This window comes from Vulpes vulpes, chromosome 15 (assembly GCF_048418805.1).
Source record: "Vulpes vulpes isolate BD-2025 chromosome 15, VulVul3, whole genome shotgun sequence".
Lineage (NCBI taxonomy): Eukaryota > Metazoa > Chordata > Mammalia > Carnivora > Canidae > Vulpes > Vulpes vulpes.
The window spans coordinates 42,679,717-43,256,432 of record NC_132794.1 but is presented as its reverse complement, the minus strand read 5'-3'; the positions used below and the strand labels follow the sequence as shown (position 1 = coordinate 43,256,432).

The 576,716-nt window shown below is 36.2% G+C and overlaps 1 protein-coding gene and 1 long non-coding RNA gene across 9 annotated transcripts; one reads left to right on the top strand and one right to left on the bottom strand.

Annotated features, from left to right (window-relative positions):
- Positions 1–171,550: 171,550 nt before the first annotated feature.
- LOC112919925 (uncharacterized) lies at positions 171,551–341,188 on the bottom strand. Its single transcript, XR_003234988.2, has 6 exons — positions 340,715–341,188; positions 333,913–334,020; positions 253,808–253,903; positions 199,183–199,319; positions 173,803–174,010; positions 171,551–171,677 (listed from the first exon to the last, which is right to left on the bottom strand). It is a non-coding gene; the product is annotated as an uncharacterized lncRNA (long non-coding RNA).
- Positions 341,189–341,447: 259 nt separating this feature from the next.
- Positions 341,448–492,930, top strand: DPH6 (diphthamine biosynthesis 6). Of its 8 annotated transcripts, none has more exons than XM_072738210.1 (9): positions 341,448–341,522; positions 345,183–345,277; positions 355,734–355,927; positions 437,276–437,349; positions 441,663–441,781; positions 469,469–469,530; positions 482,469–482,563; positions 489,466–489,553; positions 491,567–492,930. In XM_072738210.1, exons 1-9 carry the CDS (start codon positions 341,500–341,502, stop codon positions 491,720–491,722), a joined length of 906 nt encoding a protein of 301 aa, XP_072594311.1. In that variant the 5' UTR covers positions 341,448–341,499; the 3' UTR covers positions 491,723–492,930. The 8 variants fall into 8 exon arrangements, with proteins under 8 accessions (XP_072594311.1, XP_025854207.1, XP_025854208.1 ...); XM_025998422.2 differs by having other exon boundaries at positions 341,449–341,522; positions 490,035–492,930; XM_025998423.2 differs by having other exon boundaries at positions 341,449–341,522; positions 489,779–492,930.
- Positions 492,931–576,716: the final 83,786 nt, after the last annotated feature.

Here is a 576,716-nt window from a genome sequence, read left to right as displayed (position 1 = left end):
CATGTGTTTTCATTTCTCTTGGGTAAATTCATAGGAGTGGAATGGCCCAGAGTGCTTTTCTAAGCAGTGGATGATGGACCACACAGTAGCAATATGAGGAAGTACTTTCCCAGAATTTCCCAGAGTCAGAACAGAAGAGAGCTGCACAGTGAAAGGCAAGAAAGTGAAGGGTGATCCCTGCAAAACAAGCATGACAGGGGAACTGGTGTGGAATGCTGGAGAATGGGAACAGCTCCAGACGTGGGTAAAATAAAAGGTCTAGTTCCTTAATATAAACTAGGGGGTGGTCCTGGAGAGGGCCTGAGAGAGAATGTGAGACTCAGTTAAGTGGTAAGCTCACAATTTTCCCAAATCAGTTCTGGGCCAATGAGCCATCTCATAAATGTAATAGAAATGTCAACACCCACAAAAGACATGAGATCTTACCCTCTAGAAGATGAGCATGCATGCCACTCAACCTCCACGTAACCCAATGTGGTTCTAAGAGCTCTAGCTGCCAAGAGAAGTCTTTCTAGGCTGAGCCAGTCCTAAGGGACCCAAGGACACACAGTAGCGGTGGGTTGTGCAGTAGGACTTTATTGGCTAAGGCATATAAAGTGTGTGAAGAGAAAAATAAGTTTGGGGAGGCAATTCGAGGCCAGGCTAGGAAGGGTCCTGACCCCTCTCCTTACGAGTCTGTTTCTATTGTATTTTTATATGTTGTATGATTATATATTCTAGAATTTCACAGTTAGAAGAATAGAGAGCAACCTTTGTTAATAAGTACGTGATTGCATAATCAAAACATTACACAGTGCAGCATAGCTGTGTCTTGTTATTTTTTAGGGCACATTTGCTCTTGGCGTTCATTACAGGCTGTAAGGGCACTAACTAGGCTTTACTGTAGGGAATCTGAGAGAGTGGCCCTATGCACTGAGGGCACCAGCCCTAAATTACTATCTGCAAATGATTTAGAAGACAGAACCCTGTCCCCTTTATGCCTTTGCTCATACTGTTTTCTCTGTCAGAGTATCCATCCTCCAAGTCCCTCCATACCACATCCTATTGTTCAGCAGTTAGGAAAGTGGACTTTGGAGTCAGAGTGTGTCTGGTAACACAGGAGGTCATCAGGAAATGCCAGCTGTTTCTACTAATACCCATCCTACAGACTCCAATGCCAAGCCCTTGATACTCTCCCTTGCATGGCTCCCACATCTCTCCTTCCCAAGCCGTAAGGGTTCTTTGCTTCCTGAGAAAGTCCATATTACTTTGCCAGTGTCTACTCTTAGCTGGCACTCTGGTGATCTCCATACACTCATCACCTCCCCTGCTAGATAGGGAGCTCCTCGAAGACAAGGCCCAATAATGCTCCATGTTCACATCCCTCGCTGTGCCTGAGAGGACACCTTACAGTAGCTGTCACAGTGGGCATCGATGGATCATGATGTCACAAAGAGGCACCACTTAGCTTCTAAAGGCATTTCCTATTCTCGGCCTAAAAGCTGAAAGTTGGTAACATGTGAAAGCTAATGACCACCATGAGAATGTTTTCAGATGTATCAGGATTGTCATATTTGGAACTAATCTGCCCTCTCCATACTGAGACCATTAAAAGGAAACAATGTACGAAGAAATCTGCACACTCACGCAGTGTATAATAGCTGTCCTGATTCTGCAGAGGTGACAAGGAAAAGCTATTTCATTTTCTTTTTGCTGAAGAAACGTAGGACATTCATCAGTGTAATTTTATGAGAGATAATTCTAAGAGTCCTACATTCTTAAAGGCAATGCTAGTAATTGTATTTTATTTATTCTAAATTACCAGAGGAAAAATTTATTACTAATTCAATTATTTCATTATGCAGCACTAGTAAAAAAAAAAAAAAAAAAAAAAAAAAAAAGGCTTGACATCCCCATTATGTCTAACAAAGTATAATGTAATTTAATAAATAATTTTGACTGAAGTGATTATTTACTTAAAACATAGAATATGCAGAAGAAACCTCAAATCATATTTTCCTGGTGTCATATAATAAAATAATTGTGCAATTAGTAATAAGCAGCGCGCAAGAATGACAAATGTTTTATTTAAAACTTGGGGAACAAGAAAGCACATCACTTGCGCTTTTTCCAAGTGAACAAAATCCTATGGTATATTAATCAAAGGGGCTGTTTTATGCCTCTGGCAGCAGTGTTTTAAAGTAAACCCTTAATATCAGATCCCAATCCCCAGTTTCAATTTGCTTTCAATGGAAAGGACATTAGAGTTTATAAAATACTCCTTGATTACTTTTTTGAAGGCCTGAAATCTTGACATGTCCATGACTTGCTCGCACTGCATCAATATACAGTGGTTGAAAGAGCAATACCCATCGTGAACATTGCCACATTGACTTATAGAATCATGCCCTTGAGAAAAAGCCAGAGAGAAAAAAGGAGCGCCAGGCAGTGACAAAAATGAAATAGAACTGTCATCTGGCAGTTCTTCATAGTCCGTCAAGGAAACTATTAAAGATGTACAAAGAGCCAGAGAGCGCTGGGGTAAAGGTTGTGCAACCAGCACTTCAAGGGCAGGTCACCGCCTGCGGCTGGGGACTCAGGGAAAAGCCTGGCCTGGCTGCTGAGCGGGTGCTCCCTGGGCCAAAGGATGATGTTTCCCACTCCAAGGCGGTTGGGCAGGAGGAATTTAAAATATGTTGTAAATTAACTTGTAAGGACATCCTTTTTCTCGCAGTAGGTGTGCAGATTATTCCGGGTCTGGTTTGGGAACTATAGGAAGATACTGCCTGGGGTTGGGGAAGCCAGGTTCAAATATATCAGCCCACCTGTTACCAGTTTGCAACATCTTTGCCAATTGTTTCTCAGTTTTCCCTTTCTCACAGAAAGGACAAAGGAAATCGGAATCTGTTCTTTATCTTTTTCGTCCTTCACACCTGCTCTATTTCCTTAGCCAATATTCTGCGCCTCTTTCTGTGTCTTCCTCATTGGAAAGCTTCCTGAAGCCTAAAGCCATCAGGTCAGATCTGATTTGTTGGCCAATGGTTAGTTTGTATGGAAAAAGTAGTGGGTCCTCATGGAGATCATGAGGGATTTTCCAGAAACTTCTCTACCTAAATCCTCCCTTTCTCCCCCCACCACACACACATTCTGCCCTGAGGACCATCCTGTATCAGTTTTTCCCAGGGAATGTCAATGTTCCTGAGGCCTTTGTTTATCCCTCAAATGATTTTAACAGAATTTCCCCCAGGGGAGGAGGAGTAAATGACGTCACATTTAGGCATTTAGGAGAGGCATTTGGAAAAGGGGAGGCCTTACCCTTCTTTTCATATCACTCAACATAGATCCCTATCAATCAAAATAGAATTGGAGAAATTACCTAAAAATGGAATAAACTCAACTATCACACTGTGTAAAACATTGCTGACCAGCATATTTTGTCCCTAAATCTCATTATAATTTGGGACTTAAAGAAAGTGGTAAGTCATTTTGAATAGGCAAGGCAATAGAAAGATATAATTGTATACATTAAAAGGTTAGATTTAGCCATATGTAGTAATTAAATCCCTGCATGGGTATGAGAATAATGGAAATTCAAGTTTTATTGATTTTTGTTTTATAAAAAAAATCATATTTTTTATGGCCATTTAAGCTCAAAATCTGGGTGTGTGTGGAGAGAGAGAGAGAGAGAAGCCACTCTTAACAGGCAGGCCTCTCTAGAAGACATTTTACTTCTGGATGCAATTAACGTGTTCACATAATCTAAGAAAAGGAGGAAACTTTTTAAAGTCCTATTTTGAGGGTGGAGGATGAAGAAAAGCTTGTCATGATCTCCTTTTCTATTAATGATCTGATAGTCATTTTAAATCTAACATGCTATTCTTTATCCCAAATATTTATTTTTTCCAACAGAGAGTACCATGCCTAGAATAATTTTTGGCTTTTCTTCTAATATGGTTTTCATTCTAAGCTACACTATAGTTTAGGGGGCTGTTTGTGAGGTATTTCTTTCAGGATTGTCATATCCAAAACGTGTACCATAGCTTAAAATTGTAAGGATATTATATATTTGTAATAGTAATGATTTTTACAGTTTCACTAATCCGTCATGCAGATGGACTTATTATTTTATTCTAAGCTTCCCCTATATTCATTTGGCAAGACCAAACATACAGTTTCAACCCAAAAGATTTTTTTTCTCGTAACATTAAAAGGTATGTTGGAGAATTCAATTTACAAACTTGGCAACAGATATAACTCCAACAAATAATATAATACCAAAAATATCAGTTACAAAAGCATAATATAAAAGGAGTAATTTCCTGCTGAGTGGCAGGTATGGAAACCTGCTACAGAATCTAATCGTTTTGAACAGATCATTAGGGGGCCATCACCACAATTGTCCTTAAATACTTTTCCTTGTGACCCAAAGCTCCTGCTTGTGAGTTTAAGAGAATGGCCTCTTAACAAAAGAAACTGATACTGCCCTCTGGAAATTTACTTTTCAAAGGGATGAGAGGCAATAGGTATACATAACATTTAATTCACATATTACAGTTTCGTGGGGTTTTTTGGAAGGTAGTGCTTTTAAATATGTTTCTTTTATTTTTATTCCCCACTTACTGTAATCTAAATAAAAACATATGTAGCATTCATGAAAACTGAGAGGAATACTATTATTTTCCCCTTTTTACAAATGTGGAAACTGAGGCACAGCTGTGTGAGGTCCCATAACTGGTAACAGCAGAATCAGGATCTGAACCCCAGATCATTTGACTCTAGAGCCTGTGCTCGTTTCCTACATTACAAATTGAAATTTATGTGTGAGTTCACAAATATGGCCACAGAGCTCTCAAAATCAATTCTAGGATATAAACAGTGGACTGGAACCATGTATTCTTATGTTAAAGGTATCACGTGGATAATGACTATAAAGGTGATTTATGAAAGAAGAGCATGATGTACATTGGCATTTTTGAAGAAAATGTTTAAGGAAGGTGGAATCTGAGAATGAGCAAAATCTAGATGAGCTGAGATTGGAGTGCAGGAAATAATGTGAATACAGGCACATGGGTGCAAGTTTGACATATTGTTTTTTGGGGAACAGAGAGTTGTAAATTATCCCAATCTGATCCTTATTTTAATTTAACCCCAAATATTGCATGGGATATACTCAGGTTAAAAAAATGTTATTTATCTGATATTTAAATTTATCTGGGCAGCTGGTATTTTTAGTTGCTAAATCTGTCAATTTTACATACCACTTAAATTTACCTGATTTTTTTTTTTTTTTTGTACTATGCATCCTCCCCTACCCCCAAGCAAGAATACATGCTCCTCCAAGCAGGAATCTCACTTGTCTTGTTCTCACATCTACTTCCTATATTTATGATAATGCCTGGCACTCATAGATGCTTAATAGATATTTGCGAATGAAAGGGAAAAGGTTTTTTTCCACTAAGTATTTACTTATTTAATTCCAGAGTTGCCACATTTGAAAGCAGAGAGACAAAAAGAAAGAAAAAAGAAAAAAAAAGAAATTTTAGATAGGAATGAGGGATGAGGTAAAAAGAGGAAGTAAGCATGAAAATACAAACCTCAATAAACTGGAAAGGAGAAAATGCACAGCACTTTTAGAGGGACTGTGGAGAGGAGTAAGAGGAAGGGGAGAGAGGAAGATGAGCCCGGGAAGCTCTTACCTGGAGGAATGGGGGGTAGGGAAAGGTAAGGGGAACAATATCAGTTTGTTTAAATAATTTTACTGAAATGACAATGCAAAATCCGTAAATCCTTACCCTTTTTTTTTGGACTACACTTTTTAAAAGAGAGAGAGAGGCCCTCTTAAACTCCTCTGGAACATGATGTAGATGGAAAATGACATGAATAGCAACAGATGTTCTCCTTATAACTCTTTCCTTTTTTTCCCCAAAATACCAAGATGGATTAGAAATGTGCAAAACAAAAGAGTCAAACTAACCCAAATTCTTCTAATTCTCTAATTGCAGAAACAGGGCTGTAACCAATTTTACTTTTTTTTTCTTTTTTTTTAGTTTAAAAAAGGGGAATAATTTTATCCAGACTAGTACTTCCATCTTTCAGCCTATGAAATATAATATTGTAGAGTTACTCTGAACTAAAAAGTCAAATTTCAGTTGATACACATTTAGGCTGTTTAAACAATGGTCTTATAGGTGTATTTAGAGGCTTCATGACCAAAATTGAAAAACCGAATTCTTTTAAACTGTTTCTCTCGTAGTTTTTTCTTATGTATTTGGCACCTGCCATTCTTCATTTATAGGAGAATCTAGCATAAGATGGCATCTGATTTAGCACAAAATAGTACATTACACAATTTTAGCTTGATATGTCAACATTTTATGATGTTCAGTAAATACCATCATGATTTCCAGATGTCTCACCACCTGAATCAGATTTAAATTATGGTGAAATCTTTGATACAGATGCCTGAGAAATAAAGAGGAACATATATGTTCAAATATATCATCTCAGCCCAAGCTCAAAGAATAACTTCTCTCTAGCCAGGTTGCCAATTTCAAAACACACTTAAAATATCCTCCATAATGGAACTGTATCCTACCCTCTCCTGTCCGTGTAAGTGCAGCAACATTTGCCTCCTTTGTCCCTGAGGTCCACCAATGGGATTAGCAATGCTTACTGTCATGAGCACTACTGGTAGACAGAAGTGACAATTCAATTAAATCAAATTACTAAATAACTCTTGGACAATGAGTTCATAGAAGATAAGACACTCCAAAGGTTGCAAAGGGGTGATGTCTACAATCCCTGCCTTGAGGAAGCTCAGCCAAAATGTCAAAATGACCGGTAACTATGACCAAGTTAACTTCTTACAATATTTAATGAAGTATTAACTTAAGAGACAGTGAAGAGATATACATATATGCATTTGGACAATAAATTGAGGCAGAAAGAGTCTGCATTGTAAAGGGAAAGATAATGGCAGAAGGAGAAATATAAGAAGAATGATGAGAGGTAATGGAACACAACTAGCCTCTCCCTTCCCATGTGTTATGGCATTTTAAAAAAGATTTTATTTATTCATTCATTTGAGAGAGAGTGAGAAAGAGAGAGAACCCAAGTGGGGGGGGGGGGGGAGGGAGCTGCAGAAGGAGGAGAAGCAGACTCCCTACTGAGCAGGGAGCCTGATATGTGGCAGATCCCAGGATGCTGGGATCATGACCTGAGCCCAAGGCAGATGTTTAACCAACTGAGCTACCCTTATACCCCCATGTGTTACAGTATTCAGTGCCTAATTCCAACTAGTTGGTTTATAAATTGAAATGCATATCTTTGTTTTATTATTGCCTTTGGTTGGTACCACCCAGAACTAGTGTATATACTACAACTATATAACAAAATAAATTATAAAGATCATCTTTATAGCTTCCTAAATCCAGAAGAGAGTGAGAAACACAGTAGGTGCTTGCTAAATGTTTGTCAGTTATCTAAATGGTGAAACACTATTATTGCTTTAGAAATGAAGCTAAGATCCAGACATGTATCCATTACATAGAATTTCCCAAAGCATATTCTGTATGACGGTAATTCAGTTAGATGCACTATTGAGACAGAGAGACGACTGAAATATATTGAGAATTGTGAATTAAAATATACTGAGGGAACATACATACTCACACTCCCTTTTTAGATATTCATCATGCTTGTTAATGATAGTTCTTCTAGTTTCAGAGTGGAAAAAAATTATAATGCAGCTAAGACCCCTGATTTTTAAAAAATATACACTAGCTTTGGCACAAATAAAATAGTAATGGGAGGCATTTCATAAAATAGCAATCTGATTGGCATATAATTATTTGATTGGTACATATTTTGTGGGTAATGTGGTCACTCTATGGCATTCAAAGAACACATAAATCATTGGGATCAGGAAGTCAGTCATTTTTGGCCTTAAAGCATTCCATCCTATGCCTAAAATGAAGTTTTGAGTAAATTTCAAAATAGTAAAGAATATGTCAATACTAAAGAATATGGCAGCTCTCAGGTACTACACATATATGTGTACAATACATATATTTACAACTATCAGCCCATCTTATCCAAATTAACTAGGTATGCCAAGATGGGCTAATTTGGGTAATAACAATGAAGTATCAAATTCACCATCTAGTACAAGTTTATGTGAGGCCATATGCAACATCATATAAACTTAATGTTCTGTAAAACAGGTACAGAAAAGTCTTGATCATAGTGGTAAAAAATCAAGAAGTCACTTCTCTTGCCTTATAAATTATGTGAGGTAAGCCTTGTGTTTAAGCCCTGCTGTTGTGAGTGAGTGTGCTATAGAGATACTTTCAATTATCCTTTTAATTTCTGGAGACCAGATACTTCATAGTTGACAACTATGCACAAGCTTTTAACCAAATTACAAATTATTAGTTGAATGTTCAATTATTAGTTGAATTTTAAGTGATTGTGGGCCATGGGGCATAATACTTCAATGAGTGAGACAGAGACTCAGCTTTTGGTTGGTTACCTAGTATTTAACTAGCTAGTGAGAGATCCTTGGCCCTTTTTTTTTTTATCCCCTGACCCTCAGCATATTACTTGTCATTACTTGTTTTGAGTAATTTTTCAAAAAGTGTGATTCTTTCGATGTATTAATAAACCATGTTTGTTTTGATTTTGTATCCCCAGCGCCCAGATCAAGGCTACATATATACCAGGTGCTCAGTAAATAGTTATATTTAACAATGAATATTAATCAAAGAGGTGCTTCAGACTACCCATCTCTTAATATTAGACAGCAGAGATAACAGTGCTTTGTGGTTGTGCAGTTCTGAAAATGTCATCACAAGCATCTTCCTGGGTTAATTACAACCTCAGGAGACCCTATGTCCAAGTTGCTTATCTGATATACTTTAGGATTATAGGAAACATCTGTGGAAATTTCATAATAACCATCTGCAAATCCCTACCTTTGCTTGACTATTTAGAAGGGCTTAAAATATATTAGATAACATTGCAGTACCATTTTTTTAAGATTTTATTCATTTATTTATTTGAGAGAGAGAGAGAGAGAGAGAGTGTGTGTGTGTGTGTGTGTGTGTGTGTGTGTGAAGGGAGGAGGGACAGAGGAGGAGGGAGAGGGACAAATAGACTCCTCACTGAGCATAGAGCAGACACAGAACTCAGGCTCACTACTCTGACACCATGACCTGAGCCAAAACCAAGAGTTGGACACTTAACCCACTGAGCCATACAGGCACCCCTACAACCCAGTACCTTAAGACAGTGTTTACCAACTTTAATCATTAGTGGGCCAACACCATGAGTGCTCAATCCCTAAGCTCCAGGGCATCTTACAATTGCAATTGTAACTCATATGGCCTGGGTGGATTACCATGGCACTGCCTACATTATACTTATCCTAAGCACTATTTTCCATAAAATGCACTGAATTCAACAAACTTTTATTAAATAAATATTTCCTATGTGCCAAATATCATCCATTAACAGTAATTATAACTCACAGCATTTCTTCTTGGGAACTTCTATTCTAGAATGGATACATTTTAAAAATGTAATATGTCATTATGGGATATGTGAACTAGATTTTGCCATAATAGTTTAGCATATCGAAACACTCCAATAATGAGTGTCTTAAAAATAATACACATTAAAAAGATAATAATATGCATTTACTTCCTTCATGAGTCTGTGGGTCCTTTATTTAGGGCTTGGCTGTTCAGCTCTTCTAGTCTCCACTGAATTTGTCACCCTCTCTGACATTTCCCACTCATTTCCTCTCATTTCCCCTTTAATCCCTTTCACCATTTTTTATATTCCCTGAATGAATGAAACCATATGTTTGTCCTTCTCTGATTGACTTACTTCACTCAGCATTATACCCACCAGTTCCATCACGTTGAAGCAAATGGTGGGTATTCTTCATTTCTAATGGCTGAGTAATATTCCATTTTATACATAGACCACATCTTCTTTATCCATTCATCTGCCGAAGGACATCATCGCTCCTTCCACAGTTTGGTTATTGTGGACATTGCTGCTATGAACATTGGAGTGCAGGTGTCCCAGCATTTCACTGCATCTGAATCTTTGGGGTAAATCCCCAGCAGTGCAATTGCTGGGTCATAGGGTAGCTCTATTTTTAACTCTTTGAGGAACCTCCACACAGTTTTCCAGAGTGGCTGTACAAGCTCACATTCCCACCAACAGTGAAGAGGGTTCCCCTTTCTCTGCATCCTCTCCAACATTTGTTGTTTCCTGTCTTGTTAATTTTCACCATTCTCTCTGGTGTGAGGAGGGATCTCATTGTGGTTTTGATTTGTATTTCCCTGATGGCCAGTGATGCGGAGCATTTTCTCATGTGCATGTTGGCCATGTCTATGTCTTCCTCTGTTTCCCTTGACTTCATGGATGTATCTTGCAAGCAGTTGCTGTGGTCAAGTTCAAAAAGGGTGTTGCCTGTGTTCTTCTCTAGGATTTTGATGGAATCTTGTCTCACATTCAGATATTTCATCCATTTTATCTTTGCATATGATGTAAGAGAATGGTCTAGTTTCATTCTTCTGCACATGACTGTCCAATTTTCCCAGCACCATTTATTGAAGAGACTGTCCTTTTTCCAGTGGATAGTCTTTCCTGTTTTGTTGAATGTTAGTTGACCATAGAGTTGAGGAGCCTTTTCTGTGTTCTCTATTCTGTTCCATTGATCTATGTGTCTGTTTTTGTGCCAGTATCACACTGTCTTGATGATCACAGCTTTGTAGTACAACTTAAAACCCGGCATTTTAATGCTCCTGGCTCTGGTTTTCTTTTTCATATTCCTCTGGCTATTGGGGGTCTTTTCTGATTCTACACATACCTTAAGATGATTTGTTCCAACTCTCTGAAGAAAGTCCATGGTATTTTGATAGGGATTGCATTAAATGTGTAAATTACCCTGGGTAGCACTGACATTTTCACAACATTAATTCTTCCAATCCATGAGCATGGAATATTTTTCCATCTCTTTGTGTCTTCCTCCATTTCCTTCAGAAGTGTTCTATACTTCTTAGGGTATAGATCCTTTACCTCTTTGGTTGAGTTTATTCCTAGGTATCTTATGCTTTTGGGTGCAATTGTAAATGGGATTGACTCCTTAATTTCTCTTTATTTGGTGTCATTATTAGTGTATAGAAATGCCACTGATTTCTGGACATTGATTTTGAATCCTGCCACATTGCCGAATTGCTGTACGAGTTCTAGCAATCTTGGGGTGGAATCTTTTGGGTTTTCTACGTACAGTATCACGTCATCTGTGAAGAAAGAGAGTTTGACTTCTTTGCCAATTTGAATGCCTTTTATTTTTGTTATCTGTTTGCTGAGGCTAGGACTTCTAGTACTATGTTGAATAGCAGTGGTGAGAGTGGACATCACTGTCATGTTCCTGAATTTTAGGGGAAAGGTTCTCAGTGTTTCCCCATTGAGAATGATATTTGCTGTGGGCTTCTCGTAGATGGCTTTTAAGATGCTGAAGAATGTTCCCTCTATCCCTACACTCTGAAGAGTTTTTATCAGGAACGGGTGCTGTATTTTGTCAAATGCTTTCTCTGCATCTATTGAGAGGATCATATGGTTCTTGTTTTTTCTCTTGTTGATATGATCTATCCTGTTGATTATTTTATGAGTGTTGAACCAACCTTGCATCCTGGGGATAAATCCCACTTGGTCGTGGTGAATAATCTTCTTAATGTACTGTTGGATCCTACTGGCGAGTATATTGTTGAGAATTTTTGCATCTGTGTTCATCAGGGGTATTGGTGTATAATTCTCCTTTTCCATGTGGTCTTTCTCTGGTTTTGGAATTAAGGTGATGCTGGCCTCATAAAACGAATTTGGAAGTATTCCATCCCTTTCTATCTGTCAGAACAGCTTTAGTAGAATAGGTATGGTTTCTTCTTTAAACATTTGATAGAATTTCCCCTGGGAAGCCATCTGGCCCTGGACTTTTGTGTCTTAGGAGGTTTTAGATGACTGCTTCAATTTCTTCCCTGGTTATTGGCCTGTTCAGGTTTTTTATTTCTTCCTGTTCCAGTTTTGGTAGTTTGTGGTTTTCCAGAAATGCATCCATTTCTTCTAGATTGTCTAATTTATTGGCATACAGCTGCTTATAATATGTTCTTAAAATCGTTTGTATTTCCTTGGTATTGGTTGTGATATTTCCTCTTTCACTCATGATTTTATTAATTTGAGTCTTTTTTCTTTTTAATAGGCTGGCTAATGGTTTTTCTATCTTATTAATTCTTTCAAAGAATCAACTTCTGGTTTTGTTGATCTGTTCGAAGTTCTTCTGGTCTCTATTTCATTGAGTTCTGCTCAAATCTTTATTAACTCTCTTTTTCTGCTTGGTGTAGGTTTTATTTGCTGTTCTTTCTCCATTTCCTTTAGGTGCAAGGTTAGCTTCTGTATTTGAGTTTTTTTCCAATTTTTTGAGGGATGCTTGTATTGCAATGGATTTCCCCCTCAGGATGGTTTTTGTTGTATCCCAAAGATTTTGAATGGTTGTATCTTCATTTTCATTAGTTTCCATGAATCCTTTCAATTCTTCTCTAATTTCCTGGTTGACCTATTCATCTTTTAGCAGGATGCTCTTTAACCTCCACATGTTTGAGTTTCTTCTAAATTTCTTCTTGTGCTTGAGTTCTAGTTTCAAAGCATTGTGGTCTGAAAACATGCAGGGGACAATCCCAATCTTTTGGTATCGGTTGAGAGCTGATTTGTGACCCAGTATGTGGTCTATTCTGGAGAAAGTTCCATGCGCATTTGAGAAGAATGTGTATTCAGTTGCGTTCAGAAGCAAAGTTCTGTAAATATCTGTGAAATTCATCTTGTCCAGTGTATCATTTAAAGCTCTTGTTTTGGGATCCCTGGGTGGCACAGTGATTTGGTGCCTGTCTTTGGCCCAGGGCGCAATCCTGGAGACCCGGGATTGAATCCCACGTCGGGCTCCCAGTGCATGGAGCCTGCTTCTCCCTCTGCCTGAGTCTCTGCGTATCTCTCTCTCTCTCTCTCTCTCTCTCTCTGTGACTATCATAAATAAATTTAAAACATTAAAAAAAAATAAAGCTCTTGTTTCTTTGGTGATGTTGTGCTTAGAAAATCTGTCATTTGTAGAAAATGCTGTGTTGAAGTCTCCTACTATTAGTGTATCTCATTCACCCTCATCATTAGAACCTCTAGTTTGGATTGCATCTCATTTAACTGATTTTTAATTTCAGCTTGATTAGATCTAAATTCTGCAGTCATGAAGTCTCTTGATTCCTTTATGCTTTTTTCCAGAGCCACAGTAGCTTTATAATTGTGGTTCTGAAAAAATAAAAAAAGAAAAGAAAATAATAATTGTGGTTCTGAATTGGCATTCTGACATCAAATTGTCAGAAATTTGTAACTCTGTGGCAGAGAGTACTGTTTCTGATTCTCTCTTTTGTGGTGAGTTCTTCATTCTGATCATTTTGCTCAGTGCAAAGTGGCTGTATGAGTGGGTTGAGTGAAGAATATCAACCACGACCTAAGTAAATTTCACCCTAGATGATTCTGATGAGGTCAGAGACCAGAAATTGAAATCAAAGATCAGAAAGAAATAAAACAAAAGGACCACTAAAGTGAAAAACATGTTTTAAAACAGAGTAGTAAAAAATAAAAGGCCACGATCCCAAAGAAGAAGAAAAAAAAGAGAAAAAAGCAAAAGTAAAGAGGGAAAAAAAGAAGAAAAAAAAAGTGGTGGGCTTGGAGATGGTGGTGGTGATGAAATTGTAGTTGGAGGGGGAATGTAGTCTACCTGAGGGGTCCTAGAGGGTGATCCTCTTGGTTCTGAGTGTATTTTGTTCTGTATGTTAGAAGATGCTCAATCCCAAATTTATATAAACCAACAATACTTGTAGAAGGCCCCAACATTGACCACCAAAACATAAACAAGATAAAAGAGGGGCAGAATGGGAATGAAGAGAGAATATAATCTCACAGAATGAACCAGCACGGTATACCACTTGGTTCTGGGTGCATGCTGGTCATGTTTTAGAAGGTAGTAACTTCCACCATTATAGAACAAAATGAGGCAGAGAAAACGAAACACACACACACACACCATATATTTTTTATCTCCCAAAATTGAGTATGTTAAGGGAATCTAGAAGTGGAAAATATATCTAGGACCTGTAATTGTAGAAATATGAAGGTCAAAACGGAAGAAACTTAAAAATGAAGAGGTGGTAAAATATTGTAGTTAAGGTGGGAAAAGAGAAAAAAATGGAAATTTACAGTCTGATATAAAAATGAGTTGTACTGGAAAAAGGAAGAAGAAAAATAAAGGAGGGGTACCCTCTGGTTCTATATACTGTAAATTCCTCGACTTCCTCTGAAGCTTTCCAACGCTGCTGGGTCAAGAACTTGCTCTTCCCTTGTCCTTCCAGCTGGTCTTTTGGGGGAGGGGCCGGCTGTGCCGAATCTCAGGTGTGTGCACCTGGGGAGCTGCCCCGCCCCCTACCAGGTGGCTCAGTGGGAGCTGTTTACCTGTAAGGCCCCTGTTGCCTGGAGGCCCCACTCCATCCCAGGGATAGGGTGACACAAGGAGGAACAACAAGACTGGCGGCGGCCAGCTCTCCAGCCCAGGAGTCAGCTCCTGCAGTAACTACCGCAGCTCCCCGTCTGCACTGGCCTGGATGCTCCCGGGGCGGGGGCACCTGTCTGCACAGGTTGGGGGCCCCCTGCGGCAGGAGAGTTCTCTCCTTCCTGTGCGCCTGTCCCGGGGGGAGCGCAGGATCCTGGGCTGTGTCCCCCGGCACCCTGGGATCTGGGGCCTGTGCTGCTGAAATCTGGGTCCCGGGCCGCGGCCCTGAAGGCAGCAGGTGCAGCCCCCTCCGTCTGGAGCCCCGCCTGACCGACCGGCTTCTCTCCGGGGCTCCAGCCCTTTACCGAGATCGGCCCTGTGTGTGGGGCACTCTCCCCCGGCCACTTCCTCTGTTAGTGACTCCGAGAGGCTGGAGGCTCCGGCCCCTCCTGCGGTTCTGCCCGCCTGCCCTGCCGAGCCCCTTCCACCCGGGAAGAATCCGGTGCGGGGTTAAAGTTCCTGCGTCTCCAGGGCAGGACTCTCCTGTCCCTTCCTACCTTGTTAGAAGCAAAAACCCTTCTCTTTCTAGCGTTCAGGCTGTTCTCTCTTTAAATCTCAGGTCGAATTTATAGGTGTTCAGGATGGTTTGACAGTTATCCAGGTAAGTTGGTGGGGCCAGGTGGGGTGAGGACCCTACTCCCCCATCATCTTGCACCCCCTCTCCAGTATCTTTGCATGATAGGATCTGATAGGATCTGATGATAGGATCTAACTTCGGTTCTTAAAGCTTCTTTCTGAGTCCCATAGGGAGCAATGGCAGAGAGGCAAGGGTAGAGCAGGGAGGCCAGTCAGAAGACTGGGATCTTAATCTAGCAGTGACATCATGGTAGATGGGTCATGAGTATAGTGAACACAGTGAGATCTGGTACTGGATATTTCTAAGATTCTACTAACAGGATTTGCTAAAACTTCAGGTTTGGAATGCTAGTTGATATATCAACACACACATACTATATATTATATATAATATTATATATAATATATATTATGTATTATATATAATCAATCATTCATTAAAATGTGTACCTATTTATTTTAAGATTTTATTTATTGGGATCCCTGGGTGGCGCAGCGGTTTGGCGCCTGCCTTTGGCCCAGGGCGCGATCCTGGAGACCCGGGATCGAATCCCACATCAGGCTCCCGGTGCATGGAGCCTGCTTCTCCCTCCGCCTGTGTCTCTGCCTCTCTCTCTCTCTCTCTGTGACTATCATAAATAAATAAATAATTAAAAAAAAAAAGATTTTATTTATTTATTTGAGAGAGTGCATGGGAGAGCACAAGCAGAGGGGGGCGGAAAGCAGGCTCCCCACTGAGCAGGGAGCCTGATGTGGGAATGGGTCCCAGGACTTTGGGATCATGAGCTGAGCTGAAGGCAGACACTTAGTTGACTGAGGCACCCAGGCACCCCCAAATATGTACATGTTTAAAAGAAAAAATGTTCATCTTCATGGCACCTAACATCATCTCCTGTGCTTCCAGGGGGTGGTCTGTGAGAACCACACTTTAGAAAATCCTGTTTTGCCTTTATACAAACATTTAGATTAGTCACTCAAGTTAAAACCCCTAAAATGAATCAAATGGTCAAGGACCCTTGGATTAAAAGATCACAGACTCTTCACTGCTCTTGGTGACCCAAAATAGAAACTCAAAATAAATGACAATTTTACTAAAACCTTGCAAAAGAAAAGTTCTCTTTTCCTCCATTAGTGAAAAAGGAAATGCTCTGTTTGTTGACTTCATCACAGAAATTTCTGGGATTGATTCCCTGCATCAGGAAACTTTTCTCAAATGCTTAATAACCAAGGTTTTATTTCCTTGGTATATTATGTTGGGAACTGATAAGTGGCTAAAGAGTTCTTTCTTGTGGGAATAGAGGCACATGCAAGTCTGAAAGTGACAAGTGCCTACTGCACTTGTAGTAGGGACTCAGAGGATGGAGTACTGCCCCCACCCCCTAAAAATTATAAGAATCTAAATATGTTTTATTCTTGCTGTCACTTTATTTTATTAAAATGAAAAGTAGTGTTCACAGGTATTAAATTTTCATTTTGCCCCAGAAAAAAAGTGAAATTTTCTGCAAAAAATATAAATTGCCACAGCAGCAACTTCATAAAAATGTATGATCTTGCCCCTCAGGTTGCCTCCTCACTTGTTTGAAATGAAAAGCTGTTTGTACTCATGGTTGGAAGTATACACATCAGGAAAAATTAATCATGCAAATATTTGCAAAGTAGGAACAGTAATTGTTGGGAGCCTCTGCTGTGAGCTGCCACCCAATACCACAGATAATGCTGGTAGAGGAGGCCAAAGGACAACCCATTTGAACAAAGCCAGGACAGAAGCCCCATCTACAGACTGACAGAACTATCAAAAACATCCTGGATATGCTCCCTCAGAAACTAAGTTTTGACAATCATATTGCCAAACATTATCAGAGATAAAATAGGTTTTATTACACATCTGCAAATGCTGCAGTGGTAAAACAAGATTTCAAAATTAGAACTGACATTTCTTGTGGAAGGTGGCTATTTGCTCCTTCCATGTTCTTCCTATCTTTATCTAAGGAATATTATTATGGGGCTTCAGGTTTATTTTGCTTTATAGTTTTTCAAGGAGAGGGGTACTGTTTTTTTTTTAAGTCAATGTTAACTTTAGTGGGAATTCTAATTTAAAATGAAATGTAACTGTCATTACATGAAAGGAGGATAGAACAGTTGACTGTTTCCACTGGAAGAATGTTACCCAGATTATTGGAAAGGTACTTTGCTGAGTCATAGGATGGCTCTGTGTGATCTGGAACATGATGCTGGGTCTCTCTGCATGCTGGACATGAGACTTGCCTACAGCCCAGACAACTCTCTATGTGTATCTGTGCCTACAGCTCTCTACCATCCCTTATAAGGGATGGAAGGGGAAAGATAGCAAATCAGAAGTTCCTAATGCTACTGACTACATAATGAGCAGGGCTTAGGGCAAAAGTTAGATCTGGGGCTTTTTTTCTTTTCTTTTTTTCAAAAATTGTTAAGAATCTCCAGATGGATACAGGAGATCATTAAGCAAGCATGGACCCCATCTGACTGAACAGGTACATCACAGACCCATGAAGTTAGTTTGGATTCCTAATATAAGAAGTATAGTCTTCAATACATGAATTTAATGTCACCTTTTTGATACTCAAGCCAAACTGCTCATAGGATATTTCCTATCTGGAAGGAGGGAACTGGGGGCTCACTTAGACAGGTCGGTTCAAGAAATACATTTATTAGGGCTTTATGGATTGGGTGTTTTGAGAACTACAGAGTCTCTGTGCTGTCTTTTAATTTCCCATTTGAAATGGCCATCTTGGGAAAAAGGTAAAAGCCAGCCTTAAAGCTGCTAACCATTAGATGTCTTTATGTCTTATTAGAAATTTGAAAGCCACAAGCAGCTGCTAAGTCACCCAACAGCCTCCACTGCACATGTGATCATGGCAGCATCAACACCATGCCAGGAGACTCATGCTAAGACTCCTCCTCTGATTCACTCTGATCTTGGGTTTTCTCATCTTCAGTAATTTTATATAAACATCTATTATCCATTTCAGATATGCGTCTCACAGAAGGAATGAGAAATTACCAGAAACAATACAGTCCAGTCACTCAAAAAGGTAAATAAAATGACAGCATAGGCAAAAAGAAAATGGTACTTCAGGTATCGGCTTTTTGCTGAACCTCCATTTGTTTTCTGATTTTCTTTTAGTGATGCTAAAGGATGATTTCCTGAGCATCCGAACCACTTCCCACCACTACAGAATATATCCAATAATTATAGTGATTGCTACTTACAGCGATCAAGTTTTCTTGTTGTGATAAAACTCTGCCAACTTTTGAAGTAAGAGAGAAAGTTATTTTGTTTTTTGGGTTTTGTGTGTGTGTGTGTGTGTGTGTGTGTGTGTGTGTGATGAGTCAACAGTAAAATATAAGACACAGTTTCACAAACAGATGCCCCTTCATCTATCCAATCTGCTCAGGAACACCAATGTTCACAATGTAAAACTCAGATAAATAAGAGATGAGATACTCTTCTCACCTTCCTACTATTACTCAGTATATATATCTTCAAGACTGACCATGGTGACCAAGCTGTGCTGTTTTCACCCATGAAGGAGGAGGAGGAAACAGCATGACCTTGCCCTCACCCTCAGCTCCAGTGACCCTCTGACTGTGGTATTGAATGAATTCTAAACAGTCAACTCTCCATTATCGGCACTGTCAATCCTCTGGTGTGAATCTTGCTTTGATGTTTTACTGGAATAATTACGCTTGATATGTAGACACCATTAACTATCTTTTGTTTATTTTTACATCCTGATGCAGCCTGCCACACCAGCAGGAGGACTTCAAAACCCCACCTTCAGGTACTTTCTCCAACTAAATAGAGTCAACTCAAGGAGACAAATCAGGAGTTTTATTCAAGCTGATTCATCACATGAACTTTCTGTCAACTCTAGTTTTTGGCACAGAGTAGGGAGCAGGGAACGACCATGAGTGTAAGGAGTAGAGTGGAGTAGAACTTTGAGCTTCTCTGATCAACTGCAGGGCATCACCTCACAGCTGCATGATGGAGTTCATTGTACAGACATGACTCCTACCAAAAGAACAAGGCTGACTTCAGAAATGATGGACAGCAAGAAAGAAGTCACAATATTTAGGATTGTGCTAATTCCACAAGCATCACTATCAGGAACCTCCAAGACATTAAGTGAAAACTATCTGATTTTCACTTAACTAAGCTTGTAGAAAATCTTGTGCTGGAGATTCCTTATTTCGCTTGTTTTAACTCTTCATGAGATGCAGGGGACGAGGGGGAGAATATAAAACTAAAAGGAGTCAAAATGAAAGAAGCAGTCTCAGCCAGCAGCCTTAGTGTGCAACTCCCATGTGAGTAAACAACACACAAGAACCTTCTGCTTTTTAAACTACAGAAGACACTGGGTTATGGGCTCTTTCTGCAATGATTGCTTAGAAGTTGGGAGCTCCAGTTTCTATCACTGATTTAATGTATCATAAATTCACAGAACGTCACAGTAATCCTTATGATTGAGGGTACCTGTGATGTCAAATGCACATTCTGAAACTACGTGATCCTGGACCATCCTACTCCCCTCCAATTAGCCAAATAATGCAAAAAATAAATGGATAGACATTGCCTGTCAGAGGCTCTTATCCAGGAAAAATAGTAACTGTCACACCATTGCAAAGGCCTGCCTTGATCCTCACCAGTTTGGCTGGGAACACCAGAAATCCATTTAGATTTTGGTATCTTATTGATGATATAAATTAACTGATTTCTGGAGGCCTTTATGTTTAGAGGGGGATGTCGAATTGCCGTGAGGAAGGGCAGATCAAATCACAGAAGACGATGTTATTAGTCCAAAATGTTACGCCCATTGCCTTCTTCTTCTGCCCCACTGTTACTTAGGAGACAATACATTTTTCAAATTTGCAAAAAAAAGCAGAGACAATGTTAATCATCCAAACTAGACCCTTCCACTGTAGAGCTGAACTTTCCTACAGGCAATGCTGCAGACTTCTGAACTTTTTTCAGGGTTCTCTCTAATTAACTGTCTAAAGGGAAAAGAGAGGATTTAATACTTTATTTTGCCAATCCCAAAACATCAGTGGTCTGGCCATAGCTCTTGGCATCACTGGGACTGCACACCTACCTGCTCTATCTTGTTAGGAACTTTTTGGTCTTTCATATGACAATGACTTGCAATGTGTAGTCACTGTCTCCTGGCAGGGAATAAGGAGGGGAGAGAGGGAAAAAAGCCCAGCAATTACTGTGCAATACTCAAATCTGCCTGCCAACAGGAGAACAGTGATTTGTGAGACACATCAAGAGGTGCTGGCAAGATCAATCTTCGGAGATCCCTCTGATAGAGGAATAATGAGTTGACAAAGACCAATGTTCAGTTGGGTCCAAGCCCAATAAGATTACTGTTCAGCATCATCAATATTGTCTCTGTTTGGAACTGACACAATCAGACTGGAATCAATTGTATTTTCCACCGCACTGTCACACATGATTTTTAACTTTGGCTCACAACTCTGTAGAGGAGCTTGCAGATGTTGGCAGATTTTTGCTAACTTACGGATGTCATTATTAAGTAGGAGTTGCACCCCACAGTAATTTGTGGTTCTGCAGTGTTTCTCTGAGGTCTGTATATTGAAGAGAGAAGACAAGGAGGAAGAGAAGGAGGAGACGAGAGATTAATGAGAGGGATTTTTCTGTTTAGTTCCCTCCTTTTGTTTCTGTTTCTTTTTGTTTTCTTTTGTTTTGTTTTGCTTTATTTTTGGTGTAATGACCAAACACCATATATAAATGGATAGGCTAGTTCTTAGCTTCAGCTTAATTTAAAATGGGGATCAAAGATTTTACTGAAACACAGATCATGAAAATTTTTCTGCTATGAAGCAACATAACAATAAAATTGTTATGTTTCATCATCAAAAGACAGAGGGTATTATGTAGATGGCTCTGTATAGAAAATATTAGAAGTTGTTCAAGGAGTTGGAAAATCTAATAAGCAATTTGATTTTTAAACAATCCCTGCAGTCTCCTCCAGTGTGTTTTATAAGTCATTATTCCCATCGCAGAAAGCTATCAACTTTGTATTTCATGAGATCCATTTGGGCCTTTAGCCTTGCCCATATGGGCATCCTAGGCCTGATATTAGCTTACTGATCAAGTCATCCAGAAACACAATGTGGCTCATGGTCATAGAATTAAATGCTGAAAAATTCCAAAAGGGACGGGGGCTGGATTTCTCTTTTGCAACAAGTATACATAACAAAGGCTTTGCTGTATTTTCCCCATTGAGATCTATCTAAATGTAAATTTTGTGCAAAGTACTGTAGAAAGACAATTAAATTTGCAGTGCAGGATTCTCCAATTTAATAGGCTTAAGTTTTACCTAACAAACTCAGGTCTTTAAACCATTAAACTGTCAGAAATCCTATTCCATACAATCTAATCAGTCACTACAGGTTCTCTCTCTCCAGGATGACACCAATGTTCTGGAATTTTATGTAAAACAAATATTTATAGTGGCCTCTGTAGTCTCTGATCACCTCTGTAATGTCTTACTCTTCTTAGGCAGGATATGTTTGTGGAGCCTGAGAACCTTGATACCTACGGTATACCTACTGGATAGCCCTCTTAGGTAGATCATGCAATCATTTTTTTTTTATACATTATCTTATTTTATTCAAATACCAGTCTGATCACACATGGTCCAAGAACATTCAAATAATAAGCCACATAGAAAGAGATGTTGAAATGTAAACATTTCAAAGCAGGCCATATTCTTTCTGACAGATTTCCTGTAAACCAGGATTGCCTGCCCTTTCCACCTCCCACCCCTCCCCACTCCTTTAAGAAAGGCGGGTGTAGTATCTCAAAGTGGGGTTGGAAAAATAGAACAAAACACAACTTAAAATCTTAGTAAATTACACTGTTATTCCTGCAGCTAGCTAGGAAGACTTGAAAAATTCTCACCATAATCCCAGATCTAAAAAAAGTAGAAAAGTAATACTTGAGAGCATCAAACGAGGGAAGGCATATGAAAATGTTTTGATATTAGCAGTAGCAGTTATTTTTCATTGTTTTATGCTCCTTGCAAAGCAGGTAGCAATTTGCAGCTGAGAGGTGGGACAGAAAGAAGATAATCCAGAATCCTATATACTTATTTCTTAGGTGTTTTGGATTTGGTCTGAACAGACTGTTCTATTGGGCTCCATGCTAATTGATAGCCCCTAGGGACTTTGCAAAGGCTGCATGCTCAGCACTCCTCTGGTGGACTAAGAAATGGCAGTTGCTCTATTAGGCAAACTCCCAGAGGAGCAGCTCCCTTCTGGGGGGGGTCGGTGGGGGGGGGGGGCCTGACATGAGCTCAGCCTTAAATATTATGAGCTCTAGGGAAATAGGTGGGAGGAAATGTCAGTGTGTATATTTGGGTTGAATCGGTGTGTGTAGCATGGAAGACTTGAATATCCTTGGAGGGTATTTAAGTAAATGCCAATGTTCAGGGTCAGCCTTATGTATAAGTGGATCAAGTCTCTGCATATTTGGTTTAAACACACCAAAGCACCCCTGACTAAATGTGGAACTCCTATCAGGTATTTCTCTAGCCCTAGAAGTACTTCCTTAAGGAAATGCTTAATTTAACTTGGATGAGGTAAGCTAAATATCTGATGGAGGAAAATATAGATGGATAGATGATTGATAGATGATAGGTAGAGAGATAGATAGATAGATAGATAGATAGATAGATAGATAGATAACAGAAAGGGTTGGTTTATCTGACCATCACATGGCAAGATTTTGTGTCTGGAGGATTCAGGACAGAGGAAGAGTACATTGCCATGTAAAGAGAAGGGACATTAAAGCACACATGGAGAGGGGGTTGTGGTGAGTAGTGAGCAGAGTCCGTAGAAGACCAAAGCATCTAGGAGACCGGTAGCAGTCCCAGGTACCAGGTCTGAGAGCAATAAAAGGAGAGAAAGTGCCAACTGGGAGCAGAAAAGAAGTACAAAAGGTTTGCCTCTGCCACAAATGCTGCCAGAATCTTTCCCCCATTCTCATTCAACAGAAATTAATTATGAGCATCATAGTTACATATTTTCTATTCACAAAAATGTGAAAACCTGGCCTGAAAGGGTTATTGAAGCACTAGGAACCACATACCTGGTCTGTAGCTCAAAATCCACCATTTATTAGTCACATATTCACATTCTTTACATTTTCAGAGTCTTAGTTTCTTCTTCTGGAAATTGATGATAATAGGATCTGTTGGGTAGAACAGAGCAAATCTAAGTATTAGCTAAGCTAAGTATTAGCTTAGCTAAGTAGCTAAGGGATCCAACCATTTCTTCCACTGAAAACATGCAGGAAAACAACAGTCTCCCCTCTCACTATTCTTGCAATAAGATGTAAGAAAATGGGTTAACAAAAAATGACACCCATGACAAGCCAATCCAGGCTCACTGCTGGGTCTATCTCCTGCTTAGATTCCAAAATGAAAATCCTATTTTAGAGACTCCAGTTGACTGGAGTGGTATTCACATGTTTTTTTCCACAAATCCATTGATGGGCAGCTGTGATGAAAGCCCCAAGGAAGGTTCAACCCCAGGCAGCAGGGACCAAGATTTGCAAATGATCTTTACTTTCCATCCTTTCTGTTTTTTGAGGTTCCATCGCAGAGGGTGAGACTAAGGATTGAAATTAGGATTGTTCAGTGAATCACTCCAAACTTTGCTTGACCTGCTATAGAGTAGTTCTTAAACTATAAGGCTCATAAGAATCACCTGGAAAAAAATGGTTTTTAAATGCAGAGGGTTCCTGAGGCCTTTCAACCTACAAGGTTTTATTTTCTCTTATGAACTTTCCAGAAAATGCCCTAGGATTCAGAACTATTACCTCTTCATTTTATCTTGCCGCAATTTAATATCATCATTTTCTGCTCGATATGCCAAATATCTTGACCAGATAGATATAATTTGGTATTATTTTTCTGAGAGTAAATGGCAAAATAGCATTGTAGAAGATTTTTCAGTTATCCTAGCCTTAACATTACTCTGGAACCTCAGTTTTACTAGACAGTATAAGCATTATAATAAAAGACAGATCTATATATTATATATTTAATTTTATACTCAAATAAATTAAATTATTAACATGTTTATTTACATGCATTTTTATATTTCCTCAAATAACAAAAAGGAATGGATTTTGTTAGCTTCTTTGCTTAAGTCAGCATATAATGCCTTGCCCAATTTTCTGCATCTGCTATAGCCAGCCTTACTGAATATTGTTATAACTGGAGAAAAACTAAAGTGAAGGAACAGAGAGTAAGGTAGTATAATTATTTCTTAGCTTGTGATCCTATATAATTCAGTAGTCCCTCCATTGAGCCACTTCCTCATCTCTCCCTGAATCTGAGAGGGAACTCTCACAGCTTAAAGATCTCTTATTAGCCACACCTTCTTCATTCCCCCCTATAACAGTGTGAGCCGTCAACAATTAACAATAAGAGAATATGGAGTTTTTCATAAGTCATAGCTCTGTGCTTCATTTTAGAGAGAGGCCGAACAGCAGAAGGGTTAAGAGCATGGCTCTGGAGACAGACAGTTCCAGTTCAAGCCATCACTCTGCCATTTATTAGCTACAAGATCTCCCTTTATCTCAATTTCCTCCTTTGCAGAATGAGGAAGATAATAGTACATGTCCCACAGGAATTCTGTAGGATTAAGTGAATTAATACATGCAAAGCACTCAGAACAGTGTCTGGGACATGGAGAACAATAATTAATGTTAGTTATTTTATGAGAAGATATAGGTGCTGTGTTAAGAAATTACTTTATATATGGGTAATCCTCATCATGGATATTAAATGTTATTATTTATTAAAATGCTAAATTAGGTTTTAAAATTAAAACTACTAACAAATTACACTTAAATAATTTAGAGCCTAATAATACGAAAAAAAAAAGATTTCTTGGAAGAGTATGTTCAAAACTTTAAAAAAAAATCTACAGAGAGAATATAGAGTTATTTCAGTTAATTGAGACAGAATAGAAATAATGGGGAGGAATGAGATAGAACACATCATTTAAAGGGGAAGTCAATCAATGGGGATTAGGACAAACACTAAGGGATCTAATATCACATAATATGGAATACAGGATGATGACTCAAGACCCATAACCAGCAAGATAAGAAAATTTAGGTAATGGTGATTTATTCATAATCTAGCTAGATAAGCCTTGGGAGAGATCTGTGAGCAGGTATGGGGAGCAGATGATCTGTGAGTGGGTATAGAAAGCAAGGTCCCAGCTTAGAGCTGGGATATATGATCAAACTCTTGCCATTGTAGGGGAATCTGGCAAGAATGAAGGATTCAACTCTTCTTACAATGCCAAGGTAGGAACTTGGGTCTAAGGAGTAATGAAGATTGATTTATAAGAACTAGAGCATGAGGTGTTAGCTAGTTCCTAAACCAGTAGTAGATGCTTAACTGGATCTTCAGGGGAAAACCCTGAGATTTAGAATTTACCAATTTCCATAGTATAAATATCTAAATATGCTGATTTCAAACTACCTACGTGACATCCCACTAGATTGCAAAATTCCTAAAACATTAACAAGTGGCTCTTGTGAGCCAGTGCAAGTCAGTTCTAGCACACAACAGAAGCCTGGTTTTCATTGAGGGGAAAGATTAAAAACTGATAAAGAGTCAGAGTATTGATGCTGAATCCCAAAACGATAAGCTTGACCATCTTCATTCTGCTTGCCAAAGGTCAGGTTTGGTCCTGAGAGACTGAGCAAGGTTGAGCTTTCAAGTAGGGCAATCAGGTGGCCCTAGTGAAAATAAAAGTAAGCAATCCCGATGGACACAAGCTGGGCTGACTATACTACAGCCACCCTTCCCAGTACTGTTTTTTCTGCTTGGCTTGGATCAGAAGAAAGTGAAACTATGGAACCCTGAGTGGGCAACAACGGTTGACCAGTCAGTTCAGGCCTAACACAACAGTATGGCCCAGCAACAGAAACTCACCAATGAAGCATTTCCATGATAGAGATTGTGAACTGGTAAATGTTCTTTCAGCAAAAGACATGTTCTCTCATTTCCCCTCTCATAATTTATACTACTTTCTTCCAGAGTGAATTCTAAAAATAATTGGTGACAATAACAATATTAACAGTTAGTGTTCCTTGAGTAACTTCTACATGGCTGGCATTGTTTGAGGCACTTTCCTTTGTGGTTTTCATTAACCCATATCAAAATGGGATTTAATGGGATTTCTCTGCTTTCTCAAGGGATTTAAATTAAATTCAGGGATTAGTCCCTGAAACCCAGGGCCTCATGGAGAAGGAGGCCACATGAAGAAGGAAGCCCAGGGCCTCATGGAGAAGGGGCCACATGAAGAAGGAAGACAAGGCCCAGCACCTGGGGCTTTGCATTCTTATTTCTACTTCAGCAGGGCAGCTCCACTTACATCTATCTAATGTACTGAAGTTTCATGTAAGATTCTTTTTCTAATAGAGGCTGTGTTGATAAAAACTTTTTTTTTTGTAGTGGGGGTAAGCAACATAACCTTTATAAAGTCTTACAAAAGGAGAACCTGGGGGGCTCAGTAGTTGAGCGACTGCCTTTGGCTCAGGTCATGATCCTGGGGTCCTGGGATCAAGTCCCATGTCAGGCTCCCCACAGGGAGTCTGCTTCTCCCTCTGCCTATGTCTCTGCCTCTCTCTCTCTCTCTCTCAATGTCTCTCATGAATAATAATAAAAAAATTTTAAAAAATAAAATAAAAAGTCTTACAAGATTGCTCTATTTTTTCTTGCTATAAAAAAAAATAATCTAAGGTAAAAGACAATCACTTCCCTAAGGTAAGTACCATTAACCTTTTGTTGTATACCCTCCTGACTTTTTTTTTAAGTGCATATTAAAGTACATTTTGTTTTCTACATTTAACAGTGGAGGAAATTTATACTTGCACAGAATAACACAAATGAGCAGGGATCCTAACTCAGGTCTGTCTCCTATATTCCTATTAAGAAAAAATAGGCAGTTACCTTTTATTCCTTCCCTCAAAGACCATATAAATTGGTGCCTTTGCCTTTCCATGAAATCCAGTGGTATGGCTAATGACAGTGCTCAGATCTCCCTCATCCATTACTTATATCTGAGTCAATTGTCCCCCAGAGGAGGAAGCCCTACACTGAATTCCATAACATATAATCCATACTCATGGAAAGGGAGTAGACCAGATGGATGGTTTACTTCCTGGCCCCCATGGGTTCATACAATACTTAAATGTTATCTCTTCCTTAGGCCAGGCTTTTATCATTAAGCATTAAACCACCTAAAAGAGATAAAGATTGTTATAAACTTTGAAAGGTTTCAAGAGCAAATAAATGCTTGCTTATCAGTTTCAGAGTCAAAGAATATTAAAATTAGATTAAAAATATACAATTAACCTAATACATTTTGAATTTGGACTAATTGTTTGAAATTCAAAAGGACCTCGGGATATTTTTCACTTGAAACACAGAAATAAAAAATTCATACTAAACAGGCAGAGTTTGCCCTCAAGGTTGAAAACATTAATCATCATGCATCTAACTGTTAACTGTAAAAAATCATTTCTCTTCTGATTTAAAGGAATTATTTAGTGAGTGTTTTTAACTTCTCTGCTTTCTCAAGCTGAGGCAGTAACACAGGGTCAGTTTCTGGGATCCTCTGCCCCTGTATGTCTCCCTTCTCTACGAAGAGCTGCCTTTGATTTACAAGGGAGCTCCTGGCCCAAAGAAGAATATGCAAAGCCAGGAAGAAATGAGAGCCTGCTAGAAATGACATTGAGACTTAGGTACTAAATTCAGGAAATGATTGAACAGTCTTTCTAAGAAGGTACACATTAACCCCAAGTAAACATGAACTTGAGGTGACAGGTGAATCAGTTGAGATGAGTCTTCACAGAACTTTTCAAGTTTTCTGAGAATCTGTCCACAGAATTGGAAAGATCATCAAGCTAGAACTAATCACTGTACAGAAAAAGACTACTTTCCATAAGTTAGGCAGGAATATTTAATATCAGGAATGTAATAGAATCAATTAAATATAGAATTTTTTTTGTCTTTCAAACTGCAATATAAAAATTTACTAAAAGTATTTGATTAAAAAAAGTATTTGATTATATGTCAAAGCTAGTTTTCAAGATGAGTCTATTTTTCTTTTTCTACTTAAATATTTGAAGTCATGGAGTTTGCTGTAAAATATGAGGATTTCAGACAATAAATGTTTAAAGTCACTGTCATTGATCCCACTTCAATTCTTCTATAGTGACTACAGAATGGAAGTATAGGAGAATAATGTAGAAAATGTTTACATGTAATTATTATAAGGGATACACCTCACATGAGTAATGATGACTTTATATGATTTTAGCCAAATCTCTGGACAGATGCAATCTTCTGGAATTAATCATCATCATATTTTTGACTAGTGAGAAAGGTCATTATTATACCCTTAATACTATACTAGATGAATCATATTTTTGACTAGTGAAATAGGTCATTATTATACCCTTTATACTACACTAGATGATCAGCGATTATAGTAGCATGTTCATTTTCTAGGCTAGGTAATTCTGACTAAATCACCTCCTGAGGAAGCCCAGAAAGCTGAACAGACACACAGGGGATTAAAAAAATATGTTTGAGAAGAGCTAATAATATTGTAAAGTAGCAAAAATTAACAGACCTGGATCTGGGGAAAAACAGAGATCCAGGGAAATGAGTGCATTTGGGGTCTGATTTTCCTCTGAAGGCACCTGTTATTTCAAGAAGGGGACTCCTCTTAAGCACAGGGGACCACTATATACCCTAAGCACAGGAGTCCTTAGAGGTCTCTAAGAAAAAGGGCTCTATGAACTCCTTGACTTTGGATTAGGATCTAGAAGAACTGTATTCTAAGCAAGGATAAACTAGACTTAGATAAGACCTTAGAATGACTCGAGGCCAGGGTTAAAGAATCTCAATGCCAGACACTGCATTAACATCCCTGAATGCAAATTCCTCCACGGTATTTTTCTGGAGGAAAAAAGGAAATAAAAGCTTATCTAGAAGACATTACCCTAGTTTTCATATTATTTCTGTAAACAATTTTTCACATACTACATCCAGTGTAAAAAAAAAAATTTAAAAAGACAAAATAGGGACATAGACAAAAAAAAAGTGGCAATTTAAAAAATAGTAAAAACACAAAATAGAAACAGATTCACAAAGGCTTAGTATAGCTCCTTCAGATCTCTTAATTTTTTTTTTTTATTTATTTATGATAGTCACACAGAGAGAGAGAGAGGCAGAGACACAGGCGGAGGGAGAAGCAGGCTCCATGCACCAGGAGCCCGATGTGGGATTCGATCCCGGGTCTCCAGGATCACGCCCTGGGCCAAAGGCAGGCGCCAAACCACTGCGCCACCCAGGGATCCCTCCTTCAGATCTCTTTAGCTATAGATGACATAGTTAAAAGACCTAACATTTAAAATATACAGTTGAAAGTCTAAAAACCAGGAATAGGGAGTGAAGCAGGAGCAACATTTAAAGGTACAATGGAAACATTCTAAAAATGATGAAAGATATTAAACCATAGATTCCAGAAGCTCTGTGAATCATACACAAAACAAATACAAAGAAAGTCACCCCAAGAGATATAATAGCAAAACCACTAAAAAGATGCAGATTATAGTCAATTTCTCATCAGAAGACTTGGAAGCCAGAATATAATGCAACAGAATCTTTAAGGTATAGGAAAAAAAGTTACTATCAATCTACATCCTAGTTTTCTAGATTTTTCTAGAATAAAAATTATTCTTCTAGAATAAGAGCTACATAAAGCCTGTTCAAACTAAGAAAATTTGTCACCAACAGAACTATAATAAAGAAAATAAAAAATCTAGAGGATTTTCTTCAGATGAAAGAAAATAATCTCAGATGGAAGACTGGAAACTAAGGAAAGATTAAAAGTCAATCTTAGAATAAAATATTAGAGGAAATATTAATAAATCTTGACTGCATAAAAATAATTAATTTTGTTGACATATATACATTCACACAAAAGAGAATAAATGAAACAAAATTATTCAGAAAGAAGGTAAAAGCACCAATCAATATTAGACATTTATAAGTAAGGAATGCATGCAGTTATCTCTAGTATAATCATTTAAAAAGCAGTATAATCATTAAAAAACTATAACTTCCATGGTAACAGAATCAAAGTAAAATTATAAAAAATAATCACTCTAAAAGAAAACAGCAAGGAGAAAAACAAAACATAGAGCCAATTGCACAAATAAAAATCACTTGAAAACATAGATTTAAGTCAAATATGTCAATAAATAGTGTTAAACATAAATGTACTAAATAATTCAAGACAAAGACTTTCAGATGATTACAAATAATGAAAGCCAAGTAAGTACAATTTTAAACATATATTTCTAAAGACTTAGGATACAGACTGTTAAAAAAAAAAGAAGAGGGATCCCTGGGTGGCGCAGCAGTTTGGCGCCTGCCTTTGGCCCAGGGCGCGATCCTGGAGACCCGGGATCGAATCCCACGTCGGGCTCCTGGTGCATGGAGCCTGCTTCTTCCTCTGCCTGTGTCTCTGCCTCTCTCTCTCTCTCTCTCTGTGTGACTATCATAAAAAAGTAAAATTAAAGAAAAAAAAATAAATAAATAAAAATAAATAAAAAAAAGAAGAAATGAAAGCTAGTATAGCCACATAAATATTAGAAAAAGTAGATTCAAAAGCAAAAAGCAGTACTATATGTAAAGAGGGATACTATAATGATAAGAAGTATAATTTATTGGAAAGATGTAATAATTCTAGGTGAATATGCCCTTACATAGCCTCAGATATATAAATTAAAAGTGGACAGAACCAAGGAAATAGACAAATAACCCCTGATTTTTGTCAGTAATTGATAAACACACAAAAATTAGAAATTGCATGGAAGTATTTAACAATGGGTTCATAAAGAAATGTAATTGAAATACATTAAAAAATTGTGGCTTTCAGAGTACACACATTCTTATCAAGTGTATATAAAATTTTCCTCAAACTGACCATTTATTGGGTCAAAAAACAATTGCAAAAAATTCCAAAAGAGTGAAATCATACAGAATATGTGTTCTGATTTCAATGCAAATAAGCTAGAAATCAGAATAAATAAATAAATAATAAACTAGAAAATCCTCATGCTATTGAAAATTCAGCAATATACTTCTAAACAACTCATGGATCAAAATAAAATGAAAAGAGACATTTGAAGATATTTTTACCAATTGATTATGAGATTATGACCTATCAAAACATATGAGGATGCCGCTAGAGCTATTTATAAATGGCATTTATTGCTCTAAATACATATATTAGAAAAAAGAGAAACTGAAACTCAATGAAGTAATTATCTTTTAAAATCAGAAAAAAAAAAAAGAAATTTGACCTAAAGGAAATAGATGGAGTACATTTAAAAAAGGAGAAATTGTAAATTAAATAAACATATAACAGAAAATATCAGTAAAGTCAAATTTGTTTTTTAAGACTAATTTGGCAATCCCTGATAAAACTAATAAAAATTTTAAGTGGTAGGCAAAAATAACCAATATCAATACTAATAGTGACATCTCTACAGATGCTATAAATATTAATGATATTATGTCAATAACTTTGAAGATTTAGGTTAAATAAAGGATATCTAGAAAAATTAACTTAAAGCTGACCAAAATATTTAAATTTGAATAGATTGCCTGTTATTCACAATACATTAACTACAGAATAATAAAAAAAAAAAAACTAAATCACTCTGTGGAGTATCCAGAACACATAACTAATAAAAGACTCCTTTATGTAATATTAAAAAAAAATTAAAGCTGACAAAGCAACAAAAGATAGTCACTCACAAAGACAGATCAATAAATATATGAAAGGGTATTCAATTCCATTAGAAATATGGGGAAAAGATAGCCAAAATAAGATACCACAAGAATGATACTTTAAAAGAATAAAGGTAACTAATGATGGTGAGGAAGTAGGGAAATGAAGACTCTCTACTACTAACAGAAGTATAAATTAGTACAGCCACTTTGTTTTTGTTTTCAAATTTTTATTTAAATTCTAGTTAGTTAACATATAGTGTAATAACGGATTCAGGAGAATTTAGTGGTTCATCCTTATATATAACACCCAGTGCTTACTACAACAGGTGCTCTCCTTAATACCCATCACCCATTTAGCCCATGCCCCCCCCCCCGCCCAACAACCCTCAGTTCCTTCTCTATCTTTAAGAGTCTCCTATGGTTTGCCTCCCCCCCTCTCTTTCTCTCCCCCCCTTCCCACACGTTCATCCATTTGTTTCCTAAATTCCACATCAGTTAAATCATATGGCATTTGTCTTTTCTAACTTTTTTCACTTAGCATGATATTCTCTAGCTCCATCCACATCATTGCAAATGGCAAGATCTCATTCTTTTTGATGGCCAAGTAACATTCTAATGTGTGTGTATTTCATATATATATACATATACATATATATGTATATATGTATACACACACACACACACATATTTCACACCTTAATCCAGTTATCAGTTGATGGACCTTTGGGCTGTTTCCCTAATTTGGCTATTGTTAATAATGTTGCTATAAACATCAGGTGCATGTATCCCCTTTGCATCTGTACTTTTTTTATCCTTTGGGTAAATACCTCCTAGTGCAGTTGCTGGATTGTAGGGTAGTTCTATTTTTGACTCTTTGAGGAACCTCCATACCGTTCTCCAGAGTGGCTGCACCAGTTTGTATTCCCACTAACAGTGCAAGAGGGTTCCCCTTTCCCCGCATCCTCATCAATATCTGTCATTTACTGACTTGTTAATTTTAGCCGTTCTAACAGGTGTAAGGTGATATCACATCATGGTTTTGATTTATATTTCCCTGATGATGAGTGACATTGAGCATCTTTTTATGTGTCTGTCAGCCACCTGGATGTCTTCTCTGGAAAAAGGTCTATTCATGTCTTTCACCCATTTCTTAACAGGATTATTTATTTTTCTGGGTGTTGAGTTTGGTAAGGTCTTTATAGATTTTGGATACTAACCCTTTATCCAACGTGTTATTTGCAAATATCTTCTCCCATTCTGTAGGCTGCCTTTTAGTTTTGTTGATTATTTCCTTCACTGTGCAGAACCTTTTTATCTTGATGAAGTCCCAATAGTTCATTTTTGCTTTTTGTTTCCCTTGCCTCTGGCAATGTGTCTAGTAAGAAGTTGCTAGGGGGAGGTCAAAGAGGTTGCTGCCTGTGTTCTCCCCTAGGATTTGGATTTTTTCTTGTCTCACATTGAGGTCTTTCATCCATTTTGAATTTATTTTTATGTATGGTGTAAGAAAGTGATCCAGTATCATTCTTCTGCATGTTGCTGTCCATTTTCCCAACACCATTTGTTAAAGAAACTGTCTTTTTTCCACTGTATATTCTTTCCTGCTTTGTCAAGGTTGACCATATAGTTTTAGGTCCATTTCTGGGTTTTCTATTCTGTTCCATTGATCTGTGTGTCTGTTTTTATGCCAGTACCATCCTGTCTTGATGACTACAACTTTGTAATGTAGCTTGAAGTCCAGAATCACGATACCTCCAGTTTTTTTCTTTTTTAGGATTGCTCCGGTTATTCAGGTTTTTTGTGGTTTCATTCAAATTTTAGGATTGTTTGTTCTAGCTCTATGAAAAATGCTGGTGGGGTTTTGATAGGGATTGCATTAAATGTGTAGATTGCTTTGGGTAGAATAGACATTTTAACAATATTTCTTCTTCCAATCCATGAAGTCATAAGAAATGTTTTCCATATCTTTTTGTCTTCTTCTTTCATTCACCTTGAAAAATGGGTGAGTATTCTCTTCTGAAGTTGAGCAATACATATACCCTGTGTCTCAAAAGTTCCTTTCATAGATATCGACCCAATGAAATGGCATGCCCATGTGTACCAGGGGACATGTGAAGCATTGTCTATGGCAGCAATATTTCAAATAATTCCAAACTGAAAACTGAAACCAAACTTTGACTTTCAGTGGTAAAACTAAAGAAAAGCACAAAAGTAAGGATGGTGGTTACTGTGGATGGGAGGGAGAAGACAGTGACTGGATTCTAGGCTGCTGCAATTAATACTTCTTCACCTGTGTGGTGGCCACCTGGGGGTTGCCCTCATGGTAAATCATGGAACCTCACATTTTTGCTTCATGAATTTTTTCTATATATATCTAATGTTTTCAATAAAAGGCCTAACATAATTATTTTAAAAAGTGAAAGAATAAAATTAATTTTCACTACTGGAAATGGTAATGATATATATAGCCTTTGCTGTTGTCATTTGAATGAGAAGATCCCATTTCAGAGTTAATTTCAGGTGATTATAATATTGAGCAACTCACAAACAACTGGTAATTGGCATTTCTGAATACAAGTCTTCAGAAAATTCCAATAAATGCAGTTTAATTTAAGTTTGCCCTGTTTTCTGCTGGGCACAGAGTAGGCTGTTTGGTTTGTCAAATGTTTTGAAGAGTAGAGCTGCTCTCTATATCATACATTAATTACATATTTAAGGTGTTAGCATCTATTTTTTAAAAACTACTTTATATGAATAATAGTAGGCATATTCAAATATTAGTAATCAAGAAAGCAAAATTTATCTCATTTGAGTCTCTTTAGGATAATAAGTATCAATTGTCACTTTACCGTTGACATGCAGAAGGGCCAGGTAAACACAAGTTTTCGTTGGTAGGATCTGAGGTAAGAACATTTCTAGTGAGTGTATTGGAGAACAATTGTAGTGTCTCCTTACCTGGAAAATTTCATGTAGACAGAATTCAAAGTAAATTTTGCATTGAGTCTCTGAGAAAAGAACTGCCTTTCTTCTTGCCTCTTTCCTCTGACATTACAATCACCTGTCCCAAACTAATTTGTGAAACCTTATTAGTGTATGAACACATGTGTGCCCAAGTGCCCATACACACACATAGAGAATGGTTTGGGGTTTACACTTACAGAATTTTAGAGTTCTATACATGTTTTCTATCTCTTCCAAAGACTTCTCAATATTTCTGTTTAGAGGGCAAGGGAGCCATACACAGAAAGAGAATGAATAGTGTAGTATATACAATATATTATATGATAGATATTATGGTGCTATAAATTCAAAGATAGTGCTACTAGGTGTCCAAGACATTACAGTTTTCACATTAAGGAGATAAAGGCAATGTAAATTACTCTAGGGATGAAACTGCCTATTATCACCTTTGGCTGCTAGTTTTATACCAACTCTGAAAGCTAAGATTTCTAATCTCTGTGCATACGTTGAAATGTTAAAGTCTTTTTATGTTTTCTTCCCACTTGGTTTCAAAAACAAGGGCCTTAAAAAATGAAGGCACTTTAATCTTAATTTAGCCTAAAATTGTAGAGCTATCCCCGGTTCAATACCAACACATAAACTTCCCAACCCACATACACACACACACACACACACACACACACACACACGCATGCACATACCGTCTTAGGGAAATATCAACTTCCAGCCTAACTTGCCACATTTTTATCACCATGGCTAAAGTATACCCAGAACTTTTAGCCAACTTGTAAAATTTCAGTGACAGTCAAAAGTAAAATAGTTCAAAGGCAAGGTGAACTGATTCATAAAAACCCTTGCCTCAGATAACAATAGTAAATGGTGTCCTTCCAAGTTCAGAGACTAAGAAAAAGTTTGAGCTAAATCCAGATGATTTAAATTTTTCTCCTGGAGAAAAAAGTGAATTTCCTTTACCTGTACTGTTCTGTTCCTATAACTGAGTTTGACATGATCCTAGTTTAAATACAATAGAAACAAAGAGAGGAAGTTATGCTTGGTATCCTTTACATTTATGTCTTCAAGGTTGTTTGGAAATCTTTTAGGCAGTTTCCCTTTCTCCAAATGTTCTCTTCCGCTGTTTCTTTAACTGGAAGAGGATTTTTTTTTCATTTTATATACTGTACATTTCCAAAGTATATATGGTTCTGGGCATGGTATTTGCTTTTCTTAGAGATATGAATCGCTTTTGTTCATTTACCTTCTTTGAAATTCATTTCTAGTAGCTGCAGAGCTGCTGCTCTGAGTGTTAATAGGCTTCTAACATAGCTGTCATTTCAAGGAATAGGTGCCAAGCTTTCAGCAGCTTATTAACACTTATAACAGCAACCCCTATACTAAACAAACAAATTACACAGAGGAGGACACAAGCAAAATTAATGTGTATAAATATATATATTCATATGTATACATACAGACAGTATATACTTAGGACTCATCAACGTGTTTGGTTCCATACATGATTAGCCCAGAATTGGCACTTTGTTTTTTATGAATATTCACAGGGAGAAAGAGTGGATCGGTTGTGTATTTGGTCCCAAATGTGAGACGAATACAAACTGGTATAATTACTGAAAGATTTCCATCCTCTCAGCCCAGCGATGCTCTCAAGCCCGAAAAATTGCAGACTTGTGGTATTTCACATCATAGAACTGTGCTAACGTGATCTTTCAGCGCCACTTCATGGGGGATACTGCAGAGGAAGAAAAAAGTGGAAATAAGCAAAGAAATACACCAACTGGCAAAACTACTGAGAAAGAAAGAGATGCAAATATGAAAATGTGCTCAGAGAGTCAAAATTTGCATTTGGATATGAACACTGGACCAACTCTCTGCAAACACAAATATATTCTTCCAGATGCAGGGGCAGACATATGTACAGATAAATATGAGAATGTATATTCACGCATGCTTTATATAAATATGTATAAATACATACACATACATATATATACACATATGTATGTATATAGAGATACACTGTCCTTTACAAGTGTTTGTGTATTTAATGGTTTCATAAAAATTCTTAGCAGCTTTCTTAAAGACATATTTCAATAAAGGCCCTAAATTTTACATTGTACTAAAAGCTGACCTTTTTTTGAGTATGAAAAAAATCCCAAAGCAATTTATAATCACGTTGTAATATATTTGGGGGTTATAAATATGTTAAATTCAACTTTTAAATTGAATGGATAATTTTCTAAAATTTACTAAAATTTGTAGTATTGCAAAGATGAGTTGATGGCCTCTAGCTATCTTGCAAGATTTCATATGTGCTACTTTTATTATATCACTAATAATGACAGGTGGCATTATTAATTGTTCAGTAAGTACCAGTGCTGAGCTAGCAACTTTATAAATTGCACACATTACCCCGAATGTTTCTGGTATCTCCAGAAAACTTTCAAATCTGGGGAAGTGAGAGAAATTCAAACCAAAAGGCCAAATTTAGGGATAGAATTTAAACTAATTAAATAATGATTGAATTTTCCAAAATAAGCAAATTCCTCCCGAATACTATTTTGCTGGACTGGCTATAACTTGAAATCATAGTTGGAAGGAAAATTATTTTTTTTCTTTTTTCTTTTTTAGGAAAATTATTTTTAATCTGGTAATAAAAGAAGTGATTTCCAGAAACTGTTACCGAAAATGTCCAGATCATATAGTTCAAACCTAGGAGGCACTATAGGAACCTCTTAATACTTACTTGCCATAATGGCACTTCAAAGGAAGGATTAATGACTTCCCACAAGGAATATTCCGTTTTCAAGGTAGATACAACATGTAAGTAAATGAAGTCCCAAATACTGATGTCAATTCCAGGGTTGTCCCAACCACACTCCTCACAGTGGTTTTCATCTAAGCCTGGTCTCTGTCTAGCAACAAGTTTGTAATATCACCTTCAACGCACCCTTTCTTGTGTTTAGTACTTGAGGTGGTTTTTTATACCTACAGAGCCTTTGAAGACTAAAGAATTCCTTTTATTTGATATTCTGGAAGCCCTTTAGTGAATTACACTCTTCAGTACTTCATTCACTTGTAGGCATCTCAGATCACACTAGTATACACACACGCTACTAACAATATTATACAATAAGCTATTTAAAGACCATGTCCTCTAGATGCAAGGTCCTTGGGAGGAATCTTGCACCTTATTTATCTTTGTTTCCCTATGCCACGTACAGAACCTTGTGCATGAGAGCTGTTCCATAAAAGGGTGGATTAATGAAAAAAAGATCAGTGAATAAAGCCCAGGTCTACTCTACATGTGCTAATCTGTCTTTGTTCTTACTGCCTTGGTCAAATTCAATTTAATTTTCCCATAAATACCTACTTCTAGTTCTAAGGACAATCTATTCCTTAAGATAGAGCCAGAAAAAGAGGAGGGTCTGAAAGTCAGGGCCTCATCTCTAAGAACTTCTCCCATTTCTTTGCCAGAGTAAATTGATGCCTGTAAAAAATAAATATACAGTAGGGTCAGGGCCAAGGGTCTTTTTGGAGGATTTTAGTAAAAACATATTTTTTATAGCAAAGTATCTGCAACAGCCTCCCAAGAGTTTGGTCAAATAACCCCAGAATTTGGTTTCCAATGACAGTTATATGATATATGTGTGTAAATAATGGGCAGTGGTTTCAAATTATGAATGTTATTTTGGTTGACATGCCCAGCAACTACTATGATTTTAAGATGGTACAGCAAAAGTAAAAATAAATAAGTAAATGAATGAATGAATAAATAAATAAATAAATAAATAAATAAATAAATAAATAAGAGGGAAAGGAAGAAAACAAAAACAATCCCCCAAAAAAACTTTATATTTTTTTTTTAATTTTTTTTTTACAGAAACTACTTAAAACTACTTAAGCCAGTTTGGAAAGGCTGAATGCCACATGACCCATAAAATATGAATTCATAGTTTTCAATCAAACTGAGGGAAGGTTGTTCTGCGTTTCCATTGGAGTATTTTTAATAACGTCCCCCATAAATATATACATGCTTGGATTCTATGATTATAACACAGTAATAAAGGTCTGTAGCAAAACCTGTTTTCCACCTCACCATTGTTTATGCTATTTTAATAAGTTGAACAAACTTGGGAGACTAAGAAAATGTCACTTTTCCAACTCTGCCAGGAAGAAATCTGACAACCACGACATGATCGTTGAAATGCTGCAATTTGTTAAAATGCTCCTACTAATTTTGTTCTGATTTTTATTCAAAAGCTAAAGTATGACACAGAGGGAGAGAGAAAGAGAGAGAGAGAATTGGGCTTAATGATGATTAACACCTTGGGGGAGGGAAGGTAACCACCATGTTTAATTTCAAAGTCCAAGTGCTAGGGAGCTGGCACCTTCACACAATCTCTGATCATGGAAGGGAGCAGGAGTTTGAAAAGAGTGCAGAAAAACATAGCCTTTAAAATAATGAACAGCTTTCCCCAGTCTCGCTATACCCGTAAAACACCCACACACCACACATGTATACAATTCCCAGGGGCTTATAAATTAATTTAGTGACAAATGGTTACACCCTGAGTGATAAAGGTCCAGCACTACGATTATCTTTATGGATAATTGGGGCCATAAAATAGTTCTGAAGCACCTTTTATCTGTCATTTGTTGACAATTCAACAGACTCTCCTGTCTGCCACCCTCCAAATTTAATGGGTCCCCATTGGAGTATGCAGTACACACGTCTGTAAGGGAAGGATGTCTTCATATTGTTATGCCATTGCATACCCTTTACTTCCTTGTGTTGTTCGCCAGTCTCCCTCCTGCTCTGTTTTTCTCTGACACCTCTGGGATGGTACCCATAGCAACACCTCTGAGAAGAAGGTGGAAGTGAAGATGCTGAAGTCATCCCAGCACTAGCGCTGGCAATGCCAGTCATTAACGCAGCAGCGTCTGCCTCCTCAGATCCCCCTCACTCGTCTCTGGTCTTGTTTGCCTCCAGTGACAGCCGCAGAGCTCACTCACAGAGATCCAGAGACCTGCTGTTAATGATTTGTCACTTGTTCAGAACACCTCAGGATGGCAGCTCTGTATAATCTGCCCTCAATGGCACTGGCAGGTTGCATTAGGAAACAATTACCCAGTTTATGACTAGTAAAGTGGGCGCCAGAATTTCCAATTAAACTTCCATGTTTCCAAAGAAGCCTGAGTGCCCTGATATTTGAGGAAAGGAAGATGCACCACCATTAGGGGCAGTTCTGTTTATTCCTGATCAAGAATAAGCCATGTGGGAATCGTGCCCTTTAGATTAATAAACTGAGAACCACAGACTGTAGAGAATGGTTTTATGCGATTCATTTATGACATCCTTGTCCTTTGTTAGTTAGGATCTGGGTAAAAAGAAAACAATGGACACACAGTTGTCTAAGTGCTTTTATAGTAAAGAACAACAACAAGAAAAACCAAAAAACCAAAAAACCAAAAACAAACAAACAAACAAAAACAAAAAAACCCTTACATGTAGCTTTATTACTTCAGTCACTGCCTTCCTTGTGTGCGTGTTTGTGAACATCCACGTGTGTGCAAGCACATGGCCCAGAGGAAAAAGCAAACAATGATTATAGAATTCTTTCTTTCTTTTATACCTTGAATAGGTAAATGCTAGCATCTGTAGAATTTTATCAAAACGAAAAGTATATTTTGCTGTAAAAAGCATCCACCATGGAATGTTTAAAATCAAGTATAAACTTGTATAAATTGACTGAAGTGTCATTCCATTGAACAGATCTTGACTTAAATATACCCAATGGTTTGAAATCATTATATTATTGAAACAGAAGAAGGGTTTGTTTTTTTTCATAGCTAAGGAAGGTCAAATGTTATTGAACTTCAACTCCAAAAAGTTACAATTTGGAGTTTCCATACAATGGGTCTAATAATCATAATAATCAACTTAGAAACTTATTAGAAACACCAGAAGACTACATATTTAATAAAGGTCTGTGTAAATATCACATACTCTTTCTGCCCCCTCCTAAAAGAGGAGGAAAACTAGCCATTTATCAGTAGCAGTGTGAAAGGAGAAGATTTATCATTTTAAATTTTTCATTGCAGATGGTTTTCATTTTAAAAGGCAGGGAAGTGATTTTTTTGAAATCATTTTTTTCCCTAATGCAATTGAGCCAGACGTTTCTCGTAAATCTTGTTGCTTTAGTAGACAATACTCAATTCTCTGAACTTTATATACAATAGCCAAGGGTTTATTTTTTTTAAGATGCCCATCTCCCAGGGATGAAAATGAAAGTCACCTGAAAGGTGGCGTCCTATCCAAAGAACAATATCCAAAGACCACTCCCCTTTTCCTTAGCTCATTAGCTCTCAGTTCATAAAAGATATTAATCTTTTTGCTCATACAAGATTATGATTTTTCAATGAGTTTTTAAAAGATTTCTTTCTTTCTTTCTTTCTTTCTTTCTTTCTTTCTTTCTTCTTCTTCTTCTTCTTCTTCTTCTTCTTCTTCTTCTTCTTCTTCTTCTTCTTTTTTTGGTTAATAGCAGGAAAATAAATGAGTCAAATAGCAAATATATCTTTTGACTCAAATAGCAAAATGTATCCACTGATTCACCGAGTTCATTGAATCAGGGAGCCAAGCAAAAAGCGAGCCATGGAGAAAGAGCAGGGAAGGAATGTTGCCTTTGCAATGAAAAAAAAAATCATTTAATTTTGGATTTGAATTCCCTGCATGATGCTACCCTCTATAAAGAAGAAAGATATAGCATTTGTGATAGAGCATTAGATATTTTCTTTTCATTTATTCATTGAGAGAGAGAGAGAGAGAGAGAAGGAGTGGGGAGAGGCAGAGGGAGAGGGAGGAAGAATCCAAAGCAGACTCCACACTGAGTACAGAGCCCAGCACAGGGCTCTATCCCACAACCACGGGATCAAAACCTGAGCCAAAACTGAGTCGGATGCCTCACTGACTGAGCCACCCAGGTGCCCCCAGCATTGGATATTTTCATTGAGCAAATGACACAATGGTACAGTGCTCATGAGATTCACTATTATTCATAAGATACATTTGCTGTCAGTTTTTAATGCCTGCAGCATGCCTAACATCAAAGTGCTTATTTAAATACCATCAACTGGGACACCTGGGTGGCTCAGCAGTTGAAAGACTGTCTTCGGCTCAGGTCGTGATCTCAGGGTCCTGGGATGGAGTCACACATCGAGCTTCCCAATGCCTGCTTCTTCCTCTGCCTATGTCTCTGTCCCTCTCTGTGTCTCTCATGAACAAATAAACAAAATCTTTAAAATAAATAAATAAATACCATCAATTGAAAACAATACCATCAATAAACTTCATATGAAAATTTTAGTCAAATATCTGTGTGTACATATATAGCTATATACACATATTATATACCATATCTGTATATAACCATAAATCTTCTAGTGGGAGATTTCTTCACCATTTGCCCAGACTAAAAAATGTTGCTTTTTCAGATATTGAGGTTGGGCCTCTTATTACCATTTATGTCTTCAGCTTTGAAGATACCATGGATTGAATTAAATACAATCACTGGTTAGCATGTATTTTGTAAGCTTCAAGTGAGCAGATCCAAAGATGAAGCCTATCTAAAATTTTACTGTATCAATATTCATATTTACAAATATGTCAAAGAGACGCAACCCAAAAATCAATATTTAACAGAAAATCCTTCTTTTTAGGGTCAACAAAGATGGCGTATGGTGGTCAAGCCTCCCTGGGTGAGGAGTGATCCAAGGGGCACCAGAACCTTAGCCTCCTAATACCCAGTTCAGTGTTCCTCATGTTACTACCTGTGGCTTCCTACAGAAATGAGTGAATACTGAACATATTAGAAATGAAAAGGTCTTTAATCAACAAGGACTTCTTATAAAAATTGTCTTTAAGTTTATTCCAAAGAGCATCTGTCTTGACATTTGTTTGCTCTAGCATAGAATACACTTCTGCTGCATGTCTTTCCCTTTTACAGATATATTGTGTTCTATTATTAAACTAAGAAAATGATCAGGAAAACTAATGCCATTTCCCTAGGCCTCTTTCCCTACAGTTCAAAATTATAATATTATTTGGAAGAAGGTTTACTTAAACATCTGGAAGATACACCAAAGCAATGAGCTGAGACACAAAAATCCTTTGCTCCAAGAATGCGTTCTTAAATATAATGCTGAAAAGTGTAAACAGGAAAATGAAAATCACCTATAATCCTATCACTAAGAGAAGACACATCTTATGTGATATATATTTATTTTTCTAAATCAAATCACATTTGACATAAAACCAACCCTCTAGGGTGTGATATAAATCCATCATAGTTCACTTTTTATTTCTCTTCCCTTAGGATCTTAAACAGAAACTAGGGTTTACACAACCCAGCAAATTTTAGAAGAGGGACCTCTATCCTTCAGTCATTTGTAGTCTCCATTGCCATGATCACAGTCAGCTAAAAGGTTTGCTCCTGTTGGCTCCTCTATAAGGCTACCCTTGCCATGTGGATGCCCTGCTATAGCTTAAGATGAGGCTAAATATTTTTTCAAAGCATAATTTTTATATTTGTATAACGTTCCATCCTATCACTGTGCCATGTTTTTCTTAAAGATTTTATTTATTTATTTGACAGAGAGAGACACAACACAATCAGGGAGAGCAGCAGCAGGAGAGAGAAAAGCAGGCACCCCACTAAGCAGGGAGTCCAATGCAGGGCTCGATTCCAGGACTCCGGGATCATGACCTGAGCCAAAGGCAGATGTTTAACCAACTGAACCACCCAGGCACCCTTGTGCCATGATTTCAACCATTCCTGTATTGACATTTGGATTCTTTCAAGAATTTTTATTACTGATAACCCTTTGTAATACAATATATACAAGCATATTGTATATATTGTATATATTGTATTTGTATGTACAAATCTTTGGCCACATCTCTATTTTATTTTACACATCCAGTGAGGGGCTTGAACTCATGACCTGAGATCAAGACCTGAGCTGAGATCAAAAGTCAGATGCTTAACTGAGCCATAGATTCTTAGCAGTGGTGTACATGTATTAAGGACTACAGATGATTTTAAGGTCTTTACTCAAACTTCAGAATTACTTTTCAAAAGTGATGTTAATGTGTTAATGATTTAATCCTTTCAAAATATTTGTTGCAAATTTCCTTGTCTACCTTTCAAACGCAAGTTTAAATTTTCATGTAGTTAAATCTATGCATATATTTTTCTTTATATTGTTTTTCTTTGTTTTTTACTTAGGATTTCCACATCCTGAGATCTAACTAATAACATTCTATTCTAATTTATTTAATACTTCAATCAAACTAAAAATTTGCTACAAAGAATAAACTTAGAATTCCGTTTTTCAAAATAACCACTGTTTTCTCTTCTCAGTAACTTATGATACTATTGTTAGCCCCCATGTCAAGATGAGGATTTGGGTGAGAGGAGTAAGGGATTCATCTCTTGAGCAAAATTTAAGGGGGCACCAAAAAATCCTCAATAATCAAGATAAATGGTATTGTGATACAGTATTTTTAAAAATCAAAATGAATGCAAAATTTCATAATGATCAGTGTATCAAAGTTTTAAGTAAAGACAGAACCAAGTACTACAGCTTCCTGAGAATATTCTTTAAAATAAAATCTCAATAAAGTATATGATTACTGGCTGTGTCTCCAATATTTCCAGGGATTTCTGTGGAGACTTACACTCTCTGAGTGCTTACCTCTCATACCAAACTCTTGCTCAATTGCCAAACAGTTCTAACCATTTCATCACTGCTCTGCACAGCTTCATTCTTCACATGGACATAGTCTTTTCGTCTTTACTTCCCAAGGCATTGCTAACAGGAGGCTGTTATGCATAACAGATTTTTACTCAAAGTTTGAAGATAATTGGGGTACAGTATAACATAGAAGGGGAAATGTCCTAGGATTCACTTTAAAATATCATCGTGTCTGAAATCCCATAGCAGCCCCCTCCAATCACAGTCACAATGGTTTCTCCTTATATTGGCCAGATGCCAAGCTATTTTCTGCTTACTGAGTTCTCTCACCTGTCATGTGTGTTTCCTGAGCTCAGCAATTCTCAGCCTTTCTTTCCCATCTTTTTTTTTTTTTCTTTTCCCAATTCAAGTTATCACAGGAAAACTAAAAAGTCTTATTTCTTCGCTATACAAAGCAAACACCCAGGTACTGGCTTTTGTATCAGACACCGCTAGTTTTTTTTCTTCATCTGCATCCCCTTGCCCTTACTACTTTGGATCTCTCTGGCCTGACTGCCAACTGCCAACTCCTGCAATTATTGCTTGAGGCATTACTGGTCACCAAAGTTTGTTTGGTCCTTGGGAGCAACAGGTTGGAAGTGCCCAGAGATTAATGCCTGCCCCTCTCCCAACCCAGTACCCCTTATACCATAACTGAAAGAATTTGCTGTGTAAATACCCAAGTTCTCTAACCCTTGGTGGGTTGGAGTGGATGAGTCTATGCGTAGGTTTATCCTGGCTCCCCAATTTCCTCAGCTCTGTTTGCTCACAAGGGTAAGGTGCTTGAGAACAAAAACTTTCTTGGCTGCCTTTCCTCCTTATTTCTCTACTTCCCTGCCAATATTTCCTAGGGTTACCTCCCAAATCAACTAGTTGCACTCAAAAATTGATCTCAGAGTCCACTGCCTAAGAGAGCATTCATAGGCAAAAGGGCAATCTAACCTGGTTCTATGAATTTCCCTTTGCAAAGAATAGACAGAGCTTTGGAATCGGTTTGCTTTTATAATGGCTTAAAGTTTTTGGATTAAATCTTTGCATTGAATTAATTTCCCACCAACACTTCTTAAGCAGAAAAGGAGAAGATGTTGGGCAGGATCTCAAAGAGATAATATTCATTCTCTCGCCATTTAAAGCAAATTCCAGAGTATGAGCTCTTTTTATCTTTCCATTTCACCAAAATTCTAGTATATACTTACCAGGATCTTTTTTTCCCCTGGTTTCCATTTTTATTTTCATTGGTCCATATACCAATACCACATTTTTTTTTATTATTATAGCTTTTATCACACTTTAAAAATTGTATAAAATTTCACCTCTGATTTCTGCTTTCTCCTTTTATTTTCCTGTCTATTCTCACTCATTCATTTTTTCAAGTCAACCCAAAAATAAAAGCCAAATTAAAGAAGAAAAATCCTGATAGGAATCTGCTAGAAATTAGAAATAGAATAAAATTAGGAAGAAGTTAGTTTTGAAAATTTTTCCTTCTACTTTGGAACATGGTGTATCTTTCCATTAATTTTAGTCTTCTTTTATGTCTTTCAGTAAAACATGGGTTATTGTTTCAGATAATGAAGCACATCTTTCTTATTGCGAATATGAAGTTCATTTGGCTGCAAATATGAAGCACATATTTCCTAAAGTGATATGAGACCTAGAGCTGAAAATAAGGTTAAAAAAAGGTTGTTTCTTTTTATAGAGGATTTAATCACATATGATGATGCAATGAAATGAATCTTTCTCCAAGTATAGTGATCTATTTTCATTTATTGGTAAAAGTATCAAAAAGTTATAATTCAAAAATGGTTTCTAGCAGATTTGCAGTTTTTATCAGTTTTTAATGCAATCTTAATATCAAAGATCTGAAACCTTTGATTTCAGAGATCTTCAACAGGGTAAATGATGTAACACTGAGGTTATGACTGACATTTTTGATTTTTGAAATTTCATACTTTTTGTACTCTTTCCAAAAATGAAATTGAAGTATCCTAAAACACAGGATGTGGATAAGGTTAATTCAATAAGAACCAAAGAAAGGAGACAGAAACATTTGTTTCTTTCCCGATGAAAATATTTATTTAGGCCCAGCCTTATTTCATTTAGATATTGGTTCTGAGTTCAGTACTAAGGGATGCAGCTTCGTAGTGTTTTAAGCAAAAGACTACACTATGCCTGAGTGATCACTAATTTTAAAAGAACTATAAACCGTGAAAACGGGTCAGCAACGTAAACTCACAAGAACTTCAAGTGACAAGTTTTGCTCTCATCTGCTTAAGAGAATGGACTTCAAAACTTGCCTTTGCCTCAAAAACTCACTGTGAGACCTTAACCAGATTATTCAGTCTCTCTGGGCCTTCAGTTTTTGTGACTGGAATAGTTGTAAATTATCTTGTAGCTCTCATATCTTGGTCTAAAATGATACGTATTCTAAATAGGTAAATCTGGGTGACTCTCCAAACCATTTATGTTTACTCACTTGCAGTAATCCAGGAAAAGTACTTATTTTTCACACCCTTATTGAAATATAATTTACATACTATTAGTTCATATTCCCCATTTAGAGTGTACAATTTAATGATACTTGTAATCAAAATTCTTAATCACTTCCTCAAATTGGGTAAATCGAGAGCGGTTATTTTGACCATAAGTTCCTCTTATTAAAGAGATAGCAAGTCAAGTTCAGTAAAGCTGTTGGTAGAATGAGAAGATCACTCTAGTCATCTTTTCTCAGTGTGCTTTTATTTTACTTGATGAATTTCAAATTCCTATGATACCAGACATAAGACTCAAATATAAGTCTAAAAACATTTCAGAGACAAATGAGCATTTGGGCGGGGGGGCACATACATTAAGTGAAATAAGTCAGACAAAGAAAGATAAATACCATATTATTTCATTCATAAGTAGAATTTAAGAAACAAAATAAATGAACAAAGGAAAAAGAGGCAAAGGAAAAAAACAGACTCTTGAACACAGAGAACAAATAGGTGGTTGCCAGAGCAAGGTGGATGGCATATGGGTGAAATATAGGGGAATTAGAGTATACTTATTTTTATATGAGCACTGAGTAATGTATAGAATTGTTGAATCACCATATATTGTACACCTGAAACTAATATAAAACTGTATGTTAATCATACTTCAATAAAAATTTTTAAAGTCATATGAATTAATGTTAACTCTCTAAAATTAAATCTTAGTCCTCAGATAACATAAATGTATGTGTTTTGATGGGAACCAGTGGCCATTGTTGAAATTTTATGCCACTATGTATGGTTAAAGAAAAAATATGTGTAGATTAAATGACATACTACTGAATAACAAATGAGTCAACAAATAACTGAAAAAAATATTTAAAAAAACAACCTTGAAAAAAATGAACATGGAAATTTAACATTTCAAAATTTGTGGGATGCAGTAAAGACAGTTTTAAGAGGGAAGTTCATAGTGATAAATGCCTATCTGAAGAAACAAAAGTCTCAAACAACCTAACTTTACCCCTCAAAGAAATAAAGAGCAAACAAAGCCCAAAGTTAATAGAGGGAAGAAAATAACAAAAGATTAGAGCAGAAGTTAATGAAATAGAAACTAAAAAGGCAAAAGAGAAGATGAAACTAAGAGCTGGTTCTTTGAACCAAAAAGCGAAATTGAAATGCCTTTACCTAGACTCACCAAAAAGAGAGAGAGAGGTCTCAGATAAATAAAATTAGAAATGAGAGGAGATGTTACAACTGACACTACCTAAATACAAAAAATCATAAGAGGCCACTGTGAATAAATACTTCCCAACAAATCAGACAACAAAAGGAAATGTATAAATTCTTAGAAATACAAAATCTATCCAAACTGAATCATGATGAAATAGAAAATCTTAATAAATGGGTTACTTATAGGAGTTTGACTCAGTACTCCAAAACTTTCCAATAAATACAAGTCCAGGACCAGATGGTTTCACTGGTAAATTCTACGAAGTATCCAAAGAAAAATTAATGCCAATCCTTCCCAATCTATTCCCCAAAATAGAAGAGGAGTAAACACTCTCAAACTCATTTTAAGAGCCAATGTTACCCTGATACCAAACCAGACAAGGATGCCAATAAGAAAATAGTTGACAAGCCAATATCCCTGATGAACATAAATATAAATGTCCTCAATAAAATATCAGCAAACTGAATTCAAGAATACATTAAAATGATGACAACACCATGATCAAGTGGGATTTATTCCAGGGATCCAAGGATGGTTCAATATCCACAGATCAGTCAATGTAATATGCCACACTAACAAAATGAAGGATAAAAATCATATGATCACCTCAATAAATGCATAAAATAATTTAACAAAATTTAACACCTATCTATGATAAAAGCTCTCAACAAAGTGGGTATAGAGAAAACACACTGCAACATAATAAAGGTCCTATATAACAAGCCCTTAGCTAACACCATATTCAACAGTGAAAACCTGAAAGCTTTTCCTCCAAGACCAGGAACAATACAAGATGTCCACTCCTACCACTTATATTCAGCATAGTACTAGAAGCCATAGCCAGAACAACTGGGCAAGAACAAAAAAAGGCATCCATATTAGGAAGAAGTAAAACTGTCACCATTTGCAGATGATGTGATATTATATAGAGACAACCCTAAAAACTCCACCAAAAACTGCTCAAACTAATAAATGAATTCAGTAAAGCTGAAGGATACAAACTCAAAATGCAAAAATCGGTTGCATTTCTATACACTTAAGTTATAGTAATTAAAACAGTATGACACTGGCATATAAACAGATACATAGATCAATGATATAGAATAAAGAGCCCCAAATAAACCCATGTGTATATGGTCAATTAATTACAAGAAAGGAGCCGAGTATATGGTGGGGAAAAGACAGCCTCCTCAATAAATGGTACGGGGGAAACTGGACAAGCAAAAGAATGAAGCTCAACTACTATCTTATATCATAACAAAAATTAACTCAAATGGATTAAAGATTTGAACATAAGACCTAAAATCATAAAACTCCTAGAAAAACCTAGGTGGTAAGCTCCTTGACATAAATCTTGGTGATGATTTTTTAAATCCGACACCAAAAACCAAAGCAACAAAGGTAAAAATAAACAAGCAGTACTATATCAAAATAAAAACTTCTGCACAGCAAAGGAAACCACCCACGAAATGAAAAGGGAATGTACTGAATGGGAGAAAATGTTTGTAAATCATAACTGAAAAAGAGCTAATATCTAAAATTAATAAAGAACTCATTCAACTCAATAGTAAAAAATCCAAACAGTTCAATTTAAAAATGGCAGCAGATCTAGATGAATATTTCCCAAACAAGACATAGGAGAAGATATACAATGGGCACATGAGAAGACGCTCAATGTCTTTAAACACCAGGAAAATGCAAATCAAGACCACAATAATATATTACCTCATACTCCTTGGAATAGCTATTACCAAAAAAGAAGGAAATAAATGTTGGCAAGTATGTGGGGAAAAGGAAATCCTTGTGCAATGTTAGTAAATTAGTATAGCCACTATGGAAAAGAGTACGGAGGTTCATCAAAAAAAATTTTTTTTAAAAATAGAACCACCATGTAATCCAGGTATTCTACATCTGGGTATTTATTCGAAGAAAATGAAAACAGTAACTCAAAAAGATATATGCGCCCTATGTTCATTGCAGCATTATTCACAATAGCTAAGATAAACAACTGAACTGTCCATTAATGAATGGATAAAGAAATTATGGTATATATACAGTGGAACACTAATCATCCATAAAAAGCATGAAGTATTGTCATTGGCAACAAGAGAGATGGACCTCGAGGGCATCATGCTAACTGCGATAAGTCAGATAGAGGAAAACAAATACCAAAATACCATATGATCTCTCTTACATATAGAATCTAAAAAACAAACAAAACCACTGAGCTCATAGTTACAGACAACAGATAGTGTTTACCAGAGGCAGGGGGTGAAGGATGGGTAAAATTGGCAAAATAGGTCAACAATAATGACCAAAAAAGTATTAAAAAAAACAATAATGACCAAAAAAGTATTTTAAAAAAAGATTTCAAAAAAAGGATGTGTTTTGCTAGGAACTAGTGGCCAGGGTTGGAATTTTATGCTGAGATAACAGAAAGGGATAGAAAAAAATTCAGGACACCTGGGTGGCTCAGGGCATGATCTCGGGATCTTGGGATCGAGTCCTGCATAGGGCTCCCCATAGGGAACCTGCTTCTCCCTCTGCCTGTGTCTCTGCCTCTCTGTCTTGTATTCATGAATAAATACAATCTTAAAAAGAATTTTGCTTAGTCAAATTGCAATCAAGGTAAAAAGAAATTCATATTCTCCATTAGTAATTTATAAACAAATGTTTCCACTTATTTATGTGGTACTTCATTTCTACACTTATTTGAACTCCCCTCATGCTAGAAGGTTCTGATACATCCTGCCATATTCAGGGAAGTCAAATTAAGTTTCACGGTTGATCTGCATAGTCCACTTAATTCTGTTTGTATCCACTTAGGATACAAAATATTGATTTAATATCAGCTTTGGCTAGTGCTCAGTAGCTAGCACTCTGCTTTTCACACTGGAATCATGGGTCTGGGGTGACATGGAGAAATATATCAGGGGAAATGGGTAGCAGTTGAACATGGGGCCTCTGAGCTGATGGCCACCTCAATAGGAATTCCCACACTGGTCACTGCTCTCCTTGCCACCACACTGAAAGAAGAAATTCAAAGGCGTTCACTACAAAGAGATGTGTTTCCAAACCATGTGGTCAGGGTGGTAAACAGCTCCTCACACTAGTGATCAGTAAAGTAAATATTTATTGAGCACATACTGTGGCCAAAATGCTGCAGCAAGTGCCGTAGCATATGCAAAGACGGAAGATAGAAAGTCCCTGGCTTGTGGCAGAGCGGGAGGTATGCATAAATAACCTAATACAAAGCAGGCTGTGAGGAGCACTATAAGAGAGCCAAGGGGACAGACTGAAGATTCAGGGAGGCTTCTTGAAAGAGTGGAGAAGTGGAGCCCAGCTTTCAAGGTAGGCTTTAATTACCCACCTTAATCCACATTAAATCGCAGGACTAACTACATTTTCACCAAAGATCTTCATCATCAGATTTGCCAATTCTCCAAAGTGGATACAAAAGTAAATATGAAGCCACATGCTGGCGTATATTGTTTTTTTTTTTTGAAAACCCCATAATTTGAGTATTAGAAAAATTAAAGCACAATCCTGAATGTAAAAACGAGAAAAGGTATCCCACACATAAAAAAATATAATCCCCATACCTGAATAGTGAGAAACGGACCCTATCCTATGGCTTCCAGCAAATGTAGGATATGGGAATAAGGGGCAAAGAAAAGAGAAGCAAGAAAAAAAGAAAAGAGAAGAGAAGAGAAAAAAAAGAAAAGAAAAGAAAAGAAAAGAAAACAAAACAAAAGAAAACAAAAGAAAAGAAAAGAAAGAAGAAAAAGAAAGAAGGAAAGAAAGAAAGAAATCACACAATGGCTTCTTGAGCTTGTGAAGATCACAAATGCATAACCAAGAGCAAGAAATTTTAGCCTGGAGTTTGACGTACCAGAAATGGTTGGGTCTACGGTTCGCAGTGGTGTTTTCTAACCACTCAGCTTTCCCAGCACCGGTCTCCAGTTCTGCGTCAGCGAGCACACCAACCATGCTCCCGGCCCCGGCCCCACCCTCACTTGCCCAGGATGCCAATGATGTATGATGCTAAATCATCGTAGAATGAGGAACCAAGTACTCAGGCTTTTCTAATTTTCACAGAAAATGAACTTTAATTCAAAACTCTGCCTGGATAATCAAACTTTCCTGTGATCTAATTTGCTCTAATTATTTCCATAAATTGAGATGGAACAGGGGTTATATAAAATTATCGTAACAGAAAATTGAGTTTGAGTCCAAGTTTTAAGCTAAGATGAGGTTTCTGAATAACCCATTGCTGAATGTGGATACTGACATGAACAACTTGAAACTGTCCAAAATAAAATGAAATAAAATTAAGAAAGCTCTTTTCTTCCTCTTTGAAATCTCTAGGTAAAGTTTCATTCTCTGAAAGTACTAAAGACTTAGGTTATACTGCGCAAATGAGGCTGAATGAGCAGTTTGATGTAAATCCAATGAAAACCAGAGTCCTCCAAATTCAACTCACTGACCATCCAATACCAACTACAAGCCAAACTACTTCCTACTTCCTGAAAGGTGAAAGATCTAATTACATGCCGTATTAGAAAGCATTAACATTCTCTATCAAATTACATTTTTCTATCCCTCTGGCACCAGAATGGCAATTTTTGGGAAAAGGCCCCACATTTCTTTTGTTGTTGTTGTTGTTGTTGTTGGAGGGAAGGGAGAGGAAACCTCTCTTCCACCTACAGAGAAATGGAAATGTTTATCACGAATGTGAACATACCAGGCTGATCCAGAGAACTTTGCCTAGAATTAGAGGCAACACTCAAAAAAAAGAAGATGAGCACAAAATAAGTTCATAACCCAAACTATTAGGAAAGTAAGAGTTTGGACCTTACTATATCCTTCATTTTGGTTAATGAGACCACGTTCCACTGATGTTGGTGTAAACTTCAGAAGAACACAGAGCCTGGATTCCACCAAGAGGAATAATCGCCATCTAGAAAAGTCTTATGAAACTGCCTGAGAAAAAGGGGTTTTTCTGATCAATTAAATAAATATATCAAATTAAACTCATCTATATTTTTAATGTACCTCATTCAAGTTCATTATGGAAGACCCCCATATGTTCTGTATCATTAGTGAGGCATTCTCAGTGGTATAATGATGTAGTGCATACACATGGGGTAAAGTAATGCATTTTTCATTTCTTTTGCACGTTTCATTACAGGGTGGAGATGCTGCAATTTTTCATTTAAGATTCCATTTGGGTGTGGGAAAGGGGAAATAGTCCTAGAGCTAGAGCTGTGTCCAATTTCTCCAACTTTATAATTCAGCAACTGATAATTTTCCGAGGATATCTTTTCTTAAACAGTCCTCTCCCCTTCAGCGTTCAGAAAAAGGAGGGGTAGAGGCTGCAGTTCCTAGGGTTCTTTTTCTTTCTTTTCTTTCTTTCTTTCTTTCTTTCTTTCTTTCTTTCTTTCTTTCTTTCTTTCTTTCTTTTTTCTTTCTCTTTCTTTCTTTTTTCTTTCTTTCTCTTTTTCTCTTTCTTTCTTTCTTTCTTTCTTTCTTTCTTTCTTTCTTTCTTTTCTTCTTTCTTTCTTTCTTTTCCCCCTCAAAAAACAGAGGTGGATGATTTCTGAGGAAAGTGATCGAAATTGATCACTGAGGAAACTGACTGAAATTGCCACTGGCCATCTTTTCCGGTGATAAGTGTAGTCTGTGTGCCAGTTCTTTAAAGGGGAATTTCAGTTTGTAGAAGATGGGAAGTGTAGGATCCCACACTTTCCCAGAGTTAGCTTGCTTGAATATTTGCTCTAGAGATGATCCACTAGTGTTTGCATTTCCTTTTGCTTCATTGGTATAACTAGAGCATTTGAGGCCCTTGTCAAAAACGACTGCTCCGGGGTAGACTAGAACTCTGTCGGGTGATACGAAAGGCTGCGGGATCACAGCTCCTACACAGCTGTACCCTGGCTCCAGGGCTTCGTTTTTGAGATGGAAGATTATAAGCCACACGAGAGGTACAGAAGTTAGATATTTCCACGGGGCGGTTGGGGGCTCCGAGTGTCTATAGCTGCGACTTCACTTGCCAAGCCCGTCTGCCCTGTCCTTTCTCACGTCCCCATAGCGGGGAGAGGGCTTCTCGTCGTGTGAGCGTTGGACTGGTCGCGGATGAGCCTGTCCCCGGGCTCCCAGCCCCGGGCCCAGGTCCCACCCTGGTGCGGGCGTGCGGCGCAGCTGCAACAGGAGGCCCATCCCTCTCTCCTGCGCCCCTGTCCCTGACCTGCACACAAGTCAAGAAAGAAGTCCCCGGGAAGGAGGTGTGTCATCGCCTATCATCTCATTAAAAGACTCCTGCTACGCAGTGTGGACGCCGGGCCCCAGTGAGTGTTGCCCAGGGCGTGTGGCTGCCTGTGCGAGGGCGTCAGGCCACAGGCTTCGTGGTCTCCGGGCTGGGCCCAGCACCCGGCGCTCTCCCCTCTCGCCATCTGCGAACGTATTTTCCACTCCTGGGTCGGGAAGAGCGGAAGAAAGAAGGAAAAGGAGGTGCAGAGGAGACTCTCCCCCGCCCCGCCCCGCACCATGAGCTGGTGGGAGGAAAGGAGAAGCCAAAAGAGGGAGCGAGCGAGCGAGTGAGCCGGCCGCAGCCGCGCCAGGAGCCGCGGAGACCCAGGCGTGGGGCGGGTGGACAGCCGGGGGCAGCCGGGGGCATCTGGGGGCAGCCGGGGGCAGCCGGGGGCATCTGGGGGCATCTGGGGGCAGCTGGGGGCATCTGGGGGCAGCCGGGGGCAGCCGGGGGCATCTGGGGGCAGCCAGGGGCATCAGGGGGCATCTGGGGGCAGCCGGGGGCAGCCGAGGGCAGCTGGGGGCAGCCAGGGGCAACCGGGGACATCTGGGGGCAGCCGGGGGCATCTGGGGGCATCTAGGGGCAGCCGGGGGCATCTGGGGGCAGCCGGGGGCAGCCGGGGGCATCTGGGGGCAGCTGGGAGCAGCCGGGGCAGCCGGGGGCATCTGGGGGCAGCTGGGGGCAGCCGGGGGCAGCCGGGGGCATCTGGAGGCAGCCGGGGGCAGCCGGGGGCATCTGGGGGCAGCCGGGGGCAGCCGAGGGCAGCTGGGGGCAGCCAGGGGCAGCCTGGGACATCTGGGGGCAGCCGGGGGCATCTAGGGGCAGCCGGGGGCATCTGGGGGCATCTAGGGGCAGCCGGGGGCATCTGGGGGCATCTAGGGGCAGCCGGGGGCACCTAGAGGCAGCCGGGGGCATCTGGGGGCAGCTGGGGGCATCTGGGGGCATCTGGGGGCAGCCGGGGGCAGCCGAGGGGAGCTGGGGGCAGCCAGGGGCAGCCGGGGACATCTGGGGGCAGCTGGGGGCATCTGGGGGCAGCCGGGGGCATCTGGGGGCAGCTGGGAGCAGCCGGGGCAGCCGGGGGCATCTGGGGGCATCTAGGGGCAGCCGGGGGCATCTGGGGGCAGCCGGGGGCATCTGGGGGCAGCCGGGGGCAGCCGGGGGCATCTGGGGCCCCGAGCGGCCCACGGCCGGCCGGGATTTCTGTGGGAGCAAGAGCCGAGGAAGGAGGACACGTGGCCAGGGGCTGAGCCGGCTTCCCCCCACGCCCAGGCCGCCGTCCGCCGTCGAAAGCCCGAGCCTGCAGGTGCACAGCGCCCCCCTCCCCCGCCGGCCTTGCACCATCCCGCGGACACCTGGGGGCCGGGGCTGGGCTGCCTCAGGCCACCTGCAGAAAGAGAAACAAGGGCCCCTCGTGCTGGTCCTCGGCCCTCTTAGCAGCCTCAGTCTGCACCAGCCCCCCCCCCCCCCCCCCCCCCCCCCGCTTCATCAGGACAGCCAAGGCCGCTCAGCCTCTTCTTTCGATGTTCGCCCGTATCAGAGGGGGGTTAACCAGGGGGCTGAAGGCCGAACCCTCGATCCCCGCTCCCCGCCCTTGCCGCCCAGCTGCGCTCTCGGGGCCAGGGGTCGCCGCCGAAGTGCCCCCCGACCCCGGGCTGCTGGTCCCCTTCCGAGGCCGCGCAGGCGGGCAGAGGCGGAGCAGCGGCCTGTCGCCACGAGCCGTTTTTCCTCCGTGGCTTTTCCCATTTTGCGGCCGTCACAGCCACGCGGCGACCGAGCTCGGCTGTCCTGTCCCGCTTCCACCTCCGCCCGCCGGGGGAGACCCGTGGAGGTGGCCACGGACACCCCCTCGTCCCAGGGCGCCGGGAGCGCTGGAAGGTGACTTTGAACTATTAGGATCACTGCTACAGTGTCCTCCCCCATGGGTCCGTGTGACTGAGGTGGTGATGGAGAAGGCCCCCGCCCAAGCCCCCCGCAAGGAAATCCCCACTTTGGGGCAGGTCTCAGACCTGTGGGGAAACGGGAAGGCCCTGCGGGGAGCAGGACCCGCGCCCAGAGGCGGGCAGGCCACCCTGCGCCGCCCCTCACCACCAGGGACCCGGCCCCCGCGCCCCTGCGCCACCCACAGCCGCGCCTCCCCAGGGGGCCAAGTCCCAGCTCAGGACGCGTGTGCGGCCACAGCGCCCACTTCCAGGCCTGCTCCGCAGGAAACAGCCTCTTCCAGGGCCCTACGCCGCGTTCTGCTCTCATCTAGCCTTTCCTTCCCCCCCTGCCACCTAGACCCAAGCAACCTCTTGCCATCGACGCCCTTCTGTCTTCTGGAAGCACGAATCACGTCCTGTTCTCTAAATGTCAGCTCTACATTGCTGGGTTTTACAGGCATTTCTTGTTTCCCATCACTCACTGGCCCTCCGGGGCCTACCCCAGGAGTTCTGGCCTCTCCTGCTTCCCTTCAGGCAAATCAGTGGCTTCCTCATTGCCCCCGGATTCCACCCATCCCTCTCTCCCTTCTGAGTTTTGAAACACATGCACGGAGCTAAAAGAGGGGCACTTGACCCAGCGACCCCCTGGTCCCTTGGTGGTGCCCACAGGGTCCTCAAGAAGGATGCTTCTCCTACATCCTCACAGTCAAAGGTGATATCTCTGCCTCCTCTCTAAAAGCCCCGCTGGCCCAAGAAACCTGGGTTAGAGCAACCAGACATCCTCAGAGGCACTCATTTCTTTCAGCTTCACTTTGCAAGGACAGGAACTGAGCACGGGAAGAAGAAATGCTTCGCCCAGCTTAATGTCTTTCTCTTAAGACATTTTTAAGAACTTAAAATTGGCTTGTGTGTGTTAAAATATAAATCTCTAGTCCCTTGGTTTAGAGGAGAAGCATATGGCTGGGGGCTGGGAAATGGGTGTCTCTTCTTTTTAAATCTGCCCTGAATTGCCTCTGGATTGTCCTTACCTGGAGGCTCAAGGGCAGGTGGGCAAGGTCATCAGAGGGGTCGGAGGTCATCGCAGAGCACAGATTTCACTTGCACACAGTGGTTCCGGGAGTCCTGCGTCTGCATCAGCAGAATATAGGGTTCTGTACAGGGCCGATTCCCTTCAAGCTGTGGCTACAGATGGAGACACAGCAAGGGCTGGGGCAGGCAGGGCTTTCTCATCGCCGGTGAGGGTCTCACACCACGGGGTGCTTGAGCACGTCCAAGCAGACACCCCGTTGGGACGGCCTGGGGAACACAGTGGCCGATTAGCCTTTCCTCCCTGGGTCCTGGGCCTGGTTCTGTTCACCACTGGAAGGGCACTGGGCGACCACGTGGGCCTCGGCCCCTTCCTGAAAGTCCCCAGGGGTCAGGCTGGCGCGGCGGCGGGAACAGTGGAGAGTGGCAGAGAAGGACAGCAGCACAGGTGAGCGTGCCCTGTGCGGTCCCACCGCCCGTTAAACCACCACGGTGAGGGGTTCCACACTCAGATAAGATTCACCCAGATTATTAAAGAGCTAAGGAGAAAAATTCCCATCACAATTACATGGATGTTCTGTCAACAGCAGTAACAGTAGCAGTTACAGAATAACTACAGATAATTACAATCATTTAATTCAAAGTACCAAGTCACTTCATGCAGAACATGACTCATTTATCATTATTGACCTTAGAAGAAGCAAATTTACCCAAATCAATAAAGGTTCCAAATATCCATTAGAGCAGACAGAGATTGGTTACAAGCGTTAGGAGCTTCTATATACCTGGATTAATAGGGGGAAGTAGACCTGGATACTTTTGATTAATGAAGAGATTTTTTTTTTTTTCCTTATGAGACAGTTATTTGAAACGGAATTGACCTTAATTTCTCCTTTAATTCATGTTATGGAAAGTCAGTTGTTTTTGTTAAGAAGTCTCATTCCCATTAGTTGCTGAAACATAGTGTAATTACAAAGAGAAGTAATCTATAAACAGGTAGAGTTCAACTTTGTTTTTAATGGACTGTTCGGGGCTCCCTGAATATTCATGCGGCCAAGATCCGTCTGGTGGGAATGACCAGGTATCGCTGTGCTTCCCTTTTTCAACGACTGCTGTGAGCTTCTTCACATGCAGACAAAATTCACCCAAACTATAAAAAGAGGAGAGGAAAAAAACCAAAACTCCCATCACAGTTATAGGGATGTTCTATCAACAACGCTAGCAGTAGCAGTTTCAGAATAACTACAGATAATTGCAATCTCCTTGTTGTAGAAATGAGAAGCTTTAGGCTGCCTTTGAGAGTTTGGTATTGAAAAAGAAAACTTAATGAAGATGTAAATTGGGATAATAATAAGTCAGATCAGTCTCTTAAACATCAAGCAGTTCAAATTGATTCCCAGCTGTTTTACAAACATCACCTTGCTTCATCCTAATGCTGAGGGCTGGTGGGAAGGAAGGGGAGAGTTGGAGGGAAAATCCTCTTAGCTTAACAAAACATATGCAGGTTAGGACATGTCTCGCCCAGCATCCCAATCCAAGGCCCTAGGATAGAGAATTCAGACTTCCATCAAAAATGGACTAGATCGTGAAATGCATTAGGGTAAAATTAGCCATTGTGTGTGGGGGGGGGGGGCGGGGGGGAAGGTTATATCTACTTGTTCAGGAATTGTCAAAATCGCAAGATTTCTTTCATGACCTAAATGTAAAATGAGGAAAATCTATGAACATCATCCCGTAGGAAGACTCATCACTACAATGTTGGATTGTTGTCCTACCCCAGTCCCAAAACTCTCTGTCACATGGCTATACCTCCCTTCCTTCCCCCTACCCCCTTGCCGCCCCGCCCCAGCCTTTGGAGGAGGGGAACTGGGACTGGCATTTCCAAGGTCACCCAGTCAGTAAAGATGGATCTGACATCTGACTGTGCCTGAGCTCCGCTACAAAGGGTATTCTCTTCCTGTCATACCTTGCTGTTTCCAGCAGAGTTCAGGTGGTCCCTATCAGGGCCAGCATTCTCCAAAGAATCATCTGGAAGGACTAAATCAACATTTTCTGAAATGGGTTTTGAATGCTGCATATCCCCCCAAAGAATAAATGATCTTTTCCACTCCTGTGGGGGTCTCTCAGGATCAGGTGCGATGTAGCCCACACTTTACATTGATTAGTTCTTGTAAAGAAGCCAAATTCCGCAGCTTTCTCATTGAATATGGAGCTTAAAATGCTTACTTGAGGACCTGAGAACATTTTCCCCAGCTACAGATCCAGCCCAACAGGAAATCCAGGTACTGGCAGAGAGGGAATCAGCTGGAACCACTAAAGAAACAATTGCTTCCTTAGCACCATCTGGGGAAGAAAGACTGGAGTGGAGGCTGAGAACATGGAAGGAAGCTCTAAGGAAGAGGGGAAAATGCACAAGAAGCTTAAGTCACTGGGACTTGAAAATTTGTTCCATTTGTGTCTCTCTGCAGGAAGAAATAAAGAAATGCTGACAAGGCATGCCAGTCTGAATCCCCTGAGCAGTTGGCCTGTTTGACTTTGCGTGATGGTGGGCCAACCTGTGTGCCTGCCGGCTCACACCACCGTAGCTCTTCAAACACATTCTATAGATCCCGCTAATAAATTCCGTTTGGCTGCAACCCTTTCCCAGTTCCAGGCAGTCGCCTCTGAAGTGTAAGTGCAGCCTGTCTTTAAGCCAGGCTACTGCCACTTACTGGTGATCTGTACCTCTTTGGAAAACCAATCTACGCTGCATTTAAAGGCAGGAAGCAGAGTTTGAATGAAAATGCAGTACCATGGCTAGAGGACACAGCTCTCACACCTTCTGCAGCTCCAGAATAAGTGCTATGTTTTAAAAATATATATGTATGTGTTGGCAACATTGAAAAGGGGGCTAAAAAAACATCCCCCACAGAAGTGAGAGCAGCAGCAAAAGAAACGTTAGCGCCCTGCTGACGGGAACAATAGAGCATATGGACATCACACTGCGCTTGCCAAGCACACAAGGGCAGGATGATCAAAATGGAGTCAATCTGCTTCTCTAATAGCAGAAGAATCGCCTGCGTGAACAGTGTCTCCAAGTGTGCAACGAGGCTCTTTAATTGCCTAAGAAAGGAGAGAGAGAGGGCTTGGTTCCCATTTTAGCCCAGCGGACTCCTTCTGCTGGGGGCCTTTATGTCAGAGCACTTTCTATGGTGAGTCTCAGGTGGCCACCATGTGTGGATCGACCCACCTGAGTCCTGGCACTAAAACAAAACATCCCACGGCAAGAGCTCTCACCCCAAAACCGTTCTTGGGTGTCGCCAGGGTGGCGCTTATTCAACCCGCATCATGGAGTGAGATCTACAGAGCTCAGCTCAGGCCAAGTTACCTCAGTGTCCACCAGACTACGTCCTGCCTCCTGCAGATTTCCTTCCAAATTCAATCCCTTTCCTCTTCAGGAAATCTATTAGCACAAAAAATTATAAACAAACAATTATAAACAAAAAATTATAAACAATTATAAACAATTATAATTATAAATTATAAAAGTTAACTTTTCTTTTCTTTTGTAAATGTTGCGCCTTTATTGATGTTGGTAATTGAAAAGGGGAATGCAGATGGCTTGAGGCAGCCCATCACCTTTTCTGAGAACCACCTGGAAACATATTTCCTGTTGCTGTGGGGCGATGAGCAAGTTGCTCTCATAAACACCATGTTCGATTGGCACCCTAGTATCCTGTTCCCCCCACATAAGGACTTTCCAATCCAAAAAGCCCACTGTAAGTAGAGGCCTTGGGTCCTTTACTCCTTGTGACTAAAATACTGTACACTAACACAACTCCCAAACTCATGTTTGAACCACGGAACCTTCCTCTGATCTCCAGGCTCGTATCTAAATGCCTGTTCAGCACCTCAACTTGGTCATCACACGGGCATTTAAAATTGTGCCGCAAAGACACTGGTATCTCTTAATCCACTGCCTCCTGTGCAGTCCAAAGTACATCATGTTTCACCTGGACAACCGTGGAACTCTCCTCGATTATTATTCTTCCAGCCCTGAGTTCCCTATCATCTATTTTCTAAACAAAAGCTGGAGTATGTTTAAAATGCTAATTGTATGACTTTCCCTCTTAAAATGCTTAAGCAATTTCTCAGTGCACTTCCACTGAAAGCTAGACTCCTTTCCATTGCATTTGAAACCACGGGCAAGTCCCTGTCCCCCCTAATTTTAGCTTTTCTGCACAATTCTCTCCATCATCCACAGAGCCACTGTCACAGTGGCCTCCTTCCAATTCTTTGAGCGTGCAAAATAGTTTCTGCCCCAATGCCTTTGCACAAGTCATAACACTCCTCCCCTACTGCCTCCATGGTTCCCTTTTCCCCTTTCTTCTGCTCACAGCTGAAATGCCATTCCCTCAGGACTTTTTGTGACGACTCTCTCTAAGCAGAGTTCTCTGCATCCCTCCACAATTATTGTCCGTCCATAGACGATCTCCCATGTCGTCCCAAACACTCTGTATGAGGGGACAAGAGCGAAATCCGTTCCATTTACCACTGTCAACTCAGTACCTGGCAAATGTCCGACACATAATAGGCACACAGTAAATATGAGCTGAATGAATGAGTGTGCCAAATGAGAAAAGGGAGCCAAAAGCATTGAAAAAGAAAGAGAAGAAACAAAGGAGGAAAGAATAAAACAAGAAGGCAAATGGGCATCGGTATAAACTTAGATGAGATTAGGCAGAAATAGAAAATGTTGCGATAGTATGTGCCAGGTATGGAAGAAGGAAAAATCGCAATGTTAGAGTGTAGTTTCCTGTAAGACATAATTTTAACATAACAAAAAACCACCTACCCACCCAATCAAACAACAACAGCAACAAAAAACATGTTTCTCTACACAAACCGTCCAATATAAATGACCTTCAGGAAGATTAATGTGAACGTACTTGTATTGGTCAAGGCAATGTTAACCACTGTAACAGATAAACCTACAAATCTCAGTGGCTTAACAGGAAAAAAAAAAGCTTATTTCTCACTCTCATAAGAGCCCTCGTGGGAGTTCCTCATTGGATACATCTCCTTGAAGAGATGTATCAGAGACTCATCAGAGACTCAGGCTCTGCCATTTTCAACGTGTAGCTCCCAATGTCACTCTAGGGGCTGACTCCATTCCAGCTAACTAGAAAGGGAAAAGAAGATGTAGGGTCATGAATGGGAAGCTTTTACGGGCCAGGCCCAGAAGTGGGGTATGTCATTTCAGATCACGTTCCATTGACTGAAACTCAGTTCATGCCTCACCTAACTGCAAAGGAGGGCTGGGAAATGGAGTTGAGCTTTGGGTTCAGGAAGTAGAGGAAATCAGGTGGTGATCTGTGTCACCGTATTCTTCAACTTTGAAGGATGCCTTTTAAATATTTTATTCAGGTTGTCAGTTATGCGAAAAGAAATGATGTTTATAGCATACGACTGGCAACCCCAAAAATAGAATGAGCCCATTTAGCACATATTTTGTAATAAAAATTTCTTCAGGTGCCATAAGGCACCTTCCTTGAGGTCCTAGTCAGACTCCTTCATTCACAAGTGAGCTGCAGAAGACAGCAAAACGTGCTCTCTGCTTGAGTCCTTAAAGTGTTAATGTGCAAGGTCTGTGTGCAGAAGGCACGCTGCCATAGATCTCACTGACTTTGGCAGCAACTCAGGGGTTATATTTTTCTCAGGGATGAAATATTCTTGGATAATTGTTCCAACATGTGAGACCCCCAAAAAAAAATTCTTTTTTTTTTTTTTTTGGTAGAAAAGATCTCAGGAAATAGAAACAGACAAAAAAAAAAAAAAAAAAACCCTACTAAGTTATCTAGTCCATCTCTTGAGAATCCAAGCAGATTTATACACTTCAAGATACTTCACAGGATAATCCACTTGTAAGTGCAAGAGCCAGCTATGGACCTCCCTGTCAGCCTGCCTTTATGGTACATGACACACCACCACGCGCACGTGCACAATCATCATCTCTCTCAAACACAGGCTGAATTGGCTTAAGGGGTGTGCATAGACTGAACAGATGCCTATGTAATATGGTATGAGGGATGCTGGAAAAAGACACCATGTCCAAAAATAGCTCCTCACCTAGCGTGTAACACTTTACTAAAATTCTGTTATGAAAGAACACATGATATGAACCTCTTACCTTTGGGTGAATTAGGTTACCAGACCCTTCTCCTCAAGAATGCCTTGCCAAGATCAGAACGTTAATATTTTAAAGGCAAAATAAAATGGAAAAAGATAATTATGGTGTATGCAATCCTGTCCAGGAAGAGGAAGCCGGGGAGGCTGCTCTGGGTACCTGCAAATGCAAACTAACTGTGCAGAAAAGACATTTATGCTATTCTCAGATGCTGATGTAGATATTCAAGCTCTTTCACTCATATTAAATTCAATTATGGCAATTCAGTTCTGCAAGATCAGTGAAAAACTATATTTTATTCCATTTTGACTTCTGAACAGATTCTTCTAACCAAATCATGGAATCTATTTAAACCATATTTATGGGTCTTTGGCCTATGACTCCCTCCTGAATCACATTTTCTTCCCATCCCCCCATCTCACAGATGAGAAACTGAGGCCTGGAGGCATTAAGAGCTCACAGTGTCAGAGTTAGAACTATAACTCAAGTCTCTAGAATTCTCTGTGTTTTACATTGTGTGATGGTATTTAGCATTTATACTACAGTCTTTCTCAGTGCTGGCAATTTGAGTTAAAAACAAGAGTACGGTAAGTGTCTGCTCTCAAACATCTTATCTTTGGAGGAGATTAGACCTACACATACCAAATAATTAGAAAAAGTGATGTCAATGGGACAGACATTTTCCCATTCTTGATGTTTCCTTCCCATCAAAGGGATGAAAAAGTGTACTTCTGGGCTTCACTCTGATCTTGCACAGGTAGAGTTCCTTATCTTACAGTTTAACTTGGATAGGATCACTGGGTATGCATAATTTTGCTCTGTCCTTCCTCTTGTGAGCAATCCTTACTGAACAGAATTCGAGTTGCCCCGTGCATCTCCATGCCCACTATGGAACTTTAGTTACAAACACTAATCTACTCTCAGGCTATGCTAAGCCCCCCAATGCAGTCTTTCTCTTTTGTTTTATTCTTTAAGTCATTTACTTCTATATTGTGAAATAAAAGTGTTGTTTATTGGTGTCGACTTGGACAATAATCTCTGAAACTCTTGGGACTCAAAACAAGGGTGAGTTCTCAGAAAATGCAAAATGCAGGCCTATGACATCACTTTAAAAGCATAGATGTAGAGGAAAAGAGGCTGTTACAATAAGGAATACTTCAACAGACCAATTAAGACACTGGACAAGCAGACAGAGAAGAAATGTTGTGTTGAGGAAGAGAAGCCGAAAATCTTACCTCTAGAATAAACTTTCCAAATCAGAGATTGAAAACTTAATGTCTTCCAAGAGCTAGGGAGGTAAAAACATAAATATGTGCAGCAAATAATTATGATAATAAAATAGATTGAGTCTGTGGCAACTAATGATCAAATGAGTTCATGCTCCATCTAAACATACGTAAACTTTCTCTAATTTTTTATGGTAATGAACAGGCTAATTGAACAAAAAAAAATGCATCGATGAGAATATCTAATTGTCCCTTTTTATATTATTCCTAAAAAGTAGGTGTCCGACCTATGCCAAGTGATACCACTTCCAGAGGTGAGCCATGCTGTCAGGTTCTGCTTTGATGATCAGAAACTATTCTTTCACAGAAACAAATCTTCCTCCTGGAAGCTCACACCTGGCCCTTGATAATTTCATCCCTAAGGTCCTACAGACTAGCCAGTTCCACTCATACCATACACATTCACTGGAATGTCAGAAATCAGTGTTTTTTGTCTCCTTCTGAGTGTCCTCTTAGAACATGCTTTTTATTCCTTTCACCATCCTTGCTGTTCTCCTTTGAAAAAACATTTGGTTCCATCTGGGTTCTTTTTAAAGTATGGTTCCCAACATTTTATAGTATACAATATTATAGGTATTTTAGGTAATATAGGTATTATGGTTGATTTCATACCAGTGTAAGAGAATATGGAATTATAACTCCCATTTTTCTGCATACTTTATTTATTCCTACTGATGCCACCTAAAATCATATTGCTTCAAAATGGGGTTAATACTGACTACACCTCTGGATAATCTTTATTCATGTTGCTGGTAAGTCCTTATACTTGAACAGCACAATACAGGATATTTTTCAAGTTCATTTTCACCTAGTTAGGGCTGGCCCCTTACTGTATTGAACAAAATGCAACAAACATTTGAGTACCCATTGTGTGCCTTTTGTTTCTTTGGGTGCTAAGAATTAGAAATAAATAAGATAAAGTTCCCTGCCATCAGAGAGTTCACAGGCTGCCAGTACACTAAGCAGTAAATATAAAGATACCACAAAATTATAAACACTAAAATCGCATACTTATGGAAAATGCCATGGTAATAAAGATAAGGAAGCGTTTAATCTTACTAGGAGGGTTATGTGCATTAAGAAAAACTATAGAGACAATATGACATTTAGCTAGGCCTTGAAAGATGGGTAGGAGATTTTTGCTTATTTTATTTTATGAAGAGTTTATATTTTTTAGCACAGTTTAAGGTTCACAGCAAAGTTAAGGGGGAGATACAGATATTTCCCCTATACCTCCTAATTTTCTACCCCTGTTATCAATATCCCACACCAGAGGGGCACATTTGTTACAATTGATACATTGATACATCATAATTATCCAAAGTTGATAGTTTACCATTCATTCTTGGTGTTGTACATTCCACAGATTTAGAAAATTGCATAATGACATGTATCCATCATTTGGGTATCACACAGAGTATTTTTATTGTCCTAGAAAAACCCTCTGTGCTCTGTCTCTTCACCCCTTCCACCTGCCCACCCCTCCTGAACCCTGGAAACCTCCAATACTTTTCCTGACTTTGTAGTATTGCCTTTTCCGGAATCAAAGTTGGAATCACGCAGTATGTAGCTTAGTTAGATTGGCTCTTTCACTTGGTGAAAGACTTAATTGGCTTTTCACTTAAATATGCATTTAAGATTCCTTTTCACTTAAATATGCATTTAAGATTCCTGCATCTTTTGTCATGGCTCGATAGCTCATATGCCTAGCACTAAATACTATTCCTTTGTCTGGATATATCAGAATTTAGTAACCCATTCCCCTGTGGAAGAACATCTTGGCCACTTCCAAGTTTTGGCAATTATAAAGATGCTATAAACATCCAAGTGTAGGTTTTTGTGTAGACATAAGTTTCCAACTCATTTGGGTAAATACCAAGGAGAACGATTATTGGATTGTATTATAAGAATAAATAGGAGTGGCTTTTCCCAGCACTTGTCCAAATTTGGATTGAAACTTTGAACTTTTAGTGAAAAGAAAAAAGGAATAAGTAGCTTTTTCAGGAGCAGGAAGATCTGCAGTACAAGATTATTTTTGGTTTATGAGGCCCTTGAAAAAGGTTATCAAGGTGTGCAAAGGCAGGACACATGAAGGACTGGGCAGTCTAGAGCATAGGGTACATGGAAAGTAATGGGGAGAACTAAAGGCTGACAGTCAAGGCTGAGAAACATGGGCTCCCTGCTGAAGGCAATGGAAAACCTTCAAGAACTTTTAAAGGAAAGGAGTGACACTCTATATCTTGTCCATTCTGATTCGCCAATCATAATATTCACTATTCCTATCAGATGTCTTGCCTTCTGCCTATTTGATAGTGACTTATGTATTTTGTCCAAGTCTTTGATTAAAATGTTAAACAGGACAGCCCAGCTAGGAGAAAGGTGCCTTCATGTTTATATCATCCATTCACCTGACAATGGAGGAAAGGAAGGAATCTAAGGACAAGTGTGCCATAGTTTGCACATGAAAGAATGCTAGGATTTAGTGACAATATCCTGGTGATGCAGGATGATGGACAGTCAGCATCAATGATAACTTCAAGTCTTTAGCCTGGGTGAATGGGAAAATTGTAGTTCCAGAATTAGCGAGATTTTGGAAAGAGAGAGAGGTTAGGGGAAACGCACTGATTCTGGATTGAGACCTACTGAATATCAGGAGTCAGTAGGACCACAGGATACAAAGGCTCGAAGCCTGTCGTAAATTCACAACTGAAACTTGGGTGAGAGATCATTGCTGAACACCTCGATTTGGAGGTCATCCCTTTGTATGGACATCTGAATCCCTGAAGGCAGACACCATTTTGCAGGGGAGCAGAGCTGAAAGGTTAAAAACAATTAACATGATTTATTTTGCTCATATCTATTATGAGTAGGTAGATGATACAAACCGGTTTATGAATTTCTCTTATCCATCTTTGATGATCCAGGAACATGTGGAGAAGATTATTAGATGAGTTGACGAAAATGTCAAACATTCAAGGATTATCATTATTAGGCTGAGTCTTCTCCACACAGTTGTGAGTCAAAGAAACCTGACTGAACCCAGGCTTTCCTCTATGCTCTGAGTTTAAAATGATGTTCATCTGAAAAATGAATTTTCTTCCTTAAAATGCCCTCACAGATAGAGAGAAAATGGCAATGATAAAAACACAACCTAAAAATACAGGGATGCCGCTTGTATTTTATTTATATCTAATAATGTATGCTTTTATTATTTACCATGAAGCCATAGAAACAGTCAGATTCTATTTATTATTTTGTCATTGAGCTTTCATTAATCTTCCTTCAGCCTACCTTCCATGCTTGCTTCTGACCGAGGAGGAGGAGGGGATGTATGTTATATGAATACAGGATATACTTTACTTTGTTTCACAAGCAGTTCTCCGTGGAAAAAGGTATGATTTTTAAGGATTTGCTCATAGTAGAAAATAATTGCTGGAAACCCCATTTCTTCATTTCTTACATGTCCCACTCAGAAAACTCATCTCTCCAATCACTATCAACTACTGGGAAAAGGTGGATTTGGTATCGGTTTTTGGAAAATGACTTTACAATTAAATTAAAATTCTGGTACAAAATTGCTTTTCCACTCAACATTTCTGTTCCTCAGCATCCCCCAACAGACACGCACACATGTGTGGGCACACACTGTCCCACTGCATCCTCTTATTTGAGATTATTCATCTGATGGTGAAGGGCTTTCATTAATATTGTTCTCCTTTAGCAGAGGTCAGCCCTGCTCAGAATCACCTTCAAAATAGCTTGACCATTGACTAAATGTATACATTTTAAAAATATTGTCAGTCAGCATCAAATGCATTTGCCCATTTAAAATGAGTTTTGTTTCAACGCACTTTGCTGCCATCCATGGTAATTGGAAAGTCAGTTTGAGATATCTTCTAATGTGCTTTTTAAAATTGACCAAGGCTGCAGCAGCAGCTTCTTAAACCAAATATAACTAATTTCTATCTGTCCAACCTGATCACTGTAGGCTGACAGTCTCTCGTATTCTTTATTTTTAACGTATGTGAGGGGTTTTTTTTTTCCAATAGAGTATATAGTCCTTTTATCTCTCTTTTCTCTGTCTGCAAATTGGCATTTTCTGTCTTCTAGGAGTCTCATTACCATTCGATGATTTTTCTCCACTTCACAATAAAGGCACTAAACTGGGACACCCACAAGAAAACACACACCTACCTATATAGCACTTTTCTTTCACCGCATCTTCCTCCATGTGGTCTTTATGGTTTCAATAGCTCTCAAGTGTCAAGAGAGACCTGAAACTTTTCAACCGTTGGCTGCCTATCTCATTCACCCTGCTTTCCTCCCAGGCAGCATCCTAAGTAGAATGGAATGTTGAAGCACCTGATTGGCTCGTGGACAGAGTATTCATTCTCCAGGAATGCCCTGTAGATACCAATTGAAACTGCATCATCCATAAAAGTAATCCATAGACCCATTTGCTTTTCATTTTTGGCTTATGATAGCAATAATGACTATAACACAGGGCCCAGGAATTGATGACCAGCTGGGGTTAATGGCCCTTGGCTGCACTGTGGGCTCTCAACTCCCCCAGCTGGTCATTAATCCCCAGGAAATGCCCCATACCTTGATCGTTATTACTTAATTAATGCCTCTTTCACTTTCAGCCTAAGTGGTCATAGCACTGTAACCCTAACAGCAGCTTGCAGTTGGAACTGTGTATTTCCACTCAAATACTAGAATTCCCTATGGCTGCATACATATTTTAAATTTTCCTAGAATAGTTGATTATATTTGCCTTGGGCTTCTACCCCTTAGGAAGGCGGCAGGGGGTGGAGTGGTCATAGTGGTGAAGGTTTATTTTTCAAGTAAAATTTTGCTCCTTGCATATCAGAGCTACAAGGTCAAAAGAAAAGTGGAATGTGCTCACCTAGCCCTTTGTTTCTAGGTCATTGGGATTGGTTGTTCTTTCAGAGTTCTAAATACAGAAAAATAAAAGGGATGAGAGAAGGGAACTGTCACTTCTGCAGTTGCTTAGTACAGATTTCACAGTCCTCGAAATGGCATAACAACAGAATTTATCCCACTGTTGGAAAACTCCAAGTGGCTTCATAACTAGTTAAACATCACCTGGAATAAATAGTCTCATAGTATTAACACTATTATGTATCGCATTTTCAGAGATTGTTGTAGGCTATCACCAAATAATGAGTTACCAAGCTGACAAAGGAGGTAGATTTTCTTTGATTTGGTGTGACTGGCAAATGCGACTACAGAAAAAATATAAGGAGAGTTTTGTCTGAGCACACAATTACCACAAGGAACAGGCCAGATGCTGCTTTGGGTCAGCTGGGTTTATATACAAAGAACTGCCTGCCTGTTTATGAACCAGATACCAACCCCAAGTGATTTTTAACTTCTTCTGTCTCAAGTAAAGGTCTACAATTATTCTCAGCAGAAGCATAAAAGAAATGCAGTCCTTCTTTCTTCTCCGTATTCTGAGAGAAACTGATGTTATCTGGAGAAATATGTTTCTAAGAGATTAGCAGTGATTCATGACCATCAGAGGCTCAAGTGTGTAGAACAACTTAGAGATCATTTGGGAAGATCCAAACTGTAATGCTTTATCGTAAAGTTTACTTAGAGAATCACATATCTCCAGGATGAATGTTATAAGTAGAAATGTACTCTTACCACTGGAATCACTGAATCTTAGGACTAGAGAAAGCATTTACAGTCATTTAGCCCCCAGACTCAACTTTATACAGGATTAAGCATAAACTAACTCCCATAGATAAAAATCTATCCAGAATATAGCTGTATGACTACTTCCCTAAATGTATCTTAATGATAAACAGTTGTAACTGATGGGTAATTTCTCCTTTTACTCAAGTTTTAGTTCATTTTCTTTTCTTCTATCTTCAGTTCACATGGAAATTCGTTGTCTAGCCTTGAAGATTTTCATTAAATTGACTTCTCTTCTGAGCCCCTAAAGACAACAAAGTACCAATTCCTTTATCCTTTCGTCTGAAGTTTTATTTCCCTACAAATTCTCATCTTTGTGTCACTAGCTCCTTTCAGTTTCCTAAGATCTCCTTCTGGTTGTGTGTTTGTAGATTTCTTGTCAGTCACGTGTTAGGATCTGAATAGCGCAAGGCATTAATTGAGGACTGCCTCACGGATCATGACGCTGCACTGAATCACAAAATATTAGAGTCTAGGTTCTTTGCTGTTGATAACCTGTCAAATACCTGAGGGGCCTCAGTATGGGTGCCCGGCCTCATTTTTGCCAACCCTTCTATTCTGCAGGCACAGACAGTATTTACTATGATTGCACATTGCACTAGGCTTGGAGTGTACAGAGATTCAAACAACAAAAAATAAAGGTAGAGTCCATGCCAGGACAGAATTCACCAATGACTGCAGGAGATACATAGACAAAGGTTCAGAGCAACAGATCTGTCTCTAATATAAAGTTCGGAGGACCATGGAGAGATACATGGGAGGGACACCTAACTTGACCTGGAGACTTAGGGACCTTCCCTCACCACCAGAAAGATAATATGGGAACTGTATTGTAAAGAAGGAAGGGGTGGTAATGAAAAGGGAAAAGAAGAATATTCTAGGGAGAGGAACAGCATTTATAAAGGCATAAAGATATCAAAATAGGTGCCTGTGACAAATGAACCAGATGTCATTCCTATTGGTTGTATGGCCTCTTCTGATCACTTAATTACCAAGTTGTTTCTTGTTGAACCTTCCCAACTCTGATCCTTTTTCTCTCTCTGGATGCCATTTTCCACCTGCCTCACTATAATCCTCCCATTTCTGCAGCTGGTTTTCTGAGCAGGTCTGGTTTCCAGGGTTATCTCTGTCCCTGTCTGATCAGCCTGATAAGCTCTGTGCTTCCATTCAGGACTCTGCTTAGCCTTATCCTGGACATCTGTTAGGTGGCCTTATTCCAACAGTGACACATCCCAGGCTTGCACTGTAAACTACTGTGTATTGTTGATTTGGGGGGAACTTATATGTTCAGTAACATACAGTTAATTCTATAGATATGCTAAAATCCAGCCAATCTCTTCCAAATATGTATGTTATTTTTTCCTTTGTGACTTTAACCTTAGGCTTAACCACCAAAGTGAGTTATATACACCATAAAAGAGCTGCATGACATTTAATTCATCACTAATGAAGATGTTAAACACCAATAAGAATATAGGATACCCTTGGCTGTGGAAATTGTTCACATTTTCTTTTCTAATACTTGTGTTGTAAGTGAAGCAGTCTTACTCGCATGTCTTTAATCATATACCATATATAATTGAAGATGATTAAGAGAATAAGTCTACAGAGTAATTCTAAACGTTCCATACATTCTCTTCAAAACTATAGTTTATTTCTGAAAACTAAAGCATTATCTGAAATATGTAAATTATTATACCTGGTAGGTTATGAAGGTAAACAATATAAATCCAGATATGCACAAAGGATTCATCTTAAAATATTTAATGAAACTTTCAGAATAATTTTAGAACTACAGACGATTTCAAGAATGTTAGAGAGTTCCCATATACCTCATACCCAATTTCTACAATACATTCGTCACAACTAATACCAATAGTGATACTTTAGTAATAACGGGGATTCATACTTTATTTATATTTCCTTAGTTTTTGCCTAATGTCTTCTTCTTTTGGTTCTAGAATCCTATCCAGGATGCTACCTTCTTAGGCTCCTCTAGACTATGAAAGTTTCTCAGACTTCTCTTATTTCTGATGACCATGACAGGTTTGAGGGTATAGGCCAAGTATCCTTGTACAATATCCTTTAATTTAGGTTTGTCTGATTTCCTTCTCATGGCCACACAAGAATTAGGGGATTTAGGAAGAAATTCCACAGAGGTAAGTTGCCATTCTCATCACATGATATCAAGGATATATGCTATCAAAGTGACCACTGATTACTGATGACTTATCAACATGGCTTATGCTTAACCTTGCCCACCTGGCTAAAGCTATGTTTGTTGTTTTTTTCCACTGTAAATTATTCTTTTCCTCCTTTTCTATACTTTACTTTGTAGAACAGAGTCCGTATGAGCACCTTAACATTTAAGAAGTAAAGAATTATGTTCCACCTCCTCAAGGGGGAGTATCTCCATAAATTAGTGGGAATCGTTCAATGGATACTGTTTCGGTGTATAAAATTCACTCAGTAATAATGTATATAATCTATCGCTATTTGTATTTTTAAAAGAACACTAGATAGATCAATAAGTAGAGATAGAGGCGTATAAGACTATGTAATGCACATGGAAGGCCACATAAGAAACCAAGAGCCACATTCACTTGCCTTTGGGAGGAGGAACTGAAACAGGATGAAAAGACACCTCATTTACAACTCAGTACAATAAAACAATTTTGTATTTCTAAAATTATTTATTCTGTCCTTCTATTTTTTAAGTATTTAAAATGGAAAATGTAATCATCTACAGGACTAGGTAAAATCAGTGGAAAGGAGAAAGGAATGGTCACATTGTTTTATAGATATTGTTTTTATAATGAAGAATAGTATCAGATCAGTGATCTCAGTGATCATTCTTACCACCTCAAGACAGTATGTTTCAAAGTATACAAGTGAAAAGCCAATGTTAGTGGCTGGTTTTGTTAATGAATAGTATATGCCAGAGTTGTGTGTCTGTGTTTGGTAGTAGCAATTGGGCAAGAATCAATAGCCTGATTAAAAACAGAAAGCCCAAGAGTCTTCTAAACCTAAAAAGTTGATTTGCTATTTTAGTACATGTCACTGAATGCACAAACTACCTCGGTCGCCAGATTTACTAGCAGAATTACCTTCCATCTAGGTTTCAACAAAGATTAATACTGGCATTGATAAGGAGAAACACTGTGCTAGGTTATTCCCTTGAAAGGTGCTTTTCTCTATATTATATGACCAGTGATTCTCAAGGGATAAATAATTTGAATTGTGTATAGATGCATTACAGAAATAGTGTCTGTTTGTTTTGCATTTGTTCTGGAGTAAGCTTTCACTTTTTCATATAAGATATGATTTAATTACATTTGATACTGGGGTCATGTTGCTCAATGGTTCATTAAAGAGAATAAACTAAAGGATTAAATACAAAAAGAAACTTTTTGAAATTGGAAAGCAAGATATTGTGGCAAGAGTTAATATGGATGAACTAAGAATCATCAAAATGAAATCTAAATTAAAGGGTCTGACAGAGAGAGAGAGAGAGAGAGAGAAATGAGATAGTATTAAAAAAAAAGATTAAAATTGACCATTTTTGACTAGTAAGAAGGGAGGAATAAGCAGACATTGAGCAGAAAATGAATGTGTTAGATCCCTGAGAGCAGGAACTTCTTTAGATTTTATATAGCTTTCTACATAGAGCTTTGTATAGATTAAGCACAGTTTTAATATTGATTGCATGGCCTTCTATAGACTATCACAGTGCCTAAAGATGCTGATTTTTTTACATGATACATAAATAATCAAAGACAAAAAGGAAAACTCATAAGGCTGACCAAGGAAAATAGGTCAGAGAAACAAGCACAGAGTAAAATGTTTTTAGAAAGTTGGGCTATTGTGAGCCCATTTTAGACTTTTTGGTCATCTCAAGAAGGCAGAGCTTCCCTTCAGTTTAACACATATGATCTGAAACATCTTTTTAAAATTATATCCATGATCATTAGACAAAGCCCACGCTATATAAAATTCTATGCCAAATTTAAACTAATATCAAATGAGCTCGCTCTGCTTTCTCTGTCATACATAGTATAATAAACTGGCTGTTCTTTAATTGGGAGGGGGCTATAATTTAATCCCTATGCCAGCCCACTATAAAATTTTATCAGTGCTGCTCCAGTAAGGGCGGATACAGAAGTAATGTTGTCTCCTCCTAATATGTTATTTTAGATCAGTGTCAGATTCACAATTGAAACTAAAAAGTCTTCTAAGATGAAACCCTTACTCTACAACTTTAGCAATAATTGCAATAAATTTAGAATTTGTACCATGGCGAAGCTTAGCAAATTAGGTGACATTTAAATGAATGCATTACATATCCCTAAAATCCTAAGTGGATAACATGTATGGAGGAGAAATGATTTATCTGATTGAAAAGGCAATGTCATTCTAGGTTCTAGACAATGTGTTAATTACTAGGGCATATAGTGACCAACATACAAATGATCTTAGTCATATTGTATTTTAAGATACAAAATAAGTTTTTTTATTGCAATTATACTATCAAAATGCTATTAGGTCATATGGATTCTGGTCTAAAAACAGAATCTATTCCATCTAGTGTTTCAGTATTTCTAGTAGATAAGACTATGTCATTAGGAACTATATATTGATTTTAATTAGAACAGGCATACCACCATTAATATGAGTTGTGATGCCACTAAGGCAGTCATCGAGGGAGGATTAATTAATTAATTGTAAATTAATTAATTGAGAGCAAATGATTTCTACAAATCAAACTAGAAAAATGAATACAGAACTTGGGGAGGGGAGTTAAACCCAAAACAGATTGAAAACCCAAGACAATTTAAATTGTTTATCAAGACTGAAAAAAATTAAGCAACTCATTAAAAGAGAAGATCTGTTGTTTTTAAGAAAGCAAAACAATGACAATAAAGCAATAAATTAAGTTCAAACATTTTCCTTAAAAATGAGATATGAAATTCTAAACTTACTAAGATTTTTTTTTCATTCTCTGTTCTAGACCCAGAGAAATGATTTGCAGTATGGGGTACTTAATAACACTCATCACAGATTTAATCACTTCATTTTCAGTTCATGGCTAAAGAGGAAACTCACTCAAATGCTTAAAAGGAAATGAATACACTAAATTGAAGGCAAAGTCTATTATAAGGAGAGAGTCATACCCCTTTTTTATGGGTTTACCTCTAGTTACTGGATTCCAGTGTTTATGAAACTCGGTGCTTGAGAACTGATCAACATAGATGGATGACTAATAAGTGAGGTTGATATTTGGAGAAGAAACACTAAACGTAAGTAAACTTTACAAATTCAACTATGCAAAATATACATATAGGTGGGAAAAAGCTAAGAATAATATATTAAAATGAAAATACTTGCAATATAGGGTCACATTTTTATTTAAAAATGTGTTTAATATTTCTGTGCCTGCACATATACACATGCACACTCACAAATCAGAAGGTTTCCTAATGACCAATGAAGGATTGTGTGTCAATTCTAACCTATTAGTTAGAATTGAGATAAAATACGCCAAAATGAAAATTAAAGTCAGATGTGTATGGAACTTGGATTAAAACAAAACAAAACAAAAACCCTCTTCTAAGTAGTTTTCGCTTTTAAACTATGCCTTTCCAGTGACAGGGAATTAAAAATGAATGCCAGTAAGAGAAATCCTGTTCACCATGGCTGTACCTGCCTGCAAATAGGATGTTATCTCTGCTAAAATATAAGCAGAAACCAACTGTAATAAGCAGTGCTATGCTTTACTAGGTCTTTGTTATATAATCAATGAACAGAGTGGCAAAGGGCAAGTGGTAAGTAAAGGAAACGCCTATATGCCTTTAACAGGTTTAGGGGCTACTTTAGTCAAATGAACAGACTGCATTACACCATAGACTTGTCTGACTGAACCCTAAAGGTATGGTAAGGTATGGATCTGCCTACAATAACTGCCTGTAATCACAAGAGTCAGCTGTATTTTGTCCTAGAATAGTTGAAAGTGAACCTGTAGTAACTGTGAAAGGGTACTGTAATTTCTCAAATAAGAATTAGTTTGTTGGGCAGCCCTGGTGGCTGTCAGCCCAGGGTGTGATCCTGGAGTCCTGGGATCGAGGCCCACGCCAGGCTCCCTGCATGGAGCCTGCTTCTCCCTCTGCCTGTGTCTCTGCCTCTCTCTCTGTCTCTCTCTCTCTCTCTCTCTCATGAATAAATAAATAAAATCTTTAAAAAAAAAGAATTAGTTTTTTAATTTAATAACTACTGTGCATATACTATAACTCGTGCACTGTTTAGGAGACTAGGATATATTGATAAATAAATACTTCTGTCCTTGAGAAGTTTATATCTTGGCAGATTGACACAGAAAGCAAAACAAAACAAAAGAAGCATAATAAGTAATGTTTTATATTAGAAATAAGTTGGTGAAGAAGAAAAGGTAGATCAGGGAGAAAGGCTACAATTTTAAATTGGGTGATCGGGGTACTCCTCACTGAGAAAGTCACATTTAGAATGTTCTTATTCTGGATCAAAGAAACAGACAGAGAAAAATTCTGAAGTGAATACCTGTTTGGCTTGAGGAACAGCAAGGTGAAAGGGATAAATAAAAGATGTCAAAGAGGAAACAGAGGGCCAGGACTAGTAGACCCTGTAGACCATGTCAACAGGGTCTTCTTCCCTGAGTAAAAGAGAGCCATTACATAGTTTGGGGGTAGAGAACTGATGTGATTATCACTGTGCTTGCTCTCATGATGGTGAGGAGACAAGGGCAGAAGCAGACAGACGAGTTAACCAGAGATTGTGATAATCCAGAAGAAAAATGATGAAGGGTCAAATCAGAGTGGTGGCTCTAAAGACAATAATCAAATTCTAAATATATTAAGACAGTAACACCAATAGGATTTGCTAATGTGGTAGATGTGGGATATGAAATGAGAAGGGGGGTATGTCCAGGATGACACTATGGTGTATGGCCTAAGCATTTGCAAGAATAGTGCTGCCTTTAACCGAGATGGGGATTAAGTTTATGATGTTCAGATTTGGGCGTGTTGAATTTGAGATGAATAGTAGATATCCAAGAAAAAATGTAAAGTAGACAGTTGAATTTAGGAATATGGAGGAAAGAGGCCTGGACTAGATGTACAAACTTGGGAGGTTGGGCATAAAAGTAGTATTTAGTCACATGATACTGGATATCACTAAGAGAATGAGTGTTGACAGAGAATTGAAGGGGACCAAGGACTAAACACTGGATCACACCAGCATTCTAGTCCTTGAAGAAAAGAGAAGGAATAGACAAAAAAAGATTGATAGATTGACAAGTGAGGTAGGGAGAAACCTGACAGAGTGTGGGGTCCTGGAAGCCAAGTGCAGAAAGTGTCTCCAGGAAGGAATGATCAAATAAGTTGATATGTTGTTGTGAGTGAATGGAATAGATTCATAAGATTCTAAAATTAGAATTTTAATTCTTATTCTCACTCATTAGAATTAAATAGAATATCAATTAAATAAAGTTCACTTATCAGCAAAGTTTCGCATGATCATGAGCTCTAGAGTTAGGCAAGGATTCAAATCCCAAATTCATCACTCACTATCCTCAGCTAGTTGCTTCATGATTTCTGAGGCTGGTTTCCTAGATAACTGCCTCACAGACCTTCTGTGAAATTCAGTGAAACAATTTGTGTAAAATCACCTATGAAATGATTGTGAAGTAATGAGTGCTTATCATTTAAAATGCATAATACAAATGTTAATATGAACTTAAATATTATATAATTGACATATTATATACATCATAAAATTATATTATTCATTATATTATATGTCATATGATCTCTGCTATTGGTTATATTACTCATAATTTATTTACTCATTTGATCTTTTAGTTATGCATCAAATACCCTTTAGCATTTACTCTTTGCCAGGCAGGCACCTAAGAAAACAAACATTGACAAAACATGGAACTTATCATTCCTGTAATTTAAAATAGACTAGATTCTGCAACTGATACTCTACAGAATTTATTCTCCTATTTCATATGAGGAATTTGAGTAGTGTCACCTATCAGGTAGGTGACCTTAATATAAATAAGTCCCTCAAACTCACTGACCCTCAGAAAAATGGAGACACATTGTCTCTATTTGCAAGGTGGTTAGAAAGATTAGCTGATCCAGTAGATATTCTTGCATCTATTACCAAGTAGGCATTCACAGTCTAGGTCTTATTAGTACTATAAATTCTGTTCATTCTGTCAAAAAAAAATCTAGACTTTCTTAAAGTAAATAATTCATGTTTTTCACTTTTACTGGAAGTTGACACATTTTTAAGACAGCATAAACTGACACCCTGATAAATAATCTTCCATTTGTTAATATTTACTTCATCCTGTCTCATTTCACAAAGAATTTGAGACAGCTTAGAAGGAGATTATGTAAAGTTATAACAATGATAGAAGCATAAAATCAATAATGCATTTATACAGAACCTATATATGCTTTCATATCTATTTAATAAATTTTTATGGTGGACTTCAAATTTAATTCTGAGCTTCCTGGCAGCCAACACTAAAGGGAAATAGCAGTTGAACAATATCATTATCAACAAAGAAGAAGATTCTAGATTCTCATCAAAGAAATAAAGTTTGCTTAGCACTAAACTCTAAAAGATATTTCTTAGTCCAGTCTTCATATAGGATATATGGAGTGATACAGATTGTAACTGTAGTTATTTTTGTAACAAATGTAGTTATCAGTTTTATAGAAATGTTTCTTAACAACTCTTAACTAAATGTTTCTTAACAACTCTTAACTAAAAAATTGAGTCCCGATGTAAAAAAATAATTGAGTAATAATTCTGTGAAAATGTAGTCCAAATATGGTAATATCAGACTATTTGATAATCCAAAAATGCTCTCTAATTTTCCGTGTGCATCTTATCACCCCTAATACATTTATGTGCATGTTTGTTTATTTATAAGCTATGTATATGTGTGTACACATATATATTTTGCTATATTTATACCAATTTAGAATTTTTACAGGACTAGATGAGCTTTAAAGGATCTACGAGAAATATCACTTCTGTTCTCATACTTTTAGTGGGAGCTGGATGGGAGACGAAGACTTAAGGACCTGTATTCCATATTGCTAGATGAGGACAGAAGAATATTCTTTAGAAACCAAACTAACATGGCAAGTTTAACATTCTTTTAGAAAAATTGTGACCTTTCCAGGATGTTCCATTGATGGACATCCAGGTGGGTACCTTTTTTTTTTTTTTCAGGTGGTTACCTTCACTACCATATGACACTAATTCTCAAGATGGTTTGCAGACAATAACCAGAATTTTTCTCAGGAAGAGTTTTTGGTCAACATAAACAAATATACCTTTGAAATTCCAATGGTAAGCTCTGTTCAAGATGTATCTTTCCAAGAATATAATACTGTAATTTTCTTTACTCAAACCCAGACGCTCATAAAGGCCTTCTGGGCCTTGTTCACATGTGATAAAGAATATCCAAGCATTGCTACTTTTGATCTCAGAGATTTCTGACATTCTAGCTCGCAAAGATGTTTGCCTGCAGTTGTCTTTTTTGTTTGGTTGTGGTGGTTGTTGCTGTTGTTAGTTCCTCCTCCTTTTTAAAAGTTCTTGGCCAATCCTGATATCCCTTTAAAGATGCACTTGATGCTATTGGGGAAATGTCAGAAATAATGAAGAAAAATCCTAACATGCTGTCCAACTGAAGTCCATCTTTTGAAATGAAAAACATTCATAATGAAAATGAGTTGACAGCTTACTTGATGATATTTACAGCTGGATATGACGTCAATCGGAAGGATAGTACAGATCAATTTTAATGGCAAGCAGCTAAGCACGCTTATTGATTTGGCAGCTTGCTACTCTACAAATGGCAAAGACCATTAATATGCTAGCACCAGGGACATGGGAGAAGCATAAAACAACAAGTGACTTTGAGCCTTAAAGTAGATAATTTAAGAGCGCTGATTTGATGATCACAAGGGAAAGTGTGAATTCATGATTTAACCTCCATTCACTACCTCTCAACTAAAAATTGATCGCCATCTTAGGAGATATATTTCATTTGAAAGAAATGTAATATATTTCATAATTTCCTCTTTAAGCCCTTTGCTTTAAGGGATGCCATTTGCTGTTTGGCTAATCCTAAAGCAGACTATTTTTTTTTTTCCTGGAAGAATAGAATCACTTCTGCTAGAGCAGACTGACCACGTAGGTGAAACACGAATCAAAAGCACATAAGAATATCATGTATCCCCCTTGTCTGCTTCCATATTTCCTTTCTACCCTATGAGAACAATAACATTAGTCCCTCCCTGGAATATAAAAATGGCTAAGATCATGCCTATTAAGTGTTGCAAGAAGACATTTATTTTAGGAACAGTACAAGCTGTCAGTAGTACCCACACTGTAGTCAATATTACAAATATATATCACTTGAATGTGGATACTGCTATTGAGACTAAAGTTTTCCTTGTCTGGAAGAGACGTGAATACTCTGTTGATCACCAAATAAACTTTTCATTCAGACGTTTCACATTGTATTTTAATATACCTAATGGAGTCTAACCAAATGGATGATAGGTGGGCTGTCTGCAATAATGAACTTCCTAACCTCTAGAGATACAGTACATCTGCTCAGATCAAAATGTGTTGTTTATGAAGTTCCCACACTCTGGAGACATATGTACAGTACCAATGTGAAAATAACAAGTTTCAAACTCTTCAAATGGTTCCTAGTCAGCCAGTGAGGAAGCATTAACCCTCACAGCGTTCAAATCTGCTAATTGTTCAAATCCTTAGTAACAGCATCTGATGTACAAAGACTCTTACCTGGTCATTGTTGGTAGGGGAAAATAATACATTTCAAACCAAAGAGTTTTGTGCTTTCCTGCGTAAGTCTGAATGGCTCATTAAGGTGAGTAGAGAAGAACCAAATCAGGAATTCATGGTGATTTATGATCTCTTATAATCAGGACTTCTTCCTCTTCTTTCTTAATGCTGAAGATTGAAATCCATTTGGGTGGTCTTATAAGAAATAAAAAAACAACTACTCATTTCACCAAGATGCATATTCTCTACACTTATTGGCTAATACTCTGTGATGACCTTTGTAAGCAATTTGAGGCTACCAAGCCATTTATAAATCTTATTACTGACCTCCAAATGAAAAAGGCAGCCCCAATTAATGGACTTAAAATACTGCCACTGCTCTCTACTTTTCCTTATTTATTCTTCCTATCACTTTGTTTATTAAGATTATCACTTCATTACCTGGAAAAATTTGGGTAAAACAAAACCAATTTCACTCTTTGAAAGCACATATTCTCTTAATATTTTCTGGATGAATAGGGATGGAGAAGGAATCCCTCAAATGTAGACATGTAAGTTATTTCTCTCATCCCTTGCTATAAAGTAACTCAACATTAGGATTACCTAATATTTATATTGCTTAAGAACACTATAGAATTCAATCGCTTATCAACAGAAATTCATTGAAAAGTTAACTCTAAGAAAACAAGTTAACTCTAAGAAAGCATCAGAATATGAAATTCATATTTCATATATTAAGTAGGAAAGATGTTAAAATTATTAAACATGTTGAAATGATATTTGTTTAACGTTAAATTAAACATTTTATATTTAGAAAGGGTTTTTTAAAATTATTAAAGATATTAAAATGGAGAATCCCAAATCCATGAATGCTGTTCAGAGTCTGCCCAAATCTCCTTCACTGGGTGGGTGTGAGCTGCCATGAGGGTTGGAAGATAACCTTTGACTTAAAGAGAGCCACTATGCCTGGGAAATCACACACACATACACTCATAGGAGATGGAATGAGCAGCCCTTACCTGAGGACTGATTCACGTGGAAGTACAAAAGATCAGCTTCTTACCTCACTGTGAGGGACCAAATCTATGACACAATACATGGTTCAGAACTCCCTGTGGGATCACGCTGAGAACCACATCCTTACTGAGATCCTTTCCTCATCATATTCTACTTCCTCTCTTCCTTTCTCCTAAGAGCATCTTCTCGATAAACAATGTCCACCCGGGGAGGCCCAGGTGGCTCAGTGGCCTAGCACCGCCCTTAGCCCAGGGCGTGATTCTGGAGACGTGGGATCGAGTCCCACGTAGGGCTCCCTGCATGGAGCCTGCTTCTCCCTCTGCCTGTGTCTCTGCCTCTCTCTCTCTCTCTCTCTCTCTCTCTCTCTCTGTCTCTCATGAATAAATAAACAAAACCTTTAAAACAAAACAAAACAAACAAACAAACAAAAAATCAATGTACACCCAAATTCCTGTCTCAGGCTCTGCTTCTACAGAACCCAAGCAAAATACAAAGTTAAGTACTGGATTCCCAAATGTAGGCCCTTCCTTAATAAAGAAAATCTTAGCAATTTTATTTTGTTTTGTATTGTTTCTAATAGGCAGTTCTGGGGGAAGATTGGTGTAATAAAGTGAAACCATGGCAAGTGATCGAATAATTTCATACATCAGTCAGAATCCAAATTTCCAGCTTTAGAAAATTTAACTCTGTGTGGGCTCTTACCTTGATACCTAGCCTCTTGACACCCCCTAATGTTCTAGTGGTGGCTTTGATGAGAGTTATTTCTGAACTCAGACCATACAGATCATTCACCTTCCCTCCTTATTCAGCCCCACTCCCCCCTATTCAATATTTGTGTGATTTTATCCATCACTTCTAGGGCAAGGCTATGAGCAGTACCTTACACTGTGGAATCACTAAATATTTGTTCAATCTATTCTTTTGGCTATATGGATCAATTAATGTCTAAGAGGGAAATCAGGAAAAGAGCTGTCCATTCAATAACTGTACAGCTAGAGAAAAGAAAATAGAAAATTGCACATTTTCATAGAGGTACTAAGGCAAGGATGGAGACCCATCCCTAATAACTGTCACTGGTTCCAAAGAGGACAAGAGACAAGGGAGGATACCAACATTAAATTACTCATGACTTTTCTTGACCCCAAAAAGAGAATATTTATTTCCCTTCAATTCACATATGCTGCCCAGACCTGGGCTTCCTGGAATTTCTATTAAGAATCCAGATTACATAGCAATAATTTTCAGGTGCCATAGCCTCTGCTAGTGAACTCCAAAAAGGACAGCAGGAAAGAGACAAGCCACAGGGCAGTCGAGAGCTAGAGATTTGGAGACAATTTGAATGGATATGAATTAAGGATAGAATTTAAAATATGTAGAAGTCATAGTCCAGAAATCCATGGTGCAAGGAATATACTTTATCTCATATTTCTATAAGCCAACCTCCTCTCTCTTTCGAGCCCTATCCCTTGATTCTGTTGAGTTAGCAGAAAATTTAATTTCTTTTTTTTTAAGATTTTATTTATTTATTTATTCATGAAGAAAGAGAGAGAGAGAGAGAGAGAGAGAGAGAGATTGGCAAAGGCACAGGCAGAGGGAGAAGCAGGCTCCATTCAGGGAGCCCGATGTGGGACTCCATCCCAGGACTCCAGGATCACGCCCTGGGCCAAGAACAGGTGCTAAACCGCTGAGCCACCCAGGGATCCCCAAAATTTAATTTCACTATTGAGGTGGGGGGGTGCCCAGTCCTCTTATACAAAGTTGGTTAAGTCCCAGGAAATTTACATAGGGCCAGGGTATTTTGAAGACATGTGAGTAGGGATGGAGGGAAGGTGATGGCTGGCAGTTACACAGTTTGCGGTTGGCCTATCCCGGATCCTGTCCATAAGGCTACCTGGACCAGTGGGTCTTCCTGCAGGGCACTGCCTGGGCATCTCCGTGAGGCTACTGAGGTGCTTATTTCAACGATCCCCTTCTTGAAGTCGTACTAACTGTCCAGTCTGCTGAACCCCTTTCACAGGAGTTTACGGGCCTCTCTACTCTCGTTACTGTTCTGTATCTCTCCTCCTCTTCCTGGTCCAGGGGATGCTTTCTATTCTAAGGGGAAATCTCTCACTTTCTCTTAATGTTTGCCTAAAAGCACTCCCTTTTTTTGTAGTTTCAAATTCAGTAGGCTTCACGCTTGTTGGCGAATTCAAGTTTTGCCTCCTATTTAGTGGTAAATTTGTACTAGGGAATACAGGTATATTCCAATCCTGGGCTCATTGTTCATTTATTTGCTAAGGATCATACAGCTCCAATTAGAAAAGCTATTTCAAGTCAATCACTTTCTTATAGATGACAAGTTAGCTTCATGATTTAAAAAAAAAAAAAAAAAGTTAATGGCCCAACTGGAAATTCATAGAACTGTGTTTATAATGAACTTTTCTTAACATAAGGTGACCCTCTGTTTCCTGAGAGCATTGTGAAATATTCCCTTTAAATGTTCACCCATATTATTCCTATATATTAAAAGTCTGTTAATGGTAAACTGTCTTGCACATTACAGAGCGCCTGCCAAGTAAATTCTCAATGTTTCCAAAAGAAACAAAAAGAAATAGGAGAGAACATTCCTGGTAAAGATTAGGGGGCAAATAACACAAGCAGTAAGAGATACTGGTTTAACCTTCAGACAACACCAACACTGACAAGGCTGGTACCACTTTCTAATCAGTTTCAATAGTTACCCCTGTCAGAAATGTAAACCAGAGGCACCTGGGTGGCTCCGTCCATTTGGCTCAGATCACAATCTCAGGGTCCTGGGATTGAGCCCAGGTCCTGGGATTGAGCTCAGGGAGTCTGCTTCTTGGTCTCCTTCTGCCCCTCCCCCTGTTTGTGTTTTCTCTCTCTCAAATAAATAAATTAAAAAAGAAGAAGAAGCAATGCAAACCAACCCTGTTCATCATGAGAGAAATCCTTTTACTAGGTAGAAAACAGAATTCTCCGTTTGTAGGGGGGAAAAAAGAGTTAAAATCTTTTCTGTTTTGAACTCCCAACTAGTAAAGTTTTTGAGAAATCCTAAGAGATGGAACAAAACCAAGTCGAAAGTCATTCCCTTTTCTTTTTGATTTATTTCAATCTCTTTTCACAGAGACAGCCATTGAGACAAGTATTTTTTATGTCAACTCACTGAGGACTTGACTGCAGCCATCGGAAAGACGCAATAATTGATTTCAATAATTAATTCCTGCTTGCTGAAGTAATGTTGCTTATGCACTCCTCCTCCTCGGGCCCCAGTTAAAAGGAACTCAGAGGCAGGAGTGCATAAACAGCTACATTACTTTGGGGAGCGAAAGTCCCCTAACATACTGTAGATTTGGGAAGAGCTTTTAGGCCTGGGGCTATTTGAAGTTAATTCCTAGAGAGTCTGCTGTTACCTCATGTTGTCCGTGATTTTCTAAAACCAATTCTGAGGAGTAGAAAGCCAAGTAGAGAGCTAGGCGTCTCTGCGACGATTGATCTCAGCTCAATCAGAAAAATCCATCTTCATACTATATGGAAAGTTCTCTCAAAAACAAGAGAGGGAGAGGGAGCTCTGGAAGGTAGGGCCTCAGGAAGGAGAGCTGAAACTAGAAAAAGAATCAGAAATGAATACCATTTCTGAAGTAAAGTGGAAAATGCTCTTTGGGACACCAAATGACCCCTGGTCCCTTTTCATTTACATGATTTCTAAAACCCAGAACCACTTCTCACTCTAGTCAAAAACATTAAAATGGAGTCATTTTACGGTTCTTTCAAAAGAGTTAAATACACTGTGCTATCTTGCATGCCTAATATAAACAGAAACTAAACTTGACTCCGTATGACAGTGTTTTATTGCTTCCTCAAAGACATTTCCATACATTTTTAAAAATAATATTTTGTATGCCTTAATGCAACGATATAAAAATAAAAATCAACTCAAATGCAATATTTTAGGATATTTATCTTCAGTGGAAAGGCTGTTAAATACTCAGATCTTTGCAAATTTATCACTTAAAAATTACTTTAACCAGCAACCCAGCCCAGTTTATATACCCAGCTCCCCTTGACCCAAAATGTGTCACAACACAGGCTTTTCACTAATCGGGGAATTTACAATCCCAAACTGATTGTGATGTCAATGCTTTATTGTTAATGAAGGCCTATAAAGGACTGGAAAGCATAAATGGAAAGCAGGCCCTTATTAGGCACGGACCATGCAGAGCCATGCCCAGGTACAAGAACCGACCTCTTGTTACTACCTGGTCCCTGGGTGATAAGGTTCCTGATGTAAAGAACAGATTAAAAGTAAAACTAGACCAGATGTTTTTCCTATTAGATGGATTAAGTCAGACCAAACCTAAAATTAGGAAAACACGCAGGGCTGATTTACTACTGTGCTGTGATGGGTGGCTGTGCTGGGAGCTGTGGCCAGTGGCTGCAGAGCCAGCTCTCCATTTATTAATGGGGCTCTGGGAGTGGGAAGGCCTCACCCCTGACTGCTCTAAAAATGCTGAACGAGGGCTCCAGCCTGGTGATGAAAGCTGCTGTCTGAAGGTGGACTCTTGGTAAAAACAACATTAAAATCTACTTCAAATACAGCTGATGGTACAAAGGGGAGAGGGAAAGGCTCAGCTTTACTATCTTCTTAAAATATTTTAGAAATAAAACTACCAAATTAGCCTAGCTCTGAGCATTTTTTTTCTGAAAATACAATCTTGTTATGAGTAGGAAAATCAACTTTATTGAGTCTCACGTGAACCAAAATCAGACAGTTCAACCCCAGAGTGTTTCTTTGCATGCTGAGCTCAGAGAGTGTCTAATGGAATAGGGCTCTTGTAAGAGTTTGCCAGATTAACCTCCCCAGATAGGTGTGAGGCCAGGTTTAACAAAATCGTCAAGATGTTCAGAAACTCTGCTGAAACTGCTAGCTAGTCCTTTGACCAAATGGAGCTCCTTGCCAAAAACTCAATGCAAGAAAGAATTATTTGAAGAATAGCCTGTTATCTTGAAAGATTTTTTAAAACTATAAATTTGAAGGAAAATTTCAAAATGGGCTTTTTCAGACAGTGAATTAAGTGTAATATCAAATAATCCTTTGGACAGGTGCACCCTTGGGGGAGTCTCAAAAAAAGTACATTTCTTCATAATTCTGCTAAGTTGTTCATATCCAGGGTTCTTTTTAGTATCCTTCAATAAGATTTGTTGTTACCGTTGCGTGTTTTATTTTTGTTCTCATTCTGCATCCTCAAAGCCAGCTTAAATGTAATAGCAAGGCTATGTGGATACAAACTCAGACCCAGATTAGATCTCCTGAGCTGTCACTTAATAACCACGACTTTAAAGTGGCACGTAAACTTCTATGAGCCTCAGTTTCCTTATTAGTAAAAATGAGGTCAAACATGCATCTTATTGCATCCCTTATTGGGTGAGGGTAAGAAAATGCCTAAAATAGTAAGAAGTCAGTCAATTCACATCACTTAAGGGCTTGTCCATCCCCGCCCTTCAGCCTGCATCCTCCAGTTCTCATAAGAAAAAGTTTGCCAAAAAGCAGAAAGGCTGTCAAGAGAGCAAATCTTAAGTCTCCTCCCAAGACCATTCCCTCAGTCATGGGGACGCCTGAGAAGATTATTTCCTACTTTTGCAAAAAGTATGATGATGAATTTTCTAAATGTAAATTGCATTTAGCCCTCAAAAGTCTATATATATAAAGGTAAGTAAGTGCTACTTTTTGCCAGCCAGGGGTGAATTACAGTGACTGCTGTGAGTATATGTCTTACCCTAGACACAGAACCCACCATGCTTGGGCAATCAAGGAGGTCCACATGGTGTGCTCGTAGGAGAAAAGGGAACATACACAAACCCCAGTATAAGACCAATAGCCAGCAGAGGACATGTACGTGGTTAAAAACTGGATGTCTAAGCTGGACCAGAGAACAAGGGCACAGTCATGTCTTCTAGGTCAAGAAACAACGCCAAAGGAAAAAATAAAAGGACAATAAAAAGAAGAAGAAAGAATCTTTCTATCTCTCTCTCTCTTACACACACACACACACACACACACACACACACACACACACACCAGACAATCTGATAGGATAATTCCAGATTTGCCTTTTTTTTTTTTTTTTTTTGCTACAACAGGCAGATTCAAATAGCAATCTCTATAGGTGAAGTAAGATGATACAACAAATACTGTACTGAAACTTTTAAGTAGGCATTTGGGAAACCTGCTGTTTGTATTCATAAGTGTTAGCCAGCAGATGGAAAAATATTACTTTTGTGGGAACAAATGGTCACCACCTAATTTATGACACATACTGTCTCAAAAATATTGCTGCTCTATTTTTTTATAACTGAAGGGACACATCAGAAATTACAGCACAGCAACAAGAGCATTTGCTGTACTTGAACATGTTAGTTTGGGCCTCATCTATGTTGCACCAATGATCAGGCACATCGTTTTGAAGTGCTTGACCCTATAAATCATTTTCATGTACAGGACACCAGAAATGTGATCTATTCTAACATGATGGACTGTGTCCCGAAGTAGACACATCTAATGCATGTCTTGGGTGTGGCAGTAATGTAATAAGATGCCTCCACCGTCATAATGTGCTGATGGTGATGTCATTCAATGAAACTTAAATTTATCATTCTAGCTGGGCTCTTGACATTTACTAGGATTCCATTTCTTTGGGAAAGGTTGTCTAATTCTCCCAAAAAGAAGAAATCTGTCATTAGAGAGTCCAAGTTAGAGTAAATATATACCTTGTAAAATTACTTAGACTTAATATTTTCTCAAGTCTAGAACTCTGGCAGCCTTTGCTAACTTGAAGCATTAAGTGCAAATTTATGTCTACTGTCAAAACACTTAATCCAGCGTTCTGCTATGGTATAAACAAATGTACTTGTCAAGTGTGAGGTAGGAGTCATGGAGTTGGAGGAGAGATGGGCCATGTATTTATGTGTTTGTAAAAATAAATCTCTGTGAGACTGTCATCACTCAAAAACTAGAGTTTCCTTGAGGATGAGTTACCCCATCCCTAAGAAAAATGGCTCTTTGATTTAGTTCAACTGAATGTTTCTACAGGTAGCTACCTTAAATATCACACAACTAAGAAGATCATTTACAAATTAGTTCTCCCATTAACTGAATTCTTAGTGATAGATACTAGATAGTTCATGGCTTGATACAATATAGTTCTAAAAAACATAAACATGTCTGTAATTTCTTGAGACAGTAGTGCAGAAGTCTAGATTTTAAAAAAAAACTAGCATGAAAAATCAGCAATTAATGGATCTGCTTCCGATGGCACATTGCTTTCACTAACGTTTAGTGTTGTCCAATATCTACCTCGTAAAAAAATTATTTTAATCGACGAAACGTATTTGGTGCCCGTCTTTATAAAAATTCCAAATTACATATCAAGTTTTAAAGAAGGTGTAGCTTTCATATTCTTGTTACAACTGTTGCTACTAATCACATGGCAGAATGGGATCTGAAGAACCACCCAAATATCCCCTTGCCTATAGTACATGACTATACTTAAACCAGAAAGATGACTGTTCATGCTGTTCTTTAAAACCTCAGAGGAAGCATATAGTCGTTAGATTATCATGGTAACTATGCAATATCTGTGAGTAATACATACAACTGCCTTTTTATGGCTACTGCATTAAGAGTATTTCTGTTCATTCCATTTTAAATTCTATTCGAATGTAAGTGTGAATTCACTGTTAAATAGATACATAACCTACGTAACTCAAAGGAGAATAGAATGTCAAAGAATGAAAATTGTTCTACATGAAAATCTTGTTATATTACTTTGGCAGTATTAAACTGGTATTAATAAAAATGTTCAGGTGTAATTCTCTTTACACAATGAAGTACTTCTGAAAACATCTGCAAAATGAATCCTACTGAAAGCTATTTAAAGGAGTCATATGGTAAATACCTTATAGAATAGTCTTTTTCATGAATTCAAGTACATTTTCTCCTAAACTGACCCTCATCTATATCTGTGTCTATTTTAATATTTTAATAGTCAAATTAACTGTCACACCAAACTGTATTCAACCCCCTTCTACTGGGCCAATAGGAAGTTAAAATTTCAGCTTGATATCTTTTATTATAGGGTCATTATCTCAGGCAGTTAATCCATTCAGTCTGCTATAATAAAGATACCATAGGCTAGATGGCTTCAACAACAAACATTTATTTCTCACAGTTCTGGAGGCTGGAAAGTCTACAATCAAAGCACCAGCAGATCCATTGTGTGGTAAGAGCCTGCTTCCCGACTAGGGGGCAGCTGCCCTCTTGCTATGTCTTCACATAGCAGCTAGCTAGTTATTTATTTTAAAATAAAATCTTTTAAAAAATAAATAAATATTACAACATATCTTGTACATATAGTTTCATATGTGTGTAAATATATTTGTAGGACACATTTTTAGAAGTGGAATTTCAGGACCGAAAGATATGTGTATTTTAAATTTATAACTAATTATCAAATGCCCACTGTAGAAATTATACTAATTTAGACTCATACTAAAACAATGTATGAAAGTGTGTATTTTCCCATATCCTCACCAGCATTAAGATGTATAAAACTTTATATAGTGGTTGTCCATTATATGTTAAAGTATATCTATTATTATGACTTCTATTATTATTAATGAAATTAAGCTTTAAAAAATCTTTTTTTTTTAAGCTTTTATTTATTCATGAGAGACACAGAGAGAGAGGTAGCGACAGAGGCAGAGGGAGAGGCAGGCTCCCTGTAGGGAGCCTGATATGGGATTCGATTTCTGGATTCCAGGATCATGACCTGAGCCAAAGGCAGATACTCAACCACTGAACCACCCAGGTGCTCTTTAGATTATCTTTTCAGTAAACCATTAATTTTCTTTTACCATTGTTCCATTGGGTTTTGGTAATTTTACTAGTAATTTGATAAATGACATATTAAGAATATTAGCTTTTGTTCTATAATATGTATTTACAAATTATTTTTCCCAACTTTCTATTTGTTTTTTGAATGTGTTTATGATGTTTTTCTCATGAACATTTAAATGCATATTTATCAACTTATTTAAATTTCTAAATTTGGTGTCACATTTAAAAAGGCTTTCCTCTCTGAGATTTTTTAAATCCATTTTCTTTTAATAACATAATGCTTTCAACTTATTGTTTAAATCTTTGATCTATTTGAAATGCATTTTGTTGAAAGAAAGATAAGGAGTGAACAATTTTTTAAAATGTTTAACTCAGTGTCCCAACACTTCTCGTTGAATAAGCAATATTTTCCCCATTGATAGATAGTGTCACACTTACTATATATCTACTATATTTTGAGCCATTTCTGAATATTTGTTCTGTTTTTTATGCATATATATTTGAATGCCTAATAGTTTTAATCACTGTAGCATTATAATATGTTCTGAAATCTAACAGAGTATAAATCTCCTCAAATAGGTTATGAATTAACCTATTTGTGCATGTTTATTCTTTCAAAATATCTTTTAATTCAGTTTGTCTAGTTGCCAAGAAACTTTTTGGATGCCATGAAATGTGTAAATTATTTTAGAAACAATTGACACCTATAACAGATTGTGTGTCTATGTGATAATGAAAAATTACTTTCCAGTGAGACCATTCTCATGTTTACATTACTAGCATGTGGTTTCCTTTATATAGATCTTGCATGATTATGGTTTTGATTAATGCCAGGTATTTTACCATATTTTTGCTCTTTTTCTAAATGAAATATGGCACGTTCTGGGATTAAAAAAGCTAAAATCTAAGTTTAAATACAGAAATCACACATCAAGACAGAAAAGAAACTACCAGTAAATAAAAATTAAATGGTCATCAGACTTTTCATTTGTGACTTTGAGGCTATAAAATGGTGGAATGCCATCTAGAGATTACTGATGCAGAGAAATTAGTCACATATCAACATGGAAGATAATTTTAGACATACAATATATCAGAGAGTAATTGCTCAACCCATATCAGTAATAAATAAACAAATATGACCAAATAACAAATGAGTCAAAAATCAGACTTCATAAGGAGGAAAGATAAAGAGAAGGAACTATGTTGAACAATGAATTTGTAAAGATGGATAGACAGAGATAGATTAGTAGAGACAGATGCTGTAGAGTAACAGGAATATGTTGTACTAGGGTTTTTTTTTTTTTTAAGATTTTGTTTATTCATGAGAGACACACAGAGAGAGGCAGAGACATAGGCAGAGGAAAAAGCAGGCTCCTTTCAGGGAGCCCAGTGTGGACTCGATCCGTGGAGCCACCCAGGCATCCCTGTTGTACTAGTTTTTAAATGTCTTTTGGAACTGAAGAAACATACAGCGATAAATAAAATTCTAATTCCAGTCTAGAATAAAAAATATGAACCACCTAATTGAAACTTAGAAATTTGGGTAGTGATAAAGAGAGGAAGAAATAATGTTTTAAAACTTGAGTGGAGTGGGGCAAGGGAAGAATGGGAAAAGTAAAATTATCCCAACAGTTTCATTTTTGTTGAAGAGTAAGAAATCAAAGGAAATAAAGTATCTTGTTTTAATGTCATGATATCTTGTTTCTAAATAAAGCAGAAAAAATATGTCTGAAAATGAGAGATGAGAAGAGGATGTAACCATGAATTAGAGAGGAAAATCAGAGAAGAATTTTCAAATTAACCATAGGGAAAATAAAATAAATAGCAACTTAATCAAACCAACAAAAACAAGGAAAAGGAAAGAGAGAAGAAAAGCAGATTAAAAAAATATATAAAGTGGGGATCCCTGGGTGGCTCATTGGTTTAGGGCCTGCCTTCAGCCCGGGGTGTGATCCTGGAGTCCCAGGATTGCATCCCACATAGGCTCCCTGCATGGAGCCTGCTTCTCCCTCTGCCTGTGTCTCTGCCTCTCTCTTTTTCTGTGTCTCTCATGAATGAATAAATAAAATCTTAAAAAAAAAAATATATATATATATATATATATATATATATATATATATATATAAAGATGAAAGGCATAAAATCAGTGAATTGGTCTTTACACTAAATAGACTAAATCTCCCAATAAAGATAAAAACTGTCAAATTATGTCTATAAAGAAAATCTAGCTTTATGTAGTTTATATAAGTAATAAACTGAAAAAGAAAAATTGAAAAGAGATATAAAGCAAATGCAAACCAAAAAAATAAAAATAAGTAGTAATGGCAATATTATTATGAAAGATGTTGGAGTTTAATAACTTTAATAGTATAACATGCTTTAGTTTCATTCATATTAATATGGAAATGGACTAAATAAAGCTAAAAAGTTTTTATCTTTAGGATGTCTCTCTTAGAACCCAGAGTATGCTAAAGTACCTGATGACATTCCAAGGGGTGGGGGGTATTACATTCAGCACTTCCAAAACTTATTTGGTTACTCTTGGAGCAAAGACTAGTGATCTGCAGATTTGCTGGCACATGAGGGGGCAGGGGTAGGGGCGTGGGAAGGATTCCTGCATGCAGTTTCCTAAGTATAAAACTGCAATATCAGTGGCTGTGGCCACATTGTTTTCAACAATCCCCCAGATCTTTGTAAGGGAATGAGATCACTTTTGATTTTTAAATTTTGCTGTCCCTTTAAGGATTGATGAAAATAACTAAGAAAACTATATAAAGGGCAGCCTGGGTGGCTCAGCGGTTTAGTGCCACCTTCAGCCCAGGGTGTGATCCTGGAGACCCAGGATTGGGTCCTACATAGGGCTCCCTGCAAGGAGCCTGCTTCTCCCTCTGCCTGTGTCTCTGCCTCTCTGTCTCTGTGTCTCTCATGAATAAATAAAATCTTAAAAAAAAAAACTATATAAAGTGTTTAAGTATTCCATATTTGATTTTCTTTTTTTTCTTTCTTTTTTTTTTCTTGCCATAGAAAAAAAAACTCACCTGGGATGGTGCTGAAGGGAAATACGGGAATGGATGACAGCAAAACACAATTTAAAAATCAATATGGGCATATCCATTCATAAAAGTGGAAGTAATTAGCTAATATCTTAGTGCCAAAGACAGAGAAATCCAAATCCCCATAATACATGCCACCAACAAAAAATTGAAATATTTTAGTCTGTCTTTTTTTTCCAGTGCTTGGAACGGTAAAGAATAATCTCAGAGTGGCATTTCTAAGAATTTTGGCTTGGAGGAGCACAAGAGTATGACCAACCAGGCATCAAGAACCTTAAAAATATATATTAAGGTAGACTAAAATAGAAGGAGAAAAAAACCACAAATAAAAAAAAAAGCTCATATAAAATAAGTGTCTATTTCTTAATCATACGAATTTAAGACAGGTGACTTCCTGCCATGTGATGATTCAGGGCTAAGACTCTCTCCTTCTACTTTTAGTCTTCTTGGTCATTTGCATCTAAAAGCAGAAAAGGGAGGAGAACAAGGAGGACGTATATCTGCTTCTTAAAAGCCTTGTTTTAGAAATGGCATAGATCACTTTTCACTTTTTACTCACTAGGATTCAATCAAATGGCTTCACCTAACTGAAAGAGGGATGGAAAATGTACTATAGTTGAGTGATTGGAAAGAAGAAAGAAAAAGCATAGATTTTAGCAAGTAGCTAGCAATCTCTGCCACAGAAGACATTGAATCTTCTATCAAGGAAAACATGAAATCTAAGGCAAATAGTACAAAATAGTGCCTGGAGGTAGTCAACTGGAGGTGAAAATAGAAGTAACAAGTATACTATCCATGAACAAATAAACCAATAAGAGGAATTCTACTGTAAACAATACGTAGAACATCCAGATTCAACAGCACACTTGAGGACAGTCACCACCAGCAAGCCCCAAAAATGACTTACGAACTAAAAGAACTGTCTCTATGATGCATTTAGGTCCAATTCTATCTATAATATAGCTCAAGGTTCTGGTGACTATCTGCACAATTAGTTAAGACAGAAGAGAAAGAAAGAAAGAAAGAAAGAAAGAAAGAAAGAAAGAAAGAAAGAAAGAAAGAAAGAGAAAGAAGAAAGAAAGAGAGAGAGAGAGAAAGAAAGAAAGAAAGAAAGAAAGAAAGAAAGAAAGAAAGAAGAAAGAAAGAAAGAAAGAGAAAGAAGAAAGAAAGAGAGAGAGAGAAAGAAAGAAAGAAAGAAAGAGAAAGAAAGAAAGAAAGAAAGAGAAAGAAATAAAGAAAGAAAGAAAGAAAGAAAGAGAAAGAAATAAAGAAAGAAAGAAGAAAGAAGAAAAGAAAGAAAGAAAGAAAGAAAGGAAGGAAGGAAGGAAGGAAGGAAGAAAGGAAGAAAAGGAGAAGAGGAAGAAAGGAAGGGAGAGAGAAAAAGAAAGGGAGAGAAAGAGAGAGATGGAAAGAAGAAAAGAGGAAGAGGAAAGCAGGAAGAAAGGAAGAAAGGAGGCAGGGAAGAAAGGAAGGGAATATATAAAGAAAGATGTTTAATACTCTTAGCCTTGTGTCCACATTTCTAATAAATACATCAACATTAGATATCATATTTCCTTAGCAAAAAATAGTGCAAAAGAGATTAAGGCCATGATAGCACATGGCCCCTGTCCCCTTCCCCAGCCCACATAAAGCCACTTTGTCTTGGAATCTGTAGTAGCCCAGGCCGATTCTGTTCCTCTCTATATTTTTTATTAACCCTCATGACATTCCTCTCTGTATTTTTTATTCTCAGCATTGTGTAAAATAAAATGAAGGAGAAATTGAAAGAGGAGAGAGAGCTTGATTTCACTGTCTTTAAAACATGGAAGTAAAGTTAAAAGAAGTAGCCAGTTAAAAAGAGCACACACAGCACCAAACTAATTGACTCTAGGGGTAAAATGCTCTATACATGTATTATATTTTTGTCCTATACTCCGGTTTTAACTACATGCACAATATTGTTTGACTAATTGGACATGAATTATTAAATCAGTCAAAGAAATAGTCTAACCCATCAAATAAACAGTTTGACTTGTTTTGATCATTCAAAATCACATGTGAATAGAGCTTTAGAAACAACAAGCCTTCCAGGTTCAAACAGGAATGTGGAAAGCTAAAAAGAGTTGTTTTCAGCTTTACATTAAGAGAAAGATGAACAAACTGTATAAATGTCTTTTCTTGAACCCATCAGAGCACTAAGTTTGCAGGACAGACAACTAACATCAAACCTAGAGGAAGACAAGCACTTGCAGGAAGAAACAGAAACAGAGCTTTTGATTACCTGGGAAAAACATTCCCAAACACCAAATAAGCTATTAAGAAGAGTAAGCTAGAAATTGTCTAAGGAGGAGCAATTGGTTGGCTCATTGAGTAGAAGATGCAACTCTTAATCTTGGAGTTGTAATTTCAAGCTCCACATTGGGCGTAGAGATTACTTAAAAATAAAATATTTTTAAAAAATGTCTAACAAGTGCTAAAAGGTTAGTGTGGACTGATGTGAAAGTATAAAACCCTGGGGAGGCCATAGATATAGGGGCTTTGTACCTTCTTGCGGTTTTTCACTCCAAGAAGCCAAAAAAGAAAATAAAAAAGAATCCTAAGTAATTTTGTCTCATGGAGATGACCAGGGGAAAGAACAGAAGCCACTGTGAAACTCATCCCAAAGGCATCTTCCTTAAAAAAAAAACTTCAATTTGCATAGGGAAGACATCAGAACTATAACGTAAAGACACTGGTAGAAGCCCACTGCAAATGAGATAAGACAAGGAGCAGAGATAAGCTCTCTCCTTGGGGAATATGTATGAAGATTTGCTAGACCCACACAGCATTACATCTGGGCCTCTCTAATACTAAGGTTTAATTGAAACATAAGAATGTCTCCTTTCCTCAACCACAACCATCACGCTAAGTGTTCAGCTCAAATATTGCTGTGGGGGCAGCCGGAGATAGAGTGTGGCACAAAGGGACACCCAAAGCCAAAGGCAGAACAAGTACAGGAATCACACAGAAAAATTGGTACAGTTGAGGGTAAACACAGCAATAACAAACTCCAAACCCACTCCAAACCCTAACTGGTTTAACACAAACACCCACACTAAAGGCCTAGCGAAAGGAAAGCCATGCTCATCTCTAAGCATAAAAAAAATGTACATCAATATTAATGGTCCTATACAGAACATTTGTCTTTCAAAAAGAAATTATGAAGCATAAAGAAAAAAGACTGAAAAACAAAAGAGAATAAAATCCTAAGAACCAGACTCAGATATGACCATATGTTAGATAAGGAATATAAAATATCTATGAGTAAAATGTTAAAGACTCTAAAGGAAAAGACAAACAACATGCATTTGGATAGGTGATTTCAGCAAAGAGGTGGAAACTATAAGAGATAATCAGTAAAAATGCTAATAATCAAGTGCATAGTAACAGAAATAAAGAATTTCTTTGATGGTCTCAAAACTAAACTTGATATAGTCAAGAGAGAAAAAATCGGTGAACTTAAAGATACATCAGTAGAAATTACCCAAACAGAAATACAAATTAAAAAACAAAAGGTGGAGGAAAGAATACAAAACTAAGAATCCAAGGTCTGTGGAATAATTTCAAATGGTGTAACATAAGTGTAATAAAATCCCAGAAGGAAGAAGCAAGACAGTAAATAGGACAAAGGAAAAATATGAAGATATAATGCACAAGAATTTTCCAAAATTAGTAATGACATCAAACCACAGATCTAAGAAGCTCAAAGAACACCAAAGAGAATAAAGAATTTAAAATAAAAACACACGTAAGCATATGGTACTCAAGCTGCTAAAAACCAAAAGGAAAAGAAAATCTTGAAGGCAGTGAGAGAGAGAGAGAGAAACATTACCTTTAAAGTAACTAGGATAAGAATTAGAGCAAACCTCTTATTAGGGGAAAAAGAAGAGAGAAAGACACACACAAGAAGGAGACCATGGAGTTTTGCATTTGAAGTGCTTAAGATAGAAACAACTCTCATCCTAAAATTCTATGCGCAGGAAAATATCCTCCAACAGTTAACGGTAACTAAAGAAATTTCTCAGAAAATAAAAGAAAACACTGAGGGAATTCATTGTCGTCAGACCTTCTCCAGAGGAAATGTTTAAAGAAGTTGTTCAGGCAGAAGGAATATGATATAGGACAGAAAGTTAGATCTACACAAATAAATGTAGGCTGTGGAAACAGAATAAGTAAAGGTAAAATATCGGTTTTCTTCATTCTTATTTTTAATTTCTATAGAAGTTAAATGACTATTAAAATCAATACTAATGATTTTTTGTCTATATCATATGTAAAATGTTTTGTGTCTATATCACATGTAAAAATAAAATGAGTAACAAAAAAATGGCACAAAGAACAGGAAGGGGGAATTGGGAAAATATTATGAGGATCTAGAAATAAACATGAGACAGTATAAAATTATTTAAAGATGGGCTTATATAATTTATAATTCATATTACAAATCCTATTGAAACCATTAAAATTTGTAAAAGGTGTCTAAATAGTAAATAAATAGAGGAGATAAGATGGAATTATAAAAAAAATGTTCACATAAATCCTGGAATACAGAAAATAAGGAGAAAAGAAAGAACTAATAAAATAATATCGTAAAAGGCTAACAAAATGGTAGATTTTAATTCAACCATATTGATAATCACTTTACATTTGAATGATCTAAACTAAACACACCCTTTAAAATATTGTTAGATGGATGAAAAGGTAAGACCCAACTATAAGCTTTCTCAAAGCAACCCACTTTAAGTAGAGAGACACAGATTGGTCAAAGTAAAAGGATAGAGAAAAGTATAGCATGTAAACACTAACCAAGAGAAAGCTGGAAAAACTATATAAATTTTGGATAAAACAAACTAAAGGAAAATTAAAATATTGTGAACAGCCAATAGTGTTTTGAGGGAAATGTATAGCATTAAATTCTCATATTAGAAAAGAATTAAGATCTAAAATGAATAATCTTCCAATTTAAGAAACTAGAAAAAGAACAGCAAGCTAATCCTACAGAAGATCAAAGAAAGGAGGACGTAAAATTGCATACTTATATTTAAATGTTTTAAAAAATCAACTAGGATTTTGAAGGACTCAAGATGGAATACAGATGGTAACAAGTGAATCTAACTGTATTACAAATGTCTATGATATAAACTCACTGAAGGGAGTGATGGGGCAAGAATGAGCTAATCTAAATAACTTTAGACATGCTAATTCTACTTGGCATTGGAAAAACAAAAAGAACTGCACAGAAACACTGTACTTTAAATGGCCCATTTATTTTCTCACAAGGCAATGAGTTAGCAATTCTGAAGCTATACATGTACCAGATCTGAACAAATAAGTAAATAAATCAATGACAATGGGAGATAGATTTCTTGTTGTAAGAGAAAGAGTATACAGTTAAAGAGGTGGAGGGGGCAAACTTGAATGAACTCTATGATGCTACTATGGATTATAGTCAGATGTCAGTATAAAATATTTATTTTAAGATACTGATGGATGGGTGGATGATGGCTAGAGATACATAGGTGATAGATGATAGATAGATAGATGATAGATAGATAGATAGATAGATAGATAGATAGATAGATAGATGATAGATAATAGATATATTTGAATGTATGTAAATTTACATGAAATATTTTCTAACATTGCCTACTGAGAGGGTATATATGCAGTGACATCCCAACAGCAATGAGAACACCCAACACCCAGTACTTGTTTTCTAAATGTCACTTTCCAATCAGAGGATTCATTTCCCCTTGAAGGAAGGCTGATTCTAGAACTGGGACAGAGAAAATACAAGACGGACCTGTGTAGTATCTTCTACTGCCAAATAAAGAAGCACTCAAAAATTAAAAAATAAAAAAGGATGGAAGCATATCAAAAGGATGTAAGAACTGGGGTGCCTGGGTGAATTAGTCAGTTATGTGTCCAACTCTTGATTTCAGCTCAGGTCATGATCTCAGGGTGGTAGAATCGAGCCTGTGTTGGGCTCTGGTCTCCGCACAGTCTGTGTGAGATTCTCTCTCCTCTTTCTCTCTATCTCTCTCCCTCTCTTAAATAAATAAATAAATAAATAAATATCTTTAAAAAGACAAAAAAAGGATGTAGGAGCCAAACTAAAAGAACTTCCATTGGTCAAAGCTATTGTTTGAGCATCAAAATTAATAACCATAGTATTGAGTTATAACCAAAAAATAAATGAATACCCTTGAATCAAGACTGATATAAATACACGATTGAATGAATAAATAGATAAATTAAAAGTGACATCTTTATAGAAGAAAGTTAAATAACATATGGAGATAGTCTTCCCTCCAGGAGATGGAGCATAGTTTCTCTCCTCTTGAGAGTAAGTTGCACCCATCACTGCCAATTATTTGAGTATAGAAAAGAAAAAAATAGTACAGTTTACCCTTAAACAACACAGGGGTTAGTACCACATAGTCAAAAATATGGATGTAACTTTCAACTCCCATAAAACATAACTACTAATAGCCTACTGTTGACCAGAAGTCTTACTCAATTAACATGTTTGATTGTTATATGTATTATATACTGTATTCTTACAATAAAGCTACAGAAAAGAAAATGTTATTAAGAAAATCAAAAGGAAAAGTAAATACATTTACAAAAGTAATTTACAGTACTGTATCATATTCATTGAAAAAAAATCCATGTATAAGTAGACCCATGCAGTTCACACCCATGTTGTTCAAGGGTCAACTATAGTTTTACAGTAGAGAAACCTACCAGGCATTACCTTAACCAGGTGATCAAGGTTAATATCACCCTTGGTAAGTCATGTTGATAGCATGTACTCCCTGTTGTGATGAGAGGAGCACTTCACCTCTGTGATATTCTTCTAAAAGAATCATAACCCCAGTCTAATCATTAAAAAAAAATTGACAAATTCAAATTGAGGGATATTTTACAAAATATCAGACCAGTACTTCCCCAACCTGTCAATGTCATGAAAAATAAGACTTGAGAAACTACTATGAGGATCAAATGAAGAGACATGAGGATTAAATGCACCATGATACCCTAGATTTGATGCTAGAATAGAAAAGGGAATGGCAAATCCTGATTGTACCAAAATTAGTTTGGTACTAATTATACCAAACCTATGTACCTTTCTTACTTTTGACAAACGCATCATGATTATATAAAAAGTTAGCAGTAGGGGCTAACGGATGGAGCATATACAGGAACATATACAGCATATACAGAGCATATATTCTCTGTACTATCTTTGCAACTTTTCTGTAAATCTAAACTTATTCCAAGACAAAAAGTTTTAAAATCTATGTGCCAAGCATGATTCTATAATCTGAGTAGAGTTTTATAATAAAAATGGTATCAAACAGACACGCACATGCATGCACACACACACACACGAAATAGCACAAAAGAAACATTCCTTGTTTAAAAGAATGTTTATGTTTTAAAGTTACTTTGATACCTATAGAAGTGTTCGAGGTACTGTGTTTTTTAAAGCTATAGTTTTTTTTTATTATTTTATTTATTTATGATAGGCACACAGTGAGAGAGAGAGAAGCAGAGACATAGGCAGAGGGAGAAGCAGGCTCCATGCACCGGGAGCCCGACGTGGGATTCGATCCCTGGTCTCCAGGATCGCGCCCCCGGCCAAAGGCAGGCGCCAAACCACTGCGCCACCCAGGGATCCCTAAAGCTATAGTTTTTTATGCATACTTTAGTCATAGTGATGAGTTCCTCTAAGCCTACGTAATGAGGGAAATATTTTTGTTTTGTTTTGTTTTTTTTAAAAAAACCTTGCTGTGATTGCATGCAGTGATAGAGATGCCTTTAAGAATGTTTCACAGATGCTTCAAATCATTCATTTCTCATAAACATATGGGGTCTATTCTTCCGTCACTGTGCGTAATTCCTATTGACACTAATGGGAACTATGCATGCATATCTCTATAATTTGGCCTCAAACAAACTGAAAATCATCACTATTGAGATGAGAACCAAAGTAACCAAACAAAGAGAACAACTGGCTCCTTAAAACTCAGATTCTAGAATCTCTTGTCACAACAAATTCCACTCCTGGAGAATTAATCTGTAGTGATTCCAACACAGTAAACTATAATAAGTCAAAATATGATACTTATAGATACTATATTTTAGGGCTTGGTATCTTTCTGAAGATAATAAATTACCCTTTTTCAAGTGTGATACAGAAATAGCTGAATATTTCATAACACAACTGAACAAAAATTCCAATGCTACAAAAATAGCTTCTAGGTGGTAACACTATGTATCCTATATTTTAAGGACTGCCCATTTGTTCAAATCTCCCTTCACAAGCTTATATCCCTACTTTTAAACCTCAAAACGTAGAACTTTTTTTTCCTATTTAAAATTTAAGATTATAACACGTATCCACCAAGGAGAGTCTCAAATTAAAGAGATTTGTTCACTGTTCCGTTGTCCCATTTCCACATCAGAAAACATAACAAAGTTCCTAGTTGTGTATCTCAGCAGTGTCACTTTGGCCGGATTCCAAGATGTAGGAGGTTGCCTCAGATCTCAGTGGGAGGCAGCCCTTCTGCGTTTGGGGGAAGCCATTTGAAGCTGGCAGGTGAACCAATTCTATCACGAAGGAGAAAGTACTGCTAGTAAAGTCACCTTGTGACAAGTGTCTCCCTGCTGTGGGTTAACTTCCAGAAAGAAGGTTTGGAGAACACATAACAGTTCACAACAAGGAAATCAAACAAAATAAATTGGGCATAATTTGACACTGTTAAAATAAGAAGTGTCACTGGTGCCGCTATGAAGTAGGAGTTATGAAGAGCTTCTGCCAAGATTAAACATTTAGTTAGACAATAAAATAGCTTGCTGGTCAAGCCAAAGACATTATTCTTAATGCTTAAACTGATGGGGACTAGTGAATAAGTCTTTTTGACAAGTGGGGCTGCCAAAGAGGAGCAGTTCGGTCTTAAGAGGCATGCATGTGTTCATATAGTTGATAAGCCCCAAGCAGAGAGAAATAGCAGTATCATAAAAAATAAAGAATAGAATATGACCTGTTTTTAAAGAAATTTTTGACAATTATAGAGAACTGACCAGAAAAAAAATATCGTGTGGCAACAGTTTTCTTTTCCAAATCCACTTGGCTCTTAGTGAACTGAACAGAAATATTTACACATTATAGTTTTCTCATACCAAAATACTGTCATTCAATTTTCAAACAAATGTTTCTTCAGTAGATTCCCTAATGGTTTAGACTATATAGAAGAAATGCCCAGTGGAAAGAAGATGGAAGTCATATGAAACAGTTCAAAGTATAATATTGGCAGAAATTAGAAAAAAAATGTAGCCATAAAGTAACCAGAGAATCTCTCAGTGTTTATTTCACTTGTGGGCATCTCTCTCCTACTCCACAATAAAAATAGCCCATGCATACTTTTGTTCGCAGGTGGCCAGGGCTCTCACTCAGTGAACACCTACAAAGGATGAAGCTCTATTTCTCATTTCTTATCCTTAGTTATTAAATGCTAGTTGAGGGACGCCCGGATGGCTCAGTGGTTGAGTGTCTGCCTTTGGCTCAGATGGTGATCCCGGGGTCCTGGCATCCAGTCCCACATTGGGTTCCCTGCATGGGGCCTGCCTCTCCCTCTGCCTATGTCTCTGCCTTCTCTCTTTCTCTCTGTGTGTCTCTCATGAATAAATAAATTAAACCTTTAAAAGTAAATAAATAAATACATACATACATACTAGTTGACACCAAACTGTTACTAAAATTAAAACAGCTTAGCTAAAGGAAATCACACTAAGGTATGAATTGCTCGCCTCACAGGTTATTTGCCCTCTAAAGCAGTGTTTCTCAAAGTCCGATTCTTGGGTCACATACCATGCTAAACATTCATATTTCTGGGCCCATTATTAAATCAGAAGTGCTGAATATTAATTAAGCCATTTCCCAGGTGATTGTTATGGCAGTGATGTGAGGAATCATTGTTAAAGAAAGCATAAAGAATTCAAAAGACTGGACTGGAATTGAAAAAAAAAAAAAAAGGTGGGGGAAGGTTATTTCCTGAAAGCAGACTTTTCAAACCATACCAGAAGTCAATGTCTTGGGTGTGCCTTGAGTCTGGGTGAGATTGGCAACATTATTAATAAACTACTGCTGGTTTATCTCCTCCAAAGCAGAGTGCAACACTGACATTCAAACGCATATGGGCTAAATAAAACCATAGCCTTTTGACACATAATGATGCCATAAGGTACAATGAAAATGACTGTTATTTTATTTTCTTTGACATGTGAGAAAAAAGCAAGCGCAAAGAATGCTGTATAACTTCAATTGTTAAATTAAGAACTCTTAGATTATGATTTGGCCAGCTGAGAATATGTTTCCTCAAATATATTCTATACACTCCTAGCTCCATGCATTTGTCCAAACTGCCCCTTCTCTGCCTCAATAGAGCCTGCCTTTCAATTTAGGAGTCGAATGCCTTCTTGAATGCTTTTTCCCTTCCTTGAATCTCCAGCTTAGATTCATCTTGCAAATTTTCCTGGTATTTGATCATTACCATGAAGTCATGTAGTACCTTCTAACTTATATTAATATTATATTTTGCATATGTGTGTCGATACATATATAACACATGCATATCTTTCAGTTTTGAATAAACTGCTGAAGTAGAGTATCCTTCCTATGCTAGATGAGACACACTGAAATGAAGCACATTCAGGGAGGAGTAGCAGGAGGAGGCAGGGAAGGAAGAAAGAAGCAACTTCACCAGTCACAAAGGCAGGAAGGAATTTACAACTTTGTTAACGCAAGCTTTGCTTCTACACACACCACCTATTAAATGAAGAAGGTAGACTTTTATGTCTACTTTCTTTCTCATGTTTTAGTAATTTAACTGCACAACCTACATTCAACTTTTGTCTGAATTAAATAACTTACTCTATGTTGGGTATTTCTTATTCCAAAGCAAATCTTTCTAATTTCATACTCATGTATATGACTGTTCGTTCCTGCCAAGACAATATCAAACGCAAAACTCCTTCAATAATATTTATTGGAAAAAAATAGTATTTATTGAGCCCTTCCTCTATTCTAGGTCCTCTTTTGTTTGTTGAGGATAGACAGCAAATATAACAAAGTGAGCTGCTGCAACTACGGATCATATATAATGATAAAAAATTTATATATATATGATATACATATATATGATAAAAAAATTACATAGTGATAAATGTGATGAAGAATGAATTAAAACAAGAGAATTAAGACTACTGAACAAAGAAGGGCTTGCTAATTTTGCACATCAGAGAAGACCTCTCCAACTAGACTTTTGAGAAGAGACTTGAGTAGAGGACATAAGCCATGTGGGATCTAGGAAGAAAGACATTGCTGGCAGGGAACAACAAGTGCAAAAATCTTAACGTATGGCATCCACGTTCAACAAATAGCAAGAAGACCAGTGTAGTAGAAACAGATAAATGAGGAAAAATAGAGAGGTATCCCATAAGATCATGGGCAGGTTTAGGAGCCACACTCAGAACTTTGGGTTTTATTCTTTAATAGGAAGGCATTGGAGGTTTTTAGCCAGGGAGTGACATGATTTGGTTTATAAGTCAAAAGAAGCAATGTGCCTGCTGCAGGAATGTGATGAGAAGAGAAGCAAGGAAACTTTGGGAGAGTATTGCAGTGATGCAGAGAAGAAATTATTTGGGGAGAGCAGCAGCAGCAAGTGATCACATTCAGGATATAATTTGAAGGTAAAACCAATGGAATTTGCTGAGAGATTGGATATAATATAGTACAAGAGAGATCTAGGAATGAGGTGAAAAGTGGTGCCATTTTAGGAGACAGGGAACAAGTTGGTGAGCAGGTGGTTAAAGCAGGTTTATTTTAAATATGTAAAATGTGATGCTACATATTAGAGTGCAATATTAAATAAGCAATTTGATATAAATCTAGAACTTAGGAGAAAAGTCAGAGCTAAAGAAACAAATGTAGTAAACACATGAACGTACAAGGAATTGATGTTGTCTTAGGAAGTAAGAATTTCTAGAAAAAGAACCAAGGAAAGAGCTAGGAAGTTACCTTATCATTCCCACATACAACCCACTCCTGTATTTGCAGTTTATCCTTTAAGATTCAACTTAAATTGTAGCTTTTCTTTTCTTCTTTTTCTTTTCTTAATTTAAATTCAATTAATTAACATATAATGTATTACTGGCTTCAGAAGTAGAGGTCAGTGATTCATAGGTCTTATATAATACCCAGTGCTCATTACATCACATGCCCTCCTTAACGTCCATCAGGCCCTCCCTACTCTAACCATGTGATAGCAATAGCCCAAAAGGCACAGTTTTGGGTTTTCTTTTTGTTAATTTTATTTATTTCTTTGAGAGAGAGAGAGAGAGAGAGAGAACATGAGCAGGGGGAGGGGGAGAGGGAGAAGGAGAAGCAGACAACCACTGAGCAGGGAGTATGACATGGGGCTCCATCCCAGGACCCTGAGATGATCATGACCTGAGCCCAAGGCAGACACTTAACTGACTGAGCCACCCAGGTGCCCCAGGATTGTTTTGTTTTGTTTTGTTTTGTTTTGTTTTGTTTTGTTTTTAACATGCCAGTAGACTGAAAGCTTCTTGAGGCTGGGACAGTCTTAATTGTCATTGGATAGTCAATATTTTCTGTAGCCACTGAAATATAAAACACAACCACTAATTTTGTTGACCAAAATTAATGACTGAACATTTATTACCCCATTGGTTAAAATATTATTTAAAGTTTCATTGAGAGGATCCCTGGGTGGCTCAGCGGTTTAGTGCCTGCCTTTGGCCCAGGGCGCGATCCTGGAGTCCCGGGATGGAGTCCCTCGTCGGACTCCCTGCATGGAGCCTGCTTCTCCCTCTGCCTGTGTCTCTGCCTTTCTCTCTCTATGTCTATCATAAAAAAATAAATCTTTAAAAAAATAATAAAAAAATAAATAAAGTTTCATTGAATTAATTGGTTATCAGTTTTCTTTTAGCTTTGTTCAAGGATAAGCCAAGAAGGTTTTGTTGTGGGTTATTTTTTTTCATATGAGGAACCTAGAGATTAGTAATATCCCAGGGAGGTATATACAATTAAAAAATAAATAAAGCACCAATTCCCTAGAGGAAGAATTAAAAATAAGTCTACTATAAAGATGTCCCATCAGAAACCTAAAACAAATTTGGCTAAATTTCTTGGCAAGAATCCTAAGCACATTGAGGAGTTAAAATTGTAGGGAATGAGAGAAAAAGAAAATAAGACCACTTCTTGAACCACTTTAAAAAATTTTAAATAATCTGATCTGTATTTCCTCTTCTTTTGTGTCTAGCTCTTGTTTCTCTGATGTCAAAATAGTATGCTCTATGTTGAACCACTGTGGAAACAAATTTTATAGAATAGTCTATTATTTGGGATAAGCTGTAAATGTTGTAATTTATCCAAAGCCTTCCCTAAAATTAATATATTTTATCGTAGGACTATTTGAAATCTAAAAAAGATATTAAGTACAATTTATATAATAGTTGAAAACTACTGTTAACAAACACTTTATAATGTCCTTAGAAGAAAACTTACTTTGTAAAAAGAGACAAAATCCTGAATTTACATACTAAAAATGACAATATTCTTCCAAGGAAATTTTCTTTTACACATTAGCACGTTCATTCTGGTTTGTTTCTAGATTCTGTTTTGGAAGAAGTTATATTAGACTTTTTATATTTTAATTTGGTTTGGGATCAGGGAAAATGAAAGACCATAATGGTATTTCACTTATCTTGGCACACCTCCTCACCTACCCTTGTGCCTTCACTCCAATTAACTCACTGTTCACATTTTTCATCCTTCTATATTTCCATACTTTAGGCAAAAAAGGAAAGAAAAATAAATAAGAGAACAGAGAAATAAGAGTAAAAGTGGGAGGTGCTTGAAGCCCAAGATGAGACAGAAGGAAAATGTATTCGAGACAAATCTTTGCTTCCCCATCTAGGGAATTAGTTTGAAAGCTCTATTTGAAGCCTTGGGGAAGTTATTAAGAATATAAAGATAAGTAATGGAATGTCTTTAGACAATGTAGTAATTAAGTTTTAAGAGAGAGATGTAAACAGACAGTGGTAACTTTACAAATGAAACATAAGATAATTGTTGTTCAATTATTGCCAACAATTACAAAAACAGAAATAGACTAAAAGGTCTACTGCTTCCTTATTAAACCCCTTTGTCCACTTGACTTCTTCTATTCATCCTTCTGATCCCTGAAGCTACTCTTCTTCCCATCTTGAGCCCCATTTCCTATATCAAACTTGAATAACTTCAGGGTGGAGGGAGAAATCATAAGCATCTCCCTTGGACCATATGATTCCCTCACAGGGCCAATGCTTTAAATCTGTTTATCCTAAAAAACTTAGCAATGTATCTTCAGATTTTTGTAGGTATTTGTCCATACTCAAAGACTAGAAAAATAACGATGTCAACAAAAGTACACAGGTTGGCTTATTATGTAATATAAAATTAATTTTAATAACATCTAAGCTATTTCAAGTATTCCCTATTCACTTGGAACCTTTCTAAATACTTTACATGGCATGGGTTATTTAATCTTCACAACCCAGAGGAAACCGAGGGTAGGGTTATCTTAATTATTATTTTGATAGGGTAAGTAACTTGCTTAGCTTTTGGCAGAGCTGAGGTTCAAACTAAGACCATTTAGCTCCAAAGCCAAGCTGTAAGTTTCACCAGTTTGATATATAGTCTCCCTGCAGGATTTTATCAGAGCATTTAATAGGCTAATGTGATTGTGAATCTCCAAGAGGGAAATGCAATAAACAGCATTTCCCACTTATTTGATTATAACCCCCCTTTTCCTTATAGATTCCTGAGCCACCTGCAGAAAACTCTTTCCTGTTCTCTCCCTTAGGTGAAAATAGGATATCATTCTTCTCTCTCCCGCCCCTTTGTTCTACTCTTCAGGATGGACCCTGTGGTTGCATATTTTATGCTCCTTTAGGACATAATTCCCAATTAAAGAAAGCCCTATCCCTCACCAGAGTCAAAATATCCACATTTGTTACATCTTAGTCCTGGGACAGTACATCTTGTGCCTCTGAATCTTTCTTGGAATAACAGAAGTTGCTCGTTAAGCTTTTACTATTTTTCTGCAGACTGAGGACCCAAAAGAAGCCAAGGACTTCACCTTTTATCATTTGGTAACTTTTCTTTTGTGTCTATGTTGAGTCTTCTACAGGGGCAGATATTGTCTCTTAGTACATCTCATGTTTACCAGTGCTTTGCAAACAGTAGGTATTCAACAGTAATTATGGTTATAAACTTGCAGGTCCTTTCCAGCTGTATGAATCTATGTTCATATTGGAAATATAATTTATTCTTCATGCAGTCCATACCAAATACATCAATGCGTAGTTATGTTTTAATTGGCCAGCTCTCCAAATATCATAAGGAAGCAATAGAATGCTTTCTGGTATTTAATTATGATCATGTTAAAACTTAGAAGTTCTACTGAAAATTGCTATTCCCTTTCCCTCTAATTCTTACAATTTATTGAAATATAAACACATGGGTATGCATGTACTTCTCACATTAAGTTTAGTGTAAGGATATAGAGTTTGTTTTCTACATTTGTCAGCTCTTTAAACTAAATCCTTCAAATATCCATGAATAGAAAACTGGTTAGATAGGAGCTCAAGAGGTCCCTTTCCTTCTCGTTGCACTACCCGTGTGCCTCTTAAAATAGATCTATACATAGGCCTAATTGATAATGCATACGCTGATGCATAGTTAGTTGCCCAATCGCCCAAGCAACTGGGTTGCAATGGGTGGAGATGATTTTTCTTAGGAACTGTACTGGCAAATAGCTTCCGTGATTTAGCCCATGGAAAAATGAGTCTTGTTTTGCTTAATGTTTTAGGTTAGGGAGTGGCTGGCAGCGTTCTGTGAAAAAGTGACACTTTCAACACTATAAGTGATTTGCTGACTTTATTTAACAATATCTAAACCATTTTAACCAACAGTATCATATAGCTTGGCACATAATACCACTACAGATCTTCCGGAAAGGATGAAATGGCCAAATATTTACATGTATTCCGTTTTCTTTACATATTTGTATTTCTACCATTTTGAAAATTAGAATATAAACATTCTGTTTAAAAATCTGTTCTCCCCCACATACTACATATTCAAAGAGCAAACACAATTTTTCCCTTTGGTGTGTGTAAATATATATATAATATATATAATATATGTATGTGTATATATATATATATGTATATATATATATATGTTTCCATGCTTTAAATATCTATGACCACCTAATAGCCCCAACCCTTTGTTTTATGATGTGCAGCAAAATTATAAAATCTGCTATCCCTGTAATTACATTGCCCTTTGCCGTTCTCTTAAGAAAGAAAGAAAGAAAGAAAGAAAGAAAGAAAGAAAGAAAGAAAGAAAAAAAAGGTTGTGTTCAAATTTTTCCCCTGTTTTATTTGCACCCTATTAACAACTGTTACTGGAGCTTTAATTATGCCCTGGTGATTGCGGAGTTGTGGCTGACTTGTGTCATTTTCCTCCCAGGGGATGCTTTATAATTACCAGCATCCATCGTGGCTGCCTGTAAGCTGATGCTTTTTTATTACCAGTTCAATAATCACTGCATCCTTGCGAACATCTGCTCTGCAAGCCATGCATCGGGGGTCCCAGCGCCTGTCACTTGATGTTCCCTCACCACAGTGACCTTGGTGCCCTCGCCTTCGGTTTATATCTAATTTGTTTACCAGAGGCTCTGTCCAGAAAGTCTCCCAGGAATGCAATTAATACACTAGATTTGCAAACAAAAGAAAATTTTGCCCTTTCTCATTTCTCTTTTTCCAGATTATTGTCTTACACTTAGATTCCATAATTTCTATTCCTAAGAGAATGAATCCGTTTAAGACTTGTGGGAACAGGGAGAATAAGAGATGAGTTTATTTAGGAGCTATCCTCCTGCTTGTATTGAAAAGTAGGATGTCTGTGGTAAGCTTTCTCTTGAATATATATGATGGTGTCTAGCGAGTTAAAGAAAGATGTTGCATATAAAATATTCTGTGCATGTAAAGGAAAGGACAGTTCATTTGTCCCTGTTCTGATTTTATTTCTTCCTGACCTCCAGTCTCATTTTCTGTCTTATCCCAAATAAACCTCTCTGCTCTTTGTTTTATGGAATATTTCCTCCCTCTTAGACCATCCTCCTTCTTCAATTCTTTAGCTCTACCTCATCTGTCTTTCCCTTCTTGCTTGCCTCTTTACAAAAACAATATGAACGAAAGATAAAAATGGGTAAAAACGCCACATGTTGGGCACAGCTGCTGGTTCTCCTGATGGTGCTTCTCCCTTCTGACTCACTATTTATTACTAATAAAGCTAATCTGGGCACTGCTTACTAATCCTGGTTAGGCCTGATTTCTTTAAATAAAAACTAGAGTTTCAAAGTTTCAGTTATTTTTGTAAGTACATCAAAAGCTGTGCTGATTTTTTTTTTTTTTTTTGAGCAGATGAGAAAAAGCTGAACTTTTTCAGCTGTGCTGACCAATGCAATCCTTTGACATGCACAGGTGGACTTCTTTACCCTTTCATGTTCTTCGGACATCACAGACCTGGTGAGAATTTGTCATAAATTTCCAATGCAATGTGCTTATTTATTGAGCCATGTTGTCCATAATAATCTTTGAAATTTCAAAATTAAGCAGAAATGGCATAGGTCAAACTTGCAGCAAAGGCAGGGACAAAGGAATTTTTCTATTCTTATTCTTCCATTGACCTGAGAGAGCATTGAGGGGAAGCCTCTACTTTATTCTTCCCTATTCCCACAAGAAGTAGGGTTATACTTAGTTCACAGTATGTGTTCACTAAAATGGTCCTTGGGTGATAGGATGTTAGCTCAGAACCTTGGGAGCTTCTGAAACCAGCCCCATATTCACAGAGGGCAAGGAGAGGTCAAAGAAGGAGGTAGACCACTACTCCAGATTGTTAGGTAGCAAGTTTATTAAGCAAGGGAACTTATTTACATGATTTGTCTTGGGTGACCACAAGATAAGCAAACCTTTGAACCTGCCTGCCATAATCTTAAAAGTTTATATAGAGGCCCTAACTGGGTTCAATCACATTCACAGTCCACATAGGTATCAACAACACCTTACTCTCTCAAGGCTATGTCACTGGAACAGTTCCCACTGTGGAAACAGTAGACAGAGTTTGCATTCCAAGGACAGGGGAGAGGGGTGAGGAGCCTCCAATTGCCCGGGTCTAGCCTACAGGTAAGTTGGTGGTCACATCCTCTCGATGACCTCCTCCAACAGTGGATTATACCTCTTCTGAATGAAATTCTATTTCAGAGCCATTAATATAATATACCACTTAGCCCCAACCTTGGATGAAAAATATATACACACTCACACAGATACATACACGCACCATGCTAGAAGAATATAAGACTTTGAGATTACTGGTCAAGACTACACTCAGATCCATGCCTGAAAGTAGATCCTTCAGATCCTCCAGACACAAGATTTACTTGAACTTCTACAGAGAAACAGGAACTAAAATTAAGAACAAGTACTTTGGGATCCCTGGGTGGCTCAGCAGTTTAGTGCCTGCCTTTGGCCCATGGCGTGATTCTGGTGTCCCAGAATTGAGTCCCACATCAGGCTCCCTGCATGGAGCCTGCTTCTCCCTCTGTCTGTGTCTCTGTGTCTCTCTCTCTCTCTCTCTCTCTCTCTGTCTCTCTCTGCATCTCTCATGAATAAATAAATAAAATCTAAAAAAAAAAAAAAAAAAGAACAAGTACTTTAAGTAAGTACTTAAGAACAGATACAGTAGGGCACTGTCCTTCCCTTCCCTTCCCATGTTACCAAACCCCCATTCAAAAGAAGAATCAGAATCATACCACTATTGACTACAAGCAAGGGCTACATCTTATAGGGAGTAAGGAGAAAACAGTCTTGCAGCCTAATCTACCCAACTCACCAAGTGGCTTGGGGATCAAATAAGACGAGTGTCTAACGGCACTGTGGATTATTAGCCCTGAGTTGCAAGTTTAAGACCTGGATTTGAACTGGAGGACTTGGGAGACAAAGTGGAGACAACCGTAAGACAAAGATAACAAAGATACCATAAGGGGAGAAGGAAGGAAGGAAGGAAGGAGGGGAGAGCAAAAGAGGAAATGAATGAAGATGGAAGGGGAGGAGGAAGGAAAATAGGAAGAGGGGAGGGAAGAAGTCTATAGGAAACAAAATCTATAGTTGGGAGATTAAATCACTACAGATAAGATGAAAATAATGCCACAATCTGAAAATGACTTTTAAAAATAGATATGTTTAGTCTTCAAAGAAGAATTAAAAAAAAAAACCAACTATCACTTTTTTAAAAAGAAATTATCTCATAAAAGAAAACAAAATTAAATAAAGTAAGTTAGATGGGACAAAAATCAAATAAAACTCCAGAGGGAAAAAAGCACACAAAATAATTGAAATTTAAAATCTCACAAATTAAACTCTAAACTGAACATAATTGAAGAGAATATGGGTAAATGGAAAGAAAGTACAGAGAAATTGCCCCAGAATGCAGCTCCAACAGATAAAAGGATTAAACAATATGAAATAGTACTTAAGAGACGAGGAAATTAATATATGAGGCTTCTCTGCACATTTAATATCAATTCCAGCAGAAGACATTGGTGGAATGGCAGAAAAGCAAAATTTAAAAAGATGGTGCTTGGAAATATTCCAGGATTGAAGACAGAGAACAATTAAAAATATCAAGCACAGAGTTGGTCTGGAGTTTTTATCTGCTGCTGTTATTTATCCCTGAAGGGAGCACAAAGCAGCATGGGGTTGCTCATGACATGAAGGAAGAAAGGAAGGACAGAGAGAAGGACAGAACAAGTAAGAAGAGTCTCTCGTAGTGTCTGAGCATGAATGTGTTACTAAGACAGTCACGTGGGTCTGTTCTGGCCTTTAAAGTTAGGGTATCAAAGCCTCGGCAACAGCTGATATCATCAGAAGTGGTGTCCAACAGGCTCTCACACAGCCTGGATGGCCTCCCCAGCCTTTCCTACTATCAATTCCTGACCACTCCGGATCCCTAGAGCATTCTCTCTGCTTCCTTTCCTTGTTCTCCTGTTTACTATGTTGCCCTCCTTTCAAGGACTGATTGATGTCCATTGCAGCCCTCAGGGCCCCCTGCCTCAAAGCCGGAGGAATGCTGCCCAGGAAGAGTGCTGCCTCCTGGTTTGTCAAGCCCAAGGCTAAAACAGAACTCAGTATGCTCAGGCAAAACTAAGGTCAGGAAAGATGGGACCAGAAAATGCTTCAAATCTGGGGTGCTGGGGAAAGCCATTCACAGAGAGGAATCTGCTGGTAAACCTCCTATGTGGTTACTGGAAGAAGTTGTGAGACACTGGGTGCTGCTGACCATTAGGGCCCTGCCATACCTGGGTGCTGGAGAGCTGCCCATGCTGCAGGAGACTGGCACTGGGGAAGTAACCCCGAAATGGCTATATCATTTGTAAGGCCCAGTTCAACACAAAAATGTGGGGTGTCATGTTCCTTATTAAGAATTTCAAGATGGGGTTCGGGATGGCTCATTGGGTTAAGCATCTGACTCTTAATTTCAGCTCAGGTCATGATCTCAGGGTTGTGTGATTGAGCCCTGTGACTTAAGTTTCTCTCTGCCCCTCTACCTCTGCCTCTCTATCATCTACACTTGCACTTTCTCTCACTCCTTCACTCTCTCTCAAAAAAAAGAAAAAAAAAAAAGAATTTCAAGATGGTGACAGTAGAATACAAATTAATTGAGGACCCTGGGTGACTGCATGGGTTGCATGCCCATAAAAGTGGCTCTGAATGTAGAAACTGGGCCTTAGAGAAGACCCTTGTGCTTTAGGAGCCAGCTGAGAGATAGGAAGGAAAACTCCATCCTCCTGCAGTGTCTTTTCAGTGCCCTTTATGGATATAGCTTAACATGATACAGGCAGGAAAAAGGAGACTATCTGAATGGCTCATCTCTATTTTTAGAAATCAGCCAATAGTGGGTAGATTTGAAGCTGGGGAAATAAATTGATAACTTCCACGAAGATCAATAGCATTGGAATAGGGTGAAGTCATTGGCCCATACAGAACTGAAATCCAAATTTGACCTCATTAACATTTATTTCTCTATTTACTTTTTGCCAAGAAAAAAAATGACACTTAAAAACATTAGTCAGGGGGCCCCTGATTGGCTCAGGTCGTAGAGCAAGCAGCTCTTGGTCTCACAGTTGTGAGGTCAAGTCCTACTTTGGGTGTAGGGAGACTTAAAAGTAAAATCTCTTAAAAAATAAATAAAAACATTAGTTGGTCATTCTGGTTCCCATCCAAGTGTAGTCAGCATAAGTCTAGAGCTCTAACGCACAGTTTTCTTGACCACAACAAATACAGCCGTAAGCCCAATTGTCTAATCCTGCAATTAGTCTAATAAATATACCTAGAATATGAAGCTCTGTCAATCTGATACCCTGCCATTTATTCAATCAGAGTGTATTTCTATCTCTAACAGTTTCTTTTCTTCTTTTCTGAAAGAAAAAAAGTGAGTTATTCATTCTGTGGTTATCAGTTGACTCAAAACATTTCACTAAAAAAAGAGGATCAAGAAGCATTTGATAGACAAACCCATTAGGTCTTTTTTGCCCTGGGCAGATTCTTGGCTTCTGGCTCTGTTACCTGATTGGCAAGTGACTGATTGACAGATGTGGCAGTGAACATCCCTGTGCATTAAACCCAGAATGTGCGGGTTAATAAATGCAACACTTAGACTCAGACTAATGGGACCGCAGCACAGTGGCTTCCTCCACCCTAGTATTTGGAATATAAAGTCTACAGAAGAGAGGCTGGCAGTAAGGCACAGGGAAGGTGCCATAACCCTGGCAGCTTCTGTCCAGGAAACCTTCTTCCTCCTCATTATTTGCAGTGATGATGAGGGCCTGGGAATGACAGGGAGATAAATCAACTTCTACAATCTCCTTCCTCTTCATTTGCATCCCTGAAAACAGAAAGCAGGATCACCCCGGGCTTGTCCTCTGTCCCTTTATATTTCACAGTGGACCCTAAGCTCCATCAAGGCAGAAAGGTTTTCTCTTTTGCTTCCTTGGAGTGTTCCTGGCTGCTAGAATAGCACAGAGCACCGTTTAGTACCATAAATAGCATTCTTTAAACATTGGATCTAGAATGGAACCCTCATGAGCACAGGGATTTTAATCTGTCTTGTTTGCTGCTGCATCCCCAACACCTATAAGTCAATATGCCAATAAACTTTAGTAGTCATCTGCATTTAGAATAAAATCCAAACTCCTGAAGATGGTTTACAAAGCCTCTGCATTCATCTTTAACTCCACCCTGGTCCACTCTCCCCTTTGTTCCCAGCCCTGTCTAACCGGTCAAGCAGTCTAAATCTCCTGCTCACAATGTTTGCACAAGCTATTTCCTTTTCTGGAAACGCCTTGCCCTCTGTCTTCACTTGCCTGGGTCTTTCCTTTAATTCAAATGCCCCTCAGAAAGGTTCTCCCAGTCTACCTGATATAGATGGCCACTCAATCACTTTGTATCTTAGGACATTCTTTCATTCTCAATAGCAGAGAATTATTACTTTGTGGCATTTTCTTATTTATTCATTTTTGAAAATTATTGTCTACCCTTTCTCACCCTCAGTCTCTACAAGAAGAGACTTGCGTCTCTTCATGCGTCTTGTTCACCTGCATATCCCTAAAGTCCTAGAACTGTGCCTAGCATATAGTTAGTGTTCAATAAATATATCCTGACCTAATAAATCCATAACACACCTTACCACCCCAAATACCAGCCATCTACCAGGCTTCAAATGAGAAGCGGAATAAGTCCTTATAACTACAAATAGTTTGGGGACTTTTCATGCTATTAAAATACCTTTAGTAAAACCCTTAAAAATACAGTACACAGGGGGCACATGGGTGACTCAGTTGGCTAAGCACCAACTTTCAATTTCAGCTTAGGTCATGATCTCAGGGTCATGAGATCCTATATTGGGCTCCATGCCCAGCATAGAGCCTATTTAAGATAATTCCTCTCCCTCTGCCCCTCATTCCCACTTGCATTCTCTCTCCAAAAAATAAAATAAAATAAAAATAAATAATAATAACAATAATATTAAAAACACAGTATACAGGATTCTATTTGGCCTTTCAGCAAATAGAGAACTCAAGACGGTGATGGTGGTGGTGGTGATGATGATGATGATGATGACAACGAAAGAGAGAGATACAGAAGTAGATATGGATATATAGATAATTGCAGACCTTACTTGGTTGGGCATTAAGTATTAGGGCTACAAACATGAATAAGACATCATCCTATTTACTTACTCCAAAGGAAGTGTCAAAGAATTATTGCCATTATGAAAGACATATGTGAAATAAAACAGGCTATCTTTACTAATCCCTTATAATATGCAAGCAAGGGTGTTTACAAGTATTGACTTGTTTAAACCTCTGAGGTAGCTACTATTATTTAAAGATGAGAAACCTGCTCAAGGTCTCAGCATCAGCAAATGGTAGTTCCAGGACACAAACACAGGCAGTCTGTTTCATTCTTTTAACATCACCCTGCACCATTTATTTATGCTGTGAGAATACACTGAAGCCATCAACTATATTTGGGCAATACTAAAAGAGCTACATTAAATTATTTGATTTTGTATTTCTAGACAGCCCATCACCACATATGTAATATAAGCTGATATCGCTTATATGTCCAATAAGTAGTAAAGGGCACTGGAATAAGGATAATTTTTTTAAGTATGAATATTAATTGTAGATGCCACAGAGCCAGGCATGGAGCGCTAGGGGGCAGAGGTACTTCTATATTCCCAGTCTCGTTATTTTACTTCAGCTCAGGAATAACTGGATAGAGTTCATGGTCTTCTTTCCAAATCAATGAAATGATTTTAAGTTAGAAGGGTAATTTAAATTTGCTGTCCATATATCCATGTCATTTCTACCCCTCCTCTAAACCTGATATATATGATTATTTAGGAATGTTTTGAGTTTAAAGCTAGTGTCTACATGATGAATATGCAGGTCTTCATATCAAACACCCCGATTAATGATAATGTGATCATTTGTCAGTGTTAAGTTATCAACATTCACAGAAGGCCAAGCATGATGCTCCCCACCCATCACTCCAGTCACAGCTGGCTGGGTCTCCACCCACAAGAAAAACATCAGCCCTTTACCACAGCATGTCACATCATCTGCTGACAGAGTCAAAACAGTGAGAAAAATAGTATGTGTGTTTGGGCTCCAGTGCTGCCTTATTGAAAGCAGTCTCCTTTGTGTCTAGGTATTGAAGAGAACCTTCACTTATGGAACAGTTTTTGTTAATAAAGGACAATTTTTTTTAAATCCTATCATTGCCCATTTATCCTTGAAAGGACTGCTATTTTTGTCCAGGTATTTATCTTTGAGCTCAAGTAGCTAAAACAGTAGATGGAGTCCCTCCTTTCCCATCTATAGCTAGAATCTAGAGAAAAAAGAAAAACAGAGCATAATATGTATGTACCAGTAATTATACCATTATGAAAGTAAAGTTAATTTAATACAGCTCTTCAGTGGAGAATGTAATTTCACCAGATCATCACTGCTTATCCTGAGTAATTCTTTTAGCATAATTATAATTCATTTTATTCAATTTATCTCTGTAAATCCTGCTTTGAAATTTAAAAACTATATATCACTACAATGACTTCATTATAGGCCTGTGAAATATCTAAGTACAATGAATTCAACAATGTTGCCCAAGTAGAGTAGATTGAAAGCAAATGATACATGCTTGATGCATGCAGCTATGGACAAGGTAGTTTCTTCCACTGAATCTTAAGTTTCCTCATCTGTAAAACGATTTGAATATACCTAACACAAGGGGTTATCGTAAGTTGTACATGAACATTTATGTAAATCACCTAGTGTAGTGCCTGAGACTGGTAGACAATCCTTAAGTAGTTAGCCACTATTGTTATAATTAATAATAATTTATGCAATTATTCCAGTTATTTATAGCCCTTGTGAGAAACGAAAGGATTGTATCACTGGCAATAAAGATTATTTGAAGTTAAACTTCAGAGTTACCTTTGATAATAAGGCTTTTTTTTTTTCAGCAGCAATCTTGTCTACTTTTATTCTTAAACATTAAATATTCAAATTGCTCTGTCCAGTTATAATATACTCATATTATTCAAATAAGTACATTAATGTATGTAGAATTAACCCTTAGTTTATATCTTACAGAAGAGGGCTATTGAGTAAAAATTACTTAAGCAAATTTATATAACTTTCATTTTTTTATTGTTTTCCAAGGGAAAAAAAAAGAAAGAAATCTCACAAGTAATTAGATTGAAAGACTGACTTTAAGAGCAGTGTTTCCATACATAGCAGTATCTTCTTAGCTATGGCATCTCACCTTTATCATTTACTTGCTTTTCTTTTCTCTTCTTCACCTTGATCTTTTCCAGGCCATAAGAATGTCTACAACTAATAATGACACTCAAACACATGTCTAAAATTTCTACAATTTATCTCTTCTAGTCCTCTCTTAGTTTGGGTTTCTAGAAATCAGCACAATTGGGATATCTTAATATCTTTTTCTCAGTTACATGTGTCTTCTAATAATCTCAGCATAGCGGCTATGAGTGGGCTTCAAGGCTATCCTGCCTGAGTTCAAATCTCTGCTCAGCCACGTACTGTCTGACCTTTGGACAAGAGACTTCACACTCTATGCTGAGGATTTCTCTTCTGCAAGTGAGAATTATAATAATAATCCCTATCCCAACAGGTTGTTCTGAAGATTAAAGGAGTTAATCTGTCTGCTAAGTGTCTGCCACATAAGAATCACTCAATGAATGTTTATTGTTATTGTAACAGCTCCTACTTTTTTGTAGTTTGAGTATTTTTCAGACACAATAAAATAGTTCTATGACCTTAACTAATTAAGTCCCCCTCCTTTTTCTCAATTTAATGGATCTAAATCTCTGTAAAATACATCTACTTAAAGTAATCTCAAACATGTATAATCCTTGCTCTGACCAGTTTTTCAACTAGCGAATATCCAACAGCATCAATTTATCAGCAAAATAATTTCACATTGTCACTTTTTTTTCCCACCATGTTTTACTTAACTAATTGATACTGTGTCTTATGGTTTATTAGCACATCAAATGCATGATTCTTAAGTTAGGAAAGGAGACAATGATATGCTTATAAGTCACTTTTTGTCTTACATAACTAACGGTTAGCAAGCAGAAACACCTTTAGCTCTCCTAATTGGGGAAAAGTAAGCCACAAATGAAAGAGAAATATTTACAATCTAGAATGTTGCCCTAGTCATTTCTTCAATTGCTTCCACCTTTAGAAATGCATCATGGAAATAGAAATTTTAAATTACCTATGAGGGCTCTCAAAACAAGTTCTGTTAGTTTATCGAGTTTTAAAAAGTCTTTGTAACCATAAAAAAAGATTTGAAGCATCTTTATAAGGTCTGAGATGCAATGTTTGGAGCTAACAAACTAGACACTTGGGTAAAGTCTAACTTCTGTGAGACTTATGAAATCTGCATAACATAGGAATACCATCTGCATTGCTGTCTAGAAAGCCCCCACTGAGTGTCGTTCAAACACCAGTAAGAGTTTCTTATGATCCTCAAATGGTTTGCAAAGTATCATCAAATGCAGTTTCTTTGGTAACAAGAGGCAAATTTTACCTGTCTTATCTTTCCTCCCAGCACAGATCAGGTCTCTTACAAATTTCTGTATGATATAGTTATTTATCAGCCTCAAAGCCACTCTAGTTAGGGTCTGTGCCTTCCATTGGTCTGCTACTTCAATCACTAGTTTCATGCATAGGAAGATATCTATGTTACATTAATTCTCATAGCCTACTAATTAACTTCTGTTCATTCCCCTTACATTTCCTTTTTGATGTCATGTAATTAATTTCTATTAGTTTTATTCATCACTGTAAAATGACATGCCCAGGCTTCTCCCTACAGGCATGCTGTATTGCCCAAAATAGAAGAGGATCCTACAGAGGAGATATACCTCTCCCAATTAATGCCAGCTTTCTCTTAAGTGCAGATTCTGAGGACACAGAACATGTGGTCTCCAAAACAAAGAAAAAAATCTCCTTAATAAAGAATATTTTATCTCAGTGGAAAAGAGGACAGAGATTTCAGAAGATCATTAACTCCTCACATTAAAATCCACAGTTACAAAAAAAAGAAAGGATGACATTGTTTTCATTTTGTCTTTCTTCTCTAAAGTGAAAAAAAGAAGTGATTGAAAATGCAATTTATGTTTATTTACAAGCATTAATAAAAACATTTTACAAAATTAGTCATTTCGTTTCTTTTCATGGGCCAAGGGGAGGCAGATATCTCATCAATAAACATTTTTTGTTATTGGGTTAAAAGCATGGCTTCCTTGTAATTATAGTATCATTGACCCTTTCCAGTGAGCTATCAATTTCTTTTAAGGTCTACAAAGAACCGTGCTTTGTTGCAGAGATATTATGTTAAAAAAGAAAAGAAGTTTTCACTACTGAGAATAAGGTCATAGCCTGTATTCCTTCTATTCTCACATGCTTTTCACTTCTTTCCACACGTAAAATCCAGCATCACTCACACTGGATTTTTATTTGCAACTCATGTAAATAATGCCACATCCCCATTGTTTGTCAATGATGAATAAGCAAACTGCTCCTGCATCACAAGATTAGTTTTGCCAAATCTATTAGGGGATTTTATGTTTCTAATTTATAAGAGATTCTCAATGCATTTCACTTTCAAGAATTCCCTTTCCCAGACACCAGGATTGAAAACACTTCTAAGCCGTCTCTTTCCAGATGACTGAATGGACCAGGGTAGACCCAAAGTCAGTTCTGAGCTTGAGGACCAGTAGGAAGGACAGTGCAGACTCAGATGAACTTTGCTTTTCCTCTGATTCACTACTGAGCCAGCCAGTAAGTACTGTGAAAGGTAAATGAAAGGAGATACACAAATGCACACAACTCACTGATGCCTTTCAGGCTCCTCACAGAGACCCCTTAAAAGTTGTCATCAATACAGACGACACACAGTAAAAAACTTTTCAGGAGAAACTGAGTTTACTGCCCTTTCTATGAGTGGCCATGCCCTCACACAAAAAGTGGTCAGTCCACACGACTACCGTGTAAAGATGTCTTGCTGTAAGTATAGTAGTTGCCCCCTTACCTGTGGTTTCTCTATCCATAGTTTCACTTATCTGCAGTTAACAGTGGTCTGGAGGCAGGTGATATTCCTTCTGATGTGTCTTAGAAGGTCAAGAGTTGCCCAAGGCTATTTCACGATGCCTACATCATTCATCTCATTTCATTTCTCAAACAAGAATTTCATCATTCTACATCATTATAAGAAGGGTGAGTACAGTACAGTAAGATATTTTGAGAGAGAGGGAAAAACCACATTCACATGACTTTTACTACAGGATATTGCTGTTTGTTTCATTTTATTCTTAGTTATTGCTATTAATCTCTTACAGTGTCTATAAATTAAACTTTATCATAGGTATGTATACATAGGAAAAAACTATATAGGGTCTGGCACTTTCCATGGTTTCAGGCATCCACTGGGGTCTTGGAACGAATCCTGCATGGATAAGCGAGGGACTACTGTGTACATCCATCTGATCCTATTACACACTGTGTTGGCAGGCCCATGGCAGGTTGGCTGGCCAATGGCTCTGTTTCTTGCCACTTAAATCATGTGTAATCTTTTATCATTCAAAGCATTTGAGCCAGCCTTAATGTATAAACATCTGTTTCTTCTCTCTATATCCTCTCAACCCTGACTGAGTACAGTCAGCCTTATGTCTATTATTCACATGATTCCCACCTCATAGATTAGTCCATGCCACCTAGAAAGATTCTCTTCTCTTTGGGTTCCAGTCCTGCTTGTGTCTATACTTGCCATGAAATATTTCATAATAGCACAAACTTCACCTTGATTTCTCATCTCTCCTCATCCTTAGCTGACTTCCCAGCATTTATCGTTCTTGGCAAATTTACCCAAATTAGAAACTAATACACCTTACCACGAATCTCATTAAGCTGTATGCATAAATTATCTGTAGCTTTTGTGTATGAAAAAATCATTTTAATGATTGAAGACATCCAATTATGGAGTATAAAATAAAAGGATCTAATAAAACAAAAATATTAAAAGCCTCCCCAATTCTCACTTTCCACCACCCATTCATGCATTTCACTCTCACTGTTCAGTGTTGTTTTCATATACCCTCTCATCCCCCATTCATTTATGTATCATCAGTGGAAATACTAGTGAAATCTGAATACAGTATAGACTATAGTTTTAGTCAAAAAAGTAACTAACATAGGCAAAATATAAAAAGTGCAAGCTCTTTGAAGGCAAGGAATGTGTTTTATATCTCATAATCCTATAATAAATATTCAATATTGCCTGCCGCTCTTTCTGCCAACAATGATTAGCTTGGATATTCTTTGTCCTTCCTCTAGATTTACCTTCCATCCTTCTCTACCTTCTCTATGTCCTGTCCTCTACAGACTGCACCAGCTTAGTGCCCCGTTACCTCAGACAGTGGGAGGCATCAGCAGTTGATCCAAAGCAGAAAGAGAGAGATTAGAGTATTTATTGCTCAAGATCTCTTCCTGATGGACTGCAGACTGGCAGAGACTACGTTTCTCCAACAAAGTTTATAGTTCCTGCTGACAGGTCTACAGCTACTGCTATTCTTCTTCCCCTAGGTTCTGGGAAATACTCCATCTTCTTGCCCCTTCAAGCTTAATAGTAATGGCAACTTTGCCTCCAGTAGACCCAATCTGCTTCACCATCTCTTGTTGGTTTCTGTGATTCTGTCCATATTTGTTGAAATGGTCCATTTGTTAAACCCTCTTCTGTCATCCCACTTCAGTGCCATCTATTTCCTAAAGAGTCCTTGAGTTATATGATGAGGAAGAGGATATGTTCTATCTCTCTAGCAAAAAAAAAAAAAAAGGTATCAATTTGCTTCTATTATAGCACCAATTCTCAAATACTTTAGCGAGAAGAGGGGCATTTTGCTTATTTTTTGATATCTGGCTTAATAAAATATGACTAGATTGTCATATTTGCTTCTGCATTTGCTCTGCACTGTTTTCATATATTCGTTTTGCTATAGTACATAAAGAAAATCCAACCTTACATAAACATGTAGATGGAAATGGAAGGACTAACAACAGTCTTTTCAGATAGCTAACAGTCTTTTCAGATAATCATCATTATTCCTAGTTGATAATATGTCAAAATTGGACAATTGGTAATTACTTACAGGTTAGTGGCACTATGGAATGTGAAATTTTGAATAAGCTCTTCATATTCTCTTACATTAAAATTCACTGGTATATCTTGCATTTCCATGGAGCTTTTACCCATATATGACTGTGTAACATCATAAACTGGTCATCTAGAAAATATTGTTTCATCAAATCACGCAGATCTTGCAAATGTTGAAACATTATATTGCATAATTTCAAAAAATTACACTTAATTATATCACCACCAATCTTATGAAAAAGTTTTCTGAAGCATTGGAAAACTATTAAGCTCAATGTACAAGATACAAGTTTCCCCAAATCATACAACTACTATACAGATTCTTTTCCTCCAGAGAGCCATTCTACTTCAGAATACAGCAGATGTGCTTTATGCATAGTTCCCACAGATTACTAAGAAAGATAACACTCAAGAAATGAGATTTAATAAAATTAATAATTGCTATTGCTTCATGAAGGACACTCTGAATGAGACTGGTATTTATTTTACTATGAGTGCATGTTGGTGATGAATACGGTGACTACTAGTACCCTTGGATGGCACTGCCTTGATTCCTGTTAAGGCACCAGCAGTTTTACTCAGCAATGTTTTTGCACCATCAGTGTAAATTGGGGAAAAAAAAAGTCTGGTATAAACAATGAGATTCAGAACACTTATTCAATACTTCAAAGCACTTTGACTATTTCAGCAGTACTTGTTTGTTTGTTTGCCAAGTACTCACCAGAAAAGTCTTCATTGCTTATTTGTTGGTGCGAGACCAGGAAAATAGAAGTGAAACAGCAAGTCCAGCCATGGCTATAGAGTCACTCTTTTGTAAGGCAAAAGTACAATTCTGCCCACAAGGTATTTACTCAGCCTGTAACCTCAGTTTACAGCTACATCTTTAATTCAATGAGTTAGTTGGCACTTCTATGATTTTTCTTTTTTTTTTTTTCTTTAAGATTTTATTTATTTATTCATGACAGACACACACACAGAGAGAGAGAGAGAGCAGAGACACAGGCAGAGGGAGAAGCAGGCTCCATGCAGGGAGCCCGATGCGGGACTCATTCCCGGGACTCCAGGATCACGTCTTGAGCCCAAGGCAGGCGCTAAACCGCTGAACCACCCAGGGATCCCCTATGATTTTTCTTTTATACTGTTTTCTGTCCAGCAGAAATTCAGGAATATCAACTATACGAGCTATTGTGTCAAAGCAGTGTATTAACTTACCTTCAAAATGATTCTTTTTCCATTTGTAGTTTGAAAAAAAATGTGATGAACAGTATGTGTCTTTTAAAGAGCTCGCTGTTGGAGCACCGGGATGGCTCAGTTGGATAAGTGTCTGCCTTGGCTCAGGTCATGGTCCCGAACTTCTGGGATCAAGCCACACATGAATAAAATATTTTAAAAAAATAAAATAAATAAGATTAACAATTTAGAGAGTAATAATAATGAGTTATATTACAAAAGGCATAACCAAAAATAACTGGTTAAAGCAAGGTAGAAATAATTGAGAACAAACTGAGTTAATCTCTAAAATCCCACATATATTTATACACTCAAACCACTACCTTAGAAAATTCTACTAAACAAGAATTCACCAGCTCTCTCCAAAATCTATTAGTTGTCAAATCAATAACAGTAGCAGAAGTCATGTGGCATCTGGAAAGCTTTAGTATGCACTCATGAGAGAATGAGAGTGAAAAAGCAAATAACATTTTAGTATTATTATGAAAATAGCTTTATAGTTGAAAATATCCTGAAAAGATCTCAAGGACCTATATGGAGTCCCTGAGCCACACTTTGAGAACCTCTGCCCATAAATTGTTGCAGGTAGAATCATTTTATCATTGCTTATGCATTATAAATTTTGAACAATGAAGTAGCTTGACTTCATTGGCTCAGCAAACTAAATCTTGACACTACTAAAAACAAGGTTAGAACTTAAAAACATAATCTCATTTAGGGGCAGGACTCATTCACAAGCATACCTCTAATTGTCTAACAATTTTGTAAGCTCATATAATGAACAGCATGAATAAGATTATGACTCCCCAAAGTATTTAAGTCTAAGGACATATTTTCTTAAGATCAAAAATATCTATAATATTCCACATAATAGCAAATTCATTTTAAAAGGGAAAGGTTATTGTGAAGACTACATGGGATAATAAATGTAAACTGCCTAGCACAGTGACAGGCACATAGTAAATTCTAATTAAAGCGTATACCTCACCTCTCCAGAATGTCTTTCTTAAATAATAAGTACTAATATAAAGCTTACCAACATTTCCAGGTAGGAACTCAAACTTTGAATATGTGCCATAAAATCTCTTGCATGCAAAGTTTTAAGAAATAGAGGTTTACTAACAAGAATTTGCAAATGGTTTAGATAGATTCAAACTACTTCCAGGTAAGGGAGAGATGACTTTGAGTTGACATCAGACCTCAGGACTATGTATATGTAACTGAGTGATGAATCTTCAAAGTTGTTTTGCAAAGTCCTTTAAGATCTTAGGAATGCAGTATTTTCAGTATAATAGAACATTAGCGCCTCTTGGTAGTTAGTTTCTTCTATCAATTACAACTCCAATGTATGGAGTATTTGTTTCTACAGACCAATGTCATTTCTAATATGTAAATGATATTAGAAAAGTAAGATATTCCTTTGTCTATTTTCCAAAGGGAGTAACAAACCAAATATGTTCTTAATTTATTATTTTTCAATTTGTGTATCTCAATGAACCCATCCCTAGTGCCTTTAGGCAGATTTTTTAAAAAGAAAAAAATCCTTAACACAATTATATCAAAACATGTCATGCAAGTGATTGGCAAGACAAAAAAACAATAAAACAAATATCTACCCATTCTTAAAACTAACATCACCTTTTAAAACAAACTTCCCTGTATCAGCAATGAGTTCCTTGGAGCATATACTTCAGCAAATTGGTGGATCTTGGGTATAAAATTAAAATGCCTAGAATCTGTTAAAACAATATGGGTAACTTCTTCCATAAAGGATTATCTTCTATTTAGAATGGGGTGTATATCCTATACTTTATAGTGTAAATCCATGACAAGCAAGACTTGTGGTCCAGTGGATGGCCTCAGTGTCAGAAACCTGAGTTGATGGTTTGGCTAACCACCAGTGTAGTTGGTTCTCAAAAAAATGTTATTAAATTATGGTGACATGCTCATGAGTCCATAAAATAGTTAAATGGCAAGCAACTTTAACCAAAATAATGGTACAGGGAAGAAAGAAGAAAACTTACCTTGTGGTAAATACGATATAAAGGACTTTTATTTTATTTTTTTAAGATTTTGTTTATTTATTCATGAGAGACCCAGAGAGAGGGGCAGAGACATAGATGGAGGGAGAAGCCAGCTCCCCGCAGGGAGCTGAACACGGAACTTGATCCCTGATCCCCAGACTGGGATCACGCCCTGAGCCAAAGGCAGAAGTCCAACCACTGAGCCATCCAGGTGTCCCCGTATAAATAACTTTTAACTAAGGAATCCCTTCTAGAGAGTTTTTGTTTTGTGCAGGAGGCAACAATGTGTATAAATCCCTTCCCGCTAAAACAGCACAGAGAGAGGGGAAAGCATTTAAAGGCAATGGTGTAGGCATATTTGCAGAAATTAGAGTATTTCAACACTTCTAAAAGTTTAATTATGTGCAAGAAGTTACCTAATAACAAATTAGAAGTGAGGGAAATAACCGACAGAAACAAACGCAAACACTGAAGTTATTTGTGCTGTAAACTTATGGACTTTGAACAATTACGAAGGTGAAGAATTCTACGTAACTGGCACATCATGGCAAATAAAAAACAATAGTGGGTATGACATGAAACAATATAGGCAATGATGGAGAGTTGCCTAACAGGTGAGAATCAGGAAGTGATCCAGAGATAGGAGACCAAAGAGTAGCAGAACTCAGACCAGAAGCAAGACACAGTCACCTCCAGTTCTAGCTCCCAGTTAGGATCCCCACGCATATTGTCTTAGGAGACTGGTCTACTGTATATAAATATTCTGCAATCCGTGGTTAATAAACTTAAAAGAATGGTGATCCAACTATTCTGAGATCCCAAATATAACGTGTCCAGTTCTTTCAGCCAAATCTGTCTCTTGACTGTGTCTTTGTGTGGTATTTCCCTTCCTTTGCAGTTCCTTCTCTCCAGGCAATGAAATAATTCTTAAAGATAACTAACATCAAAATTTTTATGCAGTTTTGGGGGAGTCGTATTGCTTTGTTTCTACTTTTATCTTAACCACTGCTTCCAAGCTTTTTTGTTAGAATAAATTCATGGATTCTTCAGATCATTTATTCCTTCTTTTCTGCTTGATTTCTGGAAATTTTGCCTTTCTTTATCTCTCCTTGAAGAGTCAAGGTAGGCAAAAAGAGGATAAATCACAGAGTGCTCTCTTTGGCTTATTTATTGGCAGTTTGATAGGCATACTGAAAAATTGAGATAATTTCCCCTAGGTTTTTGTATTTTGTGTATTTCATTATTAATATTGTATTTATTTTTTTTTAATCTTCTGTAAGTAAATTTGGCTTAGTAAATAATTGCTTTTATTCCTGGTCTGTATACCCTTGATTAGCTATGGGTGTTTCTCTGCTTTGTTGTCTTTTGCAAATGTCTCAGTTCTCACCAATAAAAGCTAAAAGTCAAACAACCTAAGTAGCACTTTGGTCTTAACCTCTCCAAGGAAATTTTCATCATCTTTGGACTTACTGAAGAGCCTAACTTACAGTCAGTGGTGGCCTAAAACAGAACAGAGGAGTTTATAACCGCCAAGGAAACAAAGCTTGAGGCTGGTCTTCCAGGCTTCTTTCTGCTGAGGAATTTATTCTGCCTTCATACCACTATTTTTGCCTAGTCAGTCTTCATTTCTCAAAGTCTGTGCTCCTGAATTTAAGCTTAAGAAATAAATCATGCAGATCTTTACAAACTGGAGCTCAGTCTACCAGACAATAGTCTCCCCTTGAAAAATGTGGAAGAGGATAGGGAAGTGAGGCGGGAGGCAGGCAAGTTGAGAAAGTGGTAGATTTTATACACCCTGGTGAGTAGAGACAGAATGAAAACACCTTCAAGTCTCTCAGTAGTGCAATATGTCCATATTCAAATGTAATGAATGTAAAATTGTCCCTCCAGAGACAAAAGCAAATGCTTTAGGGATTATCTCCCTCTTGTTAATGTAGATAAGGAGAAGTTGACAGTACTTTGCTAGATAGGGCTACCTACCTTGCAGCCCGTATCCTTTCAGAAAATGACTAAACAAGAAATTCCAGGCTTTTTTTCTATGGAGCACTAAGGATGTCACTTGGCACATAACACTATTCCCTAAAAATATCACCATGCCACCGTTTCTAAATCTAAACGAAATGTTACACATTTAAATACAACCCGGATTTCTAATCTCTGGATTTGTACTCTTTGCAGATAGAACCGTTACAGATTTTTGGATTTGTTTCTATCTAAACATCTAAACATAGATCTTGAAGTAAGTCATAAAAATGAGGTATGTCCACTTTTGGAGAGAGTTAGTCATTGGGGCTATTAGAGAAAAATACCCTAATCTTTAGCTTCCTTCTATGCTTTTAAATATACTTTGGGTGAAAGCAGTGGCTACATTTAATCTTGCTCAGAAACCTATCCCGATTAACTGGAAAAGGAAAACATTACATCTGAGCCAGATTATGTGATGCTCATTGTAGGCATTGTGTGTTTTTGTGTGTTTGTGTGTATGTGTATTTGTACATTTATATTTAATGAGCACCTGTGGTGAGACATCATAAGTAAGTCAATATTTATTCTCCCATGCACTTTTAAGAACATTTGGCACATTTGTTAATAGGTAGGAGCAAAGGAGATGGAAGGGCATGCTCAAAGCTTTTTAGCATGACCTGACATTCTTTGAGATAAAACATGGAACAGATGGCTTGTAGCTCCTCACAAAATTCTTCTTCCAAAGTTGATCACTCTTAAAGGAGCTTGGGTAACCCTTACAAACTCTGGTTACTTTAAACCAAACTTTTATTCTTCACCATACAGAGTAAATCCAGCTCCTAGTATGCTTTTGTCATTAACAAAAACTCTGAGGGTGGTTTCACAGGGATTTTTATGCATTGTTCTATGTTCTTTGTTTGATTTATAAACTGCTGAGGGGAAATGGGGTTGTAAACCTAATCCAGGTTTATGATATAAAAGGGCAGCACATTTTAGAAACACCTTGTGGTCTTACAAATAGAGTTAACTTTAAGCAATTTATTTAGCTAAATAACTGACTCAACTATGTATTAAATTGCTGCCAGTTGGAAATAATGGAGCTTGGCAGTTTTACTGTCAAATATAGTGGGTATAGGAAAATATGTGGAGACTGGAGACTTGCAAAAGACTGAGCTGCTGTAGCATTTAGTGATGGAAAAACCAAGTAATTCACCTTGACTATACTCAAAGGGAGAAATGTGAAAAACAAGCTTCTACTATTAAACAGTTAATTATAGTGTGTTTATGTGTATAGGGCTTGATTGTTAATTGCTTAAACTAAGTTGTTCTATAAAGACAAGTGCTTGCCTAGATTCCTATGTGCTTGGAGATTGATCTGAGTGGTGAGCTGGTCTGTTTTGCAGGGTGTAAATTGATTGGCATAAATGTGTAGTCTGGATTTTAGAAAAGAGGTTTTATTGAATGTCTTATTAAGCAAAAGATAAACTATGAAGAAATCTACAACTTTAATGGTAAAATGAAAAATATTAAATGCTTTGTCTTACCACAACTTTTGAAGAAGCATTTCGTAGCCTCTTTATTCTTATTAGTAAGAAAAGGAAAGGAAAGGGGTGGGGAAGAAAAACAAAACAGATCCCAGATTATAAGATTTTATGAGTCTAGAGACTTTGTGATTATTTATGGGAAATAAGATCCCTGGGAAAAGATCAAGGAATATGGAATTATTTGCACTGGAGCTAGGAAGGTTAAAGACTAATATAAATGATCTTCAAGCCTATGAAAACCATACAGGAAACAGACACCAACTATTCTATTCGAACATTAACACAAAGCTTAATTGGTAAACGCCACAATAGAAATAATTTGGGATGGAAATAATAAGAATCAATAAATGTCCTTTCTTAAAGTTTTGCTTTGCTTTTTTTTTTTAAGTAGGTACTAGGATTCTATAAATGACATCGTGGCATTTCATAAAGAAAATGGACCTGTATTTCAAATTTTATATTAAAAAATCCTGTATATTTTGGCTATTAAGCCTTTGAATTTGATCAGAAGGGTAGCCTTCAGAAAAACGATTGCTCAAATTATGTTAGTTAACTACAGCATGTAATTAAGCTATAAGCGTATAAATACCAAGAAGAGAAAAAATAATGGCAAAAAGTAAATCCAGGGATGCCTGGGTGGCTTAGCGGTTGAGTGTCTGCGTTTGGCTCGTCCTGGGATTGAGTCCCATGTCAGGCTCCTCACAGGGAGCCTGCTTCTCCCTCTGCCTGTCCCTGCCTCTCTGTGTGTGTCTCTCATGAATAAATAAATAAAATCTTTAAAAAACAAAACAAAACCAAAAAAAAAAGTAAATCCAGTGTCAGGTGAAGTTATTTGGTCCTTTACATTTAGCTAAAATTGGGTCAAGGTCCCTGCTGCATGTTCTTCGGAGGGTCTATGCCTTCCAATATTTCTGAGTATTTCCCATGGCTTCAAGTTCATTTGAACTTGGAACGTGAGTCTCAAAATCCAATTAAAAATAATGGTAATAATGATAATAAACCCAGTGCATTAAGGCATTGTATGCATAATGGACTTTCACATCTGACCAAACTTCCCTTCTTATCAGAATAGCTGTGGGGCGGTTGGGGGGGTGGGGGTGGGGGAATAGCTGTGTAGGTACACTAGTGTTCGCAGACATTAAGTTCTGTTAAACCAATGACAGTCTCAACTACTCTGAGTAAGGATGGTCTGCAGAAAAGTGTAGCCAGTTTCTGCAACAATCTGGAAAAATATTACCAAGTCAATTAAAAAAACAAGTTACCAAGAGCAAATTTCACCATACCTTTCCACCCTTGCAGACTGTAGCTTGCAGAGAGGGGGACATCTGATAGAATTCAGGAGGGTAATTAACTGAAGGATGGCATGCAGTGTTGAAGTGAGCTGTGTCTGGCTCAAATCAGGAGTAGAGAACAGAGTTTTTGTTCATTCCTTTTGTGAACTTCAAGCTCAGCAGTGTAAAAACTTTAAAAGAGAGGTAGTTCAGTGTGATGGATTAAGCTAAGAGATAAGTATGATCTTAAAATGATAAACTACCTCAAGAAAGTTATTTTTGCCCCATTAATAATGAAAGTAAACAAAGAGCTTTCCAACATTTTTTTGTTTGTAATAGTCTCTCTTTGTTTTGTTTTTTTTTTCAAACTTGGGGCTTTCCCCCATTATTCTTACTAGCTTTCTTTGAGTTAAAGTATGGCTCTATAAAAAGGAATGAAATCATCTGTTCATTAACTTTCTACTCAGTAAACTTTTTATTTTTATTTTCTTCACATACAACTCTCATAATTTTTCTAGTCGCCATTCTTCTCATCTATTTGCACATTCCTTAGTTTGCATGTCAGTCCCAAATGCCTCAACTCATCATTTAAATTAGTTCTGTTTTTACAACAGCTCACAAACGGGTTTACAGCTGAAACTCTTCCTCTAATCTAGCTCTTCTTGCTGCATGTACCATTTCTTTATTGACCTTAGCTTTGGAGAGCTTTAAAAATAATACATATCAGCAAGGGTTGCATGCTTTCTAATCATATGTTTTCTCCTGCTAATCATTCAGTTACCTGATTAGAAACAGATGCAACCTATTTGAAATGTGAACTTACGAGTGAACTGCTCATAATGGTTGCATATTTTTTAGATATTCTGTGTCTGTGTTGTGAAATGCCCTAGAAGATTTTCAATGGTAAGCATTTAGATGATATTTTATAGCTATAAGGGTTTTTTTTCCTTTCCAAGTGACCCAATCCCACCAAGACAAACTGACAAACAAAACAGGTAACAACAAAGATTCAACCAACATCAAAAGCCAGAATGTTTATAAGTAATCTGCAAAAAAGAGTACTAGAACTGTGATAGTACAAATTTTAAAACAGACAAATTCTTTGCTCTCAAAGAATTTATGACATATTGGAAAAAGTAAACACATAAACGGCCACTTATAACCCAAAGCATAAATATGACACTTTAATTAAAATACACACAATGTGGTATGAAAAAGGGACAAAAAAAAAAGGACAGAAAAAAATACTTCTATCTAAGGAGAATCAGGGAGGGCTTGATGGAAATTTTAGAGTTTTTGTTGGATCTTGATAAGAAGTAGGGTTTCAATGGGCAGAGATGCAGCAAAATTCTAGGCCAAGGATCAACAGCAACCTTCAAAAATGCTTACAAGTCATGCCAATTGGATCACCCACAATTTTACTGATAAGAGGTTAACTTACTGATCTGAAATAGGTTCTATTATATTGAAGTGATTCATATCAATAGCACAATGCTAACCAAAGGGACTTAAACTAAGCCATGTAGCAAACTATAGAACTCCAAGTATAAATATACTCAAATATTTGTTTAATCAGACTGCCAACTCAACTGAAATTTTCTTAAAAAAAAAAAAGAAGAGCCAAGTGAAAATCTTCAAATTAGAATTGAATCTATGTGGGTGGGTTTTTTAAATTATTATCATGGACTTGATTTCTTTTAGAGAAGTTTTAGGTCCATAGCAAAATGAAGGGTAAGGAACAGAGATTTTCCGTCTATCCCCTGCCCTCATATTTCCATAGCTGCCCCTATTGTCAATGTCTCTCACCAGTGGTACATTTGTTACAATTGTTGAACCTACCCTGACACATCATAATCACCCAAAGTCCGTAGTTTACATAATGGGTGACTTTTTCTTAACTTTTATAAATACAACAAAACAGGGTCAATCAGCATGTCCTCCAAATCAAATCTGAGCTAAACTAATATTCATTATGTCTGGTTAATATTTGTGGTTATCAATGAAATACCAATTAAGTCACCAAAATCTGGACCACAAATTTTAAGTTTTAATACACAGAAGCATTTACAACAACTATTGGATGATTTAGAGAGTTCTTCTTCAGAGAAAAATTCTCAAGGACCAAACAAGGGCAGAGAGTCCCTAAGCTTGGGGATGTAAGGCTCCTAAGTCCTGGTTCAGCATTTAAATTACATTCTTTCCTTTGGCCATGGTTGGTTCAGACAATTCAGAGTAGATACAGAAGTAGGTGGGGGGGAGGGGGGGATATTTTGGCTGAGAACCAGTTAGTAACAATGATAACCAAACACCTCAAAATTTGCTGCTTCTTAATAAATAAATGCTTATCAAGTGACTGCTGAGTTCATCCCAATATGCGCTCTTTGTACACACGGCCCTTTCAGTAACCATAAGAAGCAGAGAGGCAGGATCTGTCAACTAAATGGCCCTTTTTCCATTGCTTTGATCCACCACCAATTCTATTTAGTCATCTCTGCTCCGAAAACCAAATTCCTTCATAACTCTCAGGGCACACGATGGCTTGTTTTGGCACTAACTCTGTAGAACTGAAACTCTGGGCTACAGAAGCAGAAAGATTTAAGAGCCTCTCACCTCACAAACTTGAGTCTCAGGTTGGGGCAGTGACAACCTGTCAGAATCTCGTTTGTGGCACCCAAGCAAACCAAGCACATGGACAGCGGAAATGGCTAGAAAAACCCTCAGACCCTGGTGCTCTTGGTAATTAATTCCATTGATTATTTTGGTATTTAAATACTGAGACAGACCCTGGTGCCAGCCTAAAATACAAGTCAACTCACATTTCCCTTGGCCTTTTAGAAAATGCAGATGTGCCCAAATCCTAAAAAACAGCTGAGTTTAAAAAAAAAGAAAAAAGAGAAAAGGAAGGGAGGAAGGAGGAAAGGAAGGAAGAAAGGAAAACATAAAGGAAGGAAGGAAGGAAGGAAGGAAGGAAGGAAGGAAGGAAGGAAGGAAGGAAGGAGAAAGGAACAGGGGGTAAAAGTATTCCAAACAAATGAAATGTTGATCTGCCTTTTATTAATTTCATTTTTTATCTTCTTGTGTACAGACATTTGACAGCTGTGACATTCATGGGCAATGCATTTGAAAAAGAAGACATAAATATTCAGAGACATATTAGAATGCTGTTCAATGTAAGCACCTGTCTACTTAGTGTTGACAGAAAATCATTTACTTTGCTTTATGCATGTTCCCTCCAGAGACCACAGAGGTCCTATTTTATTTAAAGAGCTGGTCCCAATATCAGTGCTTGTTCTTGAAACTGCAGTATATACAGCTAATTATATTTATTGAGAAAACAATTTTGTTTTATATTTTCAATAATACTTAAATAATTTTGTCAATCTTGACCTCAGAAACGATTTCCCCAAGGATTCCATTAACGAAAGACTTCATATGAGACCTGATACCAATGTCCTTACACTACACTGTTTCCATTATCACCTAGGGAAATTTTTCAAGTACAACTTTCATAGATCAGAAGCATATACAAGATGAAACTGTAAGATCTCTGTGGGTCTTGTGGAAAATATCACAGTCCGTGAAATATATGCCAGTATCTGTACATATGTATTTATTACTTATTATGCTTTGATTCGTCTAATCTTAAACAATATTAGTATTGCACAAATTAATGCATTCTCAAAAGCCATAGAAATCATGACTTTTTAATCAGATATGTCAAATTTGGTAAATCTTTTGTTTCTTTTCTACTCTGCCCAAATCAGAGATGCAATCACGTAACTTGACTGAAACAGGTGGCCGTGTACAGAGAAAAGAAAAATAAAAAAGGAAGGAAAGAAAAGAAAGAGAGAGAGAAAGTAAAGAGCAAGCAACCTTTATGAAGATGCTGAGGTTGCTGTGGGACCTCAGAAGGCGGTTTCGATGTGTATTCATGAAGCCTCCTGACTTGTTCCCAAGTGATTAAAACAGATAGGCTTAAGTTAAATTATTCACCCAAAGTATAATTTCCCTTCCTGCATTTGGCAAAACACCTGTCTTGAAGGTGTCTGATTTGCAATGGGTTAACTGAGGAGCCTCCTTTAGCTGAGTCTCAGGTCAGAATTACAAATGTACCATATTATCAGAGATATAATGAAACACAGACCTAAGTGAACAAAGCCTAATTTTTTGGCCATGACATTTCTCTCCATTTTAGTTTCACCTGACATGAGTGTGTAATGATGTTAGCTGGGCCTGATGGGGTGGGGTGGGGGGGTTGTAGGAGGCGCTGGGGGAAGGCCGCCAGCCAGACCGGGCCAGACCGCCGAGCTCAAGCTTCCCAAGACCTTACAATGCTGCCACCTACAGCTCAAAGCTTTCAAGGCTGATACCGTCAATGTTGTGTTTTCCCACCCTCAACAATGAAAAACATACAAAATCTCGGGTGGAAGGCCAGAGCCCCAAACTCAAAATCCTGCAAGGAGTTAACTGGCCAGGTGATACGAGAAGAACAGGCCCTTTGGCTCAGCTAGTGCAGTGCCCTTACATAATTTAATTAGGATCATCACACGGCAACCGAAGCTGTCTGGAGGAATTATGAGGCACAAGTTCAGATCACATGTGAATCCTTTTGCTCAATTAAAGCTAAGCAATTTTTAAGGTTTTTTTTTCCCCTCTTTGCAGTATATGCAAAGAGCAGTGAAGCGTGGCCTGCATATTTTTCGCATTAAAATTATTACATAAAGCCTGTAGCATTTGAAATACTTACGGAAATCAAAATGTTACACTCTGACCTTGGGCGTTTAAACTTGGTCATTTTTAAAGCTATTGTTGCCATGCTCGCCTTTGTTCTAAGAAAATTACTGTGGTTAGTTATAATAGCTGAATGAGTAATTACTGGGGGGAGAAAAGAAATATGTAATAGTGCTGAAATGACTCAAGCCTACATACTACTAAACAGCTTTGATTCTGTTTTTGAAGTCACAGCATCCAGGCAAAAGGCATATTCCTATTTCTCTCTTCCCTACTGTGCCCATCAATAAAAATGACCATTTCCCTTCCCATCTAATTGCCTTTATGTCAAGAAAAACTCTGATAACCCGAAGAGGGAAGAACTTGTGGAAGAGTCTGATTCTAGTTTGATCCATGTTTTATGATGCAAGCACATGTAGAATGAAGCATATTGGACTAACGTTCACTCATCAAGCATTTTTCCTTAAACTTTAAACTTCCTTCAGGCTTTTAGCTTCATTTCTCACTGATTGTATCAGCAAACAGGAAAGATGGGCACTACTTTCTTGTCGGAACTGTGCTTTAAATGTATATAAACAGAAAAATTATAACTTTAGTAATTTAAAATATAGGTTGGGATTATATTTGTTAAGCTACCTCAGATTTTCCAACGGAAGTTTGAAGTTAACTTTTAAATGTTTACTTGGAGAGATAAATACTAGCCTTAATAAAAGATCATGCTAATATAAGTGACAAAATAGGAATATGCAAAGAAATAATTCAACATTAGGAAGAACCTTACATTCAGTTGGGGATCTTGACAACTTGGAGTAGTTTTATTTATTTATTTATTTATTTGCTTATTTATTTTAAAAATCCCCAGTATTTCAGGATGTATTGCTTAAGACAACCGAAACTAGAACAGACAACAAAACTTCCAGTGAGTGCTGTGGGAAATTCTTCACTAACTCACAGATCAAAGAGAATAAGACAAAACTCGTTTTTCAGTATTACAGCCTACTTATTATTTGCAATAGAAAAAAAAAGTCTGGATTTTAAGGGTGCACACAAATACTGTATCTGAGTCACATAGTGTTTATTAGTTTCTGAGATGAGAGGTGCACAAAATGCAAAAATGAGGCAATTTTTATATCAAAGAATCTGAAAAGGTTAATTCTTCCTACTTGTGCAACCAGATATTTGTAGGATTAACAACTCCTTTAAACACTAGTTGGATTTAGCTATAATAAGAATATAAATACAATAAGACATTCCTAAGGGGAATACAATTTTTTAAAAATTTCCATATTTGCTACAATAAATGTTATGCCTAGAAATTTTATAGCTAACAGAAACACAGAAAATACTATACCCAGAGCTAGAAAATTGTTCCAGTACAAAGCAAGTCTGATATATTACCTCCCAAATACACAGCATATCCCTGGTAAAGTTGTAAATTATAGTTGCAAATGAGGCCACAAACAAAATTTTGCTCAAGGCATGAATCATAAATTCAAACAATAATCATCTCCTACGTGAGGCACAACTACTTTGTTTACTTCTTAGACACTGTTTCCTAAACATGAAGATGAAAGTAGGTCAAGGAAATTTAGCATCTTTTTCTCATGAAGCATGCTCTGATATTGGGTGCACTGTCTTATTTACAATTGCACAAACCTTTTAAATATTAAAAATCTGTGTTTTCACAGTGCTAGGTCCTTAAGCATACTAATATTTTATCTCATCATGACACCACATCATCAAAACAAGAGATGTTTACCGAGGAAAAAGAAAGGATTCTTTTTTTAAAATAAATTTATCTTTTATTGGTGTTCAATTTACCAACATACAGAAGAACACCCAGTGCTCATCCCTTCAAGTGCCCCCCTCAGTGCCCGTCACCCATTCACCCCCACCCCCTGCCCTCCTCCCCTTCCACCACCCCTAGTTCCTTTCCCACAGTTAGGAGTAAAATAAAGGATTCTTAATAGTAACTTGCTATGTGGAATTCTGATGTTTTTCTTTTCTTTTTTTTTTTTTCTGAAGATTTTACTTATTTATTTGACACAGAGGGAGAGAGCACAAGTAGGGGAGCTGCAGAGGGAAAGGGAGTGAGAGGGAGAAGCAGACTCCCCACCGAGCAGGGAGCTGGACCAGGGCTCCACCGGATTGTAGGACTCTGGGATCATGACCTGAGCCAAAGGCAGATGCTTAACCCACTGAGCCACCCAGGTGCCCCCGGATACGTTTTTCATATTAAAAATAAAAGGATAATGAGCTGACGTTTAATGGTACTTTTAATCTACTTAGTAGACATAATTGTTTGCTACTGTTTGTGCATATGTAAGGAGTCGACTATTTTTTTCTTTTTTTTTTCTTGTCCTGTATTTTAGAATTTCTAAAAGCCTAATACCATGAAAACCTTTTTTAAGTATGAAGCTTAAGAAAGCTGGCCTTTGGGCAGCCTGTGGCTCAGCGGTTTAGTGCCTACCTTCAGCCCAGGCTGTGATCCTGGAGACGTGGGGTCGAGTCCCGTGTCGGGCTCCCTGCATGGAGCCTGCTTCTCCCTCTGCCTGTCTCTTGCTCTCTCTCTCTCTTTCTGTGTCTCTCATAAATAAATAAATAAATAAATAAATAAATAAATAAATAAAATCTTTAAGAAAAAAAAAACGGCCTTTAATCAAATCCATTCAAATCATAGAAAGAATCATAAAGTTAATAACTTTAGTCAGTTCTAAGAATTATCTTGGAAGAATATACAACTGTAAAATATTGTTTGGAAAGCAGATTTTGAATATTAACATAACAACTTCTATTTACAGACAATAAGAAGGAGCATGCTTACTGCTCTATAAGGTCCTTAGATGTCACAAACTTCCTGTTTTTTCAGCAATGAATATCGATAAGAATAACAGTAATAATGGTCACATCGATTAATTGCTTATAAGAAATTCAGAACCATGCTATGCATTTTATATGAATTATCACATTTAATTCTAACAGCAACTTTTTAAAACAGAGATGATTTTTTTTTTATCTGATGTACAGATTACAGAACTGAGACTTAGAGAGGAAAATAAAGCACCTGGTCCACGTCACCCTGAGGTAGGCACTGGCATTCACAGATAAAGCACAGTCTATTTCCTGAAGAAACCAGTAATCTATTCATCAAAACTTTCTGTCAGTGTATAAACCAAGGGGGACACATAAAATTTGATTTATTTTAAATCTACTGAATTGAAATCAGACAAGTTTGGGGTACTTACACAGAAGTAATAAGCTAGCACAATAATCTACATAATCCAATCATCAAAAAGTACCTATTGAATACCTAGGGTGTACCAGCTCTACTACGAGGTAGTTGAATTTAGTAGTGAGCAAGATAAAGGGATCTCTGCCCTTAAGGAGACTTTACAGTAGTAAGAAGGTCAAATAATTACTTAAATCTCAAAATAATTAAAAATTAAACCAAATAGAGAATAATGGAATTTAGGCAAGAGGTCAGAAGATATCTCTAAATAGAGTACACTGAAGCTGGGACTTGAAGAATGAGGATTCATCAAGCCGATACATGGGAAGGGTATCCCATGCAAAGGGCCTAAGCCTAGAAAATCTTACCTCACAACCAATCAATCAGCAAGTCCTGTTAGCTTGGACACATTATCCTGAATTTATCTGCTTTTTTCTATTCATCATCTTAGTCCAGATTATAATCATCTCTTGCTTAAACCACTGCCATAGCTTCCTAACTGAGCTGCCTGCTTCTCCTTGGCCTCCTTCAATTCCATTCTCCTCATGGGAGCCAGAGCCGTCTTTTAAAAATATAAAAGAGTTCACATCACTAACATGCATAAAATCCTTCAATAACTTCCCTTTGCACTTCTTCCCTTCTGATAGCCATATGATGCATTTCATCTTGTCTTTTAGATTTTCACTTCAATGCACCTTCAAAATGAGGCCTTCCTTCAGGGCTCAATCTAAGATGGGACCCAGTCACTCTGACACATCATATTTATTCTTTTGAACTTTCTGTTTATGGCACATCTTCATCTCCTGAAACATACACTATTTGTCTATCCTAGACACTATCCCAACCAAGTGTCTCACTTAGTACCCAGCATATAGCAGATACTCAATTAAATAGAAAGGGTTGGAGAAGTATGCAGAGGTCAAGTCATCCATAGACCTTCCATCCACAGTGAGGAGTTGGGATTTTTATTCCAAATGTAATGGGAAGCTTTTGGGGAAATCTAACCAAGGGGGCAAAAATCATGCTGGCTATTGTTGTATGAAGAATACAACTGAAGAAAAATAATAATAGAAGTAAGAAGATGAATTAGGAACCAATTCAGAAATCTGAAAGACATGGTTTTGTATTGGACTAGAATGGCAGTATTAGAGAGGGAGGAAAAGTGGATGATTTTTGTGATATAATTTCAACTTGCTGATGGATTGAATCTGGAGAGAAAGAAAAGTAAGAAATTAAGAAGCATTCATATGTATATGAAAAATATATATACATTCATATATATATTTATTATATATGAGATGGCAGGAAAGGAGAAGTTAAAGGAAGATAGATCTGGAGGTAGGATCATGAATTCAAACTGGATGCATTCAATCATCCTGAGCCAGACTTAATTTTCTGGCAACACATTTGGGTTTGCTTCAGGTCTGGAATACCTCCTCAAAAGGCCAGTTTAAGAAAGAAACAACTACATCTATGAACAGAAACAAACATCTTTTTAGCAGATATCTTGGCTTGATTAGATGGCAGCACCATAAGATACAAATAACAGCTCATGAAGGACGATGAACATTCAGCTCTTCATTTTTTTAGACCAGTTTTCTGAACATGCCGAAAACAATTTTGTCAAAGAATTCCAAGCCCTAAATATACTATACAGAAGAACTCCTGGATCAGTAAGGCTTTCTGCTGCATTTAATTGAAAGATGATGCTATAGGATTTTACTCTTTGATTCCCACTTTACAATCCCTCCATGCCAACTGTAGCAACAGGGACATGTGGGACAGGAAGGAGCATCAGAGGTAACATGATGCCATCAGCAGTGTGTTAGTCCCTGTTACTGAGGGAGGCCTGAGGATATGAACCATGGTAGAAAGGCTAGAGAAGGAAGCCTGTGCAGAAGTCCAAGAATGATAGTGACTGTGCAAGGAGCAGTGGCTTAAAGATAATGGAAACTAGAGAAAGGAGCATAGCAGGAGAATGGAAAGGACTTTGGGTGTCTTCCAGTTCTAAGATGAAATGCCGTCTTCCAGGCTTCCTAGTTGACTTGAAGATGGATATTCCAGTAGATACCAAATTATTAACAAATTAAAAATCACTTTTCAGTGATATTTTATCTTTGTGACAAAGGCAGCCATTACATTCCTCTTCATTCTCCTATTGATATTGTTTATGAAACAAGAGTGTTCAGGACTCTGATGTAATTCTAAATGTGTTAACATCTAGTAAACACAGACTTAGAATGCATGGCAAAGATGAAGAATGCAACCAAAAGTAGGTAACTGACAACAAAGACATTACTTTGGATGTTAAATTCCTCTTAACATCCTTGCAGAAAAAAATAAAACCATCATTGGTTGATAACTTCTAAGGAAAAAAAAGAGAATGATAGTCAATATTCTACTCGACAGAGATGATTAGGAGAACTGAATGATTAATATTTCCAATTATGATTTTAATGTTGTAAAATAGAAGGGGAGAGTACCAAAATTAATATGATTTTTGTGAACATAAATTTCAATAATAACCTTAATACATAACCAAAAAAAAAATGGACAAAGAAAAAGCATGCATTAATTAATGTAAGATCAACAAAGTAAACTGGAAATTTCATTTACAACATTCTTATATTGTAAATTAAGAAATGTGTGCCAGGGATATCCACTTCCTGATGGGGATGCTTTGAAGTGCCTGAGTCCAGCCATAAAGCATAAAGACAGGAGCTGCCCTTCCTCCATTTTGCTGGATCCAATGTCCCACTAGGGATCCTAGGTCTCCTGGGACCAGGCAAGCATATATTCAACTCCCAAATGATAATACTGATTCCCTTGTGGTAATGACTTGACAATATGCTGGTAGGATGCATCCCCCTTGGCCTCTATTTTGAGACAGGTTTGGTTCACTGGTCTATGAAGCTCCTGAGTACTTGAGTATTGAGCCTCATAGCATCTTTTGGCCACAGGCTGCCCAGGGGATAACTTTCAGGGATGGGGTAACAAGTGCCCAAATGCTCTTGCCCCCATTCTCCTCATCTTTTTTTTTTTTTTTTGAGTTTCCCTTCTTTCTTTTGTCCTTCATCCTGTTTCTTTTCTCCCAATGGGACTAAATATCGCATCAGAAAGAAACTGTCAGCAAGGACCCCAGCCTGCAGCAACATGTAATTTATTTACCTTCATTGAGGAGGAACGAGCCAAATCTTCAATCTGCAACCTCTTTTCACAGGGAGGTTTTGTTTTTAATCCTTGTAACTGGAAAACAAATTGTAAACATATACCCAGAAGATGATTTGTTTCCATACCTGATAATGAACACTGGCATTTAAACAAGTCCTCTGGATCAAGTGGCTTCCTAAATCTTTAGATTCTACTCCTTTCTCCTCTATAAAATGGACCAAAAATGACTCCCTTGATGACACTGATGCTTTGAAGCATCCAGAGATCCTCAAAAAGGTATCTTGCCAGCTTAGAGCAAAGTACTATTTTAACCTGAATCAAATTTCATGCAGCAAAATTAGTAAATAGAGTAATCCAGCATATAGGGTTAGCGTCCTTACACTACTCCAAGAAAGGAGACACAATTCCTAAAAATGTATGTCCTCCCAAAAATAAAATGAAGTTGTTCTTATTCCCCCACTTCAGGTAAATATATATTTACTCGTGGTTAAACCATCCAGGCATATAATAAGGCTGAAAATGGTGATAAACCTGTGTAATTGAATAAAAGCCAGCATGGTTAGAAAGCCTACTAGGCCTTCCTAATAGAAGTGATGCCATCTACCCAGTAGAATTTACTTGTAAAGCTATTGTCATAACCTGTTAGGCTAAAGTAAACTACCTTTTTTTTTTTTGTCTTTCTCTGACTTTATTTATTTATTTATTTATTTATAAATTTATTTTTTATTGGTGTTCAATTTGCCAACATATAGAATAACACCCAGTGCTCATCCTGTCAAGTGCCCCCCTCAGTACCCATCACCCAGTCACCCCCACCCCCCGCCCACCTCCCCTTCCACCACCCCTAGTTATTTCCCAGAGTTAGGAGTCTTTCATGTTCTGTCTCCCTTTCTGATATTTCCCAGTCATTTTTTCTCCTTTCCCCTTTATTCCTTTTCACTATTTTTTATATTCCCCAAATGAATGAGACCATATAATGTTTGTCCTTCTCCGATTGACTTATTTCACTCAGCATAATACCTTCAGCAAAGAAACAAACCATCCAATCATGAAATGGGCAAAAGACATGAACAGAAATCTCACAGAGGAAGACATAGACACGGCCAACAAGCACATGAGGAAATGCTCCGCATCACTTGACACCAGGGAAATACAAATCAAAACCACAGTGAGATACCACCTTACACCAGTGAGAATGGGGAAAATTAACAAAACAGGAAACCACAAATGTTGGAGAGGATGTGGAGAAAGGGGAACCCTCCTGCACTGTTGGTGGGAATGTGAACTGGTGCAGCCACTCTGGAAAACTGTGTGGAGGTTCCTCAAAGAGTTAAAAATAGACCTGCCCAATGACCCAATGACCCAAAACCAATTTTGGTTTTTTTAGAACTCAATGACCCAGCAATTGCACTGTTGGGGATTTACCCCAAAGGTACAGATGCAATGAAACGCCGGGACACCTGCACCCCGATGTTTCTAGCAGCAACGTCCACAGTAGCCAAACTGTGGAAGGAGCCTCGGTGTCCATCGAAAGATGATGGATAAAGAAGATGTGGTTTACGTATACAATGGAATATTCCTCAGCCATTAGAAACGACAAATACCCATTTGCTTCGACATGGAAGTAAACTATTTTGTATTATACTTTGCTATAATTTAGGCCCTGTTCATAGTAAATGTGGTACTATACAGGTTTTGAAATTTTGCACTAAATTCACATTTCAAGGCATACTGAGAATTCATCCTCCAAGCTTCAGTCTGGGGCAAGTATTTTATAAGTTAGTTATACATTATAACTAATATAGTTATAATATATTACAATATAACATTATAACAAAACCCTAAATATGACATAACAATATAACATTATAACAAAACCCTAAATATGAAGGGTAGTGATGAAAAGTGCAAGCCCCCCATGATAATAATACATTCAATAAAACTTTTTCTTTCTAGTTTTACCAAACTACACACGAAAATGTAAGCACATAAATTCATACCATGTGTAAATAGAAGAATAAAAACTAGCAAGAAAAGAGCACCAGAAGCTCTAGCAGTATGGCCATTCTTTCCCTCAGTGTCTCATTTGTAAAATAGTAATAGAACTCACACAGTTCACAGGACTGCTTCACAGTCTGCTAAAAAAAAAAAGGAGTAGCAAACATTAGCAAAGCTAGGTGGCACATGTTAATGAAATTATGGGAAACAGAGACATAGTGCTTAATAGTTCACATACCTGCATACTGCTAGTCAAATGGATAAGAGGGATTTCATACACTTTGTGTTTGACTGCTCAGCACTTTAGGGGTCGGAAAACCATGGGATTCGTATTCACAATGTAGCAAAATCCATCGGGCTGCCTGAAAGATCAGCTTCTGGACTCAAGAGAAAATGCTGACATAGACAAAATATGATTCTAGCAACATCAGATTTTTCTTTTTAGATTTTTTAAGTCCACCAATAGCAAGTTCATGTGTTGCTCCTCCTCTTTCTGTTTTCTACTACACTATGTAGAAGGACCATGCCTGCAAGTATGAACTGGCTGGCAAAGCTACATAGATACTTATATTAAAGGTTTGCATAATTTACATGCATCTATAAAGACAATCTTTTGTGTCCCTGGACCACTTTCAAGATAATAGTCTTACACAAAACAAGCCAATAGACATGATAAAAAGAATGAGACAATAACCAAACAAATAAGTACTGACCGGCTGACCAAGAAAGGAGAAGTAGACAGAAGGCCATGAAAGAACTAGAAGAAACATTATAACCTACTTAAATCTTTGCTAAAGTCTTGGGGCAAGGTACCATTGCTTCAAAACAAAACAAAACAAAACAAAAAAACTTTAAAAAGTATAAAACATTCCTCTTGTTCTGGAGAAATACAAAAACACATTGGGAAAAGAGAGACAGTACTGGGAACAAAATAAATTTGAAATGTTCTAAAGCAATAAAATCAAAAACGAAAAAAGAGTAAACAGTTAATTCTTGTAATGTTATAGCAAAATTAAAAGAGCAATTATTTGGACTCAGAGGACGAGAGTTCCATGACTCAGTGGCCAAATGACCTTGGGTAAGTTCTTAAATTTATTGATCCTTAATTTCTTCACATTTTCTTCATAAAATGAGGACCAACACCTGTGCAATCTTTGTGCAATCTTTAGCACAAATGTTCGTTACATGCAGTGGGTTAATTATTAAAATCCAAAATGAAGTCGAGTGAAAATCTCACCATGAAAATCTGTGAATACCATGTCATGTCTAAATTCTAATACTTTACCTAATAGTTTATATAACCTATAGCTCATAGAACTCGGGAAATTCTTCAGCTTTTGTTTTTGGTTTTGGTTTTTTTAGAACTCAGAAAATTCAAAGCTGATGTCTAGACAGAAAGATCTTAAGACACTGGAAATGAGGAACTGAAAAATAACCTATAAAGTTGAGGAAATTAAAGTATAAGGCAATTAGTTATTTATCCAGACTTCTAAAATATTTCTATATGTTTAGAAGTATTTTAACCAAGAGTCCATTAAAAGTCTTGAAAACCCAGAGTAACAGTGGAGACTTTATCTATAGGAGTAATTCTAAGGCAAGGCTTGACAGTCTGCCTTGTACTGCATCAACAATGATTATCAAACACCTATATGCCTTCCTATATGCTGGATATTACTAAGTGCTCCAAAGATTTTGCATTTAACCCAAATCATATATTTTTTTTTCCTATCGCTTTCCAATTTAACTCATCTCTACGCCTTGTAACAGGCTGAAGTCTGGAGGCCTGGATCATACAAGGACTTACATCTGCTGGTCCTGTAGAGTCTCTAGGGTTTCTGCAGTAGCAATGCATTTTCATTCTGAAACTTCCCAACCAGATGATGTCACTTCATACACTGTAGACCTTCCGAGGCTTGTAAATGCATAGCATCAGATCCACAAGAGCCTGTTCTTATTAGTTCCCCTTAACTTTCCTTGCACTAACCTGCTTGCTAGGACAAAGATTCCCCTTACTTTGCCTTATGACCCATTTCTACAGGATTTTCCTTTGGCAGCAAGATTTCCAGGGGAATCAAGTATTGAATCCCTGGTTGCACCTGTTTTATTCTTTACGGAGTCATTAGAATTTGGCTGAGAGGACTGAACAGCGGGTAAACATTGAGTTTGTAAAAGAGCAGCTCAGCATGGCCTTTTTTCCCCCAAAGTGCAATGGAGTGCATCCTATGGCAGAAAATTTAGCCACAACCAACCACCTTTTAGTTTATAATTTGGAGCTCTCTCACTATCTGTTTCTAAGATTTCTCCCTTTAGTCTTGATGCTTGAGGCAAATTCTGAATAATAAACGGGAGGAGCTGGGGTAGGAGAAACCGGGGAGAAAGTGTCAAGATACCTCTACCAGGAAATAAAAAGATCCTATGCAGTCTACATTGAATACAGATGTACACAAGACAGCAACTCTGTCCTGTAAAGTTGCCAAGAATACACCAGCTACATATGGCCTCATACTAGGCTGGAGAACCATGATAGGATAATCTGATAAACAATTCCTTTATAATTAGAAGCAGAGCTATAAATTGTGCTATTGCCCTGTATCTGCCTGATACCTTAGCAGTTAATGAGTACCCACTATCAGCCGGGAACTGGACTAGGGAATGGAACTTTGTTTCTCTTACTGCTCTTTTCTTTACCCACAACCATGGGTCAGGGCCTTATTCCCAGCTGGATTCTTAAAATCACTTAATAATAGAATAGTCCCATACCAAACCAACTTTCACATCATACTGGGATTACTTTACCTCTAAATATAGTGTTGACCATTTCACTTATCTGATCAAAAATCTTTAGTAGCTCTCCACTGTGTACCCAATTAAGTACAAAAGGGTTCTTTTCTGCTTCTATTTCCCTCTGTTTTCTCTAGTCAGGCTTCTGGACAAATCCCACAAAGTCAGCAATTCTCTAGAGTCTCCAAGATAAGCAAGTGTGAAACAGCCAGGATGTCAAGACATTCTGGGAGTTTCCCTATTGAAAGGAAGGTTGGTGATGACCAACAACTTACGAAGGAATGGATCCATGATGAAAAGCCAGGAAGGAGATGTGACACACTTCATACACATCACTCAACCAGATAGTTTTCACTGGCAGCCATTCTCAAAAAAAGAGAGCACTAAGCCCATGAGAGGCTAGTGACCTCAGACGTTTGCATATGAAGTGGTGGCGACCACTTTGAATTACACCCAGTTTTCCTTCTCTCTCTCTCTTCCACCAACCTGAAGACTGACTATACAAGCCATTAATTTCTCATCTTGACTCGGAGAATATTCCTTTCTTTTTAGAACACCTCCATATTGTATACAAAGACGCTTGTTACATCAAATATTGTCACTCCACTCTGACTAGCATTCTGTATGTTTGTGTGCCTTAAAAGTGGAAGAACATTGAACTCCTAGAAGGTGGAGGTTTGAGCAAGTCAGATGTGGACTGAGTGTGTATGGGTAATGTGTATGACATAAAAATGTGTATATATGTATATATGTATATATGACATAAAAATGTGTATGACATAAAAAATCTTTTTTTAAAAAATTGGAAACTACTTCTCATCTGAGATACCATTAAGAGAGAGAAAAGGCAAGCCACAGAGTAGCAGAAAATACTCTCAATACATATAGCAACAAAAGACTCATATCTAGAATGAATAAGCAACTTCTATAAATCCATTTTTATTTTTTTAAAAAAGATTTTATTTATTTATTCATGAGAGACGCAGAGAGAGAGAGGCAGAGACACAGGCAGAGGGAGAAGCAGGCTCCGTGCAGAGAGCCTGATGTGGGACTCGATCCCTGGACCCAGGATCACGCCTTGGGCTGAAGGCAGGCGCTAAACCGCTGAGCCACCCAGGGATCCCTATAAATCCATTTTTAAAAGATAGATTACCCAATGGAAAACAGGAAAATGTTTTGAATAGGTGCCTCACAAGAGGTATTCAAATAGAAAATAGTCATATGAAAAGGTGTTCATCTTCAGTAGTCATCAGGGAAATGCAAAGGAAAACCATAATATACCACTAATGTACTCACCTAAAATTGCTAAAATTAGAAAGCTTGATAATACCAAATTTGACAAAGATGTGGAACAACTGGAGCTCTCATACACTGCAAGTGGGAGTGTAAATGGGTACAATTGCTTTGGGAACCTGGTTAGCCTAAATCTACTAAAGGTGAGCATATACAAACCCTAAGATCCAGAAATGCCATCCAAGAGAAATACATACATATATGCACAATACATGGACAGGTAGTTTCTGAAAATGTTATACATAGAATTACTACATGACCTAATAATTTCACTCCAAGAGAAATGAAAACATATGCCCACACAGAAATGTGTTTGCAAATGTTTATAGCAGCATTATTCAAAAGGTAGAAATAGCCAAAAGGTAGAAACAACCCAAATGCCTTTCGATGAATGGAAGAACAAACTGAAGTATATCAATATAGTGATATATTATTCAAGTATGAGAAGAAACAAAGTACTGACATGTGTCATAATGTGGGTAAAACTTGAACATGTTATTCTCAGTGAGAGAAGCAAGAGACAAAGGTCACATATTGTTTGATTCCTTTTATATAACATATCCAGATAGGCAAATCCATAAAGGCAGAAGATAAATTGGTAGTTATCATGAAATGGGGGAGAGGATATGAGTACATTAATTACACTGAAATGTACATTTTTAAAATGGTTAATTGTATGTTATATGAATTTCACCTTAATTTTTTAAAGACATATAAAATGGCTCTTTTCTGGCCTCTCTTTCATGTCTCTGGAAACCTCATTCTTATTCTAAACAAGCAGTCATCACTTTGCACAGTACTGGCATGAATTTCAGTTATCATAGTTAAGTTAAATCATACCAGGCTCTGAACAAAATGACCCAAATTTCAGTTACCACAGCATAATAATTATTAGTAATTGCATAAATTAGAAACTTCACACCTAGCTCTTTGGTGTATGTATATATATATATATATATATATATATATATATATATAGAGAGAGAGAGAGAGAGAGAGAGAGAGAGAGAGAGAGATGCATCATGATCAGTGACTAATTACATCACTTCTCTCAAAGCCTGCCAGTGACTGGCCACTGCACCTCTATTACTCAGTCTACACATAAACAGTAAAGAATACAGTTGTCTTGTTTCCCAGCGATAAATCCACATGACACTTTACAAAAATGGATAATTGAAAGAGGGAATTGGACTCTTTTAATAGAAACCAAAATTTTAACAGAGATAAAAATTCAGCAAGGAAATAGAATATGAAATATCAGAACTGAAACTCTCATCCAATGTAGAGTATACAGAAGAAACAGCTGACCACAGGATTGTTGACAGAGCTACCATTTGAGAGACTCAGAATGTACAGTCTGAAGAACTTACTGAAGGTGAACTTATCAACATAAATGAGGAAAGAGGTTTTGACAAAAAGGATGAAGATGTCCCAGAGGAAGAGTTGCTGGCAAACGACTTCAATATTAAAGGAGCTCTCAGAGATATTTTGCGACATTGAAAGCATGAAGGATAAAATTTTGGAAGCTAATCAAAACTTAGAAAGGGGTATGACAGTATGCCAATGCATAGAAAAATGTTCACTCCTCATCATCATAAATTATAAGCAAGATGACAAGTACTATTAAAACGACTCTTGATAGGTATTTTACAAAAATAATAATATATTTTAATTCTCATGTTTTTATTGCAGTGTATAAAATACATTTACTGCTTTAATTTCCTTATGTATTTCTAACAAACAGTTTTTATTCTTTTAACAGAATTTTTTTAAAAGTTGCTGAACAACTATAATTCTGCCCAATGACTTAAAAATGCTTTGTGTGGTTTCAGCTTGCATAGCCATTTTTATGATCCCACACTTCTATGCAAAATAAAACAGCCTGTACTCTACCCTTTATACTCCATATTCTAGTCAAATACTCACTATTACCACTAATTTAAAATATTTGCATACCTCCTAACAGTATCTTTGCCCCATAATATGGGCTTAAGAAATATTTGTTTCCTGGGTGCCTGGATGGCACAGTTGGTTGGGCAACTGATTCTTGGTTTGGGGTTTGGGCTCAGGTCCTGACCTCAGGTTGGTGAGATCGAGCCCCACATATGGATAATTGAGCCCCACGCCCTCATGGTTGGCAGTGCAGAGTATGCTTGAGACTCTCCCTTCTCTCTGCCTCCACACTGTGCTCTCTTTCTCTCTAAAATAAATAAATAAGTCTTAAAAATATATATTTGTTTCCACCACTCCCTTTCCACTTGGTGACTTTGATCATGACATTTCCTTGCCCTATAATTCCTTCCCCTTACAATTTTAAACTCACCTTCCTTCATGAAGATATTTTCTGACTTCCTGCTCCCCCAAGTTAGGTTATCCCACCTTCCTTCCCTTGAAGCCTCTGCCCACCATAATAAAAAAATAGCCCTTTTCAATTAGCAGCAATTACCTCTTAATATATCCTTGTTGTAATATAATATATGTCTGGTTTTCAGTTTTGTTTTTGGGTTTTTTTTTTGTCTTTGTTTTTGCTTTTTTTTTGTCTTTGTTGTTGCAAGTAGGGAACTGTGTGATTAAAATGGTATATAACAGAATATATGCATCTACAAATAAAGACAAAAAATAGACACAGAGAGGGAAAACCAGAACTTCTCTTTTATTTTTTATTAACATAAAAATCCTAAAACAGAGCTTCCTTAGGAAACAGTTAATATCTTATTATAGCTTTTCATTTGAGTGTTTATATAATACTGGAACCTCTAAAACATCTATGTTAAGAACAAAGCCTATGTGAGTTTTATTCCTCAAGACGTGGAGGAAAGACAATACTATACCCAGTAAATATTTTCCAGTCACTCTAACAACCACCCAATTGCTGTGTTCAACTGTACTTTTTACACTTTGCCCTTGAATAAATAGTTATTTGACTCTGAAATTTCTTGAACCGAAAGCTCTTTGTTGAAGACCTCACAAGACTTTTAATAGAGACAACAAAAATAGCAATCGATTTTCCCCGCAGTTGGAGAATGTATTCAAAAGATTAGTAAACAGCTTCTACTATGCTCTCCCTTAAGAATGCTCTCCCTCTGATACTTTGAAAAAAAAATACATGTGAGTCAATATTTTTTTTCTTTTATGATAACCACATGCAGAATTTTCTGGGACAGTAGTACAGTACAGCTATTATTATTGGGGAGTGGGACAGTTTTCTGTTCACACTCTTATTCTATGTGACTTACTTGAAATTAGTTCTAGTTGATGCATACTTGGATCAATTTCTGCCCACATCACACACAACAGGCTACATTACACTGTCAGGCAACCTACATTCACTGCCATCTCATCCATGATGGTAGACACATCAAGTAGCCATTTTATTTATAACCCCATCCCTTTAGCCATGGATGATTGGATCAGGAATGTGCACTTGTCTCAATCTCAGCCAGAGTCCCTTCTCTCAGGAATTGTATTTAGAACTGAAAGATAGTCCTTTTAGAAGTGTCTGGACCTGTGAGGTATAGGCTTAGAAATGTGGAGAAGAGAGGCGCCTAGGTGGCTCAGGTAAGCCTTCGGCTCAGGTCATGATCCCAGGGTCCTGGTATTGAGCCCTGCTTCTCCCTCTCCTGCTCCCCTTCTTGTTCTCTCTCTCTCACTCTCTCTTTCTCTCTCTCTCTGTCAAATAAATAAAAATTTTTTAAAAAGACAATTTACTTCCCATTAGAAAAAAGAAATGTGGGGAAGAAATTTCACTTGTGCAAAAGAAACCAGTCTTCAGAGAGAAAAAAAACAAATTTCTGATCCCTAGTTTCAACTCCTTTCTAAGCCTAAGTTCTTTTCCACTACTGGATTCCATGATTCATCCTTCTATCTTTATAATGAACTCTCCTTGCCAAATTAAGCTTACTAGAATTCCTTTCTGTTGCTTGCTACTGTGACTCATAACAAAAACAAGAAATATCTTAATGCAGTTCTGTGTAGAGACTTCATCTTTGAAACAGTAATAATGATGATTTTAATATTATAAATCTCAATAGTAGACAAGCAGAACAGTGAATGTCCTTTTAAAATTAGAATCAACAACTAATTATCTTTGTGTATAAAATTCACAAGCTTTTCCCAAGAAGGCTTTGTTACTTGTTCTAAGATTGCTATGTAGTTCTATACTACTAATTTGCTATATTCAAATTGATCTACTACTGCACAAAAGCACATCAGTCTTTTACATAATAACCAGCCTTTTAGACCTGCAAGTAGCTCTCTACCCTGAGTCAGTTACGTGGTTTCAAACATCTTAGTAGATCTCTGAGACATTCTCCTAAATGAAAAATAATTCCAATATCTTAGAGTCTGTATTGGTTTCCCTGGTGCTACAAGATCTTTATTGGGAAAAATTTCTCTAATCTGACCACTAACCATAATGGTGCTTGTTTGCTTTCTCTCTAATATTATTTACCTTTAGAAATGTTTAGTTATTGATTTTTCAAACTTAGTATTTTCTAAAATGCACTTGATATTCACTTAGAAGATTTTTTTCTTTTCCTATTCAATTTCTCATGGGTCTTTAATCCCACTCTCATCACTAAACAGTATATCTAAACTTGCCATAAAATTGGGAAGCTGAATAAATGGAATCTAAGTAAAAGCTAGAAGAAAAGCTGTTTCCTAAGTTTAGCAGACAATCAAGCCCATTCATTTTTTCCCCAGCCCATTCTTGATGTATTAAAAATAACATGATTATACAGTCAAGGCCCAGAATAGCCATTTCTTATTTACTGAAAACACTGTTAACAAATAGGGTTTATTTCCAATGTTTGCCCTAATCACTGAAAAAGTTCTTGAATATCATCAAATGTTTTAAAAGGTATTGAGACTCCAAATTTTACTGGTCCCAACAATATAGTTAGGACCAAAACTTTCAAAAAAATAAGTCAATTTGCTAATCCTTTTTTGAGTACCTAGAGCATAACTGGCAAATTGCTTACTTTATTGTTCTAATGTCAAGGTCAGCAGGTGCTTTCTTTTAATTATGATTTTTGAAAGGTTCCTGTTTTCCTCACTGAATCAAAATGTATTTGATTTTTATAAATATGGTTAAATAAAATAGAATATTTCATAGCTGGAATATGATCTCAGGTAATCTTTTTCAGTGAAACAGAGTATTATTTTTTAAAAACACACAAAAATAAAAAGAACCACAATTGATAAATATTATCAATGTATTTTCTTACCAATAGCTATTAATATATACCTAATCAACTATATAATATTGATTATCAAAGTAACTGTATTTTACTTTCTCTTTAATACTAACTGCAATGAGGGGGCACCTGGGTGGCTCAGTGATTGAGCATCTGCCTTTGGCTCAGGTCATGATCCCAGGATTGAGTCCTGCATAAGTCTCCCTGCAGGAAGCCTGCTTCTCCCTCTGCCTGTATCTCTGCCTCTCTCTCTGTCTCTCATGAATGAGTAAATAAAATCTTTAAAAAAAAAACTGGCTGCAATGGCATAGTAAAGGTTTTGAGTCAGAAAAAGTTTAAGGAATAGGAATGGGCATTTAAATTAAACTAAATTATACATATGTATAATTATAAAATTATATAATATATAATTATAAGTGATAAATATATAATTATATATGGATATATATAGGAGTTCTGATCAAAGAATATTTTGTGTAGAAGAGTTAAAGCTATAGAAACAGAATAGAAAGCTCAAAAATGGACCCCCCCCCATACATATAGTCAACTGATCTCTGACCAAAAAAAAAAAAAAAAAGGCAACACAGTGAAGTAAAGAGAGTCTCTCAACAAATGGTGCCAGGAAACTGGGCATCCACAAGCAAAAAAAAAAAAAAAAAATCTAAACACAGTTCTCAAAACTTTCACAAAAAAATCAAGTCAAAATGGACTAGAAACCTAAATGTAAAATGCAAAACTATAAAACTCCTAGAAAATAAGATAGGAGAAAACCTAGATGACCTAGGTCATAGCAATGTCTTTTTAGATATGTTGTGACGTAATCCATGAAAGAAAGAATTGATAGGATGGGCCTTGTTAAAATAAAACTTAAGGGACGCCTGGGTGGCTCAGTGGTTAAGTGCCTGCCTTCAGCTTGGGGCATGATCCTCGGGTCCCGGGATTGAGTCCCACATCAGGCTCCCTGTGTGGAACCTGCTTCTCCCTCTGCCTGTGTCTCTGCCTCTCTCTCTCTCTCTCTCTCTCTCCCTATCTCTCATGAATAAATAAATAATCTTTTAAAAAAATTAAAAACTTCTGTGAAAAAGTATCAAAAGAATTAGAAGACAAGCTACAAACTGGGAGAAAATATTTGTAAAAGACATATATAATAAATGACTATTATCTAAAATAAAGAATTCTTAAAACTCTGCAATAAGAAAACAAACAGTCCAGTTAAAAAAATGGGCCAAAGACCTTAATAAATATCTCACCAAAGAAGATATACAAATGGAGAATAAGCACATGAAATGATACTCCACATTATGTCATCAGAGAAATGCAAATTAAAACAGTAACATGCCACTATATACCTCTCAATCTGATGAAAATCTGGAACACTGACAACACCAAATGCTGGCAAAGATGTAGAGCAACAGGAACTCTCATCAATTGCTAATGAGAATGCAAAATGGTACAGCCACTCGGGAAGACAGTTTGGCAGTTTCTTATAAAACTAATCTTACTTTTGCCATATGATCTAGCAATCACACTCCTTGGCATTTACCCAAAGGAGTTGGAAACTATATCCACCCAAAAACCTGCACACGGATGTTTATAGCAACTTTATTCATTATTGTCAAAACTTGTAAACAGCTATAATGTCCTTCAGCAGGTGAATGTATACATCTCACAGTGGAATACTATTTAGCACTAAGCAGAAATGAGTCATCAAGACATGAAGAAGCTTAAATGCATATTATGAAGCTAAAGAAGCCATTATGAAAAGGCTACTTACTACATTATTCCACTATATGACATTCTGGAAAAGGCAAAACTATGGAGACAGTGAGAAGATGAGTGGCTGCCAGAGGTGGTAGGAAGGGTAAGTGAATAGGCAGGGCACAGAGGACTTTTAAGGCAGTGAAAATGCTCTTTGTGATAGTATAGTAATGGATCTATGTCATTATATAACTCTTCATACCCATAGAATGTACAGCAAGAGTGAACTGTAACGTAACCTTAAGGACTTTGAGTGATTATGATGTGTCAATGTAAGGTCATCCTTGGTAAAAAAAAAAAAAAGCACCATTTTGGTAAGTGATATTGATATGTTGATAATGGGGGAGGCTCTGTATGTGTAGGGAGTCAGGGTCAGGGGATATGGGAAATCTCTGTGTCTCCCTCTCAATGTTATAAAACAAAAACTGCTCTAAAAATGAAGTCTTCAAAAAAATTTAAAAAATGAAATACTGATTTATGCTACAACATGGATGAACCTTGAGTATAGTAAGCTAAATGAAAGAAGCCAGACATAAAAGGCCACGTATAGTATAGTATAGTATAGTATAGTATAGTATAGTATAGACTTACATGAAATATCCAGGATAGGTAAATTCATAGAGACAGAAATTCTGTTAGTGGTTGCCAGGAATTGGGAAGAGGGAAAATGGAGAGTGACTGCTGGCGGATATGGGGTTTCTTTTTGGGATAATGAACATATTCTGGAATTCCATAGTGGTGATGGTTATATAACTTTGTGAATATATGAAAAGCCATAGGATTATACACTTACAAAAGGTGAATTTTATGGTATGTGAATTGTATCTCAAAGGTTATATTTAAAAAACATTTTTTACAGGCAAGTAAAATTAGATAGAATCAATACACATGATAATAAATCACTTGATTCTAGTCATCATATTTTATCCTAAAAATGACCTCAATGCAGTTAGTAATCTGTATGTACAGAAGCATCCCCCCACAGATAATCACCATGCACAAACAACACCTCCAGGATAGAGATGGGAGTCACACTGGAGAGCAGTGGGGAGGCTCTGGAGAAAGAAAATCACATGTTAAGCTTTAAGGAGACAAGGAAAAAAATAGTGTTTTACTTCTCAAGCGCCTTCAGGACTTTGGGTCCTGAATCATCAAAAAATTGAGAAAATACAAATATGAATTTAGAACAGCTTGCAGAAATGGACCTAAGAATCCATCTAAATTTGGATATTAATTTAGTGCTACCCACATGACCTTTTCCTGACTCTGTGCATGCTGCGATAGTCCTAATACCAGACTTTCCCAAATGTTTTCCTTTGTCAGAAAACATCACGAGGGAAAAGAAAATTAATTTTCACCCAGTCGTGCAAGTGAACACAGCTGGGGTTTTCCACAGTAGCTGATAGGACATTTCACCTTTTCAGGGCAGTGTCTTGATACCGCCAACCCTCATTTTGTGCCCTCCCGAAGCAGAGTCCTCTATTTCCTCCAGTGCCTCAGAGAATGAGATCCCAATTCCTTAGTGTACGAGTGTGATTTGTTGAAATTTATCTGCAGTCCCTGGCAACGTCACTTACACCAAAACGGATGCATTTAGTGTTAAGTACCTTAGCAGCAATTTCCCTTTTGAGCATTGGTATGTGATAAAACATTAGAACTTTACTCTTTGGAGTGGAATGTAATACTGCATGACCTGCAAGAAAATGGATTGGGGAGAACTTCTTGCAGCCATTTGTCCCAGTAATTGGCCAACAGAGAACAATAGAGCAGTATTCCTCAATACTAGTATCCTACTGGAAGCACCTTGCCCTTCTTCTTAGACATTTTATAAATTGGAACGCTAGTAGGACAAGCACACTTCTCCATTAAACGGATAAATTTGGCTCCTGGAACATGAGCAACAGCGCATAGCACCTACAAACAGCAATGAAGAGATCCATTTCCATTGCTTCCCAGAACTTGTGAGTCTCTTTAAGGATGAAAGTAATCTTTTCACGTTCCGTCTTGAGAAGTGACCAGGTTGGCTCTGAAGCTGACACTTACATACATCACATTCTGATAAGAAGTCATTTCTAGCTAACTTTGTTTCCAAGTAATTCCCAAACTATTTAAAATTAAGCTGATGGGAGAAAAAAAATGAAAGGGTTCCACCATAGAAAGGATACCATGGCAAACAGAGAAGTGAGGATTACACCCAAGACTTGTTTCTTGAGTGTTGCAAATGCATAATGCACATCTGCAATAATTAAGGGATCCTGTTCATCTGAAAAGCATAATATCCCAGCACATCATTTTACATGAAAGTTCATCTAAAAACCTCCTCATTTTTTTTTTGCCTAAATCTATAGCTCACTTGGAATAATTACATGGAAGAGAAAAACATTCTTTTCCTAGGAAACAGTGCAGTGGGTTTTCCCACCTCAATTCCTCTCTCTCTCTCTCTCTTATATATATATATATATCTGGCCCCAGTGTGTGATTTTTAAGCATTGCAAAATGTCAATATACAAACAAAGGAGACCAGAAGCAAACCCCTGCTATCACAGAATCTTGTTGTATAAACCGAGAAACACTGACATGTAATAAAACCTTATTCCCTTTTTTCCCTCCTTTTGTAAATGATTTGCTTCCCCCTCCTTCTTCATGTATAAATAAACAGAAAAGTGTCTGTATATTTGGTGTTTTTTTCTCCTTTGGTCTTCATAATCAAGGGCTATTACAGCAATAGATCTTATCAGTGGAATGGCAGTCCCTCTGCACCTTCAGTTCAGATTTTTGTTTATGCTTGGCTGCCATTGTGGCTGTTCCTGATAGTTTTAGGTCAGCCATGACAGACTATGGGTGACACTAAATAAACAAGCTGGGAGTCTGGGACCAGCCAGGAAGGAGTGGTACTAGGGCTCACAGTTTGATTTTCCTTGATTAATCGCCCCTTTTATTTAGAATAACTTATTGTGTACAGTACCTGCTTGTCTGGCTGAGCAAATTACACCATCAGTAGGCAAGAACTTAGAAATCCTCATAAACAAAGAGAAACAAGGAAGACAAGTACAGCTTACTCAACTGCAAAGTGAAGCTGCTGGCTTTAGCAGCATGATCAGGGCTGTTTATTTATTTTCTTAAATAGTGTATGGCTCTTTCTTCTGCTGCTTGTTATCCTGCTCTGACCTAAGTAACCTTGTCAAACCACCTCCCAGGCTGCCCAAAGAGTCACAACCAGCAGACTAATCATTCTGAATGATAAGAAAGGGCATGATTCCTAGTGCTCAGTGTCTCAGGATCCATCTTGGGTCCCCAGAAGGACTCCTTGTGTGTGTGTGTGTGTGTGTGTGTGTGTGTGTGCGTGTGTGTAGCTGCAGCTACTGGGTTTAAAGAAGAGGCTGCTGAATAGGGCAGTGCTATCTTTTTATTTTCTGCCTTTCAACTCAGTTCAAAATCATCCCCAGTTCCTACTGTGTGTTAAGCACTAGAGCGTTCATTTTAAAATCATTGTTAACCATTAATTTCCTCAAATTGTGCTCATAAATTAAGCAAAAACTTGTGACTTGTGAAGCTGATTAAAACCATTTGGGAAGAAAATTGATTCCCCAAATTCTACACAGGTTAAAAGCTTGGCGGTCAGGAATATTCCTTTGGTTCAAATTCAGCAGGTTAACAAAAGGTCTTAGGAGTCGTCCATAGCCATATTGCAACAAAAAAAGATAATAATGGAACTTAGAAAAATATGTAAATAATTAGAGTATAAAAACAACTACCAAATGCTATGTACAAAAAATTCATGGACAAATGTCAATAGAGAACCTCACCAGTAACGAAAGAAGGATTAAAATGTAACATTATTAAACTATAATTTTTCACATATCAAAAATGCAATTTATTTTTTTTTAATTAAGGGCAATACTCTCTGCTGGTGAGGCTATGGTGAGTTGGGTTTTCTTATATTCTCCGGCTGCCAGTGGAAAATTAAATCTTATAATCTTTCTGGGAAGTTAGAATTCCCACGGCCACTACCCTATTCTAAGGCAGTCCTTCTCAAACTCTAATTTATAATAGAATCATCTGGGACTTTAAAAAACAAACACACAAACAAACAAACAAAACCATTCAGGTTCTGATTGACTAAATCCAGGTGGGGACTGAGATTGTGAATTGCCGACAAGCTTCAAGGCAAAGGGGATGCTGCAGGTCCAGGGAGGATATTTTAAATTACGAATTGTTAGGAGGCTCCTCAATAGTCTCCCCAAAAGAGCTGTACCTAAAGAAATGTGTGTAGAAAGCAGGTATCACAGGTAACCATGCATGTGATCATCATGGTATGGTACACTGAAGGAGAGGAATGACCCAAAGATGAGAGGCCAATGCTTAAAGCCTAAAGGTTTCCTAAGAAAATGGTAAGTTCCATGTTGGATGTGGTATTGGGAGGCTCCTATGGTATAATCATGTGGGCATGTGTAAAAGGCAGAGGGACATGCAGGTTTAGAGCCTCAAAAGTTCAGAGTAGAGGCATATTACGTTGAGTCACATGAAACTGTCAATAACCAACCACTTTTAACCTACAAAAATAGCCATGGTTCAACCTAATAAATTAGAGGATAACTTTCATGGTGGTAATAATTGAATACGTGGAGGTGTATGATATTAGCAAGGCTGAGCACAAAGACATATCTAGTGACTGAAATTTGGAAAATGTCTACATTTAGAGAATGAGCAGAAAAAGAGAACTAATAAATGAGACTGGATTTATTTGCTAGGGCTGCTGAAACAAAGTAAAACAGGCTGGGAGCTTACAATAGAAATTTATTTTCTCATAGTTCTGGAAGGTATAAATCTGAGATCAAGCTGTCAGTACGGATCACACTTTCTTTGGAGACCTCTCTCCTTGGCTTATAGAGGGCCATCTGCTCCATGTGTCTTCAAACGGCCTTCCCTCTGTACATGTCTATGTCCTAATTTCCTCTTTCTTAGATGATACCAGTCATACTGCATTATGGCCAATCCTAATAACTTTATTTTAAGCCCTTTACAACTTTAAAGATCCTTTCTCCAAAAGGATCTTAGTCACATTCTGAAGTACTGGAAATTAGGACCTCAATTTGAGGGAAACACAGTCCAGCCCGTAAGGAAAATTGACAAAGAATTTTCAAAAAGATAGGAAGAATCAGAATTGCCGTTTCAGAATCTTAAAGAGGCACAATTTCAGCACTGAACCCCCAAAACAAGAATACAACGGAAGGATGATGGATGGGAGGTTGGAAGAGTCCATTGGACTTGTAGGTCTTTGCTGACATTAGAAAAGCATTTTGAGTGCTAAAATTGGGGGTGGAACTCAGAACAGGAAGGCAAAGAAGTGAAGACATCACAAAAAGATTAAAGAATCCCACGGGACCAAATAAAACAAACATAAATCCTTGGTCAATCCTGGGTCCGACACTGCTATGACCCAGCAACTCCCTTTCTCTCCCAACTGAGGCACCTCTTTATTTTCCCAGTAGGAGACCAAATTTCTGCACCTTAAACCATGTGTAGTCCTAAGTTCTGGAACAATTTCTATATTACCCTCTGACTATTCTACTGCCTTCAGGATAAAATGTACAGTGGGAATCACTGCCAAATCATCCTCCTCCAGTACATGGAGTTTACTTAAGAACACAAGCTTCAAAGAGGAAGGAAAAAGGTTCTATTTTGTCTCAAAATTAGTCAAAGATAAATAGTCAATAATGAGGCATCCAAGTACATTTGCTGTTCATATGACATCATCTCCATAGCATCGTATGGCAAGTCATAAAATTACCCACACTCTTCTGGCAGGTATCCTTACTGTCAGATATCGAGGGAAAGGAAGTAAATTTACCCCCAAATAAAAATATTTCAGTCATTTCAGTATAAAACTTCCTTTTAGTTTAAACATTCAGTTCATTGATAATTCACTTTTAATCAAGATCCGCTCAAGTACTCCCTCCTTTGAAGATCCAACTACTTGCAGACTTTGCCATCTTCTTCCTTCTCTTCTCAAAATGGTATCTGGGTATGTGTTGGGGGAAGGAGCTTGCCAAGTCTTGAGGCACTGGATTGAAGAAGTCTGCTCTGATCTATCATGTTCTTTCACCCAGCAGCTGCTCCCTCTATTGGCCTTCAGGTCTGAAGTCAGTAGCTTGATGTGCTTGATGCATGGCCCATTCTAACTTGAGTGAGGCCTGTTGATGAACCCTTGACTCTTACTGTTGAATTGACATAGGCATCCAGTATTCACCCCTGCTTTGATTTACCTCCCCAGAGCAGATAACACACTAAGCCTACCGATCTCAGGTCGGCCCCAACTAGAATACAGTCTCAGCAAAGGCAGGGTTTTATCAATAGAATTTTTCACTGCTGTATTCCCAGTGCTTAGAACCTTCTCTTATCCAGAGTCAGCAGTCAGTGCTTAATAAGCATCTAGGATAAATGAATTTTCTAGGCTTGACTCTTGCTGTGCTAATGGAAAAATATCCTTTTTTTCTTTCTTCTTTTCACCTTGTTCCACATTTATTTGGCAAACTCCTTCTTTGAGTTTCTGAAACAGAATTTTAGCTTTTTCTCCCCACCTTATATTGCGTCTTTTTAAAAAAGATTTTATTTATTCGCAAGAGACACAGAGAGGCAAAGACATAGGCAGAGGGAGAGGTAGGCTCCCTGTGAGGAGCTCGATGTGGGATTTGATCCCAGGACCCAAAGGCAGATGCTCAACCACTCAGCCACCCAAATGCTCCTATATTGCTTCTTTGATGATTCTAAAGCCTTCCTCTTTCCTCTCTTCCTACCTTCACACAAAGGGAGATGTTTCCCTCAGCCTATGGAGAGAAGAGCATTCAATACACACACACACACACACACACACACACACACACACACATACACATTTACTGATCCCAAGTTGATAAACAAGGAAAGCGCTTCCCCAAAATGTTGGGTTTCATGTCTTTCATAACCAACTGAAAGGGAAGAATCATAAAAGGCAAAACTGGAAAAGTTTTAGGAGGGAATGCTTCTTCTCCATCCTATTTGTTTCTCTGAGGGAGTTCAAAAAGAACAACTTGCTACCTTTGCTCCTCTTTCATTTTGCCAGCAAAGATGGAGGCATAAGAGGCAAATGGAATTATCAGATTAGTAAATTTGATATGACCCTGCCCCTCTCCTTGCTCCTAGGCAGCAGGTCAGCCCATTGGATGCTGGGACTCAGCTCAGCAGGCCCATCCGAATGCACTCTAAGATATATTGTTCAAATTTATCAGTAATAAAGGTGATCTTTCAGTACTCCATTAGCTTACTGCTGATTTATTTCTTGATTAATTCAGAATCTGGGTAAGGAAGAGAAGCATTATTTATTGTGCTGTCTCAGAAAACCCCCAAATTGGAATATTCTCCTCAAACTAGATCTATCAATAGATACTTAGTCATTAGATAATGAAAATCCAAAGTATGCATGGTATGGATGAAATAAATGCCTAGCTTGAATTATTTAACATGTTGCAGAGTATAGGAGATAACAGAATTCCAGCATTCTGATGCTATCCAGCCCCATCTTTTTACTTCCATCTTGGCCAGAATGCTTATTTTGTCTAGATTTGTTAAAGAAACAAATTTCAAGAACTTTCCTTATTTACCAGTTGCACTTTTTTTTTTTAAAGATTGGATATAAAATCCTTCATTGGATTGACTAACAGTAATGCAAAGAAAGGATTCTCAGCTGGAAAACAGAGAAGCTTACTTTGTTTATATTCCAGTCACTTTATGCTCTGTTGCCTCAGCTCTAAAGGGGGACAGGTGGACAAGATGTGCTCTAACATGCCATTCTATACATTTTCTAGACAATATGTCTTCATCATCTCAGGTAGAGTGCAAAAATAGCCGATCAGCATTCTTCATTAAGTAAAGTTTCATAAAGTCACCTCTAAATTAAAGATATTCCTAAACCCTCTTTTTCTAACCTTAGTGAAATCACCCTTGTGTCCCTTCACAAATATTTTTTGTCTATCAGTTGAGCAGTAACTTTTTGCTTCCAAAATACATTTTAAATAGCGATGCTTTTTTTTTAAAGGGGATGTTGGCCAGAGTAGCTGACACTAGGATAGTTTAATTAGTTACGCATTTGCCTCCTATCCAGGTCCAATAAATATGCATTCATCAGCACAGCTGCATCTCAGCATGCACATTTAAATTAAAGAGGCTTCCTCGGAGGCTGGGGCAATCCTGGCATCTCCTCACTTTGCCAGAAGCCACATCAAATCCTGAATCAGTCCTCTCCTTAGAATTTATTTCTTCATACGTGTCTTCTTATAACAATCATAAACATGTTGCCAGATCAGATTTTCATATTGTTGCCTAACAATTTAGGGATTATTTTTTTAAGTTTTTTTTTAAATTTTTATTTATTTATGATAGTCACAGAGAGAGATAGAGAGAGAGGCAGAGACACAGGCAGAGGGAGAAGCAGGCTCCATGCACCGGGAGCCTGATGTGGGATTCGATCCCGGGTCTCCAGGATCGCGCCCTGGGCCAAAGGCAGGCGCTAAACCGCTGCGCCACCCAGGGATCCCTAGGGATTATTTTTTTTTTCCCCTAGGGATTATTTTTAAATGAAATAATAGCACCTAGTTCTTTAATGAAATGAAACACTTTCTTTTCTCTCTTAAATGGATGTACATCAATGACACTTGGTATGAGACTCAAGACTATCGTCCCATGTTTTCCTTTTGTTTTCACTATTGCTTTTCTAGAATCATTAATTGAAAGCGAAATTAAACTTCACAGATGTGTTTTTGTACATTAGGATCCAAAGGTAAGTTACCCCAGATAATAGACATCAGATTAATGGGTATTCAAAATGAAACGCTATTTCTTGAATGTTAACATTTTTTAAATATGTAAATATTCTTCTCTTCCCCATCAGAAATCCCTAGCTAATAGAAAAAGGACATTGTTATGTAGGTTCTGGCCAGTGCTGTGTCAGTCTCTGAACATTCATCTACAGCTTGCATCTGACATGAGCAATGATGGATGAGCCAACTTGCTGTTTGCTCTCCCCTGCAGAGCGAGCGGGCTTCCGTCTATTCCAGAGAGCCAAAGGGAAAAGGATGAGAAGGAGACGGATGGGCATTTAAGAGGCACCTGCAGGGGCCCTGTATGTGTGACAAGCATCAGTGGTACCTGTCACCACATGGAACCAGGCCAGGAGGCTTTGTGATGTGGAGGAGGCTTCAGAACCTGTACTACATCCCCCCAGACTGGTCCTCAGACTGGACCCAGAGAAAAAAGACCTCACTTAACCATGTGTAAGTGCCCTACATGAGAGCTGCGAACATTAAGACTTTATGGAATGGCACACAGTAACAACTGCCATTATTCCCACATGAAAAGAAGTTTACACATCTCAAAGACAGCCATAGGATGAGTGAAACAAAGGGGAATGGTGGAGCAGGATGGGGGAAGAGGGTGATGAAGACAGGGGAAGTAAAGGAGAGAGATGGTGAAAGAGATCCCAGATTTTCCTCCTACTGTTCACTTCTTTAAATAACAAGAAGGTTAATGCTTTCTGCAGTCCTAAAATATACCTGTGCCTGCCAGATTCCTGAAGGTTAATTGCTACTGCTGGGGGAGCTGCCCTAATTTGTTATGCCTTTTAATGACCTTCCTGTAGGCAAACGGTAAAAGAGGCCTGACTGCAGGTGTGCTGTGCCCTCACAGGGCAACGACCCCTCCCAGGGAAATGTGCAACACCAGGTCAAGTACTGGAAAAGTTTATCAGTGATTGGCAGTGATTGATATTCGGGGCCAACTGTTGCTCAACAATTTCACATTTTCGTCTGTCTTTTAGGTTTTTTTTCAGTGCAGCTTTCAATTATACATCACCTGTTCTTTTCCTGTCCCCTTCAAGGCCCTGTACTATCCACAACATACTCTTATAATACAATTCATGCCTGTGAGGGGTTGACAAGAGAAGTGAATGAAATGATACAACCAAGTCCACAGCCAGCACTGCTTCCCCTTCCCTTGGATACAATGAATATTTCAAATCCAAAAATTGATAGACCAACACATGTCTGAAACAAGAAATTCCGGGACAAGGAATGACCGTAACTTTTTGCAACAAACTGATTCCTAGTGGCTCAGTAATTAAACTGGACTACATTAGGCCAATTTCCTAACCTGAAAAGTGGATGTTAAAAATACATGTATTGCTATTCTTTTGATATAAAGGTAGAAACTGCTACCAACCAGAGGGGTTAGTTCAGCTACTCATTTTTACTAGCAGCATCAGAGGGATTCTTTGCTTTCCTTTAAAGCATTTCACACCTACATGGCCCTCTTCCATCTTTTTTGTCAATTGGCAAGAAAACACATACTCATACATGCCTGCTTTCCTACCTCAAGCTACTTGTAGGAGTAAGTAGAGAAGCAGGCAGCCACTTGTGTGGTGTGTAAAGGGGAAGGGGACAAAGCCTCCTTCCAATATTCGTAATATGCTAGAGGTGCTGCCCTATTATTATAGCTTCACTTCTTTGGTTCTGGAAGGAATTTCTATCTTCTTGGGGTCCTCTTTTAAATGGCAATAAAGCTTGCAGAAGCCATATGCATTATTTGCTCACTATTTTAGATGTGATGTGGAAAAGAAAAGACATGGCAGTGGGTTTGGTATGGAAAGAGATGATGGTTAAGTCCCAGGTCTATCATTGTGAATGAGTTGGGTACTGGGAATAATACTCTCTGTCCCACCTATGTCCCTGGGTGATTGCGAAGATGAAAAGAAATATGTTGCATAGAAATGCCATGTAAATTATAAAGGCCCTATTAATTCAATTTTTCATCATTGTTGATTAATGCCTCAGTTATGATCAAGTTCAACAAAATGCAAAATCTATGAAAAAAAAAAAAGTACCTGGACTGAGGTGGATCATTCTAAACTGATGAATACTGAGCATGGTGAGGGAAAGAGAAGTATAGATAGAATAAGGCATCTAGGGTAATCGTTAGCACTGTTTGCCAAATAGTTATGTGTTTTCCAGGCACATGGATGGCTTTTATTTTCCTGCTCAACTAAAGATAGCATATCTGGGATTTTTTGCTTTGCAAGGAAATACAAGCAAAAGAAAGAATTATATTCATCAACAGGATGCCTCCACCTACTTGGTCCTTGAGAAGCTATGATATGCAGAAATTCCTGGTAATCCATGTTAGATGTGGAGCATGAGCAAGAAATAAGCTTTTACTGTATTAAGCCACTGAGATTTCAGGATCATTTGCTAGCCTATTCTGCCGGTATGGGTCAAACATAAATTTTGCGCATGAACCATCTCCCTAGTTTTGACCCTCCCCCTGTTGTAGTTTATCTTCTGCTCTTTGAAGGGAAGAGCCTCTGAAAACAGTTTTCCTATGGATAATTTACATTTGTTAATAGTGCTTCTGGACTGGTCTCACCACTAAGTTGTCTTTGGTTTACTTTATTGAAATACACAAGAATGGAGACACTCTAGCTCAGTTTTTGTTTGTTTAACATTTGGCAGCTTATCCTTACATAAAAGTTGAGAGATCCTTTCTGTGAAGGAAGAGCCACTTTTGGGATTTTACAGACAGCAAAGGAGGGCTAAGCAAATTCTGGAAGGATGTTAATGTGGATGATAAAATGGAATTCATTGTCATGAAAAAGTCAGATTTGAAGAAATATCAGAAAGGATAAAAAGGGTACAATTTAGCAACAAAAAAGGGGAAAAAATGGAAGACCACAGAGCAATTTTATTGTTCACCACCAGAAACCCGTCCTCATCTTGACCAGACGTGGGAAAACTGGACTAGAGGATATTTGAGAAATATTCCATTATGTCTCAACTGGAAGTTTCTGGTTTGTAATCAACAAAAAACAATTCTAATATAATCAACAAAGCCTAAATCTAATTTAAACAGAAAAACAAAATTGACTTGAAAGATACTGAGTAGCTCCCAGCATTGTGAAGAAGGCTGAATAAACAGACTCAGCAAGGATTAAAGCTGAGGCAACACTGGGGATCCAGGGAGCTGGTATGGCAAATGTACAGTCTTGGAAATGAATGAATTCCTGCCATTTTGCAGATTTTGGTCACTCTGCTCATGTCAAACTGTGGGTAAAAGATTTGGATCATGGACTTTTGCTTAGGCCATAGCAGAGCATGGCTCCCTGGTTGATGGTCCCGGTAGATTCTATGCAATAAAGCAAAATTGAAATAATATAACCAGGAAAAACAAATGTTAAGTGGCAAAAAAAAAAAAAATTTCCACCAAAACCAGCATTAGAAATATAGTTCTGGAGTGGTAAGCCTGAGTTTAGATTTGACTTAAGAAATAACTAGGAATTGTAGTAGATAGACTACACATGGAAATGGCATTCCCTAAATAAAACTTAAAGAAAAGATCCTTACTTTTGTGTACACACACACACACACACACACACACATACACACATTAAAAAAAGGTAAAGAGAAGATGAAAGCAATAGTCAGGTAACAGATCACTGGAATAGTATGAATTCATGTGAAGTAGACACTTCCTGTGAGGTTCCGACTTTTCAAAAGAAAAGAAATAAATCTAAACCCTCTGAAAAATTGTCATGGGGAGCAATGGATTTGATTTGAGGATTGAAACAGAGAGGAATTAAAGACAATTCATGCTGCAGCAAGATAATCAAATCATGTAGCAAAGTTTTATACTGAGTGGATAGCGGTAATTAAAAATGATTCTCATTTAACAACTCTGAACGCAGCACACCAATTTCTCAAGATTTCTGTAAGTGATTAATCTTTTCTCTTCATAATAAATTGAATTGAATTTCTATGTTTGGACTCAGTGAATGCTGATGGATCCAAAATCTTTTAAATCCATTTTTAAAATATTCTTTTCCTCTCTTCTTTCAATTCATCACCCTAAGAAATGTTGTTTAGATGGTGGTGAGTTCTAAATGGATTGATTGCTTGTTTTAAGTAGCTCTCTCCTTTCTTCTGGGGGAAGGAACTGTACTTTTAAGAAGGCCTATTCTGAGGCATAATGCGAGATCATGATTCAGGGCTCCTCATATTTTCAAGCAAGAATATGAAATGAGACACCTACAGTACCTGAGGAGAGTTAGAATTTTTTTCAGAAGACAGGAGATTTTGTTCTTCTATCTGCATTGTGCATGCAAATGTAGAGGGTATGCATGCACATTCACAAGCCTTTAAAGATAGGCAGAGAAAGGGCAATAATGTTGAGAAACGTGAGACATGAAACACAAGAGGAACAGAATCTATCCTTACAGGGAGAGAGATGGTGACAAGAAGGAAGGGAGCCTTTAGGCTGACAGACAGTGAAGTGGGAGGATGGAAGTTTTCAAAAGTTAGTAACTTAATGAACTTTAAATTTCCAAAAATGGGGGGGGGGAGCGGAGAAGATATATGTTCCTATTAAGAACTCTATACTTGGAGTTAAGAATGTTATTTTACTTAAGCATTAAAACTCCTACAGAGAAAAGAGTTTGGAATCTAAGTATTAAGTTTGAAATATACCTTCCTCTAGGAATAATGAGTGCCAAATTCAGCTGACTTTGCACATCTCCCCTTAGCCATACAAGGAGGCTAATTGATGAATGGACTGTGAGGAGAAATCTTTATTGGGGTCTTTCAGAAGAAGATCTTCAGAACCAAAGTATTTTGTAGTTTGAATGGGCTAAAATGAGTCCCTGGGGCTCAAGACTCTAAAAGAAACCCTAACTCTTAGGGCAGGTTTGGAAAACTTTTTATTTATAATGTTCACATATAAAAAATGGTGACCAGCTGCTCTCCTGGTCTGGTCCTTGCCGAGGCCAGAACAAGAAGGAAGGATCTAAATCACAAAAGAGAATTATTTAAACATAAGGAAAGACTTCCTGCTTTGATGCAGTGGGGAAAAAAATTATACTAGAGTCCAAAGAATACAGATTTAGGCAGAGCTTTGTCACTATCAGATTGAAGAGAATAAGTTATGTGAAGTGTGTTTCCTCTTCTTTAGAAAGGTGGTGCTGAACTATATTCTCACTCATGTTACTTCTATACTTAGTGGCACAGCCATGTCTAGAATCCATGCTTCCGGATGCCATCCACTTCTTTAACCCACCGTCCATCTCCAACCTGTGGAATAAAGGGGAAAAAGAGGCGAGAATCTGTTGATTATAACTGTGCATTTGAAAGGACAAAGTGCTTCCTTACTATGAAAACCAAGCTGAGGAAATATGGCTTTTACCTGGAAAAGTTTAATCATGAACAGAGAAGGATGACTACACTGGATGCAAGTTATATTTTAATCAGCAGCAGGTATGGGTACTTATTTCTCATAGTGGCATACAGTATCAATAGTACAGAAGACCAGTCATATTAGAACTTGATCTTTTTTTGGGGGTGGGGCACCTAGATGGCTCAGTTGATTAAGGGTCTGACTCTTGATCTCAGCTGAGGTCTTGATCTTAGGGTCATAAATTCAAGCCCCAAACTGAGCTCCACGCTTATGTGGAGTCTACTTAAAAAACAAAAACAAAAACAAAAAACTTAGTCTTTCCTCCTAATCACCCTTCTTTCTTGAATGTAACTTTGGAAAAGCCAGATAGAGCATGTAGAAGTTGAAGGTAGGTAAAGTGAAAAAAGGAGAAGAAATAAGAAAGAAAGAAAGAAAAGGAGGAAGAGAAGGAGAGAGGGAGGGAAAAGAAAAGAGAAAAGAAGAAAAGAAAAGAAAAGAGAAAAGAAAAAAGAAAAAAAAAAGAAAAGAAAAGAAACTGGACTTTATTCCTTTCCCTACTATAGACTTCTAAATATGGGTCAAGTTTGAGCTACAGTGGAGAAAGAGGAAATAGGGGACTGAATGAGGGATTAACATGTTTTTATTAGACTTGAATTAACCTATTTTTTAATAGTGGGGTAGATTATTGTTCAGCAATGATTCATTCTCTCTACCTCCTGGAGGAGTATGCTTCCCTGCTTACTTAAGCATGTGGATCAGAAGTGACTGTAGAAGTCCAGAAGTGGATGTTCCAAACCTACACCTTTTGTTAGCATGAATGTTCTCTGTTACCACTCTGGAAACTCCTGATTTCACTGTGAAAAGAATATACCCCAGAAAGTCTCTGATCCTTCTAGCTGGAGGCCCCAAAGTAAGACAAATGAAGTAGAACCACAGTGGGCAATCTGCAGAACCACACCCTGAAGCAGAGCCACTCAACGAAACCACTTGCCTGTGAGCAGGAGAATCAGTGTTTATGGCCACAAGTTTGGGGATGATGATTATTATTGTGGCAGCAGCTGACTAAGCTCAATAGTAACACATTCAAGTAGATTAAAAATCAAAGAGAATAAAAAGAAATTCAGTGGAAAGTCTCCCTCCTTCTACAGTTACACTAGCCAGCAATTTCCCTTCCCATGGGCACATAATTTCATTAAGTCCTGCGATGTTCTGAAGAGTAGTTAATTATACATAATTAAATATGAATATATATGTTTTCCTCCCTTTATCACATATTGATAGGTTTTATACTTACTTTCTTGCTTTTTTCCCCACTTAACCTTTTGCTTCAGTACATAAAGAACATCTTCATTCTTTTTGGCACCACATAATATGCATCATATTAATGTATGGATCATAGTTTCTAATCTAGTCTGTGAGAAACGATCAAGAAAAGTTATAGGATCTGCTCAATACATTGTCCAGGGGTAGTCGTGGAGTACCAAGTGGGTGGGATTGAAAGGCTCTAGTAAGAAAAAATAAAATTATTTACTGCCTTGAACCCTACTGAGTCCAGCCCATTCAGTAAGCCAGTTGTTGTTCGGATTAAATGAGTTAATACATGTAAATCACTTAGAAAAGCATCTGGCATACAGTAACTGTTCAGTATATACACAGTTGACCCTTGAACAACAAAGGTTAGAACTATGTGGGTCCACTTATACACAGATTCTTTTTGACAAATACAGTACAGTATTGTAAATGCATTTTCCTTATAATTTTCTTAATACTTTCTTCTATCTTACTTTATTGTAAAAATGCACTGTATAATACATATAACATACAAAATAGGTGTTAATTGTTTATGTTATCGATGATGATTTTAATCAACAGTAGACTATTGGTAATTAAGTTTCTGGGAAATCAAAAGTTATATGCAGATTTTTGACTGCATGCCGGTTAGCATCCCCAATCCCCACAGGGATCAAGGGTCAACTATAATTGTCACCTCCTTTTCTTCCCCCGGGCTTTGGCTGCACTCACCTTGTACAATCAGAGGTTCTCCTTGCACCTTTCAGAGGATTCTGATGCAGTGTCCTCATTCCTTTCCCTCATTGTCAATGTTTCACAAGTCTCTGACCTCATGGGGCTGGGATCACATACATTTGGAAGTCAGGCAGATAGGTTCGAGTCTGAGCTATGTATTCATTCTTGTGTGATCTTAGTCCACACCAAGCATCATTTTTCTATTCTGTAAAATGGGGCAAATTATACATACCTCCTATGATTTTTGTATAGTTTAAAGGAACAATGTAAATAATGTCTGACACATAATAGCCCTGAGTAGTTAACTCCCTTGACTCATTTTCTCTTCTCCTTTTCCTTATTGATCGTCTTCTTCATTTCCATAGTTTCACCTATCTCTATGTAAGTGATGTCCAGATCTCTATAGATCACTTAATTTCTATTTTACAAATGAACAAATAAAATCTCACTCTTTTCCAAGTGTCCAAAGACCTATCAGACATAACAAAGAGATGTGATTGGCATCTCTATTGCGATAGATCCAAACCAATCTTTCCTTGCCCACTGATTCCAAATTATCCTCCCCACTTGACTGTCTTGTCTGTGAATGACCCTAAGCACCCATTCTTTAAACCTCACTGCCATCGTCTAGTCTTTCTTTTCCCATTCCTCATATATCCATTCATTTGCTAAGTCTATGTGTGCATAATGATTATGTAATCAAAGGTCTTCAAAGATGGAAAGAACTTTGAGGCTCGCATTGGAAACCATTCCACAGATGAGGAAAACTGAGGTCTGGAGAAGTAAAGGGAATTCTAGTAAAGGAGAGATAGGACTAAGACCTGAGTCCTTGGAGATGCAGGATAGTGTCCTTTCCATAACACTCCACTAACAGACTTCTTTCTTGACATTTTTGCTGTTCCCACCATGGATCAGGCCATCGTAGGTCTGCCCCATTATTACAGCAGCCTTCTACCTCTTTTCTCTGACCCAATTTACCTATATACGCCTTCCTGACTAATCTCATGATAGTACAGTCTGTCATGAATCAGGATTATGGCATCTGTTCTGGTTCTCCCAGGAGGCCTAGGGTACAGTTTTTCATACTTAGTCATTTTATAATTACCTTCACAACTTTGGTCACATTCATCTTCATATATGCTTAATATTTACCTTAGAGTTTCCTAACTCTGCCTTAGGTGAACTCACTTTTTCCCCCCTTAGCCCCAACCTAAGCAATAATAATTTGTGAAGTCATGAGTTTGGTGCAATAGTTTTTGGGTTTTTTTAATGTATGTTAAAACATGTTACTATTGAAATTGAGATTCTGTTCTGTATATCACTTAAAACCATGTCAAATACCACATTTCAGAAGATGCTAAACCCCCAGAAAATGAGTGAAAACTCAACTGGTTTAAAGAAGAGGGTACAAAAAATTAGAATGTTCTGAAAATAAGGTAGTAAGCTTCCTATCACTACAGATATGCAAGCCAAGATTGACCAGTCACTTTTAAGGGATCATATGCATTAAAAACTTAGAATAAATTATCCTCAAGGTTTTTTCCAATTCTGAGATTCCATGATTTTAAGGCCTAACCTCATACTTTTTAATTAGTTACTATTGGATGAATCCTTTGTAGAATAAATTTTGACTCACTCTTCCCGCCCCCCCCCCCCCCAAGAGAAAGCTGTGGTTGTTCTCTATTGCCTTCCAAATGAAATACTTTGTGAAATGAGGATTACTCCTTCCTTTTAACTTGGTTAAGTTTCTAATGAAGTTTCTACTTGCTTATTCAATCAAGCAGTTTCTTTTCACTTATACTCCCTCTGACTTTCATTTTAGCTCCTCTCCAGGGATCCCTGGGTGGCGCAGCGGTTTGGCGCCTGCCTTTGACCCAGGGCGCGATCCTGGAGACCCAGGATCGAATCCCATGTCAGGCTCCCGGTGCATGGAGCCTGTTTCTCCCTCTGCCTGTGTCTCTGCCTCTCTCTCTCTCTCTCTCTGTGACTATCATAAATAAATAAAAATTAAAAAAAAAATTTTAGCTCCTCTCCAAAAAGGAGACATTTCAACCCCAAGTCTAAGGTCATTTCCTAAGTAGAAACTCCACTGAAATCAACAGAAGTCATGAGCATCTTAATTAATACCTAACTTTGGAGTTAGGAATATTTTCCCTCATACTCCATCACAGAATTAAACCTGGGCTACTCTCATTTCTGAGTTTCTATTTTGTTTTTACTTCCCATTTCTTAAAAAAATAACAACTGCAACATTCCTCAAAAAGGTGAGAAGGGTCCAGACTACTAATCTCTCTCTTTCTCTAAAGAAAAGAAAGAGAATTTATAGCTTTTAGTGGTTGTGAAAACCAGGAAATAATAGAGAAATCATGCATTCTGCAGGAATTCTCCTGAGTGTATTAAATTAAACTGACAGCGTTGATATCGCTATTCATGTTGAAATAATTAGCAATTCTAAGACTATTAATGGTGTATTGTATCACTGTTTTAGAATTGGTAGGATGAATGCAAAAACCTTTTGGTGACTTTTGCTCCTACTAAAATTTAATTAGCCTTAGTTACTGACCTCATGTTTTATGTAACAGTACACTCCAAAATGATCTCATAAAGAATTGAAGTTTTAGAAGACATTCTTGCTTTAAAAACTAGCATCACATAAAAGTTCTCTGAGTGTTTTTAAACTACTTTTACAAAGTATTCTTATAATTGCTAACATTACCTATGGGACTGACTGACTTTGAATTTAATTGAAGTAAAAATGCATCTCTTTGACAAGGTCACTCTTTAAAGTGGAGCTGCACTACTTTGCATTATAGTTCTGATTTTTTTCTTTCTAAATTAGCTATGATCTATAAAATTATCGATAAAGAATAATACCTTAGCCATCAAATATTAATAATGATTACAAAAGAGAGAAACTACCTTTAATGCACCTAAAATTTATGGGTGGTAATGATCTCTACTAAATCTGGAAGATTGGGTCTGTGTAGCTGGGGGTGGGCAATGCAATGGGGTTCAATGGAAGGCTCTGAGCCAGAATAGATACGCTTCATAAGAGATTTGAGACTATGAAGTCTAAACTAGCTGAAATCAAGCAAAGCCTTAAAAATAAAACAAAACAGGAGGTACCATACATGGTACAGTATTGTTATTTGGGGGTAGATGGGAAAGAGTTCATCCACCAATATTTCCATGTTATTTAATGGAAATCTTATGAATGCTTTGTGATTGCACATTGTTCTGAAAGTACATTATGGAAATGAGTATTTTGTATTAATAGATTGTCGTTCTTCGATGATTTCAGACATATTGGACTTCACCTCAGAAAGTTATTAAATGTCTTCTCAGTTTTGAAAAAAAGGAGAAGGATGTTCAAATCTTCCTTCTAGTGGGCAGCAGGCCTAGAAGCTTACACTAAACTTCCTTCTGAGCTAAAGCCAGAATCATGCTAGTCAAATGAAGCACAAGAGCTCATTATGCTCAAAATGCAATGTCTGAGTGACCTGCGACTTTTTTTCCATGCAACCTTAGTTCTATAAGACCTCTTATTTGAAAAAAAAATGGGGGGGGGCATCTTATTTCAATATTATAACTCTATTATGCTAGAAACTACAGGGCATATGGTAGTTGTAGAACTCTCTTGGTTAATAGTATTTACAGATATCACTTGAGGCAGGGATATTACTCCAGAATGAGTCACAAACTGTGAGCATTGCAGTGATGGCTTTATGGAATGAGGGAAGCAACACGGTGGGCTGGAAGGAGCATGAACCCTCGAGGCAGAAGGAAACAAAACAAAACACTGGGTTCAAGGTTCAACTACTTCTAAGATATAAATATGGATAAAACACTAAATTCCTGTGAGCTTCAGTATCTTCAGCCATAGAACAGAGTCAATACAGACTGACTGTTTTCTGTGAAAATCAAATGAGATAATATATACTAAAGATATCTGAATTTCCAAGGAGCTATACATATATAAGTTGCAGTTATTAATAAAGGTAATGCAATTTTTGCCATGTCAGACCCCTCCTCATTTAGCACTCCCTGCAAAGGACACATGGGATACAAAAACACACTCCTCTTCTGATTTTTATCTCATCTCCACACAGAAGAGAGGGTTGTACTAACCCTATACGTGGTCAAGTAATTTATTGTACGTATGATTCATGTCATTATAATCAGTCAACAAAGCTATTGACTGCTTTGTATAGAGCAACATGTTAGGCCCTGTGGAATTAAAAAAATAAGTAATGAAAAAAGAAGTGTGTGATTAATTTAAAAGACTAAGCAGAAACATGAAAGAGCTGAAGAATGTTTGCAAAAAATATATGAAATCAAATGAAGCTATCTAGGTATTTATAGACAACTGAACTGTGTCAATAAAGGAGGCTCTGTAAAAGAATCAACTTGTATAAAGGTTCTGGGCCCGGAATAGCAGAGTGCAAAGGGAAGTGGTATTTTCAAGGAGAAAGAATAGTGTGGCACAGTGTGACTTATTCCATGGCCCCCTTCAAGTGCCTATACAACCTAGTAATCATATATTCTTCCCTTACTTCTCCTCCTGACATTTGTCTATTAAATAACTGTAGTTTGAGTGCTGTAGAACCAGATATCTGCCTTCTAGAAGCCTAAGTCCTAAAATTAAATTGAAGCAAAAAACGGACTCCCCTAGGAAGAGTTTAGAATATTGCATATATACTCATCCAAAAAAAAGAAGGTTTTGTGGGAAAGATTACTTTTTTTATAGTGAGAGCTTGAAAGGGCACAAATAGGCATTTCTAGCTTTTTCCTCTTCTTTTCTGAGGTAGAGCAGGGTTGGGTTTCTTATTTTCTTTTTACTTATAGATACAATACAGTACTAGAGGCTGAGAACTTGAGTTTTTTTTTTTAAGACTTTTTTTTTAAACTTTTATTTATTTATGATAGTCACAGAGAGAGAAAGAGAGAGGCAGAGACACAGGCAGAGGGAGAAGCAGGCTCCATGCAGGGAGCCCGAGTGGGACTAGATCCTGGGACTCCAGGGTCACACCCTAGGCCGAAGGCAGGTGCTAAACCACTGAGCCACCCAGGGATCCCCGAGAAGTTGAGTTTTAGATACAGTGAGACTTAGTAACCTTGGGCAAACTATTTGCCATCTTGAGTCTCAGTTTTTCCATTTCAAAATAAGAATTCTGTATAATCTCCAGAATTTTTAGAACAGAGCATATTGAATTCCCTAGGAGGGAAAAAACACTATAAAGATTAAATATTGGCTTCTGTTAATATTCTCTTAAAAACAAAATCCAAAATACCTGTAAGAAAACTTATCTGCCTTCTTCAAGCACAACATTTTTATAAGTTACTCTTACATCAACTGCAACTGAACCATTAGAAAAGTCTACAATGGATTAGTGAAGTTTAAGATGAAACTTAGCTCTTGTTGAATAGAAAGAAGTCTGTGACCCTGAGACATCCAAAGAGGTACCCAACCAAAGAGGAAAGAATCATTCTACCTTATGCTAAATCATTGCTCTTCTGCTTTTATTGAAAATTTTCTAAATTCTCTACTAATTACTCCTAAATATGTACATAGATTAGCCACTCAACTAGAATATTTTAAATTACCATCCAATTTTATTTCTGGACTTCAGCCTCTTAAACTACTCAAGGACAACAAAGGATTCCATTAAAGAAAAACGAACATATCTGAGATATTTCCCACTGAGTGATCAGGAAAGATGTCTTCTTTAATGAAAGTATAATGTGAAACAACATAAATCAAGAAAATAGGGGAAAGGGTATCTATGTAGAGCCCTACTTTTACAACAGTAACAAGTGAGTAAAAAAAATAAATAGATAAAAACATGAAGCCTCGATATCTTCAACAATTCTACGTGGGTGTTCAAAACCAAGAACTTACCTGTCATTAATACAAGAGAATGCAAGAGATGCTAACTTTTATTTTCTCACATAAATTTTAAATAAAGCCTTGAAAATGGATTCGTTGAGTTGACAGCAGCAGTAGTCAAATCTCATTCTAACCCCATCCCCAGACGAGGTCAGGAAAAGCTCTTGAAAGTGGCTTATTTTACATCATAGCCTCAGGTTAAGCCAAAATAATCCAGGAGGAGGAAAACAACAATCATAACAACAAAAAAATTCCCACAGTGAGCTACACACCCCAGATGCCCAGACCTTCCATGGGATCTTAATGAGGGTCAAAGGTCAGTGCTAAGAAGCCTGGTGAAACAGTGAGAACCAAGATCCTGTTTCCATTTTAATGCCCTTATGTTTATGTTTTGCGTTCTGCAGGGGAAAGGCCGAGACAATTCTACTTCCAGGGAGGCCAGAGAAAAATGCACTGGATGTAGTAGTTTGACAGAAAAATAAGGGTGTGCCACAGGGCCAAATGTAGCTTCAGTTCAGAAAAATACAGAACTGCCAAAAAATATACTGTTAGCTGGAAGTTCTCATTCAACCCTGGCCTAAAATTAAAGTACATTATTAAAAGAAAGACCATTGTTTTCAATCTGCCCCTTCACCTCTCCACCCACACACCTCCAGAGAAGGCTGCTCATGTTTAAATTTAGCAAAAATATTAGTTATATAATGGTCATGAGCCAGCTCAACATCCCAGTTTCCCAATTTGTCACGCCTGACCTTCCTATGGCACTCTGATACACCCCATCTTATTACAGCTGCTTATTTTGTTTATCTGAGAGACTCAGATTATAGTTTATCATTAATTAAAAGTTACCTGTGTGCTTGGCCATTTCAGTCAAAACTGGTTTTTATCTCTATAGAACAATTTTCCCCTGAGGGTATAAAATGCTAGACCCCCCCTCCCACCAACCCTAACTGCCTTTCCTATCTCAGCTTCTGAACCTTTGATAACCTTTGAAACTAGATCCAAATCAACATTTCATGTAGTTCCTGAGCTTATCATTTTGGGATAACTTTAGCTTCTGGTTTCCAGGCCAAGACTTGCTGGAAATCCTGAAACAACATGAGTACGTTCATCCTAGAGGGAAGTCCAGTGGGGATCGGAAATGCCATAGTCTATTTTGACCTTACCAAATGTCTAGTTGGTCCTGGCTGGGATTCAGGAGGAGTAAGCTTCTCACACCATCCTGTGGTTAAACAGATGAGAGAAAATGTCATGACAGCCTCTCCCAAGAGAACAGGGATTGTGGCTTTTCCTCCTAGGTCTAGTACTGAAAATGAAATAAGTCACAGGCCCTGATGCTTAGCAATTATAAAGTTTTTTGAGTGCCTACTCTGTGCTAGGCTCTGGGATATGCACTTTATGTGGCTTATCTCCTTGAATCCATCCAATAGTCTTCTGAGGGTAGTTCTGTTATTCTCTCCATTTTATAGATGGGAAAACTGAGGCTCAGAGAACTTAATCTTAAAGTTAAAAAGCTAGCAAAGACTAGAGACAGTTTTAAACTCAGTCTGGATCAGAACTAGCAGCCTACCCTCTTCTCCACTATGGAAACTTCTGTCAGCATTGTGTGCCAGAAATCACCTGGTGAATGTTGACACCTGTTTCCTTCACCATCTCTGCCACTTCCCAGAAAGATTCCATTCCCTGAGTTACTTTGGGTTATAAACATCTGAAAGAGAGAAAGGAAGGAAGGAAGGAAGGAAGGAAGGAAGGAAGGAAGGAACGAAGGAAGGAACGAAGGAAGGAACGAAGGAAGGAAGAGTCTATCCAGGTGATTCTGATACAAACCAGAGTTGGAACCACTGAATACTGCAGGTAATAAAGTAGGTTAATAGATTCTGTCAACTGTAAAGCCGTTTGTGAATGCTTTTTAATCAATATGCTCCTTGGGGCAGAGACATCATCTTATAGATTTTTGCATTATTTTTTTACTCATTGAACAAATGAATACTAAGTGCCTACTACATTTTAAGAACAGCAAAGGCCTTCCATAAACATCAGAGAAAGTCTCTGGGCTCATAGAGCTTAAAGACTAGCTCTGTAAGACCCTACAACAAAGCAGGGTCACAGGGGCCATTCAAGAAGCAACTATCAAATTGTTAAAGTATTTCTACATATTGCTTTGCTTTAACCTTTTCATTGTAGTTTGGGGTAGATAACTCTTTTGGTTAACTACTGCACAAAAAGACTATACATTCTGTATGAACACTCTTCCAGAACCATAACCCCACCTCCTTTCTTTTAAACATTAAGCCCCTATGTGGTTTGGAGCACAAACATGATGCTCTACTGATATGAAGATACTTTTCCCGTGGGGGCAATACTTTCAGTTTTCTTTTCTAGTGCTAGGTCTATGTTCTCAACTCATACTTTTTGGGCACCACTGCAATAATCCACTGAAAGGTGGTAGTTCAGAATGACTATGTCCCTAAGTTCTCAAACTCCAATTTGGTTTGCATCAAGTTTCTCCTTGACCATAAATCAAAAACCTGCTATCAAAACCAAAAGGACAAACAAGATTTGGTGTTTGACATTCTAAAGACATGTCTATGGCCATACCACCCTGAACGCCCCCGATCTCTTCTGAAATTCTGATTTGTGCACTTAAAATTTTGTTGTTGTTGTTACAAATTTTCATGAAATTTATCTGGATTTGTTTCTAGATCTGGTAGACAGGAAATGTCTCAATAGTAGTCATGAATTAATTCAAAACTTGGGGCATGTAAACTACTGATTTAAAAAAAAAACAAAAAACTGTACCTCCCAGAATATATAGTTGAGAAGACTAAAAACACATTCTTTCACCAGACAAATTCCACTTCTTTAGTCAATTCATTTTCACACGATCCCAGAATTTTTTCCTAAATAATGATTTAAAAAATATACATCTAATAAGCCCCTCCTTAAAATAAGACAAACACATCTCCAATCTCTTTTGGTTCCCTTTTAAAATACATCTGATTTCAGGAAATTGCTGTGATTTTGTTTTAAATGAGTGTGAAAAGTGAGCACATAGTTTTTGACAGTAATAATTCAAAAATAACATATATATATTTGATATTTAATATTCCTTGAAAAGCCAAGTCCTCCTTGAGTGCCTAAAATAGGTAATATCCAATCTAGAAACTTTTGTCTAATTAAGAGCATGGCCATGAATTTGGGAAGAGATCAGGCCAAATCTTGACTTCTCTTTGAAACACTCTTTTAAGAGTGAAAATAAAAGTTACATTCACACAGAGGCCCCTCACAGGCCACTGAACAAGGGAAAAGCATTGTTGTTAGAGGGAATGCAGAGGAAGGGAGGGCGGAATCATCTGGATAATGACCCTAACCTCAAAAGCCTAAGCTCACCTCTCGAGGGGCTACCTGGAAATTGAGTGAGACCCAACACTGTCTGAGTGATCTCTCTGGACTACAGAACTGAAAATTGGGCCTGAGAATTTTCTCACTTTGTTTTGCAGTCAGACTATAAACAAAGATATTTTTATTACCTTCTGAACAATTTCCCTTTGCAAACACCATTTGTCAATCATGTTGGGCACACAGAGCATACTCAAAGTCTATGAAAGAAAACTTCCCTCGAGTAGCACCCAATCCAACACCCAATACCTATTTTTTGAGTCTCTTCTGCTCACAAACACTGGAAATTCAATGGAAAATAAGACACAGGGTGTCTTCACAGGGTGAAGGAGAATATCAGGAAACTGGGGATGAGGCTGGGAACTGTGTCTTAAATAGAGTAACATTTGCTCAACCAACCAGCTTCATAACCCACAATTATACCAAGGTTTTGTTTTTTTTCTTCCTGTGGTCACTATATCTAAAGGTTAAAATGTACCAAAATAATAAATAACAGAAAACCTACAAATTACTTTATTTTGCAATTCATTTTCCATTTATTTTATTTTATTTTATTTTATATTTTTGTTGTTTTGTTGTTGTTTTTATAAGAGCTTGTCTAGATGCATAGCATCTAGAAGAGTAGCCACTGACATCAAATTTTCGTTACACTATTCCAAGACCCCACTACAGCCAGATGTCTCGGAGTTGCTTTACAACACAAATATGGGCACTTTACTGTGACATAAATTTGTAAAGAATAAAATCTGGGGTATGGGGAAAATCCTTTAAAAACAAGCCAGTCCCACCTTAATAAGTTAAACTGTTTGATTAAGTTAAACTTCTGTTCTCTGCAGCTATAAGTAGCCTTCACACCTTATTCATTATAATAGTGTTTTGGGCAGGATTTCCTTCATTGTCAAAGTGACCCAAATGATCATATAGTGAAAGCCTGTCTTTTTCAATTCAGTCTAAAAATAATGGACATTTTTTTTTCTTTTTTCAAAGGATCTTAATGAAGGTAAAATAATTAAATGTCTCTTTCTAAAAAAACACATTTTCTACACTCTTACCCTCTTAGCCCATTATTAAAAGTTGCCAGGTCTTTACAAAGAAGGGGAAAAAAAGGATATTAAATCTGTGGTGCCAGGGGAACTGACCAGATATAAACAGGGAAAATAAGATTTGACTCTTTTGGGGTAGTTTGAATACCAAATGTTACCATTTGCGTTTGAATAATTGTTTTCTAAGGTGATCTTAACACTACAAAATACAGGCTTTATGAACTCCTTCCCTAAGGATGTGAAGTTACTTATTTCACAAGTATATGCAAAGATTCACCTTATGTTATATCAAAATGGGTCAAATTACAGCATTTCAGAAAATGTGTGTGTGTGTGTGTGTGTGTGTGTGTGCCTTTCAAAGAACAGTAAGGAAAGTGGGCTCCTGAAAGTCGCTCAGATAGATAGCACAGTGGGAGGGAAACAAAACGCCCTTCTGTTTTCCATTAAAGTTATGTTCTGCACCAAGTTTGATTGCTAAACATCTGGCAGTCTTTTCTCTGATAACGTAGTTCAGTGGAGTGGACAATGCTAAGCCTTTGAAGCCCTCCCTGTAACTCTTAGGTGGTAGGTGAACAAGAGCAGAAGATAAGAACTCTAGAATTTTTCCCTTCTATCAAAAGTGGCAAAGAGGTTTACAGTCTTTTATTTTCTTTATTCTTTGAGGTCCCATTGTTTCCATTCCCTTGAATAGGATATAGGAGAAATTATGGGGGAAGTCACAAAAGTGGGCTTTGCCCACTTCCACTATCAGAAACAAAGCCTCTACCTTTTCCTTCACTGAGGGAAAGGAACCGAAAACCAACTGAAATATTCATGATCATGTATTTAAATGCTCTGAGTAATTTATAGTTAGAGAGAAGACAGAAATATTCAAAGTGAGAAGATCTGAAAGATTCTCCTACATTGTTTAGCTCTGATATTATGCATCACTTGTTTCTAAAGAGTCTTCCCTTCATTTATCCAAGCTATCATTTCCAACAACAACAAAAGGAACTCGTTTTAATTAAGAATCAGCATTTTGAAGCTGGGAAAACAACATGGAAGTCACCTAACCCAACTTTACATTTTAAAGACAAAGGAGCTGAGGCATAGTGACTTGGTCAATGACACCCAACTAAATAAGAATAATTGAAATAGTTTACAAGATGCACATAGCAAAAGATTTTTTTCACAAATAAGGATGTGGAGGTTTATGAAACTAAAAGAAGGAGAAACAAAAGCTGTGATGCAGGAGAGTCCTATATAGATAACTAGAATGTGTTGGCTATGAATTTGCCTATGTGACTCTTAGCCACCAAAGCAAAGAAAGAAAAATGATCTGTTACATGTTCACTGTTCATAGATAAAAACACCTGTTTTTATTTGGACTCTCACAAAGTCCCCACACTGAAGTGTGAATCACTCCTGGAGTTAATGCATGCTTACAACAGTAAGTCTCATGGGAATCATGCCCCTCAAAGAAATCTTACAGCATAATGCTGAACAAGAGGAAGCTCACTCCTACTAGATACCACCATGATCCCATTTACGTGCATTTTTTTGAAGTTTGGCTTTATCCAGAGAGAAAATTTGCATGGAAGAATGGAAGGACCAAAGATTATTCAATGCACAGTTATCGGTTGACCATTTACTCTCTGTCAGGCTATATTCTAGGTGTCTTATTTACATTAACCAATTTCATCTCTTCAGCAATCTAGGAGATATATATACTATGTCTTCCCATTTAACAACTGGGGAATATAGGTGTATGACCTGACCAAGTTCATGTAGCTAATGAGGGCTAGAGGCCCACACTCAGGCTTCAGAGCGTAGGCTCTAAGCCACCCTGTGCTATTAACCTAGCACTGCTACTGCTTGACTCCTCAGTAGGTCATTACTCTCTCCTATGTGTGTTATGCTCTTTCAATAGTTCTCAACCTTAAGATTTACTAAGGGGTAAATATTGACACTGAAAATTATCTTTCTGGTAAACAATGCTATTTTTGTATAACAAAAGTAGCTGAAAGTTGATATTTTTAAGCTCTGGAGCCATGCTGAAGAAAAACTATTTCCCAAATTGATTTTTACCAAAACCAACCAACCCTGAGAAATGCTGAAAAGGACAGTTTTCAGATCTCCATAGGAAAACAGAACAGGAAATGCAAGTCAAGTTCCAGGGCTCCCAGTGAAATAATTCACCATAGAAAAGGCTCCTGACACCGCAGGGAAAAGGCACTTCTGCTAACATTTCTAATGTCCCTTAACCATGCTCTCCTACTTACTTTGTAATGATTGCATGTTTTCCCTTTGGGCCTACTAAAGTATTTAATTGCAATTACACTCATTTACATAGCAGATGAGGCTAATTGCTGGTATTAGTTACCAAATGTATGCTTGTATTGTGAGGGTGAAAAAAAATGCCCTACAGAAAAGAAAACGACTGTGCCTCTAATTAAGGAGTTATGAAGTCAGAATGAGCTGGTTCCAAGATGTAAATATGAAATTGAGGGCTTTCAGAACACTATAATGGTTTTTTATTACTCCATCTCACTTCCTTGATTACACACAATGTTTAGGGACTAAAGATAAATACAGTGCAATGTTCATAGTGCTGACCTGATTGCTAGGCACATTCTCTCACACATAGATGGAAATAAATGCAGTTGTCTTGCAAACCCGTGATAAATGGTGGGTTATGAATACCTGGTCTTCATTTACTTGGCTATTCAATTGATAATTCTGGCTCCACTTATTGCAAGAGGAGCCTTGGCATCATCAAATACACACAAATTGGTATTTGACGCTTGTTATGCATACTTGATATACAATAAACAAAGAAATCATGAAATTGGTACAAATTCTTTGAGAAAGACCAAAAGTTGAATACCTCTATGTTGTTCTATTCTTTGATTAATTTCTGTGTTGGCACAATGTCTAAAAATGGCACTCTGTGGTGACTTATCTTGAAGAAGGTTACAATCTCATTGGGAAGACAAAATCTGTACCCTGAAACTATTCTATACATATTTTTCCCCACCCACTTCAAGCCAGAAAGACTTTAAGGCAGAATGGTAGCCAATTAGAAGAGACAACAATATTTAGTACTAAGTATAAACCAGAAGATCAGAATGTCAAGCTGTCAGAAACGACAGGAGCTTTAAGAAGATAACATAAATATATATACTTTTTTTTTTCTTAAAAAAGATTTGCAATGGACAAATAGACAACTTTCACAATCACAGTACTTCAACTGCCAGGACTGACAAACTTCATTGTTTAACAGTTTGTCTTTAGAATGATTTTTCACCAGTAACATTTTTTCTAATTTCTCCTTCTTCTTAGTCTGGATCCTCACCATGACCTTATCTCAAGGATAGGTTGTTCCTTTAAAAAGAGAGATAGACAGACAGACTGAGGAAAGGAGAGAAGAAGAGAGTGAGGGAAAGAACGCATGAAAGGAAAAAAAGAAAGAGAAAGAAAGAAAGAAAGAAAGAAGAAAGAAAGAAGAAAGAAAGAAGAAAGAAAGAAAAGAAAGAAAGAAAGAAAGAAAGAAAGAAAGAAAGAAAGAAAGATTACTTGCTTTGTTGATTCCCTCTTTACTGAATGCTTAACTATGATATTATAGTGTTCAGTTACCTACACAGTTCATTTCATGAAATGAGTCTGGCCATCAGCCAAACCTCTGACTCTTCTTTTTCTCTTTGTTTAAAAAAACAAAGAAAGAAAGAAAAGGAAAAAGAAAAGGAAAAGAAAGAAAGAATTGGAGGAAGAAAAAAGAAATGAAAGAGAAAGGATAAAGAAAATCTGCCATGGCCACCAAAAACTGCATTCCATGGATACCATGGCCTCACCCTTCTTAGTAAGCATTCTTTTTAAATATAAGCCTTTGGTAAACCAATCCCAGGTAGTTATGATGACAAGTAAGCAGAGTGTTATTTTTTAAACTTGTGTGAAAAATCCATTTTGAGTTTCATCTCTTCTCGAGGGTACTCAGGCAGTGCAATCACTAGGCTCTGATGCCAAATGTAAACAGGACATCCTTTCAGATATCCAGGTCCAGCTGGAGAGAACACACACCCTCTGGTTCTTGCCCTGTTCGGGAAACCGACCCCAGTCCTTTCACAGAGAGATGCTGGAGCAGGGAAACCTACTCCTGCATGTGGGATGTAAACAGAATCCTTAAAAACATCTTTTTCTAGCTATTGTTTGATGTGTTCCTCCCCACCCCTTAATTCTTCTTACACCACAGCAGCACCTGCAGGCTAAAATTGTCGAGGCACCCCATGCTTGTGATTTGTCACAGTTTTCCATTCACTGGGGAGAGTTTATATCTTAAGCCCTGGAATCAGAGAATGTTAGTAGTAGAAAGCATTTGAGAGCTCATCCAGCACAATTTTTCTGGCTCTGCAGTTAATAATTAGATGCTGAGGAGTGAAGAAAAGGCACAGCCTTTGAGTAGCCTAATCTCTAGGTGAATTACTGCTTTAGGTGCTCTTAGAAGCAGGTGGGTCATAAAGAAACAAAAACATGAATTCTACTCTGAAGAAATAGTATATGCATATACTTATCATTTCTCTGCGTAATAGAGCAGTATCTTATGAAGAAGTTGTATACGTATATTCCTACCATTTCCCTACGTGGCATAGCACTAAAAAAGCCTCATAAAATATTATATTAGCAAGAGCTCTGTAGCAACAAGAACTGCAGAAGTTTAGAGGTTAAAAGCATCAGTGAGAAATGACTAGTTAGGAAATACTTTAGGTAGGAGGCAAAATTCTCGTAGTGCTCTCCACTTCCACACTGGCAAAGGAGAGGAAATACTCTTACTCGGAAGCTTAAGAATGGCTGACTCTAATCCTGGTTGATAAAAAGTTATTTCTATCTCTACTCATCTTCTCATTTTCCCCTACCCTGTTGCATCAACTCACTGAACTCCATTTCAACCTCTACACAACTGCTCTTGAGTATCTGCCCAACTCAACTTGCTTACTTCTCTTTGAAAATTGCTCACAGAAGTAGGTCCTCAGTTGACTGGTCTTCATTAGTTCAGTTTTCTACTTACCCCACTCGACTCCACCAGACAAAGCGATTAGACCAAGGCTCAATGGCTGATCCAAGTTGGGTCAAACCACTTCTCCCAGGAATTTGGAGTTAGATTATCACTGTTCAATTAGTCTCAACATGCAATTAGAAGTATAACAAATACCTCTGAGACCTGTATACTAGCCATGTGTATTTAAAGCAGAAAGAGACAGAGCAAGAGTACTTTCTGGCTTTCATAGGAACTACTTCAATTCCTTTTCAGGGATTGGCTGCACTTGTCCTCAGGCACCCAGCAATGCAACTGAAGAGTCTTAATTAAAACTCAAGTCCTGGAATTAAATATTTTCCCAGTAGTTTCATCTGAAAAGATTTCTCCTGTTCCTAATCATCTATCTAATTCTAGAATCAACCCATCCTGTACACTAAATGTGAATCCAAACTTGTCAATTTTTCTTTTCACCCTCCAAATTTGTCAGAGCACCGCCAAGTTCAAACAAGATTTAAGACTAGTTAACTAAAATCAGATTCTTCCTAACAGCTTTCAAAATAGTAATTAAATTTAAGGAAATACCCATTGGGGTCCCCAGTGCAGTCTAACCCCTAGTGTACTGACTTATCAGAGCAGTCCCACTTTAAGTTAAAACCTGAAATGATGCTGTTACTTCATGTTTTTACATGCCAATATTTACATGATTTAATATAATCATTTAAAAAATAAAATCAGTAAAGCAAACATGCTTATACAATTGCATGGGACAACAATTTAAATTATGTATAAAAGAAGTTTGTCTTTACAATAAGAATTCCTAAGTAAATGAGTAGAGAAAGGACTGATTACAGTTAGAATTGACTTCAAAAATTTCATGCAGAGGTCTGAAAAGGAAAAAAAAATCTACAAGACTGAATATTTTCATTGGACTATTAATATACATCGCCCACCATCAAGTAAATACATCAGGAATAACACTTGCAGAGACTTTGGTCTTAGCAACCAAAGTGATATTTTCTGAAGAATCACTGACTTCACGTTTCTTCAAGAAGGTCACAGAGACCCTAAAGTATCACATTGCCCTCTGATGTCTTCTTACCAATCCCCCATCATCACTATAGAAGGGCTCAGAACCAGGTCTAAGCCAGACTGTGAAGCAGAGCTCTGTTTTAATATTCTCTCCCCACAAAGACTCTTAGAATCCTCACATTGCCTCTTTAGACCAGGGATCCTCCCCATGGTTCACCCCACTTCCACCTCCAGCACTTTTTTTCCTGGACAATGCCCAATGAACTTGATTTCACCATTCTCCACCATTATCACCACCTTTCCAAGTCCTGGGTTTTTTTTAAATATTTTATTTATTTATTCATGAGAGACACACAGAGAGAGGCAGAGACCTAGGCAGAGGGAGAAGCAGATTCCCTGCAGGGGACCTGATGCAACTCAGTCCCAGAACCCCGGGATCATGACCTGAGCCAAACGCAGATGCTCAGCCACTGAGCCACCCAGGTGCCCCTTTCCAAGTCATTTTATCTTAGGACTCTTATCCTTGATGATAAAACAACAAGTATTTAGGAATGCTGATAAATTAATTAATTATGTCATCCAGCTAATTAGGTTTATATTTTAAGAAAGCTCTGAGACAATGTTCATATTCAGGGATATCTTTTAAACCTCTTTTACATATTCTATAAGATGTAACATAGTGCAGTTCTAGTAATAGGTGCCAAATATAAACTTGGATTGAATTTCTGAAAAGAATTAAGCCAGATGAATCATTCTAGGTTTTCCCCAATGTCTTTCCATCCATCTCTCCTTTCCTTCCCCACATATCCATATGTTCATGCCAAAAGAGGTTACATTAATCAAACTATATGTGGCTCTAGGTAAAAACCACAAAATAAATCTAGAATTTATTAGCTTTGTTTCTATATTATGGCCCCATTGAAGTCATTTGGACATACTTCATCTCAATTTCCTCTTCAATGAAATGGGGTTATTATTGATCTATCACTCCTAGAGCTTTTGGTACATTCTGTTTTGGTAAAACAATTTGGGAGCCTTCCAGGAAAACTGTCAGAGAAAACTAAATATGGACTATTAATTTAAAAATATATACATCAAGCATCTATGGTGCATAAAGCCCTGTATCAGCTTTTAGAGAAGATACAAATATGGCTAAGATTTTCTGCCTTTAAAAAGCCTACTGTGGGAAAGTCTAATGCAGAACTTTATAATCTAGGTAATTTTAGTTAAGATAAAATCACAGTAAAAGCAACAACATTTCTATAACTGTTGTGTAAAAAAGAAAAACACACACTCTTATCTTTCAGAAATTTACGCATCAATAAATGAGGAAAAACGATGAAGAACCTCACATGTCCCTGAAGGTGTAGCCCAAAGAAGATAGGCAAGTTCTATAATTTTCTATGCTTGTTTTGGTAGCTCCACAGAAATTGACCTTACATCTCCAGAACTGTCCTTTCAATATCATTCATCTCTATGGACTCTAGGAAATTGCCGTAGAGTGCCTTATAACAGTGTTCACCTTGTTAACGTTAACTGTGAACTTCAGGTCCTGCTGGAGGTACTCAAGGGATAATAATACATAGAATTTCAAAGCCCAGGAGACAGCTAAATAGAAATAAAGATAACAGTTAAGCTAGGAAAAGCCAGAAAACTCTGAGTTCACCCCCACACACACCCAAGTCAACAGAAAGCACATCAAGTAATTTGTTGAACTGTACACTGACTATGTTGCTGGGATGAATTTGTGTTATACCAGGAATTACCACCTCTAGAGAGCAGATTCATCTGAAAATGCTGTCATGTTACAGGGAAATGCTGAAATTTTAACACTGAGGCCCCTTCTATCAATATTACTTTACAGAAAATCCCAGAAATTATATGGTTAAATATGTCTAGGGATGTTTGGAACATTCATCAAGTTGCTGCTATTTCTAGGATTAAGGTAAAGCATTACTTTTCTTCCTAATTTCTTTCATATGAAAGGAACATATTTCAAAAAAAAAACGTTCTTTGAATGTTCCCTCCAAAAACAATCAAGGACATTTAGAGACAATGATATTCTCCCATTTTGAACTTGAAGGCTAATCTGCCAGCTTCTTAGCCGACAGTCCAAGGAAAAAAAGATTTTCTTTCCTAAGCGTGTAAATAAAAGCATCACTTACTTCAAAACTTTCCTCTCTTTGGAAGTTATAGTTTTTGAACTTAGCATTAAATGCAGCTGTCCAAGAAGTATGTGTGTAGAGGAAATCGGAGGGTGACAGACAGGGAACAGTGAAAGGGCGTTTTTATCTGGTCTCTGAGAAAGCTTGTGGAAAAATTTTCCAAATACTTTATGGAATAGCAAGAAAAGTCAAATGTTTGCAATTTAGGTAAATTTCATTATATCAATGAAGAAACATGGCAGAAGTATTAAGGCACAAAATTTTCCAAGTTTAGGCTTAGGGAAGTTATTACTGTATGTGTGCACACGTGTACAAGTGCATGTATGCCTGTAGTGCATGTGCATGTGTTTTCATTAGGAAGTTCAAATCTTGAGCAACCCCATTTTTTTCCTTTCTTACCCCCAAATTTCCACCAATATTAATTATGTGCCTAGTTAATTTGTCTTTTATTTAGGTATGACACAACTACAGAAGTTGGATTCCAGGAAGTAAGAAAAGAAGGAAGGAAGATAAGAAGGAAGTAAAGGGAAAGAAAAAGATTTCTCTACCTTCCTTCTTCTGTACATTTTCTATAATAATCCTCCCTGACAGCTACTCACTACATTTTTCCCTATATCCACTTTGTGAATTCAACATACCAAGTCACATATTGGGCTCTTTGATATTTCAAATAAGTTTTGTTATATGCTTGCAAAGAAAGCAAATATGATCCATTTAAAAATAAATTCACTTCAAGAAACATAAGTAAGAACTTGGAGCAGAAAGATGGATCTTAGCCATTACTGCATCTCTGCAGGCTACCCTTTTCTTCTTTGACCTGATCTGGTAACAAATTTACAGTTTCAGAGAAACCTGGAGTTAACAAAAAAAAGCTAATATTTTCCCCTTATATCTGCTCCTTATCCTTTTGTATCATTTTGTGTTAAAATATCCAGCTTGTCAAGTGCTCTGGCCTTTCAGAGATGAGCACTAGAAATACATAAATACATAGATGTCTTTTATATAGGCTTTTTCTAACTAAATTTAGCTGCAGGAGGATATAAAAGACAAACGTGTTGACAAATGACAAGAATGTTACTCACTGTGAAAATATTATTGCATGCGCACAATTTCCGGTTATGGTGCATATATTGAATGCAACTTTGTTCAAAATGAACTGCATATTAAGAGAAATGCTGCCTTCTGATCTGTTCTAACTTGATTTTGGATGCTATAGAAGTAGCTATTTTAAAAAACTTTGCTCTTAATCTAATAATTACAAATAGAAGGGAATTTGCTTCATGAGATGCCACAAATTAAAAAAAAAACTCATTTTATTTGGATCAAAAGTGGTTTTGGCCAGAAATTCATAAAAATATTTCAGACAAAGTATGGGAACGATGTAGCTCTGGAGACACATTAAGGAGTGTTACTGCCAACCTCTGCTAAAATGAATGTTTTTTAATAATGATGTGCAGATAGGCATTTGGCTATTTAAATTTATTATCTATATTTCAAATAATTCTAATTCTTTAAAGACAAATTTGGCAGAAGTATTTGTATTTGTGAGGGCCTTAGAAACTCTAACCTCACAAGTGTTAATGTATAATTGGTTCTAATCTATTGGTTACCTAAAGAATATATATTGTAGTTCCAGTATCTGTAGCAATAATAACAGAATCATGTGGTCCAATTTCTTACTTAGCTGAGTTGAACTATCTTTAAGTATAAGACATCAAAAGTTTAAAAATAATATATCAAGAATTCATATTCTCATTCTCCATCAAGCCTTAGAATACTTAAATCTCGGTTATTATTATGACACATAATAATGGAACAAGTTACACATAAAAAGAACAACCCTGAATGCACTCACCTTGGGCAACCCAGGACTTTTGGACATAGAACTGATTTGGCTTGAAAAGACATCACAGAGGGCATCAGACTTTGGCTAGGGTCATAAACCTAGATGACTGATTCCACTGGATTCAACTATTCGGCCAAAATAGCTCTAGCCAAAGGTTATTCAGTATTCTCAGTGTTAATTACAATTGTCCTGGTGGTTTATGTTATGTCTGGAAAAGCATGATGAACAAGCCCATTCTGGGTTAGACAAGGCACGTGGTAGACACAACACTGAACTCAAGGTCTATATTTGGGCATCGGCATGGGCAAATCCTAACTGCATTTGGCAGAAATGCAGGTCTAATGATCCTTCCAAGACTAATCCTAACACAAGCAAATGGCTGGATTTGGTAACATTTTCAGCATACTGCATTACAAAAAAGAAATAGGTCCACTGCATTGTCCAATCTTTTATTGAAGTCAGTATTTAATTCTAAATTTTTCCTATTGTCTTCCCTAGCCTGCATATCTTACAGAGCCATCACACACCATGAGGCAAATATTTTTCCATTAGATCTTCAGGGTGGGGATTCTATTGAGGTCAGTGTTCCTGAGGTACAGGATGTTCCTTCAGCTTTCTGAATCCTGGCTCAGTGAAATCACTGATAAGCTAAGCCTTTGCTCTTGATTTCCCACAGAACTGAAAAAAAAAAAAAAGTATAGATGAAGTAACTCGGGAGAAATGGGTAAAATGTATTTTCCCAGCCCAGCAAGCTCCTTCTGCCCTGCCCCCCCCCCCACAACATACTCCCACACACCATCTCCGTGTGTGTGTGTGTGTGTGAGAGTGTGTGTGTGCGCGCGCGTGCGCATGTCTTTTTTTTCTTCCTTTTTGGCTTATGCTGTTCTTTTTTGGTCTCTGGCCCTAGTTATGACAGCTGATTGACATAGCTGGCAGTTCCCTTGGTGTCTGGTTAAGCAGAATTCCCCCTGCAAAACTAGGATGCAAAACAAAGAACAGACATCACTGTAGAAAGGAAGACAGAACAAAACAAAACCAAGAGAGAAGCAATGTTGTTTGCTGAAAATATTTTTAAATTTTTCAAAAAGAGAGAGCAAACCTTTAAAAGATTGTTTTAATCGTCTGTGTTCTTTTTTCTTCCCTCTTCTCTTTCTAGCCATCCCTTCCTCCCCCACCAGCTCCATCCCATACACACTGCTTTTTGGCTTTCATTTCTCCATCTGCCTTCTTCCTTGTATTTTTTTCCCTGAGTCATAAACATTTTATCAGGAAGTAGTCTTCCTATTTCTGACCTTCCTCAGAGCCAAGCATTTGTTTTGTCTTATTTATTTTTCCACCTGGAGGGTAAAATCATGATAGCTTCAAGTGAAATTGTGAGCAATTATTGCTCTGCCTCCTTCCATTTAAGATCTGTCTTCCATTCTTCTACAGAAAACTAGATTTCATACTGCCCCCAATTCTACCACATGTAGCATACAACACCCCCAGCTTAAGATAACCTTCACTAGAGTTTTGTCACATGATAAATGGCTCTCTCTATTTTCCCTCTATTTGAACATCTATGGAATGGGTTATTTGCCCAGGAAGTATCTCTCAGTTTTCTATCACATTGCAAAAGATCTCATAAAATTATGTTCATGGAAATGTTGGTAACTTAATATATCATCCTTTTGGTGTTATGTTCCTTTTAATGTTACTAAGACAAAGAAACAAACATATAATGATAAAAATTTAGTCCTTGTCAACAGGCCTACTGAGTTATTTTCCGATTTTAGAATGCAATCATCTATACTAGTTAGAAGAGAGGTTTGTCCTATGTCATAGGCAGGGTCCTAAAATTCATTAGTCTTATTTTTCTTGTAGTAATTTTGTATAAAATTTGAACTCAATACTATTCTGTTGCTCATTTTTATATATTTAGTTCTCCTAAACTTTTAGAAGCAGGCTTAGCTTACAAAGCTTTTTTACCTTCATAGAGAACTCTCATGTTATTTTTATATATGGTTAAACAAATATGGTATAACTGACATAGGATTTGCATCAAGAATATATAAAGAATTCTTAAAACTATGAAAACAAGCAACCCAATTAAAAAGAGGCAGAAGATTTAACAGACATCTCATTTCACCAAGAAGATACGTAGATGACAAATTCCATGTATACAGAGATAAGATACAAAAATGCTCAATGTCATTAGTGATTAGGGAAATATGTAATTGAAACCTTTAGATATTACTATCTATCAGAATGACTAAAATAAAAAACACTGGCCATTCCAAATGCTGCTAGAGATGTGGAAGAAATGGAACTCTTCATACACTGCTGGTGATAATGTAAAATTGTATAACCCCTTTGGAAAATAGTTGGGTAGTCTCTGAAAAACATAAATGCATACCTAACCTATGATCCATTCTACCCCTTAGTACTTACTCAAAAGACTTGAGAGCATATGTTCATTCAAAGACTTACACAGACTTTAGCTTTATTTATAATAGTCCCAACCAGAATATCTATCAACAACCTAAATATCTATCAAGAGGTGACTGTATAAACAAATTGTGTCATATCCATGCAGCAGAATACTACTTAGTATTAAAAAAGAATGAACCAATGTTATATATATGCAACATGGGTAAATCTCAAAATAATTAACCAAGTCTTTTAAAAAGCCAGGAGGAAAAAAGAGCACAAATATTATGATGCAGCTTACATAAAACTCCAGGAAAATGCAAACCAATCTACAGTGACAGAAAGCAGATCAATGATTGCCTAGAGGCAAGCATAGTTGGGTGGGAGAAACAGATCACAAAGAGGCGTGATGTACCTTTTGGGATGATGGAAATGTTCACCCTTTTGAGTTTGGTGATGGTTTCATATATCACATATTAAAACTTGTCAAATTGTTGGGCAGCCCGGGTGGCTCAGAGGTTTAGCCTTACCTTCAGCCCAGGGTGTGATCTGGAGACCTGGGATCGAGTCCCACTTTGGGCTCCCTGCATGGAGCCTGCTTAACCCTCTGCCTGTGTCTCTGCCTCTCTTCTCTCCCTCTCTGTTTCTCTCATGAATAAATAAAAGAAAAAAGAAAAAGAAATCTAAAACTTGTCAAATTGCACACTCGAAATATGTGCAACTTATTGTGTGTCAGTTATACCTCAATAAGAGTAAATACAGTGTCTTGCCTTCTGAGACTTCTTTGCTCTGTTTTCCATCACCTGAATTTAACTCTTTCCTTTTTCTATTAATTATTATTTATTCTACTTTTAGAAGTTTCTCCTCACTGTGGGACCCTGCCCTGAAAGGGAGCTCTGGCATCAGTTTTGAGAGTATATAGGCAAGGGCCATGGAACCTTTGAACTTTTCAGCATTTTGGGTAAGCAAAACATCTCTGTTTCAGCTGCTGCCCTTAAATGAGCCTGCCACATTGCCAAACAGCACATTTTGCCTATTTGGGGGCTCTCTTCTTCTCATCTCATTGTTTCTCTTCACTTCCTTTCTCACTGATGCCAATAGCATGCAGCTACTGTAGCTGTACATAGTTTGGCACTGTCCACTTGTCTTTTGGGGTTCATGGGAATGCCTTATTGCCTAGTTTTATCCTGTGGCCTATCTATGAGTTTTTTGTGTTGCTACATAGTTTTTCTCTTTTTAAAATAATTGTCTTAGAAAGACTTTATTTATTTATTCATGAGAGACACAGAGAGAGAGGCAGAGACATAGAGAGAGAAAAGAAGGCTCCCTGCAGGGAACCTGATGTGGGACTCAATCCTGGGACCCTGGAATCACAACTCGAGCCAAAAGTAGACACTTAACCCCTGAGCCACCCAGGTGCTCCCCTCTCTTTTCTTTTTTTAGATACAGATTGGGGAAATTCCAAAAGCTACACTGGCAACTGCTGTCTCTCTCTTCTTAGAATCCCTGATTGATGGTCTTTTGAGTTTTTCAGATTCCTTTTTTAAAATTCCTTTATTGCTCTGTTGCAAAAATCAAACACAGCTCTTTCATGAGGCATCACATACTGAAATTGGTTGTTTATTCAATTCAGGGTGCTTGTTGAGTACCTACTGCATGCCAGCTATTATTCCAGGCTTCGGAGATGCAGTGATGTAGGGAGATAATGTCCCTGCTTGTATGGGGCTTTGATTCAACAGGGGAGAAAAACTAATACATAAAATAAGTAAAATATGTGGATGTGGTCTGAATGTTAGCATCCTGATCCAAAATTCCTATGTTGAAATCCTAACCGCCAAGATGATGATATTAGGAGGTAGAGCCTTTGGGAAGTAATTAGGTCATGAGGGCTCTGTTCTCAATATTGGGCTTAGTATTCTTCTAAAAAAGGGCCCCAGAGAACTCCCTAATTTCTTCCACTATGTGAGAGGCCAACAAGGAGGTGCTGTCTATGAACCAGGGATCAGGCCCTCACCAGCCAACAAATCTGCTAGCAACATGATCTTGAATTTCCCAGCCTCTAGATCTATCAGAAATAAATGTTTGTTGTTTCTAAGCTACCCAGTTAATGGTATTTTTGTTACAGCAGCCTTGACAGACTAAGACATCTATGTATAATAATATATTATTTCAGTCTTTTAAATTGTCAGCATGCAGGCAAGTAAAATGTTGGTAATAGATTATATGATTTTGAAAGAACACATAGAATTAGGAAAAGCAAAAACCTCAATTATATTAAAATTTTAGGTGCAGAATTAAAAGAGAAACCATTAAACAGGCTGAGAAAGAAAAATCAGAGAGATGGAAGTAGGCCAGACAAGATTAGGATTACAAATGAAAATAGAGAAGAGCTTATAAAAGGAGGGAGGTGTAAAATTTCTAATTCGTATTGCTTGTTCATAAAGAAAGGAGAGAGATAGGGCAATAGAAAAAAGGATGCAAATTCTTAACAGTGTGTTTTGTTAAGGAGAGAGAAAGTTGGTGTTTTGGGTTGCAGTGAGGAAGCAAAAGAAGGGATTAGCTATAAAAAAAAGTGGTGATTTACTTACCACTAGAATCCCTGTTTGGAGCACATCTAAAAATTTTCTAGCAAGTTTCGATGGAATTAGAGCCAGTCACTGTCCTAGACACTGGGTATAAAGAGATGTAAACTCCATCCTCTTCTGCCTCATGAGATATTCACAGTCTAGTGAAAAGGAGAGGAAAATAGACTTAATTTATTAATTATATTAACTATCTTAAATTGGCTGCATCAGCATTGTGTACTTATTATAAACTAGTTAGTGGAATTTTATTACTGCAAAGAGCTTGGCAAATATCTATTCTCCTTTTTACATGATAAAAATGAATCATAAAAAGTTTTAATAGCTTGTCTAAAGCTACTACAGTTCATTAATGAAAGTTTCCTGATTAGAACAGTGTCCAGGCTCCTAAGAATCTTTTTACTTGAGCAGCACAACGCTTTACTAAAAGCATGCCTATTTACCTTATTTTTAAATATTCCATACATGTTTTAAATATTTAAAATCCAAATGTCCAATTCCAGCTAAGAAAGGATTTTTTTAAAAAACCACACACTTGGATATATCTGAAACCATCCTGCTACCAACATCTAGAAATAATGGAAAAACATGACAATATTTTTAATGCATATCTACCTTTGAAAGAAAAAAAAAAAAAAAAGGATAGTCCCAGGTGGCAAGAATCAGGAAACTCAAAGCCCTAATTGTAAGCACATGAGCTGACTTTGCAGCTGTCCTGGAATAGGGTCCTCTAGTTTGGCAACAGCCAGGGGCTTAGGGTTGCAAAGCACATTAAGACAAGACCTTGGGCCTATATGATACAAGGTATTAGAATTGAAACTGAGCATAAAGTCAAGACTTTCAAAGCCATACCTTCAGAGGAAAGTATAAGAGAAAGAATATAGACCACCACCCAAGGGAGATTACAAGGAAACTTACCATGAACTCTGGGGAAAAGAAAAAAAAAAAATCCCAAGCCTGCAACATGAACAGATTTAAAGACCGAATTTATACTACCTTCATAGTTCATGATTCCCCTAAAATGATAAATTAACAAAAATTTAATCTTTTCCTAGGGACACGGAGGAGAAATAAATTAAAACCACTCTGAAGGAATACTTCAGTCTAGAAGGCAGAAAACTCATATACTCGCACATGCACACACACACACACACACACACACAGAACCACTAAAGATGGTTAAAACTTGCAAAGCACATATAACCAAGAGTCAGCAACAAAACCAATGGAAGGATTAACTTCTTGTAGCAAATGTTGACTGCCCTGTCAGTGTGCTTTGGGCCTTGGACTTTACCACTTCATGTTCATTAATTCCCACCTGCAGGTATCTGCATATGTCTGCCCGAGGGCTGTCTCTGAAGCAACGGCATAAATTACTCTGCCCTTGCACGTAGCAGACTACATGTTCCAAGGAGGTAACACCCACAGAGCAGCCCTCAACCAATGTCTAATATGTAAATATCCCAGCTCCCTTGCTCCTGGGCAAGAGAGGGAGGTGTGATAACTCTGAGACATATGTTCTAGCTGTTTCCCACACATTTCCTTCACCTCCCAAATAAGCCACTTGCTCTTGCATCTTCTCAAGGTCAACTTCTGGAGAAATCAGAACTAATAAAACAATGGAACAACAATTTGAATGAGAATATAAAACATATTTAAAAGTGTTAAGACATAGTAGAAAGGATAGAAACTAGAAGTCAAGAACTAAATCTATAGACAAAAGAAGCAATAGATTTGGAAAAGAAATTAATATAAGTTACAGAACAAAAATTGCAATTATTAAAACTTCAGTGAGTGAGTTAAGTAAAAAGTTAGACATAAATATGAGTTGATTAGTGACCCAAAACATAAATCTTGGGAAATGACCAAGATTTTAGCACAGAGAGTAAAAGGAAAAAAAATAAGTGAAACATACAAAAAAAATACATAAAAGCTTGAGGGAATAGACAAAATATATATATTTATATTTTTTTCCAAAGGAGGTATAAGCTAAATGGAATAGAGATAGTACCCAAAGATAGAATAGCTTAGAGTTTTTCTAAAATTAAACAAAGATAAGAAAACTCAGATTCAAGAAACACTAGTCCTGAGGATATGTGAAAATAAATTTGCACGTAGGCACATTCCTAGAGAAATTGCAAAATTATCAAAAAGTCTGAGAAGCAACCAAAGAAAAGAGTGTGTATATGGAACTATCCATTACAAGCACAGCAAATTCCTTTCAATGACAACTATAGTCATTAAATAATATCTTCAAAGTGTTAGAAGAAAATAACTACTCCAAATTCATGCCCAGCTGCACTCTTAAGGGTAAGGGCAAAATAAAAATGTTCCTCAGATGAACAAAAACTGTAATGGTCTGCCATTCACAGATCCTTCTTAAGATAACTAGCAAAATTTAGACTTCAGAAATAAGGAAATTACATAAGGAAAAAAAATGGAATGAAGGAAGCAACAGTGATCAAGTTAACAGATAAATATTTAGGAAAACCTGAATAAACATGGACTGTCAGAAGTAATGACCACTTATTTAAAAGGTAGAGCTAAAACCAAGTCTGTACCAAAATGCTAGATAATAGTAGCATGTTAGATGGGGTTGTTAAAACCAGTTAAAATACTCCAATGATCTTTTTTTTTTTTTCTCCAATGATCTTATGTTGCTTGAAAGAAAGATACATTGATCACCCTTAGAGTAAGTCAAACAATGTACATTAAAAATGTCAGGATAACTACTAAGAGAAATGGAAAGTATTTCTAACAAACTAGTAGGGAAGAAAATAGGAAAAATAAACTTTGTCAATCCAATATAAAGCAAGGAAGTAGAAACAATAAGTAGAAGTTTATAAGAAACAATAAGTTGTTGTTTCTAACAAACAAAAATGCCCACAGAAATCACCAAAGATGCTATAAACATATACACGCGTGCACACACATCAGTAATCACAATGAAAGTAAACGAACTAAAAAGATGCTCAGATTGTACTTTTAAAATCTAGTTGTGTGGTATTTTAAAGAGATTCAAAAACATTGCAGAGGTAAGACTAATAGAAAATTAATAGTAAAATGGTATTTTTTAAAAGGATATTACTAGTAATTAAAAAACTAAACAGGCCACGGAAAATTCGAGAGAATTTTTTTTTTAATAGCTGAGTAATTTTTTTTTAATTTTTATTTATTTATGATAGTCACACACAGAGAGAGAGAGAGAGAGAGAGAGAGAGAGAGAGGCAGAGACACAGGCAGAGGGAGAAGCAGGCTCCATGCACCAGGAGCCCGACGTGGGATTCGATCCCAGGTCTCCAGGATCGCGCCCTGGGCCAAAGGCAGGCGCCAAACTGCTGCGCCACCCAGGGATCCCCGAGAGAATTATATTGTTCCCATCAGCTATTGCTCTATGGTAATCCCACCCCAAAATTCAGTGAGTTAAAACATGAATATTTATAATTGCTCATGAGTCTTAGATCAGCTGAGAACTTGTGCTGATATGGGCCAGGATCAGCGGACCTTGACTGGGCACCCTCATGCATCTATAGTCAGTGAATGGGTTGTCCAGGGATTGCTGGTCTAGGATAGTTTCATTTGCATGCCAGCTCTTGGCTGAGACAAGGGAGAGGTTGGTGAATGAGCCATGTCTCTCATCATCTAACAGGCGATTGGAAGATTATAAGGAAGATAAGATGTACAAAGACCTCTCAAGGCCTAGGCTTAGAAGGAAACACAGTCATTTCTGATTCATTCTATTAGCCAAAACCAATATGACCATAAATAAGATTATAGGAATTTCCCTTAAAAAAGCAAAGTTTAGAGGAACTTTTTCTTAAGATTTTATTTTATTCATAAGAGACACAGAGAGAGAGGCAGAGACATAGGCAGAGGAAGAAGGAGGCTCTTCTCCCCTGCGAGGAGCCCAATGCGGGACCCGATCCCAGGACTCTGGGATCATGACTTGAGCCAAAGGCAGACATTCAACCAATTGAGCCACCCAGGTGCCCCAATTCAGAGGAACTTGATGGATCTCTGTACTCTGTACTATACTCAATACTATATGTCAGGATATCAGTGGCTAATACATAAGATATCTGGAGAAAAGAGAAATCAGACTGATTTAAAAATGCAAAGGGACACCTGGATGGCTCAGTCAGTTAAGCCTCCAACTTCAGCACAAGTCATGATCTCAGAATCCTGGGATGGAGCCCTGCCTAGGGCTCCCTTCTCTGTGTTCAGCAGGGAGTCTGCTTGTCCTTCTACCCCCACCCCACTCATGTGTACTCTCTCTGTGTCCCTTTCTCACTCAAATAAATAAAATCTTAAAAAATAAAAACAAATAAATAAAAATGCAAAATATCAGTGGGTATCCGAAGATCTAAAGAAAAATTGATAAAGATAAAAACAGAAATAAGTAACAGTAGAGAAGGGGTGTTTAGAGAATTTTTTTCCTGAAATCACCTGCATATATTGCTTTTTAGACTATGAAAACTTTCTTTTCCCACTGCCACTACATGATCACAGCTACCTTCTTGTAGTATGTGTCCTACCTTTTTTATATCCCAAGAAACAGTTGTGTACACATGCACTCTAAAGGGTATGGTAGTTTCCCTCCATCAAGACAGTTTTCAAAATCAGAAGAATTTCAACTTGTTCTGAACTTATTTTTATCATACTTTTCTGCTGCTTTTGAATTTAATCTTTCCAATTTAGCTGATAATTAAAGTTCAGGCAGGCAAATTCTCTAAGCAGTTATGTCTAGGAGGTTCCATAAAGGAGTAAAACTCTTACAGACCATCAGAGCATTGGATTGACTAAACAGTTTCTGAGAAAAAGGTCAAAAACAACGGAGCATGTCAAATTAGATTAGAATCCTAAGTCCTTAACCCATTGAGGTACAGAAGAATAACATTTGCACCACAAAATAAAATATATATAATTCCACACACTCACATATATAGTCATCTTTATTCTTTCCTAAACACCTGTACAATCCACTTGATCAAATAAAGTACTAGAGGAAATAATCTCAAAGATTACAGATGACAAACATTTGACTATATTTTAGGACATACCTCCTATATTTTAGGAGGCACAATTTGAGACTAACAAAAGTGCTTTTCAGTATATTCAGTATTTAAAAGGGATTTCCACTTTCATTTTCTCAGTAGCCTTTTGGAATAGCAAAGAAATACAAACATCCATGTTAGATAGGAAAATGTAGATCCAAAAGAGTAAATAGACTTAACCAGGGTCAAATGTTAGGATTTAATGCCTCTGTTATTAGCAAAAACAGTACAACAAATTTCTTCTTTCTGACCTTCTTCATCCTGATAATCACAATACTACAAATTTAATTCCATCCCTTAGAGTATCCCCAAGTTACCTGCATTTGATTGCTGAGTTTACAAATTAGGAGAGGTTAGGTCTCTTCTTCTTGAATAGATTCCCAAAGTCTGAGGCAGAGATAGTCTACTTATCTATATTGGATATTTGTACATACCCTGAAAACTACTGATTTTAGTTTCTTAGTAACAGAGGCACATGTGGCTAGAGACAAAATTACATACTACCTGATTAAAAGATGTTACAATGACATCATTCTTCTGAGAACTTCTTGTTTTAATTTAGCTCCTGATAAGAAAGAAATATATGCTAAAGGGATAAAAGGGAATAAGTGTCAATGCACTGACTCGAATTTTGGCAATAAATCATGTCTTTTAGGCCAGTTAATATCATGAATATCTAATAGCCTCAATATCCTCTTTTACTGCCTTAGGAAGATGAGACTCTGCCTATATCTATAAATGACAATTGTCTACACAAACTATGCTATTTTCTGGTGTGAGGAAATGCAAATGAGATTGAGCAATAAATAAATAAATAAATAAAATAAAAGCATCAGCTTGCTTTTCCCAGGAAAGTATATCCTGGAGCCTTTGGCACTTTTCTGTTTGCTATTTCTATATTAAGCTAACCTTGAGCTAAAGTATTGTGAGACAATGAAAAAAAAAAAAAAAAGTAAGCAGCATGCAGAATGGTTAAAAAGGAAAGAAGGGCCATGATCATTAGTCTGAGATATGTGAAAGAGAAATGAAAGTACATAATCTAGTTGGGGAGAGAACATGTACACACATGAAGTGATTTATCAGGTGTGATAGATTGATTATTAGCAAATGTAAATTAATATGCACAAAACTTCCATTAACCAGTACAAACAGACAATTAGTATGGGCTATATATAAATTAACCTCACTTTTTCATTCATATGTGTTTGGTTTGCTGGTGGAGGGGGGTGAAGCACCACACATATACATATTTTATTGTTTAAAAATTTCCAAAATGTGGTTTTGGACCTTTGCTGTTCTAGCAAGTAAAATATAGTAACAATGGATTTTGGATTTTCCAGGAGTGCTCACATTTCAAATACTTGACCTTACTGCTTCCATTAAATCTATCATTCAGGATTTTGTAAAGACTTGAGGGTATTAAACTGAATACCAGAAAACTCATATAGAGCTACAGATTAAGAAATTATAAAAGACTGCCATATATACATGCAATACATGGACATACTCTGTAAGTTTCCTTTATGAAAGATATGTTTATTTTATTAACATATTTTTCTTTAAAAATAAAGGTTAAAAAAGATTATAGTTTGTCCAAGATTCCAGCTAATTGGTCTACCAAAGAATTAACAAATACAGAGAAAACATTTCTAGAGACCTGATTAGACTTAAAGCAGTTAATCCAGACACAGGATTTGAGTCATGACTATGAAAATGCAAACCAGCATTTTTGATACATTACAATATTCATAAAACATCATGTCAGACAGTGTATATTAGTACACTCAAAAGTTTGTTCTTCGCCTTCCTCTACTCTAAAAACTGGAAAGTTGAATATTCAATTTCCCAGCCCTTTATAAGTAAGCACCCATGGGTCAGTTCTCTACAATGAAAGGTTGGCAGAGTTCTGCTAAAAAAGCCTCCCTTCCAGAATTAAAACACAAAGTGTCACAAAGAACTGTTTTCCCCCTTTTTTGAGGCTTGAAATACAGACAGGATGCGTGGAGGTCAATAGTTATGCTCTACCAATGAGTCAACTGAGTACGAAAAAAGGAAAGATAACCCCAGGGTTGTTGGCCCTGACATTGTAAAGCTACTACATCATTGCCAGAAGCAATCCTTTGTAGCTTTTGTTGTATGTGAGATCAACAAAATAAAACAATACAAAACAACAACAACAAAAACAAAAAGAACTACTCAATAAATACTTTTTTGAGCTACTATCTATTCTGGTTCTTACAGCTGATCATACCCCTAACTAATGAAAATGTCTTCTATTTTTACAAAGTTTAATAAGGGCACTTTCCTCTTTACTATTACCTCATTGTTTCTAACCACAAATGTGTGCAGTAGGCTAAGTGGTATTAGTCATATAACTAGTGACAATAATAACAATTATAGTAATAATAATAATAGCAGCTTAGATTTATAGCACTTACTATGTGCTGCCAGTATGCCAAGTGTTTTATAAGGCATTATCTCGTAAAAGCCCTAGTCTTAAAAGCACTCTCAAAATTTTTTTAAACTATTAGTTTCAAAAACATACCACAAATCATTCTTATATACTTAGCCAACTCAAAGAACAAATAATTCATAGCCATTTTACTATTTTTTTCCCAAGAAACATCAATAAGAGGCATTTAGCTACATTCCAGTTCTATATATTTGAAAAAGAGGACATTCTTCCTTACACCCTGCTCACTGAGCTGGATTGGATGTTATTCCTCTGACCCCATAATACAATTTCAATATCGCCATTGCACCTCTGTCACATTCTCTTATAGTTATCTATCTCCCCAACGAGATTTTCTTATGCATCTTTGTATTGAGTGCCACCTAACATTTCATAAAACATTATAGATGTGCAATAAACATTTGTCCAGTAAACAAAGAAACTTTTAAAATATTGTCTTCACCCTTTCTTTCTGTAATAATTCTGCTTTCACCTTTCAATTATCATTGGATTATACTATCCTTTATTATGCCTCTAGCAAAAATTCTTAAAAATCTGTAAAGGGTTGGGCTGCCTGGGTGGCTCAGTCCATTAAGTGTCAGGCTTCAGCTCGGGGTCATGATCCTGGGGTCCTGGGATGAAGCCCTGAGCCTGCTTCTCCCTCTCCCTCTACCCTTCCCCTCTGCTCATTCTCTCTCTCTCTCTCTCTCTGCCCTCCACCCCTGCTCTCTCACACTTTTGTATGCTGTCTCCCTCTCTCAAATAAATAAATAAAAATTTTTAAAAATCTGCAAAGGGCTTATAGCAATTTAACTTTGTGATTGTAGGGACTGATATGCCTCTAGAATCTTAGCATATTTTAACTTATAAAGAATAAGCCTCTGATGTTCCTTCCCCTTGCTAAAGAAAAAGGAACCCAAACTGGAAATTTTGTTGAGTCAAATTATGTGTTTCACTTAACTGTCAATTCAAACATAATAGTAAATATTATCTGTTCATGAAAGCATGATTTAAGTATAGTTTATATATCCAAAAAGTGAGAAATTTGTCCTCTCTGGCTAATACTTCTCCATATCAATTTGTTTTTTCCACCATCAAAATAACAGCAGTTTTTCCAATGTTAAAATATACAAACATATACACATGCATGTATTCCTGCATACTGATGTATGTGCATACATATATGTACTCACACATATATGCATGTATACACATATCCACATATACATACACACAGAAATAAATATACATACAATTCTGTAAAAATATGTGATTCCTTGCATTTGTGCAGAATTGATAAAACTGTTAAATCTCAATCTCAAGACATTTTCAAAATAACAACAAGGCTAATAATGAAACCCTAAAGTTGAAAAAACAAAAATGCTTAGTCTCAAATCCTTTAAAAAAATAATTTGCATTCACAATGTGTGCTAAACTTGGCCTTTATATTCACTATCTAGTGTACCTTATACTGAGAAAGCAACAAAATTATTCAAAATTCAAGAAATTATTCAAAATTCAACATTTGTATCTTATTAAGTGTGTTCTTGGAAATAATCTCATCATTTTAGCTATCAACACATAAGGTTTTAAGCAAAGCGTTAAATAAATGTTATTGGTCTATGTCTTGTTTAGACCATTATCAGTTTGTAACTCTATGTTTTTTAAGATACATTGAGTCTTTAAATCAATAAACACAGAGGAACTAAGAAAGGAAAACTGTTATTGCTATAATTATGTCATAGGTCTGAAATGCTACCTATGAACAGATTTTTGGATGAAAAAATTCAGTTATAAAATTATGGTTGCATGTGGTTAAATTGCACATGTTTGGGATTATATTATATAAGGCAACAAAATTGTGAGCATCATCTTTCCTTTCTTTCTTCTGAGCAAGCAAGATCCCCAAAGTAGCTTTGAGGATACTTTATTTATGGGCCTGCTAGTTCAGGAGCCACACACCAATTCATCATGCTCCTGCTTTGTGCCATCTGTTATAAATAAATATCCCTGCCTGCAACTTTCTGTCGGGGCATGTGTTTACTGTTATGCAGATGAATGCAATATGGGAAGACATTAAAGCTAAAAAAGAGAAAAATTGCTTATGAAAATGTCTATTGAACGTATATATTCCTACTACTTGTATGCAAAGGTTCAGATCACATGAAGGCCTATAGACCAAGCAGGCTCTGACTCAGAGCTCCTCCTTTAGCTTGCAACTACCTGGGAATTAGATGCAAATAAGCAGGGGTAACATGGCTAGGTTAACAAAGAAGTGTCCATGGCCAGGGCCTTCTTCCCAGACTGCTTTACCATTTCACAGGACATACTGCTGTGACCTTGGGGAGAGGACAGACAGGTAATGTGGGAACAGTGTTAGAGAGTTTTGAAGGTAGCAGTCAGCAGTCAAGCTAAAGAGTGAAGAAAAGCATTCGAGGGGTCTTTGAGAAGCTGGATTGACATAGTCAGAGTTCTCAGAAAGCAAAATAATGCTGAGAAGTGTGTAGAAAATGTTTGAAGTGGAAAAGGCCTAGAAGGTTGGGAATGAAGCCAGGCAGAAAAAATGATGACAGGGACTCCAATACTAAAATACCATAAACAACCTCTGGAACAGTTACTGAATTCTCACGTACCTTAAGACAATTGAAGGCCTTTTCTCCTATAACACCTGATGCTTCTCTACCACCTTCCCAGAATTCCCACAGACCTAGAAATAGGAAGGAGACATCCACAAGGACAGAGCATGGAACATTCACAACACATTATATTTCAGTAAGTAGACAGAGTTATCTGTAACCCCTTATGTCAACGAGAAGACACAAGCCCCAGAAAAATCACATAGTGATAGGGTGCTGAAAAAACATCTCATTGACTTACTAAAAACTTAACAAGATTTTCCCCCAAATAGGAAGAGCAACAAATTAGGATAAACATTCTAAAGATACCTATTTGATTTTTGGCTGCTTCAACTGACTGTAGTATAGACAAACAACTATATATGAAAACCTTGTGACTATTTTTCATACCTGGAGTATAAAAACATATCAGTTTTCTCAGTGGTGACATAGAAAAATTTGGTACTTAATGAAGGTAACTAACTTTACCTTAAAAATCTGTTTACAATCATTATTTTTTTCTTTACTCTATAAATTTAAAAACTATGTAACTTGACTATGAATTTACTAGAATTCCTTACGGCCCACATAGAATGTTTAATTTGGTAAATCTATATGAGGAACGGATACCTCTAAATTAACATAAGAAAATAAATTATTCCCCAACTTCAAGATAAACTACAAACTTCATCCCTAGAGTGTCATTAAAGACTTGCTATATCTTTCCAAAGAGTGTTTTTGAAAGCCTATTCTATTGGCATTTTAATATTCTGCAATGTTATCTGTTAGTCATTTTATTATTTCCTTTAAAGATTTAATTCAATTCTCTTTGATGTGTTTCTCAGAAGATTAATTCTTCCTATTATTTATTTTTAGTACAAGATTTCTCCTTGAAAATAGGCCCTGATCTATTCTTTTTTTATTGGACTTAAATATTTCTGCTTGGAAATCAGAGTTTGTGACTGAATTTGAATTTAAAAAATCAGAAGAGGGGCGCCTGGGTGGCTCAGTCAGTTAAGCACCTGACTCTTGATTTCGGCTCAGGTCATGATCTCAGGGTCATGGGACTGAGCTCCACGTTGTTGGGCTCCATGCTGGGTATGGAGCCTGTTTAAGATTTTCTCTCTCTCCTTCTTCCTCTGCCCCCTTCCACACCCTCTCCCTCTGCACATGTGTGTGTGCACTCTCTCTCTCAAAAAATAAGACTAACCTTTATTAAGAGCAAATATTATCACTCTAACCAATTTGTTTTGTTCATGATATTCTCCAATTTTGAAAATGTCCAGAATCCAAATTTTAAAACTGCATGTTGTAAAAAGTAGGTTACTGGTAAGAAAGCACCTACAATTACTCATTATATATCACACTGCTTGATTTGGGGTTTTAGTAATTGCTAAAAGTGGTAATCACTAATTAATCATAATCAAATTAATAAATGCCCAATTACACTTCTAAATCATGATTTAAATAGAGTTACAGTAAGGACTATAGATATTACCCATGTATTCCTCCATCTGGCAGAGTTCCATATTAAGAATGAGCTTTTACACCTGTAACATTTAAGGTGGCAGAGTGAGTCGTACTTTTAACCTTTGCTCTCATTTAAGCTATTGCCCTGGAAGTTACTGGACATGAGCTTTGCACTAACAAGTTCCACACTTGAACAAATCCGAGTATGAACGAGCATTTGTGGCTAAACATAAAAAGAAGTTGGTGTGGGGAGGGGTGGGTGAGAGTTTCAGGTCTTGATATTTTCTACTTTGCCCATCAGCCTGAGTTCCTTATTTCCTTTCTACCTGAATTGTTTGCCGGAGAGAAGATGACAAATAATGGAACTGATAGTAACTTTCCAGTGAGTAAGAACAGTCCTTCTATCTGAGAGGAAGAATGTCAGGTCTGCAAAAGCCAAATGATCCAAAGTACCCAAGAGGAAAAACACTCAATGTGACTCCAGCACCTTGGGTCTCCTCCCAAACAAGCCCTGTGCTGCTATCAGTTTTGATAAGCAGGCTTTCCTCACCCATGAGGCTATAACATGATAATGTCATTCAATAACCCTCACACCCTTTCCTGCTATTTGTCCAGCACAGGAAACTGAGGATTTTCTTGTCGTGTGGACACAGCGGAAATATCTAGCCAGCAAATACTGACCCTTGCATGCAAACAGACCCATATCCTCTTTCCGCCTGACAACTTCCTTCCTGCATGCTAAGAACAATCTACCCTTCATTTTTTTTTTTTTTTCCGGACTTTATACTGACTACTCTGAAAGCCCTAGGGGAGACAAATGTAAACTTCCACTCAACAGCTGGACTCTCAGACAAATAGGCTGACATTAAACACGGTTGAAGGCACTGAAGATGCCCTCTAACTATGGTGATATCGTATGAAAACAGTGTCTACACATCACAAACAGACATGTGCTTTGGCAATTGCCTGAAGAATTTGACCTGTCTGGACAACTGCACTAGATATTTCAGATTGGAATCTAAGATATTTAAAATTACATGCCAGAAAGCTCTTTTTAGCTATACTGCGAACTGGACCTTCACACTTGGGAATTAAAGACATAGACATTTAGGCCTGGAGAGGCAGACGACATTAGCAGCTAAATCCACTTTGCTCAATCCAGCAGCAAAGTGAGCTTGCTAGAGATATTAAAAATCACTATTCATCTTTGAGTTAGGTAGTAAGACCTGGGGAGGTTATTTTGCCAAGTTTATCATACTTTACACCTCAAGCAAGGACAAAGGGCTTATCAAATTTCTTTCTAAAATACTGAAAACTTAGGCCTGATAGTCAAAACCCTGGTGTACATTGGCTACATTTAATTATCAGAAAAACTTCTTGATATTCAAAAGACAAAGAAATCAAGCTCTGAAATCAAACCCAAATTTTAAAAAAAATTAGGCATTGTTCACATCTTTATATGAAATCAGTTTCTTAGAATGTGGTGGCTAATAACAGGCAAAACTTAAAAACTGATTTAATATGGTCAATAATTTCATTTGGTTTAAAACATTTCACTTCCTGAACAAACCTCATATCAGGATATGCCTATGCAGCCAAAGCTCAGGAGCATATAACAGGGAGGAGAAGAAGGCTATCTGTTGAAGGCAAGGCTGCCAAGCCTAAAGTCTGTTATCACCAGCTGCCTCTTTCCTCATATGTCCTCAACTGCTCTCCAAAACTTCTACACATAAAATGATACCTAACAATGGTAAAAAAAAAAAAAAGAAGAATAAAAAGAAAGAAGAAGGAAAGAAAGAAAGAAAGAAAGAAAGAAAGAAAGAAAGAAAGAAAAGAAAGAAAGAAAAGAAAAGAAAGAATAAACACTGCTATTTTTTTAGGGCAGTTATTGAATTGGTAAATAGCATTCATGGCCTCTTATGACCTTTTATCAAATTACCCAACTGATGAGTTTTCAGGTCTTTAATCCACACATAGAAGTTTATTTAAAAATATAAAAATATACAATATTAAAAGAAGCTTAAAAGTGCTGAGTGCTGTCACCAGCATTGTAGGGAGGGAAAGACTCAAACTCAGTCTTCTAGTCCCTAACCAATAATTCATCTGATTATATGTTATCACCATAACCAACAAAATAAACATAAAAATAATACTGAAAGTATTCTAAACACTTATTAAGTGCTTCTATTTCATCACAAAATGTGCTAAGAGTTTTGCATGGGTTATCTCATTTAAACTTCACTACTAATATTATTTTACAGTATTATATTACTAGCTGATACTTAATGAGCACTCATGATGTGCAAAGCACAGTTTTTACAGAACTAATTAAATTAATCCTAACAAGAACCCCGAGATAAAAGTGTTATTCTTTTACAGATGAAGAAACTGGGACATGAAAAGACAATTAAATGGGGCTGGGTCTAGGAACCAGGGAATCTGAAAGTTTAGAGCCTAAGATTTTGAGGGAGTCCCTGAGTCTCTGGTTCCTCATCTAGGACATGGGTCTAAAAATAACTGCCCCACCCCCTAACAAGGCCGTAAAGGGACCAAATGAGAAAAGAAAAGGTGTGTGAAAAATTAAAAGGGAATTTCTCTAACCCTTAATGCACACAATTCCAAATCACTAGGGTAAATGACAGGCTGTATGTCAATTAAACATAAAAGCCACATTTCTCCTCTGTGGCTTTTTGTTTCTTCACTTCCTTTAACAATTTCTGACATTTTCATAAGCTTGTTCAAAAGAAAGAAAGCCATGCCATTTTGAGAGCAAAGAGCAATTTACTTCATAATTGATTGGGTAAAATGTCAAGAAAACAAAGAAACAGAAGGATATTGGTGTTGGCTGCAGCTATAAAAACAACCCAGTGCAACATGGATGAAAGTTATAGAAAAGCAGCGTAAGAGAGAATCTTATGCATGTATAGTCATTTGCTCAAAGATGCTGCTACCTCAATTCTAATATTCATCCTTGGAAGCAAAAAAGTACTGATAGGCTCATTTCAGTGCTTTCTCTGGGAGGCATGATCTCAGAAGGAAGTCATGGAGCAGCAGAAAGTACTCCAGGTCTCCATCACAGGACCCCAGTGTTAGGAAGGCTCCTTCTCACACCTCACAGCCACACAAGGCTCTAGGCCCATAAAGGCGGCTCATGGAAATACTAACCCTCCCAAGAGAGAAGGTTACCTGGAATGTTGGAATGAACATACACCACTCTTGAATGGCCCTTCACCTTGGTTTGAAAAGGTGGGCTAGAAAGGAAAGAGTTTTCAATAATTTCACATATTATCTGCCTCTGTCCTTTCTTCCATAAGGATAGCTAAATGGTGAAGTGCCTCCACGTGCAAGGTACTGTGCCAAGTAATACACATTATCTCTTTTAATCCGGACCATACCCCTCAATGTAGATATTGTAATCTTAAACATGAAGAATTTAAGAAACAAAGAGATTAAGGGTATATAACTTGTGACCAAGCTGTGACACAAATCCTGAAAATTTGATACTAGTTTCTGTGCTCCATCCATTAAGGAATAGCTTCTTAATAACAATAATAATAATTAGAAGAAAATAAATAGTGGGTTTATTTCCATTGCTGAAGCAATAGATTGTTGTGCCATGCGAGATATAAAGTCGTGAATAAGGCAGGAATGTCTTGCCTCTGTCAACTTGGAGTTTACTGTCTAGCAGATAAAATAGATATTGAACAAATAATTTTTAAGTGCATCGAATGTTATTTAGAGCTTTAAGTACATATCCTAAAAGAGTATACCTTAAGGACCTTTAACCTAGTCCAGGGGATACCTGCAGAAGTACTATGTAAATGGAAAGAGGGAGGATGAGTACACATGAAGTAGATAAAAGGCAGATGAAGAGCCTTCCAGAGAAAGGTACTGGTGAGTGAGTGTGTGTGTGTTTAGAAAGGAGCATTTCAACACAAACCAACTGCATACATCCCTCGCTGCATACTATTCATTTACCAGGAATGGTATGAGTGTTCTCTGTTACACAAAGATGAGTATGGTGAAGCCACACTTTCACAAACTCACAATGTCATAGAAGAGACAAAGCCATACAGAAATACAGGAAAAACAGTGGTAGGTGGTGTAAGGAGATATAAACATGGTGTCAAGGTAAGGTAAAGAAAGAAATTAATATTGACACGAAAGAGAGCTTTTCACTGGTCCTTGAAGGGTGGATAACCTTCAAAATTTGCTGAGTGATCTACTCATGCAGGGGGAACAAATAGGAAAGTAGGGGTTAGCCAGCATATAAAGGCTCAGTAATCCCTACCCTCAGCCTAAAATAGGAATAAGAATCCTAAATGAGTGAATTAGGGGTAGCTAATGAAAATTGAGGCATGAAGATGACAGCAGAGACAGCAATACAAGAGTAAGCAGGAGGGCTTGTGCTAGATGAATTCCTGGCATTGTTCCCACTCAGTTTTTCCGTCTCCTGGAAAGTGTGGTGTTGGGAAGGCAGTCTGAGTTTAAAAAGGTAAACACAAGCCTGGGCAGATATCTGCACCCTATGCAGCAATGTGAACAGAACAAAGACATAAAAAAGAATGAGAAAAGACATTTCTCTCTTCAGAGAACAACAGCAAAATCATAGTCCAGAGACATTTTTGTAATTGGGAACACAAAGCACCTGAAATGGAGTAGCTAATCATTGAGTACGTGTAAAGAGAACCTTAAAGCCCAGGAAATATACACATGAACTTCACAGAACTAGAAAAAAAAGCAAGATGGAAAATGTGAATTCAGAAAAAGAGAAGGAAGAAGCTGGAGAACTGACCTGTGACTAATAAACAGTTGTCAACTCCCTCGCATGATACACTGTAATAAATAATAAGCAGAAATACACCTGTACAATATGCCTACAATAAATAATGACAAATAAAAAATACTGTAGAATTATTTATAGTGCCTGAAGCATGTATTTTGACATATATTATTTCAACTAATCTTGTAAACCACCTTGTAAGATAAGTATAAATCATGTCAAAATGGAATGCCAGCCGATACTTATCTATTGAGAATAAATGGCCAAGAAATAAGATTCTAAATACATAAGTCCTGTCCTAGACCAGTCATCTCTCCATAAGTTGTCTGAATTTAAAAAAGAATGCCCAAGGGAACAAAGAATGATTTATTTATTACTATCTGAGACTTTGACCTCAACACTGACATGGACTCTAGCCTTCTGGGCTAGATATGGAAGATTTCTTTTGCTCTAACAAAGGAGATTCAACTACAGTACAGCCAAAGCAATTCTAAAACCTCCTACCCCAACCCCACCCCACCCCATCCAAAGCCTAACCCTAGATCTTACTGTTTCAGTGGAAGAAAATTCCAGTCCAAAATACACATGCCAGTCAGAAGCAGTAGAAATCACATAAGTGAGAGTGCCTGCCCTGGATCTCAGGCTAGACTTTGGGAACTTCCTCCAAGTCACTCTCACTTTACCAGCCATGTTGAAATATGAAAGATGGCCTATTGCCTCTACAGGAAACTTTATCCAAGTTCAAGAGGCAGAGGCAAGTAGGCCTAAAAAGGCCATACTCACGTGTGAGCCAGTCTTCAACCTGGTACAGCCTTTAGCACTGCATCAACAAAATGAACCCAAATGATTCGTAGCAATGTTCCCCTAGAGAAGAAGCTCTCAGCTTCCTCCTCCCACAAAGAAGTATTAGTATCCCTACTTTAGAGCTGTCAATGGCTTGACTAAGAACATACAATAATGAAAAATGAAACTAGAAATAGAATCCCAATCTTTTACTTCAAATTCCTTGCTGTTAGTTAAAAGGAGAACTCAAATGTTTTACTAAATTAGTTTTCATGATATGGTTTGTATGTTCACAAATAATACTTTTATCTCCTAAGTCCCACCTTAAAAACTCATTTTGGAGAATAGAAATGCCTCAAGCAAGACATATATTAAATAAAACAGCAATCCTGTCACTATGCTGATGTCTTCTCTGAAATACTCATGTTAGTGCCCAAGGAAGGACCAGAAACAGATCACACCCTGATTTATACTGCCCTATTTGCTGAATATGAGGAGTGCATAGAGAGGCTGTAGATCTGAGTCCATGTGTATTTGGAAATCCTGAAGCAGGGGCCCCCACTATTGTATTTTTCAACATCTTTGCAAACACAGGGGAAAGCCCCAGGAGTTGTAAATCTTATTCTAAGAACCAAGATTCTGTAACAAGGGACTCATAAGACCTGCCAACAAGTTGGTGGGTATATTTTGGAAGCCATTTTAATCTAATATTTTGCCTCAGGAGAGCTTGTTTGGTTTTAATAAAAGTCCTCAACAAGGATGGATGACCCAGTACATCATTTCTCTTGCTTCTAATTTAAGAATCTGGTACATAAAAGCGTAAAGAGTGTGAAGGAAATGGATCATGACCTTATGACATTTGGCATGATTTCTGAGGCAGGTGTCAGATAGGTTCATAAGCAACTATCTTGCCAAATCTTATCAAAACCTAAAAGACAAAAAGAGAAGAAAAAATACACACTTTATAATTGACATCAAAAAGGAAGTCATTTTATTTTTAGTTCATTTGCTTTTGGAAGGAGAGCCAACTAACTGGAAAGAGTCCATAATTTAACCAACATCAGATCGTCTTACTACATTCCCCACTGAAACTTAATAAATGTTAGTTTCCAGATTTACTGACCTCACAATTTTTTCCACTTAATGATCACCAAGCACCTTTTATTACTTTAAATGAAAACAAAATGAAGACCTGAAATCTCATGATCAAGAATTGATTTCTAGCGGACAAGCAAAATTGTTTGGTCTATTTTTATGGTTGATATAATTGTATTCAAAACCCATAAACAATGTTCATCCACTTCAATACTTTTTCAGCTCGTCTTCGGTCATAAACTTTAATTAAAACAAAACATCCCTTAGGTAAATCAAAGGAAGTACCATTGAAATAATATAAACACCAGAGGAACCTTGGGCTGTTTCCATGCTCAAGTCTGATTAGATGGAAAAGCACCAAGCACTTGTGTGAGTAGACCAACCAATAGAGTTTGTGACTATGAGAACTTCCTCTAGTATTAAAGACCTTTGGCATAGTTTCTGGGAAAACTTGTGCCAAATTTCTCTATTCCAAGAGAGGGTTTTTTACTTGGAGGCTGTGGTATCTATAAAGGCTATCTTTCATGAGCAGGGTGTCCTCTATTTAGCTGTCAGAAGGCCTGTCTATCGCAGGACTCAGACTGTCTGTCCCATTTGGCTGATGTCAGAAACTTATGCTGGAGTTATGGCAGAGAAAGCATGTTTTCCATTACGCCTGCACCAAAGTGTTGATTAAGGTGGCACATGTCAGACCTGGGAGTAGCCAGCACTTAGAAATAGTATAGACCTTTTACAGATGCTGAAATTGTTTCCAGAAAATTCAACATCTCAGCCTATCTTTTTCTTTTAAGATAGAAAAGAACTGAGAGCATTTTGTACTAGCTTATTTTTAAGCTAGTACTTTAATCATATCTAAATTTTTTTTTGGTACCATATTCAGACCTTTCCTTTGTGTTTGCGGTAAAAGAATCTTGATAATTGACAAGTGGATTCTATAACAGGCAAGGATTTCAAATTTTACTTGAGATTCAGTGCTCTCTATAAAGGGTCCTCTTCATAAGAAAATGATTCTTAAGCTTTTTAGGATTCTGAGCTCTTACAAAAGCTGTCAAAACTATGCATTCTTTCTCAGAAAACAATTGTCCAGGATCACAAACCTATGTACAACACTTAAGAGTTCCAAGGGCCTCAGGTTAAGGACCACTGTTATAAATAAAGCCAGAAATAAGCATATAGCTAGAAGATTGAATTTTTGCTAGTAGATAAGAACAGAATCTCTTCACAAAACATAAATACCAATAAGGCCATGTATTTTAAGCAGTTGTTAGGGGTTGGTAGATTGTTCATATCTCGGGAGGTAGTAAAAAGCAGAGGGAGGGTATCCCGAAGGCCAGCAAGCCCTATTTGTAAGTCTCCTTTCAAAGGACAACTTCTTGGAGAATATATTGGTTTCCAATGACCATTAGTCAAAACTACATTACTTCTCTTTTAGGTAACACACAGACAGTGTCTAAAAGAGACAATGACTGGGGCTGCCAGATTTAGCAAATAAAATACAGAACAGGGAGTTAAATTTGAATTTCAGATAAACAATAAATAATTTTTAGTGTAAGCATGGCATGTCCTATGCAGTATTTGCAATTACTCATTGTTTATCTGAAATCAAATTTAACTGTATTTTAGCTAGCAAGCCTATCATGATCCAGTAATTCATAGCCAGATCACTGGCTACTCCTGACAGTGGGATCTAGGTTTCTATTATTTTCTAAACAGTAAGTAATGAGAATTACTGGTAGATTTCACAAAACCGCTTCAGTGTACTCTTAGGCTATCAGTAATTAAGGCTAGCCTAAGCGAGAAGAGATTGATATTTATTTTTCTCATTTTCCCCCTAATTATTTGACCTTGGCTCATGAATTAATCTGTTCATCTTTCTCCTCTAAATCTGGATGTTTGACATTCTTCAGGGCTCAAGCTTGTATATTCTTCATCCTTTCCCATTTTGCATTTTCCAGTACCTTATCACTTTAATAGCTTTACTAACAACTCCTCAATCCACACTGGTATCATTCTAAGTCCAGATTGCTTCTTCCTGGTACCAGTTGAGCCTTATATCAGAATGGACTCATGAAACCCCATAATGGGGTGCCTGGATGGCTCATTCAATTAAGCATTGGACTTTTGATTTTGGCACAGGTCATGATCTCAGGGTTGTGAGATGAGTCCTGTGTAGGGCTCCATGCTGGACATGGACCCTGCTTAAGATTCTCTCTCTCTCTCTCTCTCGCTCTCTTATTCTCTCACTCTGCCCCTCCCAGACCCCTCACAAGAACTCTCTCTAAAAAACAAAACAAAACAAAAATATAATAACATCTCAATCCACCACCAAATAGCAAAGCATTGTTTTTTTTCTTAGTTCCCTTTTTCCCTTATTCCACACTCCTACAATTAGTTAACTAAATCCTGTATATCTACCCATTCAATATTTTCCCATTCACTACATCCTTTCATTTTCCTTTCCCAGTACTCTAGCTCAGATCCTCATCATCTCTTTCCTTGTATTAATTGCATTAGTCTCAAATTCATCTCCCCACTTTTATTCTTTTGCCATTTCTTATCCTGAAATGTAAGGCTCTTGAAAATATCACCAAACTTCCTTTCCAGGCTAAATACCTATCACCCTGTAAGTGTTCTATAAACCAAGCAAAATGATCTATTCCTGATTTCCCAAATATATCTCTCATTTTCAACCTAAACAATCTGGCTTTTACTATTATTCTCTTATCCAGGAACATTTTCTTACCACCCTACCCTATCTCTCATTTAACTGTCAAAATGCTATTGCTGCCTCCTTCGTGAAATTTCTCATAATTTGCCTTTCTGCATCTATAAACTCTCTGCATCTATTTTGTGGCATACATTACATTGTACCTGGTAAATGTACCACTGGTTGACTGACTTTATCTTATCCTTCTCTTTGAAAAAAACTTAATAGGCCAAGCACAATCCCTCAACAAAGTAGGCATTCAATAAATAGTTGCTAAAATTAAATATGATTTTCCAAATCAGTTGTCTGAAATCAATGCCTAAGTTTTCCTTTTATTTAGGTGGCCAACGCAGAGTTGACAGGTTCTCATTTATAAATGCTAAATGTATATGTAGTGCCAATAACCTATAACTGATACTTAGTTCTATAAATAGTGAACTTTCTTAAACATTGAATATACTCATCATCACAGTCCATGAAATATTTGGGTTTTGTCCTTAGGTTCTTGGTCCAGTCCAGGTTTTGGATTTGCTTAGTAGAGTAGATGCTTAAGATTCCTTATACATCTTTCTACACTGATTTACCTGTCTACCAGGTGTTCTACATTGCCCTCCAACTGCTCATTTTAAGCTATTTAATTCTGCAATGCATGTTTCATTGCTGATATCCTTAGAAAATTTTTCTGCCTGGTAAAATAAAACCTGTTCTTTGTCAGTTTAATAGATGCCACTAAACTACTTCGTAGAAACACTGGGAAATATGAATAGCATGGGTGGCCAAGACTTTGCTTCCAGATTTTTACTTTATTGCCTTTTGACTTTTACAAGACCTACTTAAGGACAAAGATTGAATATTGCTTAGCCCTCTGAGGGCCATGCATTCATGACAGGCATTTCCTTTGCTCGTGCACTAATTCATTTCTTACCACCTCTGAGAAAGTTTATTTTTTCCAAACCCTGTAAGGTCTATGAAACTGAAAGTAACCTCTGAATCACCATGTTACTATATACAGTGAGGTTAGCTTGGTAGTTCTAGTTGCTGCTACAAAGTTTGGACTTGGGATATGTGTAAAAGCCTCAATGGAACACAGACAAATATTTAGCAAACAAGGTGATTTAGAAAATAAACTACCTTCCAAACCACAGAGAAATTGTCTCTATTATAGCTGGTAAAAAAAAAAAATCTAGACAAAGTATAATTTTCAAAAGCAGATGTTTGTGACAATCATCTGGACCAGGATGACTTAGTGCCTTAGTTATAATTAGTGTAAATTAATAATAATAAGAGAGATAGATGGTAGGATAGATGGATAGAGAGAGAGAGAAATAAGTAGGTAGGTAGGCAGGTAGATAGATAAAGTAGATGATAGCAAACAAAATCCTAAGAAATCAAGTCTTCCTAAGAATATTAAAAGTTGGAAGAGAAAAAGCCAGAATGCTGTTGATATTATCTTTTTTGAATTTGTAGATAATTGATATATGAAATTATATTCATTTCAAGCATACAACATAATGTTTCAATACTCACATATGTTGTTAAATGATCATATAAGTCTAGTTAACATTCAAATTTTTAATGATTTTTGAAATAGTTATTCTAGTCTGAATCATAAGTCATTTACTTCTATCTCCCTTCCACTAGACTGACATGGGGTAAATGCATTTTTCATATTTATACCTGACAAAATGTGAGCATATTTCACTAAATACAAGACCCTGAAGACCATAGATTACATCTTATTCATCTTTATTTGTCTTCCCATCACCTGGCCCAGGGCTTTGCATGTTTTTAAATGTCTAATTATGGTTATTGACTTTGAATTTGGTCAGTCTTGTAGTATAAAGACAGGTGTTGTCTAAACTAGCTGTATCAAACCCCTGTAAGTACAAGTTCTCTCTGTATATTAATAAGTATTGAGACTTCAGTTTTCAGATGAAATTCTCAACCAACATTTATCATACTGACATAAAAATGTATTTGTCTTTCATTAAATTCGAAAAAAAATTAAAATAATTATTATTTAGAAAGAAAAATGGAGGGAAATAAGGTGATTAATATTATAATAGTAAGAAACTAAATACATTTAACTCTAAAATGACAAATAAAAGTAACCCAGTTGAATTTAGTTAATTATAAATTTTTATCCAAGTGTTCAGACCATCCAAATGTCTGCTTTGGAACATGGTTTGATATAAGGATAACATTGGAATGAAATTCAATAGGCTACAAGGGTATGAAACTGCAATGTTCATTTCCATCTTTTTTTTAATTTATTTATTTATGATAGTCACACACACAGAGAGAGAGAGAGAGAGAGAGAGGCAGAGACACAGGCAGAGGGAGAAGCAGGCAGAGGGAGAAGCAGGCTCCGTGCACCGGGAGCCCGACGTGGGATTCGATCTCGGGTCTCCAGGATCGCGCCCTGGGCCAAAGGCAGGCGCTAAACCGCTGTGCCACCCAGGGATCCCCCAATGTTCATTTCCAAATGGGGATCTGCTGTGGGGCACGTAGGGCACGTAGAGCACGTAGAGCCAACACAATTGAAGCACTTATGTGTTAATTGTATGTTAAATATTAACTTTTATAATAACAATTCTATATACAGAGTCATGAAACATTTTTTACATCTTCCAAGAACTTCCACACACTGTTGTGATAATCATAGTCCTGAGGTGAAGCAGGACAAACACTGATCTTCTCAATTTACAGTTAAGAAAATGGAAATACAAGGTTTTAAATAGCGTGCCCAGTACATCTTCTTTCAGTTAGGGGCAGAAAGAGGATGGTGCTCATCAAAATCAAAGGTAGACTATCCCTGCCTCCTTTATCCATTTCACCAGAACATACATAGCAGAGTGCTGGCATGTTATAAACAATCATTACAGTCGTTTATTTATTTGAAAGTGATTTACTGAGTATCCATAATGAAAGAAAGAATAAAAGTCATCTGACCTAAGATCAAAGTTTTATCTTAAATGTACAGCAGTAAATTCAAAATGAAAGTGGATAATGCCATGGCACCGCCCTAGATTCTCCCTTCACAACTGAGGCATTCTTTCTCCTGATTTACAGATCACAGCTGTGTCCCCCTATAGAAATCGCCCTTGTCCAAATGAAATTGTTTTGCCCAAGGTTATGTTTCCTCCTGGGGACAGCCTATATCCAATGAAATGTCAATACAAGGTTACAAAGCTTGAGCCCTTTGCCTCAGTTTGGGAAATCTCTGGAGGATCATTCAAGTTTTAAGACTCCCAGTGAGATCAGCTGAGGCTGTTATTGAAACCACACTGCAGCTTAGCATCTTAGCTGTCCAGGTCTGCTGCCCTTGCTCCCTCATAGGTGGTGTTCCTAAGACTCCTCAACATCTGTATCCAAATCTCCAAACCTGTTTCCCCAGGATCCTGATCTGTGATGGTTGGTACAAGAGTCTTATAGGGAAGAATCTAAAATGAGATGTTCATTTCTGGATACATCCAGAGTCTCATTAAACTTTAAGCTTAAAAAAAAAAAAAACTTTAAGCTTCAGGTGCCTCTTGGTCACTTTGGACTCCTCTGATCAAGAGATCAACAGGTAAAGAAAGTAATCACTCTCCAAACAATAACAATTGGTCCTGATAATCAAGTCTATTTTTATACAAAAAGGACAAAGAAGAATATGTTTGGGACACAAGTGATCCACTGGGACATCTCCTGATAAGCTAGTGGCCCATTTTAATAGTTAATGGACACCTCACTTCAGCCTTGAACTGAGAAAACCATGGTGACCATAGGCTGATAGATGAGAGTCTGGTCCTTCCAGGTAAGCCATCTGGATCAGCCCAGTTGTTAACCAAGGGTGAGGGGAAATCTTGGATGCATAGTTAGGAAGGGAAAGGATGACTATTCGGTACAGCTTTGAAAATAGCTATTCTGACTGGCACTAGAGTTTCTCCAAACTTTCTCCTGAAAGTTTTTCCAGGAAAAGAAACCAATCAGAATGGAGTTTCTCTTCCCAAATGGGGTGAATTTACTATATTAAGCAAGCTGATTCGAGTGGCAGAGGGATAGACTATACTGGAGTCTGTGGTGTGCTGCCCAAATCCCTCTGAGGTTTCAAGTCATTTCTTTCCTCAACTGTTACCTTCCCCAAGAATTGCCTTTGGCCAAAGAGAGCTGTTTGACCAAGTTTATGTCCTTTCTCCAGGGACAGATCACATCCAGTGATTGATCACTGCAAGGGTACAAAGGTTCGACACACTTGCCCATACTTGGAATACCTCTGAAGTAATATCTTATATTCAGAACTTCCTGCAAGCTGGTGGTACAAATCTATTACAATTTGAGTCCTCCTTCTGTCCAGTCCTGCTTCCCTTTACTACTCAATAAACTTCCTACAACCAAATAGCCAAATTAGTCTGTCTTGCAGGGAACCTCATCTTTGAAAACTAACAATCAAACTGGATATAATTCTATCCTTTATATTATACATCCTTAAATGACCCATAATTTGTTGGGTGTTTTTTTTTCCTTCCTCTGGGCTAAAATTTGTCATTCAGTTGACAGAAGCAAAAGCAAGAAAACAGAATTACTACTTTTTTTTCTTCTAATGATTCTGGCCCTTGGGTTATGGTCACCTCATTTCTCAGAAAGTGGACTATAACACTATGAAGCTTTAATTTTATCTTATGCAGTGAATTTTTTTTCACAACAAATATTTCATAAGGCTCGTCCGCCTGCTGACTCAGAACCCATGTGGTAGCAGGTCTGACAAAATAGATTGTCATGATCTATTAAATCAATAATCCATGCACTAAAAAAAATTTACACTATGAGTTCCACTCCACTCTCCAGTGTGCGTTACTACAAAGCTTGGGGGAAAAGACCAGCTGCTGCAACTTGTGCATAAAGAGGTAATTTCCAGGGTTTTTTTTCTTATGTGATACTGGAATCACTCAATGGAATTTAGTCCTAAGGCATTCTAGTTCAGTCATACAAAAATTTATCATCACAGACCAAAAAGACATCAAGTTGAACTGGGACCTCAAGAGATCATTTCTCGCAGCCTAACTCAAAGCAAGGTTTGACAGGATTACTTCAAATATGTTATTCTGTAAACTGTTCTTATAGATTTTCAAACAACATCTCCAGGACTCCAAAATCTTCATTGATAGTAAATTCTTCTGCATGTAATAATATTTTCATTTTTCTATATTGAATAAGTAATGTATTTGGCCAACATTTTCCTAGTCGTCTCTCTTATACTTGGAGAATAGAAAAGCCTGCTTCAGTTTTTCTTTAATAAGTTTATTTTAACCTGTCATTAGATCTTGTTTTCCAAGCTTTCATCTGAACTCTAAATCTTTTTGTTAAATATAGGGGCCTTAGTGAAAAATTGACTTACTGAATAAAAACAGTAGAGTCCTCACTGATGACATTTAATCTTATGAACACTAAAGAAAGATGATTAGTTTGTAGCTGACACAATTGATTGAGAAAAAATCCTCATCCCCCATTATGGGGTAATAAGCAAATGAACAAAAGAACCACACAGTAAAGACAGTGGACCAAAAATGCAGAAAAGGAGCTTGAGTCCTTAATGGTATCTCTGATTTACTGAATCAACAGCAGCCTGTCTCCTGACTTCTTGTTATATGAAAACAATAAAACTTTGTTTCAGTCACTATTCATTAGATGTTCTGTTACTTGCAGCCAGCACAATCCTGACACCATGATTATGATGATGAGATATTACATCACTTCTACAAATGATGTACATCTCAGAAACAGTCCTCCCTTCTTAGTGCAAATGTTTAGTCAGTGTCTGCTAGTATCCATTTGTATCATTCTCATTAATGCAAAATATTTCTCTGACTCTTGTTAGTTGTTTTCCCTTCCTAACTGCCTAACCATACCACTTTTCTCAGTTCAGGAGAGGACAGAAAATGGTGATGCCAATGATGGCAAGAGAGAAGGCATAGGGTAAATTACTAAGTCTTTGGTTTTAATGTTACCACATGCTAGACATGGGGATTTTTAATGAAATTATGTTATGCTGGCTTTGAGGGGTAGGTGGAGAGGGATATGGGCAAGGAGAAGAATCCTTAGTCATCTCAGAATCCAGTTGCATCTGAATTGTTTTTGTTTGTTTGTTTGTTTTGTTTTGTTTTGTTTTGTTTTGGTGGGTGTCTTATTTCCATTCCTTGCCACATGAAAAGTAATAAAGCACATCTACCGAGACCTCACTCTAAATTATTTCCTTAAAGAAGAATTTCTGGCAAGGTCAGTTTCTTTCCCAACCAAGAAGGATTAGTTTTCAGTACCAAAGTTCTTTTTAATAAAGTTAGCAAAGTTAGCAATTGTAGGGTGGTCCTACAATTTCAACTCCAACATCATAATGAAATTCCAGTTTTTACTTTTGTGGGCATAGAAGGTAGACATTTGCATAAGTCTTATATATGGCAATGCTATCAGGAGGCTCAAAGTATTACCCTTCTTAATGCCACCAATACCATAACCACAACCACCACCAAGTGATATGGTTCCTTCCTTTGGTGGATGTTATTTATTTCCTGGGTTTCTAGAAAAACACTTATGGATGTGAAAATACATTGCTAAGGGAAAAATCTGTTTTTTCATGCTACTTTTTTTCAAATATTTGCATAATTTTCTTTTAAAATTACAGAGAGAATGATATTGAAAAAGGCAGATTTAAAGAGATTAAAAAAAAATAAAGAGATTGAGAAAGAGAGAATAAGGAAAAAATTATGTACCATGTAAATTCTTGATTATCTTAGTTTTATTAAAATTTTCAATATTCCTCAGTTTATGGAAATGCTATGTCCAATGAGCTATAAATAATATTTTTAGGAGTTCGAAGTTGAAGGAACTAGAGCTCAGTAGGAATTCTTAATATGTGATATGGTTTTGTTATCTTAGATGAAGAAAAATCTATATTTCATTGGTAATAAGACAGTGCTGGCCTCATTATAAAGGTGTACTGAACACAATTCAATTATCTAAAATGTCCTATTCCTCCAAACCCTGTTTTTCAATAAGAGATTACTATAAAACCACATTAGAATTCCTCTTAGAAATGTAGGTAACATTTTGAAGTTTATCCATCATGCTCATCATAATTAAATAGGAACATGAAAGATCACTTACCAGTAGAGTGTCATCATTCATTCACTTGCCTTCTTTGGCTCTTAAATGGTCAGTAGAAGTCTCCACTTTCAAAAGGAATTTATTTTCTTTATTGAAAACTATAAAATAACCCAGTTTCCTTAAGAATCTTTTGTAAAAATATCATAATTGGTGAACAAAAGATGCTAAACTCTATCAAGATTTGTTGGCAATTTGCTACCATCAGACCAACTTAAGCACAAGTTTGTACCTTGCCCAATTCTATCTAAAGGCTACATAATGAAAAACCTTTTGACAAGTTGATTAATAATACGGAGCTGTTAAAGTTCAGCTGAGTGAGCAATTAAACATTCCAAACAGCAATGAACCTTCAGAAGGTAATTTATGATAATTTTATGCACAAGAGCTCAGTGGCTTTTTAATTTGATAGAATGTTAGTAGCACGAATTTCTAACAAGGGAGTGTCAGGGTTCCATACATCACTGAGATTACTTAAACATTTCAAACGTGGCTGATGAATGAAGTTTCTTGAGATGTAGGGAGATACAGAAGGTGTTGGAAGGTTGAGATTATTCATCATATCAATTATTGAGAGTGGATGCACTGACATCATACTCCCTGATCATATTTTATGTCCACAGTAAAGATAAGTCAAGCTTGAAATAACAGACTTTCCCAGCTACCATTTCTGTAGGTAATTCAACTCCCTTTACTTCCCTCCATTCCTTTACACTTTCCTTCAAACTCATTGCCCCTCTCATATTTCTACCCAGGCTTTTTAATATCCAGATCCCTTTCTTGAAAAATCACAGTGAAATAACTAAGGATAAAGGTAAGAAAAGAAGAGCCAAAATGGAAAAGAAAGAGAATGAGTACAAAGCTACAATCATAGATCCACAGAGTGAAAAAGAACTGAGGGAATAATCTAGTTTAGCTTCACTAACACACACACACACACACACACACACACACACACACACATACACACCTCAAAAATGGAAATCCCCTCTACTGTATCCCCGGCAATGACCATCCAGCCCCTTCTTTAGCACTTTCATCCTTGAATTAACACACCACCTCTCTTTCCTTTCCTTTGCAGATTAAAAAATAACATGGTCTGTTTTAAGCAGGAGCGAATTTCTCTTTCTTCAATTTCTATCCCAGAATTCTTGAATTTTAAAACCAGAAGACACCCTGGAGATCACTTAGGCTAGAGTTCACACTTTTATTTAGGTCATGCACCATGATGTATCCTGTTGACATGATTATTTGACTCATACATTTTTTCTTTTCTTTTAAATGTAAATGAATTATTCACCTTGAAATACTAAGTTATTTTACATGAAACCTAAATTATCAACTTGAAAAACTGAAAAATTAGAAGTTCTAGAAATACATGTTCCTCTATTCCCAAATAGCAATATTTGGCTGGAGCTTAGTTAAAACTGCCCATTTAAAGGAAACATGTTCTCTTTAGTTCATCACAAGCCCCTACCACCCCCTGTAGTCTTATACTTGGGAATATTTATTCATGTACGATACCAGCGTGGACCATGTAGAAGTTTGAGTTTGTGATCCCTGATTTAGATTAACCACTTTGTTTTATAGTCTAGGAAATCACATCAATAGTAATAACAGACCTTAACCAATGTCGCCAGCTAGTTAATGGCAGAACCAAGATCTTTAACTTCTGATCCAGTGCTCATTTCATTATATGGTAGTTTTAGCTTATCATCTTTCTCATCACTTATATGTGTTTTCCTTTAGTGTAAAAAGAGGAAAAATGCATTAACTGGATTGTAACAAAAGTCATGCCTCTACATCAATTTCCACCTATTGAAATAAGAATAAGATGAACCTAGCTAAATTTGACCCATAAGCAAGTATACTTTCACATGGTAGTGTTTTACTGTCTATTCAATTTTCTCCATCTTTAATAGTTTCCTGCTCTAAAATCAAAGTAGCACATTAATTAGAAATTGCATCACTAGAGTAATAACAACTATGGACTGTCTTTATACCTATTTCTGTTTCCTTCTATATATGTTAGATAGCTGCATAGCACATATCAAATGCTGACACAAAGTCAGTTATGTTTCTCTGCTACAAACAGAGAGATTGAGTGCAAGATCACCATGACTATTTCTTAATGCTTTTATTTCATCAAATGGGTTGGAAAACAAAACCAAACAAATAAACACAAGCTCATCTAACTATCATCTCTGCAGATGTCGTTTCTTGGTAATGTGCTATTATAATTCATGTCAGGTAAACAGTCTTGCAGATGAAGTCAGAATTATTCAGGCAAGTTTCTTCATACCCCGTAAAGCTGTTTCCCTCACATGGGAAACTTCCACAAAGACTACTTGTTTACAGAGACCATGTGCCTCATGATCCTCTTTTGTGTTTCTCCCTCCCTGGTACTGAGCATATGTTTTTAATGTTAACACTCCCTCATCTATAGAGACCATCTGCTTATTAAAAAGAGTGTTCTCCTCCCTTCTTAGCCAGCTTTTTTGCATGGTGAATCCTCTCTGCCAGTTCCACAGATTCGAGGGAATGAGAAAACGTTGTGTCTCTAGTTCCAAATGAGAGGTTTTGGGGATTTAAGTGGCCTTTGTAGAAGGAGTGGAAGGTGCTTGTATGACTTCAAGAAAGAGAGGTATTATGCACCTGAAGGCCTGAAGCTGTGCTTTTTCTGCCTGCATAGCCTTTGGATAAAGCTCAAGGGTCCTATTTCCCCTATATCACCACCACTTAACCTTATTGTTCTTAATTTTCTATCTTTGCACCTATACTTAATCTCAGGAATACTATAATAATAAGATGGTTTCCCTGAAATTAATACACTTAACCTTGAAAGTTAAGGAGGAATTGGTTAGGCAGGTGACAGGCAGAAAAATGTCAAGTTCAGAGACATAGTGTTAGAGCATAATAATAATATATAGTAGGACAAATTGCTCAGTATTTTTAAAAAGATTTTATTTATTTATTTGAGTGAGAGAGAGGGAGCAAGAGAGCATGATGGGGAGTGGGGGCAGGAGCAGAGGGAGAAGCAGACTCTGCACTGAACAGGGAGCCTGACTCAGGGCTCAGTCCCAGAACGCTGGGATCATAACCTGAACCAAAGGCAGATACTTAACCAACTGAGCCACCTAGGAGCCCCAGTTGTTCAGTATTTTTAAAGCTTATGGTGTGCCTAAAGGAAAAGCAAGAAACAATGAAAGAGAATTGGAAGAAGTCAAAATATTGAGCATGAAAAGCCTCACAGTTATTTAAGGCTGATTTGGCTTGTAAGTCATGAAGTTGAATTTTGATGTCCTGATTTGGGGGGGAGTAGTTATCAATTCAAAAAATTAGAAAGGGCAGGATGCCTGGGTGGCTCAGTCAGTTAAGTGTCCTACTCTTGATTTCATGATCTTAGGGTTGTGAGATTGAGCCCTGTCTTTGGCTCCGGGCTGGGCAGATTCTCTCTCTTTCTTTTTCTATCTTCTACTGAAGATTCTCCCTCTTTCTCTATCTTCTACTCAAAAAAAAAAATTAGAGGGCAAGAATAATTGTTATAGCTGCCTTGATTTGGAGATGCAGAGGAGAATAATCTTGACATGAACTCTTTCTTTGGGCTTGTGCTCCAAAATGACCTCAGCAGTCATCAGCCTTGTGGAGTCTTCTCCACCTAAAGCACAGCTGCTATCTACAACTTTACTCTGTATTGCCTGGAAGAGGGTGTGTTTGAAAAAGAAAGCTTCATAGTATGATGTGGTAAACTTTTCCCCAAGTGAAACAATCCCCACTGGTATTTGAAAGAATCTTCATAACTTAATTGGGAGTTTGCAAAGGGGAGAGAGATGTAGCAAACAGCATGAGAAAGTAAGAAAGGGTAACATATCTCTTCTACACTGAACTACCAACTTCTTACTCAGGAAGGAGAGACATGGCCAGAAAGTGACAAGAAAATCAAGCTTCTGGCATGCAAGAGCTCTCCCCTCTGCTTCAAATATATAATAAAGACAGGAGAAGACCTGGAAAAGTATTGGTAGTTAAAATGCCCAAATGCTTTACTGCCCAAACTGATATATTTTTGAGTAAAAAAAAGACATAATTAATAATTTGGGGACAGTAGCTATAAATTAGATGGACCTGGGCACAGTGGGACAAATGATCATGTCATTTAAAAGACACCCAGATTTAAAAGGCTGTCTTCCAACTGATCCCTCTTCACTGAGTTATCTCTGCTTTCTTTCTTATATTGCCCACGCTTCCCTGACTTAATGGTTAGTATCACCATCCACCAGGTAACAAAATCTAGAAATTTGACTTCTACCTTTCTCTCCCCTGTCATGTTACTCCCTTGCTTAACATCCTTCAAAGATTCAAAGCATACCCACCCTTAAAAGAAAAGCCACACTCCTTATCACAGGCTTGTATGATTTTGCACCTCACCATCAACTTAAAAAGCTTCCACACACCAAAACAAATGAACAAACAAAAACAAATCTCCACAATAAACAAAATAAAAAGACAACTTATAGAATAGGAGAAAATATTTGCAAACCATATATCTGATAAGGGGTTAATATCCAAAATGTACAAAGAAAAGATGAATGGATAAAGAAGATGTGGTTTATGTATACAAGGAATATTACTCAGGCATTAGAAATGACAAATACCCACCATTTGCTTCGACATGGATGGAACTGGAGGGTATTATGCTGAGTGAAATGAGTCAGTCGGAGAAGGACAAACATTATATGGTCTCATTCATTTGGAGAATATAAATAATAGTGAAAGGGAATAGAAGGGAAGGGAGAAGAAATGGGTAAGAAATATCAGAAAAGGAGACAGAACATGAAGACTCCTAACTCTGGGAAATGAACTAGGGGTGGTGGAAGGGGAGGAGGGCGGGGGTGGGGGTGAATGGGTGACGGGCACTGAGGGGGGCACTTGACGGGATGAGCACTGGGTGTTATTCTGTATGTTGGCAAATTGAACACCAATAAAAAATAAATTTATTATTAAAAAAACAAAATGTACAAAGAAATCATACAATTTATTAGCAAAAAATATATATACACATATATCTGGTTGAAAAATAGGCAAAGGACCTGAAGAGACATTTTTCCAAAGAAGAAATACAAAGAGCCCAAGAGCCAACAGGTCTATGAAAAGATGCGCAATTCCACTTATCATCAGTGAAATGCAAATCAAAACCATAATGAAATATCACCTCACACCTATTAAAATGGCTATTATCAAAAAGACACAAGACAACAAGTGCTCCTGAGTATGTAGAGAGAAGAGAATCCTTTTGCACAGTTGATAGGAATGTCAACTGGGAAAACCACTGTGGAAAACAATATGGAGATTTTTCCAAAAAATTATAAATAGAACTACCATATGATACATCAATTCCACTTCTGGGTATATACCTGGAGGAAATGAAATCACTCTCTCAAAGAGGTATTTGCATTCCCATGTTCATTGTAGTATTATTTACAATAGCCACAACAATCTGAATATCTGTCAATGGATGGATAGATAAAGATATGGTATATATATATATATATATATATATATATATATATACATATATATACATATGTAATGGAACATTATTCAGCCATAAAACAGAAGCAAACCCTGACATTTCCAACAACATGGATGGGCTTTGAGCACAGGCATTCCATAAGTGGAATAAGTCAGACAGAAAGACAAATACTGTATGATAACACTTGTATGTGGAATCTAAAACAAACAAACTCACAGAAACAAGGAGTATATTTGTGGTTTCCAGGGACTGGGAGGGTGGGAGAAATGGGAGGTAGTGGTCAAAGTCATAAGAAGAATAAATTCTAGGGACATAATTAATATGTAGCATGATGACTATAGTTAACAACGCTTTAATGTATGCTTGAAGGTTATTAATAGCACAGTAGATCTTAAATGTTCTCACCACACACACACACACACACACACCTTGAACAGTAACCATGTGAGGTAACGGATGTATGTGGTAATCATTACACAATATAAATGTGTACAAATCTTCACACTGTACACCTTTAACTTACATAATGTTGCATGTCAATTATATCTAAATAAAGCTGGGGGGAGATACTGTCATAGAATTTTTCTTAAGCTGGTTCACTTGCATATTGTCTGTTTCTCCTACTGGTAAGCAAGAAACGATACCATTTTGTCCATCTTAAACTGCCAGTGATCTAGTCCAGTTCCCAGCACTTCAAAGACACATATTATTAACTCTATTTGAATGAATCTTGAATCACTGAATAAGGTCTAAGCTACTTTTCTACCATTAAAACCTATTTCTGTTAATGAAGACAAAAGGTAGGAAAGGAATGATAATGAGCCCCAGCCCTGCACACCAAAAATAAAACAAGATCAAACAAACCTCACAAGACTAAGTTTTTAACCTTTCCCTCAAGCATGCTTCAGGCCTTTCAGCCCCCTGCTGAAGAAATTACCTCCTAGAGAATTGTGAGGACCTATATGGGGTCCATTCAAGAACTCCCCCTTGTAACTCTCAGAACTTCTCTCCTGCTGTTTCTAGAGTTTCAGAGATATCAGCTTGATATACTTTAAACATGGCTAGGAACCAAAACTGGGCCTGCTGGTGGATTTCTCGTAGCTCCGGGCTAAACATCTTTAGTTATCTGACAATCAATATGCACGAATGTAATTATTTGTTTTCTAGGAGTTAGATGAACAAGATCATTCTAAATTCTTGTGTTATTAATACATGGTAATGAAAGTGAAATATTAATGACTTAGTCAAGTGTATTAAGAATTTGAAGTGCTGTGCAAACTGAAAACTTGCATCTTAGAGGGGGAAAGAAAAGCTCAAATGCACCAGATGGCTCAGTGACAGCCATTTCATTTAGTGCAGCTCAGCAGATATGTTTGATAGCCTTCAGGAAAGGCCATCAACTATGCAAAGGAGGGTGCTATACCTGATTGTCTGGGAAGGCCTTGCCCAAAAACATCAAAACGATGTGAACTGTGCTTTGTGTCTCAAGAGTGTCTCAAGAGTGTGCAGCTCTGAATGAGAGATTAGCGTATCTCTGGCCATCAGTGAACTGCATTGGCAAAGTCTGCTGGTTCGTCCTCTTCCCCCACACTGAGCTGTCGTATGTATGGCTGGCCTTACAGTAATGATCTTCATAAATTAAAGTGTGATGGAGTAGAAACAGCTCCAGACTAGGAGTCAGCCTGCCTAACCATAGAGCAGCTGGATGGCCTTGAGCAAGCAGTATCATGCTTTTGGGTCGAAGTTTCCTCATCTCCCATCTGCAAATGATAAAGCCTTCCTCTCTACCTCTCTGGGATCACGGAAAAGATTTAAAGAGATGACACTTTATAATTTAAAAAAAAAAGCTGACTGCAAAAAAGCAGAGGATGAAATTGTTTTGAGGCAGGAGTTACTTTCTTAACTGTTATATTTTTGAGTCTAATTATTCATACTTATGTAAAGAGCATATCATTCAGTAAGAGTTTCTTCTTGTAGAAAATATTTACTCAAGGATTGTTTTTCCTTTATTGACTTTTGTAGGGAGGATGATCTATATACTAGGCATATATCTGCCTGGTTTGTATCTCAGCGTACTATCATGAATTTATTCCTTTTGATAATTTCAAGGTAAAGAGTACTCAGGTAAAATGACAGGAGATATCTATCTATATGTAAGTAGATATCCCCTGCATTTTACGTCCTAAAAAGAAAACCACGTAATTAATGTATTCACATTTCCCCCTAGTCCGATGCTATAGTTAAATATCTATAAGCCACAAATCTCATACTTCATCAAGAATACAGAATGCTGGTTTGCCATAGAACAAATGGAAGGAACTAGTCCAGGACACATGACAGAGAATGGAAGGCAATAATAATTTGAAGAAGAATTCCGACTTTTCCAGTAGGGAGAATGCTTCTCGTCTTGCCTTTTGTTTATTATGATTCTACCAACTCTCTGGAGAAGACAGCCTTTGAGTCAGGAAGAATTGGCCTACCAGGACACTCCCAAAGAACTGGAACTGAGAAGCTAAAACTCCCGTCATCCTCCAAAAGAGAAGCCTGAGAGGTAGCTTAAAGCGTAAAGATCAATGTGTTTAAAAGACTGACAGAATTTTCTTATTAGCCCACACCTATCTGTTGTCCTCAATAAATCACAGACAATAGTCATCACTGGGTACTAGCAAGGGAGTTCAAAGTTCAGAAATTCTGATAGTTCAATAGCAATTTTCATTTGCTAATCCTTAACTTCCTTCTCTTTGCTAAATTCTGTTTCTCATTCTGCAAATATATACTAGACACTTCTGAATTTTATCACTAGTTATTTCCTCTGGCTCTGTCCTAATGATTTATCCTTATAACTATCCTGAGTTTGTTTATTTATCCATCCAACAAATATTTACTTAGAGCCTGCTATGTACCTAGCAGTGGTCTGGACAACAAAAAAGGATATAGATGAACAGAACATCTCTACTCTCAAGGATCCTACAGTCGAGTCAAAGTTAACCTCATTCAAACATTTTTAGTGACCTGATCATCAACATATAAAAAACTATTACTCTGTCATAGTCAGGGTCAGATAGGCTAGGCTTTCAGTTGCAAATAAAATTGCAAATCACAGTGGCTTAACACAATGAAGGTGTATTTCTCATTCATGTCACAATCTGATACAGGTTGCATGGCTATTCTGTGCCTGTCTCTCCAATTGGAGACTCAGAACCATGCTGCTTCCAACTTAAAACTCTGTCATCTCAAAGTCACAGTAATTTAATTTACATATTACTGTCTCCTGCCTCCAACCAAAATGACACATTATTTCTGCTTATATAATATTAGTGAGAATTAGTCACATAAGCCCACCCAAATGCATGGAACCTGGGAAATACTGAAAAACAGATGAAATTTTAATGAATATTACTATTCACTGACAGACTTCTAAGAGAAATACGAACAAGTCCTAGACTATCATATTCGTTCAAATTTTGAAATATATGTAGATAATTAATGTAAGCGAATTCCTAGCACAATGATTGATACATAGCAGGCATGCAATACATTTCTTAGAAATATCTGTAGCAGGCAGCCCAGGTGGCTCAGCGGTTTAGCAACGCCTTCAGCCCAGGGCCTGATCCTGGAAAACCCGGGACTGAGTCCCATGTTGGGGCCCCTGTATTGAGCCTGCTTCTCTCTCTGCCTGTGTCTCTGCCTCTCTCTCTCGCTCTCTCTCTCTCTCTCTGTGTATCTCTCATAAATAAATAAATGAATAAAATCTTTTAAAAAAGAAATATTTGTAGCAAAGAATAAATGATGTCAATGGAACTAATGATTTAGACAAACATCAAAGATATTCAATAAATGGTGCTGGGAAAATTGGACTTCCACATGCAGAAGAATGAAACTAGACCACTCTCTTGCACCGGACACAAAGATAAACTCAAAATGGATGAAAGATCTAAATGTGAGATAAGATTCCATCAAAATCCTAGAGGAGAACACAGGCAACACCCTTTTTGAACTCGGCCACAGTAACTTCTTGCAAGATACATCCACGAAGGCAAAAGAAACAAAAGCAAAAATGAACTATTGGGACTTCATCCAGATAAGAAGTTTTTGCACAGCAAAGGATACAGTCAACAAAACTAAAAGACAACCTACAGAATGGGAGAAGATATTTGCAAATGACATATCAGATAAAGGGCTAGTTTCCAAGATCTATAAAGAACTTATTAAACTCAACACCAAAGAAACAAACAATCCAATCATGACATGGGCAAAAGACATGAACAGAAATCTCACAGAGGAAGACATAGACATGACCAACAAGCACATGAGGAAATGCTCCGCATCACTTGCCATCAGGGAAATACAAATCAAAACCACAATGAGATACCACCTCACACCAGTGAGAATGGGGAAAATTAGCAAGGCAGGAAACAACAAATGTTGGAGAGGATGTGGAGAAAGGGGAACCCTCCTGCACTGTTGGTAGGAATGTGAACTGGTGCAGCCACTCTGGAAAACTGTGTGGAGGTTCCTCAAAGAGTTAAAAATAGACCTGCCCTACGACCCAGCAATTGCACTGTTGGGGATTTACCCCAAAGATTCAGATGCAATGAAACGCCAGGACACCCGCACCCCGATGTTTATAGCAGCAATGTCCACAATAGCCAAACTGTGGAAGGAGCCTCGGTGTCCATCGAAAGATGATGGATAAAGAAGATGTGGTCTATGTATACAATGGAATATTCCTCAGCCATTAGAAACGACAAATACCCACCATCTGCTTCAACATGGATGGAACTGGAGGGTATTATGCTGAGTGAAGTAAGTCAGTCGGAGTAGGACAAACATTATATGGTCTCATTCATTTGGGGAATATAAATAATAGTGAAAGGGAATAGAAGGGAAGGGAGAAGAAATGTGTGGGAAATATCAGAAAGGGAGACAGAACATGAAGACTCCTAACTCTGGGAAATGAACTAGGGGTGGTGGAGGGGGACGTGGGCGGGGGGTGGGGGTGCCTGGGTGACAGGCACTGAGGGGGGCACTTGACGGGATGAGCACTGGGTGTTATTTGTATGTTGGCAAATTGAACACCAATAAAAAATAAATTTATTGTTAAAAAAATAAAAATAAAAAGATAAGAGAAACAAACACTCTACGACTTTATATTGCTCTTAACTGGCAGTTAAGTTGTAAGGATGATAGATACTTAAGAGATGTAAGCAACCATCTTGAACATTTTCAAAGAAAAAAATTGTTTTGTTTGTTTGTTTTGTTTTGTTTTGTTTTGTTTTAAGAGGTGGGGTTTGACTGTAGTATGGTAAAGATTTGGATAGTAAAGATTTGGATACATAATAAGGTTGTATCTGGTAAAGACCTTATGATCAAGGACATATAAGCAGGCAAATGCAAAGTGTACTTAAGATCAAAAAACCTGGTTGGATAAGAAGATCCATGTAAGAAAACTACTAAGAGAGAAGGTTGGAGAAAAAGATTCAGAAATTTGAGCTTAAATGATATACAAAATAAATATTTTGAACAGAAGAGTAGCAACATAGAGGTCACAGAAGATAATTTTGGTTCCTATTGCTGTCCTCAAGCCAATTCTAGATAAGATTCTGAGGCCTAAGTCCTGACTCAAAACAAAATATGAGGCTAAGGAGAAAGAAAATGTAAAGTCTTACACTAAACCAATGGAAAACAACTGCCCAGCATTATGGCAATGTCAAACTATATGTCTAAGAGGTATAAATTGGTGTAGCAAACTTAGGCTAGTTATGAGAGCTCTGGGAATTTATGAAAGACAAATAATTCAAAGATTTGAATTGAAGTTAGAACTAGGTTTAGTACATTAGTCAAACAGGATACATTCTTTAATTATTTAGAAAAATGATTTATGCATATTTATAATTTATTATATTGAAAATATTTCTTTTGAAGAGGGAATGGGTATAGATAATTGGGCTCATATAGGTATTTTTGTGGAAAGCTTATTTTAAAAATCAAATTTATGATAAAAAAATTGAACCATGATAATGGCTGTTCAGTTCACAAGCATATTCTATAACTGTTTCCTGTATTTTTTTCTGATACATTTATATATGATTCTAAATGTAAATATTTCACTCTAAGATTCATTTTTTTCTTAAATAGTTTATTTATTTATTCATGAGAGACACACAGAAAGAGAGGCAGAGACATAGGCAGAGAGAGAAGCAGGCTCCCTGTGGGGATCCTGATGCAGGACTCAATCCCAGGACCCGGGATCATGACCTGAGCCAAAGGCAGACACTCACCCACTGAGCCACCCAGGTGCCCCTCCCTCTAATATTCTAAAAGTAGTTTGCAAAAATTTGGTTCAAAATTTATCACTGGAAACATTGTTTAGCTTCATATTATTAACCCTAAAACAGGTAAGTACTTTGTTGGAAGTTGAGGGGTTAGCTCAGACATTTGTAATCAAGCCATATGATACTGAATCTCATGAAACTACCATTTTACCTAAGGAAAAACTAACAAATATTTTCAGTAAGAAGAAGAATGTGACAAAATATATCTCAGTAATGAACAAATAACAAGCCTGAATCCATTTTGCCAATATCCTGTTCATCATTTAGAATAGTGGTTTTCAAACTGTGGAGTGCCACCCAATTGCTGAGCCATAACATCAATTGAGTAGGTCATAGCTCATTGTTGAGAGAAGGAACAGAATAGGATAGAATAGCACAGCATAGAACCAAACAACTCAAGAACTAAAGACAGATACTTATGAAAATTTTGCTTTTGTTAATTATGTATGTATATATAGTGGGATGCAACATAAAATTATTTCTTACTGATCAGGATCAAAAGTTTAAAAATCACTGACAGGCATTGTAAAAAAATATATGTAATTTTAAATAGTCATGTCAAAATAAGAAAATAGCTACTAGTAATCATTGTGATTATAACATAGAATCACATCTGCAAAAATATATTTCTTCTTAAGCATGTTAGGTAGATCTGGAGAGCATCTGAGTATTTCCTAAACATTTTCACAAATTTTTCTTAGTTGTTCTAGGTCTAGCCCTTCTTGGCAGAGAAAAAACAATTTTGGGGTTAAGTGGTTCTACTTTTCCTGCTATCTTTATTCCATTTGTTTCTAGCAGAAGACCCATTCTTTTTAGTCTTTCTTGTTTTAAGCCTAATTGAAACCAAGGGGTTTTGGTGGGGAGGCTGTTTTTTTTTTCTTTTGGTCACCTACTTTCTCACCTGACTTCAATCCCTCTGCCTTTAGTTTCTTGATCCCATTGTAATTGATTTGTGTCTATCTCTATGTCAATCCTGAGTCATGTAACCTTTCTTCCATTTTTGGCTAATGACTTTTGGATAAATGAATTCATTTGAGATTTCCTATGCAACAACAATAAATTATTTAGCTCTCTCTCCTTTTCCTCTTTGTCATTTACAATTTCATACCAGCAGATGGTTTTACTTGTTACCATCTTTCTGGGGTCCTTTGCTTAGCAGCCTTGAATCCAACGTTCCCAATATTTCCACTTTCTCATGGTATATCTCACCAATACTACTACAACAAATTTCTTACCACACCACTACAGCTTTATTCTCCACTGACCTCTGGTTTAATTTATTTTTTAAATGTCTACTCTCTCTTAGTTCTTAAGCATGCTCTTGGCCTTTTGGTAAATCCTTCATTTTCTCCTGCCTCACTTGACCTTTCTCTTGGCATCCATGCATGATTCTTTATTCTTCAGTTCAATTTGAACATTAAAGCCCTGTAGCTATTCCTTGCATAACAGTTCCTTCAGATTCCAGTATAGATTATACAGTTTTTCTCTTGACATTATTCTCTACTGACCTCTTTGATTCCAAAAAACTGGTGACCTAGTTTAAGTAGACCTTTTATAAAGACAGTTTTCTTCATTTTCTGAAATATTGGATGCTATCTCTGAAGTTATTTCACTTTTTACAAAGTAATAAGCAAGGGAGTTGCTGTGTAATAAACATAGGCTCTCTCACAATAATAGTAAATTATAGAATAATTTATTCTAATTTGATGAACTTTGGAATTCTTATCATTTTTTCCCTTCCATGAGGCAAACAATGCCAATGATTTGTGAAAGTCTGTTCTGCCTTCACACAGCAAAGTATCACTTTCTTTTCCATTTCTCGCTGGGACATGCCACAGAGCACTGCAATGGCTTTGTCAGCCAAGGGGTCAATGACATTTCAGCACAGAATCACCACCAGTTTAGGACAAGTAATCCAAAGCAGATTTTACCAAACTGTTGACTCCTACTTTCCTCCTTTTGCTAAATGAACCTTATTTCCCCTTTGCCTGGGTGTTGTTTCCTCAAACTCAATGTTCTTACACACTTAAGATCACTCTGGATATGGCAAAAGAAAATCTGAGAGCCTAATATGTACTACTATGGTAATGACTTACATGTTACCTCTTACTAGAGAACCTACTGGAAGAAGGTAATATTTAATTCAAATATTTTAATTTCACTGGGAAATTCAGGCTTGATTGTTTGATAAATTTAGGAAAACATGCTAACATAAAAGGGATGTGAGTTCCAGATAGAATACAATAAAGATTTATAGGATTTTTGAGAAACCGCTGCCCATTTCAAATATTAAGAACTGAATTTACATAGTTTTTAGCCTAAGAAAGAATGACATCAGGAGAGTCTCAAGGATTAAATTCTGGTTGGGGCCTATGTATTAGCAATACCATACCGCCATCCTTCTTTATAGAAAGTTATAAGTTTCCAGAATTCACAGGAGTCTGGTTGGCTTCTATCCAGGACACGAGTGTAGAGAAGAGGTAATCAATATGCTCTAGCCTGTCCCGCAAGGTTTATTTTAAAGATTACTTTGAGTTATAGTAAGGTTTTTGTGAAATATATCATCCTTACAGAGTAAAGCAGATCCATGGAGGTGTCCTGGATGGGTCTTTAGGGAACCAGAGCAAAATGTCAAGAAGCCCTCGAAATCTCTGTTTTTATTTTATGAGGAGTAGGAGGTCGATAGCAGTGATTGGTAGAGCTCCATTGATGAAAAGGTCCATAACATGGGAGGATGTTTCCAGCCGTGATTGGCAGAGGGACCAGGTTGCAGGTTAGAGGCAAGAATTAAAGTTGCATAAGAAATATGAGTTAAGCCCAAACACTGGGTAATCTAGAAATAGCCTTGTCAGAAAAGCCATGCTAGAGAGAATTACAGAAATCAATTTTGGTTGCAAGCAAAGCCTTGTTTAAGATTTCAGCTTGCTAGATACTAACAACTATGAGAGATTTTTTTCGATTCAAGAAAATTGGAGGCAAATGCTTTGGGATACTACTGTGTGATTGACATGGTTGAGTTCCAGGAGAGAATTGTGGTGTCTTTAATAATGAGGTTTAGGAAATCTTCACATGCAGTACACTGTAGTAGTAGTTTTTATCACTCTAAATATTACCAGTAGGTGAAATAAAAATCTTTATGAAATTTTTTGTAAATTATAGCAATGATATTGGTGAATAGTTGCTATCAGTTTACTTCAGTATTTATTTATTTTCTCAGAATTTGCAGAGTCTTCTTTTTAAGTTGATCAGTTTGTGATAGGTGAGAGCAAATTCTGTGACAACTAAAAAACTTTAAGTAACAGACAACAATTATAATAGAACAGCTTTAAAAAATAATAGAGCAGCTTTAAAAAATAATAGAACAGCCTTTAGTGGTGATGAGAGAAGCAGATGGAGACTATTGGAAGTCCACTGGACCCATGAGCCTAATCAGATAAAATAATTACAAAGGTAATTTGACTAAAGTAGCTAACTCCTCATAAACTCTGGATCCTGAGGGAAATTTCTCAGCTCTGTTGGGGTTTTTTGTTGTTGTTTTTTAGTTTTTTTCAAGTATAATTAACAGACAGTGTTATATTAGTTTCAGGTGTACAATATAATAATTCAGCTATTCTATACATTACTCAGGATTCATCCTGATAAGTATACTCTTAATTCCCTTTGCCTATTTCACCCATCTCCCATCCCAACCTCTGGCAACCACCAGTTTGTTCTCTGTATTTAAGAGTATGGGTTTTTTTTTTTTTTCATTTGTTTGTCTCTTTTTTTCTGTTTGTTTTGTTTTTTAAATTCCACATATGAGTGAAATCAGATATTGTCTTTCTCTGTCTGAATTATTTCACTTAGCATTATACCCAATAAGAGTTTAATATCTGAAATATAGAAAGAACTTACACAACTCAACACCAAAAAAACAAATAATCCAATTTAAAAAATGGGTAGACAACCTGAATAGACATTTTTCAAAAATATATATACAAACAGCCAACAGACACATGAAAAGATGTTCAACATCACTAATCATCAGGGAAATGCAAATCCAAAGTACAATGAGATATCACCTTACATCTATTGGAATGACTAGAATCAAAAAGACAAGAAATAAAAAGTATTGTTGAGGATGTGGAGAAAAAAAAAAACCTTCCTGCATTTGAGCTGGTGGAAATACAAATAGGTATAGCCACTGTTGGAATCAGTTTGGAGGTTCCTCAAAAAATTAAAACTATAATTACCATGTAATCCAGTTAACTCCATTATTGGATATTTACCCAAAGAAAATGAAAACACTAATGTAGAAAGGTATATGCACTCCTGTATTGATTGTAGCATTATTTACAATAGCCAATATACAGAAACAACCCAGGTATCCATCAATAGAGATCATCAAAGAAGATGGGAGATATATACATAGTGGAATATTTGCTCATCCATAAAAAAGGAATGAGATCTTGCCATTTGCAACAACATGGTGGACCTTGGCTCTGTTGTTCTTACTACTTCTCCTCTCTGCCTTCAATGTTTATGCTTACCATTCAACTTGTAAACCCTTCACTTGATCCTGCCATTCCTTCTAAATATGGGGCCAATTCATAAAGTCTGCCCTGATTTCTTCATTTTTATCTTCAATGTAACCACTCAACTGCATTGCAATCTGGCCCTTTTCCACTTAATTTCACTATAACCAAATTTCTCCAACCTCACCAATGATTTTTTTCTATTTAATACTGTTTCAAATTCTGCATGAAAATTAATGTTTTGATTACCTGCCTCCCTTTTAAGAACTGTTTCTCATCCAACTTGTGCAATTGCTCTTCTCTGTTTCTTAAGTCTTCTAGAGGTTCCTCTCTCCCAGCCCCCACTATCACTCAAGTTTGTCTTTGACCCTATGCTAACTGCCTCTGCTTTCTCTCCTTCACAGAGCTCTTGGGGCTTCAACCATCATCTTCCAAATATTATATGCCAGCTAGCATATCTCATACATTTCTGCCTAATCAATCTTCAAATACCACTTCTTTGTTTATGTTGCTCTCCATTTTAAGAGCCTACAAATGATGCCTGGATTCTTCCTTTCTAATTACACTGGTCTCCTTACTTCCTTAACTATTCTTTATTATCATTCTCTGCTCCCTGAAATGCTATACCCCATTTTTGCCATTACTACAAATTCTGTTCTTCTCTGAGACCCAACCTCTACACTTAACCTTTTCCATGAAGCATACTCTGACCAACCCTAGTCCAACAATAATATTGCCGTAATTGAACTTTTCTGTGTGACACAATCTAGAATGTACCTTTCATTGCATTTTATTATCTATTCTATCCAGATCATCAATCTCAAAATATAACATACTATATTATTCCACTTATATGACCATTTTCAAAATGATAAAGCTATAGTCATAGAGGACAGATTAGTGGCTGCCAAGGGAGGGGGTTACTATAAAGAGATAGCACAGGGACCTTTTGGGGGTGTTAGAACTGTTCTTTATCCTGGTCATAATGATTGTTAAATAAATCTATCCATGTGTTAAAATTCATTGAACTTTACACCAAAAAAAAAAAAAATCAGTTTTACAGTATGATCACTTGAAAAATAAAATTTACAGAAGATTTAGGGTATAGGAAATCTTTCATCTCCTTTTCATATTGAAAAATTTAGAATAGAAAGGAGCCATGGAAAGTAGAGCTGGTCTGTGGATAAAGCTTTGAAAAATCAGATTTATCCTCTGAGTTATGCACTCCTCTAAGAGGAGGGCAGCAGCACACGTGGATTGGCCATAAATATGAAGAGTAAGCATGAAGTAAATCAGTATTTTATAGCAAATGCCACTCAGTCAATGTGACAAATAGGCAAAAAAAAAAAAACTAGACCCCCCTAAAATATCTTCTCTTGAATTATAGCTACGAGTGAATGAGAAAGTAAAAAGCTAAGGGTTAAGACACAGGCACAAAGTGGTGTACCTGGGTAGTTCAAATGGTTGAGCATCCAACTCTTGATTTCAGATCAGGTCATGATCTCAGGGTCTTGGAATTGAGCCCTACATCAAGCTCTAAGCTCAGCACAGAGTCTGCTTGAGATTCTCCCTTTGCCCCGACTCCTATTCTCACTCTCTCTCTCTCTCCCTCTCTTTCTCTCTCTCTCTCTCTCTCTCAAATAAATAAAATACATTTAAAAAAATATACAGGCACAAAGTATCAACTTTGAGGGTGGCAAAACTTAGGAGACACGCAGGTCACAATTTTTACTCTTAACTCAAGGTCATTAATATAACTAGTAAAGAGTCCAATTTCATCAAGATTTCATAGCTTCTCTGTGTTTTTATTTCCTATCTTGATGGAAACAATGATCATATTTGTACACAGCCAAAGAACAAATACAACAATGACTTGTTTCACAATTCATGCAGCTGACTTCATGTATTTTTGACAACACTATCATGTTTCTGAGCTATCAATTTTTCTTCCTTTGTAATTTGGGATCCAGCAGGGGGCACAGGGGTATATATCATCTGTGACTGCCTTCTGATGCTACATTCATAGATGCGTGCCTGACTCTGGGTGAGCTTTACGAAAAATCTCATTCTTTGGAAGCCTTTTCCCAGTCTTTTATAATCTTCATCAATCAAAAGTTAACCATCTCAGGGGCCATGCCTTCTTTGCAGGCAGCTAGAACTTCCACAATTCTTTGTTAAGCAGAACTCCTTTGATTCAAGGCATGATCAATATATCTTAAAACTAGAGTCAGTTTCCTTTGCCTTCTACAGCAATTTCTCTTTTTGCCATTCACAGCTGGAGACTTTCTTATTGAAATATAATCAGCACCATAATAGCCTTGGTATGGTCAATGTTTCCCATCATCCCTTCAGAGGCCTTGAAGCACTCATCCTTTAGGAAGACTGGATCAAGCATAACAGTATGTGCAACATCCTTTGCAATGGCCCCAGGGTCTCTGTAGGATATCTTAGGTATTATGTGATGGACACTCTCTCTTCCTAAAGCATCTCATCCAAGCATCCTATTCAAGGTTCAAATGCTTCCTTTCAAGGAACAAAAACAGGATTTAAATATAACTTATTTTATAGACACTTAGTTCAATAGGGGAGAGCTCTAACACCTATAGAATACTTTGCTCCTGGGCTTTGGGCTGGGACTCCCACTCTGTCATGGAGGCCCAGCATATCAGTACTATCTTTCCCCTCTTCTTCAAGTACTACGTCCACATTCATATAAGTCCTATCTCAAACCCATTTTCTTAAGGAATTCTGTGTCAGTTGAGGAAGTTTACTTAATTACCTTCAGCCACAATCTTTAGTTTAACAGGCTCTGTTACTTATGGCAGGCTATATAACCTATTTAGAGAATTGTTTTGGAAATATAAAGCAAAAAGTAAAACCAGAGAACACAAAGTTTTTGCACAACTTTGGGATCATGCTTAGAGCCCCACCACTTAGAGTAAAACAGACTCCTAAGTTTTCAGGTAGCACCTTCCCAGCACAGATGTTAAAAAATGAGCACAACAATCATGGAAATGGAAGGATGCCAAATGAACAAAATTAGGGTAAACTTAATGCTAAACATCCTGTGAGCAATATTTAACCAATGAAGGGTGGTTCCTCACCCTCTCCCTTCAGGGGAAATATTCTGAATCATATTTCATTTATTGAAATGAATACTAATTCATTGTATGAATATTGAATCTATTGTAGTTTCAGAGTTCCCTAGCAAAAGTGAACCCACAGTAGAAACCCAGTCATCAATATAATACTCTTTATTGACTTCCTTTTCTTCCTTCTCTCGTTTCACAATGCTTCCTAACATAATCTTCAAAAAACAAAACAAAACAAAAACAAAAACAAAAAAATATTCTTGTACTCAATCCTTGTCAGAGGATTTGTTTTGGGGAAAACCCAATATAATACTATGTCTGTGACTCAGATATAAAATCTCTGTAATTTCAATCTTCCAGGCTCTCTGCCAGTAGGACTAGATTTATTTTTATTCAAAAGAATATTTACCGAATGCCTAGGAGACAACAAGCAATTTAATGTTATCATATAAGACATCACACTTATGGAATCCTTAGATTAAAAAGAGAAATAAGAGCTGCAAATTTAAAAATTGTATCAGAATATATAAAACAGGATTAGTAAGAAAGTTATAAATATATGAGATAGAAAGAAAGAGTTTAGAGACCAGGATTGAAGGACTGACTGAAGGAGGTGACATTGGAGCTGGATTTTGAAGTGCAACAGGATTAGGGCATGCAAAAATCCTGAAAGTGTCTGTTAGGCAAAAGAAAAGATGAGTGAAGACACCGAATCAGGAAAACACAGGGTGCATATGAGAATCACTGAGTAGTTCCATTTGTTCCAAGAACAATACCATGTGATAAGGATAAGTAGGGAAAGATAAAGAAGAAAAGTTGGATATTGTCAGATCATCAATTCTGTTAAACCTCTGTTTCAGTAGTTCACTGAGAAAGCAATAGCATGCCATCGAAATTATTTGGAAAACATAGCATATTTTAACTTTTTTTTGTCTCAGTTTGTTATCAGTTCAGGTACATTTACCTTTACCTCCTTACACCAATGTCCCTACTGCTCACTCTATCTAAACTGTTTTTCTTCTTTCACGGTTTTATGATAATACAATGTTGCTTTTATTAATTTCTGTACTTATTTTTTGTCTCCCTTAGTGAAATGTAAGTTTTCAAGAAACCTATTTAATATATCAGTGCATTTTATGGTATCCTGCAAATAGTAGGCACTCATTTTAAGTTTTGTTGAGTAAATGAATGAATACATGATCATGTTTTTTGGTGGTTCTGGTACTTTATGTGCTCTTTCTCTGACAAAGGGCTCTTCACTTTCTCCTTTTCTCATATGATCAGCATGTTCAAACACAAATCAAACTCACAATGCTTCAAGTAACCTACGGTTCCCAGACTTGCCTAAACAACCATAACTTAAATTATGGCTATAGATGATTTGAGAGTATGCTAAGATATCCATGTGGCAGGCTCTAATACTCTTTTTAATCAAACCTGAACAGAGAATTTGGATGTTTTTCTACTGGTACATCTAAAGCCCCAGACTTTAGTTGAGGGCATGGCTGATTGCAACACAGGGCTGGTCCTTGCACAAGGTAAAGTGTTCCTCCCACACCACAAGTCAGCCTAGGTGAGAACAAGGAAACAGAGTGGCATGCCTTTGTTCTGTTTGTCACAAGTTTTGATTGTTTCGGCCAGGCCACTTTCTCTATGTTTCCACACCTCTTGGTTAGAACACAAATCCTTGTGTTTTGCTGTTAGGAACTAAAAGATAGCCATTAGACTGAGGTGGCTATAATGCTATTACAGCCTATGCAAGCAAACCAAAATCTAACCATGTAAAAGTCTCAAGGATATAAAATTTAAAACTAAGAACAACCAATCACAGCCAACTAAACTTTAAGCTATACTCAATCATATAATTTTCTTTCTTTGCCTCCATACCTTTTCTACATAAGTCTTTCCTCTAGCTGCTATTGGCTGAGTGCTCCTAGCCACTTCTGGTTTGGCACTGCCTCCTGCAAATCAATGTTTACTTATATAAACTCTTAAAAATTTTTATATGCTTAAGTTATTCTTTTAACAGCATTGAGTGGCCTATGTGAGTCCCAGTCTCCTATCTACAAAATAAAGATTTGTGCTAACCCAGAGAACCAACTTCTCAGGATTTACCACAAAAGAACAAAACTCTTGAGCAGACAGATGGTATATGTGACCGCCTGACCTGAGCATGAGTCTTTCCTCCAGTCATGTAGAAATGGCCTCAACACATTACTGCAACACTCTTGGTTAAGAGAATATGTAGAAACTGATAATCCCACCAACTATTGGCTATAAGTGAAAAAATAATCAGAGCAGACATAGGAAGGAAGTTCTTCTCTCCACCCAAACCCCAAGTAATATGTGCAGAAATTCAAAGAAAATCAGCACACTTAAATCACTAGCTGTGATTACCAATAGCAGTGATCATAATAGAAACAAACCAAAAAAGGATATCAGAAATCAAATTTAAAAAAACAACAACAGGAAAATTACTAGATAAAAGAGAAGACAGGTAGGGATAATCTTTATCTCAGCCTGAAAACGCTGGATTTTTAATCTTTCTGAAGATTCCCATCCTTTCCAACTCCCATTATATGTGGTCTAATTTTTCAGCTAGTTCCATCAGTGTCTCCTGTTTTCATTTTTCTAGCCCAGACTCCCAAATATTTGCCTGTTTACCCATTCTTCTTCTCTTCCTACTTCTTTCCTTCTGTATCCTTTGCTTTCATTTCTTTATCCCTCCCTATCACTCCACACTTGTTAAAAATTATTTGCATACAGCATTCATAATAACTTCATATCTTAGCAAAGTGACTTGCATGGGGGAGGATTTCAATAAATATTCATTTAAGATGACTTCCCCTCCCCTCTCTTTGCCACAGTTCCCCATGCCTCTGAGCCCTGGAGCCATCGGTCTTTTTGTAGGTTGCAAAATGAATGAAGTGCAAGGATTTCACTTTAGGAAGAAACAGGAATCAGGACTTTTGTCACTGACTTTCATGAACTGGGCTTCCAACTTTTAAATGTGGTGCATAATTGACACTTTGATACTTTTAGGCTATGGTGTATTCTCACACTCTCGTGGGGAAAAAATACTTGCTGACACAATCAGGAAACAGATGGTGACAAAGATCTTATACTTTGGTGCCAATCAATATGTTTTACTTGCCACTACTAAAATCTCATTTATGGGACCCAGGAATTTAAAGGAATTTTTCTGTTCTTTTTTTCTATCTTTTAAAGACTATTTTTAAGAATCTTTGGGCTTAAAAGTTTTATTTCATTTTTCCTCTTCAGTTGTACTAGAGCAATTCTAGGAGGATTGTGGTTTTTATCTGCCACAAAATTCATGAATTTAAGTATTTTGTTCTTTACTGTTGGTGACAGAATAAGTTTCTTAACTCTTGCCCCACCATCCAAACACGACCTTTGAATATAGCTACCTTACACTTAAAAAAAAAAAAAATCTTCCGAAGAATGCTAATTTTGCAATTGTGAATTGATATAACAACAGCAGTGTTTCTCCCCATCCTTCCATATCTGCTCATTTACATAATGGTGACTTCTTGTTAAACTAGCACACAGAAGAAATAGGTCTTTTTTTTTTTAAGATTTATTTATTTCAGAGAAAGAGAGAGAGTGCATACGTGGGAGGGGCACAGGAAGAGAGAATCTCAAGCAGACTCTACACTGAGCTCAAGAAGCCAAGGCGGGGCTCCATCTCACCACCCTGATATGGGGACCTGGGCCAAAACCAAGAGGCAAGGGGGTAGTTTAACCTACTGTACCACCCAGACACCTCAAAGAATAATTCTAAAAGGAATACATAACATTCTTATTCAGAATACAAAAACTTAATGAGTTGAAACTCTACATTAAGTAGAAAGATTCAGATAATCCCATCTAACTGGGAACCGCTCCCTCAGACCATAAGCTTCTAAAGGGCAAGGACAATGCTTTATTCTATCTCAGTGCCCACATACCCATATTTAACAAATATTTCCTGGGTTGAATCTATGAAGTGGCCAGACAGCCACCAAAAGAAACCCCTCTCTGCTGTGTTTCTCTAGTACATCTGATTTGCATCATTACCTTTAGGGTTTGGGATGCCTAGAAATGTATAGATGAACGAATCTTTATGCATCACCTACCTGGGCAAATGTAGGAGCCAGATTTAATCAGACATCTTCCATTTCATTGTGCTTCTCTACCCTGTCTCAAATCAGTCACTAACATCTCTCAAATAATTAGAAAATATTTGTTGAGTATGAATTCCATGGAAGATACAGAGGAGGAAAAGTACAATGTGTTGAACATATATTTTATGCCAAGCACACATAGGACATATGATTTAACTCTCAAAACAATTGTACAGAAAGCTGTTAATCTTATTCCCATTTTACAATGAGGAAACAAATGTTCAAGATACTAATTAACTAGCCTAACACCACACAAATAGATTATAACATAGCGGGGGTATAAACCTAGTCTGTCTAATTGCAATGTCTGCCACACAGGAAGATTACTTTTACTTTAAATTCCTTGAATACACAAATCCTGTGCTCCTACTTCTATAATCATATATAAGTCATTACTTCTAATTTCCCCAATTACTTCCCTGGTAATTTACCCACCAGATTTTGGTTTTGACACCCTAAAAGAGTTCTTCTGTTACAGTTTCAATTTTCATTCTTATTAGCAGTCCCTTCTAAAAGTCTACAAAATGCTTAAGATGTCTTGCTCTAACTAATTCTTCTTCGTATATTGGGCTTCCTGAGAAATTCTGCGAACTCCAAACTGGTTACAATCTGAGCAAACGTGCTGTTGTAGATACAAATGGGTGACATCTGAACCATATAAGTTCTCTAGTCAAAATCTTCTAATACATCACCATTTTGCTCAAAGTACAAAATCTTCGGCCTTTCCATAGGTAATACATTACCTGGGCCCACCTCCATTCTCTCTCTGATAGACCTTCCTGTTTTCTCTCGGCCACCCTGTCCATGTGTTCTAGTCTTGCATGCCCATCAAAGCCTTTGCACTGTCTGTTCCCTTGGTCTAGTGTCTTCTTCCCCAGATTTACAGATAGATCTCTCCCTTACATCCTTCATGTTTTTGTTCAAAAGTCACCCTCTCAAAGATATCTACCCTGATTCTCCTATTAAAAATTATAACCAAACGTGAGCAAGAGTTCTCAATCTTCTTTACCCTACTCAGCTTTTTTGTGTAACATTTATCACTTTCTAACAGGCTTTATATTTCAATATTTCCTAGGCTCTTGTCTGTATACCCCCCCTAGAACATAAGCTCCATAAAGATGGGGATTATTTTAAATTTTCTACAAGGATGTATCCCAAGCACGCAGAAATGGTGCATATAATAGGAGCTCAATAAGTGAATGAGTATGCATGTAAACACATATACATTTGTGAACTCTCAAGCACCTGAATGTCTCAGAGTTCCATACACTATTAAGAATTATAGTAATAAGCTAGTTTATGACTTTAGATTCAACTCACCCTACTTCATATTTCTCTTGCATCAATAAATTGAAAAGAATTTGTAGCACTGAAGTCAAAGATCAAGCTGCACACATTTCTTTAAAATGCAATCAGATGGGGCTCCTGGGTGACTCAGTGATTGAGTGTCTGCCTTTGGCTCAGGTTGTGATCCCGGGATCCTGGGACTGAATCCTGCATCAGGCTCCCCACAGGGAGCCTGCTTCTCCCTCTGCCTATGTCTCTGCCTCTCTCCGTGTCTCTCATGGATAAATAAATAAAATCTTTTTTTAAAAATGCTACCAGATACTTGTGTGTTTCTTTTCTAGTGACAAAATGACTTATATGAATCAAAGACCTCAAAGTCCATGTTTCAGAGTGTCCCATATAAATGAAAAAGTGTATACACATCAACATAAAAACACTGGTCAGACTCTAGTTTGTGTTTTTATCTGTTTCTCTCCAGCTGTCTGTTTATCATTCAGCTTCCCATGCCTCTTTAAGTGTGTGCTCTTCTGTAAGGTTTAGTCCTCTATTTCTCCCAAATCAAGAGTCTTCCATCAAACATGGTGCTCTGGCTCAGATATCCTTAAGCACAGCATCAGATTTATTGCTGGCTTCATCACTTATCAATAAAACCAGCTTCCACACCTTGCTCTATCTCGACAGCCGTCTCTCCAGACATCAGGAACCAGGGTTTACATAGATTCCTGACTTTATCTGGGCCCCCGTGATGTACAATATCATGGCAACAAGGCCTTTTCTCTTTGTTCTGGGGAGACTTGAGCCATAATGTGGCAGCTTGGTGTTCATGCTGATTGTGATAAAGAGCAGCACACTGAGCAGTTTCTCACTCTTCTTTCTCTTCTCTCTCTCTTTTAAAGAAACAGGTGTTGGCATGGATTAGAGAAAAATTACATCATCTTCAAGAGAAGAGGAGGAATAGAAAGGAGAAAAAAATAGGGAAAAAAAAGTGGCAACGAGACCCAAATACATTTGCACATATAAAGCTGTTCTAATGAGAGCCAAATTGATTTGACATTCAGTGGCAGTTTGAAGCCAAGAAAAGCAAAGCAGCCTACAAAAGGCCTAGCTCATTGTTTATGGAGTGTCATACTCTATCATCTGTGAGACCAATAACAGGGATGGGAAGGCCTTTAAAGGCAGGGTGTGTGCTGGGAAGGGCTGTGTGGATACCACCAATGTCAGATCTGATAGACGGATTGAACATGGCTTCCTGAGCTGAGATGGTGTTTGTCAGATGAGGCGGATATTCTCTGCAGATACATTAGCCAGCAAATTTTTAAAGTGTTAGCATTCTTTGAGGGTGTGTGCTATGCACAGGGAGGCACATTTTGCACTGGTGTGGGGGGAAAAAATCTTCATGAAAATATTAACCAACGAAAGAGAGCAATGAACTATGTGTCATTCAAATGGAACTATATTCATAATACCATAGAAGCATCAACACCAAGACAAAAAAATATGTTTACTCCTAGCAAACAATGTACATTGCAGGTGTGTACATGTATACAGTTGACCGAATGAAGATGATCATACTAAAATAGAAATTCTTACCATTAGCCTTGTTTTTCAAGAGAGAGGCTGTTCGGTCATTTCAACACTGTTAACTGGCCAGGGATTTACTCTTCTGCAGCTCACTGTTAAAAATACCTGGAAAGGAGTGAGGTGTTTATTAAATGTCAGCACATGACAAGGTACATTAAATAAGTCTTCCCAGAAATCCCTGAAATGCTAGAGAATTACAGTCTGTATATAAAGAAGTTTCTTTTTTTTCCCTCCTCTCCAGCTTCAAGCCTAGTCTATTACTTTGATATTAGATTCAGTGTAAGATTCAGATATTAGTGTTTACTTTCAGAATTTCACAAAGGAAAGTTGATTTCATTGCAAGGTATTGCTGAGTGATATCAAATCCAAAATCTCAGCCTCTTTCTTTTTTTTATAAATTTATTTTTTATTGGTGTTCAATTTGCCAACATATAGAATAACACCCAGTGCTCATCCCCTCAAGTGCCCCCCTCAGTACCCGTCTCTTTCATCTCAATTTTCTAAACACTTATAGGACTAAGAATCGAATTTGACCTTAAGTAATCTAGACTTCACAGTGTGTCTCCAGTATAGATTTCATAGCACCATAAAATACTGAGTATACGAGACAGATAAAAACAAAATGACGTCACAGGGAGCATAGTAATACATCATGAATAACTAGAACTTCTATTAATTTGGACATATACATCTTTAATATAAATTCAAATGGAGAAATGGAAAGTATTATTATTGATAGAAATAATAATAGCACGGATTGGAATTTTATTATTCACATTTATCTTATGCAGCCCTGAAATCCCTACTTGATATTCCTTGGGACGTGATAAGCCTCAATCCTTCTTTGCCCAATGTTGCTGAAGGTCTGTGACGGGGGGATCTGAAGAGTTGCATGTAAAGAACAATAGAAATATTTACTAAGCCCACTGCCTTCTAGTTACCAGCATTCACATAGTAGGTTATAGGCTCTTTAAACACCTTTATGGAACATAAACATCCTATCCTGAACCACAACAGAATCCCTTAGTCTATAGCTCTGTGCAGGATATAAGAATGAAAGCTCCAGTAGGGGCCTGGCTGGGACACAGTGTTTAATACATAGTTTTTCTCCTTCCTTGCTACCACCACAGCTTTGGAGTCACCACAAGGAATTCAATTCTACAAACATTTATTGTGCCTATCATGGCTTGATGCTGGGGTTGCATAGTTACCTAAGACCCCAGTTCTTACTCTCAAGAAGTTTACTGTAATTTACAGAGTACCACGCAAGGATACTCCTGATGTCTTGAGATCTCAGGCCTTCACACCACTGTTGAAGTTTGTGCTATCTGATGGCACACTGTATGCCTCACTGAACAAAAGTATAAACATTTCTTAACAGATATTCATGGATCTGGAGGCTCAGAGTACCTATGTGCAGATTTGGAATCCTTAAGTTAAAGCACAGCCACCTTTACCTATAGAGTGTGTGGTCATAAAAATAGAGGTTCAAATTAATGTTATAACTAACTGTATAGTGGTTTCTTTCAAAATGCTTTCACATAGGTGATTTACTCTGATAATGTCAAAAAATTTGGTCTTTTGATGGGACAGTTAGAATTTGGATCTAAGGAATGGATTATATACTCAATTTTATGGGCTGAATGTTTGTGTTCCCCCCCCCCCCCCAAATCATATTGTAATCCTTCTCCACTCCCAGTGTGATGGCTTTAGGATGTGGTGCCTTGGGAGATAATTAGGATTAGATGAGGTTATGAGGGTGGACCCCTCAGGAACAGTTAGTGCCCTTATAAGTCATTTGAGAGCTTACTTCCCCTCTCTGCTCTCCACCCTATGAGGATACAGTAAGTTGGCAGTGTGCTAGTGGAAAGAGTCTGACCTCAAACTTTTAGATTCCAGAAATGTTAGAAATAAATTTCTATTGTTTATAAGCCACTCAGTCTATGGCAGTTTATTATAGCAGCCTAAAAAGACTAAGACATCAACTTGAGAAAATGATCTGTCATGACCGGTGTAGATGTTACACAAAACTTGTCCAAAAGATAAACTTCTGGAAGTACCCTGGGTCTTTGGATAGAATTTGTGGCTGTTTACATCACTGGATATAATTTCTGCAGATCTCAATAACAGTATAAAATTAACTTGAATTCTTCTATATGCAGGTATTTGATGATGTTGAGAGACATTTTAAGAAGAATAGGAGTCAAGCTGATCAGTCCATGTGTTCTGTAAAGCAGAGAAATTTATGCAATGATCACTTCTGAGCCTTTGCCATATAAATTGATCCCTGCTAATTGTTTAAGCTAAAGTAGCTGTCAGAATCATTCCACTCTTATTTGATAACTAAGAGCAACCTGCCTGGGTCCAAATATTGCCTCTGCTTCCTACTAGTTAGGTAAACTAACACAATTTAGTAAGTCATTTTGTGAATCCATTTCTTCATCTATAAAATGGGGATAAAAAGGAGGTGCTGTAAAGATTAAACACGAAAAAAAAAGATTAAACACGAATAAACACTCAAGAAGAAGGCATTCAACATATTAAACTAACAATGCTGGGCAGCCCCGGTGGCACAGCGGTTTGGCGCTGCCTGCAGCCTGGGGTGTGATCCTGGAGACCCGGGATTGAGTCCCGTGTCGGGCTCCCTGCATGGAGCCTGCTTCTCTCTCTGTCTGTGTCTCTGCCTCTCTCTGTGTGTGTCTGTGAGTAAAGTGTAGATGAAAATCTTTAAAAAAAAAATAAACCAACAATGCTGAAATGTTCATTTTAATTTAAAGAATAATTCCAACAACATATTTAGAATAAATACCACTAGATTAGTGGTGAAATATTTCATTTTCAATTTTGGAAACTTTAGATCATTAGTTTTGATGGTAATATTAGTTAGGGAAAGTTAAGAATAGTGGCAGAAAGTTTACTGATCATTCCTTTAAAAAGTGCTGGATTTCTTGTATTTACATCATATTCTTCTATCGCTTTGTGTCTTTATTGGCACATGAATATGCAGCTCTCCATATTGGCCAAATCAACAGTCTATTTATCAATCCTTTGTGGGGTTTCTCATGTACCCTGGCACCGATTTTCCTCACAGGCTATACATGTCTTTCTGTAAAGTTGGTCACCCAATCCTTAGTTGAATCGCTCTAACACCCAAAATCAAATAAACCCATATGCTGTTCTGTCTCAGAAGCAAAAACCATAGAGAAAAAAATCATGTTCCTTTCCTCAGCTTTGTTTAAAAACCATCACTGGAATGAGATATCACAGAACAGCTATTCTAACAGGATACCAGGATATAGGTATTATTACCATCTCTACATCACAGATGAGTAGAGAGGAGTTTAGCACAGAAAGGAAGGATGATGCAGTGGTTACACAGCCAAGACAAGATTCGTACCAGTTTCTCACACGCTTAACTCCACACTGCCTCCTGCGATTATATATGTGCTGTCACCTTGCAGAGATCGCAGCCCTGTGTGGCTAAACAATCAGTGGCCATCTCCTAGCAATAATAAAATGGCTTCTCTTTCAGATTCAACAATTAGTGATTATAATTTGCAGCATCTGCAGCTCCAACAAGTTAAGTGTCACAGGCATAAAGGAAACAGGACACTGGAACTTTTTTGGTAGACATCTCACTAAATCTACAGTGGTTGAGCCCATATTTTTGGTTACCATAAAGTGTAGATGAAATGCCTTTATGCTCGCTAAGACTGCAATTAATGATAAACACATGAAAAGATGGAAAAAATAGCCATTAAAGATCACTGGCCTAACCAGAAATCTGACCTTTACTTTTAAACTTAATCCATGTTTAATATGGGTATTTCATGTAGTTCACATGATATACTTAACATACATATAGCCTAAATAAGTTTATAAATAACATTACTAAGTATTTGGCAAAGCTATTTTTCCATTACTTCTTATGTCATGGCCCTCTCAATTACTTTGCACAGAATACCCTGTTAAGAAATAGCATGTGAATCATAGAAGACACCTGAGTTCTAAATTTATATGCGATTGGTGCTAAAGAAGGAATAGTTTAGTGTTGGATACCAACAAGCTGAAAGCATTATGCCCCTTCCTGATAGGAAGAGATGTATCCTGCTTGGCAGGCCAGAACAGGTCTATTATTTCTGACTCTGTATCACAGTGAAATGTATCATATTTAAATCTCAAATATTTGAAACTTTAGTTCTCAGGCAAACCAGCTTAGATTACAGTTTGGGTCACTTAAACAATAACAAAAATGCCTGTAATTAAGCAAAATGTCACAAAATCCATCATCATAACTTGTGCATAGGGGGGGAGAATCTGTAGGTCCTCATTCAGAATATATTTACAGTTGCTTTTTCTACACTACAAAAGAGCCTGTTTTCTTTTTTTGTTTTACTTCCAACTTCCAGATCCACAATAGATTAGATACAACAAACGAATGGGTGAAGACTGCTATTTGAAGACACACGGAGAGTACAAGAATGTGCTGGTGGTAGCAAGGGGAAGTGTGGAGAAATACAGAAACAGACATAACTTGAACCACATTCCCAGCTGGGGCCATTTAGTGTTGGAGCAAACAGCCACTCTCAAATCAAACCCCACAATATTTCGTGGATCATTAATACATTATAGAAAATTATCATTTGCATCCATGATAATTACCTTGTATAAATTGGATGTCACAAAAATTACATTCAGTATATCATGTATAAGAAGGCAAAAGGTTCCTAATATATTTTCAGAAATATTTCCAAATGAAATGCTTCAAATTTTGTCTTAACTTTGATATTTAAAGGATAAACATTAAAATAACCAGAATACTCAAACACACACACACACACACACACACACACACACACACACACACACAAATGCATTCCCTAAAGGCTCTAGACTTTTGTGGTTTTACTAAATATAATCTTTTTTAGAGAATAATACTGCTCTGTCTGAGCTGGTTGGTGACTTTAAGAGCTCCCTCTCCACCCACAAAGCCAAGGGCTTTCTGTAAGTGCAATTGCAATGCACGTTCCAAAATATACCTCTAAGCTCCACTTACTGCTCACCCTTCCAAATCCACAAATTCTGGCTTGATGTCCCTAGTCACGACCCTGTTGCTTTGTACCTGCTTTGTGCTTCAATTGCCTGTTTAGTTCCTAATCTTGGCGTTAACCCTGGATTTAATTCAGATATCCCATAGCTCCATGCCCTAGAGTAGCACTTCTAAGAGAAATATAATGTAAGTCACATATGTAATTTTCAACTTTCTAGGGGCTAAATTTATTTGTTTTTCTCCCATTTTTTTATTTTTAAGTTCTTATTGAAATTCCAGTTAATTAACATACAGTATAATATTAGTTTCAATATAGTGATTAGTTTCAATCACAATATAGTGATTCAGCAGTGCCATACAACACCTAGTGCTCATCACAAGTACCCTCCTTAATCCTCATCACCTATTTAACCCAACCTGCCCCTGCCATCCACTTCCCCTCTGGTAACCATCAATTTGTTCTCTATAGTTAAGAGTCTGTTTCATGTTTTCCCTCTCTACGTCTCTCTCTCTCTCTTTTTTCCTCTAGAGGCTAAATTTAAAAAATAAAAGCAGTACAGACGTTTTGATAATACATGTATTTAACTTAATGTACTGTAATTATCATAAATACATTAATAAGGTTGTTACTCTTTTTTATGCTGTCTGAAATCTTGTGTATATTTTACACTTACAGCATACTTTATCTTGAAGTAGCTACATTTCAAGTGCTCAATGGATACATGTGGCTAGTGTCTACCATAATGGTACCAGTTCAGCTATAGAGCACTTGGGCCATAATCATCCCAACTCGCAGAATCTCCAACTTGGTTGGCTTAAGCTTCCGATTCCCTGGTGGTCTCTAAGTGTAGTTTGTGTAGTAGGCTACATTATTTTCTACAGACTCTGTGTATGTATTGGTATGTAGCTAATAATAACTTTATCATTTATACTTTTTTGCCAAAACACTTTTAAATCTTTTTTCTTCCAGTTGGCACACACATAAACTATGTAAGGTAGATAAAGCATGCATTGATATTCCCATTTTATATATAAGAAAACTGAGAATCAGAGGGATTACTGATTTATTTAAGGTTGCCCAGCAAAGATAATAATAAGAACTTTGTGATTTTTAGTTTATAGCTCTTTCAATGATTCTTTATTACTTCTTAAAGTAATTAGAAGATGAACCCATTTGTTGATTCTTAGATGCAAATTACCAAATAATGTAGACATTTGGTCAACAGTAGCCTAATTCACTCTCTTGAGAATGATATCAAATATATATTGAAACATGCACAGTCGACCCATAGACATCAAGGATAATGGAAGAAAGTCTGCATGAAATACGTGGGAAAGATGTTTTTTCTTCATGTATAAGCAGAACTAACACTTGGGCAATGATTAAATCACATTGAGAAACCTCAAAGACACATAAAAAAAGGAAATTCTTTGAGGGGTTTGCTTCTTGTTTATTTTTTAGAAATGAACTGATCTAAAAAGAGAGGACAAGCTCATTCAGTTATAGCTTTCATATAATTACCACAAACTCTAATGCAAATTAGACTGTAGGTCTGCTCAATGTACATTTCTGTGCTTGCCAAATTATGTTTGGCAGTGTGGTCAAGCAAGAACAGATGCACACTGGGCCGAGTTTTCTTGGGCTGTTCAATAATTAGGAGGACTATGTATTATAATAAACCACATCCCCTTGGCTAAGATTTGGATGCAAATTGCACACTAATTCACTTCCAAGTTTTTTGGAAGCTCACCAAGAGAGATGAAAATCAGGGAAATATATTGTTTACTTCAGGAAATTTGTTTTAAACTAAATATGGCTCATTTCTAAGAGGCGTTGGGGAACTCCATAAGAAATGTAACAATAGCTTTTTCAGGTTCCATTCATCAGGAATAAGAAAATGCTAAGAGGTTCCTTTGAAGAGCCTTTCCTATATTACCTGCCAGTTCTAACCATCTCCTTATAAACATATTGAGAGAGTCCTAAATGGGGGATAAACAGCAGCTTCTCCTATCTGTAAAATATCACATTGCTCAAATGGAGGATGAAATCACTTCAGTGAGTGAGACATTGTCAACATTTTCTGCAACTGACTGATAGGTAGCAGGTTGTCCCTTGGATCAGAAAGTGGGTGGGTTGAAACATTTTTTCTTTTCTGCAAAGCTAAAATATCCATTATAATAATAAAATCCCTTGTACCATTTCAACTGGTATTTCTTAGTAAACCCAACAATTGCAAACACTATCTAGAATAGGATATTAAAAAACAAACAAACATAAGAGCTCAAAGACCAAAGTTTATGGCCCACCTTCATTGCATAACCCCATCAGTTTACAGAGAGAAGCCAAAGCCCTCCACCATCAATCACTCCTATTTTTAGATGAAGTTACATCTACTCGTGTTGCTAAGAAGATTTGCATGTTCATTCCCAGTCTCTTTCTCCAAATTCCATTTTTTTTAAAATTATTTGTTTAAGTTCAATATTAACTCAGTCACTGACCTGGGTCTATGTATGCCAACTGTGATAGACATAAAAATACACTGTCTGCATCCCCCTTCCAGACAGGATTTGCTGCCCAGCTACAGGAAGTGCAGTCAGCAGTCTCCAGCTGTCAGCCCTTTCAGGATCTGTCTTAGCAGCAGAGAGCCTCTTCACCTGGGGTTCTGCTCATTAAGAGTGGTCTACATCTAATGCCTGAGTAAAGCCATTAGGTAAAGCTCAGGATGACTCTGAAAAGCAATACTCCCCTTAGAGCTCTATTATAGTTACCTTTCTTTCATAGGTGTTGATCTCCCCAAAATACTCAAAATTCTGGCTCATTATCTGCTCCCAGAAAACCCAGCCTATAGTCAAGCTTCTATCAATTCCCCTGTACTCAACCTGGAATTATGATCATGTTCTCCAATTAGATCAGACACTCCAGCCTCTCATCTTAGCATCCCCTTTCCTTCCCTGGAGGAAAAGCACTTCCCCTCCCCTTCCCCCAACACCTTCTCACCTGTTCTAATCAGTTACTTAATATCATTCTTCAGATTAATGTCTGTAGAAATGGTAAGTACAGACTACAGTAGTGGATTCATATTACCAGTGAATAATCATTTTTTATTTTTATGTAGTTATAGATTCACGTGCAGTTTCAAGAAATAATACAGTGAAATCACAAAAATCTTCTACCCAGTTTCACCCAATGATAATATCTTGCATAACAATAGCACAATATCACAACCAGGAAATTAATATTGATAAAATCCACTGATCTTATGCAGATTTCACTAGTTTTACATTCCTTCATTTGTGTCTTTGTGTGTATATATTTCCATATAATTTATCACATGTGTAGGTTGGTATGACCACCACAACAGGTCAGAACACAGACCAATTCCATTACCAGGATTCTTGGTACTACCTTTTACAACCACAGTGCAACATTCCTCCCAACTCCTCTCCCAAACTCCTGGAAACCACTAATATGTTTGTCATTTCTAAAATTTCATCATTTCAGTGCTATTATACAAATGAAATCATACAGCATATAACTATTGAGAGTAACCTTTTTTACTCAATGTAATTCCCTTGAAATCCATCAAAAGATATATCAATAGTTCTCTTTTTATTGCTGAGTAGTGTCCCACAGGAGGCATGTAATACAGTTTATTTAACCATTAATCCATCAAAGAACATTTGGGTTATTTCTAGTCTTTGGCTATTAAGCTAAAGATGATTTGAATATTCATATGCAGGTTTTATGTAGATGTACATTTTCATATATCTAGGATAAATGCTCAAGACTGCATTTGCTGAATCATTTGGTAAAAACATGTTTAGTTTTGTAAGAAATCGCCACACTCTTTAGCAGAGTAGCTATACCATTTAAAATCTGTGCTGTCAATGTATGAGTGAACCAGTTTCTCAACACCATCACCAGGATTTTGTGTTATTCTTTTCTTTTCTTTTTTTTTGTAATTTAGCCATTCTAATAGGGGTGCATGACATCCCACGGTGGTTTGAATGTGCCCTTTACTAATAGCTAATGATGTTTAACATCTTTTCATGTACTTATTTGTCCATATGTTTGTCCCCTTCTCAATGGAATGTCTCTTTATGTCTTTTGCCATTTTGTAATGGGAATATTTGCTTTATTATAGTTGGGTTTTGAAAGTTCTTAACAGAATCTAGAGACATGTTCTTTGTCAAATATGTGATTCACAAAATTTCCTCCTACTCTGCAGTTTGTCTTTTCATCTTCTTCTTTTTTTTTTTTCTTTCATCTTCTTAACACAGTCTTTGGCATAGCAGAAGTTTTGAATTTTGGTAGGTTCCAATTTATCAATTTTTTATGGATTGTGCATTTGGTGTCAAGTCTAAGTAATCATCTTTTTAATTGTGACTTTTTTATTCTGAATTTTTAATAAGAATTATTATTTCATTTCTTAGAAAGAAATGAACATGGTAAAATAAAATTCAAATAGCTTAAGGAGGTATAAAATCAACAATGAAAGAGTTTTCAAGAACCATTTACATTTTTTTAAATCATACACCTGCAAGCTTTTAAATTAGTTAAGAAAGATGATCTTTTAATTAAGAAAGACAACCAGGTTACATAATAGTGGGCATAATCACATATTTCATTACACAATATTTACAGATGATTTGTGTCTTCTCATTCCAAGAGAGTCACAGTTAATTTATGAATGGGGGTAGCTCACATTATATTCACTATTTATTCACTTATTTGTTCAACCAATATTTTGAGCAATGCTTGAACTGAATACTTGACATAAGCTATCACTCACTTTTATTCAAAAATCTTTAATGTTGTATTTTTACATTGATCCTTAAAACAGTGGTATTTCTTGTATATTCTTTACATTTTACTATAAGTTGACAGAAGATGTAAAGTCATAAACTTTCAGTTTCATTCCAAATCAGCTCTTAATTTGTTAAAGATAAAGGTGTAATATCTGTTTTGTGGTGGAAAAAGGTCAATGGTGAAGTATCTAATGATGGAATAGTTTGCCACAACAAAAATTAATATGCTATGTATTTGATAAAGAATTCAAATATAAAAATTATTGACAGCACTGAACAATTTAGTTGAGGCAAAGTTGAGAAGATACGATCGCTTGCAGGAAAGCCTTAATATTCATCAAAGGAATAAAATAAAAATTGAGTACACATAAACATAAATGTGCAATAGCAGAAATTTTTAAATTATTTAGAGACACAGGTTCTAAAACAGTCATACTAACTCAAGAACAAATAAAAACATCATTCTGAGTAAATCAACAAAACTGTAACAGCTGTTTTTAAAAGTGAACGAAACTTTAGATTATGCAAGGGTAAAATAATAATGTGGAGAACATTTTGATATTAACTATACTGACGTATTAAACAAGTTCAAATTTACCAATTAAATTAAATTTGACATATTAAATAATAAATTCAAATCAGAATTCTTACCTACAAAGCACTAAGTTCCTCAAGGTTTAACAACATTAAGCATATTATTTAACATAATACTTAATACTACTTAAAAATATGTAAAATAATATTGTTACAATAGTATTTGATAACATATTTTCTAGTAATCACAAATTGTTTTGCAAACAAACTGTTGGAAAGGAAAATTCCTCAAGAAGAAGTTTCTGCAAGTTAATGGAAAAATAATATGTAAATCTGGCAACAATGAAGTGGACCCACTTAGTCATTTTTAGCAGAAAGCCAGTCAACTGAGACCCATAGAGAGATGCAGAGATGAGAGAGAAAAAGAAAGTATAGCCTGGGTTACTGAAGTTTATAAATTCCTAATTTCTAATTTTGATTTTATTCTAGCCCTGAGTTTTGTGATATGCTTTTCTATCTTTACAATAAATTTCTTTTTTTTCTTTTTTTCCCCCTGCATTTAAATTATATGCTCAGCCATGATGAAGTAGATACCAGAATTAACCTCCATCCTTAAAAATTTTTTTAAACAGACAAAATATATGGAATAAGATGGACACTGGACAACAGAAAGCACTGGGCAATGATTCCTGAGAGACTAAAACCAAATGATTTGATCCCTAAAAGGGCCTGAGATCACTACATGCTCCTCCTTATGTTGCAGATTTTTAATGCCACAACATAAGGAGGGGAATCCAAAGAGAGGTTGCAGTCTTACTGACTTTCAAAGATGGAATTCAGACTTTGGGAGGCCAAAATGACTACAGTCTTTTTTTTTTTTTTTTTTAGGTGTAAATGTATTTCTTTTTAAAGATTCTATTTATTTATTTACTTACTTATTTGAGAGAAAGAAAGCTAGTGAGAGCATGTGTCCAAGATCTGGGGAGGGGCAGAGGGGGAAGGAGATGGCAAGGGAAAGAGTCCTAAGCAGACTACAGACTAAGCATAGAACCAAGGTGGCGCTTGATCTCTTGACCCTGAGATGATGACTGTAGCTGAACCAAGACTTGTGTGTTTAAACAAACCACCCGGTGCCCTTAAATTTACTTATTTTTACAGGCTAAGCCTTCTAGTACTATGCTGAATAGCAGTGGTGAGAGTGGACATCCCTGTTGTGTTCCTATCTTAGGTGAATGGCGCCCAGCATTTCCCTATTGAGAATGATAGTTGCTGTGGGCTTTTCATAGATGGCTTTCAAGATGCTGAGGAATGTTCCCTCTATTCCTACACTCTGAAGAGCTTTGATCAAGAATGGATGCTGCATTTTGTCAAATGCTCTCTCTGCATCTATTGAGAGGATCATATGGTTCCTGGTTTTTCTCTCTTTGATATGATCTATCACATTGATTGTTTTATGAGGGTTGAACCAGCCTTGCATCCTGGGGATGAATCCCACTTGGTCATGGTGAATAAACTTAATGTACTGTTGAATCCTATTGGTTAGTATCTTGTTGAGAATTTTTGCATCTGTGTTCATCAGGGATGTTGGTCTATAATTCCCCTTTTTGGTGGGGTCTTTGGTTTTGGAATTAAGGTGATGCTGGCCACATAAAACGAGTTTGGAAGTATTGCATCCCTTTCTATCTGTCAAAACATCTTTAATAGAATAGGTATGGTTTCTTCTTTAAACATTTGATAGAATTCCCCTGGGAAGCCATCTAGCCCTGGACTTTTGTGTCTTGGGAGGTTTTTGATGATCGCTTCAGTTTCCTCCCTGGTTGTTGGCCCGTTCAGGTTTTCTATTTCTTCCTGTTCCAGCTTTAGTAATTTGTGGTGTTCTTTAAAAAAAAAAAAAAAGATTTTATTTATTTATTCATGAGAAACACAGAGAGAGAGAGAGAGGTTGGGGGGGAGACACAGACAGAGGGAGAGGCAGGCTCCATGCAGGGAGCCCGACATGGGACCCGATCCCAGGTCTCCAGGATCAGGCCCTGGGATGAAGGCAGCACAAAACCATTGAACCACCCAGGCTGCCCAATTTGTGGTTTTCCAGAAATGCATCCATTTCTTCTAGATTGACTAATTTATTTGTCAATAGCTGCTCATATGTTTTTAAAATCATTTGTGTTTCCTTGGTATTGGTTGTGATCTCTCCTCTTTCATTCATTATTTTATTAATTTGAGTATTTTTTCTTTTTAATAAGGCTGGCTAATGGTTAATCTATCTTATTAATCTTTCAAAGAACCAACTTCTGGCTGTCTTGATCTGTTCAAAGTTCTTCTGGTCTGTATTTCATTGAGTTCTCAAATCTTCATTACCTTTCTTCTTCTGCTTGGTGTAGGTTTTATTTGCTGTTCTTTCTCCAATTCCTTTATGTGCGAGGTTAGCTTGTGTATTTGGTTTTCTTCCAATTTTTTGAGGGATGCTTGTATTGCAATGAATTTCCCTCTTAGGGCTGCTTTTGCTGTATTCCAAAGATTTTTAATGGTTGTATCTTCATTTTCATTAGTTTCCATGAATCTTTTTAATTGTTCTCTAATTTACTGTTTGACACATTCATCTTTTAGCAGAATGCTCTTTAACCTCCATGCGTTTGAGTCTCTTCCAAATTTATTCTTGTGATTGAGTTCTAGTTTCAAAGCATTGTGGTCTGAAAATATGCAGGGGACAATTCCAATCTTTTGGTATCGGTTGAGAGCTGATTTGTGACTAAGTATGTGGTCTATTCTGGAGAAAGTTCCATGTGCACTTGAGAAGAATGTGTATTCAGTTGCATTCAGATGCAAAGTTCTGTATATATCTGTGAAATCCATCTTGTCCAGTGTATCATTTAAAGCTCTTGTTTCTTTGGAGATGTTGTGCTTAGAAAATCTGTCATTTGCAGAAAGTCCTACTATTAGTGTATCTAAGTATGTCTTAACTTTATTAATTGATTGATATACTTGGCAGCTCTCACTTTGGGGGCACAAATATTCATGATTGTTAGGTCCTCTTGTTGAATAGACCCTTTAAGTATGATATAGTGTTCCTCTTCATCTCTTACTACAGTCTTTGAGGTAAACTTTAATTTATCTGATATGAGGATTGCTACCCCAGCTTTATTTTGAGGACCATTTGAATGGTAAATGGTTCTCCACCATTTCATTTTCAGGCTGGAGGTGTCCTTAGGTCTAAAATGAGTCTCTTATAGACAGCAAATAGTTGGCTCTTGCTTTTTTATCCAGTCTGAAGCCCTGCATCTTTCGATGGGAATATTTAGCCCATTCACATTCAGAGTTACTATTGAAAGATATAAATTTAGTGTCATAGTAATACCTATTCAGTCCCTGTTTTTGTGGATTATTTCCTTGGGCTTCTTCTTTCTTTTGCAGGGTCCCCCTTAATATTTCTTGCAGAGCTGGTTTGGCGGTCACATATTCTTTCAGTTTCTGCCTATCTTGGAAGCTCTTTATGTCTCCTTCTATTCTGAATGAGAACCTTGCTGGATAGAGTATTCTTGGCTGCATGTTCTTCTCATTAGTACCCTGAATATATCCTGCCAGCCCATTCTGGCCTGCCAGGTCTCTGTGGAGAGATCTGCTGATAATGTAATATTTCTCTCCATATAAGTTAAGGATCTCTTGTCTCTTGCTGCTTTAAGGATTTTCTCTTTATCTTTGGAATTAACAAGTTTCACTATTAAATGTCGAGGTGTTGAGTGTTTTTTATTGATTCCGGGGGTGGGGGAATCCTCTCTATCTCCTGGATCTGAATTCCTATTTTCTTCCCCAAATTAGGGAAGTTCTCAGCTATAATTTGTTCAAATATGCTTTCTGGCCCTCTGGCCCTCACAGCGCTCTCTGGAAACCTCATTATACATAGATTTTTCTTTCTGAGGCCATCATTTATTTCCCTTAACCTTTCCTCATGGTCTTTTAATTGTTTTCTTCTTGCTTCCTCAGCTTCCTTCCTTGCCATCAACTTGTCTTCTATGTCACTCACTTTTTCTTCTACTTCATAACTCTCATCATTAGGACCTCCAGTTTGGATCGCATCTCATTTCATTGATTTTTTATTTCAACCTGATTAGATCTAGGGGGATACCTGGGTGGCGCAGCAGTTTGGTGCCTGCCTTTGGCCCAGGGCGTGATCCTGGAGACCCAGGATCGAATCCCACATCAGGCTCCCGGTGCATGGAGCCTGCTTCTCCCTCTGCCTGTGTCTCTGCCTCTCTCTCTCTCTCTCTCTGTGACTATCATAAATAAAAGTAATAATAAATAAATAAAAATAAAAATAAATCTACCTGATTAGATCTAAATTCTGTAGTCATGAAGTCTCTTGATTCCTTTATGCTTTTTTCCAGAGCCACCAGTAGCTTCATAATTGTGCTTCTGAATTGGCTTTCTGACATTGAATTGTAATCCATATTCTGTAACTCTGTGGCAGAGAGTACTGTTTCTGATTCTTTCATTTGTGTTGTGGTGAGTTCTTCCTTCTAGTCATTTTGCTCAGTGCAGAGTGGCCGTATGAGCAGGCTTAGTTAAGAATATCAACCACGACCTAAGTAAATTTCATGCTAGATGATTCTGCTGAGGTCAGAGACTAGAAATTGAAAACAAAGATCAGAATGAAATAAAACAAAAGGACCACTAAAGTGAAAAACAAATTTTAAAACACAGTAGTAAAAAATAAATGGCCAAGAATCCTAAAGAAGAAGAGGAAAAAGAAAAAGAAAAAAGAAGAAAAAAGGAGAGGAAAAAAGGGGGGAGTGCTGGGAGATGGTGGTGGTGATGAAGTAGTAGTAGAGGGAGAATGTAGTCTACCTGAGGGGTTTTAGAGGGTGATCCTCTTGGTACTGAGTATGTTAAGTTTTGTGTGTTAGAAGATGCTCAGTCCCAAATTTATATAAACCAGAAATACTTATAAAAGGCCCCAACATTGACCACCAAAACATAAACGAGATAAATGAGGGGGGCAGAATGGGAATGAGAAATATCACAGAATGAACCAGCACAGTATACCACTTGATTCTGGGTACATACTGGTCATGTTTTAGAAGGTATTAACTTCCACCATTATAGAACAAAATGAGGCAGAGAAAACAAAAAACACAAAACAAAAAAATGTATCTTGTATATCTCCCAAAATTAAGTTGAGTATGTTGAAGGGAATCTAGAAGTGGAAAATATATTTAGGACCTGTAATTGTAGAAATATGAAAGTCAAAAAGGAAGAATCTTAAAAATGAAGAGGTGGTAAAATATTGTAGTTAAGGTGGGAAAAGAGAAAAAATTGGAAGTTTACAGTCTGACATAAAAAGTTGTATTGAAAAAAGGAAGAAGAAAAAAAATAGGAAGGGTACCCTCTGGTTCTATATACTATAAATCCCTCGACTTCCCCTGGAGATTTCCAATGCTGCTTGGTCAAGAACTTGCTGTTCCCCTGTTCTTCCAGCTGGTCTTGGTGGGGGGCGGTGGGGGGGGGGGTGCTGCTGTCCTGATTCTCAGGTGTGTGTACCTGGGGAGATGCCCCGCCTCCTGCTGGGAGCCAGGCTCAGGTGAGCTGTTCCCCATGAGGCCTCTGTTCCCTGGTGGCCCTGCCCCTCCCAGACTCAAGGTGACACCAGGAGGAACAACAACAATGGCGGTGGCCAGGTCTCCAGCCCTGGGGTCAGCTCCCTGCAGTAACTACCGCACCTCCCAGTCCACACAGGCCTAGATGCTCTCGTCCGGGGCAGGGGCGGGGGGGGGGGGGGGAGGGGCGCTGATCTGCATAGCTTGGGGGCACCCAGCGGCAGGAGAGTCCTCACTGTCCTGGACCTCCCTGCCTCACTTGGGGGCCCCGCAGCAGGAGAGTCCTCATGGTCCTGTGCCCTCACCTCCTCCACCTGTCCCAGGGGGAGTGCAGGATCCTGAGCTGTGTCCCCAGTGCCCTGGGATCCAGGGCCTGCGCTGCTGGAATCATGCTCCAAGAGCAGTGGCTCCCAAAGGCAGCAGGGCACAGACCCCTCCACCCGGAGCCCTCTGACCCACCGGCTTCTCCCTGAGGCCCCACCGGGTATGGGCTCCAGCCCTTTACTGAAATCATCCCATGGTGTGCAGTGTGCACTTCCTCTATTAGTGACCCCGGGAGACTGGAGGCCTCCCTGCCCCTCCTGTGGTTCTGCCCAATTTCCCTGCTAAATGCCCTCCTGACTACAGTCTTGAAAGCAGAGTACCAAAAAGGAGAGGAGATTGTTACTAAGAGAAAGAATTCAGGAGAGCTACAGAAGTGTTCCTCTTGAGTCCTTGGCTGGATACTGATATGCACATGAATGTAAGGCCAGGAAAAGCACTATCAGAAAGAGGTAGGTCAATCTTTAAAGGCTAAATTAGTCCAGAAATAGGTGCTATTCTCACTAGCTAGAGTAAAAAGTCCTCCTAAAGATGGGTTATGGGGTAGAGTCCTCAGAAGTACTATACTGTACTGTCAGCAAATGAGCCTAGAGTAAAGGATATCTGGACCCTTGCTAAAAAGACTTGAAAGGAAACCCCTAAGGATAAAATTGGACCCAATCAACTTTATCCAAGAACTAAGCTCTCAAGTATTTAAAATATTACTCCCTCCAAAAATCCAGAAAACAACCACCTAAAATTCATATGTGCTAGCATCCAATCAAAAATTGCCAAATGTGCAAAAAAAGAGAGAAAATATGATGCAAAACCAAGAGAAAAATCAACTATTAGAATCATACTCAAATATGTTGATAATATATTAAAACAGTTAAAATCAAGATACTCTGTATGGTAAAGAAGGTATTGGAAAGTATGAAATGTTGAAGAAAGAAGTGGAAAATGAAAAACAAAAACTGAACATCTAGGGCAGAAAAAAATATGAAATAAAAACTGCACCAACTGGAATTAAAAACAGAAATAGCTTTATAGAAGAAAAAGTCAGTGAGCTTCGTGGATTGGAAGAATAAATATTGTGAAAATGTCTATGCAAGCACATGAAAAAATGTTCCACATCACTTGCCATCAGGGAAATACAAACCAAAACCACAATGAAATATCACTTTACACCAGCGAGAATGGCTAAAATTAATAAGACAGGAAACAACAAATGTTGGCGGGGATGTGGAGAAAGGGGAACTGTCTTTCACTGTCAGTGGGAATGCAAGTTGGTTCATTCCCAACAACTGGAAAACAATGTGGAAGTTCCTCAAGAAGTTAAAAAATAGAGCAACCCTATGACCCAGCAATTGCACTAAGGTATTTACCCCAAAGATGTAGTGAAATGACGGGACACCTGTACCCCAATGTTCATATCAGAAACAACAGCCAAACTGTGGAAGGACCCATGATGTCCTTTGACAGATGAATAGATAAAGAAGATGTGGCCTCTATATACAATGGAATATTACTCAGCCATCAGAAAGGATGAATACCTACCATTTACTTCAACATGGATGGAACTGGAGGGTATTGTGTTGAGTGAAATAAGTTAATCAGAGAAAGACAATTATCATATGGTTTCACTCATATGTGGAATATAAGAAAAAGTGAAAGGGACCATAAGAGACCGAGGGGAAACTGAGTGGGGAAAAATTAAAGAGGAAGACAATCCATGAGAGACTCCTAACTCTTGGAAACAAACAAAGGGTTGCAGAAGGGGAGGTGGGTGGGAGATGGGGTAACTGGGTAATGGGCAATGAGGAGGGCACAAGATGAGATGGCAATGGATGTTATACTATATGTTGGCAAATTGAATTTAAATTTTTAAAAAGCCAATGAGCTTACAAACACAACAATATAAACTATATAAAATGAAATATATGGCAAAACAGAGTAAAATTAAAATGAAAAGAGCATCAATGGATTGTGGAAAAATAACAATAAACCTAACATAAGGATAATCAAAGACCCAGAAAGGTAAGGGGTGGAAAAAATATTTGAAATAATAATGGTTAAAATATTCCAAATTGATATAATATAGAAATCCATAAATCCAAGAAGTTCACCACAACTCAAGAAGAAAAAACAGAGAAAACCATGTAAAGACATATCACAATAAAATTAATGTAAACTAGGGAGCTGTAGGAGATTCTGAAAGCAGACAGACTTAAAATGACACATTATGAACAAGAACAAAAAAGTGAAGTAGATTTCTCAAGAAACCATTTAAGCCAGAAGACAATGGAACATCTTTAAAGTACAGAAAGAAAAGAACTGTCAACCTAGAATTCTATACCCAGAAAAAATATCTTTTAAAAAACGAGAGTTAAATAAATACTTATTCTGACTTACAAAAGTTGAGAAAATTCATTCCCAGCAGACTATACCTATGGAACACACTAAAGGGAGTTCTTTAGGCAGAAATAAAATAAATGTATATGGAAATGTAGATCTACTTAACCAAATGAAGATCACAGGAAAGGTTAAGTTGTAATGAAATATAAAAGGCATTTGTTTTTTCATTTTTCATCTCCTTAAAGTAAAAGCATTAACAATACATTGATACAGGGGATCCCTGGGTGGCGCAGTGGTTTGGCACTTGCCTTTGGCCCAGGGCGCGATCCTGGAGACCCGGGATCGAATCCCACATCAGGCTCCCAGTGCATGGAGCCTGCTTCTCCCTCTGCCTATGTCTCTGCCTCTCTCTCTCTCTCTCTGTGTGACTATCATAAATAAATAAAAATTAAAAAAAAAACAATACATTGATACAGATTTAGATTTGGAAATAAACTTTATTTAAAAAATAGCACAAGACTAGACAGGTCAAAATGGAAATACATAGTTAATAAGTTTCTTACATGACATGCAAAGTGATATTATATTATTTGAAAACATACTAGGATAAATTAAAAATATGTAACATCAACTTATATCAACCATCTAGAAAATGAAATAATAAAGTATAACTAAGATGCTAACAATGAAGATAAAATAGAATTGTTTTAAATGACACTAATCTGATGAGAAAAAGTCACAGGAAAAAGAAAAATAAAACAAAATAAAAAAAAAAAACAAAAAGGAACAAAGAACATATAGGACAAATAAAGCCTAAATAGCCATACGGCAGATTTAATCCTGACCATATCAATATTTATAGAATGGTTTAAACTCCTATAATACAACAGTTCAACGATGGGAACATTCATTATTTGACTGTAGTAATAGTTTCATGAGTACACATATGTCAAAAAACAAATCAAATTATATACTTTAATTATGTACAGCTTTTTGTACTTCAGTTATGCCTGAACACATTTTAAAATAGATAACCAAAGAAGATAGAAAAAGAAAGAAAATAATACAATTTAAAATAGCATGAAAAATATGAAATACTAGGAAAAAAATTTCCAAATATTTCAACTAGAAGGTATACATTGTTCAATTATCTGACATATAAACAAGGCTAACCACTATCTTGTATTAAAGAAACCCACTTGACATAAAAAGATACGATATGTAAAAGTAAAAGGATACCAAAATGATATACCATGAAAACACCACTCAAAAGCAAGCACAAGTGGCTATACTAGTATTAAACAAAGTAGATTTCAGAACAATGAATATAATCAGGGATAGAGAAGGTAAATTCAAATTAATAATGATGATAGGGTCAACTTTTCAAGAAGCATAAATTCTCCTAAATATGTTTGTATTTAATATCAGAGATTCAAAATACATGTATATTAACCTGAGAAAATTAAAGGCAGAATTAGACAAATACATAATTGTAAGTAGATATTTCAACATCTCATTCTCAATAATCAATAAGGAAACTAGAGACAATCTCAGTATGTCTAATTAAGACTTGAACAACACCATCAGCCAACTCGACCAAATATATATTTATATAATATTCTTGAGTAATAGCAAAATGTTTTTAAGTGCATATGAATCATTTATGAAGATAAACTATTTTAGGTCCAAAAACAAGACTCAATAAAATTTAAAATATTAAAAATGTACATAGTAGTATGTTCTCTGATTACACTGATTTAAATTAGAAATCAATTTTTTAAATGATATCTGGAAAATCTTCAAATATTTTAAGTTAAATTATACACAGCCAAGTAATTTGTAAGTCACAGAAGAAATCACAAAGTTAATTATAAAATATTTTTAACTGTATGAAAATAGAAATATAATATAACAAGACATTTGAAATGCAGATAAAGCACTGCTTAGAGGATATCATTAAATATTTATGAATGGGAGAAAAAAGGAAGATATCCAAATAATGATCTAAGCTTCTACCTTAAAAAATTAAAAAAACATGGAAAAAATAAACAGAAACAAGAAGAAAAGATATAATAAAGATCTGAGCAAAAAACAAGAAAATACAAAACATAAAAAGATTAGAGAAAAATCAAGGAAATCAAAATCTGTTTCTTTGAAAAGAACAAAAATAAATTGATAAACCTCTAGTTATTATAATCATGAAAAAAAGAAAAGACACAAATTACCAATATCATGAATGAGAAATAGGATACCACCACTATTTCTACAGGCATTAAAAGAGTAATAAGATGCATTTTATGAAGAAATAATTTAGTAACTAAGATAAAATGGGCAATTTCTTAGATGACATGAACTACCAAAATCCACTAAAGTAGAAGTAGATAAGTTGAATGTTCCTTTATCTCCTAGAGAGAACTAACATATAACTTTAATATGTCCTACAAAGAAAACTTTGGGTCACATGTCTTTATTGGTGAATTCTACCAAACATTTAAAAGGAAATAAAGCCAATTCTACACAAACTCTTCACAAAACTAGAAGAGAATTCTTTTCAATTCATATGAGACCATCATTACCTTTGTACAAAAAGCAGAAAAAAATTATAAGAATGTCCACTCTTACCACTTTTATTCAATCTTATAGTGGACATCCTAGTTAGGGCAATCAGGCAAGATAAAGAAATAATAGGTATACGAATTGAAAAAGAAGTAAAGCTGTATATATATAAACAGCATGGTCACCTTTATTGGAAAATCCTAAGGGATCTATAAAAAAGCTATGGAACTATTAAGTGGATATAACAAAGTGAAATCAACTGTATTTCTGTATACCAGCAAATGCAAAAATCAATTGCATTTCTATATACTAGCGATGAACAATAAGAATCTAAAATCACAAAAATATTGTTAGGCAATTTCTTTAAAAGTCGAACATTCATAGGCCCTAACCAAGCCATTCCACTTCTAGGTATTTACCTAAGAGAAAAAAAAAAAAAAGCATTTGTCCATACAGAGACTTCTACACTAAAGTTCATCACAGTTTTATTTGTAATTGCCATAAGTTGAAAACAACCCAATGTCCCTCAATGGTTGGAGAGATAAATCCTGATGTGTCTATAAAATAGAACAGTATTAAGAAATAAAATGAAACAATATTCATACATGCAATAATATGGATGAATCTTGAAATATTTTGTGAAAGAAACCAAAAAAGCTTAATATTGAATGATTAAATTTACATAAAATTCTAGAGCATACAAACAAATCTATTATTATAACCGAAGCCAGGTTAGTGGTTATCTGATCCAGAGGTGGAGGAAGGGATCAACTGCAAAGGCATGAGGAAATTTTGAAGGGTAATGGAAATGTTCTTTGTCTTGATTGTGGTGATAGTTTCCTGAATATATAAACAGGTCAAAACTGACCAAATTGTATACATTACACATGTGCAGTTGGTTGTTCTTCAATTATATTCAATAAATTTGTGAACATAAATAACTGAAGGAGATAAAAAATAAAGAAAAAATAACAAACTAGCACACAAAATATGAAATATGAAAAAATAAATTTAAAATATGCATGAGACTTTATGCTGAAAACTACAGAGCATTATTAAAAGATATTAGAGATGTCTTAAATACTTATATACTATGTTAATGGAAAGAATCAATATTGTTAAAATGTTAGTTCTCTTCAAAATAATCTATAAATTTAATACATTCAAAAATCAACAGATTGTTTTTCAGAAATTAATAAGCTCATTCAAAAAGGTATAGGTACATACAAATGCAAGGGACCTAGAATATCCAAAATGATTTTTTTTTAAGATTTTATTTATTTATTCATGAGAGACACAGAGAGACAGAGAGGGCAGAGACATAGGCAGAGGAAGAAGCAGTGTCCATGCAGGGAGCCTGATATGGAACTTGATCCCAGGACTCTGGGATCACACCCTGGGCCAAAGACAGGTGCTAAACTGCTGAGCCACCCAGGAATCCCTCAAAATGATTTTAAAGCCAAAAGAAAAAGTCGGAGGACTTACACTACCTGATTTTAAAACTTATAATAAAGCTACAAGTATATGAATGACGTCTATGCAGTCAGTGATCTGTACACAAATGTAAAAAATTAAAAGAATGGAAAATGAAATATGAGAAATTTAAGCTGCAAATAAAAACTAGTTTCTGATAGTTGGCTTCCAAACAAGGTTGTGGAATCTTCTCAAATGTTCATTAAGATAAGCGATCATACAGTAAATAAAATGATCGTAACCCCAAGAAGATAATCTAGGGAATTTAAGTTTCTCTCTGAAGGGACTAGACACAGGGGGGCACTCTGTAAAATTGACAATAGTGACATCAAAGTTCACTTGCCAAGAAGTGCCCATTCTCAGGTTGGGTATCAAAATTATCTTGATACAAACACAATCTATATCCTCTCTCTCCTTGAAAAATTGTACTATGTTAATGTAATATTGAAAAATTACAATAGTTTCCTCTTTACTGGTCTACTTATAAGCAAAGGACAGAGATGAAAAAAGTTCTTAAACTTTTGAACTTACGTGTATCAGAAATAAAATCCACCAGGTCCCAAAATCTAGATAATAATCAACCCCAGAAACCAGAATGAAATAGTTGAGAGTTTGTTTATATTATATATCCTGATTTTCCCCAACTGAATGTTGGAAATCACGATGCACACATCTGAAGGAATATCACAAAGCAGGCACTTTAGAAATGACTATTTTCCTATTACAAAGGTAATGTATGCTTATTTTTGAAAATAGAGCTGAACACTCACATACACACACACACACACATAGTTAAATTAAAAAATAAGGAAAAATTATTCATAGTTCTACCACCTAGAGATAATTACAATCAATACTGGGGTATCAACCATCTATGCACTAACCCATCCATAATACCAAAATGAAAGCAAGAAGTGAATATTTTTTGAGATCTTGGGAAGTACATTCTTTTGTTAATATATGGAGGCCGCTGCTGTTTCAGCTATTATGCAGGATGAGATTCAGCAAGTCTTAATTAAACATGTGGTCCCAAAGAAATATAAAATATACCTAGCCAAAATGAGTTCACTTCCACCAAATCACTATGTTGAGAATTTGGTAACATGATTTATCTAATTGCAATAACCACAGTTTGTGTCTCCTCTTGCTTGTCACCTTGCATTCTAAACAGAGAATACCATTTTTAATGGAAATGTCTTACTTTTTCTTTATTTCCAGTTCTCTCCATTGGAAACTATTGTTTCCCTTGTAGTTGCAAAATCAGAGATAAAAAGATCAAAATTTACAGTCCTTGTAGAAATTTAAATTCCTTCTCTACTTTCTCATGGGTCTTTGTCCCTAAATTACAACAGTAATAACTCCCGTATTTTAAAAAAAAATACCATACAAACAGGAACTATTATTGCTGCACATTCTTGTTGTCCTTTTTCCACATCTACAGGGAGCCAAAGTACTAATTCTTTATTGGATTTGTCTTTGGAAATGCTGCCAACATGGAATTGGAAAGAGAAAACAATTGAGCTTCCTAAGTAGAACACAGAACACAAATCCTTGAATTAGTTCTAATAATTAAAGCATCTTGTGAAGGGCTTCAATGACAGGATAAACTCATCTGTCCCTAGTATAGGACCCACATCAATTACACTGGGCATAAGGAGGATGGTACACAACAAAGGAAATTAAAATACAGAGGCTGACAGTCCAGACAAAGCCTGACTCTGGTCAAAGGCAGCCTCTCCAAGTGCTATCTTTAAGCCAAGTGCTTTTAAATAAGTTTAAATACCAATAGGGGGTTAATTTGGGACCAATTTGCTTTTATTTCTGAATTAATGGTTTTTAAATCTGCTTTTATAATTTCTGCTTATCAAGGATTGCCCTTCTGGTATAAAAACTGAGCCAAGACTCAGTTATCAAATTACTATGAAGGGTTCTGTTAATTAGATAGTTTATCTGTGATGAGTTGTTGACATTGAGATGATGTGTGTTAAATAATTTTAAAATATTCTGTGGGGCACTAACTTGGTGGCTCAAAGCATTGCTCTTCCATTTTTCAGACCCTGCTTTGAGTCAAATTAGAAGCTCTTAGTAAAAATTAATATGATGGTGTAATATATTTATTAAATATAGAATCTTTCATATCTTAAAATTATACATATGAGAGAATAAATCTTCTGGCACTCTTTATTAAGCTGCTCTAGACCATTCTAACTAATTCAGCCTCCTTCACATGCTGGTTGGTCTTTAACTGCTCAGTATAGACTGCCAGGAAATTCATCACTACTGTCATTAAACACAACTCTCAGGATTTGCTCTTTTCATAGTGTTTCTTTTAAAAGCTTTTTTGGTGATTTTCCTCTGGCTTCTCTTTCTACCTCCACATCAGGCAACCCAAAAGAAATCTCAGAAACTGAAATATTTTTTTTCCCATGAAGGTAAATTAAACCTCCAGCTTTTAAGGGCTTTTCTTTCTATCTGTCAATTTTCTTTTTCTAGTTACAGTTTTTGACAGTAGAGGCCAAGAACAGTCCACAGGGAATGGCTTGGAGCCTTAAAACAAGCTGGTATCTGTATTTTCTAGAGGAAAAACATTGGACACCAGTCTTTAACATCAGGAGAGCTGCTAATTAACCTATAATTGTTAAAAGCACAAATCATTTTTTATTATCTCTATGATTTCCTTTTAAGCTCCCTTTAAATGTTGACTTTATTTATAGCTTTGTTGTTTTTTTTTTAATTCATTTTACTATTTTCTTTCTGCACTAATTCTCTAAGACACATGATATACTATAACAACTGAGTCTCAGAACTGGAAGTCCTAAGTCTTTCTAGTTTTTAATTTTAATGAATAGCCATAATGTATTCAACCAGTATATACATGGCTCAGAAAAAGAGGTAGCTCTTTCAAGGGAGTGAAGTTCTCTGCAGGTCACTAAACTCATAGGAACTCTGAGTTCATGTTCTAGGCTTATCTAGTACCTGTGTGGTCTTAGGCATGTGGACTCTGTAGGCCTTGAGTTTTATATTTATAAAATAAGGAGATCAGAATCCACAGATATCCTTTCCAGCTCTAATATTCCATGATTATTTTCATCAGAGAAACTTATTGCTGTGAAAGAACAAAAATAGAGTTCATATGAAGCCAGCAGCCATTCTAAGCTGGTTTTGTTCCATTTCTTCAAAGGAGGTTTTGAAGAAAAGTATCAACAAAGAAAGTAGAATGCTGAGTATCAGGTAAAAGGAAAAGGATAAAAAATAAAGGGGTCCCAAGTGGGGTTTGGGTTCTAATCACAACTGTGCCATTAATAATTTAGCAACTGTGAACAAATTAATGGGATTGAGGCCAATGATTGGACTCTAAATTGAAGAGATTTTATTTTATTATCTCTGAGTCTCTTTTGCCTAAAAATTCCATGATTCTTTTTTTTTTAAATTCCACGATTCTAAAAATGGCCCAAAACCCAAGGAGGAAGATACCTGGAAATATTCAAACAATTATTGACAATGAACTCTGCTCTTTTGCTCCTGGTTGGAGAATGTTGCTCAAAAATATGCTGTCCAGATCATTAACTCAGAAGTCAAACATTCCCTTAGAAACCTAAAACAAATGCTGGAACTATAGGTAACTTTCCGAATCATCTTAGTTATCACGATATGGCAATCTAGACCCTCTAGGCACTCCCTGTAATACTGAATTTGGCAAAGCATTTATATTGCCAGCAAGCTTGCAGTACTCATGCATCCTAGCCTTTTAGAAAAATAATATTATCCACTAATATTTTTCAAGATCTATTGCAATTAAGAAATATAAAATAAATAAGTCATAAAGGAAAAAATGCCAAAATAAAGGCAGTAGGAAGGATAGTTTTCAGGTATTAATTATTTACCAAGTGAAAAGTATAAAAGGTGCAGGATATTTTGGTCCTGAAACATCAAGTACTGGACAGTGACCAAAAGCAGATGGTGTAACCCATTCCAAAGAGCCAATTCTCCTGCTGCTGCTGCTGCTGCTGCTGCTACTGCTATTTCTCCTTCTTCTTCACCTTCTCCTTCTTCACCTTCTTCTTCTTCTCCTTCTTCTATGCTTGCCACCTTGGAACCCAGTCAGATGCTTTTCCTTTTCCTTCAAGACACTGACCCTTAGACCTCCATTTTTTGCGTGCCCTACTTAGGATAAGTAGCATATTCCAATAGCCCTTGCTTAGAACCACAGTATAAAAAAATGGAGATACCATTCCCAACTTCTTCATGGTCCTGGGTCAAATCCCTTTAACTAATCCCCTCTAATCTCATGCATTGATTTCTATTTTGTTTTTTTGTTTTGTTTTGCTTTGTTTTGTTTTGACTGGTAAGATAATAATTGACAACATTTGAATGCTCTTAAATATGCATTAATTATTATAATCCATTATACCTCAGTCATGAAACTCATAGCAAAAGCTATCTTTCATGAATAAATAAGAAATCTGCACTTTAAATTTTTATCCATGCAGCTCTTAAATCATAACAATCAAATTCCTTTAGCTTCCTACACAACTATCCCATTTTCCAAATGGAAAACTGGAATAGAGACTTGAGGGACAGGGAATAACTTCTTTGCTTGATATAAATAATTCACTTTAAATCTCCCCAAACCAAAATATTTCCAATATAAACCTCTAAAATATACATGGCACTGACCAAGCATGGGAAACTTTCAAAATATTCATATGATTTGAAAATCAACCATTACCTAAACTAAGCTGTAATGCTAAAGAATGTTTCCTCAAAATAGGCTCTTATATTGTTTTCATGTTAAATCCCCAGTGTTGGTATGAAGTAGAGACTCTGTCAATGTATGCTGAATGGATGATGATTGGTTGGCTGTATTCCTAAATAAGGTAACAGTAAGAAGATGGAGGATTGAACAGAATGGATGATCTACAGAAATACTATAAAGATAAAAATGAAAGAAGTTGATAATTGGGTGTGAAAAATGTAAGAAGGGGGAACTCAGAGTGATATTTTCATTTCTGATTTAGGTGATGAGATAATGCAATTCAGGGAGATAGGAAACATGGAAAAGTGGGAAGCAAGTGAGTAGGTACACAATGAGTTCAAGATTAGATGTGATAAATCAAAAGATCTTGCAAATGTTAAGAGACATTTATTCAATAAGAAGTTGGATACACAGAATTGAGCTTAATAGAGACATTTTTTACTTAGAGTTCATCATCATATAAATGATAACTAAAGTTTTATCCACCAATGAAATTACTTTGGGAGTAAATGTAGAACAGAATACCCATGTCCAGTACATTTTTAAATGGTTAGGAACAGGAACTCATAAAGGGTTGCTCATTTTTTTACTTTTTCATGGATATTAAAAATATATATTAATAGCCATATACTATCACTATTATTTCATAGAAGAAGAAATTTCAACTTATAAAAATAAAGATGACATAATATTAAAAAGGATAATCCTTCCAATTAACCAAATAAGGTATATAAAAGATTTACCCTATCATCCTTTATCACAAAATGATTTTATCATGAAATGACACCATTTCAAGAACACCATTTGGGAAACATTGGTCAGTGAACGGAGAAGACCAAAATCAGATGTCTTGGGAATGTTCATCTTCAAGTGTTCATTAGAGTAGAAGAGTCCACAAAGGAGACTGCTTCTAATGGAGAATCAGGAAGTAAAGCTGGGAAATGTGGTATCTTAAAGCAAGGGGAAAATATTTCAAGGAATATATGATCAAAAGTTCAGATGTCACTGAAAGACCCAATAGTTTATTAATAAAGAAGCTGCTGTTCCTTCTTCTTTAGAGCCCTTGCACAAATTTCTGAAATCTGGCTCTGCAACTCCATGATCTTCATCATCATCAGAGTCATTATCACTACATATCCATGAAAAATCTACTTAAGTATAGACTGATTTGCACTTAGTATTTATATAAATGGCATTACACCTATGTGGTAGACAGACTATAAGGTGGCCCTCCATGATCCTCATGTTCTGATATTCATATTTTTGTGTAATCTCCCCCTCCCTGTGACTTGCTTCTAACCAATGGAATATGACAAGGGTGATGGGATATCCATGATTATGTGTATATGATTATATGGTTTCATAGCATCAACTTTGTGGAGCTTTCTTTGTTGCTGACTTTGAAGAAATAAGCTGCTATGAATCCTACAGCTATTTAGTAATAAATCCACCATAAACCTAAGTAGCATGGAAATAGATCTTTCTCCAGTCAAGCTGCTGGTGGTGAGAATCCAACTTTATCCAACACCCTCATTTGCAGCCTCATGAGACCCTAGACAGAGGACTCAGCCAAGACATGTTCAGACTCTTTACCCACAGAAACTGTGGGAAATCATAAATGTGCATTGCTTTAAACCATTAAGTTTGTGATAATTTGTTATATAGTACTAGAAAAACAATTTCCAAGAAAAACATTGTTTAAAACAGATAAGGAAAAACACACAGTTATTCAAACAATAAAATTAAGTAAGTATAACCATGGGATTTTTCACTCTCCCCACAGGGAAGAAAGCATGCAACTTGGTATTTTATTACCAGTTAGACAGGTTAGGCTGAGAAATGTTTATAAGTTCTCAATGTTAGGGAGCCAAATAAGAGAAGTGTCATATCATGACATCCATCCAGGTAATTTAAGTATTAAAAAAGTCTCTGTGGCCCCGATTCTCCTGAATCCAAAAACAAAAAGGCACGTTTCTTCATTTTTGCCTATGGCTTTGGGTTCTAGGCATTTGTTTATTGTCCTAGGAAGGAGGATATTTTAAACTATTAGCAATCCTTTTTACAAACAGGAATACCTTGGAGATATTGTGGGTTTGATTCCAGACCACTGCAATAAAAACGAGTATTGCAATAAAGTGAGTCAGTGGAAATTTTTGGTTTCCCAATGCATATAAAAACTATATTTACACTATAGCATAGTCAATGAAGTATGCAATAGCATTATGCCTAAAAACCAATGTACATACCTTAATTTAAAAATACTTTATTCCTAAAATATCCTAGCCATCATCTAAACTTTCAGTAAACTATAGTCCTTTTGCTGGTGGAGGATCTTGTATCTCAGTGTTGATGGCTGCTGACTGATCAGCGTAGTGGTTCCTGAAGGTTGGGGGCACTGTAGCAGTTTCTTACAATAAGACAACAATGAAGTCTGCTATACTGATGGACTCTTACAAATGATTTCTCTAGCTGTTGGTATATGTAATGCTGTTTGATAACATTTGCCCAGAGTAGAATTTATTTCAAAATTAAGAATCAATATTCTCAACCTCTGATGCTGCTTTTTCAGCAAAGTTTATGTAATATTCTAATTGCTTTATGGTCATTCCAACAATCTTCACAACATCTTCACCAGGAGTAGATTCCATCTCAAGAAACTACTTTCTTTGCTCAACTGTAAGAAGCAATTCCTCATCCATTAAAACTCTATCATGAGACTGTAGCAATTCAGTCACATTTTCGAGCTCCATTTCTAATTCTAGTTCTCTGTTATTTCTATCAAATCTCCCATTACTTCCCCCCCTCAAAGTCATCCATAAGGGTTGGAATCAACCTTTTCCAAACTCCTATTAATGCTGAAATTTTGACCTCTTCCCATGAATCATGAAATGTTCTTTTTTTTTAAAAAAAAAAAATTATTTATTTATTCATGAGAGACACAGAGAAAGAGAGAGAGGCAGAGACACAGGCAGAAAGAGAAGCAGGCTCCATGCAGGGAGCCTGACGTGGGACTTGATCCCACGACTCCAGAATCATGCCCTGGGCTGAAGGCAGGTGCTTGACCGCTGAGCCACCCAGGGATCCCCCTTCATGAAATGTTCTTAATGAGATCTGGAATAGTGAATCCTTTCGAGAAGGTTTTCAATTTACTTTGCCCAGATTAATCAGAGGAATCACTATCGATGGCAGTTATAGCCTTATGAAATTTATTTCTTAAATTATAAGACTTGAAAGTCATAATGAACTCTTGATCCAGGGGTTGCAGAGTGGGTGTTGTTGGCAGGCATGAATACAACATGAATCTCATTGTCCAAGTCCATTGGAGCTCTTGGGTGACCAGGTACATTGTTAATGAGCAATAATATTTTAAAAGAAATCATTTTTGCTGAGCAGTAGGTCTCAACAATGGGTTTTAAATATTCAATAAACCATGTTGTAAACAGATGTGTTGTCAGTTAGGCTTTGTTGGTCCATTAACAAGCACAGGCAGAGTAGATTAAGCATAATTCTTTAAGGCACTAGGATGTTTGGAATGGCAAATGAGCATTGGCTTCAACTTAAAGTCAACAGCTGAAGTAGCTTCTAAAAGGGAGTCAACCTGTCCTTTGCAGCTTTGAAGCCAGGCATTGACTTCTTTCAAGGTGTAAGTCCTAGATAGTATCTTCTTCCAGTATAAGACTTTCATCCACACTGAAAATGTGCTATTTGGTATAGCCACCTTCATTAATTATCTTAGCTAGCTATTCTGGATAAATTGATGCACCTTCTATATCAGCACTCGCTGCTTCACCTTGTACTTTATGTCATGGAGATGGTTTCTTTCCTTAGACCTCATGAACCAGTGTCTGCTAGCTTCCAACTTTTCTTCTGTAGCTTCCTCACCTCTTTCAGTCCTCACAGAATTGAGAAGAGTTAGGACCTCACTTTGAATTAGGCTTTGTCTCAAAGGATTGTTGTGGTTTCTTTGATCTCTTATCCAGACCACTACAACTTTCTCCATATCAGCAATAATACTGTTTTGCTTTCTAATAATCCATGTGTTCGCTAGAGTAGCACTTTTAATTTCCTTCAAGAACATTTCCTTTGCATTTACAACTTAGTAGTTTGGTGCAAGAGGCCTAGCTTTCGGCCTATCTCAGCTTTCTATGTGCCTTTCTCATTAAGCTTAATTATTTCTAGCTTTTAATTTAAAGTGAGAGACATATGACTCTTCCTTTTACTTGCATATTTAGAGATCATTGTAGGATTATTAATTGGCCTAATTTCAATATTGTTGTGTCTCAGGGAATATGAAAGCCCCAAAAAAGAGGGAGAGAGTTGGGGGAATGGCCAGTTAGTGGAGCAGTCAAAACACGCACATTTATTAAGTTTGCCATCTTTTCTGGGTGCAGTTTGTAGTGCCACAAAACAATTAAAATAGTAACATCAAAGATCACTGATCACAGATCACCATAGAAAATATAATAATAATGACAAAGTTTAAACTAATGCAAGAATTACCAAAATGTGGTAATTCTCTGTGTCTACACAGAGACACAAAGTGAACAAATGCTGTTGGAAGGATGGCCCTACAGACTTGCTCGATGTAGGGTAGCCACAAACTTTAAATTTATAAAAACAAAACAACACAATACATGCATATAATAAACTGAAACACAATAAAATGAGGTATATCTATGGTAAGAATGAGATTTTTATATGAATGGAGAGAACTCATATAGAGCTCTGTGATGCCACAGTTCTATCCTTTTAAGTCTCTGCCCTTCACCCCACAAACTTTCTAAGACCTACATAAAAGCAATACTCGGGATGCTCCAGTTTTTTAGACAGGGATATTGAGCCATTCACTTCAACAGCTAGCACATTTCCCTAGACTCTCTTCCTCACCGTGTTTCACTGGTTAATATCTCTGCTTCCAGTTGATGCATTGATTGACTATTTTCTAATTTTCCCCAACTCCAAGCTTGATTCCACTGTGGCTCTCATCTTTCCTACCATTGATTCTGATACTCCAAGAAAGAATTTCTAGATAACATCCTCTAGTATTTTCCCTAGTAACTGTGAATCACTCTTCTAGTCAGCATCTCACCTGGGTAAAGTCCATCCCTATAAACAAGATTGAAATAAGCATTGAGAAGAAAGGGAAAGGGTGCTCAGGAATGAGAAGGAAGGCCCATGAAAACAATTTTACCTAATGCAGGATTTTGCATAATTCTGCGGGGTTGTTATCATTTATACAAGCTGATATGTACACTTATATTTGGTCTTATTCCTCTCCACTGTCCAGTATTCAACTGTAGTATCTGTAGAAATTAATGAGAATAGAAAATTCTCTCTTTTTCCTAATTCCTTTCAACATTTATTAAATAAATGTTGTATACAAGTCATTTTGCAAAGTATTGTTAGTAACCTGAAAATGAATATATAATATCCCTTCTCCTGAGTTGCAAGAGGGGGGGAATATAATTTAAATAAGTACAATGCAAGGCAGAAAAATAGTGCTATGATAGAGTTACAAGGAGATGGAAGGGAAAGATTATAACTTACTGGAGCAATCAAGAAAATGTGTGTGGAGGAAGGAGTTAAAGCAGTAGGTTAGTGAGCCATTTCTTTCTCAATTACTATGGGGATGATTCCAGAGAAAGGTAGTAGGCAGTGATTCAGTTTAATACCTTTACAAATATGATAACTATAATTCTTAGAAAATAGACTAATGATGCAGGATGTCTGTGGTTTAAGATTGCTTAAGGAAAACAAGCCTACAATCTATGGGCTTATGATGCATGACTCTCTGTAGAATGTTACATAAGCCTTACTCTCTGGAACATGATGCAGAGATGTTTACCAACTTACATGCTCCCCATTGTGTGAGGCGACATGCAATCCTCATCAAAGACCTCATCTATTATTGTGGGATGGAGAGCACATGTCTATAGAAAACAAACTAGCAAACAACAGGATGTGGGAAGTCATATAGGATGAGCCAGCCTTCTCTGCCCAGCCTGTAACTTTTGAGTGTTTGTATTCTTAAAAATGGTTGGAAATCTTGATATCAGGTAAGACTTCCAAACCTTGTGAGTCTGATTTGGCAATCTGATTTCTAGTGTTAGTTAGCTCGGTCTTCATAGAAAAGGTGGAATTTGAAATGAGCTTACAGAGGTGTGTAAGATTTTAAAAGGCAGACATGAGGCAGCTGAAACTTTTAAGCAGAGAAAAAACGGGTACAGAGATCAGTAGAAAAACACAGGATATATTCAGGCCATAATACACACCCTAGTTTGGCTATAGAATAAGCAATATATCTAAGGGAACAGTCATGGAAGGCAAAGCTTAAAGGTAAGTTGAGGGCTTGGAATTCCAGGCTGAGGACCTTACACTTAATTCTGTAGGAAATAAGGAGCCACTAAGGGTTTTTTTTCAAGAAGGTAACAGGATCACAACACAGCTGCAGATAATTATCCCAGTAGCTACTTGCAGGTTGCTTTGGAACAGGGAGAAATTATCCAAACTGAAGCATGAAATGGCTTAGCTCAGTGATTCTCAAATGAGGTTCATGAACTCAAGTGGACCTACAGGCACTAATTGAAGTTCTCTTTGAGGATTTTGTTATTGTTCCTATTTGCTTGCTTTTTTGTTTTTTTTCAAATTTTAAAATATTATGTATTCATTTAGATGATAAATTTTAAATCCAATTCAGGATCAGCTAGATGACCATCTTATAACTGAATATTGCCACAAATTTCAGTGCTTATGGCTTCCTTCTGTTTATCATTGTGTTGGCACTAATTACAACTTAAATAGTCACAGACTAATAAAGGAATAATAAAGGGAACTTCAATTGTAAACTTGTATTCATGCCAAGGGAAAGGCAAATGCTTTTTTTTTTTACCAATTTGAATTTTTTTTTAAGTTATGGGAGAACTATGTTCACAAAGTACCTGGTAGTACATATTGAACTTCTAAGAACTTGAATGAATATTTTCCTTTGTCTCTCCAGACCATTTTCTCTACCCTTTCTACTCTGAAGGTGGAAATAACCTTTATTCCCGGGCTTCTTTGCCCTCTGGCTTCTGGTTGGGGTCAACAAATGGGAGTTGATAGCAGGAGGTTGAAGACTGGGAAGAGTAAGGTCAGGGTATTTATTTTGATGGCTTCCTCCCTGCTGGGTTCTTACAAATTGTTTGTATCCTTCTAACAAAGAGCCCAACCTCTCTAAATCATTCTGCTCCTATAACTGTAGCCATACTCCAGGCTCTGATTGTTACTCCTTCATCTGCTTCTACAGTCTCATGGGTGATAATCTCTTCACTATTGCTATAGTCAACTCTGTCTTTACCTTGTATATATTTCCTTTATTAAACCCTCTTCAGATACTCCTGAAATAAATGTGTTTCATTTTCTGCCATGATCTGATACAATAAATCTCAATGGTCATTACAATGTATTACGAGCATCAATTTGGTTTCAGCAAAGCAACATCATCTGTCACATTAAAATTAATGTGTTACTCTGAATCTTACTGGTTTTATAGTTTCATTTGTATTTAATTTATAATTTTTTTGTTTTTAGTTATATCTGAGCTTTAATCATAAGAAGCATATATCTAGTTTATGTTTGTATATATTTAAGTTAATGAGTAAATAATAATGATATTATGATACTGTCTTCAAAAAAAATAATAATGTCAATCAACATTAAGGAGGTCTTGAATTCTTTTGTCCTTAAAAAAAAAAGGCTATATATCATTCAAATTTAAGAATCACTAGCCTAGCTTACTGCTTCCAACACAGCTTCCAAAACATCTCTAAAAAGCACCATAAAAGTTGTCAGAGTGTGAAATGGACAATTGACAATGAAAATGCATACTGAAAGCCAAGAACTTCATAAAGCCTATTATGACTCCAGAAGCCATGGCTGGATACAATTGCACATCCTCCCATCTCCACAGGGCTCTAAGGAGGCCTGCACGAACCACTATGGCTTTTCATGTATGCTAAACTTTAAACTCCAGATTGGAGAACTGTGCTCCAAAAGTCTTTGTATTTAAGGTAGTGAAGTAAATTTATATCGCAACATACCCCTCTACTCCAAAGATATAGAAAGTATGGAAAGGGAAAAAAAATACATAGCTATATATTTAAAAGATAAACATCTCTATAAACCAGAATTCAGATGGCTGAGTGGGGCTGAAGCTCCTGGCTTGCTGGGTATCACTCTCAGAAGCAGACTGGCAGCAGGCAGGTCAGCTTCATAAACACGAGGTACTCCAGATGAAGAGCCAGTCAGCTACAACTGGGGAACTTGCTGATTGCTGCCTGGGACTAAAGATACCCTCAGGCTTAGGGAATTGGGAATGTACAGACCAGCTTTATAATCAGAACTGAAATCTGCCTGCTATTTTGGTGAATTATCTTTAATATCTCAAATATCAAAATAGGATAGGAACATTAAACCATCATTTTATAACCTGGTTCTAGAATACAGGCTGGAGTAGGGGATAGAATGGCAAGTGGTATACTAGTGAGAGCTAAATTTTTTTTGCAGTAACAAATAAACCCAAAATATTAGCAGATTTAGACAATAAAGTTTTATTTCATGTTCACAGCATAGTCCATGGCAGGTCAGGTGGCTCTCCTTGGCAACTGTCTTCTAACAGTGACTAGAAATCTGGGATGATTCCATCTAGCATCTCTGCCAATCCAGTGTTCTTTATACTTATCTATAAACTACAAAACATGGCTATTCCACATAAACCCTTAATGGTCTTTTGGACTAGTAGTGATACATGTTACTTCCACTTACAACCCATTTACCAGAACCAGACCAGACTCATAACTCCAAAGTAATATAAGGAAATCTGTAAAATATAGAAGAGCACATTAATATGTACTGAGCAGGTTCCAGGTATATGAATCCTCAAATTTTCTAGAGAGGGAGTCAGCCAAAAATGAAAGAAAGAACAAACAACTTCTCATTCAAAATAAATTTGCAAACTATTGTTTCCAAACATATGAAGAAATCTACCAATAAGAAAGGAACCATAAAGCAACAATCAGAACATGAATTTGCTTCATGGGAAGTGAATTTTATGGAAAAGACAGTTGTACTGAAGAATAAATATATTTTGTATATTCATGGAGATAAGTGAATTAATAACTTCTATTTAGAAATTAATTATAAAAAAGAAGAAATAATTTATATCAAAGATAACCCATTAGAAATATAACCATTGAAATAAAAAATGCAATGGGTTGATGAAACTAAATTAGATACAATTGAAGAAAGAATTAGCAATAGTAGAAAAAGGAATAAAGAAGCCACTTAGGATGCCAGGGACGATGACATTTTCAAAATAAGAAGAGCAATTTTGAGAATGTAAGACAAATTGAGAAACTCTCACATTCATCTAATAAAAGCCCCAGAAGGATAAAATAGAGGGAATGAAAGAGAAGCAATATTTGAAGAGAATTTTCCAGAATTGAAGAAAAAGATTAAATAGAAAATGTATTCCAAAGAACAATATTTTTAAAAGCCCATAACAAAGCCCATGTTAATCTATAAAGTATCAAAAAATTTTAAAGCCATCTTAAAATTTACTATAGAAAGATTTTACATACAAAGGAATGAAAATAGACCATCAAAGATATCTCCTCTAAGTCAATAGAAACCAGAAAACAATGGACCAATATCTTTAAAAGTTGAGAAAAAGAGAAGTCAACTTAGAATTTTACATCTGCTTAAATTATCATTTCAGGACTCCTAACTCTGGGAAATGAACTAGGGGTGGTGGAAGGGGAGGAGGGGGGTGAATGGGTGATGGGCACTGAGGGGGGCACTTGACAGGATGAGCACTGGGTGTTATTCTGTATGATGGTAAATTGAACACCAATAAAAAATAAATTTATTATTAAAAAAATAAAAATAAAATAAATAAATTATCATTTCAGAATCAGGGCAAAGGAAACATATTATCAGTCCTACAAAGACAGAGCTTGCCACACAGAAGCTCTCACCATAAACATTTAAGAGATGAACTTCAGCAAAAGTGAACCACATAGAAAAATACATGCTACAAAATGTGTGAGGGCAAAAACCAATAAAATTTTATTTAAGAAAAATAGCTATTGGCCTAGAAAACTAATGATGACTGATAAGTTTTGTTTAAAAGGCAAAAAAAAAAAAATCACTTTACAATGCTGTAATAAAGAGGAAAGAATGTTCAAGAGTAGTTGAAGGATACTAGGACCCTTATCATGATTGCCTTCTATAATTTGGAATTTCAGATTAGAACGTATTAGGAGGGCCAAAAAGGCTCAGGAGTGATTGATTCATGTCTACCTCCAAGTAGGTAGTTATGGCTGGCTTTGATAAAAATACAATTTTTTGTGCCTTAGTATATTTCCTCCATCCCAGTTATTTAAGTGTTGAAAGAGAATAGAGTCTGATTTTGTTTCCAATATTAGAATCTCTTACAATGTTTTCTATTAGTCTAAGTGAGTGATTATATTTTAACAATTCGTGGAAGGTGTGAATGTTTTTGAGATTGCAGAGAGGTGCTATATTTCTGACTTCTAGTGGGAGGAAGAACACAGTATCTTTGCCCAATTCTTCCTGTGGACCACAAAATTACATGCACACACACAGACACACAGACACACACACACACAAAGAATTATAATGGGCTTTCACTTATGTTACCAGGTTGCAATAGTTCAAAAGCATTACAAAAAACTACATGAAGCACTCAATTGCCTAATAATGACATCTTACTTAAAATTAGATTTGCCATCCTCAGGTGATAAAGATGAAAAGAATCTGATAGCTTTCCTAATAGAATTACCTTGTGAGAAAAAAAAAAATATTTCGTGGTCAGGAAAAATAGAAGATGCTATGAAATATCCATCATGTTAAGCTTTAGATAATATAATTGTTGGGGGTCAGTGATAGTGATATAAAACTTTCAATATTTGGGTCATTGTCTCTGTCTGAACTGGTTTTGGTAATAAAGGAGTAAAAACTTGAGGAGAGTTGATGTGTAATTGGTATTTGATGGCAGAATGAAGTAATTGTAATAAATTCATCTATAGATCATTACCATAGGCAGCAAATAAGTCTGCTGCTTAGTGATAATGATTATGACAGAAACAAGAAGAACTTTATCACAGAGAAGTATTCATTACATAAAATTTCTTATAACAAGATCACTTTAGTAGAAAAACTCACTGAATGGAATATGCTTTGTTATTCAGAATACCTTTCACAATGCAATTTGATACAGTAACTATTTTTCTTTTTTATCATATTTTAAGCCCAAATTATATGAAATAAATGGTCAGTTTCTTATAGCTCTGGGATCCGTGTCACAAGAAAAATGCAAAAAGTAATAAATTATTGAGTACGTCAAAAGAAGAGAGAACTCATGCAGTGAAAATGTAAAACATATGAGAAATATGGTTTCAAAGAAGACCATGACTTAACAAAAGTTTGGAATTTCTGAACTGATTTCTGGAAGTAGAAAAAAAATCTAATTTCAGCAGATTTCTGTAGTAACATATATTGGAATTGGATTTTCAAGGCTCTGTATAATTAACCATTGTTCTTAGAGCTATAGATGTGGTTTCTATTCTTACAATTTAAATTCAATACCTTCTGAGAAACAAAATCCCTAATCATGTAGGAAGTGAGAAAGTTTCATTTCACTAACCATGAATCAACTCAAATCATTTTGACAAAACTGAGCTACTTCTAGCCTTCTGCCAACTAAATCCCAGTAAAAGGAGCATAAGTGAGACCACCAGTGTTTATCCTTGATGAAGAAGTACCAATACTTGTTATTCTAAAGTATGGGGTGAGCAATAGAAAACAGAAGGCTGAAACTTGGAGCTAGGTCATGTCTGAGTACCAAAAGTTCAACAGAGTTGGAACTAGATATCACAAGTTTGCAGGAAAGAAAAGTTGTCTCAAGTTCAATATACAACACAAATAAGCAGAACTACACAAGGAGAGATTGATCCTGTAGTTTAAGGGGATTGTCTTCCATAGTCTTTATCTTCCTCTTATGGACTAAAGTGATCACAGGGTAGAAATAATAGAAAAAAGTTTTACATATATATAAAGTTAAATACAAAACAAGACAGTTTGCAGTTAAATATTAAATGAATGGTGATAAAATATATAAGTAAGCCTATAAAATTTTTAAGAAAGGTTCACGTGGTCCATTTGAAGCTCATGTAGGTTATTATGTATGGACCAAAATTACAGTCAACAGACCCTTTAGCTCTTATCTTCCCAGAGTCAAGTTTACCACAGCAGCTGCTATAGATTCATCTAACATGTAATTTTTTACATTTTACTGAGTCTATTGTATCCAATTATATGTTATTTTATGGATAGTCTAGTAAAACCGAATACATCATTCTAAATAAAGAATCATCATTAGCAGTTTTCACTACAGAATATAAGAACAATGGAAAAGTATATTGATAATACACAATTTCACCTCTGAGACATGATTTTCTGTCTGTGCATGATCAAAAGCAAAACAAGCTTACTGATATTAATATAAGCCATTTTCTAACTCTGCCTTTAGCTATTTCAGCCTTGAGCTTCCCATTTTCAAAGATATTGAGTCTTAAGGGACATGTTGTATTTTAAACTACTATGTCAAACTGATCAATTTAAAAATACATCTATGATGCATGTCTCAAACAAAATCCATTAAAAAATGGACAGTGTTGGAAATTAAACAACTCCCTTAGAATAACATTTTGAGTTAAATTTAAAAGCATCCCAAAGACTTAAGTTTAGTTGAAATTTTTCTAACTTTTAAAAAGTTCATTAAAAAAATCTCTCTCTTCTACCCTCCTTGTCAATTCTAACTCGTATTTCCATTTTTAACTATGAAAAATTGATTGATTTAAAGCTGTACCATTGTCTTCTAATTCGAGGAATGATTCAAAATATTAGTATCCACATTATTTAGTATTAGGCAATACCTGTGCATTTCACCGAGGAAACAGGATTTCTGCCCTCAGGTCCCTTAATTGCCTATGAATTAATAACTACTCACAAAGAGATTTCAAAAGAAAATACAAAAATTCCTGCTCATTATCATGTGAGTGATGGTGCTAATCCTGGCAAAAAAATAAAGGAAGTAGTTTGCTTTGGAGGTCCCATCTCTCCCCATCGGCTCCAACATTCTAGGTCTCTTCACCCCAAACCCCTTCCTCTACCCATAACAGTGACAATTTTAAACCAGGAAGAAGTATGCATGGCAAGTATTTTAGACAGTAAGGATTTTCAGTAGGTTTTCAGCAGATACTACTTAGGGGTAGTAATTCAAAATAAAATGTCTGTGTGGCTGGGTTAGGATACTTTAGGAATGCTTTCTAAAACATTTTGAATTATTGTCCTGACATTTTCAAGAAGCATTTAATTATTCAGAAAATAAATATTGGTGGTATTAACTATATTTACTAGTTAGAGTGCATCTAGTTTAGTTCCCTGATTCTATAAATTAACAACACTCAAACTACCATCTAATGATTATTCTCTGCCTTTAAATGATGTTAGATGCTGAGTGCCAGAACTGTCATCTAAATATTCACGATATAAGTTTAAAGAAATGCCAGTAATTAGAGCCAGCATCTTGCCTTAAGGACTCACAGAGAGACACTCTCTCAACATAACCAAAAAGATATTTCCATCACCAGCACCTCGATCACCAGCAAACTGAGGCATGGCTTTCCTGGAGAGGGCAAGGATCATACAGTTGAAGATCAAGGAAGAAAAAAGAGAGTGATTCTTTCCAAAATTGAGTAAGTCTCCAGGAGAATTATTCTCAGTGACTGTCTGAACAGTCCTGTCCCCCATTAAGTTAGCAATTGCTGGTAAGTTATCTAAAAGTTTCTGGGATACTAGGCTAGCAGAATGTTTGATGTTGAGTATGGATGCAGGGCAAGAGTTAGACGGTATTTGAGAAAAGTCAATGAAACAGACCACATTCCACTATTAGGTATAAACCAGGATCCATGATTTCCTATATAAATCCTGAAAAGATTGGCTGTGCTTGAGATGTCTTCCTGGTATCAACCCATCCCCAAGAAGACTGCCTACTAACTAAGGGGACTCTAGCTATAAGAAGCTGCAGGGTAGATGTCCTCTGAGAAGAGTTGAGGCTAGAAGGAAAAAAATTAAAGCTAACTTGGATCTCCCATTTCAGGAGATTATGGAGGGGACATTCTTAGGACCCTCTGATGAACCAAAGAAGGATGATGGACAGTCAGCACTTAAAGGAGAACATGCTTGTTGAAGGGAAAAATCAGAAAAGAAGCCATGTCCATCAGAGCAGCAAAACAGGAGACAGGGAAGGGAAATGAGTCATGTCTTACTCAGTTTGGGCTGCTATTACAGAATACCATAGTTTAGGTAGCTTAAACAACAACAAAACAATTATTTCTGATAGTTCTGGAGGCTGAGAAATCTGAGTTCAGGGTGCAAACGAGCATAGCTGGATTCTACTGAGGGACCCTTTCCCAGTGTAAAGATGGCCACCTTCTCACTGTATCCTCACCCACAGCAAGAGCTAGCTCTCTGTCCTCCTCTAATGAGGGCACTAATCTCAGCATAAAGACTCCACCCTCATAACCTCATCTAGACCTGATTACCTCTCAAAGGCCGCACCTACAAATACCATCACAGTAGGAGTTTGGGTTTCAACACATGAATTTGGTGGAAAACAAACATGCAGTTCATAGCAAGTTATAAATAACTGAAGTCTGGAGGGAGAACGGGAAAGTTTTAAGTTGAATGTGAGCTTAAGATACAAAACACGCAGGATTGAGTTTAAAAAAAACAAAATTATAGGGGCGCCTGTCTAGCTCAGCCAGTAGAACATGAGACTTGATCTCAGGGACAGGAGTTGAAGCCCCACGTTGAGCACAGAGATTAGTTAAAATAAATAATACACACCAAAAATAAAATTAAAGAAAAAAAAAAACTTAGATAACCGAAAAGACCAGATAACTAAAAAGACTGGAAAGTCATAGAATTGGATGCAATGCTTCAACAAAAACTGGACAGGTCAGCATAGTACAGAATTATCAGAGAAGTAAGTCTAATTTATGTTTATCCCAAGAAGCTGAGGGTGCTCAATAAACTCATTACAGATCTTTAAAAATTTGTAGCATATTAAAATAAATTTTAGAAAAACCAAACCCTAAAAATCATACCTACACTAACATATTGCTACTATTTCATAAATTCTTTTTTGGGCTTGCCTATAAATATATATATATTTTATATAGCTATATCCATTAGTATAATTTGAATTTTGTATTTTTTGTTTCCTGTATCATATTCTAGGATATAAGTAATATGTTTTCTTTTTTAAAAAAATTTTTAAAGATTTTATTTATTAAGATAGAGTGAGAGAGGGAGCACAAGAGAAGGGAGGGGCAGAGGGAGAAGGAGAAGCAGACTCCCCACTGAGCCTAAATCAGGAGTTGGAAGCTTAACCAAATGAGCCACCCATATGCCCCACTATTGTGTTTTCTTAAGTATTTGCTTCTAAATTTTGCTATTACAGAAAATACAGCAATTACTTTTAGTTCATGCAGTTTTATAATTTTATTGAATCATCTCTCAGGATCACTCATCACCTATTAAAGTTTTTGATATAATAAAATGATCAAATTTGTTTCTAAAAATTTCATGATGCAGCCCAGCAATAAATACAGATACTGGCTTTCCCACAATCTCACTAGCAGTGTCTAATTTTTTTTTTAAGTTTTACTTAGTTTAATAAACATAAAGTGGGCCGGTATTGTTTTAATATGCATTGCCTTGGATTCCTCATGAGAGTGTACATCTTTCTTATTTACTGGTTTTATTTTTTCCTAGATAAGCTGCCTCTTCATAACCTTAGTCCATTTATCTATCAGGGGTCTTGATACCATTCCATGTATTTAAATAAGCTCTTTATAGGTTAAAAATATCAACTCTGTTCCACTTAAGGCTAGTTAAACTTCTCTTATTCTAACCCTCCCTTATAATATGCATGTGCATGACCATGGACAAAAACATCCCCTAACTCTAAAGAAGGCTCTCTTTTATTGAATTGTTCTTGCCTTCTAAATTATTCAAGAGCTTATGCCATTTGGGAGGAGAGGTTCATCATTAAGTATATGATTCCCACTCAAGTAATTACATTCTGTTAATTGGGGCTATTCTCCTGGCATTCCTGAGGGATAGGATTCTCTGAGACTGAGAGGCTTATTTTGAATAGCTACAGACAATGTGCTCCATGTGTGGGAAAAAAAAAAAATCCTTCTCTAATATTCCTTGTCTCTTGACAATTACTGGAAAAACACCCACTTACATCTCATCTACACATCCTCATACCCAACCCCTGTCCTAGAACAGAAAGTCTGAAGCTGCTATATAGTCCAGCAGGGAGGAAGACCCTGCACAGCCTTAGAAGGAGGCCTGCATGGAAGATACCAGAATGGGGATGAACGGGTGTCCTGGAGCAAATGACAGTCAAGATGAAGCTTCTTCAGATGTCTCTTACACAGCTTTACCCAGAGCCCAGGTTCTGATTCTTCAAGAGCAAGACTTTCAAGCGATATGACTAAAGAGAGTGTGTACGTTTCGGTGAAACCTTAAAATAAAACTTTCTGCTCATATTACTGAAGTGTAAGGGGCCCTCACAGTCCTTCTTGTAAAATCAAGGAGGTTATTCTGGAATCTGTAGCAATACCCTTGGAGCCTGGCTCCCATGCAGAAAAAACACTGCTTCAATAATAAGTCAATGACTATTTCCCATGAGGCTGCTTCTCCAAGAATGTTAAGTCTTCAGGCAAAAAAGGAAAATATAGTAGCAAGTAGGGTGGTGAGCAGTAAACACAAGATAAGGCCGTGTAGTTTGTAGGTAAAGACATATTGTTTTGAAGACTATAAAGACTTTCTGGGTGCACATAAAACACATATGAACACTGGCAACACAGTCTCCATTGTATTATTCATAAGTGAGTTATTTCATCCTCTTTCTAGTGTTCTTAAATTTACAAAGGATTAGTTTACATTATACCTTTCTACCAAATATCTCTCTACATCATATTAATAAAAGATTTGTCCTAGTGAAAAAATTATAAATCCAAGAAAAGGCCAAAACCTTATTAAAGATTTGAATATCTCCAACTTCTGACTACTATTAAATAGCTTGTATTTCTATGAACAAAGAACCATGGAATTACATGATTCATATAGGTCATCTGCTAAAAAAAATCATTGTTCTTCTGGCACCTTGTCAAAGCATTAAAGAGAAAATTATTACTTTTTTTTTTTTTTTTTTTTTACCACTCTTGGTAAATGAAATCAAAGCCCTATACTTAGATAAGAAAGAAAACCACCCATATGGGTGACTATATAGCTAAGGTTGAGATTCTTCTGCTCAAAAATGTTTTTCTTGGGGCACCTGGGTGGCTCAGTGGTTGAGTGTCTGCCTTTGGCTCAGGTCATGATCCTAGGGGTCCTGGGATAGAGTCTTGCATTGGGCTCTCCACAGGGAGCCTGCTTCTCCATCTGCCTATGTCTCTGCCTCTCTGTCTCTGTCTCTCATGAATAAATTAAACCTTTTAAAAAATGCTTTTCTTAGCCAATTTTCAGTTGCTTCTGAAATACGAGATGGACACTTGGGCAATTATCCTGTTAAACTTCAAATAGCCTCCAAAGAGGACAATATAGAAAGACACTCACCCATTCACATTTTGGTATGAATTTCTTTACCATACTTCTACTTTCCTATTTAGGAAAAATGGTTTTGAAAGGAGAAATAAGGAAAATGCTGATCCAGAGAATAAAAGACCCTAAATTTAGGCAGTACAAAGGCAGTAACTTTCTTGTTCTAAGCCACAAATATAGGATGAAAATCCATCAAGAAATCTTCACCTGAAATGGGCAAAAGACATGAAGAGAAATCTCACAGAAAAGACATAGACACGGCCAACATGCACATGAGGAAATGCTCTGCATCACTTGCCATCAGGGAAATACAAATCAAAACCACAATGAGATACCACCTCACACCAGTGAGAATGGGGAAAATTAACAAGGCAGGAAACCACAAATGTTGGAGAGGATGCGGAGAAAGGGGAACCCTCCTGCACTGTTGGTAGGAATGTGAACTGGTGCAGCCACTCTGGAAAACTGTGTGGAGGTTCCTCAAAGAGTTAAAAATAGACCTGCCCTACGACCCAGCAATTGCACTGCTGGGGATTTACCCCAAAGATACAGATGCAATGAAACGCCGGGACACCTGCACCCCGATGTTTCTAGCACCAATGTCCACAATAGCCAAACTGTGGAAGGAGCCTCGGTGTCCATCGAAAGATGATGGATAAAGAAGATGTGGTCTATGTATACAATGGAATATTACTCAGCCATTAGAAACGACAAATACCCACCATTTGCTTCGATGTGGATGGAACTGGAGGGTATTATGCTGAGTGAAGTAAGTCAATCGGAGAAGGACAAACAGTGTATGTTCTCATTCATTTGGGGAATATAAATAATAGTGAAAGGGAATAGAAGGGAAGGGAGAAGAAATGTGTGGGAAATATCAGGAAGGGAGACAGAACATAAAGACTCCTAACTCTGGGAAACGAACTAGGGGTGGTCGAAGGGGAGGAGGGCGGGTGTTGGAGGGGAATGGGTGACGGGCACTGAGGGGGACACTTGACGGGATGAGCACTGGGTGTTATTCTGTATGTTGGCAAATTGAACACCAATAAAAAATAAATTTATTAAATAAATAAATAAATAAAAGAAATAAGCAATTTTACTATTTAAAGAAGCTGAGAATTCCACTATTAACATATATGGAAAAGAACAAAATAATGAGTGGAAACTTTTTACTGTATTTTGGATGCTCATTTGCACTTTGGGCTGTAACTGTTTTCCTATTAAATATAAAATAAAATTTTTTAAAAAAGAAATCTTCGCCTATTCAGTTATTTATGAATACAAGGTCTGAATTAACTCAATCATGAAAAATATATCCACTTAAATTGTTGCCTCATAGAACTACTTTGGTCTGAATTTATCTTTTAGAAGAGAGGAGCCCTGCTCAGATTTTATGTTCTTGCAATTAACATAATGCCCTAAATTCTCAGCCCTAGGGCAGACATGGCTAGTTGCCTACCCAATATCCTTTTTCACTTCTGCTTCTCAATAGGACCTTGACTTTTTGGAGAGGCAGCAAACTGTCCAGTTAAAACATTTGCTTTCCCAGACTCTGTGGCATGCTAATCATGTGGCATAGTCCTGCTCTATGAAACATAAGCAGATGTCCACTGGGATAGATGGGAAAGCTGTTGCTTTCTTTATAGAGTCACCATCCATTCCTGATTCCTTCTTCACTCCTTTATCTTTCCTTTTTGTTTGATGAAATATTACCATAAAACATAGCAGCAAGTGTCTTTCCTGCAATCACAAGATACTAAGCTTGAGTACAAATGCCTACAAACTATGTCTGGCAGAAGAGAAAGATGTACAAAAATAGGTTCCTTAGTGGCATTATTAAGTTGACACACTTACTGTGGACTACCTACTCTCAAACTTCCTGTCACAGGAGACAAAGCCCTGCGACAGTTTTCTGTCATTTGCAGCCAAATACATCCCCTTTGACCTTTTTCTGACCATACACAGATATCAGTACATCCTTTATTAAAATCTGATTTAAGTAGCATCTTCTGGATTTCTGAGCAAACACACATAGGAAATAAATTCAACTGTGATAAACATATCACCTGCTCAGAGCTGTGTTCTGACATGTCACATGCATTGATTTCTTCCCCCATTTCAATAAATATGTATTGAATGTTTACTACAGTCTAGTCACTAACAATACAATCATGAACAAAATATATAAAATCCATCTGTTATTTGAGTTTATATTTAGTTTCCATTAAAAAAAATCGGGGGTTTTTTGGGGGTTTTTTTGTTTTGTTTTTTAAGGAATTTGCTTACTGATTGCAGTGGCAATAACCGAACATTTTACTTTTCAAGTGGTTAGCCTGGTGGTATATAGAATTCAAACATCCCTTCCAAATAGGTTTAAGGATATAGTTTCTAACACTGAATATATCACTAAAGTCAATACTGAACTTTAAAAAGCAGACGATTCATGAAGGACTCCTGCAATATTCAAATTAAAACAAAAAAAATTTTTCTCTGAGCAAAGAAGTTTTAGACATCTAGGCTTTTACTTTTTCCATTTTCACTGGCTTTAATTTTTATATTTGTCTGAGTAATGTCATAGGGGTGGGTGAGAAACAACCCTCTGGTGCTCCATAAAGTGCGTTTGTGTGTTAGACACTGTAGGGAGTGTTTGGAGAAGCAGCAAGCTCACAAAAGATTTAACTAGCCACTCTCCCTGACTTCATGACAGCTTAAATTATCTATCCAAACTCTATGACATATTTCTTGAAAGTAGCCATTAGACTTCTCATAGGTGGAGTTTTAGGATCATCTGATGTTTAGAGACCAACATTTTTTGTGCATTTACATAGGAACTAATTTTTACTTTGTTTTTTCCCCCATGGACACACCATTCTTAGACTGATTCTGAGTGTTCCCCAGGTTCCATAATGCATGACCCTCTTATGGAGATAGCTGATTTGGGAAGATGTACAATGTATAATAACCCTGTGTAAATAATATGAAACTAGAGTGGAACCTAGGCATACAGTAAGTAATTCATGAATATAACTCAGAATGCTCAAGGCTGGATGTACTCTATTTTCCACCAGATCACTCTCTTCTATGATTTTTTTTTTAAGATTTTATTTATTTATTCATGAGAGACACAGAAACAGAGTAGAGACACAGGCAGAGGGAGAAGCAAGCTTCCTGCAGGGAGCCCGATGGGGGACTCAACCCCAAGACCCCAGGATCACGACCTGAGCCAAAGGTAAATGCTCATCCACAAGCCACCCAGATGCCCCCCTTCTATGATATAGATCTAATAGGATACATCTACTGTTTGTCTTTGTATTGGCAGTATGCTTATAATGAATTGTATGGCTTCCGTGAGCATACTAAGGACTGAGTGAATTAATTTTCCTGTTTGGTGACATCAGTTTGTCCTATTCCAATGCAAAGTGTCAATGATGTCAGAATTGTGCTTAAGCATAAAATACGAATATGTGCACTTACACTTGAATATAGGCCTACAGGTTCTTTTTTATTAGACTATTAAACGTGTGTGTAGAGACATCTGGGTGGCTCAGTGGTTGAGCATCTACCTTTGGCTCAAGTCATGATCCCGGGGTCCTGGGATCAAGTTCCACATCAGGCTCCCTGCAGGGAGCCTGCTTCTCCCTCTGCCTAGGTCTCTGCTTTTCTCTCCGAGTCTTCCGTGAATAAATAAAAAAATCTTAAAAATAAGTGTGTGTACAAATATATATATATATATAGCTTGTTCCCAGAGTGGTCCATTCAAATCTCACACACAAATGTAGTGTATATATGTCCCTACATTCCCAGAAGAACACCTACTGATTCCAAAGGAAATTGATTTAGAGTCAAACTATGATGTGATTAAAACATAATATTATGTTCTTTACAGGATTTTTAAGTATCTCTAAAGGCTACAGAGATGATAAGTTTCTATGTGCCCCTTTTTCCTACTCTTCACAAACAAATACCTACTCTTACTGATGAGTATCTTAAAAAATTATAGGCATATGAGGATAGAGAAAGAACTTAAAAGTAATTTTTGACGTCAAAATACAATTCACCTTGTAATAGATGAACTAAATATATGGTCTTTTATTGGCTTACGAGAGAAAAACACTAAATATAAATTTTGCTTTATGATATTCAAGTATTTTGTCAAAATGTAGCTGGCTGTATTTATTACTTTCCTTTCCATCACTAGCAAACACACACACAGTCAGAATAAACCTTAATAAGACAGGTGCATGCATTCATGGCATCCTGAAGCAAGTTTCAAACACTTTAACATAGGTTATCTATTCACAATGATAAATAAAAATGAGAAAGAGGTAAAACTCCTTCCTGTACTTTGAACAGGTAAGTAGAATCAAAATCAATTATTATCAACTCAGAAGAGGTCAAAAGGTGGGATGCTTTCCTGAGCAATAAAATATCAAACCTTAACTGAGGACCAGAGAATGACACCATGTTGGAAGTCATGTTCCTTCTCTAGGGAATATACATCTGTAAGATATTATCGTTTTGTTTGGCATGTTCCCTCATATATAAAACAATGTTCAGAACTGTATCAGGGCCTGATACAGTTAGAGTAAGTCGAACTTCTAAATACATGTCCTTGGTTCTGACAACAGATTAATATGGTGAGCTCTCAAAGTTAGTTTGGGTTCCCTTTGTTTCTCTTAATGTCAGTATGTCTGAAGAACAGGTCAGCTATAACTCAACACTCAAGGCTAACATATACAATAAAAGTTATTTTTAAAGTCAAATTCCATAAAGAGAACAATAAGAATACAAAACATATTGTTGGTAATACCAATATTGTTGCTCTTGGTAGCAACAATAGCAGTTTTTTACATTTGATAAATCATTTATAGATTATCATGATTGAGTTCTTAAGTTAGAAAATGTCTGTAGGCATTACAAAAGTTCATTAATTTACAATAGAAATGTGTTCAAAAGTCAGTCAGAAGGTGGTCAAAACGAAGCCTTTATTATGGATTTAAAATCTATCACTATGCATCAACTTTAAGCTTCCACAGAATTACTTCCCTCCATTTTTCTAATATATCTGTTAAAATTTCATCTTGTGGGGCAGCCCCAGTGGCACAGCGGTTTAGCGAGGTGGGACTCGATCCCAGGTCGGGCTCCCTACATGGAGCCCGTGTCTCTGCCTCTCTCTCTCTCTCTCTCTCTCTCTCTCAGTCTCTCTCTCTCTTTCTGTGTGTCTCTATGAATAAATAAATAAAATCTTTAAAAAAAAAATTTCATCTTGTGAAAATCCTCCAAAACTAGACTATATTATTCTGCTGGGAATGTGGCAACTCAAGCAGCAGCTCTGACATTAAAACCGTTGTTGATGTTTTATCTTCTTTGTGTCGCTTACCCCAAACAGGCCTGATAGCTACTTGCCTGGAGCTAGGTCAATACAGACAAGCCTTCAGAGGTGGCTCACTGAGGAGGCCTCTCCCGCAGTAAGTGGGCTTCCTCTGTGCCATTTCCACGCTTGTAAATATTTCAGTCAGTAGGATCCCCCAGGAGCAGGAAAAAAAAAAATCTGACTCTTGCCCCTTCTTTCTTATATCTTTTTCTTTTTCTCCTCAGAGTGGGGGCAGGAGGAGGATGTGTTTTTAAGCTTTGATGCTGAGAAAGGCTAGGGAGGCTTTTAAAAACTTGGTACTTTTCAATGAGCAATCAAACGTTCTTTTCAGAAAGTTTATTCTCAACATTGTTAGTGATAATGTCATTGCTAATGATAAAAATAAAAACTATTTATTGGTGGGTGCTCTAGGTCAGTGATTTCTAGACTTTCAAATTTTACGAACCTGAAAATTAATCGACAATAAAAAAACAACTGACATAGTTGCCAACTTTTCATTTTCCCAGGAAAGGTAATCTGAATAAATAATTACTATCGTTTATCTCTATCTTATCATGAAGAGAATTTGCTACCAAAGAAGTGGGAAGAATCCCTCAATAAGATGTAGTTTCTAATCAAACTGAATAATGTGGCTTAATACAATGTTCACTACTTTCTGTTTTTGCCATCCAATAATATCATCACCAACTGGCACCAACTCATATATATCCAAGCCATAAGTATATGCCCAACGAGCAGGCAAATGTTGTCTTTAATTAGTGGTGAGTTTTCCATTATTTTTATATTCAATATTATATCCGTGCTTTGGGGCCTAGAAAATTTGATTAGGGTGATTCATTAAAATCTTGCTTCTCAGAAACAGAGACCATTAGAATTTCTGTGACCTTCCAAATCTACTTGTTCAATGCTTTCATTTTGTAGATAAGAAAATTGAAGATCAGCAGAACCCAATTTTTAAACATCATACATCTCCCCTAAACTACAGGCATCAGCTTCCATCTGCCTATACCTATATGGTCACTTTTTAAATTTATAGTCAATATTTGAGGGTCCAATAGGTATCAGATACTTTTATATGTTATTTCAGTTATGCTTATGGTTTACTTAACCTTTTGTTGTAGAAGTCCCATTAAACAGATAAAATAAAAAACTAACCCAAGATCACACTGCTAGGAAGTGATGAAGTGCCATTTAGTGAGATCTTTTCTAAGTTAAATGTTTTATGTTTTACCATGCAATTAGAAGGTATTTATCAAGCGGATCTATGGGGCCAGCACACTCTGGTTAGAGCTACAGCATGGACCAGCTAGGTTGAAAATACTAGGATTGTCATGAAAAGAAAAAGAAGTAGCTTGAGCTTCACCTGTTCTCTTATTAATTAAGAGGAGAGTGGAAAAAAAATCTATTTTAGTAAGAGTAACCCAGTGTGATATGTGTCTAGGAGTACTGGGCAAGTCAGATGGATGCCCCCTCCAGATCTCAGTAGTACATTGGCTTTGAACCTCTTGATTCCAGGCAATAATGATGGCTCCTTCCTCTAAATTTTGCATCATTTCCTGCCCTGGTTAATTCTTAGGTACTACCTCATGATACTTCCTGAACTGTTGGATAAAATTCTGGTTTAGGGATCCCTGGGTGGCGCAGCGGTTTAGCGCCTGCCTTTGACCCAGGGCACGATCCTGGAGACCTGGGATCAAATCCCACCTCGGGCTCCCGGTGCATGGAGCCTGCTTCTCCCTCTGCCTGTGTCTCTGCCTCTCTCTCTCTCTCTGTGACTATCATAAATAAATAAAAATTTAAAAAAAAATTCTGGTTTATTTTATGTCACTATTTATGTTTTCATATGCTTAGATGAAGTGCTTCTCTCTTCTCACCCTAGCTAGCTCCATGTGTAAGTCTCATTTCCCTTTGAGGACAAAGATTAAGAACCATATTTTGTATAGCACAAGCATTTAAAGTAGAGACTCCGAAATTATTTATTAATTGCTCTTGCTTTGGATAAAATTACCAGGAATAGGCGAATTGTCCAGTAGGCAGTGTTTGTCTCCAGCTGTATTGTCTCATCTCCTTTCAATACTTTTCTCCTCTTTATGTTATTCTCTTCTATGCCTACACACTCAACCCAAAAGAAACTAGTCCCTTAATACTTCCTAATAGATAAATCTTTGTTGCTCTTTCTAGAAAATTATTTTCCCTCTAATTAAAACTTGCAGTCTTTCTGTGTGGCCTGAGCTCAGAAACTGGTCACTGGTCATAGAAGTTGAGCTAATTAGCTCTAAAGTATGATAACTAGTAATTTATTAACAGAATAATAATGCAGATATTTGGAAACACAAGACTTGAACCTATTCACTCAACTTTTGTGATTAACACTTGAGTATACATTATGGTTCTCAATGTTTCCACTGAGGTAGGGAAGCTGACAGGATTCCATTTTAGAAATGTTCCCTCCCTACTGTTTTTCTGCTAGCCTTCATTTGCTCACGATCCATATTTTGCCTCTGAATAAGGTAAACAAGCTATGTGAAGCAAAAAGTTTATCTCTGAGTTTTGTCCTAGGTCGAAAACACCTAATAATATCTAAAAAGAGCCAGATGGGGATCCCTGGGTGGCGCAGCGGTTTAACGCCTGCCTTTGGCCCAGGGCGTGATCCTGGAGACCCAGGATCGAATCTCAGGAAGGGCTCCCGGTGCATGGAGCCTGCTTCTCCCTCTGCCTCTCTCTCTCTCTCTCTATCTCTCTCTCTCTCTCTCTCTCTGGGTGTGTGTGTGACTATCATAAATAAATAAAAAATTTTTAAAAATTATAAAAAGAGGGATCCCTGGGTGGCGCAGCGGTTTGGCGCCTGCCTTTGGCCCAGGGCGCGATCCTGGAGTCCCGGGATCGAATCCCACGTCAGGCTCCCGGTGCATGGGGCCTGCTTCTCCCTCCGCCTGTGTCACTGTCTCTCTCTCTCTCTCTCTCTCTCTCTCTCTCTCTGTGACTATCATAAATAAATTAAAAAAAAAATTAAAAAAAAATTATAAAAAGAGCCAGATGGCATACATGTTCCAGGACATTTTATCCTGTATGGAGCCAAGGACCTTCTTGGATAGTCATATAGGGCTCTCCCCTGGGTTTTTGGACTCAACTTGCCTGCATCATTCACCATTAAGTGAAGCTTTCATAATTTCATGGACTCTTGTTTGGACATATTTTGTTTCTCAAACAAAATTTATTTTAAGCCATATTTGGTTTCCCATTTTATTGTACATACACATCTGTTAATCAAAGCTTCTGGTCATCATGAAGAATCCAGTATATAATCTTACTAAACTGATAGAATTCTAGCCAACAGTCAAGAAATTCATCTTTTTATTTTTTTATTTTATTTTTTAAAGATTTTATTTATTTATTTATTCATGAGAGAAAGAGAGAGAGAGAGAGAGAGAGAGAGAGAGAGAGAGAGGCAGGGACACCGGCAGAGGGAGAAGCAGGCTCCATGCAGGGAGCCCGATGTGGGACTCAATCCTGGGTCTCCAGGATCAAGCCCTGGGCTGAAGGTGGCACTAAACCGCTGAGCCACCTGGGCTGCCTGAAATTCATCTTTTTAAAGTGTGCAGTCTTATCATTGTAGATAAATAATTTCCTTCAACATTTTAGAATAGTGACTATAAAACACATGGACTCTCCAATATTATCATCACATTCCTAGTGGTCCAACAAACCCACATTTAGAATCTCTGGTGAAACTACAGACTGATCTTGGTGCTAAATGCTCAAAACATGAAGTTAAATAAACCAAACACCCTTCCTTGATATGCTCAGGGTCTACTTTCTGAAATGGATAACTCTGGCTTTTGAATGCACAACACTTGCCAGAATTTCTACCTCCCTCTTCTTCATTCTATTTATTTCTTGACCACCTAGGGCTATCCTCAGGACAGAGCATTTAAGTGCTGTGATCTTTTGTTATCTTAAGCACTGTGAATAATTCAAGTACTTCCTGCCTAGCAAGGGACCTAGCAGTTGTTCCCAGGGTGACATTAAACACAGCAGCAGAGTGTAAAGTTATGATCACTCACTTGAAGGTAGACCATCCTCTGGATGTGAATCTCAGCTCTTCCACTTCTGAGTTGGGCAAGTCTCTAACCCTCTTTATGCCTCACTTTTCTTATCTTAAAAACCAAAATAACAAAAGTACTTATATCTCCTAAAGTTTTATGAGAATTAAATGACATATGTAAAGCATTTACCAAAATAATGGCATTTACCAAAATAATGGCACATAGAAAGTGCTTAATAAATTTCATATATTATTATTACTAATAATAATATTAAAGGGGAAATAAGAACAATAAAAATACTAGCATATGGAGACTTAAAAAAAAAAAGGATGCATCTTTATGGATCTTTAACCAGAGGCTTACCAGATTTGAGGTGATCATTGTTTTGAGAGTTAACAAAGGACAAATGGAGGTAGATGGAAAAACAAAGAGAGCAAGTAAGGTGAAGCAACAGGACTGAAAAGTTTCGATTATGGTCCATAGGACTTAATGTCTGTTTCCTGAATAATTTTGATGACTATGTTTCTAAATTTTAAATATCATATGATTGAAATGGAATAAAAATAGACATTGCTTATTTTAAGGAATTCTAGAATGTTAAGTGAAGAGATTTTCCTTGTCATAGTTCAAACGAAAATAAAATTAATAATGAAGCTAAATCAGGCCAAGACTACTAACTTTCAATTCTCGGAAGTTATGTCACTAAATTTCAGTGTTGGATTAGCAAGGAGTCAAAACTCGTTCTGTAATCTTAATATTTGAAAGCTTTATTAGTTTCCTGTTTCTGCTATAACCAATAACCACAGTCTTAATGACTAAAGAAAACAAATTTATTATCCTATAGCTTTGGACATAGAAGTCCAAAATGGATTTCACTGGGTTGAAACTGAGGTAGGTATCGGTAGGGCCTAGGGTAGAGTCCATTTTCTTGCCTTTTCCAGCTTCTAGAGACAGTGTGCATTCCTTGCATAGTGGTCCCCTTCCACCTTTAAAGCTAGTAATAGCTAGTCAAGTCTCTCACATTGCATGTCTCTACTGACTCCTTTGCCTCCCTCTTCCATTTAAGGATCCTTATGATTCTAGTGGGCCTACTCAGATAATCCAGGCTAACTTTCCCCCAGATCAAGGTCAGTTGATTAGCAACCATAATTCAATATGCAACCTTATTTTTCCTTTTCAATTTAACCTAGCATACTCAGGGGTTCCAGGGATTAGGATGTCATCATTTTGAAGGGCCTCTCTTCTGCCTACCGCAATAGTATACCAATTGCACTCTGCTTTAGCTCTTCATGCTTACAGAACTCAAACATAATAGATCCAAATTTTATGCTTTCATATATACATAATTAATACCATTAATGGAGATTACTTCTGAAGTCCAGTTAGAGAACACTTCTTCTCACTTACAATTTCGGAAAATTGAGTAACATTTCTGAGTAACAATTCCCTCACTTTAAATCATATCTACCTCACATTGTTATGAGAATTAAATGAATTATGTGAAGAACTTAGGATGACACAAAATGAGCAGTCCATACAATTAATTATTATTATTGCATTATTATATTATCATATTATTAGCTTTATGATCTATATAATCTCTTAAATTAATGTGTAGTTTTATATATTCTTCAGTCATTATCAATTCATCTGTTTATTCATTCCATCCTTTGATCCACCAACATTTATTGAACATCTATTACAAAATGGATAGCATACTACACATAATAGGAATAACAAAATATAATTGGATAGTACTTTGCAGTTTCACCTGTTTATCTTATCTGACTCTACTTAGAAGAAATGGTTCCTGCCCTTAGGAATTTAGTCTCCGCAGAAAACAATATGTTACATACAAATTCAGCCAAATACCATAGACATGGTATTGAAGTTTTGCAACATTGACAATTCACTAAAGCCTGAGATTCATTAAGAGTAAGCCTGTGGAGCAGGGGTATCACACCAGAAAATGGTAGTATCCACCACCCAAGATTGGGCTCCTCTCTCATAAAAGGTGAAGACTAGACTCGGCAGGTTAACTAGCCCCCTAAAGTTAGAGAAAAAGAACAACAACAAATGTAGGCAAAGAGGAAATAATCTATGGTGTGGTCATTGTAATACCTCTATAAATTCCTCCATTACAGTTAAATCCATTCTACAAATGTCCAGGATTATATTTCTTCCAAATAAGAGAGTGGTGGGGAAAAAAAATGTATTTGCACTGAATTTCTCAGTTTGTGACCTGAAAACATTTTATAAGGCAAGCACTGTGCCTCTTCCCGCAGTGTTGGTATTTTAGTATATTCACTTGCTGTTTCCTATGTTAATCATTAATTTAATAATCATTTCACACTTGAGAGGACAGGATAGGGGAAGTTTGGGTAGTATTCTTCAAGATAAAGAAAAGACCAGTACAAAATAGATGGAAAGGGGAACTCAAAAAAGAAATATATGAGGGCACAAGATAAGAATTTCAGCTTGACTGTTCCATTCCTTCCAAGAATCTCTTGAATCTGGTTGCCCACCCAGAGCTTTGCTCTCAGGTGGATTTCTAGGAAGAGAAAGCCATCATTTGCTCCATTTACCCTGGGGCCACACAGCTGCCAAGTGTCAGCTGAACAGAGGTGCGTCAGAGGCCTGCAGTCAAAAGGCAGCAGGATGGCCAATTGCCATGAATTTTTGCAGCATGTCTGGCATCTTGGCATCTTGCTGCTCTCCCCCTCCCCCAAGTTAATTGCTGAGAATCTCCGCCTTGAAAGCTGCTTACCCTCCCAACTTCAGCTGCTGCCCTCCTTCCCTATGCTGCTCTAATACCTTACCTCCTTACACCCTGAAGTGAAATGAAATCTGTTGTATACCTGGCTGTACTTGTGAGACCACCTAGGCTCTAATATAAATGTTTCCTTCCTCCCTACACACCCCCATGGGTAAAGGCAGAATTGCTGCATCCCCCTTGGACCTGATTGCTAGGCAACACTCAGCCATGTGAATTTGTCACTTCTGTTTGGCGCAAATTTCAATTTCACCTCCAACTGTAACAACACTGCTCGATATATTTTAGATGCCACTGTGGTTGGATGGCATCCCAGGAAAGATGTGAAGTACTACTGCCAGGAATGAATGATTGGCATTGGGTAAAGCAATTCTCTGAACTCAGCCTTGGCATACCATTAATTGTTAAGTCTGTTCTGCTACCACCAACCTCTTGTCAGAATCATGTCTATTGTAAGCCTTTGAGACGAGAATCCAAATGGTAGAGCTCTCTCCCTCTGTAAGATCCGAATTATGTTGATAATGAAGCAGTGGATTTCTCGGCTCACAAATTACTTCTTTCTCCTTTCATCTATTGGCTGCACTTCCATGTGCAAAGAAAAATAGTTCTACGTATGAATATTACTGAGCTAAGAACCTCTTGTGCCAATTCAGATTCTGGCCCTGATAAGAGATTTACCTTCCCTTTGGTTTCTTCATCACAATCTGTTTTCATTCCTGGTAACAATTAAATGCTGTTATGAGGAAACAAATTATTAATGGAAGAAGATAAAAATTAATGCCAAACATACTTTGCTGACAATAAATATATAATATTTGACATGCAAAATTTACATACCAACATTAAATCAGAAAACACACAACATGCGAACAATTATAATTTTTGAATAAACACGTACTATCGCTGGCAAGATATGCTATAATTCCCAAAGACTCCATCTGATGTAGTCTGTCCAATGTTTCTATATACATATTGAATATTATTTGTCCTTAAAGATATGTTCAATTGCCTAGCCACCTACATTAAATATCCTTAAGTACTACACGATTGCCCAATAGACTCTAAGGATGTGACAGTGTGCAATGCTTTCTTTTCTGTGCTCTGTGCTAAATAATGGTGAAAATAGTAAATCTGTTTTGATTTCACCTTCAGCCCTTCCATCCACCAACTTTTCAGTCAATTGATTATTTTTTTCCTCAAATCAAAACATCCTCAGAAAGCTTGGAAATATTTTCCTGGAATGAGTCTAATTAAATAGAAGGAGTCAGTCAGTGAGTGAGAATAGTGTTTCAGACTGTGTGCATTCCCTGATTCATTGGAAACAAAAGGAGTTTCTGTAGCAGTGTGAATGAACCATGAAGTGTGCATGTTCTTTTAAGAAAGGCCAAGGGTGCAGTTCTATTTTCTTAGCTCTGCTTTCATATTTATGTGTCTCATTTCCAGCTCATTGCTGATGCCTCGGTTGCGCTATCCATCACCACTTTTATCCTCCTTGTTCCTCAAAAAGAACATAAAATCCTTTTTTATGTGGTGGTAATATTATTGCAAATAAAAGCAAATACCAAAATCTTTATTAGTCTGCCAAAATAATAAACTATTTAATAAAAGCATGCTGTAAAAATAAGGTCATTTGCATCACTCAAGTTACTTGCAGGAAATACAAAGAATTATTGGTCAAAAAAGTACAAACCGACAGCAATTATTTCCGTCATTCATGTGACGCACTGTGCAATAGGGTTAAAATTCTGTTGATATTTTGCATATTTCCTGAATTTAAATGCCTTTAATATTGCTCAAAAGTGGTTTGGAAATTGAAAAATGGAAAAAAAATTTAAAAAGCCCAATTCTCACAAAATCCTGATTTCCTGTTTGTAAAAAGATCTTTGGTGAGGGAAAGGGAGTAAGTGACTTTTCTGATACCTTTTTCACAAATGTAGAAGTTGACCAACTGATAACCTTGATACGCTAAGATTTATTGCCTAAATATTTACCATTTTAATATCCAATATTAATTTTATTTGCTTTGGATTTGTGGCCATGCTTCAGCTGTATAATGTTCCCCTCTTTGTATTCACCTTTTGTCATTTCTGCATGCACACCAATATAAGATATTTTATTTGAGAAGGTTAGTTTAACGTGAAAGTTAACAATAAATGTACTATTTGTAAGTAAATGTCTAATGTTTGATCTTTTAGCCTTTGTAGTATAAACCCACCGATTCTTTTCCCTTGTAATTTCCATCCTCAACTGGCAGATTTGAAAATATGTTATTGATATGCTTATAACCAAATCAGTAGGGTGAAATGGACTGAAATAATCCTTTGTACAGTCTTTACATTGCCAAGAACAAACTGTATACCAGTTCTTCTACATAAAAAACAAACACAACAATTAAATATTGTAAATCTTTTCAAGACTATATATAAGGTATTTACATTATTTGTTTCATGGTGATGTGTAAAATCATGAGAATCTCATCTTTTTACTTTATAAAGCCTTTATTTACGGTTGTTTCTTGGGGCCACAAATTAATGATGCCATTTTTATTGACATCAGGTTAACCTAAGAAAATAGGGTGCAATTTCTATATAACCTGAGGGCTAAATCAACTACGAAAATTTGGACTTGTGAAATAATACTTTTATTTTTTAAATTTTTTTTATTTTTTTAAATTTATTTATGATAGTCACACACAGAGAGAGAGAGAGGCAGAGACATGATTCAATCCCAGGTCTCCAGGATCACGCCCTGGGCCAAAGGCAGGGGCCAAACTGCTGCGCCACCCAGGGATCCTGAAATAATACTTTTAGAGGCAAATAAAGGCAATTAAATTCAGACATTATGCATTATGGACTGAACTGTGTCTCCCTGAAAATTCAATGGTGCTAGGAAGCTGTAGCACCCCAATCCCTCAGAATGGGACTGTATTTGGAAATAAGACCTTTAAAGAAATCATCAATGTTAAATGAGATCATATGGGTGGGTCCTAATCCAGTCTGATAGTGTCCTTTCAAGGAGAGAAAATTCGGACTCATGAAGAGAAACCAAAGATGCAAACCAAATGAAAAGGCAGCAATAGGGCAGCCATCTGCAAACCAAAGAGAGAAACCTCAAGAAGAAACCAACCCTGCCAGGACCTTGATCTTGGACTTCCAGCCTTCAGAACTGTGGGAAAATAAATTTCTGTTGTTTAAGCCACCCAATCTGTGGTGTTTTCTTATGGCAGCTCTAGCAAACTAATGTGCTATGCAATATATATGGTAATTTAAAAAAATCTATTTATGATATCAAATCATATAATTTATTTTGACCAACTATACCATTCAAATGCATTAAAGACAATCCAACTGACTGTGAGCAACTCAGTGTCACGATAGAATAAAAATCCAACCTGAACTCCTAAATTCTGTGTTATCACACAGATGTAATCTGAACATCTTGCTTTATATTTGAAATTCTGTATGTCTCAGGAGTTCTTAACCTGAGGTCCAAAAAAGGCCTCTTAATATTTATTACATACTGTATTGGGTAGGCTTTGCATATATTCAGTGTAATGGGGAGACTGTGTCATCCCCAAAATTAGAACCACTTAAATCTTGGAACACTGTTTCTATTTGATTAATCAACAGGCAATCGAGATTATTCCCTAACAGAAATAAAGCCTAATGCTATACACGTTTATTAGAGGTTTAGATGGATAATTTATCATCAAATGAATGATCTGGCAGTCCATAGTGAGATGTTTGACTCAGTGGAGAAAGTCATGGGACTTTTTTGGTCATGGGAAAATTTTGTCAGAGGACCAGGTAAACCTTTTTTTCCCCCTCATAGTCCTATGTTTTCTGAAACAGTTTACTGGCTTGTTGCTACTAGGCTCATAAGGATCACATAAGTTCTGAAGATTGGCAATATGGTAGGTTTTAAGGAAAAAAATCCACAAATTTAATGAATTTTATTCTCTGCAGAGAAGAGGGAGATTAAATTTTTAATCTGGGCCAAGTGTTGTGTCTTAGTCAAGACACTGCAGTAATTCCTAGTAGGTCACACGTCTTTCTTGATATCATCTACAAGAGATTAAGATGCTCTCCTAAACAGAGCTAATATCTCCCAAATAATACTTGTTGTATTTGTCTCTGTGGGTTTATATAAATTCTTGCCACCATCCTTCTAGATTCATCAAATTCAGTACTGGGGATTATGCCCAGGAGAAAACAATCATGTGTGGGAGAATCAAAAGAGCTGAAACATAAAATTTCCATGCTGCTGCTGTGTTGCCGAGTTATCTGCCCTGGCATATGTCCTAAGTATAACATAGAATAAAGGACGTTTTTCACCTTTGCCTGGCCCCTCATCTAAAGAATACACTCTTTGCTTTTTTTTTTTCCCCTGGAGATTTAGTGTAGATCTTCTCAGCAACCACCAGAGTAGGTAGCAGCCTGTCTCAGAGGTAGAGCAGGCAATAGATTCTGGGAAGAACAAATACCAAGGTCCAGCTAGTGGTATCATCTGATTTGCTACCATGAGTAGAGACTTACATTCTCAGAAACATTTGATTAGGGGAACGTCTAGGAAGATGACTGGAATTCCTGCTACCAAGAGCAATGTGGACTTGGAGCATTGTAATTTTTATAAATGTAAAGGAGACTCATTTTTTACATAAATGTAAAGGAGTCTGATTTTTACCATATATAGCAGTTAAAATAAATCCTTTTTTATGCAGGAGGAAACTATATATAGCCCAAAGATGATAAGGGTCTCAAAGTTTATAAAAGACCCAGGATTCAAACCTAGATTTGGTTAGCTCCAAAGCCAGTATTTTCCACACCACTACCATGGCTTCATCCACCTACTTCTTGCTTTGTAAAATGTGTCAGGTCTGTATGCTTTTAATAAACAGCCACCTAAAAAGTAGTATCATCATACCTGAGATTAAGTTAAAGAGTATATGTTTGAAGTGGTAACTTAAACATAGAAAGGAAGCTAAAAGGGCCTCCAACTAAATGCCCATAGCTCTGTCTAAATAGTTGAAACAAAGCAGTTGTAGATACTGCTGGAGAAACAAAAGGCTGGAGAAATCTTACCAGTTTGCAAAATTCTAGCAAATACCTATTTTTTGACTGTCTAAGCCAGACAACCACACTTTCCCACAACCATTTCTCTCCATAGTACATACCTAATAAATACATTTAATGAATTAAACAAAAGATGGTATGATATATTGATTTTCTATTGCTGCTATAAAAAATCACCCCAAACTTAGTGGGTTAACGCAACAGAAATGTATTCTTTTATAGTTCTAGAGGACAGAAGTCCAAAATCAGTTTCACTAGGCTGAAATCATGATGTCAAGTGGGACCAGACTCCCTCTGGAAGCTCTAGGAGAAAATCTGTTTCCTGCCCTTTTTCCCTTCAAAAACCTGCATTTCTTGGCTGGTGACTCCTTCCTTCATCTTCAAAGCCAGTACAATAGTCATCACATGGCCTTCTTCTATATACAAGTCTTCCTCTACCTCTCTTATAACAATATTTGTGATGACATTTAAAGCCCACCTGGATAATTCATGAAAATCTCACAACCTCAAGATTCTTATTTAATTACATCTGCAAAGATCCTTTTTTCATTTGAAGGAATATTCATAGGTTCCAGAGGTTAAGACTCACCTGGATATCACTGGGGGATATAATTTAGCCTACTATAGGCATTTATACAAAACCCATATTATTAAGGTATACTGGAGAATTGAAGCACTTATACAGATATTTTAACAAAAGTCTGTAACTTCTTAAGGGACTAGTAATAATATTTATTGAATGCTTACTTTGTATCAGGCACAACTCTAGATATTTTATAAATGTTGTACAAGTTAATAGTAGCAAAACAAATTATGAGATAGGTCCTTTGTTATTTCTGTTTTAAGGATGGTGAAATTTAAGGACACAAAGTAAGGTTATTAAACTTTCCCAAGGTTATAAGTACTTCATTAAATTATTCAGGTTAAGTACAGTTGACTCTTGAACAGCACAGGTTTGAACTGCATGGGTCCACTTATACACAGATTTTTTTATATATATGCACATAAATATAGTGTAGTATGGTAAATGTATTTTCTCTTCCTTATGATTTTCTCAATAGCATTTTCTTTTCTCTAGCTTACTTTATCATAAGAATACAGCATGTAATGCATATAACATACAAAATGTGTTAATTGACTGTTTATGCTATCAGTAAGGCTTTTAGTCAAAAGTAGGCTATTTAGTAGTTAATTTGGGGGGGGGGGGAGTCAAAAGTTACACATGAATTTTCAACTGCACAAAGGGCTGGTCCCTCTAACCCTTGTGTTGTTCAAGGGTCAACTGTATTTGCACGTACGAAAAAACACCTTAAAATAACATTTAATATCGCCCATGTAATTATTCTTGTATGTTACAGTTTACTGACTGGCAGCTACAATATGCTCTTTGTATAAAGTTATATTCAGACAAACTTTAATTCTTACTTGGAACAGCTTCTAAACAATAAACCCACTAGGTTTCTCATTCTGCTACTGGTAATGATAATCCTTTTTCCTGAGCACCTTTCTTTCCTCCAAATGGCACAAAGTTTGGGATAGAGTTACATAGTAAAAGAAAGCAATTTCTTCCACCAAAGGAGCATGAGATAGATAGCAGGCCTTGGCAGGCCTTGGCATATGCTCAAATTCTGTTGTTACTCAATTCATTAATTGCTTGTTTTCATTTGAAAGTCTTCTCTGAATGTGTTCCTTATAACTTTTAAAACTTCTTTTCATACTTGTTTTCAATGGCCTCTTATAGGCTTACAGATGGAGATCTGTTTCCCTTATCCTCATAGGTCACCAGTGTTCTTGTTTTTCTTTGTAGAAGAGGAGGGGAGAGTGAACAAAAATAGCTCTGTTGTTTAAGATCTTTTACACACATTCCTTAATCTTTGGAGCTTTCTCTAAACCTCAGCTGTATGGTGGTACGTTAGGAATTTCTTTCTGGAGTTTTGAAGAATGTACCCTAAATAATGGAAAAGTTGTAGAATTTGAAGACTCAGTGAAAAGTTATGTTTGATCCCAAACTCACTGGCAAGGGTTATGGTTTTTATTTTGTATAGGTAGGTCACAAGTTACCCCAAGCATGCGTGATTTGTTGTGTTATTAGATTACTTCCCTTGTAACATGATCAGAACACATAATTGTCCTGGCCTCTTTAGCTTAATGAAATGGAGTTCCCCACAATGATAAGAGTTTCATACACCATACAGGTAGGAAGAAGAATTCTTTTCAGCAGACTCTGGCCTTGTAGCACTCTTAACAAGTGATACTATCAATGGTTTATTACATTTCTCTCTATTCCAAAGAAACAAATATACCATGATAATATTATGAATAAAGAAATAGAGTCTCAATGGGACAGCGACTGATGGCTGTGGTGACTGGTCATGTTCAAATGAAACCTACAGGAAAATGTTGATTTATCATTTTTTTTTTTTTAACTATGAACAAGACTGAGATCAGATGATACTGAAAAAAGGAACTACAGGATCAGCAAAGTCAGGAAGTTTAGAAGCTAATTAATACAATGGTAGAAATCCATGAGAGATAATTAGAGAACTGAGATAGACATTGATTGCACTTATAGCTTTGCTTTAGCTTGCAGGACAGTACTTATTTTAAGAGACCTGGAGAATTACCAATATACATATATGAGGGAAAAAAATCTGAAAACATTGTTCTTATGACTCTAAGTTTAGGGTGATTTGTAAACTTTTTAATTAAAAAATTATTGAAGAAGAAACATCTGAAATAGAACAGGGAACAGGTTCCTCAAGTAACTTAGCAGTTTTCAGTAGCACCAACTATTACAGTGAAAACAAAGATTTCCAATCTTAGAACTTGGCAGGTGAGTGAGTAACAGATTTCTCAATATAATGTTTTGATTTGAGGAAAATAAATGGATTTGTGATTTTCTCTTTTGCCTATTTCACATCCAGTCACATATTTTATTACCCACTTGAGAGGTTGATTACAAATATTTTTAATTAAAATAATTCTTGGTTCTCTGTTCACTGAACAATTTCCTAGGCCTTTGCTTCTTTTGAGATCTATAATGTAGTCAAAGGCTGCAAAAATGAGCATATCCTTGAATACGCTGCTATTAAGATATATGTAGGCCTGTGCATGTGTGCTTGAAATGGAAGAGAGGACCTAATTAAGAAGTTGAGGGTTTTACTGTTAGAGTTTCTTTCTGAATATTATTGGTTTCTGTCACTTTATTAACTTCTCTCAACTTTTTGATTTTACTGATTGCAAATGTTGGGAAGAAGGTGCAGAGTTGTGTGAGATATTTTTACACCCTACAGTGTACCATCTTAGGTCTCTTTAAGTGCAATGAATGTTGTATTAATGAGGGCTGTTGTCAACACTGTGCCAGTAAAACAAGAAAAGGTACTCTTAGATGTTTTTTAAAACATAAATTAGCTATATAATTGGGCTATATAAAATGCATTTAAAAGAATAAATTTTCCTCTAATAAAATGTTTTTGAGTTGCCTGGAGTCTACCTTAAATTTGCTCTTCCTCATAGTCTTTATACAGGCCTTGCAAATATTCTTATTCATTTGCTCAATGTAAGTAACCATGTGGGCCTTAGGAATAATAAAGACCATGAATTTACTTCGCAAGCATATGTCTCCTGAGGTTAAAGCAGGTAGAAAAAGTACTAAGTAAGTAAATTTCTGAAAAATTATTTGCAAGGCTGCTTTAACACACATTACAAAATGAAAACAGATGGTCTTTAGGATTTGCATTGTATTAACAAGGAAATTAAAACCCAGAACACTAAGGGTATTTTATACTATAGTGACAAAAGGATACAAGCCAACATCTTAGAGGATATAGTATTTTGCCCTCACAAAGTAAATTGTGAAAATGCCAGGTTTCTACAATATTACCTGTTGCAGAATGAGGTCATCTAACACAGTAAATCCTCTTAGTTATCTTTCTTCGAAGGGCCAAATTTCCTTACTTTTTGTACATTGATACTTAGAATGCAGTAGTTTGTTGTGAAGTATTTTATGCCTAAAACTCTTAAATAATTTCAAACATCAGTGTAATTGCCCTTGATTATTAACATAATTTTAAAAATCATTGGTAAGGGCAGCCCCGGTGGCTCAGCGGTTTGGCACCGCCTTCAGCCCAGGGCATGATCCTGGAGACCCGGGATCAAGTCCCACATCGGGCTCCCTGCATGGAGCCTGCTTCTCCCTCTACCTGTGTCTCTGCCTCTCTCTCTGTGTCTCTCATGAATAAATAAATAAAATCTTTAAAAAAAAATAAAAATCATTGGTAAAAGTTTTTTAATGACACATATGGTTGGAATAATCTTAATTGTTTAGGAATGGCATAAAAATAACCACACCCTTTGGTTGTGGTTATTTCATATTAAGCCAATTCAGTAAACATTCTGCCTCCATAAATATGATAATCCTCTGAAAAAAATCCCCTTATACTACTATAGACTTGGTGGCTTGACTTAAGTAAGTTTCTCTATCAGAAGAAAAAAAAATTACTTCTTTAAAATTGCCATTCTTCTTTAGAAATCAGTTAATTCTATTCTCAGTTATGGTCTCAGATAAAACATATTAGGCCTATTCTGTGTCAGCGAAGATTTTCACATAGTTTAAAATATTTTATCTGTCTTTTCTTTCATATTACTTAAACTAGGTTCACCTGTCCATCTATCCACTTAGTCATCCAACACTGACTAAGTGCCTACCATGGTAAGCACTATAACTAAAAAATACTAATATACAGTTTCCTGCCTTAAGAGACATGTATTATTCAAGGTGCTAGCAGGGAAACAAAAGAATTCAGTGAAAGGACGATTTATAGAAGTATGTGCAGAGGTGAAGAATCATCAAGAAATGTTAAGGTGTCCATGGACTGGCAAATATGAGAAGCCTATACCATTCTCAGGCCTAAAGTATGTAAGGGAAGAAATGGTGCTAGCAGCATTCAAGGAGGGCTGGACCAGGGCAGCAGGGCCATTAGGCAGAAGAATACAGCCAGAAACACCACATGAAGACAGAAAGTAGAGAAAGAAATATTCTGACTTCTCTTTCATCTTTTATTCTCCTGTCTGGAACTCTCATTGGCAAAATCCAATAGAAGGCCAGTGGGCAAGAATCTGACTAATGCAGTCTAAGATCCATATTAGGGCAGAGTTGAATTGAAGGAGTAAGAAGCAACCCCTAAGGTAACTTGCAATGATTCCTGCCTCCTGGAATTCATTCCTTTGTGTAATATTCTACCCTTAAAGGTAAGCTGGCCATAGGCACAAACTTCTGATGAAAATAATGTAACAACAGTGTTAAAATATCCTTCCATGATATGGTTCTATCCTCACTTCCATCTTGGATATTCTGTTGTTCTCTTACTTGCTCATTCTATGGGAAGCCAGTTGCCAGGTTATGAACTTCCCTATGGAGAGTCCCACATGAAAATGAAATAAAAGTTTCCAGCCTAGCAAGGAACTAAGGTCTCAGTCCAACAACCACATGAGGAACTGTATACTGTCAATATCCACGTGAGTGAGCTTGGAAGTGGGTCCTTCACTAGTCAAGTCTTTTGGATGAGGCTTTATTGGTTACTTACAGTCTCAGCTTCTAATTCAATGGGATAGTGGCTATATTTCCTGGCAGAAATTGTCCTACCCTGCAAATTAGAACTCCTAAAGCTTCCGAACCCTTAAATGAAATTTAAGATATAAAAGTGTTGTGCCCAAGATCGCGAATCCGAGAAACCACCAAGGAGCCAACACCGATGCAAACACACGAGGGTTGATTTACAAGCTCGAGCCTGGGTCCAAGTATGCCTGATGCAGCGGAGCAGGGACTCGGACCCCAAGACTAAGAGGCTTAGCAACTTTATAGGGGCCAGTGGCCAATGGGATATGCAGGAAGTTGCACAGTCAGGCTGGTCCGCTGAGCCGGGTTTCTGATTAGGGTGTGCCCTGGTCTCTGACTAGGGCGGGCAGTGCCCTAAGTAATAAGCAGGTCAGCACAAGGCGGGTGCAGCCCAAAATAGAGTCAGTCCTGCTCTGCTTGTCCAGGGGTGGGGGATTTTGTTAAATTTCCTGGGTCCCACAAAAGTGAGAGAGGTAGCTCCCACCTCCACTTTTTGGTTCCTCAACCTCTATATTCTGGCTATGGGAGGATGGCAACATGTGTCTTTTGTTAGTTGAAAGCATTTACTAAATTCACCAGTGGTTGTTTCTTTTCTTTTGGGGGGTAGGGGGAAAAGGAGAAGTGGGGAGAGAATCCCAAGCATGCTACATGCCCAGTGCAGAGCCTGACACAGGGCTCTATCTCACAAACCTGAGATCAAGGCCTAAGCAAAAATAAAGAGTCAGATATTTAACTGACTGAGCTACCCAGGCACCCCAACCAGGGGTTGTTTCTAAGTTAGGACCTCAGCTGAGAAAGATGTCTATTTGAAAATATATTCAGGGGATCCCTGGGTGGCGCAGCGGTTTGGCGCCTGCCTTTGGCCCGGGGCGCGATCCTGGAGACCTGGGATCGAATCCCACATCAGGCTCCCGGTGCATGGAGCCTGCTTCTCCCTCCGCCCCGTGTCTCTGCCTCTCTCTCTCTCTCTGTGACTATCATAAATTAAAAAAAAAAAAAAAATTAAAAAATAAAAGAAAATATATTCAGAAACTGTATGAATAACCACAGGATGGGTCTGTAGACTTATCAGAACCACTATCAGAACAGAGTCAAGATTTCACTTATCACTTGACCTCCATAAGTCCATAATCTGACTACTGGACCATGATGCTGTTTTATATCCTAAGAACTAGCATTAGCTCAGAGTCACTATCTAAAAACCTCCAAAGGCCTGAGAATTCCACCTCTTCCCTTCCTGCTGCCCAAATTATCCTGGTAAGTATCTCGGTAGGTTTACTTGAAAAAGCCATGGACCTCATTTGTGGCCATATTGCAGGCCACATTCTTCCTCAAAAGAACCTGGCCTGCTCCTTAATTAAGGGGTCTCAGTTCTGTGAGTTGCCTTAAGTCTGGGAACTGGGTACGAGGCTAAGAAGAATTCCCTCTATGACAATTTAAGTCAGTTTTTATTTTATATAAATCAAGAAACACCTTCTAAAGTTGCTCATCTCTTTAATTCCCAGTAACCTTATGATCACTTAGTCATAGGCACATGCCCATGCTAGTCAAAACACTCTGATTACCATTCTGGAAACTACATCTTTTTAGGATAATTGTGCCACCTTGTCTCACAGTAAGAACAGACATGTGGCCCTATCATTTTTTTCTGTTCAAAACAGAGAGTTCATTTTCATGGCAACTACCCATATCCATCATTAGCTGGATGATTATCCATCATCCCCCTCAGAGATTTTCAAGGATGTGGCTATTCCCCTTACCAATGCATTTTAATATGCTTTGAATGAAAGAAGTGGCCTCAGTATCTTCTGGGGATAACAAAGGTGGGAGGACAGTAGAGCAAGCTGCATATTTCAGATCTGTTCTAACATTCTCATTTCTCTAAGGTATCAAACTTCTTTTCCTACATTATATCAGGGTAGGTCTGTAATCTCAATCTCACTGACCACAGGCAACTGTTAAGTCCAGGCTTCCATATCAGCCAATTATTAGATTCACTCCCAACTCTCCTGGCTAAAATACTAAATCTCAAATTCCAGTAGAGGTCACAGACATACATTTCGCATATTCCAGTGGTTCTCAAACTTTATTTTTTTAAACTTCTTTTTTTATTAAAGATTTTATTTATTCATTCACGAGAGACACAGAGAGATAGAGAGAGAGGCAGAGACACAGGCTGAGGAGAAGCAGGCACCATACAGAGAGCCCGACGTGGGACCCGATCCAGGGTCTCCAGGATCACGCCCTGGGTTGCAGGTGGTGCCAAACCTCTGCGCCACCTGGGCTGCCCGGTTCTCAAACTTTAATATGTACCAGAATCACCCAGAAGATGAATTAAAACAATTTCTGAGCCCCATGCCCTAGAGTTTCTGATTCATTTAGTCTAGGATAAGACTTGGGAATTTGCATTTCTAACAAATTCTCAGGTGATAACTGATGCTGGCTGGCCCAACAACCACACTTTGAGAACTAATTCAATCTTATAGGTCATTCATCTGAACCTACTCTCTTTAAAATTCAACCTAATGCCTGCCTTCCAGATTCTTGCTTATACAACTTGGTAAAATGATCTCCTCCTGGAGCAGATGTTGCAATTTTCCTTCAGGGTTATACCGGTATTTAATTTTCTTTAGGGCCCTAAAGGCAGTAAGGGGTGTTGAATGAGGGAGGAGTGTCTTGAGAACAGAAGTTACTGTAGTTTCTCTCTAGGAAAAACTGGTTTTTCAGATATTGAAAGAGAGCTGCTTTCACTCTCAAGGCAAGTTCTAGACATTTGGAAGTTGTAAATCCTCAGCCTCACCTATGCCTGTCCAAATGTCCCATCCCAAGTGTCAGTGTCTTACTTCTTCCCAACAAATGCCCCTACCCTAATATAAGACACATGAATTCTAAATGTGGACCCAGGCTAGAAAATCTTCCTTAAAACTTCCATAGAAACTTTCTGATATTCCTTTCATGTTTTGGCTTAAGAATTCAAGCACTAAGCTTCACTTTTTCTTTCTTAAAGCTTTAACAATAAACAGATAGCCAACCCATCTCTAAATCTTTTTCTTTTTTAGGATTTTTATTTATTTATTCACGAGAGACATAGAGAGAGAGGCAGAGACACAGGCAGAGGGAGAAGCAGGCTCCGTGCAGGAAGCCAGACGCGGGACCTGATCCTGGGTCTCCAGGATCCCGCCCTCGGCTGAAGGTGGCACTAAACCACTGAGCCACCAGGGCTGCCCTCTAAATCTTTTAATCTTCATTGCTGCCATAGTGATCAAGTCCCACAAACACATTATCTCCTAATGTCTTGCCCCAGTTGACATTCCACCCAGTACCAATACCAGTGATTATTTAAATAATTGTGTTGTCTCTGCATGCCATGAATTACATTTTATGACTTCTCTTCTTCACTTAATTATCTACTCAATAAACTTGTTCAATCTGAGTCACTTCATTTTTGCATACAATATGATCTCTTTCATAATTGCTTCCGCAATTACTTTGCTTTTCAGTATTCTTCACAGGAGTTCAAAATATAGTTTAGAGACATTTATATAAATAACTGAAAGTTCCTTATGATAATATTCAATGGCAAGGTAACTTGTTGAGGTAAAATAATTTCCTAAAAAATAAGAAGAGCAGCCTGCATCTAAGCATCCATATTACTTTGCTTTTAGTATCTTTATTCATCATATATCTTTTTTTTTTTATTTTATTTATTTATGATAGTCACAGAGAGAGAGAGAGGCAGAGACACAGGCAGAGGGAGAAGCAGGCTCCATGCACCGGGAGCCCAACGTGGGATTCGATCCCGGGTCTCCAGGATCGCGCCCTGGGCCAAAGGCAGGCGCCAAACCGCTGCGCCACCCAGGGATCCCTCATCATATATCTTTAAGCACTTCCTATGCACCAGGAAATAAACAGGAACTGGGAATACACATCAATAAAGAGATGTGTACATTCTTCTGTTTGCCCTCCCAAGACTCATCCCTCATCTTTCTATGCTTTGCTCTGTGCCTATAAGGGGCTGATCTCTGTGAACTGTATCTATAGGCTTCCTGATCCTCTGACTTTCTGTAAGAGTCAGCCAGTGGGCGGCCCTCGTAAAAGATGGCAGAGCAGATGGAGAAAGAGATCAGGGTATTTCTTCTTGAGGGATTTCCCTTTTTTGGGGCACTATTGCAGTAGTGGTTGTACCCCTCTATAACTGCAGCTCCTATTGAGTGGCCCCTCTTCTATTGCTCTAGTCTGTTTTTTTTTAAAGATTTTACTTATTTATTCATGAGAGAGAGAGAGAGAGAGAGAGAGAGAGGCAAAGACATAGGCAGAAGGAGAAGCAGGCTCCATGCATGGAGCCTGATGCAGGACTCGATCCCAGGACCCCAGGCTCACAACCTGAGCCAAAGGCAGACACTTGACCACTGAGCCACACACGTGCCTCACTTTAGTCTTTAAAAAAGATATAATGATACCATTTAATTCCTCTTCAGACATACAGGTACTATTATCTTCACGGCATTGCGAGTACCTCAACAACCCTGGGTGATTACTCAATCTTGCCCATAACACACATACACACACCAAATCCTTTCATTTAATTTCTTTTAAATTCCAGCTTCCTGCCATTAGCTTGATTGGTACAATGAAACAGGACATTCTTTGCCTTTGTGAAACTGAGATTGTAGTAGAGAATATAGACGTTAAATATATTATAACTGGAAAGCACAAGGTGCAGTGGGTCCACTAGAGGTATACTGCCTAGCCTCCCATATCCAGGAAGGTTTATCGTTTGAGATGTTAAATATCACATAGCCAAGAGTAGAGAGGTAAGTACATGTATATTTAAGTTTTGGCAAATAGAGTCTTCTGTGTGTTTGCATCAAAGAGATCTGTGAACTAAAACTATTTGAGAATCTTGAAAAGTGACTTTAAGGAAAAACATTTGCTATTTTGGAAGTGTTAAGGTAAATTTGCCTTATTCAATTTCACAGTTAATTCTCTTTGATCTAACACCTTTAGAAGCCATTCCTACACATGCTGGCCAGATTGCTACCCATGTAAATTGGCAGGATTATCTCTTCCCTGAGATAACTCAGTGGCCTCCTAATTTCAGTGATCTCTAAAATCTCAGCGGTTTGCAATTAGAAAGTTTTGCTTCTCAATGGTGGTAAGAGTCCAAACAGCTAAGGGCTCTGTTTCAAGACCTAAGCTTGTGGAGCAATAGCTGATGATTGCCAGTCTTTTGAGAGAGAGAAAAGAGAATCAATGAACTATGTGCTGGCTCTTAAGGACTCTTCCCAGAAGCGAATTGTTACCTCTGTTTATTTCATTGGCCAAAATAAATCACATGATCACCAGGCAGTGATCGATGGTCTCTCAACCAGGGACTCCAAGGGAAGGAAACTAGGAAATTTAGTGAAGAAGGAAACTAGGAAATTTAGTGAACAGGAATAAAAGCTACTACATTTACCAGGTAGAATTTTGCCACTGGACAGAAATCAGGTAGTCTTGAAGAGTCTTGGTCAGTCTTAGGAAACAAAAGTATTTTCCATGAGATACAAAACTAACGTTGAATATATAATTAATAATGTATTAAGTTAAAACTTCACCTTTTATTTATTTTTTATTTTTTATTTTTTAAAGATTTATTTATTTATTTATGATAGGCATAGAGAGAAAGAGAGGCAGAGATTCAGGAGGAGGGAGAAGCAGGCTCCATGCCGGGAGCCTGACGCAGGACTCAATCCTGGGACTCCAGGATCGCGCCCTGGGCCAAAGGCAGGCACCAAACCACTGAGCCACCCATGGATCCCCCAAAACTTCACCTTTTATTTTAACAAATATTTGAGAGAAATATTTCAGAGAAATATTCTTCCTAAATATTTTTATTATCAATATTTTAAAATATCAAATCAAATTAATACCCACTACAGTTTTCCAAAGAATTTCTTATCTGCACAAAGCATTCATTTTTCCAGGTCAAAATACAAAATTACATGTACTCAAAATAACTGTGTTAATATTATTTGGTACATGTACAAACAAAAGTTAAATGTGGAAAAATTAAAATAAATGTTTATAAGGAGATATAGAAGAATATTCTTCAATTTTTGGAATTATAATGCCAATTGCATGATAAATTATTCTAAGTTTTCACTGTCTTGTTATTATCATCAAACATCCCTCATTATTTTGATACCATTGATATCTTTATTTTATTTTATTTTTTATTATTTTTTAAAGATTTTATTTATTTATTCATGAGTGACACAGAGTGGCAGAGACACAGGCAGAGGGAGAAGCAGGCTCCATGCAGGGAGCCCGATGTGAGACTCAATCCCAGGTCTCCAGGATCACGCCCTAGGCCTACGGGAGTGCTAAACCACTGAGCCACCCAGGCTGCCCCCCATTGATGCCTTTATACTAAATTTTGCTTGCTTAAAAATCTTACCTATTTCATTTCTGTCATGTTTTTTATTGCAGACAAATTAAATCATACCAACTATATGTTCTCCTTCCTCACATCTGAATAGTTCAAATATCACTTATTCTTCATGTATATGTACATGTTCAAATAATAGATTAGAAATGAAAAACAGTATTAGAATTATGTACACACATAATCCAAAATACACACTGCTAAACACAATAAAATTTTAATATCCTGGGTTCTATAAAAAAAGCAATGCCAGTGTACAGAAATCTTGATGAAATAAAAGCTCAAAGAGAAAAGGGCCATAAATAAAATGCTGTTCTATCAAATTATAATGTATTCTATAATTGCAATGAAAATGTTCCAAGTTTAAATTCTCCTTTCATATGCTAGTTTTTCCAGTTCTTCTTGGAAATTGCTCTACTTCAAAGAAATACAGGTTTTCCATTTAAATAAACTAGTTTATTTAACTGTCCCTGCTGCCATTGAGTCACCATTTAGAATTTAGTTTGCTGGACTTTCGGATTCATCTAATTACTCAGAAATACACAGCTGGACAGAGGAAGTTATTCATAAGACTTTTTCAGAACCATGAGATATTGCTATGAATGATTGCAGGCTGTATATATTCCATGATGAAAAAGAAATGACAGATGGGCATGACGTTTACAATGCTCCCAATATTTTCAAAGCTGTAGTTGACCACTTTCAAATGATTGATTTAGAATCTAGGGCATATATGTGTTTGGACAATATTTTAAAGGAATAAAAATAGGTGTAACATTGAACCTGATGTCATCACATTTTAAGCTCATTTTACAGAGAAGTACTTAATGAAGAAAATCACTGGTTAAATATGCCTTCTCTACATTTCTTGAGAAATGTTCTTTTTCAGTTAGATTCTCTAAGGAAGACTTATTTATTTTTAATGCATTATTATTACAGCTCTTGAAATTCAGAATGTGTGAGAGTATACACTATTACTTTTTCAAAATTACAGAGTAGACAGATTTATGATTCTAAAACATATAATCTGGCTTGAAAGTCAGGAACCTGAGATCTAGTCCCAGCTTGGTCACTAACACACTGTGCAGCCAAGCACTAATTACCTGATATATCTATGTGTCTGTTCTTTCTTTAGTAAATTGAAAAGAAAATATTTTCTTCCACCTGTTTCAAAGGGATATTATTAGGATATATTAGAGTTTGTCAAAAGATGATCCATAATTACACATTAATGTTATAAAACTATATATCCCATCAGACCAGAATATCTTTCTAAATAAGAATAACAATGAACAAAATTTTAAAGAAAGATTCTGGAAAGAAACTTTTCGAATTGGGAATACGAAAAATATCAGTTTATCACTTAAACCTGTTAGTTCTATGATTCAATTTTTAGACAAAAAAAACATCTGGCAATGGAGATTGGAACTGGATGTCATCTCAGCTCCAGTGCACTGAATAGGTAACAATGAACTTCAGGAAGAATTTCATCCATTTCCAACTTGAGAGTAGGATCTGTAAGACTTAGTTACAAACTGGTGAAACATAAGGGAGAACGGGAAGTTATGAAATAGCTTGGAGACTAGATAGGTGGAGGATGGTGTCCTCAAAAAATAACAAACTGGTAGAAGTGTGAATTGGAGTAACTGGGTGGGAGTATGACATGTCACGATATTGACCTTAGTTTTGAATGTGCTGGAAATATAGATGTCCAGAGTTCTTTAAGCTTTTCAATCATATTTTGGAGGAGTTTCACTTAGCCATGTTAGCTAGAATCTGAAGCCCCCGTGTTCTTGATGGAGACCTTCAAAAAAACTTCATTCTTTACCACTCAGTAGTTAAAAAGAATGAGATAAATCTACAGGTAGTGATACAGATTAATGACCTAGATATATTTGGAAGAACAAAGTACACAGCAGTGAATAAGTATGCTCCCCTTGGTGAAAAATAAAAGTGACATATGTTTATATATTCATAAACTCATTCTGGAAAGATACAGAAAAATAGGTAATATGTTGCCTCACAGGAAGGGATCTGGGGAACAGGGGGTCTAAAGAAGCAGAGACTAATTTTATTCCTTGCTCTGAAAACCACATTTTTCTGATATGTATATAGTCACTTACTCCAGCTTTCTTTTGACCAGTATTTGCATAGTTATATATCTTTTTTGCATCCTTTGACTTTTAATTTGTCTGTGACTTCATATTCATACAGTGTTTCTTCTTATAAACAGGGTAGTTGGGTCTTGTTTTTTGGCTGAATCTTTCAACCTGCATTTTGAGTGTTTGGACACGAACGTTCAATGTGATTATTGATATTGCTAGATTTAAATCTACCAGCTTGTTTTCTGTCTCATTTTTATTTCTTTGCCTTTTCCTCTATTTATCCTTGCCTTCTTTTGGACTGAGTATTTTTTTTTAAGATTCTATTTATTTGAGAGAGATAGAGAGAGAGAGAACAAACAGGGGGAGTGGTAGGGGATGAAGGAAAAGTAGACTCCACACTGAACAGGGAGCCAGACACAGGGCTCAATCCCAGGACCCTAGATCATGACCTGAACTGAAGGCAGACACTTAACTGAGTTAGCCACCCATGCACCCCTGGACTGAATATTTTTTTGTATCAATCCATCTTCATTCTTTTATGGTTTATTAGTTATAAATCCTTGTTCTATATTTGTAGTATTTGCTAGGAGTTTGCATGTGATAGATACTGGGACCAGTACATTGATATATACTTCATCTTTATTCTATAAGGTAAGCATGGTTATCTCTATTTTACAGATGAAGAAAGAACACCTTGCCAAAATTACAAATGACTATCTCAGAACCAGAATTCAAACTCAGGTATGCCCAACTCCAGAACATACTTTTAGGAAAACATTGGAATAGGTTTTCAACCTTTGATATAGTCAGAAGTCCACAAAAAGGACATAGGCTAAAAACTGAGTTGGATTATGTTTTAAATTGTTGAACATACACATGGAGACTGTAAAGGGATAAAGAGTCTACCTGTAAAGGGTTGTCAGAATTTGGAAATAAAATCAACATTATGGTACCATTATCTTTCTCTATGAAATTGAATATAGTAAAACAGAACAATGAAGAAATAGCTATCTGCAGAAGTAAAATCTTACCCTTAAGGCAAAGTTTTAAAATATGTTGCTGATAATATTAATGATTAATGCAAATTTTCTTTCAGATATTATAGCTGACTAGTGCCTGAAATCAATACAGTATTTGGAAATGTAAATGCAACTAAAGATGGTTTTGGAGGCTTTAGCTCCTCTAAAATGTCTAATACGATCCTCAAGCTCACAACTTAAATAAGAGTATGCTTACCATACAAATGCAGATTTAAGACAAGTTCTCTTGTCTTTTAAATGACTCTTAAAATGTCTTGGATATAGAATCCAGAACTCCCATTGTTTGGGAAGAAGAATGAAAGGAAAGGATGTCCCACCAATGGCTACAGTCTCCTTCAAAGTTTAATTCCTATAATATATATATACACATATACTTATTTAGAGAAAGTGAATTAATAGAATGTCATTTATCAAATAATAAAAACTGGCTCTACCTTACCAATAACTTACTGACAATTTAAGACATTGATTTCATATAAAATTTTTAACCAATTTTAAGTGAATAGTTTGATGAATTTTGGTAATTGCTTACTATCATATAACTACCTCTATTAGCAATATGTAGAACAGCACCTTCACTCTAAAGTCTCCTCAAGGTCTTTCCTCATCCCTGACCCCAGGCAACACTGATCCCCATTCCATCACTGGTAGCTTTGCCTTTTCTAGAATTCCATATAAACAAAATCATACTTAATGCAGTCTTGTGTTTGACTTCTTTCACTTAACATGCTTTTAAAATTCATCCATGTTGTCGTGTACATTTCTGAGCAATATTCCATGATATAAATATACCATTTGTTTATCCACTCATCTGTAATGGAGATTTGGGTTCCTTTGGTTTTCAGCTATTATAAATAATGCTGCTGTGAATATTCACGTACACATTTTTTTTTACGTGGAAATATGTATTTATTTCTCTGGAGTAAATACCTAGGACTGGAATTGCTGGGTTATAAGGTACAGTGTGTTTAACTTTATAGGGTGCTGTCAAACTGTTTTACAGAGAGGCTGTGCCATTTCTGCACTCCTACTAACAATGTATTAAAGTTTTAGTTGATTCATATCCTCGTCAACACTTAGTATTGCCAGTCTTTGTAACATTAGTTATTTTTGTGAGTATGTATTGGTATCTCATTGCAGTTTTCATTTATCAAGCAATGTTCCAATGAAAGAGTATTTCTAATTTGTGTTTTCCTGTTGGCAAAAGAATCAGCTCACTCATACACATTCTGGTTTATTAGTGTGTGTGAAGGTGTATAGCTTCATACGTAGCTACATATGAATGCAGTTTCGTGTAGCTTCCATCAGTTCCCTACAATCTGATCTTCACTGGATGAATAGCAAAGTTGATTTTGGGAATCTCTACAGCTGAAGAGTAGATTCTATACTTTTCTGTAACTTCATTGAGAATTGGCTACCTATAAGACTTACCCTGAAGCAATCAGGTATCCTGCCTCTCTTCCCTCCTTCCATTCTACCTATCATCTGTTCATCCATCATCAGTAACTCTATTTACAAAAATATATTAATTTTAGAAAATGAAAATAATATAGAAAGGTATATATAGGAAAGCAAAAAAAAAAAAAAAAAGATTCAATTTTAACACCCAAAGACTACCACTACCACGTTGATGATTCTTTTCCAGATTTCTCTTTACGTAAAATAAAAATAGATTCTATGATTATGATGGTCTCTTTAACTCTTACAACAACAATGTGGGGTAGGTAATATTTTAATCCCATTTTACAGATAACAAAACTAAAAAAAGAAAGTTTCAGTAAACTGCCTCAAATTACAAAGCTTAGTAAATAGCAGTTCTGACATTCAAACTGAGGGAGTCTGACTCCAGAGTGCAAGTACTTAACTGTGCTGTCTCCACATATATGCCTATGTATATGTATATGTATATGTATATGTATATGTATATGTATATGTATATGTATGTATTTTTGTATGTGAATGCTATCATATTTTATCCCATGCTAATATTTACATAGTAACAAATATGCATACACATCACCCTTATAATGACTGAATAATCTTCTACCGTGTAGGTATACTATAGTAACATTTACCATGGCACATTTATTTAACCAATCTCCTAATTATTGATACTCATTTTGTTTTCTTTTTTAAAAAAAGATTTTATTTATTTTAGGGAGACAGCAAGTACAGCTGGAGGGGCAGAGGGATATGGGGAGAGAATCTCAAGCAGACTCTGCACTGCGATGCGGGACTCAATCTCACAACCCAGAGATCACAACCTAAGCTGAAACCAAGAGTCAACATGCTCAACTGACTATGCCACCCTTTACTATTTTTAATGCCATAAACAACATCACAAGGAACATTTTAGTATATACACCTCTGTATTATTGTCCAATTTCTTCCTTAAGATAAATTCCTAGAGATGGGAATGCTTAGAGTGTATGCACATTAAAGATTTAATACATAATGTATAGTCCCACTTTGCCCGCTGAACAGCTGTACTTACTTTTCCTGCACTGAGCATGAAACTGTTCCTTTCCCCTTGTGCTTGCCAACGTTTGTATCTATCTTCCTCAGTTTTTCTTTTTTTTTTTTTTTTCAAATCTTTGCTAACCTGAAAGTTAAGAAATTATATTACGTGGTTATTTTATTTCATTCTTTAATAATGGGGCTAAATATTTAGTCTTTTTAAATATATGAGTAATGCACATATATTCACCTAAGTCAAACAATACAGACGTCAATGAAGTGAAAAGTAGAAGTCCCATCTCCTGTTTTTTTTTTTTCATCAGAATTTGTATCATTGTAACAGTTTGGCATATAACTTTGTAGAGGCTTTTATATCTACTTACACATTTATATATAATGTGTGTGTGTATATATACCTGCATATGTATGTATGTTTAATTTACCTTCAGTGCAAATAGAAACATCTGCAATTTGCTTTTTATGCTGAAAATATATCTTAAAGAAGTTTTCGTATTTCTTTAATTGTTACACAGTATTTCAGGGTGTGGAGGACCGTAATTTATCCTGTTCTGGCACCCGGCTTCCCCTCAGCCTGGCACTGCGGCCACCCCTGCCGCTGCCCGCGAGCCTCGGGTACCCAGCCCGGCCAGGCCCTGCTGCCGCTGTCCAATCAGTTCGCTGCTGCTCCCGTGGGTCACACGGGACAGAGGAGGAGTTTGATGCTCCCTGGGTGACATACTTCAACAAGCCAGATATTGATGCCTGGGAATTGCGTAAAGGGATGAACACACTTGTTGGCTGTGATCTGGTTCCAGAACCCAAAATCATTGATGATGCTTTACCGCACGCAGTTACATGGTTTTGCTAGTGAAGTTCGCATCCTAGAGGTTGTGGGTTTTGTTTGTTTGTTTATTCATGAGACACACACACACACACACACACACACACACACACACACACACAGGGGCAGAGACACCGGCAGAGGGAGAAGCAGGCTCCACGCAGGGACCCCATGCGGGACTCTATCCTGGGTCTCTATGATCACGTCCTGGGCTGAAGGCGGCGCTAAACCGCTGAGCCACCGGGGCTGCCCCCGCATCCCAGAGGTTGTTAAGGACAAAGCAGGACCTCTTAAGGAAATCTACCCCTATGTCATCCAGGAACTTAGACCAACTTTAAATGAACTGGGAATCTCCACTCCAGAGGAACTGGACCTTGACAAAGTGTAAACCCCATGGATGGGCTTCTCAAGGATTTATTCATAATGCTACTTGATTGTAAATAATCACCTGGAACTACTGATGACAACATATTACCTTATTTGAACAAGTTTTCCTTTATTGAGTACCAAACCATGTAATGGTAATTTGGACTTTAAGAAAAGGGAAGTGAGTTTGAACTGAAAAAAAAAAAAAAAAAAAAGAATCCTGTTGATGAAACTTAAGTTAAATATGTTATATTTTATATTTATATTTTTTATAAAAATATATAAAGATTTATTTATTCATGAGAGACACAGAGAGAGAGTCAGAGACATAGGCAGAGGGAGAAGCAGGCTCCATTGCAGGGAGCCTGATGTGGGACTCGGTCCCAAATCCTGGGATCACGCCCTGAGCTACCAGGCATCTTTAATATATATTTTTATATAATATATAAAAAAATAATAAAATATAAATATATATGTATATATATTTAGTTCCTACTACAATTCCAGGACTGTTCTATGTATGAATAATACAAAGTCCCTGTCCTGATGAGATTTCCATTTTGCAAATAATGCTTCAGTGGATATTCTTGTACATTTTTTACACATATATCAGACAAAAATATTTCTGTAACAAATTATATAAGAATTAAACATTTTTTAAAAAAAGATTTTATTTATTTATTCATGAGAGACACACAGAGAGAGGCAGAGACACAGGCAGAGGGAGAAGCAGGCTCCATGCAGGGAGCCTGACATGGGACTCGATCCCAGGTCTCCAGGATCACGCCCTGGGATGAAGGTGGCGCCAAACCACTGAGCCACCTGGGCTGCCCAAGAATTTAAAATTTTGATAAATAAACATAATACGCCATGAATTAATGCTAGTTGAATAAAGGAATAAAGATTGCTCTCTAAAGCTAAATTATAAAATTAATAATTAGCAGATATTTTATTTGGGGCGCAAAGTGATTACAATTTTAAAAATTAGTTTCTAACATTAAAGGAAAGGGGTTAATTGGGGTGCCTGAGTGGCTCAGTCAGGTAAGTGTCTGACTTTGGCTTAGGTCATAATCTCAGGGTCTGGGGATAAGCACAATGATGGGCTCTGCACTCAGCAGGGAGTCTGCTTCTCTCTCTGCCCCTTCCCCCACTTGTGTGGATACTCTCTCTCTCTCTCTCTCTCAAATAATTTTTTTTTTAAGGAGTTAGCTAAAATGAAGACTTTTGTCATCTCTTGGAAAATCAGAAGGTCTGGTAACATTGGGTCCACATTTGTTCAGGGCAGCTGGAGCCAAGTGGAGAGTGAGCAGTGGTTTGCCACGGTCCTCACCATCCTGTACTGTTTTATATGGCCACTTTACTCATTTATATTACCTGCCTGACTCCTATAGCTTTTGAACATGATGTTATCAATTATGAATAAAAAAGGTATGTAAGAGACACAGAATGACTCTCAGGCCTGCAATCTTTAACAATGACCTCATACGATATATTAATTCATTAATACAACAATTTGTGTCTTTCAGAAAAAGGGTTGGTCAGCTTGGAAGCATAGAAAAAGTAGATTCGGCAGGTGAATCATGACATTGTCCTTCCAAACATATTGGAAATAGGATATTTTAGCCAAATACCCAGCTGACTATTTCGGTGGCCAATATAGTATAGAAGTTAAGAGCTTAGACTTCAGAGTTAGACTGCCTGGGTTTGAAATCTGGTTCTGCCACTTTTCCCTGTAGGACTTTGGGCAGTGCTATGGACTGATGTTGAAGACCTAAAACTCAATGTGATGGTATATAGAGGTAGGAGCCTTTAGGAGGTAAGTAGGTCATGACATTGAGCCCTCATTAATGGGATTAGTATTTATAAGAAGAAACTCTTTCTACCCTATAAGGATGCAGCAGTCTGCAAACAAGGAAGAGAGCTCTCACCAGAACCTGACCAACATGGCTTTCCGAGCTTGGACTTCCCAGCCTCCAGAACTGTAAGAGATAAATGTCTGTTGTTTAAGCCACTGGGTTATGGTATTGTTTTTTAAAGCAGCCCAAACTGACTAAGATAAGCAGGTTGTTTAACATCTTTCTACTCAGTTTCCTCAACTATAAATGGGAATTAAATGTGTCTTACTTCATTGGTTTGCTGTGATATTTAAATGAATCACTATACATAAAACACCTACAAGAGAGCCTATCCCATATAAGTTGCCATTACTAATATAGATGGATCAGATACTCATATAATGATGCCCTTACATTTAAGCTCCAAATATTACTTAATTCCTTTTTTTTTTTTTTCGTAAATTCTTATCAAGTAACCTTCTGATGGCTTCCTATACTCTTGACTTCAGGGAGATGTATTGGCTTAAGACATGAATTCTCTCAAGGACTCTGAGAATAACTACCTGCAGCATTTTTTATTTGATTATCTGAGTCTTTATCAATCAGTGCATCACTGAGATGTGCTGCCAAGGAAGCAGAATTTAGTGACAGCTTGCAACTTTTATTACCAGCAACAGTGTTTGGCTATGGAGAGTTTCTCTTAAGTAAACTGGCAAGGGATTGAAATTATTTTGAATTTGATTTTCTGTTCACCTATTTTGTTGGCTATACAAATTAATCCATAGTCATTCATAAGTTAGAGTTTGAGACTGCAGGAAGTGAGCTCACAATGCCTTATTTTTTTATTTTTTAATTATTTATTCATGAAAGACAGAGAGAGAGAGAGAGAGAGAGAGAGAGAGGCATAGACACAGGCAGAGGGAGAAAAGCAGGCTCCATGCCAGGAGCCCGACGCGGGACTCGATCCTGGGACTCCAGGATCACGCCTCGGTCCAAAGGCAGGCGCCAAGGTGCTGAGCCACCCAGGGATCCCCTCACAATGCCTTTAAAATGTGTATGTTGGGCAAGTCATTTCAGTATACAATAAAAGGAATCACTTCATATGGATATAAAATCTATTAACTTGTTAACATTGACTGGGCTGCAGTAACCTTTATATTATCCATATATAACACTCTGCATATAGAGGTTTTGTTAAACCAACTTTTCTTGAAGTTTGAGCAAAACACTTCTAGGCAAATGGATATTACTAATCAAAAGTAAGTTTTCCCTATTAACTTATGAGTCCTCTTAAAGACACTGCCGGGATTCAGTATTAGTATGCTACTATATTCAGGATGAATATATTTGTTTTGATATAAATGAAAGCATTTCTTTTAAAGCACTATTGTTTATTATTTAGATTTTTTACAACCTCAGATTGACTCTCCTTCAAATACTATTCCAAGTTTTAAAGAACTCTTCATTCTACCTTTCTAACTCCAACAGGACACAATGTGAAACAGGTAGGGTAAACATTCCTGCTCCTCATCATGTGATTCTGTGAAAGTCATTTTGTATCAGTGTGGTGGCCATGGGGGTGAACCACTCAGATACCCTTGCAAAAACACCTGCCGTGGGAAGCACACATGACTGACACCTTTCAACAGCCATACTTTCAGATCCACTGTGGAGTTCACAGCACTCCATGCCTCCCGGATTGAACACAGAAGGGATGCTTTCTGGTCTCCCAAACCTGGGCTAGAAGTGCTAACTCTATAGGCACAGAATCCTATATAGCACAACATTCATAAAAATACCAATTTCACAGAGAATGAAGTATACAAGTGGCCCCATATCTATGAGATCCAGTTGTTACATCATAAACTGTACTACTGAAACTGTACTATGAAACTACCGTCATACAGTACTGGAAAGGGTACTAGAGTATATCAGCTAAATCAGCTGTTCAGAGACAATACTCAACAATGATGGTGCGTAATCCCTCAGTATATAGTATAGGCACTAAATCAGAGATCTCTGTATGGCACTGTGTTTCTGATAGGAAAAATATATGGATCTGGCAACCAAGTGGCGAAAGCCAGATGGTCTCATTTACAATCACTCCCAATAACCCACGGGGAACACTCTGCTTCACCTCCCACAACTCTGGGCTGAGCAGAGTTAGAAATCCTAGTCCTCGAGGTTTTCTTTCTTGCCAGGGGGCACCATAGTGATCTACTGAAATATAAGATATTTTGTAATAGGGCACTTTTAACCCTTTGCACCTAGGGGCCAGCAACCAAGGATAATTGACTCAATAGCGAGAAGAGATGGGGCTCCTTTCACGCAGTAGAGAGAAAGAATACATATGGAGCCCAGGTCATCCACTTGGATGCCCCTTGGGATGCCCTTGCCCAGTGGTAACTGTGAATGGACACAGCAGTAACTGCAGACTAAGAAGGGTATTCAAGTCTATGACCCCTTAGGAATAAATGTTTAGGTCATTATCACATCCATTCCTCAATTCCTTTTTTCCAGCAATAAGAGTATCTTCTTTATTCCAGGTTCAGGGAGGGGACTTACTGTAAGGGAGTTTTATTCCCCGCTTTCAGGAATTAAAAAAAAAGGAGGGTCAGAGTGCCGTTCCTACATCTACTGCTTCTCAGGTGCATTTAGTACAAAATAATCAGTATGTCGAAGCAGCGTATTTTGAGGTGACATGCTCTGAACTCCTCCTATCTTGCTACCTTTGTGAGGTCCAACTGTTCCCGCTGCTCATTGCTGTCACTCTTTCAAGCCTGTCCTCATTCTAGCATTTACCTGTTGGGTTCAACTCCGGGGACTCCTGTCATATGCATTACATAACTTGTTACTTTCAAAATATGCCATCTTGTAGTGTGAACGTCTAATGCACTTATTTGTCTTCTATCCCAACTAGACTGCAAACTCTTTAAACACTTGACTCATTTGGTGAACATCCACAAATGTGTAGTTTAAAAAATGCATCATTTTGGATGCTGAAACTGGTATGCACAGTCACCACTGTCGTCACTGGAGTTAATGAGAATATTATGGTATAATTAAATTGAATGATTATTATGTACTGGGCATAATTTTAAACTTCTTACATGTTTAATTCACGAGATTGGTATCATCCTTCATGGGTTGCTTTCTCTCACATCGCGTCTCTAATCCATCCAACTCAATCGACTCTACCTTGGAGAGAGAGAGAGAGAGACCTGGACTTGCCTCCTTCTCACCGAATTGACTCGCACCATCCTGGGTTCCAGGCTCCATCATATACCTCCTCACTAGTGCAACAGCCTCCTAACCGGTATAGTCTTTTTAAAGTGTTAAGTCATACTTTTCTGCTCAAAACCCTGTGGCGGTCACGGACTTCACTCGAAATAAAAAGCAGTTCTTTGCGTCCTGCACAAGACCCTATGTGATCTTCCTCGTCCCTCCATCACACAAGCCCCATCTCCGGCTTCCTGCCTTGTTCGCTCTGCTCCCACCACACCCGCCAGCCCTGTTCTTGCACCAACACGTAACAGGTGCAGGGCCTTGGCTCTAGCTCTTCCTGCTGCCTGGAGCACACCCTAGTCACCCACAGCCTAGTCACCCTGATTAAGTGGGCTGATTCTCACCTTCCCAGTAGGTCCTAGCTTGCCTTCCCCCCTACTCCCTGAGTCCTCCCCACTTCCCGAATGCTTTCAGTCTCTGTTTTCTTTTTTCATACCACTTATCACTTTTTTTTTTTTTAAAACATCCCAAAGAACTTTTCTTTGAACCTGCATATTGTCTGCTCTACCCACCCGATGTAGACGCCAGGAGGATGGGGATCCGTGTCCTGTTCACGGATGCACCCCAGAGCCCCATCAGTGCCTGGCACAGGAGAGGCATTCAGTAAATAAGACACCTGGCCAGTTAATCTGGAAGCTAGCGTTTCCTTCTGCAAGGCCAGTGCTCTTCCGTGAGCGGCCTCCTCCGGCTTCCTGGCTTCTGTGCAGCGCAGTAGGGCAGGGCCGACTCTGGGGGAGCTTCGCGGTCAGGAGTCTCGGTCCGGATTTCGGTTTGCAGGACAGAAGCAACGGAAGGTGACTCCAGGCAAAACAGGACACTGCAGGGCGCCGGGTTTCTTGCAGGCGGCCGAGGAAGTAAAGGCCAAGTTCTCCGCCCCCTGCACGGTCGAGGGGCGTCGGTGTGAGCACACGTAACTGGAGCGGTCCCCCCGCGAAACCAACGCCGCCGCCGCCGCCGCCGCCGCCGCCGCCGCCCGTGCCCTTCCCGCGGGCAGCTTCAGGGCCCTCACTTAGGTGGCCAGGCCGTGCCTGAGCATCCTCGTCGGCCGGGCCAGGAGGTCGCCGTCGCAGGGACCAGCCGGCGATGCAGAGCCGCGCCGCGCCGCGCCCGGGAGTCCCGCAGGCAGCCGCGTGGGGGGCGGCGTGGGGCGAGGCGGGGCGAGGCGGGCGGCGGGCGGCGGACAGGCGGCGAGGCGGCCGCCCGCGCGAGGCCCCGGGGCGCGTCACGACGGCGCGCCGACGACTCCTCGGCCCCGCCCCCGCCCCCGCCCGCCGCACGCACGCGCACTGCGCCCGGCATGAGGGTCGCTGCTCTGATCAGGTAACGCGGCGCCTCAGCGGCCTGCCTGCGCCCCTGCCGGCCTCCCGCCCTTTCCTGCTCGGCGGCGGCGGCTGCGGGCCCCGCTTTCGGCTGCGAGGATGAGCGACGGTGCGGGGCGGCGGGGAGAGGCGGGGTTGCCGGGCTGTCGCCCCGCTCCTCCCCGCCGGCCCGGCTCCGCCTCCCGGGCTGTCGGGCCTCAAGCACGACTGTGACCCGGCTCGGGGTCGCGTTCGGGCCGTGACGCCTGGGAGCCTCGGCTTCCCTCCCCGCAGCCCCGTCCGTGGGCCCCGTCCGTGGCTCCTTCAGTCTCTCCGCGCCGCCTTCGGGTCCACCTGGTTCCCGAAGCTCTGAGCGGCCCCACCCCGCGCCGGAGGCCGCCCCTCCCCCCGCCGCCCACCTGCCTCTGGGTTGCTCAGGACCAAGGTGTGTTGTGCCTTGGGGCTCAGAGTGTGGGAAACGGGTCTCTCTTCCCTCGGGATGGAAACGCGCTTGTATCACTTTTAGCCTAAATCCGGTTGCATTTGCTACCGACAACTTCAAGCGCTTTTAGGTGGGCCCCGGTCTATTCCGAAAGAAGTTTGAAATCTCCGGAGTGCACCGTATCTAGGTGTCTAAGTCCTCAGACAAGCAAAGACAGGCCAGGCCGCTCGAAATGTGTCCACACGCAATCTGGAAAGCGAAGCAGCAGCAAACGTGGTGACATTAAAAAGGATTTTTTTTTTTTTTAGAAATTTATCTTATTTTTATTTATTTATGATAGTCACACACAGAGAGAGAGAGAGAAAGAGAGAGAGGCAGAGACACAGGCAGAGGGAGAAGCAGGCTCCATGCACCGGGAGCCCGACGTGGGATTCGATCCCGGGTCTCCAGGATCGCGTCCTAGGCCAAAGGCAGGCGCCAAACCGCTGCGCCCCCCGGGGATCCCTAAAAAGGACTTAGACTGCAGTACTTGCACATTTATTCAATGAGATTTGGACCTGTATGGAGTATCCGAGATACACCACACCCATGTTTGCTTCCGTAAGCACGTTGGAGATTCCATGAACTTTTTTTTTTTTTTTTTTTTTTTTGCTCAGTGTCCCAGTGAATTGACATTGGCTGACAATAGTGACCTCTTAAGAAATCTGGATGTGACATTCCAATGCCCTCTGCAGTGACTGGGATATTCTGATTTATTTTATTTCAGTACCCCCCCCCCTTTTTTTTTTTGGTCTCTATGACGTCAGGATTGTTATTCAGTAAATGCCTTCTGTTTCCGACCCCTGTGGTCTTTATTTGATAAGGTAGACAATAATAAAAAGTAGCCCAGGCAATAAGTAATTCACACCACATGCAGTTTGCCAAAAGTCGAGCGGTTGAAGTTAAGACACACCAACTGAGGATTCAGATCTCTGAAGGAAGGATAGAAGATTGCTGTAGTCCATTGTAGGGAATATTCAGTTAATGTGCATATATTACTCATGATTAAAAAAAAAAGCAAATTGCTTAAAAATGGCAATGTTGGGAAATTCTTGCCGAACTGTAAGATCTGTATTAATGTTAGGAGACATGCTGTGAGTATGAATCTATAACAATTTTTAGATATGAATGTGAGTGCCTATAAAATATATACATTTATTTTTTTTTAATTTTTTTTTTTTTATTTATTTATGATAGTCACAGAGAGAGAGAGAGGCAGAGACACAGGCAGAGGGAGAAGCAGGCTCCATGCACCGGGAGCCCGACCTGGGATTTGATCCCGGGTCTCCAGGATCGCGCCCTGGGCCAAAGGCAGGCGCCAAACTGCTGCGCCACCCAGGGATCCCCAATATATACATTTATATGAATATACACTTGGATATATACGAGTTTAAACTTAAATACAGTGAATCCACTTCTAATATATCTTGTGTGTGTACTAAAATGGGAGATGGAATATGTTTGTGTGCTTTAAAGAAAAAGTGAAACCAAGATTCTCACATAATCTTTAGCGCAGAAATAACATTATTCTCCCTAATAACACAAAAGGTCGAATTATTCAATTTTATAGTTGAATGACTCCTTGAAGATTAAACCATTCTCTAGTTTTATAATGCAGCATGTGCCTAAGCACACTGAGTAACTTTGCATATTACAACAGAGTTGGGAACTAAAATTCCGATATTTTGTAGGACTTCTCACCTAACATATTGCTTATGTACTTCGTAATGTTCTGAGAGGTAAGTTGCTCAGCATTTCCCAAACCTTTTGTTCTTACAGTATTTGTTGGACAGTAGTGTCCCATAGAACACACTTTGGGAAATACAATTTTAATACCATATTTGAAATTTTAACATATTTTCAAATGAATTATAAAGCTAAGTTCTGGTTGTGGATGTATACCCATAATCTTTAATATTCTAAAGAATTAGAGTAGTGGTTGTATACTCTTTAATTTTTAATATTCTAAATAGTCTAAAGAATTAGTTAATTTTTTATTTTTATTTTTTTGTCCTGAGAAAATAGAGTGAAGTTCAAATAGGCGAAGTTGTGGAAGACATATTAAGGAAATATCAGAGTCTGAGGAAAGGGAGCATGATGCATAACTTCAGTATGCCTCTTGGCGGTCTCCCCATGAGAAGTTTTGGAATGACAGTTTCTGGTTGGAATGTAGTAGAGGCAGATAAATGTCCGGAACTAAAGTAAAAGGCAAAAAGGGCCAGCTTCTAGGACAAGCAGTCTCTTCTGAAAAGTTTCTTAGGCTGTGAATATGTCTGACCGTTGCCTGGAGGTACAAACACTTGCAGATTTTAGGTAAAGATTAGAAAGAATGGGACAGGAGGAGGACACAGAGAGGCAATGATAAAATAAAGGAAGAAACACGTATAGAGAGAAGCAATAGAATTTAAACCAAAATAGAGGTTGCCATTCAACCTTGTTATAGATGAACTTGGCATAAAGGTTGCCATTCAATCTTGTTATAGTTGAAACTACTTCTCTTGACTAAGTGATCTGGCCCTACCTTCAGTAGATTTGGTCCTAGAATTTAGAAGTTTCTTTCAGTCTGTTTATTAGCTCTAAGGCTCAAGCTTTATCCTGCCATCATATATATGGTGACGCCTGAAGTACTGATGGGACTGATGTTTAACTTCATCAGTGTAATTCAGCATTTTGTTTTCTATCTGTGCAGAATGTGAACCCACCAAGTACATCAGATTTGTCATTAGATTGGATCTCAAATCTTTAATCTGGGCCTTTAAGTTGGTGATGGTAGCACATTTTTAGATTTCTTCTAGTAGAACAGAAGAGTTGTTTTTCCTACTTTTCCATAGAGAATTTCATCTAAGGAATATATGCAATACTTGTTTAGCTAGAATTTAAAATTAGATCTTTTTTTAAATTTTCAAAGCACTTTGTATATAAAGGAAAGCCACTATTATAAACCAAAGAGTTATCATATTTTTTTTAGAATGATCTTTGTTATAATGGCACATATCTCTTGTGAGTAGTGACCTTAGACATTCAGATTCATTGGCTCAGTTTGCTTATGCTATGGAAATTATATGTTTTTTTTTTTCATTTTAATTGTGTAACAGTCCCTCAAGTATTCTGAAAAATTGAATAGATATATTCTGATATCTAATGATTCTGTGTTTAATAATGGTCAGTAACCTGATATTTATGTTTTTATTTCTTTTTTAGTGGTGGGAAGGATAGCTGTTATAATATGATGCAATGCGTTGTTGCTGGGCATCAAATTGTTGCTTTAGCAAATCTGAGACCAGCTGAAAACCAGGGTAAGTGTATACCTTTATTGAGAAGTTCTCTAAGTGGCTGGAATTCCAAGTTCATAATTGCGTTCTATTGTGTGCAACATGCGAAGACGAAAAGGGAGCTAATACATATTTAGCACCTAAGTAGATGTTAGGCTCTCTGCTGTTTTTGATTACATATCCTTTATTTTTCATAAGAGCACCTGGAGATTTATGAGACAGGAACACTGAGAGTCATAGTTTTATAAATTTATCCAAGGTAAATAGCTAGAACAAACTTGCAGAGATGAGACTTAAACCCTTGAATCTCCCTACTTCAGAATGTAATGCTGTTCCTTCACAACACATTTCCAAGTGTTTTAACCAACATACACTAAATAAGATACAACTTTCTGGAGCTTGGAAAGTAAGACACGTATTGATAAATGATCCATCTTTTGTGTAAGCTAAACATGTCAGACTTGAAAGAGGCATAAAGAAACACATTTCTGCTTTTTATTTGCTTGTTATAATAAGGACATCCACAAATAATCCTTAGACCTCATTTAAGCTATATTTTTCAGTTTTCTTCCCAATGAAATTTTTTTCATCAGAAATTTTTCATACCTGTCTCCTTGTCTGTGTCCAGGTTTCCTCTATAGATAAGGTCACAAGTCATATTGGATCAAAAGTCCACCCTAAGAATCTCATTTTAACTAAGTACATCTGCAATGACCCTATTTTCAAATAAGATCACATTTTGAACTATGGAGGTTAGGATTCAACCTTCAACAATTTCTTTTATTTTTTCAGATCTGATTGACACATAGCATTGTATTAGTTTCAGCTGTACAACATAATGATTTGGTATCTGTATATATTGTGAAATGATTACCACAATAAGTTTAGTTAACATCTATCACCACACCTGGCCATACTTTTCCCTCCCTCAATTAGAATTAAAAAAAAAAAAAATTCACCAATTTGCATTTTATATTCTTCTATTATACCCATATAACTATAGATATTAACTGTTAAGGTATAATAGGGAGAAATTAATACTTGTCTTGCCTTGATTTAATACTGCTTCTCCACATGGCTCTTTTAGTAAGATCTTTATATCATCCCCCTTTACTCAGCTTTTTTCAAGACCGTGCTTTTGCTCTATTGTTATTTTTAGGATGAATTAAATGAGTAGTATATGTGAAAACACTAATTAGAGTTTCTGGCATGAAGTAAGCATCCAGTAAATTTAGTTGAATCTGAATTTAGTGCTAAATATGTCCCTTTTTTCCTTCCTTCCTTCCTTCCTTCCTTCCTTCCTTCCTTCCTTCCTTCCTTCCTTCTTTCCTTCCTTCCTCAGGGCTGCCAGTCTGATGAATTTTGTTTTTATATCATTTAACAGTTATTGTCTATTTATTTTGTCTTTGATTTTTATCCCCAAATAGATTGCTTATAAGATTCTTGAGAAGAAGGTCGTATCTTGTATGTTCCTCAGGACTTGGAACAGCTCTATGCCTCTAAGAGGCATTCACTCAGTTACTGGTGGACAGATGAATAATGAACTAACTAGAGTTAGGCCTGGAAGAGTGAGTAGTTATTTCAGCCAGAGATTTGAATTTTCTTTCCTTCATAATTAGGATCTATGTAATGCTAGAATTGAAGTGGGAAGATAGAGATTAGAAATGTTTTATAGGAAGAAATAGAAAACAGGTCTTCTAGGGGGTTAGGGGTAAACATACACTCTAGGACTTTGCACTAGGATTTCAGTGATAAATAAAAATAACATTTTAGAAATGAGGTGTTTGGAAAATGACCTCCTTTTTCTGACTTTAAATAAATAGAAAACTCCTTGATTATGGGTGTGTGGGAACTATCCCATAACTACTATATTATTAAAATTAAAAAAGCAGAATTTTATTACTGGTTTATGTTCTGTTGCAAAAAGAAAAAAAAATTTCTTTTTTCTTGTAGCTTATCAGGCAAGTGGGTTTTTTAATCTTTTTATCTGGGAGGTCTTGGTACTTAAAAGGCAGAAGTTTATATAATATATAATCATACAGTGATATAATTTCCCTCCCTGGAATTTTGATCTTGTCTTAAGCTTTTCTACTTGAATTATTACAGTTACTTTGTACTGAATCATTAATGTATAATCTTCCACGTACTCATGGTTCATTGGCAGGGTGGGTAAAATGATAAGCAAAGTGTATCTCTAAATTATACCTCAGAATGGTATGGAGACATTTACTTAGAATACTATTAATGAGAAAAAAAATCAATAGTAAATGGAATTAAAATATTATGAAGTTAAAGCTGGAAAATCAACTGAAACTATAGTAATTGTAGTGAAAAACAATGGATGGTTGTGGGTTGGTAGATGGAGAGGGTTTAGCTAATCTTGATTTAAAGTCAGCAGGAAGTTGGGTGATAATTGACTGTTTCATTGATTGACTTCTTTCCCACCCATACATGTTGTAAAAGGAACCTTAATGAGTAATGACTGGTAGAGAGGACTCCAGTATAAAATTGGTTAGTGAATTCATGGCACTAGGTTTTCAGTGGGTAGTTTGGAAAGGAATTTATTCCCAACTCTGGGGATAATGTGAACTTGACATAAAATTCATAAACCATCTCTTTAAATTTGTTCTAAGAACTTTTGTGGCATGTTAATTGAGGTGCTTCAGGCAACAGTGGAGCCTTTGGTTTTATTTGATGTCATACAATTGTTGCAATGTAAGTTCCATTAATACAAGTTACATTGTGGTTAGGACTAAATGGAGCCTTAAAGGAAGATTGTTTTCTAGGTGTTTGAAGTCAGTAATATGCTACTGCTGTTGTTGTTTTTTTAAAGTCTTATTTATTTATCCGAGAGAGAGAATGAGAGAGAGAGAGACGGAGAGCACGTGAGTGAGGGGAGTGGCAGGGAGAGGGAGAGAGAGAATCCCAAGCAGACACCCCACTGAAGTGTGGAGCCTGACAGGGCCTTGAGACCTGACAGGAACTGAAATCAAGAGCCTGATGATCAACTGACTAAGCCACCCAAGCACCCCAGTCACTAAAATGTTTAATTGTGCTAACAGGAACTTCTCAAGAAGTTTCTTGCTGAGAAGCTCAATTCTTTAAATAGATTAATTCAGTTGTTTCAATATTCTGTAAAACTGATACATTTAAGTAAAGATCCAGTGTAAATTTGAGGTGAAGATAAGCTGAAAAGTTATTAGATGACTTTGGCTGTATCTCTACTTCCTCCTGTGACCAGGAGTAGACAGATATGTAATAATAATGTGAGTACATGGAAGCCAGTCTGCTGTGTGCATCAGGTTCAGAGCTGGTGGGCTAAAATGTGATGGCATATAGTGATGGTTGTGATTACTAAAGGGCTTTTAAAATAGCAGTTTTTCATCCGTTTTTATATGTTGTTCTTCATACCTTCACTGGATATTCTTGGCATATATGCATCCATACATGTATCCAGACATATATGTCAAACAAATTGTGTTTTTTTTTTGTTTTGTTTTGGTATTCTTTTTTTAACTTACTAACATATTGCAAACATCTTCTGTGTCATTAAGCATTATCCCATCACAGCATTTCCTAAGTATTTTCTTTGAAACAAATACCTGACGGCTGTCTAGCTTTTTCAACACCATTTATTGAAGAGACTGTCCTTTCCCCAATGTATATTCTTGGCTTCTTTTCAGTAAAGTAAGTGACCATAGATGTGTGGGTGTATTTGTGGGCTCACTATTCACTGATCTGTGTGTCTGTTTGATTACTAAAGCATTGTTGTATAGTTTGATATCAAGGAGCATGCTACCTCCTTATTTGTTCTTCTTTCTCAAGGTTGGTTTGGCCATTCAGGATCTTTTGTGGTTCCATATAAGTTTTTTTTAAGATTTTATTTATTTATTAATGACAGAGAGAGAGAGAGAGAGGCAGAGACACAGGCAGAGGGAGAAGCAGGCTCCATGCAGGGAGCCCGATGTGGGACTCAATCCAGGGTCTCCAGGATCACACCCTGGGCCAAAGGTGGCGCTAAACCACTGGGCCACTAGGGCTGCCCCCATATAAATTTTTTAATTATTTGGTCTAGTTCTGTGAAAAGTGTCATGGGAATTTTGATAGGGATTGCATTGAATCTATAGATTGCTTTGGGTAGTATGGACATCTTAACTATGTTAATTCTTTCAGCCCATGAGCATGAAATATCTTTCCATTTATTTGTGTCCTCTTCAGTTTCTTTCACCAATATCTTTATAGTTTTCAGTGTGCAGGCCTTTCACCTCCTGGTTAGATTTATTCCTAGGTATTTTATTTTTGATGCAATTGTAAATGGAATTGTTTTCTTAATTTCTTTCAGGTAGCTTGTCATTAGTGTATAAAAATGTGACAGGTTTTTGTATACTCATTTTGTATCCTGCAACTTTTCTAAATTCATTCATTAGTTTTTAATAGTTTTTTTGCAGAGTCTGTAGGGTTTTATGTATGTAGTATCATGTCATCTGCAAATTGTGACAGTTTTACTTCTTCCTAATGTGGATTGTTGTTGTTGTTCTTGCTTAATTGCTGTGACCATGGCTTCCAGTTCTGTGTTGAGTAAAAGTGATGAGAGTCGGGAGGCAACTGAGTGGCTCAGTTGGTTAAGCATCCAAGTCTTGATTTTGGCTTAGGTCATGATCTCATGGATGGTGGGATCAAGCCCCGTGATGGGCCCTGTGTTCAGCGTGAGTCTGCTTGAGATTTTCTGTCTCTGCTCCTTTCCCCCCCCCCACACACACACACACACTGTCTCTCTCTCTCTCTCTCTCAAATAAATAACAACTTTTTATAAAAGTGATGAGAGTGGATGTCATTGTCTTATTCCAAACTAGAGGAAAAGGTTTCAACTCCTTACCATTGAGTGTGATGTCAGCTGTTGTCTTGTCATATATAGCCTTTATTATGTTGAGGTACATTCCCTCTATATCCATTTTGCTGAGAAGTTTTATAGTAAATGGATGCCAGATCTCGTCAAACTTTTTTTTTTTTTTTGCATCTGTTGAGGTGATCACATGATTTTTATTCTTCATTTGTTCATATGGTGCATCGTGTTAATTGATGTCCAGATATTGAACCATCTTACTACCCTGGAGTAAATCCCACTTGATCATGGCATATGTTCCTTTTAATGTATTGTTGAATTCATTTGGCTAATACTTTGTTGAAGATTTTTGCATCAATGTTCATTAGGGGTATTTGGCTTATTATTTTTTGTTTTGTGCTATTTTACTATGGTTTATTGTCAGGGTAAAGCTGGCCTTGTAAAATGAGCTTGAAGGTGTTCTTAAGTTTTTTGAAGAAATTTGAGAGGATAAGTATAAAATCTTTTTTGAATGTTCGGTAGAATTTACTACCAAACATTTGGTCCTGGACTTTTGTTTGTGGGACATTTTTGATTCCTCATTCAATCTCCTTACCTATTTATCAGGGTCTTCAGATTTTCTATTTCTTCATGATTCAGTCTTGGAAGACTGTATGTTTCTAAAAATGTATCCATTTCTTCTACATTGCCCAATTTGTTGGCATATAATTGTGCTTAGTAACTCTTAATGATTCTTTGTATTTCTGTGACATCAGTTGTACATGTCTTCTTTCATTTCTGATTTTATTTATAAGAAGACCTCTTATTTTGTTGCTGAATCTAGCTAAAGTTTTGTCAGTTTTGTTTACCTTTTCCAATATAATTTCATTGATCTTCTCTTTTGTCTTATTAGTCTATATTTCATTTATTTACGCTCTACTCTTTATTGTTTCCTTATTTCTACTAACTTTGGCCTTTGTTTATTCTTTTTCTAGTTCTTTAGATGTTAAGTTAGGTAGTCTATTTGAGATCTGTCTTGTTCTTGAGGTAGGCCTGTATTGCTATGAACTACCCTCTACTAGCTGCTTTTGCTGCATCTCATAGATGTTGGATTGTTATTGTTGTATTTCCATTTTTATTTGTCTCAAGGTATTTTTTGACTTATCCCTTTGACATCTTTATTGACCCATTAGTACAGTAATATGTTGTTTAATCTCCACATACTTGTGATTTTTCCAGTTTTCTTTTTGTAATCGATTTCTCGTTTTCATACTATTGTGGTCAGAGAAGATGCTTGATATTATTTCAGACTTGTTAAATTTATTGAGATTTTTTGTGGTCTAACATGTGATCTATCCTGGAGAATGTTCCTTATGTACTTGAAAAGAATGTGTGTATTCTGCTTTTGGATGGGATGCTCTGTATAAATCTATCAAATCCATCTTGTCTGTTGTGTCATTTAAGGCTGATGCTTCCTTGTTGATTTTTCTTTGTGGATAATCTATTTATTGTTATAAGTGGAGGTATTAAAGTTCTCTACCATTATTATATTGCTGTTAATTTCTCCTTTTGGTCTGGTAATATTTGATCTGGTAGTATTTAGGTATTTAGGTGTTTCTGTTGGTACATAAATATTTACAAATTTTCTATCATCTTTTTGGATTGACACTTTAATCATTGTATGATGTTCATTGTCTTTTGTTATAGTCTTTGTTTTAAAGTCTGTTTTGTCAGATACAAGTATAGCAGTACCACTTTTCTTTTTGTTTCCATTTGTATGGAATATCTTTTCTATCACTTTACTTTCAGTCTTTGTGTGACCTAAGATCTAAAGTTAGTCTCTTTTAGGCAACATATAGATGAATCTTGTGTTTTTTTATTTTTTATTTTTAAGATTTTATTTATTTATTCATGAGAGAGAGAGAGAGAGAGAGAGAGAGAGAGGCAGAGACACAGGCAGAGAGAGAAGCAGGTTCCATGCAGGGAGCCCAATGTGGGACTCGATCCTGGGTCCCCAGGATCATGCCCTGCGCTGAAGGTGATGCTAGACTGCTGAGCCACCCGGGCTGCCCTATATTTTTTTAATCCATTCAGTCATACTGGGTCTTTTGATTATACAATGTGGTCCATTGACATTTAAAGTAATTATTGATAGGTATATAACTTACTGTCATTTTGTTAAGTTTCCTATCTTTTTGTAGTTTCTCTCTGTTACTTTTTTCTTTTCTTGCTGTCTTCCCGTCTGGTTTAATGCCTTTTTTTTAGTGTTATGTTTATTTCTTTCTTACTATCTTTTGTGTACCTATTGTAGGTTTTGGTTTTGGGTTGCCATGAGGTTCATATATACATAATAGTCTATATATAGCAGTCTGTTTTAAGTTGATAGCAACTTTGAGTGTATTCTAAAAACTACATTCCCTCCCCCACATTTTATGTTTTTAATATTATATTGTAGATCTTTTAATTTTGTATATCCCTTAACTGACTAATGTAATTACAGTTAATTTTTCTACTTTTGCTCTTTAACCTTTAAACTGATCTTCTAAGTGGTTAATTCACTACCTTTACTACATATTTGCCTTAACCCATTAGATTTTTACTTCCATATGTTTTCTAGTTATTAGATAGTACCTTTTCTTTATACTCTAAAGAAACCCCTTTAAAATTTCTTGTAAGGCCAGCTGAGTGGTGGTAAACTCCTTTAGTTTTTCTTGTCTGGAAGACTCATTATCTTTCCTTCAGTTCTGTGATAATTTTGCTAGGTAGATTATTCTTGGTTGGAAGGTTTTTTTCCCCTCTTCCAGCACTTTGCGTATATTATAGTATTCTCTATTGGCCTGCAAAGTTTCTGCTAAAAATCAGCTGATAGTTCCCTTGTATGTAACTAGTTGTTTTTTTTTCCTTGATGCTTTTAATGTTCTTTATCTTTACCTTTGATATTTTAATTATTATATGTCTTGGCACAGACCTATTTGGGTTCATCTTATTTGGAACTCTCTTTGTGATTTCTGAACTTCAAAGTCTATTTCTTCAGGTTATGGAAGTTTTCAGCCATTATTTCTTCAATAAGTTTTGTGTCTTCTACTTCTAAGACCTCAGTAATGGCAATATTACCCTACATGTTGTCTCCTAAGTCATTTTCGCTCCTTAATATTTTATTTATTTATTTATTTATTTATTTACTTACTTACTTACTTACTTACTTACTTTACTTACTTACTTACTGCCCTTTTTTGGTGAGTTCGAATGCTTTGTCTTCCAGCCCACTGATTCCTTGTTCTATGTCTAGTCTGCTATTGAACCCTTGTAGCGTATTTTTCAATTCCGATATCGTATTCTTCAGTTCTGTGACTTTTCTTTGGTACTTTCTTAATATTTTCTGCCTCATTGTTGAAGTTTCATTGTGCTCATCCATTCTTCTCTTGAGTGCAGTGAACATCTTTATGAATACCACTTTGGACTCTTTATCAGGTAAATTATTTAACTCTGTTAATATGTTTTTCTGATGTTTTTTTCTTGTTCTTTCATTTGGAACCTATATCTCTGTTTCCTTATTTTGCCTTACTCTATGTGTTTGTTTCTGTGTATTTGATGAAACAGCTACCTCTTCAGTCTTGAAGGAGTGGCCTCTGTAGGAGATGAACCTTGTTGTTCAACTTTGCCTTAGCTCTTGTTTGTCTTTTGAACTTTTGTTCATCTTTTGAACTTTGCAATAGCTCTTGCTCATCTTTTGAACTTTTGTGACTAAGTAGACTGATTTATTTTTGATAAGTCTCCATTGTTGAAAGTATGCCAAGACCTGTCAGTGTTTCACATGGAGTAATTTAAGTCAAGACCTAGTTTCAAATAATTGAAAACCAGGTCCTCAGCAGCTTTTAAATATGCAAATGTATACATTTCTGTGGGACCACAGATGTAGAGTCTGCTGCCAGACTAGACGATCTGGAGGTATCTCCTGGGAAACAGTTACAAAAAGCAGGGTTTTGACAAGTGTATAATCTTCTTTCTGGGAGGTACAAGTGAGTTATGACCAGGCCAAAGGAGAGCTCATACAGGATATCTTTCTGCCTGTGGTCCTTGAGAGCACCTCTGTCATCTCTAGGTATGTGACTAACATGAAGCCTGTCCCTCAGGTTGAAGCTCCAGTAGATGGGCCTTTTTCACAGGCAGACTTAGGATAAGTTTTAGTCTTCTCCCTGTGTGTTGCTGTGGGTAGCCTGTGCAGAACCATCTTTCTCATTTTTATAGTCCTATAGGGCCCAGAAACAGAAGCCCATCTGGCCATCAGGTTCAGGTGATCAAGGGGTGTCCCTTTTGTGGACTGTGCTTCGTGGCCAGCTTTAGTGGGGCTGTAGGAGAATGCCAAAGGTGAGCTGTTCATGTTTTTAGTGATGCAGGGGAAGAGTGCTGGATGCAAAGCTTTAGCAAGATGTGGGAGGAGCACTGGGGTGGGATATGCCCACAGCTTTGGCAATGCAGGAAGAGTGTTGGAGATAGCCAGGAAAGAGCCCTGAGGGTGGGGCTTGCCCATTACTTTACCCATGTTGGTGAAAGTATTGGGGCCAGACACCTGCTCTTGCCACCAGTGCAAGCAAGGTAGAGAGATGGGGAGTGGGAAAATAGTGTTCACTATTTCCAAAGAAAGTCCTAACTTGTCCTAAATTGTCCCTGCCCCTTTTAGTAAATACTTTTCCGTTAGCAGATGAGTCTTCACATATAATCCAGTCATTTCTCAAACTGCTGCCTTTGTGCTGGTTCCTGGGAGGAGTGAGTCATTGTGCAAGGTCCTCAAAAAGGGTATCTCAAATCTCTGTAGTCACCCAGTCCTCCTGGGTCTATGGCCCATTGGGTTTCAAAGCCAGATGTTTTGGGGCCTTGTCTTTCCAGTGCAGGTCATACAGGGTTGGGGTGTCAGCTAGTATATACCCCTCACTTCTCAGGGAGAGGCTTCAGTATTGTGAGATCCTTCCCTGTTATAGGTCACGCTGGGGTCTGAGGTGAGATCGGGTCACTGCTTCTGCTACCCACCTTGATGTGGCCCTTTTATCCCTTGTTATGAAGGGAGCTATGCAGCTAGAATTCAACAGGAATTATTCCTTATGTAACTGTAGTTTTAGTATGTCTGAGGAAGGAGGTGAGGTTAGGGTCTTCTTATGCAGCCATTTGGACTGCCTCATAATTTATATATTTTTATATGTCTTATTGAAATACTGAATATAAAATATATCAAGAGCATGTAATTTATTTTTATAAATATTTGTCGCTTGTTAACCAAGTAGCTGTTAAGAAAGGTTTTTATCTACAACTGTAGATGACTTTGTACATAACCTTGAATGATTTGAGAAACACTTATGTAATAAAATCTTTAATTGAATAAACTAATCAAAATTTATTGGCTATATTATTCTCTTTAAACATTTATTGTATATAGTTTTAAAAATTTATATATATTTGTAATTAGTAGTAGAGAGATGACTAGAGCCGATGTGAACTGGATGTAGTTATGGACAAATGTGCAACTCTTCCATTTTATTTCACTTCATAAATGCAGAGAAGTATAGTGTAGTGAGTCTCTAAGCAATAAAACTCAGATGGACTTTCAAATCCCCTTTCTTTTTCACTCTGTTTTACTGATTATTTCCATTTTCATTGTTGCAGTGGGGTCAGATGAACTGGATAGCTACATGTATCAGACAGTGGGTCATCATGCCATTGATTTGTATGCAGAAGCGATGGCTCTTCCCCTCTATCGCCACACCATAAGAGGAAGGAGTGTGGATACAGGAAGAGTGTACACAAAATGTGAAGGTGATGAGGTTGAAGATCTCTATGAGCTTTTGAAACTTGTTAAGGTATGCCTGGTAACCAATTACATTAAAACTGAATTATTAGAAATAATTAATTAACTACCGTTAGTAGCCTGACTATTCTTTGAAAAGATATTTTGTCTTTTTGGATAGAAAAGAAAACTTACTATGCCTTTATATTAAGTACAATTTAAAAATAAAACTTTTGTTATAGTTTGGCATTCAGGATTGTCAAATGATATTTAATTAAGTTTTTCTTAGGATTTTGAAGCTGATGACCTTTTAATCATTTACTTTATTTATTCATTAGCAAATAGTTATTGAATGCCTACTATGTGCTTGGTATATATAGTTCTAGGCACTGGAGATAGGGCAATGAACAGATCAGACAATGCTTTGTTCTGCTGGAACTTATTTTCCAGTGGAAGTAGACGGAAAATAGACAAGCAAATCATATGCTTGGTGGTGAAGAGTACTATGGAAGAAGAATGAAATAGTCAAGATGATAAGGAGTAATGACAAGGGATGGTCATACAAGACCTTTCTTATATGGTGAAATTTAAATAGACCTAATGAAAGTAAGAGACTGAGCTTTGCTTAAATCTAGTAAGAGAGGTGTAAATTAAATACTTAAGTCCCCGTACATAAGAGTTTAAGAGCCCTTGTTTATTCATTGTTAATTTTTCTAAAGAGAAAATATAGGAGAGAAAGTCAAGGACTCATATATCTAATAGATACTGTATTCAATACATGTTAATTTATGGAGACTATTTTATTCTAAGCCATTATCTTTTCATTCTCATTGATATGATAGTTAACTATTTGAATATATTCTGTATTCTTCTTAATATTAATTTTTTTCATTCAGGTATAGTCAACTCATACAAGGCATATCTAATAAAATAGAGAATTTAAGCTGATATTTCCTGCTTGTCTTAGCATATTCTCACAAAGGAGAGGAAGATTTCTGTCCCTTCTATCAAAGGACATTGAATTTCATTTTCTCATTCTTCAGAGAAGTTCAGCTTTTCAAAAGTTATGTTATGAACTATTGTCATGAAAATTTGCTGGTCTCAAATGGCTACTCCGGTGTTAAACTTTAAATTTGATGCTGATCACAGCTTAACCAATTAAGGATTTTGATTAATAAAAACATACGAAGCACTTCAATTTTAAAGTTTGCTTGATTAAAACATTTCTCATTTTGTATTTCAGAACATTTTCATTTTTTTTTTACCCTTTAAAAAAGAAACTGGTAGAGAAAACTTTTGGAATAATGCCATAAATTACTGTTTAGTTATGGATAGTGTAAGAAGTAGATATTTTTCAAAGGAAATTACAGAGACGTCATTTCTTTGCTGTGGGAAGATACATACTAATAACTATTTTGATTATCAAATAAGGGGGAAAGGCATAAAAGTTTCACTTTAAATGGTCTTCTCTCTACAAATAAGATCTTGACATTGTTGACTTTAAGGTGTGAAATACTGAGTACAAAGTCTGCATTTTTAAAATTTCTTTTTCAGGGTTCAAAGAAATTGGGTAATAAATTTTTAGCATAAACTGATATTACAAAATGGTGGGACTCACATGAGAAATAATTGGATTGTTTAAAAATCACTGATAACTGATAACTTTGGAAAAGCTATGTGATAATAACAGCCTTCCAAGAAAGGGAAAGATAATAAATTACTAATCAATTTAATTAAAAATGGACAGATTAGTAGTAATTAAGAAGAAATTTCCCTTTCGATCCATGCTGTCTTTGGAGAAATGGATGCTTTGCCATTATCTTTATAGTAACCATCAGTTATGACATAAATTAATGCTAATGTTAAATCTTGACAACTGCTTTGGAAGTTCGTACATGATAATTATAACTATAGTTGAAAGAGATGTTATCAAGTTGTCGGGACTAAATAGTTCCTTCTTTTTCTGTACAGAAATATTAATTTTACTATAGAGTATTTTAAGGACATAAATATTGGAAATATATTGCTTTTATGGAAGAGATTGTATAACCAGGCTTTTATAGTTAAGACCATTTATGAAATACTGGTGTAAAGATTCCAATAGAGGTTTTACATATTCTAACGAACAATTGAGTAATTATGGAAAAAATGAATTAGAAGAGCTATAATTCTTCAAGTTAGTGCTCACTCGTTCTAAGAAAAAGATGGAATTGAATTTTTTAGTCCTTTGAATATTAATGAGCATTGGAAACATTTAGATTCATTTTCATTATAAACATTGATTTATAACAGGTTGCGATTTTGTGACTTTTATATGTAAGTCAGTCTTTTGTTTTTGTATCTCTTTTCTCCAGAATATTACTGCTAATTTTTGAGTAGGAGATGTTTCTTTTTGCCAAATTGACTAATTGCTGAAAAGAAGTAGCAATGGTGTGGAAGTATTTATAAAATTTTATTTATTTTATTCATGAGAGACACAGAAAGAGAGAGAGGCAGAGACACAGGCAGAGGGAGAAGCAGGCTTTACACAGGGAGCCCGATGCGGGACTCAATCCCGGGACTCCAGAATCACGTCTTGGGCTGAAGGCAGGCGCCAAACCGCTGAGCCACCCATCCTGTGGAAGAATTTATAGAGTTAAGTTTCCTAATTATTTTGTAGAAAGTTTGAAAACTAGCGGAAATGTAATAAGCCTTTGTCTCATAGATTACCAGGTGATTATGACAGGTAGATAGATATGTATATCTCAAGGTTACAAGATAACCTGGTTTTCATATAGCTAGCCTTTTTTTTTTTTTAATTCTTTAGAATTTATTTAATGTTAAAATGTCTCCATGATTTTCATCTGGATTAATTTGACATATAGATAACTTGGATTATTTCCTGGAAATACAGTAGTTTTCTAATTCTGTGTGTTTTCTTTTCTAGTCATGTAAGAAATGTAATAGTTCCTGAAGGATACATGTAAACACCATAATATCTCTGTAGAGAATATATTTAAGGATGAACATATTCATTCTTTTTCCAGTGGCTTGGAGGCACTTCTTACTGTTTCTCATATCTCCTTCTTTCTTGGTTATTCCCTCTTTTCAGTAGAGTCCATCTTTAAGAAAATGCCATAATAGTACTTTCAAATTCTTACATTTTGGAAATGTTCCTTTGTGCCCTCACATTTGATGGATACATTGGTTGAACTTAAAATTTTAGATCAAAAATAATTTTTCCTCAAACCATTGAAGATACTGCTTCAAGGTCTACCAGCATTTTGCTGATGAGAAATTTGATGCTGATGTGATTTTTGTTTTTTTTTTAGCTGAGTCATTTTTCCTCTCTGTTAACTTTTATGATTGTGTCTTTATGGTTTCTTCTACTTGTACTGAAATGGCACAACAATGCTTTGGATATTGAAGGTTGCTTCTTCTGTGTATCTTCTGAAGCTTTCTGTTGAGTTGGCAGCAGGTCCCTGTCCTCTTTTCCATTATGACGGTTCAGTGATGGTATTAATCCAGGTGAAAGCCATTCACAGCATGGCATTCTCATGACTATAGTGATTGGATCAGGGATGGTTTTGTTAACCTATGTGTACCAAATAGAATGAAGCCTAGGATGAAGGATGGTTGGCACAAGATAAACACTTTCTCCAGCATGGTAGGATGTGTGGATGTAAGACCTAGAACTGCTATGGCTTTTTGTTTTTGGGTGGAAGAAAACTTGATGTCACATCTGACACAAAAAAATAGCAGGGCCAATCGAATTGCAGTTTGAGGATGGTTATGTGAAATCCTCTTCCTTTATTTGATAATTTGCTCCTCTTATTCTCTATGCCCTTTTTCTGGTATTCTCACACATCAGATGTGAGACCTATATTGAATCTTCATGTCTCTCTTCTCACATTATTATCTAACCTTATGTTGTTTATTGTATATTATGTGACATTTCCTTTTTTAAAAAAAAAAATATTTTATTTATTTATTTATTTGACAGAGAAAGTGAGAGAGAGTGAGTATACAGAGGTGGAGTGACATAGGAAGAGGGAGAAGCAGGCTCCCTGCTGATCAGGGAGTGTGACATGGGACTCTGTCCTAGGACCCTGGGATCATGACCTGAGTTGAAAGCAGGCACTTAACTCACTGAGCCACACAGGCACCCCTGTGACATTTCCTTTCAAATGCCCTACTTTCTTAGCAATCATACTTGTGGTATTCAGTAATTTGACTTGTTTTTTGATTGTTTCTTTTTTATAAAAGCTTATTTCTCTTTCTATAGATGTAATCTCTTTACATCCTTCTTAAAATACAAATTAGAGGTTTTAAACATTATCTTTTGTTTCCTAAAATATTGATGTTTTCTTTAGGGTCTTTTTTCTCTCATTTTTTTCTTTCATGTAGTTTTTTCTCAACTCTCTCAGATGCTTATTCATATCTAAGAATAAGGCAAGAGCAAAACTGACTGAACATTTTTGACTTTAAAGTTTTTTGGCCCCACACCTCACACTTGTTATACCTGGAACTCAGGATAATGTAGCCTTACTTGTCTTCTTGGCTTTCTTCTCATCCATGCAGATAGTAGGTTACAGCTTCTTATGCTGATCTGTCAGTCATTGTTCCTTCTTCATCTGCTGAATCAAGAAATTTATTGAAATCCTTTTGCCATTGATGTCTGCCCCTGCCTGCCCCACATTCTCTTTGTTTTCTAGAGGTCATACCTTGTTTTCATTATAATGGACTCTCTTCATCCAGAAATCTGTGTTCATTTTTTTCTAATAGAATTCATTTAATATTCTTCCCAAAGTTGAATATTCAGTTTAAGTTTTCTCTTTCTAATCCTTGCTACTTTTCTTCTCTCATATTCTTTATTTCATTAGGCATTTTTATCTTGGTGCCAATGACCTTAAATTCCTTAATTGACATTTGTATTGTAATTTGAATACAACAATAAATGAATAATTGTCTTTTTTAAAAACCAATGTTTACTGTTGATAGAAAGGTTTATAAATAAGCGACTGAATTTTTTTAAACTAAATTTTAGCTTAATATTTTTAGAAAACATCAATTCCCATTTTACTCTGTATTGGTTAGATTTATTTTGATTACAAGAAATAGCCATATTCAAGCAGTTTTATTTTATTTTATTTTTTTTTAATTAATTTTTATTGGTGTTCAATTTACCAACATACAGAAAAACACCCAGTGCTCATCCCGTCAAGTGTCCGCCTCAGTGCCCGTCACCCATTCCCCTCCAACACCCGCCCTCCTCCCCTTCCACCACCCCTAGTTCGTTTCCCCGAGTTAGGAGTCTTTATGTTCTGTCTCCCTTCCTGATATTTCCCAACATTTCTTTTCCCTTCCTTTATATTCCCTTTCACTAATATTCATATTCCCCAAATGAATGAGAACATATACTGTTTGTCCTTCTCCGATTGACTTATTTCACTCAGCATAATACTCTCCAGTTCCATCCACGTTGAAGCAAATGGTGGGTATTTGTCGTTTCTAATTGCTGAGTAATATTCCATTGTATACATAAACCACATCTTCTTTATCCATTCATCTTTCGATGGACACCGAGGCTCCTTCCACAGTTTGGCTGTTGTGGCCATTGCTGATAGAAACATCGGGGTGCAGGTGTCCCGACGTTTCATTGCATCTGAATCTTTGGGGTAAATCCCCAACAGTGCAATTGCTGGGTCGTAGGGCAGGTCTATTTTTAACTCTTTGAGGAACCTCCACACAGTTTTCCAGAGTGGCTGCACCAGTTCACATTCCCACCAACAGTGTAAGAGGGTTCCCTTTTCTCCGCATCCTCTCCAACATTTGTTGTTTCCTGCCTTGTTAATTTTCCCCATTCTCACTGGTGTGAGGTGGTATCTCATTGTGGTTTTGATTTGTATTTCCCTGATGGCAAGTGATGCAGAGCATTTTCTCATGTGCATGTTGGCCATGTCCATGTCTTCCTCTGTGAGATTTCTCTTCATGTCTTTTGCCCATTTCATGATTGGATTGTTTGTTTCTTTGGTGTTGAGTTTAATAAGTTCTTTATAGATCTTGGAAACTAGCCCTTTATCTGATACGTCATTTGCAAATATCTTCTCCCATTCTGTAGGTTGTCTTTTAGTTTTGTTGACTGTATCCTTTGCTGTGCAAAAGCTTCTTATCTTGATGAAGTCCCAATAGTTCATTTTTGCTTTTGTTTCTTTTGCCTTTGTGGATGTATCTTGCAAGAAGTTACTGTGGCCAAGTTCAAAAAGGGTGTGGCCTGTGTTCTCCTCTAGGATTTTGATGGAATCTTGTCTCACATTTAGATCTCTCATCCATTTTGAGTTTATCTTTGTATATGGTGAAAGAGAGTGGTCCAGTTTCATTCTTCTGCATGTGGATGTCCAATTTTCCCAGCACCATTTATTGAAGAGACTGTCTTTCTTCCAATGGATAGTCTTTCCTCCTTTATCGAATATTAGATGACCATACATTTCAGGGTCCACTTCTGGGTTCTCTATTCTGTTCCATTGATCTATGTGTCTGTTTTTGTGCCAGTACCACACTGTCTTGATGACCACAGCTTTGTAGTACAACCTGAAATCTGGCATTGTGATGCCCCCAGCTATGGTTTTCTTTTTTAAAATTCCCCTGGCTATTCGGGGTCTTTTCTGATTCCACACAAATCTTAAAATAATTTGTTCTAACTCTCTGAAGAAAGTCCATGGTATTTTGATAGGGATTGCATTAAACGTGTAAATTGCCCTGGGTAACATTGACATTTTTACAATATTAATTCTGCCAATCCATGAGCATGGAATATTTTTCCATCTCTTTGTGTCTTCCTCAATTTCTTTCAGAAGTGTTCTATAGTTTTTAGGGTATAGATCTTTTACCTCTTTGGTTAGGTTTATTCCTAGGTATCTTATGCTTTTGGGTGCAATTGTAAATGGGATTGACTCCTTAATTTCTCTTTCTTCAGTCTCATTGTTAGTGTATAGAAATGCCATTGATTTCTGGGCATTGATTTTGTATCCTGCCACGCTGCCAAATTGCTGTATGAGTTCTAGCAATCTTGGGGTGGAGGCTTTTGGGTTTTCTATGTAGAGTATCATGTCATCGGCGAAGAGGGAGAGTTTGACTTCTTCTTTGCCAATTTGAATGCCTTTAATGTCTTTTTGTTCCCTGATTGCTGAGGCGAGGACTTCCAGAACGATGTTGAACAGCAGTGGTGAGAGTGGACATCCCTGTCTTGTTCCTGATCTTAGAGGATCAAGCAGTTTTAAAGAAAAAGATAATTTTATTTATTTACTTCTTAGGTAGTACATATTCTTTTTCTTGTTCATTTTTTAAAAGTTTTAATTCTAGTATAGTTAACATACAGTATTTTGTTAGTTTCAGATACAATATAGTGATTCAACAATTCTATCATTATTCGGTGCTCATCATGATAAATGTACTCTTAATCTCCTTCACCTATTTCACCCATCCCCCCACCCACCTTCCCTCTCAACATCAGTTTGTTCCCTATAATTAAAAGTTTGTTTCTGAGTTCTTCTCTTTTTTGCTCTGTTCATTTGTGTTGTTTCTTAAATCCCAGATGTAAGTGAAATCATATGTTGTTTTTCTCTGATTGATTTATTTCACTTTGTATTATACTCTTTAGATCCATCCATGTTATTGCAAATGGCAAGATTCCATTCTTTTTTATGGCTGAATAATATTCCATTGAATATATGTACCATCTCTTCTTTATTCATTCATCTATCAATGGACACTTGAGCTGCTTCCATAATTTTACTATTGTGAATAATGCTACAGTAAACATAGGGGTGCATATATCTTTTCAAATTAGTGTTTTTGTATTCTTTGGGTAAATATCCAGTAGTGGAATTATTGGATCATATGGTAATTCTATTTATAGAGGTTCCTTTTTAAGGAACCTCTATACTGTTTTTCACAGTAGCTGCACTGGTTTGCATTCCTACCAACAGTGCACAAGGATTCCTTTAAGAAAAAGAGAATTTATTGACAATAACCTAAAGTTAAGTTTGGCTTCAAGGAAACTACATACAGGACACAAATTGTATAATCAAAATCTTTTTTCCTCCTGTATGCATCTCTTTATTTTCTTTGATTACATTCTCTGACTAGACAGTTATAGTCAGAAAATGGCTCCTGGTTGCAGTCTTCCTGGTTCAAACCTAGTAGGAAAAGCTCCAGTCTTTTTAAATAACTCAAAGGAAAGTCCCATTATATTTTATTGTCACTCAGTGGCCTAACTTCTATCATCCATGGGCCAGTTGTTGGGAGAAGATGATTTCATTTGACTGGATAGGCCTAGATCAAGTGCCATCCCTAGAGCAAGAGATGGAGTCATAATTTCTCGAACCACATTTTACTCTGGTTCTGTGAGAACAAAACCCACTGGGGGAAGGTGGATCTCCAAATACAAAGCAGGGTGTTGCTGATAGAAGTGTGAACTGTGTCGGGGAAGTAAAAAGCAGCAGGTTTCCTGAGAAATAAAATAGATTTCAGCTTCTTACAAACTTGAGCACTATCCTAAATGGTTCTTTGATTTCAGTATCTCGTTCCCTCCTCTCCTCCATCTCTTTTCTCCCTCTTTCCCTCTTTCAGAAATAATTGACCATTGGAACCACAACAGTGAGCTTATACTCTGGGATTTGTATTCAGTTGCTCATGATTTCTCTGCCATAATATTCTCTAGGCATGATAAACTCAACAAGTTCATTTATTCATTTTCTTTTTGCACAAACTTGCTCCATTTCCTATATTTCCCTCTTCGTTAAAATCATCCTTATTTACCCCATTACCCGAGTCCAACCTGGAGCCTCACTACTAGATTTTCACTTCTCTTTTCTCCCATGACAACCACCACCATTAGATTTCTGGAATCTGTTGATATTACTTCTGTGACTTCTGATATCTGACCCTTTGATCTCATTCTCATCATTACTGGTTTTTCACCTGTACTGTTTGAGGGTCTCCTGACTTGTCAGCTTGCCTTCAGTTTTGCCTTGTGTACCATTTAGCCTTTCTACTATATTGTCACCAGCTGTTCTGCATACTTAACCTACTATTAAAACAAACTACAAACACATTAGTTTGACACAAAAGACTCTATAAGAAGAGACCCCTGCATTCCTACTTGTCTGATCCTGTCATTCCCACACAAGTGTCTGGGTTCAAGTTATAATGAACTAGTTAGGAGATTGCTTTTCATATCTGAGTCTTTGCCTGTGCTTTTCCATACCCTTTCTCTGTTCTGCAGAACCTCTATCTCACCTCATACTCTTCTATGAAATCAGCTCTAATTTATCTACCTCCTGTCTTTTCCGTGTCTGCTTGTCTATACCTCCACTGTTTTTCTGAGGAAATTGCTAAGATTGCTTATGTGATTATTATCTCTTGCTAAACTGGGATACCCTCAAAGACATAGGCAGTACTCTTCATTTTTATGTCTCTAGTGTCCAGCAGTGTTTCTGGCAAATGGATAATTTTTGAAGGATTGTTGAACAAATAAGTCCAAACTTTAACAAACTATATTTTATATAATAATTTACCTAATTTAGGGGAGCCACAACACTGTTAGAAAATATGATGTAAAACCATTGGTAAATTCATTTTGTTCTTATTTTTCCACTTAGAAGTTTAAATGGAATAGGTATCATCGTCAAACTTTGCAAAATAAGATATGTTATCAGATTTGACAGTGTAACCACTAACTGTACCAAGAATAATTTCCAGCTGTAGAATATTTTAGAGAAATGCTGAGCAGACACTTTTTCAAATTATTTTTGATATCTGCATGTTAGAAAACATGCTTATTATGGTGGAAAATTTCTATATGGATCTCTTTTCACTTTGGATCTGGTTAATAAACAACAACAGCAGCAGCAACAACAACAAACAACCTAGATGGTTGGGTGGCTTGAAGCGAATCCAAAGAGTTTGGAGTATGAGGAACATATAAGAAGGCCTTTAGATTTGCAGAGAGGACCCAGACATACTGCTAATTAAACAGACACATAGCCCTATACAGATTGCTCCTGGCTCTTCAGGATTGCACAGCTTGCCTCAAGCCCTGTCACTTCCCAAGATTTTGGACATCAAACCTGGCCCCTTGGCACAAGAAATGTTTTGCTAGTATCAGTTCTGGACCCCAAACAGAAGAATTGGAATTAGCACAGACAAGTGTCATTTTAACTCCCAGGTGCAATTTTATTGAGGCTGTGTTATCACTGGTCCTTCAGACAATATAGTCAGGCATGCATGAGAAGGCATATGACAGAAGATCTGTCTGGAAATAAGATGTTGGATTATACTTGTCAATTATTATAGTTTGTAAATGTATCACATATCTAGACTCTTCATCTCTAGATTCCCTCTAAATCCTAGAACATGTAGTCACATGTCCCTCTTTGTAGCAAAATGATCATTCTGTCTCCTCAGCCTTGGACTTTCTCCACTTGGTATAACTGATCGTGTGTGTATATTAAACATGCACATATATATTCTTTATTTTTTTGCCTGATTCAGTGCCTTTGTATAAACTTACTAGTTGACTTTTATGTCCCTGTATTCCTTTCTTCTACAAACTATAGATTTCTATCTTAACATCTACTCCATATATTTTAAAGTGTGTTGGGTATATTTCACTTGTCTTTCAAGCCTCTGATGTCTGTCTCCTACTGAATTTTTGTCTTTTTTCTTGACTGTGTTACCATTTATCTTTAAAGAAATTTTTTGTAGATGTCTACTTTGGAGTTGTGCTGTTTAAGATGCTAGATGTATACTATAGTCTTTTACTTCATCTCTAGACCTGTAAGCTACAGGTCTTTGTTGTATTCTCTATGAAATGACTAAGAACATGTTACCAAAATTTAAAACTTACTTTATTCATTTATTGTTATCCTTACAGTTTTTTGTAGCACAGGACTTTATTGGTAGTCACACAACAATATGATAAATCTTAAGTTGATCTTTTTACATCTACTGCCCCCATCTTTTTTTTTTTTTTTTTTTTGTAAGAGAGAGCATGCACATATGCAACCAGGGGCAGGGAGGGGCAGTTGGATAGACAGAAAGAGAATCTCATGTGGGGTTCAATCTCATGACCCTGAGATCATGACCTGAACTGAAATCAAGAGTCAGGTGCTTAACCAACTGAGCCACTCAGGCACCCTGTGACTTTCCCTTTTAAATTGAGAACATCTTCATTCATTTCTAGATCCTAAATCATACAATAGCCATAATAAGTAAAGATAATATCAACAAATAGAGTTTTAAAAATTATTATTACTGGTAAGAGATGATTCAATGGAGTCCTTTTCTGTGACATGATACTGTGAGAAAAATTGAGTGAATCAAAAGGATGTGTTAATTGACCTTGACTTTTTCTGTTAACTTTAACCTGATGCTACTACAATTTATAGATTCTTTTATGTCTTTCAGTTTGAAAACATTAATTGGATACTTATACCAGTAGTGTAAAGAGATGTATGAAACAGTCTCACCCTTCACAGAGCCTGAAGAGAGAAGACACATACACAAAGAAACTAATACAAAATAAAGTTGCCATTGGAGTATGCAATTTAAAGGACTTTGGGGATTCAGAGGAGAAAAAAATTTTGTGTTGGGTCATCAGAATTACACTTGGGGGAATTACATGTGATATCCTTGAAGCTTGTTTGGATTTTGACAAAGGCAGTTTTGGGTGAATGGCTAAAAATGTTGCAAATTAGGGGCAGAGCTTAGCCAAAATCATAGAAGTAGGAAATTATGAGCTATATTAGGGAAATAGCAAGAAGTTCAATGTGGCTAGAGCTCAGAGTTTAAGGAATAGTAGAAAATCAGTCTGCAAAGGTTGGTTGAAGCCAAAAAAGAATGTCTTAAATTTTAGGCCAAGGATTATTTATGCAGTAGAGAGCCCCTAAGGTGTTTTTTTTGTAAACTCAGTTTAATGTGTCATACCATTTTTTCCCTTTTATTTATTTATTTTTTTAATTTTTATTTATTTTATGATAGTCACAGAGAGAGAGAGAGAGACAGGCAGAGGGAGAAGCAGGCTCCATGCACCGGGAGCCCGACGTGGGATTCGATCCTGGGTCTCCAGGATTGCGCCCTGGGCCAAAGGCAGGTGCCAAACCACTGCACCACCCAGGGATCCCCATTTTTTCCCTTTTAAATGAAAGAAACTAGAATAAAATAGAAGATATCAAAATGCATTGTACATAGTAAGGTTAATTATATTTTGTGAAATGTTCTTTCACAGGTGTGTATATGCATGCATATTATGTATATTCCAGGCTATTAAACAAATTTTTATGGTTAAACAAATTTGAAAGCTATCCTAAAGGGCTTTAAAAGGAATGATATAGAATGGCACAGTTGAAGGAATTTCAAGGACATTAAGTTGAACCACTATAATGATGCAAGAAATGGATTAGAGAAGTAGAATTCTGGAGATGAGGGATTCAAGTTGAAAACTGAGATACTAGAGTAACTGAAAGGTTCTGAGTATCTGAACTGGGGGAGTAACAGTGAGAAAGATGAAGAGAAGACATTGTAGAGGTGGTTTCATAAGGCTTGATGGGACTAAGTAAAAAGATGGCATTTAAATAAAAGTGACAGGGAATATAGAAAGCTATATATTACAAATATTCTGATATTAAATTTTATAGCACTGTATCTTTGTCATTTCTTTAATCTGGTATAGGATGGTATAGAAGATGCTTCATATCAAGCTGGGTTCATTTAATCAAGATTAACTCTTAATAAATGTTGGTCTTAACAACAGGCGTTGGCAAGTATTCAGAGGAAAAAGAACCCTCTTGTACTATTGGTGGGAATGCAAACTGGTACAGCCACAGTGGAAAACAATGTAGAGATTCCTTAAAAAGTTAAAAATAGAACTACCGTATGATCTAGCAATTGCACTACTGGATATTTACCCAAAGAATACAAAAACACAAACTCAAAAAGGATACAGGCACCACTGCTTTATAGCAGCATTATTTACAATAGCCAAATTATAGAAGTAACCCAAATATCCATTGATCGACGAATGGATAAAGAAGAAGTGATGTACACACACACACACACACACACACACACACACCACACTGGAATATTATTCAACCATAAAAAATAAAATCTTGCCATTTGCAATGACACAAATGGAGTTAGAGAGTATAATGCTAAGCAAAATAAACCAATCAGAGAAAGACAAATACCTCATGATTTCACTCTTAGGTAGAATTTAAGAAATTAAGCAAATGAGCAAATGGAAAAAGAGAGAGACACACAAACCAAGAAGGAGATTCTTAACTATAGAGAACAAACTGATAGTTACCAGAGGGGAGAAGGGAGTGAGATGTTTGGGGAAATGTGTGAAATAGGTAGTTGATGGAGATTGAGGAATGCACTTGTCATGATGAGCACTGAGAGATTAAAATAGGAAAAAAAAATTAGTCTTGGTGGTTCTTTTAATTGTACATTTAATTTTTTTTCATATTATATGTAGTACATAACAACTAAAATATTTTATCCTTAGTTCTCAACTCTAAATAAAATCACCAAGTGTGAATTCACAAAAGGAAGCAAAACTTATGATATTAATGAGTTTAACATAATAATGCATATAAGTGGGATTTAAATTATCGTAATAATTGCATTGAATAATTACTGGTTTTTACCAGCAAATTACTGGTATTTACATGTGAAACATAGTATTTTTTTAGCTTTATTGATATAATTGACATATAACTTGTCTAAGTTTAAGGTGTACAACCATTTGACTTGATACATTTAAAAATTGCAAAAATGATTATCACCTTAGCATTAGCTAACACCTCCATTCTATCACTTAATTGCCATTTCTTCTTTGTAGTGAGAACATTTAAGATCTACCTTTTTAGTAACTTTCAAGTATATAATACAGTATTATTAGCTGTAATCACTAGGCTGTATATTAGATCCCTAGAACTTGTTCATCTTAGTAACTGGAAATTTGTACCCTTTGATCAACATCTTCTCATTTACCCTGCCCCCAGCCCTTGGTGATCACCATTCTACTCTCTGTTTCTCTGGATTTGGATTTTTTTGGATTCCACATGTGTCTTTCTGACTTATTTCACTTCACTTCTCTGGGTTTGGTTTCACAAAATCCAAACCCAGAGAAAGAAATAAGTCATTTATCCATTTATCTGTTGACGGGTTAGGTTGTTTCTGTATCTTGTCTATTGGGCATAATGCAGCAATGAACAATGGGGGTGCAGATTATCTCTTTGAGATCCTGTTTTCATTACCTTTGAATATATACCCAAAAGTGGGATTGCTAGGTCATCTCGTTTTAGTTTTTTTTTGAAGAACCTCCATTCTATTTTTCCATAACAGCTGTATCAATGTATGTTCCTACCAACAGTGCCCAAGTATATCTTTTTCTTCACAACCTCACCAGCACTTATTATCTGTTGTCTTTTTGATGATAGCCATTTTAACAGATGTGAGGTGATATCTCATTGTGGTTTTGATTTCCATTTCTCTGACGATTAATGATGTTGAGCATCTTTTTGTGTACCTGTTGGCCATTTGGATGTCTTATTTGAAAAGATACCTGTTCCATTCCACTGCTCATTTTTAAATTGGGTTATTTATGGGGCTTTTTTGTTGTTGTTTTTGCTGTTTTGCTTTGTTTGCTAGTGAATTGTATGAATTCTTTATATGTTTTAAGTGTTAACCTTTTATCAGATAAATGATTTGCAAGTATCTTATTTTTCTATAGGTTGTCTTTTTATTTTGTTGATTGTTTCTCTGGCTATACAGCTTTTTTAGTTTGATTTGGTTCCACTTATTTACAAACTATATGATGCTTTTGGGCATCATGTCAGATTGAACCTGGCTTTGGCCTGTAAATTAATTGACCCCTTATTTTCCATTTATGCTTTTCTTCCCACTCTATAATTTATCTTTCAAACTTATGCCAGATTGGTTTTACTAAAGTGTAAATCCAATCACATTCTTCTCTTCATCAAAAATCTTTTCTGCTTAGCATTGATCTGTTAGACACTCTATTATATAACTTACACTTATCTTTTATCTTTTCCCAGTATTCCTTTACATGGGAATTTTCCATCTATACTAGATTATGTCAGAACTCATTTCCGCCCCACCCCCCACAGTCCATATCTTTCCTGCATGGCTATGTTAACCTTTCCTATCCAATTGCTTTTTTATATGCATCTCCTTTTGACATCTTCCTTCAAATGCCCCCACTGAATGTATTATCTTTCTTCCTGGAACCTTCATAAAACATTGTATTTTTCTTATAGTAATCTATCTCAATATACAGTACTAGGGTTTTTTTTTTTTTTTTTAATCTTGTGTATTTTTGTTTAAAGATTGTAAGTACCTTGAGGAGCAGGGATTGTATTTCATTTTTTATTTCTTATGGGACTTTATATAGCTCTTGAACTATACAGGCATTGTGTTTAACTGTACTCTTCTGGAATTCATTTATTGCGTCTGTAAACTATAGCTATATCTTTTTCTTTTTTATTTATCTGTTTTGAGAATAAAGGTGAAAATATATGAGAGCCTCTTTGGGTTTCTAGGAAGAAAGATGCTGTATAAATTAGTTTAGTTTTGTTTTTTGTTGTTTTCGTATCCTGCCAACTTCATGCTAGTGCCAGGTCTTCTTTCTTCTTTATTCCTTTGCTACCAAAATAATCCAGTGAAGCTAAATAAAGTCAGGGTTTTTTTTTTTCCTTGCATACAAAATTCCATTAGTGCATTAATACTAAGTAGTAGCTGCAAGTTGGCATTGAGATGAGTGTAATTCCTCTTGACTTTATTAGTAAGTTAATGCAGAGAAGAAAAAGAATGGTAATCATTCAACTTGTAAAAGAGGTTTTAATGTGAGCAAATTTGTATTTTATATTAGATTGAATTTATCTTTCTACATTTGTTGCCTTTAATTTTTGGCCCTCTTGAGCCTTTTTTAGACTATTTCATTCAAATAATTGAACCTTCTAAGGAACATGTGGAATTGGTGTTTTCTATCTACATACCTACATGAATAAGCTGATGGGTCATTTCAAAAGATGATAAAGAAGTGAACCCAAAGATGACAAAGGTTTTTATTTATAGATACTTTCTTTCCATCAAAACTTATTTTGGTATGTTCTTTTAAGATTTAACTCTATGTTTATCTTTAAAACCTAAGCAATGTATTAACTCATTTATAAAATGCCTTAAGCAGGAACTTCCATTTGAAAGTTAAATGAATTGACTTTAGAGAATTTAAACTTTGAAAGAGAATATGAAAAATTAAGATATTTTTCAAACGGCTCTTTAAATGTCCAGTGGCAGTAGAAAAGAGCCATTATGTGCACTCCTGTATGTGAAAGCTGTTACCTCTCAATACCAGTAAAATTACGTCACAGTTATTCATAACATCTATAGTCCTCGGTCATGTGGTTATTTTGTATACTTATACATGTTGGGTGCTCAATGAGCTGTTGTTGTTAAATTAAACTTAGTGAGCAAAGTTAAGCCTATCTAATCCTTGTAAAATTCAGCTTATTGTTCCTTATAGATTTCTATAAAAATACATTGAGAAGTCAGAAAGGCAGAAATTATTTTTCAGACATTTGTTTCCCTTCCTTGTACAGAATTCTTTGCTCCCCACTATAGGTTTGGTTCCAGAGCCATTGAAATGGCCCAAGGTCTATTTTAAGACCAGTTCCCTTATGGATTCTTTTCTACATAATTTGCTGGGAAGTGAGGAGGGTAAGGAGAATCATTTGCTGGGAAGTGAGGAAGGTAAGGAGAATCATTATCATTTGATAAATAATTCATGGTCTCCTTTTGGGCTTTTCACAATTTAGCTTTTTGAATAATATTTTACTGGTCTTGTAGTTATTTTGGTGACTTTCTTAACCCTCACCAACATTCTGCTGATTTTGAGAGGCCATATAATCTGGGCTTGGTTATAGAAAGTGAATAAAAAAAATCAGTCTAATGGAATTCAGTGCAGGATAAAGTTATATTATAAGACAAGATTTCTTAATCTAGGGGAGAGAGGTATTTTTTGAACTGTGAAATTTTGTGCAAATTTTTGTATATATAAATTGTTCTGGGGAGAGCTCCAGATTTTTATTGTAGTCCACATTGATCTCGTCTCTTCAGAAGTGTAATAACTGCTGTTTTAACCATCAGTTTCAGAAAGCCTTATATCCTGGGGTATTTATGACTCCTTAACTCAATTCTCAATTGTCCTTTGAGCCTGTAGCATGTAGTGTGCTACTTGCTGCAATGTCAGAGTGGCCCTCTAGGTCTTACAAAGAGTGAAGAAGAGAGTAGAACGGAGGTGGCATCTGAGAGCAGATGAGGATGACATGCATCTCTCAAGAAAGATATTAAGATGCCAAAGAGAATAGGTTGCAAAGTGGCATCTTAAAATTTTAGGTAGAACGTATTGGGGACCACAGAAGGGGCAATAGACTTAGGGACCTGTACATGGTCTGGCTGGCTTGTAATAGACCCTTGGGTTTTGTGTTGAAGGAGAATAGGGATGCAAAAGATGATTTCCTTAAGTGTAGCTTTTTTTTTTTTTTTTTTTTTTTGAGTTTCTGTTTTGTGACTTTTGAGGGAAGTTATTACATTATGCCTTATTTTGCATAATTATTTGCATATACAGTGTACCTTCCTTGTTAGCTTATACCTCTCTTAAAGGCAAGGACTGTGTGCTTTTCAATTTTGGATACTCTGCAGTGCTCACCAAGGGGCCTTGTCCATATGAGGTGTTCAAAATTTTTGTTGAATATTTGCTCTAAGGACTGTTGAGGATTTTTACCATACCTTTTTTCTTTAAAGAGTCATTTATTTATTTGAGAGAGAGTGCATGCTTGTGCACATGCAGGGAGAGCCAGAGGAAGAGACTCAAGGCAGTCTCCCTGCTGAGCATGGAGCACAACACTGGGTTCAATCTCAGGACCCTGAGATCAGGACTTTGAGATCATGACCTGAGCAGAAATCAAGTCGAAAGTTTAACCAATTGAGCCACCCAGGTGCCTCAGATTTTTAGCATATCACACATTCAACTTTATGAACTCAAAAGAGTGGAATTTCTCTTATGACTTGGTCTTTGTAATAGTTTTGCCTTACTATAACTCTTGGACAGTTTTTATTATATAAACACTGTAAAGCATGCGAATCATTCTAGTTTTCTTTTAATATTGATTGTTAGAAAGCCGAGAGCCATGCGATTTTTTTTCAGTTTTTTCTGCCTTATAATTTAATTGATGTTGTTTATGGAGCACTATCTGCCAGGCACTGTTACACGTTTTATACATTATATTCTAATTTATCTTTATTGACTCTGGGTTATTTTCTCCATTTTGCAGATAAGTAAACTGAGATACAGAGAGGTTAAATAACTTGTCCAAGCTAGAAAGTAGTAGAATATGTACTTTTAATCACTGTATCCTTCTGCCTCCAAGCACTACATTGTGTTATCTTGCCAGATGTTATCATACAGGAGTACATATATAGTGAATATATAAACCAATTAGGCATGTGTGAATTAACAGTGAGACAGAGGGGTGGGCATGTGGTTTGATAAGGGGCTGCGATGTTACTGAGTCAAGGATCAAAGTGATCTATCTGTGTTTGATCTCATCTCATTTCCGAGCTCTCAGAATTATTTAAATTGTTGCTACCCAAAGTGTGGTCTAGGAGCTGGTGCGAGTCCATGAAGTGATTGTTATTGGTCCAAGGTCAGCTATTTATAGAAATGGAAAATAAGCATTTGGAAATTTTTATAGTTGAGACCAATTTTATATCTATTGAGTCTAATAACAAAATAATGGCTTTGTATTTTATATCTTTTTAAATTTTTTTTTGGTAATTTTAATATTTTACAGTCGTTTCTGTCTTCAGAGTTTTAAAATTAAAAGAAAAAACTTTGTCTTTAACACAATTTGAGGAGCATTGTTCTAGGTAACAGCTTTAATCTATTGTTTGTTTAAAAAGGAAAGACATGATCTATAGCTTGAAATTACATTCTAATCTAAACCTGTTTCTGAAGATGAAGTAGGAATTAGTATATTTGGCTTCTTTGTCAGTTCCTTGGTTCTGTGAGAAAAGGCCCTAATTGAGCTCACTTGGGGGAGAGGGCATTTTTTCATTTTATCTTATATGTAGTAGTTTTTTCACGAATAACACATTTTAATTAAGTTTTTGATCCAGGGTAATAATAGCATGAGGAACTTGTCCATCATCTGTAGTTACAGTCTGCTTCGAGGACTTATCTAAATAACTAAAAGACAATTCAGATTTTTTGTATGTGTTCAAACTGTTCCCTGGTATAACAAGAGTAAAAAGAGAGAGAGAGAGACAATAACAGAACATTACTGTTCATTCTGAATTAATAGATTAATATAATAGATTTTCTATTTATAGAAAATAAAGGGAGCTAAAATGAGACAATATTTACAAGTTCAGTTTTTAATTTTTTTTTTTTTTTGAGTCCATCGGGATGTCTCCTTCTATAATATAGTATGTTGTAAAGGAGTCTCATATGAAGAATCTTAATAGGGTCTCCGTCTTCAAAATAATCTCTTTTTCTTCGGGATCCTCTAAGGTAACATTTGAGAAGAATTTCTCACTATCTTTTGGATGTTTAAAAGCTGGCCTCCAAATAGAGAAATGTGCTAAGGATATGAATAGGCAGTTCATAGAGAAAGAAATCCAAATGGCCAGAAAATGTGCAATGTCACTAATTCAAAAATGCAACTATCACTTTTTCAGGATTAAGAAAGGATATTGATTTTGAAGAAATAGGTATCCTGTGTGCTGCCAGCAGCCCTTTAAATTGGTTCAGCCTTTCAGAGATAATTTGGCAGATCTCATCAGACACAAAAAATGCACTATCTTTACCAAGCATTTCTACTCCAGGAAATTTATTCTAAAAAGAAAAGATATATTCAAAGATTTAGGAATGACTGGCAAACTGAATTATGGTATGTCTATATAACGGAATATATAGCATCAAAAATGAAGTTGCACGAACACATCTGTGTATGTCATTAGAGAAGCAAATAGATTACCAAATATCCTGAATGGTACATGACTACATTTTTGTAAAATCTATTTGTAGAATATATGCATAATATATGCATAAAAGTAATTGAAGAACATATTTTAGGTCTGGATATACAAGTAATAATGTTTGTATAATATTTGGACATTTGAATTTTTAAACGTTTTCCCTCTAATGACCATACATTGTATTTGAAGCTTCTTTGTTGAAGATTTGACCTCCATTTTAAAATGCACAGAATGGTATAGTAGGAGAGGAAACCAGAGAATCAACAGGATGTTGTCATTCCCTATGTCCTTTGCTGAAGGTTCAGGAGGAGCCTGTTTTTCATTCAGGGCTTGTCCTTGAAAGCCCTGTCTGAGTTTTTTGGTGGTGGTGGTTGTTTTCCCTGTGACAAATGTCTGTCATTTTCTAAACAAGAAAGTCAGTGTCCCAGTTAGGTGTGTGGAGTTCTTTAAATTCACTCTTAGCCCTGTCGTGTTAATACCGAATAAGCAGAGACAGCCTGACTGGTGGTAAAAGATGGTAAACCAGCCTCAGGGCTTTTTCTGCTCAGCCCTAAACCTCTGATTGCCACGTTTTCCTAATTTCCCATTTCCAGAGTCTCACTAGAGTGACCTTGCTTGTTGAATATGATGCTCCAAGTCTCCAAAATTTTCACATGCATTTGGAAGTGGACAGTCAGGCAATTGTTTACAGGACTCCAAATGAACTGTGCACTCACAGCAAGTTTGATAAACACACATTTCCTCCTTTTATCAGTGAGATTGCAGAATGTGAAGTATGAGTTTCCAGTTTTACTCATTCCCCTCAACCCTTTTCCTGTTTAAAAACTAGACATAACTAATTGGATGTTGATCTGTCCCTGTTTTTTAGTCTGTTTACTGATAGTTGACGGATTATTCCAATACTTACCTCGGCAAGGTTTGGCAGTTCTTTAAAAAATAAACTTCCCATGTATTCAACTTAAAAGAGATTCATCCCAAGGAATGTAATGTGAGCACTAATTAACAGTAATGACTGCTAATCACTTTGCTTTTTATACTCCTTTAGGAGCACTGCTATTATCCAATGTAGTTAAGTAAAATGCTTGTATATGAATCAACAATGCTGCATCCTTTCAGCAGCTATTGCTCACAATCAAGCTTTGCATAAATTAGAGTTAACTAAAATTGATTTTAATACGCTGCATTTCTTTCTACAATAGTAAACTAAAATATCTAGTTAAATACACTAAATATTAAAAAGACATTACCTGAAGGGTTTTTTTTTTTTTTTTTTTGCAATTATACTTAGGGTAGATGAAATGCAGTATTGCAAATAAATTTTCCAACAGTTTACGACATTTTCTCATATATTTCTTCAAAATTGCATGTGACATACTCCTTATAGGCACAGCAACATTTTGGTTCTGTTATAAGCATTTTATCAGATCATTGAAAATCAATGGGCTTGTGTTTAATTTTTCTGAATTTGTGCATTTACCTCCTAGAGAATCTTAGTTTCTTTAAATTATATAGCCCATTTATATAAACTTAGTTCATAGGATTGTGCATCCAGTGTTCATTAAAAAGGGTTTATTATGTTTGGTGTATTATTAGACTATTATAAAAGCTTTCTGTTTATTTACATGCATTCAACATACCTACAAAACCGCCTTGCCTCAGGAGGAGACTAAGCAAAACTGATAAATTAATAATTTAAGGGAGCAATACTTAAGTAGCATTTTGGCTTAATAAGTTAAAGCCTTAGAGTCAGTGCTGCCCACTTTAACAGTGCTTTACTTTTGACTTTTATTGCCTGAAAATAACTTGTTAAACCGAGGCTTTTGTCATAAAATGAAATCTACATACCATCTGAAGCCTCTTCCCCTTTTTTTGATTAATGAATAGGTTGACATATTATTGAAGAATTTTTAACACTTTCACAGTTCTGCACTTTGATTTCAGAGAAGGTCCTAATCTTTCTGGAAGTTTGAGAGTGACAAGAGGAGTTGTATACTGTTTTTCTAGGGAATTTGTGATTCTTTATTAGAGGCCTTAGTTTTATGATAGCACCTGGATTATTGTTGATTTATCTAATATGTGATGCAGTGTTGTGATCTGATATGCATTAATGGAGTATCCTCCTTTCTCATTTTACATGTTATCTTTAATTGCTTGGTCTTGATATTGTAATTCTTCAGCTAATGTTAGTGTTTCTGCAGAGGTTAAGCAATTCAAGACATTATTTTCAAATTACTAAAATAATATAACCTTTCATTTTTGTATTATTTGTACTATCAAAAATCTAAATTTTTGGTAAGTCCAAGTGGAAAAAAGTAGTAGTGTAATACAAAGCTTTATATATATATATTTTTTAAAGACAAAACTTTATATTTTATATACTAGTCTTATTGAAATACATTGCAAATATATGTATTAAGCCATTGGATTGGCATTATACTTAATTTAGTTTCAAAGAATTGTAACAGGAATGATATGAGAGAACAGAAAATGTATGGAAGTTTAATTAATGCTATTCATAATTAATTACAGTATTCATGACAATTGTAACTTTTAAATTTTGTATCCCAGTACTGTTGCACAATAGCACAAAATGCATGTCTATGAGGACAAACTTGCTTTTTCTATTTGCTTTGAGTTTGCGTTCCTACATACGTGTAACAAAATTACATTTAAAAGCTATGAGGATTTCAGTTTTGATCCTTTTTCTTTTTTTTGCAGTATGTTTACTTTCTTGTGAGAGTGATTGATCTGTAGCTGTCATTTTACCCAAAGAAGGGACAAATGGAATTGGCCTTTTAGACAAAAGTATGCAAACAGACCACATTCTTTCTGTTGATAGAATTATGGAAGGATTGCATGAGATGCCACATTCATTTTCCTATTGATTGTAAAAAGGATTCTGCAATGGGCTGCTGTTTCCATTGGATAAGGAGGTGCTATGATTAGTTACCTTTCTCATGAAAGCACTACAAAAGGAAATGCAAAATGTGTGTGGTGCAGTGTTCTCAATTTGACAGTTGTTTTTGTTAAGTTTTTTTTTTGCCCCATTGAAGTCCAGCCTATTTAAAAAAAATGTACATTTTGATTTTGTCCCTTATATTAAGCTTGGTAGATTTCCATGCATTTGACCCTTTAAAGAAATTATATATTATAGACAGTTTTTCTAGGCTTCTATTGTAAAGCTTCAAAGCTGATGCAACAGTGCCCTCTGTAGTCTTTTAGTGAACAGTAGATACATGTAGATAATTCAGAATATTCAGGTAGGAAGCAGGATATTTAAATTTAATTTTTGCTCAGACAGGAGACTCCTTTTTCCTAAGTAGACATTCTTGTTTTTCACTAGCGGCTTTACTTTAAACAAAGGGAACAAAGGACCATTCTGAGTTTTCATTTAGAATTATTGGCTACCTCTTGTTGTTACCCAGTGGTAAATCTCAAGTTTTATCAGACATTCATAAGAGTAATTTGATATAGAAGGAATCTTACAAGCTGTACTGTCTCTTCGTGAAATATCTTTTTGAAGTGGAGTTCCAATAGGAGTATTTTAAAAAATAATTTAGTTTCTTTGTACTTGTTTTGTCTATTTAATTAGAGCCTAAGTGGGTTGCCTAGAACCTAACTTTTACTTGTTCCTGAATTGGGCAACCCGGGCTTTATACAGGACATTATTTAAATTCAAACCAAGGGAGTTACACAATGTCTAAAGTATTTGTCATTCATTAGCATTGATTTAAATTTTAGATTTGCCTTCCTTTCTTTATTGGTTACTTATTTGCTTATATATTGATAGCTAAATTTTTCATTGTAAACACAACTTTATGTGAAGTTATTGATGATAATCAAAGCAGGCGTCATATTTAGCTGTGATTAAAAGAGAAAAATTCCATGGGCTAAGTTTATTTTGCTTTTGAATGTGTTTTAGTAAAAAGAGTATGGGCCCAGATCCTAGCTTCTCCATGTATTCACTATGTAATAGTGAACACATTTGTGAATTTCTGAGCCTGCTTTCTTATCTGCAAAATGGGATCTGCAAAATGGGAGTAAAAATAGCTTATCTTTTGAGCTTTTTGTGATGGATCAGATGTAATATATATTAAATGGCCAAGTTATTATAAATGACCAAATGATTACTTTGTTCCAAAAGTCACAGTGTGAAGGTAAATAGCATTGTTTTATACAAGGAAGTTTTAATAAAAATCTAGAACACAATTAGTGTACTTTAGATTGTTCAAAAATTTCTCTCTCATGACTTCTGATGGTTTATATGAATCTGAAAGCTGACATGGCATTCCTTGATAATGTGGACTGATAAAATGAGATGTGCGTTAACTTTCAATTCTTTACAGACTTCATCTCCAAACTTCTTAAATAAGCCATGTTTATAAACTTTAGTGGACATTTATTCACAAACCAGTATTTGGCAACATGTGAAAACTGATAAATGAAACTCCAGAAAAGAGTCCTTTTCCCCCCTTAGCATATCTGAGAAAACTTAGGATACTTTTCATTTGCCTGTGTTCTCGGTAATAGTCTAGAGCCCTTACTTATATTTTCTAGGTAAGTGAATTTTGCTTTCTCTACCCAGTTACAAAAAAAGACTGATTTATAAAAATAGATGAAAGTGGAGCTTTTCTGGTTGAGGTGGAGATGGAAGCCTAAAGTCTCTCTTTGAAGGAACAAAGTTTAAAAAACACTTGATACTATACTGTATATGCATATGTTATGTGTACACATATGTTCTCTCTCTTTCCTTTCCTTCTTCCTCTCTTGTGCAAAGGCTTTGTTCTTTGGTTTGAATTCACCTGGCACATAAAAGATGCTCAATTAATATATGCTAAATACAGAATTTTTTTTAATATCAGGCCTTCCCTTATTGACATAGAAGATTTGAGATACCATATGTATTCAAATGCACAGTTTAATGTGGCCTCGTACTATTACATTATTGTTTCTATGTGAACCATTTAAACAAACACATTTCAAGTGTAATTCACCAAATTATTTTTTAGAAATCAACTTGTGACTATAAATAATAAGGGAAGATGAATAAAAAATACTCAGAACTTGTCTTCAAGATGATTAAAAGCTGTTGCATTCCACAGTGATGGATTTAGCTAAAGATTCAGACATTTCAAATGACCTGGTGATAAAAATAATCTTGCATGAAGAACTTGTGAATTGAATTTTCTCAACATGGAGTAAATCATTGTTTTTCTTGTAAAGTTCTTATTTGTGCTTCCTATTAATTTTGAATAATCCTGAATTTAAAATTATAATAAATCACATACTGTTTTTAGTATATTACTTAGGTTAAAGTTGAGAACTATGAAAGTAACCTTTTTTAAAAAACATTATAAAGAAGGAACCAATGTTTTAAACTGATAGAATGAAACTGAACAAGCTTTTAAAAAAATAAATATGATAGTTAAAAAAAAATAGTGTCCAGTTGCAGTAAGAAACATGTTTAAAATTAAATTCTGGTTTATAAGACTGACAAGATGCTGTCTACCAAAAAAAAAAAAATGAATAAGGTATTTTTCTTTGCAATGAAAGTACCAAATTAAGAATCTGCTTAATTAAAATAATGATAAATGTAGATTACATTACTGAAGACAGTGAAATACAGCTGCTCTGTCTAGTGAGAGCCTGCATAATTTACCAAGACTGTACAAAGAAGCAATGGAGCAGCCACTGCAGACTGTTAGAGGAAATGTCCTGTTTATTCTACATACATTTCTTTTTTAAATTAAAATGTCAATGATGATTTTATAGCAGTCCTCCAAAGAAATCCTTTAAATTTCTTCAAGGTAGTAGAATATGAGACGAGATCATTGCTGCTGAATCAAACAGATTAAACCCAAGAAAAAAGTAACATTATTTTTTATTAATTCAGCTTTCTTTATTATGAGTTAATATTGAAGTATGCGATGATTTTTTTAACATGAGTCTTGCATGAGAGAAATGTGGTAAAATCTTTGAATATACATTTTATTAATCTTTTGAGCCACAAGCAAGATTTGAGTAGAGCCATACATGTGGCTTTATGTGTATTGCCTACACATAAAGATATGGTATGTATATTGTGGAATTCTCAGGGTGAGACAGCTGTGGGTGGCATTTCCTCCTCAACTCCACCATTGGATTGTAAGGAGGGACAATTTGTGGCACGTTTCAGTGTCTGGAGATAAAAAACATTGGGAACCCCTGTTAACGCTGTGTATTTTCATCTTTAATGATGTCCGATGGTATCTTTATAATTACAAATATTTAAGGAAATCAATATTGTGTGTAATAAATGCTTTTTTGTTTTTTCCGTTTTTTTGCCTATGAGTGGTAAGTGGGAATTCTGGAGTCAGACTTGTTTGTGCTCTAGACTACTGCATGCTAGCTGTACGACCTTGATTTAGTTAACTTTTCTACACTGTGGCTTTCACATTTGTAAAGTTGGGGCTAGCAATAGTACCTACATCATAGGATTGTCAATGAGCATTTAATGAATAATCCATGTAAAATAGGAAGCCTCAATAAATGTTAACTATTACATTAATAATAATAATAGTCATATTAATGTTAACTAATGTTAATAGTATTGTTAATATTATTAATAATATTGTACCAAGTCACTAGATAGAATGTTTCTCTTGCATGGGAGCAATGGAGCAATGCTTACACTTAACTAGTTTAATAAGATCATTTTTACCTGTCATAGTTTCTCTGTTGATCTGGTTCTTAGAGAAGTTAACCATGCCCTGTGAATTCAGGAATAGAGTGGTAGAGATTCTACTCCTTATTTTGTCTTTAATTTTCTTTTCCTCTTAGTCTTTCATGTATCAATTGCTTCGGCATTGGCACATATGATGTCAAAGCTTGTGCATTTCAATATATTTGTTTTGGACTTTGCTATAGCTTGATACCAACTGGAATTAATTTAATATTTTCCACAGTTCCATTTTTCTACAGGCTCTTCCAGGGACCCATCTACTAAAATCTTCTTAATGGTAAAGCTTTGTGGGCAGAAAATGGACATACTACTAAAAATGTGAAAAGTTTATATGAGAAAACAAATGAAGAGGAACTTCAGAATATTTTGTTCTATATGCTTTTTTCTTTGAACTTCAATAAAATGATAAATTTTAGAGGTACAAAGATAAGTCACACACTATATACTCATTATTCATAATGTTTGTACATGCTGTATGAGTCTTAGAATGTTAATATACATTTTTTTCTCTTGGTTTGTTGCAGGTTTTTTTCTAGTTGCTGGAAATGTAGATGATTAAGGCACAATGCCTGTGTCAAGAAGGGAGAAAGTTGCTGCTATGTATTCATCACACTTATTGTGTGTGGTGAATTCTTTGCTCTTTTAAAAATATTCCATATTCCTTGTAGTGTACCTCTTTGTTCAATGACCTGGCATTCATCCTTCCTTGTCTGGCCATTGTTGCTGAGTTTCTCCTAAGAATCCTGTAGTATTTAAGGCTCAGTATTGCTCTATCTATGCTTGTTTGAGAATTACACTTTGGATTTTTGATTTAGCTTATAATTTTGATTAATACCTTGAAATAATTTATCATCTGTTCTTAACCAATTCAGTCTTATAGTCTCTAGGATTCTTCCCTGTCTTGGTTCTTTCCAATGGAGAACAGATAATTACATATTAACATAGTTTTTTAATGCTTCCACCACAGTACTACTATAAGGTGTTTACCAAAGTGTGAAACATAATTTAATACAAAAATTAAATCAGAGTTTTCAGTTCACTGTATCCTGAGGTCATTAATTAGACAATATTTACTTTACTTTTTTAAATTAGTTGTTTCAGAAAGCCAGTTACTGCCCTCCACTGTTACTTATAGAAGCATGTTTACATTTATTTCAGACATTCTTTAGGGCCATCATAGACTAGATTCTGTCAAAGGCTAAGTAATATTATAAACTTTAATTTTAGGTTAATATCAATGGATCTTGCTTTCAGAAGGAGTTTTTAAGCATTTATAGAGAAATTCTGTCTTCCTCTTTGACTAGCTTGATTTTTTTCTTCGTGCTATTACGCATATTTCTTCTCAGACTGATATTTGTGTATATTTGAGACAAAACAATGCTATCTAATAGATAAAACTAATCTAGTTGGTGAAGATTTTACATAGTTAGAAGATGCCAAAGTTATGTTGATGTTTTTCTGCTTTGTAGTTAGTTGATAATTACTGATTCCCCACTGTGTGTAAAATCATTGCATTCACTGAATTCTTTGTTTTATATAATGGCTTTAGTGTGGCTACTCTTTACTTCATGTGTTTATGGATTTGAAATCAACTGATCAGTCAAGCAATCTGATATAGAAATGATTAAGAAGCATTTAAAACCAAGGAACATTAAGGGAAAATATAATAAGTTACAACTAACTGTTACTAATTAACAAAGTAGCTAAAACATTGTTTTATAAAAGATGCAATTTGTGGATTATACACATTATTGAGTATATACTGCTCATTACACAGTTTAAAGATGTGTTTTAACTACATTTGAAAAGAAAAAAAAACAGTCTGTAGCAATCATCTTTGTAGAAAACAAAATGAGGGTCTGGTCTATAAATTGTGTTTTGTTAGGATTTGATAGTAACCAGTTTCTTATATTTAACCCAAGATTTGGAATAAGCCTCCTAAAATGGTTATATTTTGTTTTCTGCAACTATTTGATGCTTTTGCCTAGTAAAAATAACATTGATGGTATCCCCTTTGCTTTCTTTGTCTAGTATTAGATTCTAATATATTTGACTTTTCTGCCTTCTTTTTTTTTACTTTCATTGTCTTTATACTTAACTGTCTCTGTTTTTCATCTGTTTTCTACCTCTCAGGTAGTCCAAAAGCTTCTTTCCTCTGAGGCTAGGTTCTTAGTATTACCGTTGGAGACACACACACTTTCCTTATTTAGTGAAATAGCTTTGTTACAACTTTGCAGGGTTCTCACCCTTGTTCTTCATGCCTTATTATTATTATTTTTAATCTAAATTACTCCTGGGCAGCCCGGGTGGCTCAGCGGTTTAGTGCCTGCCTTTGGCCCAGGGTGTGATCCTGGAGACCTGGGATCGAGTCCCCCATTGGGCTCCCTGCATGGAGCCTGCTTCTTTCTCTGCCTGTGTCTCTGCCTCTTTCTGTCTCTGTGTCTCTCATGAATAAATAAATAAAATCTTTAAAATAAATAAGTAAATAAAATAAATAAATAACTCCTTAATATTCCATGATACTTACAACTTTTTTTTTTATTAAGGAAAAGGCATAAAAGTATAAAAAATGTGAAGATCTTACTCAAAATTCAATCAGTTAACATTTTGACATATTCCCACAATATATATTTAACATACTGTCATAAATACACACATGTGTCTATTCATTTGTATGTATAACTTTGTAGACTCCTTTCTTTTAACTTAAAATATCAGGAGCATTTTTCTATGCCATTAAAACCTCTTTATGAACATAATTTAATGACTACTTAATATTCCATCATGTAGCTGTATGATAATTTCCTTAATGGTTCCCTAATTTTGTAAATTAGGTTGGGTCTAATTTTTACTATAAATAGTAGCACTTTCATGTGGGTACATCAATTATTGTCTACATTTAAAAATATTAATTTCTTAGGACAGATTTCTAGATGTATAATTAATGGATCAAAGTATATGATTATTTCTAAGGCCATTGATACATATTGCCTACTTGATTTCCATAAATAATATAGCTATTTATGCATGCATTATTTATATTTTGAAATTCTAAGTCTTTGTTTAATGTATCTGAAACCTCAACTTGGAATTCTATTTTTACAGTTCCTGGCATGTGGTGAATACAAGCTGGGAGTAGCATTCTGCCCATTTTTGACTGCGTTTTATTCTTGGAACAAAACCAAAGAGATATGTGTTGAGGGCAGCTCAGGCATGTAATGCAAGGCATAGGGTGATTCCCCCCACCCCCACCCCACATTGTGAGAAGTTATTTTCCAGTGTTTTAATGGGATTACATTCCAAAGATGATCAGTTGCAAAATGGGCTGAATTTTAGTGTATTGTATACTAATAATATGCCAAGTAGATGAATGCAGATAAAGATATAGTAACATATATGTTATTTTTTTAAAATTCCAGATATAATGTAAATTTTAATTAATTTTTTTCTGATATGTTCTATTTTTAGACTAGCCACACTGTATTCTCTGGCTATCAACTGGGTTATTTTCTATTGGCATCATTAAATTTGGCAGTATTTAGAAATTATTTCTAATTTTTTTCATTAAATAAATATTGATAGGGATCCCTGGGTGGCGCAGCGGTTTGGCGCCTGCCTTTGGCCCAGGGCGCGATCCTGGAGACCCGGGATCGAGTCCCACATCGGGCTCCCGGTGCATGGAGCCTGCTTCTCCCTCCACCTGTGTCTCTGCCTCTCTCTCTCTCTGTGACTATCATAAATAAATAAAAAATTTAAAAAAAAAAATAAATAAATATTGATAGACTATTTGATTAATCATAGAAGATTAATCATTTTGGGTATATATTTTTAATATCAAACATAGTATTTTAGGTATATTTCATACTCTACAAATTATTATTGCAGGTTTTAGCCATTATTTTATGTTCACTAAATATCCCATAGAAAATATTTTCTACTTTCTTTTTTTAAAAAAATGAACTTATATTATTAATGTTGGCTACTTTTATTATGTCATTTGAAAACAAAACAGTGCTACTGTTTTGAATTTCGTGAACTTAGCATAGTAACAATAATAACAATAGGACTAATAATAGTAAGTTCATACATAAGAATAAAGCAGATAATGTTGCTTTTATGGTAATTATAACTAGATCATTATTTAGACTTTGGAGAAAGAATATCAGATCACCTTTTTTAGTATTATAATTACCTTTTGCTGTTGGTGTCTTTGCTTTCTTAGGACTACTTCTTTCTGTGTTTGCTTGTATTGTATAGTTAGCCAGGGGATACTGGCTTCTGCAACATACTGTTTTAATGCTTATTTCTTGGTAGTTTTTTGTTAGTGATATGAACAGCATTCCAGCACACTGGTTTGGGCTTGGATGTGTAAGAGGGGACATGTGGATGCATTGTCCAGAGCGATTATTGCTGCTTCTCTCCAGGTGGCTGGGTTTTCACTTCGTTCCTTCTCCTTTCAGGCTCTAAACATATCTACATCTGTGCACTCTGCATACTTTGTAGTTCCATTCTCTTCTGATTCTTTTTCCTATCACTTTCATTCTGTTTTTCCTGTCTTCCTCTCTCATCTGCTACATGCATTTGTGCATGCATATGCACACCTCCCTATATGTGAATTTTCAAGTGTTAAGAACAAAGATTGCAGGGTCTAGATCTAATTTAGTTGCTGAAGTTTTACCTACATTTTCTCCCTGTTTTCTCTTTCATTATTTAAATTGTGGTCATCTGTACATTTAAGTGTTTTTATGGGTACAAGCTGTTCTGTCCATAACTGCTTTATGTCTCTCAATGAAGAATAAACGATGAAACTAGAACAAAATTTCGACCATGGTTTCTGAAACTTCAGTATGTAGATGAGTCATCTGGGCATCTTATTAAACATTCAGGTTCTGATTCAGTTCTTCTGGGTGGAGCCTGACATTCTTCTAACATGTGCCTTAGGTGATGCCAGTTCTGCTCTGCTCGTCTGAGGCCCCGCTGTGGGTAGTGTGGTTTTAGACTCTGGTTCCCTTCTAACTGAAAGTATCATTTATTTGGAACAGAAGTATTTGAACTTAAAGAAGTTTGTTCATACATTGGCTGTAAGAGTCTAATATCTACAAGGATGAGGGCATACTTTTTTTTTTTAATGAATTTTGCCATGTTTCTGCAGTTATCTGATATAGGCAATTATAAAGCCTGGTGATTTAAGTGATCTGTGAGTTTTGGATGTTCTGTGATGACCCCCTGTATAGCTTCCCTAATTTAGTTTGCTGCTTAATGCAGACTAATGATGATGTGTTCCTAGGTTTCCTTTGGTGATTAACTTTCATAGTATATCATCATTGAAAAACTTTTCCTAGTGCAAATTTGGGGACTGAGGGTGAGGGGTGGGGAATTAAGAACAGGAATGGAGGTGCTAGTAAGGAGAATTGGGTCACAGCAGAGAAATGTTTTATTCTTTCTCATCCCTTTGGTTAGCACTAGGAGAATCATGGACAACTGGATTGAAATGAATTACCTGTTGAAAGTGAGAAAATCACCCAAAATATACACAATTGTTGTTCCCATTATGCTTCTAAATAAGATGCATTTCATGCCTTTTAAATACAGAGATCCATACAATTTCTTGTACAGAAATGGACAGCTTCTGGCAATAGAATGTATCAGAACCCAACAGAGTGATTAAAAGATGGGCTGATTTTAGAAAGGAAATGCTATGGCCAGCTTCTGTGGGTTAGCCCATTATTTGCAATACGTTAGTCACCATCAAAGCACCTGCATCTTTAAAATGAGTAATTGTAAAGTATCTTGCTTTATAACATTTTTTAGGAAAAACGACCAAACTGTCTAATGTAGTTGGTTCCTGAGGTGGCTGAAGCCACATAGTCCATTATAAACTCAATGAAAGAAATGTGGGAAGCCTTTCCCTTGCCAATAAGCACTGTGCTTGAAAATTAATTATATTTTAATTTAGGACCAAGACAAATTTCAACTAGCATAGACTTTGCTTTCTCAAACCTTTTCAACCATTATTTTAGAGCTAGGTACAACATTTAAATTATATTTCCAATCTTATTTGTCTGTGTACTTTCAATGAATATAGATTGCCCTTTCTTTAGGCAGTCTACATTTAAAAAGCTTATGTTTTGCCATAATACAGTAGAATTATTTGTGGTAATGTTACAAGTCTCTAAACTGCATGAACATTATCCTGCTGTTTTATTGTTTTATAATGTAAAAGTAAATGCAAGCATTAAGAAATGTGCAGTGCTGTCAGGCTCCTTCAGGATTTAAGAAAATTGCCCCAACTATTGAAGAACTGAAAATAATCTTTCAGGTTGCAAAGAGCAGTTGTTATAATATTGCCTAACGTCTTGCTTTCTTTTTACTCTAACCATGGTGGTGATTTGAGTCAAATGCTAGAAGAAACTCAGATTTTATTTGATTTCAACAAACTGCTATTGCTTTGTAAGAATTATATATAAAGCATCATCGTTAAAAAATAGGAATAAAATAGAGGACTCATTAACTTTGCATAAACCTAAACCATGAATCTGTTTCTTGCAATGCTAAAAATTTTGCAGCCCAACTTCTTGACCCAATTTATAAATTTGATAAAATAGGCATAAATAGTATGTATTAATCACAAAACTGAAATTATGTTGCCCTGCAAGCTCTTCATAAAAATGAAACAGACATACAAACAAAATCTAAAAGCTGTACCTCCCAGAAAAGTTCTCATGAAGCATTTTGGATTTTTAAAATGTAAGGAAGGAGGTATTCCTTATGGTTTTAGCCTTTTTCCTATCTGTTTTAAAATATTTCCATTTAAATGCAGATTTTGATTTTCCATCTGGGACTAGGTAGAAGCCATTCTATTACACTACTAAAAGAATAATCCACTTTAACACAACATTTCTCCCTAAAGGGATGGTCTTTTCTAGTCATAAGGTATTATTTTTCTCAGAATGATATTAACATTCATGATGTAGCGATTTTATCTTGATTTGAAAGATGTTTTGTTCTGGCAGTAAAAGGGATTAGGAGAATGTCCTCTGTATCCTGTTACAAAAAAAAATAGCCTTATCTTGCTCAAGATTAGGTATTAGTAATTTTCGAAGAGTTTTGGGGTGGGTTATGATTTATATTTTAATAATATTAAAATCTTTAAGCTCAGTGAAATGGAAATTACCAGATTCATTTAATCAAATTCTTAAGACATTGGGTTGTACAAATATGTTTTTTAACAGATTTAAGTAGCATATTTGAAGATTTCTGAACGTTTCTTTTTTTTTTTTTTTTTTTTTTTGCTTTCATTTTCTTTTGCCTTGTAGAGAGGCCTTTTGGGTACATAAAAAAAGTGTTAGAACGACTAGTTACTGCATTCAGTGTCATAATTGTGTTGATTTTGTCTCACCTTCTAAATTTATTAAAACTTGAAGATAAAGAGGGATTACATTAATTAAATGGAATGTCTCAGGAGAAGAAAGGCTCCATAGGCCTCTCTGCTATTTGTTGGGCAAAGTCTTGGCGTGCAGAATGTTGCTATCCAAGGCTTAAAGCACGTTGGGACCCTGTGTAGGATGCCAGCACCATGCCCCTGGGCGCACTGTCACTCAGCCGGCAGATTAATTAACCAGAGGCTGCAGAGGCTCGTGCTTTCAGTCAGTCCATTCTTGAGGTTGATAATGCAAGGTTTTTAAGACCTTGAACATTCAAAAAAGTTTTTTTCTTTACAGAATCAGAGTGTGTGGTGACACTTTTTCTAGGAATCTAGGAATCTATATACAGTAGATAGGTATAGATATTTTTTCTCTTTGCATTCTTTGTGGGTGATTTTAATGCATTAAAAACTTGAAAATCCAGCCAGAGTATGACATGTATAAGCCGTAAAGAGAGAATTTTCTAGTGTGAGTGTGCATCCTTACAACTTCCTAATTAATGATTTATTGAATTATACTGAGTAGTGGGTTCTTAATTATGATTAGGACTTAGGAGGTTTCAGCAGAGTCCAGTTAAAAAATACATTTTTGTATCTGATTCTAAACTATGCTCATTCAAATTTTCATTGGATCACTTTTTATCTACATCGAGGACATTTCCATTGATACATGCATAGAAATATTTCAAGATGAATGAAGATTTTTGCACTATATTGTTTTGTTTAAACAACAGTTTTAAAAAATAACTTTTAACATATCTTACTTGTATTACATTCATCTTTAGGAATGAATATATTACATTTTTTTCAGTTTAATTTGTTTTGTAATTATATCAAACATGAATAGCTTTTGGATAGAATATTAATAACATTATTTCCTAAGTATAGAGCAAGGTTTGTGTTGATCAGATAATGTTTTATTTGTGCCTTAAAATGAGGAAAGAAGAAGGACATAGTTAAATGCGAAAAAGGTAAGTTTTCATTTTAATTTTTTTAGCAGTGTAGATACAACTCCCTTCCTCAAACCACAGCCTTTTTTCCCTGACACTGTCAATTTGTTAGTGTTCTCACCAGAATTTATTTTGTTGTAGTAAATAAAAGACAAGTCATTATTAAACAGATTTTGCTGTTAATTCAATGTATGATTACCCTTTGCCATAGGTACTTTTAAGGGCTTTTATCCAAAATAAAATTCATTAAAAATGCAATTAAAAAAATCTATTGTTAATGACTCCTTGAGTGACTGGCTCATAATTGGCTCATTACAATAAAAAAGCAACTGTTTAAAAATCCTGACAATGAGATACAGTACAGAGTGAACAATTCATTGTAAGTCCCTATGTGATTACAGGATCCTGAAGGTGAAGCAGAGAAGCGTGCAAATCTGAGACTCCAGCACAACTTTCTCTTGTACACTAGTACAGTGAGTTCAGGTCATGACCTAGCATGAGCTGTCGAAGTAGGAGCCCCTCTTATTTACAGTGTCCCACACTGAAGAGTAAACTTAGGTAATATATTCCACTTTAATGCTAGCACTCAGACTCCTCTTTGTTTCCCTTCCCCAGAAATCTTTTCAGTTGACTTAGATTACAAAGTTGTAATCAGGAAATCTTTAGTTCTGTTGAGGCTAAACTAACAAAGACAATATTGTCATACAAGCCATCATTATTACCTGCCCTTTTGTTAATGCAGGGAAGCATGGAAATAGCTCTTTTTCAAGCTCCAGAATTTTTATTTAAGAATTCCTAGAGATTTATTTGTGTTCTAGTTATTTTGGTGATTTAATTTTTGTATTAAATTATTTTCAATTAATTTTAATTTGTTTTATTTTTAGGCCATTAATCCTACGTAAGATAAAAATTTAAACTTGGTAATGTGGGAGGAAAAGTAAATTGTGCACAGTAAGGTTTTTCTTAACAAATCAAAGTTTTATTTCTTTCTTGTGTCTTGGACTTGGCATAACTATGGTTTTAATAATGAACTTTGCTGTGTTGAATGTCAGCTGGTCTCTGTAGAGTATAAAAATCTTAAAATTCTGACAAGTGTAAGTAGGAATGGTCAATAAATTTCTGTTCAGAGTTCCACCTATAAGGCAAAAATCTTAAGTTCCAGCAGTAGTTTATTTATTTATTTTATTTTTTTATTTTTTTCCAGCAGTAGTTTAAAGGATGTTCTTTAATGAGCCCTATATTTCCAAAATACTTTTCCTGTTTAAGGCTAGAAAAACAGTAAAAGTTTAAAAACTGATCACTCCTGCTTTTGTTTAGTCTACAACAGCAATATTAATGTTGCCTTTGTGTTCTGATGAGTGACTTAGGTGTGATTTTTCATTATATGTATTATGGTTGAGCATTTGCCTTCGGCTCAGGGGGTGATCCTGGGGTTCCAGGATCGAGTCCCACATCAGGTTCCTTCCATGGAGCCTGCTTCTCCCTCTGCCTGTGTCTCTGCCTCTCTGTGTGTTTCTCATGAATAAATAAATTTAAAAATCTAACAAATATAAAAAATATATAGTGGAGATTATGTTGCTTTCTGGTGGAATTTTTCTTTAAAGATCTACTTTAAACAGCTTTTATTCTTACAAGTAAAACTTAAGAGCAGTGTGTTTCCCACACTTGAGGCTCAGCAAGACAGTTTCAGTCCACCTCACACTTATATTTAGTTGAGCATGTAAGCTACTATTGTTGTGATTTATAAATGTGATTTAATAAGCCACTTGGTAAATGCCATGACTGTATCATACCAGAACCAAAATATTTTATACATCAAGGAATTAGTGTAGTGGGGAAAACTATTGAGACTTAAAGCTTCACTGTTTATTTAGTTCATTGGGATATTTCATAACACTTATAATTTGATGGCTGTTCATTATCAAGTCTTGTGCCTTAGAAATAGGCCTAATATTTGACTTTTTTTGTTTTCATGTATTTTATTATTTACTTAAAGATGGCTTATATAGATGGTAGAGTTCTTTACTCATTGGCACTTCAAGAAAGAGTCTGTGCTTGTATTAATATTTAAACAAAAATATCCCCTGCATGTTGCTAAGTTTTTAGGCATTTCATGGGCAAATAATGATTAATTAAAATTATGATGTTTCCTATGATGTATTAATTTATCTTCCTATGTCCAGGGCACATTGATTTTGAATATTAAAGAAGAATTATATCCATTCATCATATGTGTCCTGAGCGACTGCTCTTGTTCTGGGTACTGAATATAAATATCAATAAGAGAATGTCCCAGGTCTCGAAGAGCTTGTAGTCTAGATTATTAATGACAGTACAATCTTATATTGTGATGATAGAGTTATTACTTTTTTAAAAACATGTTTTAGGAGCATAGAGGTAGGAGGGAGAGACTAGCTTTTACCTGGGGAAGGGGCAAATGGGCAGTTGGGATAATACAGATGAGTAATGACTCATGAAGAAGAGAAGATTAAAAATGATTTTCCAAACTGAGAGAACATTATGTATGGATCATGGGATGTGGCAAAGTATGAAACTCATACTTCTCAAAGTTTGGTGACTAGAGGATATGTATAAGTAATGGCAGGAGTAGGAGTCAGTAGGTAATTTGGGAACAGGTTATGAAGAAACTTGTGTGCCTTACTGAAGAATCTATAGACCCCATTCTGTAGCTAATGAGGAGTCATTGAGGTTTTTTAAGTTAAGGAGCAAAGGGATAGAATTGTATTTTATAGTAGTGTAAGAGGAAGCATAGGGAAAGGAGAGGTGGAGGCTGGGTCTTTCAGATATATTGAGATTAAGGTTCTCAAAATAGGAAGTAGAAAAAATAAATAGGGAGAAATCAAGACTAGATAAATTGATGGTAGTGATCATCAGCATATAATTAATAATCAAAATCATGTGGGTAAATATGGGGATGAGGTGTTGCATAGTAGAGGAAGGAATGTGGGCTCAGATACCTGGTTTTCCAGCTGCCACCTTCTAGCTATATGACTTTGAGCAAATTACTTTTCTTTGCTGTGCCTCAGTTTCTTTTCATAAAATGAGGATAAAAATTGTCTACCATATGGGACACCTGGCTGGCTCAGTTGGTAAGCATGGGACTCTTGATCTCAGGATGGTGAGTTTGAGCCGCATGGTGGATGTAGAGATTACTTAAATAAGTAAACTTAAAAAAAAAAAATGCCTGCATTACAGAGCTGCCATGAGGTTTGAATGACTTAATATAGTGTTACTAATTATTGTTATGTGCTCTAATTTAGGTTTGAGAATAGGTATTTTGTCCCCCCACCCCCAAAGGGAGGAAAATGGCTGATCAATAGAAGGAAAGAGTATTATAAGATGAGGGAGAATGGGATGTGTTTCTCAATAAGAAAAAGCAGCCAATAGTGAAGTTACTGAAGGTACAAATGATTAAGATCCAAGAAGATATGGAAGTGATTCTGTGCAGAGCACAGGTTGGTAGGTTTGCTTTGGATAGAATATAGGTATGTTTAGAATTGAAAAGTGGAATGATAAAGGACTATCCATCCAGCTTTTTCTCTGTGATCTTAGAGGCAAGGCCATCTCCTTCAAATGAGTGGAGATGATGGAAGTAATTAAGGGATTTGAGGAGAATTTTAAATATTTGGAATGATCTCTTAGGAGAAAGGAAAAGGGAACTGAGGATTGCCAAACTGCCTAGAGCCCATGTGTGGTTGGAATTTGGAAACCAGAAGTTTGAAAAGGAGACAATCTTTCAAATTTAATTGCAGTTAAATTGGAAAGAAAATTAAGAATATTTGACAGAAAGATCTGTCTTTTATGAAGTTGCTTGTATCAAAGGTAAATAATAAATGTATTTTGTTATGGAATATACAAATAAAGCATTTTAGAAATTATTGCAGACAACTGCTAGGTAAAATTTCTATGAGAATCACCCTCTATACTTCAGAGGGGAGAATGCAGCATTTCTATGCATTTAAACAAATACAGCTGCTCAAAGATGGTATTTTCTGGGCAACAAACAACAGATGATGCAGTCACTCTATGATGGTCACTTAATATATCAGTGATGAAGGAATCACATGCCAGAAAACAATTTGTAGAATTAAACGAATAGTCCTCCCAACCCCAACATTTGTAATGAGACTAAGTAGACATAGTTGCCTAGACTGCCAACTTAAATTAATTAAAAACAAGACATCCACGAATAAGTAAATGTGTTACAGTTTTTCTGTATTATGTAAATTGCTTCAAGAGTTATTTCATTAGTTTTTTTTTCTAAATATTCCTTTTTAAATGTTTATCCTGTATTTAATTTATTAAACAGTTTTCCCTTTCTTTAGCATGGAGAATAATCTTTAGAATACTTTCACTTAGGATACATTAATTTGTATCACAAAGGATTATTAGCGGGGATCCCTGGGTGGCTCATCAGTTTAGCGCCTGCCTTCAGCCCAGGGCATGATCCTGCTGCATCGGGCTCCCTGCATGGAGCCTGCCTCTCCCTCTGCCTGTGTCTCTGCCTCTCTCTCTCTTTGTGTCTCTCATGAATAAATAAAATCTTTAAACAACAACAACAACAAAGGATTATTAAATACCCCAATGTCAACTGCTTACTTCCTATTTTTTAATTAGTGAGAAATTGAGTGCTTATACTCTGAATGGGAGATTATTTGTCAGAAGAGGACTAGTGATTGGAAATAGCAATGCAGAGATTCTGATATTTTGTTTCATTTCCTCTCACTCTGGTAACTACCCAGAATCTCATTTAATGCTTACCCTTTTTCCTTTTTTAACTTTTGATTGACAAAAATTTTAAGCATGTATAAAAGTAGAGAGAATAGCATTATGAATCCCCACGTAGCTGTCTCCCACTTCAATAATTTTCAACAGAATGCTTCACTTAACGTGTACAGATTCCTGTGATGTCTTGGTGCCGATATGATAATTAGCTATATCTTAATTATAAACACAGAAAAGCCCAGAGTAGCATCAAAAATTAAACATCAATTTGCATAAACAGACTTTGAAGGAGTAGGTTTCCCCACCACCCCTCACTCTAAGTGAGCATTTTAAAGCCATTGTTTTAGGACAATTAAAGCATCACAATTCTAGGTTATGTATCAAATGAGAGATTAAAGTCAAGTTAAGAATATCTACGAACTGCCTGATAAGAATTGAACTTATTTTGGGAATGCTAAACCTAGATTAGTTAAGGTCTGGCTTGAGACCATCTTTGACCCATTGAACAGACCTGCTTACCCTGATTAGGAAAATTCTTAAAAAAAAAAAAAAAAAGGAAAATTCTTGAGAACTGTTTTAAAATACAGCCACCCTTAAAAGTATATGACAATTTAAATCAGAATGGCTTTCTACTTTTTCTCCAGAAGATATATGTAATAATATGAGTATTAAAGTTTCTTCATGAAGGAACAAAAATATCAGAATTTTATTTTATGGTTAATTTTTCAGGAACATATTTACTGTATTTATTTGAAAACAAACAGCTGGGTTAACTTTCCAGAAAACTAATATGCAACTAATTTTTCTATGATTTTTATCTTTTATGTGAAACATGAGGAAGGTTCCTAGGGAAAGTTACAGTTGTAAAATTACAGTTAAGAATAACTGAGTTTTTCACTGAGCTAAACATTAGTGCTAACAGGAAGGCTGCCCGGACATTCATGAGCATCACTTTGCTCAAAGGTAAAGAAGCATGATATTCATGAGACGTATAGTTTTCAACAGAACATGATATAAATGTGAGAGGAAGCTCCTAATGTTTTTCCATATCTTAGGTTATTATTACTATTAATAACTATGAAGTTAGAGAAAATAAATTTTGAAAAAGGAATGAGAAATGAGACCGGGTAAAAAGGGAGAAATAAGTGGGCAGTCAGTCTTCTGAATGGGGAAATTCATACAATGGATACTCAAACTAAGACTCCCTTTCCCTCCTTCCCTCCCCTCTCCTCCCCTCTCCTCCCCTCTCCTCTCCTCTCCTCTCCTCTCCTCTCCTCTCCTCTCCTCTCCTCTCCTCTCTCCTCTCCTCTCCTCTCCTCTCCTCTCCTCTCCTCTCCTCTCCTCTCCTCTCCTCTCCTTTCCTTTCCTTCCAGAGAGACAGAGATAGCCAGAGAGAACATGAGCAGGGAAGAGAGGGAGAAGCAGGCTCCACCACTGAGCAGGGAGCCCCATGCAGGTCTCCATCTCACGACCCCGGGATCATGACCTGAGCCAAAGGCAGACGCTTAACTAACTGAGCCATCCAGGTGCCCTCAAATCATTTTTATTTAATGTTACAAGTTAATTATCAGAAAAAGAGAGTACCTGTTTCAATCTACTAGCTTAGAGTTTATTCCTAATAGAAACAAAATGCTGGAAGATAACCACATTTGTGTGGGCATGGTGGCTTGGCCATATTTGGGTCCCCTAGTTATTTTTTCAGTGAATAATTAAATGCCAGTGAACAAGGTAATGAAAGTTTAGCCTCATGTGAACAAGTATGTAGTAAAATAGCTACTGTGTGTAGGACAATAGGTTGCATTATTACTTTAGTGAGGATAGGGATCCCCAAGTCAGTATATACTTGTTTGTAGAAATAGCCCTGGCACTCACCCCTTCTTCATTGCCCCATTGCATTGCTAGCAGATGTAGTTCTGACAACAGGTAGTGAAAATCAAATGAAATTTACTTGGATCATATTGGGCTCCTTGTTACTATACTGAAAATATTTGTAAGGTGGGGAATATTGCACACTTCTCTTGACCATTACATTATGATTCTACTTAAGAGAAGTATGATGTTCAAGAGTAAAAAGAGGAAGCTTCTGATCAAGGGAGAGCCCATCACTGTCTTCCCCGGTTAAGATCCATCAGCATCATAAGGGGTGATTATGATACTGATTATGTTATCAGAATACTGATATATTCTTTATTCTGTAAAAGTAGAAGTCTTACTTAAAGGGTAGCACCAAACTGTTTCACATATTAATGTAGGAGTGAACCTAGAAAAGTATGACAACTTCAGCTTTACCTCTTAACCTCTCAACTTCTTGACTTCTTGGCACTATGGAAAACAAGTCACACCATTGCAGTCTGTGACCTTGCTGACACCTAGAAGACTGAATGGCTCCTTTAGCATGCTGGTTGTTATGGGAATGTTATTGTCAGGAACATCATTCCTGCTCCTCTTGACACTAATGCAGCTTTTGACAGGGTGCTTACTGAGTTAAATGGGAAGCTCATTGGCATGACACCTTTATACCTATGACCAACTGGCAAACCTGCTAAACAGTTCCCAGCAAGTAATAAAGCAAACATCTGCTAGACCCATAATCTGTGATTTCCTGTTGCAGCTGTAACTGGTATTCCCCTTAATACTTCAACAAGTTCACTTACTGACATGGCAGTGATTTGGCCATGACAACCATGCTATTGACATTTGGGTCTTAGGGCCCCTACCCCCTATAGAAGGAGCTGGGGACCATCTCTCTTAACTCTTCTCTCTTTATCTTCCCTCTGCCAAAACACTATAGAAAATTCCTTTTTCAAATCTAAACCTTTTGCCAGATTTTTATAGTGGTGGAGTAAGGGACAGAGATATTTCTGTATTCTGTGCCATTAATCAAATTTGCTCTTGACCCAAATTTGGTAGGTTGGGACAGAGGAAGTATAGACATCAGTCTAATATATTTTTATAGCCAAAAAGGTACATTAAATCTCATAATAATCAGAAAAAGAACTTGGGAGGAGAGTGGAAGAAAGAAAGGAACAAAGAGAGGGAAGATTCTACTTTTGTATAAGCTCTGAAAGTCCTGACCTTATAATATTTCATTTGATTCTGGTCATAGCATCTCAAGTGAAACATTGCCAAGAACAAAAGGAATTGGAAAGGAGTATGAGAAAGATGAACAAGTTCATTCTGTATTTGGTATTTTAGAGCTGGAAAGAGACAAATATAGGAAAATTAAGAAATATAGAGTAGCTTTCTCAAGGGCACCCTTGAGAGCAAATACAGGAACTTGCTGTTCTAAGAGGTATATAACATTGTGGGAAAGGCTAAATAAATAAGCCCATTAGGTAGGATATTTTATGCATCCTTACAGTAAGTATTAAAGCCTTTATTTTAACATATACAAGCCTATAACAAGATACCAGATTACACATACACTTTAACAGCATCTATGTAAAAGCAACTATGAATAAAGACTAGAAGGGAATATGACGAAAATGTAAGAACTTGGGCTGCGTTAGAGTGGGAAATTGTAATTTGTAAGACTTGTCATTGTGAAAAAAATGATAACATATCAGGAAGTGTCTGTTGTTTGGAATTCTATAGGAATCATGAAGGATCATACTGTGCCAAATCCCACAGTAGAATGACCCATTCCTGTCAACAAAGAAGCATGTACTTCCCACTAGCAACCATTTCTTAACTGTACTTCTTGGGAAGTGGAGGGATGTGGGACAGAATGAGGGGAATGAGAAGATTACTGGATAACCTTAATCTTATGCATTGATAACCATGTAACAACCTCTGCAGAAATATGTTTCTTATGATAGTCAAGGAATAAGGGGATTCTCTAATTCTCTCCCAAGAGGTGATTTTATTTTTCAGACTAAGAATAAGGAGGAGAGGAAGGATGAGGAACAGCAAAGAGAAACTGGTACCCATATCAGATCATGACCTTGCTGTTAAAAATGAGGGACCTAATGAGGTTTTGTTTGCTTTTAAAATATTTTACCATTCTAGATTTATTTGAGAAAAGCCTCCTGAGAGCTTACAAACATCCAGGAGCATAGTTAGAAAGATATTGGAGATGATATGAAGGGCTTGGGTTTTTAACTTCTGAATTAAGAAATGTCTCTAAACCCGACAGAGAGAAGGTATTGTTAGGTTCAGCAGGGATCTTGCACAGTGCTGAACTTTATGTCTTGTGTCTGCTCAACCTATAGAAAGTGAAGAGGTTGGTTTACAGAGTGATGAACTAATATTGCATAGGCTTTCTTCTAGTATTGAAAAAAGAAGCGCACAGCTCACCAGTGGTGAACAATAATACACCATTTTAACGGATGGTTCTTTTAGTCTGTTATCTTCAGTTCATGTGGTATTTGGTGTTTGTAAAATGTTTTACTCATATTGTTTTTACACTATTGGGCAATGTTAGTAGAATAGCAGTTTTTTAAAAATATCTGATACTTTGAATAAAATAGTTTTGAAGTTATATTGGATAATTTTAACTAAGTTTGAATTAGTTGAGTTTTGTGCTTCAGTTTTATTACTTTTAACTGTGATTTTGAGTCATCCTTTTGTCTTCATTTTACTGAGGGTTGATTGAAATTTTGACATATTGGCAGAGTCAGTAGTCATTTTCTTTTCCTTTTCCCTGCAAAATGTAGAGACTGATAAAAAAGGTTTTGTTGTTTTGGTTTATTTTTACTAGAAATGAGTTGACCATATATGGAGCTCTTCCTTCCAACTATGGATGTGGTTATAAAAATTTTGGGAGTACCCTTCCTAGGGCAAGCAAACCTGCTATATGAAAGAATACTTTTTAGAAAACACTCAATTACAACTTTGCTAGATAGCTTTGTATCTTAGTGTCGGTGATGGTTTCTAAAATGTGTAACTGGTTGGAAATTCACTCTTGAAAAACAGCAAACATAAAAGTTTCAGTGTCAAGGAAAACTCACTAAAACTATTTCTTGATTGCATGATATTATTTTATAGTTTGATTTCATTGTATTTCTTTTCATTCCCTTACTTAACATTAAGTACTTATTGTGTGATAGGCCTCACACTCACTACTAGGGGTGTAGTGGTGAGCATCTGCTTAGAGTCTAGTAATTAATGTCTATGTTAATTACTAATTAATTACATAGTTATTAGTGTCTATAGACATTAATCAAATAAACCGTCTAAAATGGAAAATTACATCTATGACAGATGCTACAAAGGAGAGGTGTAAGAGGCCATAAGAAGGGATTTAAACTGGTCAAAGATTTGGAAAGGCTTTCTTTTTTACTTTTAAAGATTTCTTAAAGAGAGAGGGGGATCCCTGGGTGGCTCAGTGGTTTGATGCCTGCCTTTAGCCCTGGGTGTGATCCTGGAGTCCCGGGATTGAGTCCCACATTGGGCTCCTTGCATGGAGCCTGCTTCTCCCTCTGCCTGTGTGTGTCTCTCTCTCTATCTCTCATAAATAAATAAAATCTTTAAAAAAGAGAGAGAGACAGAGAAAGCGGGGGGCAGAGGAAGAGGGAGAGAGAAACTCAAGCAGATTTCACGCTGAGCATGCAGCCCATCATGGGGCTGGAGATCACAACTTGAGTGGAAACCAAGAGTGGACGCTTAACTGACTGTGCCATCCAGGTGGCCCTGGAAAGGCTTTCTTGAAGTGAGCCTTGAGTGTTAAGAGGTTTCTTCAGTTGGGCAGTGTGTGAATGAGTGCTGGAGAGGAAGTGTTTCTCTACCAGAGATGGATGTGGGCAAAGGCACCTCGCAGGCAGGAGAGCGGCTTGGTAATTCAGCATTAGGCTGGGCGAAAGGCAGTATGGCTGCAGTATGTAGAGGGAAAGTTGAGACTCATGTAAAAAGTCTGGAGAAGTAGGTGGATTTGGGTAGCAGTTCCATCGGTTGTTTTGTCTGTGAGTATTCATTAAGCTGTCCCTTTGATACCCTTTTCTATATGTGCATATACTTAAAAAATGAGGTTTGAGTGCACTTGAATGAAGAGTTGAAGGCTCTAGAGTTTTATACAAAAGAGCACCTTGGAACTCTCTTATACCCACTCCTGGTCACAACTCTCCCTTTACCAAGGGCTTCCATCACCATAGGTTATTGCCTATTCCTAACATCATATAGTCAGCATCACAACATTTAGGAGTTTACGTCTAGCTCTGTTTGACCCTTTTATTGGCCATGAGATACTTCTGTGTTTGCATGTGGTTGATAAAATGTTAAAAAGCTTAAAAATATTACTCTTTTATTGTAGTGTAATATTCTAATGTATGAATATACCTTACTTTGCTTATTTTTTCTACTCTTGATGGTCATTTGGGTTATTTCCAGTTTAGGGCCCTTACAGAAAATGCTGCTGTGAATACTTTTTATGTATCTTTTGGTGTTATGTGTGTATCCATTACTGTTAGGAATGTGTATAAGAGTCAAGTTGCTAAGTTATAGGATATGCATATGTTCAGCTTTACTAGGTGCTACTATATAGCTTTCCAAAATGGCTGTACTAATTTATACTCCCACCAACAATGTGTAAGAGTTCCAGTTGTTCCACATTGTTGCCAGCTCTTGTCATTGACAGTTTAAAAAAAAAAAAAAAAAAAAAGAAGCTAGTCATTCTAGTGGGTATAGTGTTGGGCATTATGGCTTTAATTTGCATTTCTCTACTGAGATTGAAAATTTTCCATTTTTTTTTTTGCCATTTTGATAATTTTGGGGGAAGGTAGTAAAGTCTGTTGTCCATTTTTCTATTTATTCTCTCTCTCTGATATATAAGTCTTTTGTCAGGTACACATAGTCACTGCCTTATCTTTAAAGAATATGTTCCAAGACCCCATTGGATGCCTGAACCCTATACATACCCTATACATATGGTTTTTTTCCTATAATACCTATGATAAAGTTTAATTTATAAATTTGCCACAGTAAGAAATTAACAGCAATAATTATAATAGAACAATTTTAACAGTATACTGTAATGAAAGTTACGTGAATATTGGAATATTGTCTGTCTCTCTCAAAATACCTTATTATACTGTATTTACCCTTCTTGTGATGAGTGTGTGAGATGATAAAATGCCCACACAATGAGATGAAGTGAGATGAATGACATAGGCATGGTGATGTGGTAATTAGGCTACTATTGACCTTCCGATGATATGTCAGGAGGATCGTGTGCTTCCACATTGTGGTTGACTGCAGGTAACTGAAACCAAGGAAAGTGAAATCCCAATAAAGGGGGACTACTACTATATTGCAAATATCTTTAATTCTGTCATAGAGAAGTATTTTGTATTTTTTTGAATAAAAAAGTTTTAAATTAGCAGGGTTTTTTTTTTTTAAGGTAAGGTGTTTTTATGCCTTGTTTAAGGAAGTTTTTCTCAACTGAGAGTCATAAAGACACTCTCTCATACTGTCCTTTAGAAGCTATTGTTTATTCCACATTTAAATGTACACTTGAATTTGATTTGTATATGGTGTGAACTGGGGGTAAAGATTCATTTTTTTCCCCAAATGGAAATTCATTGTTCCCAGTATTATATATTGAAAAGATCTCATTATCTAACATTGTCATTTTTTTTATAAATCAGGTGACCATATATGTGTTTCTTAATTCTGTTTCTGAATTCTGTTTTCTACCATGGGTTCATTAGAACACTTTTTGAATTATTGCAGCTTTACAATAGACCTTGCTATCTGGTAGTGTAATTTTGCTAACTTTGTACTTTAAAAGTGCCATGGCTATTTTCAACTATGTTATTTTATTTTTTATTTTATTTTATTTTGTTTTGTTTTGTTTTGTTTTTGTTTTCAACTATTTTAGAATCAAGTTGCCAGTTTCTACAAAAATAGTCTGCTGGGATTTTGATTGAAATTACATTGAATCTATAGATTAATTTGGGGAGAATTGACATCATTACAATTTTGGGTGTTTAATATGTGAATGTAGTATGTCTCTTCATTTATTTGGATCTTCTTTAATTCCTCTCAATAATATTTTTAAGTTTTCTTATGTAGAAGTCATGAACGTATTTCTTTAGATTTATGTCTGGGTGTTTTTTGATGCTACAGCCAATATTCTTTAGTTTGCCATAACAAAGTACCACAGAGTGGGTGGCTTAAGCAACAGAAATTATTTCCTCCCAGTTCTGAGGGCTAGAAGTGCAAGATTAAGGTATCCATAGGTTTGGTGTTATTCTGAGGCTTTTCTCCTTGGCTTATAGGTGGCACTCTTCTCTCTGTATCTTCACATGGTCTTCCTTCTATGTCTGTGAGCATGTCTGTGTTTTAATCTCTTCTTCAAAGAACACCAGTCAACTAGAGTTAGGGCCTACCTATATGACCTCATTTTCCTTTAATTACTTCTTTTAAGACTCCATCTCCAAATATAGTCACATTCTAAGGTACTGAGGGTTAAGGACTTTAACATAGGAATTTTGAAGGGATATAACTTAGCCTATACATAACACAATGGTACCAAACTATTTGTTACTGAAATAAAGACATACATTTTCTTTTTGAATATTGATTTTATATATAGTCACCTATTAATTCTAAAAGTGTTTCTATTATTTTGGATTTTGTGCATAAGTAATCATGTCACCTGTGAATAATGACTTTTATTCCTCATCTCAAAATAAAAAGCCTTTAGCTATTCACTATTAAGTCAGATACATGCTATGGGAATTTTGTAGATACTTTTTACCTGATTAAGGTATTACTTTCTATTACTTTGTTCATTTTTAAGAGTTTTTTTGTTTTGTTTTCTTTTGTTTTAAAACATTTTATTTATTCATTTTAAAGAGGGAGAGGTGGGGGAGGGTCAGAGGGAGAGGGAAAGAGAGAATCTTAAGCCGGCTCCATATCTTAGCAGAGAGCCCAACATGGGGCTTGATCTCACAACACTGAGGTCATGACCTGAACCGAAATCAAGAGTCAGACGCTTAATGGAGTGAGCGCCCTTGTTTCTTTTGTTTTTAATGCTGAACGAACTTTGAAGCTCATAGACTATTTGGGTATTAATTGTTGCTATAATGGGGAAAAGTTGATAGGATTTACTGATAGATAAGTTTGATAGGGAAAATAGAAGAGGAATTTTTTGTTCACTGGAATTTGAAGTTTTGTGATGTCTTCTAGTTTCTGTAGAATTTATTTATTTTTATTTATTTATTTATTTTTTATTCATAGAGACAGAGAGAGAGAGAGAGAGGCAGAGACACAGGCAGAGGGAGAAGCAGGCTCCATGCACCGGGAGCCCGACGTGGGATTCGATCCCGGGTCTCCAGGATCGTGCCCTGGGCCAAAGGCAGGCGCTAAACCGCTGCGCCACCCAGGGATCCCAGTTTCTGTAGAATTTAAAAGGAATGTTTTGGAAGAAACTGGGAAAATTAGTTTGAAGTATGAGTATCACTGAAAAAGTTAAAACTCAGCTATCTAATAATTCCAAATCTCTTGATATATGTGATTATCATTTTGGTATTTTAACACAGTTTTTTTCTTTAGTTTTTCTACACAGGTATCCAATGATGTTACATCATTTATTTTCATTTAGTACTGAAAATAACTGCTATAATTTCTTTTATTTCAGAGTTTGGTGCTCCAAAATAGTAATAATATACAAAAGGTTAAACTGTGCATTGCACAAATTGTTATCATTTAGAGCCATCTGGAAATCATTAAAAAGTATGTCACAGACTGTACCTTTGATCATTGAGATCGATGCATGACAAGGAATAGTCATAATGGAAGCTATCAATAGTAGTAAGAGTAATAACTAAAGGTAATTTTTTTTAGCAATTAAAAATTGCCTGCTTTTGGGGAGTGTGGATGGCTCAATTGGTTGAGGGTCTACCCCTTGATTTCCACTTAAGTCATGATCTCTGGGTCGTGATCTTGAGCCCCACAAGCTCCATGCTCAGTAGGGAGTCTGCTTGAGATTCTCTTCCTCTCCATCTGCCCCTCCCTCCACTCTCTCTCCCTAAAATAAATCTTTTTTAAAAAATTGTCTACTTATGAGCAAACACTGTTCTATGTGATTTACATGCATTAACAAAGTCCTTACAGTACCTCACACAATACTATTTTACCCATCCTTTTTACAGATTAGAAAACTGAGGCACAGAAAGATAAGTTACTTACTTCAGGTCACATAACTAATAAATGATATGATTCAGTCCCAGAAGGTTGGCTCTAGAGCTTTCTCTAGAAGGCTGTGGTATGTTAAACTGGGATAAAAATCTTTAATGGAATCTTAAATTTCAACCTCACACTCAAAAAATACAGCAGGAAAAACAGAAATATTATAAACATTCTTCTATATGAAATATGAGTTTTCCATGTTAAGATGTCATTATTTGCCCCCATACATGTGTTGTGTACACTGTTCCTCCCTCCTGTCTTTTCCTAGACCATCTAGTCTGACCCTCACCCCAACACTCCTCTTCCTATACCAAACTAATTCACATGATCTCAATATCAACAAAACTGTTGTGCAATGAAATTAGATATAATGAAGAATCCTGTTCCTAAGTTTCCAAATGAGAAAGAGTTGAATAATTTAATCTCTAAAATTCTAGAATGACCCAGTCTAACCTTTAAGACTCTTAAAATGCCTGTAAATGACCCTTCAGGTATCCTAGAATGTCCCATTCTGCTCCCTTTTCTTTCTCTCATTAACATGTTTTCCTTCAAGCATTATGTATATGAGATAAAAGCATTTTCACTGTTGTTTGAAATTTACTTCTTTTTGTTATTGTTTCATTACTAAAATTTTAGGTACTACCTTCCACTATTTTTTCATTATATGTACCTATGGGAATATTATTCAGCAAATAAACCTGGGAATCTAACCATTATTTAAGATAGATTTGTAAGCATAACTTTTTAATGGGTTGAAGTTTACGTACACTCTTCACATAACACACAAACAGACACAGACACACATACACACTTGATATTTGTGGCTGTTTAATTCATATATGTAGAAATAGCGAGTGAGTCCATTAGCTTTGTTTTGTCTGTGACTATAGATTAATTTCTAACCAAAGAGAACTATCTCATATATGTTTTATTTTGTTTGCAAATGAAAGAGTGTTGGTGGATCAGCATGAATCCACTATTTTTGGATGAAGAATTTAAAGTTAGTGGCCTTCTTATAGTAGGAAATAGAACCATCTTTTTTTTAAAAAAAAGTCAAATATAGCACTAAAAATCAGATCAAAGTAATTTACACATTTGGATCTGTATTTGTGAAGTTCTCTATACTGTCTAGGAAACTGAAATACTGGAATTAATTATTCATTTTTTAAAATATCTTTACTCTGGTGTTTTAGTGTAGTGGTGATAAGCCTCGACTCAGGCCAGTCTGCCAAGGTTTTGATCCTATTGCCATATGGCCCTGGCAGTTATTGAGCAAGTTACTTAGTCCCTCTGTGCTTCAGTTTTCTAATTTGTAAAGTTAAAAATAAAAGAAATACTTATGAAATTACAGTGAAGATTAAATACCTGTAAAACTCTTAGCAGAGAGCATGCATCTCTCATTAGCAGTTTGCTCTCAAACTTGAAAATCTGTCAGTGGGAGCCAGTGGAAGTATCTATCTTTTGTGAGACAAAAAGGTTTCTGAATCTTAGTTAATCTTATTCCTGTGGTTTGCTATTACTGATAAAGAGGGAGGGAAATTTTATGGATTACCTCCTAGCGTCCATATGATAAATAATTTTCATTTGTTTGCTGGCAGTTGTTCCCATGTCTGAATGAAAAACTTGAGTAACCTAATAGGTAGATTAATTATCTTCTTTCATTGGCCTCATGTTTGATGTTGACCATGGCAGGTTGGATGATTAATTGACAATGCCACTGAGGAAGTGATTATAGGAAGAACTTGAAAGAACTTGGTTTAGGACACTAATTTCAGCAACAGTCTACTTTGTAGAAAATTTTTCTTTATCTGTGAATCTAGTCATTTTACTTTGGGCCAAGTCAGATAGCCAGCTAACCTTATGGTGTTCTTGTTTACTCTGTGCCAGGAACAGTATATAGATATCCATTAATTTTCTCTTCCCTAGTGTTGTGTACAGACTTTTATCTGTCTACATTCTTCCATTCTTTTAAAAAAATGTGTGTTTGTGTGTGTGTGTGTGTGTGTGTGTGTGTATATACACACACATCTCAGCAAGCTGAGATGGCTCACAGTGTATTTAAACAATGTGGATTTCGTCAGACATCACATTCTTCCAGATATATTTTTCCAAATGGAAAGATGGCTCAACATTTTCTATTATTATTTTAGATGAAATGTTCTGCAATATGTTGTTGACATTGTACTGAAGTAAATACTGTATGCTCGAGTCTCTCAGGGACCCTCATGAAAATGAGATGCATGTCCCAGGAGGCTATCTTAGAAAAGAGAAATTCTAAATAAAATAGTATGAATGAAATGGCACACAAGAATTTATTATGAGAAAATATTCTTTGTGTAATACTTGACCTAATGATGAAGTGTTGACACAACAGATTACTATTCTCATATGGCTCTATGTGGTCACATATACATAATAATTCATATTTTTTCCTTTTTCAGTGAAATATACTGAAGATACTTGTTTTGTAGTGAAGGGACATAGTTCATTTATTAGCTACATTACACATTCATTTGATCTACTACACATCTCTTGTTATGACTGGCAATTTAGGCTGTCTTTTCTGTTTTAACTTTGTTTTCTTTGAGAAAACTTAAGGGGAACAGCATAAATCTCAAACTTGACTGGTAAGTGAAGTGCCAGTTAACCCAGGAATTGAGGTGTGGTGGAAAAAGGGCTGATGAGCCTGGAATAGTTTTAGTCCAAGTAAGGAGATAATTGCTCAGTTTTCTCTTAGCATTGACTGTTTTCTTTAAGTTTGGGTGGCCCTTCTGCATGAAGGGCATTCCTTCTGGGCTTATGCATTTTCAACCATTTTGTCTAATTGTTTTTTTTTTTGCCAAAATATTTCTTTTTACCATTTTTTTAAAAAAAGTAATCATTATTTCAGAGGAATGACAAAAAACATCTTAGAATTCCATAACCCAGATAGCCCTTGTTAATGTATTTTTAAAAACGCATTTTTAGCTGATAGAACTGCACACAAAGGGATTGACTTTGTTTTTCATCCTTTCAGAGCCAAACATTTAATAGTTTTTGTATATTGCACTAGAAAAATGGTTTTTACATTTAATCTTCTAGTTTGTAAACAAAGGGGATCTTATTCTATGTACTGTTCCTCCCCACACACGCACTTAATATGGTAAGGAGATCTTTCCTGATATTTGCTCTTTTGTAGATATTTTTGATGACTCTTCAGAGAAATTTAAACATGAGAAAGATACAGGCCCTTTCCTGCAGGAATTCAGAGTGTAAATTTCGGTCGTAACTGTAGTTAATATTTATTAATATGCATAATATTCTGTGTGTATAGTTGGGTTTCTGACTACAAGTGACAGAAACCAAGTTAATCTAGGCTAAACTAAAAAAAAAAAAAGTGTTTTAAGGAGAAAATAGAATCTCATAAAACTAGGACTAGGGATTAGAGCACTTTCAAAACTTTCTGTGTATCAACTCTATTTTCTCTCAGTAGATTGATTTTCTCAGATCCATAGGTCATGTAGTAGAAAACATGGTTGCTAATAGTTTCCAAGGTTATAACTCTCTTTTTAAGAGCCCATCATAGGTTGAGATTGAAATCTCTTAGTTCCAATTTCAAATTTCTGAGAAATCAACTACTGCCCTGCTTGGAGTGGTCATTATTGAACCAATTAGTTATTGTCATGGGGACTGAATCATTTGTGGTGGGTGGGCAATTTGCAGAAAAGAGATGCTGGACAGACACCCAAATATATATCTACTACATTCATTGACTGAAGTTACAAATTGTTAAGTGATTTTATATCTTGCCGTGCCCAAAGTTGCAGCATCAATCTTGTATTTTTAGGGAATTTAATATTATTCGAGTCTCATTATTTCTGAATTACAATGTCTATGGTGCTCAATCAGATTTCTTAATTCCTTTTTTATAATCATTTTCTTTCCTCTTTATTTTTCCCTTTTATAGTTCCACAGAACTGTATTTTACATAATATAAAATGTATCCCCTTTTCTTTGTTTTTTTTTCTGATGTTTAATTACTTAAGATAGCTAATGATTTGTGATCACCTCAACTCCAGAACTATCTAGAGAAGGACAGTGGGTACAGGGACGAGCCCTGGACTAAGAACCAGGAGTCTGGATATGAGCTTTGAATTAATCACCTTCTCCTCATATCGCTATAATCTAAATTTAGCACAATCTAAATTTAGCAGTACTATAATAATTGTCAAATTCATCACAGGCTATTGTGAGAAGGATCTAATAAGATAATATATAGGAACTTGCTTCATAAATTCAGAAGTGTTCTATCCAAACAAGTTATTATTAGACATTTGACTGATGCAGACTCTCTCTGGAGAGTGGAGCATGGGAAAAGGAAGTCTTACCTTGCCAACTGATCAGAGACTGAGGAGGGCATGTGATTTGGTAGAAGAACAAAAGATAGTTGAAAAGAACAGTTGGCCACATTATGATATGTATAAATGTGAAATTGGATTGGCTATTAAAGATTGTTTATGTCTGAAGATCATCCATGCTGTCTTGAGCAGAGGATAAACCATAGGATAAACATGTCTTCATAATGACCCTGATCTTGTAATGGAGGTGACAAAGGAGAATTAAGACCATTCAGTTATTTTGACATAGTAACATATGATGATATATGAATTGTCTGGTAATGATTTAAACATTAATATGACAACACAAAAAAATTTCAGTCCCCTTCACCAAGAATTCCTAATTCTAAACTTTTGATATGTTCTCTGTGTGCCATCCAATCCCCATCCTCCTCCCTACCATGAAATTTTTTAGTTCTACTGCATATTAGCTATATGACCTTGGACAGGTTATTTAAGCTCTCTGTACCTCAGTTTTCTTCACTTTAAAATTGTAATAATAGCGATGCCTGCCACAGAGAATTGTTGTGAAAACTAAATTACATTAATAAATGTTAAGTGTTTAGAACATTGTCTCTTATGTGTAAGTGGTCGATAAATGTTAGAACAATCAGGTTTTTTTTTCATTTAATGATATTTTCATCATCTTGCTACTTTGTAGAAACTTCTAAAATTTTGTTAAACCTAAGAAATACTTCCTTATATTTAGTTTCTGAAAATTGTATTTTCTCTTTGCTTTTGAGCTTTTTGTTAAAGAAAATTTCAAACTTATATTAAAATAGAATAAATGGTGTAACCCAATTACCAATCACTTACTGTAGTTGGCAGCCTCTTAAATGGCCCTCAATGATCTATGCTTCCTAGTGTCTGTGGCTTTTTATAATCTTCCATTGCATGTGGGCTGGACCTAGTGACTTACTTTTAACCAAAAGAATACAGCAAAAGTGATGGGATGTCACTCCAAGATTAGGTTAAAAAAAAAAAAAAAGCCCCGGGCAGCCCTGGTGGCTCAGCAGTTTAGCACCACCCTCAGCCCGGGGTGGGATCCAGGGGATGTGGGATTGAGTCCCACATTGGGCTCTCTGCACGGAGCCTGCTTCTCCCTCTGCCTGTGTCTGTCTGTCTCTCTCTCTCTCTATGTCTCTCACGCATAAATAAATAAAATCTTAAAAAAAAAATCCTGGTTTTGGGGGCACCTGGGTGGCTTAGTTGGTTAAGCCTTTGGCTCAGGTCATGATCTCAGGGTCCTGGGATTGAGTCCTGCGTAGGACTCTCTGCTCAGTGGGGAGCCTGCTTCTCCTCCCTCTGCTTCTCTCCCTGCTCAAGCTCTCTGTCTCTAGCACATAAATAAAATCTTAAAAAAAAAAAAAAAAAAAGACTGTCAGCTGCCATATTGTGAGCTTTTGCATGAGGCCAACATGGCAAGGAACTGAGAAGGCCTCTGGCAGCAGTCAGTAAGAAACTGTTACCATTGGTGTAACAGTGCAAGAGGAACTGAATTCTGCCAGTAACCATGTAAGTGAGCTTGAAAACAGATCTTGCCATAATTGTATCTTCAGATGAGATCATTGCCTTGGCTATAGCATGACTGCAACATCATGAGAGGCCTTACAGCAGCAGTGACCAGCTTAGATGTAATTAGATTCCTAAAGCACAAAATCTGCAAAATAATAAATACTTCTTGTTTTAAACTTAAGTTTTGTAGTAATTTCTTATGCAGCAATAGGTAACTAATATAACCAGCTTTAAAAAATTATCAAGATATTACCACACTTGTTTCATCTATTGCTCCCCACCCCTTATTCCTTGTTGATGATTTGTTTTTATAGCTTTATTGAGGCATAATTTGCAACACTCTATGTAATTTACCCATTGTGTAATATAAAATCACTGGTAAATATATGTTTAGTGATTTTAGTAAATCTCCAGAGTTGTGCAGTCATCACCGTAATACAACTTTAGAACATCTCTACTCCATCTCTGTATCATTTGCATTCAACCCTTGCTCCCATATTTCAACCCCAGGAAACCTACTTAATCTTAATCTGCTTTCTGTTTCTATGGATTTGCCTCTTCTGAACATTTCTTATAAATGAAATAGTCTAATATGTAGTCTTCTGTGTTCAGTATCTTTCATTTACCATGATATTTTCCAGGTTCATCCATGTTGTACATGTTTCATTATTTCATTCCTTTTTATTGCCAAATGGCATTCCATTATATAGGTATGCCACATTTTGCTTATCCATTCAGCAATTAATGGAAAATGAATTGTTTCCAATTTGATGCTAATATGTATATTATGGTGCTATGAACATTCACATATAAATTTTGTGTACATATGTTTTCATTTCTTTTTTTTTTTAAGATTTTATTTATTTATTCATGAAAGACACATACACACACACACACACACACACACACACACACAGAGGAGGCAGAGAAACAGGCAGAGGGAGAAGCAGGCTCCATGAAGAGAGCTTGACGTGGGACTTGATCCCGGGTCTCCAGAATCACACCCTGGGCTGAAGGCAGCGCTAAACCGCTAAGCCACTCAGGCTGCCCTATTTTTTCATTTCTTATGTGTAGATATCAGAAATGAAATTATTGGGTATAGGGTAAATTTATGCTAAACTTTCTAAGGAAGTGCCAAAATGTTTTTGAACATGATTGCACCATTTTAAATTCCTACCTGCAGTGAATGAGGTTTTTTGTTTCTCCACATTCTCCTCACCACTTGTTATTGTCTCTCTTTTTGATTGCAGACATTCTAATGGGTATGACTGAAGTCTCATTGTTTTAATTTGCATTTCCCTAATAATGCTTTTTATATGCTTTTTAGGCATTCATATGTCTTCTTCGGTAGAATATTTGTTGAAATCTTTCACTCACTTTTTGGTTGTCATTTGTATTTTTATATTCAGTTTCAGGAATTCTTTATAAATTCTCTATACAAATCTTTTATCAGATAAATGGTTTGCAAGTATTTTCTCAGGCCATGGCTTATCTTTTCATTTTTTGAGTGTGACATTTTAAAGTACAAAGAAGTCTAATTGGTTATTTTTTTCTTTTATAAATTTGGCATTATTTGTAAGCTAAGACCATTCAGATTTCCTCCAGTCTTCTAAGTGTTTTATATTTTTAGTTCTTATCTTTACATTTGAGATATAATGTATTTTTTAGTTATTTTGTGTATGGTATGAGGTAAGAATCCAAGTTAGTCGTTGTGTATATGGATATCCACTAGTCTCAGTATGATGATTGTTACTTAGATTTGTTTATTTAAAAGGAGGTTGCAAAATGGAGATATTAATGATTCTATCATTCCTCCTTTGTTTACTAGTTGGGATATTCTTTAAAGAGAGTCTTCCCTTTGCCTATTATTTGGTAACTCAGCAGTTACCCAGTGATAGAGTTCATATGGGATAAATAGGACAAATTCTTAATTATCTTAAAAATAATATTTTCTTAAAGACAATGCCCGCTCTTAAATAGAAGATGTTTTAGATATGGGACACCTGGGTGGCTCAGTGGTTGAGCATCTGCCTTTGGCTCAAGGCATGATCTTGAATTTCTGGGATTGAGTCCCCCATCAGGCCCCCCGTGGAGAGCCTGCTTCTTCCTCTGCCTATGTCTCTGCCTCTCTCTTGGTGTCTCTCATGAATAAATAAATAAAATCTTCAAAAAATGGTTTAGATTTTCTTATTCCATTATTTTAGTGGAATTGTTAAGTTTAATATTAGCATGGTATATGTAAAATATGATAGTGGTTGATTTAAACATTGAACATTTTGTTTAAGAATAAAAATATTAACTACTGTAGGTTTTATAAGCATTCTACAGGCATTGCTATGTATGTAGTTGGATAGAAACCTTTAGCCTTTAGATTTAATTTTTGTGGTTGCTTATCGGCATCTCTTCAATGCAGAATAATTTTAGTCTCAGGAAGCTTATATTCAATTTTATTTAATTTATTTTTAAAAATATTTATTTATTCATGAGAGACAGAGAGAGAGAGAGGCAGAAAGAAACACAGGCAGAGAGAGAAGCAGGCTCCATGCAGGGAGCCCACGTGGGACTTGATCCCGGGTCTCCAGGATCACAGCCTGGGCTCCAGGCAGCACTAAACCACTGCGCCACCAGGGCTGCCCTTATATTCAGTTTTAAATGTAAGTCGTCATCAGGTCTCTGATGGAGGTCATTCTTACATAGGATTTCTTGAAAGAATTATCTTTAAGTAAATGTTCTGTAAATATCTGTGCTTTTAAAGTAAAAAACAAAATGCACGTATATTGGGCTGCCAATAATCATCTACCTGATACTAGATTTTTTTTAGGTAATGTTATAAAGTCTTCTTATTGACTCAAACTAGGAGCAAAACTTGATTATTGCTATAAAATCAAAAAGTTATTTAAGATTAACTTATTTTGTTTTCTTCAAAGCTTATTATAATTTATATCAGTTATCACATACCAAACTAAATGTTCTATTTCGAGTAATTTTTAAAGACTAAAATTTTTACTATTCAGAAAAATACATTTGAAAACAGGGAAGTGTATTTAGAATCCAATAACAAATACATCATTTAATAAAATACATTATTCTTTTTTTTTTCCTTTTAGTTATTTTTAGTGAATGACCCTACTATTACAATAATAGAGTCTCAATTAAAGGTTTTAATGATTCTCTTTTCAATTAGAATTTCTCAATGTATTAAGAATCCAAACTTAAAGATATGATAATCTTAAATTTTTATGTGGGTAGTGAGTGTGAAATTTTTAACTTTAATTTGTATGGGTCTCTGATATTTAACAGCTTATATTTGTGTAGAATTGGCCCAGTTCTCCTGTCATAGGTCTACTTACTGAAAAGTTGCAGCTGATAAAGAGGAATGAGAATCTTGTCACAGTTGAATACATTATCTGATTATAGTAGAAGAGAAGAATAAAGATAATGGAGTATTAATTTGAAATTTTCTTTGTCAGAAGGTTTGGGGCTCCTGTTCTGCTTTATAAATGGATTTTTTTCGTAACTGTTGCCCATTATGTGTTTCATGATAATTTTCTGTTCTTTTCAGATTTAGTTTCTTTCTTGCAGTTGTTACTGATATATCAGTTTATAAGATAGCCTTCTTCTATAGTGAAGGCAATCTTAATTAGGAATCTGAGAATGCTTTGAAAATCATAATATGCTCTGAAAGTTTAAGGGTTTGCCAGCCTTTCTAATAATTGTAGGAGCTTTTAAATCCTCTTACTAAAATAATCAGGACCCTGATGATATGTATTATTTTAATTGGTAATGTTGAAAATGACTGTTGGTGCTCATTGTTACAGGTTAAAATGATCTTTTTAATTAATTTAAGATTTTACTCTTGACTACCACAGGTTTAAAAAAATGGTGAAATTGCATCATTTTAGACAGTAGGTAGAACTGTGTGGATAGTCTTGAATTTATATATGCCTTCCTCTAGCAAACCATGAAATATTTGGTTTACTTGGTATGACTTTTGAAGTATCCTAGAAGTTGTATTGGTAATAATAAGTTCTTTTTCAATTTTCCAAGAATCTATTTTTAAGAATCCCACCTTCCTTACCCACTGCATAATTTTACTACTATCTTTATGTGGATTTGTTCATATATATGTGTGTGTGTGTGTGCATGCGTGTTTGTGTGTATGGATAAAGTATCCTCAGCCTTTTCTCTAAATTATTTTTTTCTTTAAAATTTTAGAGGGGAAAAAAAATAAAATAAAATTTTAGAGGAATTTGAATTTGAATATAACATTTCTTTCCAGACAGACATTGTTACAGTGGTAAGCAGTTCTGTTTAGTTATAGGCTTATCAGTAACCTTTACACATAATGTGATATTGTCTGAATGTCTTATTTTGTTCAGCTTTCCCTGGCACTGATGAAGCCTAAGGCTGCTGTTTCTTTGAGTTACTGATAATTTTTTATCTGATTAACTGACACATTTAGTTGAAATCAGACACAGCCCTTAGGCTGGGCATGGATTTAATTTAAAAAGTATCAAAGGTTTGCTCTGTGTGCTATTTAATCATCATGTTTATCAGGCAAAGAAAAATTACCGGAAGGACCATAGGGAGAGGGTTATCTTAAGGAGCAGTAGCTTGGGAAATTGATAATAGCTACAAGGTAATTTACTGCTAACTTTTACATTCATTAATATAACATTTCCCGCTAATAATTACAGTGCATGTAATATACTAATTAAATTGAAAGCATTATCACTAATTTTCTTTTTGCTGAACTCTAAGATGGCTAGATAAAAAGTGAGAATGTGAAATTGAAGAAAACCCATGTAAGTCACACTAATTTAAACAATTGGTTAGTTGGCCAGTTAAGACATTTTGGAAAGAGAAAATGAAACTACTATGAATGTTCAGAAAAATTCATTTTAGACTGTGACAAGGAAATGAAATTTCTAAATGAATGAAATAACTATGTACTGTAGTATATAAAATATTACACTGGTCTGACCCATAAAAGTAATACATCTACCAGAAACCAATATATCACTACTATCCAAGTGTATGATGGCACCACTCTAATGAATGAATATGTTGGGTTGATGAAATATAGTGATGCTAGCACAGTGATGCTATGGAGCCTTTGTAGTACCTTTGTTTGTTATATAGCTCTTAACACTTCTTAATATGATTCATTTTTAACTTGGAAAAATGTTATGCTGTATAACAAAGCACAGGAATTCCAGGTTAATATTCAAGAGAAACCTCCCTCCCCTTCAAAGACCTTTTAACAAAACAACAACAAAAATCTAAAAAGGATTTATTTAAAATTTTATGTAATTCAGACAGTAAATGCTATACTTTGATATATAGTTATTGTATAATTGTACATTTTAATCTAGCAGTAAGCCTCTAGGGTTTTTTTCCCACTTTCATTAATGATATGCATAGGGTATAATAAAAACTAAAATAATATCACTTTAGCTTGTTTGAAAAATAAAACCTACAATTAAGACGTCTTATCTTTGTAGATGTGATAAAGTATTGTGCCTACCTCTAACTCTTTTGTCATAATTTACAGTTGCCTTTGTTTTTATTTAGTTTGATTTGTTTTGGATTTTGAAAGTCTCAGGCTCATTTTTAGAATACAAAATTTTAGTAGTTTCCATGGAAAGAAAATGTTACAAAAAATGAAAAGCTTTATTAACTGGAAAACTGCAGTCTTTTGCTACCTATATTTCATATATTATTTTTCTTAACACTTTTAATGTGTCATAATTGTTCTATAATGAATATTCTGAAGACTAAATACATTGGGATTTCTTTATAATATACATTATTACTGGCAAGTGGAATTTAATCTAGTAACTATTATACTTGATTAATAATAGGTCCTTGTTTTAAAGAAGTTTTACCTCTGAGTAATCCCATACAGTATATCTTGAAGTATATCTTTGTAGTAACAAAGTTTTAGTTTTTTTTTATTGTAAATTGAATATGGCATATAATGTATAGATAGCAATAAACTAAAATCATCAAATAGAATAAGCAGAATTTTTGTGCTTCTATATGGACTTTTTTTAAAAAAAATTAAGATTTTTAGATTGTGTTTAAATGTGTATTCTAATTTTCTGGTATTTCAGAAAAATCATTGCTAGCATTTGTGTATATTAATTTTCTTTGATAGTCTTTGGTAGGCTTTAGAAAAAGTGAACCTGTGTTTCACTTATTTGATTTAACACAGCAGAACCAAGTCACAGTGTCCCTCTTCAAATCCTGTGTTATCATGTGTTATTCCGTTATCCTTTCTTTAGACACTATCATGTTAGGAATCACAACAGCTCAATATCAAAATAATATACATGAAGTCTAATCCTCTTATTTACCAGTGAGGGAACTGAGATCCAGAAATGTTAGGAATTTTAGCCAAAGATCCATTCCATAGGTAGTGATTAGAAATATATATCCTATAAGATACCATTTCTGTTATGGGAACTCAGTTTGGAATATTTCTTGCTAAAGTCATCTAATAATTTAACCATTGAAATGGCTGCATATTTTTAAAGGTTTTTGTTAAAAATTAGTAAAATTACAAAGAGTACAGAAGAAATGAAAAGGAAAGATTTGGAATAAGAACAATGTTTTGATGTTCTATAAAAATTTATTTTGTTCCTTTCATTTTACTGTTTTGTATTCTCTATTTGTATATCTATTTATACATCCATTTTTCTAGCAACAAGTAAACTCTTTGAGGACAGAGCTGTGGCTTATATAGTTTTTTAATATTCTTCTCAGTTTTTTTCTTTTGATTTATGTTATCATTATTGTATATTTTTTATTGTTCTGCTACCATTACCCCTCTTCTTGGCTTTTTTTAAAAATCGAGTCTTTTTTACATCAATTTCAGGTTCCCCTGGTGCTTCATGTCCAGAAATTAATGATACAAAATGTTAACACAACCTTGGCAAAATGCAAAATGCTTCAAAGCAACATTAAAATCCTCCATTTCGGGTAGCCCCGGTGGCTTAGCAGTTTAGCGCCGCCTTCCACCCAGGGTATGATCCTGGAGACCCGGGATTGAGTCCCACATCAGGCTCCTTGCATGGAGCCTTCTTCTCCCTCTGCCTGTCTCTCTGCCTGTCTCTCTCTCTCTTTCTCTAATAAATAAAAATAAAATCTTAAAAAAAAAAAATCCTCCATTCCTTTAGCATCCATATCAGAAAAGTTTGCTTTTCTGAAATATCCACAGAATATCAAAGATTTGACCTAAGAAATGCATAATTCAACTTAATCAGTATGTCCCCAGTAGCATTGCATTCCCTTAATTGTAACCGGATATCATTTCAGTCAGTGCTCAGTCTGGAAAGACCTTGGCAAGTTTGGAATACTGGCTCCAATTAGGTTCTCCAGTTTTATGATTTCTGAGGGGCTTTGATTGCTGAATAAGTTTGGAGAAACTAAATGAATATTGATATCTAAAGCTTCTGAAACCATTACTGATCTGGGTTTATTTCTAGATCTGCCGCACAGCTGGTATGTGACCCTGACCTAGAAAATCACACCAGTGATCTCATGGATATATATGTGCAGTTTAATACTTCAAAAGAGGACTTATCAAGGATCGTCTCCAAGTTTCATTTAATTCTAGCTGTCCACCCTCTCTGTTCTCAACATCTAATGTTTGCTAGCTGGAACCAAGATAACTGCATTTAGGTTAAATATACTTTACTATGTCTTCTTCGTTATCCAGATGCAGAGGTGAAGCCTGAGGGAGAGAGAAAATCAAGAATGGTGCTAGCTGTTGAAGCTTTCTTTAGTTCTCTCAATTGTGATAGTTTGCAGGTGGCATAAGAGGCAGTATTCTCACTGTGCCTTTTATAGGACTGGGCCTTTATGTCCCAACTTTTAATATCAAAGGTCTAAATGAAAACATTTTATGCATTTACTTAATACTTTTCAGTTCAGTTATAAAGCTGATATTTCATAAGTTAGATGATGCTAACAATCAACATTAAAAGTCCTTTAATCATTTTAACTTTTTACATTTATATAATATTCCAATATGGTTTGAGATCACCGTTTGGTGATCAGCATTCTTTTCTTTCTCAGAAATGCTAAAATGAGTAACTAAAAGATGATCTACTGCAAAATAAATGGCAAATAGATCTGTGTTTCATCTTAACTAGCCAAACCTTATGCAGGCCATCAGCAGGTTAACCTTGAAATAATTCTGGAAAGTACAGTCTCTGCCTTGAAACTTTAATGTTATGACTGATGTGTGTGTGTGTGTATACATGCACACTTGTCTGTGTGTTTATCAAGGGCAAAGAATTGTTAAGAATGTACTGGTCCTCAGTATTTGCTTCCCTTTGTGCAATTCCATATGTTTATGTGGCAACATTCTGCTACAGTTTTAAACCTAGTGACTCTATAGCTGTAACAGCACTTCAGGCAATAATATGCAGATCAGGGCTAATTGGAATTTTTCCCTTCAATTTTTCTCTCTCTTAGAGGGGGAAAAATAACTTGGTTTAGAAATCAGTTTCCTGCCAAATTTGCTGAGGGCAAAGATTTAGAGGATTTTATTGTTGATGTTACTGTTAATTTGATTTATTTATTGTGGAGGCAGTGCATTCACCTGGTTCAGAATTCAAAATGTTCAGAATGTTTATGGGGACCTCCAAATGTAGTCAAGTTGGAGAAGTTGTGGGTAACCTTAGGGACCTATCACTTGCAATTGGCATGTGAGGGGTGGGAGAGGCAGTCTTACAGGACTGAGCCGTTAACCTGTGGGATCCCTTGCTAACTCCAGATGGCTAGTGTCAGAATTGAGTTAATTGTAGAACACTGGTATCGCAGAATTGCTTGATGTGGGGAAAAAACCCACACATCTGGTATCAGAAGTACTGTGGGTATGGTAGTTCTGGATGTGAAAGTGAAGTAGAAACACTGGAGGAACTGAGCTTTGCCTAAATGCAATTATTATGTTACTTTTAATCTAGGCTTTTATTTTTATACTTTTGATGAAGGGAACACATATCTCAGTGTTAACTCCTTTACCAGATAATGATGCCTCTGATTTGTTTGGTGAGGTTATGAAAATCACAGCACCTGCTTCATCTTTCAAGCTGGCACCATGACTTTGTTCTTGTCACCAGACTTCATGTAAAAATGAGACAACTCCTGTTTGTTTAGTAATCTGCATGGCATTTATTAAGGAGCACCTATAAACATAGATTCTCTTGCTACCTCTGCCTGATTCCTAGCAAAGTATTTCTTAGTTTGAAACCAAGCATCTTAAAGACTGTTCCTCCTAAATTTCCATTTTTGGTTATAGTCAGTGAAGTTGTTTCTGTCATTTTCCAGGTTAGCACTTAAGAGAATCAGAAGAAAAAATTTCAAATAGAGCTGGTAACCCTCTATTTTGAACCCTTTATGTGGTGATGCTGGAAACCATTGAATTTTATGGTATTTCTATATCTATTTAAAAGGTTGATGTATTCTGGAATGCCTTTATTAGACAGTAAGATCCATGAATGTACAGGTGATGTCTGCCTGTGTATTGCTCAATCTAGAATACACATAGAAACTCAAGTACTTTTTGAGTAATTTACTGAATAAAGAAAATATTGGGATTTATGTTGCTGATTTTTAGACATTATACTTTGGTAAGTCATTCCCCTTCCTTAAATTTTCTTAAATAATTCTATATTGTGAAAGGTCATTGTACTGGTTGGTCCTGGACCTCTTTGTTTTAACATCCATTCTTCGTCCATTCTAGGCACTGTTTGGTATTCTAGTGGGGCTCAGTGGGCTTAGATTTCCTTGCTCCTTTTTGCTGGCTTTGCCTTGAATTTGTCCAGTGCAAGCCACTGCGTAGACTGATGATCAAAAAGAAGGGAGAAACTCTGACTCCTTCTCTGCCTGGGTGGAGTATCTATCTCCTGGGGCTGGCCTGCCTCTTAGTCACATCCACTGAAATTCCAGTTGCTTCCAGACTCCTTAGTTCCTGGGGTCTAGAGAAGTCCTTTGTCCCTTCAGCTTAGGGGTAGTAACTGCTTTCTGTTACCGCTGGTCCTGGGTTACCTCACGATATTCTCTTTGCCTTTTCAGTCCTGCCACATGTGTAATCATTTCCCTGTACTTTTCTTTATTCTTAAGGGTGGGTTTTTTTTTTTTTTTCTAGTTGGGCTTTGATAGAGTCATTGAAGTCCTAATCTTGTGTAATTTTAATATTGCTAAATAATAAAATAGCTATTCTTTACATTTATTAATAACTGTAGGATCCCTTGAAAGGACTGAATTATTTTCATGCACTTTTTGATGACTGAATGTAAGACACTATGTTGAGTGCTGTGTGGTTGCTAAAGGAACCTAAAAATCCATACATATAAAATAACTTATGTAAAGGGCTTCAAGAAATGTACAGAGTAAGAGCTATAAAGGGTTTAAAGGAGGGTGGGTCACTTCTCTTCAGAGGAATCAGATGTGGCTTCATGGGTTTTAAAGAATGAGTAAGATTGCACTTGGTGGAGATTGGGGCCAGGGGAAAAAAAATGCAAATGGAAAGTCGAGTAAGAACAAAGGTTGGGAGATGGAAATTAGCATATTCAGCCTGAATAGTAGATGGTTATATAAAGGTTTATAAAAATAAATGTAGATTAGAGAGAGAAAATTATTTGGCAGATGGAGAATACAAAGGGGTTGATTTGAGGAAGGTAAATCTGTTAGTTGGATCAGTTGGCAGGAGAAGAAATTAGAGGTGGAGAGAGCAGTGGAGGACCTACCAATGTTGTTTCAGGGAGAGCTGAGAGGATCTGAACTGGGAGTACCATAGTGAAATGCCTAATATGCTCTACGTAGTGACTAGATATGGGAAGTCTTTGTAACTCAATGACTGTCTAGCTCTAAGCAAGTACCCACAGAGAGTGAAGAATCTAAAATTACTTGACTGTTTTGAGGGTAGGAGAAGTAAGTGACAAAAACAGAGAAATGAGGAAGTAAAAGGGGGTTAATTTTTAAGCAATATTTGTATTGCTTTTTATGAATATTTGAGAACTATTTTCTGCTTTTTATGAATATTTGAGTACTGTCTTCTATGTTCTACTAGTTGCCTCACAGAACCCTATGAACTAGATATTATCATTTGTATTTCATGAAGAAACTATACTTATCAGAGATTTGTACAAGATTTTGAGTATGCTATGAAACTGAGCATTCTAACTCAGGCCTTCCCTTTTCCTGTTTTTTTGTTTTGTTTTGTTTTTTAATAATTCACTTTATTGGCTTCCTTGGTTACATTTAATATCATGTATTCTTTTCACTATAAGTCAGTTTTCTGTAGTAATTATGGTAAATTTAATTTTGGACATTTTTAAAGGAAAAATATAAACTTAAAGCTTTTCTTCTGAGAGCATAATTATTTTTTACAATTGAGGTAAAAGTAATTGAGGTTTTCTTTTGTTTGGTTTTGCTTTTTGAAGGACACCCATGCTTTAAGAGATTATAAAGCTAGATACATCTCATGACCATGTCATTCTTAAACTGGATAGTGTTTCTGTATGTTAGTAAAAGTAGGACTGAACTGGGAAATGGCATACCAGATTCTTTCCATAGTGGTGCCAGCAATATGTTTTGTAAATTTTTGGTACTAAACATAATACATTCCCCTCTGATTCTACATTTTTCTAGCAGTTGTACCATGTCTTTTTAACAAGTTCTTTTGGAATATTTACTTTTATTTATTTTCTTTCCCATTACCCATTCTCTTATCCTGCTTCAGTTTGATTTCCATTAGCACCAGATTATTAAAATTTATCTTGACTTTTTTTGTGATACTCAGTACTGTGGGCTTTCCTTCTTTTAAAACCCTTTTTGGGGATCCCTGGGTGGCTCAGCAGTTTAGCGCCTGCCTTCGGCCCAGGGTGGGATCCTGGAGTTCTGGGATCAAGTCCCATGTCGGGCTCCCTGCATAGAGCCTGCTTCTCTCTCTGCCTGTGTCTCTGCCTCTCTCTCTCTCTCTCTCTCTCTCTGTCTGTCTCTCTCTCTCTCTATCTTTCTGTGTCTCTCATGAATAAATAAAATCTTTAAAAAAAAAAAACTTTTCAATCTTGGTTTCTGTGATATCTCTCCCTCCTAGTTTCCAATCTCTCTGTCCTTAGTTTTCTTTCAACACCCTTCTTTCTCTGCCCACTTGTTATGGTTCCTCAGAGCTTCATTCTTCATTTTCTTTCAGTCTACACTTCCTTGCTATTTGATTTCTTCTCTTGGCTTTAGCTACCATTGATGTACACATTTATATCACCCAATTATACCTGTTTTCTGAGCTCCATACCCAACTGTATATACTCATTTCTCACTGAATGACTAAAGGCACGTAAGACTCAATGTCTACAATAGTATTCTTAATATTCCTCCCCAAATACGTGTATTTCTTACAGAATCAAAGCCATTGCTCTCCATCAAGTGACCAAACCAAAAACTTGAGAGGATTCTGGATTCCTTTCTCAGCCACATGCCACTAAAATCCATTGGTCTTTTTATATGTCATAAAGCTGCCATTCCTTGTTATCATCATAACCACTACTTTAGTTTAGTCCTTTATCATATTTTTACTTTGATTTCTTTAGGATATCCCATGCAGATGTTCTACTTCTAACTTTATACTTTTCTGATTGATACTCCCACATAATCTTTTAAAAATATAAGCCTAATTGTATAGTGCTGTTAATGTCTTTTAATGTTCCATGCTTATCAATTGGAAGAATTAATGTTGTTAAAATGTTCATATAACCCAAAGTGGTTTACAGATTCAGTGCATCCTATCAAAATTCTAATGACATTTTTCACAGATACAGAAAAAAAAAAAAATCCTAACATTTGTATGGAGCCACAAACAACCTCAAATAGCCAAAGCAATCAAGAGAAAGAACAAAGCTGGAGGCATCACAGCTTTGTGATGGCATAGTTCTTGATCTCAAACTATATTACAAAGCCATAAAAAAAAAAAAGCCATAGTAATCAAAACAGTATGGTGTTGCCATAAAAACAGACACATAGATCAATAGAAGAGAATAGAGAGTCCCAAAACAAACTCATACATATACAGTCAATTAATTTTGACAAAGGAGCCAAGAATATACAATGGAGAAAAACATAGTGACTTCTATAAATAGTGTTGGGAAAACTAGTTAGCTACATGCAAAAGAACGAGACCGGACCACTATCTCATGCCATAAATAAAAGTTGACTCAAAATGGGCTAAAGACATGAATGTAAGATCTGAAACTATAAACTTCCTAGAAGAACACATGGAGGTAAACTTCTTGATATTGGTCTTGGCAATGACTTTTTGAATTTGACACCAGAAGTGCAGGCAACAAAAGCAAAAGTAAACAAATGGGACTATATCAAACTAAAATGTTTCCATACAGCCTTAGAAATTGACAAAAAGGCATCCTATGAAATGGGAGGAAAATATTTGCAAACCATATATATTGGTAAGGGAGTAATACCCAAAATATACAAGGAACTCACAAAATTCAGGAGCAAAAAAAAAAAAAACAAAACAAAACAACCAACCTGATTAAAAAATGAGCAGAGAACCTGGATAGACATTTTTCCAAAGGACATACACATGGCCAACAGGTATATGAAGAGGTACTCAAAATTGCTACTTATCAGGGAAATGCAAATCAAAACCAGAATAAGATATCACTTAGGATACCTATTATCAAAAAGACAAGAAATAACAGATGTTGACAAGGATATGGAGAAAAGGGAACCCTTGTGCACTTTTGATGGGAATGTAAATGGATAAAGCCACTTTGCTGGAAACAGCCTAAGTGTCCATTGACAGATGACCGAATAAAGAAAATACAGTATATACATACAGGATGGAATATTATTCAGTCTTAAGAGAAAGAGGAAATCTTGCCATTTGTAACAACATTGATGAACTGTAAAGGCATTATATTAAGTGAAATAAACCAGACAAAGACCAATACCACATGGTGTCATTTATATGTAGAGCTAAAATAAATAAATAAATAGATAAATAAATTTAAAAAGTTGAACTCCTAGAGTGGGAAGGTGGTTACCAAGGGTTGGGGAATGTGGCAAATAGGGAGAGGTTGGTAAAAAGGTGTAAACTTTCAGTATTAAAATGAGTAATGTTCTGAGGATCTAGTGTGTAACATGACTATTGTTGTTAATAGTGAATTGTATCACTGAAATTTGCTTTGAGAGTAGAATTTGAATCTCACCAAAAGAAAAAAGAAAATACTTGAGGTGATGGATCCGTTCATTAACTTGATAGTAAAAATTCTAAATTCTTGCAAAATGTATGTGTATATCAAATCACCATGTTGCACATTTTGAATAGCTTATAACTCCACTTGCCAAATAGAACTCAGTAAAGCTGGAATAATTTTTAAATCATATAAATATAATAATCCTCATCTGAGTTGCATTCTAAAAGTCCTCTCAAACAAATCAAAGGAAGTTTTTTTAGGAGCTTATAAAATGAATATAGAAAGCAGTTTCTAAACAGATTAAACACTTTCTACCAAACTGATTTGCTTAGAATTGAACACTTTCTGATGTTTGTTTTATTCTCCCAGTAAGTATTAACAATTTAATCCTTTGTTTATTTATTTTGTTGTTGTTAAAGAGTTTCACAGAAGTCACCTTATCTTTTTAGCAAGAAGAGTATTCTTGGGAAACTCAATGGTAAAAGAAACTATAGTTCTAGGCTTCTGTTCAGCTTCATATTTAGATTGAATTTGGTCTAGGATGAATAATAAACTCTCAGTTTCTGCATTGAGGTTGGGACTCACTGTGTAGCAAACAGCTAATTTATTCAAAACCGGAAGAGTAATACTGTGGCAACTAAGATGGAGACTTAAAAGTAAATTAATATACTAGCTTTAAATGGAAATAAACAACAAATGATTATGATTTTCTGCAATTTCTTTGTCATTTAATTTTCAGCCTTAACAACTTTTTTCCCTATTTAATTGAGAAAGCTCACAAAGGGAGACAATAATCTTCCAAATTAGTGACCTAATACTCTGTCATGAGCTCACTGTTTAATGGAAGAACTCCAGATGGTGATCATTTTCCACTTCAGAAGTGTCTTATATTGATGATGCTAAGAAAAAAGCCTTTTTAACAAGTCAAACAAAAGTTTTAGTTGGAATTTATATCATTTGAAATCATTACCAATTGAAAATTTTCAGTGTCACTTTCAGAATTATTTCATATAAAATAGTATTAATATCTCTAGTTATTTTTTAACTTAGACTTATGTAATTCAACTCAAGTGAAGAATTAGAAGTTTAAGGAAAAGCTTTCATCTAGTGCTTTACTGGCCATATAAATTTCTTGTTTAGTTATCCAGGCCCTAGAACATCATTGGCATTCACAAATGTTTCTTATTTAATAATGTCATGTTGCCAGAAGTCCAAATATCACCACTCAGAGCTCTACTGCAAGTGTGCTTCTCTAATGAATGGTTCATATTAAAAATGTTAGAATGCTTTTCAGATGAAAAACACTTTAAATTCAGCAGATCATTTTTTTCTCAACAGGCAGGAACTCATTAACAGAATAATACTGGTAACTGAGGCATTTTTCAAAGAAAATAATTTCTCCAATAAATGCAAGCTGCATATCTTCTTATCTTTAGAATAAGTAGGTCTAGTTTTCATTTGTTTAAAAAAAAAAAAGGACAGTTTGTTTTCAATTTATCTTGGCTTTGTGAACCAACTTCTTCATCTGGGGACGAGTGAATATTGAGTAAACAAATCTAATTTGGGTCTGGATTTCTACCTTGAAAACCCTCCTTATAAACTTGTCATTATCACTATTGCCAGATGGCTGAATGCCTTCACCATCCCAACCTCTGTATTGGGTGCCTTTTAGCTGTGATAGGGAAGAGCTTCGCATCTCTTTGAGAAAACCAGAGCAGATACATTTCATAGTAGAAGTCCCTTTCCATCCTTGAGTATCTGTGTTCCTGATACTGTAGGGCACCGATATTAAGAGTAGGCATTAATAAGACTTAAGGACTATGGGCAGGTCTATGTTCATACTTCTTTTGGTGATGAGAGTAAGACTAATGGCATGTGAGGCCATATTAGGCCCTCATTAATTATAGGAGATTCAACCATATAATCAGATACCAAATGGAGATAGGCAATTAAGATTGTGTCAGTTTGTTAGCAGATAAGTTTTATATATATTTCTTTTTTAGAGTCGGACTTATTTCTTTGAAGAAAAATATTTGGTGGATTTTGTACTAAAGTATAAGTACTTGGGCAGCCCGGGTGGCTCAGCGGTTTAGTGCCACCATCAGCCCAGGGTGTGATCCTGGAGACCCGGGATCGAGTCCCACGTCGGGCTCCCTGCGTGGAACCTGCTTCTCCCTCTGCCTGTGTCTCTGCCTCTCTTTCTCTCTGTGTGTCTCATGAATAAATAAATAAAATCTTAAAAAAAAATAAAGTATAAATACTTAGTACTAAGTATACTAAGGAAGATACAGGAAGATAGTAGGAGCAGTTATCAGTTTTCTTGTAGTCAAGAAAGGCAGAAAATTGATATGTCTGACTGAATTTTTAAAAATATATTTCCTAATGTCATTCCTCCCAGGCAAGAATTTCTTCTTTTATAGTTTATTTTACGTTGTATAGACTTATGTCACTTATTTTCTTTAAAATGTCCATTCTTCTGCATCCCTTATGGGATTTTAATTTCTAAAGGTTCCAACTGTGCTGTTTTCAAATGTGTTTTCCCCTTCCTCATATAGGATTGGTCACACACTGGGGTTTTACTTATTGCTGTTTAATAAATACATGAGTAATTTTGCCTGCCAGTTTATTTACACATGGGATAAAAGATGAATACGCATATGCATAGGTGTGTTTTTAATAATATTTTCCCTGATTGCAAAAGTAATACATATGGTATAAAAATATTTGAGAAAGTATAAAGTTATAAATAGGAAGTTATAAATCTAAATGGTCTCTGGTCCTCATTTCTTGCCTATGGATATTTCCAAAAAACCCATGTATTTTAATACACAACCTGTGGAAATTTTTTTCACTGAATCTTATGACATAAATAGTTCCTTATATTACATATCTTTTGAAAATATTTTTAATGACTGCTTTGTTTTCTCTCTTCTAAATATACCACGGTTTATTCAACTATCCTATTATTTGAGATTTTAGGATTTTCAAATTTTTGTTCCAAAAACATGAAGAATGTAATTAGATGAAAATCTTTATATATAAACTTTGTGCACAGTTAGTTATTTTTATAGACTAAATTTCTGGAAGTAAAGTGTGAAATTGCTAGGTGTAAGAGAATAAACATAATAAGACTTCTCAATACATATTGCAAAATTGGTTTTCAGAAAAGATGCATGAGTAACAACTTCATCTGCAGTGCATTAGCTTATGCAACTCTGTATATCCTAATCATCTTTGAGTGTTAATCAAATTCTAATCAATTACTCCCACACATGTATATATTTCTTTAACAGAAAGTAATTCTAGCTTGTATTTTCCTCATTCTTTTGAAAGTTGAAATTAGTCATTTGTATTTATTCTCTTAAAAATGCCTAATATCTTTTCTCATTTTTATTGTTGGGTGTTAACCTATTCCTTATTAATTTGAAAGACAGATATTAATAACCCTTTGTCATGTATGTTACAAAATAATTGCCTTAGTTTTGTTTTTGGATAATTATTAAAGTATAGAAGTACCGTAATTTTATTTAATCAACCTCATTCAATTATGAATATTTATTGAATATTCAGTGTTGTCCCAGGTACTTTTCTAGAGCTGAGGATGTAGGGAAACACAGGACTAAATACCTGCCCACATATAGGTGAAGACATACATTTAAAAATTAAATAAGTAAATATATGATATAATTTCAGGTAATGCTATGAAGAAAATAAAGCTAGGGCAAGGAAATAGTGACAGGAGTAGGAGAGGGTAGTGAGGGGGTAGTAGGAATATTTTAGAAAGAAGTCAGAGGCCTCTCTGAGATATTTGAGCAAGACCCTAAAAATGTGAGGGAACAAGTCATGTAAATATCTATAGGAAATGTGTCATAGGCATACGGAAGGAGATTCTGAGATGTAAACAAGCTTAAATGAGCAACAGCAAGTCTAGTGTGGATCACTGGAATGAGTTGAGAGGATAGTCATAGGTGATGATGTCAGAGAAGTTGGAAGGGTCCAGGTCATTTAGAACTTTGTATATTGCTCACAAGGCCCTTTATATTACTCTTAAGTAGAATGGGAAGCTATTAGAGAATTTTCAATCAAGGAGCTGCATGCTGTGATTTATATTTTGAAAGATCACTGGTTACTCTGTGGAGATAGATTATAGTGAAGTGTGAACTTAGGGAAACCAGTTAGAAAACTATTGCAGTAGTCCAATTGAGAGTGATGGTGGTTAGGACTAGTGGTAATGGTAGAAGAGATGAAAACTGGTTAGATTTGGGATATTTTTGGAAGATGGAGCTAATGGAACTATTGCTTGATTGGATATAGGTCATAAGGGAAGGAGAAATCGTGAATGACTAAGATTCTTGGCCTGAGCAATAATATTTGTGCAATGTCATTTCCTAAGATGAGGAGCCATATGGAATGGCCTTTGGGTGTGATGCGTGTATGTGCCTGAATCAAGAGTTTTGTTTTGAATCTGTTCAAGTTTGAGATTCTTAGTAAACACCCAAGTAGACATTGGAGTAGACATTTGGATTCTGGATCTCAGAGGAGAGGCAGGAGTTATTAACTTACAGATTGTATTTAGAACCATCCAACCAGATGAAATCACTGGGGAATGCATATAGCTAGAGAAGAGAAGAGAGCCAAGGACTGAACTCTGGGCACTTTAATTTTTAGAGATAATGAAGAGGACAAGGAGCCAGTAAGGGAGAATAAGAAATAGCCATTAAGGTAGGAAGAATTCAAATAAGGCAATGGCAGAGAATTGACTACTGAATTTGGCAAACCTAGTGGTCACTGACTGACATGATAAGAGAGGTTTTAAGAGACTGATGGGAACTCAAGGTGGCCTGGAGTGGGTTTAAAAGAGAATGGATGGTGAGGAAATGGAGAAAAATATATAAGGTCTTTTGAAGAGTTTTACTTTAATAGCAAGAAATAATGATACCTGGAAGAAGACATGAGTTTTTGGCAGCTATCACCGCATATTATATAATGATGAACATGAACCAGGAGTAAAAATTGATGGTGCAGGGGTGGTAGGGAATAAAAGTTTAGTCCTTGAGCTATCTGGATGAATTGGGATCTCATGCAGAGGGATGCTTGGAAGCACTTAGGGCTTCGGAGACCATTTTTATAGGAGGCAGAATCAATAGGTACAGATGCTGATAGGTTGATAGAGTTGTTGATCCTTAGATCTTTTAGTCTTTTATTTCCTTCTTTTCTAAATATTTAGAATGGTTTCCCCAGAGCAGGGGGAAAAATCACCTATGTATAGGAGGGCTATGCTTAATTAAAAGCACAACATAGTTTATTTCAAAAGGAAAGAAATGCTGAAGGTCAAACCACAATCCTCTGCCTTAAGAATGCAGTGCAGAGGGCAGCTCCTGTGGCGCAGCGGTTTAGCGCCGCCTGCGGCCCAGGGCGTGATCCTGGAGACCCTGGATCGAGTCCCACGTCCGGCTCCCTGCATGGAGCCTGCTTCTCCCTCTGCCTGTGTCTCTGCCTCTCTCTCTCTCTCTCTCTGCATCTCTATGAATAAATAAATAAATAATCTTAAAAAATTTTTTAAAAAAAGATTGCAGATTTGTAATATATAATTGTAGAAAAACCTTAGAAGTTCACTAATATCTCCCAATTTAAAAAGACAAGGATTAGACGTGCACTAACAGGTATTCAGACATATTCTGAAGATGCTATAATTAAAACAATGTGGGGCTGACCCAGAAATAGTCAAATCAGTGGAACAGAACAGAATGCACACAGAAGATCTAAATGAGTATAGGAATGTGGTAGATGATCAGGTTGACAGTGAAAATTGGTGGGGAGGATTCTCTACTTAAAAAATTATATTTAACAATTTGCTGACTAGTCAGAATGGTAGAAATTTCTATCTTTGATATGTCTTCTACATTGCTAATTTTGTTGTTGTTGTTGTTGTTGTTGAGGCCTGTCTGCTAACCACACCTGTGTTCTTTCTTATGTATGTGCTGGTAGAAATGAAACTGTGTTTGTACCAGTTTGTGAATATGTGTTAGCTTTTGCAAATGTCCTATCTTTTGTTACTACTGGCCATATTGCCTAGACTCACTTCTCAGCAGTCTTGCTCATGTCTCATATTGACAGTGATTGGGGAAAGGGGTGATATAGGTAACAGATGGCTCTGTGATGTGCACTTAGCTAATCTGGTTATAGCTGACTTTGGTAACATCTTTTAGCATTTTTTATTTACAAAACAAAGATGATGATAGTCTACCTTGGAGCATTGTTGAAAGCAGTAACTAATATAAATTCTTTTTTTTTTTCTAATATAAATTCTTAATGGTATTATGTGCTGCTGTTTCTAATACTCAGTGATGTCATTGCTGACTTCACTATTTTCTGAGTTGAAGTAACAAATCTATCATTGATAGTGATAATATTCTAAGCTGAGTAGTGTCCACTTATGTCTGAGAAATCCTGTGACTCAGCAATCTGCCTGGGTCCAGTCTTTGTCTCTAACTTACCTATTATTGACATTATTATTTTTTATTGTCATTTTCTGTGCCTTTGGTTATCTTGATGACAGGACTGTAATTTGTGTTTGATCTCAAAATTCTATGAATTGTGTTGAATTTAGCAATAGATATTAATGATTAATCATTTATTTAACTGAGGATCTGAAATTCATTTTTTGAAGAATTTGGCAATGGTATGTCAAATATTTCGTTCTTTTATCAAACAGGACTACAGTTTTCCCCACAGTGATCATAACTAACTTCTTAATTATAAAATACAGTGGTTCTATTGAACTTTCTACAGCATGTAACACTGTGTATGTATATAAGTAAAAGCACAGGTGTGGTTGGCAGACAGGCACCAATGTAAAGGCTTCTTATTCTATTAATCAGGTATATCAGTTTGAATGGAGTAATCTTATTTTTTCATATATGAAATAAGTTTAATAGTATTTTTGATTGCTATCAGGAATAACCAAGGTAAGATATACAGATTTCATTGCACAGATTTTAGTATATACAAGGCACTTGGTGATATTGTTATTTTATCTTATCTTTCCTTTTCCTAGATAGAGTTAGTTTGTATTTGTCCGTACACCATTACTCTGTCCTCACTGTGTCTCTTATTATCTTTTCCAGTGTCTTCACTGAAGACCCTTTATTCTTCCTGTCCTTACATTTTGCAGTATCCTCACAGCCTTACACTCAGCTCCCTTTTTGCTCTGTGTCCTGCTTCTTAGATTTGTTTCCTCCTGCAGCTTTAAGTTCTCTTATATTAGCTTATAACACCCACATCTTTATCTATACTCTCTTGAGCACCAGAGAATTCAATATGCCTAATAGTCTTTTCTACTTTGAATACCTAGAAAACAAACTGAAGAAACATACACAAAGCTAAGTAAACTCAGTATTTTTTTTTTAAGACATGTAGTTCTTAAGCTGATAGTCACTTAAACAAGAATCATTGGTCCCACCATTTATGTATGTTGCTTATCTTTGTGCTGATGGTTCCCAAGTTTTATTAATTTTGTCTTTAAATTGTTTGTGGAATTTAGCTTCTTATCTCCATCCTTCAGTTCAGAATCCTTCAGTTCTTCAGATTAAGCTTTTTCTCTTTATCTACTCTCTAGTTTACCCTTAACAGTTACCAGTCTTGTCTTTCTACTTGTAAATATGATCATATCTTACTTCTTAAAATCATTTACACAATCCAAGGGAAACGAACATATATATGTTCTCACAAAGACCTATAGAAAAATTCATGGTAGCTTTATTCACAAGAACCCCCAAACTAGAAGCAACCCAAATATTCATCAACAAGAGAATGGATAAACAGATGTTGTATATCCATACAATGGATTAAAATGGAATACAAAGGAATGAGCTATGGATACACACAACGTGGATTAATCTCAAAATCATACTGTGTGAAAGAGGGTAGAAACTAAAGGATATATATTGTATCATGTATGTATATATAACATTTGAAAAAATGCAACCTAATGCATAATGACATAAAGCAGGTTAGTCCTGAAACCAGGAGTCAAGGGAGGAGGGTTGGGCTGCAGAGGCACAAGATATCATTTGGGTATAATAAAAATGATTTGTGTCTTTTTTTTAAGATTAATTTTTTTATTTTTTTATTTTTTTATTTATGATAGACAGAGAGAGAGAGAGAGAGAGGCAGAGGGAGAAGCAGGCTCCATGCTGGGAGCCCAATGTGGGACTCGATCCCGGGACTCCAGGATCGTGCCCTGGGCCAAAGGCAGGTGCTAAATCTCTGAGCCACCCAGGAATCCCCGGATTTGTGTCTTGGTTGGGGTGGTAGTTTCACTGGAATGTACATTTGTTAAAACTCAATGAATTGTGGACTTTAAATGGATACAGTTTATTGTATGTAAATTGTGCCTTAATAGAATTATTTTTAAAAATTTGTACAGAGAAGGACTCTTCATTGCCTTCTCATTGCAGGCCACATTTCTGAACAATCTGATCCAAACTGCCTTTTCTAGACCTTTTTTCCTTTTACTTCTTGATGCATGCTTTCAACTGCACTACTACTCCATACTGCTGACCATCCCTTATATATCAAGTCCCTTATTTTGTTACTTAAATGAATAAAGAAAAATGACAATTAGCCTTATTCTTGGAGAGAATTACATGACTGGTTAAGCTTGGTGATATTACTTTTGGTGAACAACTGTGGTATAGTTCTCTAGTCTAGAGACCTGATTTTGACAGTGTACCAAGAAGTTATTAGTGTCTCTAGTACAGATTAATATAAATCAAATTGGTTTAAGACTGTGTAAGCCAGAATGTCAATTCATTATAATGTAGAGCATTTGTGTTAAAAGGATGAGAATGCTTGTTCTGATGGGTTAGCATAATCTTTCTTGATCTGAAAGCAAGAGGGAGCCTAAATTAGAGTCTAAAGGTTGCACAGTGGTCGTAGAATTGTATCATAGGAGGGTGGTTTGAATGTGGCCAGATTCCTGGATCCCAGATTCTGTGTTAATTATTTTCTCCAACACATTCATTTTTTATTTCCATTATGGCACAAGGTGATTTATTTGACTCTGTCTTCATGCAACCTCAGTTTATCTTTGATCCTAGTGGTCACTTTTTCTTTGTTTCTTAGTTGACACTTCCACTGCTGTTATTTTGTTGCTGTTGTTAATTTAGTAACTTTTCCCCCCAAGAGATGTAGGTTATGGGTTAGGGCCTGAGCTTATAGCTTTATGTTTTTTATGGAGTAGATTGACTCTGTTAGATCTTTATCTTTTAAAGGTCTGATTTGCCTTTCTTCAGTTAGTAGTATGTTCTAAATGGTTAAGGAGTCAACAGAAGTCTTACCCATGGCTTATTAAGGACTTACTATGTTGGAAAAGTTTATTGTAACTGGACTGTAGAGTTGAATGTTAAAGGTTATATATTAGTCATGGTTCTCTAGAGAAACAGCGAACTAAGGATATATAAAGATACACAGAAAGACATTTATTATGAGAGATTATCATCTGATTATGGAGGCCGAGAAGTCCTATGATCTGCCATTTGCAAGCTGGGGGCCCCAGAAAGCTGATGGTATGGTTCCAGTCCAAACCCAAAAGCCTAAGAACCAGGGAAGCCAATGATACAAATTTCAGTGCAATTTCCAAGGCCCAAGAACCAGGAATACCAATGGCTGAGGGCAGAAGAAGGTGGATGTCCCAGCTCAGAGAAATACATGCATATCTAATATTCAGAACTTGACATTTCCTTATGGCAGAACTTATAAACAACTGTATGGTATAGGAATGGAACTGATTTTTATCTTTTGATGACACTGTTCACTACTCTGATCTGTGCCATATTTGCATTTATTCAGGAACACTATGCCTTGACCTTTTCTAATGAATACAATGACTTATGAAAAAAAAATGACTAGGAAGTGAAGAGAAAGGTTATAAGCAAATGCTCTCACAGAGTTGCTAAACTAGGGAAGTAAAGGAAATAGCTTTTTTCCTGTTATCCTTATCTAATAGAATCATTTTATTTTGGGGCTGTTTGAGCATATACTTCTTTATCATTCTGGAGAGGAAACTTTAAATTGGCTTTATCTCCAAAGACATGAGAGATTCCTCTTGTGCATTTTGTTTATTTATTATGGCATCCTATTAGGACACACTCGAGTATTTCAGTATGTCTGAATATTACATATGTTTTTATGTGAGACACTGTTGCTTTTCTTTTTCTTTTCTTTTTTTTTTTTCTTTTCTTTGTAGATTTCCAAGTATGGAAAGAGTATTAATAATGAAATCATCTCTCTCAAGTAGTTTCTTCTATACTCCATATAAAGATGGATTTTTCTTTTATGCCTATTCAGAGAATTTCTATTTGGTTTGTTATAAGTAATTACCCCCCAGTCACTTTCTTTGTATCTGTTTTCTAGATAACAGTTCCCTAGTGTATACCTGTATTGTGTATTGTTCTTACATTTTTTTACATTAAATTTCATCTTAGACCTGTCCTTCCAAATCCCCAAGTTCTCCATATCCATCCATGTACTGGATTGATCTTCTTTTCTTTATGTTTAAAATCTATCCTAGCTTTGTATCATTTGCAAACTTGATCATATTTGAATTTACATATCCTCTGTCATTAAAGAGCATAGACTAGTCGTCTTTGCTATGAGATTCTGCTGGATGCATTGCTGGTTAATCTCAGTTGTAACTCTATTGGTAATAATTCATTGCTTCCTTCTTATCGTGGAATGTTTATCCACTGGGCTATACTGTTATTCCAGTCATGCCTCTACCATCTCTGCTTCCTGGATGCTCCCATGTTAATCTTACGTTTTCTGAGATACAGATAAAAATCATTGTGTCCCTTTTTCTACTTATGCCATTGCTTATTTTTTGTAAAGTTACTGAGTCTGAGAAAACATTGTCCTTAAATAGAAATTTCTCAAAAATTTCAACTGAACATCATTGAGTCTTTAAAAATATGTTAAGTGAGAAAACATTTTGAAAGTACCATCTAAGTCTTTGCCTTCTCCATGGAAAATAGTTTCTAGTTATTGGGATTTTAAGTAAAATAATTATTTTCCCCATAGCTGAGAGTATGATTTAAATCTGTTTATTTTCTCTGAATGTGGACTTCATTTTCATAAATTTTTCAAGATGGAAAGTTCTTTAGTAAATTTCAGAGCATGATGTGTAGCCACAGGTTTATTTTTAAATTTATGTTTTTTCTTTTATTTTTCAGGAAAAAGAAGAAGTAGAAGGGATATCAGTAGGTGCTATACTCTCTGACTATCAGCGTGTTCGAGTAGAAAATGTGTAAGAAACTATTAATTTGCCCTATATTTTTAAATTACATGTTTAAGAATGTGAATAAATAAAAAATACAATTGTATTCTACATGCCTCATGGAACTTACCTGCTTATATTACGTAAGTAATAAAAGTTGTACTTTTATTACTTTTTTCTATCCTGATAATCACACATGGAGAAAACTCTAACTTACTTGCCATAAGGAAAATAAATTATTTATAATAAAAAAATTAAGACAAAGATTTTTAAAGTCAAAAGTATTGTTTTTGTTCACTGTTTCCTTATTTGAATCAGTATACCTTTCAACCCCTTTTAACTCATCATCGTTTGTAATGAAAATCAAGAGCTAATAAAAGGCGTGCAGTGATTTTTTTTTAAGATTTACTTATTTATCTAAGGGGGTAGGTGGGGAAAGGAGGGACAGAGAGAGAGAGAGAGAAACCTAAGCAGACTCCTCACTGAGCGTGGGGAGGATTTCACGACCCTGAGATCAGACCTGAGCTGAAATTAAGAGTCAGGCACTTAACCTACTGCATCACCCAGACACTTCAGAAATGCAGTGATATCAGAGGAAGACATAGACATGGCCAACAAGCACATGAGAAAATGCTCTGCATCATTTGCCATCAGGAAAATACAAATCAAAACCACAATGAGATCCCACCTCACGCCAGTGAGAATGGGGGAAATTAACAAGGCAGGAAACAAGAAATGTTGGAGAGGATGTGGAGAAGGGGGAACCCTCCTGCACTGTTGGTGGGAATGTGAACTGGTGCAGCCACTCTGGAAAAATTTGTGGAGGTTCCTCAAAGAGTTAAAAATAGATCTGCCTTCTGACCCAGCAATTGGACTGCTGGGGATTTACCCTAAAGATACAGATGCAGTGAAACACCAGAATACCTGCACCCCAATGTTTATAGCAGCAATGTCCACAGTAGCCAAACTGTGGAAGGAGCCTCGGTGTCCATTGAAAGATGAATGGATAAAGAAGATGTGGTTTATGTATACAATGGAATATTACTCAGCCATTAGAAATGACAAATACCCACCATTTGCTTCGATGTGGATGGAATTGGAGGGTATTATGCTGAGTGAAATAAGTCAATCGGAGAAGGACAAACATTATATGTTCTCATTCATTTGGGGAATATAAAAAATAGTGAAAGGGAATAAAGGGGAAAGGAGAAAAAAATGAGTGGGAAATACCAGAAAGGGGGACAGAACACGAGAGACTCCTAACTCTGGGAAACAAACAAGGGGTGGTGGAAAGGGAGGTGGGCGGGGGGTGGAGGTGACTGTGACGGGCCCTGAGGGGGGCACTTGATGGGATGAGCACTGGGTGTTATGCTATACGTTGGCAAATTGAACTCCAATTTAAAAAAATAAATAAGATTTTAAAAAATGTGATATTTTAAAGGAAAAAAGCTTACTAAGGAATCTTTCCTTTGGACCTTAGAATTCAGTTCATGGCCAAAAATATTCATGTGATTAAAATATTTATATAACAAAGCCATTCAACTTTCAAGGACTTTGTATATTATTGCTCTCTTCATCTTTCTCACCCCCCAAAGGGTGTAGCACTGGTAAAACATTGTATCTCCAACTACCAAAAATAATCAATTCCATTATCTATTCAAAAACCATAAAGTCTAATGATAATATTGATTATTTAATGGAGACTTGGCAAAACATCACCTGAATTTACTTTTCATTTTTTGTTTATTTGGATAAATAACTATATTGTATAGAGACTTTATACAATTAGCAAAAAAGAAAATTTGGATTCTACAAGCGCAACTTGACTTAGAAATAAGTAATTTTGCTATTCAGAAGGATAAATGGAAATCTGATAAGGGTTGTATTTCTGTAATAGTTTTATATTCTTGATAAAAAACATATGGACTATCAAATCAAAAACTTACATATTAATTGACTTGAAAACTTCTTTTATTTTTTATTGCATTTATTTTGTCTCTAATTCTACAGTGAATTTAAGGCACTCAAAAACCCAGAATTTTTAGGGGCGCCTGTCTGGCTCAATAGGAAGGGCATGTGACTCAATCTCAGAGTCATAAGTTCGAGCCCCACAATGAACATAGAGTAAATAAATAAATAAATAAATAAATAAATAAATAAATGTAAATTTTTTTTTTTAAGATTTTATTCATTTATTCATGAGAGACACACAAAGTGAGAGAGAGAGAGGCAGAGACACAGGCAGAGTTGGAGAAGCAGGCTCCATGCAAGGAGCCCGGCACGGGACTCGATCCTGGACTCCAGGATCATGCCCTGGGCTGAAGGCAGGCCCCAAACCACTGGGCCACCCAGGGATCCCCAAAACTTTTTTAAATCCAAATTTTTTTAAATAAATGAAATAAAGGACAAAGCATAATTAAATGATGGGGAATATGATGCTCTCATATTTGGGAGGGTATCAGTATCTCTGGAGAAGGGAGAGTGGAGGTGGAAGTAGGAGAGGTCATATGTGTAGTTTGGAAAAGATTTCTTTACGTTCTGCTTGCTTACATTTGAGAACGACTGATCTACAGATGGAGATGGATTGCATATCCCTTAAACCATATGTTAGAAATACTATTTTCATCAAGTTTTAGGTCATATTCTCTGAGAATTATTTACAAATCTGTTTTTTAATAAGTTCAAGCCCACATGGTTTAATGGGTAGCCAAACTGTAGATGGAGCTGACATTTATTTATGAAAATTAAAAGCCAAATGTATTGTGCTCCTGATTAGGAGGCTGGCTTATATCTATATGGGAGAAGGCCCAGAGCATACCCATAGATAGAGGCAAGATTTTTCTTAAAACAGTCTCAGGTACACTTCAATACATAGTTAAAATGCTCAGATTTTTATAGCATAAAGCATATCTCCAATGATTTTACTCTTGAAAATTTTGAAGCAGTGTTATTGGGAGTCCTTTGGTTTGAAAACTCAGTTTTGAATTAGTCTGTTTTCTATTTATAGTTTGTATTGCATCAGTGTATACTCAAGATATAAAGTATTTAATAAATGTCACAAGCTCAAATGCAGTAGTGAGTTACAGAGGAAGTATATTTGAACCATGATATTTTGAATTCTTAAAGAATTTAAATAAGCAAAAAAGCTTGACTTAAGTCTAGAAATAGTCAAAAGATTATGGCTAAGCAACAGCCAAGAATTTTATAATAAAGATAGGAAGAAATAATATTTTTCAATTAAAAAAAATCTGGGATGCCTGGTGGCTCAGCAGTTGAGTGTCTGCCTTTGGCTCAGGGCATGATACCAGTTCAGGGTATCGATTCCCACATCAGGCTCCCTGCCTGGAGCCTGCTTCTCCCTCTGCCTATGTCTTTGCCTTTCTCTCTCTGTGTCTTTCATGAATAAATAAGTAAAATCTTTAAAAAGGGGGGGGGCAAGGATAGAAGCAGGAAAGAAGTTAGGGGGATACCAACATGAAAGAAAGATAATGGTGGCACAGACATGGGTTTTAGCAGTGGTATGAGTGAGGAATGATTGTGTTCTGTGTTATGATATGATAAGCTGGGTGAGAAATGTGAGGGGAACAAAAAGGAGTAAAGAATGACTTCACTTTCTAAAGTCTTAATCTTCTCAAGAACTTTGAAAGGAAATATTTTTGTTCCTATTTATGAACTAGGAAACTAAAGACTTAGAGTTTAGTTGACCTGTCAAAGTCATGCAGCTAGTGAAAGCCAGAGGGGGCTTCAAATCCAAATCTTGATTACAAAACCTATATTCTTCCTACTGCACCGTAATGTAAAATATGTAATACAATGCCTAGAGCATATTTGGTGCTCAAGATATTATACTTTTTGTTTTTCTTATTATTTTTCACTTATAGTCAAATTCTTTTTAAACAGGTGAAAGTTAATAGAGAACAGTAGTTCATGTAACCATAGGTGGTATAAATTTAATCACTATATTATCATTTTATTAGGATAAATTGATTTGCCTGTTTTGCATATGCTTCACAATTTTAATACCCAAGGAAGTTCTAAGAACAAGAATAATCATCCATCGGCATTTGGAAGCTTTTTAGCATAGATTTCTAAACTTAGAGTCTTACTAAAATTAATATTTGTAATCTGCCTGGAGATTTCATTTTTATCTGTTTATGCATAGCCTCTGGAAATTAAATATGTTTATGTTGTATATATAAACTTCATTATGCAAACATGTTTTTTGAAGCATTTTAAATGCTAAAATCCTTGAGAGAAGCATGTTTAAAATCAAAGTAATTGCTGTGGATCCAAGTATAGAATATCAAGATATCATCTGATTTTTTTTTCTTTTTATTTTATAGGTGTAAAAGGCTTAATCTCCAGCCTTTAGCTTACCTTTGGCAAAGAAACCAGGAAGATTTGCTCCGAGAGATGATATCATCTAACATTCAAGCAATCATCATCAAAGTAGCAGCTTTGGGTACGTAGCCAGACTTTCAAGGGAGCTGTTACCACACAGATAATCTGTGTTCACTAATAAATAGTTACAACAGAAAAGGAGGAATAATTTAGAATGTAAAAATGTCGAGTCATTACTGAACAACTTAAGTAGGGGGAAGTTGAAGATGGGTTTTTGACCATTTACCAAAGGGATTACAAGTGCGCCTCATCATTTTTCTTTTTTAAATGTATAACTACCTCTAAAATTATTATTATATTATGGTCCTTTGATTTAAGTTCTTTTTATGAATTTGGAACCTAGGTTCATAGGAAACAGGAAAAATAGGTTGATTTCTTTCTTTCTTCCTTTCTTTCTTTCTTTCTTTCTTTCTTTCTTTCTTTCTTTCTTTCTTTCTTCTTTCTTTTTCTTTTTTTGAAGCTTCTTAAAATCTGTATTTGGCATAACGTGATATTTTTCATATATTTTTCAAACATATTTTGAATATGCTAAAATAGAATTATAGGCTTTGTGGTGTCAGAAATAAGCAAAGTGGTAGGTTTTTGCTGAGGATGGTAAGAAAATTATATTTGAGAGAATGCCATTTGATCAGTTAGCATAGACATAACAGGCAGGTGGTAATGTGATTCCAATATGGATATTACATACGAACACATTTAATTTGTTATTTTGAATTTTTATAATTATATTCACTTTCAAGAAACTATAGGGTTTAAGCTCAATGCATTTATTTCACGAGCCTATTACAGTAAATGCCCTGGAGCCTCAGGTTTCTCAAAGCCTAAATCATGTACTTCATTTGCAAGTTTACATTGCTGATCTCTGAAATAACAAGGTCTCAAGCTGTGGAAGATTTTAAAGACAAATTTACATTTTAAGCAATATTAAAAGAAAGATCCCATAATATTTCTCCCTGGTAAACACCAAGCTACTCTCTCCTTGTTGAAGGTGAAATGTTGTCTTTATTGGAAAGTGTTCTATAAAGAACTTGAAGTTGATCTCCTCAGCTGTTAACAAGAGAAAGATCAAGGTGTGGTATTCTCATTTTTGAGAAAAGGTTGCTCAGCAACGCTTATGATTGAAGTTCTCACTATAGATATATTTGTCCTATGAGTTTCTATATAAATCTACACAGAGTATGCTCTCTTGTTTTATCTGTTGCTCTCTCTTTTGGATTTTCTGAGATTGCCCAGTTCTATAATGATTTTATGTGACACCTCACTGGACAGTACACATTCTGTCACTTTTACTGCTGGAGAACAGAATGGATTAGAATCCAAAGAGAACCTACCTCATTAGAAAGACAGAGCCATGAGATATAACCTTGCCAACACCTGTATTACAGTGTAACTGATTGTGCATGTCTTTTCATTTGTCTCTGTGGAAGTGTATGTGACTCTGTGGAGGGATTAGAGATGTTGTTTACCTGTATTATACTTTTGGATAAAGTGTAAAACTGAGCTAATTTGTCTAGAGCATTTCAAAGAAAAGTATAGATGTGATTTTAATATTTATAGGACATAGTTTCTGTTGATTACATAAAGGTGTGCAAAGATAAAACTTATTCTTGAGAACAGTGTTAAAGAATAGTTTCTGGAGTGGAACATTATTTCTAAGGACACAAAAACATGTAAATGATGTGAAATAGGTTTCCAAGCTCTCTTCCCCACCCATTTAAAATTTTCAGAATGGGTTTTAATCCAAAAGTGGGACAGCAGTATCTTTCCATAGGGAGAGGAGTTCAGCATTCAGCAAAGTTTTGTGGCCCATTAGATTATAGAGTAGTCTTAGAAAAGGGCCAACTCTACATGAACAAATAAAAATGTGTATCACAATTGTGTCATGTAACCTGGTCCCTTGTAGGCATCAGTGAACTCGTGAAATCTGCACATTAACAACTTAGTGTTTTAAGAACTTCCTGGTTTTTAGACTTATTTTAAAGAATGATGTACACATTTTATTTAAGAACAATCCTGCCTCTTTTTTTTTTTGTTTATTCATTCACGAGACACACAAAGAGCGAGAGAGAGGCAAAGACACAGGCAGAGGGAGAAGCAGGCTCCATGCAGGGAGCCCAATGTGGGACTCGATCCCAGGACTCCAGGATCACACCCTGGGCCAAAGGCAGGTGCTAAACTGCTGAGTCACCCAGGGATCCTCAAGAATAATCCTGTCTTTTAGAAATATTTATTTTTAATTTTATGAGTATTACACAAATATATTCTTGCCACATAATGTTAATTTTTTGAAAAATTTATTTATTCATGAAAGACACAGAGAGAGAGAAAGAGGCAGAGACACAGGCAGAGGGAAAAGCAGGCTCCATGCAGGGAGCCTGATGTGGGACTCGATCCCAGGACTCCAGGATCACGCCCTGGGCCGAAGGCAGACACTACATCACTGAGCCACCCAGGGAGCCCCACATAATGTTAAATTTTTATAAAGTTTCCATGTGTTTCTTGTGCTCTCCTCTCCCTCCAGTCATTCCCTTTCCCAGAGATGTGTACCAGAGTAATAATTGATCATTTTTCTAGATCACTTTCTTTTTTGGTATCTGTATTGTGTGTGAGTAGAAATACTATAATTGCTTTATGGGTTTTTAAACATTATGTGAGTAGTTATTCTGTGTATTGGTTGACAACCTGACTTTGTTACTCAACAGTATGTCTTAGGGATTTTTTCTATGTCAGTAAATGGAGATTTACCTCAAGTAGAGTCCTCAAACAGCTAACGCCTTAGTAGTCATGAGTCTTAGACTAAAGGCCATGAACCTGATCTAACAAATAACTCATGCTAGAACAAAATCCTAAACTATTTTTTCTATTTAAAAAAAATATATGTTTAAGTTAACATATAGTGTTTTATTAGTTTCAGGTGTACAGTTCCAACAACTAGTCTCTGCGTATTTAGTGCTTATCAAAATAAAGTGTACTCTTAATCCTCTTCATCTATTTATCCCACCCTCTATCCCCACCCATCTCCCCTCTGATAACCATCAATTTGTCCTCTCTAGTTAGGAGTTTTTTCTTTTAATCTCTTTTTTTTTTTTCCTTTGTTCATTTGTTTTGTCTCTTAAATTCCACATGAATGGCACTGTAACAGAAGGGGGAAAGTATAGTATGTAAGATTCTTGAATTAACATGATGTCCTATAATACTATTTGAAGTAGACTGTGATAACTTAAATATACAAAATGTCAACCCTAAAGTAACTGTTAAAAAATAAAACCATGTAGGTAACAGGGCAGTAGTGGAGCATGAATTGAATACTGTAAGATTATCCAAAAGAAGACAATGAAGGGTTAAAAAAAAAAAGAACATAGAACAGGTGAGACAAATAGAAAGGAAAAGTAAGATGGTAGATTTAGACCTAATCATTCTAATAATTACATTAAATGTAAATGATCTCAACACCTCCAAACAAAAGGGAGGGATTTTCAGATTTGAATAAAAAACTAAAAACTAAGGCCCAGCAACTATATGTTGTCTATAAGAAATGTACTTTAATTATAGAAACATAGGTTATACCTAAAAGGATGGAGATATGGAAACATGAATTAAAAGAAAGCTGAACTGTTTATATTAACATCAGATAAAGTAGTCCTAGAACATGGATATTATTAGGGATAAAAAGGGGCATTTCATCATGATAAAGAGGTCACTTTATGCTCATGAGAGCATAACAATTTAAAGATTTATATACCAATAACAGAGTGTTAAGATGTACAACATGAAACTGATAAAGAAGAAATGGAGAAATCCACAGTTGTACATGGGGCTTTCAACATCTCTTTTCAGTAATAGTTAAACCAAGTAGACAGAAAATCATTAGGGATATAGGAAGTTTGAATAACAGTACCGACCAATTTGACCTACTTGGCACTTATAAAACACTCCACCCATTAACAGCAAGCTACATATTCATTCCAAGTACACATGGACCATTCAACAAGATAGACCCTGTTGTGGATCATAGGACGAGTCTCAGTATGTGTAATTATACTGAAATCGGGCAAAGTACTCTCTTTGACAACTGAGGAATTAAATTAGAGAAATATATTTTACTGCTACAAATACAAAGAAATGGACAGAAAATTTCATGGACATCCTGTATTTATTAACACTTTCAGAGCAGTTGGTGTCACTGAAAATTGGAATGGGCAGTTGATGTATTGGTTAATTAAAATGGCTGGTTAAAAAAAATAAAAAAGGTTTAAGGGTTAGCTTAACCAATTAAATGATTTTGTACTAATATTGACTATAAAAGGAAGTAATGTCAAGACTCTACTGGGAAGATTTCTGGGATTAGGAGGTAAGAATGAGGTCATGGGGCACAGTGCAAATACACAACTGTATGCTTTTCCTATTTCATGAAGTTTCTTTTGTCTTGCTTGATCTGGTGGTCCCAGGGCTGACTTTAAAGTTGTATGTACCAAAGGAAAGTATTATAAGTGCACTAAACACAGTATTAATACCACTAAGTTTGACAGTGCATATGTTCTTAAACACTCTTAGGGTTATGCCATAGCATCATCTGTGTAGGCAAATTGAGGGCTGTCTGTAAACATAGGGCCATGTGTCCTGTGATTCTTTATCTGTCAGACTCTATAATATCAGCCTGAGACTGAGTCCAAGGAGACGTATTAACAAGGCTGCTGCTTATACTGGCCTTGTATCTACTGAGGCAAAAAGACCAATCTCTTCATAGGAGATATTAAGGTGCCTTATGAAGAGGTAGTAAGGCACCTATAAATGGCTTACAATTCCATGGAGGGGTGCAATCATGTGACCTCTGTGCCAGACTTCCTTGCTAGAAAATTTTAGGTATCCCTCTCCAATCTGATGCTGACTACTTAGCTGACGTTAAGAGAAACTTGGGACCTGTTTTTGCAGATTCTCTGATCTGAAGTTGCTGATGTTATAGGAGCTTTACTGGAAGATTCCACCTGATAATTTGGAGCAACTAAATGACAGAGTGCCACTTGATGATTCAATGTAGGGTAGTTTATTACAGTCACCACTCAGTTATTCATTTAAAGGCAGTAGTTAACCATTCTGATCATGTTTCTGCTGACTCGATAATTACTAATGAATCATATATGTGTAAGATTCTGAACAGTAGAGCTTTTGCGCTCTTTGTGGGCACAATTCAAAACAGTATGTTGCTAAGACATTTACCTAGGTATAATGGAAAGCAGATTTCTACTGCCTGCCATAGCTTGGTCTAGTCCTTCGAATACAGAATATGTCAATGAAAATAGAATTTATTTAAGGAAACACTACCCTTGAAGAAGATCAATTTGGAGGAGATATAATGAATCAGTATTACTGATAACTCCTTTGTGCAGTTATGCAAAATACATTTATGGAAAACATAGGACACCCAGGCAGAGCTGTATTTGGTATAGTATACCACTTGACAACCTCATTGGACTTCGTTATTTTTGTGTGCAAACCATTTTCCTAAATTGCACAAATATTACTAATCTACTATGGTGATAATCCATCTTGTAGGTTGGTTGCTCTTGCCTCCTCTGTGCCCCATATTCTGTAGGGATTTGGGATACTGATCTTGAGGTACTACATCAGACCAAAATAATGTTCCTGAAAGCTCATCATGATGAAGAGGACTTACTAATCCAAATAGAGACACTAGAGGGAGCTCTCTTGCAGGAGACTAGCTACATCTAGAAATGGCCCTGGAGGGACAACTAAGCTTTAAATGACTGGACTAAGTATTTTACTTTAATGGAACATCATTATCAGTCAACAGTACAGGAAAAGGGCTTGTATCTTTACCCAGGAAAGACTGATTAATATTCTAATTATTATGGAAGTTGATGTTTTTAAAAGCAGTAACTGGGAGTATGAGATGCCAAGCTAAGGATGCTAACTATGGAAATATTATGGTTAGTCTAGATTATGGTGGGAATTACTGGACAGTGTGGCCTTTATGCTGGTTTTGTAATGGCCCAGGTACCGCAGATATAAAGGGGATTTGTCTTTCACATGGTACATTGGTTGGGATTGGACAGATAAAGGAACAACACTATATTGTCCTGAAGAGAACATCTTGCATGATAACATCTGAAATCCAATGACTGTTAAGCCTGTACTGTGATGTTTGGGCTATAGTTATATTCTCAAACCAGATGTGGAATCCAGAATTTATTGAACAGTCATCTCTGGTCACCACTGCAGTCACTGTGAATACGAATGTGCACGAGAGAGTAGTTTTTGTTGGGCAAGAAATGGAGAATGTTAATATGATTCTAATTGACCTCACATGCTAATCTGGACCAGAGTATAGCCACTGTAACAGGGAAGGACCTGGAAAGCTGTTCTCATGGTCCTGGATCTCCCCCTTATTTGCTGTGCTTTTTCATTACTTCTGTTCTTTAAATATGTCTGCACAGTTAGGGTTTTCTGAGCAAATTTTACAGAAACTTGGGATGTAGGCTAAAAGATAAGCATTAAAATTTAATGTATGACTGAACAGTGAGAACTCCAGAGGGATTTATTCTCGGGAGGTATATGTTTGCATTTCAAGGATGAAGGAATGAGGCCAGGATCTTGGAGACCTCTGGGTTATAAAACTGAAGACACTAGTTTATTCCCCCTAGAAAGATTTTTTTTAACATTGTAAAGTGTGAGGACACAAGTCTTTTCCTTTACATTTTCAAGGAAACTCAGGAGAGAGGGAACAGCTGTCTCTTTTTTCCACAGTAAACATGCAGATTTATTTTTTCGGGATTCTTTACCTTCTGTAGAAGCAATTACTTGAAAGTAATTCTCATCATCTTGTTCCTGAGATAAGAGCTGGGGCAGAGAAGAGCCAGAGTGGTATTATCTACTTACTGTATGTCAGTACTAGTAATCATCCGTTCTGCTCCAGGAAACTCATGTTAGCATTCAGCATATTAATAAATATAGATATTAAAATTTTAAATATGAAACAACCTCATAATAACAATGCTGCAACTACTACCACCAATATAATTGTTGAGAATAGCTAAAAAGAATTTTTTATATATGTTTTTCTGAATTTTCCCTACCACTTTTTTGAGCTCTGTATCTATTTGGTCTGAGCATAAAGCTATTATATACTGTATAATATTTTTGAACAGTTTTTGGAGATATAATTAGCATATGTAATCCACACATTTAAAGTGTACAATTCAGTACTTTCTAGTGTAGTCACATGGTTGTGAAATTATCTCTGTAATCAGATTTTACAACATTTTTGTACCACCCAAGAGAAACTTGTATGCATTAGCAATCATTCTCCATTTTTCCCTAACCTTCCCCTCACATCTAGTCCTAGGCCCTACAAAGCTACTTCATATCTTTGTATCTATAGATTTGCCTATTCTATATATTCACACATTTGCCTATTTAATACGAATGGGCTCCTACAACATATGGTCTTTTCAGACTTGATTCTTTCACTTGGAATAATGTTTTCAAGGTTCATTTATATTATATCATGAATCAGTATTTCTTTTTATTGCCATATAATGTTTTGTGATGAATTGTCTTTTATATATATATTACTTTATTCAGTTTGCTATTACTTTGTTAAGGAATTTTGCATATATGCTCCTAAGAGGGGTTGATCTATAATTTTTTTCCTAGTAATGACAGGCGTGGGTAATAAGGTTACCCTTGCCTCATAAACCTTTGTGGTTGTTTCTTCTTTTTCTGTTATCTGAAAGTTTTTCCATAAGATTGGTATTAATGTTATCTTCAGTGTTTTGAAGTACTTATTGCTTAAGCCATCTGGACATTGAGCTATCTTTTGAGGAAAGTTTTCAAGGAGAAATTCAATTTCTTTGTTAGATTGACTGCTTGGATTTTCTATTTCTTATTTCAATTTGATAAATTTTGTTTTTCCCAGAGTTCTTCTATTTGTTCTAAGTTGTGAAAATTCTAGGTATAAAGTAATTCCTAATGTCTTCTCATTGTCCTGTCATCTAGAGTATCAGAAGTGATGTCATCTTTTTCATTCCAGTTGCTAATTTCTTTTCCTTGCTTGTATCCGTCTTCTAGGGATTTATCAATGTTATTAGCCTTTTGATTTTGTTGTTTTTCTATATTACATATGGGTTTCCTATTTTATTAATTTCTTCTATCTTTATTATTCCTCCCCTTATACTCTTTTTGGGTTTAATTTGCTATTCATCATTTCTAACTTCTTTTTTTTAATTGAGATATAATTGACATTAACAACATTATATTAGCTTCAAGTGTATAACATGATTCAGTATTTGTATATGTTATGAAATGCTTTCTAATTACTTGATGCATACATATACACTAAATTTCACCCTTGTTTTCTAGTAGCTATGTTTGAGCTATAATTTTTCCTTTAATTGCAGCTATAGTTGTATTTTCATTACCAATTAGTTCAAAGTAAAAAAAAAAAAAAATTAGTTCAAAGTATTTTCTACTCTGTATTGAAATTTATTTTCTAACCCAGAGGTTATTTAGAAATGCATTGCTTAATTTCATGCACTGCTTAATTTCCAAATATGAAAGTTTTGTATTTATGTAATTAATATCTAGCTCAATCACATTTTGTTCATATAACACACTCAGGAGTATTTCAATTCTTGGAAATTTTAAGGGGATGTTTTATAATCTAGTTTATGGCATAATAAGTTATTTCTAAGTTTTTAAATTTTATCCGTTTTTTCATCAATTTTTCATGACTCACTGCTTTTTTCTTTATTTTCTAGTTTTTGTATATAGAATTGTAATATTTTCTTTTCTGGGAGGGATTACATTAATCTTTTCAATAGAATTCTTTAACTTATTCTTTAAATATTGATATAAAAACTGCAGCAACATCTTTTCAGTCCTTCCTAATCAATTTAAGTAATTTAAGGGCTTAGGCCCATAGAAAGGCCAGAAATATTTTCCTATTAGAGATGTTTAGATTCCAGGGATACAGAGGATTGGTCTTTTATTCAAACTGACCTGCCATATTTTTTCAGAAATATATTTGATGTGTTGGATCTCATATGCACTAGTTTATAAGCTGATAATAGAGATGAATATGAACATCTTCAGAACTACATGCTCTGGTACTCTTGCAGTTAATTTATATATTGTACAGAATAGCCTGATACAGTACATTTGGGAATGCCACAGCCAAATAAAGAACATCTCTACCTCCTTTTTCTCCCCGCTTCCGTAGATGCATATGTGAAGGACCTAAGTCAAGTTTCTAGAACAATGGTTTTTAACTTTTACTTCACATCAGAATCAACTATTGACCTTTTAGAAATCCTGTGCCCAAGCTGCAACCCAGACCAATTAAATTAGAATATCTGAGGATGGAACTGAGACACATGTAAATTTTTAGAGCTCCTCAGGGAATTCCAATAGTAAATAATACTAGTCTACTGCAAGGATCCTCCAACTACTACCTGCAGGCTAAATCTGGCCCCCCACCTGAATATGTTTTTTTTCCCCACCTGAATATGTAAATAAAGCTTTATTAGATGGTCTAATTTGGTGGTTCTGAGGTGAGGCATAGGTATTAGTATTTTTAAAAGTTTGCCGAGTGATTGAGTCTAAGGGGCAGCCAAGATTGAGGACTACTCTCTGCCTATAATAATAATCTGTTGTGCTACCTCTTAGACTTTTCAGTGTATGCCTAATATCAAAATGCTCATCCTCATTATATTCCATTGTTTCAGGTATTATTTCTCTAATTCTTGTAATAAAATTGTTCTAAGAAGATGTGCCGTGTTAATATGAACCGTTATAGCCTGTGGCACATTGCTGCCTATGCGCTATAGTTTAAGGAGTACCTTTTTATTTTATTATGGTTTAACTTGATCTTTAAGAAAGAATACTGGACTCAAAATCAAAATGTCATTTTGGTGCCTGATTTTATCATGTCTTAGCCTTGCAGTGTAGAGAATCTACTTAGATCCAGGACCTCCATTTTCACAGCTCCCATTTTCTTGTCACTAAAACAAATGTTTTAGCATCTGTCCTACTAAAATGGGACTCTCTATCTAAAAAGGTTTTTTGATCAGCTTAACATGTTACACACATTATTACTGCTAGATGTGTCTGGGGGTAATCATGAATGACTTTTGATATGCAATGACATACATGAACAAATAAACTTAATAGGTGAGCTTTTCTCATACATTTCATTTGCTGTTTCATTTTCCTATGTGGCAAAAAAGCGTGGGTGCTATATTAAGTGTACTGCAACATTCAGTCCAGTACACCTCTTTTTCTGTCTCCACCTCTAAAAAATCACTGGAAGTTTCCCATGCATGAGATGGAATACAGACGAGACAATTCAAGCCTCTTGATCATGGCTAGGAGATGTATTTTTCTGTTTTTGACAGGTCCAGAAAAGTCATTGTCTGAACTATGGTTGATTGAATCTTGGAGCTTTTTGGCTTCTTATGCTATATTTGTTAATCTCACATTTTTATTTGGTTTTTAAAAGATATTTAAAATCACATGAAGTTATATGTTTTAGGGAACTGAATCAGTATCACAGTTTCTAAATAACAATGTTTTTAAATGACCCTAAAATGTTTAATTTGAAAGAAACAGGAACTGAATTCATAGTTGACATTGATGATGATTTACACTAATTTTTCTAGGAGGAAATGTTTGTATTTAAGCAGTTAAAAACATAATTATAATGGTTATTGCACAAAACCCAGCTTTATAGGGTCTGAAAGAGCAAGTGCTACAAATAGTTTTAGATAGTTTTAGATAGTAATTAGATTGAAAATCACTGATTTCCTTTCATTTCATTTTTTGGCTACCAGATAAAGAAAGATCTTATAAGAGTAAATTTCTCACCTGCCTCAGGCAGGAGTAATTAGATGTAAGCAAATTTAATGGAGCCTGTGTGCTCTGGGGCCATTCAGCTGTGCTTCGATAATTGCTTTTTTTTTTTTTTTAAAGTATGAAGGTTGTTTAACATATCAAGTAGCAAAAAAGTTAAAGTACAGGTTATCTATTTATCTTTTAGGTAAATAACTGTAGTACTTTATAAACCAAACAGTAATGAATGTATTACCCAATAATAGACTCTAGTCAGGAGAAGCGAATGCAGCTGATGGTACGCAGTTATTCTGTCTGTGTCCCTAATTCATTAGCATTAGCATGACTTCAAACAACTTTCATCTTTGTTCCCCTTTTTCTATGTACTTTGCCTGGAAAAGTTCAAGGTCCACTTAAACAACATATTTGAACAAGTAGATATCGTTTCTATTTTAATCCAGTCTTTATGTATTAACAAGGTTAATTTTGTTTCAAGGCACAGATCCACATTAACAAATTAATCTGCCCCCCACACACTTTTTCCTCTCACAAACTAGTTTTAGCTCTTCTGTCCACAATCTCCTAGGATCGAGCTCCTGTTCAATCACTGTTTTGATTTTTACCACTCCTAACTCATAAGTACTACACACCAACTTACAGTTAAAATAAAACAGCATTAGCAAAGTATTAATCATATTTGGGATAGATTCTTTTCATTTTACAAATCTTTTCAATATTGAATTCTGTTGACATTTCAAATTTGATTTATTTTAGTTTTCAAAGACACCAGATTTTGTATATAAAATGTATGTTCATAAGTAATGTAAAATAAAAACAAATGATGTAATAGTTAATTCATGTTTAGTTAAATAAAACTAATATGAAGTTGTTAATAAGTCAGTATCACATATAGGAAGGCCTGTATCACTCTTTCTTTATCCTCCTTTTTTCTTCCCTTAAACAATTATTTGAATGAGCCCTTGGGTAGCATGCTCATAAAATATGTAGATAACACAGAGGTTCTCGGGATTGCTAATACTTTGCATGATACATTCAGAATACTAATTCATATTAATTGGATGGGAGTGGGGACTGAATCAGACCAGGTAAAGTGTAGTAAGAGTAAATTTAAAGAATTCTGAACGTTAATCCCTAAAACGAACTCTACAACACAGGATAGGTGAGATATTGCTTAACACTAGCACTTGAGAGAAAAATCTTTGAGGTTGTATGATATTACATATATGTCAGTGGCACATTGTGGCTGCCAAAGCAGCTAAAGAAATCTGAGGGGTTGCATTAACAGAGTTAATGTGCAATATTGTGTCTCATTGTAGCATCTTCATTTAAGAAGTTTATAGCTATAGTAATGTAAGAAAAAGGTGGGACAAATAATTGGATCTCATATCTATACAAAAAGTATTTATAAAAAACAAACAAACAAACATGAAAATAAAAATGACTATGGACTAGCAGAAGATCCCACCAGAAAGTGTTAACATGAAAAATATAAATTTTTTGCTAATGCTTTTTATATTTCCTACAGTGAACAGAAATTGCTTTCTTAAACAGAGGGAAAGATTGCATTAAAATGGGACACAGAAATAGCTATAGTTCAGTGAGTGGAGAATGACCAGAACAATGAAAGGACAAGCAGTGGTGCTATAGGAGGACTATTTAAAGGAACTACATATTTAGCCTGAAGTGAAGGCAGCAGATTATTGGGCCAAGGAGAATGGGGATTTTTGTATCAACTCAACAATATTTGAGAGGCTGCTGGTACTTTTTGTGGCCTAGGGGACAATTCTAAGAGCAAGTGGAAGTTACATGGTGAAACATGTCTTGGTTGGTATGAGAACTTTCTAACATTTAGAGAGCTCTCCAATAAAGGCATAAAAAGTAGCCCCAGGCCTTTGTGTGATTTCTTCAAGCCTCTGTTGCAGGACTCTTGCCTTTACCCATATAATATGTCTCCTCTGTGCTGTACAGTAACAAAGATGGTAATCAGAGGTTGTTGAATTGGACAATCAAAGGTTGCTTTTGCGGGTAAATGCTGTCCTTCCCTAGTGGCTTCTAGCTCTGCTGCTGAAGGATGAATCATGCTTTGCCACCATTGGATAATTTCAGAACAGTATGCCACTGGCTCTGAAGGCAATTCTGTAGAGAAATTTTTAGAAATAGTTTAATGACAAATACATATTACTATTGGAATAAGCATATACTGTGCAAAGACTATGACTTTGAAGGCGACAGCCCTCATGTGAATACATAAAAGTCCCATCTCATTACTACTTGTTAGTTTTTTTTTTAATCTGATGCTTATAGAGAGCACAGTGATGAGAAGCTTAAACCCAGTTAATGGTTTTCAGATTTCATTGGATACATATAAATTTTGTTACATGCTTATCTTGCCATTCTCTTTTGGTCTCTTGGTTTCTTCTTGATTTTTGAGCACTTCTGTTGTTCTCTGTCTTGTCTATAGTGAAGTTTTTTGTTTGTTTTGTTTGGGGTTTTTTTTGGAGTTTGAAGGTGATCTGTACTTTTGGAAGAGGTAACTTAGTGTTAGGGAAGAAAAGAGAAATTGTCCCTGAAACTTTGTTTTCAATACTTAGCAAATTTTACAATTAATGATAGAAGTTTCTCTTGTGGCCTCTCCTCCCAAACTGTGCTTATTTATTTTCCCCAATAGTCTCATGTGACCTTGTTAAAAGCTTCATGTAATTCCCAAATAAATTACATTTACTGGTTTACTTCTATCTAGTATTTTATTGACATTTCCAGATAAGTTTAATAGGATGGAGAAAAACAGTGTTCTCTTTATAGACTCAGTGGGTGATTTGACCTTAGCAGGTTAACCTTATCCTGATGTTGAAGGAAGCTATTCTTAATTAGACTCTATCAGTTTCTCCATTATCACCAGGAGAGTCACTGGTCTGTAATTCTATAAATCTTAATTTGATTGTTTTTTTCTTTCTTACAGAAAGGCGACCATATTAACAAAGTCGCAATATTTGAAAACAGTTTCTGGTTTTCCAGATACATTGCATATCCTTCTTTGTAGCTCAGCCATTTCACACTTTATTTACTTCAGAAACTCTCAGTTGAATACCATCTGGTCATGGTGATTTATTGCTGTGGGATTTCTCAAGTTGCTCTATTATTTCCTCCTAGGAGATTGCTCTCTGTTACTGCCCCACTGATTTTCTCAGAAAGTGCCCTTGGAATAGTCGTTTCCCTAGTATCCTGTACAGACAAGGTCAATGCCAAATAGAACTGAATTAAACTTCTCTGCTGCTTCTCATCCTCTTACTTGCTGTCTTTATTCCAAGTCCTCATTGTTGGGGAGAAAGTCAGCACTTGGTCCACCCACTTATGTTGTCTGTCTGGTCCTCATGTTACCTTTTGTCTCTTTATTTTTCAGATTCTCCCATTCTTTGACGATATATTTTTAGTACTTCAGGAAAAAATGTTAAGTGTTTAAAAATGTTCTAAATACTTTCAGTATTATTATTTCAGTATTTATTACTTTCAGTAATACTTTCAGTTTGTAAATGTCTGTATGGAGCTATTTCTAGTAGTTGTTTTTTTGTTTTTTGTTTTTTTTTTAACTATCCAGAGATTTCTCTTCTAACCTTTCAGATAATGGCATAGTAAATACATCTCTCAGACCCAGTGTCCTTATCTGTCTTCCAAGTAGCCTGGATAGTTTTTAAGCCCTTCGCTCGTCTCCTAAAGATCTATAACCTTTTTTCTTTTTTTCCCTCAGATTTGTAACATATACTTCTTAAAGTCTACCCCTCTGGCTTAACATTCAGAGATGCCCATACTAATTAGAACGTGAGCTTTAATTGTGCAACCTTCCCAATTCCTGAGTTCTACTCTTACACATACTCACCTATGGTAATTCCTGTGTGTCATATTAATCTATTTCCTCTTTAATAACTGCCCAAATAAGCCAAGATAAGGCATATTAATTATTGCTTCTACACATTGTGCTCTTCTGTCATTCATTTGGATAATAATGGACATAATTAAAACCATTCATTGCAATAGCCTTCCTAGGAAATAATGCTGAATGGTAAAGGTTAGAAGCAATTTGCATTATTCTTTCATTTTCTATGGTTAACATGTCATTTTTTTACCTGAACTTTGTTTAAATAATCATCTTGTTAAAAAAGGGTTACCTAATGTGCATTCAAGTATAGTTTGCCATTAGAAATATATTTCTATCTTTATACAAAATACTTTGACACAGAATTTTTAAACTTAAAACTTAAGTATTAAAACATTGAAAGTTGAGACTTTTAACATTTCCCAAATATATTGTAAATTATCTACTATTCTAAATTCAGAGGAAAATAAATAGAAGTTTAAATATCAAATTCTGAGTATATGTGATATAATATTTCCTTAAGTTTCAGATGTAAATACTGCCAGTCCTGCAGCCACCCATTTCTAAATAGAGTGCCTTTGCACAGTCTGTAAAGGGTAGTAACAGATTATAACAGCAGAGGAAATAAATGCTCATTTTTGTTCATTTTATTGCTAACTTTTTTTTCCGTCTAGGTAGGGCAGGCTGTTCTAAAAATAAGCTATGTTTATTACTATTTCGTGCTGGTATGCATATGTTCTTTGAATTTTTTAAAAAGATTTTATTTATTTATTTGAAAGAGCATGAGAGAGAGAGAGAGAGAGAGAGAGAGAGAGAGAGAGATCATGAGCAGGGAGGAGGGTTAGAGGAAAAAGCAGATTCCCTGCTGAGCAGGGAGCCCGATGTGGGACTTGATCCAGGACCCTGAGATCATGACCTAAACCAAAGGCAGATGCTTAACCAACTGAGCCAGCCAAGTGCTCTGAATTTTTTAATAAATTAAAATCCTGTGTATCCCAAAGCTACCTTATGTATTAATGTGTATAATATTTTGCCTTATAAGAAATATGTTCTATATTATATTTCTAAAACCTATCTTTTTACATTTATCTCTAGCTCCAATTCTCCCCATTCTATAAAAAATAAAAAATACACAGAATGCAATATTCACAAATAAATATCTTTTTTAATGTAGCCATTATAAAAGTTAGCACTCTAATAACATTTGTGTCTGTGTCAGGCAGCTTACACTAAGACAACTTCCATGATGATATGTAAGGTTAACTGAAAACTCCTCTGGGAAGTAAGTCCAAAAATCTTTTTCTATTTATTTATTCAGTAGTAAGACTATTTGATAACTATAGTATCCAACCAGATATTTGTGTTTAGTGCCTTAAAACCAATATTATTCTGTTTTTCCCATGGTTGGAAAGTGAGACTATTGTATCTTAGTTAAGGGGCCAATTGAAATTGCTTGGAGCAAGATTATATTATAAAGTTTGTAGGATGTGTCCTCTGATGAATTCTCTTTCACATGGATTCTATTTATTAGTTGATGTCTCAAATTTATATAAATGTATATAGGTCATAGGCAGTATAAACTTACTTTAAGAACCAGATGAGGAATGCCTGGGTGGCTCAGCGGTTTAGTGCCTAGCGTTGGCCAAAGGGCGTGATCCTGGGGTTCTGGGATCGAGTCCCACATCAGGTTTTCTGCGTGGAGCCTGCTTCTCCCTCTGCCTATGTCTCTGCCTTTCTCTCTCTCTCTCTCTCTGTGTCTCTCATGAATAAATAAATAAAATCTTTAAAAAAAAAGAACCAGATGAGAAATTGTATCTCAAAATGTAAAATCTGAAATATGGGCTATTACCAGAATTCTTCAGAGTCCCCTTAGGTTGTTTTTCTAACAAGTTATTCTTTCACTGGAAAAGCGTTAGGATAGTCTTCCTTTGAATTTGATTCCATCTTCACTCACGCAGAATTTAGTTCAAGTTCTGTGTGGTTTTAATCCTGATGTTTTCCTTCTTTATTCAGTGAATTTTTTTTTTTTTTTTGGAGTTTGGAATAGAGAAATATATTAGGAAATGTATTAATCAAGGTTCCTTAGAGAAACAGAACCAATAGGTTGTAAAAGGAGATATATTATAAAGAATTAACTTACATGATTATGGAAGCTGATAAGTCCCACAATTTGCTGCCTAAAAGTTGGAGACCCAGGAAAACCAATGGTATAATTTAGTCCAAATTGGACGACCTGAGAATAAGGGGAGCCAGTGATGTATATCCAAGTCCAAAGGCAGAAGAGTTGATTATGTCCCAGTTCAAACACTGAGGCAGGGAAAGGGGGCTAGATTCCTCTCTCTCTCTCTCTCTCTCTCTCTCTCTCTCTCTCTCTCTCTCTGCCTTGTACTACCCAGTCTCTTAATGGGTTGATTGATCCTCACCCACATTGAGGAGGGCAGTGGGTCATTGAGACCACAGGTTAAAATATCAGTCTTATCCTCCAGAAACAACATCCTCACAGATATACCCAGAAACAATATTTAATCTGAGGACCTCATGAACCAACCATTCAAGTTGATACATAAAATTAACCATCACAGGAAGAAAAAAGTAAAGAATCAGAAACCAGTGCTCATATAACCATCTTCCCCAGAATATGGTTGAAAGATTTTTAAATGAAAGTGACCAGATCAGATTTGCATTTTGGATAGTTCTCTGACCACAGTGTCAATAGTTTATATTCCTCAAAGCTCTTCCTGTATTTTCTCTTCTCACTTTTCATTTCTTCCTTGAGTAATTTCATCTCATAGCTTCTGTTTCTATATTAGTATTTCTAGCCTGATGTCTGTGCTGAATTTCAACCCCTTGTATTTAATTGCAAATTAGATATCTCTTCTTGAGTGATTCTCTGGAACCTCAAATATATGTCTAAATTGATTCTGCCTTTATTTTCCCTCCCAAACCTCCTCTTATTGTCCTATGCCTGAAGTAACTATTCCCACCATCTTTAAATTTGTCCACAGTTAGAAATCTGAGAACCATCATTGATTGCCTTTTCTCTTTCCCAGATCTCCCATACCTAGTTCATCAGCAAGTCCTGTATATCCTGCCTATTATATGTTGCTCTCAAATCTGTTCTTTTCCTTTTGTATGCAACAGGTTGCCTTGTCAGTTACATTCTGTCTCACTATTGCAGCAGCCCCTTTATTTGCCTTCTTGCCTTCAGTCTTGTTTCCTGCCAAGGAATCAGACTGAAGTTAGAATTATCTTTCTGAAAGTCAAACTGGAGCAAGTCATTACTCTGCTTAGCATTTCTTTATCTTCTCTGTGACCTGGTATTCAAGTGTAAATTCTTTAAGATGAAACACAAGGCCCAACGATCTGGCTTTTGTCTACTTTTTTAACCTCAACTTTTACTACTTCAAACACTCCCTTCTCATACTGAGCTGCTTTCAATTTCCAGTACTTTACCATATTCAGTAGTGCTATGAAAAGTTAGAAAGATATTTCTGAAATTAATATTTCAAATCCCCCTTTAAAAGATTCCTCTGTTTGAAACTTGTATTTTTTTTTACTTTTGATTCATTTTTTTACATGTTAAAGCTGTATAATATTTTTAAGAAAAAAGAAAAATTTGGGCTATCACCAGCAAGTATTGATTATCATTAACTGCATAATTATACTTAGTATGATTTATTGGTCACTCATTTTATGAATGTCGTGGATCTTAAAGGTGAATCCATAAAGTATCTGAGTCTCCTTTATGTTACCTACACTGAAGTAAAATACCAATTAATAGATTTCAGAAAGAAGTTAGGTTGAGATGAGTTCTAGTACAACCTCTAAGGGAAGTGGTCTAATTGTAGAAATGGAAGATTTGGAAAGTGAAATAAGATCCTTCCCCAAATACTGAAGTTTCAGAATATGTGAGTTTATCTTTACTTTGGAGACCGCATAATCAGTCTTTCTTATCTGTTCATTTTAACATAAGTTTAACCATTTTATTTCTAAAATGCTCATAGAATAATGGTGTGCTCAACTGGAGTCTACAAACAACAAAAGAAGTTGTATTTACCAACAAAACCGTTAAGAGTTTTTTAAATGGCATCTACTTATTCTGGTGGCTGGTCAATCTGGTAGCAATAAGAAGAGATTATTATTAGGTGGTGTGTGTGTGCGCACGCATGATTAGCATTTGAAGATACATGGGATGCTCCATTCTTGTCTGCACTGAATTTATCAAGAATTATAGGCAAACTAGAAATTGCCTCTCACAGTGATTATATCTCTTCTAATACCACCTACTGATTTTACAGTAAAAGTCTTGACTACAAAAGTTGAGATGAGAACACAATTCATTTTGCTTTATTCTCTTAAAAATAGCAGTATCAAACATTTTGTGATGTTTCTCTCATATCATATATTGGGCTGTCTTGAAGAAATAAACTTCCACTTGCTTTCATGACAGTAGATAATAAATTGACTGATATAATTCAGTTGAGAAGTTGAAAAATGCATTGAAAATAATGGGGCATAACATTGTAGGGTTAACATTTATCATAGATGATGCAATTAAATAAAACTGGCATTAACTTCAAGGTCAGTCAGTAAAGTAATAAAATTTAATATTTTAATTGAATTGTAATTGCTTTCCATTGATACATGAAAGTAAAGTAAAATAGATGTCAGCTCTGCAAATTATGGTTCTTCCTCCTAATTAATTTCTTAATTCTGCACGGAGTTATCCAGTGCCTAGGTCTTGTTGTGGGTTTATTCATCCACCCAGCTTCCATCAAGGAATATCTGTAAGACATGATTAAATGACACCTAACGGTGTCAGGATTTAATGTAAATTTTTTCTGAACTTTCGAGAAAAATTTGTTAGTAACTTTTAAGTAACTTATTTATGTATTTGAGTTAAAATTTACCATAAATATAACAGCATGCTGGGGTTTATGGATTGTAATCATCTTCTTTGTTAATATTGATATTTATATTAACATTAATAAATATAATCTCAATGATTAAAAAGATTTTCATAGGGGAGATAGATCCCTGGAGACTTGCATTCTCCCACTTGGTGATTCAGGAGGTAAATTAAGTAGACTGTTAGGGTTTTGGGGAAGCACAGTTTATGTCCATTCATGACCCAGGCTTCACAAGGAAAGAGACACCCAAATTGAATGAATCTAAAAAAAGAAACAGCTTTTTCAAGGACTGGGATTAATTGAAGCTTTTAGATAAAGTTGAATTTCATTGAAAAAGCCCATGAATTACAGCCCCTCAAAGAATTTCAACATAATGCAATTTTATATAAAATAAAATGGGAATGATGGCATTACAAAGATTAGGATAGAGATTTTTAAATTATACTGAAATTGTATTGGGTCTAGATGCTGGGGTTTATTTAAAGAAAGAGAAGATTATATGCATTCTGAACTGACTACATATACCAGTTAAATAGCTATTGCTTAAAAATTGAAAATAGAATGAATGTATAACATAGCTTAAAAATTACTGAAGTATTGTTATACACTCTTAGACTTTAAAATGGTTCTATATATGGGGTGCCTGGCTGGCTGAGTTGGTAGAGCATGCAACTCTTGATCTTAGGTTTATGAGTTCAAGCCCCACGTTGGGTGTAGAGATTACATACATACATACATACATACATACATACATACATACATAAAATGACTCTATGGTATAGAATATGTGTGTAATAGAATATAATACAAATATATTGGTATATGAGCATGTTTAGTTGTACTTAGAAATATAAGTGGATTCTTATTGGTAAAACAAACTGAGAAGTTATTAATGTTGTCTAACCTTTGTGTTAAATTTTAACTCAAACATTGACTTCATTATTTAAACTGTCTCTTTTTAAACCATTTGAAGCATAAAAGTTAAAAATATGTCCAATGATAAATATATTTTTTATACTAATCTGACCCTGACCTTGTATTCTCAATTATGAAGAATTCAATTATGAGAGACATTCAAGAACATTAGAATTCTCCATGCATATCATCTAGTTAAAAATACTCAAACTTGGGGTGCCTGGGTAGCACAGTCAGTTGAATGTTGATTCTTGGTTTTGGCTCAGGTTGTGATCTCAGGATCCCGAGGTCTAGCCCCACATTGGGCTCCATGCTCAACAGAGTCTGCTGGAGATTCTCTTTCCCTCTAAAATAAATCTTAAAAAAAAAAAAAAAAATACCCAAACCAAAAATACATTAGATAAAAGACATCCTCAAGCTTAATAATTGTAGATAAGCTAACAGTTTATTCATGTTAAGGTATTTGTTTCTCCAGATCCTTGTTTTAAAAGTATTTTAATATTAATCTTGTTCCATTTAGAGAAATTAAATATCATAAGGACTGTAATACAATGCTAGAATGTTTCTAAATAAGGAAACTTGTTCAAAAATATGTGAAAGTGTAAGAAATTTAAATATTCAATCTTTCATTACGTTTATAAAAATAAGCTATGAAGAGTTTTCATTTGCATGTAGTTTAATATTTATGGAATCATAAGTGTTCTAGGCAGTAAAGATTTCTTGAGAAGAGTTGCATATCTGAGTATATTCTGGGATAAGATGAATAATCTTCCTACCACATCCCTAGCTAATATCATCCCACATGCAATAGTCTCAAGTGATTTAGAAGAGATCTCTGAGATCAGAGTGGTTTTAGGCCATTGATTTCTCAAAGAGAGTAGTTTGAATTGCTGGTGATCTGGATCTTATCCAAGAAATATTTTTTAAAAATATTAGAAATTTCATATAGGCATGTCATGGGCAGTGATCATGAGATCCCCAATAATTTGTTACTTTCTAATAAATAGAAAAGTGGAAGCAAAGACAGATTGCACAAAGGATCAGGTGAAGGGGACTCAAGTTGTCACAATGTATATCACATACAGTGTTGATTTAAATAGAAAGATCCATTCAAGAGAATCTGTAGACTATTATATTGAATCTAGACAGTTTCATTGTAAAACCTAGACACTTTCCAGAAAATAAGTATAGTCTATTCAAATAGTATCAAATCATGAGATAAGAACTTTGAAGTCATTGTCCATGCCAAAGAAGCCTACCAAAAAAAAAAAAAAAAAAAAAAAAGGCGCCTACCAAAATCACCAGATATAACCTCTGATAAATTTACAGTGTGTCAAAATTGTTTATTTCTCAGGTCTTGCCATTGTCTTGGTTTTATATGTCCAGTGAGATCATCTATTGCTTTGTCTATGAAATGTTACTGAGTGGTTGTCTTTCCTGTGTGAAATGTCTAAAGCATTAGACCATGAATCATATCAGTACCTACCACACTCACTAAACATGACATAGGCCCTTTTACCATACTATAAACACTTATACATGCAACTTATTTCATTATTAATTGAGAAAAAAGAAATGTAGCTCTTTTATCTTAGCTATTTATAGCTTTACAATAATATTTTACTGTAGTTAAATGGTCTATAATGTGTTTCAGGAAAATATTTGAAAATCTTCTTTAAGTTTTAAGTTTTGATTGAACATTTTTAGTGCCATAGAATATTCAGTGCTTAGCTTAGGAATAAATAAATTGAAAATATTTCTGTGACTATAATCAATGAGTTTTTAACGTAGTGTACCTGTGTGATTCATGTGGAAAAAAATGTGCCCAGTGTGGCTTATGTTTGCATATTTTACTGACTCCTACCTAAAGGCAAACCAAATTACCTTATCCATCATGGAATACAGCAGTCGCTGAAATGAAATGCAACAACTATTTCTATATGTTAACAGTTTAGAGCTGAGACTTGATGATTCTATAATGAATTAAAAGACTACAAGAAAAATGGGAAGATCATCAATATGATCTCCCAGTGGTTACCTTGTAAAACCATATGCTCTTAAATTCCCTTCATGACTTTTAGACAGGCATTTATTTATTCCCAGATCCTTACAAAGAAGAACAAATTATTAGATTCAATCATGAGAGACTTTTAAAATGACATTAATGCTGTGTAGACTAGTGCCCAAGTGCTGAGTGACATAGGTTATGTTGTTTAACCACTATGTAAGAATCAAGGAATTGGAAGGAAAGATAAAAAGGGACTTCCATTCATGCTGACCTTGAACGCTCATGATTTAAGTTTCCCACATTTCTGGGACAGGTGGCTCAGTGGTTGAGTGTCTGCCTTCTGCTCAGGGTGTGATCCCGGGATCCTGGGATCGAGTCCCACATAATTTGGCTCCCTGCAGGGAGTCTGCTTCTCCCTCTGCCTATGTCTCTGCCTGTCTCTCTGGAATAAATAAATAAAATCTTAAAAAAAAAAAATAAGTTTTCTACATTCCCACCCCAAGCCTGCAATAATAGATGAATATATGAAGGAAAAGTATTAAAGACATAGCTGTACTAGAAAACATTATAAACATCTCTGTGAAATAGAATTAAGTATACACAAAATAGTAAGCAATAAGCAATACACTTAACCATGGGGCTGTAATACAAAGGGTTAGGAAGCAGGCAAAAGCAATTGGGAGGTTTTAATCCTGGCGGAAAGCAGAGACTGAAAGTGTACCATTTGAGGAAGAACTTCAAAGAGATAAAGAAAAATAAAATATTAAAGAAAAACAATCAATTAGAAAAATAAATCACAATGAAACAGCATCAAGGTGATGTGAAAAGTAACCAATTAGAAATACTAGAAATGAAACATATAGTTCACTTAAAAAAGAAAAAAAAAGTTCAGTGGGCAGAATAAACTATAGGTGAGCCAAGTAAAATAGAGAATGAATGAAGCAGGAAAAAATAATTGACCCAAAAGACAACATAGACAGAAAAAAAATTAAAGAGCAATTTAAAAATATGCAGGATAGATTGGGAAATTGCAGTATTTGTGTAATAGATGTTTCAGAAAAAAATTAGAAGGAAAGGCAGAAAAAATATTTGCAGATACAAGGACTGAAAATTTTCTAGACTTGAAGAAAAATATAAATTTGAGAATTCAAAGTGTATATTAGGTAATATACAGTATAAATAAAAGTAAACACCTACACACATTATATTAAAATTACAGAATGTCACAAGTACATTGAAAACTACAATTTAGCACAAAAAAAAAAATATTCCTTGTATGGGAACCACTATTAGACTGCATAAATCTTATTAGGAATGACTAATTTCTAAAAAAGTAATTAATATATTGCAACTAAACTATTATTGTAATGAGAGTGAAATAGAACATTGTCAGACATCTAAAACCTACGAGATTTTACCACTTACAGATCTTCAGTAAAAAAATAAAAATAGATTTCAGAGAAATAGACTGAATTCCAGGAGAAATGAATGAGAAACAATTGTGAAAACAGACATTATAAAATATGTGGGTGGGCTTAATTTTTCTCGACAAAAATGATGGAACTAAAAGTTAACACAGTAATAATAACTGAAACAGTGGGACTTATTTAATATCTAGTGAAAACATGGTAAATTCTCTCACAAGAGTGCTAAACAAATTGTTAAATTTATATTCTAAGATTCATAAGAAAACAAACACAAAAATCCTTTCAATACAGCATGAGGCAGAAAATAAGGAACAAATATGTATAAAGCTTAATAAAACAGGAAATCTATAAGATGATAGAAACAGGTCCAGACATATAACATAAAATGTTAAAAATGTAAAATAATTAAACTCCATTCCTTAGAGTTGTCTTTATAAGATAGGATAAAATTTTTAAAAATCCAATTATTTGTAGTTTATAAGTGGCATCCAAAACAAAAGCACACAGAAAATTTGAGAATAAATGATGAAAAAGTATATGCCAGTAGAGTATTAACAATGTGAAGCTGGTGTTGTAATATTGGTAAATAGAATATTAGATAAAAATCATATATGGAGATGAATAGGTCATTACTTGATAAAAGGAATAATCTTATAAAAAAGTTTTAGAAATTGCAAATGTATATGCACATAACAACATAGATCTCAAATACATAAAATTTTTTCAGAAACCTCAATTTTGTTTTCCATAGTGGCTGCAAAATTTAGTAGTCCCATCAACAATACACAGAGGTTCCTTTGTCTCCACATGCTCACAAATACCTATTTCTTGTGTCTTTTATTTTAGCTATTCCAACAGGTGTAAATTGATACCTTATGGTTTTGACTTGCAATTCCCTGATGATGATGTTGAGCATCTTTTCACCTGTCAGTTGGCTATCTGTATGTCTTTGAAATAAATGCCCATTTTTAAATCAGATTATTTGTGGGGGTTTTTTGGTGTTCAGTCGTGAAAGTTCTTTATATATTTTGGATATTAACCCCTTACTAGATCTAGCATTTGCAGATATCCTACTTGGTACTTCCCTTTTTGTTTTGTTGATGATTTCCTTCACCATGCAAAAGCTTTTTATTTTGGTGTAGTCCTAGTAGTTTGGTTTTGCTTTTGTTTTCCCTTCCTTAGGAGACATACTAGAAAAATGTTTCTATAGCTGATGTCAAAGAAATTACTTTTCTTCTAGGAGTTTTATGAATTCACATCTCACATCTAGGTCTTTAATCCATTTTATTTTTGTATATGGTGTAAGAAAGTGTCCAGTTTCATTCTTTTTCATGTAACTATCTGGTTTTCCCAGCACCATTTGTTAGAGACTGTCTTTTCCCCATTGTATATTCTTTATTTTTCCCTCCTTTGTCATAGATTAATTGACATTATTGACCTCATGGGTTTATTTCTGGGCTCTCCAATCTGTTCCCTTGATGTATGTAACTATAGATCTGTGTTCCATTGGTCTATATAACTCTCTTTTGTACTAGTACCATACCGCTTTTATCACTAAAACTTTGTAGTATATCTTGAAATCTGGAATTGTGATACCTCCAGCTTTGTTCTTCTTTCTAAGATTGCTTTGGCTAGTTGGGGTCTTTTATGGTTCCATATAAATTTTAGGATTAACTGTTCTAGTTCTGTGGAAAATGTTACTGGTATTTTGATAGGTATTGCATTAAATTCGCAGGTTGCTTCAGGTAGTATGGACATTTTAACAGTACTGGCTCTTCCAAACCATGGTCATGGAATATCTTTCCATTTGTTTGTATCATGTTCAGTTTCTTTCATCATTGATTTATAGTTTTTGAAGTATAGATCTTTTACTTCCTTTGTTAAGTTTATTCATAGGTATTTCCTTCTTTTTGGTGCTATTATAAATGGGATTATTTTCTTAATTTCTCTTTCTGCTATCTCATTATAAGTGTATAGGAATGCAGCAGATTATTTGTGTTTTAATTTTGTGTCCTGCAACTTTACTAAATCCATATATCAATTTTAGCAGTTATTTGGTGGAGTCTGTAGAGCTTTCTATTATATAGTACCATGTGCCCAAATGCCCATCTACTGGAAAATATAGAATTAAATTCTGGTATATCCATATAATGGAATAGAATACAATAGAAAAAAATGAATGGACCAGAGCCATAGTAATTGATGTAAGTAAATCTCATTAACAATGTGAATTGAAAAAAATCAAGTTAAAGATTATATCATTCATTTAAACATTTAATATTCATGACAATACTAAATATTGTTTTGATATATACATTTGTTAAAATTATAAAAGCATAATTAGTAACTCACCAACTTCAAAAGAGTGGTTACCATGTAGAGGGTAGAGGATACAGATTAAGAGTAGATATATGGTGATGTTCTATTGTGATGGTAGTGTTTATTTCTTTAAAGAAAATGTGTAGAGGAAATATGGCATGACATTAATGCTTATTAAATCTGACTACATGGTTATTTCTTTCAATGTATTTCATTTACTTATTCTAAATACTGAATTGCTAAGTGATGGTAGAAGTAAAGGAACTGGACAGTCAGGGACTAGTTCATCTACATGTTTACCCATCTCCTTGTAATTATAATTTTAGTGAATATACCATGAGAATAAGATGGCTGTGAAGGGTGTTGACACGAAGAATCTATCTAGTACTACTGGTCTGAGTTGTTTGCTCTGAGTTTCATCTAAAAATACTCAGTGACGGAAGAGTTCTCAACCTTCGCCTGACTTCCCTTCTTCTGATATGCGATGATAAGAAATACCATGTTACCAAAAAAAGGCATCCAACTAGAAGCAGAAAATTATTCATCAGTTTATGTATTCTAAATAATATAAGCCAATAAAAAATAAAAATAACTTATTTAAATGAGGTTAACCAATACATGTATTATGAATGTAAATATATAAATGTATTGTAGATATAATATCTAAAATAAATTATTTCATTTCATAACAGATTTGTGATATGACTTTTTCTTCCCTGTCAAGTTAGTTTTGGTATGTGGAAAGAATGTATTGCCCATACTTCTCTGCTTATACCTTATTACCTACATAAATTGTACTAATAGTTGGACATCTTTATCTAAGATTGTGCACATATGCTGTTGGTTCAATAATGATTAGAGTTGTCTCCATCTTGGCTTGGAAAATACATTATCACACAAGTGGTCATTGAAATGAAATGTCATTTAATTTGATAAGACAATTATTTGTATCCATATGGTGTCCTATGAAGTGAATTAATTATATAAGCATATTTGTCTACTACTCTTCTATTTCCTACTCTTATTCTCTAAGAATTTTGATGTTTAGATAAAACAGAGATACATAAGAAAACTGTTGTCCATGTAAAATAATAGTTAAAATACCAAGGTATCTTTGAAATGATACCTGTTTTTCCATTCAAATTACAGTTGCTCAAAAATGAATTAAAACCATGAATCTGGAAGTTGACACAGTGCAATGAAGTGATTTGATATGAAACTTATTTTTCAGGAATAAGAAAACCAGTTACCCAAGGGAAATAGAAAAATAAATACTAGCAAAATACGTCTTACTTTAGGATCAGAGCAATTTAAAATATAAAAATTTAAAATAAAAACATTTCCTATGCAAGGAGAGGCAAAGGGAAGGGTAATGTGTCTTTAGACTTACAATCTGATACTTATCTTAAAAAAAATTAATCTTTCTTGGCAGGTTTAGATCCAGATAAGCATCTTGGAAAAACTCTGGATCAAATGGAACCTTATCTCTTAGAGGTAAGAATTTATATTATTTCTCAAACCATAGGCATCTAAAGGAAGAAAAAAATTAGGCCGTGATACGATGATTATAAAATGAATTTTATTTTGGAAAAACTCTAATAACATTCATGATATAGTTTGGTAAAAAAAATTAAACTTATGATGGATATGGAAATGTCTAAAATTAACGATGAAAATCATTCCCAGCTTGTTAGTCTGAATAAAGGAGTAAGCTATACCTAAAAGGAAACTTACTCTGTCAGAAGATTTCTTTTATTAACTTAATTTCTTTTATTATGGACACTGTATACTATGTACTATATTCCTAAAGTAGCTGATGGTCTCTGTGATCAGATGCTTTTCAATCAGAAATATGAGTAGGAACTTCCTTCAGAGATGATCTAATCTAACCTTTGTCTTTTACCAGTTAGGAAATTAACTTGCAGAGTAACAAAACATTATTTTAAGGTTTCAAGTAACAGCTGTTTAACCCAAAAAAAAAACAAAAACAAAAAAACCCCAGCTGTTTAACCCATACCATTGTCAAATCCTAAACATGTTCTACATTTTAAAGAAAGATTTAGTTATTTTCAATCTTTCTGTTAACTGTTATTATTATATTCTGGGAGAATTTGGGGGCAAATATTATTCATATGGCAATGACAACTAAAGACGTATAATGATGAGAGTATTTTATTTCACAATTATGTTGAAAAAAAAAAGAAAATTACCCTATTTCTATGAAAGAACTGAACTCCTCTAAAAAGTTCTCATCTTCCCCTTCCCTACTCTTACATTTATCAACATTTTCTCTGGACATTGTTAATACAATTGCTGTGATGGGGTAGCAGTTACCTTTATTAACGTTATGATTTTCACATTGTCTTTCAGTTATTTGCACTTGATTATTTTATGGTTTATCAATATGTACCAAATGCTTAGAAATCCCTGAAATGTTCATTCTTTTTTTCACTAAGCATCAGTAAATGTCTTATATATGTGAGGCAAATAGCAAAGATAAAAATAAAAATGAAATGAGCATATAATTGCGACAAATTATATTTGATTTCTAGACAGTTTGATGTCACTTATTTAAGTTGATCAAATGGACATGGTTGCTTTTTATGCTACTCTTATAGGACTTTGCTCATGGCAATTTGTGCTATAGCTAACCTTGTATCTATGTTCACATCTATTCCCTATCATCAGATTAAATTTTGCTTCTGAAAAAAAACAATGTAGATAAATAATGAAATTAAATTTATGGGAGTAAAAGAAAGAGAACTTCAGAAATGAGAGACTGGGTCTTTGGCAAAAGAGCTTTTTGTAAGCTGTTCCATAAATTTAAAGTTATGAGTTCAGGTGTCAAACATGCAGAAATTCTTTGTAGAATAGGCATCTAAGGCTTTGGGATTGCCATGATGTCGATTATGAGTTAACCTGAATGTTATCATAGAATATTTAAACACAAAAATTGCAGAAATCATTTTACTGAATCTTCAGCATGGCCTGGCAATCTTATGTGGCTGTAGAAAAATTACCTACCCATTCTCTATAATGGCTATTTCAGTCCTTCTCTACTCTCCTCAGAATCCAATCCGCTTCACTTTTCCCCTCACTTTTGATTGGATGGTTTGTTTCTTTCTTCACAAAGAGAAAATAGAACCCATCATACTGGAAATCCCTCTGCCCCTGAGCACAACCCCTGTTAACTGCACCCAGGCATATTTTTGCCTCCTGTAACTGGGAGAATCACAGTTAATAATTCACATCATTATTGAAACATGCCACTGTCTCTCCCATTCTAAAGATTCCCTCCCTCCACTCTAGTTAGTCTTCTAGCTACTTCTCTTCTTTGCTTCAAAGCCAAAAATTTCATACATGTTATCTATGTTGATGATCAGTGCTTCCTCTTATCTCAGACACCTTACATACCTGGAGTCTGGCTTCTCCTTCTACCTCTAAATGGATACAGCTCTGACCAAGATAGCCATGATCTCTATCTTGCCAAACCCAAACAACACTTCTTAGCCCTTATGTAACAGTTATAAATACTCCTTAAAATGCTTCCATCAGCATCCATGATGCCACATTCTCCTAATTTGTCTCCTTTTGTTCTGGTCACTCTTAGTCTCTTTTGCCAGTTCCTAGTCTAGGCCCCAATTTCACTCTGTCACCTTTTTCTGGGTGATCTCAATCACTCACATAGCTTTAAAGAATAGCTATATTCTGGTGACTCCCAAATATTTCTAGCCCAGATTTCTTTGCTAAGCCCTAGTGCCCAGTGGCAATGCAAATTATATCTCCACAAACTTGATTGTTGCCTTTATATCCATCACTTTTTGCCATTCCTTTTGTCATCACCTTAGGTCAGTGCCTGTCACTTCTAGAGTATTATTTGACAACTCCAAATTTACCTCTACCTTCTATTTTATTTTCTAAAGAATTCGTTTTTCTTTCTGCTTCAAGGTAACTATTCTAATCTATTCTACTGTAATTATGTCACTCACTTTAGAACTTTGAGTCCCCTATGCTTACTGGCTAAAATCCAAAAAATTTTTGTAAGGTTTTATTTATTTATTCATGAGAGACACACAGAGAGAGAAGCAGAGAGAGACACAGGCAGAGAAGCAGGCTTCCTGCGGCAAGTCCCATGCAGGACTCAATCCCAGGAACCTGAGATCATGACCTGAGCCAAAGGCAGACACTCAACCGCTGAGCCACCCAGGTGCCCCAAATTCAAATTCTTTAGAATCCACTTTCCCTCACATACTCTGGCCAACCCATTAGGTGGTCTTGTCTGCTCTATCTCCAGAATATATTCTAAATGCAAGCACTTCTCACTGTCTCTGTTGCTACCACCACAAGATAGTCATCTCTTGTCTGGAATACTTTATCAACCCTTAATTGGTCTCCTTACTTCCACCATTGCCCTGTTATGATCCATTATTCATACAGATGCCAGAGTAATTTTTTTAAGTGTACATCGAATAATATCACTGCTTTGTTTAAAATTTATATAGTTTCTCATTGCAATTATATTAAGATCCAAATTCCTATGAGATCATAACTGGTGAAACTATATATGATCAGCATTCTCTCAATTTTTCAGGCTCATTTTCCACTAGTCTCTATCTCACTCACTAAATCAGAGCCACAGATTCCTCCTTATTACTGAAATATTCACCCTTAGATGCTTAAATGAAAAAATTTGAGAAGCCAGAATTTCAATAAGAACAGAACCTTTAATACCCTCAAGACATTTTCTAATTCAAAAATTGGTACAGGGATACCAAGAAGTTGAGGAGAAAACTCCAGCAGAGAAGCTGAGTAGAGCTTTCAGTAGCTTCATAGCACCAAAGAGACAAGAATTGTAATTTAGGGCAAACCAAAGTGGAGTGGGACCTGTTTAACCCTCCAGGTATTCAACTGCACTCCTAATTGAATTATATCTTAGGTGTAAAGGCAAACCAGAAATACTCTAGCCCTTGCAAATACTTCTATCCAACTTTGAATCATACCAATCCTAGACTGAGTTAAAGTGATCTGGTGCTAATCGTATTGCTTCACCTTGGAAGAGCAGATAGTTAAAATGTGGTGAGTGCCCATTATGGAATACATAATACATAAGTCTACAGTTAGAAAAATATATTCAGTATGTGTATAGCAGCAGAGTTGAATGCATAAAAGTAACATTGAAATGAATTAAAAATATAGGCGCACAGAATAATAATACATTTCAAAAACAGATAAAAGATACACATTAAATACTTCTAAATTTTTGCCTGTGATAAGGAAAAAAGGGATAAAGTATACAAATAAATCATAATTAGAAAAAAAAGCATAAAATACCTACATATTGGTGAAAATCTGAGATATAATAAGGCATGGGGAACTAAAGAAAAACACATTTTTTTTTTTCTGTCCTGTGATGCATGCAACTAATATTTTGGTGTATTCTGTAATGGTTTATTTCCTAAGAGTTTGTTTTTTCACACAAGTTTACATAGTTAAGTAGTTGTACATATTTTATTTACAAACTATGTTGACTATACATATAGTATGTGTCCTTTTTTTTCTCCTAGCATTATGTCATATTTTCTTGCATAACTGAATATAGTTAGAAAATACATTAATTAATGGCTGTGTGGACTCCATCATATTTATATCCTACATATCCTACATATGAACGTATTATGACAAATTGGAAATATTTATTTCTAAATTATTATAAACAATGTTACTTATTTTTAAATTGTAATAAACAGTGTTATGATTATGTTCTTTTCTAATAAATCTTCCAATACATTTCTTCAGAGAAATGTATTTCTTATTACTTCAGAGAAATTCCTAGGACTATAATTTCTGGATCAAAAAATATAACTTTAAAGATTGTAGATTTATTACTCTAAATTAACTATGGAATAATCTTAGTTATTGCTTCTTAAGCTTCTGCAATTTCCTAAAATTATCATCTGATAAGTGAACAAATGGATTCTAAAATTATCTTATCCTTTGAGTTTTTCCCCCAGGACTATTTTCCCATTGTTCAAAAAAGTAGATGAATTTTAATATAAAAGTTGCATCAAATTTTAAAGGTTTAGAACTGTCCCTTATAAGTTTGTTCAGAGTATTCTTATTTTTATGATATTTTATAATATTTGTTAAAGTTCATCTTCTCAAATGGGTCTTCAATAAATTCGTGCTTTACCTACTTTTATAGTAAAGCTGTGTATTTATTAAGTGCTTGCTAAGTGCCATATTCTGTGCTAAGTGCTTTTTATGGATTTTATTTTATCAGCTAACTTACGAGATTGTGACTATTGATATTTACATTTTCTAGATGAGGGATCATTCAGAGGGTGAGTTACTTTCTCCATGGTCACACAGCTGAGAAGTAGCAGATGTTGAATATCTGCTTAAATCCCTCTGATTTCAGAACCTATGTTCTTTTGTATTCTTAAAAATCATTTTGAGGATTAAATAATTATATCATTTTCTTAACTTTAAGGCATAAAATAAATGGTCTTTAATTAGTAGTAATACTCTTGGTTTTAGCAGCAGCTGAATGTCATAAAGGTGATGGTTGAAGCCATGGAGTGCATGGGCTATATCCCAGGGAATAAATTGATTATGAAGAATGTATTACAGAGGATCATGAGGAATATTTATAATTTAGGAGCAGCAGGAATGAGTTGGAATAGCATGCCACATAAAAATTTGAAAAGGTTAAGGTCATTGGACTCTCCCAGCAAACTGCCATTCATGCTGAGGTGCCAGTGAACACAGCCACCATCCATCCAATTTCCCCATGCAGAAAGCTGGCAATTTTCCTTAATACTTTCCTTAATGACTTTAATAACTTTCTTCACTCCTCCATTCAGTCAGTCACTTATTCAGCTTCCTAACAATATGTCTCAAAATACCTGCCCTCACCTCTTTGTCCTCATTGCTATTTCCCCAGTTCAGGAAATCTTTACTCCCTGCCTAGATTCCTCCAGCAACTTCTCAGTTCTTTGTGCTTCTTGACTTTCTTTCCTCCAGCCCATTCTCCACTGTGCAACCAGAGTGTTTGCACAGATAAAAGATAAATCTGATCCATTCACTTTTCTGCTTAAAACCTATCATGGTTTCTCACTGACCTTAGGGTAATGACTTAGCATGACTTATGCAGCCCCATAAGATCTGTTCTCTTTCTAGTCAGCCTCATCTCATCATTATTCATCTAGTTATGATCCAGTTTTGCCATACTTACTTAACTTTCCAGTACCCATCATGTGCTCTGGGACTTAACGTATACTTTTCCTTCTGGAACAGTCTTTACTTCTCTTCTGTTTTCTCTCTCTCCTTCGGCCCTTTCTTCTCTCCCTTTAGCCTTTCCTGGCTAACTCATCCTTCAGATATCAGCCCAAGTTTTACTTTAAGAAGCCTTTGGGTTCCTTCTGGTTAGGTACTGTCCTTTACACTCCCCCAGCATCTCATGCATGCACCAAACCAATCACTACCCTTTATTGCAATTGCTTGTTTACCTTTCTGTCTATATCTCCAGACAATAAGCTGCTATTGGCAGGATTTATATGTCTGTTTCCATCATTATCCCAAGCACCTAAAACAATACCAAACCTATAGTAGACATTCAATATATGCTTCTTGAATAAGTGCTATGAATGATTATATGCAGCATGAAATTATTTTGTATGTTAAGCATATCATTTATAAAATGAAATTTTAGCAGTTATTATAAACCTCATAGCTTTCTATAGGTGGTGAGAGGGATGAAGTGTGATTTGATTTGAGTTTTTTTATTCTAATTTTAAGATGACAGATAAATGAAACAGGTTTAAAAGAAGAAGAATCTTGATTTAATAAGAAATTCTCCCAATTGGGTTTATTATAATCTTCTAAAGGGATAAAAATCAAATGGAAACCAGGTGCCCTTAAGTTTTTCACTTCAATAATCAGTAGCATTCAAATGGAATTATTATGAATATGAATATTCATCTATATAAATAAGTATGTCAGAAAAAAAATAGAATCATATACGTAATTTCCTTTTTATTTACTAGGAATTCACTTTTTAAATGTTCAGACTCCAAGACATTCTTATAATCCATGAAATGACCCAAGTCAGCCACAGCTGTTTGGTATGCTTTTTAAAATGCTCATCTTAACAACAGTTAGATGGCAAACCAATGTTCACTTTCCCTAAAAGCTTTATCTAAGAGAGAACATAGCACAATTTAGATATATGTGAAGTAATGAACATGCTTTTATGCAGTTTATTATATTGTGTAATAAGTAAAAAAATGGTCTTGTTTTATTAATAATCCAACTGGTTAGAAAACAGCAACATACTTCTTTTCAACTGTTCCTTTAGAACTTTTATTTTATCTATTATATTAGCTTTATATCTTTGTATTCATACAGCGGTTGGGACCAAATGTGGATATCAGACAAAGTAGTATGTGTGTTAAGCTTACCCAGTAGTCAGCTAGTCCAAATCTTTTTCTATATAACATTTCCCAAATGGCTCAAAACAGGGGGAGGGAGGATTAGGAGGTTGGGGGATAAGACATCACTGATTCAGTGGCTAATGTGATAAGGAAAACATTGAGTATCACGTGTGCATTTTATTTATTACTCTTTCAGATTTCCAACACCAGAGGATAAAAATGCAATTTCTTAGGGTAGAAAAAAAGAAGTCAGTAACTTTCTCTGTCCTTTTACTTGGTAATTCTGATTAGCAGTGGCTTTATTTCTGGTTCATATTAAACCTATTAGTTTATGTTGATCAGGCCCTTTTCTGGGAGCATGCATGCATGAGTATTTGGACCATAAGTAGGGCACCTAATTGGTCACTGAGTACTGTCTGCTACACACTGCTGAGAAGGAACTGGAGAGAGTCTAAGGGATTTAGAAAATAGCCTCATGAGAAAAAGTCACACATGAAAAATTTCAAGTTCAGGATGGTACATATTGATACAGTACAGAAATACATCACAAGCCAGGATAAGGTTGTTCCACAGACAATAACAAGAGCAATTCCTTTTAAGTGGAAGAGAAAAAAGCTAAATATTGGAGTTTGTCACTTTGTATTTCATTTTATAAAATGTATTATGTTTTTTTCAGATAGTCAAGATCCTTTTGAATTTTATTTTATCTACTGTATTGATTTTATTTTTTTTAAAGATTTTATTTATTCATGAGAGACACACAAAGAGAGGCAGAGACACAGGCAGAGGGAAAAGCAAGCTCCCCGCAGGGAGTCTGATACGGGACTCAATCATGGGACCCCAAGATCACGCTCTGAGCTGAGGCAGATGCTCAACTGCTGAGCCACTCAGGCGTCCCTTTTGTATTGGCTTTATATCTTTTATCTGTGCAAAAGATGGGACCAAATGGCTGAAGTGTTTGACTGTCTACAGAGTTTGATTTTTATTGAATAGGTAATAGTCACCAAAAAGTTTTAAGCAGATGAGTGCCATTTATTGTTAAGGAAAATTAGTATGATGATGATATATAGGAAAGATTGGGAAGTGTCAAAACTAAGGAGGAAGATAAGAGATGACTGTAATAATAGTTCAAGTGTGAAGTGATCATGAAGGATGTTAGAATGGAATACATTTGTTTACTTTGTCCTTCTTATTCACTGCCATACGCCTAGCATTTGGAACAGGATATGGCATTTAGTAAGTACCAAGTAAAGATTTGTTGATTCAATAAATGAATTAATGAAAAAGTTTAAAATGTAGGCTCTGTTGCAGAAAGAATGACAGAAAGAAAGGAAGGAGTTAAGTTCTTCAGTATTTCTAGCTTTCAGTATGAATGAACAATTACAGAAACAGGGAATTGAGCATTACAGAAATAGGGAGAAATGGTTATAAGAAAAAAGAATTAAGAAATTTGTTTTATTCATGTTAAATTTAAGACAAGACTCCCAAATAAAACACTCAATAAGAATTTTGAGTGGGGACTAATATATGGGAGAGAGATCATGAGCTAAGATTTTTGCTTTGAGAACCATTTGCATAGAAGTAGTCAATATAGAAGTGGTCATGATCCTCAAAGAAAGGAGTACGTAGATAAAAGAGCAGAAGGCCCAAGGGAAGGGCAAATTAATCTAATAGAGAAAAAATACTATGTACTCAGTGTTTCCTGAGCACTAGGGACTGAGTTAAAAGCTTTGCATGTATCATTTATCTGTCTTAACAGTCACAACATGCCCATAAGGGTGTAGGTATTACCTAGGAAAATGGAAATTCAGAGAAGATAAGTAATTTATCCCAGGTCCCATGCCTAATAATTAGTGTTGGGGCCAGGATATGAACCTAGATCTCTCTATCCTTGATTTCCATCTTTGCTGAAACTACTCTCTGTTCATGAATTTCATTTGTCTTTTTCACTAAATCCTTTAACATATTTACATTAGTTATGTTATAGTCCTTGCCTACTGAGTGCAGTATTTGATTAATGTTGGATCTATTTCTATTTTTCTGTTTGCTTTTCTATTGATTATAGGCCAGTTTTTACTTTTTGGCATCTCATAATTTTTTAACATATTTTATGGTAGATACTGAAATAAAAAAGAACAGTAGAGACTAAAGTAAATAATATTTACTCCCCAAAAGCCATATCCCTTTCTCTGATAGCTAGCCTGAGGTATTTATTCTGTTTAATATTCATCTGAGCTTGGTTAGATCTGATTGCATTTTTTTTCCATTTACTACTTGTTTTCAAATGCTTTAAGAGTAGTATCAGGGCTCTTCATTTATCAGGGCTTGTGATCTGTGCTTGCTTCATTGAGTCTAGATATCTCTGTCTCTATCTCTGTCTCTCTCCTTTTCCTCCCCTCACCTGTTTTCCCCTCTCCTCCCCATCCCCCCCTTCTTTCTTTTCTCTCACCCTCTCCCCCTGCTTTACTATCCTGCCACCAGTGTTTTGTGCCTGCTTATTGCTATGAGCCTCTGCTTGCCTTCTTCCTGACCTTCCACGCCTTGGAAAAAAATCTCTGTCTTCTTGCCCTGTCCCCAGCCTTTTGCAAAGGGAAAGCTCAATAGAAAAGATTTGATGAGCTGATGTTTCCAAAGGAATCTCTCTCTCTCCTTCTGTCCTGGCCACAGCCTTTTGCATGTAGCCACGATGTGCACTTGGTTAAGGCCTTTGGGAAAGAGCTGGCAAGCTATGGGAAGGAACTGGCAGGCTAAACAGACTCCCTGGGTCTCCTCAGGACTCTTAATAAGCCATCACAGAAGTCCACAGATGGTCATGTGTTTGGCTGCTTTCTACACACACTGCTAGAAGTCCCCCATCTGTGGAAGTATGCTGTTTGCCCAATAAGAAAGTAGCTGTTGATCTTTACTCACCTAGGAAAGGCTCACCCTGGTCTGGAATTTAGTTCATCCAGACTTCTTTGCATTCTCGGCTCTCCTTATGTGAAACAAACAAACGAACAAACAAATCCTGATTTTATAAACTGTCTGGCATGTTTTTGCTGTTTTGATGACAATAACTGCCTACTTTGACTTTTTACGTATTAACTAAAACTGTTAAATACATTTTAATCATTAATGAATATTAGACCTTAGTGAGAAATAGACAAAAGAAAAATGTTTGTAACTTTTCAATATAGGTTGCTATTTTATATACTTAAATTATGGAAAGAATCATGACAATTCAGTGAGAAACTAAACTAGAAAAACTGTTACCTATTTAGCATTTTTTATAAAACAGAGAGTTACAAAACTGTATTTGTAATGGTTAAGTGCTGGCATACAATAATGGCAATTTTTTTTGAAACCAGACACAGACCTGAGACATGTTAGGAATAAAGTTGCAACTTTCTGTGAACAGTATAAGTATTAGTAACATAAACTTACAGGTTTTAGAAAAGTAAATTGAATATTTTTACCATTAACCTGTCTCTGGATTCTCCACTTCTCTAAACTGACCCTTTCTAGAATGGGCATACATCATGCTTTTGTGCTACAAGGATGTTGATTTCTGATAAATTGCTGTGTCTTAGAAGAAGATTCATTACAGAAAGTGGTTGGCTAGCGTGGGCTTCACTTCTTCAGAAAGTTCTCTTGGAACATCAGAGAGCCTTGAAGCTGGCTAAAAGTAAGCCAATAAAGATGGATTTTTCTCTGAGGACTTATGTCTATTAGAGCTTGAAGCTAGTAGAGTTTAGAGTGGCTGCAAAAGACATCCTAAGGATTCATAGTCAGAGAACTTCTTGGTTCATCAGCTGTAGAAATTACTGAGCTCTTTATTCGAATTTCTTGACCTAAAATCTGTGTTCATGCTGATGAATGAATCTGTAATAAAAAGGGCAAAGAGATTGTGTGGGTTATTTATAGAAGCTACATCACTCTTTCATTATCTTGCGGTGTTTAAATATAGGGTGTAGTATATTTGATAAGCTTCAAAAGACCAGGGATGTTATCTTGCTTACTTTCAGGTCTTCTTCATCTAACACAACCTGCCTAATAATCATTGTTCAGTAAATACTGGTTGAAGAAGTTATTGAATTAATATTATGGAAATATTTTGTGTGAACTGAAAATATCGCTGGATACATTCAAATTTTAGATTTCCTAGTACTGGCAGTCTTTTTATAATGATAATATATTGGTTTAACATAACAGTTGATATTCTTTTTACCAAAGGCTACTTCAGTAGGACACAGCTATGCCAATTTTAATTTAAAAATCCAGTTATTCTTTGGTGGTAGATTATGGAAATTATGCAAAGCTTAAGTAAAGCATTTTCCAATAAAAGGAAGCTAATAGTTGATAGGGTATACTCCCACATAAAAATACCACAAAGGTGAGATCAGAAAGTTCATTTGGTGGAAAGTTGCTGGAATGAGAAAATCAGTGAAAGGGATATCACCAAAAAAAAAGGACAAACCCTAGCTAGCAGAATGAGGAAACATCCCTGAAACCCATATCCCATCATTTCTACATTTTTATTACAAAGCAGATATTAATTTAATTTGATTTAAGATGGGAAAGTAATTTTTTTTAAGATTTTATTTATTTATTCATGAGAGACAGACACACAGAAAGAAAGAGGCAGAGGGAGAAGCAGGCCCCATGCAGGGAGCCCGATGAGGGACTCGATCCCAGGACTCCAGGATCACGCCCTGGGCTGAAGGCAGACACTCAACCTCTGAGCCACCCAGGCATCCCTATGGGAAAGTAATCTATTCCTGTTATCTGCTCCCATCAGGACCAGTTGCTTCTCTACTTCATGACTCTACATGGTGAAAATTTCTGCTTTGCTCTTATGAGCTCAAAGAAAATGCCACCCAGTTTTCTTTCCCTCACTTTTCTTACTATTTGACTTTATGGTGTCATTCACATTACTGCTGATCTTCGAAAGAGCAGTAGAATTCTCACAGACCCATGCTTTAAATCCCTAAAGGCACATAGTCAAGAGTTTAAATGTAATGGATTCAGAATTACAGCACAACCACAAAAGTAACCAGAGAAATAAATGCATAACTATTCAAATAAAACTGAAGATTTAGCCCATAGTGCGAACATCAGCAGTAACAGTGAACATCAGTGGAGTCACTCTTAACTTTGGGCGATGAGGACTTTGGACTAGGAGAGGCTATAAGCAGGGAAAGCTGTGAAATTCAGAATGAAGGAGATGGAGCATGATAATAAAGCCTCAATACAAGAGCAGGAAGATTCTCTGACACAATCAGTTGAGAGTGTTCCCCGGCACTGATTCCAGCCACATACCAGCCAAATGGGAAATTATTTTACTCTCTGTATCAAGATTATTTAGATAATATGGTTTATATTTAATGCAAACCACAGGTTGGTTGTTTCTTTGCTTGCTTCTTTTTTAATTTCAGGTTTAATTAGACAACACGATAAGCTATCCCAACTTTTCTTGGAGCAGACCTTCCTAAGCTTGTCTACAGCTTTGGAACTTCACTTGTTCTCAGTACCTTTGCAACTTCACTAATAATAACCTCAAGCATAATAACCATGTCTGTGACTCCTTTCTGTTCACAGGCCAAAAGAAAGGCCTTAGATTGCTTTCTCTGTGTCTCTGAGAAATGCTCTGAACACAACCTGTTTTTCTCCCATTCACATATAGGTCAAAGGGTAAAGGGAAGCACACGTTGGCAACATATATTTTCATTTACTACCTAATGACTTAAGTACCTTTCCTCCTTAGCCTTCTTTGAATCGAAAGCTAGTGTCCTTCTTAAAATTTATAGTAATCTCTAAGTTTCCTCATTATACATAAAATGTTAGAACACCTGCTCTAAGTAGAAATATAGTTGCTTTCCTATAGCTTGTGATAGATTTTGCAATTAAAGTTTCTTGCATGGATTTTTTTTTAGGAAAAAATAATATTAAGTGAGCCTTTTTACTGTCTAATTTTAAGTTTCCTGTTTTGTTGTTGTTTTGTTATTGTTTTCCTATCTCCAGCTTTCTAAGAAGTATGGAGTCCATGTTTGTGGAGAAGGTGGAGAGTATGAAACATTCACTTTGGATTGCCCTCTATTTAAGAAGAAAATAATTGTGTAAGATACCATTTCAGCATTTTTTCCCCTCTCCTTACATTTAAGTGATGGAAACAACTTAACATTAAGCTTGAGGCAACTTTTGTTGGGAGAAATAGAACGTGTCCTCTAAGTTCACAAACACTCCATTTGTTTAATACCAGTGAAGTTGTCTGAATACCTAAATCAATACCTGACAAGATGAGGCCTTCATAGAAGGCTATAAACTTTTTAGACATTGCACTTTCGTTTACTTGCTGATTATGCCCTGCAGTAAAAGTGGTACCTGCACACTGACACTTTTATCCTTTCATGAAGTGTGAATTGCCTGTATTATTTATCTTTCATTACAGCTACATTTGATAAACTGCCACATCAGTAGCCTGTGGGTTCCATTAACTCCATCCTCTTTTTCCCTTTTCTTGGCTTTTACAACTTGGAATAGTAATGCTAAACATTTCTATTTTATTATTTAAGGTTATTTTTACATATAAACTTTGTTTCTGAGTGAATTCAGTTTATGGCAAGCACTGTGATTTCTTTGCCACAGATTGTTAAAATTAGTAAAGTGAGAAACAAGAACTTTTTTTTCATCCTGTTAACATTGTTATTTGTACTCTAATTTCTGTTGTCCTTCTCCTATGCCAAGAGAGCACTTTGTCTGCTTTTCCTAAGCTCTTTTCTTGGAAAAGATTGGCAGAATTATGCTTGATTTCAGGAGGCTCATCTGATGAAAGATTGGAATCCTGTATTGAGTAGACAGCTTCAGCATGTTCACCACTAAGGGGTGATTCCTTTGTACATGTTAATAATGAGCAGAGGAGTGATCTAAGAAAATTAAGACAATTCTAAATGAATTTTCTAAAAAATGTCTATTTAGTGAAACATGGCCAAGACATTTTCATTATCATATTTTTAATATTCATACACCCTTACTTCTTTCATGTTCTTCTAACTTCTTTTCCATTTAATAATCATTGACAGAATAATTTATTTGGCAAGTACCTATTGTGTCTAAAGCATTCTACTGGGCACCATTGATGTTCAGGATAGCGCCTGCCTTCAGAGGTTGAGTGGAAGACACATCTGTGTACAATTAAGATACAAAATGGTAAAGGATAAAAGTTATAAGTTCATATGTGAAAGATATTTCTTCTGACTTCTCATCACAAAATGATTCATGAATGAAGTGTACATTAGGTCTTCTATAAAAAAAAATACTGTTTTGTTATTCAAGAAACCTATTTGCATGTGAGGGTGAAATTACAGTATAATAAGAAACTTGCAGTATATTTACTTTTTAATATGGAACTAACTGAAATTAGTTTTAAAAAAGACGATAAATGAAAAATGCCAAAGAATACAACTTTTCCCATTTACTTGACAACTTGAAGTCCTAGAGGTCTTTATGAATAACCGAGAATTATAAGAAATGTACTGTATTACATAACCAGAAGGTCTATTTATTATAGTGCTTTAGACCTGAAAACTGAAACTTTTGTAGACATCGCTTGTAGGCAAGGAAACCTAAGCCTGGCTGAGACAATGGCATGAGAGAAATTAGTCATGCTATTATAGAGCGGGATGCCAGGAGAGGTATCTTAAAACCCTCTAGTGCTGAAATGAGCTTTTCAGTTCCATTGAATAATGGTTTGTTGAGGTGGATTATGTGGGTGGAACTCAGCAAGCTACTGCTCCACTCTGTAGAAGTCTTCGTGTAACAGGAGAGACGGGCAAATCAACAATACCTAAGTGCTAACATACAGATGTGTATCTTGAGAACACAGAAGAAGCACTGTCTTTTCACTCCTACTCATTTATCAGTTAATCACTCATCTAATTTTGACACTTAAGCATTTTCTATGCTTTTTTCTTCATAGGCTGTGCCTCACCTTATCTTCATAGCTTTCTTGATGCCTTTTCTGTAGCTTGCCTTCCCATTTTTCTCCTCTTTGCTAAATCCTTCCTTTTTTAAAAAAAAAAATTGAAATATAGTTGACACAAAACATTATATTAGTTTCAGGTGTACAGCATAGTGATCTGACAAATCTACAGGTTATGCTCTGCTCACCACAAATGTGGCCACCCTCTATTACCATGCAGTGCTGTTTGCTACTACTATAGTACCAGTGGCCATATTTCCTATGCTGTAAAAATCCTTCCATTTTTAAAGGCTTTTGCTGCTATCCCCTCTACTTGTTCTCATTCTTGAACTCTTAGAACATGTAGTTGTCACTAATATAAATATTTGTTAAATATTATTGAATTAATTTGTTATTTATTATTTGTTTGTTTTTACTTATCCCATTTTCACTTAGTTATCCCATGTGTTCTTTTTAGGTTATAATTGGAGGTTATAGGTTGGGACATATCCTAGTTTAGTGGAAAAAGCATGTCACCTATTGTATAAAATCTTTCCTCCTCAGGATGCCTGAGTGGCTCAGCGGTTAAGCACCTGCCCTTTGGCTCAGGGCGTGATCCTGGAGTTCCGGGATCGAGTCCCACATTGGGCTCCCTGCATGGAGCCTGCTTCTCTCTCTACCTGTGTCTCTGCCTCTCTCTGTGTCTTTCGTGAATAAATAAAATCTTTAAAAATAGATAAATAAAATAAAATCTTACCTCCTCTTTAAAATAAAAAATGTCCTTATACCTACTTAATAAGCATTAAATGTGATAGTGTGAGTGAATATACATTGCACATTCCAAAACTATATGTAAATGAAAGTTATTTTATTTAGAGATGATACAATTAAAAGAAGTTTAGTTCTTGTAACTATTTGTTGACAGTTGACCATTAAGAATACTGGATCCTATAACTTTGAATTCATTCTTTGGTCAAATTTAACAGCTTCTCTTGTTCTATTTAATAGTGGTCTGCCACAGTTGGCATAAAACTAACTGATTATTAGAAATCTCATTTCAGGGGGATCCCTGGGTGGCTCAGTGGGTTAGCATCTACCTTCGGCCCAGAGCGTGACCCTGGAGTCCCAGGATCGAGTGCCGCATTGGACTTCCTGCATGGAGCCTGCTTCTCCCTCTGCCAGTGTCTCTGCCTCTCGGTGTATCTCATGAATAAATAAATAAAATCTTTTTAAAAATTAAAAAAAAAAGAAATCTGGTACAAATCAAATATCTGGTACAAATTTTTTTTGATGAAAAGGAGAAAACTGCCTCTAAGGGGAGAAAAAGTAAACTTATTTGCAAAATGGCTTGATTATTATTAGGGATTTTTTTTTTTTCAAAAACATAGATTGAATCATTTTTGGATCCCAAAGTAATTTAGAGAAATAGGGTGGTTCTGGAAGTTTATGAGATACATTTTGCCCCAATTAACATTTTTTAAATCTTGTAGGAAAGACTGATATAGCAGTCTTTGGAAGTAATTTAAAATTTTTCTAACTGGAACACTTTACAATTCATTTTTCATGTCAATAAATATGTGATTACTCACTTCTAGATGCAGATTTTTATATTAGAAAGTGAAGGATTTATTCTGAGAGGCCTTGAGGAAAAGAATTATAGCCTAGGCTTTACAAAAGGAGGATAATTCTGGGACAATTGTAGGTCCTCAAAAAAAGAGCCTACTTTCTTATTGCTTCTTACTTTAAAATATATATGTATGTATATCAGACATAAGAACTGAAATCTTAATGTTGTATTAAAGAAAGTGATTTTCTTCTATTAATGAACATATTTATAAAATGTCAGTATTTGATACAACTCCATCTTTCCATTTGAATTATCAATGTTACTATACTACTGATGTAAAGTTGCTACACATGGGATGGATGGAAGGAAGGAAGAATGGGAAGGAAGGAGAAAGGGCGGGGAGGAAGGACATAAGGAAAGAAGGATTAAATCCTATGGTTAAAACACTTTGTATTCATTTTTCCCACCTTCTCCTATTTGCTCCCCACTCAAGACATAACTCAGCACAGAGTATAACAATGTGGCATTTAGCAGTGGGAATGAATCAAGTGCTTACTTACCTTCTGACATCTATCCTGTATCACCTGGGATTTATTTAAATTTATGAACTATTTTTCTTATATTTACATTTTTAGATCTATTAAATGTTATCTTTATTAGGCCAGGGATACCATATGGTATTATTATAGTATGGTGTTATTATGGCACACGTGTGTGTATATGGATAAAATGTTCATGTGGTACATGCATATGAGAAAGTATATATCCGTGAGAAGACAGGTAATTAAAAAATCAGTGTGGGTTTGTGAGAGTTAATAGTGTGTAATGTGAAGATACTTATCAGAGTTTCACTATACAGTCATTTATTCAACACATTTCTGATAAATACCGTAAATGTACTCTATACTGAGCCAAGAGGGGTGGGGTCGGGGAGAGTCAGACAAAGGTGACCCGAACTTGGTCCCTCTCTAAGAGACAGACAAGCATATAGGCACATAATTATAATGTATTGGATGTGCAATGAAAAGGCTGTGAACACATTACTAAAGCACATAAAAGGAGAAAACTAGAACTGTTGGAGAATGTCAAGGAAGGCTTCACAGAAATGACACTGGAGATGTCTCTAAGGAGAAGTGTGAGTCCACAGGGAATATCTTTGTATAGTTGTCTTCTTAGAGGAAAGGTAGGAACAAAGACCATGGCTGTCTCAAGAGAATATAAGTTTTTTTTGTTTTGAAGTGAGGGTATATATATATATATATATATATATATATATATATATATATATATATATACCCCAGGGCTGTACACACACACACACACACACACACGACCTCACACCTTGGGATGCTGGCCTGACTCAGCAGCTGTCCTTTTGAAGTTGTATCTAGGGGTGAGCCTAATGCAGAAATGAAAGGGAACATGGGCTAGCCCTCTAGGCTACAGAGAAACCTCAGTTTCATAAGATACACTGCCCAAACTGACTATTTACATTAACAGGGAAAAGAGCATTTTTGCTGTGGCACAAGTTAGTCTTAATTTTCTGGGTAACTCTGAGGATATTCCAACAGATCATACTCTAGATTTCCGAGAAACCCACAAAGCAGACAGAAACCAAAGATCCTTGAAAGTTGAATTTCATTTGAGTTTCTGAAAGGGAAAAGAAGAGCAATAGTGGCATTATTCTGTTTGAAACTAAAAACTGTTCATTTGAGATCTAGTCTCTTCCAGTTGGCTGGCTTTGTAGAAGTGAATGAAATGATGTTAGTCAATTAGAGATTATGAGTTTAATAGAATCCATAAAAATCATATTCTTCTTTATTTAGTGCTTAGAATATTCTGTATTTTCTCTGGATAACCATCTTTATTCAGAATGCAGTAATTACATTAATTAAATGAGCTATTTGCTGTCAGCCTTCTGTTTCTAGTGCAGGTAGCTGGCATGAGAAGGGAGGGCTTGAAACCCTTTCTACTGACATAGCATTGGTGCCAGGTTAATTATAGTTTTGCTGCACTCCATTGTGAAGGATAGCAAAACCAAGCTGCCTAGATTAGGTATAATTAAGGCTCATGGTCAGTTTCTAAGGCTGAGATCAGGAGTAGGGAGATTGAAATTTAATGTAAGAGTGAGGGTTGTACATAGGAATTGGGATTTGAATCTGATTGATGAGCCAAGATACAATTTTGGAGTAAGTAGAAAAAACAAGACCAGAGGTAACAAGCCAGAGGGGTAGGTGTGGGAGAGCAAGTCAGGCCTCTTTACTTTCTCTTTCTCTCCACCCGCCCCCCCCCCCCGCACCCCCATACCAGAGACGTCTTTTGGTTAATGTAGCCTGTGAAGGCAGGTTATCTTTCTGTCAGGATCCTGACTCTTTAATAATTCTGTTTCTTTTATAGCCTAAGTTGCTTTCCTTGTCACAGAAACCCTTTTTAATGTTATTTTTCCTAAGCATTAACAAGAGGCATATTTGATAAAGGTTCATGAACGGTAGTTGACATTTTTAATCATCAAACATTTTTTGCCTCTATCTCTGATTGTTCAAAGGGGAAAGTAAACAGATTTTGTCCATGAAAATTTAATATTTTGGAGCCAAATATTTTGAGGTTCCTTTTTTTGCCACTAAGTAACTTCACTACAAAAGTTAACTCAAAAATATCTTACATTAGTGGCAAAGTCAAATAAAGTAACAATTTATTTTGCTATCCTACAAAGGTTAAATTGCTAACAATGTATTAATATAAACAATGGAACTAGTTCCCAAGGCATTAAAGAGATACGGGGAAATTCTATTTTTAAAATTTCAGTTGAATGGCTTTCTTAATAAACAACAATAAAAAATAATTAGTTATTTGAACTTCACACATAATCTTAGTTATTCATAGGTGCTTTACAGGGTATCTTTGATAAAAGTTGAGTTAATTTACATGTATCCATATGGTGCCAGCGAGCAGTTCATACCATTTTACCTGAATGTGGTAATTACTATGTCAAACAATCAATTTTAATAGCAATGATATTGCAGTGTGAAGAGTTCACCTAGAGCTTAAAACCGTCACCAGTACTGCTTTTGTGAAGGATAATTGAGATTTTGTGTGAAACACTGAATGAATTACCTCTTGAAAATGAAAGGAATAATGAAGATAAAGCGCTATTGTTTAATGGTTAGCCCCTACCAAGCAAATTTGTGAAAATGAAATTGAATACGAATTTTAAGTTTCAAAACTGTTCAGAGAGCTTTGAGTGAACCTGAAAGTTGAACTATGTGTCATTATAAAGACAAAAGCTTCTTTACTTTTTCTTGCAAATGTAGCATCCTCTGTCCTTTTCCTAGTTAAATATTGGATTATTAAAAATGATGTTAGTCACTACATATTGTTTACTAGTGGAAATAAATACAAAAGGAGGATTTGTGGTCTCTTCTAGTCACTAGCAGAAAACAATTTGCCACAATTTATGTAGTAAATAAATGCATTATAAAATGTTTGTGTTTTAGTGATTCATCAGAAGTGGTCATACATTCAGCTGATGCATTTGCACCTGTTGCTTATCTACGCTTTTTGGAATTGCACTTGGAGGACAAGGCAAGTAAATCTAAGATTTACTTTCACAATGATTTCAAGAGAAAATTGACATATGCATTGGCTCCAGAAAAATTAGGATAGATAGGATTGAAAGTAGATCACTGAATTAAATGAGAAGATGGTTATTGGTGACCTTTTCCCAAAAAGTTGGTAATCCTTGAGAAAATGAATCTGTGCTCTTCAAACATCCTTCATATTCAATGAATCCTTCATCTTATCTTATAGGTCTCGACTACTATTGCTGCCATGTGCGCACACAGAGAGTGAAACCCACTGAATTTCTGTTTAGACACATCAGCCATAATATGCTCAGCTTTACCTAAATAGCTCATTGTTCACCTTGTTTTTTTAGTATTTCATTTGTTTTCCCAGTCCATTGCCGTCTGAAAGAAAAGAATGTTATTTAAGTGGAGTATATTCACTGACACTGAATAAATATGGTGCATTTTTCTTCTTCTTCCTCTTTTTTTTTTTTTAATAGGTGTCCCCGGTGTCCGACAACTGCAGAACACCTAACTATATACATCATTCTTGAAGAGCATTTTTGGACATTGTTTACTAAGCTACCATTTCTATATGAAAAAGACCACATAGCATTTTCTTAGCTTTCTTATGTCCAGCTTCTTCTCTGCATTTTTTTATTCTTACAAATATATATCTTTATCAGAAGAGGTTAATAGAAACATTGATTAATTGGGGAAATGTGAAAGTCTCATTCTTTATTATTGGCGACTTCCTCAGGATTCACTTTCTCTAACTTTTGTTACTGTGTACTATCCATGATCTGTACATGATCTGTGCCCTTTTTTCCCCTTTTACTTCATCTCTAACTCATTTCTGGAACATTTCTTTGCTTTCATCACAGTTTTATTTCCCTTCTTCTCTCTTTCCTGCTTTCCAGTAATATAATGATGCAGAGCATTTGAATATTAGAATGAAAAGGCAATCACTTTATTTAGCCAATCAAGTTTATTCTGCTGGCTGTTACTGACATGACTTGTCATTTTTGTTTTGGTATAGTATTCATTTTATCAACAGTATTGGGCAATTAAGAATATTGGTAAATCATAGTCTATTTTATAACATTGAAGAATGAGTTCTTATACCCAATGGTAAAAAGACAATCTCTTCAATAAATGGGTGTTTGGGAAACTGGACAGCAACATACAAAGGAATGAAACTGGACCACTTTCTTAAACCATACACAAAAACAAACTCAAAATATATTAAAGACCTGGAACCATCGAAATCCCAGACAAGAACATAGGAAGTAACCTCTTTGACATTGGCTATAGCAACTTTTTTCTAGATCTATCTTTTGAGGCAAGGGAAGCAAGGGCAAAAATAAACTACTGGGGCTACATCAAAATAAGAAGCTTTTACACACCCAAAAGAACAGTCAACAAAACTAAAAGGCAACCTATGGGATAGGAGAAGATATTTGCAAATGACATATCTGATTAAGGGTTAGTATCTGAAATATGTAAAGAACTTATGAAACTCAACACCCAAAAAACAAATAATCAAATTAAAAAATGGGCAGAACACATGAACAGACATTTCTCCAAAGAAGACATGCAGGTGGCCAACAGACACATGAAAAGATGTTCAACATCATTCATCAGCAGGGAAATGTAAGTCAAAACTACAATGAGATAATCACCTCATATCTGTCCAAATGTCTAAAATCAACAATACAAGAAACTGCAGGTGTTGGTGAGGATGTGGAGAAAGGGGAACGATCTTAAATTGGTGGGAATGCAAACTGGTGCAGCCACTCTAGAAACAGTGTAGAGGTTTATCAAAAAGTTAAAAATAGAACTACCGTATAATCCAGCAATTCCACACTGGTATTTACCCAAAGAATACGAAAATATTAATTCAATGAGATGCAGGCACTCCAGTATTTATAGCAACATTATCTACAATAGCCAAGTTATGAAAAAACAAAATATTGGTATTATCCGTGCTGACCGTAGACAACTTTGAATAGACTTATTTTTTTTACAACAGGTTTGGATTCACAGCAAAATTGAGCAGAAGGAACAGAAAGTTCCCATATGCCCACATGAACAGCCTTTCCCTACAATCAATATCTGGCATCCAAGTGGCCATTTGTTACAGTCAATGAACCCACATCAACACGTCATTATCACCCAAAGTACATAGTTTCCATTATGGTTTGCTCTTAATATTGTACATTCTATGGATTTGGGCAAATGTATAGCGACATGTATCCACCACTATAGCATCATACAAAATAGTTTCACTGCCCTAGAAATCTGCAGCGCCCTGCCTATTCATCCTTTCTTTCCCTCTTACTCCTGGTAACCATTGATCTTATTACTGTCTCTACAGTTCTAGAATGCCATATAGTTGCAGTCATACCACATGTAGCCTTTTCACATTGGCTTTTTTTGCCTAGAAATATGTATTTAACTTCCTCCATGTCTTTTCCTGAGTTTTAATTGTTGAATAATATTCCATTGCCTGGATGTGCCACAGTTTAATTATCATTCACCTACCAAACATCTTGGTTGCTTCTAAGTTGGCAATTTTAAGTAAAGTTGCTAACTTGAGGGGATGAGCAATGCATGTTATGCTATATGTTGCAAATTGAACTTCAATAAAAAAATACACACACACACAGGCATAAAAAGTAAAGCTGCTACAAACATTCATGTGTAGGTTTTTGTGCTCAACTCCCCTGAGTAAATACCAAGGAGTGTGACTGCCAGATTGTATAGTTAAGTCTGTGTTTAGTTTTCTAGAAACCATCAAACTGTCCTCCAGTGTGACTGTAAGATTTTATATTGCCACCAGCAATAAATGAGAATTCTGATTGCTCTACAGCCTCATCAGCATTCAATATTGTCAATATTTTGGACTTTTACCATAGGTGTGCAGTGTTATGTCATTGTTCTTTAATATGCATTTCCTGATGACATTTGATGTGGAACATCTTTTCATATGCTTATTTGCCCATTCCTATATCTTCTTTGAAGTTTCTGTTCAGATCTTTGCTCATTTTTTGAGTTGTTTTATTATTATTGAACTTTAAGAGCTCTTTGTATATTTTGAATAATAGTTCTTTATCAGCTATGTCTTTTGCATGTATTTTTCCCGGTCAATGGCTATCTTCTTATTTTCTGGGCAATGTCTTTTATAGAGCAGAACTTTTAATTTTCCTGAATTATTATTTCTTTCATGTATCGTGCCTTTGATATTGTATCTAAAAAGTCATCACCAAACCAAAAGTCATCTAGATTTTATTTTATGTTATCTTCTAGGAGTTTTATAATTTTGCATTTACATTTGGATCTGTGTCCTATTTTGAGTTAATTTTTATAAAAATAAAGAATATATAGAAGTATAAAGACTGGGTCTGGATTCTTTTTTGGTAGCTGGAAGTATAGCTGTTCTGGCACCTTTGTTTAAAAAAAAAAAAAAAACTATCTTTTCTCCTTCATTTGCCTTGCTCCTTTGCCAAAGATCAGTTAACTTCTATTTATGTGGATCTATTTCTGGACTCTCTCTTCTGTTCTTTTGCTCTATTTGTCTATTCTTTTTATTTTTAATTGGAGTTCAATTTGCCAACGTATAGCATATTACCCAGTGCTCATCCCGTCAAGTGCCCCCCCTCAGTCACCCCAACTCCCCACCCACCTCCCTTTCCACTACCCCTTGTTCGTTTCCCAGAGTTAGGTGTCTCTCATGTCTGTCACCCTCTCTGTTATTTCCCACTTATTTTCTCTCCTTTCCCCTCTAATCCCTTTCACTATTATGTATATTCCCCAAATGAATGAGACCATATAATGTTTATCCTTTTCTGATTGACTTACTTCACTCAGCATAATACCCTCCAGTTCCATCCACGTCGAAGCAAACGGTGGGTATTCATCATTTCTAATGCCTGAGTAATATTCCATTGTATACATAAACCACATCTTCTTTATCCATCATCTTTTTTTTTTTAATTTTTTTTTAAATTTTATTTATTTATGATAGGCACACAGTGAGAGAGAAGCAGAGACATAGGCAGAGGGAGAAGCAGGCTCCATGCACCGGGAGCCCGACGTGGGATTCGATCCCGGGTCTCCAGGATCGCGCCCCGGGCCAAAGGCAGGTGCCAAACCGCTGCGCCACCCAGGGATCCCTATCCATCATCTTTTGATGGACACCGAGGCTCCTTCCACAGTTTGGCTATTGTGGACATTGCTGCTAGAAACATTGGGGTGTAGGTGTCCTGCCATTTCACTGCATCTGTATCTTTGAGGTAAATCCCCAGCAGTACAATTGCTGGGTCATAGGGCAGGTCTATTTTTAACTCTTTGAGGAACCTCCGCACAGTTTTCCAGAGTGGCTGCACCAGTTCTTTCACGATCTTAAGTGAGCTGCACTTTCACACCAACAGTGCAGGAGGTGGCTGCACTTTCACACCAACAGTGCAAGAGGGTTCCCCTTTCTCCACATCCTCTCCAATATTTGTTGTTTCCTATCTTGTTAATTTTTCCCATTCTCATTGGTGTGAGGTGGTATCTCATTGTGGTTTTGATTTGTATTTCCCTGGTGGCAAGTGATGCAGAGCATTTCCTCATGTGCTTGTTGGCCATGTCCATGTCTTCCTCTGTGAGATTTCTGTTCATGTCTTCTGTCCATTTCATGATTGGATTGTTTGTTTCTTTGCTGTTGAGTTTAATAAGTTCTTTATAGATCTTGGATACTAGCCCTTTATCTCTGATAGGTCATTTGCAAATATCTTCTCCCATTCTGTAGGTTGTCTTTTAGGTTTGTTGACTGTTTCTTTTGCTGTGCAGAAGCTTCTTATCTTGATGAAGTCCCAATAGTTCATTTTTGCTTTTGTTTCTCTTGCCTTCATAGATGTATCTTGCAAGAAGTTGCTGTGGCCGAGTTCAAAAAGGGTGTTGCCTGTGTTCTCCTCTAGGATTTTGATGGAATCTTATCTCACATTTAGATCTTTCATCCATTTTGAGTTTATCTTTGTGTATGGTGTAAGAGAATGGTCTAGTTTCATTCTTCTGCATGTGGCTGTCCAATTTTCCCAGCACCATTTATTGAAGAGACTGTCCTTTTTCCAGTGGATAGTCTTTCCTGCTTTGTCGAATATTAGTTGACCATAGAGTTGAGGGCCCTTTTCTGGATTCTCTATTATTTGTCTTTTTTTTTTTTTTTTACCAGTACCACAATGTCTTAATTACTATAGCTTTACAGTTTGTCTTGAAGTCAGTAACTGTTCTTCAATATTTTGTTTACTATTTTAAGTCTTTTACCTTTCCACATAAACATTAGAATCAGTTTGTAACTTGCTGACATTTTGATTGGGATTATATTGAAGCTGTAGACCAAATTAGAAAGAATAGACATCTTGACAATATTGTCTTTCTACCCATGATCATGGAGTATCTCTCCATTTATTTATTTAGTTCTGTGATTTCTTTCATTAGTTTTCCTTAGACATTTTATCTGTCTACACTGTTGTAATTTGCTAAAAGTTGCCTCCTTTAGGATTTTTTAAAATTAATTTTAATTAATTTTATTTTATTATTTTTTTGTGCGAATGACAAGCTTTGATGTGGCATTCTTTGTGTGGAACCAGAGGGAAACAGTGAGAGTTTCTTACCCAGAAATCCCATTGTATCTCAATGTCTTGGGTTGGGCTAAGTCACCATCTTTAGGGAAGGGTACACTCTAGAAGGTAAAACAAAGTATGATTTCCAAAAGAATGATAAATAAATGCTAGAGGACAAAAATACAGATACTTTTCCATATGTTTTATCAAAATCACGTTGCTATTTCAAATTCACAGTAAATTAATTAACATTTTACCCCAAATAATAGTGAGATGAGGAATGTAGTGATATTTCAGAGTATCATTTGTTCCCTAAATTCCTTTAATTTCTATTTGCTCTATAACACATTTGCAATCTAGCTTGACCTCAGTTACTTTGATGAACTTCTGTTGGTCTTTTCTTGGTCTTCATAGTCCTTAGTTAATTCTTTTCCTTAATAATACCACCATCTACCTGAGAAATTACCCTATACTGGTTATATACCACTGTACCATTCTGACTTATACTTGCTCAAGATTTCTTCTATCTATTTCAGTAGTTTCTCTGCTTCCTACTTTCAACAAGTGTATATAGCCCCAAGCCTTTTTAAAGCTCCATTTTTTTTTTCTTTTTCCACATTTTCTGTCTGTGAAATTTTGTCTTCTCTCACAATTTACTTTTAATCTCTATGCATGTGATTCCCAAGTTACTCTCTTTCTGGTCTTTCTGCTGATATCTACACTTTCTCCTTAACTTTAGATCCTTATTTCTGACTGGCTGCTGGACATGACTGCCAACATGTATCAAGTTCATCGTGTATAAGCCTTGAACTCATTTTCTCCTCCAGGTGTACTTTCTGCCTATTTTTGTTCTTTAACACAATTGTTTTCCCCCTCATAACTCCGGAACAGAATATGGACATCATCTCTTACAGCTGTCTTTTCTTTACCATGACCTTCAGTTGGTTATCTTAAGTCCTTACATGCTAATTCACTAGTATGTGTTTTAGACCATTCCATCTCCACGCCCATCTCTCTAGTTGAAGTCATATCTTGCCTAGACTCTTCGACAACATGCAACTTCTTTAAGTGAACTCCTTGTTCTCATTATCCCCATGTTCTATTTCATTGCCATATTGATTTTTCTTCCTAGTTTTTGTATATCTGCACAAAAATCTATAATACAGCTACATTGTTTTCTAAATAAACAGAATGTTTAGCCATGAATTAAAAAGACTGTCCAACACGGTACCATAACTTCCTTTCTTAGTCTTGCTCTCAGGACCCCCAAGCATGTATCCTTTGCTCCAGTAGTACAAGAGCATTGGATGAATACTCCTTTTACTATGCCTTCTGCTTCTTCCCTCCCTTTCCTTTGCTTATTCTATCGTATCTATCATCCTTTTTTCATTTTCTTTAACTGTTTACATCCTTCCCATGATGCAAGCTTGAACTCATATATTCATACATTTAGTCATACCAGATGAACTGTCCTAACACTTTGTTTCTTACTGTTATAATGTTTAAGGACTTATTATTTCCACTAGGTTATAAATTTCTTGAAAACTCTCTTTATACTCTCTGTAACAGCTATTGGTTCTGGAATACAATGTTTTAATTTATAATTGATTGTTATTTTCTTCATATTTTCTTACAGAATTCTATAGACATGTGCTTCCTTTTCATGTTGCATAATATTTCATGAAAGTCACTTTCTTGTTTACTTTTCTTTTATCTTGTTAGAGAAAAATGCTCTTAAGCAAACCAGAATATAACAGGTTGTTAGTGTAAAATTTAAGTCATCACCAAAATTTTTACTTTACATATGATGACCCTTAAATTTCTCTAATAATCTATTTAAAGTGTACTTTAAGTTAAAATTATAAAGTTATTCATGTGAATATAAAACTTACATCAAGTAAACAGGGTATCCCCAACAAAATAACTGAATAATGGAAAGCTCCAGGTTAAAAATGGGGAAATAGGGAACCCTGGGTGGCGCAGCAGTTTAGCGCCTGCTTTTGGCCCAGGGTGCGATCCTGGAGACCCAGGATTGAATCCCACGTCGGGCTCCCGGTGCATGGAGCCTGCTTCTCCCTCTCTGTGTCTCTGCCTCTCTCTCTCTCTGTGTGTGACTATCATAAATAAATAAAAACTAAAAAAAAAAAAGTTAAAAAAATGGGGAAATATATTAAAATTTCCTTGGGGCCTTGACTTTATTGTTTATGGCAAACTTGATGCTAAATGTGCTATACATCACTATACTGACAGGCTTGAGAAAATGAAAACTACAAAGCTTTACATAAATCAGCCAAAAGATCATATTAAAATGCATAACCTTTAACAGAAGAATCAAGACTTTTACTTTTCACCATTCACAAGGTTTTTCTTCCTTATATAGTTGTTTTAGATTTTCCAAACAGCTTTATGGGAAATGATACTTCAAATTAATTGTTGACAAGGCCACTGCATTTTTAAAGAAACAGATTCACAGAAATTTAGCCTCAATTTTATTAACCAACTACTGTGGCTTAGTACTTTATTTTTGTTGAAATAATCTCATAGGACAATTATATATTTTACAATAGTTGTAAAAGCCCACATTCCTAGAAGTTGTACCTTTTAAAGATATCATAGACTCATAGCCCATTCTTGGCTCTTTTCATTTTGTTTTATTTCAGAAATACCATCAAATATCTTGAAAAACTTTCTGCATTAATCTTTGTGTTTTTATTTTTTCTTCAATCTAACAAATACCTATGAGCATCTATTCTGTTTAAAAAATCTCTTAGACCCCCCCCATGGAATTCACTATAAATAAGGACAAATTACAGAGTAATTTTAATTCTAAATTCAACACAAAGTTATAACAGGTAATCATTATTCCCAGCATCATGATTACAGTGACAGATATCCAGTCTCTCTAGAGTGTTGTGTAGGATATAATCCTATTTTTTCTGAAAAATATTGATGGAGGCAAGGAGCTTATATATTCATTCATATTTGAATGAGGATGGTAAGAGTGGGCACAAAATAACTAGAATGATAATACTGGCTGTCTCAGGGGCAAGGGACCTAAAGAGGGAAAACAGAAAAGTTTAATACTTACATATCTGTAACGTGACTTCTTATAATGTGCATATAATGTAAATTTTAAAATATTTGATTAAGAAAATTAACTACAGGAGGTGGAGATGGTTTAGTGAGTTCCAGTGCTAAATAAATGAATGTTATTCTATAACACTTTAGTAGTCTAGGTAGAAAGAGACATTCTAGGGCCCTTTAAAACTTTCCATAGAATTCAAATAAAAACAGTACCCACAATGTGGATTGAAATCTAGTTGATCCTACAGTGAAGTCTACACAGAAAATGCTGGGCAGGGGGGCAGGATATATATAAAAGAAGACTAAAAGAATTCAGATAGTAGTCCTCTTGAGTTTCTTATGCATGGGAATTTGTTTTTACCACTCATAGCAAACATGTATAAACTTAAAGACCCTGTGCAGAGAGATATGCTGCCATTGTCTCTATGCCACTTCAAAAATACTTCCTTACAGAAGGGACAAAGGAAGGAAGAAGATATGAATGATAACTTTTATTCATCAGTTCAGTACAGCTTTCCTACTCCACCCTCTCCCCCATCTTTGTCCTTAAGCTAAGAGCAGTAAAAAAATGATCTGGTAAGAGGGAGCAGAGTATTTCACAAATTTTAAATCCTAATTCTATAAACCTCAATGATATAACTTGAAATTCAGAGAGATTTCAGCCTTAGGTACCACTAAGTCACTGCTGCTACAAATGGTCATTGGGGCAGAGTAATAAATAAAGCATCAAATTCCTTCAAATTTTGAGAGCCACTTGACTCATTTCTGTCCCTAATGCATGGATTTCAGTAGTAGCAACAACATGCGACTGTGTCAAGAGGTCAAGAATCCAACTGGACAGTGAAAAAGTATTTTTTAACCCAAAATCTGTGGTGGATCTGTCAGTTGGGGGAGGGGGTAATAAAAATAACCAATTTTCTTCTCTGCTTTTAAATTTGACTATATATGTTCTACTGTATATTTAGTTGTTATGCTCTAATATGCAGCTTGTTGTTTATTGTCATTGTTGTTTTAAAAATAAAATTTCTGATGTTTTTATAAAGTTTCACTTTGGTGATTTCTTAGAAAAATGGAATACTGTTCATTTATTTAACACATATTTATTGAGTGCTTATATCTATGTGCCTAGCACTAGGGATACAACAGTCAACTAAACATCCCCAAATAATTTCCTTCATGAAGCTTTTATCTGTCAAAAATTATATTCTTGAACAATCAATAGGTCAAAGAAAAAATCACAAGAAATTAGAAAATATCTTAAGGCAAATAAAGGAAAAAAAAAAAAAAACAAAGCTTATGGGATACAGCAAAAGCAGTTCCAAAAGGGAAATGTATAGCAGTGAATAGATATGTTGAAAACAAAAGATCTCAAATCAACAGCCTGACTTTATACTTCAAGGAACTAGAAAAAGACCACACTAAACCAAAAGCCAGCAAAGGAAAGGAAACAATAAAGAATAAAGCAGAAATGAAAGAAAGAATATGAAAAAAACATGAAACTAAAGGTTTTGATTTTTTTTTTTTTAAGTAAAGAAGATTGACAAACCTTTAGGCTAAGAAAAGTAGAAGACAACAAAAATAGAAAACATTGCAACTGGTATAACAAATAAAAAAAACGATCATAAAAGCATGCTATAAACAATCATATGCCAACAAATTGAATAATCTACAAGAAATGGATAAAGCTCTAGAAATATACAACCTACCAAGACTAAATCATGAAGAAAATTTAAATCTGAGCAGAACTGTATCTAGTAAGGAGATTAAATCAGTAATCAAAACTTTCTCACAAAGAAAAGCCCTGAGCCAGATGGCTCCACTAAGAATTCTACCAACATTTAAAGAATTAACATGATTTCTTAAACTCTTCCAAAAACTGAAGAGGAGGGAATATTTTCAAACTCTCTTTATGAAGCTGGCATAAAATCAGGCAAAGATAACCACAAGAAAAGAAAACTATAGTCCAGTATTCTTGATGAATAGTGCTACAAAAATCCTCAACAAAATATAAGCAAACTGAACTCAACAATACGTTAAAAGAATTATACACTAGGACCAAGTGAGATTTATTCATGTGATGCAAAAATGGTTCAGCATACGAAAATAAAAGTATAGAATATCACATTACAGGACAGTAACTACAAGACTATCTCAACTGATACAGAAAAAAGCCCTTGACAAAATAAAACACTCTTTTATGATGAAAACACTCAACTAAAACTGGAAGGAAATTACTTCAATATAATAAAAACCATAAATAAAAGCCCATGCGATATCATTATTCTCAATGACGAAAAACTGAACACTTTCCTCTAAAATTAGGAACAAAGATTTGTTCTAAATCATTTCTATTCAACATAGTACTAGAAATCCTAGGCAGAGCAAGTAGATAAGAAAGGAAATAAAAGTCATCCAAATCAGAAAGGAAGAAATAAAATTTTCTCTGTTGGCAGATGACATGATCTTATATGTAGAAAACCTTAAGGATTTCACTCAAAAAAAATTGATAGAATTAATAAGTGAATTCAGCAAAGATACAAAACCAATTACAATACACAAAAAACCAGCTGCGTGTCTAAACACTAACAATAACCTGAAAAGTAAATTAAGAAAATAGTCTTACAATTGCCTCAAAAATAATAAAATACCTAAGAATAAACTTAACCAAGAAGGTGAATGGCTTACACACTAAGAACAACAGCAACAAAAAATGCTTAAAAAGAAAGAAGACATAAACAAATGGTAAGACAGTCTATGTTCATAGATTGGAAGATTTAATATTGCACACTATCCAGAGCAAGCACAGATTTAGTGCAATCCCTATTAAAATCCCAATTGCTTTTTAAAATTAATTTGCAGAAATTGAAAAGGCTAGCCTAAAATTCATATGCAATCTCAAAGGACCCCAAATAGGCCAGATAATCTTTTAAAAAAAGAACAATTCTTTACACTTACTAATTAAAAAAAATATTGCCAGCCTACAGTAATTAAAACAGTATGGTACCAACATAAAGACAGACATGCAGACCAACAGAACAGAGAGCCCAGAAATAAATCTTCATGTATATATATATGGTCAAATGTCTTCAACAAGAGTACCAAGCTACACAATAAGGAAAGCATACTATTTTCAACAAATGGTGTTGAGAAAACTGTATATCCACATACAAAAGAATAAACTTGGGCCCTTCCTTTGAACAATTTACAAAAATCAATTCAAAATGGATTAATGACCTAAACATAAAACCTGAAACTATAAAACTCCTTAAAGAAAACATAGGGAAAAGTCTTCATGACATTGGACTTGGCAGTGATTTCTTGGATATTACACCAAAAGCCCAGACAATAAAAATAGGAATATAAAAATGAACTACACCCAACTTCAAATTTATGCACAGAAATCAACAAGAGTGAAAAGTCAACTTACAGAATAAGAAAATATTTGCAAACCAAAATAGTATCCAAGATATATAAAGAATCCCTGCTTAAAAAAAAAAAAAAGAATCCCTGCAACCCAATAACAAAAATAATCCAATTAAAAATAGGCAAAAAACTTGAATATACCTCTCCAAAGAAGGTATACAAATGGCCAACAATTGTATAAAAATATGTTTGGCATCACTAATCATTAGGGATATGCAAATAAAAAATCACAATGAGATATCTCCTCATTCATTAGGATTGCAACTATCAAAAAAAAAAAAAAAAAGAAGAAGAAGAAAATTACCAAATGATGGGGAGGATGTGGAGAAATTGAAACACTTGTGCACTTTTGGTAGGAATGTAAAATGATGCAGCTATTATATAATTAAAACAGTACAGAGGTTCCTCAAAAAGTTAAAAGAGAACTACCACATGACCCAGCAATCCTACTTCTGGGTATTTATCTAAAAGAATTGAAATTAGGGTCTTAAAGAGAAATTTGTGCTTTCACACTCATTGTAGCATTATTCATAATAGTTGAGATGTGGCAACAACCCAAATGTTTGTTGACTGATGAATGAATACAAAAACTAGTGTACACACACACACACACACACACACACACACACTGGAATATTATTCAGCCTTAAAAAAGGAACCTGGTCATATGCAACAACATGGGTGAACCTTTAGGTTATTATACTGTGTGAAATAACAAATCACAAAAAGACAATTACTTCATGATTCCACTTACTTGAGGTATCTAAATTACTCAAACATTTAGAAACAGTAAGTATAATACTGGTTGCCAGAGGCTGTGGGGGGAGGGAAATGAGTATTTATTCAGTGAGTATAATATACTATCAGTTTTGCAAGATGAAAAAGTTCTAAAGATCTATTGTTACAACAATAAGCATATAGTTAACACGGCTGCACTGTACATTTAAAAATGGGTAAGATAGTAAATTTTATGTTGCATGTTTTTAAATCTTCATATATGTGGAAATTAAACAATAAATGTCTAAGTAATCCATGACACAAAGAATAAATCCTGAGGGAACTTAATAATTTCTTTAACAAATTGATAATGAAAAATTTGACATCAAAATTGTGGAAAAATATTAAGGCAATAATTTTTAATGAAATTTATAGTATATATAGAGGATATTACCAATCACTTTATGCTAGCAAACTGGAAAACCTAGATAATTTAGAAAAATTCATAAAAAAACTTTGACACCAGAAAAACACAGCAAATCTGAATAGTTATATTAGGTAAATATATTACTAAAAACCACACACTTCCAGCTCTAAATGGCTTCATCTATAAATTTTGCCAAGAAAAATTGCCAATTTTAATAGAAACTTTCCAAAAAAACAATATAGAAGACTCGTTTTATGAGGTTATTATAAGGTAGCGTCTGTTAAGTATAACTGACATTTTTGTTGAAAATGTTTGGGAAATGATGACACGTGTCCTTTTAAGCGTTATCCTGGAATATTACTGAACAAGGCCACTCAAGGAATATTTAATTCTCTAGGTGATCCACTATTATTTCACATAAAATTTACTGATTAAGGCCTAGACTCTGTGAAGTTACTAATTAATAGTTTTTTGTCCGGTAGGGATGTGAGTGATTTCTGTAAGGTAGAACAGATAACCCAAAAGTTACAATTTTATTGCCCTGTAGGACATTAACCATTTCTGTATATCTGTCCCCTTATTATTCCAGAATTCCTTCATTAGTGTATCTTCTCTCAGATTCCCTTGGACTAGCTTTACTCAGTGGGTGAAGTCAGTCTTTACTGACATTTGATACATCTTCAATCTATATTTACCTTAGACTCGTGATTCTAATTTTTTTGAAAAATGTACTTGGAAATAATAAAGTCTGAAAATTAAGAGATTTTTTTTAAAAAGTAAAGCAGTCGGGATCCCTGGGTGGCGCAGCGGTTTGGCGCCTTCCTTTGGCCCAGGGCGCGATCCTGGAGACCTGGGATCGAGTCCCACGTCGGGCTCCCGGTGCATGGAGCCTGCTTCTCCCTCTGCCTGTGTCTCTGCCTCTCTCTCTCTCTGTGTGTGACTATCATAAATAAATAAAAATTAAAAAAAAAAAGTAAAGCAGTCTCACTCATGAACACAGATTTTTAAATCCTTCATAAAACATTAGCAAATTCAATCTGTGAGATAGAAAAATGAATACTGTATCATGACCAAGTTGGGTTATTCTAGGGATGCGAGGCTGATTTAACAACAAAATCAGTCAATGAATTCACCATATTAACAATTACAAAGACAAAAGCATATGACCATTGCAGAAGATGCAGTAAACATCATCCTTCATTGTGAACTGATGAAATCTTTTCATTTGAGTTTAAAGACACAGTAAGGATGCCTGAAATCATCACTTCTATTCAACCAGTGGAGAAGGTAAGAATAACAAATGTATGTATGTTAGGGAAAGGAAGAAATAAAACTATGATTATTTGCAGGTTATAACTGTATAAATAGAAAATGTGAAACAAACCTACGAAGTTCTTAGAATTAATGTTAAGGTTTGTAAAGTTTCTGGAGACTAAAGAAAGGTTAATTTAGAAAAGTTTTATTTATGTATACCCAGAAATAGAAAGTGAACCAAGCTGCCTTCCATTTTCATGTTGACTACACTTGAGCAAATTTTTTAACCTCTCATCCCAGTTTCTCCTTCTTTAAAATAGGAATGATATGGGACACCTGGGAGGGCTCAGTTGGCTAAACATCCAGCTCTTGATTTCAGCTCAGGTCATGATCGCCCTGTGTCAGGCTCGACATTCAAGGGGAAGTGTGCTTGAGATTCTCTCTCTTCCCCCGCCCCCGCCCCCACTGCGCCACCTCATCCCCGCCCTCCGCCCCCCTCCCCCATCCCTAACCCTCACTCTTGGCATGCACTCTCCTTCTCTCTCTAAAATAAAATCATTTAAATATCAGAGATGATAATACTGAATTTTATTAATAAGACATTTCCATATTTTAACATCTTTGAAATTGTGTGTCTTACAGTAGATATTGTCTTAGATTTAATGAATAAGGTTGTTTTGATGAAATGAATAAAATTTAAGGTTTAAGGTAAATTTAAGGTTTTTTCAACAGTGCCTGGTACTTAACAAATGTTCAGTAAATGTTAGTTATACTTTATAATTTTCTTACAGTGTTTTCTAAGTTATTGTTTGCATAAAAGTTCTGATTTTTTATAAATTGATTTTATAGCGCTAACTTACTAAAATTATTTCTGGTATTTTTTAATTTCTTGGATTTCACAAGAATATACAGGTCACCCTTGAACATTTAACTACACAGTTCTATCATATACAGATTTTTTTTAAATACAATACTGTGAATGTATTTATTACTCTTATTATTTTCTTAACCTTTTCTTTGCTGTAGCTTGCTTTATTGTAATAATTCAGTACATAATAAATATAACATATAAAATGTGTGTTGACAGTTTGTGTTATCAGTAAGGCTTCTAGTCAGCAGTGGAACTACTATTAGTAGTTAAGGTTTTAAGGAGTCAAAAGTTATACTCAAGAAATAAGTCAATTAGGAAAAGACAAATAACATATGATTTCATCCATATATGGAGTTTAAGAAATAAAACAAATGAACATGGAGTGGGGGCAAAGAGAGGCAAACCAAGAAACAGACTCTAACCATAGAGAACAAACTGAAGATCACCAGAGGGGAAGTGAGTAGGGGGGTTGGTGAAATAGGTGATGAGGATTAATGAAGGCACATGGGGTAACTGGCTGACTCAGACAGTAGAGCATATGACCTTTGATTTCAGGGTCGTGTGTTCAAGCCCCACTTTGGGTATGGAGCCTAGGAGTGCACTTACTATGATAAGCACGTGTTGTTGTTGTTGTAAGTGATTAATCACTAAATTCTACGCCTAAAACTACAATTTACTGCATGTTAACTGGAATTTATACAAAAATTTGGAGAAAGAAAAAAAAGTTATACACCGATTTTCAACTGCACCCCTAACCACTTCATTGTTCAAGGGTCAACTGTATACATAACAACCAATTTGAATATTTTTACATCCATTTATTCTTTTTAAGTTTTATTTTTCAGTACTTTAAGAACAATTGCAGTGAAAATGATAATAATGATAATAATAAGGCAACTCTAATGCTGAACTTAACTGTATATACCAGATATTCTTCTAAGCATTTTAAATATGGACACCCTTGCCTTTTTCTTGTTAATGGAAATAGTTAAATTACTGTACTCCAACTCAATGGAATACATCCACTGAAAATATTTATTATACAACACTGATAATTGCATATTACATACCTTTAAATGAAAGGCACAGTTGAGCCTATGGTATGATTATAGTTGTTTAAAATTTATGCATCTGAAAAAAAGGGCAAGAATCAACATGGAGAATGATTTGTTGGGATTTTTTTGCTCCTAAATTTCTCTTACTGTGCTAAAATTAGGCAGTAACCTTTTGTAATTCTTTAATGGTTTATAATCTAAGGACACAATCTATACTTACTCATTAAAGGTAGGAGGTAACTTCCCAATTTGTTGCAAATACAGAACTGTGAGAAAACAAGAATTTTTTTCAGTGTAATGTTTTTATTATATTTGGCCTTTTCAGCATACTAAAAGTGGGGTTAGGAATTGAAGTTCTTGGAAGCAGTAATATAGTTGTAGACAGAATAGAAAAAATGTTAACAAGAATTGATGATTAATGCAACACCTCAGCAAAACAGGCCAGTGTCAAATATTATAAATTAGCTAATATTTAATAAAGCTAATATTATTAAATAATATCAATATTTAGTATCTACTAATTTGAAAATGGATACTGTAATCATAGAAAATGTTTAAATTGTTATTTAAGTGATAGTATTTTCACAATGAATGTTACAATATGTTGGGTGCCACATTACATCAAAAATTCTATCCTTATTGAGCAAACACTAATATGATACTTTGCAGCTCCATATTTCACAGTCTTTGTTGATCCTTTTATATAAATGTGTAAGTTCATAGATTGCTGATCCAACTCAAACAGATAAAAACTTTTTATTGAGAAATACTTGACATACATCACAATATAAGGTGTATAGCATGATGGTTTCATTCACATATATAATGAAATGATCCCCACAATAAATTCAGTTAATATCCATCTTCTCATAGATACAATGAAAAGAGAAAAAAAGAAAGAAAGGGAAAACTTATTCTCCTCATGATGAGAACTCTTAGGATTTACTTTCTTAACAATGTCCCTGTATAATCTACAGCAATGTTAGCCATAGTCATCGTATTGTACATTACATTTCTAGTATCTTCTTCTAATAGTTTAACCAGAGGGAAAGATTCAAGTATCTTTAAAAATAAGATTCTTCACTCTTTTAAAAGTAATTTCCCTGGATTAGGCCCAAAGATAGTTCAAGTTCAGTTTGAAATAAGATAGAAACTATCTGCTTATATTTTTGCACATTCTTTAATTGTAAACATAATACATAAATAATTTTCAGCCTTTTTTATAAATAAAGTTCAGAACAAAATTATTGACTCTGGTAACTTATTTTTTACTTTGTTTATAATTTAAACCATGGTACACACATAGGAAAATATTTTACAAGATATTATATCATATACTACTTATTGCTTATTGTACATATACATATTGCTTCTTTTTGTTGATTCAATTTGATATCTATCACTTGGTCATTTATTTGCCTGAATAAGTGAATATCTAACAAGAGAATATAAATCCTTTGGGAATCTAAACTTATTATAACTTCCTTTTAAGCCTCTCCTGAACTGTGTTTACTGAAAGAATGAGGAATGGTAATTGAATCTCCTGAGAACTTTCAAATATACAGCTTTCACTTAACTGGAGACTTTTTTTTCCATATTCAGGTTAAGTATTTATGTATATCTGAATTTCTGGTTTACATTTTTTACTCAACCCTAATTATAAGCTAAGGTTCTATTCCAATGCATATAATGGGGCTTTTAGCTTGGAACAAATATTTTTTCTAAAGATAGAGACCATTTTTAAATGGATTTAGAATTGGCAGTTACATTTTCTCTTTGAACATAGTGTGTGTCACTCTAATCCTTTTTCTTTCTTGTCTGACTTCCCTTTATCATCAGTGGTAATCACAAACTTCTGAAAAAAAAAAGGTATCTAATAATAAAAACATTGACTTTATGTTTCAGACTATTCGTAATTGATTATTTCAGGTTTAATTATAAATTATTTCACCTGCCTTAAACACAGCTAACAGCTAAACATAGAAAGTAATGAATGCCTTATCCAGAGAAAAAACTTAGGCTAATCGGTTTAGTCTCATTAATTTTAATTGAGTAGTTTTCTACATACAAAACTTTCTGCTTCTCCTCATTTGTTTCCTAATAAAATCATATTTTAGACATGAGAAACAAATGTTGCTAGAGATTGTTTTAAATGTCACATTTCCTAAATATTAGCAATAGATCATAGAGGCATTTATGACTTTGGGATATTTTTACAGTTTTTCTACAACACTAGATTATAAGCTTGATGAGAGGGAACATCATTTCTCTCTTAGCGATAGCTAACATCACAGTACATATAATATCACAGAGGTATTTAGTAGGCATTCAATATTTATTGAATTAAGTTGAAGTGAATTGGCCAACTCTAATTTGGCAAAGGATGATTGATTTAAAAGCCATCTTCTGCAGTAGTCTAGAGTGCTACCTATTCATTGTCACCATAGATTAAAATAGTTATTAGAACCTGATGTGGTATATAGTAGAAAATAAGGTAGCAGTATAACCAAAAAGACCTGTTATGGGCATCTCTTTTTGGTTTATGTGCATGTGTTAGTACAAGTTAGCATGACTATTCACAGAAAAAAAGTGAACACACTTTTATTCATTGGTGAGTACTGAATCTTAAAGTCAAAGTCTTTAATGGAGATCTTAAATTAAATAATATCGGATACTTAAGAACTTTACCTGTTAACAATTCATCTGAAAACAACATGCAATTAATTACCAAGCGTGTTTTAAAAACTAAGACACATATTCAGATTAGTTGTGTGTATTTGGCTTTGGCCATTTATTGTACGATCTGCTAAGATATCTTACATTTTGTTTTAGTCCATCGAATTTTTATGTGAACTGACAACATAGTTGATACTAAGGAATTACTTTTTTAGGTATGATAATTGTATTAAAATTTTATTTAAAAAGAAAAAAATGAGTTCTCTATCTTAACTTACTGAAATATATACAGATGAAGTGCTATGATATCTGGGATTCCCTTCAACATAATCACAGTGAGGATAAAGAGAAGTGGTTAAAAGGATAGATGAAAAAGATTAGCCTTGAATTGATAAATATTAAAGCTGAGTGGCAGGAATACTAGGCTGAGTAGCATTCTCATTTGACTATCCAAAAGAAGGAAATCATATAACCCATAAATTACTGAACCTCCATTTAATGTTACTGAGAAAAACAGACCTGATGAGCATGCATTAATCATCTTTGACTTCTCTAAAATTTATTGGTTAGTTTTACAGGAAAACATTTAACTTTTTCTCAAGTTCATATTGTGAAACCCATGTAGTAAGAGCATTATGTTTTGATTTGAAAACCCAGTTTAAAAAACCACTTGGAAACCAATTAGAAAAACTGGAGGGAAATATACTTTATTTTCTATTGTGGTAAACAAATTTACCTTTCATATATATAGCTTGTGTGTCTGTTTTAAACCAAACTTTGTTAGAAATCCAGTCACCTGTTGGGATTAATTGATGAAAGTTGTTCTTTAAAATAAACTTATTGGGGGATCCCTGGGTGGCGCAGCGGTTTGGCGCCTGCCTTTGGCCCAGGGCGCGATCCTGGAGACCTGGGATCGAATCCCACGTCGGGCTCCCGGTGCATGGAGCCTGCTTCTCCCTATGCCTGTGTCTCTGCCTCTCTCTCTCTCTCTCTCTCTCTCTCTGTGTGTGACTATCATAAATAAATAAAAATTTTTAAAAAATGTTTTTTAAATAAAATAAAATAAACTTATTGGGAGGCTTGGGTGGCTCAGCGGTTTAGCATTTGCCTTCAGCTCAGCGTGATCCCAGGGTCCTAGGGTCGAATCCCGCATCAGGCTCCCCAGAGGGAGCCTGCTTCTCCCTCTCCCTATGTCTCTGCCTCTCTCTCTGCGTCTCTTATGAATAAATAAAATATTTTAAAATAAACTTAGTTTTCCTATAGAGAACAAACTGAGGGTTGCTAGAGGGGAAGTTGGTAGAGGGAAGGGCTAAAAGAGTGGTGGGCATTAGGGAGGTACTTGTGATGAGCATTCGGTGTTATATGTAAGTAGAATCACTAGATTCTACGACTGATACTAATGCTACACTATTTGTTAACGAATTTGAATTTAAATAAAATCTTGGAGGAAAAAATAAATAAACTTAGTTTTCATCTTTTAAAAACTGATGTTTCTTCTAAAGCTAAAATTCTAGAATCTCAAGTAAGTATCCTTCTGTATTCCACTTTTAAAATTTGAGGACTGTGAAGAATTAAAATGGATATCTTCTGTCTATTTGGTGTGCTTTAGATCTCTATGGTAATTTAGAAGCATTACACCAATGTGCAATAACAGATTTAACACAGATTGAATGTAAATTTAGTTTCTTAAAGGTATGTCTGGTACTTTAAGTGTGTTTGTTTATATTACTTTGTCCTATTTTCCACAACGTTTATGTATTAATCTATATAACTGAACTCATTTATTAATGGGCGCTAACATACGAGTTTCTAATGCTGGCCTGATACTGCATGATATGGAATTTTTTAATTTTTAAAGGTTTTTTTTTTTTTAACTGATGCACTTTTACTTTGTCTCTTCTGCTTTTAACAGCTATGTATTTTTCCCTTAAGCAGTTCACAGCTCTACACTGTTGTATAATGCTTCTGCTTTGTATGATTGCGCTACTCCAAGTGTTGTGTGACCGTAGTGACACTTGTATTATTCTCCACTGGTCAGTGACTATGCAGTGTCACCATAATCAACTTGTTTGCCATTCTCATATATTGCATTTTCCTAAATATTTTGCTTTTTCTCTTAGTTTCATCTTGAGTAAATGTAAATTATACTTACCTATCCAATTTGAGCTTTTCTTAAAGCTTCCTGATTCATCATTTCGTATTCTGCTCACTAATCTTTTTCTTAGCATTTGGCATTCTCAGACAAGCTGTTTATAGGTAATTGCTCATGTGAGGTGAACTGTAATGAGGACAACATCCCCACTCTAGCAGAGGAAGAAGACCAAAGTGAAACTCCACCTCCCACTGGAAATCATTGACTCACCTTCTAACAAATTCTAAGTTTGTATTTTACTCAGTTACATGCTCTTTTTCTCCCTTATTGCTTTGCAGTATATTAGTATAGGAATACGCACAAAACTTGCTGTTGGGACTTTTTTACCACCTAATATTTGCAGAATATAAATAATAATAATACCAATAACCAGTGTTACTAAGCAGTTATTAGGCGTTGGGACACTTTCCTGAAGGCTTCAGATATTTTACATAACCTAATATAATTTAACTCTAAAGTACCAATTTCTGAATATGTCATTGTCACCATTTTGCACAGCTGGTAAGTTGTAGAGTGAAAATTTAAACATAAGTATCTGACCTCAAAACCTAAGCAATTTTAACCACCATAATATATGATCTTTTTAAAAAGGTACAATTAAGACAATGTGCTTGTGATGCTGACACAACCATTTGAAAAATCCAGACCAAATTGTTCATTATTATTGAGATAAAAAACAATAAGCTGATCAAATTACATTATTTTCCACTTAAATAAGTTTGTAGGGCTAACAAAATGTGAAAATTAGTTGTCATAAATACATTTTCTTTCTCTCCTTTCACATCATTGAGTCTTTCTCTTTCCTCTTTTTCTTTACATTTCTAATTTATCCTTTTGCCTAGTACAAAGATTTGAGAGAGAGGGCCCACAAGCCAGGGTCAGGGGGCACAGAGGCAGAGAATCTCAAGCAGACTTCACAAAGTGGGGAGCCCAAAACGGGGCTCGATCTCACAACCCTGACATCATGACCTGAGCTGAAATCAAGAGTCAGATACTTAGACTGAGTCACCCAGGCACCCTATCCTTTTGTCTAGTTTAAACATTAATTTCTTTGAAAGTACACACATATACACATACACAAATGTTAATCAGAAAGGAAATTGGATTGATTACACACACACATAAATTATTTTTATAAATTAGATTATTTTCAGCTTTTTAAAATTTAGGAATAATAATGAAAGCAAAAACTTTGAATTTATGGAGAATCTTACCAATCTGTGTTCCATGAGCTGATTCAATGTAGTGAAAACTTTGTAGATGACCCAGCATCTGAGGTATAAGTATCTGATGCCCTTATCATGTGCTGTCACCTTACCTCTACAGCAGAACTGAACAGGTCTAGGCGCACCCATAGTGTTCTACCAGAAGCGTGATCTGTATATTTCTCTATTCTATCCTGGAGCTTTCTCTTGACGCCAGGGGACCTTACTTAGCCCTTATGCCAACGAAGCCTGGAAGAGCTAGGGAGTTACTGCCACCTGCAGCAGCCCTCAACTAACGGGAAACAGGATATTGTGAATAAAGGCACCAGCCTGACATCCTTCAGATGAGCAGTTTTGAGGCACATTCTACAGAGTTCCTCAGAGAATCCCCAGTAGAATTGATCCTTGGTTGCCCAGATTATTAATGAACTCAATAGCATTATTGGTTTTTCTTTCCCTGTCTCATTCCCCATGTCTCCTCACTCCGCTTTCAGGGATTCACCTCGCAAAGAAATTACTTAAGCCAAGTTCATTCTCTTCTTGGACAACCTGACCTAAGACAGGATTTTAGAATTGAATGTTCAGGTAATTTAAATAATTCAATGTTCTTTTGAACCCTTCATTTTAATTTAAAAATTTTAGTGATATTGTTTGAAAATCTTTTTAGCCCTGTGTCTGTGTTACATAGTGACATGATTTATCTGTTTCAGGGAGATGGTTTATTTTGGTATACCTGAAATGTACATGTGCCTCAAAACTGTATTTAAAAGTAAAAAAATTTAAATCATTAGAAAAACATTTTTTTACATACATTTACCCTCTCTAAATATGCATAGTTCACTTGTTAATATCCAATGATAAGGGAAGGGATGTGTTTCTTCAACTTGATGTTTTATTCGCAGGCTGTTATATTTTCCAGGAATTCTGTTTTATAGGACTATATTAAGGAAGTGTTGACTTGACATCTGTCAGTATAGGTTTCATTTACTGTTTTCTTGCTGGCTTGCTTTCCTCTTCTTTTTTTTCTTTCTTTATATTTTTCTTCCTTTTTTTCTCTTTTCTTTTTCTTTTCTTTTCTTTTCTTTTCTTTTCTTTTCTTTTCTTTTCTTTTCTTTTCTTTTCTTTTCTTTCTTTCTTTCTGCCTTCCTTTTTCAGGTAAAAAAACCAGTGTGTTCAGGAAAATCTCCAAGTGGTTAGCAGTGGATTTGCAGTATCTCAGCCGCCTTTCTCTCATTCATTGAATAGAGTGTTACAAGTGCAGCTGCTCAAGCCTTTTCTCCAAGGTGCTGATCTAGTTAAGTTCTTAGTAAGGAAGGAAACTGCTTTTAAAAATCAGAAAAGGATGGGATCCCTGGGTGGCGCAGCGGTTTGGCGCCTGCCTTTGGCCCAGGGTGCGATCCTGGAGACCCAAGATCAAATCCCACATCAGGCTCCCGGTGCATGGAGCCTGCTTCTCCCTCTGCCTATGTCTCTGCCTCTCTCTCTCTGTGTGTGACTATCATAATTAAATAAAAAAAAAATCAGAAAAGGAATAAACAGGTTTATTTATTTTTGTTTTCTAAGCCTCCTCAAAACCTGAATCTATGAATGTTTGGCATTAAATGACCTTTTGTGGTGAAAACCAACTGTCTGGCGACATGCATTTATTTAAAAATTCATAAACATCAGAGTGGTAGGAAGAAAAAGTAAAACCTGTGGATTTGAATTATCTCAGAAATGTGTTGTAAAGCTTTATGCAAATAACCAAGGCTCCTTTCTGGAGTCAGTTCTTCTAGATGCGTGTGTGCATGCACGCAGGCAGTGTTGTCTGCTTCCTTAAAGTGCTTTTGTTAACACCATAATTTTAAATTAAGTTTTTCAGAAAGCTGTTCCTGCTGTACATTTTGGCATCTAGATTAGGTCAGTGGCCATAAATCTCATTTATGTACTTAATGCAAAGGAGATACTGCTGTCTTGGGAATCATGTGAGCCAGATCCCTTACTTTGCCCCTCTTACAAGATATTGACATACAAAACAAAATGCTTCCATTTTGTTTTGCATCTTTCTTCATTTAAAACTTTAAATAAAGAATGTTCATGCAGGGTTCTTTTTCATTCATAAAAATGGAAATCACCCTTAGTGTCTGCATGAGTAGGCTTATATTCTTGTTCACGAATTCACATGATAGATTGGCCCATAAAATCTTTATATTTGGCTTGTGCAGCTGAGTTCATGGCTGAATACAGAATGATAAAGAAGCTTTAGCATTTTGTGGAAAGAAAAGAAATCATGCCTTCTAGATGGCCCTTAAGCTAGCTTTTAACTGCCTGAAAATCAGCTAGAAATGTATAATCAAACTTGCCATTAAAGATATAGTGTTTAGTGTAAATCTGTAAATTAATGCAAAGAGATTCTTTAACATTTATTTGGATTTCATTATATTTTCATGGAAGTCTGCCAATCCAAATATTTTTCTCTTTTTTTTTCTTTTTTTACATTTCTATCCATCAGAAGTTAAAATAGAAATGATGCATTGTGTCACTGGCCAATCCAGCAGACTATTTCTTTCAACACATTACTGTGTATTTACTGTTTTGGCTATATTGTTTTTAATTTCTGGCAAAATAGTCAGTTTTTGATCCTGGGTAGAAAAGCTCAGTGCTCACAATTCCTGTGGGGTTTTGGCCTTTTTGTGAAAAGGTAGAGGAGAGCTAAATGAATTATGATGCTGTCATCTAAAGAAACCACAGTGTATTTCTTTGCCAAATTTTAGCAAGAACTGAGCTGATCATCTGCTAGTGTAGACCTTTCCTTGAACCCTACTAACAATTCACTCAGGCTTCTGCCTGTTGTCGTTCATACTGTGAGAATGTGGCCCACAGAAGTCCTTTTAACCTTCCTTTTCCAAGGTTAATTGATCTAATAACCCCCAAAGAAGATAAATTTTGCCAGAGGAATTTAGAAGTCTAAATTTAAGAATTTCAAACTGAGCTTAAGCAATAGTAAAATTAAGACTGAGTTTTTTCTTAATGTTTATTACTTTCTTGAAAGCTGACCCCCCTCCCATCCTTCACAACTCTATTTCCCTGTATTTTATAGAATGACAGATATTGCCAGATAGCATTGGTGTGTTATAATCTGAGAAGTCAATACTTTCTGGATGTGAATAATTGCTAGTGTACACTGTAATCACTTGATACTATAGTTTCTCATGCTTCAGTGCTCCTCAATAACCACTAATTTATACTGTTTCTAATATCTTTTACTGACTCCTGAGGATGTATCTGTGCTTGCACTACTGGCATTATGTTCTTACCTATTTGGAATAAATCTAAATATTAAGGATTGTGATCTATGAGGATTCTTCAGTTTAATTTTGTAGCATTAGTTGTAAATAATTTTTCAGGACTTTGATTTATCTTCCTTGATAAAATAATTTTAAGTCTTCTTTTCCTCTTATCACCTATTTCTTTAAGTACCTTTTCTTCTTTTGGCCAGCTACATCCTAGGACTCCTTCCTTTCATAACATTTATTCAGCAAACACTTTTTAGTACCTATTGTGGTTCCTAAATGGGGTGTCTGTCCAATCGGATGGGGGCCCCAACTGTGGGGCAACAATCAGGTGGAAGCCAGTGCCCCCCACCCAGGTGAAAGAATTCACCTGAGGCTGAAAAAAGGAGATGGAAGTTTATTGAATACACCTCAAGAGAGTGGGCAGGAAGGCAGAGGAGAGGTTGTCTGCAATGACACAGCGAGTGGGGGCTGTTTTTAACGGGGGAAGGTTAGGAGGTATGCGATGTAGGGACTTCTCCCTTTTCTGTTAATTGTGCCTAGTTGTAAGTAGCCCATTTGTCAATTAGGGCCTATGGGGATTTGGAGGAGGGTCACCTGATGAGCCTGTCTGTATTCAGTCAGGTAATACTGTGGCCCTTTTCATTCCATCACTCAAGCCTGCCTGCCTAAAAGCAGCTTCTACACCTATCCTGTGCCAAGCACTGTGCTAGATGCTAGGTGTACCACAGAGAACTTATTGTCTGCCCTCACAGGATTTAGAGTCTAGTGAGGATAGTACCTATAATTATACAAATAGATTTGAGAAACAGAGAGACAGAGAGCAAGGAATGCACCTGACCTAGATTTTGGGGGGATTCGGGTGTCTGGGAGTTACCAGGTGAAGCTGGGAGAAAGGAGGAGACAAATGCTGCCTGTTAAAGGTAATACATAGCCTTGTGAGATCTACAAGCAAGAGAGAGAGTGATGCCACAGGGGGCCAGAAAACAGTGGCAGAAAATTATGAACATAAGTCAACCTACCAGCATGTAGTGAGTGTGTATTTTGTGTGGCATTACTATGTTATGCCATTGAGGTGCAAAGACAAATAGGGAATAGGTCCTGCCCTCAAAGAACTTACAATCTACTGGTAACAGTGTGTATTCAATTTGTATTAAAGGATTAAGATGAAGACTTTTTTGTTTCTTGTTTTTGGTTTTCAGAAAAAAAATGAGCATTTTAAACTATATAAGGAATACTTGTATTCCATGAAGAGTTCCAGCTGCCTTACCTGACTTACCTACATAAAAGGCAGCTGCTTGAAAACTGTCCTGGGTATGTTTCTGCCCAGATATGGCAGGCTCTGCATTTGCACAATCAGGAAATAAATCATTAGGGATACCTAGGTAGCACAGCAGTTGAGCACCTGCCTTCTGCCCAGGGTGTGATACTACAGTCCTGGGGATCAAGTCCCACATCAGGCTCTTTGCAGGGAGCCTGCTTCTCCCTCTGCCTGTCTCTGCCTCTCTGTCTTTCATGAATAAATAAATAAAATCTTAAAAAAAAAAAAAGGAAATAAGTCATTAGCAGTTTTTCACAGTGTTTTCCTAACTTTATCCTAGTGAGTTTACATTTTGATAATTCTTGTTATGTGAAGATAAATAAACTAACCAGAGCAGGCTTTTAAGTCTAGAAGGGTTTAATGAACAAGGTACAGTCACAGTACCATGCCCTTATAACTAGGAGGGTCCAGAAAAGTTATTTGGTCAGGAGGCGGGCAGATAACTAAGGAGTAAAATGGGCCAGTATAAGGTGGCAAGTTTCAATGTTTATTGGGGCAAAGTAGAGAGTTAAATTGCAGAGTTCAGTCTAAGGTTATTCAAAAATACTCTGTTCATTGAATAAAAAGTAGACTCAAGACACCCAAATCAATTTACTTGTCCCTTACATAGATGAGGAAACTGAGGCCTGAGAAGTTGGAGACTTCTCAGCAAGTTACCATCAGGGATGGGACTGCAGCACATCACCACCTGACTTCCAGTTCAGAGACTCTAAACATGGCTTAAAGAACCTTCCCTGGAGATTTTAGTCAGGACTTTTTGGATAGTAAGATTATATTTGATTTTGGAAGGTCAACTTTAGAAGGCTTTTTACAAAGTAGCTAGATTATAACTGCTCAGCAAGAACTAAAATATATAATGCTTCAAAAACTTGGAACATCTTAAATTGCAGTACAAAGTCGGGCACCCTGGGTGGCTCAGTGGTTTTAGCTCCGCCTTTAGCCCAGCGCGTGATCCTGGAGACCGGGGATGGAGTCCCATGTCAGGCTCCCTCCATGGAGCTCTGCCTCTCTCTGTGTGTCTCTCATGAGTAAATAAATAAAATCTTTACTTAAAAAAAAAAAGCAAATGGGTAGGGTAACTAGTGTAAGTTCCAAAAGACAAAATGTAAGTAAGACAGCTTCCTTTTGCGGAAATTTCAGACAGTGTTAAAGGCCTTTGCGCTTGCAGTTTAGTCTGCCTGGAACCTTCTTCTCCCAGATATCCACATGACTTACTTTGTGCCGGGGAGCATGTCACCTGCTCAGGAAGGCCTGCCTTGGCTGCCCTATCTATGAATGCCACAAACCTACTCTGACACTAGTCTACTATATGTCCCTGTTATATATGTCTCATTAACACTTATCCTTGCCTATGGTGGGATGTATTTTACTTCCACTTTGCTTATACCCTGTTTCCCAGCTAGAATGTGGGTCCTTGGTGCCACAGAGTAGGGTGAAGAGGGAGTGGTCACGATTCAAACACACCGAAGGTACTCAGTAAATACTGAGTACTACATGAAACATGAGTGTTTTCTTCACTTCTGAGATCACTGTGCTAATTTTAAAAGTAACTAGAAGTGAAATGTGATTTAAAAATTATGTATGTAATTTAGTATTTCCATATACTAGTAATTCCATATACAGAATTTTCAGAGACCAGTTAGCTTTGATAGATGATTCGATTTTGTAATTGGCAAATGGGAATAGGTTTTTTTATAGTTCCTGCTTCCAATAATAAGGATAAAATGTTTAAGCTATTAAATATCTGAGTTAAATACCTAAAGCTTACTGTTTATCACACCTTTAAGCATTCATATGAAAAAAATTCAATGTTAGAGAAGGGTACACAATAAAAAGTAAAGTACTATAGGTTTACACATGTTCAGTCTTAAATGATGCTGACCACGTTTGAAGTACTAGTGTCAGTTTCCACTTCCACCAGCAGTGTACAGTGTATTGTTTTCACTCCACATTCCTGCCAACACTTCGTAGTGTTGAGTCTTCCAATTTTGTACATTCTACTGGTATGTTGTGGTATCTCCGTGCAGGTTTAATTTGCATTTCTCTAATTATTTGTGAGATTGAGTACATTTATAAAATGCCTTTAAGTGTCTTGCCTATTTTTGTACTGGGCCAACTATCCTTTTTATTGATTTATAAGAGTCCTTTATATATTCTAAATATGACCCTTTGTTAAATATGTCTACTGCATATACCTTCTCTCATTCCATAGCTTGCCTTTTGCTCTCTTAATGGTATCTTTTTTGGAACAGAATTTGTTCATTTTGTGTAGGGCAATTTCTCACTTTCTCGTTTATGGTTGATGTGTTCAATGTCATATTTAAGAGCACATTTTCAAGCCCAAAGCTATGAAGAAATGTTATCTTCTAGAAGCTTTATCATTTACCTTTCACATTTAAATTTTTTTAAAGATTTTATTTATTTAAGAGAGAGACAGACAGACAGACCAAGGAGTAAGGAGAAACAGAAGGAGAGAAAGAGAGAAGCAGACTTCCTGCTGAACATGAAGCCCGATGCGAGGCTTGGTCCTAGGACCGATCCTAGGACCCAGAGATCATGACCACAGCAGAAGGCAGATGCTTAACCGACTGAGCCACCCACGCACCCCTACCCTTTACATTTAGATCTACAGTCTCCCCAATATTGATTTCTGTGTATAGAATGAGGTGAGGTTCAGATTTTATCTTTTCCATAATCATATACCATCACCATCATATACCATCACCACTGACTGAAAGGAAAATTCTTTCTCCAGTAGTCTATACTGTTATCTTTTTTCAAAATTAACTATTTATATAACTGTGCCCCAAATTGTTTGCTGTGTTTTTTTGGTTGATTTGTCAATTTTTGCCCTAGTACTGCACCATCTGAATTATAAGCAGCTTTTAAGTATGTCTTGATTGCCTCCAGCTTTGTTTTTCAAAATTATCATGGCAATTCTTAGCCCTTAGTATTTCCATGAAAATTTTAGAATCAATGTGTCATTTTTCAACCAAAATAATTCTGGAATTTAGATCAGAAATACATTAAATATATAAACTAGGTAGGAGAGAATGGAGATTTCTGCAATACTGAGACTTCTGATTTATGAATATGGTATATACCTTATATTAACATTTTCTTTAAAATGAGTGCATTATCTGGGGGGTTTCATCAATATATAAAGCATGTAGCATGACATTTATAAACCAAATATTAGAGTCAGTGGTGGTAAACTGGGAAGGATTAACTCCGACTAGCTGGCTAGTAATATAATTACAGATGATAGAACAATTCCATCAGTAGCTTCCTCTCAAGGCAGCTGGATCTGCCATATAAAGCCAGACTAGTCACAAGTATATTGATTTAACTCTGATGGAGAGATTCTCAAAGGAGGATTTCATGCTCAAGATGTAGGCTATGGGTGGCCTCACAAGAGCAGGAGTACTTGAATCCAGATAAATGGCCTACATGAATAGGCCTTGGTGCATGGCCAGAGCACATAAAATCAATATACTCAGAACCAGGACAGAAATGATTATCACTTGGACCAAGGAGTTACACTGCAGGTAGCAATGATCAGGAATCTAGAAGCTTATCCATATACATAAACTGGTAACCAAGAATCACCAAAAATTTGAGAAAGCCAACATAGGCACAGAAGGCAGGCATAGTTTTCAACACACAGAAATAATTTACCTGTTTGGGAAGATGAGTTATTATGAGAAGCAGAATAAAACTAATTATTACCATTATTAGCATCCAATAAATTAGAGAAGATACAGCTGACTTAACAAAAAGGGCTACTGTTGTAACAGTGAATCAGTTATAAGGTTAAACAAATCCAAACCATGGTACTGGGATGAAGAGTAGAAAGAACTGATCTAAACATCAGTTTAATATTAAGTCAGTCGGAGAAGGACAAATATTGTATGTTCTCATTCATTTGGGGAATATAAATAATAGAGAAAGGGAATAGAAGGGAAGGGAGAAGAAATGGGTGGGAAATATCAGAAAGGGAGACAGAACATAAAGACTCCTAACTCTGGGAAATGAACTAGGGGTGGTGGAAGGGGAGGAGGGCGGGTGTTGGGGGTGAATGGGTGACGGACACTGAGAGCACTTGACGGGATGAGCACTGAGTGTTATTCTGTATGTTGGTAAATTGAACACCAAAAAAAAAAAAATTTATTATAAAAAAAATAAACATCAGTTTAAGGAGCTGGAAGCTGAAGCCAAGGAATTTTTACACAACCCAGTTCAAAATTGTAGAGATGGAAAAGTACAGAAACTTGTATGTGGTAATCTTTATTTCTCTTCTTGTGGTTTGCAGGTTCCTCAGCTCATGTGATTGTGTTTATATGCTCAGCCTTTGAGAAACAGGGCATAGGAAATGTTTGAAATCATAAAGGCACTTCCAAAAAGTATGGGGAATAACAGAAATAACAAAGTGAGAAGGCACAGTGAGAGGAGACAGTGGTTTTGTATTTAACGAGCACATGCACTTATTTTTATGCTATTATCATGCTAGTTTTATTGGATTTGAGGAAAAGTAGGTGTCTATCTTTACTTCCCATTCTTACTTCTATAGTTAGCAGTTTCTATTTTTAGGTCTTTTGGAAGATGACATGCCTTTATGCGGTACATTTATCTCTACTGATTTAGCATCTTCAGATACTCCCTACTGACCCCTCCCCTCCCTAAAAGAATGAGGAATTTAGCTAAATTTTAGTTAATATTTACTACGTTCCAGGCACTCTATTAACTCATTTGTCCTCACAATAACCCTATGAGTTAGGTACTATTGTCATCCCCATTTTACAGATGATGAAAATGAGGTATCTAATAGTTTAATTAGGCCAAATTTACACAAGTAGTCAGTTGCTGGGATAAACATAAGTACACTGGCTCTTATGCTTCTGCTTTTAATTTCTATGTTATATGGCCTTTCCATTGGTTAGTGATATACCTACATTATAAGTCTGTTATTGAAGGATCATGTAAGAAAAATAAAGATATATTCCTCAAGCTACTTAGCTATGAAATTTTAAGTGAGAAATTTGGGTGTAGAAATTTGTCATATTGTTGTCAAATAAATTATTTCCAGTGGAATCCTAATGACAGTGTTTTCTCAGTGCTGAAGGAAAGCAAGTAGTGGATGGATTCTGGTGCTGCATTTATTTTTTAATTAGTGGCTGAAAATAATTTCTCAGTGTTGTTGAAGCAATTTAATGATGGAATAACTTAAGAGCATTAATCCTACCTCTAAATAAATTCACCTTGAGCAAGCAATACATAAAAATGAAATTATACCACTTAAGATAAACAATAGGCTTTTTTTTAGAAATTTATTTTTTATTGGTGTTCAATTTGCCAACATATAGAATAATACCCAGTGCTCATCCCATCAAGTGCCCCCCTCAGTGCCCATCACCCAGTCACCCCCACCCCCGCCCACGTCCCCCTTCACCACCCCTAGTTCGTTTCCCAGAGTTAGGAGTCTCTCGTGTTCTGTCCCCCCTTCTGATATTTCCCACTCATTTTTTTTCCTTTCCCCTTTATTCTGTTTCACTATTTTTTATATTTTCCAAATGAATGAGACCATATAATGTTTGTCCTCCGATTGACTTACTTCACTCAGCATAATACCCTCCAGTTCCATCCACGTCGAAGCAAATGGTGGGTATTTGTCGTTTCTAATGGCTGAGGAATATTCCATTGTATACATAAACCACATCTTCTTTATCCATTCATCTTTGGATGGACACCAAGGCTCCTTCCACAGTTTGGCTATTGTGGACATTGCTGCTAGAAACATCGGGGTGCAGGTGTCCCGACGTTTCATTGCATCTGAATCTTTGGGGTAAATCCCCAGCAGTGCTATTGCTGGGTGGTAGGGCAGGTCTATTTCTAACTCTTTGAGGAACCTCCACACAGTTTTCCAGAGTGGCTGCACCAGTTCACATTCCCACCAACAGTGCAGGAGGGTTCCCAACAATAGGCTTTTGTTAAAGTGTCTAAATGTGGCAGTAACTAAAGAGGTCAGCTGGCAACTGCACTGTTTTGGAAAACTACAGACTTTAGGAACAAAGTGATGCTGACACAGTCACCTCTGCTGTTCAGATTTAAAAGTTTGATGGCAACCTGTGTTCACTCTGTAAACAAAAATATACCAAGGGAAAAAACCAAACAAACAAAATGTTTTCCCTTTCCTTCCCCAAATGGCACCTTTTCTTGGCTGTTATCCCACAAATATGTTCATTGAAACAAAACCAAAAAAAAAAAAAAATGTTCAAAGCTAGACATAGCACCAAAGGCTCTAAAAGGAAGATGATTAAAAAATGTTCATAAGAAAATTACATGTCTAAAGCACATTATATCTCAATAACATTAATCCTTAGACAGAATGCTTTTTAAATACCATATTCAGAATTGGACCTTTTTAAAAATCCAAATTAATTACTTTATGTCTGCACTATATAACATTTGAGAAAAGACAGTTTAAAATTTTTCTCAAACTCACCCATGAGCATTATCTTAATTATTTTTTCTTTATTCTTTTATGTGTTTAAATAACATATTTGAGTGAAAAATTTTAAAATTCAATGAAAACCGAGGTGTTTCCAAAAACATTGATAAATTCATTCAGAAAGCTACTTGGATTCCTGAAATCAAGTATATGTAACCTGAGATTTACATGATGTTCAGAAACATACAATATAGTTCAAAATACAAGAACAAGTTTAAAATCTAATAATTTCCTTCCAGTCAAGGATATGGCCTAGAATATAATATAAAAAACTGGGATATATGCAAGAAAAATTGGGACCCTCACTTTCAGTCAAACAATAAGAAATAGGTGGTGGAGGAGAGATCATTTTATAAAATAGAAGAGAACTGTCCTTAGTTTTAAAAAAGTCATGATCAATTCAGACTAAAACTCCCAAAACTACTCATGTGATGCTACCCAGGTTATAGTCTCTCACTCCATGGAAAAAGAGAAATGAAGTTATATAGAAAGGATGGTGAGGTAAAATGTTTAAAAATACAGATGACATGACCAAAACTTATTAGAAGATGGTGACTGTGCAAAGTGAGAAGCAGAAAGAAATGTCTCTGTCTAGGGTCACCCGTTCATGAATGAATTGATATTGGAAGGATCACTTTAGGGAAATCCATACGATTGTTTTTTTTTCTTACCTTTTTGTTAAAGTATTAACACACAGGAAAGAGTAAGAATCAAATATGCAGATAAGTGAATTTTCATAAAGTACTCATACCTGTGTCGTTGTTACACAGATTAGGAAATAAAACATTCCCAAGATTATAGACACCCTCCTCTCAGCTTCATGCCTTTTCCAGTCACTGCTCCTACCCCCTTCCTGATATTAACCATAATTCTCACAATTAATACCATTGGTACTTGGAATTGCCTGTATTTGAACTCTACATAAATGAAAATATTGTGTTTATTCTTGTGTATTGTACCTGATTTCTTTCATTTCATTTTTCTAACTATTATGATTATAAAATTCATCCATGCAGTCATAAAGATAGCTTGGCTTCTTCTTTTCCTTTAGCCTTTTTTCTGAAGAGTATTCCATTTTATTGGTATACTATACTTTATCCATTTAAAGATGGACATTTGGACATTTTATGGTTATTACAAATAATTGTGCTATGAACACTTTTACACAGAGCTTTTCTTCAAGTGCATATGCCTTTTTTTAGTAGAATTGCTGGGTTTTCTGAAGTGCTTAAAGCAATTTGCATTCCTACCAGCAGTTTATTAGAGTTCCATTTGCTCCATGGCCTCACCAACACTGATAATATTGTCAGTCTTTTTAATATTTGCCATCTTAATGAGTTGGAATCGCCTTATATTCTTAATTGGTAGTTCACTCATAACTTGCTTTTTAGACATTTGGAAATCCTCTTTTGTAAAGTGTTTAGTCTCTTGTGCATTCTTTTTTTTTAAGATTTTATTTATTTATTGAGACAGAGAGAGAGAGAGGCAGAGACACAGGCACAGGGAGAAGCAGGCATCATACAGAGCCCGATCATGCCCCAGGCTGCAGGCCGCACTAAACCGCTGTGCCACCGGGGCTGCCCTCTTGTGCATTCTTAATTTTTTTTTTTTTAATTCATAGAGACAGAGAGAGAGAGAGAGAGAGAGGCAGAGACACAGGCAGAGGGAGAAGCAGGCTCCATGCAGGGAGCCTGACGTGGGACTCGATCCCGGGTCTCCAGGATCAGGCCCTAGGCCGAAAGCCACACTAAACCACTGAGCCACCCGGGCTGCCCGTTGAGTATCATATTTAACAAAGGATCACCAAACAGAAAGAAATGGCAAGAGCTCATCTAGGCCAAATCTCTACTCTTGGACAAAATCCTACTTGAACTTGGAAAAATAGTAGGCAGTCTTTGAAAGATACAAAGCATGAAAGTCAAAAATCTTTCCAGTAGTCAAATATTTCATAATTCTTGCAACAAGAAGCTTCTGTAAATGGGATTTTTAAAATTTATGGCCAAATATTAAATTCTTGCTTAAAATTTTCTCCTTTAACCTTTTATTTTTGGTTTACTTTTAAGCATTAACTTGAATGTCAAACTATAAAATTTTAGGATAGTTTAAATTCATTTTCTTAGTTCTTTAGCAAAGACTATCACAAATGAATGTTGAATTAGAGAATGTAATGGCCCCCCAAAGAAATGGGTCTGACCAGAAAGAATGGCTGTTTTCTAGCATAAGAAATAAATTGTTATTTTTACTTATTTTTTAATGTGTAAGAATGAACTAATATTGATTTAGAAACAGCTTAGTATCCTCAAAGAGAACTCTTTGTAAGTTATTATCTCATTTTCTAACTATTTTCTTTTATTCAGCATATAGTATATATTAAATCCTATTCCTCTTATCTGCTTTATTGATAATAATGGTGTCTTCAGGTATCTTCTTGGCATTCTTTGTATCTCATTTTCAGTATCTCACCCTGAAGGAGAGATACTGTCCCTCAAGTTCCTTAACAACTGAGTTCCATAAACTCAAATGCCATCCCAGGATTAAGTTCATCCCAAGAATATTACTTCCCTTTTCTGTTTTATTAGTAATGTCCAGTCTCATCAGATCTGGTTCTGGTTTCTTGCTTCTTTATCACATTAAATCCTTTTGGTTTATTGTTTCCATGATGATTTGTCTCATTATTGTCTATAGCTTTGGAGATGGTAAGGGATAACAATAAATGTAAACAATTGACAATCTTTAAGAAAATGGTATTTATCTTAATTTTCTAGTGTTTATAATCTACCATCTAAGGTGGATTTAACTGCAAAGTGTTCAAATCTCAGATCTAGGGTAGAGAGCATTACAGGCAATTTCAGAGGTCAAAAATAAGCTCAACTTTTTTTTTTTCTCTACTGTTTTAATTGAAATATGGTAATGATTTCTTTCCTTATTCTGGCTATTGTTTGCCAAGGGATGAGGTATTAAAATCATTGAGATTACTCATTGGAAGTATGCTAAAATAGGGGTGCGTGGCTCAGTGCATTAAGCATTCTACTTGATTTTGGCTCAGATCATAATCTAGGGTGGTGAGATTGAGCCCCATCTGCTTAAGATTTTCCCTCTCCCTCTATCCCTTCCCCCACTTACATGCTCTCTCTCTCTCTCTCTCTCTTGCTCTCTCTCTCAAATAAATAAATAAAATCTTTTTGTAAAAAGTATGCTAAAATAAAAAACCAGTATTTTTTCATAATGTAACATTTAAAAATGCTAATTCATTTATCTAATCTTATTAATATAAAGTTTATAAGGAAAAAATTTGGCAAATTAGAGTCAATTGATTTTCTAAAATCTAAAGTTTAAAGTCACACTTTAATTTTTATAAAAAAGCCAAATCATGATAGCTTTAAAGATCAATAATACCAAACTCAATAAATTAAAGCTCTTAGACCGAAGCCAGCTGACTGCCATTTTGATACCACCCACAAGCTAAGAATGACTTTTACAAAAGACCCTTTGTAGGGCACCTGGGTGGCTCAGTCAGTTAAGTGTCCAGCTCTTGGTTTTGGCTCAGGTCATGATCTCATGGGTCACGAGATAGAACCCTGCATCGGACTCTGCAATGGGCATGGAACCTGCTTGTGATTCTCTCTCCCTCTCCCTCTGCCCCGCAATGCACTTGTGCATATGTGCATACCACTTTCTCTATCTATATATATATATCTGTATCTCAAATAAATAATCTTTTTTAAAAAACAACCTTTTGCAACCATTTTGATATCAAAAAGAGTTACTTAACCCTTGTTAAGTAAATGTTGTCCTAAAAGAAAAAAAAAAGAACTCCATTCTCATTTGTAGACATATATTTTTTAATGTTCCAGTTATTATTATTGTATTTTGAATTTTGTTAATAAAGCAATTTGTTGACTACATTTTGTTAGATTTTCTATAATTTTTTATGTTCTCTATAATGTCTTAATTTTTGCCTCTTGTCCTGCAAAGCTTAAAATACTTACTCTCTAGTCCTTACAGAAAAAATTTGCCAACCCCTACATTATATCATCACCAAATGCTACAATCACACTAATCCATTATTAGAAATATATACAATATATTTAGAATATATTTTGTATGAAGTCAACTCAAAATATCACTAGTAATTTTCTTAGCAAGAATATTTAATTATAATTTTCCTAAACTCATGAATATATCTTTTCTCTGCAGCTACTATTAAATCTAGGGGAATAGAATTGAAAGATAATCATTTTGACCCATCTATCTGAAAAGCATGAAAAATTTCTCAGGTGTTAACTCAGCTTATGTGACTACATTCAAGCTCTGCCTGCCTGCAAGGTAGGTAACTATTACTGTCATGTGAATAGAACACCCTCCCTCTTACTCTCTCATCTCATCTCTATACCTTCAATCTATGTTCATTTTCAAATAGTCTAATTTATCCTATTCTCCTTATCCTTAAATAAAATGGTTCAGACGTAACTACTTAAGACTAACCAAGGAATTTACTAATATTTAATTATCGTTTCCAATTATTTTGAAATGCTTAATATTTAAAAAGAAAAAATGAAATGATTTTGATTGTATAATATGCTTAAAATAGTTTGACAGAAAAGTTGATGTTATAGAAAGTTATCTAGAAATTGATATTCATTTAATTTTTATGCAGAACATTCTACTAGGAAGATACATTTTTTGAAAGAGAGATTTTTAACAGGTTTAGAAATCAAACTCTTTAAGAATTAGATAATATAGTTTTACAAAACAACCCAAGGCCCATCACAAGTTAATAAGCAGAAAATGATTTACCACTGAGAAGGTGTTTTAATACTTAGTAGGCATGAGATAAAGGAATGATCAGAGTATTGTAGCATTAGCAAGGGAAATTGGTACTTTCTTCAGGAACATCTGCTTTGCTCTGGGCCCATTTTAGGTGGCACAGTGAGCAATATTCAGCCATGAGCAGGCTACCATTTGCCCTCAGAGCCAGTGGACAGTGACCCAGGAAATGAGAAGCTCTATAACCATTAGGCAGATGAAATAAGAAGTGCTCATCCAGTGCTTTTTGGTTAGGGGCTCAAGTACCTGACACCTGTCAACCATTCCATTCTGTAGGCAGCACTAAGATTACAACTTCTCACACCGACCTCAGCAGCTCTGAAACCCCAACTGACCGGCTATGTCCACCTTTTACTTTATATTATTTCCAGTCTGTTTTCCTGTTTGTCCTGTTTTCCATCTTTTCCTTCCAAGTTCTAATGAATTTCAAGGAATTTTTTTAAATCTTTGGCACTTTTACAGATTACACTGTATATTGTAGAAACCTCCCCAATTACATGACTCCCTTCATACTAGGAAGGAATTGTCAAAAAGGTAGGAGAAGACCAAGTTCAAGTAGTACCATAGAATTCTAGGGAAAGTACCCTCAGAGAGAGAGGGTTCAGTAGTGTTCATTGCTGCAGATGAAGACTAAGAAAAGAAAGAATATAGGCTTTGACTTATGAAGGCTTCAGCATTGTTTTTTCATCCTTTCCCCATTTCTGACAAATTTTCCTGATTCTTCTCTATCTTTGGCATTAGGTCTCTTTCCACTCCCCATTGAGAGAATTGCCACTATCCCACTATCTTAAGACAAGCCTGAAGAAGTAGGATCATGGAGCTCCAAGGAAGACTTCCTCAAGAGTGAGTGTTTGGCATTATCAACGTTCATTGCTATAGGGCTTAGGAATTAATGAGAGGGCTGTAAAGAATGGGAGGCAGGTAAAACTGAGGAGATATTTTTGGGATAGGGAATATTTATCATCTGTTGTAGGAGAAAAAAAGAACCCACAAGAGAAATATTGCAGATACAAAAGAGGGGAAAAGTTGGGGAATGGGATGGTGCACTTATGCTGAAGCAGGATTGGAAAAGCAGAGTCTGAATGAATTTACTAAAACATTAGTGGAGCATTGGAGTTAAGACAGATGGCTCTCATTTTAGTAAACTAGGAAGCGTTATCAGATTACATTTGTTTAATTGCTCATATAATTCAACTGAGTTGACATAGAACTTTATATACTGGTTCAAGAGAGCTGACTGAACATTTTGACAGCTTTGTCTTTCCTCCCTACAAGAATTCTATTGAACTGACAGAAGAAATGTAAAAAAAATAATAAATCCATAGCAACTACAAAAAGCAGGGAAGGGTGCTATCAGAAGTGCAGATTTCTGGGAAATATTAAATAAGTAGGATAAGACTGATGGCATATCCCAACAAAGTTGAACCTACATCTCCACAGAAATGGAAAAGATCTTCCAAAACAAAAGGAGCCAATAAATAAACCCAAGAGTAAAGGCTTTAAGGAACTGAGAGGAATAGGCTATGTCTGGTTGGCCAGTTAATCACCAGCACCCTGCTTTCAAAGTATCTAACTCCACTCGTACAGGACAAAGCCACAAACTTGGAATTATAAATATGATATGGGAGAGTCCCAAAGGAGATTTTAATGAAATAGGGTCTCCTCTGATTCATGGGCCCCCCCCTAAATAAGAAAATGTGTCCACCCAAAAGCCATGCTATATACACAAGCCAACCCAGCAGTTGGTCAGCACCATGTAATCATCTTTGCTGTCAGAGCCAGGAGAACATCGTCACTTAAAATACACTCCAGGTAACAATATTCCATAATCAAGATCTTTACATATAAATACGAAGAGATACCCAAGAACCAAAATTCAAGAATAATCGACACAAACACAAAAGAGGCAATGAACTCCACAAATTTGGTCTACTTTTCTGAGTATGTGTAGAAACTATGGTGCCAGAAGGAATACTTTTCTCAGTAGATCACCTTGCCCATCAGAGGGACATAAAGATTAGTGATGGTCTCTCTCATCCTAATGAAATCCTATATGTTCAGAGTATTTCTCATTGGGCACCTACTAGCATTGGATCATATGGTCAGTCTGTTATGATTAGTAGACATGCTTAAGGTTTTCTTATTTTGTGGCAATTGACTAAATATGTGAAGTAACTTGACGGGTTGGCTCTTTTTTAATAACAAAATTTTTTATTTTTTAAAAGATTTTATTTTTTCACAAGAGACACACACACACACACAGAAAGAGAGAGAGAGAGAGAGAGAGAGAGAGAGGCAGAGACACAGGCAGAGAGAGAAGCAGGCTTCCCATGGGGAGCCCAATGTGGGCTTGATCCTGGAATCCCAGAATCATGCCCTGATCCAAAGGCAGATGCTCAACCACTGAGCCACCCAGGTGTCCCAATAACAAAGTTTTTAACTCAACTATAATATTTATCATATTAGTGATCCCAGGTATGGAGAGTGACATCTTTAAAAGGGGGAACCTGATTTATGGCCAAAAACAAAAAAAGCAATTTTATATTATCTCATCTACAAAAAGTTAATCAAAAGATATACTACATGGATTTTTTGGTAATTAACTGAAAATAAATGTAAATTTATTTTACAGCACAATTTTAAATGTTTAAAAATGATTCCTGGATCAGTTTCTGCATTGGAAAACTTCCGATGGTTCTTATTTGTTGTAGTCTTAGTTTAGGATATGAAACAAAGATGTTTGTTATTTTTTGGTTATTGATTTCTAGCTTAATTAAGTAGTGATCAAAGAATGTATTCTAGATGATTTAGTCTCTTGCAATTTGTTGAGACTTATTTTATGGCCCACATGACCAATTTTGGTTATGGTTCATTTGCATTTATAAAGAATGTGACTTCTATTATTGTTGGGTGCAGTGTTGTATATATGCCAAATTAAGAGAGGTTTATTAAAAATATTCTTTAGATCTTCTACATCTTTGATTTTTTTCCTTTCCTTTCTTCACCAATAATTGAGGGAGGTGGTTGTATGGATTTGCCTTCTTACATTTGGTCAATTTTTGCTTTAGATATTTGAAAATATGTGAGAGCAAATTTAGAATTGTTTTATCTCTCTGATAGATTAACTTTTATCTTATAACCATTTTTAAAGAAGAAAGGTGCACCAGTTTTTCTGGTTAGAGTTACATTGGTATATGTTTTTCCATCCTTTTATTCCCAATCTTTATCCTTATATTTAAAGAATATCAATTATAAATAGCATCTGATTGTATTTTTTAATCTAGTTTGAAAATATTTGCTTACAACTAGAGTAAACTCTTTTAATGTAATTAGTCATGTATCTGTGTTTATAATTATCTGTTTTCTGCTGTTTTCATTAGTTTCATGTTCCTCTTTTTCATTCTATACATTATTTAAGGTTAAACAGACCTCTTTCCTTATTTTACACCCCCACCCTTATTGGTTTATTAATTACACATTCTTTTACGATGCTGAGTACATATCCTAAAGAATACACTCTCTAGCCTTAACTTATTGCAACCTAATATAATTCCATACATTTAAGACTTCTTGACCTACCTAGGACCTTAGAATATTTTACATTCATGTGTCACCATCCTTCGTGTTATTGTTATCAAACATTGTATTGCTGCATTTATTTTATTCCCCAGAAGCCATCATAATTACTGTTTTGTACATTCAGTATTCATTTATATTGACCCAGTTTTACTATTTCTGTTGAATATCTATACTTCCACTTGGAATCATTTAACATTTGCCAGCAGAACTAACCTTTATATGCATTTTAGTGAGGATATGTTGGTGATAATTTCACATGCTATTTTATCTGTCTGCTAATGTCTTTATTTTACCTTCACTTTGGGAGAGTATATTTGGTGGGTATAAAATCTAGGATGACAGTTGTCTTTCAGCAACCTGAAAATGTCACTCCATTACCTGTCTTTTATTATTTGCATTTACAAGTTGACTACCATCTTATTTCTGTACCTTTGAAAGTAAGGTATATTTTTTCTGTTTGGTTATTCTCAAAATTTATTTTTTCTTTTTTCTATAGTTTTTAGCATTTTACTATGATATGTCTTCCTTTGCCTTGATGTATTTTATTTTGGAAATTCTTTGTCCTTATTTTATTCAGTTGTTTCCTGTCCTATTATTTTCTCCCTCTCCCCAGTGTGGGACACAAATTAAATATACTTTTTGTACCATTATCATATGGTAGCTACAAACTTTACTATTTCCATACATTTTATTATCCAAGTTTCAACCCAAATACTTTCTGGTATTTCTTCCAGATCACTTATCCTCTCTTCAGCTTCCAATATTCTATCTAACCCACCAATCTTGTTCTTACTTCCAGTTATTATATTTTATTAGTCTTCGAATTTCTGTATGATTTTTTAAATAAATTCTACCAGTCTAGAATCTATAAATTCTTCATGTCATTTGTTTTTTCAAACCTATTCATTGTAGCTCTTTTTTTTCCAATCTGATAATTCCAATAAATGGTTCATCTACTGATCTGGTGGTTTTTTTTTTCCTGTCCTGTTTTGTGTTGTATATGTTTGTGTGTGTGTTATTAATGCCAAATATTATGTTTACTAAACTGTAGTAAATTTGTATAATGTCACCTTTCCCTGTGAATTTCATTGGACATTAGAGTGTTGGCAGATTATTTTATTCTAATGCTAGGAGTCAACTGCAGATTTGGTGATTGCTCAATCTATTTCCCTTTGTCTCTGCTTTGCTATTGTGGATACCTAGGTTTTTAATTGAGATCCTGGGTTGTTTTCTTTTTTTTAAGATTTTATTTATTTATTTTATCTGAGAGAGTGAGAGCACACATGCCTGTGTGCAGGGGCGGGGTAGAGGGGAAAGGAGAGGGGCGAGCCGACTCCATGCTGAGGTGGGGCGGGTCCAACTTTAGGACCCTGGATTTATGACCTGAGCCAAAATCAAGAGTTGGATACCTAACCTACTAAGCCACCTAGGCACCTGGAGATTCTGGGGTTTTTAATCAGGGGGATCCTTCTAAGATTACCCCTTAGAAGTTTCCAAAATCTTTTTTTTTTTTCTCCATGGAACTGTGTGACTGTGGAAAACCTTGCTTAGTCCTTCAGTGGCTTTTTATTCTTCAGTTCATTTATCTTTTGGAAATGCATGACTTATTGTTTGCCTTAAATTTTATAAAATAATTACATGTATCATATAGCATATACTTTTGGATTATAGCAACTTCCCTTATTCAGCATTTAAAAAGAAAAGCTTCTTCACATAGTCTGTTTTCCCTGGAACCCAAGTAAAGTTTGTTTGTTTGTTTTTCTTCTTTTTCATTTTCTTAACTAGGTCTCAGAGTTTGTATCATTAAGGTAGTTATTCATGTTTGGAATAGTCATAAGATTATAGAATTTAGCACTGGAAGGAACCTACGACATCATCTTCTGTTGGCTAACCTCCCACACAGTGCAGAAATGCTTCCTGCAGCATCCTTGGCATATGCTCATCCGGTCTCAGTTTGGATATCTTCAGCAAAGGAGCTCATCATTTCCTGAAACAATCCATTCTGTTGGACAACTCTATTTTAAAAATCCTTATGTTGAGCTAAAATATGCCTCTTTGTAACTTATACTCATTTACTCATTGTTTCAAGTTTTCCTTCTGGAGTAAGTCAAAACAAGCGAACATTTTAGATAGTACTTAAAGCAGATCTAAATGCCATTCCTGTCTTTTTTTATTTTTAATTAAATTTTTTTTGCTTTCTTGTCCCAAACATTGAACATAAATTGCTAAGCTTAGATAATAATCAGAAGTCCATCTACTTGGTAATGATTAAAAATATCTTCACATTATACAAATCCCTCTGGCATTTTGAAGATAAAAATCCTTTTTTTAATTACCTTGAATCATATTTTTTTATAAAAAAAGGAGTAAGAAAACCATCATCTATTTTCAAAGATGACACTACATTACCATTTGTGGGAATATAGAGAAAACCAGTCTTCAGTTATAGAGATGTGGTTGAAATCTGGTAGTGTGCATTTTTTGTTTTCTTTTTATATGGGTAGACTGCCTTTAAAACCTGTTGTTTTTGAATTAATAATAATGGCAATAATCTTACAGTAACTAATACTTATTGAGCATTAGCAATGTATAATTCATGTATCTTATCTCTACTTTTAAACTGAGTTCTCTGCTCAGTATAAACTGTAACCCCCCATAGCATAATTTACAATCCAAACAGGGCACTTTGAGTCAAAGGAGATGCTGTCAGTAATACACAGACACAAAAGGTGTAAACTGGAAGTGTCCAGGCAGAGCAGGATTTATAGTCACTCTTCTTAAAGCTAATTCCAGGTTACTCTTGGTCAGAAATTTGTATTTGTATATGTGCCTCATTGTTGCAAATAGCTCTGAAAGGCATTTTTTTTAAAGGTTAGTATGTTCTCTCTTGCTCATAATTTAAGATCCCACTTAAATCCCACTCTCTTCTTCACTTTCATGACTGCACAGTGTAGTTTTTTAGGCAAAATTTGGTACTTTTTCATAACTTGTCAAAAAATGAAAAAAAAAAAAATCCACTGTCCTTGTCCAGCCCTTAGTCAGCTAAAATGAGGGAAGCCATAGGGCTTGGAAGGCTAGACTACCTATCCTCAGGCAGTCCCTTATCAGCCCTTATCCCAAGATGTGAGAAGAGGTGGAGAAGAGGTGGAGTTTGAAGAGTCTGAGCTGTTGTGTTTAGAATTCCCATATTTCCAGGCCTAATTAAAAGACAGAGCATAGGAAATGCTCTGCTTCCAAGTTATTTTGCAAAAAATAATGCCCTTTTTATAAAACTAATCCTATGATTCCTAAAGAATACCTATCCTCATTCTAAGCCCATCTTCATTCTCAACCCTGACTGAACAATCAAGTGGGGCCGATGCCTGAGTTTCACTTGGATTTAATTGATCTGAGATGGAGCCTGAGTTTGAGTAAATTAAATATATATATATTTAATATATATATTTATGGTTTCTAAGGCTACATGGGGTAAAGGGGTGAATAGTATTTTTCCTGGCCTAATATCTGGGATTGCAAGTTCTGGCATAAGTAAAGTACATGTAAGAGGATCACATAGACTACAGATCTTCATACCCCCAGATCAAGGAATCACTTTGAAACTTCTGGTTAATTCTAAAGGAAACTTTCAGAATTCTGACAGTATATCGAGGGTGGAGGTGATTCTTAACTTCCCCTCCCCAAGAAAAATATATGCTTTTAACCTCAGCCTGACAGAAATCACTTTGATTAAGATCTTCTGATCATAAAATAAAGAACTTGATTAGTTTCTGCCGTATTGCATACTCTAGAAATTGGATCAAAGCAGAGATTAGGCAAGCTTTGGGAAAAGTCGCGTCTATCTTCCTTTTAATTGTAGAAGAGGAAAACAAGGCATAGAAGTACTTGTTTCCCTTGTTCTTGCCTTTTTACTCTTTCAAAGGGGTTTAAGGTAGTTACCGTTTATTCTGTCTCTAAGGAGGCAAGTTTCACACAACTAATTTTCATTAGGAGTAATATTAGATAATCATCATGCAAAAGTGCCTCCTCTATGCTGTCTTTTCTAATTTATGCATTGCTAGAGTGAGACTCTGTGTCTGACTCTAGAATGCATTGAGGAAAATATTTTCCTAGCTTAGAATCCAGTACTCCTTTTTCTTAATGACTTTACATCAACATGTCCTCTGCTCTATTTTTAAAAATCTATATACAATTTTCTTTCCTGAGTAAATTAAATCTAAAAAGTCAGCTGTCAGATCATGATTTTGACCATTGACTAGATATCTGTGATTCTGCCTACTATAATGAAGTGAATCTCACGTGAGCCAAGCAGCTCAGCTCTCCTACCAAACACTAGTCCATAACGCTGCCAGAGGCCATACTGCAGTCAAACTTCAGTTTGGAGAGTTAATAGTTTCCTCACGCTCCTCCCTCTGTCAAGTATATTTAGCTGAGCTTGTGCATATGACTTCAGTTCATAAAAAGCTTACAAGTGCAGCTGGAATGCTTAGCATTTGATTGTTACATAAATAAGTATTTGAGAACATATGTAAACTTGACAGTGTTAGTACCAGATGTTCCAGTAACACAATAATGTAACTTCGAATGTCCGTTCTCACTTTTGGCTTGTTTATTTTGGCAGTATCTCTTTATCTGCTAAGTTTCAGATAAGCACATATTAACTCTGTCCATAGTGTGGATCCTCTTATTGTTGCATTCAAGTTGCATTTATTATATTTAGTGTATAGAAGTACAAATATCAAAGACATTAATACACAAAGTCATTTTTTTATGTCTTCATAAAATACAAATATTCAACTCCTAAATGTTTGTGGTATATAAAAAATAAAGAAATCTCTAGGCGTCTGTATATATTCTCATCTTTATGGGAATTGCCCTTCCAATTATGGATTGTCCAAGTATTTTCTTTCTCTCTCTGATGACCAGGCACTTAAATTAAGACTTTAAATTAAGCATTTGTCAGGCTTCCCCTACCCCCTCACAATAGCGGACCATATCTTGTATGGTAGAAGTTATTAGCATTCTAAAGCACAATTTTTTTTTGTTTCTTTGTGGCTTTATTCTGCAGTTATTTCAAACTTACAGAAACTGACGGGAATAAGAATAGTCATGGAATATTCCTGTATCTTCTACCCAGATTTGCCTGTTGTTGACATTTTGCCCCATTTCCTTTATCAGATGAGTATGCTCACTTGCTCTTTCTCCCTCTATTTGCATAGGTGTATGTGTGTGCATACAAAACATATTTATTATGTATTTATATATGTGTGTAGGTGTGTGCACACATGTGTTGTTCTGAGCCTTTAAAAGTTAGTTGCATGACCTTTTACACCCTTCAGTGTATATTTTTTCTAAGAATAAGAATACTGTCTTGCAAACAAGTAAATTTTAAATTGATATGTTTTTCTGATCTTCCATCTGCATTCTGCCTTGCATGGGCTTTGACTGATAAAAGACTTTGTCTCAGTTAGGGGCAGTCCTATGTGAGGTGTGAATTTCCATCGGTGATCCTCTGAAAATGGTTCTCAGAGATATGAATCCAGGACCTCCTCTACTGGTTGCCTCTGATCATGAGGGAGGGAGTGGAGCAGCATTCAGATAAGAATTAGTGTAGCATGGAATAGTAGGAAAAGGGGAATAAAAGGCAAGTGGGTAAATGATTACTAATTTTTAGAGTGGTCCTAGGAATTATGCTTTCGGTTGGCATAATGGATGCATGGCACAGTTCTGGAAGGAAGAGAGTCAACTGAGTTCACTGTTTGAATTGCTTCCCTTGGTGGGAAGTGTGTTTTATTTATATGTAATATTATAAAAAATATTTTAGAAACACACTGTATTATAAACTTTAAGCTCACCTCTAAAAATACAGGAAAATGAAAAAATGTGCATGAAGTTAAGTAAGAGGAGATCTAATTAGCATTCTTACAGAATGAGCTGTAGATTTACTTGAGACTTACTAGGGGAAAAATACCAGAGCACCAGACTAGCACATCAATCATTTGAAATTGCCTGACAGTCTTGAAGAGGATATCCTGGCTGCAGAAAGCACATAGCTGTCTTAAGGCTAGAGGCCCAGGTCAGGACATAGTAAGAACAAAAGATGAGCACTTTTGAGAGGAACCAGCTGGCTTAAGGTGATCCAAAGTGCACAGATGTTAATGCCTCACTGTTCCAACAATACCATTACCTAACACAAGAATAACAGAATAACATTAAAAAAATTATGAAACTTGATTTACCAGGTTGACCCTTGAGATCTGACAAATGTGTTTCTTTTCCATCATGCTAATTTTCTATTTTTATCTTAATGTTATTTTTATATGTGTATTCTTGAAAAATAAAATATACTGAATCTTTCTTAGAAATATGTATAGAATTCTGTTCATGTGAGATCTTTAGTGGTTTTTTAAATGCATCTAAGCACAATATCCAAGAATCTATAATTTTCTCCGTGTCTGCATCAAAATTCCTCAAACTCTAACACTGGTGGTTCTGTGGCAAATAGAGAGATGTTAGATCTCAAGCCAATTATACAGCTTCTGGTGTGGCGTTTGAATGTAAAAAGGAGTAATCTAAAACTTAAGAGCCAATGTGTTTTGAATCATGGGAATAATCAGGAACTGGAAACAATAGTGGTTTGGAAAATGTTAATTTTGTCGTTGCTGAGTGTGTTATAGTCTAAAGTCATGAAAAATGGTTCTACATTCTTAAGACTGTGGTCATTCCTTTTCTATTCAATTATATTGAATACTTTGTGAGTATAAGGAATGTCACTGATCATTATTACACACCCTAGAGAAGCATCACTGCATACCCATTAAAGATATTTAAAATGAAGCACCAACCACATATAGTAGAATCAACAGCATACAGCTTGACTCAGAGGTACCCAAGTTTATTTATTTAACAAGTATTATTAAGTACTCAGTAAAAGCCTTGAGCATATCTCTGTAGCATTACTGACTGCACATTTTCCATGGTTGGCCATGGAAAAATTCCTTGTTGCATGCCCCATACCATACAAACCTCCCCATTTACTCTTATATGAAGATATGGAAACAGGAAGATTAAAAGTGTTCCTCTGTAACTAGTTGTTTCTATTTTCAATTCTAGGACATAGTAACTGTATAAATAAGCAGAATTTCAAATTTTATTATCAAACTCTAAGTACGTCATCATTTGCTGTTTGTATTCAGAGAATGTGAGAGCGACACCATCTAATTGAGCTGCAGCTTGCTTCTTTTTTTTTATACCATCAGAATAGCTTCATGAGGATGAACTTTGAAGAATGGCTTAAACTTACTCACTTTTTTCTTTTCAAGTTAGTGTCACTTCAAAAATAAAAATAAAAATAGGCACTCTTATTGGAACTTTAGGAGTAATGCTGGGTATAAACAGGCTTAGAATATACTTAACTATAGTAATCCTTCCTGACACACATAGAGATGAATTGATAACTGGATTTGGCATTTCAAATATTTTTTACCCAAAGCAAGGGCTTTAAGGTGTTTTCTTGGTATTAGAGAGTTTAGAAATGAAAAAGGTACCATTTATTATTTTCTCTTTCTGTCAGCTTAGGACTTCTCTTTGCAATCATGTTTGTAATACTGGGCCTATCAGTTCTTAAATGTTTTACCTGTTGAAGAATGTTCCATCAGAGGATGTGCTAAAATCTTCGATTATATGTACCCAAGGTTTTGACTGAATGTCTGATACAGTCGGATAAGGTAATTTATTGGAAGAGGACCTTGGACTTGGAATCAGAAGTAATGAGTTCTAGTCTGGAATCTACAAGATAGTTCATATGTGATCTTGAACAAATCACTTAGTGCCTCTTGATTCTCTATTTCCTCATGTGAGATGTGAGACATTTCAGCCAGCCTGTAAGATTCCTCCAGTGCAAAAAACATTCCATTAGTTAAGCATCAAATAAATAAGTCAATTAATCATGTTAACTACAACTGATCAGCCAAAATATTTAAGGTATTTATAGTAAGACTATGAACAGTCTGAAAACTGAATTGTCAGGGCACCTGGATGGCTCAGTTTATTAAGCCTCCAACTCTTGATGTCTGTTCAGGTCATGATTCAGGGTCCTGAGTTCGGGTCCCATGTTGGGCTTTGCACTCAGTGAGGAGTCAGCTTCTCTCCCTTTCCCTACGCCCCTCCCCTCGCTCTCATATGCCTTCTCTCTCCCTCTCTCTCTAAAAATAAATAAAATGAAAAAAATGTTTTTAAATAAATAAAATGTTTTGTTTAAAAAACAAGAAAAGAAAACTACATTATTTTCTGGGTATTAGTACTACTTTGCCAAGTAATAGTAATTAAAAAGATCTTTCTCTCAAATATAGTAGTAGTATACGATTTTGCTACAATATTATCTTCTGGATTATAACCATGGCTTACCTATTGCTAGGGCCATAGGTTATAAATGAAAAAAAAAATTAACTTTCACAATCCTACTTTCTCATGCGACTCAAGGAAGAAAATAACTGTCCTCCTTTAAAAAAAGACAGCTATATCCCCATTCCTCCAAGAAGGAGAATATTCAAATGAAAAATAAGTAGTCATTTACCTGTTTTTAAATTGAGAGCTCACTAATTTGAATAATTTTTCTTTACAAAACAGAATATTTTACTATGTCAAGAGAGTATTTCTCATTGTAAAGATATAGCCTCACAATTTACTTATAATGAAAAAAGCACTGGACTTTAACTCAAGAGACCTGGCTTCAAGAATGTAGTCTATCACCTATTATGTAGATATAATTAGGATAATTCCTTATACATCTCTGACCCTCAGTTTCCTTATTTTTTAACAAGGTAGTAGCAGTAATCCTTGTCTTGGAGCTGTTGTCTGGATGAAATGAAATAATGAATGTGACTCATAAAGGCTAGTATATATTATTACCACTAACTCTCACAAAAGTATTCTAAAATATCTTATATTTAATAAACTGTATTATTTCAATCTGAATACATACAAATAACATCATATAGCTATAGAAAGTATTATAAAATTCAAATATTAAAGGTGGAAGTCAGGAAAGGGAATGGAACCAACATTTCTTGAGTATCCCACCATAACATCAGGAAAACCCAAGCAATAGCTTTATTTTTTCCCTTCTATATAATATACTTTCTAACTCCTGTAAGACATAGGGCTTCATTCACCATGTTATCCCTGCCATAAGAGAAGGGAACTCTGTATCTTTCTGAGTGCTATAAATTGTGGGACAAAGAAGAGTTACTCAAATATGGAGGAACCCTGGATTTTCCTCCACCACCTCCCTCCTGTACTATTTCCCCAAATTTTATTTTCTAAATATGTAAACCATTCATAAATATTTGGCTTACAAGGCTAGTGGCTGTGGCTTTACACTAAGCGATGAACTGATTCGTGTTTGAGTAGGCTGCTAATCCAGTTTGAATCCAGGTTGATGTTTAGCTGAAATGCCATGAGGCAAAAAAAAAATGGAAAAAGAAAAACCTTCTTCTTTATGAATATGAGATAATTACTTCTCAAAAATCATTGCAGCCCCAATCCAAGAAGGGGCCACAAGGTTTAATTGTGGGCGTGCTATTTACAGATTAATTAGGACATTTAACTTCATTTTTTATACCACAGAATTAATCCCATAAAAATTAGTGATCTCGAAGGAGTCAGTTGTCAACTCTGACAGGATCTCTTTGCCATAATCTATTAAAATGCTGCTTTTATCTTGTCTTGCCTGTGTCATATTTTATGGATTTTTTCATAAACACTGCCTATACTTCATAAATGTCTCAATTTTCTAGTCTATTAACATTACTTCAAAAGCAATTGATAAAAGAGTAGGGCATGCATGAAATAATACACCAATAATGTGAAGTGCTGGAGGCAAGAACAGTGGGTAGGATCTGCACAGCTTGTGAGCTGAAACAATGAAAGGATGTTTTATCTACGACAACAAAGAAACAAATGATCATTTTTGATAGTAGAAAAAAGATTGTTAGTAATTGGACAGATGAAAAATGGGTTGCACAGAAAATACAGCATATTTTGTAAATGAAACTGAAATGAGAAAATAAACATCCCCAAGTATATATTTACATTATGGAGAACCTTTTCCCTTTGGTTTCTAAAGATATGGTATTCAGCTCGATTTAACTTAGACATACTAGTTTTATTCTATACTTAAACAGTATTTCCTTTGTATGCATATAATTAACAAGCCTATTAATATATGCATTTTTTTGTATTAACTACATCAAATGTTGGAATTGGTGTTTTCAATCTTTATAATTTTGATTTTTGAAATCAGTTTAATTTTTCTTTTAATGTATAAGTGATATGTCTTTACACCCTTTAAGCTTTTAAAGTGCTAATATACGACCTGGGTTGATATAATGAAATGAGAATCTTATCTGAATTCGTACCACAAATTTAATTCACAGGTATGTAAACAAATTGAATTTTCAAAACTTAATTAGTTATTATGAAGGTAAATCAACTAAATGAAAAACAAAGAAGATAAATAACATCAGATAGATGCAGAATTCCTGACTTTCATTTTATGCTTCATGTTTTACCACCTGATTTAGCTAAATGAAACCAGATTTGGCTCTAGATTTTCATTTTTAAGATATCAGGCCATATAAAATGAGTGACCATAGGTCTCAATATGCCTAAGAAATCCTGATGTTTACCTGTAATAATCAGTAATTCCTTTCATCCCCAGAAATATATTGGCAAGGATGATAAAGTATATGATTACCTATATGGTCAAATGAATATTGGAAGGGATATCTTAGTAATACATTTAACTGTAAGCTTCTTGAAACCTACATAGTATTATTTGAAATAATTAATATGATTACTTTTAAATTCAGAAAAGTTCTTGGTTCTTGATTCCTATTCTTTTTTTTTAAATTGGAAACAAGATCATTTTGTTGTTGTTCAGGTCAAGAAATAATCTTGAATAACTTCTTTATGATCATTCAATTCTAACCCTTGGCAAGTGGATGATTTTTCTCATACCCTGAGAAATGGTGGTAGAATGGGTTGTTGAATTGTACTGATGGTACTCTAAGAAGCAGGTAGTATAGTTGAATAAAGTACAAGACCCAGCAAAATGATACTATATGTTCCTGTGACCTTACAGAGGCATAAGAGACAATTACCAAGGAGATTCTTTGTCCTCAAATGTTGCAAAAAGTGTTTGAGAGCCTCAGTCCTCGGTACTAACCTAAGAAAACAGTCACCAGAATTATTGAGTAATATACAGACTTACCATGTGTGGTAAAAGACAGTAAAACACCATAATAGTTTATTAACCAGACCTGACTTCCACCCATCTCCTCAATGCATTTCTCCTTTAGTCTTTCCCATCACAGGAAACATCATAAATATTCAACCAGTTTTGGAAGGCAGAAACCTAGAGGTTTCCATGTTTCCATACATATGACCTCAACCACCACCTACGTATATACAAATGACTCACAAATTTATATCATTGGTCAAAATTATTTCTCAGAGCACCAGAATTTTATATCTAGCTGCCATTTGGTCATCATAATAGTGTCATCATTCATAATAGTGTCAAGAGAAATCAAAGTTAGGATGCCCAAATAACAAATCATGATTTGTCCCTAAATATTGGCCTCTTCCAGTGTCCCTAAGTCAGTAATAATGCCTAATCAGAAAGCCTTGATGACATCCTTCAAATATCCCTTTCCCAGATCCTCATTTTTCATATACAAGTGTGATTAGGACATCAAGTGATCTTTTTCCTAAGCATCTCTGGAATCCATTCTCTTCTCATCATGTCTGCCCCCATTATCTTAGTACAAGCACCCATCATCACTCACCCAACCTGTTCTAGCAGCTTCCTCCCTGGTCTACGTATCAACTCTCACTCTCTAGCCAGATGATATTTTTTAAAAGTGCATATTTGAACATGTTGACCTCTTTATTCCTTTTCTGTCACTAATCTTTTCACTAGATTGTACTTTCAGCTCTGATTCATTCACTCAATTACATTCTAGGAGCTGAACAAGTGGCCCCGATCTTGTAGAGTTTATATTTTATTGGAGAAGCATGCACTACATTTATAAACTAATGGAATAATTTCAGATTCCACTAATAGGAGAAAAATAAATTAGGACACAGACATGGAGAATAAATTAGGACAGGTATTCACTTTTAGATTAGATAGTCAGAGAAGTCTTTCCCCCAAAGATTAGCTTGTGAAGATCTGCAGAAAGAGTCAGGAAGGAGTTAGGGTGGGTGGCAGTATAGTGACTGAGAAAGAAAATAGAGATAAGGCTGGAGAGGTAGGAGATGATGATAGCAGATAAAGAAGAGAGAATAATTTGTCACATTCTGGAAGTAGAGCTGTAAGAATTTGTTAATAGTTGGTAAAAGAAAGGTAGGAGTTAAGGATGACACAGACAAAAGACACATGAAAATATGCTCAACATCACTCATCATCAAGTAAATGCCAATCAAAACCACAACAAAATAGCAACTTACAACAGTTAGAATAACTACAATCAAAATCACAAGAAATAACAAGTGTTGGAAAGGATGTTGAGAAAAAAGAACCTGTGCTCTGTTTTGGGGAATCTTAATTAGTATAGTCACTAATTAACTTTTTACAGTATGGAGGTTCCTCAAAAAGATCAAAAACAGAAATACCATATGATCCAATGACTCTACTCTTGGGTATTTACTCAAAGAGAAGGAAAACAATAATTCAAAAAGATATATACACCTCTATGTTTCTTGGAGCATTATTTATAATAGCAAAGACAGGGGAGAAACCTAAGAGTCTATGAATAGAAGAATGGATAAGGAAAATATGGTGTACACACACGCACACACACACACACATGAGAGAATATTACATAGCCATAAAAAGGATGATATTGTGGCATTTGAGACAACATGGATGGACCTAAAGAGTATTATGCTATCTAAAATAAATCAGGCTGAGAAAGACACATACCATGATTCCATTCATAAGTAGAATATTTTAAAAAAGCAAACTACAAATGAATAAACAAACAAAAAGTTTAATCAGATTTATAAATATAGAGAACAAACTGATGGTTGTCAAAGGGGAAGGAATGGGTAGATGGAATGAAAAAGTCACAAGAATAAGAGGAACAGGTTAAGGAATACAGTCAGTGATATTGTAATAGCAATGTAATGGGACAGATGGTAGCTACACCTGTAGTAAATATAGCATAATGTCAACTATACTCAAATAAAGAGGGAAAACACATGGTGCCTAGATATTTAGCTTGACTATCAAATGAATGGTAGTCCTATAAATTATGGTGAGGAAGAATAGAGAAGAAGCAGGTTTAATGGGGATGGGAGAAAATCCAGTTTACCTTTTGGCTGGGGCAGGTTAAATTTATCATATCTGGTAGACATCCAAAAGGCTCTATCAAGTGGACATATGATTATATAAGTGTGGAGCTCAAGAGAGAGGTGTAAAATTGAAATCCATAGCATATCATGGGGATCAAAATCTAAGAACCAAATAAAGTCACCTATAGAGAAGTGGAGAGGGATCAAGTCCTGTAGCACTCTTAATAAGGTCAGTTAATCTCCTTTGTGGATCTCTATGTGTTAGATATAAAAAGAAAGCCAAGAAAGAATGGTATCTTAGAAGTGAATAAAATTAAAGAATGAGGGAATGGGAAAAATATAATGAAAACTTAGGTAGTGGTATAAATGCTGCTCTGAATAGAATGAGGACAGGGAACTGATCTCTGGATTTGACAAAGTGGGGCTTGTTGAGAACTGAGATAAGACTGGATTCAACAGATGGATAGGGATAAATGCTTGATAGTTATGGTGAAAGGGCAAGTGGGAAAAAGAGAGTGGATATGGACCACACTTTCACGGGGTTTTGCTACACAGAGGAACAGAAATAGAAAAGTTGCAAACTGGCATCGAGAGAGTATTGTTTTTAAGATTGAAATTACTACAGCATATTTTTATGTTAATAGGTATAATCCAAATGAAAGGATAAAACAGAACGCGTAGGACAGCAGAACAGTACTTCCAAATCCAAGTCTTTGTGTCGGCAAGATGGGTGAGAACTTTAAGTGGGGTAATTTACCCTTAAATAGGAGCAGAGATGATTCCATTGTGATCTAAGTGCAGTGTATGGTCTCAACTATTTGTAGATTTGGTATTGGAAAAATGAAATAAGCCAGATCATCAGTTTGGAGAAGATGAGGTACAAAGTAATTGTCAGTAGAATGGGATAGTTAAATTACTAGGGAAATATAGTAGCATTGGGCAGCATTAAAAGTCTGCTTGGAATTTATGATAAAAAAATCAATGTGATATCTGCACAGTTCTCTTTCCTCCAGTAACATTGAGCGGCTTAGATGGTAGTGCAAAGTAGTTGGAAAGTTTGTATAGCTTTTGGGATTTTGACAAAAATAAAATACAACAGAGTAGCAAAGGGCAAAGAAGTTAAGGGAATGATTAAAGTTAGGGCTCCAAATCTGAGCCAGACAAGGAGAGATATGAGCACATTAAGGGGGAAGTAGGGTATAGTAGAAAATGGTGGCATCAGTGATTTGGAACTCTGAATGAGGTTAAAAGTTTTTAGAGAAAGGAGATTGGAACAAATGGGCTCTAAAAGTAGGAGGTAGTAGCAAATGGGATGTTTAAAATCAGGATTTGGGGAGTAATGTAGTTATTGATGAAGAAAAGGTGGTCAGTATTTGTCATACTTTTTGGACTGGACATAATAAATAATACGATTTTCAGAACAACTTTGTATGCCCATACATATATGATGTGTGACTGAAGGAAACTTTCATAAGACAATGTTTACCTTAATGTAATAAGCTGATATTTAAAAATCTATGTTACTTAAAAGAAAAAAAAAAAACCTGGTTATAACTCATTAAATCAAATAAAAACTCAATGATTTTTATGACTACTAATGAACCCAAACCTGCAGCTTGAAAGCACAGCTCTAAAGACCATGGGAATGGGGAAAGGGTTGTTGGAAATGCAAAACTCATACACCCGAGAGCCCACAGGGTCAGATGGATTATGTATCTAGATGTGGAAGCAGCCAAGGATGAAAGGAATAATGGCACAGTGGAAGACAGAGAAATAGATGCTCTCTTAGTCCATGAATGAGTGCCATGCAAGGTGATAGATGCTCAACCATACTGTGTAGGTGCTCAACCACACTGTGTACCCCGTGGACTGGTGGTGATTTGTGTTTCTAAGAGGCCATGCATGTGTTTTAAGGAACTAGAGAGGATGCGCCAGCCCCCGGTCCTAGAATATGGGGTGGGAAAGGAAAAAAGAACCTGGTTTTGAAGACCTCAGAGAAAGATGTAGACTTGGAATACAAGCTGATTTCACTGTGAGCAAAAAACGTGAAGAGAAAGTTGAGAGAAGAGTTTTGTGCATATAGGGAATTTTGTTGCTGTGGGATTGTTTTAAGTTTGGGCCTTCTATAGAGCCCAGGGAAAGTCTTTGGGAGATCAGAGAAGGATGGGACATGAGATCAAATGAAAATGACTGAGGAGGGTTGGACTAAGATTAACATGGATCTCATTAGTCATGATGGTAATATAAGGAAAGGTGAGTGGTCAGTCCATATGAGCCTTCTTCACAGTGTGGTTTCTTAGTTTATAGAGGTGAGATGGTGTTTCAGCTGAGGTACAGCAACTTCATGGACATGACCTGGCAACACTGTGAACCTAGAGTTAGAAAGCAAAGAACTATGTAGACTATATTAGTTGCTAATTACCAGAGGAGTGTAAGATAAAAATCTTGGGGGACAACCAACTCTGGAGGCCACTTCAAAGACAACTCCTGGAAAAACCTAGTCCTGACTAAGGAAATATAGCTGTTATAGTTCTGTAAGTGTCAGAGGGAGCAGAGTACACCTGGGGAAGTAGAGGTGCTTTGCAAGTAGCGTGGGGAAGGATGATGAGAGAAAAGAGGAAAGAAGATAGCATTGGGACATTCTGAAGCAGGGAGGCACTTGACCATAGCTGAGGTAGATTCAGGTACTAGGGAATTTAGGGGAGTGTAGCCATGCCTCAGAGAGTTATTTGGGAAAAGCAGAATTAGTCACCGTTGGAGCAGACAACTTAACTAGCTGGGATGTGAGGCTGTCTTCCAACCGACTAGGACTTGGAGTCTGGAGGTTGGAATGTCAAAGGTTTTATGGGAACTGTGTTCTTTCCTTGTGCTACCAAGTGTCACCCAAAACAAATATCATAAGTCAGGTCATCTAGGACAAAAGTTTTAACAAAGTTGAAGACTCACATCTAGGGAAGAATTCATTCTGTTTCCAGTCTATTTTTGTGCCAGTCAGGAGCACCCTTACATTCCTTTCAGACCCACCCCTCTGTGCATTTACAGTGCATACTCGCCATTTGTCTTGTTAAAATCTGCTTGTGAGAAGTAATTTTTTTTCTTTACTGGATCATCATTCAATAGCAGAGGAGGACACCTCTGAGCAATCACCAAGTTCCATCTTTCTGTCACAAAGGAATTCAGTGACTCAGCTCTTGCAACTGCTGCATTAACTCCTTCAGGCCAAGAGGCCACTGACCAATGTTTTGGAGAAAGTAACTTACTAAATGGTGACCCCGTGGACAAAAAAGCTTAACGTACATAAAAGAGAGAAACCGAGATCCCATTTCTACTCTTCAGAGTCTTGGAAACAATTAGAATTATGTGTTTTTGTATGGAAGTGATAATATGAATTTCAGTGGCATATAGGAAAAGGAGATAAGCCTATTTTTCCAGGGAAATAGTTCCGGTTTAGGTCCATTATAGCTACACAAATGTCATTATGAGGTATGAGAAGAAGATAACTAAATTATTCATGTTATAATTTTATTTGTGTTCTATTCTTTATTTTTCCTGTAAAATGTCCCTATTTGTTATTAAAACTAGCATGTTTTGTAAAGAGATTTATGTTAATTACACAGAAGGATGCCTTAGTCAGAACAGCAAATTCTGTAGTGAATTTCAGGGTTTTCTAATGTGTGATCTCTATAGTGTAGAATATTTCTTACTAATGGTTCATGCCATCTATATATCTAGTGATCTTTGAACCCCCTGTTCATTATTATGGTTATAGCTGTACCCAAATGGCAACATATTATTAAAATATGAGACACTGATTGAAGAAAGTAGGTATAATTATGCTTGTAAAGAGAAACAAACCTAAGAGTTTTTAGAAGACAAAATAACACCTTTAAAATGTTATACTCAAAGTAAACACATTATGACATGACAAATGCCGGGCTTTCAAACAAAGAGGAAGAGAGACTGAACACAGTATCAAAGGCCATCTTAAAAAAAAAGTTCCTCACTTCAAACTGTACTTTTTTTTTTTTAAATAAGAAGTTTCTGGGAATTTCCTTTTAATAGATATGGAATTTTTTATTATCCAAATGAATAAATATAAAATCATTTTATTTCAGCAAACTCTGAAGTCCTACCAATGGATAGTGTCATAGCTAACTTTGTACAAACTTCTAACCCAGTAGATCTGTTTCTGTGTCATGAACAGGAGCCTGAAAAAAATAATAAAAGCTAGCCCCTGTCACCAGTTCCATAATCATAATAGTCCTAAAAGGTCAGGGGGACATACAGATCTCAGCTGATCTTATATAAAGATGCAGAAATATCGTGTCTCACAACACAGACTCAGACTTGGAAGGCTGATCTAAGCTAGATGTCTCACAGACTGACCTAAGTTGATCATTGGCCTACTGAACTTCTCTCAAGAAGGTTGTATGTTTATTATTGGTTAGGACCAGGTAGACAATTTACATTAGAATATTTTTAATGTAATAATAGCTCCACACTGCCAGGTGTTTATAAAGTGTGTTTACTTTGGATACAACGATAAGGAATATGATTTTTAGCATAGTGACCTTTTTTTTTCCTAAATATATTTTTTATCAAAAAATAATTTATTGATGAAAATGTATTTTGAGGTTGCATGAACTTTTAGATGTTTGTACTGGTAATTCTTTTTACACTCATACTCCATTTAGGACTTAGTTCTTTTTTTTTAACATTTAAAAAAATATTTTATTTATTTATTCATGAGAGAGAGAGAGAGAGGCAGAGACAAAAGCAGAGAAAGGAGCCCATGCAGGGAGCCTGACATGGGACTCTATCCCAGGTCTCCAGGATCAGGCCCTGGGCTGAAGGTGACGCTAAACCACTGAGCCACCCGGGCTGCCCAAAGACAGTTCTGAAAGCTTTCCCGAGAAAGGAAAAAACTGCTTAAGTGAGGAGGCAAGAAAACTGGTAATTAATCAAGCATTAGGAGAAGGAGTAGCTATCACCAAGGCAAGGAAAAAAAAGAAGAAGAAGAAAGAGCAAAGAAAATTGAACAAAATCCGAAAAAAAAGACAACAGTGGTATGTAAGATAGGAAATAAAGAAGTGAAAATGATCTCAGAAGTGAAGGAAAAATCAGACACAGAAAAATAATGTATGTATCATCGGAAGTTACTACTCTGACAACATGATCCCCATTAATCTCTACCCAAACACCTTTCTGCATATCTCCCTGGTCATTCGTAAACAGACAAAGCTGATCTATCTGCCATAAGCCCCAAAGTATCACAACATCAGGTTTTGTAGCTGAGATGCCAGAAATAAATCCTGGAAAAATGGGAGGGAGTGCAAACATAAATTATAAGAAAACATGCCATTTCTCTTCTATTAAGTCAGTTTTCCCTTCATAAGAATATCTTATCCAAATAAGCAGAAAATAAGAAAGAACCAAAAAATTAACAAATTACACGGTTGATACACAAAAGCATTTTAAGAATTTGATACTGGGAAGTTTTATCATAACATAAAAATCTATACACTGAGCTGTATTAGGATACCATATTTCTTTATTGTTTACCTGGACTGCTACTTAGTAATTAACGCGTCTTCCTACACATTGATGATTATCAACTTTTAGACGTGTAGGTTTTTATTTTAAATTACTGCCAAACTGTAAAGACCAGAAAAGTGTCAGTGAAGTGACTTTCTGTAATGCCCCTGCTTTCACTTCTTTAAAGATTAGGTTAATTTTCTGCTGTTAATTTTCTGGGTTTTGGAGCCCAGGTAAGTAACTTCATTTATAGCCTGTGAGTAACGGACATGATGGACATTGTTCTTCTCAGACAAATTTTACTTGTGTTAGGAACTTTTAATGTTAACTACATGAGAATGGAATAAGTTTATTTCTTTTGCCTCCTAAAACCCATTGTAATTAATTGAGATTACAGGCTCCACCAATAAATAAATAAATAAATAAAAATTGTATCACATAAACCCAAAGTGGAAAAAAGCGCTAACCTCCTAGGCACAAACGCTATGGCATGCACAAAGGGTGGACATGTGAAGTGGTAGAGAGAGGGACGGAAGTGGATAATTATTTGTAGCAATGCTTTTACTGTTGTTTGAATGAGACAGACTAACAGTGGCAGCAGTCATTTTGCTGAATCAAAGTCCATGTTAGTCGCATTATACACTGCCACAAAAGGTTGTTAAGGCTGGTATTAGCATGTACCACTGAGGACATTGGAAGGACTCGATCTGTCACACTAAATCGCCTTCTTGCCCTCAACCATTGAAGTCTCCAGCTCCTCTGACATGTTCTTTCATTAATGGCCTGGCCTTGACAACTGATCCTAATTGCCTCTGAACCGCACTTCATGTATTATTGGTGTCTGCCTGCCCTGGTTCATGTCAACAAGCCACAGCACGCACAGGGTGTGCCCAGTGCCTTTGCTGAAGCCATGCTCACGTTGTCGTACTCCTCTGAGGGGCTTGGGTCTTACTGGGAGTAAAGTAGAAAGCTAAAGATCTTCCTGCATCTTCTTAGTAATACCTTAATGTCGATTTGTGCTGTGTACTTTATATAAGGATTCTCTGAAACACTAAACCAATCATGTGATATTCCATTAAGGCACAGATATAATAAATGCTGACTGAAATTTTAGTAACTAGTAAAATGCCTGTTTATTGTAAAATCCTTTTTCAACTTTAGATAGTACAGGTTACATTCCTTCTTCCTTGACCCCGGGTAACAATTTCAATTTGATGTATGATCGTGACCAAAAAACAAAACAAAACAAAAAAGATCTATGATATTATGTAGTTTCCAGGTAGAAGTACACATCAGACCAGAATTCCCCAAAAGTAAATTATTGGAGGTGTGAAGAGGCTATTTTATTCCTAACACCTATCAACAGATTTACCTTTACTGCATTTTCTACTAGTTAAAATAATCAATTTTAATGTATTACATCTATTTAAAAATCTTCATTTTGTTCTGACATTTCAGAAGACATGCATAAAGGAGAAAACACTTTAGATATGTTTTCATCTACTATTCTATAAGAAGAGCAATTTGTTTACAACAAAATATTTTAAAATCTAAAACATAATGTTAGAAATGCTCAAGATATTTACCACTTTTTTCTTTTCAGAAGTGTCTCTGAGATTTAAAATTTACCTCATTCCTGTGACAATTTTTTACAAGCACATCTCCAAACAACAATACAAGGTTATTTCAATCTTTTCATCCTTTTTTATTTATTGAAGGCAGTTTTCTGGTGAGCCTTTTAAGCATGCAAATTCTACACATGATCATAAAAAATAAATCATAGTAGCTCTTCGGTGCTAGGTATCATTTAGCCTAATCTAGACAGTGACATTTGGGCCACTAACAGCATAATCATGGTTATTGCTACAAATTGCTCCATGTTTGAGTTTTAATGTTATAAGTAAATTATGCCACCGGATAAAATATATGTTTCTTTGGGAATTAAACATGTTTATTTCAGCAATGTGGCCATGGACTAGCACGTAGACTTTAGGCTTCTTTCATGTAGTCATACTGCCACCTTCTGAAGCTCAGAGGGATTATATCCTCAAGGTTAGCTCTCTCGTCTTAAAGAGTTCTCAGGTGGCCATTTGCAGTGATCCAGTAGCAAAAAAACTTCCAATCACAAAAGCATTCAAGTCTGTCTGGGTTGTTATCATATAAATGATCAATTTGATCTTCACCCTTCATTTTAAATAGCAAAAAAATGAACATAGCTATCCAACAGTGAGTAGAAATACAGTTTCCTCTTTTCATTTCACCACCAAATGCCTTTTATTTTTCCAGATTTGAGAACCATCTTGATCAGTGATGTGTAGTTTCCTGTCAGACAGCTCAGCTGATGTGAAGTTAATTCTGGTATGGAAGTTACAAGAGCAGTTTGTCTGGCAGCAGCGGGGCAGTGGTGGCCGCAGCTGGGATTGTGAGAAGGGGATGGCAAATGTTGTTTTCCTATCATTCAATCAGACAGTATGCCCTTCAGCAGAACAGCGAGCCTTCCTGATTCTCCAGAATTAGTGAGATTAGCATGAAGCACATAATGCAGGATGATGGAATTTGTCATAATTTGCATTGTCCTGGAAAAATGTGGGTTGATAGAGCGACACATCTTGGAGCATGTCATGTCCCATGGGCAGGTCACAGAGGAGGCTTGGCAGAAATAATTTTGTGATATGTGCATGAGTTGCAAATGCTTCGTAAACGATTTGTCAAAATAAAATAAAATAAATTGGAAGAGGTTAGAAAGATAGAGAAAGTAGGATCATTGCACAAGCATTTCAAAGAATTGGATATGCCATCCTCCAGAATCACATTTTCAGGGAGCAAATGAAAATACATAGAATGAATGACTTCAATCTCCTTTTGGTTTTAGATTCCCAAAGCCTTACTGGTAAGTCTTTCCTTTTATCGTGGTCTAAAAGTCAGATCTTGGAAAATACATGTGTGCTTTGGGAAAGTTCGTTTATGGAGGCCCCTTGCAGAAATGATCAAATACAGCTACATTAGGATAGGTTTTCTGAGAGATTGCTTCTGACCTTGATAATGTTCCCAAACTGCAGATAGGAAAGGATAATCAGCATGTACTTGACAAAACAAACATGACAGTGTTACTTATCTGCAGCAGAAATTCTGGAAATGGGCATGTAGAATTCAGACAGGCAAGGAGAGCATACTTAGTTAGCATAACATTGCACAAATGAAAGGTCCAATGTTGGGAATTGTCCATGGTTTATTTATGGAGCACCTGACAGTCATGCTGCTTTGATATTTAGGAATTTCTTCTACCCAAGAACATTATATATAACGAGTGTTTGCCGGTTATGTTATTTATCATTTCAATATCTGCTTCTACTTCACAAAGACATTTTGCAATGTCTCCTTTATTTGTCTCTCTATACATTTCAAACAAAAGATTAATGCTGGCAGTTCAGTAACATTGATCTTTTATGACAGTTGAACATTTGTGGGTTGAGGGTCTAATAAGAAAAAAAATTAAGGAATTCAAGGAAAATGAAAAAAAATCACTTGTGAGGATCAGGCTTATAATAAGAATGCTTCTTCTTACTACAGTGTTAGATAGAGAGAATACTCATTTTCTCAGATGGTTATAATTGTAGAGTTAGGTTTTATGAAAACTAAAATTACCTTAGGGCACAGCTCAACATGAATAAATCTTTCAACACCCAGTATCTGGAAACATGATACACATGAAACTAATAATGCCCTACAATTACAAGAAGATCAAGAAGAACTGTGTGAAGTTTTAAAAAAAGTATTATTTATTGAGTTCTATAACATGAAAGTGACTCCAAATAATTGTTAGTTCAGAGCATTTTAAATCATTTGTTGTTTGTAAAATAATGGCCCTCTATATAAACCTCATATGTTTTATAACTTGCCCTCCTGTCTGTATTCTTCAGAACTGATTGCTTTCAAACAAACTGTTTTACTAATCAGAGATAATAACTGCTTTATGGTGCCAATTGTCAAAAGTAGGTTTTTTATGAACATTATTTCCCTAATACATCATCTCTTGACTCATAAAAAGATTGTTTTAATGAACTCTGTTTGCTGGGTTGTAACATTTCTGCCAAATTTCAGCTCTGTGGCTATTAAGTAGATATCCTGTACAGTATTTGTTGCATGAAGAGTTGGGATTGAAGACTCCATTTTTATCATCTATGTCACAGTGTAACTATTTTTTTCCATTGTTTTATTTTTGATGGACACTACTGTGGGGGGAAAGAAGGCACCTGTTGCTTCTGTGAAATTTCTTTCCTTGCAGGAAATGTGCCTGCAGTGCCAGATAGTTTGTGTTGGTTATAATCTTTTTAGAATTTTCCCCTAAATGGCAAAGCCAAAGTACTCCTAGATGATCTTCAGGGGAGAAACCAACCCACAACCATTTGTTAGCTCCCCTTGTAGAAAATATGATGAATGACGAAAGCTTTTTCAAATAAGTATACATCTCAGCACCCATCTCCCAAATATTTTAATGAAATAAGCATTTAAATTGTATTTTTCATACAAAGTTTTCTAAATGAAATAAAAAGAATAATGTAGATAGATCCATTTTCACAGTATCTTTAAACTTTATCATTCTGTTACTCTATCTAGTGACCTCTAACCTAGCCATGCTAGCTTAACTCTTGATGTCTTATGGACTGTTTATTCAGTCATTTGTTTACTCAGTCAGTATGTATTCCTACCGTTTATGGTACTTCTTCTGTGTCCTATGAGGTATACTGTGTGAGACTTTATTTCCCAGAGGGATAGAGAGTGAAGTGAGCAGCGAAGGCCCAATCAGCGAATTTAATCAAGAGGTATTTATTGGGCAAAGCACCTCATCCAGAGTTAATGGCATTGCCACTCAGTGAATAAGCCTCAGAAAATGAAGAGGTAGCTAAAGGAATTAGCTTATTAACATGCTATCATCACATCTGGACTGAATTCAGTTCTTGGTGCTTGCCTGGAAAACTCATTACATAATCAAAGTACCAGTTCTTTGTCCACCTAGTTTGTGAAGCAACCCCAATCCCCAGTTTATTTGAGAATAAAATGATATGTTTTGCCCAGTACAGGTGACTTAAGGAAGCAAACTCTACTTGTTTTCCTTTCTGCTTCACTAACCTGTCTTTTTTATTTTAAACATAATGTCTCAAAGATTATTAATGGTGTTTTAGATTTTTTTTTAAATTTTGCCCAAATTTTAATAGCTCTTATTTACTCTATCATTTTAGAATTGTTCCTTAGTATTCTCTATGGTGGGCAAGTAGTCTTAAGAAAGAAAATCAAAGAAAATGTTGGCTAAGTCAGCCAAGATTGTCATGGAGCCAATACATCTTAAGAAAGGACTTACATACCCTATATATATATATATATATATATATATATATATATATATATATATATATATATATATATATTATATACCCTATAGGGGTGCCTGGGTGGTTCAGTCAGTTAAGTGTTGATTCTTGGTTTCATCTTGATCTGGTCAGGATTTTAGGGTCATGAAACTGAGCCCTGAGATGGACTCTGCACTCAGCATGGAATCTGTTTCAGACTCTTTCCCTCTGCTCTACCCGCCCTTTCTCAAAATAAATAAATATATTTTTTAAAGAAAGAATGTACCATAGAGATATTTTTTGTTTTAGATATTTCAGGGTGGACAGATAACTTCCTTGAGTAAATGTGTGTTAGGTAAACAACTATCCACAGGATTTAATGCCAAATATTTATTTCTAAACATAAAGGAAATAGATTAAGTCACTAATTAATATTTTAATTAATTTTAATTTAAAAGCTATAATTTTAAAGAAAATATTCAGTTACTAATGAATTCTTTGAAAAGTTGTTGGTAATGGAAAATAACTAAAAATAAATCAAGGCAAAGAATAAAATGTACTTATTTCAAATACAGTTTTCTTTTCTCCCACCAGGGTAGATGTCTCTAATACATCTCAGTGTTGGAAGTTCACTCATGAATTTTTCTTTCATATTTGTCGTAGGTCTGCTTCTTTTAATACAAAAGTCATTGTACTTGCTTCTGGCCCAAACTTGCCATATAAGTCCTAAAGTCCTTTTTCCAAGGACTGTGGGGGAAAGAAAGTATCCTTCATCCATTCTTTTCTAATCTCACTATTACCCCCCCAAAAAAAATTAAGGATCCATTGGCTATTATAAAATAATTTATATACTATATGTATAATTTATATTAGAAAACAGCTGTGATAAGTGATAAGATAAATAAAACAATGAGTTCTCTCTCTTTTTCCTCTTCATTAAATTTTTAAACCACCATTTTTATTGCCCAGAAAATTTTTGCAGTCTATTAGTCTATGATGTAGACAAGGCTCCTTAGAGAATTTCAAGATAAGAATTTATCTGAATGGAGGGATCCTTGGGTTGCTCAGTGGTTTAGAGCCTGCCTTTGGCTCAAGGCACAATCCTGGAGTCCCAGGATTGAGTCCTGTGTTGGGCTCCCGGCATGGAGCCTGCTTCTCCCTCTGCCTGTGTCTCTGCCTCTTTCTCTCTCTATGTCTATCATGAATAAATAAATAAAATCTTAAAAAAAAAAAGAATTTATCTGAATGATAGTCATTTTAACTTAGCCCATAAAAAGCACCACTTCATTTCCTTCACACATATGGTAATTTTATTCCTCATAGATGATACAAAGGATTTTTTTGAATGTATTATATGGGAGATATATTAATTGTAAATATGAGGTATAATCATACTGTGCACTTACTAGCGTGGGATGTCATCAAACTCTCAAAGTTTCTGTAAGTGTGTGGCAGTTAATGAATGAGAATAATTGACAAAAGGAAAAAGGCCACTAGTCTGATTCTGGAAGATGATCAAATCACACTTAAAATGGAAAGCTTTCCTGTTGACAGAACAGATCTGTGTCCAGAAAAGAAATGGTGTTTCTATGTCCTGTTGGCTTATTGGAACTGGATTAAAACTAATGGATTTTAAAATTTATGCTTGATGAAAGAATAAAACATCTGAAATTATCACAGCAAAGAGATAGAGAGCCAAAAGAATCACTAATGTAACTCTTAGGGAACCGGTTCTCTCCATCAATTTATGTTGCTATGGCATATATCTCATATATGGGATGTCTTAACTGCTTTCCAGGGCATTTGGGAGTTGTCTAAAACCATGTGTCTACTATCTGCCCAAAGAATAAAGGTAAACCATCTTTCTTGCTAGAAATGATGGTTATTGTTTTTATTTTAGGGTAAAAGTGTTTTGGTGTCGATGATGGGATTCTGTGGGATCTTTCCCAGAGTTAGAGTGGATGGATCACACAAGTAATGAGTCATTAGGAGCACCAGGAGAACTGGGGAGAGCTGGTAATAGGAAGACACAGAGCTTGCCTCTGGGTCACTTGGGTGGCTCAGTTGGTTAAGCTTCTGACTCTTTATTTGGGCTCAGTTCATGACATCATGGGTCATGAGATTGAGCCCCATCTCAGTCTGCACTCAGCTGGTAATCTGCTTGAAGATACTCTTCCTCTGCCCTTCTCTCTCAAATAAATAAATAAATCTCAAAAAAAAGCGAGGGGCAGGGGGAGAACATCTGGGTGGCTTAGTGGTTGAGTGCCTGCCCAGGGCATGATCCTGGGGTCCTGGGTTCAAGTCCTACATCAGGCTTCCCACAGGGAGCCTGCTTCTCCCCCTGCCTGTGTCTTTCATGAATAAATAAATAAAATCTTTAAAAAAAAAAAAAAAAAAAAAAGCTTGCTTCTGGCCAGAAAGTGGACCTAATGTGATAGAGTTGAGTTCCACAAAAAGATGACATTCACTTCCAAGACCATATGACTACTATGCGACAACACCCAAAATGTAAATGAGAATAATAAGGAAAGATGAAGGAAACTGGCTCCACAGAATAATGAGACCATTCTTAAACACAAGTACATTCAGACCTAACAACAACAACAACAACAACAACAACAACAACAAAAAACTGTCCATGGGCCAGAGACAAAGACCTAGAGACTGTCTGTTCCTCATGCTAAACGATGCATTCTTTATTTAATCCTCACAGCCATCCTCTTAGATGACTGTTATTATCCCCATTTTCAAGTGTGGAAACTGAGGTTCAGAGAGATTATGTAACTTGTCCAGAAGCACACAGCTAGTACCTGGTGGAATAGGATATGAACTTTAATTCTACCTGACTATAAACTATGTTCTTATCATACATTATTTTTTTAAGTTTGGTAAAGAAGAAATACAGTAAAAAAAAGTAAAGACTAAGCTCCTTTAAAACCTATGTGCAGAAACTGAATCATGCCTTAGGAGTAAGAAATGCAAATAAAGATCTGGAATACCAGTCTTTTTATGAGGAGAAAACAGAAAAATCAAGACTTGTCTTGGAAAAGCAAGGATTAATAAGAGGAGTTGAATATTATTATACTCTTGAATATTGTTATGTTGTCTAAATCATGAAGCATCTTCATGAGAATATTATTAACTGAAGACAGTATTAAGGAGAATGAATTTAAGTGAAAACAAACAAACTAGCACACAATGAAAAACCAATTTGTGCATGTGAGAATATCTTGACCAGAGGGTATTGAAAGGCTGACATAGGCTACCTGAGAGATCCACTATAGATGTCTTTGTGGCACATTTTTCCTTAAGCTGTATTGGCTCCATGTGATTCTTTACTTAGAATGTTTGCCTGACACATACAAAATAATCAATAAATGTTTTAGGAGTGAATAAATGACTGAATAAATGAGTACTTTTCTTAACCAGCCTGGGAATTCATGAATGCCTCCCTAAAAGAGATGACACCTGAACAGTGGGCCAATTTTTTTGGAAAGAAGAATGGATATTGAGAGGTCATGACTTTGTTAAAAGCCATAGAAAAGAAAATGAGTTGCCTGCCTTCCAGCAGCCTGCTCGGGTCAAAAGGTATGTCTCCTCTGGGTCGTTTTAAGTGACACTTAAAAAATGAATTATTGGCACATGCTTTCTCAATTAAAAAAATTATTTGGGGTCAAAATATGTCTTGGTGCATATTTAAATTGAAGCATTTAAGTAATAGTTTTCAGGCAATGTCTTTCTTGGTCTTTAGCTTTATAAGCTATTTAGGGAAATATACCTAATAATTTTGTTTTAGAATGGGTTGATTAAAGTTTCAAAAGGAGACAGTGATGAAATTCACCCTGGAGATCTCCTATAAACAAGAGTTTGCTTGAGGGAGCAAGACTTTAGATACCTTTATGATTTTTACAGAACAGTTCACTCAGAATTGTAAATGAAGTGGTACTAAAGGACAGATTGGCAATTATATGTCTATTTTAATATTACATTTGAAGAAGCTTTTATCAGTAGAAGGCATAGAATCTTCTGTTTAACAAAGACCTAGAAGAGGCAACAAATTTGCTGTAATATCTGAGAGAACTTGAACTTTTAAAAACTGATTCTATGCAATGATAATTATGGATAACACTGAGGGAATTCATAGGAGTTGCATCCTCACTGAACATAAGAAAAAGGAGAAAAATATTTTTTTTACCTTTCCTATTTAACAATGCTTTAGATTTATTAAATCAGCCAGATATTTAAATTTGAAATTTGTACCTTTAATATGTTTAAGACACATCGGCAAACGGTTTTCTGAAACTGTGAAAACCTAATACAGAATAATCCAGTTTCACATGTGGATTATTACACTTGAGCCTGAATGTGTACTGTTGTGACACGCACAGCACACCCAACTCTATGCCGCGTAGTCTCAGTTATCAGAGCATTCTCTCTTTCCACCTTTTCAAAGTCTAGCCATTTTTAAGTTCCAGCTTAAATCCTATCTCCTCCATGAAACTTTCATCCCAGCCATGAACTACAAATGACTTTTGTCTACACTAACATTCAATATCAGCCAGACTTTGGCTATCAATTACAGAAACCTACTTAAGCAAATAGTAGGAAATTTATGATGATGACATTGCACTGTCTCCTAGAACCTCAAGGTAGGAATTGGTGAACCCTCAGAACGTTACTAGAACGAGACCCAGTACTAAAACCAGAAAAGCAATGACAACAAAAGTTTATGTCATCTCTTCAGGCCACCATAACAAAATACCAGGGACTGGATAGTTTAAACAACAGAAAGTTCTGTTCTGGAAGCCAGGAAGTCAAGATCTTTGTGTCAGCCCTTTCAGTTTCTGGTGAGATCTCCCTTCCTGCCTTGCAGCCGGCTGCCTTCTGCCTGTGTCCTCACATGGCCTCCCCTCCGTGCATGTACACAAAAGAGCAATCGCTCTCTCTCTCTTCTTTTTTGCAAGGCCATCAATCCTATCAGACAAGGACTCCACCTTTATGGTCTCATTTAACCTTAATTACCTGCTAAAAGCCTTAATTCCAAATACAATCCAACGGGGGTTAAGGCTTCAACATATGAATTTGAGGAGAATACAAGTCAGTCTATAGCGTCATACTTCCTAGATACCAGGCCTTAGTGTAAGCACTTTTACATATAGTAAGTCATTTAATGCACACAAGGATCCTAAAAAGTACAATTTTATCATAGAAGAGGAAAAGAAAGCAGAAAAAGGTTAAGAAACGTGCCCAAGGTCGCATAGCTTATCAGATGCCAAGTTTAAACACAGCTTTCTGGCTGTGGAATCCATGGCATTGAACACTGAGTTAAACTGCTCTTCTGGAAGCCAGCAGGACTCCCTCTGTCATCTCTGCTTCTGTGTCAGTGTTTGCTCTATTTTGCAGCACAGCTTTCTCTGCTTCTTCAGTCCACATAGAGGAATATGGCCAGCCCTCAACCCCAAAGTTTCCAGTTACGATTCTTTCAGTTCCCCATCCCATATACCCTAGAAAGAGAATTCTCCCACCAATGTGGGTCAGCTTTGTCCTGCATAGTACTTAACAGTATAAATTAAAGGAGTGGAAAAACAGTCACTATGACTCTAATTGTTTATACTTTGAATATGACTATAAATTGCCAAAACGAATGATCATACACTCTTTGCATTCACTCATCTTGTTTTACTGGTGTTCTCTCTGAAATGGCACCTTGATCCAGATGCTTTTCTGTGAAGCAAGTTTCATTGTTGAGTGTTTTTGTCAAATGTTTGTTTTATCTTCGTGCCTAAGGAAATACTTGCAAAGATGTTTTTTTCTGGCTTTACTTCAAGTTGTGAAAAGAAAGGTATCCAACTGGAAAAAGAAAAACCAGGAAGAATGAGTAATGCTTATCTGTTTGTTTGGTTTTGGTTGGTTGGTTTGTTTTAACTTCATGGACCCGCATTTTAATCCCTCTATTCCTACGGGAACTGTCTGTGCTTTGGGTAGCATGGCAGCTTTGTGGGAACAGGGTTAGTGTCCTAACGTGAAGAAGTTTGGCTGGACTAACCCTTTTATACAGAAGCCTTCTGTTTGGCTGCCAGTGACTTCATAGGCATGTTCATACCTTGTCTTAACACAAACTCCTCTCTATCTTATTAGACCAACTAAAGAACAAGATATTTTTAGGTAGATAATCTTGGCTTCAACTCCTACTTCTGCCATTTTACAAGTGACAGGACCTTTGGCCAGTTACTAACTTCTCTGAGTCTGTTTACTCAGATATAAAATGGAAGTGATCTTTATGTCATAAAACAGCTATGAAAATGTATTTAGGTGTCTTGTCTGTTAGAAGCTCAACAATATTGTCTTTGTTTACCAGTCTCTTTATTAGAGAATATGACCAGGGCATCCCAGGTGGCTCAGCAGTTTAGCTCTGACTTCAGCCCAGGTCGTGATCCTGGAGACCCTGGATCAAGTCCCACATTGGGGTCCTTACGTGGAGCCTGCTTCTCCTTCTGCTAGTGTCTCTGCCTCTCTCTCTGCATCTCTCTGTGTCTCTCATGGATAAATAAATAAAATCTTAAAAAAAAAAAGAAAATTTGACCATAATAAAAATATGTAGTAGGCTGGATCCTTCTAGGCAGTTGCCATTCCCTGCATAAGCAAGAGCAGCTTGAAGGAACATTTAGTACTTCAGGATATCAAAGGGTATTGGAGAAATAGCTTAGACCTTTCCTGGATGGCCTTAAAAAAATAAAATGGATAAAACTTCCACTATTGCAGACCAAATGCATTTCTATATAAGCCCAAAATCTTATATAGAAATAAGCATCGAAACATAGTTGTAACTGTATTACCAACATCCTAGGGCTTGAGGTACTGCATTACTTCCATCTGATATTTGGGACCTGAAGCCCTGATGTCTCTGTTCATCTTTGAAATGTTCTTACCTTTAACTTACTATACAAATAATAAAATAGCTAACAAGATAAGCAGAACTGGATGCATTCTGTTCACAATATTGTTTCTCTGAAAATAACTTCCCACTGCAACATAGTATACTGAGGATTATAGCAAGTGCATTTCCATTGTTTCTTTTTATTTCATATTTCTTATTTTCCTTGTTGATGCCAATGAATATTGTTCTTTTGGTTGCTATCAGACAGCAGTCCCAATGCTGTGGATTGCATCTTGCCTTTCAGTCAACATTCTAAAGAGTATAGAAGCTTAGCCTTAACAACGTAAAAAACCAAAAATACAGAAAATGAGGTCCTGAAATTTACTGAAACAAGTTTATCCTTACTGACCAAAATTACTAATAAGTCTAAACATCTCATTGTGTTCAGAGTTCAGAGCTTGCATATGTTTTCTCTATTTCTATCATTTCAGGCAGACCCTACAATCAGATTTTTTCTTCTAGGAACAATCAATATCTAATAATTGGGAGAGTTCATAAGACAGCAATGCAAGGTGTGGGGGAGGAAAGGCTATAAGTCATAAGGAATTAAAGCCATTTAATTTAGAAAACAATGGCTTCAAAAACAATTCATCATCTTCACACATACGAAAGGAATTTATATAGATGGTCCTCATTAGGTGCTCTCTACTTGTATAGGTAACTCAGAATGAATCTAAGTAGCGGCAAAGAAATCGGGGACTAAAATTGAGGAGTTACTTTAAATGCTCCATCTGTATAATTATTTGCTCAGAGATTTATATAATCAAAAAGGTAGTTTTTGTGTTGAACACATACATCTTAACATGTCTTTTAAGGACTCTTATTTTTTAAGTAATCTCCACACCGGGCTTGAACTTACATTCCTGAGATCAAGAGTCACATGCTTATTGAGCCAGCCAGGGGGCCCATCTTGACATTGTTTTACATGTAACCTATTTGGTTTTCTTTATTGAATCATCTCTTTTACTTAGTGGCCTTCCTCAGCTCTCCTCCTACCTTGCCAGCCTCGTTTTTTTTCTATATATTCCTCTTCCTGTGCCCTATCCAACCACAAGTCTCAATTCTTGACCTTTGATCCTTTAGACCATTTATTCATTTTTTAATGCCTTCTGTTAGTTACCCTATCTGTGTGGTTAGGTAGCATTACTTCATGTATGACCCCCGCCTTCTAGTCTTATGTTTCAAAAAAATATATAGTATTGGAAGATATCCTGCAGTCACCTCACCCTCACTAATTTTTTCTACATCCCCCTTTAAAAAAGAAAAATGAAAAAAAAAAAAATAGACTCTCCATCCCGCTCTTTCTCTTTAGCTATAAAATCACTCATCTTCCAGTCTTCCAAAATAGGAGCCCTCAAGTCACTTTTGAATATTTCATCATCACTTCTGCATTGAATTTGTCACCAAGTCCTGTCATTTTTTTTCCTTAATAATGCCTCTCAGATCTGTCTTTCATCATCTTTCCTACCACTGCCATCCCACTGCCTTGCATCTAGACAATTGCGATTTTTGTTGTCTATCTTGTCTACCTATCTGCCTCTCCATCCTTCCTAGCTCTTCCTGCAGACATGGCCACAACACTGTTTTATAGTTGTTACTTTACTGTTCAAAATCCTTTGAGTTCCTTTAGTATACTATGTCAAGTTCAAATTATTTTCCCTGTTTTCCATTAGACTATACGGGTAGTATGAGGATCCCATTAGAGCTTTGGGCTAAAAGACCCAAGAGTTCCCATATCCTGTCCTGCCATGTAGTCCTCGTTCTAATGAGGTTCTCAAGGGAGATAAATACACAAAGAGCAATGGCAAATGAGTATATGAATCATACATAATCTTAGCAGAGTGTCTGAAAGCTTCAGATTTTTCTAGAAAACTGATGAGCAATTGGAGGTTTAGGCCTAAACACAACCCTCTCATGCTGCAAAGGCCAGATCATGCCATAAACAAATCACCAAGCCTGAGATAATAAGAACTCCTGGGAAGCTAAGTGCTGGTAGGGCTGGGGAAGACCATTAGAGACAGACAGGATGGAGAGTCAGGCAATAACCAGGCAAGAATAAGTACCTGCCTTGAGAAGGGCTTATCCCTCAGCCTGATAGGTGGGAAGTAGCAACAGCAGCAGCAGAGGGAGAGAGCTAGTTGACCCACGAAGAAGGCCTTAGTCCTTTACAGATCTAGTTTCCAGAGCAGAAGAAAAGCAAGAAAGAGCATCCTTCCTGGTGTGTAACGTTTTGGCCCCCACAGTAAGAGTGTATGTGGTCCAAAGTCAAGGCACCTAACCCAGTGTGACTAGAGGCTCCTCCTGTTCACCACAGCTTGCAAAGCTCTTTGGAAGCGATCAGGGCCCACGGCAGCCTTTTTTTCACTGCTCTCAGTTTTGTTTTGTTTCGTTTTTCACTGTGCTTTATACTGCCCATGCACATTCCCACTTCTGTGATTGTGACATCTCCTTCATCTCATCTTTCATTTATTCAAATGCTCACATTCTTTCAAGACCAGTTTATGACTGATTTCTATGCATTGAAATCATCTTTTATTGCTCCCTATAGTTTTATAACTTCCTCTAAACACCTATGATTTTTATAATCATTTCTACCCAGTTTGGCACTTAACTGTTCTCTAAACATTGTATTTATCTTAGTAAACTTGAGTGCATGAACAATGTCTTTCTTTTCTTTCACACAAAGCTCCTACCTATTCCATTGTAGAAGTGTGGAGCCAAGAAGGACAATGGAGAACAATTATAAAGGATTATCAGCTGATGAAATGTTATCTTTTTGATTTTCAAGTCATGTATATATGGTACTGTTAAATACAATTATAATGAAAGTAAGTAGCCTGGTCTACCTGCTTTAGATATTTGATAATCAACAAGGAATAATATTCAAAATATGTAGCAGTCATTATTGAATAGGCACTAACCAATCAGAATGGATTCTGACTGGCACAGTATCAAATTTATATTAATTGACTGCAAATGCAAATTCCAACTAGTTCAGAACTAAAATAAAGGTTAAATTCCTCCTTTGCCAAAGATCAACAGTTGGTGTGTAGCCATATCTTCTATATCTTAACTGATTTTTTATTAGATCTACCTATAAAACCAATAAAAGTCAACAAAGCCATTAATGCCATTAATGCTTAATCTGATCGTGTTTTCTTCTCCCCCTCCTGCTACCATGGCTCTCCTGTGTATATGTACTACAGTGTAATTGCCTATTCCATACATGATCCCAAACTTCTGTGGGCCTTGTGCATCATATTGGGAATGTCATGGTCCACAGTATATAATAAGCATATCCGTTGGCTGTGTCCATAACTATGCAGTTGGTGCAGGAGCAAGCACCACCAAATAACAGCCCATGTCTTTCATGATATAATAAAGTTCTTTTAAGTTACTTCAGACGGAGAGATTTCTTTGGGCCTGGATGTTTTTATATTACACATACTCTTACAAAAAATATATTCTCACATCTGTCCCAAAGTACTTATATTCCGAGTCAGCCAGTTGAAACTATAAACAAAATTGACTGTAGAAGTAGCCATTTATACTCTTCAACGTTAACAAGACAGTTTAGGTATTAAGCTACATAGAGTCAGTCACATTTCACTGTTACTTCAAAATACTGATAATGCCACAACTGTTATGTGACAGCATATAAATGCTATTGGTGGTGGTGGTGGTGGTGGTGGTGGTGGTGGTGGTGGTGGTATTTGTCAGTTTACTTTTTGAGGGGGTTATTTTTTTAATTGGTTCCATATTTTACCTGTCAAGTGGAAAAATTTCTAAACTGAGCTCTGAAAGACTAAGGGGATCAGTATGTGTGTGTTTAAGGACAATAGATTAGTCTCAATCCAAAAGTAAAAGCTATGTAATTTAAAAAAAAAAAAAAAAAAACAGAGTGATGCCTTGCTGGGTGCTAACACCTTCAGAAGCTATTATCACAGTGTAGCAGAGAAGGACGATCTTACAGATGGAGAGAGTAATGTTAAGATTCCCACCAGACCTTGTCCTTCTATGCCTTTTCCCCTTGTGCAAAGGAATCTGTCAGCTCTTATTCCTTTCTTTGAAGAAATGCCTAAAGAATGTCACTTCAGTCTGGCTACACTTAGGCATCATGTGGAAGACTGTGGATGCCTTCAAGAAAAAAGAGACACATTCTGAAAAATGTAATTTAATTTAAGGATTATCAAAAGGAAGTTTTTTGGCTTTCTATGACTAAGTAGAAAGTTTAATCTTTTTTCATTATAATCGTTCTTACATTTGTATTGTGCTTTTTCCTTTTCAAAGTATCTTAGGATGAAGTGTCTATTTTGATTCTCATTAGATTCTACATTTAATTTAAATTTATTTTACTATGTTTATAGTCAAAAACAGTACTGTTATTTTGTGTTTGCTGACCACCAGAACTTGGAGCTTATATTTGTTTATTTTTCTAATAGACATGATGGATTTTGGGATGCATGGGTGGCTCAGCAGTTGAGCGTCTGCCTTTGGCTCAGGGCATGATCCCCGGGTTCCAGGATCAAGTCCCACATCAGGCCCCCTGTGTGAAGCCTGCTTCTCCCTCTGCCTGTGTCTCTGCCTCTCGCTGTGTGTCTCTCATGAATAAATAAATAAAATATTAAAAAAGAAGACATGATGGATTTGTTTTCACTGAGAGGACAGAATGGTCCAGTTGGAAGGGCATAACTATTTCTTTCAATAATAATTATGAATATTGGAGTATAATATACTTTCATTCAATCATTTCTGTGTGTTCAAGAGGATTCTGCAAACCCTGCTTTTCATGTTATATTCTTAATCAGATAATAGAAGCCAAATAAGATATTTGATATCTCATCAAGGAGGTCGTCTCTGACCCCCAACAGAGTTAGATATTTTGCCCTTCTGCTCTCTGAACACCTTATACACTGTATTGTCATCGTATTGGGGATACCATTACAGTCTTGTCTATGTCATCTTTATCTCTGTGTTCTTAGTACCTACTTTGGCAATGAATGAATGCATTGAACAAATGAATATGCATGTCATGCTTTGTTCTTTAAACTGATACCTCATTTAAAGGCCATTCCAGGGATGCCTGGGTGGCTCAGTGGTTGAGTGTCTGCCTTTGGCTGAGGCCAAAAGCAGGATCCCATGGGATCCCATGATCCAGGAATCCTGGGATCGAGTCCTACATTGGGCTCCCCATGGAGAGCCGGCTTCTCTCTCTACCTATATCCCTGTCTCTCTCTTTGTCTCTCGTGAATAAATAAATAAAATCTTAAAAAAAAAAAAAAGAAAGAAAGAAAGAAAGAAAGCCATTCCACATGACTACTGCTCAGTTGCCAGCTACTGAGTCTGAGGATAGTTTCAGCAATATGATTAGGAAATGCAGGAGCTACTTCAGGCATTTCTTTATTCATTACAATTAATATTAAAAATAGTAAGCCTTTTGCTTTTCAAGTAGCACTTATAGACCTCTAGTTCCAGGATAGAGATCTAAGAATCAAAGAGAGTCCATTATGGTTCATGCATGAGCACAGGTAATATGGAAGAGATACCAAAGTGCTGGATCAGGTGAGGGTAGAAATTTTAAATGTCATTTTGAGCAAAGCTTTAGAAATATTGAAGGTGGAGAGTAGCATTGCCAAAGTAGAAAAAAGAAAAATTCAGGTGAAATGCATGTCAAATAGGATCTAATTTCTATTGAGCAGAGATAGTACAGAGAAAAACAAACAAAACTATATTATTTACTTTCATAAAGCATTTGACAAACACACTGCATAAATTCTTGAAATAGATTTTGCTCCTTGCTCTCAAGGCGAAAAGAGAACCTGTGCACATTTAAGAGATACCCGTTTTAATACTTGTATCTTTCCTTTTATCCTGAATTTTAAGATGAGGCTTGATTTATATACGTGTAAAGTCGGCATGGACTAAAGTTATTAAAAAAATAAACTGTTATGTTCCATTTAAAATATTTTCTTGGTAATATCTTCTGATTAATTTAGAGACAATGTGGAAGGATCTTTCTAGAGCTAATTTATACCTATAATATTCCCGACTACCATAGTCTCACTAGGGATTTGAGAAGATTAATGAGATATTTGTCTGAGATCTATGGATGAAATGCAATATATGTAGATAGAGGAGTATTATTAATTGGTGTGATAAACTAGTGAACAAAATATCTTCTTTAGTTATCAAAAGTAATGAGTTCAAATCCATTGAGATGTCTCTCTTCATTAGAAAGTATTTATGTCTTTTTCTCTTATTATGTCAAGCAGAGGTCTTCCTTTTGGCACTTTCTTACCATAATGAGCTAAAATCCCCCAAGACGCAAATATCTTTTATAAGATTTTATTTATTTATTTGGGGGAGAGAGAGAGAGAGAGAGAGAGCCCCACACAAGTGGGGGTAGGGATCGAGGAAGAGGGAAAAGCAGACTCCCTGCTGACCAGACCTGGGATCAAGACCTCAGGTGGCTCAGCTGATGGCCTGAGCCACCCGGGTGCCCCTCAAATATTTTAAAGGCATAGTCTTTATTTGAGGGTAAAATGTGAATTTGGTAATGATTTGTAAGGGCAAAATTTTGCATGGTTCTCTCATTTTATTTTTCCACTTTAAGACATGTAAGCATGAAAATAATCTAGTGGCATACTCCCAGAGTATCGGCAAAAATCTCTACAGAGTCTGGCAAAAAAGCAAAGACGTATTTATACATTAAGGAAGTAAAGAAAATCTTCCATAAATGGCTATTTTTTAAGATTTCTGAAAAATCACTTAGAAACTATTTAGAAACTTAGGAAAAATTAGTTAATGTAGATTAAACGTATTCTGACTCATTATTAGAATTAAAATATTTTATAAAATGTATTTATCTTATTTTGGAAGCACTTTGGAGATTGCATTAAAAATTTTTATATCACTTTTCAAATAGGAAATTTGAGGGGACTCTAGTAACAAATCTAATTTAAATCTCTAATAAAATGGAAAAAAATGGTACAAAATGTATATATAACCTGCTTTAGAATCTTAAGTTATAAGTAGACCTTCTAGTATATTCATCAGCTGTATTACACAAAACTCCCAGGATAGTGAACATAGAGAAAAGTGCAAGGGCCATACACAGTGGTTCTCAAGCAAAACCACCCCTCCTTTTTTTGGTATGTCTTCACCATACCACTTTTTAAATATGCATGATGTTCACTTCTCCTTCACCATTATCAATTCACTTAAAACTGTTTTAATCCATGCTTGGTCACTTTACCTTAAAATTCCCATTCCATTCTGTAATTCAAAGGAGGTGTTTACTTTTTTCACTAACTTTCTGGATTTATATTCGCACTCCATCCTGAGACATCAGTTTACCTGAGCACTTCTATTATATATGTAAAGTTTTATGTCTAATAATTGGAGGAATCAAATCTATGTTTGTGGCTATATTAATGATCAAGGTGGGATTGTTAAATTATGCAATAGCATCTGCAAAAGATACTGAACATGAAAAACAATCATTATGAAGAGAATGAAGTTCAGCTTGAATTAAAAGACAGAGCAAAAAAAGATCAAGAGGAGGTGGGGGCAGGCGGGAACTCTTAAAGCCAAGGAAGACCTCTAGATAATATGGGATTTCAGATTATCTGAATGTTTCCAGTTCTGCATGACAGCAAAGAGAGTGGTGTGATTATGGGTACTATGCTTGAGGCACATTGTATCGCTGCACTGCATCAGGAAGGATAAAAGCCAAGTGAAACTGCATAAGGAATGTATTTGGGACAACCCATTAAAGAAAAAAACTAAGTCATCTAAGGAGATGAGGCAAGAAGGACTGAGGTATGCAGAAATGACTTCCAAGAAGAAATGATTTAATATATTGTAGGCTTTGACTTCTGGGAATTTCTTTTCATAAATCAATAGTCAAGACATGAATAACTTTAAGTATCAGTAGTTGTTAAAACATTATATAGAAAATATATAAGGTGAAAGGAATGACTTAGAGTTCCTCCAGAAAAATTAATGAATATCACTAAGTAACAATTGTGATGGAATCCTCTACAGATCTTATTGATGTCCTTAGGCCCAGGGCATCTGGAAAAAAGAAAAGAATACTCTGAAGGAATTGGGAGGCTTTCTTAAATGGATTGCCGGAGGTCAGAGGCTAAAAAAATAAGAAGCAGAAGATAATACAGTTGTTGTAAAGGAACTCTCCTCTTGAGATAGGGAAGGTAGAAAAAAAGGAACTAGGTAAAATGCATGAAAATTAGTATCTGAATTTTCATCGGGGCTAAAGAGAGTTGAGCAACCATTGTATAAAACTATTTCATTTATCCTAAATTCATAAAGGAAAAAAATTCTATATAAATGAGGTATTCAGGGCAGCCCAGGTGGCTCAGCAATTTAGCACCGTGTTTGGTCCAGGGCGTGATCCTGGAGACCCAGGATCGAGTCCCACGTCCCACGTTGAGCTCCCTGCATGAGGCCTGCTTCTCCCTCTGCCAGTGTCTCTGCCTCTCTCTCTGTCTCTCATGAATAAATAAATAAAATCTTTAAAAAAATAAAAATAAAAAAAATAAATGAGGTATTCAGATTACTTATGTTATTTACATATTTTGGATTAAAAGAAACATGGTAAAATATATTTCACTTCACCCTGGATTCTACTGAAGAAGAATTTTATTTATTCTTAAAGATTTATGGTCACATTATGAACATTATTTTACTCTAAAGTAGTAGTTCTTCCAAAGGCTATTGAGGTTAATAAGACTATTTCCTTCCATTTGGATTTCTGAGTCTTTGTACTTGTTTTACATAGTCCTTATATCTCCTCCCGGCTACTAGTTGACCTGCTGTCACTTTTTGGTATCATCCATGAGCTTGAATCTCAGGATTCCTTCCCTGACACTTTGCAATTTGTTATATCTAACTTATTGTGGGCAGAAAAACCAGACAAGAAACTTGGTGTAACCACAACTAAAGTAAAGTGTCTTTGGGGGAGATACCTGAGAAATTGCACTGAGATTGTATGAACTGAAGCCTACTGGCTCTTTCAGCACTGAGATTGGCTGCTCAGTGGCTTAATTCTGCAGAAGAAGGTGGGAAGGAGCTTGCTTCAAGGCTCTTGACTGCATTCTGGATAGTAAACTTTGTGGTGTTACTTATTTCTATATATCAGTTAACTTGTTTGAAACTGTCAGCATCTCTACTATTGCAAATACAAAATGGAGCTATAGAGCATGCTCCAGAACCCATTCCTATTAGGCTTTGCTTCATAACTGAAATCTTATTATCTATTTTATATTACTTTTGGATAAATACTATAGTTAATTACAGAAATGGATCTTTCTTTCTTTCTTTCTTTCTTTCTTTCTTTCTTTCTTTCTTTCTTTCTTCTTTCGATTTTTAAAATATTTATTTGACAGAGAGTGAGAGAGCACAAGCAGAGGGAGCAGTGGAGGCAGAGGGAGAAGCAGGCTCCACATGGGGCAGGAAGCCCAATGCAGGACTCAATCCCAGGACTCTGGGATCATGCCCTGAGCCGAAGGCACCAGCTTAACCAACTGAGCTATCAGGTGCCCCCCTTTCTGTCTATGATAGGTTATGTGTCAAAGATAGCTTCTCCTCCTGAGAAGTAGAGTATACATGTACAGTCATAGTTACATTTGTAGCAAAATCTCTGCTTTGAATAAATCACAGGTAGCCAGTAATTTTCTTCTTTCGGTTGCTCCATGAGATTTTGACTGAAGCGGGGCAAAAAGTGTTGGTTTTACGCTTGCCTCTACAAAGATGTGATAGAAATTAGAACACATCTAATAGAACTCAAGTGGAGATAGGGAGGGAGAGATGATCATATAGGATGAATCTTAAGGAGAAAGTAAATGTGGAGTATGAAGGGCAGTAAATATACAAATAAGGGAAGGAGAAAGGACTTGGACGCTAAAGAAAATGTAGGTGTATATATCACCAATTAGTGAAAACAAAGGAGTACTTATGAAACCGTATAAAAGATAGGTGTCCAAGTGTTGTCGAAAAAGAAGGAGAAGGAAAAGAAGAGGAAGGAGAAGAAGAACAGGAAGGAAAAGAGGAAAAAGGAAGAATAAGGAAAGAAATAAGGAAGGAAGGAAAAGAGAGAGAGAGAGAAAAGAATGAGCATGTTTCAAAAAATTGAGTTCCTATCTTGATAAAGTCTATTGCCACATTGACATATATCTAAGCTTCAGGTAGGGGTAGAATAAAAGACATTAAGCTCTAAGCCTAGCACTGTTCTAAAGAGCCTTCTGACCTTTAGCAGACATTTAACCTGGACTTGAACTTTTGCACTCAAAAATTATGAGATAAAAAGCTTATATAATGAAAAATTATGTATTATATAATAATACACTTAATCATATGTTAATATGAAAATTATGAAAATTTTAGACAAGATGATTTCTAAAATCCTTACCAACTCTAAAATTCTATGACTTTCTGAGGAGCAGATTTTAGAGCATTGGTTTAGATTTTGGATAGCCAGTTAAGATCACAAAATGTCTCTTCTCATGTCTTACACTGGTCTTGTCTATCCTGGAGGCTACCAGGTCCATTGTTCCCTTCAAAGAGAAACCATCCCGACAGTCTTTTAGGAGAAAAACAGTTCCAGGCTTTTCATGCAGGGTATGACCCCACCACTCGGACCTCTCACTCTACCAGTGTTTTTTTGTCCAAGAAAAGCTCAGGAGGGATCCCTGGGTGGCGCAGCGGTTTGGCGCCTGCCTTTGGCCCAGGGCGCAATCCTGGAGACCCGGGATCAAATCCCACGTCGGGCTCCCGGTGCATGGAGCCTGCTTCTCCCTCTGCCTGTGTCTCTGCCTCTCTCTCTCTCTCTCTCTCTCTCTCTCTCTCTGTGACTATCATGAATAAATAAAAATTTAAAAAAATTTAAAAAAAAGAAAGAAAAGCTCAGGAACTAAGCATTCCATCACTCATGCAATGGCCTTATCAAATGTCTTAGCACAAACTGAAAAGCAGAAGATATGGGTTAGGCTAATATCAGTCTGCTAAGGTAAAAAGAATGCATAGAAAGTTGTCATAAAATAGCAGGACCACGATGTTCCATAGGAGAGCTAAAGTTGTATCCACAAGAAAATGGAACCTAGTAGGTAGGGAATCCATATGGAGTGGTGAACTAAGTAGCCATTTGTGGAGTTGCCTTCATTCCTTGCCTTTATGATCTAAGGTTAGCACACTGAAATGGTTTAGGAGTACCACAAGTCAATAGACAGATGTGCTGTAATAGAACAAGTGAGAAAACACACACAGAAAAAGCTGACACCTAGAAAACTAGAATTTCATTTGAATGTTAGAATGGAGATTCCTAAGCAAATACTCCTGTGGCTCTTAAGAACCACCCTCCATCCACAAGACTTTAGTTCCAGTGCTCACAAGGCCTTTTTCTAAGGTTCTGTTTCCTGTAATGTCCCTTCAATCCCACATCAATTTCCATTTCTTGAACCTCGGTTGCATATAACCCTAAGGGCCTATTTAAAGAAATTGTTATACTTTCCAAAACAGTCTCACATCTACAAAGTCTCAGAACAACTTTTTGAAGTAGGTCAGATCCCATTTTATGGGTTATGGAAACTCAAAGAAAATGTAAACCATGACTATAGGTCAGGCCCATAGGTAAATAGCTATCTAATCTGGTATCTCTCTGACTAGATGCTGTGGCTCTCTGAGAAAAACTTAGCCCTATGATTGTTCCCAAAGATGTTACACATTTCCAAGAAAAAGCTTATGTAAACATGAAAAAACTAATACCTCTGGCTATTTATGGAGCTTCTATGTTTCTCTTCCTTTCCTAGTTTGCTATACTGATGTCACTTTTAAGGGGTGATACTTATCCTTGTCATTACTAATGCTAAATGAAGGCACTAAAGTTTATTCTAATGGCACCCGATCTTTTCCCAAGTCACCAACACTCTTGTATCACTACCAACCCACTGACACTCTATCAGTACTGAAGTAGCGGGCACCACTGCCTCTACATGGATACGACAGAAATTAGAATATATCTAATAAAATTCAAGGGGAGATGGGGAAGGAGAGCTGGTTCAAGAGGAGACATGCCCAGACATGGTCAAAACCTACAGTGAACAGATAGCTTGACATCTACTATACTACTAATTACTAATGGAACGCCTTTCCATTATATCCACACAGCCTCCTCTGTATATTATTACTGATGATTTAAATAAATTGCTTTTAATCAAAATATTATATTTTAAGTACAGTTAGTATCCTGAGAACTTTCAAAGAGAAAAATGTATCACTTATGAGAATGGCACTTTCCTTCTGTCATCTTTCTCTCCAAAACCCACAACCCCAGTCTAACCATGAGAAAAACATCAGACAAACCCAAAACAAGATATAATTTATAAAATACCTGACAAGTGCTACTCAAAACTGTCAGGTTCATCAGAAACAAGGAAAGTTTGAGAAACTGTCACAGTCAAAGGAGCCAAAGGAGACCTGATGACTAAATGTTATGCAGTACCCTGGATGAGATCCTGCAACAGAAAAAGAACATTAGATAAAAACTAAGGAAATACAAATAAAATATGTATCTTACTCAATACTAATGTATCAGAATTGGTACATTAGCTGTGACAAATGTACCATGATAATGGACGATGTTAACAATAAGGGAAACTGGAGACAGGTTACATACCCTGTACTATCTTATGCAACTTTTCTGTAAATCTAAAACTACTGTAAAATACAAAGTTGATTAAATATATATTGTATCTATATTAAATATATGTATTTGCATTATATACATTTATATGTACAAATATAAGTAAGTATATGAGTATATGTATTACACATTATATAATATATAAACATTTATATAAACTTATATACTTTATTTATTTTTTTTAAGAATTTATTTATTTATTCATGAAAGACCCAGAGAGAGAGGCAGAGACATAGGCAAAGAGAGAAGCAGGCTCCCTGCGGGGAGAGCCCCATGTGGGAGTCAATCCCAGGACCCCAGGATCACGACCTGAGCCAAAGACAGATGCTTAACCACTGAGACACCCAGGTGCCCCTAAATTTATATATTTTATACACATCTGCACACACACCAAGACATATTGTGTGTGTATATTATTTACTTTTATGTAGTATATATTACTGCTCATTTGTAGTATATATTACTGCTTAACTGATAGGATGAGTACTCCTCTAAGGATAACATTCACATTATTTAGGAGTACCCTTATTCAACTAATAATTATTTAGCAATGGACAATGATTGGGAAAGCCAACAAAAAATTTTAATACGATTTTTACTGAAACTAATGAGAGTAAATTGGCCCATTCAAAACTGTGAAGACACATTCAAATTCTCCAGGATTCATCTACAAACTTCGAGCAACTTCCAGTGGATGGAGAAGTCATGCATAGATAATGATCAGAGAAAAATATTAGAGACAAAAGTAGCATTTACCTCTGGGGAAAACGGCTTTTCAAAGAAATCAGTGTTAATTCTTGAAGAGATCATAGAAGCATTTGAAAGGAATATTTCCATGCTGATAACTATTGAATTTCAGATCATTTCTCATGAAGCCTCTGTTAGCTATAGTCTTTAGCACTCATTTATCTTCACTGTTACTCTATTGATTCCCAAACTGATGGATGATTGAAGATTTTGAAGTATGGTTTCAGAACAGCAGGTCTATTTAAGTGGATTTGAGGAAGCTCCAGTGCAGGACTAATAGGTAGCCTTCTTTTCATTATGTTAATGTTTATTTGCTAAACATCTTGTCATAATGGATCATTTGGTTGTCACCGAAGGAATTGAAACCATTTTGTTTCATATTTCTGTATTCAAAATCCCCAAGTAAGGCAAGAACACTTGTGCATCACCTTTCATACCTTGTGTTTTCTAGACCGCTGATGCTTCTAGAGTGCAACTGTAAACCACAGTTGCAAATTGGGTTGCAAACAAATTTTGCCTGAGGCACAAACCATAAATTAAAGTAATGATCACTTCAAGATG

Excerpts from the sequence above, each read along its gene's own strand:
- DPH6 (XM_072738210.1), top strand. The coding sequence starts at position 341,500 with ATGAGGGTCGCTGCTCTGATCAG. Across the intron at positions 341,523-345,182 it reads AGGGTCGCTGCTCTGATCAG|TGGTGGGAAGGATAGCTGTT; the intron begins GTAACGCGGCGC and ends TTTCTTTTTTAG. Across the intron at positions 345,278-355,733 it reads GAGACCAGCTGAAAACCAGG|TGGGGTCAGATGAACTGGAT; the intron begins GTAAGTGTATAC and ends TCATTGTTGCAG.